Source organism: Aquarana catesbeiana, linkage group LG13 (assembly GCF_042186555.1).
Source record: "Aquarana catesbeiana isolate 2022-GZ linkage group LG13, ASM4218655v1, whole genome shotgun sequence".
NCBI classification, from domain to species: Eukaryota; Metazoa; Chordata; class Amphibia; order Anura; family Ranidae; genus Aquarana; species Aquarana catesbeiana.
The window spans coordinates 144,133,720-144,710,435 of NC_133336.1; the positions used below are offsets into that span (position 1 = coordinate 144,133,720).

At 44.1% G+C, this 576,716-nt stretch overlaps 1 long non-coding RNA gene across 6 annotated transcripts; it reads left to right on the forward strand.

Moving 5' to 3' along the window:
- The first annotated feature begins 3,788 nt into the window (after nt 1-3,788).
- On the forward strand, nt 3,789-433,765 carry LOC141117248 (uncharacterized). 6 transcript variants are annotated; one of them, XR_012237130.1, is made up of 6 exons: nt 3,789-4,301; nt 40,577-40,668; nt 203,232-203,485; nt 314,073-314,417; nt 405,871-406,498; nt 432,652-433,765. It is a non-coding gene; the product is annotated as an uncharacterized lncRNA (long non-coding RNA). The 6 variants fall into 6 exon arrangements; XR_012237129.1 differs by lacking the exon at nt 40,577-40,668 and having other exon boundaries at nt 314,073-314,200; nt 314,294-314,417; nt 432,652-433,763; XR_012237125.1 differs by lacking the exon at nt 40,577-40,668 and having other exon boundaries at nt 432,652-433,763.
- The last annotated feature ends 142,951 nt before the right edge of the window (nt 433,766-576,716 follow it).

Below are 576,716 nucleotides of genomic sequence, written 5' to 3' on the forward strand. Positions count from 1 at the left end.
GGAGAAGCAGACAGTCACAAGCCAATAAAAGAGGGCAAGCAGGCTCTGTGTCTAGAGGCAACAGTGCTGGTCATGGAGACAGTGCATCCTCATCGGCACGTGGCCGTGGGACACGCTTGTCCTTTTTTTCAGCAGCTGGCCATGCTGAGCTTCAACATGCGGAAGACTTGGTAGAATGGATGACCAAGCCGTCCACATCCTCCTCAGCCCCTCTCACATAGGCTCAGGGTACTTTGTCTGGCAAAGCAGCTGCCAACGTGGCCTCTTCCCTCGGCTCAATGGCATCAGTCACTCCTTCCCTAGCCCCACCATTTCCTCCTGAGGAGTCCCCCAAACTGTTTGACCACAGTATTGGGTAAATGCTCCTGGAGGATGCCCAGCGTTTTGAAGGCTCCGATGATGGTACCCAGCTAGAGGAAGGCAGTAACGTGAGCTCAGAGAGAGGGGGTGCCCAAGAAGGACAGCAATCTGGCAGTCATGTTCCCCCAGCTGCAGCATACTGCCAGCTTTGCTCCAGTGATTCCCATTGAAGCAGACTCTTGGCGGAGACGTAAAAGGGCGCTGGCCGCTGAAGAGACACGACCTGGTTCCTCAAAAATATTCCGGAAGAGTTTCAGAAAATTAGAGAGGCTGGAAACCACTGGGTCTTTCCTCTCCCACATAGGGGCAGCCCAAGCTAAAGCCTCGCCGGACAGGAGAGAAATAATATAGGCTACCTTTGCCCGATCAGACTGGAAGTTTTGGGGTTGGAGTTCAAAATGAATGGTACACTGGCTAAGGAACCCTCTGCAGGCCTTGGAATCCCCAAAGTAACGGGACAGAGCTGGTAAGTGCAAAGGGTTAGCGGATACGACTGTAAGCGGAGCTGATACGGCAGCCGATTGCGGTTGTGGAACCGGGGAGCCTAAGGAGGCTTGAAGTTGTTCAAAGCAGGAAGCCAAATCCTGAAGGAATTGCATCACCTGGGTCTGATTAGATTCCTGGGTCTGGAGTCTGTGGACTATGCCCTGCAGCTGATCATCGGTAGGTAGTGGCACATCAGACGGGTCCATGGCCGTGTAAACTGTCGGGTCACCTGTATCCAGGTGACAGATGCACCCTGTTGGGGTCAGGAGTGCACCGCTATGATAGTGGACCCTAAGGCTGACTGCTGCGGATGGAACTCGGGGTGGTTCAGGAAGGCAGGTCCCCTGGAGCACCAACACGGATCCCACAGTGAGTTAAAGCATAGATTCCCCAGGGCGCGGAGTCTAAGAGCCAGCAGATGTTCACCAGAGCCTCTAGTGGTGAGGATGGACTGGGCTGCAACTGGCTCCAGGTCGGGGCCCCCAGGGTCTTCCAGCTCACGCTCACGGTAGGCTACAGGAGGATGTACACACAATATTGCACGGCAAGGCAGGCTTGGAGAATATGGTGTTAAATAGTGGTTCTTGTTGAGGCTAGGGTGGAGCCACACAGAGGGAAGATTAGTTAAGCATGCAGGTGTGAGAGTACAAGCCTCAAGGCTGATACACAGACCAGGTAAGAGACAGACAGGTCATGAATGTATTACTGCAAGGTCATGACATCTGGGAGCATGTTATCCAATTATAGAAAGTTGCACTGATCACTATTACATTTATACCCATTTTTTGTGCACTGTGTACACTAAAGGTCTAGCAGCAATTTTCACGAATATTCTATTCATATTTGATTTTATTTCCTTGTTCGCTTAGTGGCGCGAGGGATTACACTATTTCCTTCTAGTTATTTGCCCGGGCAGTGCTCCCCGCTGTCCTCTTCCTGCTCAGGACCCCCAAGATAGGGTTGTATGAAGAGGTTCCTTCCCAGCTCCCGAGCTCCAAAAAGCTCAGTAGCTCCACCCCCCCCCCAAAAAAAGGGGGCTCCCTCAAAGACCTCGACAGCCTAACACTCCATCACTCAGTTCTTCCACCCGACAACTCCTCCCACAGCAGGCTGACCTTGAGTATATATAGGAGGCCTGCCCCCTGCCAATCATAGTTGGGGATTGGTCAGGGCTCCCAGATACACTCCATACCACTCCAATCCTCTGCCATGCCTCTTTTCCAGAAGCTTCTAGAAACAGGAGGCGCCAGAGAGATAAAGTACATGTCAGTCATCTGCTACTACTCTAAACCACTACCCAGCCCCCAGAGCAAAATAAACCGGCCTAGCTCACAGCTAGGCCTGCCTAAATCTACCTGCACTGGCTGTAAAAAAAAACACAACTACCTCTAGCAACCTACCTAAAGTAGAGGGTGCTACACTAAGCTCTGGGGAAAATTCTCTTGAAAAGGGCAACTCCCATTGCAAAGTGAACAGTCCATGTGCCATTAGTAAATCAATCCCATTATTTATAGTGACTAACTTTTCCCACACTGAATAAATTCCAGTCACTGCAATAGCACAGAAAACAACACTGGTGTAATGTGTGGTGCAGTGCAGACAAATGCAGACATGCCGCTGTGTGTATAAACAAATGAAATGTCACTTTGTACATGTCAAATAATGTTTTTTTTTAAGTAAACAGTGCAATGCGCTGAAATATGCATCCCCTCACTACTGCTCACTACAGGGCAACATCCACAACTGCTAGCGCAATAAAATTGTGCTTTTAATGTACAGGAAGTGTAGATTATCCCCAAGGCTTTGCGGAGACCTAAAAATTATTTTAGGGGTTCCTCTTGGGTAAAAAGGTTGAGAAAGGTGCAGTACAATATGTGATTAGAACATGGAGATTGCCTTAAAGTATAAGGCACACTTTTGTAGATTTTGGATATAGTTGAAAGGGATTAGAACATGTCAGGTTTTTATTCCTGCCTGAGTGTGTTCCCGTTAGACCCCTTTCACATTGAGGCAATTTTTCCGGTGTTTTAGCGCTAAAAATAGCACCTGTAAAACACCTGAAAACTGCCTCTCATGCCTCCCATTTGAAAGCCTGAGTGCTTTCACACTGGGGCGATGTGCTTGTGGGACAGGAAAAAAAGTCCTGCAAACAGCATCTTTGTAGCAATGTGGGAGCGCTGTATATAGCGCTCCTACACCGCCCCCTCTCATTGGAATGAATGGGCAGCGCTATGGAAGTGCCGCAACACGGGCGCTTTTAACCCCTTCCTTCTTGGGTGTTAAAAGCACCCCGCTAGCGGCCGAAAATCGCACCTTTAACAGCGGTAAAGCGCCGCTAAAACTAGCGGTGCTTTACCGCTAACGGACGGGCCACCCCAGTGTGAAAGCAGCCTTAGAATGATTTATCTTCTTTATTTGCCCTTGTGACTGTTCACTGAAAGCAAAAATGACAAAAAATACCACATTTTGGATTGATGCCAGAACAGAAATAAAAGGGGAAATAATCCAATGTGGATATTGGTTCTGGTCACTACCAGGTACTCCCTCACTGTGGAGCGATTTCCTTTCACTTTCTCCTATGAATCTCCCCAATGAGTTTAGGATGACAAATACATTTCTGAAAGGGATTATAACCCTCCCTTAATCTATCCAAAATAAAGAGAAAAGTTTTGCCTTTCGTTTCACTTCAATGAACAGGGAACGTTTCACTGATTTAAAGACAGCATATCACGGACGAAGTGTACATTTCTTGTCATGTTCCTCCTCCTATATTGTGCACATCCATTGTCTGCGGATGCAGTTGCTGTACTCAGGTCTTTTGTCATCTATGAGAACATGATAAACACAGACTCTCGCGTAAACTAATCCCTCACATGTACAGATGACTAGTGTGACGTATATTATGTACAAATATCACCAGTGGCGTGCGGAGCATCTACGCTATTTCCGTAGTGACCCCGATGACGCATGAGGATCACTTCCGCTGATTGCGGTGCAGTGTAGAGGGGAAGCGGCGAATAATGTGCGTGCATTGTTATGATCTCGGAGATCGTGTTGTATGAATCCCCGGAGATCAGAGAACATGACTCGTATATTGACAGAGCGTGGCAGGAGTGTATATTGGGCTTAGTATGTTCAACATCGGTTTAGATGGCTGGGGAGCCTCTTGAGCTCCCAGCTCATCACTGACCGGAACTTCCCAATCTTAACCGTACATAGAGATCATCTCTCTTCATATCACACTGTACGCTGCCTCATCATAACATGGCCACGGACCGAAGTCTGCATATAGCCAGTGCGGATGTCAGAATGGGTAGTAGTCCCTCCTCTCACAAACTCTGATTGGCTACCTCAGGAGCTGAAGGCTCAATTGTTGCATGTAGATTAACCAATCACGCCACGGGGAGAAAACAGCTGAGCACCAGAAGTGTCATCGCCGGTCCGAGCTGTGTGTGGTAAGTGTACTTTCCGTCACTAGATTGCTGAACCGTCCATCACTAGATCACTCAACCGTTAATCGTTAGGTCGCCAAACGTTCCACTGCAAGATCACCGAACCATCCATCATAATATCACTGAACATCCCTAGATCAGTCAGGAACATTGATACAATCAGTGTTGCCAACCGTCAGTATTTTTACTGGCAGCCAGTAAAAACCAGGCAATTTTCTCCTGCCAGTAAATGCCAGTAAAAAGAAAAGGTTGCCAGTAAAAAATATGGCTGTGACACTCTGCCCGGGGCCAGCCAAGACCATACAAGTGCCTGCTACAGTGTGTTCAGGTGGCTCTGCTGGAGGCAGTGCCTGAGCATGTCCTGTGATGTCATGGTGCAAGGGAGCCAAGCAGAGCGGCCAAAGCCTTGTGTGTGGGTCTGCGGGATGGGAGCAAGGCAGGCCAGGAGCGGGACCATCAGTGCTGTTTGGACTGGAGGGACCACCTGGCATGGGGAGAGACTGTCACTGTGACTCAGGAGGGGACATGTCATGTCGGTAATCTGTACTACTGCACACTGCTGTCAGTATAACTGTGAGAGTCAATTTCATGTGTGTGCCGCCCATTCTAATTTCTTGCCCTCCTGAGTCCTATGCCTGAGCTACTTACTTACTATATCGAAAATAAAATAAGAAATATGTTTTTTGCCTTATTATCTACCTTAAATCACATTGCTAATTACATATTGTACTTGTTTGTAGCCTAAACAGTGAAATTTTGTAATTCAAATTTTAATCTTGTAACTTTTGGAAATGCCAGTAAAAACGTGGCTGTGCCAGTAAATTTTGGGTGTCGTGTCAGTAAATTTCAATCTGTTAGGTTGGCAACATTGGATACAATATACTAAGCCAATAGTGAGTAGGCTATAAATATGGGTGATATCAGAGTACAGTAGAATGTTAATCCAAGATCATTTGGGTACAGTGAGGGACAGGGCCATACAGTGGCGGCTGGTGGTGAAGTTTTAGGATGGGGGGGTGCCAGACCCGCCCCTCTTTTTGACACCGCCCATTTATAAGCCCCACGCCTTGTAGCATCCACCCACTCTGTCCCCATATTTCACTTGCTTCCACCCATAGTGTCAGGAGTATACATAGTATACAGTCCAGAATCACAGCAGAGTATACAGTTATAAATCCATGCATGTTTGTAATGGGTCTAATGTTCTCCACTGCTACCCAGTACTCTGTTACAAAGAACAGGCTAAAGTTGATCTAAATAAGTACATTGAATTACCCAGCAGCCATATAGCATTCAACTTCTGTGATTGCAAAATATTCTTATAAATCTTGGAACTAATAGAAAGTATGAGCTAAATAATAAAATAGCCTGTGAAGATAACGCTTTTGTGGATCAGAATTTTGTGATGGTGGAAAAAGGAAATCTCTATAAGGAGAAGACTCAGAGGAGAGACTTACCATCCGATTCTGGGGGAAAAAAAAGCTCAGTGCTTTCCACTGACGTCACTTCCGGTTTATCACTGGCACAGATAAACCAGAAGTGACGCTTTAAATCAGAGGGAAAGCACCGCCCATGTCCCAAGGCAGTGCCAATCAAAAACCAGGCATCCATAGCAACACTATGGATGAGAGAAATACAGCACAATGGATTGCACCACAAGGCAGGGCTAAACAGGGCAAATGAAGCGTCTCGTCTGCAATCAGGTATTGCACAGATGTCACGCTTCCCATGGTGCACATGGCCCGAACACAGTGCACTTTAAAGGACATTTTATTATTATTATTTTTTTTTTTTTAAAGGGCCCATTTTTTTTTTTTTGTGACTGCCTTGGGGCGGGGCGCCCCCTATGAGAGGGCCGCCACTGGCCATAGATCTTTTTTTTTTTTTTCCTGGGGGGGTTCAGCCTTCAGTACAAAGAGGACAATAATTAGCGCCTGCCATGGTTATGGCAAATTGTGGGTGTGGCACAAATAAACTGTTTCCTTAACCAATTCAATAATTCAATACTGGGCACTTTCCCCCTTCCTGCCCAAGCCAATTTTCAGCTTTCAGCGTTGTCGCTGTTTAAATAACAATTGCGCGGTCATGCTACGCTGTACCCAAACAAAATTTTTTTCATCTTCTTCCCACAAATAGAGCTTTCTTTTGGTGGTAGTTGATCACCTCTGCGGTTTTTATTTTTTGCTAAATAAAAAAAGACCGAAAATTAAAAAAAAAAAGTCTTTGTTCGTTTCTGTTATAAAATTTTGTAAATAAGTAAGTTTTCTCCTTCTAATGAGGCTGCACTGCCAGGCACCAATAAGGTGGCACTGATGGGCACTGATATGCAACACTGGGCACTGATAGGCGGCAATGATATGCAACACTGGGCACTCATAGGTGGCACTGATATGCGACACCGATGGGCATTGATAGGTGGCACTGAAAATGCAGCACTAATGTGCACTCATAGATGGGCACTGAAAGGCGGGCACTGATAGGTGGCACTGATTGACACTGATAGATGGCACTGATTGGCATCACTGATTAGGAGGCACTGGCAGGTATTGCTGGTGGGCACACATTGGCATTATGTGTGGGCATAGGCCACCAGGGAGGACATACCTGGTGGTCATCAGTGGTGGCCATCCCTGGTGGTCCTGGGTGGGCACAATCAGCGCAGACCTCCCTGTCAGAGGAGCAGCTGATCGGCTCTCCTCTACTTGCGTCTGTCAGATGCGAGTGAGGAAAAGCCGATAAACGACTCTTCCTGTTTACATCGTGATCAGCTGTGATTGGACACAGCTGATCAGGTGGTAAAGAGTCTCTGTCAGAGACTCTTTACCTAGAGTACCTCGGAGTTGCGGTGTGTCAGACTGACACGCCGCAACAACACACGCCGCGATTCACGCCCCTGGGGGCGTGCACCGGCTTGTTATCCTGACCACGTCATATGACGTCGAGTCAGGGTATCGCAACCACTTTGCAGACGTCATTTTGCTATATGGCAAGCGGCAAGTGGTTAACTAATAGATGTGCTTGTTGTCAGAGCTTGGTAAACTGTATGCAGAATCAGCTACATACAGGATACAGCACTGTGTTCCAGCAGTAGGATGGGGACTTTCCGTCATGCTCTCAGAACAAAATTTAGTCGGGTTTTGCGCTCAGCAATTCATAGGACACCTTGTATTTTATCAACAGATACAAAGCTTCTTCTGATTAGCTGAGGTGGGAATTGTGACATTATCCACCCACCTTCATCAATTAGAGGAAGCATTGTGTTTTTTGTTACAATATAAGGTTTCCTGTGCAGTGGCTGCTGGTGCTCAAAATTTTTGGGGGTGCGCAAACAAACTGAAATTCTGAAAAAAAAAACCCCCATCAATTGCAGCCTCACTGTGCCCATCAAACGCTGCCACTGTGCCCATCAAACGCCCCCCCACCCACCGTCTGCCCAGCACTTAGCCTGTCTCGGTGGGGCAGCGGGTGATGGTGGTGGTCTCCTCCATGCTCCTCCATGTCCCCGATGTCTTCTCTCGTCCTCTCCTATGATTGGATGCCTGATAGGCATCCAATCACAGCGCCTGTCGTTTCAGCCAATCAGGTGATGGGTAACAGACCTGAACACCTGTTTGGCGGAGAGGTGGTTCAGTGTTAGGAAGGCGACTATTCATTCGCTTTTTTAACGCAGCTGGGTGAACTGTGAGCGCCAAGCATGACGCCTGTTAGAGCCTATGGCCCTAATCAGGTGCTTCAAAAACACCCTCCACCTCTATAATTCAAGCGCCCGGTGCCTGAATAGGGGGTGGCAGCGGCGGCCATGGATAGATTCATGCAATGCATGAATCTATCTATTGGTGATAGAGGGGATGGCTGGAAAGAGGGGGCTGTGCCCGTGCGCCCTTATGGACACTGGTCCTGTGAATGGCTGAGCGCTCAACCCAACTCAATTTTGTTCTGAGAGCATTATGAGAAATCTCCATCCTGCTTCTTAGAACACAGTATGTAGCTGATGTTACAGTTTATACAGCACCCTCAGCAGGCACCTCTGTCAGTTAAGCAAATAGTAAATATGGAATTTTCAAAGTCTGTCAGCCTCTTTACAGAGGGCCTCTTTTTTTTTTTTTTTGTTTAAATATTTGGGGGAGAGCTGCTGGCTCATTGGGATGTCCGAACTGTGTATAGACAGGACTACTTTACTTTTGTCTGTTTGTCCACAGGATCTGATGTTGCTTCTAGTTGATTTGTGTTTCCCTGCACAGCTGCTCTTTCCCCTGGCTCACACTCCTTATATCTCACATGGTTTTGTAGTGCACAGCGCTCTCTGCTGCAGTCCTCTCTCCCCACCCAACTTCTACTGTACTGCATGCCACATGGCCCAGTTGCTGCTAGCCCATTAATAACCTTTACTTTCTCAAACTACCCCCCACTTCTTATCAGTGGGTGGCTGCCAGCTAATGCAGTGAATCAGAATTCTCCTCTTCCTCCACACTGTCCGATCAGCAGGGCTGCCTTTAGAATTTATTTACAGACTACCTGGCAGGGATCCCTCTTGGGCATCCAAAGGAGAATTCTGAGATGGCATGTGGTTTTTGCGTTAACAGTGGGAGAGGCTTAACACATAAGTCTATGTACAAAGTACAGGGATCAGAAGTATGTAATGTACAGAGTGCAGGGTCATGAGTGGGTATGGTGCAGGAATTTGTAAAGTACAGAGTGTAGAGGTCAGGACTGTGTTATGTCTGTTATTTGGCCTCCTGAATAACTTACCGCAGCCACTTAGCTGCACTCTGAAATGTGATCCAACAAGGATCACTTTTCAGAGCTTTGGCTAGCGTAAACCCAGCCTAATAACACTCATTGTAATGCCAACCATATTCCTGTCATTTTAACATGTGACAGTAGGCTGACAACTATGATGCACAGGTGCACACTTATCAGGTTTCTGTGGTGCTGTTAAAAGAACAGGAATATGGGTGGCATTACAGCGAGTGTTGTTAAGGGGTGGCACAGGCTATGCACTGTACAGGAGGCACTTCCAGCAGCTCCCCATTTTCCCTTAATTTCTACTGTGGAAAAATGCTGCTTTTTGTCCTCTTCTCCCTCACTTTCTCGATCATTGAAGGAGAGAAACATCACTGCTTGGAGTTCAGTTCAGGAGCTTGTCTGCAGGCTTCTCTCCATATCAGAGTCGCCAATCCATCCCACATCTGCACTGACAGGAAGCCCGTGGGATGAACATTTAATTGCAGTGATGGACAGCATACTTTACCAACTGGCTGAGGAGGCAGTGCGAGGCTCTGAAGTCTGTAGGCTACAGGCTGCACCACCCCCTGCTGCCTCTTCAGCCAATAGTTAACATAGTTAGTCTGGCTAAAAATAGACACAAGTCCATCTAGTTCAACCAATAAAATAAAATAATAAATAAAATGCTATTCCCACAGTTGAACCAGAGGAAGGCAAAAAACCCCAGCAAAGCATGATCCAATTTGCTCCAGCAGTCGGAAAAATTCCTTCCCGATTCCCCCAAGAAGCAGTCCGATATTTCCTGGATCAACTTTACCTATAAATGTTAGTATCCAGTTATTATGTACATTTAGGAAAGAATCCAGGCCTTTTTTAACCGCTTCCGGACCAGCCGCCGTACTTTTTTGGCTCCCCTGCGCAAAACCACATAACTATATGTTGGCTCATGGGGTCCGGATAGCAGGCACACGCGCGCCCCCGCTGCACAGCTGGGGTGCCAATGCTCGTGACCGACGGTCGCGATGACTGCCGGCCATGAGCGATCGTGAGCTGGAGACACAGAACAGGGACTAATATGTGTTAGAGCTGCACGATTCTGGCTAAATTGAGAATCACAATTTTTTTGCTTAGAAGATAGATCGCAATTCTCTCACGATTCTCACAGCGTAACATCATCTTTCACATTTAACAAAAAAATTGGGCTAACTTTACTGTTTCATTTTTTTTTTTTATTCATTGAAGTGTATTTTTCCCAAAAAATTGCATTTGAAAGACCACTGTGCAAATACAGTGTGACATAAAATATTGCAACAATCGCCATTTTATTCCCTAGGGTCTCTGGCAAAAAAAAAAAAAATATATATATATATAATTATATAATGTTTGAGGGTTCCAAGTAATTTTCTAACAAAAAAATCAGATCTTAACTATAAGAAACAAGTGTCAGAAAAAGGTTTAGACATTAGTTTTATCCCTTTCATCTAAGAAGGAAGAGTTACAATGTTAAAAACTTGGCAGACTGCCAGAGTGAGCAGAGAACTCTCTATACTTGTTAGGTGAAAGAATTGGGAAACTCTGCAATACAGATCGTCCGAGGGGTTGAATCGAGATTGCGATCTTTTATTGATTAATTGTGCAGCTCTAGTGTGTGTAAACACACGCTTCCCTGTTCTGTTCTGACAGGAGTGACAGATCGTGTGTTCCTATTAGCTGGGAACCACGATCTGTCACTTCCTGTAGTTAGTCCCTCCCCCTTCGGTTAGAATCACCTCCCAGGGAACATAGTTAACTCTTTCACCGCTCCCTAGTGTTAACCCCTTCACTGCCAGTGACATTTTTACAGTAATCAATGCATTTTTAATCGCACTGATGTGTCAAAATTGTCCAATGTGTCCGCCATAATCATAGTCGCAGTCACAATAAAAAAAAATAATAATAATAAAAATGCTATAAATCTATCCCCTATTTTGTAGACGCTATAACTTTTGCACAAACCAATCAATATACGCTTATTGCGATTTTCCCAAGGCGTCTTTCAGGACAGCACCTGAGAGATAGTGACTCCTCCCACTGGAACACAGGAAATACCTTCTTCCTCCAAACTTTAAAGGGAGGCACCTCCCTACCATACCTCAGTTTTTGTGTTTCCTCCGGCCCTGAGGGAACATCTTTTGGGAGGGGAGTCAAGGTCTCTCAGGTGCTCCTGGGAGACGGGGCTTCCTTCTCTTTTTCCTTAACAAGGGACCCGATGTCCTCCCGGCCTACCCAAGCATCCGCAGCGGTAGGAATCGGGCTCCTCTTCCCCTCCTAGTGCTCAGTGAGAGCCACAGATCCGGTGACCAGCGCGGTCGTAGGGGCAGCGGTGCGGGTGCGGCGCCGCCATTTTGCCGGCAGTCGCGCCGGAAGTGACAAAGCGGGTCACTGGGTCAGCGAAAACGTAATTTCCGGTGTGGACGCAAGGGGGGAGGAGGGAGGACAGGAGCTGGTGCCTATTTCCGCTTCCGGTCCGGTGCAGATGCACTATGGGAGTCCGGAAGCGGCATATGTGGAAAGCTGCACACCAGAGATGGAGGACTCAGCGTCTGCAGCGGTGGGGACAGGCACAGGCACCAGCAAAGCTCAGGTAGGAGCAGCGGTAAAGTCTGCTTTTTCTTCCTTAACCTGGGTTTGGTCTATACCTTTTTTTTCTCTACCCCCTAGTGGCAAGGGGCCTGTCTGGGCACTAGAGGCTGACTGGTTTCTTAGTACCTGTGGGTGATTCTTGTGAAGCTGAGGCTGGGTCTCACTAAAAGGTCCCCTGGTTTTTTTCCCTTTTTGTTTTTCTCTCACAGGCTAAAAGCTTTGGCCCAAAAAAGAGATGTCCTTCTTGCAGGGCTAAAATGGGAGAAAATTGGAAAAAAGCCCTATGCAGTGCATGCATCACTTCTTTAGTTAGGGAGGAATCAGCTTGTGATGACCTGGTTGCCTCTGTAAAGATTCAAACTTTTCGTGACTCTTTAGTTAATCCAGCAATCCACTTCTGAGGCTTCCCAGGGTTCCCTTTCTATCCCGGTGGTGGAAGCTTTACCTGAAGACCCCTCAACCAGGGAAGAGCAGTCCCCTGCTCCTTCCGTTAAAGATTTGGAAGAGGAGGGTGAGGAGGCAGAGGTGGCAGAGGTGGCCCCTTCAAAATTTAAGCTATCCCTGGAGGAGGTAGACAGACTCCTTAAAGCTATTCATGTTACGCTTGGCTTAAGTGAGGAAAAGAAGGAATTATCTCTTCATGACCGCATGTATGCAGGATTAAATTAACTTAAGGGCAGAACATTTCTGGTCCATTCGGTCATTTCTGATGCCATTGCTAAGGAATGGCAAGATCCAGAGAGAAAACCCTTTTTTTCCAGAGCCCACAAAAGGCACTTCCCTTTTGAGGAGGACCCTTCTGCGGTGTGGAATAAGTGTCCCAGGTTGGATGCTGCATTTTCCCAGGTCTCAAGATCCACAGACCTGTCTTTTGAAGACATGGGGGTTCTGAAGGATCCAATGGACAAACGCATGGATCTTTTGCTCAGGAGATCATGGCAATCAATCATGACCAATTTGAAGCCAGCAATGGCCACAACATGTGTGGCCAGGAATTTGGAATACTGGGTGAACCAGCTTAGATCACATATAGTGGCAGATTCACCCAAACAAAAGATCTTAGATTCCTTTCCTACCCTGATCTCTGCAGTGGCTTATATTGCGGATGCTTCGGCTGAAGCAATTAAAATGTCAGCTTTGACAAATGCTGCAAGAAGAGCTTTATGGCTAAAAACCTGGCCAGGGGATACAGCTTCAAAGAGCAAACTTTGTGGGATTCCTTTTTCAGGTGACCTTCTTTTTGGCCCTGATCTAGATAATATCCTAGACAGAACTGCCAATAAAAAATAAGTCCTTCCCGGTCAAAAAGAAAAAGCAGGTCCCAAAACGTCTTTTTCGACCTCAAAAAGCTCAAGACCAGGACAGTAAGTTTCAGGGGAGGAGGAAAAATTGGTCCGCACAAAAAACGAAGGGTAAAAGCGGAATTCTCTTCCGTCCTCCTTCACAGGCCGAGAAATCGCAATGACTCGTCCCTGCAGGTTGGCGGAAGATTAGGAGAGTTTCTTCCGCAGTGGTCAGGGATAACTTCAAATCAGTTTATTCTGACCACTCTCTCGCAGGGCTATACTCTCGAGTTTTCCAGAAGCCCCCCAGGAAGGTTTCTGTTAACAAATACTCCTCGAGATCCAATAAGGGCCCTGGCCATGAAGTCCTCTCTCTCGAGGAACTGATGCAGCATGGAAATTCCATCTTTGCTACACTTTCCCCCCATTCCAGTTAATTCCCTTAATATTAACAAAAATTCAGAGGGAAATGGTACCAGTCATCCTAATCACGCCCTTTTGGCCAAGAAGGGCCTGGTTTTCAACCGTTCTGAGAATGGTGGTCAAGCCTTATTGGCATCTGCCCCTCAGGCACGATTTACTATTTCAGGGTCCAGTAAATCATCCAGAGGTAGCCACTTTGGCGCTCACAGCCTGGTATCTGAAGAGCAGCTCCTAAAAAGCAAGGGTTTTTTCAACCGGTTAATTTCAACACTTTTATCAAGTAGGAAAAAGGTGACTAGGGACATTTATTCCAAAGTCTGGAAGGTTTATAATGGTGTAATTCATCTGCCCAGGACCCAGGGAACCTTATTACCATTCTAGAATTTTTACAGGTTGGAGCTGACAAGGGACTAGCAGTTAGTACCTTGAAGGTGCAGGTTGCTGCGCTAGCAGTGTTCTTAGAAAGATCTGTGACCTCGAATCCGTTGGTAACCAGATTCTTTAGATCTCTTACGAGATCCAGACCAGCACCACTTAAGTTTTTTCCTAAATGGGATCTGTCAATAGTCTTTCAGTCTCTAACAAAGAGTCCCTTTGAACCTTTGGAAGAAGCGCCACTCAGATATCTCACTTTTAAAACTGTGTTTCTGATTGCCATGGTCTCTGCACGCAGGATCAGTGAGCTTAACCCTTTATCAATTAAGGAACCTTATTTGTCTATCTTTCCTGATAGAGTTATACTTAGGAAAGATCAAAAATTCTTACCAAAGATAGCTTCAGTACAGAATCGTGTTCAGGACATTCTACTTCCAACCTTCTGCCCCAACCCAGAAGGGGAGAAGGAGACTTGTTTCCACATGTTGGATGTCAGAAGGACTTTGTTATGCTATTTGGAAAGAACAAAGTTCTTTAGACGTTCAGATTCACTGCTTGTGCTATTCTCAGGCAACAGGAAAGGTTGCCAGACTTCTAAGGTTTCTTTAGCAAGGTGGCTGAAACTATCCATTTCAGAGGCTTATTCCCATGCAGGTGTGTCTCCACCAGCAGGAATTTGTGCACACTCAACAAGAGCACTAGCAGCCACTTGGGCAGAGAGAGCTGGTGCCACCCCTGAACAAATTTGCAAGGCGGCAACATGGTCGAGTTTTCACACATTCGTGAAACATTACAGGCTGGATCTCACATCTGCTAACGATCAGTCGTTTGGCATAAAGGTCCTGCAAGCTGTTGTCCCGCCCTAAGGGGGTAAGTCTCTGTTATCCTCTCAGGTGCTGTCCTGAAAGACGCCTTGGCAAAAACCAAGTTAGACTTACCGGTAACTTGTTTTCCAGAAGTCTTTCAGGACAGCAACATCCCGCCCTATTTGTATTTAATATACTATGCTGTGACTAACGTATGTGTTTATGTGTTTCAGCCGGGGCCGGAGGTTTTCCCTACTACAACTGAGGTATGGTAGGGAGGTGCCTCCCTTTAAAGTTTGGAGGAAGAAGGTGTTTCCTGTGTTTCGGTGGGAGGAGTCACTATCTCTCAGGTGCTGTCCTGAAAGACTTCTGGAAAACAAGTTACCCTTTAGTCTAACTTGGTTTGGTTTTTTTTCTTTTACCAAAAATATGTAGAATACATATCGGCCTAAACTGAGGAAAATTTTTTTTTTAATATATATTTTTAGGGGATTTTTATTATAGCAAAAAGTAAAAAATAATGCATTTTTTTCTAAATTGTCGCTCTTTTTTTGTTTATAGCGCAAAAAATAAAAACTGCAGAGGCGATCAAATACTACCAAAAGAAAGCTCTATTTATGGGAAAAAAGACGTCAATTTTGTTTGGGTACAACTTTGCACGACTGCGCAATTGTCAGTTAAAGCGATGCAGTGCCAAATCGCAAAAAGTGCTCTGGTCAGGAAGGGGGTAAATTCTTCCGGGGCTGAAGTGGTTAAAGCAATCTACTGAACGGACATAACCAGCTCTTGAGGAAGTCTGTTCCACATTTCCACAGCTCTTACTGTGAAGAAAACTTTCTGTATTTGGAGATTAAATCTCTTTTCTCCTAGACAGGGCCGGTACAAGGGGTGGGCGAGAGGGGCGGGTGCCCTGGGCGGAGTGTGAGAGGGGGTGGATTTCTCCCCCTCCCTCTGCTCGCTGGCTCTGAGCATAGTATGAGAGCCGCTCCGACCGATCTGCGCCCTCCCCCTCATTGGCAGGGAGGAGAGCGACTTCAGGAGGGATTGAACCAGCAGGGGGAGGGGCAAGCCTCCCATTATCTTGGTAACTGTGAAGAAACAGACTGATTTCTCCCGTCCGTAGGACAGGAGAATCAGTCTGTAAATACTGAGACTGGTGGCTGCAGCTCTGTAGTATCTGTGACACTTGCATAGCCCAGCAAACGCATCACCTCACTGACGGGAGATCAGGGAGGAATACAGCTCCTCCCACCTCTGCTCCTCCAGTGACTTCCCGCCCCGCTATCCCTGACGTGCCGATGTATCTGAAGAGAAGGGATGTGTGGGCGGGAAATATGAAAAGCTGCAGAATCCTGTGTGCCAAAGATGCCTGAGCTTCCAGCCTGGACCTGGGTGAGTCATGTGCACACTGCAGTACACTGTGATCACTGAACTGTCCTTATCTCCATCACCCATCTGTCCCCCCCATATGTTCTTTCAAGATATTCATTAACTTTCACTTTCAGTTAGACAATAGATGATACAAATTTGTTTCCAGTAACCACAGATTACAGGAATGAAATTTACATGATTCTCCTGTCAGCACAGTCAGTGCTGACAGGGGAATCCCTTCTGCTGAGCAATTGTATTGTCCCAACAAACAATGATTATCACTAGCAGATATAGCAACCGCTAGTGATAATCATAAGACTATCCGGCAGGCTGGTTGTACCCAATTTGATCGATCAACTTGGTACATTCAGCCTGCCCATTAATGGTTCAAATCTCAGCCAGTTCTCACTGAAACAGCTGAGATTTAACCACTTGCTTACCGGGCACTTAAACCCCCCTCCTATCCAGACCAATTCTCAGCTTTCAGCGCTGATACACTTTGAATGACAATTGCGCGGTCATACAACACTGTACTCAAATTAAATTTTTATAATTTTTTCCTCACAAATAGAGCTTTCTTTTGGCGGTATTTGATCACCTCTGTGGTTTTTATTTATTGTTAAAAAAAAATGTAAAAAGACCGAATTAAAAAAAAAAAAAAAAAAAAGTTATTATATTTTGTTATAAAATTTTAAAACAGGTAATTTTTCTCCTTCATTAATGTACGCTAATGAGGCCGCACTGATGGGTGGCAATAATGGGCACTGATCAGTTACACTGATAGGCAGCACTGCTAGGTGGCATTGATAGGTGGCACTTGTGGGCATTAATAGGTGGCACTCATGGGCATAGGTAGGTGGCACAGATGAGGCATAATTGCCTCTTCCTCTTCGGGACCAATGTCCCTTGCAGATGAGCCGGTGATCAGCTTTTTTTTCTCCTCGCGCTGTCAGCGTGAGGAGAAAAAAAAACGATCACAGAGCTTTTGTTTTGATCATGTGATCAGCTGTCATTGGCTGACAGCTGATCACATTGTAGGGGGCCGGGACTCAGTGACTCGGTGATCACAGCGCGCACAGGGCACGTGCACTTCCGGAAATTCAGGTCCGCGCCGTGGCCGTCATTCAGCTATAGCGTGGCTGTCAAGAGTAGGGATGAGCTTCGAGTTCGAGTCGAACTCATGTTCGACTCGAACATTGGCTGTTCGCAAGTTCGCCGAACAGCGAACAATTTGGGGTGTTCGCGGCAAATTCGAATGCCGCAGAACACCCTTTAAAAGTCTATGGGAGAAATCAAAAGTGCTCATTTTAAAGGCTTATATGCAAGTTATTGTCATAAAAAGTGTTTGGGGACCCGGGTCCTGCCCCAGGGGACATGGATCAATGCAAAAAAAAGTTTTAAAAACGGTCGTTTTTTCAGGAGCAGTGATTTTAATAATGCTTAAAGTCAAACAATAAAAGTGTAATATCCCTTTAAATTTCGTACCTGGGGGGTGTCTATAGTATGCCTGTAAAGGGGCGCATGTTTCCCGTGTTTAGAACAGTCTGACAGCAAAATGACATTTTGAAGGAAAAATTCAATTTAAAGCTACCCGCGGCTATTGCATTGCCGACAATACACATAGAAGTTCATTGATAAAAACGGCATGGGAATTCAACACAGGGAAACCCCGAACCAAAATTTAAAAAAAAAAAAATGACGTGGGGTTCCCCCTAAATTCCATACCAGACCCTTATCCGAGCACGCAACCTGGCAGGCCGCAGGAAAAGGGGGGGGAACGAGAGTGCGCCCCCCCCCCTCCTGAACCATACCAGGCCCCATGCCCTCAACATTGGGAGGGTGCTTTGGGGTAGCCCCCCAAAACACCTTGTCCCCATGTTGATGAGGACAAGGGCCTCATCCCCACAACCCTGGCCGGTGGTTGTGGGGGTCTGCGGGCGGGGGGCTTATCGGAATCTGGAAGCCCCCTTTAACAAGGGGACCCCCAGATCCCGGCCCCCCCCCCTGTGTGAAATGGTAAGGGGGTACTTACCCCTACCATTTCAATAAAAAACTGTCAAAAATGTTAAAAATGACAAGAGACAGTTTTTGACAATTCCTTTATTTAAAGTCTTCTTCTTTCTTCTATCTTCCTTCATCTTCTTATTCTTCTGGTTCTTCTGGCTGTTCTGGTTCTTCCTCCGGCGTTCTCGTTCAGCATCTCCTCCGCGGCGTCTTCTATCTTCTATCTCCTCGGGCCGCTCCGCACCCATGGCATGGGGGGAGGCTCCCGCTCTTCTCTTCATCTTCTTCTTCATCCTCTTCTCTTCTTCCTTCTTCTCCGGGCCGTTCCGCACCCATGCTGGCATGGAGGGAGGCTCCCGCTGTGTGACGGAGTCTTTAAAATTAGCACTTTTGATTATTCATGTTCGTGTCCCATAGACTTTAACGGTGTTCGTGTGTTCGAGCGAACTTTTTTCCTGTTCGCATGTTCTGGTGCGAACCGAACGGGGGTGTTTGGCTCATCCCTAGTCAAGAGGTTAAACTATCTTAGTGTTAGCTCTTGGGCTGCCCATACATTGATCACTTTTTTCATTCAACTATTAGGTTGAATGAAAAAAAAAGAATGTTCCAATTTCCCCATCTACACATTCCAGGTGGAAGGAGGAATCCTCCCACTGTGGACCATTGTGGTGGTGTATAGAGCCAAATAGATTAGAATTGTGTCAATGTCCCAATATTTATGGACCTGACTGTACATATAATTAAAAGATGTGAGTGAACTCTGTTTCTATCGCATTAAACCTAATTGAATTTGTATTGTTTTAAGTATATCCTTGTTTTGAAATGACATTGATTCTTTCTTAAAAATGGGGGGGGGGGCGCAGTTTGCCATCTTTGCCCTGGGCACCAATGGGCCTTGTCCCAGTACTGCTCCTAGATGTAAAGAGTGCCCCCTTGTCCTCTGTGATGGCTCAGTGAATGACTCAACACCGAGTTTCACTAAATGAACCACCATGTATTTATACAAATGGACTCCTATTTCTCTGTCTGTCCGTTTTTATCTCATCGAAAAAAGTTAAGAGGACTGCTCAGGGCTGGTCTAACTATTTGTGGCAAGACTGGGCACAGATGACATAAAATCCTATACTGTACAAGGTGCAAGCCTTAATTAAAAATGTTTTTTTCGGGTTTACATCCACTTTAATCTCCTCTTCTCAAGCGATAATAAATTCAGTTCCTCTAATCTTTCCTCAAAGCTGAACTCCTCCGGGCCTTTTATCAGATTGGTTGACCTTCTCTGCACTTCCTCTAGTTCCTTGATATCCTTTTTGTGATTTGGTGCCCAAAACTGAACTGCATATTCCATATGAGGTCTTACTAATGATTTATTCAGGGGTAAAATGATATCTCTCTCTCTGGAGTCTATACATCTCTTAATACAAGAAAGGATATTGCTCACTTTGGAAACCGCAGCTTGGCATTGCATGCCATAACTAAGCTTATGATCTACCAGCACACCCAAGTCTTTCTCCACTATTGATTCCCCCCAGTTGTTCTCCCCCTAGTATGTATGATGCATGCATATTTTGAGCTCCCAAGTGCATAACTTTACATTTATCATCATTAAACCTAATTTGCCATATCTCTTAGTTGCCCGATTAAACAATGCATCAAGGTCGGCTTGTAAGTTGGAGACGTCCTGTAAGAATGTTATTCCACTGCATAGTTTGGTGTCCTCTGTAAAGACTGAATGGTACTTTTAATCCCAGACCCTATATCATTTATAAATATATTAAAAAAGACGGTTGCCAGCACTGAACCTTAGGGTACACCACTGATAACCTTAGACCATTCAGAGTTATGCCCCGTACACACGGTCGGACTTTGTTCGGACATTCCGACAACAAAATCCTAGGATTTTTTCCGACGGATGTTGGCTCAAACTTGTCTTGCATACACACAAAGTTGTCGGAAAATCCGATCGTTCTATACGCGGTGACGTAAAACACGTACGTCGGGACTATAAACGGGGCAGTGGCCAATAGCTTTCATCTCTTTATTTATTCTGAGCATGCGTGGCACTTTGTCCGTCGGATTTGTGTACACACGATAGGATTTTCCGACAACAGATTTTGTTGTCGGAAAATTTTATCTCCTGCTCTCCAACTTTGTGTGTCGGAAAATCCGATGGAAAATGTCCGATGGAGCCCACACACGGTCGGAATTTCCGACAACACGCTCCGATCGGACATTTTCCATCGGAAAATCCGACCGTGTGTACGGGGCATTAGAATCATTAACTCTCTGAATACAGTCTTTATATGCATCTACAAACTGATTTTTCCAAGCCTGTAAACTTAATCCTACACATTAGCTGTGTGTGGGGAACTGCGTCAAATGCTTTTGCAAAATCCAAGTATACTACGTCCACAGCTACTCCTTTGTCTAAGGTTTTACTTACCTCTTCATAAAAAGAAATCCGATTTGTCTGACAACTTCTGTCTTCCATGAATCCATGCTGTCTGTTGCCTAAAATATTTTTTTCCAGCAAGAACTCTTCTATGTGGTCTTTTATGAAACTCTCCAGTGTCTGTTAAAATACTGTTATTATGGTATTAATATCGATATTCTGTAAGTTTTATTGATGAGGAAAGTTCCAAGAAAATCCATTCAGTTCTTGTGTAAAAACTCAAAAATTGATTTAACCACTTCAGCCCCGGAAGATTAGGCTGCTCAATGACCAGAGCACTTTTTACAATTTGGCACTGCGCTGCTTAAACTGGTAATTGCGTGGTCATGCAATGTTGTACCCAAACAAAATGTGCGTCCTTTTTTTTCCCATAAATAGAGCTTTCTTTTGATGGTATTTGATTGCCTCTGCAATTTTTATTTTTTGCGATATAAACGGAAAAACACCGAAAATTTTGAAAAAAAAAAAGATATATTTTCTAATTTTTGTTATAAGGAAAATTCAATAAACTCAATTTTAGTCATACATTTAGGCCAAAATGTATTCAGCCACATGTCTTTGGTAAAAAAAATGTCAGTAAGCGTATATTTATGGGTTCGCGCAAAAGTTATAGTGTCCACAAACTATGGTACATTTTGTGAAATTTACACAGCTTTTAGTTTGACTGAAATCTCATTTTGTAAGGTGCTAAAATGGCAGGGCAGTACAACCCCCCCCCCCCCCCCCCAAAATGACCCCATTCCCATTTTGGAAAGTAGACACCCCAATGAAATTGCTGAGAGTCTGTTGAGCCATTGAATATTTTATTTGTCACGAGTGATTGAAAAATGACAAAAATAAATAAAATTAACACAAAGTTGTCACTAAATGATATATTGCTCACACATGCCATGGTTATATGTGGAATTACACTCCAAAATACATTCTGCTGCTTCTCCTGAGTATGGGGATACCACGTGTGAGACTTTTTTGGGAGCCTAGCCGCGTACAGGACCCCGAAAACCAAGCACCGCCTTCAGGATTTCTAAGGGCGTAAATTTTTGATTTCACTCCTCACTACCTATCACAGTTTTGAAGGCCATAAAATGCCCAGATAGCACACAACCCCCCAAATGACCCCATTTTGGAAAGTAGACACCCCAAGCTATTTGCTGAGAGGTTTCTTAGGCCATAGAGATGATTGGAGCCATTCTGCTCACTGATGAGCTCTATGGTCAGCTGGCGGAACCACCGGCTGCATTCTTGGGTTCCCGGTTGGGGCAGGAGAGCCCGAGAAATCCATGGAAGATGGTGTAAAAGCAGTCTAGAGGCTAATTAGCTGCTAGGATTGCTTTTACATGAAAGCCGACCGCTGGCTGAAAAGAATGATTCCAAGATGATACCTAAATCTGCATGCATCATTCTGGTATAACCACTTAAAGTCCAGCAACATACCAGTACGTCGCTGGTCCTTGTTGGGCATACATTGTAATGTTCTATTTTTCATGCAGCCTGTGGGCTGAACGGAAATTAGAGATTGATCGGTGGGTATGCCCACCATTAGAATTCCGCCCTTCATCTACCCACTTCTAATGATGGGCATTCATGCACCTTTTTTTTTTTTTTTTTTCTTAACTGTGGTGGTGAAATCACCTCCTACAGTGCTGGAGTCGCTGATTTACGTATCGTGGGAGCAAACGCTGTTACTGTCAAGATAGATAAATTAGTGCTGCAGCTGAATGGTGTACCTGCTAAGCAAATGATAGTTAACAATAAAAACAAAGTAACATTACAGTATAACAGTAATAAAACATAGTAAAAATAAAACATTTTTTAACGCAATCTGTGCCTAAAAAATATATGCCGAAGCATGGGGGCAATCCGCCCCTAATTTTTAGGAGCAAATCGCTCCTCCAACCCCTGCCCCCATGCATATATGCTCTTCTTTTTTTTTTTTTTTAACTGTGGTGGTAAAATCACCTCCGACAGCGCTGGAGTCACGGCTTTACCTATTGTGGGAGCAAACGCTGCTGCTGTCAGAATAAACCTGCAGCTGAATGGCGTACTTGCTAAGCAAATGATGGTTAACAATAAAACAAAGTAACATTACAGTATAACAGTAAGATATACCATACCTGCAAATACAATAAAACATAGTAAAAATAAAACGGAGATAGAACAATAGCTATAGAACAATAGTGAGCAAACAATAGAACGGACATAAGATAGAGAACAATAGAGAGAGAGAAGAAAAATAAAACCACAACTATTTTTGGGCTTTTTTATTTTATATATTGTGTGTGTGTGTGTGTGTGTGTGTGTTTTGTTTTTTTCACTTTTATGAAAACTGTAAACTGAACATTGCAGATTAGGGTCTCTCAAAATGTGATGGCCATCACATCTTTCGAGACCCTGTGTTAGTGTGCCCTAGGACTGTGTAGTGCTGTAATACTGTGTATGCTAATACTCCACTAAACAAAGATTAAACTCTTTGGCCTGGAGGAGACCAGGCACTACTCATCACCTGGCCAACACCATCCCTACAGTGAAGCATGGTGATGGCAGCATCATGCTGTAGGGATGTTTTTCAGTGACAGGAACTGGGAGACTAGTCAGGATCAAGGGAAAGATGCAGCAAATACAGAGACAGCACTCTGGACCTCAGACTGGAGTAAAGGTTCATCTTCCAACAGGACAATGACCTTAAGCACACAGCTAAGATAACAAAGGACTCCCTGCGGGACAACTCTGTGAATGTCCTTGGCAGCTAAGATAACAAAGGACTCGCTACGGACAACTCTGTGAATGTCCTTGGGTGGCCCAGCCAGAGCCCAGACTATAATCCGATTGAACATCTCTGGAGAGATCTGAAAATGGCTGTGCACAGACTCTCCCCATCCAACCTGATGGAGCTTGAGAGGTCCTGCAAAGAAGAATGGGAGAAGCTGCCCAAAAATAGGTGTGCCACCACGCTTGTAGCATCATACTCGAAAAGACTTGAGGCTGTAATTGGTGCCAAAGGCGCTTCAACAAAGTATTGAGCAAAGCCTGTGAATACTTATGTACATGTGATATGTGGTGTGTGTATATGTATATATACCGTATTTATCGGCGTATAACACGCACTTTTTTCCCCTTAAAATCAGGGGAAAGTCGTGGGTGCGTGTTATACGCCGATCCCCGCTATCGCTATGTGAATGTCGGCGATCGCCGCCGACATTTACATAGCGAGTAGTTTCAAATATGGCGCCGCGGACTTCGGAAGGACTCGGCGGTGCTGAACGAGCGCCGCCGAAATCACAGAGCCGAGATACACATAGTCGGGTGTATTCGGCTCTTTCCGGCGCCGCTCACTGTCACGCCCAGTCCCGCCATTGGACCTGTGTTATGTCCATCATAGGGCGGGACTGGGCGGGACTGTGAGCGGCGCCGGAAAGAGCCGAGAACCCTCGGCTATGTGTATCTCGGCGGCGTTCGTTCACTTCCGCCGGCGCCGAGTCTCTCCGAACTCCGCGGCGCCATATTTAAAACTACTTCTATGTGTATGGCGGCGGCAGCGGCAGGAGGCATGGACACTAGGCTGCACTGGGGACAAGGCTGCAGGGACAAGGCTGCACTGATAAGGCTGCACTGGGGACAAGGCTGCATTGATAAGGCTGCACTGGGGACAAGGCTGCATTAATAAGGCTGCACTGGGGACAAGGCTGCACTGGGGACAAGGCTGCATTGACAAGGCTGCACTGGGGCAAAGCTGCACTGGGGCAAAGCTGCACTGACAAGGCTGCACTGGGGCAAAGCTGCACTGACAAGGCTGCACTGGGGACAAGGCTGCACTGACAAGGCTGCACTGGGGACAAGGCTGCTGCACTGGGGACAAGGCTGCACTGACAAGGCTGCACTGGGGACAAGGCTGCATTGACAAGGCTGCACTGGGGCAAAGCTGCACTGACAAGGCTGCACTGACACTGAAAAGGCTGCAGATGAACACTGATGAGGCTGCATTGATGGGCATTTTAATGTAAGTTTTTTTTCCTTAAACTTCCCTCCTAAAAGTTTTTTTCCTTAAAATTCTCTCCTAAACTTGGGGTGCGTGTTATACGCCGGCGCGTGTTATACGCCGATAAATACGATATATATATATATATATATATATATATATATATATATATATATATATATATATATATATATATATATTTATATTATAAATTCTTTTTTTTTTTTTTTTTTAATAAATTTGCAAAGATTTCAAACAAACATCTTTCTTGTTGTCGTTATGGGGTATTGTTTGTAGTATTTTGAGGAAAATAATGAAATAATGAATTCAATCAATTTTGGAATAAGCTGTAACATAAAATGGGGAAACAGTGAAGCGCTGTGAATACTTTCTGGATGCACTGTACTGGCAGGGATTCCAGGTCTTTGTCCCAGTGCACAAGACTTTATTCTGAACAGCATCCTGGCAGTAATGCACTTGAGATCTAAACATATGCATGAAAGTTACTTTCTAAGGGGAGAAGACGCAGCAATTCCAAGCTGCAACAAGCAGACTTTTAGCATGCTTTAAAAAAGGTATTTACACAAGAGATAAAACTATATATTTCTACTACTTCACAGAAGTCTGGTCCAGCCGCATCTTGAGTAAGTTGTCCTGTACTGGTCACAAGTCCTCAGGATGTACTGGAGAGTGTGCATAGAAGGGCAACGAAGCTTATAAGGGGGTTGGAGGACCTCTGTTATGAGGAATAGCTACAAGCATTAAAGTAGAACTTTAGACAAAACCTTTTTTTTTTTTTTTTTTTTTTTTTTTTTTCCATTTTGGATAGAGTAAGGGGGGGTTATAACCCCTATAAGGTTTAGTTTTGCCATATTTGTTCCATTGGGGAGATGTAACTTTACTTCTTGTCCTATAGCCAAACAGTAAGTGAGAGTGTTCTAATCTCTCTCCCCTCTATCCAAAAAAAAAAGTTTTGCCTTTATCTATACTTTAAACATATTGTCCCTGGGGAGGAGACGCTTAAAGCGGACCTTCAGTAATTTTTTTCATCTTTTCCATCTATTAAATCTCCTGCCCTTTAACTTTGGATAGTAAAACATATTTTCTCAGTCATCTTCCAGGATGGCACACCTGAGAGATGAGAGGCTCCTACCTACAGGAAACACAATCAATCGACAGCTGTTTTAAGTCCCCACCCTTCCCCTTGATCCTCAGTTTTTGATTGTGTTTCTCCCTAAGCACAGTGAAACCGTTTGTTTTTTTCCAAATGACCCGAAGCCTGGGGCTGGTGGTCCCCCCCTGGGAGCCGGACCAAATGCCTGGGAAGGCCTACGGCCACATCACCCTGAAAGCGAAAGAGGGCGCCGCCTGCCCGATCTCGTATGATCTCGGAGGCTAAGCAGGGTGGGCCTGGTTAGTACCTGATGGGCCTCTGGGTCTGGCCGGATATATTTATCCTTCCTGGGGGGTTCCCCTATCCTTTCCTCAGGGGGGGCAGCAGAAACTGGAAGAGCCCCCCTGAGAGCTGAAGGCCCCTGGGTACAGTGGTGTCCCCAGAACTTCAGGGGCCTTTTTCCTGTCTCCCCCCCTTACCTGTCCGGGCGTCCGTTCAGACAGGGGTGCTGGCTGTCAGTTCTTTCCAGGGCCCTCGACTCCTGGGCCCCTGGTAGCTCGCGTGGGCTGCTGGGGAAGGCGCCATCTGAACGACCCACGTTCTTACCCAGGAGGGAAGGCTGAGAGTCAGCAGGAGCAGGCGCCCACATCCTCCTTTTGAGGAGGCACCAGTTCACTACGGTGGATGTCTGCCTAAACCACCTCAGAATGGAATGAGGAACGTACGGCATTGCCCCCCCCAGGTGTATATACTGACTGGCAGGACACAGCCTAACCTTGCAGCTCCCTACGGGGACAGCAGTTGGGGGGGCACTTTGGCGGCTATCCTCCTTGCGTGTGGACCATAAGGATGGAAAAGCAAGCCCGGTGGCTGTGGCAAAAGGGGAAGACGACAACAGTGAGTACTTTCCTTTACCTTGGGAATTTAGCTGCACAATCCCCAATCCCAGTCAGATGGTTTCTGGGCATTTGAGATAATCTCCCCTGGGGTCTGGATTGAAATAGCCCAGAAGCTTCTGCTAAAAACACCAGCTACAGCTCCCTCTTACATCAGAGATGCTGTATGGTGGACAAGTGGTGCAGAGGAGCGAGTGTGCCTAAACCACCTCAGATGGGAAAGAGGTAGGTAAGGCATTTCTTCCCCTTCCCCCTGTATTTACTGAGTGGTACCGTGCAGGACCTGGGGTCTGCATAACAAAATAGCCCAGAAGCTACTGCTAAAACCACCAGCCACAGCTCCCTCTTACAGCAGAGACACTGTGGTTATCACAACAGTAGGTTGCCAGCCTCTCCCTAAATGTCCGGTTGTGGGACATTAGTAGGGATGAATAGAGCTAAGGGGGGACCTGGTAGATACAAAGAGTTCCTTACAGGCCAGGTATACCACTGAACAATTTATGGATTGTGCAATGGTTGAAGGATTCAGGAGTAAGCTCTCCTGGTCAGCAGGTGCACTAGGTTATAAGGCCCTATTAGCCCAGCTACTAGGAATCTGAAGTCCTAAGCTCCAACCTCCCACTCCACCTTTACATTGTGGTTATATTATAGTGCAGGAGGTAAAGAAAAAACCTTTTTGTTGGTTTGGGCTGCAGTCAACTCAGTGACACATCTAAAGGCGATTTACCATAAATTGCTTCCTATATCCTTTAATTAAGGATTTTCTGTGCAAACATATGCAAGAGCTAGATAGATACATGATTGCTTGTTTAAAGCCTGCAGGTGGCTATTTTTCTCCAGGCTAAATTGGTGACCACCTTTTCTAGAGGCTGTCCTAAATTGGTCTCTAGGGCTGGGCTCATTGAGACTTTAGTTTCTGATCAGCCCCACCTGTGTGTGAGCTGGCCAGCGTTTGCTCAGTCTATGGAGGTAAGGTAGGACAACAGCTACTATAGTAAGGTGTCTAACCATTTTAGGATTTGTTCCTTCACTGGGGGTGAAGTGTTAGTGTCTACAGCCCAGGCTATGCCTAGGGATCAAATTGCTTTGTTGGTTATTTCATAAAGGGATACACCATGACTCCTCCTTGGTTGCACACCAGTAGACCTCAGTAGTGAAGGTTTGTCCTTGCTGGGATGTTTTGTGGCACAGCAGAAATGCACATTGAGATATGTGACATTTCTGCTCATAAGGGGTATATTGCTGTACATCAGAAATGCACTGCACTGAAGCTTGGTTGTTGTCTGTTATATCCTAAAGGTACTGCCTTATTTGGCTAAAGATCAGAAAAATACAACAGGGAAGGTGGTCTGTACTTTCTGGTCTTGTGATGCATGGCGGAAATGCACATCATTGAGTCTTGTGACACCTCAGCTCATATTTGTTATATTGCTGCACATCAGACATACTCAAAATTGAGTTCTGTGTGGGGTTTTTTGTGTCCTGTATTACTGCCTTATTGGTTGCTTATTAGAAAGGCAGTAGTGAAGATTGATGGTTCTGAATTGTTGGGAAATACAAATTGAACCTGTGCCAGGGGTAGTACTGGTACTGCCTTTGGTAATCGGTGCAGCCCCGCAAAGTGGCGTCGGGCTGACCGTGCTATTAACGGCAAAGGCTGCCGATTTTAGGCATGCGATTTGACATGTTGAGTCGTATGCCAAATCCCTTCAATATGGATGTGCTATCTCTATTCAGATTGTTATATTGTTGCACATCAGATATATACAAGATTGAAGGTTGTCTGTCCTTTTTATGTCTTACATTTACTGCCTTATTGGCTGCATATCAGAAGGGACACAGCAGTGAGGTTGCTTGTCCTTTTCTGATTTGTTTTTGCTGCCTCAGCAGGGAGACACATTGAGGGTGGTGGCGTCTCTGCTCAGTATTGGTATATTGCTACACATCAGACATACACAAAGATTGAAGATTGTTTGTGTCCTGTATGTTCTATATTTACTGCCTTATCGGCTGCATATCAGAAGGCACAGCAGTAAGGGGGGTCTTTTCTGTTCTCATTGTTCTACCTTGCTGCTTCTTAAGGATACACAGCAGGGGGTTGTTGGCTGCACGCCTCCAGGGAGATACAGCATTGGGGACCCCTCGCTTGTTCAACCTGAAAATTGCAAGTTACATGCGACCTGTGTAATCTTGAGGTCTGTGGATCCAGAAAGCAGGGTCTGCTTGGTGGCGCTGCGACCTGGAGTTGCACAGACACGAATGGTTCCCATTGGAAGCCATAGTGTATGACTTTTCTCTTGCGTTTTTGTGGTTGCAGGTTGGGTCGCACAGGTGTGGGAGCCCTAAGTTTTATCTGTCCCTGGTTGAGGTTTTGCTACACAACAAGAATAGACATTATGGAGTTATTGCCTTACTTTGCAATACACCAGAAAGATCACAGCTAGGAAGGCTGTCTGTTTTTATGTGGCTGCACAGCAGAAATACTCAACATTGAAGCTTGTTGGTGCTTTCTGTTTCAGATTCCCTTACCTTACTGCACTTCAGAAAAACACAATGCTGCAGGTTGCTTGGGTCCTTTCTGTGTTGGTTCTATGTGACTGCACTACAGAACTGCATAACAGAAAAGATATTGTCTTGTGTGACCATATTGATCTTATAACTGTATTTGGTGGTTCGTCAGAAATACGCAACATAGAAGTTTGGGTCTTTCTGTCTTATATTTATGGCCCTGTTTTGCTGTACATCAGTAAAACTCCACCGTAAACAGGACTCCTGTCCTTTATGTATATATATCAGTTATGACCTAGCTAGCTGCACTTCAGAAACACGCAGCATTTAGGGTCGGTTCACACTGAGGCAGCACGACTTACAGCGCGACTGCCTCAGGCGACCCAGGACACGACTCAGCGGCGACTTGCAAAACGACTTCTGTATAGAAGTCAATGCAAGTCGCCCCCAAAGTCGTACAGGAACCTTTTTCTAAGTCGGAGCGACTTGCATCGCGCCGATTAGAACGGTTCCATTGCACAGAACAGGGCGCTACTTGTCAGGTGACTAGGTCGCCTGACAAGTCGTCCCAGTGTGAACCAAGGCTGAGGGTTTGCGTGTGTCTTAATGTTTTTACATATTGGCTGCACATCAGAAAACCAGACTGTGAGGACTGTTTGTCTACATTGAAGTTCAGATTTGGGTCTCTCCCAAATTTGATATGTTGGTTTAGCTAGCCACACTCGGATACACATTATTGTCTATGCTTGCGTCCTTTCTGTCTAAATCTATTGTGCTGGGTCCACAATCTATGATCTTTTTTAATTTGTGATATTAATAATGCATGTATCACCTTTTGTATTTTAGCCCTCTTTTCCGTGGAGGGGCCTGGAGTTCTGGCTGCAGACGTCACATGTCAGAAAGCCTCAGCCCCTTACATTCAGGAATGCTGGAACCATTTCCTAGGGTTGAAGCCCAGTAGGGTTATAGGACACTGGAGGAAGGCGATAAAGAATCGCCCTGCTTAGTAAGAACTTGGGAAGTTCTGTTCAGAGGAGTATTATGACCTGAAGATGAAGTATAAAGATGTATACCAGACCGAATAGGTTACGGCTCGGTGCATGGCCTTCATCTCGCCATTCTAGCAGAACTAGATGTAGCAGTATAAGTGTTATACTCCTGCTATGAACTTTATTCTCCTGAAGTAGGCACTCAGGCGTAGGTAAAGCCACAGAGTGGGCATGCCTTAAACCCAGGGATCAAGCCTCGGTTAATCTATTACCCTTAAGTAGGCTTCCCTTTAGTCTTTGCTGATGTAAAGATAAAAATGAACAAAAAAGGTTGTCTGTTAGGGGCCCACCTTTTTTTGCAGTTTTAATTCCCTGAACAGGGTAGTGTTAAGACAGGCCCTCTTAGTGATTAATGTAGTGTCCTTGTCTTACAACACAGGTCTCTGATTAATCTTTAGGGGTTCTAAGTAGCACCTACAGGCACAATAGGCCATGGTTGTTAGATGTGTGAGACAGGCAACATTGCTAACCTACAAGTTTAACATGTTTTCTGATTCCATCTTTAAGAGCCCACTCCACCTAGATCCTGCATCCGAAGCGGAGAAGGCAGGGACATCGGTGGAGTAGACCTGCAGACCAGCCGCATGATCCAGCTATAATACCTTCATCAAGCATAGGGAGTGGAGGTAAAACTCACTGCAGAACCAAGGTCCGCCAAGAGGGTCTTGCAGTGGTCCCACCCTAAGGTAGGCCTGAGGTACTTGATTATCCTCTCAGGTGTGCCGTCCTGGAAGATGACTAAGAGAAAATTGACAGTTACTTACCGGTAACTGTTTTTCTAGGATATCTTCCAGGACGGCAGGCCCACTTCCCGCCGTTGGAGGAGGGAAAATGGTAGAACACTAGAAGGTGAGTACCTATGAGGAATGATTTCCCTTGTGAACCAGGTTCAGGAGTTACTTCTCTACAAACTGAGGATCAAGGGGAAGGGTGGGGACTTAAAACAGCTGTCGATTGATTGTGTTTCCTGTAGGTAGGAGCCTCTCATCTCTCAGGTGTGCCGTCCTGGAAGATATCCTAGAAAAACAGTTACCGGTAAGTAACTGTCAATTTTTTTTTTGTTTGCCATTAAATACCTTATACAGCCCACTTCCCATTTCTTCCTTTTTCTCCCCGTAAAAAGCCTAGGCTTATGACCTCCTGCACATCTCTCTCCCTCTCTCCCTCTCTCCCTCTCTCCCTCTCTCCCTCTCTCCCTCTCTCCCTCTCTCCCTCTCTCCCTCTCTCCCTCTCTCCCTCTCTCCCTCTCTCCCTCTCTCCCTCTCTCCCTCTCTCGTCAGAGTTTGCCAGGAAGGGAGTGGGGGTGAGTCATAAGAGGGCCAATCAGAGCTGGAGGTGTGCCTCTGTGTAAATCCAGGAAGTGAACTGGCAGCCGCTTCAGCTGCCCACAGTTAAAATGGTTGCAGCCAGACTCAGTGCAGGGAGATTTCTGCAGCATATTTGGCAAGTACAGAATCACAGTATATAAAAAAAAAAAATATTCAAGGTGGTTGGAGGGAAGCTTCCGAAAAGCAAATATGTTTATTACAAATTATGTGGGCAGACTGCAGTTCTTCTTTAGGAGGAGATATCATTGAGATATTTGTATATCGCTATTATAATTCTAGCAATGTGAATAATTTATTTTTTGGCTGCCTGGATGTGGTGTGATTGGATATTCTAAGGCTCGATTCACATCTATGCATGTTGCTTTTGAGCGTTTGTACAGTGCTTTTTGTGGTGCTTGTCGCGTTTTTTGACACGCGGTTTTACCGCAATTTGCGGGGGTTTTTTTGCACTGTATTTAGCCGGTTGCTAAGGAGGGGGCCGGGAAGGAGGGGGCTGCCGCTTCCTTAACAACCGATGAGTCATCAGTTGGCAGCGGGCTTCCCGCTCAATGTATAAAAAAAGAATTGCCTGCTAAAAAAAAATCGAGAGAAAAAACGGCGTGACCCCCCCAGGTCCATACCAGGCCCTTGGGTCTAGTATGGATTCGGGGGGACCCCCATGCCAAAATTTAAAAAAAAAATGGCGTGAGGGTCCCCCCAAAATCCATAGCAGTCCCTTATCCGAGCATGCAGCCCGGCAGGCCAGGAAAGGGAGGGGACGAGCGAGCGGCCTCCCCCCTCCTGAAGCATACCAGGCTGCATGCCCTCAACATGGGGGGATGGGTGCTTTGGGGCAGGGGGGCTCTGCGCCCCCCACCCCAAAGCACCTTGCCCCCATGTTGATGGGGACAAGGGCCTCTTCCCGACAACCCTTGCCCGGTGGTTGTTGGGGTTTGCGGGCAGGGGGCTTATTGGAATCTGGAAGTCCCCTTTAACAAGGGGGGCCCCCAGATCCCGCCCCCCCCCCTCTGTGAATGAGTATAGGGTACATTGTACTCCTACCCATTCACCTGGAAAAAAGTAGTGTAGTGTTAAAATACAGTAGACAGTTTTTTTGACAAGTCTTTTATTAGGCAGCTCCGGGGGTCTCTTCCGACTTCTCCACTCTCCTCTCCGGTTCTTCCGCTGTCTGGTGCCTTCTGCCGGGTTCTTCTGCTCTTTTGCCTGTTCTTTTTTGCTAGCTTTTGCCCGGTCTTCTCCGTTGTCTTCTACCCTCTTCTCTTCTTCCGATGTTGACTCAACACTCTCTCCCGCTGTAATGCCGCGTGCGCGGTGCACAACAACAATATAGGCATAGGACGGGGTCACCGGCTAATGTCATCCAGTGACCCTGCCCTCTTATGACATCACAGCCCGGGGCATGATGGGTCCGTGACCTCACAAGGGGGTGTGGCCTTCAGATGACGTAATCCGATTGCCACGCCCCCATCATTATTTAAGAAATGCAGGACATCGGCGCCGACAGATCAGCGGGACGCAGCATCGGAGGAGGGTCATCGGCGGGAGCGGCGACCGAGGAAGAAGAACACTGGACAAAGAAGACAGAAGAAGAGCGGAAGAAGAAGCAGGGGAGAAGACCAGAGGATGAAGATGGAGGAAGACCGGAGAAAGAAGCGGAGGAAGAAGATTTTTAATAAAAGGCTTGTCAAAAATTGTCTACTGTATTTAACACTACACTACTTTTATTCCAGGTGAATGTGTAGGGGTATAATGTACCCCATACTCATTCACATGGGAGGGGGGCCGGGATCTGGGGGCCCCCTTGTTGAAGGGGGCTTCCAGATTCCGATAAGCCCCCCGCTCGCAAACCCCGACAACCACCGGGCAAGGGTTGTCGGTAAGAGGCCCTTGTCCCCATCAACATGGGGGCAAGGTGCTTTGGGGTGGGGGTGCAAATCGCGGAAAAAAACGCGGTACTTGCTTTTTGGATGCTGGTCCATTGAATTCTATTACAAGCAAAATGCTGCATTTTGCGGGAAAAAAGGTCCCCGACCCTTTCCAAAAACGCAGAGGCATAAAAATGCAATGATGGGAACATGTTCCATAGAAACCCATGTTAAAAAAATTCCCTGCATTTCTGCAAAGTGCAAAATGCATCAAAAAAGGCATTAGTGTGAATCGAGCCTTAGGGTGTAAAACTCCGTTCGACAATTGGTGTCAGCGGGGTATGTCAATAATTTAAAAGTAAAACATGGGTATCTTAGCGAATACCATGAATAGGGATATGCAAAATGGTATTGAATTAAACACGCACCCACCCAGGTTGAACTGGATCGACTGGTGTCTATATTCAACCCTACCAATGAGGTAACTATGTAGGAGTTGTATATGGCCAATTGGAAAAGGTATATGGAAACCTTTTGTACCTATGGATTAATCTTGTTCCTCCATTTTTAAGAGCCAAAATTTCTTCTTTCCACAAACTGGTTGATTCCCCCCTTTTCAGCTTGGTGGCAACTATTTGTTATTGGAAGCCCTTTTGATTGAATCAAACAGTAGCAAAGGCTACGGTTTGTTGGAGATAAAGGTGGCGGAAAAGAGGCAGTCTAGTGAAAAAGTTGTCCATGTAGAGGTGGTACCCTTGTTGGAATAGGAGTGATGCAAGTTCCCACACAATTGTTTTCACTGCTCCCCATATAAGTTGGACATCCATCCAGGGGGCTCCAGCTGGCTGTCTATTCCTTCATAAATCCAAAATCTATGCATGTACCATATGGCCCTCTCACTAAGTTTGTATAACTTCACTCCATACCTGGCATGTTTTAGATATATTGTTTGATGCCCAGCCTGCCGGTAAAATGGATGAGGGACTCCTCAACGCAGATATGCTTGTCAGGACTATACATTTCAGATTTTTTTTAGTTAAAATACTTGATCAGTGGCCTAATGTTATAGTTCTTGTCATATTTGGGGTGATTTTGGGGCGGGCACAAGGAATTGTCGCTGATCCTGCCAGTTTCTACCCTCCCCTTTCCGCTCTGACTCCGATCTATCAGGGCTGCGTAGCTCTGACACTGGAGTCAGCGTACTTGTACCCGTCATCCGCAGCCTGCTCTGTGTCTCCTGTGTGCTCTCTTTCCTCCTCCTTCTCTCCCCCCCTTCCCTCTCTGCCTGACAGCTTCCCGATCCTCAACTCCTGCTCTAAAAAAACAGTTTTTATTTTATATAGTTCTCTGATATAGAATAGTAAGCTCCCCAGTGCATGTCATTTCTAAAAATATGTGGTATAATAGCTTGCTTCAGAGCGCCATTCAGCGCTCATGTGACTGCATGCCGGACTCCTCCCCTCCCCTCCTCTTCTCGGCTGACATTTTTGCAACAAACACTTTTAGCCGCTTCAGCCCCGGAAGATTTTACCCCCTTCCTGACAAGAGCACTTTTTGCAATTCGGCACTGCGTCCCTTTAACTGACAATTGCACGGATGTTGCACCCAAACAAAATTGACGTCTTTTTTTTCCCCCACAAATAGAGCTTTCTTTTGGTGGTATTTGATCACCTCTGTGGTTTTTTTTTCTGCGCTATAAACAAAGCGCGACAATTTTACAAAAAACGCAATTTCTCCTATCACCTTCCAGGATGGCACACCTGAGAGATGAGGGCTTCTCCCTACAGGAAACACAATCACTTGACAGCTTGTTATAAGTCCCCACCCTTCCCCTTGATCCTCAGTATTGATTGTGTTTTTGCCAAACACAGCAGCATGTTTGTTTTGTTAAAGACCGAATGACCGGGGAGGGTCTGATGGTCCCCTGTTGAGACAGGTTTTAGGTTAGCAGGGGAGGGCTGAACTAACCTGCAGGCTTGTCCTTTCTGATGGGTCGCCCCCAAGTTAGCACCAGCGCTCTGGCTGCAGGGAGTGCGTGCCATCGCTGGGACTGTTTGAATTACCACCGTCATCTGCTCTCCTTCATTGCCTAAAAAGTTTCAGGAATTGCTGCCTTCCAAGCCTCACTCTGAGGCACGGCCGCATCACAGGAAGTGGGCGGTGCCGGAGTAACAGCGCAACCTGGAAGTACTAGAAAATGCCAGAGAAGCGTGGAGAGCCGATGCCAATTCCTGGGGGTGGGGGGCCCATCTGAAAAAAGAGAAAGCCCAAGGTCAATAGAACAGCTCGCTAGGTCGGATGTCATCCAACTACAGGGAGCTCAAAGCAGTGGGGGAAGCCCTAAAAGCCTTTCAAAAGAGCATCAGGGGCAAGGAGGTTCAAGTGAGCTCCGACAACGCCAAGGTAGTAGCATACTTGAGTCACCAGGGAGGCACCAGATCCAAACTCCCGCTAGAACTGTCCAAGCAGATCCTGAGGTGGGCCGAAAGAAGGATTCTCTCCATCTCGGCTGTCCACATAAAAGGGACAAGCAATATAGAGGCAGACTTCCTAAGCCGTCAGCCGATAAGACAAGGGGAATGGGAACTAAACCCCGAGGTATTTCCAACCCTGGTGCAATGCTTCGGAAATCCAGAGATAGACCTGTTCGCCAATCGGCAAAACAGGAAGGTAAAGAGTTATTTCTCGATTTCCAAAGAAAGGGAGTCAGAGGGACTAGAAGCACTGACTCAGACCTGGCATTACAAACTGGCATACACCTTACCGCCACTAGCACTGATTCCACGAGTTCTTCAGAAACTCAGCCAGTCCCCCGGCCAGCTCCTTCTGATAGCACCCTGGTGGCCGAGGAGAGCTTGGTTCGCAAACCGTGACAGAGCCACTGAAGCTCCCGAACAGGCCGGACATTCTCAGGCAAGGTCCAGTACTTCACCCAAGGCCGGAATTTTTTCAGCTGACGGCCTGGTTAGTGAGCGCCAGATCCTAGAAAACAAGGGCTGCTCAGAGAGAGTAATAAATACCCTCCTCCTGAGTAGAAAATCAGTGACTAAAAAGATTTATTCTAAAGTGTGGAAGACCTTTTGTTCCTGGGGTAAAGAAAGGCAGCTAACCTCCACCACTGTTCCAGTTATCTTGGAGTTTCTCCAGGATGGAGTAGACCTAGGCCTAGCGGTCAGCACCCTTCGGGTTCAGATAGCAGCCCTCTCTGTCTACCTCAATATAAGGTTAGCAAAAGAAAACCTTATCAAACGTTTTCTGTTGGGCCAGGGATAGGATTTCCCCTGTAGCCAAGAGTAGTGTTCCTCCATGGGATTTAACGAGGAAACCTACGCTAGACTTACCGGTAACGGTATTTCTACGAACCTTCCAGGATGGCAGGCCTACTTCCCGCCCTATGTGGAGGGAAAGATAAGCTAAACGGTAGGTGGTAACTACCTGTGTAGAGCAATGCTCCTTGTGAACCAGTTCAGGATTACTTTATTACATACTGTGGATCAAGGGGAAGGGTATAACAAGCTGTCAAGTGATTGTGTTTCCTGTAGAGAGAAGTCCTCATCTCTCAGGTGTGCCGCCGGGAAGGTTAGTAGTAAATACCATTACGTTAGTAAGTCTAACGTAGGCTATTTTTTACTTTTTGCTATAATAAATATCCCCCAAAAATATATAAAAAAAACTATTTTTTTCCTCCGATTAGGCTGATATGTATTCTTCTACATATTTTTGGTAAAAAAATCGCAATGAGCATACATTGATTGGTTTGCGCAAATTTTTTATAGAGTCTACGAAATAGAGGATAGTTTTATGGCATTTTTATTATTATTATTATTATTATTATTATTTTTTTTTTTTTTTAGTAATGGCGGCGATCTGCGATTTTTTTTTTTTTCGGGACTGCGACATTATGGCGGACACATCGGACACTTTTGACACTATTTTGGGACCATTGTCATTTTATACATCGATCAGTGCTATAAAAATGCACTGATTACTGTGTAAATGACACGGGCGGGGAAGGGGTTAACCACTAGGAGGCGATGAAGGGGTTAAGTGTGTCCTAGGGGGTGATTCTAACAGTGGGGGGGGTGGGCTTCAACTCACATGACAGCGATCGGGCCATCGGGAGCAGTGATCTCTGTCATGACGTAAGGCAGAACGGGGAAATGCCTTGCTTACATAGGCAATTCCCCGTTCTGTGGCTCCGTGACACGATCGCCGGGAGACCGGCTGACATCGAGTCCCGTGGGCCTGCTAGCCCCGATTCTTAAAGGGGACATACAGGTACGCCCATTTGCCCACTGCTGCCATTATTGCCGACGTATATTGGCGTGCAACGGTCGGCAAGTGGTTAATGACAGCTTCCCAAACAAGGGATATAATCCTGAGCTCATTGATCTAGTCCAGGAATCTTCAAACTACAGTTCTCCAGCTATTGCGAAACTACATATCCCATGAGGCATTGTAAAACTCTGACATTCGCAGACATGACTAGGCATGATGGGAATTGTAGTTCCTGAACAACTGGAGGGCCATCGTTTGAAGACCCCTAATCTTGTCCATCAGGAATGACACACTGTTCCCACGAAGATGGCCAATAAAGAACTAGCATCCAATCCAGATGTTAACCACTTTAAGACTGCCCCATAGCTTTTTTTTTTTTTGTTACAGGGCAGTTCTCCTGTGCAGAATCACGTATACAACATATACATGATTCTGCACTTCGCCTGCAGGAGGCCTGCACCCCCCTGGCAGGCTGCTTTTTTGCTGTGATTATTCACAGCAGAAGCCGATCTGCCAGGCACTAGATGTCCGCCAGCACCCGTCGATCGTCCGTAATACACACAGAACTGGGATCTGCCTATGTAAACAAGGCAGATCTCAGTTCTGACAGGGGTAAATTAATGTATTTTGTGTTCCTGCATAGCGGGGAACAAGATCAATCTCCTCCCTTAGTAAAAGCACCACACACAGTACACAGATACCACTGGCTAGGCACACAGTTAACCCTTTGATCACCCTAGATGTTTAACCCCTTCCCAGCAAGTGTCATTAGTACAGTGACAGTGCATATTTTTAGCACTGATCACTGTATTAGTGTCACTGGTTCCTGCAAAAGTGTCAAAAATGTCAGTTTTTGATTGTCTGCAGCAATATCGCAGTCCTGCTATAAGTTGCTGATCGTCGCCATTAATAGTATAAAAATAAAAATTCCAGAAATATATCCCATAATTTGTAGACACTATAACATTTGCATAAACCAAGGGGGAGAAAGAAAAGAGAGGGGGTAAGGATTCTGGTCCAGTACCCTCTACCTGCAGGTAGTGAAATGGTGTGAAGTGCAATCCCACCGTCCCACTGGGCCCCCGCCTCATTTACAACACAAAAAGATATGTGGGCTGCTCTCTGCTCATAAGGAGAGCAGTTCCTCATAACCATTGATTGTATGCAGTAGGATATTTTAAAATCATTCCAATAGAACCATTTCTTAGCAGCTGAAAGAGCAAAAATGAAGAAAGATGGCTGTTGGATTATCCACTAGGGAGAAGCCTGTGGCGTGGCATACGATCTCCATGAAGGTATGTAGGACTGGGCAATCCCAAAAGACATGCAAGAAAGTACCTGTACTTGTACCACAGCGCCAACCTATCTGGTCTGGCGTTCTGTACCAGCTGGTAACTATCTTATAAGAGATTTCTTGATATTTGTTACATACTAATGCCTTGCGGGCAAAAACCAAGATGTGCTCTTTTTGTTTCTTCAAAAACGTAATCCCTATATCAGTCTCCCATTTATGAAGAAACACCGGATCTCTTCGGGAATGAGTGTTCAGCAGCTTATTGCCGTATCGAGCCTCTGTTCATACATGTCCTTTCAAAGGGCATTAAGTCCCAGAGGAACTGTTACAGTGCGGGGAGGGAGCGCAAAAAGTGAGACAGCTGTCGTCACTAGCAGCCCAATATCAGAACCTCCCGTAACAAGGAAAGGTGAGAAGTCACACCACTCTGTACTGGTCAGAAAGTCTCTTGCTCTGGTCAGGCCGTTGGCTGCCCAGGCTAGAAAAATGTTGTCCAACCATCCGGGGAGGAACTGTAGGTGACTCAATATGGGGTAAGAGGCGAAGGGCAGCTGCGATAGCCCACCAAGGTACAATATCTGGTCATTTTGCGCAACATGGCTCCTATTAGCAGGTGCTTCTGAAGAGAAAGAGTAGTGATTTGACCAGACCAGGGAAGTCCTGTCGGAGACCGGTGAGTTGTCGTGTTCCAGGGAAAGGCATACCTTAAAGACCCCGTGCTTGTGCCAATCAATTACTTTTTTATCGTATGAGAGGCCATGTAGTATCTGGCTGGGTCTGGTGAGCCTAGTTCTCCTCTGTCTTTTGAGCTTGTCAACATGTTCCTACTAATGTGTGGCAGTTTGCCCTGCCAAACAAAACCAGGTAAACTCAACCTAGAGCAAGCAAAAATAAGTTTGGGGGAGATGCATCGGAAGAGTTTGACGCATATATAGGAGTCTGGGCATCACATTAATTTTTTAAACTTTACAGCGCCCAAACCAGGACAAGGCTAACGTGTTTCACAAAAGCAGATCTTTCTGGATCATTTGCAGAATCTGGAAAATATAAAGTTTTAATGTCTTAGATCCACAGAGATGTAAGTGCCAAGATATCTTAGGGCATGAGTGGGCCATCGAAATGGAAAAGTAGGGTGCAGGGCTTGCATTATAGCATTAGGTAGATTAATGTTTAACCACTTCTTGACTGTGCTATCTCTGAATGATGGCAACAGCACAGCCATCCAGTTCTGGGAGGGCGTCTATTGACATCCTCCCAGAACCGCACTCTCTGCGATGCTCATCTGGCACGCTCTGTGATTGCTATGTTTTTCGGACACAGCTGATCACAGATCAGGGTAAAGGGCCAATCACAGTGGTCCTTTACCATGTGACACATCACAGCTGATCACATGTAAACAAGCTTGCCAGTTATGTGCATTCCTTTCCTCATGCGCTGTCACAGCTTGAAGAGAGGAGAGCCATCAACTGGCAAGTGTGACGGGACATCTACACCGATAATCGGGGCAATCAGTGCTGCCTATCAGTGCAGCCTCATCAGCACACATCAGTAAAGGAGAAAAATTACTTATTTGCAAAATATTATAACTTTTTTTTTTTTTTTTTTTGTTTTGTTTATAAAAATATAAAAAAACTAGTGGTGATTAAATATTACAAAAAGAAAGCTCTATTTGTGTGGAAAAAAAAATTAAAAAAAAAATTTCATGTACAGTGTTGCATGACTGCACAATATTCATTCAAAGTGTGACAGCACTGAAAGCTGAAAATTGGCCTGGGCAGGAAGGGGGTGAAAGTGTCCAGTAGGCAAGTGGATAATGCCTCTGACTTTTGGAGGGTGACCTCCAATTAATCTTTTTATTATTGATTTAAAAGATAAAAATTATCAAACTCCAATTTAGTGTGTATTTAAACAGGCATATCAACAGAGGACAAAATCCAATAGGATGGGGTCACCCTCAGAATGGATCGGCGTCCTACTCTCAGAATGGATCAGCAGTTTCAGGAGGTAAGAGAACTGGTGCTTCCGCGCCTGTCAGTTTCTCCTCTTTCACAGGGGAATGCGGATTGCTCTGTGTGGCCTCGGCTATAGCTGAGCAGTAGAAATGCAGTTTGCTGAGCGTCAGTCCGTACAACCCAGGTGTGAGGGAGAACCAGCCGCACTCGTGGCTATGGGAAGACACGAGCAGCAGATATCGGGAGAGGAGTGAGAGCTGCTGACCACAGTAGCAGGTAGCCTAGCATCCTTTTGAGTGTTCCCCTTTTTTCAAGTCATGGGCAATACTTTGAGGCAGTCGTGTATATAACAAATCGCAGAATTGGCAAATTAACCCTTAGTGCCGGTTCACACAGGGGCAACTTGTCAGGCGACCTAGCCACCTGACAAGTCGCGTCCCGTTCTGTACTACGGAACCGTTCTAATAGGAGCGACACAAGTCGCTCCAACTTAGAAAAAGGTTCCTGTAGTATTTTGGGGGCGACTTCAGGCGACTTGCATTGCCTTCTATACAGAAGTTGTTTTGCAAGTCGCGGCTGAAGTCGTGTGCAGCTCGCCTCTGTGAGGCGACCTGCAAGTCGTGCCGCCCCTGTGTGAACCGGCACTTAAGGGTATGAATTGTGGCTAAAATGCTACTATTTACATACATATTTACATACTATTTAAAAATAGGGTTGTCCCGATACCACTTTTTTAAGACCGAGTAAGAGTACCGATACTTTTTTTTCCCAAGTACTCGCCGATACCGATTACCGATGCTTTTTTTTATGTCAGTAGTTTTTTTTTTTTTTTTGTTTTTTTTTTTTTTTACAATTTTTATTTTTTACAATTTCAATTAATTTTTTGTTTTACACTTTTTTTACAAAAAAGTGGACGATTATTAGGGTTTATTACAATTTTTTTTTTTTTGTAGCTCTATTGGGGGGCTTTGGTGCGATATCAGGGGTCTGTTTAGACCCCCTGAAATCTCCTCTTTGTGACAGGGAAAGGGACTAAGGACACAGATTTCCCAGTCCCTTTCTCTGCAGCCTCAGGTGCACTGAAAATGAATGGAGAGGCGACAGAGGCTCCTCTCCATTTATAAACTGAAGCATTGTAAACACAGTTTACAGTGCTCAGTTATGAATGGACAGAGTCAGTGATCACTGACACCGGCTCCTTCCACCGCTATCCATCCTGACATAACGAGGACAAAGGAGGCAGAGGAGCGCCGAGGGGGGCGTAGGGGGGACAGCAGCACGGGGGGGGGGGACAGGAGCATAGGGGAGCACGGAGGAGGACAGGTGATTTATTAAAATCTATACAGGGGGATCAGTGCTTGTAACTCCCCCCACCGCTGCACCGATCACCTCTGACTGCCCAGGTATTGGGTCAAGCATCAAAGCATTTGATGCTCGGTATCTGTACCGATACTAGTAGTATCGGTATCAGGACAACCCTATTTAAAAGGGATCAATGTGATAAATAACGTAGCTGGACTTCAACCTGTATTATCTTTTCAAATATTTTTATTGGTAGTTAACAAGCATCTGTTACAAGCATTTCAGTACAAGGTATTGCGTACATATTAAACAATGCGCATCTTGACAAAACAATATAATGATGATATAAGGAAAAAGAAAGCTTACAAACAATGGATACTCTGTCAAGTAATTCAGGGTTCAGTAATAGCCGAAAATACTATCATTAAGAGGGAGCAAGGTCCCTAATTTAGTTAGTGTGCTGCTGGAGGTTATTCTTTTGGACTCGGGTATAAGAGCAGCCGAGACCATCTAAAAAAAAAAAAAAAACAGAGTACAACACCAATAGTTATCGAAGGTAAGTAAAGGGGGGAATAGAGGGGAAGAAAAGAGAGCAGAGTAGAGGAGAACAGAAAGGTAGAAGTGAGGAATAGCTGAGGGGGGGGGGGTGGGTCAGTCGGGTCGCACGGGCACAGGTTTAATTTCAAAAATCATAGATGGTTATTAGAGCTATCTTAGGATTCTAAGAGGCGTTTGTCTATATCAGTGGGCAAAAAATGTTCTACCCATGGCTGCCAGGTTCTGAAGTGCTGGGGGACCTTATCCAGGATCGTCGCTTCAATTTTGCTATGTATCATTGCCTGAGTAATCCTATTTTTCGTTTCAGTTATACTAAGTGTGGGTGTCTTCCAGGCCTTAGCGATCGTTTGCTTGGCTGCGGTAAATAGGTGGAGGGGGAGACGGTGTTGTGCTCTGGTGTAGTCCTGCGGAATAAGGTTGAGTGGAGCTATAGTTGGGTTAGGAACTAGAGTAATTTGGTGGAGAGTAGAGGCCATCCGGAATATTGTTGCCCAGAAACACTGCACCAGTGGGCATGTCCACCATATGTGAATGTGTGTTCCTTTTGTCCTTGCAACCCCTAAAACAGGTCGGGGGATACTCGGGTAGGAATTTGGCGATTCTGGTTGGGACCAGGTACCATCGTATTAGCACCTTGTAGTTTGCTTCAGAGGCAACAACATTTTGGGATGAATTTTTTGTGTTAGTCCAAATGGACGTCCAGTCATCCGCCTCTAGATCAATATTTAAGTCTCTAGACCATTGCTGTGCATAGGTGGGGAGGTTTGATGGTGGCGACGTGAGATGGGTATAAAGGCGAGAAATAATACCTGGGGCATGCGGGTCCGAGTCACATATTTTCTCAAACTCAGTTAGAGTGTCTAGCCCAGAGCTAGATCTTATAGTTGTTTGAGCGAAGTGTGCAATTTGGAGGTAACGGAAGCACTCTCTGGGTGGAAGATGTGCCTGCGCTTGTATAGCTGGAAATGGTTTTATAGTATCGCCACTGATTAAGTCACATATGTGAGTCAGACCTGCCTGGGCCCAGGCTTGGAACTTCAACCTATATTGAAGCGGTAGTAAACCCAAAACCAAAAATTGAATATATTATTATTATTTGATCTAGCGGCTGAATTCATTTTCTTCTTTATGCTTTTTCCCCTCTGTTTTCACTTGGTGATCTTGCCAGTAACACACCACCTGTATTCGAGTTCCCCCACTCTGGGTGAATGAGAACAGGGGGCACCTTTGGACAGCAGCATCGTCCATCTTGGGGGGAGGGTAGTGGTAAACATGCTATTAGATTTAAATACAATAACAAGTTGAAGCCAAATCCCAGCTAACACTCAGCTACAGCAAACAGTATTTATTGCCTATTATTATTATTATACAGTATTTATATAGCGCCAACAGTTTACGTAGCGCTTTATTGCCTATGGTGAAAGATAGCTCTAAGGCTCCTTTCACACGATCGGCCTGCAAAGATCCACCTGTCTGTTTTTCAGGTGGATCTGAGCGGGCCACCCATTGACTTGTATGGGCAGGCTGATGTCAGCGAAGATGTGTCCGCTTACACCCGCCTGCCATCCGATCCGACAAGATCCACTGAAAACAGACGGATGGCGATATGTTCGCCACCCGTCCATCGGATCGGATGAAAACAGACAGCATGATCTTCCAATAGAGAACAGGGGGCAGTGAGCAGAGACGGACCTGTCATCCGTCTGCTCAGCAGGTATCAAATGGAGCGATCCCCCGGTGAGCTAGCGGATCCGCCCCGTGTGAAAGGGGCCTTACAGGGCACATGTCTTGAGGGAGACTGGCACACACTGTGGTCTGTACAACAAAGTCTGGGGAATGCCCAGGAAAAACCCAAGCCTACTTACCAACCAGCTGGCAGACAACCAAGTGAACCTGTCTAACAGTATGCGTTAAAAACAAGGATTTAGTCCGCACGCATTTGCAAACGCATGCGTAAGCCACAGAGCCTCGTCACGGCACCCTGGTACTAAACTATGAGTGTCCCCACAGTGGAGGCACATGCATTCTGATTAATAGATGAGGGCAGGTGGGCTGAAGGGGAGCTCACCCTTTCTTAATGGTACAGGAGCACACCAAACACCCAGCATGTAGCACAATGGTTGCAAAGGTGTTGGTGCATTGCTGGACCAATACAAAACACCAATGCTTTTGCAAATGCGTGTGGACTAAACCCCTGTTTTTAACGCATACTGTTAGACAGGGTCATTTGGTTGTCTGCCAGCTGGTTGGTAAGTAGGCTTGGGTTTTTCCAATGCCACTTACGGCGATAGCCAGCTGTAGATGGGGACAGTGGCGAGTTTTTGTTTTTCATATCACATTGTGGTCTGTATAAGCATCACTAGAATTCTCTGAAATATCAATTGTGACAGAATAATCATACGATGTAACTTCAATATACGAACGATCTCCAGTGTACTGGCAGACATGTAAAGGACCATAGGAAAAGGATCCAGCCTAAACTAAAAGGAAAACCATCCAACTAAAACTAGGATTAAGCCCCATACACACTATTAGATTTTCTGCAGATTTTTGTCTTCAGATTTACCAAAATCATGAAGTGCAAGGGCCTGCCTGATTGCATACAAATTGAAACTCTTAAGGTTTGACCTCATATTATATGGTTTTGGTCAATCTGAAGACAAAAATCTGCAGAAAATCTAATAGTGTGTTCCCTCAATGAACTGTAGCTCCCCAGTGCCTTCAGCACTCCAGCAGCTCCAGACCATGACTCTCCCACCACCATGCTTGACTGTAAGCAAGACACACTTGTCTTTGTACTCAGCTGGTTGCTGCCACACACGCTTGGCACCATCTGAACCAAATAAGTTTATCTTGGTCTCATCAGACCACAGGACATAGTTCCAGTGATCCATGTTCTTAGTCTGCTTGTCTTCAGCAAACTGTGAGCTTTCTTGTGCATCATCTTTAGAAGAGGCTTCCTTCTGGGATGACAGCCATGCAGACCAATTTAATGCAGTGTGTGGCGTATGGTCTGATCACTGACAGACTGACCGCCCACCCCTTCAACCCCTGCAGAAATGATGGCAGCACTCAAACGTCTATTTCCCAAAGGCAGCCTCTGGCTATGACGCTAAGCACTTGCACTCAACTTCTTTGGTCAACCATGGCGAGGCCTGTTCTGAGTGGAACCTGTCCTGTTAAACCGCTGTATGGTCTTGGCAATCTTCTTATAGCCTAGGCCATCTTTATGTAGAGCAACAATTCTTTTTTTTTTTTTCAGATCCTCAGAGCTCTTTGCCATGAGGTGCCATGTTGATCTTCCAGTGACCAGTATGAGAGAGTAAGAGCAATAACACCAAATTTAACACACCTGCTCCCCATTCACACCTGAGACCTTGTAACACTAACAAGTCACATAACATCGGGGAGGGAAAATGGCTAATTGGTCCCAATTTGGACATTTTCTCTTAGGGGTGTATCCACTTATCCGCGTTGCCAGCGCTTTACATATTAATGGCTGTGTGTTGAGTCATTTTGAGGGGGACAGCAAATTTACCCGTTATACAAGCTGTACACTCACTACTTTACCTTGTAGCAAAGTGTAATTTCTTCAGTGTTGTCACATGAAAAGATGTAATAAAATATTTAAAAAAATTGTGAGGGGTGTACTCACTTTTGTGAGATACTGTACATTTTATTTATTTATAATAAAAAAAAGGGGGGGGTAGCATTTTTGTCTCCATTGGATACTGTTTGTTTTTTTTCTACAGATTAGTTCTATTCAAAATGTACTCCCCTTGCAGGCTGGCAGATTGTGATCTGTTATTTATGTAATGCTATGCTGATGGATTGGCACAGGGCATGCTGGATGGTCCTACTGAATGTGCACGCAGCGAGTGCACTTTGGTGTGTGTGGCGCCTGTTGATGTGCGCCGGCGGTTTTTATGTATGTCTTGTTTGCGTTCTGGTTTGGAGCGCACTTCTGGTCAGCGGCCATCTTGAATGATGCAGTATTGCGTCATGTCTGCTGTCCTGCTATGATGGCAACAATGGAGGACATTTTTTGCCGCCACTACGAGGACATGGCAAGGCCTGCTCCTCGCCCACCTTTATCAGGTGACCACCTGGGTGGCCGTAGCAAGCTGTTTTTTAGGCTCTGTTAATGGTCTCCCCATACCCTATATGGATTTGACATGCCCTCAAGTTATTGCTCCTCCCCCCCCCCCCCCCTTTTTTGTTTTTTCTCTTTTCTTTCCCCTTTTTCCATGGGATAAGGGGTTTTTATATTGTTTTTATGTATGCAATTATATATGTATTGTATTCATTTGATTCTTCATATCAGGTACCTAGTCAGACAAGGAGCTCCACACAGTCTGACTGCTACACTTATGTCTGTTTTTATGTATGGGGGCCTGTGATTGCCCATCTGATATGTCTTTTATAAGTATTTGTAATAAAAATCTTTTTTAATCATATAAATATGTTATGTACTAAGCATGCACCGATACCAATTTTTTTTTTTTTTACGAGTACCGATACTTTTTTTTTTTTTTTTTTTTTTTTTTTAATACTCACCGATACCTACCGCAACTGTTTTGTTTTCACTTCAGCTGTCAGCAATGGTACAAAGCATTGAAAAATGTTTTACAAATGAAAGAAATTGTTTTATTTTAAATGTTATGCTTTTTTAATGTGAAATGTGTAAAAATATGTTTAAGAGGAACTGCAGTCTGCTCACATGGTTTATAATAAAAACATCTTTGTCATTCTGAAGCTTCCGTCCAACCACTTTGCATATTATTTTATATATACTGTGATTCTGTACTTGCCAAATATGCTGCAGAAATCTCCCTCCTCTGAGTCTGGCTGCAACCATTTTAACTGTGGGCAGCTGAAGCTGCTGCCTGTTCCCTTCCTGGATTTACAGACACACAGAGGCACACCTTGAGCTCTGCAGCTCTGATTGGCCCTCTTATGACTCAACCTTTTCCCTTCCTGGCAAACTCTCAGGAGAGTGAGAGAGCTTTGCATGATGTCACAAGCCTAGGCTTTTTAACAGACAAGAAACAGGAAGTTGGCTGTATAAGGTATTTACTGGCAGCAAAAAAAAAATGTTTTACTCTCCAACGTTAAAACAAGGGCAGAAGATTTAATAGATGAAAAGTTGAAAAGATGACTGAACTTCTGCCTTAAAGTGGATGTAAACCCGAGATTTTTTTTTTTATATATATATCATACTGTAGAGTATAAGATTTCCTATCATTTGAGCCCAGTCTTGCCACACAGAGTTAATCCATCTCTGAGCAATCCTCTTTTATTGTTCAGAGAAAAATTTTGTCAAATACTCCCCCTTGTTGTGAGTGACAGGTGATTTACATCTCGTGCACTAGCCTAAGACACAGGTATTATTTTTTAATTCCCTCCCACTCCTTTCTTCAGCAGCTCTGCAAGGATTGGCTGTTCTACACCTCAGCATGATTTGGCATGCTGAAGTCATGTGGTTACTTTCCTGTCTTTTCACTGGATGTTAGAGATCATAGCAGAAGTTCAGCAGAAGTTCAGGGTTAGAAATACACAGGAGAACATGCATATTGACAAGGAGTGTAGAGGTGGGCGGGGAGTCTACTGACATCACGACTCCACCCACCGAGCTCCAGACAACAGACCCACCCACAGAATATGCAGTTTTTTGGGTCTAATAACAGACAGAGGGGAGACATTTGACAGGTAAAGATACATGCAGGAGGCATGTATATCCTTATAGATAACCCCTATGGCAGTAGTTTTAAAGTGGATGTAAACCCAATGTCATCCTTTCTAAAGGTATAAAAATACTAATGGAACAAAGCAAACATAAAATAGTTTTAATTGTTAATCATTTATAAAATAGAAGTGAAAAAAAAATGGCAGCAAAATAATAATTAAAGGTGAATAGGGAGTTAATTAAGGCTGATTAGAGTAAATTAAGGGTTAATAAGGTTTTTGTTTTTTTTTTTGTTTTTTTTTTACTTGACAGGTTGCTTTAAACTGACTTCATCTGCAGATCGATGTTCATCCCTTTGATCTGTAGATGAAGAAACAAAGATACAAAAAAACTGCTGAATAAGTCATTGGTTGTTAAGGACGTGGTGGCCTCACTCCTTAACAAACCGATAATTGCAGTTTTTTAGATTTCATCTGTCAGTTCAAAGAATCAAGCCTGAAAGTATCGGTGCATTTGCACAAGTACGATACTCGTGCAAATGCTTAGTATTGGCACCCATACTGGTATCAGTGCAACCCTATTATGTGCATTTTGCTAAGACTGTATATACCAGGAGGTCATTGTTAAATGCCCTTTTTCTTCTTCCTTCGTTTCATTTAAAATACTGGGCAGATGATCTCCTTGATGTAAGGCTGGTATAGCCCTTTTGAATATGCCCTTCTTAAACGCCATATCATTCACATCCCGAAAAGGTGGAGCACACTGTGTTTTACACTACCCTGTTCTATAAATCTTTGGTGTTCACTGAATATGGTAGGCATTGTGCGGATAGTACAGTCCACATAAAAAAGACCTTAACGGCTCATAAGGCAATACACTATGAACTGTGTGCTGCAATTGATGAACAGGTACCTGAAATGTTCGACCATCTGATGCAGTAAAAAAATGTTTGCCCGTGATGTATAAATCTATTCTCTAATTTCATAAACTGAGGTTTGCCAGGCAAAACTTTTTTTTATTTCAAATAATTTCTATTTGGCTTATAGGAATAAGGGATAACATATAGCGTTTAGCAAACGATGTTGCATATAACAACTCATAGGTAAGGTGTTGGAACATATTTAACAGAGAAATTCATCACTTTTCCACATTTGTACGTGTTCCATAAACTTTAAGGAATTTGTATCAATCTGTGAGCGTCATTTAGAACTACCTCATTTACCTGTTTTAAACAATAAGTTGAATGTAGTAAGATAAAGAATAAGGGAAAACTGTGAATGGGATGGGGTAAAAGGACACCCAAATACCTTAGTTTAGGACTTGTGACTAATGTGCTCTCAAGTATTAAGAATGTGTATGGGGTTTGATTTATGTCTCTTTGTAAAATTCTCAGGAAGACCATTGCCTGTAGAATTTATCCAGGCAGCTGCGTTTGTACGCCATTATTTGTTCTAGGGCAGGGATATGCAATTAGTGGACCTCCAGCTGTTGCAGAACTACAAGTCCCATGAGGCATAGCAAGACTCTGACAGCCACAAGCATGACACTCAGAGGCAGAGGCATGATGGGACTTGTAGTTTTGCAACAGCGGAAGGTCCGATAATTGCATATCCCTGTTCTAGGGTGTATGTCTCCGAAGTAAGATTAATTACTTCACCAACGTTCGGGGCTATGGTAGATTTCCATTTTCTCATGAGTATCAACCGTGCGGCGAAGAGTATGTGCATAACTACATGTTTAAGGCTGGGTGGGAATTTTTCTATTCCAATACTGAGAATTGCCAACTTGAAGTTCGGTCTGGTTATGAATCCAGTCAGCTTTGTTATGTGTTTAAACACTGAATTCCAGTAGCTGCGTAGGTTAGGGCAGAACCACAACATATGGGATAATGTACCTATTGGGCCGCAACTACATCAGCATTGGTTAGATTGCTCTGACTTAAATTTGTCCACCATGTATGGTGTATATACCACCTAAGGTGGAGTTTCTGTGCCATTTTGCACATTTAGAAGCAGACAGGTTGTTCACTATTGCCTTTTGCCATTGGTGTTCCATGATAACTTTAAGCACCGTTACCCATTAGATCAGGGGGTTGGATAATTTAAAGGTGAGTTTGTCATGCATGCAGTTGTAGTAAAGGGAGATGCCCTTTCTTTTGGGGTTTGGAGATGTCCAAAAATTCCAGCCTTCCTGGGAAATCTTTATTTCCAAAACTAGGTTAGGTGGTAAAGTGGATTTTAGTTGGGCATACATTAGGAACTCCCCTTTTGGAAGGGTAAATCTGAAGCTAGTTCCTCATAGGAAATCCGTTTACCTTCCTTAAGAATGATTGAAACTTCCTTGATCCCCCTCACTTCCCATCTGGGAGTTGCTATACTGGGGTTAATAAATCTGAGCATACCTACGTTAATTGGGACCCTCGTCTGTCAGGTTGATTGGTTCCTATGTTGTATAAAGAGTTTCCATGCTAGTATGGGGGCTTATAGTGTGGGGTGATTCATACCTGTTTTAATATTGGGGAATATGGCATTAGCTAGTAGAAGTGACTATAGGTTACCTAATGGGACAGCGGATTGTTCTAAAGTACACAATGGTTTGAGATATGGTTGTATAAACCAGGACCTGAGCTGGTCTAACAGTGTAACTGTGTAGTAATCGCGTAGATCTGGTACTCTCATGCCACTTGCCCTTCTATGCTTTCGTTAAAGTATTGTGGTTGCATCTGGATTTATCTCTGTTCCAGAGAAATGTAGATTGTTCTCTGTATATTTTCAAAAAAGGCGAGTGGGATTTGGATTGGCAGTGTCCTAAAGATACAGTGGGGACAGAAATTATTCAGACCCCCTTAAAATTTTCACTCTTTGTTATATTGCAGCCATTTGCTAAAATCATTTAAGTTCATTTTTTTCCTCATTAATGTACACACAGCACCCCATATTGACAGAAAAACACAGAATTGTTGACATTTTTGCAGATTTATTAAAAAAGAAAAACTGAAATATCACATGGTCCTAAGTATTCAGACCCTTTGCTGTGACACTCATATATTTAACTCAGGTGCTGTCCATTTCTTCTTATCATCCTTGAGATGGTTCTACACCTTCATTTGAGTCCAGCTGTGTTTGACTATACTGATTGGACTTGATTAGAAAAGCCACACACCTGTCTATATAAGACCTTACAGCTCACAGTGCATGTCAGAGCAAATGAGAATCATGAGGTCAAAGCAACTGCCTGAAGAGCTCAGACAGAATTGTGGCAAGGCACAGATCTGGCCAAGGTTACAAAAAAATTCTGCTGCACTTAAGGTTCCTAAGGGCACAGTGGCCTCCATAATCCTTAAATGGAAGACATTTGGGACGACCAGAACCCTTCCTAGAGCTGGCCGTCTGGCCAAACTGAGCTATCGGGGGAGAAGAGCCTTGGTGAGAGAGGTAAAGAAGAATCCAAAGATCACTGTGGCTGAGCTCCAGAGATGCAGTCGGGAGATGGGAGAAAGTTGTAGAAAGTCAACCATCACTGCAGCCCTCCACCAGCCGGGGCTTATGGCAGAGTGGGCCGACGGTAGCCTCTCCTCAGTGCAAGACACATGAAAACCCGCATGGAGTTTGATAAAAAACACCTGAAGGACTCCCATGATGGTGAGAAATAAGATTCTCTGGTCTGATGAGACCAAGATAGAACTTTTTGGCCTTAATTCTAAGTGGTATGTGTGGAGAAAACCAGGCACTGCTCATCACCTGTCCAATACAGTCCCAACAATGAAGCATGGTGGTGGCAGCATCATGCTGTGGGGGTGTTTTTCAGATGCAGGGACAGGATGGTTGCAATCGAGGGAAAGATGAATGCGGCCAAGGATATCCTGGACGAAAACCTTCTCCAGAGTGCTCAGGACCTCAGACTGGGCCGAAGGTTTACCTTCCAACAAGACAATGACCCTAAGCACACAGCTAAAGCAACGAAGGAGTGGCTTCTAAACACCGTGACTGTTCTTGAATGGCCCAGCCAGAGCCCTGACTTAAACCCAATTGAGCATCTCTGGAGAGACCTAAAAATGGCTGTCCACCAACGTTTACCATACAACCTGACAGAACTGGAGAGGATCTGCAAGGAGGAATGGCAGAGTATCCCCAAATCCAGGTGTGAAAAACTTGATGCATCTTTCCCAAAAAGACTCATGGCTGTATTGGATCAAAAGAGTGCTTCTACTAAATACTGAGCAAAGGGTCTGAATACTTAGGACCATGTGATATTTCAGTTTTTCTTTTTTAATAAATCTGGAGAAATGTCAACAATTCTGTGTTTTTCTGTCAATATGGGGTGCTGTGTGTACATTGAGGAAAAAAAAATGAACTTAAATGATTTTAGCAAATGGCTGCAATATAACAGAGTGAAAAATTTAAGGGGGTCTGAATACTTTCTGTCCCCACTTGTATATAAAATTTTGGGGAGAGGGGACATTTTAAACGCTGCCAATCTTCCCGCCCATGATAAGTAGAGTTTGCCCATTTTAGCAGTGTCTCTTTTGAGTCTCTGTCAACAGTGGGGCAAAGTTCTCCTTGTATAAGTTGGAAAGAGGGGAGGTCAACGTAATTCCTAAGTATTGCAGTGAGTTGGAAGTCCAAGGGTATGAGAACTGGGATTGTAAAGTTCTTTTCAAGGTTTTGTTGATATTAATACCTAAAATGTTGGATTTAGTTTAATTTATTTTGTATAGGGAGACTAGGTTGCGTTCGTTAAGGATCTGGTGTACTGCTGGTAGTGATCTGGCTGGGTCATCTAATGTCAGTATAATGTCATCTGCAAAAAGTGTTATAGAATGGGGCTCCCCTCCTGCTGAAATTTCCTTAATGATATTATAGGATTTGATTTTCTCCGCTAGGGGCTCCATGACTGATGCAAAAATTGAGCGGAGACAGGGGGCAACCCTGTCTCGTGCCATTTGAGATTGTAAAATTTTTAGATAACAAACCTTCCGAATACACATATACAGATGGGACCGTATATAAGGCAGTAATGGCTGAAAAGATTTCACCCTGTATGCCGAACTTTTCTAACACACTGGATAGGTGCCCCCAATTAACCCTATCGAAGGCCTTCTCGGCATCCAACGTTAATAGCAGGGAAGGCCTTTGAGACGATTCGGCTTGGTGCAGAAGATTTATGATCCATCTTGTAGCATCTGGGGCCTGGCTGCCTGGCACAAATCCCACCTGGTCTGGTTTTACAAGAGTAGGAAGGAAGGACTGGAGCTTAGTGGAGATAAGTTTAGCATATATCTTTAAGTCTACGTTGAGGGGAGATATAGGCCTAAAGTTTTCTACATATGCAGAGTCCTTCCCCGGTTTTGGTATGGTAATAATATTTGTAGTCAACATTTTTGCCGGGAAAGAAGCCCTAGACACAGCAGAGTTGAAAACCTCTTCCATGTATTGAGATAGAGTGTGGTTAAAGAGTTGATAGTATTTGGAGGAGAATCTGTCAGGGCTGGGTGCTTTATCATGTGGGAGTGTTTGAATAGCTTTGACGATCTCTTTTTGTGCGAAAGGCTGGTTAAGGATTGACCTGTCTTCTGAGGACAAGGAGGGCTGGGAAATTGAGTCTAAAAACTCATCTATTAGTTCTGGAGTGGGTTGTGGGGTGCCTTCTTGGTTTTGTAAATTGTATAGGGAGCTATAATAAATGCTGGTGTCCACTATATCTTGTGGGTTCAACAATTTCTCACCTGTATGGGGGTGATAAAGGTAAGGTAATTTTTGTTAGATGTTTTATCTTTTGAGCTGGTTGGCAAGCAGTCTACCCGCTTTATTGCCGTGGAGGTAAAAGTTTGGTTTCGATGATTTTAGCGGTTTGTGGTGTTGGCTCGTGAGGATTGTTCTAAGGTCAAATCTCGCCTGAGTGAGTTGCGCTAGAATGTGATTTTAGTTTGTGGGAGTTTAGTTTGTGAGATTGTTCTAGATGTTTTATAGAGGTTAGAGTGTCATTTAGCCACTGTGTCCTGAGCTTCCTGGCAATAAAACTGTTTCATCATAATACCACGTATGAAGGCCTTGTGCGAATTCCACAGCGTGAAGGTGTCTTCTGTGGACGGAGCATTCAGTTCAAAAAATTCTTGCAGAGCTTGTTGTATCTGATGCTTGTGCTCTGGGCGGAACATCAGCACAGCATCATTGTGCCATCTGTTTGCTCTCGTCCCCAGCCCCCCCCCCCACCCCACCGTGATGGACACAGGTGCGTGGTCTGACTACGTAATGTTACCTATCTCCAACTCGTGTACATTCTGCAAGAGAAACTTGTCTGTTAGGGAAAAAGTCAATCTAAGTATAAGTTTTGTGGGCATGGGGAAAAAAAAAGTAGTCTCTTTCCGTGGCGTGTTGACACTGCCATATTTCAAACAAAGAGGAGGAGTCTAGGAAGTTTGCCAAAGTGGCTCTGTGAGAGCGGCTCGGTGAGTAGGTTGAAGTGTCCATTTTGCGATCAACTATGGCATTGAAGTCCCCGCAAAATATAACATGGCCCTGACAGAGGGGACGGATCTTTTTCCAAATTTTTCTCAGTGAAGAGATCGGTCTGCCATTGAGTAGGTAGACGTTAATAATAGAGTAGAGTAGTCTTCTCCCTAGACTTCAGCCGTCCACAGCAGGCTAACAGCAGAGCTTCTCAATCCTCCTCATGCTCCTCCAGTCCAGTTACAGCCAAGCACAAGCTCCAGGATACATCTGATCCAGCCCTGGAGGTTAATGACCTGGCAGGCTCCCTTGATACCAGGGAGCTACAGGACTCTATTTCTGAGTTTCCCACTGTGACCCAACCGGTGCTTGACACCACATTAAAAGACATGTTAGTCTCCCTAAGAAGCGCACTCCATGCAGACATCCTGTCACTAGCCCAGCAATTCAAATCAGATGTTACAGAAATTGGCAATAGAGTGACACATGTTGAACACAATAGGTGAATTTTCCTCCACTTTTATTTGACAGATGCCCATAACGCTCAGGATGATATCACCTGGATGAAATAAAAAAATTGCAGACCTGGGGGACCCAGCTCCAGGCGCAATAATGTTAAAATACAAGGAATCCCTGAATCAGTTAAACATCCTGACTTTATGGCCTTCTTTACGAATGTGATGAAAGCCGCACTACCAGACCTCCTTCTAGAGGATCTTTTAATAGACCGCATACACAGACTACCAAAACCGAAACACATCCCCGCTCATCTGCCTAGAGACCCCATCGCCCGCATCCTGTTTTTCCACACCAAGGAAAAACTAATGGCAGGATTCAGACATGTTGACCAACTTCCAGAACATTTACAGTCACTCTTGTTGTTCATTGACCTATCTGCGCACACTATGCAGCAGCACAGACAGCTGGCCACCATAATAAAACCCCTAAGGAACCACCATATCGAGTACCAATGGAGATACCCAGCGAAACTCCTCGTCACTAAAGACGATCGATTTTTTTTTTTTTTTTATGATCAATTCTCTTGCTGAAGGCATCCGATTGCTGCGAGATTGGCAAATCCTAGATCCAGAAACCTCCATCAGGGAGGGACACACCTCACCGCATCAGGATCCCCCAGACCGAAGAGCCTCCTCTACCAAACACGGGCCTGTATGAACAACATCACAACTAAGCAACTATAGCTCCGGCGAGCTTATATAGTGCATAAGTTGAATACTCAGTTTTTTAAAGTTACAGTTGCACCCCTGAAAGTTGCGGGATATAATCCGCTCAGATTTCAGCTGGAATCATACATTTTTGCTTCCCAATTTGGACTTCTTTACCCAAAGGGAATACCCTGGTCTGTTCCTTTTTTATTTACATCCTTGCTGACTGTTTGCCAAGCACCCAAGTACTCAGCTTCGCTACCTTTTTTAAGACCTGTTCTTCAAGCAAGTTTTCAGGATTAGACTCCCACATCTGGTCATTTGTACACAGTCAAACGGCTTATTACACCTTTGATATAAACTCTCTCCAAGTTCTTACCTACCATTCCCAAAGTCAATTCCCATCAAGATTCAGTTTAAAATGTCCTCCCTGAATGTTAAAGGCTTGAATAGCCCAACTAAATGACATATGGCATGGAAAGAGGCACAACGGCTTAACTGTGACATTTTTTGTTTACAGGAAACGCATTTTATCTCACAAAAACCTCCTGTATTCAAGCACAAAAAGTTCCCTCATGTATATCAAGCCAACGCTTCTTCTAAGAAAAGAACAGTTCTCATAGTGATCAAGGACTCAGTTGCATTCACTATGATCTCACAAGAGTCGGACCCACAGGGACGTTACCTAGCTCTAGTGTGTCAGATAAATAATGTAGATGCCTCTCTATTGTGCTGGGGAAGCCACATTTGTTATGCTGGGATCCGCTGGCGCCATCTTGGCTGGAGAGGCAGTGGGGCTGCGTGTAGTAGTCCGTCATTCTTCTCGATAGGTTTCGGTCTTTTCTCTTGCGGGTCATGTAGAGAGGGGATGCCCGACCTGCTGGATGCTGAAATCACTGAGTTTTTGGGCGCTGAACGGCCGTTGTGAGCTCCAACGAACTGACTGTGTGTGGAGCAGTCTTTTCAAGCGGCCATCTCCCGCAAAACTTTTTTATGACACCATCCTGTGCCCCCTTCATCCCTGAGAGACTTCTGGGGTATGTACAGGAGAAATTCCCAGCAAAAAGCTCGGAAAAAGGCCGCGCTGCTGAGAACCACGGACAAGGCTGAAGCCGCGGTCTCGCCTAAACTCACTGCCCACATGGAGAACCAGGCCGGCGGATCGATTGAACCGGAGCGGTCCCCGGACCCGGCGGCGGATTTTAAAGCGGTAATGCAGGCCATAACCTCCCTGACCAAAAAAGTGGATCATATACAGACTCATGTGGAGTTTATTAGGAAGGACTTTGATACCCTGAGAGGCCGCATGCACGAGGTGGAGCAGAGGGTCTCACAAAATGAAGACACGGTACGTGACCATGGGGCTGATCTGCACGTGCTAAAAACCAAAGTTAAAGTGTTGGAGGCAAGGGCGGAAGATGCCGAGAACCGCAACCGAAGGAACAACTTGCGAATTTTGGGGCTTCCGGAGGGAGCAGAGGGAACGGATCCCACCGCGTTTGCTGAACGTCTCTTGCAACAATTGCTCCCCTCGGCACGGTTTTCGCCATTTTTCACAGTAGAGAGAGCGCATCGCATACCCTTCACCAAGGGCCCACAAGGTGCACCACCTCGCACCTTCATCTTTAAATTACTTCACTTTCGGGACCGTGACCTGGTGGTGAAGGAGGCGAGGGCACAGGGAGAACTCCGCTTTGAAAATGCCAAACTCCTGATTTTTCCAGATTATTCGCTGGAAACGCAGAAACAACGGAAATCCTTCGACGCAATGAGAGCCAGACTTCGAGCCAAGCATATCAAGTACAGTATGCTGTTCCCGGCAAGATTGAGAGTCGAAGACGGTGAATCGGTGCGGTTCTTCAATCCTCCTGAGGATGCCTCCACGTGGATCGACACGCTACCTCGCAGATAAGTTATACCACAAAAGAAAATCTGTTTATCTCCAGCTATGTGTGCCATGACCGACCGGTGATCTAGAGACGTGCCTCCTTTACTTATTGGCCTGATCATCATTCCTGACCAAGCCGGTTCCCTGTGTGATTTGCACCAATGTGCCTTACCATAGACGGGAACCCGGGGGTCCACTGGTTTCCTAACTGTCTATTGATTCCCTGAGATATTTTAATAGGAGGATTGGGAGCCGTTTGTTTCTTTGCACATCCACTACGTATACTAATTACTCCAGGGGGGTTAGCATTTTAGTGCACAAGTCCACACCATTTAGATTGCTGGAGCTTGACCCTGACGGTCGGTTTGTAATTTTACATGCCATTGTGGACAAACTGGAGTTGGTAGTGGTGGGATTGTACCTACCCCCCCCCCCCCCCCCCGGCCTCTATAAGGGTGCTTAACCAAATTCTCTCTAAAATAGCTGCCTTTGGTACAGATAATGTGGTAATACTGGGAGACTTCAACCTGGTCCCGGACCCTGCAATGGACAGGCTCACACCGGGGACAGGCTCGCATTCAGAGCTGTCCTCTTGGGCGGAGGCGTCAAACTTGACTGACGTGTGGAGGTGGCGTCATCCTTCTCGGCGTGCCTACACTTGCCACTCAGCCTCCCACGAAACCCTATCACGGATAGATCTTGCCTATGTGGGGGGCTCTGTCCTGCCCATGGTTCGGGACATCAATATACTCCCCCGTGGCATATCTGATCACGCTCCGCTCGCTTTAAAGCTTTGTGTATCTAATGCCCCAGGGGAGAATCTTTGGAGGTTATCCAGATTCTGGTTGACTGACACTAGGGTATCTGAACCCTATAGATCCGAGGCGATACAATATTGGAGAGACCTAGACCAATCAGAGACTCTGACCGCATCCTGGGACGCATTTAAGGCCTTCACTAGGGGCAGTTTCCAAACACATATCCGAAAGATCTGGAAGGATCTGAGGAGAGAAACAGACAGCCGAGAGGAGGGTAGCAGCATTGGAGGAGGCATACTCCACAACAGGATCCTCTGAGATTTACTTGAACTTCCAGGCAGCGTTGAGAGACGTTCTTTTATTACGCGGCCACAAAGACCAAATTTTTACACCAGTCACAAAGAATCTTTGAACATGGAGAAAAAACAGGCAGTATGCTGGCATGGCTGGCGAGGGAAAGCTCCTCCCCGGTGACCATCTCATCTATTGGTGATTCGGACGGGACGATCTTGACTGATCCCGCGGACATCAATAATAAATTTGCTTCATTCTATCGGGACCTCTACGGTTCTCGGATGGGATGCTCGGATGAGGAACTGACCGGTTACCTTGACGGGGTGGAGCTCCCTTGCCTGACATCCACGTTTAGGGAGGCATTAGATGGTCCGATACAATTAGAAGAAATTCAGCGAGCAGTAGCCTCCTTGCAAAACGGTAAGACACCAGGCCCAGACGGAATTCCAGCCGAATTCTATAAAACATATGCTGAAAAAATTCTCCCATTGTTTAGGTTAATGCTCCAAAAAGCCACGGAAAGGGGCTCATTACCCCCGACTATGGCTGAGGCGGTCATAGTGGTCATTCTTAAGCCTGGCAAACCCCCTGATCAGTGTGCCTCGTATCGGCCAATATCACTCCTCAACGTCGATGCTAAGTTATTGGCCAAAGTACTGGCCAGACGGTTGAACACTGTGATCACGGCACTGGTCCATCCAGATCAGTCTGGATTCATGCCAGGAAGAGGAACTGATTAAAACATTAGGCGTCTCCTTACGCACCTTTCTAGGGCAGGCGGGGAAGGCCCGGAGGTGGTAGCCTCTCTTGATGCCGAGAAAGCTTTTGACTCGGTGGAGTGGCGCTACCTCTGGGCTGTCCTGCGCAAATTTGGATTTGGCCCTCGCTTTATCGGCTGGGTGCGGATGCTATATAATAATCCATCAGCACGCATACGAACAAACAACTCATTGTCGTCTTCTTTTCCTCTATCTAGGGGTACTAGGCAGGGCTGTCCGCTTTCTCCTGGACTGTTTGCCCTAGCCATGGAACCCATGGCTGCCCGCATTAGAGCCTCCCCTCTGGTACAGGGCATCCAGGTGGGAGTAGTGATAGACAAAATATCCCTTTTATGCTAATGATACCCTACTTTTTCTTAAAGACATATCATCCCTCTCACCAGCACTTCAAATAATTGATGAGTTTGGCATCTACTCGGGCATTAGGGTAAATTGGGGAAAATCGATAATCTTCTCATTAAGTGCATCCGGTCAAAACCCACCGACAGGTACCCCCCTAAACTGGACACCTGAATTTAAATATTTAGGAGTACGGATTAGAGCTCCACTGTCCACATATTTTGAACTGAATCTTCAGCCACTATTAAAAAATCTATCGCAAAAATGTATAACATGGAAAACTCTCCCCCTTTCTCCAGTGGGGAGAGTAAACCTAATTAAAATGATATACTTGCCCAAATTTTTGTACTTTTTTCGAAATTCACCCTTGATCCCCCCGGCTTCGTTTTTTACTAAATTAAAAGGTATATTGTCTTCCTTTTATCTGGTAGGCCCCTGAGACTGGCCATGGCTACCTTTTAGCTGCCCATTACCCAGGGGGGTTTGTCCTTACCGGATTTCCAGGTATATTTCTGGGCGGCCGTCCTGGTGACAGTTAGGTGGTGGTTCTCTCAACCACGTGATAATCCGGCAGTGACCCTGGAAGCCGCCATCATGGGGTCCTACTCCTCTCTCAGTAATGTGGTGTTCACAGGAGTGAAATCCCACCCTGGTATTACGGATCTGATGAGCACTACTATTATAGTTTGGAACAAGGCTAGGAATAGTTTCAACAATCCAGAGAAGTTTTCCCCGCACATCCCTCTTTGGGGCAACCCTAGACTGCCGCATTTGAAGTCGGTCCCAGACCCTCAAGTCTGGGCAAGAAAGGGAATTGTTAAACTAAAACACATTGTGCTGGGTGGTAAATTAAGAACATTTTCAGATCTCAAAAACGCTTACTCACTACCGGGCTGGATGCTGTTTAGATATTATCAACTCCGACATGCCTATAGGAAGCAGTTTCCATCTATTATCCAGTTAGAATCGGACCCTGTGGAGGGATTGCTTACATCTAAAATCATAGATAGACCACTGTCTACTCTATATTTTTATTTGTCCATACCCCCTGCAAAGAAACTTGAAAAAACTTTTGTCAAGTGGAAGGCAGACGTTCCTGACTTATCAGAGGAAGAATGGGAAACGTGTGTATCCTCTTTTGTGATTAACACAATATCAGCCAGAGAGCGATTTATGCAGGTCAAGTTCCTCCACAGGGCCTATTACACCCCAAAACGTCTGACAATTATGACATCTAACAGTCCGGTGGCCTGCGCCAGATGTGGTCTAGAGTCCGCCTCTTTTATTCATATGGTGTGGTCTTGTCCTCGCCTCGGAGACTATTGGACGGAAATATCTAACACTCTTAGCCAGGTTACCTCCTTGGATGTGGGAGCCCATCCCAAGGCAATGCTATTGAACATTTTCAGTCCAGATGTTAAAGGTAAATATACCAAACTATTTTTGAGCTATGCTACCTTCTATGCCCGAAAAGAAATATTTCTCCATTGGAAGGACGCATCACCCCCTAGAGTATCTTCATGGCGCCTAGCAATGAACTCTATACTCCCACTATATAAACTTGCGTATCTCAATCGTAATTGCCCCAAGAAATTTGATAAGATATGGTCCGGCTGGATAGACGCATGGGGTGCTGAGGTTGTGAATGATGTCCAAGCTGACGCAGAGATGCCAGCTGTCATATGAAAGGATTGAGTTATCTTTAAACATCATCTAGGGTATGTGTTTAATTTAAGTTATTGAGGTATTTATGGTTCCTTCCTTGCCTCCCCCCTCTCGCCCCCCCCCCCCCCCATCTTCTAAGTATCCTTAAGCCTTCCCCCCCCTCCCTTTCCTTTTCCCTCCCCATCCCCTTCCACCAGACCTTCTTGATTGATTACTGTAATATGCTACCTCTACATCACTGTTTTGCTGCAATGCCATGTACTGCTCTCATGCTTCTTTATGTTGTCTATATGGAAAATTGATCATCTATCTTGTGACTATGTATATATACTGTTATTATATCTAAAAATGCCTATGCATCGCTTGTAATGTTTAAATCTTGAATAAAAACCTTTTCTATTGTGAAAAAAAAAAAAAAAAAACTTTTTTATGACAGAGGCTCTTGTAATAGTATAGGACAATGCTTACTCATGATGTTTTTAATGGCCCGATATTGGCTAAGAAACTTGGTGGTGAAGGTAATACCATATTGTTTTGAAGAGGGCTTACTTTCTAAAGGCAAAGGGAGGCCATCATAGTACCAACAAGGCCTCACAGATATCATCTTTTTAATACGCCTTCTCCAGAAACTTTTTGGTTAAAAGCTGACCCTAAATGTTATAATCCTTGATGTTAGAACAATTTCTCCTCAATCTTTGAAACTAGCTAAACAGAACATTCTGTCTCTTCTTAGGGAGGTGGTAGTGTCCTATTGTGTACAGGATGCCAAGGATGGGTCCTGGACGGGTGCTATGTGGCACCATTATTTGGGTTATGGTCCCTTTTAAGAGACACGTGTGTGTGTGTACACTCAGGGGTCTCACCTGGGATGGTTGAGGAGTTCACGGGGTAGTAAAGTAAAGGAGAGAACTGACCTACAGTCCTCTCGGTATAAGTAGAGACTTATTTGGGACCTGGAATTTTGGAAATCAGAAGTGACATTTTAGGGGAGAAAAGGACCTTCACTCCTGACTACGGGACTCTGGTCTCTACACGGTTTGAGAGAGAGACCTGTCTGAGTGCTGCACGTGCAACCAGAGTTATGCCCCATACACACGGTCAGATTTTCCGATGGAAAATGTCCGATCGGAGCGTGTTGTCGGACATGCCGACTGTGTGTGGGCTCCATCGGACATTTTCCATCGGATTTTCCGACACACAGTTTGAGAGCAGGCTATAAAATTTTCCGACAACAAAATCCGATCGCGTCAATTCCGACCATGTGTGGCCAGTTCCGACGCATAAAGTGCCACGCATGCTCTGAAGAAATTCCGAGACGGAACAGCTCGGTCTGGTAAAATTAGTGGTCGCAATGGATACAGCACTTTCGTCACGGTGCAATGTAAAAAACGGTTTAATACAGCGCACTCTCTTCTTCTTTATAATGTGAGAAGCATGAAGTAGTTTTGCTGCTGATATTCACACAGACTTCTCACAAACTTCTTTCTTTATTATTTATCGGGACTCCCTCAATATATTTTGATTTGTCACATCTGACAAAATTATTTTTGGGTTGTGTGTGGTTTTTTTTTTTTTTTCTTAGGTTTGTATTTTTTTCAAGGCTGATCATTGTTCTTTGTTTTTATTTTTTTGGTTAGTTTTACGCCTTAATATTTTTGTGTGTGTTTTGTGTGTCAAGTTACCACAACACCATTGATATCTTATATTATTTAATCTCAAGAAGGTTGCTTGGTGTTGGTGTCCCTTGTTAATTTCACATTGTATTTTTGAAATGTACCTGAATCCTCACAAACAAACTGTCCTTTTTGAAGGAAAACACACACAGGCGAGTATAATTGAAACAAAAAATACTTTATTAAGGGCTCAGAACCAAAGAGGGAGGCGACGCTGGATAAACAGCAGAATTTGGCAAAGCCTTGGACCCCCAGGGCAGACATCAATTCTTTAACATCAAAATTGGTGGCCTGAGGAGTCCTTATCTAAGGGAGTGCAGTCGGGTCCAGAAGTCCCAGAGATCATGAAAGCAGCAGATGACATCTGTGTCCCCAGGCTGTGGTCATACAAGAGGCTGCATCTTTTGCCAGACCAGACTGGACCCAGGGTCATCACTTTCTGGTCTTCTTTCCACGCTTCCTTCCCGGCTGTGGCTCTGGTGTTGGAGATGTGGCAGGAGGAGGAGTAGGACCTGGAGGAGGAGTAGTATTAGGACCTGGAGGAGGAGGAGGAGTAGTAGGACCTGGAGGAGGAGGACCATGTGTGAGGTCACAAATGTGGGTAGCAGATGTTATTTGGCCCCTCAACCCCTTATTGAGAGCTTCCAAAATTAAGGACTCATACAGGAGTCCTTGGCCCTCCTCCATCTGCAGAATTTTGCAGGCAGTTTTGCAAGCAAAGTCCTCCTCCACAGTGTGGGGGGTTCTCAGGGCCTCTGTAGCCTTCCAAAAGAGGCCTATGGAAGCCTCCTCCAGGTTACTCCTCTTCCTGCCACTTTGTCTTTGCAGGTGTAGGGGAGGGACCTGGATATCAGGCAGCCTGCTTGGCCTGGCCACCTCCTGGCTGAGACTTCCCTGTGTATGAAAAAGATACATGGTTTTAGTTTTTGCTTCATTAATCACAATCATAAATTAGTACTCCAAACTAACATCTAGTTAACATCATTGATTGGACAAGCAGAAATATTTAGAGAAACGCTATACCTGGCTCAAGCTGGGCTCTTCCACATGTTGCTGCCTGGAAGGCCCAGGTTGGGCGTCAGAAGCCTCAGCTGGGGGTGAAGGAAGCGTGGAAGGAAGACTGGAGAGTGCTGGCCTGGGTTCAGTCTGACCTGCCAGAAAATGCAGCCTGTCATAGTACCACAGCCTGGGGACATAGATGTAATCTGCAGCTCCGGATCTCTGGGAATCCTGGACCTTCTTGTGCTCCTCAGGCCACCAATTAGGATCTTCAAATAGGTCAAATCTGCCGTGGGGATCGCCGTCTTCACAAATTCCAGCAATTGATCCAGTGCTGCCTTCCTCTTTGTTTGGTTCTTATATTCCAGGTGGTTTATCTCCCATAGACAAGGCAGCTCCCTGAACATATCAATGAAGATTGCTATAAAGTCGTTATCTTTCAAGATATCCATTTTCACTGCAAGACACAACACAAGACAAACCCTAATGTCAGGCAAAACTCTCCTAATCTTGTTACAATATAGGCCTCAAGCTAGAAGCAGTATAGGCCCAAGTTTGGCTCTTACCTTCGTTATCACGATCGGCGCCTCCGATACTCCTTCCTCCGCTCACAGATCGTACGTACTACGCACGCGTGTTACGCTTTATATCCACTGTGCATGCGTGTAACTCCGCCCGCCCCTGATGTTCTTTCTAGTCCCCCACCCCTTTTCGTTCTGCGCAGTGGTGGAAGAGCACATGGCGGAGTCAGAGCAGGTGCGTGCTGATTATAGCAACGAGGAGGAGGAGGAGGGGGAGGAAAGCCCGGAGCCGGAAACGTCTGGATCCAGAAGGAGACGACTTAAGGCATCAAATATGTCCTTTGGGGAGATGTTGGAGATGGTGGACATCCTGAAGAAGGCCGACTATGATGGGAAGTATGGACCTTACCCCAACCCCAATGTCAGAAAGGCCAAGATCATGGCGAAAGTGGTCAAAATTCTGCACCGGACTATCGGGGTACGTCGATCGAAAGATCAGCTCAGGAAGCGGTGGTCGGACCTCAAATTAAGAGAACACGAGCAGTACAGAAAGATCCGGAGAGTGCTGCAAAAAAGTAAGTAGTTGTGCTGTGTTCCTATTCTTTTTGTGTTTATTACGTTCGTGCTGATCCATGTGCTTTTCTGAACTGTTGTACAGTTTAAAATGGCAACTTTCATGTTCATGGGCACATTATTCGTTCGTATCAAACATTTTTAATTTGGCCTATAAAACACCATTGTTTTGGCCATATGCATTTGACCACATTTTTTAGGGCCTACTTGTATGAAAATAATTTGGTTGTGTAGATGGGTTTGTTACTAGAATGAAATGCAAACTGGATTCTGTGTAAGGAGAGGACACTCAGCAGCTGTTTACACATCTGGACTCTGGTGCACTAGTGTGAGACACAAGAACACCCTTTTAATTAGGGGGCCCACACAGGTGCTCCAGTGTATACTATAGGGGTGTCTCCATCTGTGAAGCTTGTACAAAACAGGCAAAGTATTGAAGTTTGACAAAGGACCCAAAAAATGCTACATCTTGGAACTCTGCCAAAATCGACAATTGTACCCCACTTCCAAGCAATGTTTCATATTTATAGTTCTGCCATCAAATATCTGTGTGCTATGTATACCATTTTTTTTTCACATAGGGGAGAAAAGACTCGGAGGACACCCCTCATCCGAGGAGACCAGAGACCCCCCACCTCTGGAAGAAGGGGAAATCCCACAAAGACAAGCAGAGCAGGAGGAGGAAGACGTGGTGGAACTAGTCACCACAATAGGTGAGTGTCTGCGACCAGAGGCTCAGGTAAGAGATGGATGCCAGCATATTTATAATAGATGGTTTTTTTTTGGTTTCTATCTTTTTAGGTGATCGTGATGTTGTGGATCCAGATCCTTTCACCTCAGAAAGTGCACAGATCCTGATTGGGGAGATCATGGGGTGTAATGTTGCATTGGAAAACATCCAGAAAAACATTAATGATGTTATTATAAAAAATAAGAACATCATTGACGTTTTGGGGAGAGTTTAAAACCCCTCCAAAGCCCTTTCTTTTATGGTGTGCTACAATTTTAAAATTTTTTGTCGAATTGTAGAAAAGCCAAATTTTGAAGAGGCACACAGTGTGTCAACATGTGCTATCTGCCATCATGGGAGATCAATGGACGTGTTTTGGGGGTGCAACCCCTTCCTTAATAATAAAGTAGCTGAGAGGAAGGGGTTGCTCCCCCAAAACATGTCCCTTGATCCCCCGTGATGGCAGCTAGCACATGTTGACATTCGTAAATTGGTGTGCATCTTCAAAATTTGGCTTTTCTGGGGGTGACTTCACCCCATCTTAATGCAATATCGAACACAGTTCCTAAATACTCATGTCTGATATTGCCTTCAAGTTCTACCAAATGTGAACTTTGTAAGTTCAAGATTTGTGTCTTTCTTGTTGGTTTGAAACATGCCTGTTTTATCTTAAATGGACATTTCTACTTTTTCTAATGCCACCCCAAAAATTGTTATACAACCTTGTCAAAATGCACATGTGATTGTGCAGGTATTAAAAAGATTGTTAATCAAGAATGTGTGGATAATTGTCTCAACGCTACAACACTTTTGTGGTGCTCTAATTGCTGCTTTCTGTGACAATGGGTATTATTTCATAAGGGCAAATCCACTTTGCACTACAAATGCAGTTTCAAGTGCATTTGTAGTGCAAAATGTCTTTGCCTTTAGTAAATAACACCCAACAGTGCTTTGTATAAGGTTACACAATCACGCCATTTTCAGGACTTGCTACATTTCTGTCAGGGTCAGCTAAAACAAACACAAGCGGTAAATGTCACCAAAGATTTGCTTAATTTTTTTTATTTGATAAAGGTTTCACGCATTGTCTGGCATATTAATAGCCCCCCTACCAGCTAAGAATTCAAGGTATCTTAGCCGGACATCACAGGCACTCAGGGAGGGCAAGCCAGGACGGCCACTTTCAAGCGCTGTCAGGGTTGGTTAATTTTGAATTCCGGCTTCAGGCCCAACTGAGCCAGCATAGTTGGCAGAATGTTTCCGTAAAAAGTTGTGTAGAACACAGCACGCCAGGATAATGTGATTCAGTTTGTACTCCGCCATATGCGTGGGTGTAAGAAATAGGTGGAACCGGCTGGCCATGATTCCAAACGTGTTCTCCACCACTCTTCTGGCTCTGGCCAGCCGGTAATTAAAAACCCTCTGGTCCGGGGTGAGGGTCCTCATCGGGAATGGCCACATAAGATGGTCCCCCAGCGCAAAAGCTTCATCCGCAACGAAGACGAATGGGAGTCCTTCCACATTGTCTTCTGGAGGTGGCAAGTCCAAGCTGCCATTCTGGAGACGCCTGTAGAACTCCGTCTGGGCGATGACTCCACCATCGGACATCCGGCCATTCTTCCCCACGTCCACATACAGGAACTCATAATTAGCCGACACCACTGCCAACATCACAATACTATTGAACCCCTTATAATTATAATAGTATGACCCCGAGTTGGGTGGTGGGACGATGTGGACGTGTTTCCCATCAATTGCCCCTCCGCAGTTAGGAAAGTCCCACCGCTGGGCAAAGTGGGAGGCCACAGTCTGCCATTTCTGTGGCGTGGAAGGAAACTGTTGAGGAAAACAAAAAAAATAGTCTTTTTGCACATTAAAACATGGAAAGCAGAGTAGACACAAACATTCTTGGCCAACATCAAGATAACATTTATTAATGGGAATTTTTAAAGACCAAAGTATAAGGTACACCTGTCATATTCCCCCCCCCCCCCATGGGCCATTTCTAACATTATGGGGGGGGGACTCTTGGACAGGTAACCCTCTCCACTTCATTGAGAGATGAATGCCTAAATAATGTGTATTACTTTGAACAGCCCCTCCTTAGTTACACTATTGGCAGCCCACTGGACAGGTAAGAAGTGTCATAATACAAAGATATAAATACACACTGTACACATTTGAGCACAATTGGACATTCTGCTATTACCTATCAAGATAATAATAGGATACAAAAACTTGAAACAGTACCATTTGAAAGTATACAGGCAGGCCCTTGCACTACATGCTTTGGGGAATTCATCCATACATCTGACCACAAAAGAGATGGGTATAGTGTGTATGGGTTTGGCAAAGTCAGCAGATAGATGATTGAGGATAGATAGAGAATTGTTATCAGCTGACTTAGCAGTTGGGGGGAGGGAGGGTTCCAAATGATTTGGGGACCCCCAAAAAAAGCCTCTGGCACTCTGCCTGAATTTAAATTACAAATCACATGTAAAAACATTTTAGGGGTGTTTGGGGTAAAGCACTACTATGGAGCTGATAAAATACATTGTTACCTGACTACATGAGGTGAACAAAGGGCCAGGAAAGCATGCTGGGGAGGTAAGTGAAGGCAAATATGTATGAAGGACAAAAAAAATAATTACACAAAAATCCAGCATGCATGAGGACAAAGGGGACATTCACAGCATATTCCAATCATGGCAATTAGGGAATGAGGAAAGAAATGCAATATATTATCAAACATTAAATACAATAAAATGTGATATAAAAGGATAAAAATCTTACCTTTAATATACTCCTTCTGCAGGACCTGGATGATGGCAGAACAGATCTCTGGGATAATGATCCCCAGAGCCTGGGGGGAGATGCCTGTTGAGAACTTCAAGTCCTGCAGGCTTCTCCCCGTCACCAAGTACCGCAGGGTGGCGATGAGCCTCTGCTCTGGAGTGATGGCTTGCCTCATGCAGGTAGCCTGCCTGCTGATATAGGGGGTCAGCAAAGCCAACAAATGGTGAAATGCGGGGTCTGTCATCCTGAGAAAGTTCCTGAAGTCATCAGGATTATTCTCACGGATCTCACGGAGCAAAGGCATATGACAGAACTGGTCACGCTGAAGCAACCAATTCTTGGTCCATGAACTTCTCCCCATCCTGTTCATGGACTGGACTTGTGTCAAGGTCAGGACCCCAACACCAAGCCCCCGCACAGCACGAATTCTACGAGAAGTACGTATACGCAACATGGCTGGAAAACGGTCGGCTGCTCAGAACGAAGTAACAACGCACTGAAGAACAGCAAGGCCTGTGAAGAGCGACCTGAAAAACCCTAACGAACGAACAAGAACACAATGACTAAAATAAGTCACACGGAGCTTGCTTGCACGCACTGAAGAGCAGATACAAACCCACAAGCACAAACTGAACAGCAGAAAATGATCTGAAAACCACGAGTCTGAAAGGGCGAATCTTCTCTCACCAAACTTTTACTAACAGGAGATTAGCAAAAGGAGTCCAAAGGGTGCCGCGCTTGGTTCTGAACTGGCCTTTTCTAGTCTCTTCGTACGTGGTTTACGTCACTGCGTTCTTGGCGATTGGAAATTCCGACAACTTTGTGCGACCGTGTGTACGGAAAACAAGTTTGAGCCAACATCCGTTGGAAAAAATCCTAGGATTTTGTTGTCGGAATGTCCGATCAATGTCCGACCGTGTGTACGGGGCATTAGACTGTGCTAACCTTGGGGTAAATCCTGTATATGAACTTTACATTTCTTTGTTACCTTTATGATGTTTGTGCTGAAGATAAGCGGACATTTGTGTTATGTTTTCTGGAATTAAAGAGAAACTGCAGTCTGCTCACATAATTTGTAATAAAAACCTCTTTGCCATTCTGAAGCTTCCCTCCAACCACTTTCATATTATTTTATATATACAGTCACTCTGTACTTGCTAAAAATGCTGCAGAAATCTCCCTCCATTGAGTCTGGCTGCATCCATTTTAACTGTGGGCAGCTGAAGCTGCTGCCTGTTCACTTCCTGGATTTACACAGACACACCTCCTGCTCTGCAGCTCTTATTGGCCCTCTTATGACTCCTCCCCACCTCCCTTCCTGGTAAACTCTCGCGAGAGAGAGCTGTGCATGATGTCATAAGCCTAGCCTTTTTACCAGACAAACAGGAAGTGGGCTGTATAAGATTTACTGGCAGAAAAAAAATGTTTTACTATACAAAGTTAAAACCACAAAGGCAGAAGATTTAACAGGTGGAAAGTTGAAAAAAATTACTGAAGTTCCGCTTTAACCACTTGCTTACTGGGTCCCTAAACCCCCCTCCTGCCCAGACCAATTATCAGCTCTTAGCGCTGTCACTCTTTGAACGACAATTGTGCGGTCATACAACACTGTACCCAAATGAAATTTTTATCATTTTTTCCGACAAATGGAGCTTTCTTTTGGTGGTATTTGATCACCTCTAGGTTTTTTATTTTTTGTTCAAAAAGACCATTTAAAAAAAAAAAAAAAAATACAAAACCGTTTTATATTTTGTTAATAAATTTTGCAAACAGGTAATTTTTCTCCTTCATTGATGTACGCTGATGAGGCTGCACTGATAGGCTGCACTGATGGGCACTGATAGGCTGCATTGATGGACACTGATAGGCTGCATTGATGGACACTGATAAGGTGGCACTGGTGGGCAGTGATAGGTGGCATTGGTGGCACTGATGGGTGGCAGTGATGGGCACTGATCGGCACTGTTGGGTGACACTGATAGGCAGCACTGCTAGGTGGCACTGATGAGGCACTGATTGACACCACTGGTGGGCATTGATAAGTGGCACTCATGGGCATTGATAGGTGGCACTGATTGCTGGCACTGTTATGTACTGGGGGCACTGATTCGTTGCACTGTGGGCACTGGTAGGTGGCACTGGCAGGCGGTACTGGTGGGCACAGATGAGGCAACTGTGCCTCTTCCTCTTCAGGACCGATGTCCATTCAATAGAAGCCGGTGATCGGCTTTTTTTTTTCTCCTCACACTGTCAGCGTGAGAAGAAAAATAACGATTACCGATCTTCTCTTTACATCACTTGATCAGCTGTCATTGACTGACAGCTGATCACGTGGTAAAGGGCCGGGATCGACCCCTTACTCCGATCTGTGATCACCCGAGTCTCTTTGACTCGGTGATCGAAGCAGGACGCGTGCAAAGGGGAGGACGTCTATTGACAGCCTCCCGGCAAAGTGGATCCACGCTGTAGCCGTCATTCGGCTATAGCGCGGATCTGAAGGGGGTAAGTCCACTCCGTGTTGCTGCTGAAAGTGCTGTTTTTGTTTGCTTTGAAATAAAAATTAACACCTTTTAATGTTTAAAGTGGATGTAAACCCACCACTCACCCAGTATAAACTAATGGCACAGTATTAATGTGTGTATATATACATGCAAGCCTCCTGCATGTATCCTTACCTTGCAAAGGTCACCCCCTTCAGCAGTAGGAGCCCCACAAAACTCTGGAATCGGTGAGTGGGTCTCTTTGCCGGAGCTCGGTGTGCGGAGTCGTGATGTCACAAGACTCCCTGCCCACCTCTTACTCTTCAGTCATACTGATCATGCCCCATGATGAGTAACATACAGTCAAAACTCAGGAAAGGCATCACATGACTTGAGCATGCCCAATCATGCTGAGGTGTGGAGCAGCCAATCCTAGGACAGCTGGAGAAGAAAGGAGGGGGTATGTGAAGCTGGAATTGTAACACATTCTCTGCTTTGTTCATGAGATAAACAAATGAGGTGTCAGTCACAGCAGTAGGGGATGTGGTGACACAAACTTATCTGTGTAGTTTTTTTATCTTGCTACAAGATTGGGCACAAATGACTTGATTTAAAAAAAAAAAAAAAATAAATTCAGGCCTACATCCGCTTTAAAGCAAACGGCTGTGCATGTGGTCCCAAGGAGCTATACCCCTGAGCTTTACAACTGGTGTTTCGAAAACAAGCATAGTGCATTGAAGCCGTAAAAGCTGTTTAAAAGTGAAACTGACATTTAAAGAGACAGTTTACCTATAGCATGTCTTGGGTGAAGTCAGCAGAGGCACTGCAAGCAACAGAAAAAGACATGGAGGAGGTCATCAAGGCACTTATGCGAGCCACAATGACCCAGCAGCAAACCTCCGTGGAGGCGAACTGTTGCCATGAGGAGGCAATGGCTCAGCAGCAGGCCCTTGCACAGGCTGTAGCCGCACAGCAGGAAAACACTTGCTGGCTGTCAAGTTTACAGCCCAGCAGCAAACCACACAAGCACAAGTGAATGCCTTGCAGGAGGCAGTGCAGCATCTTGCTCAGGGCCATTGCCCCTGGCAATGAAGTAGCAGTGAAGGATAGCCATTTCTTGCAAAAACTAACACCCAGTGGTGATGTGTAGGCCTTTCTGACTACCTTTGAGAGGATAGCAGAGAGAGAGGGGTGGCCCTGTGACCAATAGGCTGGTATTATTACTTCCTTTCTTACTGGCGATTCGCAAAAGGCCTACTTCTGACCTGCAAGCGGAGCACTTTAGGGATTATAAATAACTAGAGACCGAAATCCTGGCCTACCTGGGGGTGACTATGGCAGTCCAGGCTCAGAGGGCGCACCACTGGAGGTACCAACCTGACTGGCTGCTAAGGTCCCAAATGCATGAACTGGTGCAGCTGGTCAAGAAATGCACCCAGAAAAGTTGACAGACCCTCAAATGGTGGAAGTGGTGGTAATGGACCAGTACCTGCAGTCCCTGCCAGATGACCTGCAGTGTGATGGGTAAGCCATGGAGGCCTTGCAACTGTGGAACAGCTGATGGAGTTGATCAAGAGATACACAATGGTGGAGTACCTGCTCGGGCCTATCAAGCATCGGAAATCCACACCAAGGGCAGCGAGTCCGGCTGCGGCACCTAGGAGGGTAAGCCCTGCCAGATGCTGGAACCTGCAAACCTGACTCCTCTTCCTCAGACCCACACAGGTCAGTCCCTGTCCCAAGAATGGGGGACATACAGTGTTGGCGATGCTGGTCCTTGGGACATACCCGGGCACAGTGCCCACTTTAGGAGGAGCCTATGGAATGCAGGGCTGGCAGGAGAGCCTCTTCAATGTGCTACCCATCTCGACCTGGCTGCAGGTCAGTTTGAATTTGAAGTGTGGGTGAACTATCTCGCTGCCAAGGCTCCACTGGACTCCGGCAGCATGGTTATGCTGGTACGTGCCAGGGGGATTGGGAGACATTGCCCAGTAGGTACAGGGCCAGATTAAGAGCATCATGGGCCTGGTGCTGAGAATTTCGGTGGGCCTTTTTATGGAAACAAAATGAAAATGCAAACAATTTTTCGCTAAAACGAATTAAATATACTCTCACCAGTAATACCAGCCGTGCAGCCTCTGAGCAGCAGCAACACCACCAATACCACCTGCTATGCGGTCTCTCACCAGCAGCAACATAGGGAGACCACATTTCCAAACTGTCATTTAGGGACATCCCCCTTTTCCCAAAAAAAGATGAGGGTGGAGGATGTAGTCTCGGGGTTGGCAGGGAAATCGGCAGTGGAGGTGATTTGTCAGGCAAATGGCTGGTGTTAGTACTTAAAATCAATCATCCTGACACCATGCTTGATATGGTGTCAGGATGATCAAATTCCATTATTTCAGTTACTACATTGTAATATATAGTGAAATAGTTCAACTCACCATCGTGCAGAATTAGTGGGACCTGAGCTTGTCACTTGCCACCAGATGCAGCTTGTCACTTGCCACCCATAGCCTGCCACCAGATGTAGCGTATCACTTTCCACAGTTGCCTGCCGCTAGATGCAGCATGTCACTTGCCACCAGCAGCCTGCCACCAGATACAGTGTGCCACTTGCCACCAGATACAGTGTGCCACTTGCAACCAGATACAGTGTGCCACTTGCTACCCACAGCCTGCCACCAGATACAATGTGCCAATTGCCACCAGCAGCCTGCCACCAGATACAGTGTGCCACTTGCCACTAGCAGCCAGCCACCAGATACAGTGTGCCACTTGCCAACAGCAGCCTTTCACCAGATACAGTGCGCCACTTGCCAACCACAGCCTGTCACCAGATACAGTGTACCACTTGCTACCGACAGCCTGTCACCAGATACAGTGTGCCACTTGCCACCAGCAGCCTGCCACTAGATACAGTGTGCCACTTGCCACCAGATACATTGTGCCACTTGCCACCAGATACAGTGTGCCACTTGCCACCAGCAGCCTGCCACCAGATACAGTGTGTCACTTGCCACCAGCAGCCTGTCACCAGATACATTGTGCCACTTGCCACCAGATACATTGTGCCACTTGCCACCAGATACATTGTGCCAATTGCCACCAGATACAGTGTGCCACTTGCCACCAGCAGCCTGCCACTAGATACAGTGTGTCACTTGCCACCAGCAGCCTGTCACCAGATACATTGTGCCACTTGCCACCAGATACAGTGTGCCACTTGCCACCAGCTCCCTGCCACCAGATACAGTGTGCCACTTGCCACCAGCTCCCTGCCACCAGATACAGTGTGCCACTTGCCACCAGCAGCCTTCCATCAGATACAGTGTGCCACTTGCCAACCACAGCCTACCACCAGATACAGTGTGCCACTTGCCACCGGCAGCCTGCCACCAGATACAGTGTGCCACTTGCCACCAGCAGCCTGCCACCAGATACAGTGTGCCACTTGCCAACCACAGCCTACCACCAGATACAGTGTGTCACTTTCCACCAGCAGCCTTCCACCAGATAGTGTGCCACTTGCCACCAGCAACCTGCCACCAGATACAGTGTGCCACTTGCCAACCACAGCCTACCACCAGATACAGTGTGTCACTTACCACCAGCAGCCTTCCACCAGATAGTGTGCCACTTGCCACCAGCAGCTTGCCACCAGATACAGTGTGCCACTTGCCACCAGCAGCCTGCCACCAGATACAGTGTGCCACTTGCCACCAGATACAGTGTGCTACTTGCCACCAGCAGCCTGCCACCAAATAGTGTGCCACTTGCCAACCACAGCCTACCACCAGATACAGTGTGCCACTTGCCACCAGCAGCCTGCCACCAGATACAGTGTGCCACTTGCCACCAGCAGCCTGCCACCAGATACAGTGTGCCACTTGCCACTAGAAGCCTGCCACCAGATACAGTGTGCCACTTGCCACCAGCAGCCTGCCACCAGATACAGTGTGCCACTTGCCAACCACAGCCTACCACCAGATACAGTGGGCCACTTGCCACCAGCAGCCTGCCACCAGATACAGTGTGCCACTTGCCACCAGCAGCCTGTCACCAGATACAGTGTGCCACTTGCCAACCACAGCCTACCACCAGATACAGTGTGTCACTTACCACCAGCAGCCTTCCACCAGATAGTGTGCCACTTGCCACCAGCAGCTTGCCACCAGATACAGTGTGCCACTTGCCACCAGCAGCCTGCCACCAGATACAGTGTGCCACTTGCCACCAGATACAGTGTGCCACTTGCCACCAGCAGCCTGCCACCAGATACAGTGTGCCACTTGCCACCAGCAGCCTTTCACCAGATACAGTGTGCCACTTGCCACCAGATACAGTGTGCCACTTGCCACCAGCAGCCTGCCACCAGATACAGTGTGCCACTTGCCACCAGCAGCCTGCCACCAGATACAGTGTGCCACTTGCCACCAGATACAGTGTGCCACTTGCCACCAGCAGCCTTTCACCAGATATAGTGTGCCACTTGCCACCAGCAGCCTGCCACTTCCTCCAGGACTCTTCCAGGATGGGTAGAAGGGACAGGACCTGCATAGTCAAACAAATCCCTGGAGCCCCCACCCCTCCTGATCTGGGATGGTATGGTTGTGTGTAAAATGAATGCCAGGAGTATTGATCAGACCAAGTTCTATAGAGGGGGGTGTGTACAGCCTTTGGGCTCACACTGGTTTGCTGCAGTTTGGGCGCACTGCTTGTGTATCTGCAGTTTTAGCTTGCAGTCCTATTGATTTTGGTGCGCTTTCAGAAAAAACATGCAACCTAATAGAAATCAATAGGACTGTGGGTAAAACGCAGGAAAACTGTGGATACACCAAGCAAAGCAGTGTGAACCCACCTAAAAGCACAAGGAGCCGAGTCTACATATTGACTGCAGTTATAAGAGCCATTGCTGAAGATAAAGGTAAAAGAGGGGGAGAGAAGGGAGATAAGAGTCCAGTCACTGAGCTCACACTTGGATGGGAAGCTTATCACTCACATATCTGTTCACCTTCTATCTGCCGGCTGCTCTGTTCATAATTTCCCAGCCCACACGGCTCCTTCACTGCACACAGAGAGAAAGGGGAGAGGGGAGGGGGAAGGCAGAGCCATTTGTGTAGGGGGGGAACTGTGCACTTTGACACTGTAATAAACACAGTGAGCCAACACAGATGCAGCCAGACACCCCTCCATTTACACACAGCTTCTCCTGTCCCATAGAAGTTTATGGAAAGGAGAAATCAGGCTTATACTGCTGACTGGGAGGGCCGATTTTAAGGCAGGGGCCTGGAGCTGCAGCTCCATCAGCCCCTATGTTAATCCGGCCCTGAGTAGGTAAGACACTACGGGTAGTATGCATTCTTGGGGAGTACCCCCTGGTTCCAGTGACAATTGCCTATGGTCATATCTTGGTGACACGAGGTTAGGGTGGTGAAAAATTTGATACATGATATAGTGGGGTGGGACTGTTTTGTTATAGAACCAGGTACAGAGTGGACTTCCTGAACAGCCAAGAGGACTGGGGACACTGTACCTTGAAAGGCCAAAGTTTGAGGGGTCTGGTCCAGAACCCCCCCACAACAAACACCCCTAATGTTACATATAGTGTTGAGGTATCTATTGATAATTATATTGCAAAAAATGTTAATGTGGTTTATTAATCTTTCAGGTCTCAAGACCGAGTTGACCCCTGGGGGGGGATCTCTGTTACAGGTCATGTTGGCGGAGGATGAAGAGGAACGTTCCCCATTGCAGATCCTGGTTGAGGGGGGTGAAGGGGAAACTTCCCTAAGGCTAGTGCACCTGGACATGGGGTGTCCAGGGGTGCTTTTGGCACCGCCCAAATACAGGACCCTACCTTTAGTCCATGCTAGAGAGCAGGTTTCCATTAATAATGGGGTTGAACAAGCGACTGACTGAAATCTGAGGGGAGACTGTAGAGCAATTGCTTGTTCCCCAGCTGTATAGATGGATGGTACTCGACCCAGCCCACGATGGCACACTGGGAGGGCACCTGGGGGCTCAAAAAATATCCAGAATAAGAATAACCATTTTTATTGCCCAGAGGTTAAGGTCGACGTTAAAAGGTACTGTGCATCCTGTCCCACTTGCCAGTTAACCTCCCCAGTGTCACACGACAGAAACCCCTTGGTTTCCTTGCCAATAATTTGAGGTTCCATTTGAATGGATCTCGTAGGACCCTTGGTAAAGTCAGCAAGGGGGCATATATATATATATATAATGTGTGTGTGTACAGTGGGGATCGAAAGTTTGGGCACCCCAGGTAAAAATGTGTATTAATGTGCATAATGAAGCCAAGGAAAGATGGAAAAATCTCCAAATGGCATCAAATTACAGATTAGACATTCTTATAATATGTCAAAAAAAAGTTAGATTTTATTTCCATCATTTACACTTTCAAAATTACAGAAAACAAAAAAATGGCGTCTGCAAAAGTTTGGGCTCCCTGCAGAATTTATAGCATGCACTGCCCCCTTTGCAAAGCTGAGACCTGCCAGTGTCATGGATTGTTCTCAATCATCATCTGGGAATACCAGGTGATGTCAATCTCAAAGGTTTTAAATGGCCAGACTCATCTGACCTTGCCCCAACAATCAGCACCATTGGTTCTTCTAAGCAGTTGTCTAGAAAACTGAAACTGAAAATAGTTGACGCTCACAAAGCTGGAGAAGGCTATAAGAATATAGCAAAGCGTTTTCAGATGTCAATATCCTCTGTTTGGAATGTAATTAAGAAATGGCAGTCATCAGGAACAGTGGAAGTTAAAGCAAGATCTGGAAGACCAAGAAAAATATCAGACAGAACAGCTCGCAGGATTGTGAGAAAAGCAATTCAAAACCCACGTCTGACTGCACGATCCCTCCAGAAAGATCTGGCAGACACTGGAGTTGTGGTACACTATTCCACTATAAAGAGATACTTGTACAAATATGGTCTTCATGGTAGAGTTATCAGAAGAAAACCTCTTCTACGTCCTCACCACAAAAATCAGCGTTTGAACTTTGCAAATGAACACATAGACAAGCCTGAGGCATTTTGGAAACAAGTTCTGTGGACCGATGAGGTTAAAATAGAACTTTTTGGCCGGAATGAGCAAAGGTACGTTTGGAGAAGAAAGGGCACAGAATTTAATGAAAAGAACCTCTGTCCAACTGTTAAGCATGGGGGTGGATCAATCATGCTTTGGGGTTGTATTGCAGCCAGTGGCACAGGGAACATTTCACGAGTAGAAGGAAAAATGGATTCAATTTTTTTTTTTTTTTTTTTTCAGCAAATTTTGGATGGTAACTTGATGCCATCTGGATAATGATCCTAAACACACCTCAAAATCCAGGGGGATTACATCAAGAGGCGTAAACTGAAGGTTTTGCCATGGCCTTCACAATCTCCTGACCTCAACATTATTGAAAATCTATGGATAGACCTTAAAAGAGCAGTGCGTGACAGCCCAGAAATCTCAAAGAACTGGAAGACTTTTGTAAGGAAGTATGGGCAAAGATACCTCAAACAAGAATTGAAAGACTCTTGGCTGGCTACAAAAAGCGTTTACAAGCTGTGATACTTGCCAAAGGGGGCAGTACAAGATATTAACTCTGCAGGGTGCCCAAACTTTTGCAGATGCCATTTTTTTGTTTTCTGTAATTTTGAAAGTGTAAATGATGGAAATAAAATCTAACTTTTTTTGACATATTATAAGAATGTCTAATCTGTAATTTGATGCCATTTTGAGATTTTTCCATCTTTCCTTGGCTTCGTTATGCACATTAATACACATTTTTACCTGGGGTGCCCAAACTTTCGATCCCCACTGTATGTATGTATGTATGTATGTATGTGTGTGTATGTATGTATGTGTGTAATATATATATATATATATATATATATATATATATATAATGTATGTTGCCCTGGACTATGCAACTAAGTATCCAGAAGTGGTCCCTTTAAGGAAATCTTCCTCTGAACCCACTAACAGGACAGTTTTTAGGTATTACCTTGTGGAGATCCTCCACTGGCGCTGGGACAGCGGTATGTTAAGGTTCCGTGGGCTGGAACAGCTGATCAGGTGGAACAGTTGATCAGGTTACACAGACTCCGATCCTTCACAAGCGTTGTTGTATCAGTATAGCCGGACTAATAGCGGTAGTATCACTAGCCATATTAAAACTGCTTTATTAAAACTGGTTTTAATAAAGCAGTTTTAACCTATTACACTATGGAGATTTTTCTGCTTTTTTAATCCCTTCTCACATATGGCAAGTGATACTACCGCGATTAGTCCGGCTATACAGATACAACAGCGCTTGTGAAGGATCGGAATCTGTGTAACCGGATCAGCTGTTCCAGCCCACGGAACCTTAACATACCGCTGTCCCAGCGCCAGTGGATGATCTTAGGCGGATGGATGTCTGAATAGGAAAAACCTCATCAGCTGTTCCTGCCTGCGGGATTCGACACATTTGAGCCCTTAAGACCCCTCGTGATAGTGGTCCAACAGATCCGGTAAGCGGCCCCCTTTTTTCAATTTCTCACAAGATCCTGGCTTTCAGAGAAAGGACCGGACACCTAGGAAAGCACATTTTGAGTAACAGGACTTTTTTTAATTGCTTTTTTCAACTACTTATCCCTTAAGTGGATTGTATCATATTGTATTATACTGTAACCATTTATTCATTGCTTGTTTGGAGTTTTTTAGATGGCACTTCATTTTGATATTTGATATTAGTATTGTTCAAGTAAGACTCATATGCACACCCAGGCTAAGGGTGTTCCCTCAGTCCGGTTGATTTGACAGTAGTAGTGCACCTGAGTGTACCTTTCAGTAGAATAAAAAATAATAATATGGGTGGGTGGCAATGACAAAATTAAAGGCACCAACCTCCCTGTAAATAAATGTCAGAAAAGGGGGATTATTTGGCGGGACTTTGGTGCCAACAAAAAAGGAAGTCAAACAATGCTCGACAGTAAGTGTGTAGAAATTTGAGGATTTTATTGTTGCATACAAAATATAATTAAAAATTCCAATATAAATTATGCACACATAATCAAGGATACATCTAAAAGTTTAAAACAGTTGATGAAATAAAATCACTCGATAGTAGCGTTGGAGTGATAGTCCCGGCATGTTTGGCCACTCTGGGCTCATCAGGGGACGTTTTGAAAACAGAATAGATGTAACACTGCATATAGCAAAGTACAAGCATTACTTTGACTTGAAGTGTAATACAGAATAATAAAGTACAATAAATAATAAAAATACAGTGGGGTGTAATGTCGACTAGGCCCATCAACAAGAGCTCACCCGTATGCAGATCTCATACCTGAAATTCAGATGTTGGAAGCAAGGGAAAACCTCGCTGAGTGGTGTACTTAGAAGGTGCCGAAAGAGGCCCAGATGAGCTTGACGACTGAAATCTAGCCAGAAAATTGAAAATCGTGTAATTGATAATTGGATTGAAGTGTATGTTCTACTCAAAATAGTAGAGGGGGCAGGAGGAAAGGAGAGGAAGAAAGAGGAGGGGGAAAAAGAGAGAGGGGGGGGAGAGGAAGAGGGGAGGGAAGGGGATTGGGGGAGGAGGGGGGAGGGGAAGGGAGTTGGGATGGGGGAGAAAAGGGAGGTGAGTGTTAGAGTGAAAAAAGGTGAGCGGGGAGGGTAATGGGGAGTGTGGGAGGAGGTGAATAAAAATAAAGATCTAAAACGGATCTAAATCAAAAGAGCAAAAAGTGGTGAAACTGGGCACAAAACTAGTATGGAAAATTTAATGGGAGTAAAATTTTACTTTACATTTGTAAGGACATTGAATATGAAGGGGCCAAGAGGTGCCAGGGTTTACAGATCAAACTCTATTAGGGGAATGTAGAAAAGATATTGGTAAGTGTAAAAGAATGAATTATTGATGGAAATTGGTTAAAAAGACAGGACTATATAAATTAGAAGAAAAGGACAAAGAGGGAAGCGACAGGGCATGGTTCATATTATAAACTAGTATAAAGATAATTAGGTCACTCCCTTCCCCTCCCCCCCTGCCCCCTCCCCTTCCCCCTTTCCACCTCTCCTTTCCTCCCCTCTTCCTCTCTCCCCCCCCCTCCTCTTTTTTACCCCTTTTTTCCCACCTACCCCCCCTTTCTTCCCCTCCTTTCCTCCCCCCCCCCCCACTATTTTGAGTAGAACATAAACTTTAATCCAATTATCAATTACACGTTTTTCAATTTTTTGGCTAGATTTCAGCTGTCAAGCTCATCTGGGCCTCTTTCGGCACTTTTTAAGTACACCACTCAGCGAGGTTTTCCCTTGCTTCCAACATTTGAATTTCAGGTATGAGATCTGCATATGGGTGAGCTCTTGTTGATGGCCTAGAGGTCGACATTACCCCCATTGTATTTTTACGTTATTTTGCTTTATTATTCTGTATTACACTTCAAGTCAAAGTAATGCTTGTACTTTGTTTTGTTATATGCAGTGTTACATCTATTCTGTTTTCAAAACATCCCCTAATGAGCCCAGAGTGGTAAAACATGTCAGGACTATCACTCCAACGCTACTATCGAAATCTTCAAATTTCTACATACTTACTGTCGAGCATTGTTTGGCTTCCTCATTTGTTGGCACCCCCAAAGTCCCGCCAAATAATTCCCCCTTTTCTGACTAGAATAAAAAGGTGCTACTGATTTTTAAAAGAGAAGTAATTTTTTTTTTATATTAAAGATTCATACCTACCTAGATGGATGCAGCATCACACCGATGCTGCATCTTTCCCCCGCCGCCTCTGCACTGAGAACCGAGCCACCAAACATCGCCGATGGTTCGGTTTTCACAGATCCCCAAGAGGAGAGCTGCTGACTGTCAGTCAGCGTCTCTCCTCTCTGCATCTCCACGCTCATTGGAGCACTGAGCTGTGAAGGGGTGGGGAGTGGCCCTCTCAGCGGCTCGCTGAGAATGGTATCAGTCAAGGCAGCTGGTGGATCCAGACTTGGAAGTTGGGATGACCCGCTGCCTTGACTGATGGCAGTGACGTCAGTGGAGAGCGGACTTCAGACCACTCTCCACTGAAAACAGGTCACTAGGAGTGCAAAACGAATTGCACTCCTGTGACCCAGAGGAGAAGCCCAGCCTAAAAAGCTCAGACTGGACTTCCCCTTTTAAGGCAGCGTGATATTTGTGCAAATATTTATCAAAACAATATTTTCGCTAAAAATACACTAAAATCATTAATTGTGCACATAAACACAACATAACTTACAAAATGCCTGCTAAATTGCTACTAAAGCACCAGTCACATGTGGCATACTAAAGTGTACGTCCATAGAGGGCCATGTTTACCCACACAAGCATGCACAGGTGTTCCATGCATCCCTGTACAGGCAGGCCCATTAATGGCAATTGGGATGCAATGGCTGCACAGGCATAGCTGCTGTTCCCAATCTGACATCCGTGTGGATGACCCCAAACGCAGACAGTGTGAGCTCAGGGACATGCATGCGGACCTACATGGATGTAAAATTGGGAGCAATGGCTGTTTATGCAGTTGCTACATCCCAAATTACATCAATGGGACTGCCTGCACAGAGATGCGTAGAACACCTGTGTGTCCGTTTTTCAGATGGGCCGTATCGAACCATCCATTGTTCTCTATAGAGAGGCTGATGTAAAAAGACGTGTGTCTGTTTACACCCGCCTGCATCCGATCCAGTCCACTAAAAACAGACGGATGAGGATTCCATCCCCCATCCATCTAGCAGATCGGATCGGATGGTATCCGATGGAAATGGAAAGGCGGTCTGTTTCCATCCGACTGCCCCATAGAGAACAGCGGGCTGTGCATCAGCAGAGCAGACACGAACCTGTCACCCACCTGCTCAGCAGGGGTCAGTAGATAGATCCCACGCTGAGCAGGCAGATCTGCTTAACAGAGTCCACTCCATGTGAAAGAGGTCTTACCAGGAGTCGGAGATTGATGCGGCCAGCATCTGCAGGCTGCGGGAGGGGAAGGAGGGATGCCGCTGGAGCAGACATGGATCGAGGGGGGTGCGGAGGCCAGTACTGGGGGTGATGTGACTGGCGGTGGGGACACATCTAGACCCCCCAAGCCTCATGCAGCATCTGAAGCTGGAGGGAGCGGCAGTGGAGGGATGCCGGTTTCTAAAGGTGGTTGCAGGGGAGGTCCGATCGAGTGGAGGGGGGTTTATCAGTGCTGGGGGGGAGAAGGGGGATAAAGGATAGGGAAGGAGAGTGTAGGGGGGACAGTTTAAGGTGAAAGTTAGCGGCAGGAGGTATAGAAGCAGCTGATCAGAGTTATAAAATTGTTCAGCAAAGTCTGCTGAACAATTCTGATATAAGCTTATGGTCATTGAAATGTGAGGGAGAAATTAGGTCCGTACAACGTACGGACTTGGCCACCTGCAGGCACTTTTTAGGTCCGTACGGCATATGGACATGGCTGTGAAAAAGTTATAAGAATGGTCCAGAAAGATGGGAAGGATTGAGACATGTTGCTCCCTGCCCTGTTTGCCATCCAGGAGGTTCCACAAGCGTCCACAGGCTTTTCGCCATTCGAGTAAGTGTATGTGTGAAGATCCCGTGGGTTGCTTGATCTGGTAAAGGAGATGTGGGAAAGTGAAACCTCACCACACAAAAACCGTAGTAGAACATGTCTTCCAAATGCAAGAGAGGGTGGCTAGAGTAATGCCGTTAGTGAAGGAACATCTCCAGAAGGCTCAGGACGCTCAAAAGGACGTGTACAACCAGTGAGAGCAAATTTTTGGCCAAGTGGCGAGGACCATTTGAGGTAGTGGGAAAAAGTGGGTGATGTACACCAGCCTGGGAAGAGGGAACCGTACCAAATTTATCCTATAAACTTGTTAAAACCCTGGAGAGACAAAGAATAGTGGTAGGTGTTAATTAAGGGGACCCTGCAGGAGTTTTATAGTTAGTAAGGTTGAATAAAGACACTATCCATTTCAACCTGTGTAAGTGTATTTGTGTCAATGTCAATAATCATTTTCCATATCCCTGCATGTTGTGTTCATGATGATGCACATCCCAGAGTCTTTTAAAACTATTAATACTTCACCACCAATTGCGGAAGAGAGTTAGACATCCTTATCGCCCTAACAGTGAAAAACCCCCTACACAGCTTAAGGTTTAACCCACTTCTCCTCCAGTCTCATTGTGTAGCCCCATGTCCTCTTACACTCTGTGAGACTAAATAGTTTCCTACCTACACTGGGATCACCTTTGAGATATTTGTATATTGCTATCATATCTCCTTTCAAGCGTCTCTTCTCCAGGTATAATAAGTTTAGTGCTTGTAGTCATTCCTTGTAATTGAAGTTCTCCAGTTCCCCTTATTAATTTTGTTGCCCTTCTCTGTACTTTTTCTAGTTCCAGCACTTCATTGGTTTGGCCAGAACGACCCTTCGTAAAACCATACTGATTAGTACTAATGATACTGTTTTCATCAGCAAATTCCTGGATTTAGTCCCTTATCATACGCTCCAATAGTTTACATACTATTGATGTTAGACTGACAGGCCAGTAGTTTCCAGGAATATCTCTGCTATTTTTTGAATATTGGTGCCACGTGGGCTTTTCTCCCATCCGCTCGTACCAGTCTCATCAGTATGCTGTCCATAGGCTACACAAGGCTACATCCTGTGACATGTTGCTAACAATACAGTCGTGGTTTGTATACCCCTCCTTTTCCTGTGCGAAAACTTAGAGAGAAGGCATTTAGTACAGTTGTGATAAACAAACACTCCTGAAATGGTTAAAACTTCAACCTTGAAAAAAACGAATATATTGTGGCAGCGGCTGTCTGAAATACAGTGATTAATAGTTGATAGCGATTAACAAAAATCAAATTCCCATGAACAGACAGCGCTTGCCGTGTACCATCAAACTCCTAAAGAAAATTGATTAATACAAAAATGTGAAAAAACTGTTCATAAATCCTAAAGCGGTTGATATGAAGAACTTCTTTTCCAAAAAGCACATTCCCGCCGTGTAAGTCCCACAGACAGTGACTTGTTTTTCAATGTGCTCCCAAACAAACACCTTGTGGAAATAAAGTGAATGTAGTTAACCCTCCATGTCATATGACAAGAAGAGTCAAATGGGCTTAATCGGTCTCTGCGACCAAGAAATCCACCAGCCGGCTCCAATCATTCCCTCCTTTAATGCATTCCGTAACTCCAAGGAAGGATCTCGTGGCAGTCAGAAAAAACAAGAAACTGACTCCACATAGCGTAAAAAAGTCTTGACCCTTTAGTAAAAGACTTCAGGCAGGTTCAGCATACAACAAATAAACTTTGCAAAACCCTCCCTGTACAGTCATTCGTAACAACAAAATAAAAGCATGTAAAACTGCTCAGGTGTTTTGGCATGCGTTCCACCTAGAGCTCTGCATAATGCACCATGTGTCCTAGCTTGGCGCGTTTCATCATCAAAAGTGATGTCATCAGAAGCTAGGATTATTCGTTCTTTTGGATAATGGGACAGTTTGCTCATAATTTGTTTGAAAAAACTTTTGTGGTGAGTATTAGGTGTGTAGATATTAATGTGGAGAAGAATCACTACAGCAGTCTTAAGGCTCTTCTAGGTATAAGTAGGCAGGGAGGGGGAGATGATACCTGTACTTGTGCTATTTGCAATAATAAAAACAGAACAGTAATAATGAAATAAAGAAAAGCAGAAATACACAAAGTAACTTGCATAGAATCTGGCGGTAACAGTTACGCTTATGCAGAGCCGTGTGTGCACTTTTTTGTGCTGGGGGTGTGTGAATTAGTCACAACTAAATCCAGTAAGAGCTTCTTAAAAAAAAAAAAATATGCACAATTTTCCCAATACTCGGGGCTCTCGTGTAACAAGATTAATACGAGCCAGCCTATTTACAAAATTAGTAGATAAGGTGGCAAACAGAACTAACTGAGTTTTTTTTATAAGTGTTGCAGTGGAGTTGTTCAGGTTTTCTGACTTGCGCTGTTCGGCGGCGGGTTGGGCGGAGGAGGTGGGGAGAGGCCCCAGTTTTGCAGCCATCTTTTGGAGTGGTTATAATTTTGTTGACTTTGGTTAAGGATTAGGTTCTTCATGGGGAAGCCCCATCGGTAGATATTGCGGTCTCTGAGTTGCTGTAATGCCTGCAAATTCTTTTCTGCACTGAGAGGTTGCAGCTGACAGGTCTTGGTAGAGAAGTATTCCAGCATATGGGTGAGGGAGGTTTCGAGCTGTTCTAGCCACAGGGAGGAGCCTCTCCTTCATGTGGTAAAAATGTATCCTCGTCAGTACATCTCTAGGGACTGTGACGTTTTGACTACTTTTTTTATTTAATCAACAAAAAAGGTTTTTATTAATGAGAACACAAGGCATTACATGATACATTTACATATGTATGACACATAAAAATAGCAGGAGTCTTAGTTCTCACATCAACATAAGAATGGTGTTAACTGTAAAGCAAACACTGTATTAAACCCTGAGTTCCTGGTTCTCACGAGTATCGGGAAATTCAAACAGATGAGCAGCCTAGTGTTCAACTAATAAAGAAACAAAATTAAATTAAAAATAAAGTGTTAGACCAACCATTGATATACCATTAGGGGTTTAAATCTGTCAATCATGCAAAGCACTCCTAGCATGTCACTCATCTTTCCTAACAGTATAAGGCTCCAAGAACAGCACCACAGGCCCACTTATCCCGTCAGCAGCCTATCCAGAGCCAATTGTGGCGCCACCTCTGGGGAGTTCAACCAACTCTGCCAGATGTTGGTAAATTTTTTTGGCAATTTTCTATGATGTGTTTTTTTTCCGAGTAAGAGTAGCATTGACCGTTTGGATCCACTGCGCCTCCCTTGGGGTGCGTGCTGATAGCCACAAACAGGCAATCAGCTTCCTGGCTAAGTATAGGAGCCTCGTGAGGGCAATGTACACCGAGGGAAGGTACAAGTCTTCATCTAGGCTACCTAGCAAACACATTAGCGGTTCCACCGCAAGCTGAACTTGGTATACACTGTTTATTCTGGTAACAACACAATTCCAGTACTTCACTAGCTTGGGGCATCGCCAGAGCATATGAATGAGATTACCCGGGTGGGCCTGGCATTTGGGACATATGGGGGAATCACGCCTACCCCACTTATGTAACTGCACCGGAGTGCGGTATACTCTGTGTAATATGAACAGGTGGGATAGTCTCTGTGCCGCTGATACTGATACCAAGGGTACCACTCCCAGGATTTGACTCCACTGCTCGCCATTGATGGGGTCAACATCTCGCTCCCACCCTTCCCTACATGGTAAGTCAGGGGCTTGTATGTGTGATAATAGGTGGGTATAGATTGTAGAAATGATTCCCTTTTTCTCAGGGTCGGAATATATGGACTCAAGGAATGTCCATTCCTCTAGTTGCAAATTAGATTGTCTACTCTGATATCTAATGGCATGTTGCAGTTTTATATATTGAGTGCAGGGATTTCGCTCAGTAATTGGGTAAACCGCTTTAAGACATGTCCGTCGAGTATTTGGGTGAGGAATCTAACCCCCGCCTTTTTCCCCAGATCGACCAGTTGGGTACCCTGGACAAGTCTGTGTAAAAGCGGTTACGCCATATAGGGGTCTGACGTAGATAGCCCGTCAATCCCAATGTCGTCCTAAACCCTCTTCCAGATTTTCATCAGTGACTGAACTGTGGGGGAAGTGGAGGGAACTTTGGGGAGGCCCATCTCCATATTAGATAGGGCAGTATAGTCTGTTCCATGGCCCAGGAGGAGATCTCTGGAGGCTTCTGACACCGTCCCGAGATCCCAACCTGTGAAATGTTGCATCTGTGCCGCCGGTTAGTACATTAGAGGGTGCGGAACCACCATGCCTTCTTGGTCCTTGGGGAGTTGTAGGGTGACCAGTTTGATTCTTGCCACTCCACCTCTCCATATGAGAACTCTGAACTGCGAGTCCATGCACCGGAACCAGTACTGTGGTATCCAGATCAGGATATTGTGCAGAATGTACAACAGCTGCGGTGCCCAGATCATTTTTATGAGGTTTACGCGACCAGTCACCGACAGCGGTAGTCTACTCCAACTGGCCTGCTTCTGTTGGAACCTTTGCAGTATGGGTTTCAGGTTCAGAGATAACGTATGTATTCCCGTGTGTCACTGGTCACCACTATTCCCAAGTACTTAAATGAGGAAACCACTTGTATGTGAGATACGTTCTCCGGCAAAGGCGCCAGTAACGGATCCAGTGGCAACAGAGCCAACTTATGCCAGTTAATGGCAAAGCCTGATAGCTGTCCAAACTGATCTATTGGGCGCATTACTGCTCTCAAGGAGTGTACGGTATCCCCCAAGTACAGCAGGGTGTCGTCCACATATAAGGAAATCTTTTCTTTTCCCTGTCCTCTGCGGAAGCCCATGATGTTAGGGGAGGCCCCTATCATAGCCGCTAGAGGCTCCAGTGCAAGGGCAAACAGCAGGGGTGACAATGGGCACTCCTGCTGTGTACCACGAAACAAAGGGAAGGGCTCCGATAGGGAGTAATTTTTCCTCACCTTGGCCATAGGGGCAGCATACAAAAGCTGTACCCAGGAGATAAATTTATCGCCCAGACCAAATCGCTGCGAAACCTCCCACAAATATTTCCACTCCACGCTGTCGAAGGCTTTGGGAGCATCGAGAGAAAAGATGGCTCTGTTGCCAGGGTTATCTACTGGGATTTGAGTGTTAAGGAATAGTCTTCGAATGTTCAATGCCTTAGATCTAGCAGGAATGAAACTGGACTGGTCAGAGTGGACCAGCCCTGCCACAACTCCCGAAAGTCTAGTGGCCAATACTCGTGCCAATAATTTGACGTCTGCATTGAGCAGAGAGATAGGCCTATAGGAGTCCGGTTGTAATGGTACCTTGCCCAGTTTTGGAATCGCTATAATAGCCTCCTACCTTCTTGAGGGGCATTGTTTAGGGTTTTTAATAGATTAGGTAAAAGAGTGCCTCCGTATTTCCCGTACGTTTTTGTGGGTAGGCTGTCAGCTCCCGGAGATTTGTTGTTAGCCATCTGTGCTACCGCCAATGATAATTCCTCCAGCTTCAGTGGTGTATTAAGGGCAGCAAGTCCCTGTTGTGACACCCAGGGGAGGGAGCACTGGTCCAGAAAGTGGGCCAGTTCTTTGTGTGTGGGATGTACCTTAGATGTGTAAAGGTCCTTAGTGTGAAAACACTTTAGGTATGTGGGTCTGGTCAGTAACTGTCAACTCCTTCTGCATTTTGAATAGCCTCTATATGAGTCGTGCTCTGCTGGGCTTTAGCTATCATTGGTAGTAAGTGACCTGTGTTTTCCCCTTTTGTTAAAATATTTTTGCTGCAAGAAGAACCTCTTGTTGTTCGCTGCAGTGGTGGAAACCTGTTGATACAGGGCCTGTGCTTCCTGCCATCTACTCTCCGACTCTGAAGAGGGGGCAGCAATGTACCTCTCCTCCACCCTGGCAGCCTCGACCATCACCAGATTCTCCCACTTTTTGGTCTTGGTTTTAATGGCATTAATCTGCTTGATGAGCAGGCCCCGTAGATATGCTTTCATCGCATCCCAGACCACCGCAGGCCTGGCCGTGTCCTGGTTAAAGCATACAAACTCTACCAGAGCCCTGGGAATAGGATCAGATTTCGAGAAGATTGTGAACCAGAAGGGGTTTACCTTCCAGGGCCTGCGTTGTGGGTTTGGAGAGATTATTATACTAGTGCTTACAAGGGAGTGATCCGATGTGTTACGTGGAGCATATTTCACAGAATTAGCCAGTCCATGTGCCAAGTCATTAGCTAGACCTAGATCTCTGCAGGATAGGCATTTGTATGATGCTGAGAAACACGAGTAATGCCCCGTACAGACGGTCGGACATTGATCGGACATTCCGACAACAAAATCCTAGGATTTTTTCCGACGGATGTTGGCTCAAACTTGTTTTGCGTACACACTGTCGCACAAAGTTGTCGGAATTTCCGATCGCCAAGAACGTGGTGACGTCAACCATGTACGACGAGACTAGAAAAGGCCATTTCAGAACCAAGCGCGGCACCCTTTGGGCTCCTTTTGCTAATCTCGTGTTAGTAAAAGATTGGTGAGAGACGATTCGCGCTTTTTCAGACTTGTGGCTTTCAGATCATTTTCTACGGTTCAGTTTGTGCTTGTGGGTTTATATCTGCTCTTCAGTGTGTGCAAGCAAGCTATACGTGACTTGGATTAGTCATTGTGTTCTTGTTCGTTCGTTGCTGTTTTTCAGGTCGCTCTTCACAGGCCTTGCTGTTCTTCAGTGCGTTCTGTTACTTCGTTCTGATCAGCTGACCCTTTTCTAGCCGTGTTGCGTATATGTACTCCTCGTAGAGTTCGTGCTGTTCGGGGGCTTGGTGTTGGGGTCCTGACCTTGACACAAGTCCAGTCCATGAACAGGGTGGGGGATCATTATCTTAGAGACCTGTTCTGCCATCATCCAGGTCCTGCAGAAGGAGTATATGAAGGTAAGATTTTTATCCTTTAATATCACATTTTATTGTATTTAATGTTTGCTAATATATTGTATTTCTTTCCTCATTCCCTAATTACCATGATTGTAATATGCTGTGAATGTCCCCTTTGTCCTCATGCATGCTGGAATTTTATGTTTTTTTTTTTTTTAGTCCTTCATACATATTTGCCTTCACTTACCTCCCCAGCATGCTCTCCTGGCCCTATATTCACCTCATGTAGTCACTTAACAATGTATTTTATCAGCTCCATAGTAGTGCTTTGCCCCAAACAACCCCTAAAATGTTTAGAAATGTGATTTGTGCTTTAAATTCAGGCAGAGTGCCAGAGGCTTTTTTTTGTAGTGTCCCCAAATCATTTTTATTAACCCTCCCTCCCCCCAACTGCCAAGTCAGCTGATCCCAATTCTCTATCTATCCTCAATCATCTATCTGCTGACTTTGCCAAACCCATACACACTATACCCACCTCTTTTGTGGTCAGATTTAAGGATGAATTCCCCAAAGCATGTAGTGCAAGGGCCTGCCTGTATACTTTCAAATGGTACTGTTTAAAGTTTTTGTATTATATTATTATCTTGATAGGTAATAGCAGAATGTCCAAATGTGTACAGTGTGTATTTATATCTTTGTATTATGACACTTCTTACCTGTCCAGTGGGCTGCAAATAGTGTAACCAAGGAGGGGCCGTTCCAAGTAATACCCCTTATTGAGGCATTCATCTCTCAATGAAGTGGAGAGGGTTACCTGTCCAAGATTCCCCCACCCCCTATAATGTTAGAAATGGCCCATGGGGGGGGGGGGATATGATAGGTGTACCTTTTATACTTTGGTGTTGTAAAATTCCCCTTAATAAATGTTATCTTGATGTTGGCCAAGAATGTTTGTGTCTAATCTGCTTTCCATGTTTATGTGCAAAAATACTCATTTATTTTTGTTTTCCTCAACAGTTTCCTTCCACGCCACAGGAATGGCAGACTGTGGCCTCCCACTTTGCCCAGTGGTGGGACTTTCCTAACTGCGGAGGGGCAATTGATGGGAAACACGTCCACATCGTCCCACCCCCCAACTCGGGGTCGTACTATTATAATTACAAGGGGTTCAATAGTATGTGATGTTGGCGGTGGTGTCGGCTAATTACGAGTTCCTGTATGTGGACGTGGGGAAGAATGGCCGGATGTCCGATGGTGGAGCTAACCCCCCAGACGGAGTTTTACAGGCGTCTCCAGAATGGCAGCTTGGACTTGCCACCTCCAGTAGAGAATGTGGAAGGACTCCCACTCGTCTTCGTTGCGGATGAAGCATTTGCGCTGGGGGAACATCTTATGCGGCCATTCCCGATGAGGACCCTCACCCCGGAACAGAGGGTTTTTAATTAGCGGCTGACCAGAGCCAGAAGAGTGATGGAGAACACATTTGGAATCATGGCCAGCCGGTTCTGCCTATTTCTTACACCCATCCATATGGCGGAGTATAAACTGAATCATATAATCCTGGCGTGCTGTGTTCTACATAACTTTTTACGGCAACATTCTGCCAACTATGCTGGCTCAGTTGGGCCTGAGGCCAGAATTATAAATGAAACAACCCTGACGGCGCTTGAAAGTGGCTGTCCTGGCTTGCCCTCCCTGAGTGCCCCTGATGTCCGGTTAAGATACCTTGAGTTCTTTGCTGGTAGGGGGGCCATCAATATGCCAGACAATTTGTGAAACCTTGATCCAATAAAAAAAAAAAAATTGCAAATCTTTGGTGACATTTACTGCTTGTGTTTGTTTTAGCTGACCCTGACCGAAATGTGGTAAGTCCAGAAAATGACGTGATTGTGTAACCTTACAAAGCACTGTTGGGTGTTATTTACTAAACGCAAAGACACTTTTCAGTACAAGTGCACCTGAAACTGCACTGGTAGTGCAAAGAGGATTTGCCCTTAGGAAATAACCCCCATTGTCACAGAAAACAGCAATTACATCACCACAAAAGTGTTGTAGCGTTCAGACAATAATCAACACATTCTTGATTAACAATCTTTTTAATACCTGCACAATCACATGTGCATTTAGAAAAGGTTTTTAAAACAAACCAACATGTTTGTTGTATAACAATTTTTGGGGTGGCATTATCACAAATAGAAATGTCCATTTAAGATCAAACAGGCATGTGTAAAACCAACACGAAAGACACAAATCTTTGAACTTACAGAGTTCACATTTGGTAGAACTTGAAGGCAATATCAGACATGAGTATTTAGGAACTGTGTTTGATATTGTGTTCAGATGGGGTGAAGTCACCCCAGGAAAAGCCAAATTTGGAAGATGCACACAAATTTCCGAATGTCAACATGTGCGACCTGCCATCACGGGGGATCAAGGGACGTGTTTTGGGGGAGAAACCCCTTCCTCTCAGCTACTTTATTATTGAGGAAGGGGTTACACTCCTAAAACGCGTCCATTGATCTCCCGTGATGGCAGATAGCACATGTTGGCACACTGTGTGCATCCTCCAAATTTGGCTTTTCTAAAAAATCCCTAAAACATTTAGAACATTGTAGCACACAAAAAAAGAAAGGGATTTGGAGGGGTTTTAAACTCTACCCAAAACATCAATGAGGTTCTTATTTTTTTGAATAACATCATTGATGTTTTTATTGAGGTTTTCCAATGCTAAATTACACCCCATGATCTCCCCAATCAGGATCTGTGCACTTTCTGAGGTGAAAGGATCTGGTTCCACAACATCACGATCACCTAAAAAGAGAGAAACCAAACAAAAACAGGTATAAAAAATATGCCGGCATCCATCTCTTACCTGAGCGTGTGGTCGCAGACACTCACCTGTTGTGGTGACTAGTTCCATCACGTCTTCTTCCTCTTGCTCTTCTTGTGTTGGGGGGATTTCCCCTTCTTCCAGAGGGGGGGGCTCTGGTCTCCTCGGATGAGGGGTGTCCTCCGAGTCTTTTCTCCCCTATGTAAAAAAAAAAAAAAATGGTATACTTAGCACACAGATATTTGATGGCAGAACTATAAATAGGAAAAACATTGCTTGGAAGTGGGGTACAATTGTCTGTTTTGGCAGAGTTCCAAGATGTAGAATTTTCAGTGTCGTTTGTCAAGCTTCAATACTTTACCTGTTTGGTACAAGCTTCACAGATGGAGACCACCCTATAGTATACACTGGAGCACCTGTGTGGGCCCCTAATAAAAATGGTGTTCTGGTGTCCCACACTAGTGCTCCAGTGTCCAGATGTGAAAACAGCTGCTCAGTGTCCTCTCCTTACACAGAATCTAGTTGGCATTTCATTCTAGTAACAAAGCCATCTACATAACCAAATTAGCTTCATACAAGTAGGGCGTCAAAAATGTGGCCAAATGCATATGGCCAAAATAATGGTGTTTTATAGGCCGAAAGAAAAATGTTTGATACGAACGAATAATGTGCCCATGAACATGAAAGTTGCCATTTTAAAATGTACACTTCTAAGAAAAGCATATTGAGCAGCACGAACATAATAAAGCCAAAAAGAATAGGAACACAGCACAACTACTTAATTTTTTGCAGCACTCTCCGGATCTTTCTGTACTGCTCATGTTCTCGTAATTTGAGGTCCGACCACCGTTTCCTGAGCTGATCTTTTGATCGACGTACCCCGAAATTCCGGTGCAGACTTTTGACCACTTTCGCCATGATCTTGGCCTTTCTGACATTGGGGTTGGGGTAAGGTCCATACTTTCCATCATAGTCGGCCTTCTTCAGGATGTCCACCATCTCCAACATCTCCCCAAAGGACATATTTGAGGCCTTAAATCGTCTCCTTCTGGATCGGGACGTCTCCGGACCCGGGCTTTCCTCCTCCTCCTCCTCGTTGCTGTAATTAGCACGCACCTGTTATGTCTCCGCCATGTGCTCTTCCCCCACTGCGCAGAACGAAAAGGGGCGGGGAATAGACTAGAAAGAAAGTCAGGGGCAGGTGGAGTTACACGCATGCGCAGTGTGTATAAAGCGTAACACGCGTGCGTATTACGTACGATCTGTGAGCGGAGGAAGGAGCATCGGAGGCGCCGATCGTGATAACGAACGTAAGATCTATACTTGGGCCTATACTGCTTCGAAATTGAAGCCTATATTGTAACAAGATTAGGAGAGTTTTGCCTGACCTTAGGGTTTGTCTTGTGTTGTGTCTTGCAGAGAAAATGGATGGCTTCAACGACCACAATTTCCTCCCCCTGTTCATAGACAAGTACAGGGAGCTGCCCTGTCTGTGGCAGGTGAGACATCCCCATTACAACAATAAACAAAAGAGGCAAGCAGCGCTGGAGAAACTGCTGCAGTTGGTGAAGCCGGTGGTCCGCACAGCAACCATCCCTTATTTAAAAAACAAAATTGGTGGCCTGAGGAGCACTTATCTTAGGGAGCGCAAGAAGGTCATGGATTCCCAGAGGTCCGGAGCTGCAGCAGATGATGTTTATGTCCCCAGGCTGTGGTACTATGAGAGACTGCGATTTCTGTCAGACCACACTGAAGTCAGGGAATCCCTCTCCACTCTTCCTTCCACCCCAGCTGAGGCTTCCGATGTCCAACCTGGGCCTTCCAGCCAGGAAGAAGTGGAGGAACCCAGCTGGATTCAGGTATAGCTTTCCTCTACAGATTCTGGTCAATAAAGAAATGATGTTTACTAGATGTTATTATTGATCACTAATTGCTGATTGCAAAAAGTGTTTTACATATCAATAGACAGTAGTGGGCACCCAAAATTGGGACAAGAATGAAAAATTCTGGGCTCAGAAGGATAGTCTGTTATATTTGTTAACATTCAATTTGCAACAGTCAGGAGGTGAAAATTGTGTGTGATTGATGAAACAAATACTAATACAATGTCCCTTTTTCATACACAGGAAGACCTCAGCCAGGAGGAGGCTGTGGAATGTGGCAGCCAGGAGGAGGCGGGGCTAAGTGTCAGCCAGGAGAAGCCTGGGACAAGTCGAAGCTTGACCGAATCGCAGGTTCCTCCCCTCCGCCTTCCATACAAAAAAGCGAGGAAGGCGACTCACATGCAGGATTCTGCCCTCAGGCTGATTCAGGAGGCTTCTGCGTCCCTCAGAGCCTTACCCACTCCTGAAGAGGCCTTTGCCTGCATGTCTGCCACAAAACTGCAGGGCATGCAGGAGGGTCAACGCAAAATATGTGAGGACCTTCTGTATAAAGTCCTAAGTAAGGGGGTGAGTGGGGAACTAACACCCAATACCCACCTGAGTGAGTTGGCCCCTCCTCCTCCTCCTGCTGCCACAACTCCACCACCAGAGCAACAGCGTGGAAGGAAAACCAGAGAGTGATTGCCCTGGGTTCAGTCTGGTCTGGCAAAAGATGCAGTCTCTTGTATGACCACAGCCTGGGGACACAGATGTCATCTGCTGCTTTCCAGATCTCTGGGACTTCTGGACCAGACTACACTCCCTTTTAGATAAGGACTCAGGCCACCAATTTTGCTTAAAAATAGTTGATGTGTGCTCTGGGGGTCCAAAGCTTCACCCATTTCTGCTGTTTCTCCAGCGTTGCCTCCCTCTTTGTTTAGTTGTGAGCCCTTAATAAATGTTTTTTTTTTTCTATTATACTCTCCTATGTGTGTTTTCATTCAAAAAGGACAGTTTGTTGGTGACGATTCAGGTACATTTCTAAAGTACAATGTGAATTTAACAAGAGACAACAACACCAAACAATCTCCTACAGATTAAATATAACAACATATCAATGGTGTTGTGGTAACTTGACACACAAAAACACACACAAAAATATTCTGGAGTAAAACTAAAAATACAAGAAAACAAAGATCAGCCTTGAAAAAAATACAAACCAAAAAAAAAAATTCTGCCTTAAAACAAAAAAACAAAAAATACAACACCAAAAAAATGTTGTCAGATGTGACAAATCAAAATATATCGAGGCAATCCCGATAAATAGTAAAGAAATAAGTTTGTGAGAAGTCTGTGTGAATATGAGCAGCAAAACTACTTCATTCTTCTCACATTATAAAGAAGAAGAGAGTGCGCTGTATTAAACCATTTTTAACATTGCAGCGTGACGAAAGTGCTGTATCCATTGCGAACGCTAAGTTTACCAGACCGAGCTGTTCCGTCTCTGAATTTAATCTGAGCATGCGTGGCACTTTGTGCGTCGGAACTGGCCACACACGGTCGGAATTGACGCGATCGGATTTTGTTGTCGGAAAATTTTATAGCCTGCTCTCAAACTTTGTGTGTCGGAAAATCCGATGGAAAATGTCCGATGGAGCCCACACACGGTCGGCATGTCCGACAACACGCTCCGATCGGACATTTTCCATCGGAAAATCCGACCGTGTGTACGGGGCATAACACTGCACAGTAGGGTTCTGGTCCCTCCACACATCTTGCAGACCGATTTCAGCTAGAAATCTAGCAAAGGGGGGTGGGACCATTCGGCTGGGGGGCACTGCCGGGTCTGGATGGGAAGTTATCTAGTTTTTTTATCCATTACATTATTGTAATCTCCCAACACCCTGACAGGGACCTTGGGGTATGAGGCTATGAATTGGGCCAAATGTTTCAGACTGTCAAAAGAGAAGGGTGGAGGAACATAAATATTTGCAATCATACATGTCAGCCCCATGCGTTTGCAAAGTAAAAAGATATGCCATCCCTGATCGTCAGTCAGTGAGTGCAATAGCTGAAAGGCGACAGCACGCAAAATAAGTATGCTGATAATGCATATTGATAATCACTGAAAGGAAGCCATGTCAGGTGCAGAGGGTCAACAGGGAGCACTTCACATCTCCACCTGGCAGCTTTAAAAAACCTGGTGCTCCAGGTAGAGTTCAGGTGAGTGAGTGACGGTATCTGCCATATAGATACCGTATTTATCGGTGTATAACACGCACTTTTTTCCCCTTAAAATCAGGGGAAAATCGCGGGTGCGTGTTATACGCCGATCCCCGCCGATCACTCCTGCTTTTTGTGAGCGGAGCGAGCCGGCCACCGATACATAGATAGCCGAGTGTACTCGGCTAGGCTCAGCTAGCTCTGCTCAGTCACGCTCAGTCCTGCCCTATGATGGACATAACACAGGGATTGGGCGTGACTGTGAGCGGAGCTAGCCGAACCTAGCTGAGTACACTCAGCTATGTATGTCGGCTCTTCTTGGCTCCACTCAGTCACTCATATGGCGCCGCTAACGAGATACACAGAGCCGGTCTCTGCTCTTTTCTTGGCTCAGTTCGTAGTCCTGGGCGGGGCTACGAGCGGAGCCGAGACCGGCTCTGTGTATCTTGGCAGCGGCGCCATATTTAAACCTGAAAATGATCTGACAAGGCTCCAAATGACAATAATAAGGATGCAAATGACACAAATAAGGCTGCAAATGATCTGCCAAGGCTGCAAATGACACTGACAAGGATGCAAATGATCTGCCAAGGCTGCAAATGACACTGACAAGGATGCAAATGACACTAAGGACGCAAATGACACTGATAAGGTTGCAAATGATCTGACAAGGCTGCAGATGGACACTGACAAAGCTGGAGATGGACACTGATAAGGCTGCATTGATGGGCATTTAAATGTGAGGTTTTTTTTCCTTAAAAAGTTTTTCCTTAAAATTCCCTCCTAAACTTGGGGTGCGTGTTATACGCCGGCGCGTGTTATACGCCAATAAATACGGTACATCTCCGGTTGGAAGATCAAAAAAAAAACGATTTACCCTGCCAACAGCAGAGGTCAGTGTGAACAAAAAAAAAAACGCACTTTGTGATATGTTTGTGCATCCTGTAAACCAGGGGTCTTCAGACTACGGCCCTCCAGTTGTTCAGGAACTACAATTCCCATAATGTCATGTCTGTGAATGTCAGCGTTTTACAATGCCTCATGGGATGTGTAGTTCTGGAACAGCTGGAGGGCCGCAGTTTGAAGATCCCTGCTGTAAACAGTAAGGAAGCTTGGTAGAAAAAAACATGTCCACGCAGGACGAGTATAGGGGGAGGGGCAACGTCTCAGTTCAACTCTGATTCAAATATCAAAGAACTGCATTTCGCCGTTTGGCGGCGATCTTGAGTTTGGCAGGGTACAACATAGCATATGTGACATCATATTTGCGGAGACACTTCTTAACTGCAGTGAACTTGGCTCTGCGATGCTGCAGATCAGCGGAGAAATCTGGGTAGAAAGATATGCGTGCATTATCTATTCTCATAAGGGCACCTCTGGTTCTGGCTTGATACAGAATGACATCACGGTCTTTAAAGTTCAGCATTTTGAACAGGAACGGTCTGGGAGGCTCACCAGGTTTAGGCAGCCTAGGTGGGGCTCTGTAGGCTTGCTCCACCACAAACATGGAAGAAAAAGAATCTTTGCCAAATGTGTTAGTCAGCCAATTCTCAATAAATGCCACAGGATTTTTGCCCTCACCCCTCTTTGGTATGTCTACCGCGTGGACATTATTGCGCCTCTGACTATTTTCCATGTCTTCCAAATGGGCTGTGTGGCCAGGGATAATAGATTGCATATGGCGGACTTCTCTCTGCAGGGGGGCAACATCATCCTACACATTGCTCACTCTGTCTTCTAGTGCAGCCATGCAATCACGCAGCTTCTGCATCTCTTGTCTAACTATATTCAGTTCCAGTTTCACCCCTTTAATCTCATTAGTTCATGTATTAATAGATGTGTTGCAGGATGTTACCACTGCAAAAATGTCCCCAGGGTCGGTTCAGGGGTCTGATTGTCCCAGTCCGCCAGGGCCCTGGCAGTAATATCTGGAGCGGGTGTACTTACTGCGTCCCATGAGGAGGCCTGTTCTGCCCCTCCGGCCATGCCTGTTCCAGGGCCTCTGCAGGGGAGTCCAGATCGGAGGTATCCACGAGATGGGAGGATGTTTTGGGTAGGCCACCCTTCCCCAGAGCGCCGCTGAACATCCGCATGGCTGCCTCCTTGGCCGAGCGCTGGGTCCGGGCGCCATCTTTGCCTCCATGGTCTGTGGCCTGCATAGATTCCTTGCCGCCTTTACGGGACATATCCACTGCCGGTTTGCGGAGAAAACTGCATCACTGGATCGGGGATGAAGAGTGGGACCCTCCGGTGTAGGTGATGGGTGATGTAGACGCGTCAGGATCGTGCTATCAAGGTAAATGCTCGGATTCTCGGCGGAGTGCACGCGCCGTGCTGTCTACTCCATTAGCCACAAGCCACGCCCCTTGACTACTCCAGTGATCTGGTTTTCCAGGTGTTCAATGTGGTCGTCAATGTCATCAATAGTTTTTGTGAGCTGGGATAGTGAGGAGCGCAGCTCATTGTTCAAGCCTATTTGAAGAGAGAGAAGCATGGCCTTCAGTATATTCTCAGAGGCAGGGACATCAGAGGCAGGGAAAGCTGCTAGTGATGATGTGTGTTCCGCCTGCAGCTCTGCTTGTTTGCCTGAGGTGTCAGCCCAGTGGTGCTTCTTTGCAGAAGGGAGTTTGTGTGGGGAATGTGCAGGGGAGTCTGCAGCTCTCTTACCCCAATCTGCCTATGAGGCTGAGGAGGGCTGGTGAGGGGATTCCTCCATGTCTGATGGTTTTCCAGCGCCTCTTCTGACTGAGGGAGGTGTAGGGGGAGAACAGTCGTTCTGCTCTGCGCCATCTTCGATTCACCTGCCCGCCGAGAGCATGTAGAAGTCCGTGAGGTGGCGCGGTCCCAGGGTTTTATTTTCCTTTCAGGACATTGCCCGCTTGTGTGCCTGTGTGGTGGTCTCCCTTGTGGGACAGATGCGGATGGCTGGGATGCTGTGAGCCGCCGTGGAGAGCTGAGTATCGGTGGAGCTTCACAGCCAAGCGGCCATCTTCGGTAGCAGCCAGGACATGCGCCCCCCCCCCAAACTTTGTTTCATCTCATGGTTACTGTGAAATTGTGTGAATGCAGCATCGATGCAGTGCATGTTATCTCAGCTTGCAGAGGTTGGATTCATTATAGGCGTTTACCAAAAATGTAAGTATTGCAAAATATACAGCCTCATGCTACATAACTAAGCTCCATTTCATGCTGAATAAACTAAAATTATTCATGAATCTTAAATGGAAAACTATCTTTAGATAGATTTTTACTCAAAAAGCATTTTATTAAAATAAATTTGATAAAAAATAAAAAAAATCAATTTAAAAAAAAATAAAAAAATAAAATCATTGATTTTTATCCACCCTGGCTAGGCAGGAAGTTTCAACTGGTGTCAGACCATGTCCCATTGACCTGAATAAGACAATTGGCAAGCCAATGCCAGAGTGAAAAGATGGTTCCTTTTGCTAAAGGAGTTCAACTTTGTATGCGAGCATAAACCCGGGAGACCCCATTGTATGGTTTTGAATGCCTACAACATCTCTGCATTGAGGCAGATGGAGGGATATGTACAGGACACCAAGAATAGGTCCTGGACGGGGGCTTTATGGCACCAAAATTTGGGTTATGGTCGCTTTTAGGGGAAGTGTGTGTGTACTAGTGCTGCACAATTAATCGTCAAGAATCGTTATCGCAATCTTGACTAAAGTGTTTCACAATTCTTTCTATGCAAAGAATTATCTCTGCTGTTATGAAAAAAAACTGGGCAGTCTGCCAAGAATCAAAACATTCTTCAGTTGAACTTACGTATAAACATTGTAACAATTTGTCAATGGAATAGACTGTGTATAGTGAAAAAAGTTTAACCACTAAACCTTTTTCTGACATTTGTTGGTTTCAAGTTAAAATCATTTATTTGTGCTAGAAAATTACTTAGAACCCCCAAACATTATGAATATATTTTTTTTTAGTAGACACCCTAGAGAATAAAATGGTGGTTGTTGCAATACTTTGTCACACTGTATTTGCGCAGTGGTCTTTCAAATGCAATTTTTTGGGAAAAAATTACTTTAATGAATTAAAAAAAAAAAACTAACCAGTAAAGTTAGCCCTTTTTTTGTATAATGTGAAATATTTTATGTCGCGAGAATCGTGAGAATCGTGATCTTTTTATTCTAAGCAAAAAAATTGTGATTCTCATTTTGGCCAGAATCGTGCAGCTCTAGTGTGTACTCAAGGGTCTCACCTGTGATGGATGAGGAATTCTGGGGTAGTCAAGTAAAGGGGAGGACTGACTCGCAGTCCTCTCGGTATTAGTAGAGACTTATTTGGGACTTGGAATTTTAGAGGTCCGGAGTGACATTCAGGCTGAAAAAGGACCTTGACTCCTGACTATGGGGACTCTGGTCCCTACGGGGTTAAGCAGCACATAAGACATAAGGCATTCAGCATCTATAGACACAGAATGCCAGACTCGGCCTTGCCCCTGGCGCCTCGTCATTGGATTTGATTAACAGCAGCGCGAGCCAATGGCTGCGCTGCTATCAATCTATCCAATCAAGAGCCAAGAACCCCGGGCAGAGGAAGAGCGCGTCTCCGCCGTGGGAAATTCCAGGGCTCAGATAAGTAAAACGGGGGGGGCGGGGCTGGGGGGCCGGTCACAGCCAGGTGTTTTTTCACCTTAATGCATAGGATGCATTAAGGTGAAAAAACACGACAGTTTACAACCCCTTTAATTTAACTCCGTGTTACAAAGTTTTTTGTTTGCTTTGAAAGAAAAATAAACACCTTTTACCCCTCTTTCATGCGGGCGTCTCCGCTGATCCCCGCTGAGTAGGCTGATGACAGATCCGTCTACGCTCACTGTGCAGTGTGGAGACTCAGTCCTGCTCTCTTCTATGGGGAGATGAGGTGAAAACTGACCGCCTGTCCATTTTCACCTGATCTTATCAGATCCGCCAGATGGATGGAAAATAGGACCACCATCCGTCTGGATTTGGCAGATAGGATCGGATAGCGGCAGATGTCAGCGGACATGTCACTGCTGACATCTGCTGCTCTATAGGAGAGACTAGAGGGTCCGATCGGGTCCACCTCTAAAACTGACAGGGGGACCCGATCGGGACAGCCCATGTGAAAGGGCCTTATGTTTAAGACAAATGGTTTTGCACGTGGTCCCGAGGAGCTATACCTTTACAATAGGAATTGCTGATTGTTGAGGCCACCCTGATGCTAATTGATTTTATTATTTTTTCATATACAAATATATTAGTGATGCATCGAAATTGAAGCAGCCGAAAAATTTTCAATTCACTTCAATGGAATCATACAAGGGAGAGGTGCTAACCAAATATGCACTAAAAATTCAGCAAGCATGATTTTTAACAAAAAAAGGTGCCGATAATGGCCGACAATAAATTCATATTTATTTAAATTCATGATATTAAAGAGTCGAAAATAAAAACATTATTTAACCACTTTAAGACCGCCCACCGAACATACAGTATCTCACAACCATGAGTACACCCCTCACATTTTTGTAAATATTTTATTATCTTTTCATGTGACAACACTGAAGAAATGACACTTTGCTAAAATGTAAATTAGTGAGTGTACAGCTTGTATAACAGTGTAAATTTGCAGTCCCCTCAAAATAACTCAACACACAGCCATTAATCTCTAAACCGCTGGCAACAAACGTGAGTACACACCTAAGTGAATATGTCCAAACTGGGCCCGAAGTATCAATATTTTGTGTGGCCACCATTATTTTCCAGCACTGCCTTAACCCTCTTGGGCATGGAGTTCACCAGAGCTTCTCAGGTTGCCACTGGAGTCCGCTCCCACTACTCCATGATGACATCACGGAGCTGGTCGATGTTAGAGACCTTGCGCTCCTCCACCTTCCATTTGAGGATGCCCCACAGATGCTCAGTAGGCTTTAAGTCTGGAGACATGCTTGAGCCAATCCATCACCTTTACCCTCAGCTTCTTTAGCAAGGCAGTGGTCGTCTTGTAGGTGTCTTTGGGATCATTATCAATACTGCGGCTCAGTCTCCAAAGGGAGGGGATCATGCTTTGCTTTAGTATGTCACAGTACATGTTTGCATTCATGGTTCCCTCAATGAACTGTAGCTCCCCAATGCCGGCAGCACTCATGCAGCCCCAGACCATTGTGAGTGTGGTATGTAAATTTAATGATAATAAGTATGGGGAATTTTAAATAAAGTGTTTTGACGAAAGGTATATGATAAATAAAAGGGTAATGTTTGAATCCATGCATAATAATAAATTGCAGTGCCTCCAGCCACTATGGCAGTTAATAAAAAAAATTGAATATACCACAATAATTTCCTGAGTTTGTTAATCTATGGGGAATTCTTACCAATGTATAAATATCTCCCAATTAAACTAATAAGTAAATGAATTTTATTAATATACAAGTATAATTATACAACTTCATACAAAACCAGACTTTCTGGTGATTAATATTTCATACACATTACTAAAGACATCAACGCAACAATAAAACTATTTTCCTTAATATTTGACAAATAACCCTAGGGTAGCCCCATCGACTATGTTAAAAAGAATGTGGTTAACCACGCCTTAAAATCAAAAACACAATATATCTAGTCGCTCAGAAGACAATTTTCTGAATTTTAAGGTCGGAAGAAAGTCAAAATATAGGTCTCGTGGAGCCAACAGATAAATTAAGACTTCTTTCAAATTGATAATATCTAACAGGGCCACCAGATTGGATTGGGCGATAAATAATTTCCCTGGGACCACAATAGCCAAATTAGTTGCAATACAAGTTGATCTTAATTTCACTCACGGTTTCACCACACAACAAGACCAATAACATGGGACAATTATTAAATACTAAACTACCCTTCACACGGTACTTGATAAGATTAAAATATAAACAGTAAAATATGATTCTTATAATTTTGGGAAGAAAAATTTGATTAATATATATATGGTCAGTATCTCACCACTGTTTAAAGAAAAGGATGTATATTTGATTCGTCCAAATAGCAACATCCAACGAGATGGGGAGTGGTCACTTATTACCAAACTTGTGTCTGTCCTAAGAGTGTATGTCAGCGTGTGGATGTATGGTCCTTCATCCCATGAATCATGTGTGTGTCTCCTTTTGTATGGTACAAATTGTTGGATGGGTACCTCCCTCCCCATGTTTACCATGATTGATTTGGTTGGTTCCAAATATAGGAGGTAACTACCCTAATTCTCACCTGCCCATCTGTGATCATGGTAAAGGTGTAATCAGAATATGATGTCTAGTGTTATGAAATGTATTTTAATATGTTTCATTTTAATATAATATGGCGATTGCTTGCCTTAAACCCTATAATTTGCTGTCCCCATCTCGTGTACCTTGCTGGCTATAAGAAATTTCTACCTAACCAAATATATTGAGATTGACAGAGATTTATGGAATCAAACAACACCACCTTTTAACCTCAAAAGACTGGTGCCAAATCCTCATCCAACAAATGGATGACTACAGTACATATTGATATATATATATATATATATATATATATATATATATATATATATATATATATACACACACACACATACAGTATCTCACAAAAGTGAGCACACCCCTCACATTTTGGTAAATGTTTTATTATATCTTTTCATGTGACAACACTGAAGAAATTCAACACACAGCCATTAATGTCTAAACCGCTGGCAACAAAAGTGAGTACACCCCTAAGTGAAATTGTCCAAATTGGGCCCAATTAGCCATTTTCCCTCCCCGACGTCATGTGACTTGTTAGTGTTACAAGGTCTCAGGTATGAATGGGGAGCAGGTGTGTTAAGTTTTGTATTATCACTCTCACTCTCTCATACTGGTCACTGGAAGTTCAACATGGCACCTCATGGCAAATGGCTCTCTGAGGATTTGAAAAAAAGAATTGTTGCTCTACATAAAGATGCATAAAAAACCTATAAACCATGCGCTTACTCCAAAAAAGTCATAGATGTAAACAGCTAACACAACAAATAGAAAATTTGTAATAAATCATATATAACCAAGTGTAGCGCTAAAAAATGAGAAAGAAAATATTGCTATACCACATATAATAGCAAAATGAATTGTGAAAAGATAGTGTTTTGTATACTTTGTGAACATTCATACATATAGAACACTTATGTTATAAAGCCTTAGGGTCACCAAAAGTGATAACAGGATGTAAAAATGGCAATAAAGTCCAAAACTGAATGGTGAAGTTGTAACGTTGCTATCCCAAAGAGGTCTTCTTCATATGGAAGCTCGGACACCAACGGACATTACCCACATGTAATGAAGAAGGGGCTCATAGCGTAATTCCGTAAACCATAAAAAATGTATTAAAAGGAAAAACACTTACATTTCAGAATAAAAAGCGCTTGCAAGTAAAATGGCGGCAGTGGAGTTTCGTCATACAAGACTTTGTCTGGGGTCTTGTATGCAACGTTACAACTTCACCATTCACCAGCCCTTGGTTCCCTACCTTCATTGCCAGTGAGCAATCCAAGCCTGTTTGACCCATATAGCGTATGCTAGGTGGGTCCCAACTTTCTGGTAAGCCTCCAGTCATCCTAGGTGGCGGTTTCGCACAAGGGTCTGTCAGCACATGTTGGATTACATACAGAAATCTCTCACGAGTATATGTTTTGGAATTTATCACCATTGCAAAATTTATGTTCACCGTATCTGCACATTCAGTTTTGGACTTTATTGCCATTTTTACATCCTGTTATCACTTTTGGTGACCCTAAGGCTTTATAACATAAGTGTTCTATATGTATGAATGTTCACAAAGTATACAAAACACTATCTTTTCACAATTCATTTTGCTATTATATCTACATAAAGATGGCCTAGGCTATAAGAAGATTGCAAAGACCCTGAAACCGAGCTGCAGCACGGTGGCCAAGACCATACAGCGGTTTAACAGGACAGGTTCCACTCAGAACAGGCCTTGCCATGGTCGACCAAAGAAGTTGAGTGCACGTGCTCAGCATCATATCCAGAGGTTGTCTTTGGGAAATAGATGCTTGAGTTCTGCCAGCATTGCTGCAGAGGTTGAAGGGGTGGGGGGGTCAGCCTGTCAGTTCTCAGACCATACGCCGCACACTGCATCAAATCGGTCTGCTTGGCTGTCGTCCCAGAAGGAAGCCTCTTCTAAAGATGAGGCACAAGAAAGTCCACAGTTTGCTGAAGACAAGCAGACTAAGGGCATGGATTACTGGAACCATGTCCTGTGGTCTGAGGAGACCAAGATACACTTATTTGGTTCAGATGGTGTCAAGCGTGTGTGGCGTCAACCAGGTGAGGAGTACAAAGACAAGTGTGTCTTGCCTACAGTCAAGCATGGTGGTGGGAGTGTCATGGTCTGGGGCTGCATGAGTGCTGCTGGCACTGGGGAGCTACAGTTCATTGAGGGAACCATCAATGCCAATATGTACTGCGACATATTGAAGCAGAGCATGATCCCCTCCCTTTGGAGACTGGGCCACAGGGCAGTATTCCAACATGATAACGAACCCAGACGCACCTCCAAGGCGACCACTGCCTTGCTAAAGAAGCTTAGGGTAAAGGTGATGGACTGGCCAAGCATGTCTCCAGACCTAAACCCTATTGAGCATCTTTGGGGCATCCTCAAAGATGAGGGTCAACATTCCTGTCAATGTTTACAGCCCAACTACAGCTAAACTTCTCGACTTAACCTCATCTTTTGACCTAGCCCAATGGACACATACTTCCACTCATTCCAATGGTAATACCCTTGCCCTTGTATTCTCCCATCTCTGCATCCCTGGCAACCTCACCAACACCCCCTTTCCTCTCTCTGATCACAACCTCATTAGTTTCACTGTATCCTTGCCTCCAACCACCCATCCCTCCAAGCAGCAAACAATTACTTGTAGAAACCTTCGCCACTTTAACCCTTCTGGTTTCTATTCTGCTACTGACCACCTATATGACATAATATCTCCCCTGTCCTGTCCTGACCTGACCACCTCTGTCTACAATAGTTCACTCTCATCATCACTAGATGCACTTGCTCCTCTAACCACACGCAGAATCAGGCCCCGACCGTTACAACCCTGGCAAACTGACAACACTAGAAGAGACATTGCCATGCTCTTGAACGACTGTGGCATAAAACCAAATGCCTGCAAGGCTTCACCCTATTTAAATCTGCCCTTCTAAAATACAATTCCTGCCTCCATGCTGCCAAACAAGCCTACTTTGTCTCTCTTATTAACACCTTGTCATTCAGTCCCCATCGGCTCTTCTCAACCTCTGCTTCATCCCCCACCCCCTCTAACCACTAACTCACTCACTGCCCAAGAGATTGCCAATCACTTCAAAGACAAGATTGATGCAATTCGTGAGGACACCTCCACTGTGCGTACATTTTCCCCACCCAACATACCTTGCCTAACAGCACATTCAACACCCTCCTCTTTTAAATTGGCTACTACTGAAGAGGTTACAAAACTTTTCTCAGATGCCCACCTAACCAATTGTCCCTTGGATCCTTTTCCCTCACAACTACTACGGTCTCCCTCTTCTTCTATCTTATGCTCCCTCACTCACATCTTCAATCTCTCCCTCTCTAGTGGCACCTTCCCCTCCCCTCTAAAACATGCGCAGATCACTCCCATACTTTAAAAACCCTCACTGGACCCCACCAACCTGAACAACTTAAGACCCATCTCATTGCTCCCATTCACCTCTAAACTTCTAGAACGCTTAGTTTACAACCGTCTTAGCTCCTACCTCAGTGAAAATAACCTTCTTGACCCCTTACAGTCTGGCTTTCGCTCGCAGCACTCCACGAAAACTGCCTTACTGAAACTCACTAACGATTTACTAACTTCTAAAACCAACAGCCAGTATTCCATACTCCTACTACTTGACCTCTCTGCAGCCTTTGATACTGTTGACCACCCGCTCCTTCTCAATAAACTACATTCCCTTGGCCTCCGAGATTCTGCTCTATCCCGGTTCTCTGCCTATCTATCACAGCGCTCCTTCAGTGTCACCTACAACTCTGTCTCCTCCTCTCCATTGCCCCTTTCTGTGGGGGTCCCCCAAGGCTCTGTTCTTGGACCCCTTCTCTTCTCTACACCTCCCTTGGTCATTGTTAACCGCCCACAGCTTCCAATACCATTTATACGCCAATGACACCTAAATCTATCTGTCTACTCCTCACTTCACTCCTTCAGACTCCTCTCGCATTACTAAATTACTGACATATGAGCATGGATGTCGCACCACTTCCTTAATCTAAATCTCTCTAAAACTGAGCTATTAATATTCCCCCCCCGCCCGTGCCCCCCTCTTTTACTTTTCCATCAAAATCAACAATGCAACTATCAGTCCCTCCCTTCACGCCAGGGTACTAGGTGTAATCCTAGACTCTGACTAGTCATTTCAGCCTCAAATCCAATCGTCAAAAGTTTGTAGAATTCACCTCCGTAACATCTCTAAAATTTGCCCCTTTTTAACAAATGAAACTACCTAGCTCCTCATTCACTCCCTCGTTATCTCTCGCCTTGACTATTGCAACTCCCTTCTCATTGGCCTGCCTCTCTATAGGCTATCCCCTCAGTCTATCATGAATGCTGCTGCCAGACTTATCCACCTTATCAACCCTCTCCTCCAATCCCTACACTGGCTCCCAATCACCCAGCGAATTAAATTCAAAATACTAAATACAACATACAAAGCCATTCACAACTCTGCCCCGAGCTACATCCCAAATCGTCCTCTCCGTTCTTCTCAAGACCTCCTACTTTCAAGCTCTCGTCTCCTCCTCTCATGCTCATCTCCAGGATTTCTCCAGAGCCTCTCCCATCCTCTGGAACTCGCTACCTCCACCTGTCCGGCTATCGCCTACTCTTGCTACCTTCAGGCAATCCCTGAAAACTCATCTCTTCAGGAAAGCCTATCACGTCTCTAACTAATCTTTTACCACTTCCATCAGCTCATTCCCCACAGTTACAACCTTTTGTACCACCTGCCCCACCCTATTAGATTGTAAGCTCTTCTGAGCAGGGCCCTCTTCATCCTCTTGTGTTTTATTGTATTATAACGGTATTGTCTCCCTTTTTATATTGTAAAGCGCTGCATAAACTGTTGGCGCTATATAAATCCTGTATAATAATATGGTAGAGGAGTGCAAGGTCTCTAACATCCGCCAGCTTCGTGATGTCATGGAGGAGTAGGAGAGGGCTCCAGTGGCAACCTGTGAAGCTCTGGTGAACTCCATGCCCAAGAGGGTTAAGGCAGTGCTGGAAAATGAAATATTGAGACTTTGGGCCCAATTTGGACATTTCCACTTAGGGGTGTACTCACTTTTGTTGCCAGCGGTTTAGACATTAGTGACTGTGTGTTGAGTTATTTTGAGGGGACAGCAAATTTACACTGTTATACAAGCTGTACACTCACTACTTAACATTGTTGCAAAGTGTAATTTCTTCAGTGTTGTCACATGAAAAGATTTAATAAAATATTTTTTCAAAAATGTGAGGGGTGTACTCACTTTTGTGAGATACTGTATACGCTTGGTTTTGTTTCAACTTGTGATTGGTGTCCTTCTGGTGTATAATTAACCAGGCATCTTCTGCCATTGTCTGGGGAAAAGCTGAGTCCTTACTAAGGAGACGATCTCACCCTTTGAAACAATGGGGATGTTTACTCTGGCTTTTCCTTTAAACAAAAGGCCTTGATATCTGGAACTCAAAATACCAGTTGACCATTGTCCATTGGGCTTGAGTAGTTGCTTCATTGTTCAGGTTACTCTGTTTTAACATAAGGTTTGTATATTGACCTCAACCTTCCACTGGAGAGGATAATTCAATCAACCTTTTCTGTGTGTGAGTGGGGGGTGTCTGGGGGGGCACTCCCTTGGTATGATGACTCCTTGGTTGAGTGTTTTCATGAATTATGAAAATTTTTATGTATCCTGGCCATGAAACTCCCACCACCATGCTTGACTGTAGGCAAGACACACTTGTCTTTGTACTCCTCACCTGGTTGCCGTCACACACGCTTGACACCATCTAAACCAAGTACGTTTATCTTGGTCTTATCAGACCACAGGACATGGTTCCAGTAATCCATGTCCTTAGTCTGCTTGTCTTCAGCAAACTGTTTGCAGGCTTTCTTGTGCGTCATCTTTAGAAGAGGCTTTCTCCTGGTACGACAGCCATGCAGACAAATTTGATGCAGTATGCAACGTATAGTCTGAGCACTGACAGGCTGACCTCCCACCCCTTCAACCTCTGCAGCATTGCTGGCAGCACTCATATGTCTATTTCCCAAAGGTAATCTCTGGATATGACTCTGAGCACGTGCACTCAACTTCTTTGGTCAACCATGGCGAGGCCTGTTCTGAGTGTAAACTGTCCTGTTGGTCTTGGCCACCGTGCTGCAGCTTAATTTCAGGGTCTTGGCAATCTTCTTATAGCCTAGGCCATCTTTATGTAGAACAACAATTTTTTTTCAGATCCTCAGAGTTCTTTGCCATGAGGTGCCATGTTGAACTTCCAGTGACCAGTATGAGAGAGTGAGAGCGGTAACACCAAATTTAACACACCTGCTCCCCATTCACACCTGAGACCTTGTAACACTAACGAGTCACTTGACATCGGGAGGGAAAATGGCTAATTGGACCCAATTTGGACATTTTCACTTAGGGGTGTATTCACTTTTGCCAGCAGTTTAGACATTAATGCCTGTGTGTTGAGTTATTTTGAGGGGACAGCAAATTTACACTGCCATACAATCTGTACACTCTCACTACTTTACATTGTAGCAAAGTGTCATTTCTTCAGTGTTGTCGCATGAAAAGATATAATAAAATATTTACAAAAATGTGAGGGGTGTACTCACTTTTGTGAGATACTGTGTGTGTGTGTGTATACACACACACACACACACACACACACACAGTGCCTTGAAGAAGTATTCATACCCCTTGTAATTTTCCACATTTTGTCATGTTATGTCAGGTACTCACCAAGGCCGAGTTGCTGAGAGAGGCTCCCCTTGCAGCTGGGCACACGATACCCTCTGGAAGTGGCACAGCGGGTATTGGGCATGAAGAAGTATGGGTCACAGGCAGGTAGCAGAGCAGCTGGAAGGTACTTCAGGTAGAGAAGTGATCCGTGCAGGGTGGCTGACACCGCACTGGAACTGGCTAGGTAGAAGTTCAAGCAGAGTCTGGAGATGAAGACTGGAGCCGGTTCAAGAGGAGGCCGAGGGTTAAACATGAAGGCAAAAGTCCAGGAACAAGCCGGGGATCAAACACGGATAGACAGGCAGAAGTAAGCAGGCTGAAGATCAAACACTGGGATAAGGCAGAGGCAAAGTCCAGGAGCAGTCCGGGGGTCAAACACGGGTGGTCAGGCAGGTAGAGAAGTCCAAGAGATAAGCCAAGGGTCAAAACACAAGAGAGGTTCAGGCGAGGTCAAGGTCGATCTGGGTCACAACAGGCAGGCACAGGTTCAGGAACAGGTTACAGGAGCTGAAAAGACAAACCAGCAATGATACCATACACAAGACTGACTTTTATAGGCCTGCCCAGGGGACTTCCGCTGTGCGCACAACGGCGTGCACGTGCCCGTGCACTATGGCACATTGCGCACGCGCCGACCTGCAGAGCTGTGTGTTTGGAAGCGTGAACCCGTGGGATCGCGCACCTGCGGCGTGCCGTAATAAAACTCTTCTGCGCAGGCGCACAGGAAGGCGCCGTCACTGGCAGGTCAAGTTTCTACTAGTCCTCTGACAGTGCCCCCCCCAAGGGGCAGCCTCCGGATGCCCAACTGGGCTCGCATTTCTGGGTGTCTTCTGTGGAAGTTCTGCACTAAGCGAGGGGCATGAATGTTTTTAGAGGGTTCCCAGGAATTGTCTTCTGGGGGATACCCCTTCCGTTTAACTAGGTATTGGACCTGCCCCCCCCCCTTTCTGCAGTCTACTATAGTTTCCACTTCAAATTCCTCTTCCCCTTCAACCTCAATTGGAGGAGGAGGTATTTCTTCTCTTCCTGAAAAAGGATTAGGAGTTACTGGTTTCAGTAAAGAGGCATGGAATACTGGGTGTATCCTATAAGAACTGGGTAGAGCTAGTTCGAAAGCCACAGGGTTTACTGCTCTCCTAATCTCAAAAGGGCCAATTAATTTTGGGCCTAGTTTACGCGAAGGATAGGGAAGTTTGAGATTAACAGCAGATAACCACACTTTATCTCCGATCTTGAAATTCGGGTTACTCCTTCTCCCTCTGTTGTAGTATTTCTCATAATTATCTTGAGCTTTTTTCATGGCTTCCTGAATCTGTAAAAAATTTGTTTGAATAGAGCTTATCCGATCCTGTACTGCAGGAGTTGATACTTCAGGGATGGCGTCTGGTAGGAAAGAAAGATGGAATCCATAATTTGCCCAGAACGGTGTTTGGTTGATGGCAGAGTGTATGGAATTGTTATAGGCAAATTCTGTGTAGGGCAGACGGGTAGACCAGTCATCTTGGGAGTAGGAGCAAAAACACAGAAGATATTGTTCTAAAGATTGGTTGGTCCTCGCCGTCTGTCTATTACTCTGTGGGTGGTACGCGAACGAGAGGGAGATCTTGATTTCCAGGGACTTGCACAGATCCTTCCAAAACTTAGACGTGAACTGGACTCCCCTGTCAGAAATGATGTTGAAAGGGACACCATGAAGTCTTACGATTTATTTTAAGAAGATATCTGCGGTAGCTGAAGCAGAGGGAGTGCCCATCATGGGCAAGAAGTGAGCCATCTTTGAGAGGCGTTCAACCACCACTAGAATGGTGGTAAATTTCTCAGAGGGGGGTAGATCCACGATGAAGTCCATGGAGACTTCTTTCCAGGGACGTTCAGGGACCGGTAAGGATCTAAGAAGTCCCCAGGCTTTGGTGTTTGATCCCTTACTGCCTTGGCAAGTAATACATGATTGAACATAACTCTTGCAGTCTTGCCTCCAATTCGGCCACCGGAAAGAATGATTAACAAGTTCAGAGGTCTTTTGTATTCCAAAGTGCCCTGCTAGTTTGTGATCGTTAAAAGTCTGCATAATTTGGAGTCTCACTGAGGGAGGAACGAATACCTTGTCCTGGGCCCATAACAATCCATCCCTCCTTTCTAGAGAGGATATTTTGGATCCGGTGCATTGACTGGTAGCCGATTTGATGGTCGACTTGAGATTTGGCTGAATGAGGCAGAGGAAGTTGTGTGGGGACAGGATGGTCCCAGGTTCTGTTGGTTCATAAGCTTCAGGGAACATACGGGAAAGTGCATCCGCCTTCCCGTTCTTGGTGCCTGGTCGATAAGAAATGTGGAAGTTGAACCTCGAGAAAAATAAGGCCCAATTGGCTTGTCGAGGTCTAAGGCTTTGGCAGTGCGGAGGTACTCCAAATTACGATGGTCCGTGAAAATCATGATGGGTTGGGAAGCCCCCTCCAGCAAGTATCTCCATTCTTCTAAGGCGAATTTTATAGCTAGCAGTTCTCGGTCCCCAACGTCGTAATTTTTCTCTGGGGGGCTGAGTTTACGAGAGGAAAAGGCCACTGGGTGAAGCAGTGCTTTTTGGCCACTTCCTTGGGAGAGGATAGCTCCTAACGCAGACTCTGAGGCATCCACTTCTAGTACATAGGACAAAACTGGATTAGGATGTTGAAGAACAGGAGCCGATATAAAAAGTCTCTTAATTCATCAAAAGCTTCTTGGGCTTCCGGTGACCATTGGAATTTAGCTTGCTGGCGGGTGAGCTGCGTGATAGGAGAGATGATTAAAGAGACACCTTTAATGAACCTGCGATAAAAATTGGCAAAGCCAACAAATCGCTGAACCCCCTTTTTGTCAGAAGGAGCTGGCCACTCTTGGATGGCTTTAACTTTTTGTGGGTCCATTGCGACCCCTCCTGTGGAAATGATGAACCCAAGGAACTGAATAGTATCCTTCTCAAATTCGCATTATTCTCCTTTTAGGTATAGGCCATGTGTTCTGAGGATCAACAGCACCTTCTTCACATGAGTTTGATGTAGCTCTGCTGTAGTGGAAAAAAAATCAAGATGTCATCAAGATAAACGATCACAAAATTATCTAGATACTCACGAAAAATGTTATTGACCAGATGTTGAAAGGTCGCCAGAGCATTGCAGAGCCCAAACGGCATCACTAAATACTCAAAATGCCCGAATCTGGACCTAAAAGCTGTCTTCCACTCATCACAGTCACGTATCCGAACCAGATTGTATGCTCCCCGAAGATCTAGCTTGGTGAATATTTGGGCGGTTCAGAGACGTTGGAAAAGTTCAGGAATGAGAGGGAAGTGGATATCTATTTTTGATAGTGATTCTATTGAGCTCTCTATAGTCCACACAAGGTCTTAGTGATCCGTCTTTCTTTTCCACAAAAAAGATTCCTGCCCCAGCTGGGGATAAGGAGGGACGGATGAATCCCTTTTCAAGGTTCTCGTCGATATAGGAACGAAGAGCTTCTAGTTCGGTTTCAGACAGAGGAAAAATACGGCCGAAAGGGATTTCAGAGCAAGGGAGGAGATCAATAGGACAATCATAAGGTCGATGGGGTGGCAAACTGTTAGCCTTTTTTTTGTCGAAGATGTCCAGAAATTCATGGTAGGCTGAAGGGACATGCTGGAGAACTTCTGGCTTAAGCTGTATGGTTGAACAGATGGCAATTCTGTCGTAGCTTGGCAAAAGACATTGCTGAGAGCAATACTTGGAAGAGAAGAGAATTTCTTTTTTGCTCCATTTGATCTGAGGATCATGAGCCTGCAACCATGGGAATCCTAGGATAATTGGGAACATGGGGCAGCTAATGTCAAATTGAAGAAATTCTCTGTGGCCATAGTCAGTGGAGATGAGGATGGGCTTGGTTTCTTGGGTGACCGGCCCTGAGCAGGGTAGAGACCCATCTGCCAGATGTATTTGCAGGTATTGTTTCTTGATTTGGAGAGGAATATGCAGACTTTGAGCGAGGGATGCGTCTAGGAAACAACTGCAAGCTCCTGAATCAACGATGGCTAGTAGCTGAACTTCCTCTTCCGCCACCTGAAAAGAGACCAGGAGGACAAGATGAGACTGGCTAGCACCAACAACCTGAAAGTTCATGGCAAACTGTGAACGGGACTTACTGGGTCTTACAGGGCAGTTGTGTAAGAAGTGGCCCGCTTCTCCGCAATACAAGCAAAGGTTTGCCTGACGTCAGCAAAGTTTTTCATGGTGGGAAACCATGGAGGGAGCAGGAACAGGAGGAACCCGAGGTAACATCCAGACTGGTTTAGAGGACTGAAAGCATTCGGAGAGTCTTTCCCGGAAGCGTCTGTCAAGTTTGGTGGCAAGTTGGATTAGATCTTCCAGGGAGGCAGGAGTATCCACCTGAGCTAATTCATCTTTCAAAATTTCCAAGAGACCCTGTCGATACTGGTATTTGAGAGCGGCCTCATTCCAGTTGGTATCTCCCGCCCATTTTTGGAATTCCACCGTATAATCTTCCACGGGTCTCTTCCCCTGGATCAGGGTGTTCAAAAAGGATTCAGCGGTGGCAGTGTGTTGTGGATCATCGTACAACTCACCCATTGCATCAAAGAAAGTGTCCACTGAGTTGAGAAGGGAACTCTTCTGTTCAAGGAGATTATGGGCCCAAGATTGTGGCTCGTTAGATAGCAAGGAGATGATCAATCCTACTTTTGCGGATTCAGAGTGAAAAGTCCTGGGTTGAAGGGCTAGGTATAACTGGCAGGCATTTTTAAACGCCCTGAACTTCTTCCGGTTCCCGGAAAAACGTTCTGGAGTGGGGACCCTGGGTTCAGGAAGTGTCATTACTACTGCGGGAGCAGGGTTAGGTTGACCTTGCTGGGAAGAGGTTCCACTGGCAGATGCTGACGTGGTATCCAAGAGACCGGGGGTAGTAGTCTGGTGCTGAAGGCGTCCTTCAATCTGAAAATAGCCATCTTGAAGCCTCTGGACAGCCTGGGTAAGGGCTGAAACTTGCTGGCAAAGTGCCTCAAGGGGAGAACCAGCTCTGTCGGCCTCGCTCATGGCTGGTTTGTACTGTCAGGTACTCACCAAGGCCGAGTTGCTGAAAGAGGCTCCCCTTGCAGCTGGGCGCATGATACCCTCTGGAAGTGGCACAGCAGGTATTGGGCACGAAGAAGCACGGGTCACCGGCAGGTAGCAGAGCAGCTGGAAGGTACTTCAGGTAGAGAAGTGATCTGTGCAGGGTGGCTGACACCGCGCTGGAACTGGCTAGGTAGAAGTTCAAGCAGAGTCTGGAGATGAAGACTGGAGCCGGTTCAAGGGGAGGCCGAGGGTCAAACACGAAGGCAAAAGTCCAGGAACAAGCCGGGGATCAAACACCGGTAGACAGGCAGAAGTAAGCAGGCTGAAGATCAAACACTGGGATAAGGCAGAGACAAAGTCCAGGAGCAGGCCGGGGGTCAAACACGTGTGGTCAGGCAGGTAGAGAAGTCCAACAGATAAGCCAAGGTTCAAACACAAGAGAGGTTCAGGCGAGGTCAAGGTCGATCCGGGTCACAACAGGCAGGCACAGGTACACAGGTTCAGGAACAGGTTACAGGAGCTGAAAAGACAAACCAGCAATGATACCATACACAAGACTGACTTTTATAGGCCTGCCCAGGGGACTTCTGCTGTGCGCACCCGCATGTGCTGACCCGCAGAGCTGTGTGTTTGGAAGCGTGAACCCGTCGGATTGCGCACCCGCGCGTGCCGTAACGCAACTCTTCTGCGCAGGCGCACAGGAAGGCGCCGACGCTGGCAGGTCAAGTTTCTACTAGTCCTCTGACATGTTACAACCAAAAAATTAAGTGTTTTTTTTTTTGGGGGGGGGGGATTTTATGTGATAAACCAACACAATGTGGCACATAATTGTGAAGTGGAAGGAAAATTATTAAAATAGGATTTTTTACTTACCGTAAAATCCGTTTCTCTGAGTTCATTGACACACAGCCTTTTTTATTCAGAACGGTAGGGTTATATCATCTCCGCAGGAGTAGGACTAGGCAGAACAAAAAACAACCCCTGGCTATGCCCATGGGCTGTCCTCTGTCAGTATATAACCCCCTGCCTGCTCTAGGTATTCAGTTTAGTAGCAAGCAGTAATAGAAGTATCAAAAAACTTTTCTCATTCGTTCATTGACAGATACAGTCTTCTTTATTCAGGACGGTAGGGACATCCCAAAGCGGTGCTGAACATGAGGGGTGGGACAGCGAAAAATCCCAAGGCTAACACAAAAGCCAACCAGGTAAAAGGAGTTTCACACGGGACAAGCTGGAACCCAACCTGAACGATACCCCTTCAAGAGGGATTGCAAAAAGAGGACCCTAAAAAGGGACACTTGTACGCCCGGTACAGCAGGACTTTATAGGCGAACAAAAAAATTTTTATAAAAACATATTTATTGAAAAATGAAAAATGCTTAAAAAGCATAAAAACATGATATAAATCTATACACAGTAATAATCTATACAAAATATTGTGCAAAGTACAGAAGTTTTTTTATACATGGTGTATTTTTTCCAACTCCAAATATGATCACATATTTCTCCATAAGCCTGACATGCTTCAGGACGATGTCGCTTCTTCAGAGGCATTTTTAGGAGAGGAAAATGGATGTATTCTGAAAAAAGAGGTAAGATAAACTTAACGCAGACACATTGTTTAGGGCAAAATCGACATTATGGCATCTGAAAATGTCCAATATACATACCAATATCGAATTTTATAGGGAGAATTGTGTAAGAATGTACGAAAAAACAGTTTTCTTGGAAGGTTAAAATAAACTTTGACCGCCAGTTGATCACCAATAAAATGATGGACTCCGTCCGGGCTCAGAGAAGCCCACACAAAGGCCCCAAGAGAAAGGACGACCCCCACCACATCCACAGCAGAGCCCTGAGGGATAATTTAAATGATTTGATTTGTTACATTTAGTTATATGATTTGAAAAATACATATCAAAAAACACATAAGAAAAACTACCTCACCTATAACCAATGTATCAGAGCTGACTGCTTTCCACCTTCATTTAAATGTTTGGAAAGAAACACTTATGAATAAAACCTTCCTATGCAGTTACAAATAACTGCAAGGAAGCCAATAGAGATAACTTAGAAGTAGGGGAAAAGAAGGGAAGAGAAAATTTCTTCTCCCTTTCTTGGAAACAGCAAAGCATAGAGATGGAAAGAGATCAAATAACCTTTTAACTTACTTTTAAATATGGATGCAATACACAGGTGGCTGGGGCGTTGTTGCTTGTTGGCAGATGTAGTTTGCACTGGGCAGGACGCAATCTGCAGGCTTTAAAGGCCGCCGGCGCCTGCACAGTGCTAATCGTTGTAGTGGTGTCAGCAGAGTGGGATATTTAGAAGGGCCACGTCATTGCATATAACAAGATGACGTCATCGCATCGCGACGTTAAAAAGAAAGATGAAAACACAGCAAAAAGCGACGCTCCAGACCGAGGAAGGGGAGGGGGAAAAGAGGAGAAAAGCACATCCAGTAGTGTGATAGGCTGCTTGAAATGGAATCGGAGCATTTCTATGGCAACCACCAAACACAAAACACTGCGGACCAAATCATAAGACACATGTAGAAAAAAAGATACTGGGGAACATCCCCGGAGGGCTTGCAGGGACCCGGATAGAAAAAATCCAAAGGGACCTCCAGGGCAGAATCTGCACAGCGCCCGCCCACTACCGAAATAGCGGAGGAACGTCATGCAGATAAAGCCCACTGGCGAGATGCAATTGCACAGTCAACCAGGGCTGATCGGGCATGCAATGTAAATTAGAGGCCCGATCTTCCATCGAAAGATGGGAAGAAAGGGCCCCCATGCGCCGGGCGGGGATAAACCGAAACCCAAACGGGATAGTAGGCGGCAAAAATGAATGTACCTATAAAAATCTTCAAAAAAATAATGAACTATGAACTAGTCTAATTATGCATCAAAAATTTATATTAATGAGTATATGGACATAACCAGATACACACAATGGAATTATGTTGGACAGCAATGGGTACAAAACAGAAAGGCAGACATAATTTTGATTATATGAAAAGACATCCAACATCCAATTATGTAGGGCAATATTCTCGTCAGTTATATCATCAATCACATCATGTCAATTTTTTATCATATGATATTGCAATAATATGGAAATCATGAATATGCCTTACAATTACACAATTTCTTAATCAAATATTAGGATATAGGGAGGACAGAGATACTCAACTGTAAGCACCACATCCTATGATTAAATACTAAACAAGGAATAAGGGCTAAATTGCCCGAAGGAAGGGGAAGAGGACTTTTAAGGTGCTATTTACATCAAAGATATAGTCACAAATTCTGTACAATCATATTAAAAAATGAAAATTTTATTGAATTAAGATTAAAATATTTATGTCTCACATGGAGAGTGGGACATGCTTTTAAGAACAATATGACATAGATGATATCACCCAAAATTATTCACATTGGACAATGCAACATAAAGCAACTACTTAAAGGTGCCATGACAATCTGCCGCTCGACATGTTTCGCTCTAATACGAGCTTCTTCAGGAGTTTAAAGGCTATGATTGTAGTGGACTCTATAATAATGGGAGAATAAACAATAATCAATACATGCGTTTAAACATATTAAAGATATATCCAGTAAATGAATAAACTGGTTTATCAGAACAGAGATTGATACAGAACATATAAATGCATACACATGAATAGAAGTTTGGGGACCAAACAATTCTAATATATATGGGAAGTCAAAGTTTATATATCTTACCAGGCTGTAATGCATCAAAGCGACATAAATATTCCAATAGAGTAACAGATTAGTGCTGATTTCAAACCGGGGAGTTCTCACATATATATAGGGACATCGCTGCCATAGTATGACCACAGGGGAACATAAAGTTATATAATGGCCCTTTGAAAAATATAAAAAACAAATTCAGAATTAATCGGGGAGGAGATATGGGAGAGGGGAAATCAAATTTCAAGACATCCATGTTTGATTTCTGGGGTAAATTATCTAAGGTAGAACCAATTAAAAGTATTTACCTAGAGCATAAAAGTATCCCGGTAAATGTAAGTCAGATGGATAAGGCTAGATACCCTGGTTTCATCAAACTAGTCATGGGTGACTACACAGACGATAACCAACCGCGATATTTTCTGAGTGGAAAGAAAAATACAATACAAAGGACCATTAAGGTTCCACAAGTGCAGCTTACTGTCAACTGGCAGCAATGCTGCAGAGAGAGAGAACTTACTTTATGGGCAGTAGTCCGGCATGCAGGCTTGAGAGAGCTTCACGCTGCCTCCATTGAACAGCGCCAGTAGCAGAACTGTGGGCGGTGTATGACCGCCTTTATATACCCCCATCGCGGCGGCGTCTGATTTCGCCGCCGGGATGCGGACGCTAGTTGAGGCTGGCTGCGTCATGGCCTGGGGGGAGGAGGAACGCGGCGGCGTCATTCAGACGTCCGTAACGTACCAAGAGCATAGTGCGCATGTCTATAGATTTTTTGAGCCTGTGAAGCATCCGGGCGCCCAAAGCGCCATATTGGTAGAGGGAAAGAGAAAGGTATAAATAACTAGAACTAGGCTGAAGCATACAGCCTATCCAAAAACCAATAGTTCTAAATAGAGGCTCATATGCATCATTTATAGATATAAAAAAAAAAAAAAAACACCCCATCTAATGCCGCAACCAGAATCAATTCAATAGGGCCACCACCCTGGGGACGATTGGTTCTACATCCCCAATGGTGGGTGCCCCGGGCGTCCGTGTGGTCTAAATTGACAGAGATGAACCCGATATGAGAATATTCCCGGGAAATTGTTGCCAATCATAAAAAATGGAAACAAAGGCATGTGAGACATAAATATTTTAATCTTAATTCAATAAAATTTTCATTTTTTAATATGATTGTACAGAATTTGTGACTATATCTTTGATGTAAATAGCACCTTAAAAGTCCTCTTCCCCTTCCTTCGGGCAATTTAGCCCTTATTCCTTGTTTAGTTCTTAATCAAATGTTTAACATGTTAACTGAAAGTATGGTACATTTTTAGATGACAGTCACTCTTTTTCACATCCCCCCGACACAAAACCGTCCAAGAATGGACGGAAACTAATTTGAGTGTTGAGTCCTGGGAACAGAGTTGTATTGAGATCGGCACTCCAACAGACCTCCCTCTGGAGTAAGATCTTGTTCCGGTCACCACCTCTACTGTCCAGATGAACTCGGTCGAGAATGGTGAAATGAACAAAGGGGGGAAACTTGCCCGCATGATGGTCTGGCACATTTCGCCCCAGAGGGAGGTCCGGGTTCACCTGTCTCATGCTGGTGATGTGTCGTGCTGCTCTCTTATAGAACTCCAATTTCGTTTTGCCAACGTAAAAACATTTACATTGGCATGCTAGAAGATAAATAACACCGGGCGTTTTGCAATTGGCATAATGTCTAGGCCTGTACATCTTGCCACTTGGTATTAAAAATTTTGTCTGTGTATTCATATAACGGCAGCAAGTACACCCACCACAGGTAAAATTTCCAAATCTTTTACACGCATCAGAGCGAAAGGTGCCACTGTACTCACTTTTAACCAAATGGTCTCTTAGTGAGCGTGCTCATCTGAAAGTTATGGTGGGTGTCGTGGACACATATGATTTTAAATTAGGATCGATTTGTAGCAGGCGCCAATGCTTCTGTAAGATGTTTTTAATGATTTTGTGTTGTTTGTTTGTAAGTGGTTATTAGTCTGGTGATTGATTTAGAATCAACAGATTTTTTTTTAGGAAAAAGTATATTGTGTCTCAGTTGTCCTCGTGCACGTTTAAAGGCCTTTTTCAGACATGTAGATGAGTAGCCTCGATCTAAGAGTCTTTCCTTTAGTAGGTTTGTCTCACGGTCAAATTCAGTGTCCGTGGAGCAATTACGTCTGAGCCTCAGATATTGCCCATATGGAATGGACAACACTAAGGACTTGGAATGCGAGCTGGACGCATGTAAGATAGTGTTTCCAGCGGTCTCCTTTCGATAGACCCTTCCTCGGTCTGGAGCATCGCTTTTTGCCTTGTTTTCATCTTTCTTTTTAACGTGGCGATACGATGGCGTCATCGCGTTATACGCAATGACGCGGCCCTTCTAAATATCCCACTCTGCTGACACCACTACAATGATCAGCACTGCGCAGGCGCCGGCGGCCTTTAAAGCCTGCAGATGGCGTCCTGTCCAGTGCAAACTACACCTGCCAACAAGCAACAACGCCCCAGCCACCTGTGTATTGCATCCATATTTAAAAGTAAGTTAAAAGGTTATTTGATCTCTTTCCATCTCTATGCTTTGCTTTTTCTAAGAAATGGAGAAGAAATTTTCTCTTCCCTTCTTTTCCCCTACTTCTAAGTTATCTCTATTGGCTTCCTTGCAGTTATTTGTAACTGCATAGGAAGGTTTTATTCATAAGTATTTCTTTCTAAACATTTAAATGAAGATGGAAAGCAGCCAGCTCTGATACATGGGTCATAGGAGAGGTAGTTTTTCTTATGTGGTTTTCTGATATGTATTTTTCAAATCATATAGCTAAATGTAACAAATCAAATCTTTTAAATTATCCCTTGGGGCTCTTCTGTGGATGTGGTGGGGGTCATCCTTTCTCTTGGGGCCTTTCTGTGGGCTTCTCTGAGCCCGGACGGAGTCCATCATCTTATTGGTAGACAACTGGCTGTCGAAGTTTATTTTAACCTTCCAAGAAAACTGTTTTTCCCATTTCCGTCTTTCAGGACAGCACCATAGAGAGACCTTGGCTCCTCCCCTCTTGAGGAAACACCACCTTCAAATCCAAGAATGAATCCTCACCGTCCCCCCGGCCCCTCAGTTCTGGTGTTTCCTCCGGTGGGGAGACATCGCTAGGGGCCAAGGGGCTAAAACAGCCAGGGAGGCTGAGACCAATTATATGCTGAGCGGAGGGGGGAACCAAGGTCTCTCTCTCTCTCTTTCTACTACACTGCAGTCTGAGAGGCTAGTATGTCCGGGTACCTTGATCAACTGCACATCACGCTCCTCCAGCTTCTCTTGGCGAAGCAGTAAAGCTGGAGGGGTCCGCTTTCTTCTGCCCAGGGGTGGCATGGGGCGGAAGTACATGGAGGCCGCCCTGCACTAGGCAGCCAGCATGGGAGCTCTGGGCGCTGGGTCGGATGGCGGGTGACGTCAGTTCCGGCGGGGTCAGTACTTCCGTCTGACCCGTGATATCTGGTTCCGGTCGCGGAGGTTGAAAGCGGACCGCGCGCTCGGCTGGTGCTGCCTCATCTCTGCTGTGGGGACAGCACACGGAGGCTATGGAGACCACGCATTCCTCAGAGGGAGATGTCGGAAGCGGAGGCTTCACGAACTGCTCCAGGAGAAACCTGCACCAGCCACTCAAAGGTAAGGGGAACCCTGAGGTGGTGTTCCCTTACCTAGTCCTGTAAGCTCCACAGGTGTTTTGTTTTCCCTTGGTGGGGGGAAGGGTTGTGACCGGGTCCCTGGTGGTGGTTGGTCCTGGAAAGAGCACCCCTGGTGGCCCTCTGTGAGAAGTGCTGGTGAATGAATTTGCTGACTGCTCTTCTCTTTAAATTTATTTTACAGAGCAAGTCTACGGAAAAAAGCAAGTCGCCCCATAATGCCAAGAAAAAATGCCCCTCATGCAGAGCCACGATGGGGGAGTCTTGGTCCAAGCCTCTCTGTAAGGAGTGTATAGAGGAGTTAGTGAGGGAACAGTCAGTGGAACAATGTACGGATCTAGCAGCGTCCTTCAAGAGCTTTCTAGCACTGTACAATCTTTTAAGACACTTTTTTTCCAGTTTTCAGTTGCCATAGCCTCAGGTTATTTCTCCACCAGCACAACAGAGTATTCCTCCAACCATCCTCGAACTTTCCTCGAAGTTGAGGAGGAGCCTGATAGCGTTCATTCAGATTCCCAGGGGGAATCGGAGGGAGAGGAGGTAGATGGGGAATCCACAAGATCCTCTCGCTACAAACTTTCTCTGGAAGAAGTGGAGGAGCTCTTAGGAGCTATCCATACCTACTTTAGGAATCCAGGAGGAAAGGAAGAAGTTATCACTCCACGACCAGATGTATAGGGGCCTAGGGGAGCATAAGAAGAAGGTGTTCCTGGTCCATGAGGTCTTGGTCGATGCCATCAAAAGAGAGTGGCAAGACCCGGAAAGGAAACCTTTCTTTTCAAGAACGCTTAAATGTAGGTTTCCCTTTGCAGAGGAGGAGGCGCTGGTATGGAATAAATCTCCTAAACTAGACGCGGCCTTTTCACAGGTCTCCAGGCATACTGACCTGGCCTTTGAGTACATGGGGGCGCTCCCAGATCCCATGGACAAGAGGATAGTTTCCCTCTTGAAAAAGTCCTGGGATTCTTCCTTGGGTAACCTCAAACCTGCCATGGCGTCCACAGTGGTGGCACGGAACATGGAATATTGGTTGACGCAGATTAAAGCGCACATAGAGGCAGGGACTTCTAAGGAAACAATCCTGTCATCTTTCCCTATGCTTCTTAAGGGGGTAGCTTATCTTGTGGACGCCTCGGCAGAATCGGTGCGTATGTCCGCGAGATCGGCAGCATTATCCAATTCAGCAAGAAGAGCTTTATGGCTTAAGACATGGCAGAGAGATACCGCATCTAAAGTTAAACTTTGCGGAATTCCTCTCACAGGGGACTTGCTGTTTGGACCTGGTCTGGAGGCCGTCTTGGATCGGACAGCCGACAGAAAAAAAGCTTTTCCTTTTAAAAGGAAATTTGCAGAGACTAAAAGAAAGTCTCGCCCCCGGAAGAAGTTTGACCCCCCAAAGACTGAACAACAGAAAAAGGGTTGGGGACAAAAGGGCGTGGGGGGGCTATTTTTCGCCCTCCTGAACAGCCCAAAAAGACCAAGTGACGGAACCACAGTGGGAGGAAGATTGGGGTGCTTCCTCCCACAGTGGGAGATGATCACCTCCAACCAATTTATTTTGGGGATCATAAGAAGAGGGTACCGGTTGGAGTTTGCAGAATCTCCACCACGCAAACTCCTGGTCACCACGCTGCCAAAATGCGCAGAAAGGTCAGCAGTGTTTCTTTCCTCTCTCCAGGAGTTGGAGGAACAGGAGGTGGTAGTTCGAGTCCCAGAAGGCGAGACGGGCAGAGGCTTTTATTCTCACATCTTTGTGGTCCGCAAACCGTCGGGGAAGTTCAGGCTCATCCTGAACCTATAGCCTCTGAATGTCTGGCTCACCTACAAGAGGTTCCGAATGGACTCTATCTACTGGGTGAAAGCTCTCCTTCCTCCGAACTGCTTCATGGCATCGGTAGACTTGAAGGATGCCTATCTGCACATTCCCATCGCAGAAGGGTATCAGAAGTTCCTCAGGCTGGCGGTGAATACCAAAGAAGGGACATTTCACTGGCAGTTCAGGGCCCTTCCCTTCGGGCTATCCTCTTCCCCCGCATCTTCACCAAGGTCATGGTGGAGGTCTTAGCCTTTCTGCGGCTCAGAGGCATCTCAGTAGTCGCATACTTAGACGATCTGTTCCTGTTTGCCTCTTCCCCGGAACAGTTATCGCGGGATCTACAGTTAACAAGAGACATCCTGGAAAATCTAGGTTGGCTCTTGAACCTGGAGAAATCCAACTTGATCCTGTCAAAAAAGGTAATCTTTCTGGGTTACGTGTTGGATTCAACAAAGCAGGTTTTCCTTCCCTTGGAGAAAATCCAGAAGGTGGACAGAGCGAAGTTGTTACTCCAGGGCAGTCATCAGATATCAGTAAGAAGAGCTATGTCAGCTTTGGGCTTACTGACATCATCGCTTCCAGCAGTTCAGTGGGCAGGTTTACATTTTCGCCCTTTACAACTGTTTATCCTGAGGGTTTGGGACCACAGTCAGGAGTCTTTGGACTCCCTGATAACAGTGCTGAGTCAAATCAAGAGATCCCTATGGTGGTGGAGAAGGGGGGCCAATCTCTCACAGGGTCTGGATTGGGTTCTACCAGTGTCCAGGTGCATCACGACCGATGCAAGCGGCACAGGTTGGGGTGCGCATCTAGATTCCCGGATGGTTCAGGGCATCTGGCTGAAAGAGGACGCAAAAAGATCTCGAACTGGAGGGAACTGAGAGCTATAGCCTTGGCACTCAGAGCTTTTCAGAGGGAGCTCCAGGAGCAGCATGTGCGAGTCCGATCAGCAGTAGCCTACATAAACAGGCAGGGGGGTACCAAAAGCAGATCTCTGTGGGCCCTGGCAGAAAACATTCTCAGGTGGGCCGAAGCAAATATTCTGTCCCTCTCGGTGGTGCATTTGAAGGGGGAACAAAGTCTGGTGGCGGATTTCCTCAGCAGGAAATTGCTGAGAGAAGGCAACTGGGTTTTGAACCAGGAGGTTTTCGAGGCAATATCTCAGAAGTGGGGAAGGCCATGTGTAGACCTCTTTGCTTCGAGAGAAAACAGAAAGGCGCATCTTTTCTTCTCCCTGAACAGATGGGATGGAGCCCTGGGAGTGGACGCATTGGCTCAGAACTGGCCTTTCGCCAGGTGTTATGCCTTCCCCCCTCCTGTACTGATCCCGGCAGTACTGAGAAAATTGCATCTGGAGAGCACAACTCTCATTCTAATTGCGCCACATTGGCCCAGGAGGCCATGGTTTTCAATCTTAAAGAGTCTAGAAGCAGAACCTCCCTGGTTTCTGCCAGTCCAGGGGAATCTTCTTAGGGGCCAATCTGTTGTCCTCAGGTGGAGAGGTGGAACCTCGCAGCTTGGCTACTGAAGAGGAATTGTTAAGGGGAAGGGGTTTCTCGGATCGCTTAGTGGAAACCCTCCTAAATTGCAGAAAGAAGGAAACGCAGGTTATCTACCAGAAAATGTGGAAACGTTTCAATAGCTGGTACACAGAAAGTTACTTTGATGTACACAGCTCCATAGCGGTATTGGAATTTCTGCAATCAGGAGCGGACAAGGGGTTAGCCCTTGGCACCCTGAAAGGACAGATATCCGCTCTGAGCGTTTTTCTGGAAAAACAGCTAGCTACAGATCCGTGGATAGTCAGGTTTTTTAAAGCCTTAAGTAGGCAGAGACCAGTTAGAGTCTCCCCCTTCCCAATGTGGGATCTTTCTTTAGTTTTACAGGCCTTTACGGTGGAACCTTTTGAGCCATTAGAGACTTGTACGTTAAAATGGATTACCCTCAAAACTGTGTTTTTGGTGGCAATCACTACAGCAAGGAGAGTAAGTGAACTCGAAGCCCTTTCTATTAGGGCACCCTTTTTTTCCGGACCGTGTGATTTTTAGAACCGATCCGGCCTTTTTGCCAAAGGTGGCCTCGAGTTTTCATAGAGGCCAGGAAATTGTTTTGCCCACCTTCTGTTTAAATCCTGTGAGGGAACAGGAACATATTTTTCATAAGTTGGATGTGAGAAGGTGCGTCCTTCAGTACTTGGAAGATACAAAACCATTTAGAAAGTCTGAGTCTTTTTTTGTATTATTTTCAGGAACTAGGAAAGGTGGCAGAGCCTCTAGGCGCACAATAGCCAGATGGTTAAGGTTAGCCATTATCCAGGCATACGTAGTCAGTGGTTTAGAGAGCCTAAAAGGTATTAGGGCACATTCCACCAGGGCAATGGCGACTTCTCAGGCAGAGTGGGCTGGTGCGTCTCCGGAGCAGATCTGTAGGGCGGCAACGTCGTCCAGATTTGACACATTTGTGAGGCACTACACATTGGATCTACTTCAGCAAAAGACCAGGCTTTTGGTCGTAAAGTTCTGCAGGCAGTAGTCCCACCCTAAGGTAAGGTGCTCGCTCATCCTCTCTATGGTGCTGTCCTGAAAGACGGAAATGGGAAAATCGGAGTTACTTACCGGTAACGTCCTTTTCCAGGAGTCTTTCAGGACAGCACAGATACCCACCCTCATTTTTGGACATTTCTGAAGAACTCATCGCAGGAGAACGTCAGGTAAGATAGAGATTATTATGACGTGCTCTTGTGTCTCCCCAGCTAGCCGGAGGTCCTCTTGAAGAACTGAGGGGCCGGGGGGACGGCGAGGATTAAATCTTGGATTTGAAGGCGGTGTTTCCTCAAGAGGGGAGGAGCCAAGGTCTCTCTATGGTGCTGTCCTGAAAGACTCCTGGAAAAGGACGTTACCGGTAAGTAACTCCGATTTTTCGTACAATCTTACACAATTCTCCCTATAAAATTCGATATTGGTATTGGACATTTTCAGATGCCATAATGTCGATTTTGCCCTGAACAATGTGTCTATGTTAAGTTTATCTTACCTGTTTTTCAGAATACATCCATTTTTCTCTCCTAAAAACGCCTCTGAAGAAGGGACATCGTCCTGAAACATGTCAGGCTTATGGAGAAATATGTGTTCATATTTGGAGTTGTAAAAAATATACCATGTATAAAAAAAATTCTGTACTTTGCACAATATTTTGTATAGATTATTACTGTGTATAGATTTCTATCATGTTTTTATGCTTTTTTAAGCATTTTTCAATAAACAATATGTTTTTATAAAGTTCTTTTTGTTCGCCTATAAAGTCCCACTGTACCGGGGGGTAAAAGTGTCCCTTTTTTAGGGTCCTCTTTTTGCAATATATTTTGGGATGTTGGCAATGCCTTATTGAGAACTAAAAAATTATCTTTGTGGTTCATCATTATATACACTTCAAGAGGGATTAGACCTTAACAGCAGCCTGCAAAATGCTTGCAGCCAAAAAAGGCACCTGCAGATGCCAACCCATCCACTTCGTAGAACTTGTGAAAAATGTGCCACGAACGCCTGAAGACAGAAGGCCCAAGACGCACTAGGCGCCCAAGAAGAATGCACCATAAACAGGGAAAGCAGGAACCCGATTTCTTACAGAATAGCCTAGAGTCATCATCTGTCTGATCCATCCCGAAGAAGGTCGCAGAAGAAGCAGACAGCCCCTTTCTTGGCCTGTCCGTGAGTACAGAGAGCCTGACCTCCAAAAGACTCAGTGGATGGCAAATACAACCGAATCCCCCAAACCACATCCTGGGCAGATAAGACAAATTCCTTGGGATGTGTTGCCAGGGACACAAGAAAGGAAACACAATGTCCTTGTTCTAATGGAAACCCAGGGACGGAACTATTGAAAAGGGCGAAGAACCGCCTAAACCTGGGTAAGGTGAACGAGACGATAACGCCACCCTTTTCAACACCCTTGAGCAGAGGTGAAAGCCACCAAGAGGCCACCTTCCAAGACAGAGTAAGCAGTGGAATCTCCCGATATTTTTAGAGCGGGAGAGAGAGCGGCTCCTGGAGAACTGAAAACACCAAGTTCAGATACCACGGTGGTAGAAAAAAAACGCACCGGTGGAAACAGACGTCTAACCCCTTGAATAAAGGTACGCACCAGGGAGGGCGAGACCAGGGGATGCTGAAGACGACCACCCAGGCTGACACCTGGCCCCCGATGGTACTCGAGGCGCATTCCTGCTAAACCCCCCATAAATGGGGGTCGGAATTGGAGCCACCTAGAAAGAACAAGGATGAATGCCTGGTGATTTACACCAGGATATATGCGCTCTCCACACCCAGAGGTTAAAATCTCCTAAAAGATGGACTCCCTAGCCATCAACAGTGTCGGAACTGCTGCACCTGGCTCAACACAGCCAGGCCGTTAAAACCAGTGACTCTAAGGCAGGATGGAAGAACGGCCCTGAGACCATAGATCCTTCTTGAGAGGCAGTCGACCAGGCGCACCCGGTCAGCGTACCCAGACCGACTGGACCCATCCGGGGATAATAGAATGACCGGAACCCCCGCAGCCGTGATCCTGTGTAAAAGCCACAAGAGAAGCTGGAGAGGAGGATATTCATAGGGAAACATCACTGGCCCCATGGGCCACCAGAGCTGCCAGAGCAACCCATGACCTTACCATAAACCATGGTACCATCCAGTTGAACCAGGACACCAAGAGAACTACCTCATGAGTGTCCCAGCGGGAACAATCCTGAAGAAACACAGCCCGGTGAAGGGCCCACCCGTGGTCCAACCCTCGCCAACTGAGGTATCCGCCTGTCAGCATTCCACTCCTGGAATGCATACACACGCAAAAGGACCAGACAAAACGTTCTGCCCACCGGGAAATATTGGAAGGGCCGCCGCAGCCTATTTGACCGTCCCTGGCGAAGGGCATAAGCCATTGTGGTTGCCTTGTCCGACTAGAACCGTACCGGGAGCCCCCGAAGTTGATCCGTTCATGATCCAGACTTAGCCTGATCGCTCGAAGTTCCAGGATATTACCTGGTAGTCCGGATTCCACCAGCGTGCAATGACCCTGAGCAGAGCTCAGTCCCAGGACATCCTACCCGGAACGACTGGCATTGGTGGTCACCCTGTTTAATACAAGGGGAGAAAGGATTTATCCCACCGAAGAGCGAGCCACCAGACCAGGGTACCCTAGTTTCCTAACTCGAATACGATTGTCCCAAGACCTCGGGTATTTTGTCTCATGCCAGGAGCTCCCTGAAGGGAGTTTGTATGGAACTGCACAAATAGAATCGTTTCAAAAAGGTAGAATCTCTCAGACCCAATACCCACATGCAGGTCCGCGGAGAGCCTACCTGCCGGACAGAGAAATAAAAAACGCAGCATGCAACTTCTGGAGTTAGTCCAAGAGAAGAAAACACGCTGGCCAGAGCTGAAGCTCGGGCTTAGATAATCCGACATTCTGGAAGGGCCCAAGCAGACTTCACATAGTATAGATGCCTACTGAAATCAGTCAAGGTCTGTATAGAAACTACATTGCCCCTCGGGGTAGCCGAGGAGTGGCAGAAGATCGTCCAGGCAGCCAGGACCGCAAACCCTCACAGGTGCAACCATGTCCGATCCTGGGCCAACACCTTGCGAATACCCGAGGAGTGGTGGCCAGACTATGCGCTGATCACGCGCCGCACCCACAGGAAAACGGAGAAGGTGCATAATAACGGAATGCGTAAACAAGCATTCGTGATGTCGATAGAAACCAGAAGGTCCCCATGATGAAGGGGTGCTACTGCCGTACTAACGGACTCCATCCTAACCTTCTGTACCCACACAAGGCAGGTCAGGGCTTTAAACTGTTCCCGACACAGGAACCGTGACAACCACACACTGCAGCAACGGAGCTTGCACATCCCCCCCGCGGAGAACAGCAAGCGGTCCGACAGTAGATGCCGATTGGAAGTATTGACATCCAGGGTAGCCCCCAAAATACCTGTCTAAGCACCCTGAGGAGACCTTAGAAGCTCAGCAACCAGGGGAACTACAGCCAAGAGGTGTAGCTGACATACTGCAGTGCCTAAACCATAGGTCCGGCAATGCAGCAAAGGCGTTTTTTATTTATTTTTTTTAGAAACACAAATGCACTCTAGACCCTCCCAGTCTTCCACGACAATATTGTCAAGATAAGAGGGAAAAGGGAACAGTTTCGCCGCGCAAGACGGCTTATGAGGTATCGGCTCTCCGCCACAGCCACCACTGCATCTCTCATCTTGAAAGGTTCCTACACAGATGTAATAAGTTCGATAACCAGCGCTTTTTTTTGCCCTACTGCACTCATCCTCACTCCCTGACAAGATAGGGAGCATGGCCACCATCCCGCAAGGTTGACTACGTCAGAGGTGGGGGACTCGAGTCACATGACTTGACTCGAGTCGGACTCGAGTCACCTGTTTGAGGACTTGCGACTTGCTTGACAAAATTAAATAAATGACTCGACTTGACTTTGACTTGCCACTAATGACTTGCGACTTGACTTTGACTTGGGCTATTTGACTTGCAATGACTTGCAATGACTTGGCACCACCAGTGCTGTGTCTTGGCCTAGGCAAAATATGCCAAGAAAAAAGCACTAAGCAGTTTTGTTAATGTTGAAAATGAAACAAAACCTTTCCTGAAAACTGACTTTTAACTAATTTTAAGGATGGAAATGGGGTAGATCAGTATTTTGACTTAATTTGTGACTTGACCAAAATAAATGACTTGACTTGACTTGCTTGACTTCTAGCAGGGACTCGACTTGACTTGCTTGCTTTTCGCCACAGTAACTTGGGACTTGCTTATGACTTGAAGGTTAAGACTTGAGACTTGCTTGTGACTTGCACATGTGTGACTTACCCCCATGTCTGGACTACGTCCTCAGAGCCATATAGGAGACGGGGGAATAGAAGGCAGGGGTGCCATATACTAGGCTATATGCCTAAGCAGTACCCCAAAAAACACAGGGGGGACACCAACTGGAACCCCACTGCCCGGGTCCACATATGGGATGTCGACCGAGGCCCCTCACAGGGGGCACAGACCAAGGCCCCCTTTACAGGGGGCACAAAACAGAGCCCCTCACAGGGAGCGCAGACCAGGGGCTCCTCACAGGGGGCGCAGACCGGGGGCCTCTCACAGGGGGCATAGACCGGGGCCCCTCATAGGGGGCGCAAACCAGGGCCCCTCACAGGGGGTGCAAACCGAGGCCCCTCACAGGGGATGAAAACCGGGGCCCCTCACAGGGGGCAAATACCGGAGCCCCTCACAGGGGGCACAGACCGGGGCCCCACATAGGGAGCACAGAACGGAGCAAGCACAAGCGTGTCGCCCACGGTGAGACCAGACCGCCCGACAGGACAGCCGGTCGGTAGGCTGCAAGGCCACGGCCTAAAAACTTTTGGACCTCCAAGCCGGTAGGCCGAAGAGCCTAAATTTTCGACCGCGAGTGCGGTATGCCGCAAAGCCACGGCCTAAATTTCCGTCCGTCGCCCGCGAATGCAGTAGGGCACAAAGCCGTGGCCTAAATTTCCGGCTGCGAGTGCGGTAGTCTGCAGAGATTGAACTGTGTACCCTATCCTCCAGGTCATTTATGAACAAAATAAATAGGATTGGTCTCAGCACAGAACCCTGGGGGACCCCACTACCCACCTCTGACCATTCCGAGTACTCCCCATTTATCACCACCCTCTGAACTCGCACTTGTAGCCAGTTTTCAATCCATGTACTCACCCTATGGCCCTTGCCAATGAACCTCATTTTGTACAGTAAACGTTTATGGGGAACTGTCAAATGCTTTTGCAAAATCCAGATACACCACGTCTATGGGCCTTCCTTTAACAAGACACGTGGCCACTCATTAAAATTAGAAGAAAAGAGGTTTAACCTTAAGCTACGTAGAGGGTTCTTTACTGTAAAAACGGCAAAGATGTGGAATTCCCTTCCACAGGCAGTGGTCTCAGTGGGCAGCATCGATAATTTCAAAAAACTATTAGATAAGCACCTGAATGACCGCTACATACAGGGATATACAATGTAATACTGACATATAATCACACACATAGGTTGGACTTGTGTCTTTTTTCAACCTCACCTACTATGTAACTTACCTCTATCCCCTGAAGTCACGTGGGCGTGACGTAATGCGTAGGGCGTGAGCGGAGTCATATCGGAAGTGACATCAGTAAGGATACGAGTTTGGCACTCATGGATTCTCATACAGTTCTTATTGTTTTAATGTGAGTAATAGCTGCTTACATATAAATAAAGCTTTATAAATCTAATTACACCATGGGAGTGTCTTTTACATGCATATAACCAAGGATACGGTGAAGAGAGGCCCCCAGGATCACCATAGAGAATACATCCACCATAGATATCTGTTGATTGGGAGGAGAAACAGAACCCGCAAAGGTGAGCGGATGTATTACCAGCTTTGCGATATTTTCCAAAGCCTTATTAAAGCAGAGTTCCACCCAAAAGTGAAACTTCCGCTTGTTGTATTCCTCCCCCCCTCCAGTGCCACATTTGGGACCTTTTGTCACCGCCCGGGCTCCCTCCTCCTCCAGCCCCGGCTGCTGGGCCAGTAGGAGAGAGGAGCAGAGTCTCACGTGTGCGCAATAGGGTTCCCGGCGTGAAGCCGTAAGGCTTCACTGCCTGGTTTTCTTACTCGCAATGGAAGCGGCATGCACCTGACAGCTGATGGAAACTTCAACTTGCGGAGCTGACATCGCTGGACTCCAGGACAGGTAAGTGTCTGATTATTAAAAGTCAGCAGCTGCAGTATGTGCAGCTGCTGGCTTTTAATTTTTGCAGCGGTGGGCTTCTGCTTTAAGGTGAAAGGCTAATGCACATGACACCAGGGTGACACCACGTTGGAAAAGGGAAGAAAAATACAACTATATAGACACTTATAATTAATGGTGAAGGGATGCACCATTTATAAAAAGGACTACTTTTTATAGCTGGGGCAGCAACTCTGTTTTATGCTACCACTAATCACAATGATTCTTATACCGTGTATTTTTATATGATTGTATATTGTGTTATTTGTCATGAATAGCACGTATTGTATTTAATATTTACTATAGACACAAGAGTTTACACACAACCCCTTTTTTGCAGGCATTACACATTTTTATTAACTATTTGAGATTTATCACCTACCACTATCCCACCCACTCTCGTAGCAATCATGGACATTTTTACATTTGTTGAACAAAGAAAAATTAATTTGGATGAGGTCTTTGTTGAAGAAAACCCCAAGAAAAATGGAGAAAGCCTCATGAGAAAATTAAGTCTTGGTATGGAGAAAAAAGTTAGTCTATGATGGGATGTTACCACCTTCGAAAATCTATATCAGAGAGAATATAGTGCCTAGAAGGCAAAGATGGGAAGTTTCCCTCAATGATGGTCTCACAGATCAGGAATCCATTGACGAATGGTTTAACTTCTTTAATGACAAAGGCATAGAACTACTGAGTGTGCTTTTAAAAAGGAAACAAAAGAAAATTAGAAACATAGATCAACAAATAGGAGAACTTAGGGAACAACTGAACGTGCATAAAGAGACTGCAGAATTCACAGCACTCGCAGCACAACTAAATATTTAACAAAAAAGACAGAGAAGTACTACAGAAAAATGGCAAAAAATACTCCAGTGATGACTGAAGACGGACCAGGTATTCAAGTGGCAAAGCCAAATAGGAGACATGGATCCTATCTCTACCTTCTCCACTCCAGAAAAACCTGTCAGAATAGAGACACAGAATGAAAACCGAACACTAGTACAAATGACCTAACATAGACACCATCAAGAGGTGTATCAGCCAAGACATCCTAGAGAACAGACCAATTATGGAGCACAGTGGGACACTCCAAGACATCAGAGAAATGAAGAGGGATACAGAAACTATAATGGATCGACACCACGGAATGAATGAAGGCGCCCACACTGGGACAATACACCCCAAAATACATAGGGAAAACCACCACCATACTGGAAAAACAAGAGACCAAACAACAATTGGTATAGACATAACCATGAACCAAGAGAAAGAAGAGGCCCACCACCACAAGAACAAGGATACCATAGACTCAAAGAAAAAAAGCCCCATACCCACCTACAATTACTATGCCCCCCTCAGGGATGACGAGGAAGAAAGATATGAGAGACACTATTATGTACATAGTAATCAAGAACAAGGCTATAATAGATCTTTTTTAGGAAGAGTTGCAGAGAACCACTCACCGAGGAGAAGAACCAAGAGGGATGAGAAGAAGTCCAGAAAGAAAAGAGGATGTAGAGCAGGTAAGAGAAAACAAATGAAAAAGAGAATAATTGGAGGAGTATTCAACTTGAGTGGGAAACCTTAACCCAGGAAAAACTAAAGGTGCTTGACAAATGTCTAAAGTATGCACCCAAAAGAAATGGACACATTCCAAACCTATATAGTAGTACAAAAATTATATAAGGAAACTCAACATTAAAAATATCTTTTAGGAAATCCTATGAAGTTCACTAAGACCACACAAGAGAACAAAGGAATCGTACATAGCAACTTGCGAAATAAGTCCACATTTAACCCTACAATTAATAATAAACATATTGATGTGTTCAAGAAATTGGTACTAAAAGATGTGAGGGAGCTGAAGATCTATAGTGTGCGGAATAAAATCAATAACAGCTAGAATGGGCCAATACATGGATACGTTTTTACAACCGGTAGTACAGTACACCAAGGCATACCTGAGAGATACAAAACACATCCTTCAACTGTTAGAAAATATGGAAGTAAAAGAAGGTCCTATAATTTATGGCAACAGCAGATGTATCCTTGCTATACACGATCATTCATCATCACCAGGAATGCGAGGTCACCAAATGGACACTTAGACAATACACCTCATTACCATGCACACAAAGAAAACATCTAATTAAATATATAGAATTCTGTCTGAAAAACAACTACTTCTGGTACCAATACACATTCTACCAACAGAAAACTGAAGGGAGCCAAATTTGCACCCAGCGTTATTCATGGCCCAATGGGAAGAAGAATCGATCTACAAGAATACACCATCAGAATTGATACTTTACAAAAGGTACATCGATGATGTAATTATTCTATGGAAGGGAGACCAAGACGCACTAACCAGCTTCCTTGAAGGGTTGAATCAGAGCAACCTTTACATTCAACTCTCATGGAACATTACAGAGAAAATGATCTCCTACCTAGATTTGGAAATCATACAAGATGGTAACAAATTGATAAGTGCCAAATGATGTGATTTAGACGTAAATGGACTACACCAAACAAACAAAGAAATGAGACAGAGGTTCATCAATAAAGGATACAACCAAGAATTCATCAAAGAAAAAAAATTATGAAGTAGCAGAAATGGACAGATTGTTTTGCTTCGAATCCTTTAATAATGTCACTCAACAATTAGATAATGCCCCTTATTGTGTTCGATTATAATGTACAATACAGATAAATAGAAAAAAATTATACAAAGACATTGGCATATAGTACAAATGGATAAACCTTTCCATACCATACTATCGAACAAATCCAATTTTGTATATAAAAGGGCCCCCACCATTCGAGTTAAAGTAGTAAAAAGTGTTTTATGAGTTTTACGTTCTTTACAGGAAAAGGCTTCTATCCCTGCAAAAAATGCTACGCATGCACACGTACTAAACGTCCAAATGAAAAAAAGTTCAGTTTCACATCTACTAGTACCGGAGCTACATATAATATCAAGGAATTTAAAGGATGTAATACGGAGGTAACAGTTTATGCCCTAGAACAGTAATGGCGAAACTTGGTACCCCAGATGTTTTGGAACTACATTTCCCATGATGCTCATGCACTCAGCAGTGTAGTTGAGTAATATGGGAAATATCATTCCAAAACATCTGGGGTGCCAAAGTTTGCTATCAGTGCCCTAGAATGTAGCTGCGGTCTACAATATTTAAAAGGGGGGAATTTTTGGGACTTTAAATAAGATATATGGTCAAACGAGCATATACCTCCATCCCTAATAATTGTTAAGAAAAAGGGGGGGATTTGGGACTTTGCGTAAGAAGTGTGGTAAACAAAAATAAATAAATTGCACAATAATGAGAAAGTTTATTCATATAAATACCCATGGGACATGGTACATAGCAGATATGACAAGCTGATGGGCATATAATAGACAAATGTGAAAATTCCATTATTGCACATGATACATAAAATCAAAGAAAATATCTTTGATTTTATGTATCGTGTAATAATGGAATTATATTTGTCATATCTGCTATCATCTGTACCATGTCCCATGTGTATTTATATGAATAAACTTTCTCATTATTGTGCAATTTATTTATTTTTGTCTAACACACATCTCACTCAGTCCTAAATCCCCCCCCCCCCTTCGTAATGGTCTACAATATATAAGATGAACAAAAAGACTTTAAATAGTCCATCTAGTTCAACCAAAAAAAAATACACAATCCTTCACCCACAGTTGAGCAAACCCCAGCGTAGTAAAGGCGAAAAAACCCCAGCAAAGCATGCTCCAATTTGCCACAGTAGAGGAAAAAATTCCTTCTTGATCCCCCCCCCCCCCCGAGAGGCAATTGGATTTTCCCTGAATCAACTTTACCTATAAATGTTAGTACCCGGTTATATTATGTACATTTAGGAAAGAATCCAGGCCTTTTTTAATCTCTTCACCACCGGAAGATTTTCCCCCCTTCCTGACCAGAGCACTTTTTGCGATTCGGCACTGCGTCACTTTAACTGACAGTTGCTCGGTCGTGTGACATTGCGCCCAAACAAAATTGACACCCTTTTTTTCCCCACAAACAGAGCTTTCTTTTAGTGGTATTCGATCACCTCTGTGGTTTGTATTTTTTGCGCTATAAACAAAAGGAGAGCGTCAATTTTGAAAAAAAGCAATATTTTTTACTTTTTGCTATAATAAATATCCCGCAAAACATATAAAAAAAACTATTTTTTTTTTCTTCAGTTTAGGCCGATATGTGTTCTTGTACATATTTTTGGTAAAAAAAAAATCACAATAAGGGTATATTGATTGGTTTGCGCAAAAGTTATAGTGTCTACAAAATAGAGGATAGTCTCATGGCATTTTTATTATTATTATTATTTTTTACTAGTAATGGCGGCGATCTGCGATTTTTATCAGGACTGCGACATTATGGCAGACACAGTGGACAATTTTGACACATTGTTGGGACTTTTTGCATTTATACAGCGATCAGTGCTATAAAAATGCATTGATTACTTTAAAAATGTCACTGGCAGGGAAGGGGTTAACACTAGGGGGCGCTCAAGGGTTTGTGTTCCCTAGTGTGTGTTCTAACTGAAGGGGGGACGGGACTGTGTAGGGATGACAGATTGCTGTTCACACTCTGTATGAACAGACGATCTGTCTCTTCTCCCCTCAGAGAACTGGAAACTGTGTTTACACACACAGATCCTGGTTCTTCGTGTGCCACGAGCGATTGCAGGAGCCCGGCGGTGATCGTGACTGCTGGACGCTCACATCGGCTCTGTGGGCACGCGCCCCTAGTGGCCACAGGGAGAAGCGATGTTATATAACGTTGTTTTGCCCAGCCGTGCCATTCTGCCGCAGTACAACTGCGGCGGCTGGTCAGCAAGTGGTTAAAGCAATCTACTGAGCTTGCCAGAAACACCTCTGGAGGGAGTCTATTTCACATTTTCACAGCTCTTATGCCCTGTACACACGGTCGGATTTTCCGATGGACATTGTCCGATCGGAGCGTGTTGTCGGAAATTCCGACCGTGTGTGGGCGCCATCGGACATTTTCCATCGGAATTTCCGACACACAAAGTTGGACAGCAGGAGATAAAATTTTCCGACAACAAAATCCGATCACGTCAATTCCGACCGTGTGTGGCCTGTTCCGACGCACAAAGTGCCACGCATGCTCAGAAGAAATTCCGACACGGGACAGCTCGTTCTGGTAAACTTAGCGTTCGCAATGGATACAGCACTTTCGTCACGCTGCAATGTAAAAAATGGTTTAATACAGCGCACTCTCTTCTTCTTTATAATGTGACAAGAATTAAGTAGTTTTGCTGCTCATATTCTCACAAAGTTTGATTTGTGTTTTTTTAGTGGGATTCCCTGAATATATTGTTATTAGTTGTCACATCTGACAGTTTTATATTTTTTATGTTTATTTTTTTTTTATCTTAAGCCTTTTTTTTTCTTTAATGTTTGGATTTTTTCCAAGGCTGATCTTTGTTCAATGTTATTTTTATTTTTACTCCAGAATATTTTTGGGTGTGTTTTGTGTGTCAAGTTACCCCAACACCATTGATATTTTTTATTATTTAATCTCAAGGAGATTGTTTGTTGTTGGTGACCCTTGTTCATTTCACATTTTATATTAGAAATGTACCTGAATCCTCACAAACAAACTGTCATTTTTGAAGTAAAACACATAGGAGAGTATAATTCAAAACAAAAATCCTTTATTAAGGGATCAGAACCAAACAAAGAGGAAGGCAACACTGGATCAACAGCAGAAATTAGTGAAGCCTGGGACCCCCACGGCAGACATCAATTCTTAAACATCAAAATTGGTGGCCTGAGGAGTCCATATGTAAGGGAGGGCAGTCTGGTCCGGGATTCACAGAGACTCGGATAGCAGCAGATGACATCTGTGTCCCCAGGCTGTGGTACCACAAGAGGCTGCATCTTTTGGCCGACCAGACTGGATCCAGGGCAATCACTCTCTGGTCTTCCTTTCACACTTCCTTCCGGGCTGTGGCTGTGCAGTTGGAGATGTGGCAGGAGGAGGAGTAGGACCTGGAGGAGGAGGAGGACTGGGAGGACCTGGAGGAGGACTGGGAGGACCTGGAGGAGAGGGAGGAGGAGGAGGAGGACCTGCAGGAGGAGGAGGAGGACCATCCCAAAGCTGTGTGTGAGGTGTAATTTGGCCCCTCACACCTTTCTCCAGAGCCTCTGATATGAGGGCCTGACACATGGCTTTTTGGCCCTCCTCCATCCTCTGCATTTTATATGCTATGAATGCAGCAATGTTCTCCTGCCTGGTGTGTGGTGCTCCCAGGACCTCTGTAGCCCTCCAAAAGAATCTGATAGCCGCCTCCTCTAGGGCACTTGTCCTACTGCCACTTTCTGTTTTTAGCGGGGGTGGAGGGACCTTGATATCAGCCAGCCGGCTCGGCCCGGCCACCTCCTGGCTGAGACTTCCCTGTGTATGAAAAAGGGACATGGTTTTAGTTTTGGCATCATCAATCACAATCCTAAATTAGTACTCCCAACTAACATCTAGGTAACATCATTGATTGGACAAGCAGAAATATTTAGAGGAATGCTATACATGGCTCAATCTGGGCTCCTCCACATGCGGCCTGGAAGGCCCAGGTTGGGCGTCAGAAGCCTCAGCCGGGGGGGAAGGAAGCGTGGAAGGAAGACTGGAGAGGGATGACCTGGGTTCAGTCTGGCCTGCCAGAAAATGCAGCCTGTCGTAGTACAACATCCTGGGGACATAGATGTCACCTGCTGCTCCGGATCTCTGCGAATCAAGGACTTTATTGCGCTCCCTCAGATATGTGCTCCTCAGGCCACCAATGAAAATCTTTAAATAAGTGATGTCTGCCATGGGGATCACCTGCTTCACAATTTCACACAATTGCTCCAGTGCTGCCTTCCTCTTTGCTTGGTTCTTGAAATGGGGGTAGGTAATCTCCCACAGACAGGGCAGCTCCCTTAGCATATCAATGAATAGTGACATGAAGTAAGTATCTCTCATTAAGATATCCATGTTCACTGCAAGACACAACACAAGACAAAGCCTAATGTCAGACCAAACTCTCCTAATCTTGTTACAATATAGGCCTCAATCTAGAAGCAGTATAGGCCCAAGTTTGTCTCTTACCTTCGTTCTTACGATCGGCGCGTCCAATGCTCCTTCCTCCGCTCACAGATCGTACGTAATACGCACGCGTGTTACGCTTTATACACACTGCGCATGCGTGTAACTCCGCCCGCCCCTGACGTTCTTTCTAGTCTATTCCCCGCCCCTTTTCGTTCGGCGCAGTGGGGGAAGAGCATGATGGCGGAGTTACAACAGGTGCGTGATAATAATAATTCTAACAACGAGGAGGAGGAGGAAAGCCCGGATCCAGGCACGTCCCGATCCAGAAGGAGACGTTTTAAGGCCACAAATATGTCGTTTGGGGAGATGTTGGAGATGGTAGACATCATGAAGAAGTCCGACTATGACGGAAAATATGGGCCTTACCCCAACCCCAACATCAGAAAGGCCAAAATCATTGGTAAAGTGGTCAGGAGTCTTGAGCGGAATTTCGGGGTACGAAGGTCTAAAGATCAGCTCAGGAAGCGGTGGTCGGACCTGAAGTTGAGAGAGCCAGAGCAGTACCGAAAGATCCGGAGAGTGCTGCAAAAAAGTAAGTAGTTGTGCTGTGTTCATATTCTTTCTGTCATTATTCCGTTCGTTCTGCTCCATATGCTTTTAGTAATTGTAACGTTTAAAAAGGTCAACTTTAATGTTCATGGGCCCATTATTCGTTCGTATCAAACATTTTTCTTTCGGCCTCTAGAACACCATTGTTTAGGCCATATGCATTTTCCCACATTTTTTTTGGGCCTACTTGGATGCCAAATATTTGTTTGTGTAGATGGGTTTGTTACTAGAATGAAATGCCAACTAGATTGTGTGTAAGGAGAGGACACTGAGCAGCTGTTTTCACATCTGGACACTGGAGCACTAGTGTGGGACACAAGAACACCATTTTTATTAGGGGGGGCACACTGATGCTCCAGTGTATACTATAGGGGGGGTTACATGTGTGAAGCTTGTACCAAACAGGTAAAGTATTGCAGCTTGACAAAGGGCAATAAAAAATATACATCTTGGAACTCGGCTAAAATAGACAATTGTACCCCACTTACGAGCAATGTTTCCTATTTCTAGTTCTGTCATCAAATATCTGTGTGCCAATTATACCATTTTTGTTTTACATAGGGGAGAAAAGACTCGGACACCCCTCATCCCAGGAGACCAGAGCCCCCCCCCTCTGGAAGAAGGGGAAATACCAACCCAAGAAGAAGAGCAGGAGGAAGAAGAAGATGTGGTGGAGATTGGCACCACAACAGGTGAGTGTCTGCGACCACAGGCTCAGGTAAAAGAGATGGATGTTGGCAGATTTTTGAGACCTGTTTTTTTTGTTCTTTATCTCTTTTTAGGTGATCGTGATCCAGAACGCTTTACATCTGAAAGTGCCCAGATACTCATCGGGGAGATCATGGGGTGTAATCTCCAATTACAAAACATCCAGCAACAAATCAGTGATGTTATTAAAAAAAATAATAACATCATTGATGTTTTGGGGCGAATTTAAACCCCACAAAATCACCTGTTTTATCTTACTAACATTTTTACAATGTTTAGAAAAGCCAAATTTGGAGGATGCACACAGTGTGCCAACATGTGCTATCTGCCATCACGGGAGATCAATGGACACGTCTTGGGGGTGCAACCCCTTCCTCAATTATAAAGTAGCGTTGAGGAAGGGCTTGCTCCCCCAAAACACGTCCCTTGATCCCCCCTGATGGTAGATAGCACATGTTGACATTCGTAAATTGGTGTGCATCTTCCAAATTTGGCTTTTCCAGGGGTGATTTCCCCCCATCTGAACGCTATATCAAACACAGTTCCTAAATACTCATGTCTGATATAGCCTTCAGGTTTTACCCAATGTGAACTTTGTAAGTTCAAGTTTTTTGGCTTTCTTGTTGGTTTTACACAGGCCTGTTTTATCTGAAATGGATATTTCGATTTTTGATAATGCCCCCCCCCAAAAAAATTGTTATACAACAAACATGTTGTTTTGTTTTAAAAACCTTTGGTAAATGCACGTGTGATTGTGCAGGTATAAAAATGTGCCTTACTCAAGAATGTGTGGATTATTGTCTCAACACTACAACACTTTTGGGTTGATGTAATAGCTGTTTTATGCAAAAATGGGGGTTATTTCCTAAGGGCAAATACACTTTGCACTACAAGTGCAGGTTCAGTGCAGTTGCAAGTGCACTTGTAGTGAAATGTGTTTTTGCATTTAGGAAGTACCAGCCAACACTATTCTTTATAAGGTTACCCAATCACGACATTTTCTGCACTCAACACATTTCTGTCAGGGTCAGCTCAAACAAACACAAGCAGTAAATGTCCACCAAGAATTGCTTTTGGTTGTTTTTTATTTGAAAAAGGTGTCACAGATTGTCTGGCATATTGATAGCCCCCCTACCCGCAAAGAACTCCAGGTATCGTAACCTGACATCACGGGCACTCAGGGAGGGCAAGCCAGGACGGCCGCTTTCAAGCGCCGTCATTGTTGATGTATTTGGTATTCCGGCCTCAGGCCCAACTGAGCCAGCATAGTTGGCTGAATGTTTTCTTAAAAAATTATGGAGAACGCAGCACGCCAGTATAATATGGTTCAGTTTATACTCCGCCATATGGATGGGTGTCAGAAATAGTCGGAACCGGCTGGCCAGGATTCCAAATGTGCTCTCCACCACTCTTCGGGCTCTGGCCAGCCGGTAATTAAAAACCCTCTGTTCCGGGGTGAGGGTCCTCATCGGGAATGGCCGCATCAGGTGGTCCCCCAGCGCAAACGCTTCATCAGCAACGAACACAAATGGGAGACCTTCAACATTGTCCTCTGGAGGTGGCAAGTCCAAGCTGCCATTCTGGAGACGCCTGTAGAACTCCGTCTGGGCGATCACTCCACCATCGGACATCCGGCCATTCTTCCCCACGTCCACATACAGGAAGTCGTAATTAGCCGACACCACCGCCAACATCACTATACTATTAAACCCCTTGTAATTATAATAGTACGACCCCGAGTTGGGTGGTGGGACGATGTGGACGTGTTTCCCATCAATTGCCCCTCCGCAGTTAGGAAAGTCCCACCGCTGGGCAAAGTGGGAGGCCACAGTCTGCCATTCCTGTGGCGTGGAAGGAAACTGTTGAGGAAAAAACAATAAACATTACTATTTTTTCACAGAAACATGGCAAGCAGATTAGACACAAACATTATGGGTCAACCTCCAGATAGCATTTATTAAGGGGAATTTTACAACAACAAAGTATAAGGTACACCTATCATATTCCCCCTCCCCCACTCTCATGGGCCATTTCTAACATTATGGGGGGGGGAACTCTTGGACAGGTAACCCTCTTCACTTCATTGAGAGATGAATGCCTAAATACAGAGTATTACTTGGAACAGCCCCTCCTTATTTACACTATTGGCAGCCCACTGGACAGGTAAGAAGTGTCATAATACAAAGATATAAATACACACTGTACACATTTGAGCACATTTGGACATTCTGCTATTACCTATCAAGATCATAATAGGATACAAGAACTTTAAACAGTACCATTGGAAATTATACAGGTAGGCCCTTGCACTACATGCTTTGGGGAATTCATCCATAAATCTGACCAGTAAAGAGATGGGTATAGTGTGTATGGGTTTGGCAAAGTCAGCAGATAGATGATTGAGGATAGAGAATTGGGATCAGCTGACTTAGCAGTTGGGGGGAGGGAGGGTTACAAAAAATTTGGGGACACCACAAAAAAAAGCCTCTGGCCCTCTGCCTGAATTTAAATCAAAAATAATATTTCCAAACATTTTAGGGGGTGTTTGGGGTAAAGCACTACTATGGAGCTGATAAAATACATTGTTAAGTGACTACATGAGGTGAATATAGGGCAGGAGACACCATGCTGGAGAGGTTATTGAAGGGCAAATATGTATGAAGGACCTAAAATAATAATTACATAAAAATCCAGCATGCATGAGAACAAAGGGGACATTCACAGCATATTACAATCATGGTAATTAGGGAATGAGGAAAGAAATACAATATATTAGCAAACATTCAATACAATAAAATGTGATATTAAAGGATAAAAATCTTACCTTCATATACTCCTTCTGCAGGACCTGGATGATGGCAGAACAGGTCTCTGGGATAATGATCCCCAGAGCCTGGGGGGAGATGCCTGTCGAGAACTTCAAGTCCTGCAGACTTCTCCCTGTGGCCAAGTACCGCAAGGTAGCGACCAACCTCTGCTCCGGAGTGATGGCTTGCCTCATGCAGGTATCCTGCCTGCTAATATAGGGGGTCAGCGAAGCCAACAGACGGTGAAACACGGGGTCCGTCATCCTGAGAAAGTTCCTGAAATCATCAGGATTATTCTCACGGATCTCACGGAGCAAAGGCATATGAGAGAACTGGTCACGCTGAAGCAACCAATTCTTGGTCCATGAACTCCTCCCCAACCTGTTCATGGACTGGACTTGTGTCAAGGTCAGGACCCCAACACCAAGCCCCCGCACAGCACGAACTCTACGAGGAGTACGCATACGAAACATGGCTAGAAAACGGTCGGCTGCTCAGAACGAAGTAACAGAACGCACTGAAGAACAGCAAGGCCTGTGAAGAGCGACCTGAAAAACAGCAACGAGCAGGCAAGATCACACAGAAAACTCCGATATGAACTGACTGCACGCACTGAAGAGCAGATACAAACCCACAAGCACAAACTAAACGTCAGAAAACGTTCTGAAAGCCACGAGTCTGAAAAAGCGCGAATCGTCTCTCACCAAACTTTTACTAACACGAGACTAGCAAAAGGAGCCCAAAGGGTGCCGCGCTAGGTTCTGAACCGGCCTTTTCTAGTCTCGTCGTACGTGGTGTACGTCACCGCGTTGTTGGTGATTGGAAATTCCGACAACTTTGTGCGACCGTGTGTAGGCAAAACAAGTTTGAGCCAACATCCGTCTGAAAAAATCCTAGGATTTTGTTGTCGGAATGTCCGAACAAAGTCCGACCGAGTGTACGGGGCATTACTGTGAAGAAACTAGGGATGCACTGAAATTTTCAGCCACCGAAACATATTGGCCGAAAATGGCCCTTTCAGCAAAAAGCCGAAACAGAATTCACCCGAACCAGCGGGTGATGTCACTCGTTGTGTGGGCAGCGTGCATGTTCCTTGCGGTTAAGACGCCGCAACGCCGCACTCATAAGCACGTTCCTGCTAAGACGCTGGCACCTTCCCCGCGGACGCTCCTCGTGCTTGTGAGACGCTGCTGGGACCTGAGAGACGCTGCTGGGAAGCGAGAGACGTTACTGGGAAGCAAGAGACGGCTTCATAGAGGGCTGCACATAGCATACTCAAGTACAAGAGTGGGCACTGTCACTCCTGGATGGCTAACATTACTATTCGCCAGTGAGCATTGCTGCTTTTGCCTTCTTAAACTGACAAAGACAAACTAGTAATTTTATTTCTTGATTATTTTATTATAGTACTAGTACTGACTATTTAAAAGGACTGTGTGTCTGCACTGCAGTACATCTGATATGACTTGTAGCAAAAAAAAATATATATAATTGAACTGACTAATTAAATATGATTTGAAATGGAATGGAATGGATTGCAAATTGCAAGCTATTTTTTTTTAGCTGTTGTATACAGTATACATTTCATGAGCTTGCTGTTATTGAATGTGTCACTTTGACAGCGTAGTATAAGTTATACAGTGCTGACATGACAGCAAGTGCATGAATTTTTTAAACATGACAGTATGCAATAAATATATATTATATTTCATATATAATATATTAATTATATTTATTGCGTACTGTCATGTTTAAAAAATTCATGCGCTTGCTGTCATGTCAGTGTCGTATAACTGTATAACTTATAATACTACGCTGAGACAAAGTGACAAATTTTATTCAATGACAACAAGACGCATGAAGTATACTACAAAATAGCTCAAAAATATAAAATAGCATGCAATTGCAATTTGCAAGCAATCCATTCCATTTCAAATCAAATTTATTCAGTTCAATTATATTTTTTTGGTACAAGTCAGATGTACGGCAGTGCAGACATAACTACCTTGCATGCCAAGAGCAGCACCAAAAAAAAGGATTGCTTAGTTTTTATTTTATTTTTTAAAGCTGCCTCCTGGGGTTTAGCTTTTAAATTGATTTCGTCCTTCCCCCCCCCTCAGATTTCACTCCCACTATAAATCATTCTATGATATTTTTCTACGTTACCAGCAAATGTGGGACCATGTCTGCAGTGTGGAAATATTTTAAAGTTTCTGATAAAGACCCCAAATTTGCAATCTGTACCCTTTGCTCAACAGAAATTTCAAGAGGGGGTACAGTGCCAAAGAATTTTTAAATAGGTTTGATACACCACCTGAAAACACGTCATCCAGTTCAGCATTCTGATTACAAGAAACAGCACCACTTTCAAAAAGTGCCTCAGGCTTAACACCATCTGTGGCCACAGTGTTTGAAAAGGTTAAAAAATATGCAAGTGACAGTCCCAAAGCTCATGCCATTACAGCTAAAATTATGGAATTTGTTGCATTAGACGACCAGCCATTCTCTGTTGTAGAGGACATTGGATTCCGTAGGCTCATGCAAAATATTGAGCCGCGTTACTCACTACCAAGCAGACGCTACTTTGCAGATACCAGTCTTCATGAATTGTTTAGCAGTGTTAGAAAACACGTTCAGGAACTCATGACTACCGACATCATAGCAATCAGTTTTACTACCGACATTTGGAGTTCAGATGTCAGTTCAACGAGCATGCTCAGCCTGACAGCGCAGTGGATAGATGACAAATTTCAATTGCAAAACATCCTATTTAACGCACGTGAGTTTGTTGGATCACATACTGCAGCAGCAATATCTGATGCTTTAAAAACCATGCTAAAGTGCATTTGATTGTCCGAGATAATGCGCGGAACATGGCTAAGGCAATGGAGGACAGTGAACTTCAAAGCATACCGTGCATGGCACACACGCTACAATTGGCTGTGAATGAAGGATTGCTGAGTCAGCGCACCATATCCGATATCGTATCAAAAGGAAGAAAAATTGTGGGTCACTTTAAGCATTCTCCGCTTGCTTATTCCAGATTACAAGCATTGCAGATGCAGTTTGGAATGGCACCGAAACGACTGCAGCAAGATGTAGCCACTCGTTGGAACAGCACCTACTATATGCTACAAAGTCTTTTTGAACAAAAGTGTATTTTAGCTGCATACATTGCAGATTATAAGCTGCCAACAAAATAGTTTGTCTCTTCTATCTCCATTTGAACAGTTAACAAAAGAAATAAGCTCAGCTAATGCTTCCATTGCTGAAGTTATCCCCTTGATTGCTGCACTGAAGCGTCTGCTTGGAAAAGAGGTAGAAACAGACCATGGTGTAAAAACTGCTAAAACCAATCTACTGGAGGCCGTTACCAACCGGTTTCAAGACACCGAGTCCCTCTGTACTGCATTGCAACAGTTCTAGATCCTTGATTTAAAGAGCATTACTTTAATGTGGAGAAAAAGCACGGGAAATGATACTGGCACAAATAGAGGTGGTGGAAGCATCTAGTGAAGGAGTTTTGAGGTTGTCGCACAGAGGAAAGTGAGAAACGGTTGCATACAAGTGAAGAGGAACACACTCCCTCCATATCTGATATGTTTGAAGAAATTTACATGAGTGCACCCCGATCCATAGCGGTGCCACATCAAGTGCAGCTACCCAACAGCTGTACATTTATTTAGCTGAACAGCCTATTGCCAGAAGCGACAATCCCCTTGAGTACTGGCGCATCAACAAAGAACGCTTTCACAGATTGCACGCAGATATTTATCTGCCCCAAGCACCAGTACAGAGAGTGAGAGACTATTCAGTCTAGCATCTCATATTATTGATGAGAAGAGAAACCATCTCTCCTGTGAGAAAGCTGAACAGCTTTTGTTCTTAAAGCGAAATCTGCCACTTTTACTGAAATAGATTTAAAAATCCGTAGCATAGACCAATTCATTTACCATGTTGAACATAGTAAATGGATTGGTATTGGACAATTGGAACATACAACATAGTATGACTGACTACCTAGTATGTTCCAATTGTCTAGTTGTGCCATTTGTTGGTTGTTCATTGTAGTTCTTCTACAGTTTTTTGCACTTCAATTTAAGAGAGAACTCCAGCTTTTGAACTACTGTACCATAGTTTGTTGCTGTTGGGCCAAACTATGTCTCTCCCTAAGCTGTCAACCCGCTGCATGTGCAAATGCAAAACTATGTTCTGTATCTGTGGCTGTCTACATACTACAGTACTATACCGCACTGTGTTTCGGGTATGGGCAGTGACTTCCATAAACACAGACTAGTCTACAATGCTTGATGTGATTGGCTGAGCACCGCTGCTGTAGACTAGTCTGTGTTCCACTTCCAGGATGTCTCAGCCCATACCCGGGGCCGGAACACAGTGCGGTCTACTGTATGACTAGTATGTATCTAACCCGCAGCTACATACATACACTTTAATATCGCACATCCAGCCGCTGACACCTTAGGGAGAGAACTTGGGGAAAAAACTACTAGTGCTCATTTAAGTTGAAATAAAATAATAAAATAAACATTTTATTATAGCATAGCACTGTACTATGTTATATTTACAGAAACTGTAAAACAGAATAACGACCTTCTGCCATATTTCTGTTATGGTTAGTTGAGAGAGTTGTTCTTTAAAGTACTTACTTATACATAGTTTGTTGAAGTTCTGTTGTTGGGCCAAATCATTGTCTCTCGGCTCTCTCCCTAAGCTGTCAGCCTGCTGCATGTGCAAAACTGTATGTTCTGTATCTGGGCCTGTCTACATACCGTACTATATACACTATACTGCACTGTGTTCCGGGTATGGACGGAGACTTCCATAAACACAGACTAATCTACATTGCTTGCTGTGATTGGCTGAGTACTGCTGCTGTAGACTAGTCTGTGTTCCAGGATGTCTCCGCCCATTCCCGGGGCCAGAACACAGTGCGATCTACTGTATAACCCGCAGCTACATACATACACTTATCGCACATCCAGCCGCTGACACCTTAGGGAGAGCGAACTGAATTACTAGTTCTGATGTAAGTTGAAAATTAACTGTAAGTTGGAACATTTAACTGTTTGATGGGTGGGGCCAGCTGCACATAACAGATTTAAAGCTTGGAGTATTGGATTATTTTACTTTCTACTTGTACTGCTTTGTGACAAATTGTCAGATAGGGGGTTTATAGGACTAGGACTGCCCATAGACGATACTCCTGAAGGTGGCGCTATAAACCCTATGGCCGAGGACATGAAGAGGCTGTGTCCATTAATGAACTGAGAGAAAGGGATTTTATGGTTTTATGCACCTTACTTGGCTAAATTGATATTCTAACTCCGGGCAGAAAAGAAATTGACTTGTAAATGGTTGGAAGGTGCTCCAAGTATGCATCTTGAGGTTTATCTCTTTATTTTGACTGAAGTGCACCTTTGCCCAAACTATGGATAATAACCACTTGCCTACTGGCCACTTTTACCCCCTTCCTGCCCAGTCCAATTTTCATCTTTCAGCGCTGTCGCACTTTGACAATTGCGCGGCCATTCTACACTGTATGAAATTTTTATAATTTTTTTCACACAACACAAATTTCTTTTGGTAGTATTTAATCAACCACTGGGTTTTATATTTTTTGAAAAATAAACAAAGAAATACCAAAAATTCTTGATTTATTATTTTTTTTTTTTTAAATAGTAAAATTTTGCAAACCGGGAACTTCTTCACTGATGTGTGCTGATGAGGCGGCACTGATACGAGGCACTGAAGGGCACTGATGGGCTTTGGTAGACAGCTCTGATAGGCACACTGATAGATGGGCACTGATTAGCAGCACTGGTGGGCACTGAATGGCAGCACTTATGGGCACTGTTGGGGCTGCACTGATAATCAGGAAACTGATAATGAGTGTAAGTGTCCCCTTCACACAAGCCGGTTACCAGCTTTCCTCTCCTCACGCTAACAAGGACACAGCAGTCACAGAGCGCAACCACCTCAAGGTAGTGGTGTGAACTGGCCACACAAGAGACTAGGCATTTTGCTTTGTGTAGAAGTGTGGATGTGGTGGAGCTGTGCCGGAGTAGCTGCTCAATGCAGTCCTACTGTGCCTGGTGTGAATCTACCCTAAAAGCAGACCATCCATGACCTCTCTTATGTGTTTTTGATATGTTATTTATTCTCACCGATCCTTGAAGATCACAACAAACACTCTAGTTGGGTTTAAAGCCCATCTCCAAACAAAACATGAGCCCCTTCCTCCCACTGGCCTAAAACCCATCCTGCAAATTTTACTTTACTTTGTATGAAAAGCTATACTCACCTAAGTTTGCCATCAGGGACCCTCACTGGCGCCATTCGCAATGGAATTGTAGTTTCTGAACAACTGGAGGGCCATAGTTTGGAGACTAGGAGCTCCTGAGATGTGCCTAGCCAGTCACTGACATTCACCTCACACTGATCTCACCACTGCACACACCTCTTCCGGATCCTGAGAGAACCCCACTTACCCCCACAGACAGCCAGCAGAAAGTATCCACATCATACAGGCAGCAGAATCCCGAAGAAAGAACCCATCCGCTATAAACAGAAGAGGAGAGAAGACTTTGGACTGGAGCGTCAAGTGATCGTGTTTTTATTCTTTTTTTGTAATGGCAACACTCAGTTGGGGGTGAGATGTAGGATCAGCTTTAACACCTGCTTGTTGTTTACTTAAGAGCAGGGAAATACAAACTACGGCCCTCCAGCTGTTGTGAAACTACACGTCCCATGAGGCATTGTAAAACTCACAGACATGACAAGGCATGATGGGAATTCTAGTTCCTGAACAACTGAAGGGCCAAAGTTAGGAGACCCCTGCTTTAGATAGTTAACAGCCTTCCAAGTTCCATTCGTTCTTCATAAAAAAGCTAAGATTTCAATATTTGTGTTGAGATCCAGAAAAATAAAAATGTACATTTCTCTACAGTGCTTTTAGATACAGAGATAAATGAAAGCTTGCTTTAAAGTGTTTTACTGTCCATATAGAATATGTAAATAAGTTTAGTACTTACTATAATTATCTATATAATAAGACCTCTTCTTCATCTTGAGGCTCGGTTCACAACGGTCAGAAACCATGAATTCAGACCGAGACAGAAGTACAGTTAAATCACACTTGTTTAATAATAAAAGTAAAAAGAATAAACATAGTCAAACCATAGCCAGAGTTCAGTAACCAGAACAGATAGTCAGCCAAGCCAGAAGTCAGGGATCAAACTAGTGGAACAGCAAGCAGGATCTGGAGCCAGAAGGGATGTCAGTAAAGCCAGTCTTTAAACATGAACGCAGGAGATGTTTCCTGTGATGTTGACCAAGGAGAAGGCAGAGACCCTCTGGACTGGACGGCTTAAGTAGGCAGGACTGACGAGCAGGATATGAACAACAGCTGAGTAACTGTGGAGAGCGATGGGAACTGGCCATTAGCCGAAAGCTGAGTGGCCAGCTCAGAGAAGGCAGGGCTGAGCCCAGCCCTGACAACACCATTGCAAATTGGATGTGGGTTCTCTGCATCCAATTTGCAATAGCAGGAGATTTTGACCGGCTCTCTATGGTTCACATATCCGCAGCGGGTCTGGTGTGTTTTGCACAAAAGCACTGTGTGTCTTTTGGTCCGTTTCAGGTCCGAATTCAGACCAAAATTCGGGCTGAAATCGGACCTGAAACGGTGAACCAGGACGATTCGTACCCCTGCTGTGAGCCAGATGCGGCGATGGTGTGAACCCAGCCTTAGACTTAAATGATAAGGAGGAAGTGATTGCAGCATACGTCGCAGAAACTCCCTTGCCGATTTTAGCTGATGAAACGAAGACTGCATTAGAAGCTCTGTTCACGGAGAAAGAACTTTTTATTTCTATAGGTAGTACTTTACTCCACAACTTTACAAATAATTCTGCAATGTTCTTTGTTTTTTTTCCTTTAAAGGGATTGTAAAGGAACATTTTTTTTTTTTTTTTTTTTAAATAAACATTTCTTTGTATGACTCTGGAGAAGAGACGCTTGAGAGGGGATATGATTTAACCACTTCAATACCAGGCACTTAGACACCTTCCCGCCCCGACCAATTTTCAGCTTTCAGCGCTGTCGCAATTTGAATGACAATTGCGCGGTCATGCTACACTGTACCCAAACAAATTTTTTATCATTTTGTTCCCACAAATAGAGCTTTCTTTTGGTGGTATTTGATCACCTCTGCGGTTTTTATTTTTTGCGCAACAAATAAAAAAAGACAGAAAATTTTGAAAAAAAAACAAGTTTTTCTTTGTTTCTGTTAAAACTTTTTTGTAAATAAGTACGTTTTCTTCTTCAATGACGGGCACTGATATGGCTGCACTGTCGGGCACTGATACGGCGGCACTGATGGGCACAGATGAGGTGGCACCAATGAGGTGGCACTGATGAGGTGGCACTGACGGGCACTGATGATGGGCACTGATAGGCGGCACTGATGGGCACTGATAGGCGGCACTGGTATGCGGCACTGATGGGCACTTATGGGCACTCATAGGTGGCATTGATGGTTACTTATGGGTGGCACTGATAGTTGGCACAGATGGGCATGGATGGGCACTGATGGGCACTGACAGGTGGCATGAATGGACACTGATGGGTGGCACTGATGGCACTGCTTGTTTCCAGTGATGCCCCTAAGGGTGGCATTGCTGGGCATCACTGCAACATAATGGTGCCAATCAGTGCCCATTTGTGGGCACTGATTGGCACAGATTTGGCACACTGGGCACATGGGGTACATACCTGGCCATCCACATGTTGCCCCTTCCCTGGTGGTCCTAGTGGCGATCCCTGGTGGTCTAGTGTGGTGATCTGCGGGGGGGCTGTGCTGATAAACAATCAGCGCAGACCCCCCCCCTGCCAGGAGAGCCGCCGATCGGCTCTCCTCTAATCGCGTCTGTCAGACGCGAGTGAGGAAGAGCCGATCAACGGCTCTTCCTATTGACAGCGTGATCAGCCGTGATTGGACACGGCTGATCACGTGGTAAAGAGCCTCCGCCGGAGGCTTTTTACCAAGATCAGTGTAGCGGTGTGACTGACACACCGCTCCACCGATCGCCGCGATGCGCGCCCCCGGGGGCGCGCTGCGGCATGTTATCCTGCCGGATGTCATATGACGTCCAGTCAGGATAACAGAACCACTTCCCGGACGTCAATCCGCTATAGGGCGGGCGGGAAGTGGTTAAATTTACAAATACCGTACTGGTGACCCCACATTAGGGATAAAACTTTTTCCCAGAAGGAAGTTTAACAAAACACGTGGCCACTCATTAATGTTAGAAGAAAAGAGGGGATATGATTTAAATTTACAAATACCGTACTGGTGACCCCACAATAGGGATAAAACTTTTTCGCAGAAGGGAGATTAACAAAACACGTGGCCATTCATTAAAGTTAGAAGAAAAGAGGTTTAACCTTAAACTACGTTGTTTACTGTAAGAGTGGCAAGGATGTGGGATTCCCTTCCACGGGCGGTGGTATTAGTCGGGAGCATCGATAGTTTCAAAAAAACTATTAGATAAGCACCTGAACGACCACAACTTACAGGGATATACAATGTAATACTGACATATAATCACACACATAGGTTGGACTTGTCTTTTTTCAACCTCACCTACTACGTAACTATGTCTATACTTACCTACTCTGTGCAATGAAATCGCACAGAGCGGGCGGGAACCTCCTCTTTTCGGGTCCTCTGCCGGCGTTCCTGGCCCCTCCTCTCTGACCAGTGCCCGCATTGAAAGCCGCTTCCCATGGAGGGCACTTGTGCGAGATCGCACCCGAGCCCCTCTGCTGCGTCCATTGACACAGACAGCGGGACTCGGCTCCACCCCCCACTTACTCATCGCTGGCTTTGATTGACAACACTGGGAGCCGATGGCTCCTGGTGTCCCGGCAAAGCCAGCGAGACCGTAAAGCGAGGGGAGAAAAGATCTGCAGAAGTGCAGAATGCTGGATCGTTGAGAGAAGTAAAGGGGGGCTGAGGGGGCGATGCTGACACCTAAACATTTTTTACATTAATGCAAGGAATGCATTAAGGTAAAAAAAAGTTTAGACTTAACAACACCTTTAAAGTGTTCGACGCAGTCTCACATGTGGAGTCTTTTCCGCCACAGGCTCTTGAAGCCCATATTTCTCTAATACCAAAACCTTACAAGGGTCATAACCTTTTGTTCAAATTATCGTCTAATTTCTTTGATTGAGGTTTACCTGAAAATCTATTCTAAGATGATTGCCAATAGACTCTAATCCTTGCTTTTGAGCTTTATCCACCTAGATCAGATGGGTTTCGTCACTGGGCAGGAGCACGAGAGAATGATTAAAATGTTGCTGCTAATGCAACTTGCTCAGCTTTCTTCTATTCCACCCCCATCAAATCATTCCCTGCATCTATTACCTTTTGTACCACCACCCCCTCCCTTTAGAATGTAAGCTCTACAAGCAGGGCCCTCCTGTCCCTTTTGTATTGAACTGTACTGTAATTGTGCTGTCCCCCCTCTACATTGTAAAGCACTGCGTAAACTGTTTGCGCTGTAAATCGTGTATAATAATAATATTCCTATAAGCCTCCTGTCAATTGATGCAGAGAAGGCCTTTGATCGGGTTAGCTGGTCTTTCCTGGGGCATACTTTGTCCCTAATGGGACTGGGTCCCAAGATGACCTCTAGCATCTTGGCCTTATATTCCTATTCCTCTGCAAGGGTGAGGGTCAGTGGATTCTTTCCCTGTTTTCTTATTAATAACGGTACGCACCATGGCTGTTCTCTATACCCTTTGCTTTACACATTAATGGTGGAGCATTTGGCAGTTGCCATTGGGTATAATCCTAACATCCCTGGGCTATCCATGGGAGCATTACAGGTCAAATTATCTTTATTCACAGATGACCTTCTTTTGTATGTGACTCAACCTCCTATAGTGATGCTGTCTATTCTACAGGAACTCCAATAGTTTGGATCTGTGAGTAACTTTAAAGTTCACTTGTCCAAATTTAAAATTCTAAATGTCTCATTTTCAGCGCCAGTAGTGCAGGCACTTGAGGTAAAGTTTCCTTTTAAGATCTAGTCTACTTCTATTAAAAAATGTAGGGATACATATCCCACAAGACCCGTCTAAGCTTTATTCCCTTACCTATGACCCCCTTGTGTATAAAACTATTTTAGATCTTCAAAACTAGGACAGGAAGTTTCTTTCATGGTTTAGGAGAATTAATACACTGAAAATGGATGTAATCCCAAGATTTATGTTCCTATCTCCTTTTATCGTAAATTACAGAGAGCTTTTACAGCCTTTATATGGGGATCAAAACATGCTCTGTTGAACTTTAAAGTACTTTCCTTGCCCAAAGAAATCCTACAAGCTTTCCCTTGGATCCCACACCCTAAGAGGAAGGATATTCGCACTCTCCAGGTCCTTACTAAACAAACTTTGGGCTTGTGGGATACCCTGATTGAAAGCCTCCATATTTCAACTTATGTTGGCCCTATGGCACCCCTATTAGATAATCCATCTTCTCCTATAGGGGTACATCGGCATGCTTTGGGCCCCTGGTGAAAGCATTAATTTTGTCATATAAGCTTTCTATAGCTAGCGCTGCACAAGAAAAGAACACAATACTATAGGTGTTCTAAGAAAGGGGAATTGGCGCTGTTCGGCTATATGTGCATTAAATGTGGTTCCTATATAAATACATATATAAAAAACATATATGAAAATGAATTGTTTTTAAGTGCAACCAGTGTGCTCTTGGGAGCTATAATTAAGTGCAAAAAGCTCCACCAACCAATGCTATACAATAAAGTGCAACGTGCTAAAAAATATATATATATGTACCCAAAACTACCTATGAAAATAAGAATCTGTAAACGTTCCAAGTGTGATGAAAAAATATGTGGTACAAACTTATTAAACAATGAAACAATTAGAGTAAAGTCCCCAACATAAATACGTGAAAAGTCCAGTTCACAAATCAAGTGATAAAATTATATAAGATGTACTGAAAGGATTTTTTAAAATAATGATGAAGACAGTGTCCCAAAAATTTGTGTACAGAAAAAATCCTTGAATGTGTCCCTCTGATGGAAAGACTGTAATCTTAGTGCAGCAAGTGTTCCCCGTCTTCCACTACACCCCCACTCGTGCTCTCAATCACCGGACTAACCAACCCCTGCAGGGGTAAAAGGCATGCAGACAGACTCCAGCGATGATGAACCCAGGAAACGATCCTCAGCCCAATGTCCTTCTTTGATGTTGCCGTATCCCCAGTATTAAACATCCATATGCAGCAAAAAAGAGATGTATCTCATAGCGTGAATCCAAAAAAATGTGGATTTATTAAGTTAATCAATAAAACTTTAAAAACAGGAGCTGACAGCACTCCACTAGCCGGCTCAAAGCCTGGTGGGCAGCGTGGTTGAGCATGCGTTCCACCGCCCGCCTGCCTGAAACCGGAAGACTCCACGTAAACAAGACAAGAGATTGACGTATGCGTATCACGAGGCCACGCGTTTCGTCATCAAGACGTCATCTGAGGCGTCGCCATCTTGGTACTCCATACGTCTATATAAGTCAATGGAGGTGCCGCGGTGGCCAATCACAATGTACTATCCCACCCTCCTGACAAATGAGTGAACCTTAATAACATCCACAGATCTATCCCGAGCACCATCTAGTGGATCAACTATGGAATAACATGCTAAGCACCTCCATTAATCATGAATACCAAAACAATTAACTAATGTCTAAAAAATAACAACAATGCCTGGTCTTCAATCTGTCAGCCAAAGGAAAAAACAGGGGAAAAAAAATTAGAGGACTAAATGCATATAAAACACATGATAAAAATAAAAAAATTTTGTATACGTAAAAATGACCAAAAATATTACTTAAAAATAAATACTTAAAAAATACATTAAATGAAAAATAATAAAAATTATAAAGAAAAATATAAAACATAGGGAATAGCGTGAAGGTCCTATATATCTAAATTATATAAACTATGGGGGATCCATAAGCCATAAAAATACATAATGGCAAGTATAATAATGATATATAATTTCATATCATATATCAAATATGTGTGAAGGCAAAAAATGTATTAAGAGGACAGTAATAAATTGTATAACTGCCCGAGGTCTAATGCCTTTTCACGTATTTACGTTGGGGACTTTACTCTAATGGTTCAATTGTTTAATAAGTTTGTACCACATATTTTTTCATCACACTTGGAACGTTTACAGATTCTTATTTTCATAGGTAGTTTTGGGTACATATATATATATATATTTTTTTTAGCACGTTGCACTTTATTGTATAGCATTGGTTGGTGGAGCTTTTTGCACTTAATTATAGCTCCCAAGAGCACACTGGTTGCACTTAAAAACAATTCATTTTCATATATGTTTTTTATATATGTATTTATATAGGAACCACATTTAATGCACATATAGCCGAACAGCGCCAATTCCCCTTTCTTAGAACATATGTTGATTTGAATTTCACCTAGGTGATATTCTGTGTCAGGGGGGCTGCAGTTCTTTTCTAGTTTCCTAAGCGCGGAACTACTGTTATTTACAATACTATAAGTGCCCAGACATTCTAAATCAATACCACCTTCCTTTTCTAGCTTGTGTTGGTGGTGTGGGAGTCAGAAAGGGCACCAAGCTCCATATCTGGGCTAATTTCCCGCCCCCTCACCCCCAATTAAGAGTTTCTGGGCTTCTGTTTTTACAATTGTGTTCTAAAGTCACAGGGACTTTCATCCCTAATGTTCCTCAAAATCCCTTATGCCCCGTACACACGATCGGATTTTCCGATGGAAAATGTGTGATAGGACCTTGTTGTCGGAAATTCCGACCGTGTGTAGGCTCCATCACACATTTTCCATCGGATTTTCCGACACACAAAGTTTGAGAGCAGGATATAAAATTTTCCGACAACAAAATCCGTTGTCAGAAATTCCGATCGTGTGTACACAAATCCGACGGACAAAGTGCCACGCATGCTCAGAATAAATAAAGAGATGAAAGCTACGAACGTGTTTTACGTCACCGCGTTCAGAACGATTGGATTTTCCGACAACTTTGTGTGACCGTGTGTATGCAAGACAAGTTTGAGCCAACATCTGTCGGAAAAAATCCTAGGATTTTGTTGTCGGAATGTCCGAACAAAGTCCGACCGTGTGTACGGGGCATTACTGTCCATATTGCCTGGGTCAATCAATCAAAGCTGCAAAGTGTGACATTCTTTGTAATTTTCTGACAGCCACTAGAGTTGTCTTTCCTAGACACTGGAAATCTACGAATGTGCCCACTTTGGCCAAATAGGTGCTGGAAATGGATTCACTCAGGGATTTGGAATACTTACTAGATGAGCAGTACATTAGGCTGGACAATGATATCATGACCTGGGCTGCTTGGACTATACTTTGTAACTCACAAGAGTTTAAGCCATTCTTACTCCCTGGGATGAGTACCCCAGGCCTGGGGTTCAGGAGATGGGTAGAGAGCATTTTTTTTCCTTTCTTACCCTTATATTCTTCCTGTTTTGCCCCTTTACCCTTATTCCCACCTTTTTTTCATTTATTTATTTTTTATCTCTTTCTACTTTTAGACCATCAGATTAGCTTTGTTAGCACTGGACGCTTGGGTCCTTTATTATTTATAAGAGGTAATGGTTATTTTCTTGAATGAGCTTCTGCTAGATAATGGTCTTACCTTTCTTATGTAATTGTGAGGATTTCAATTTTGTATCTTTGAATAAAAAAAAAAAACAAAAAAAATTGTCATAGGAATAAAAAAAAAAAAGTAAATTTCTCCAAGTGCTTTTAGATACACAGATAAATGAAAGCTTGTTTTAAACTGCTTTTACTATTCGTATAGAATATGTAAATGTGTGTGACAGCACGCATTGTTCATGTTGACAGCGCTCGTAAAAATTGGGAGACTGTTTTCCATGACATCTTACAAAGTGTATAGATTTGTACGAAAAACTAGTTTCCCCCTAGGTAATGGGACTTTAAAAGGCACAGGGGCATCACAAATATTTTCATAAAATGTTAAAGTTTAATTGTATCAAAAATTGAAAAAAAGTGAAAATCAAAAAGGAATTAAATGCAAAATTTTCAAAAGGTAGGATATAAATTACCGCACCATATTATGCATGACATATAACCAATGTAAGTAAGGTTACATTAAAAACACTGCAGCAACATATCCGACACGTTTTGGAGTTACATAGTTAGTCAGGTTGAAAAAAAAACACAAGGGGGCGTGGCCTGGACATGGCTGAGTGAGGCTGCTTTTTCTTGGAGCTCCCGGTCTGTCCCGAAAAACCCGGCTTCATTCGTCTTATTAGAGGCATGATACCGTCCAAAAAGCACAGAACAAGAGCATCCACCCGGGGGACACCAGTTGGAAGGAGCCCTGGTGAGATTCGACACTATTTCCAGCAACTGCAAGGTTCATCCCCAGGAGCCACAGTAACGGCGCCACGAGGCCCTCCTCGTGGAGAGAGACATAGAGCCTCCGCACAGAGTGATTCTCCCGTCTCACCCTGCCACAGCGGGGATATTAACAACTCTCCGGAGACCATCGGAGGACCAGCGGGGGTCGCGATGACATCCCAGCAACCACCTGTACCCCTTATGCTTGATCAGGACATTCGGGCCCTACTACAGGCCCTCCCCACCCGCTCAGACATCGAGGCGCTCATCCTCAAGTTAGAGGAAACGCACCGACGGGACATGCAAGAGATACGTGGGGAGGTAGCCACTCTAGCGGATCGCATGGACACAGGGGAAGCTTCGGTCACCACTCTGGAGGGAAGAGTTGCAGCACTAGAACAGGATAGAAACCATCACCGGGATTCCACCATGGCTCTACAACTGCAACTGGAGGAAATCGAGGACCGGAGTCGCAGGAACAATCTGCGGCTCCGAGGAATCCCGGAGGATATAGCAACAGAGAACCTGGGGGAGACGGTGAGAACAATGTTTTGCACTGTACTTGAAGATCCAGACCTCAACATTGAGCTGGACAGGGTTCACCGTGCTCTAGGCCCACGGTCCGAAGATCCGGACAGACCGAGAGATGTAGTATGCAGATTACATCGCTACACCCAAAAGGAAAGCATACTGCGCCGAGCCTGGGAACATGGTGAAGTGGAGGTAGGTGGTAAACAAGCGAAAATACTGCCTGACCTATCGAGAGCAACGCTGAGGCGCAGAGCCTTACTGCGCCCTCTCCTAGATCTTGCCAAGCAAAAAGGATTAACATATCGGTGGGGTTACCCACTCTCTGTGTTGTTCCGTAAGGACACAAGCTCCTTCTCCCTACAAAGACCAGAGGACCTCCCGGCGCTATTTAGGTTCATGGATACGGATCCAATACAGATACCTAACTGGCTGCAATTCCTACATCGGCCGCAGGGAAGATCGGGCCCCCTGGGGATGCGTGGACCCCTTCCTCCTCGTCGCCTCAGGAACAGGGGGAGACGCAGGACGGCCTCAGAGGGAGAACAACGTGAGTAGGCCTTGGGCCACCCATCCCCATCCATTGTTACACGCCCAAGATAGAACAAGAGGTTGCCAACCCCCACACGCAGAGAACTGTAGCGGGATCTTCGTTGTTAACCAACGAGGAGGACTTTTGGATAAGCGTTGTCTCTGCTTCCCCCTGACCGGCCCCCCCTCTTCTTCCCTCCTTCCCCTTCACCCCTCGGGACTTTAGCTGAACACATCTTTGGGCAGCACTGTGATCTAGAGGCCCCATGGGAGAGCTGATGTAAACCCACGGACCGTATTCCTAAAACAATGCCTGCCCCCATACCGGTCAGGAATCACCCCAGACTCCACAGTACTGGGGGCTTGGAACCTACATTTACCCATCCATCAGTCAACACATAAACTAGGATCCCAAAGTCACATCCTCTGTGATGACGCGGAAATGTTCATGTAATATGGTCACAGGAGACTGAATGGTTTAGTGACATGGGAAGAGAATCGAGAGACGCTCAAAATCCCTAGCCCTACGTACCAGGGGAAACTCGCTATGACCCCAAGACAGCAACAGGAACCATGACACGTGCCACGGAAAGCTCAACATGGAAGATCAAAGTTGTTAACAACACCACAAATATAACAGCGGGGATCTATGTGCGGGTGGTCGGGAGGGGGAGGGGTGGAAGGAACCTCCCGTTTAATGGTTCGAGGTGATTGCTGTCTGGGTCCAGGATTGTTTTGGGCCTTCTGCGCATAGCTTAAGACGAGACTGAGCACCGCTGGCCCTGAAGCTCTGCGTGGACCGGTAAAATGAGGGGATGGTTTTGAGCCTTTTCCTTGCTGTTCTCTCTGGGACCGCCTCAGGGGACCCGTCTGGTGGATGTGTCGATGGAGGGGGTGGGTAATGGGATCTTCTTTGTGACACCTACTGTGTGCCTTAATTTAGGCAGTTAAGCTCCACAGGGTTTTAGTTCTGGAAACTCTGAGCCAGTTTAGCTCACTTAATGTTATGTTAATTTATGCCTTTTGTATGTTATGTTATTTTTTGGTTGGTCTTGTCTTAAGCTAATGGTGCATTTGCAACTCTGCATTCCACTAGTCTGCTATGTCACGGTATTAGACACACTGCGTGCACTATTGAACACCATAGATTGCCGGGGGTGGAGGGAGAGGCCCGGGAGCTCACCTCCTGGCCCTGTCTATCCACAACCCCACATAGGACAGCGCTCCATTCCCAGTGTAGCGACTGGGGAGCGTAATAGCCCATTTGGCTAACTTAGCACCCACACCCAGCTGCACTATCTAGTGACAGCTTCTTTTATCTCTCTCTCTCTCTGTTCTACTCTAGCTTTTTCTTTCCCTGACTCCCCCCCCCCTTTCCCCCCCCTCCACACTTCTTCCCCACCTTCCCACCCCCCCCTCCTTGTACCCCCCACCTTCCCCTCTCCTTTACCCATTAACTGACTATTAATATACTCACCACCCCAGATCATGGCACCCTTAAACATAATTTCCCTTAACGTGAAAGGCCTGAACACGCCAGAAAAAAGACGAATGCTGACTAATGACATGAGACGCATGGGAGCAGACATTGTTTTCCTGCAGGAAACCCACCTCAGAGAGGGTTCCCTGCCGACACTTCAAAACAGATATTTCCCATCGGTTTACCACTCCAGATACACAGAAACCAAATCCAGGGGAGTTTCCATCTTAATTTCGTCCAAACTCTCATGGACACTCATAGACGCAAAATATGACAGGGAAGGCAGATTCCTTTTTCTAAAAGGGATGATTGGGAACTCCAAAGTTACATTAGCTAACTTGTACGCTCCCAACACACATCAAGACATATTCCTCAAACGTCATCTAGACCTACTATCACACTTCACTGACGGAAACTTGATTGTGGGAGGTGACCTGAATGTCCCCCTTGCCCCCACGGAGGATACTTCCACTGGAACCTCCTCCACATCGCGGGACTTGCGTAAACGCATCGGAACGACACTACACAATCTCCAATTGATCGACGCGTGGCGCCTTCTGCATCCGGGAGAAAAAGATTTTACCTTCTTCTCTAAACCTCACCAGACGTACTCCAGAATCGATTATTTCCTGATCCCTCACAGAGATCTGCACGCGATTAAAGAAACTAAAATAGGATCAATCACATGGTCGGATCATGCCCCGATCACACTAAAATACACTCTTCCAGACTTACGGTCGACACAGAAACCACCGTGGCGACTAAACGAAGGTCTTCTGAAAATCCCAGAAATATTAGCTGAGGTGGCCAGGGAAATTGGCCACTATTTTCCCTCCAACACCACCCCTGACTGTGACACTGGACTAGTATGGGAGGCCCACAAGACCGTAATTAGGGGAATACTGATCAAACATGGCTCACGACTTAAACAACAACGTACAGCACAACTAAACACCTTGCTGAAGAAATTAGACACACTAGAAGGGAGACACAAACAGACTCCCACTAAACAATTAGAAGCAGAGCTAAACCTGGTCCGGACACAGATCACTGACCTTTTGCGTTATAAAGCGAAAGCGGCCTTACAAATCTGCAAAAGGAAAAATTACGAATCCGGTAATAAATGCGGAAGATTATTAGCACAATCACTACGAGAACAAAAAATGGCCTCATATATACCCCACATCATGTCCCACACGGGACGGAAAGCCTCGTTGCCTCAACATATAGTGCAGGAGTTTAGCTCATTCTATTCCTCTCTATATAACTTAACAGAGTCACAAATCCCCATTGAAAACACGACAGAATACATAACATCCTCCCTAATGCCGACCCTCCCAGACGATGCAAAATCCATTCTCGAAGAACCCATTACGTTGACTGAACTACAAATCGCTCTAAAACACTCTAAATCGGGGAAAGCACCAGGCCCAGACGGGCTTACAATCCCCTACTACAAGACCCTACTCCCCTTCCTGGGCCAGCATATGGTTGAACTTTATAACACTTTAGGCTCAGGGGGTAAGTTTCATAAGTCCACGCTGCAGGCACAAATCTCTGTCATACCAAAAGAAGATAAAGATCCGGGCCAATGTGGATCCTACCGCCCGATATCCCTTCTGAATACAGACCTCAAACTTTTTACAAAGATCATTGCTACCAGACTACAACAACACCTCACCTCACTTATACACCTCGACCAGGTGGGCTTCGTCCCAACGAGGGAAGCTAGGGATAATACGATCAAAGTTTTAAACCTACTGCATATCGCGAACAACACCAAATCCCCATGCGTCCTACTTGGAACCGACGCCGAAAAAGCGTTTGATCGCGTAAGCTGGAGATTTATGTTCGCGACGCTAAAACACATAGGGCTGGGTGAAAAAATGTTGCAATGGATTTCCGCAATATATACAGACCCAACAGCCAGAGTAAGGGCAAATGGGGTACTTTCAGAAACTTTCCCAATTAATAACGGAACCCGTCAAGGGTGCCCCCTATCACCTCTGCTCTTCGCATTGTCCCTGGAACCTTTCCTATGTCATATTAGACATAACCCAGATATTACAGGGATAGAAGTAGGCAACAAACAATTTAAAGTTTCCGCATACGCTGATGACCTAATGTTCTCCCTCACAAACCCAATCATTTCCCTCCCCAATCTCATGAAAGAATTTCACATATATGGTAAACTGGCTAATCTGAAAATCAATTTCAGTAAATCTGAAGCGATGGGTCTGGGTATCCCACAACAACTACTCACACAACTCCAGAATAGTTTCCACCTGAAATGGAACACTACAGCATTGAAGTACTTAGGAACATTTATACCCCCAACCTTTTCTCACCTATTCAAACTAAATTTCCCTCCCCTCCTAAAAAAAGTCCAACAGATGCTAGAGAAATGGAACACGGGCCTCCACTCATGGTTCGGACGTTGCAATATCCTCAAGATGACAATCCTACCTAAATTCCTATATCTCCTACAGACCATCCCCATACACATACCAGCAAACTTCTTCAACCAGACACGCTCACTATTTATCAAATTCCTCTGGGCAGGGAAAAAACCAAGACTAAATAGGAAAACCCTTTCTCTACCCAAACGCTTTGGGGGACTGGCAATGCCTGAACTTCAGACCTACTACAAGGCAACACATTTAGGTAGACTCATCGACTGGAGCCGACATACAACCACCAAACTATGGACTCAAATAGAACAAGCACAGAGTGAGATTCCTATACATAGAATCCCTTGGTGCTACGCTAATCTCCCAACAGAACTCAAACACCACCCGTTAATAGGCAACACAGCCCGTGTGTGCACCCACCTGGTTGAGTCATCTCCCCTCTTTGCTCGCGAATCTCCACTTAGGCCCATACTAGGAAACCCTGCATTTGAACCCGGTATGAGAGACGGGAGGTTCAGGGAGCTGCGGGAAGAGGGAATATACCAAGCCTCACATTTCAGTAACAGAGGTAGATGGAAGACTATTACAGAGCTGTCTGACCCAGAGGGATGCTTCCGTCTGGATTTCCTGAGAGCACTACAACTCCACCACTTCCTCAGCACCATGACACCACCTAGCACTACCGATCAAACACTCACATCACTGGAGGAATTGTGCTCGGGCACGGGACCCGTTCTACACGCACTTTCTCTGACATACAGTATACTAATCACCCCATCAGATGACCATAAGATACAGGGCCTCACTAAATGGGAAAAGGAACTAAAAATTACATTTACCACTAAAACAAAACAACACATACTGCAGTTTACCCACAAGTCTTCCTTATGCACTAAAATCCAAGAGACAAACTATAAAATCCTTACGCATTGGTACAGAACCCCAGCATTGCTCCACAAGATTTTCCCTGCATCCTCAGAACTATGCTGGAGATGTCAAGAAGAGAAAGGCACACTCCTCCATATTTTCTGGTCCTGTCCCCGGATCCAGACCTTCTGGAGAGAAGTCCGCCAGCTAACACAAAAATTTACAGACCGAGCTGTACCCGATGATCCAGCATACTTCCTTCTCCATGCTAACGACACCCCCCAAAAGATCTACAAAAAATCAGTCATACGGCACTTATTAGACGCAGCAAAAACTTGCATTCCACTTTTGTGGAAGACCACTCAATCACCAACCATAGCTCTTTGGATCCAAAAGGTTGAAGAAATAAACCAAATGGAGGACTTAATCCTCACAAGTCAAAACAGACAAGAAACATATACTAAGACTTGGCAATTATGGAATATGTTCAAGTATTCAGAAGAGGGACAGAAACTCCAGGGTTGTTGAGGTTAAACCTTATTGTATGTATGGGAAGATTTGCGGATAGACATAAGTAAATACACATCCCCACACTCCACTAGCTGTCTCCCCGAATTCCTCTCCGCCCCACTCCCCCCCCCATCCTCATGCAGACCCCCCCCCCCCCCTCACCCCCCCCATACCCATAACATCCCCTTCCCCCATTCCACCTATATCTATCTCACCTATCATTCTGTTCTTCCGCTTGCTAGACTTCTCTTTCTCTCTTAAAATGATAAAATAATTAGGGAACCGGTCAGCTGAGCTTATGTTCCCCCTTCTATTTTGCATCCACACACAATACACACCGACGATACAGGCATACAGAGAGTTATATGTTATGCTCCTTATATTATATCTGAATGTAACACATGTATTGTCAACATAATCGATGTATCTGCTGTCATTGAATGCAATTACATTACTGTTGTATGTCCCGGTGAACCGGTTTTCTGACATAAATAAATAATTTAAAAAAAAAAGAAAAAAAACACAAGTTCATCAACTTCAACAAGTAAAAAAAAAAAAATTCCAATCCCATATACACAAACCTACACCCACAGTTGACCCAGAGGAAGGCAAAAACCCCAGCAAAGCATGCTCCAATTTGCTACAGCAGGGGAAAAAATTCCTTCCTGATCCCCTGAGGCAATTGGATTTTCCCTGGATCAACTTTTACCTATAAATGTTAGTACCCAGTTATATTGTGTACATTTAGAAAGAATCCAGGCCTTTTTTTAAGCAATTGACTGAGCTAGCCAGAACCACCTCTGGAGGGAGTCTTTTCCACATTTTCACAGCTCTTACTGTGACGAAACCTCACCGTATTTGGAGATTAAATCTTTTTTTCCTCTAGACGTAAAGAGTGCCCCCTACTCCTCTGTGATGACCTTAAAGTGAATAACTCAATGCCAAGTTCACGATATAGACCACTTATGTATTTATACGTGTTGATCATATCCCCCCTTAATCCCCTCTTCTCAAGATGGAATAGATTCAGTTCCTCTAATCTTTCCTCATAGCTGAGCACCTCCATGCCTCTTATCAGTTTGGTTGCCCTTCTCTGATCTTTCTCCAGTTGCCGATATCCTTTTTGAGAACTGGTGCCCAAAACTGAACTGCATATTCCAGATGAGTTCTTACTAATGATTTGTACAGGGGCAAAATGATATCTCTCTCTCTCTCCCTGGAGTCCATATCTCTGTTAATGCAAGAAAGGACCTTGCTCGCTTTGGAAATCGCAGCTTGGCATTGCATGCTATTATTGAGCTTATAATCTACCAAAACCCCCAGAGTAATATGGACTCCTTCCTTAGGGATAGTCTTTTTGCAATCAGTGTAGGTACAGTCTATGAAGTAAAAGACAAGTTACAAAACATTCATCAAATTATACAAAAATTGGCTGCTTATCTAGCAGTAAATGAAACAATTGATGTGGTACTCACAGAGCTCTTGAACACATGACTCAACAGCGGTCAGCACATTAAAAACAGAAAGAATGACGTGCATTGGCCACAATGATTGGACATGCATGAGCAGATATACAGATAAAAGCAGAAAAGTTGCAGCAAAGTGAAGAAAAAGTCTCTGGAAACCAAGTTAAGGGGCCTAGAACCGTGCGCACTGGGACCCAATGGCACCACTAAGGAGAAATTAAAAATATTTGCAGAGTATATATATAATATATGCATGATTTGAGTAGCGGTATAATAAGAATAGCCTATACAGCTATCCAACCACATACCTAGTGTATAGTGGCAATGACCAAATTAGGGGAAGCCAGGGCTATCAGAGCCGCTGGGCTCTGAGCCCGCCCCTATTCTTAAGAACCAGCGCAAATAGAAAAGGCCAAATCGACCAGCCACCCAAGGGGTGAAAGGGGTACACCGACCATCCCAGCACTATAGGCCGAGTGGCCCACGCTTGCTGGGCATGCACATTAATGAGCCCACCCCAAGTGGCCCCAGAGATGGTGTAGTGGAGGAAAATATAAAAATTAAGAAGAAAAAGCATAACAAAAAAAATAGAGGAAAAAAAGAGAAAGCAAAAAAAATATAAAATGATGAATATACAGAATGATAAGTCAATGCAAAAAAAAAAAAAGGGGGAAGGAAAAAGGGAAGTCAAAGGAAAGGGTGGTAAAATGTATACCAGGAATGCTGGCCAGTGAGGACACTCATTAACTGCAAAAGGATAACCAACCACAAAAGAGGATGCAGGGTTTACATATAGGAATTGGACACCCCATGGGTGGGGCGTGATAAAAGATAAACATATCAATTGACCACAAATGGATGCATGATCTTAAGACCTGATGATACACACAGAAAAGGATGAGGAGACGGGCTACAAACATAGAGGCTGAACTCCAAAGAACATGATCATTTTTCTATACCCCCAGAGGTAAAACCCTCCAAAAAGGGTTTATAGTTGTCTGCCTCATTGAGGCCTGGAAAATGAATTGCTTTGAGGAGATAAATCCATTTAAGCTCTCTCTAAAGAAGGAGCTTGTTTCAATCCCCTCCTCTGTGGTTGGGATGTACCCTATCAAGGGCCAAAAATTTTACCTTAGGGAATTGTCCACCCTGCAGTGCAGCCACATGTCTGACCAGGGGCAATTCGGGATTACAGGCCTTCATGCTCCAAACAGGTTTGTAAATCCTGTCCTGGAATTCCACCTTTGTCTTGCCCACATAAAATGAGCCACAATCATTAAGCATTAGATAGACCACATCACGTGTCTTACAGTTGACAAAGTGCCACGCCCTAAACATCTTGCTATTTGGTAAGCTTCATGAGGGACCCAAACATGTATTTGTAATGATTGCACCCTCCACATGTGTATGTCCCTTTTGAGTCTATAAGGATCACATCTCCCCCCCGCCCTTGAACTCACTTTGAATAATACAGTCTTAAAAAGAAGTGGCTCGTCTGAATGTTATAGATCAAATTTTGGGTACAAACCTACCAACATTCGGATCCATAGACAACAGTTACCAATACTTCTGTATAATATTCCCTATTTTTAGATGTTGGTAAGAGTATTTAACTATTAAACTAGTGGTATTGTTCATGTTTCTATCCTTTTTTAGTACAAAATATTAGCTTGTTTCTAGTGTTTGATTGCCCTTCTATATGCTTTCTTAAGACATGTTTTTGTGTAGCCTCTCTCCAAAAGTTTCTTTTGGAGCATTTTGGCTTCTTTTTGGAAACATATTTCCTCTAAGCAGTTTCTCCTTGTTCTTAAATATTGGCTATAGGGTATTGAGGTCAGTAGGTGTTTCGGATCAAAAAGGGAAAATTGTATACTCACCTTTCTGTAATTTTCCTTTCCTGACGCATCTTTATGGCAGCACACACTGGGGTTGTGACTCCGCCCCCACAACCTGACAGGATTGGTAAACTATAAATTTGAAAGAGACACCCCGCTTCATTCTCTGTATCTATCATCTAAAGAAGAGTGGGATGCTGTGTGCTCCCATGAAGATAGTCAGTTTTTCTAAAAGAGGCTGTAGCCGTCAGGTAGCTGCTAATAGTTGATCTTATATCCAAGGCATGTGGTTGGCCCTGATCATTGGTAAAGATCGGCAGATTGATGTCCTGATTGTAATGAAAAGATGTTGCCACCTTCGGAGTAACGTGGTCTGAAGGCCTCAGTGCCAGTGTTAATTTTAGTCTTAGGACTAAAATGGCATTTTAGTTTTAGTCCCATTTTCGTCTTCTGTAATTATTTTAGTTTTAGTTGTATTTAGTCGACTAAATCTCCAGTACATTTTAGTCGACTAAATCTCCAGTACATTTTAGTCGACTAAAATGTCCTACGTTTTAGCTCGACTAAAATCTCCAGTACATTTCAGTAATTGCAGTTTAGTTTTAGTCATGGTCTTTTGACTAAAATGGCATTTTAGTCTCAGTTTAGTCTTAGGACTAAAATGGCATTTTAGTTTTAGTCTCATTTTAGTCTTTTGACTAAAATGGCTTTTAGTTTTAGTCATTTTTTAGTCATCTTAATGGTTTTAGTTTTAGTCGTATTTTAGTCGACTAAAATAGTATTCATTTAGTCGACTAAAATGTTTTAGTCGACTAAATTAACACTGCTCAGTACCACCCTGTCTGGGTAAAAGACCATGTAGGGTTCTGTAATCATTAATGCTTGCATCTCTGAAACTCTTTTAGCTGAGGTGATGGTGATGAGAAAGGTTAGTTTTAGTGTCCCACAGTGAGAGAGAGAGTCAGCCGGATGAAAAGGGGAGTTTGAAAGTGCGTTCAGGACTACTGACAAATCCCATGCTGGAATCGTTGGTCTTCTTGGAGGCCTGATCTTTAAACACGCCCTCATAAACTGAATCAGAAGAGGATGTGAGGCCCATCTGAAGCCCGTTTTCGCAGATAAAGCTGAAACCTGCACTTTTAGGGTACTTGAGCTTAGCCCCATAGCTAGGCCTGCTTGAAGAAGTTCCAGAATCTGTGGTGCCTCTGGAGATTGTGGGTCCCAGTTATTTTGCTGAGCCATAGATGAAAACCTTCCCCATATCCTAACGTAGATGGTGTTAGTGGTACATTTCCTAGCCTAGAGTAATGTTGATACTACTTCCTAGGAACAGCCTTGCTCTAGGAACCTATTCCCCTTAACCTCCATGCCATTAGATGTAGCTTCTCCGAAGCCGGATGAAAGAACTGCCCCTGGTAAAGTAGATGCCGAGTCACTGGGAGAGGTAGCGGGCCCTCTGGACTGAGCTGCAATAGGGTTGTGAACCAGGGCCTCCTCGGCCAAAAGGGAATTACTGCTATTACTGAAGCTGATGATTTCCTGAGTCTGGAGAGGAAACTCGCAATTAGTGGTGTCAGAAATATGTACCCTAGTCGAAAGTTCCATGGATGGAGAAGGTAGTCTACTCCCTTGGCTGATGGGTATGCTGCTCTGGACAGAAACCTCTGGCACTTGGCATTTGTAGGTGTCGCAGCCAGATCGATATCCGGAATTCCCCAAGTTTTGGTCAGGAGAATGAAGGCTTGGTGGTTCAGGGACCATTCATTGTTTGACAGGAACTCCCTGCTCAAACAATCGGCCAGTAGGTTCTGTGCTGCCGGAACATACACAGCTCTCAGATCCGCTAGGAATAGTTGGGCCCATTTCAAGATGGGGTGAACTTCCTCCAGTAATGTATTGCTTCTGGTACCTCCCTGTCTCTGAATGTATGCCACCGCCACCTTGTTGTCCCTCCAAATTAGGACATTCTTCCACTTCAAGGATGATCCAAAGGCTAGGAGGGCTTGAAAGGCTGCTCTGAGCTCGAGATTATTCAACACTAACCCCTTCGCATGGAACTGCCATTGACCCTAAGCCGCTTGATCTCGGTAGTAAGCCACACATCCCTCCTGGCTTGCATCTGATGCGATTACTTCTGGTTCTAGGGGGACTATAGGCCTGTGGTTCCTGAGGTTGCGGCATACATCCATCACCATATTGACTGTTTCACGTTCCTACGAATGGAAATTGTCTGAAGCATCGATGCTCCATTCCACTGACTGAGAAATGAGGTTTGCAGCGTTCTCATGTGTCATTGCACCAATTGGATCATTGGAAGAGTGACAGACATGAAATCCAGGATGCTCAGACAAGCTCTGGCTGAAAGGGATTTTGCTGTCATTAATTTCCAAATCTTCTGGATTAAGGGAACTACCTTTTTCTGAGGTAGTTGAACCTTGTTCGACTGGGTATCCAGTTCTGCCCCTAGAAAGATCATGTTTTGTGTGGGATGAAGGTTGCCTTTTTTCAATAGAAATGCGATTACAGGAAGTAGAATCTTGGTAAAGGTCCTTGGGGCAGAAGAGATGCCGAATGGTAGGCACTGAAACTGGAAATGCTGGTGGTTGACTGAAAAACGAAGGTATCACTGAAAGGCAGGGTGTATAGGCACGTGTAGGTAGGCATCTGATAAATCTATGGATAGCATCCAATCTCCTAAGTTTATTGCTAACAGTATTGACTGGAGGCTTTCCATCTTGAATGCTTCGATCTGGATTCTTTTGTTGAGACTCTTTAAATCCAGCACTGGTTGCAGATCCCCCCGTTTTCTTATTTCTAGGAATGGGGGAGGGGGATAATACCCCCTCCCTCTTTTGGGTGTTGGAACCTCCAGGATTGCTCCCTTTTGCTCTAACTCTGCCACATATTTGAGCAGCACTCTTCTCTTGTCTGGTGATGATGGTAGTCTGGTTGACTGAAAGTGATTTCCGGGTAAACTGTTTATGAATCTTCATTTGTGGCCATTCTTTATTCAAGAAAGTGTCCATGCGTCTTCTATGTGTGACTGTGTGTTTCTCCAGTTTCTCTTAAACTCTCTCCCCGGCCTACATGTTTTTGCCTCTCTGTACCTTTCTGGGAGGTTCCGCTTATAGGAAGGACCCTTCTGCGGTTTTGGTCTCCTGTCCGAAGAGATCAGTCCTGATTTCTCTCCTGTCACTTTTGAGATCGATGATCAGTTTTGATCCAAAAAGGTTAACTCTGTCATATGGAATTTTGCACTAGTTAGTTTTTGATGCTGCGCCCGCCACCCACGGCTTAAGCCACAGGGCTCTCCTCACCATGACCGATGCCAACATTGCTCTGGCGGAAGATCTGATGACATCCACTGAGGCTTCTGTGACAAAATCGCCTGCCAGCTTCAGTTCCTAAAGGGAGCTAATTATTTTCTCCTGGTCAGCCCCCTCGCGTAGAGACTTCTCTATATTGGCAGACCATCTAGAAATCGCCTTACCAACTGCTGCTGCAGCAACCGCTGGCCTACATGCACCGCCTGCCGTAGAGTATGCTTTCTTCAGGTCTAAATCAATTTTCCAGTCCAGCACGTCACGGAAGGTTACTGCATCCTCGATTGGTAAGGTGTCTAGGGAGTCGCATTAAAGAGGCATCAACAACAGGTGGGTGGATCAGGGGATTTACATTAGGCTCCTTTAGAGGATACAGTTTTGCCAGTCTGTTAATAATGGATCTCTTATCTGATCTTTCCCACTCGTCTTTAATGAGGTCCTCCAATTCCTCTGTGAAGGGGAAGGACTCCGGTTCCTTCTTCAAATTGGGGAAATATTTTCTGACTCTACGAGGAACTTCTTTAGTTTCTTCCCATCCTATGGCCTCTTTTACTGATTTTACGAAAGGTTCGACCAGGGTAAAGTCGAAACCTAAAGACATCAATGGGACTTCATTCTCTGCAGATGACTCTGGTTCTACGGAGGTAATGGGAGCTGTGGACGATGTGCTTGCAGCTGCCCTGTCTGCTTCTGGAGCCGACGACTCAAGGATAGACTCTCGAACAGACTCACTGATGAGATCTGTTACCTCGCTTGCGTCTGACTCTTTCTCCTTGGTTGCTTCATTGAAGCATGCACGGCAAACTAATTTGTCTGGCAAAGCTGGAGGGCCGCACACCCAGCAAGCATTTGGTGCAGGGCGGGTGTGATAGCTCCTGTTGTGACGGGATGTTGGTGACCTATGATGTGAGCAGCTTTGACATGAGCGGCTGTGACGTGAGTAGCGATGGCGAGATGAGTATCTTGATTGGCTTTTCCTAGATCTTCTGTGGCTTGAGGCATAACTTGAGCGACCTTGATGTCTGGACTTTGCCGATCTTGACCTAGTAGGGCTGCCAAAAAAATTGCAGTGTTCGTGGTCATTTTTCCTCTTCAATACCTATCCATAAATGGAGGACACCTCTTACCTTACATGCTGAGGATGGTCTGCTTGGGCAGTGGCCTCCATGAGCAGTGAGCAGGTAATAGCACCTGAAAAAGAAGGCAGTACAGAAAGGAATACTAAAGGATTAGATGCAGAAAAAGAGAATACGTTTCAAAAAACAGGAAGGAATAGGGAAGAGGAACATACCTGGGACTGATTGGCAGCAAAAATAGACTCCTAAGGGTAGTGTCCATAAACCAGCCAGCGTTTACTGACAAGAATCTGAGGTCTTTTGAAATCCGGCGCCGCCATTGCAGCGGAAATTACATCATCGCGCATGCACAGAAGGGGTCCGCCGGCACCCGCGCTATCTTTTAAAAGGGCAAGACGACATGTCTGGCTACCTCATTTCCTCTGGCGCATGCGCAGAGGAGGACGCGGCCGCCATGTTGGAGGGGTCTCTGCCTCTGGAGGAACTACAGGGTCCAGAATGACCAGGGAAAAAGAAAAAAAAAAAAAGGAAGATTTAATAATACTGTAGTGCTGGAAATAAAGGTAGGAGGCCACTGCAATATATAAACTTCTTTAAAGCTTGTAAAATGCCAGAAGATGTGCCCCCGAGACCACCAGATTGGGGTTCTCTCCATAAAGGCTCCTTTAGAGACTGCACAGGAGAGACTTCCATCCAGGAGAGACTTAACCTGATGGGGCAAATGCGGTAAGAGGTGCGATATCCATGTCAATCTTGTCATGTGAGGATAAAAAAAAGAGAATGAAGCAGGGTGTCTCTTTCAAATTTATAGTTAAAGCGTTTGTAAAGGTGTTTTTTTTTTTTTTTTTAAATAACAAACATGTTATACTTACCTTCACTGTGCAGCTCGTTCTGCACAGAGTGGCCCCGAACCTCGTCTTCTGGGGTCCCTCGGCGGCTGTTTCAGCTCCTCCCCGCAAGCATTTACCACCTTAATGCGAGCTCCCTCGCACGGTGGTGAGTGCTTGCGGGCGCGCTCCCGTGATACAGCCGGCGGCTATAGCCGCTCGCTGTATCACTCGGCCCCGCCCCCCGGCGCGCCGCGTCATCGGATGTGATTGACAGCAGCGCGAGCCAATGGCTGCGCTGCTTTCAATCCATCCACTGCAGCCAATCAGCGGCCAGGGTGAGCGGAGGAACAGATGTCGGGAACGCGAAGCTGACTTTCGAGGCGTCAGGTAAGTAAAACGGGGGGCCTGGGGGCGGCGGTTCTGTCAGAAGTTTTTTCACCTTAATGCATAGAATGCATTAAGGTGAAAAAATTTTTACCTTTACAACCCCTTTAACCAATCCTGTCAGGTTGTGGGGGCGGACTCGCATCCCCAGTGTGTGCTACCATGATGCGTCATGAAAACAGAATTACCCACCGTCAAGTTTTCGGTACAGACGGGTCATTTACTATGACCCAAAGGGCCTGGTACATACTGGGTGGGGACCCTACGCCATTTTTTTTCCTTGATTTTTGAATAGCTGGATTTTTGGAATTCCACACCATAATATAAAATTGAATAATTACATACCATTACATGCATAGTTATGACAATAGAAGGGCCATGCTCAAAAGAGCTTACAATCTACAAGGGTAGGACACTAAAAATTGTACACATTAAACAACTCACGTTAGAAATGCAGGGATACAAATCAAGCCAACAACAAGCATGACTAACCTTTTTTGTGATCAGAAGTCCTCACCCAAACCCCAAAAAAGTTACATGGCAGAATTATCATAAGCAAAAAAAGACAAAATAATACAAAAGGCAGAGTACAATCTACATTGACACACACAGCAGGAATGAATTAGCAGGAACATTCCTTTTTATCTCAACCATTACATGCATTGCAGTTGTAAGTCTAACATATGAGATTTAGAAGCAATCATCAAACAGCCTTAGTGGGGTGTGCAGGGTTAGGAATTATGCACACCCCAAAACACACATCTGTTTGTAACCCAATATACACATGGCAAAGAAAAATTCAGGCCTGTTCTTAGGCCAAACAGCCTCCACAAATGCAGGGCTTTAAATAACTAAGCTTGCTCACCTCCACCCACACAGTAAAGGACACACCCACCAGTGTAATTGATTCTGTCTCTTGAGGTAGGACTCAAGTGGTCACACCTGTTCATTAGGAATACACACTCTTTACAAATAAAAAAATGCCTCAGCATTGATATCTGGGCAGGGTAAAGCTCAAAATAACACATATGGCTCTGTCCATAATCAGTGATCCCAAAAATCTCCAAATCAAACGTGTACGTTGTTGGGCTTGTGGAGGGTCCGAAACAGGAAATTACAACTTTGTGAGGGATGCTTCACACAAATTGGTGACAGCGCTTTTAGACATTCATCATCATAAGAATACCACATTAAAATGTGTGCAGCATCACACCAGACGTATACATCCATATCTGGGCCAAAACACCCCAGTTCTAGATGTGGTGCAAACCCACACTTGCTTGATTTATAATGTGATTTCTTGGGGTTCCATTATGTGAAACCCATCAAAAATGTTAGCACTGGTGAAAAAGAAAGTTTAACACCACAACATATAAACCTCTAGCCAGGTAGCAGGATTGGGAATCAAACCAAGAAACTCAGCACTGCAAGGCAGAAGTGCTAGGCTGTGAGCAACCATGCTGTTACATGTTTTTAGGCTGCATCTCTGTGGTGTCAAACTGTCCTAAGTCCCAGGGGTGCAAGAAGTTAATCAATGCATACGTACCGTGGAAGGCCAGAGAGCCAGTGAACAACCTGTTTCTGGCATATGCTATCTGTTATGAAGGCTGGATATGACTGATTACTGTGATGATGCTGAGAGATAAACAGCTGTAATTTTGTGGGTTTTGGCTTTCTAAGAGGCTGCAATTAGTGGTGGTGGGGAAATGTTAAGGCTGATTATAGTCAGGAGTCATGTTTACCAAAATAGGAAGAACAGAACTTTTCTACATGAAGTGGCCTGTTTGGGACATGAACCCAGAAACTCAGTGCTGGTAGGCAGAAATGCTAACCTCTAATCCACTGAGCTGCCACATGTAGAGCCCTCCTACACATAAATACTGCACTTTTTTGGACATATAATGGTGGAATTACATTAGTCAGGAGTTATTCTTCTTGATTTATTCTGTGATTTTTGGGAATGCCATTTTGATTTCTGATGTTGGTACACATATCACATTTTTTGGGCTCAATTTATAATCATTTGTAAATAATAAGAACACACAAATTGGTGACTCATTTTAAATTTGCATTAGCAATGGTATTGTTTGTGGTTTGTAAAGAGAAAGTGACAAAGAGAAATATATTTTACCAAAACATGAAAACATTACACATTCTAGCATTCTTAAAAACAAAATAGATTAAAAAAAAGAAGCAACACTGCTGCAAGGACAATTTCTTTGAGAGAAAGATACATTTCAACATGAAAAAGATTTTTTGGGGGGAAGTTACAATTGTACTATTATAATCAATGGCTGAAACTTGCATTGGGCTGCATAACTCACATTTTCACTCCCAAAAAACGCTCTTTAGCCCAGCGCTCATTTTGGTATTTACTAGGGTTACACCGATACTAGTATCGGTATCGGTGCCGAAACTAAGCATTTGCATGAGTATCGGTACTTGTGCAAATGGACCGATTCTTGAAACCGGTACCTTCAGGTTTGGCTCTTTCATCTATCAGCGCTATTCCCCTGACAGATGAAATGTATACAAAAGAATGCAGGCAGTCATTAGTTGTTAAGGAGCGCGTCCTTAACAACCAATGACGTTTCAGCTGTCAGTGGGGACTTCCCTTCCCCGCAGTGGACTGCCCAAACTTCGCCCCCCTTCCCACGCCGGCTCCGCCCCTCCCACTCAGCTCTGTTTTTTGTCCTCCGGCGATGTGCTTCTCCCTTTTCGGGTGGCTGCTGAGTGACAGATCTGCCTGCCTGGTGAATAGTGTGTCCTGCACTGAGCCATGGCTTTGCTGCTGCAGAACTTCTTGGAGGGGGAGGGCAGGTCTGCTGGGTGTTGTAGTGCATAGATTGGGTTCCCAAATACCCCCTTCCCCTCCACCCTCTCCACACAAAACAATAACCCCCCTGCCCACCCCTCTACACTAAACAATAACCGCCCTCTCCCTCTCCGCCTAAAACAATAACGCCCCTCTCCACCCTAAACAATAACACCCCTTCCCACCTCTCCACCCTAAACAATAGCCCCCATCTCCACCCCAAACAATAACCCCCTTTCCGCCAAAAAAAGTTATAAAAATGTAAATTAAAAAAAATTGTAAAAATAGGTATCAGTAATCAGTATCGGCAAGTACTTGAGGAAAAGTATCGGTACTCGGTCTCAAAAGACTGGTATCATTGCAACCCTAGTATTTACTATAACTCTTGGTAAAAAAAAGCCATGGGAGTTAAAATGAGAGGCACCTAGTTGTAGAGAGATGGGGGAATTTGTCTCTTCTCAGACTTTTAAAGATATATCAGTGTAGAAATCACTTTTTCACACAGTTTAAAAGCAGATTATCCTTAAACAATATACAGCATATTTCAGTACCATTTAGGCGATTATATCATGCTCTAAACATTATTTATATGTGCAATAGTTGTGGACTTAACAAGAGTAAGGGTTTGGGTGCTATTTGTTTTCTGGAAGCTATAGTAAATTTGGTTTTGAGAGGATTTTTTCACCAGCAGTATAGTGAATACTGTTTTGGTTGGTCCTGTTTCGCCTCATTGTTCCTTTGTCTTTTGGAATGTCCATTGGTTTTATGTTTAAAAGAGGACTGTGATTGAGCAGAATAGAGAGAATGGGAAACATTAGCAGCATTGCCCCTAGGAGTGTTGACATACGATGTTTGTTTATTCTGTCTCGAATGTCATTTGTATGCTTTCCTGAAGAATGATCATTTTCTTTTCTTTTTTCATAAGAATACCCTTATTAAACGTATCTAGGCGTTCGATCAGTATTTTCTTTTTCTCAGTATGGGATGTTTGAGTTTTAAGGGGTTGGAGTAGTGTGTTAAAGTGGAGGACCACTCTGAAAAAAAAAAAAAAAAAAAAAAAAAAATCGCCAAAAATCCTAAAAAAAAATTAAAAAATAATTTGTAAAAAAAAATGTTTTTAAACTTACCTAAACCCTTGTTGCTAGGCAGTCTTTCTAATCTGCCTCTTCCTATTCAGCGGCGTGTTCTTCTCCTCGGTGAGCGGCCCCGTTGTCTTCTGGGAACTGTGTGTGTTCCCAGAACACCACGGGGCCATTCACAGAGCAGAATGCCACTCGCGCGTGCGCAGTAGGAAACTGGCAGTGAAGCCGCAAGGCTCCACTGCCTGTTTCCCTTACCTAGGATAGCGGTGCCAGGACCCGAGAGCCGAGGGACGGGTCGGCCTCGGCGGCCGACATCGCGGGCACCCAGGACAGGTAAGTACTTATTTAAAGTCAGCAGCTACAGTGTTTGTAGCTGCTGACTTTTAAATTTTTTTTTCAGGCCGGAATCCCGGTTTAATTCAATCTAGATCTTTGTCTGGATCACTAATTTGTTTTTCATATGCTGTTATCAATAACAACATCATCTCCTTGGAGCATTTTTTCCCACTCATTTTTTAAAGTCAGCATCTTCTGTTTTCAAAAGTTGGACACATTTGAACTCTAATGCCCCATACATACAATGGGACTTTCCGACAACAAAACTGTGGATTTTTGTTTGAAGGGTGTTGGCTCCAACTTGTCTTGCATACACACAGTCACACAGATGTTGGCCAACAATTACGAACGTAGTGACGTACAACACATACGACAGCTGATAAAAAGGAAGTTCAATAGCCAGTGCGCCACCCTTTGGGCTCCTTCTGCTAATCTCGTGTTTATCTTGTGTTAGTAGAAGTTTGGTGAAAGACAATTCGCGCTTTTCAGCCTCATGCTTTTCTGTTCGTTTCAGCTTTCCAGTTTGTGCTTGTCGGTTCGTATCTGTTCTTCAGTGCGTGCTTGTCATTCTGTTCCTGTCTTTCAGTGCGTTCTATTTATAGTTCACTTCTGATTTTCAGTGCGTTCTTGTCTGGTCGTTTCTGATTTTCAGCTCGTTCTTCTCAGGTCCTTTCTGACTTTCAGCACGTTCTGTCAGTTTGTCCTGAGCAGCCGTTCATTTATTAGCCATGTTGCGGTTACGTATTCGTCGTAGAGTTTGTGCTGTTGTTGGGCTCGGTGTTGGAGTTATTGCTTTGACCCAAGTCCAGTCCATGAACAGGGGGAGGAGGAGTTCTTGGCCAAGAAATGGTTGCTTAATCGTGACCAATTCTGTCATATGCCTTTGTTGTGGGAGCTCCAGGAGAATAATGCTGATGATTTCAGGAATTATCTCCGGATGACGGACCCCGTCTTTCACCATCTCTTGGCTTTGCTGACCCCTTATGTTACGAAGCAGGACACCTGCATGCGGCAAGCCATCACTCCTGAGCAAAGGCTCGTCATCCACCTTGCGGTACTTGGCAACGAGGAGAAGTCTACTGGACCTGAAGCTCACAACTGGGCTCTCCCCCCAGGCTCTGGGAATCATTATTCCAGAGACCTATTCTGCCATCATTCAGGTCCTGCAGAAGGACTATATTAATGTAAGTTTTATCCTTTAACATCACATTCTATGTATTTAATGTTTGCTAATGTATTTCGTTCATCATTCCATAATTACCATGATTGTAATATGCTGTGAATGTCCTCTTTGTCCTCATGCATGCTGTAAGCTTTTAATGCTCCTTTTTTGTCCTTCATGTATATTTGCCTTCACTAACCTCCCCAGCATGCTATCCTGGGCCCATACACACCTAGCCTAGTCACTTAACAATGTATTTTGTCAGCTCCATTGTAGTGCTTACCCTAAACAGCCCCTAAAATGTGTCCAAATGTTATTGCCCTTAATTACAGGCAGAGTGCAAGAGGCTTTTTTTTTGGGGGGGGGGGCAAAACTAATTTGGAACCCTCCCTCCCCCCAACCGCTAAGTCAACCGATACCAATACTCTATCTGCTGACTTTGCCAAACCCATACACACTAAACCTACCTCTTTTGTGGTCATATTTATGGATGAATTCACCAAAGCATGTAGTGCAAGTGCCTGCCTAAATACTTTCAAATGGTACTGTTTAAAGTTTTGTTCTCATATTATCTTGATGGGTAATTTCAGAATGTAAATATGGGCTTCAATTTGGACAGTGTGTATTCATATTTTTGAATTATAACACTTCTTACTTGTCCAGTGGACTGCCAATAGTGTAAGTAAGGAGGGGCTGACCAAAGTAACACACATTATTTATGCATTCAGCTCTCAATGAAGTGTCTCCACCTGGGTTACCTGTCCAAAACATCTCCCCTCCACCCTAAAATATTTACAATGGGCCATCAGAGGGGGTGAGGAATCTGATACATGGACCTTATACTTTTGTCTTTAAATACTCATTTCAATAAATAATATACTTATGTTGGCCAAGAATGTGTCTAATCTGCTTGCAATGTTATGTGCAAAAGTACTATTTTTTTTTCTTGTTTGACTCCACAGTTTCTTTCCAACCCACAGGAATGGCAGACTGTGGCCTCCCAATTCCACCACCAGTGGGACATTCCCAATTGCGGTGGTGCGATAGGAAGCACGTCCAGATCGTCCCACCACCCAACTCGGGGTCATACTACTTCAATTATAAGGGGTACAGTAGTATTGTGATGTTGGCAGTGGTGACGGTGAATTATAAGTTGCTATATCTGGATGTAGGGAAGAATGGCCTTATGTCTGATGGAGGAGTGATCACCCAGACGGAATTTTACCGGCTTCTCCAGAATGGCACCTTGGGGTTGCCACCTCCAGAGGATAACATTGCCGGCCTCAAGTTTGTTTCTGTGGCGGATGAGGCCTTTGCGCTGGGGACCATCTGATGAGGCCATTCCCCATGAGGACCCTGACCCCGAGCAGAGGGTTTTTAATTACCGTCTGGCCCGGCCCAGAAGAGTGGTCGACAATGCCTTTGGCATAATGGCCAGGCGGTTCCAGCTTTTCCAAAAAGCCATCAACATGGCCCAATACAAACTAAATCACATCATCTTGAGCTGCTGCATTCTTCACAATTTCCTGTGGAAGAATGCAGCCAACTATTTGGCCTCAGTTGCGACTGAGGCCGACTTTTCACCTGACCAAACAATGACGGCGCTTGAAAGTGGCCGCCCTAGCTTGCCTCCCATAGCGCCCGTGAAGTACGGCAAAACTATGTCGAGTACTTCATAGGTAGGGGGGCAATTGATTTACCAGAAAATCTGGAAGCTGTGTAAATTTTTTTTTTGAAAAACTAAACTCATATTTCATTTGAATTACTGTATGTGTTTCTCATCTGCCTCCTAGGTTCTCCAATGGCCTTTTATTTATGGCCATTTTTTTCAATAGTGCAAATGTAACTTATTTGATACATGAGGTGACAATCTCTTTTTCAGCTATTATGTTGTGCTGTGGGTCTGCTACACACACACGCAATGTTTTTGTTGTTAATGTATGTAAAGCATTAATGATAAAAATAATCATCCTTTTCAACTCCATGAATTAAATGCTTGTAGTCCCTAAAATGGCCTGATTTTGTCAAATTTTACAGCACAGTGGGGGTTATTTACTAAAGGAAAATCCACTTTGCATTACAGGTGCAAAGTGGATTTGCCTTTAGTAAATAACCCCCATTGCCACTGTAACTACACCAACTTAAAAAAAACTGACATTGAGCATTGAAAGAAGAAGCCACACAATGTTGAGTATAAAATATTTTATTACAAGCACATTCACATGTGCGTTATAAAAGGGTTTTTTAACAAACCAACATCTTGGTGTATAACATGTATGTTTGACAGTATGTAGCCTTTTTTTGTGGCTAAACAGGCATGTTTAAAACCATAACATACACATCCCCAACTCAGGAACTTACAAAGTTCAACTTTGCTAAAGTGAAGGCCATCTGAGACATTAGTATGTCAAAACTGTGTTGATTTTGCCTTCATCAGATGGGATGATCTCACTCCTTGCAAAAGCCAATTTTTGAAGATGCACACAAATTGGGACTCAAAATTAGGATTCCCTCATGATCCCATGCCTAAAATGTGTGCATTTTCCCTACATCTATTTTGCTAAAGCCACAAAACACACAGTGTATCAACATGCTATCTGTCATCATGGGATATCAATGTACGCGTTTTGTGGGTGCAACCCCTTCCTCCAAACTAAAGTAAGTGAGAGGAAGGGGTTGCACCCCTGAAACACGTCCATTGGTCCCTCATGATCGGAGCTAGCACAGGTTGACACACTGGGCCTTATTTCAGAAAGGACAATCCACTTTGCCCTACAAGTGCATTTTCAAGTGCACTTGCATTGCACTTGTAGTGCAAAGTGTTTTTTTTTTTTTTTTTTAAATAAGCCACAGTGTGTCAACATGTGCTAGATCCCATCATGGGGGATCAGTGGACGTGTTTTGGGGGTGCAACCCCTTTCTCTCACCCACTTTAGTTTGGAGGAAGGGGTTGCACCCACAATGCCTACATTGATATCCCATGATGGCAGATAGCACATGTTGAGACACTGTGCATCTTAAAAATTTTTGCAATTGATTTAAAACTTTTAAAACACGTACAACAATAACAACAAAATTTAATTTTTTTTTGGTTTAGATTTTGCCTAAAACATCAATGATGTTGCTCAGTCTTTTTTGAACATCATGGATATTTTGCTTCAGCTTTTCTAAATCACCACTGCACACCATGATCTCACTGATGAGTACTTGTGCACTTGCACTGCTGAAGTGAGTTTCTTCTTCCACAACATCCACATCACCTAAAAATAAAAAAAACACACCATGTATTATAAATATGAAGGCATCCATCTATTACCTGAAGCTGTGGTCTCAGACAATGACCTGTTGACACCATTTCCACCACTTCACCACCACTTCCTGAACTTCTGCATCCATTCTCAGGTTGTGTGCTGAGTTCCCTTTCTTTAGTAGGTGTGGGGTTACTGATTTCCTCAGATGTCCCGATTCTTTTCTCCCCTATGTGAATACAAAAAAGGTATACTGAGCAGACAGATATTTTAGGCTAGAAATAGTAATATGAAACATTGTTTGGAAGTGTCGTCCAATTGTCTGTTTTGGCAGAGTTCCAAGCTGAAGACATGATTTTCTTCCCTTTCAAAAGCTGGAATACTTACCTTACATTACACTGAATCAAGTTGTAATTTCATTATAGTTTCAAACACATCTAGACAACAATGTAATAAACTTATTTTAAGCAAAATAGGCATGAACAAATGTAGTTAACCTGTATCTGCCAAAAATGTTGTATTCCTATCCCTGTGCCCACGAACCTCAAACTTGGCATTTTAAACTGTACAACAGTAAAGAAAAGCACATGGACCAGCACGGAAGTAATAATAATAATAATAATATGAACACAAGACAAATACGTACTTTTTTGCAGCACTTTCCTGATCTTTGTATACTGATCTTGCTCCCTTAATATCAGGTCTGACCAGCGTTTTCTCAATTGCTCCTTGGATCGTCGTACCCCAAAAGTCCTGTGCAGACTTCTTACAACTTTGGTCATGATCTTGGCCTTTCTCACATTAGGGTTTCTGTACAGTCCATGCTTCCCATCATAGTCTGTCCTCTTCAAGATGTCCACCATCTCTTCAAAGGACATGTTTGAGGCCTTATATCTCCTCCTGGATGTGGAACTGCCTTTCTCCGGGCTTTCCTCATTCTCGTCGTTGCTGATAACAGCACAAACCTGCTGTGTCTCCACCATGTGCTCTCCCACTGCCCCGAAAGAGAAGAGGTGGGGAATACACTAGAAAGAAGCACAGGGGCAGAGTTTGACAAATGCGCAGTGTATATAAAGCATAACATGCGGGTGATGTACGTACGATCTGTGAGTGGAGGACGGAGAATCGTTAGCGCCGATCGTTCAAACAAAGGTACAATTGTAACTTGGGGCATCAGTGGTTAGTGGCCTATACTGCTTATAGATTGAGGCCTATATTGGGACAAGATTAGGAGAGTTTAGCCTGACATTAGGGTTTGTCTTGTGTTGTGTCTTGCAGATAAAATGGTTGACAAATTCACAGCCCCTGACTTCCTGCCCAACTTCATAGACAAGTACAGGGAGCTGCCATGTCTCTGGCAAGTCCAATGCAGGGACTATTCGAACAAGCAAAAGAGGAAGGCAGAGCTGGATAAACTGTTGGAATTGGTGAAGCCTGTGTATCCCACGGCAGGCATCAACTATTTGAAGGCCAAAATTGGTAGCCTGAGGAGCACATATAATAGGGAGCGCAAGAAGGTCCAGGATTCCCTGAGATCCGGAGCAGCAGCAGATGACCTATATGTCCCCAAGCTGTGGTACTACGACAGCCTGCGTTTTTTGTCCGACCAGACGGAACCCAGACCATCGCTCTCAACACTTCCTTCCACATCAGCTGAGGCTCCTGAGGTCCAACCTGGGCCTTCCACCCAGGAAGAAGATGTGGAGGAGCCCAGCTTGACCCAGGTATAGCATTGTTGAAGATATTTCTTGTCAAAAATTAAATGATGTTAACTAGCTGTTATTGATCACAAATTTCTGATTTAACAAAGTGGTTTACAGATCAATAGACAGTAGTAGCCAAAAATGATTGGGACCAGAATGAAAAATGCTGGGGTCAGAATGATCATCTTTTCTATTTGTTAACATTCAATTTGCAACAGTCATGAGCTCAAAATTGTGTGTGATTGATGACCAAAAACCGAAAACTATGTACCATTTTCATACACAGGAAAGTCTCAGCCAGGAGGAGGCCATGGCAAGCAGCCTGACCGAATCCCAGGTTCCTCCCCTCCGCCCTCTAACCAAAAGGACCAGCAAGGCAAGGAACCTGGAGGAGTCCATGGCTGCTTTCCTAAAACAGGCTACTGTGGAAATTACCACGACCCCTGGTGTACACGAGGCATTTGGATGCATCACTGCCAGCAAATTAGAAAAGATGGAGGAGGCCCAACGCACTATATGCGAAGAGATTATTCAGAGGCCCTAAACAAGGGGACGAGGGATGAACTCACACCTCAAACACACCTCTGTGAGTTGGACCATGCTCCTCCACCACCTCCACCAACACCACAGCCACCCCACCCACCACAGCAGCATGAAAGGAAGCGTTGAGTGATGGCCTGGGTTTGGTGTGGTCTGTCAAAAAAACGCAGGCTGTGTAAGACCACAGCCTCAAGGACATATATGTCATCTGCTGCTGCTCCTGATCTCTCGGAGTCCTGGACCGTATTGTGCTCCCTATTAAATGGACTCCTCAGGTTAACAATTTTGACAGGCAAATAATTGATGTCTGCCCTGGGGTACAAAGGCTTCACAAATTCCAACTGTTTCTCCAGCATTGCCTTGCTCTTTATTTTGTTATGACCTTGTGCTCCCTATTAAATTTCAAATTTTTGTTTCGACAAATACTTGGCTATGTGTTTTATTTCAAAAAGGACAGTTTGTTTGTAAGTAGGCAGGTACATTTCAAAAATACAATGTCAAATTAACAAGGGACACCAACATAGTTGTATCTTTGAGATTAAAAAATACAAGATAATAATGGTGTTGTGGTAACTTGACACCCAAAACGAAAAACAAATTATTATGGAGATCACTAGAAAAAAATAAAAATAAAAATATAGAGAGCACTAAAAAAAAAACGAAAAAAAAAAAAAGGATTATGCTGGAGATCATGAGAAAAAAAAAACAAAAAAAAAAAAATATTATTCTGGAGATAACTAGAAATAATAAAAAATAGGGCAGACAAGCACCAGACGGGACCAGAAAGATGCTGAATCTTCTGCGTTTGCTGAAATCAACCAACTCCCTAGCACTTTCCTAGCTCTAGATGCGGAAAAGGCCTTTGATAGGGTGCATTGAGGCTACCTATCAAAGACATTACACAAATTCGTAATAACTGGCCAGATTCACGCAGCAATCATGTCCCTCTATTCGCATCCCATGGCACGAGTCTATACATCTAGTTTACTCTCTGACCCCTTTACACTTTCTAATGGCACGCGTCAAGGCTGCCCCCATTCCCCAATTATCTTTTCACTCATCGTAGAACCACTAGCGGAAAGTATCAGAACTATGGAAACTATACAGGGCATCACAATAGGTTCCGAGAGCCACAAAATAGGACTCTTTGCTGACAATATCATTCTGTCACTAATCCAGAGTCCTCCATCACAGAAATACAAAAGCTACTACACAAATTTGGACAGGTCTCCTTTTACAAAATCAACACGAATAAATGATTTGCCTTGACTCTCAATGTACCCCGGAGACCAAAATCAGGCTTAAATACATTTTCCCCTGCAAATAGGACTCCCCCTCTTTTACTTACCCTGGGGTGCAGCTGACCTCCTCTCCCACCAACATGTACACTTGCAACTACCAAACCAAATCAGTAAACTGCATCTAACTTGGATAGGGAGGATAGCTGCATACCAAATGCAAATACTGCCTAAACTGTTATATTATTTCAGAACGTTGCCCATTCCTATCCCCCAAAAATTCTTTACTCAATTAACAAATAGCTTGAAGAAATATATATAGGCAGGAAAAAAACCTAGAAGCGCTTTAGCACAACTATATAAACCAAAACACCTTGGCGGGGTGGGCCTCCCCAACGCACAAGTATACTACGGAGCAGCAATCTTGGATCAAATGCGGTACTGGTTCTCTTGCCAAACTGATAATAGGTGGTCGGACATAGAATGTGCAATCACCCCAGGACATAATCTCCCAGCATTGGCAATAGCCGCCTGCATACACCATAAACCAGAAACGCCTCCCTATCCTACAGTGCAAGCCACTATTGCAGCATGGTCCTTCTTGACACACCATAAATTTGCTGATACCCCAATGCACAGACTAAAAATCCTGTTAGCGACATATGAATATCTAATCCCTAACATATCAACCCAATCCTGGAAAAAAAGAGGTGAACATTTTCTCACATTTGCGATAGAGGAGCAAGAGGTAATGGACAGATACCAAATGTTCCAAATAAAACACTATATAACAACTAACGCACTTAGGCCAATAGAAATACCTCAAACCCTATGGGACTACCTACTCACCAAATGCCCAGCAAAACATAAAGGGATACCTCTATTCTATAAATTTGCTAATCCCCTGTACATGCAAGCTAAACTACCTAACATGGTAAAATAGGAGCAAGAACTACAAAAAGAGTTTTCCTTACAGCAATGGAACTTAGCTGTAAAATACAATGGCAGATCCTCAGCATGTGTAGACCACCGGGATAATGCCCAAAAAATTTTGCATAGATGGTACCTAACACCTCTATGCCTACATAAAATGGATCCAAATAACCCTCCACTTTGCTGGAGAAATTGTCAATCTACAGGCAACCTACTGCACATACTGTGGAGCTGCAAGGTGATTACAACATTCTGGAAGGAAGTGTCTTCTCTTATTCAAGACATCACACAAACCACATTTACATTAGATTCCGCACTCCCATTGCTTAGCATCAGTATTGAACAATTTCCTCCACTACAGAGGAAGATAGTTGTACATATATTTGTTGCCCGCATATCTTTGGCGAAAGAATGGCGCTCTCAAACATCTCCAGACATTGAGGTAGTGATTTCTAGAGTTAATGCTCAAAATTTAATGGAAAAACTTCTTGCATGTAAGGAAAGAAGAGCTCAGGTTTTCCACAGATTCTGTTGGAGAACTTCACAACATGCCTCTCCACATTTGCGACTATAGATTTCTGTTTAACCCTTGCTGATACTCATTACAATGTAACTGGCCACCCAGTGATAGGACCAAACATTAGGAGTGGTCATGCTAGGAGTTGCCTTACCATTACTGTAAATGTGTACCTACTCCTGTATCTGCATATGTGTATTACGCAGCACCGAAAGTAGTATATCAATGTTTGTTTATTGATTAACAAAACTACACGTACCGAACTTACTGTACGCTCTATCTCCTGAGACCCTCAACAAGGTCCAAGGAGGGCTACTTTATATCTGTACCTTTGCAGAGCCTGCTCACAGTGTGTATCCAAAAGGGGTGACATGCTTTACCTCCTGTTGAGGCCAAGTTTTGTTTTGTTGCACTGTAAGTAGCTCACATGATAACAACGTTCTTACATCTGTAAGTTTGATATATGATACGTAAATTGTATATGGATTGTGATGAATGGAATGCTTCATATATTTTTTTTTTTTGCCACATCAGCGAGATAATTTCTCTGGGAGTCATTTTTCAATTATTAAAAATTCAAATTTGTCCCATTCTTTCGTCACATCATCGTGGCCATATAAATTCCATCAGTTTACACCTTATAACTTATCTAGGCGGTATTTGTTTTTCATATTTCCATTCACTCCCACATATTATTCCCCCCTCCCCCCTGACCCTACCCACCTCTACCCCGAGACCGTACCCATCCTGTTCCCCCCTTCTCCTCCGGGGTCTTCTCTTCTACCTCTGTTTCAGCCTCCCAGCACTCCTTTCCACTGGTCAGTGGGTCGCTATCTTTTCTCACTAGGAAATCCAAATCTCGGCGGCTCTCAGGGATTCCTTAAATTCGACCCAGGCTCTCCATTTTGTTTCAAAGGCCCCCATTTTCATCCCTTCACTAAACCTTAAGTATTCTAAGCTGTAAATCTCATTGATTCTATTAAACCAATCCCTCATCATGGGTCTTTCTCTCCTTCTCCAGTACTTAGGTATCAGGCTTTTGGCCGCGTCGGTGAGGTGTGGCAAAAGCGTTCTCAGATAAGCTTTAGTGGGCATTTCACTCATATTCACAAATAGGCAAACCCAAGGGTCGTCCGATAAGCTGATTCCAGTTATATCTTTAATAAATCCCCTCACTTCGCTCCAAAATATTTTAATTATCGGGCATAGCCACCAAATGTGAGCCATTGATCCTGTTTCCTTGCAGCCCCTCCAACAATATTGTGAAAATGTACTTTGAAATTTGTTTATACGGTCCGGGGTCAGATACATCCTAGCCAAACATTTAAAATTTAGCTCTAGGATTTTGCAGTTTACCGACATGGCAGATGCTTTTCTCAGAATCAATGACACTTCCGGGCCTGTAAGCTTCCTTCCTAGTTCCTTCTCCCATTTTTGCATGAACCCCGGGGCTTCTGTACTCCCCCGCCCTATTAACATTTTATAGATCTGGGAGAACCCGCCCTTCCTTTCTTTGTCCATACACATTTTTTCTAATGGGAGTAAATTCTCCTTCGATCTAATTGGTTGTGGTAGGGCTTCTATAAAATGACTCAACTGATTGTACCACCAAGTATTGATAACAAGTAGGTTTTTCTTGTCCTTTAGCTCTTGGAATGTACAAATTTTGTCCTGGTGCATTACATCTTTTAACTGTATGTTCTCATCTAGTAGCCACCCCCCCAAATCACTCCCCTATCCCTGGTGCAAAATAATCTGAATCCTTAAGTGAAATTAGAGGAGAGTTAAACCCCCAGTGCTCCCTTTTGTGCAAAGTGTCCCATATTTTTAGTGCGTGTCTGGTAATCTCGTGCGTTTCAGTACTTAATTTCCTTAGATGTGATGGAATCCAAATTATTTTATTCAACTTAGTGTCACTAATTTCCTTCTCCATTTTTACCCAGTGTTTACGTTATCTTTCGCCCAGTCTATTACTCTGGCGAGAGCTATAGCTTCATAATATTTACGGACATCTGGTGCTCCCCATCCCCCTTTACCTTTGGCTTTTATCAATTGTGTAAATTTTAATCGGGATATTCTTCCTCTCCAAATAAATCTTAGAAAAATCAAGTGCAATTTTCTGAGATGTTTGTGGGAGCGCTATTGGCAACATTTGCATTTTTTAATATGTAATTCTTGGCAGTACGACCATTTTATAGATATTTATTCTCCCCCCACCCCAGGATAACTGTCCTATTGAAATTCTATTGAATTCTTGCTTTACCTCGTTGAGAAGTGGGAGAAAGTTTGCTTGGAAGAGCGCCTCTCGTGAGGTTGTAATTTTAACCCCTAAGTAATTTAATTCTTTTTGCCCCCACAAAAAGGGGAAATGCTTTTGGTATGAGAGGTCTCTAGTTTTGCTAGCGTTGATGCTTAATGTTTCAGATTTATTTGAGTTAATTTTGAAGTTGGATAACTTCCCATACTCTGATAGTGTGGCCATTATATTCGGAAGGGATATCCTTGGGCGCGTTATATAGAGCAGAATATCGTCCGCAAACGCGGCTAGTTTGTATTCGTCTCTACCTATCGTTACCCCACTGATATCCGGACTCTGCCTAATCTTAGAAAGGAGGGGTTCAAGGGATAATACAAACAATATAGAGGAAAGTGGGCACCCCGTCTTGTACCATTATACATATCAAACGGCTCCGACAGGACTCCATTTTTCCTTACTCTCGCTGTGGGTCTGGAGTATAAAGCCCCTATCCTTTTACAGATCCTATCCCCTAGGCCGATCTCCTCTAGTGTGCCCATCATAAAGTCCCAGTCTACTCTGTCAAACGCTTTTTCAGCGTCTATTGACAGAAGTAGGCCTGGGACTCCACTCTGTTTAATCTGTTGCACTGATGTTGTCTCATCCTTGTTGGCCTGGCACAAACCCGACCTGGTCTGGGTGTATAATCCTACTTATTATGGGTTTCAGTCTTTCCGCAATCGCCTTTGCAAATATTTTCGTATCCACATTTAAGAGGGAGATAGGCCTGTAGCTTGAGCATAATGTACTGTCTTTGCCTTCTTTGGGAAAAATAGTTATATTAGCTGCCAGAGCTTCCTTTCTCATCTCCCCTTTATCCCCGATTTCATTCATATAAGAGCACATTTTTGGTATCAGGTAGTCTTGGTATTTTCTATAGTACAGCACCGTCAACCCATCCGGACCTAGGCTTTTACCCACTTGCATCCCTTTGAGCGCTTTTCTCAATTCCGCTTCGGTAAAAGGGGCTTCTAAGGTGGTTCGTTCGCTTCCTGATAGTTTGACCAAGCCACTATCTTTTTAATAATTTTTAATTTTCCCTTGTTTTACTTCCCTCTCCTCGGTGGTATTGTTTTTGTTTATAGCATACAGCTCCCCGTAAAACTCCTGGAAGGTCTTCGCAATATCTCTATCTTTGTAGGCAATCTCGCCTGATTTAGTTTTTATTTTATCGATATAATTATTATTTTTCTTCTTGCTTAAGACCTTAGCGAGGAGTCTACCAGGTCTGTTACCTCCTAGATATCTTTCTTTTTTAACACAGTTGTATACCTTACGGTTATCTGATTCAATGAACTCACGCATAGCCTCCCTGCTTCTATATAAGTCCACCAGTATCTCACTATCCCCAGTTTGCTTATGTTGTTGTTCTAACTCCTGAATTTTCTTCTGCAGGGCTAGTCTATCTCTGACCTGCCTTCTTTTCCTTTCTGATGCCGCCTTTATTATAATGCCTCTGATGTACGCCTTATGGGCCTCCCATACTATGGCCTCTGATGTTTCCCCAGTAATGTTCGTGTTAAAATAGAATTCTAATTCTTCTTTGATGCGCTTATCAATGTCTCTATCATGTAATAGGTCCTCATTTAATTTCCAGCTGTTGAAAGGGTGTTTACCTTTACCTAATTTCCACTGAAGGCTTACTGGTGCATGGTCCGAGAATGTTATTGACCCTATTTTTGTACTCTCCACTTCCTCGATATACCTGTGTTCTACCAAAAAAAAATCCAATCTAGAGTACGTCGAGTGCACGGGGGAGTAGATGGAATAGTCTCTTTCATTCGGATGTTGCAACCTCCAGACATCTGCCAGTTGGCATTGACGAAGTTTCTTTTTGAGTTTGTTCATCCATATCCCTCCGGTCCCCCGGGCACTCGACGTACTATCTTTGCCCGGGTCCAAGCATATATTAAAATCTCCTGCTATAATGGCCCTCCCACTCTTGAAGCCTTCAAACTTTGAGAGGATGTCAATTAAATACCTGCCGGGATTGATGTTCGGGCTATAGATATTTGCTAACGTACAGTCCTCCCCATTCAGATTGCCCTGGAGAAATAAAAACCGTCCCTCTGGGTCGGTCATTCTCTCCTCCAACCTAAACCTGACCTCTTTAGTTAAGCCTATCGCAATACCTTTTGAGCCCCTAGTCGGGGAATCCCCATACACCCACTTCGGGAAGTCTTTAGAGACTATTCTCTGGTTCTTACCCACGTACAGGTGCGTCTCCTGCAAGAAGACCACCTCTGCTTTGAGGAGTTTCAATTCTCCCAATATGTTCGCACATTTTATGGGGGAACCGATACCCCTCACATTGTATTAAATTAGGTTTATCCCCGTCTTCTCATTATTTATATCACAATGTAGGCTGAACATATCCTTATAATCCTAAGAGGTGGGGAACAGTGCACTATGTACAGGTCTCTTCCTTCCCCCACCCCCCCTTTTCTCTCCCTTATTCCCACCCAACCCTCCACCCAGACCCTCCCCTCCCCTCCCTTCCATCTGGGGGTAGCAGACCATCCCATGGCCCTATAAACCGTGGCCCTGCTGACTCCACCCGGCCCCTTAGAGGTTGAGCACGGGGGTGTCATCCTAGGATCCAATCACCTCCCCCGGGGATCCCGACCCAGCCCCCCCTCCTCCCCCAGCCCCCCATCCAAAACCGTACCCGCACCACCTCCCCCGAACTTGTTATATTACATAGTCCAGGACTTATCTTTCTATATTGATCATACTATCTCGTTTATCTTTGTTCATGAGCTTTTCATTTTAGAGACTGGTTTCCAGGTGGATGTCCCCTCTCTGCTATCTTGATTTGCTGTTCTTTCCCACCATCCCGAGATTTCAACCAATGGCACCTCCAGGCGGTGACAGAACCCCTGCGTCTCTTCGGGGAATCGCAATGTCGCTGAGCGCCCCTCTTTGCATCCGATCAGGCAGGCTGGGTAGCCCCATGAATATTGGACATAATATGCTTTAAGTTGAGCCAGGAGTGGCTTAAGAATTCTTCTCCTGGCCAACGTCTCCGCTGCTAGATCTGGGAAAATCTGTAGATTTGTCTCTCCGTACTTTACTGGATGGTTCTTTTTCATGCTGGACTTAATCCGCTCTTTGTCCTGGAAGTTATGAAATCTTATAATAACGTCCCATGGGGCATCCTCACTGACCTCTACGGGCTTTCTTATCCTATGAGCTCTATCCAATTTAATCTTCGATCTGTAATCAGTTGGATCTAACAGGTTTCCGAAGATTTGGTCGATTTTTTCTCGTAAATTCTCTTTGGCCCCCTGCGTCTCAGGGAGGCCTCTGATCCGCAGATTTTTCCTCCTATTACGGTTTTCCAATCTGTACCGTAGACTTCTCTGTTCTTTCTGAATCTCTTCCATCTGCTGTTTAAGATTTTTTATCTCCATTCCCTGCACGTCTATTGTTGCTTCCAGCTCTTCAACTCTTTTTAGAGTATGGCCCATGTCTTCGCGTATTGTTTCAATTTCTCCTTTAATTGATGTTTCCAATCTTGCAAACATTTCTGCCATCTCACTCTTTGTTGGTAATTGTTTGTTTTGCTGGAGGTCCATTGGCGCCTCTTCCATTACCTCGGAACCTGCAGTATGGGAATCCATCTCTGCCAGCTGTCTTCTTGTACTAATTTTGGGTAGGGGCTCAGGGGTTTTGTATTTAGACCCGCTTGCCTTTCCTGGGTTCACCCTGCCACTGTCCTGAACCATGTATTTCCTAATGGCGCCCGGGCTTACGCTTGTTCTACTGCTGTTGGCCGTGTTAGCTGTGGCCCCCTTCCCTCCCTTTCCCCTCATAGTACCGTTTACACTGCGGAGCCCTAGGGCAGATTACTAGGTATCCTACAGGTGGGGCCCGTGTAGTATGAAGTCTTCCCAGAGGGTTTCCAATATCAGGAGGGGGGATGTGCTTATTGATCTCTGGGGGGATTGAGCTATTGACCTTGATTGTATAGGTTATGTGAATCGTACGCCTTGGGTTAACTTTAATGGAATATCTCCTAAGCGTCCCCGAATGTCCCAATCGACACCCGGTGTCCTAGTCGGCCCTCGCTTCAGGGCGCCATTTGAGCACCTAGACGACCATTCACACTATACCCGGCTCCTCCCGAGGGTCTCTCGGGACTCTACAGGTGTCATGCTCAATAATCACAATGTCCTATCTTCCCCCACCTTTCAGTTTAGTGTTCAAGCTAAATAGTAGTAGGCCCCCCGGGAAACTGGTAATATGGATATTGTGCAACGCCAACCAAAGAGTTAATCTGTTCAAGCCCCCAGAGCCTCTTTGGGTCCGGTGTTCTTCGTACGGGGACCCCAATGAGGGGGCAATGAGCAAACTCTCCAAGCGTTCAACAGCCAAATATCCCAGCACTGAAATAGTGTAGTTATTACAGGTCAAAAATGAACTAGCAGACCAGCAGAAAAACACATAGAATAAATATTGTCCCGTTTCATTAACATAAGTCCCAGAATCCAGTTCTCTTTAGTTATGCAAAATATACTTGAACGATTAATGCAACTTATCAATCATCAGGTTTCTCGACCTCTCACAAGACCACTGTATGGGGAGTCCGGCTTTACACAGTTTAAGTGGCACACTTACCCCCTCAGCCGAGATTGCACGATCTTACCAGCCTCTTGTTCGCCGGAGGGCTCTCTTTTTTTTTTTTTCCTCGATCTCAGTACAAGCCTTCGCCTGGATCTCCATGCGCCTGTCAGCTGTTCGCTTCAGCGTGACTCACCACCGCCTGGATAGCCGCTCTCTTCATTCGCTCCCGGGCATGCCCCAAAGAAGCCTCACTATCGTTGCGGGGATCCGTGGCGGGGACACATTGCAGGGATCTGTGGTTCAGGGAGCCAGGCACCGGACCGGGGGGCGGGAGATCTACAGGGGGTGTGAAGCCGCCCTTAGCTGTCCGTCAGAGCTTGAGGGAGAGGCACCAGGCATCCCGGGATTCGGAATGCTTCATATATTACATGTAAGCTGTATAAACCAATACAAATCTATGGTTAAAAAAGAAATAATAAAAAATACGTTTGTCAGAACTCTGTGAATATTAGCAGCAAAGCAACTTCATTATTATAGCATTATAAAGAAGAGAATGCGCTGCATTGAGAGATTTCATAATTTGCCGCGTGACGAATGTGATATCGCCATTACGAATGCTAGTTTTACAAGACCAAGCTCTTCCGGGTCGTACTTGATTCCGAGCATGCGTGAACTTTTGTGCGACAGACCTGTGTACACACGATCGGAAAGACTGACAACAAAGTTTTGTTGGTGGAAAATTTGAGAACCTGCTAGCCAACAATTGTTGGCGGAAAGTCCGACAACAAGTATTCGATGGAATATACACACGGTCGGACTTTCAGCCAACAAGCTCACATCCAACATTCCCGTCGGAAAGTTTGATCGTGTGTACGCGGCATAAGACCAAAAGGATTTATTTCTTCCTTAATATAGCTCTCAAACAAATGTATGTGCCAATATAATGTCTACAGGCAAAGTATTTACTCCACCATGCCACTGCTAGCCCAATACTCCCCTAGAGGCACATGGAATAAATATGGGGCGCTTCAAATATAAATAAGTGTAACCAAAAAACTGTGTATAGCACAATAGTGGTGGAACCCTCCTACTGTGTTTTGTGCTGCACGAAACAAGTGTAACCAAAAAAACTGTGTATAGCACAATAGTGGTGGAACCCTCCTACTGTGTTTTGTGCTGCACGTAACAAGTGTAACCAAAAAACTGTATATAACACAATAGTGGTGGAACCCTCCTACTGTGTTTTGTGCTGCACGTAACAAGTGTAACCAAAAAACTGTATATAGCACAATAGTGGTGGAACCCTCCTACTGTGTTTTGTGCTGCACGTAACAAGTGTAACCAAAAAACTGTGTATAGCACAATAGTGGTGGAACCCTCCTACTGTGTTTTGTGCTGCACGTAACAAGTGTAACCAAAAAACTGTATATAGCACAATAGTGGTGGAACCCTCCTACTGTGTTTTGTGCTGCACGTAACAAGTGTAACCAAAAAACTGTGTATAGCACAATAGTGGTGGAACCCTCCTACTGTGTTTTGTGCTGCACGTAACAAATAACACACATTAAATGAATAATTGTGACATTCACGTGAAACACTCTGTGAAATCACTGCATTCCATGCTGTGACATCTCAAAACATTAAATGACAGTCCATATGAATCAGATCCATCCAAGAGGAACTGCTTGTGATCACATCCAGTGTAAATCAGCTGCATACATTTAAGTGTCTTCGTGTGTCTTCCACCTCACCCCTGTGCTCAGTGAATCACACCCTCCAGAAATGCACTCACCGAGTTACAATGCCAGCACTTTCATGCAAGGCAAAAAACGCAAGTTTTACCACACTCAGGTGTAAAAAATGGCAAGATACGTGTCCAGGAGGATAGTTGTTATATGGATCCACATGTAAGAAAATAAAATGCTCCAATAGTGTAAACCAGCAAAACTATTTATTAAAACCACTGCAACCTTCAACTGATGCACTCACATTGTACAAAAGATAAAACAGCAGAAATCATTTGTGGATCACATCAATCTTCAAGCAATCTTCAAACAGGTGTAACTCAAATAATAAACAACTGGTGGTCACGGCGGACCCGAGGTGTGCTTTCTCTGGGCTGCAGTATCACTGCAATCTCACCCTCCCTTCAGCTCTCCTCCGCTCCTCCGTCCACTAAAACTTCCTGATTCCTGTGTAGTTCAACTGCGCTGTGTGTCACGTCTCACAGCCACGCCCCCGACATGTTTCGTCATGACGAAACATGTCGGGGGCGTGGCTGTGAGACGTGACACACAGCGCAGTTGAACTACACAGGAATCAGGAAGTTTTAGTGGACGGAGGAGCGGAGGAGAGCTGAAGGGAGGGTGAGATTGCAGTGATACTGCAGCCCAGAGAAAGCACACCTCGGGTCCGCCGTGACCACCAGTTGTTTATTATTTGAGTTACACCTGTTTGAAGATTGCTTGAAGATTGATGTGATCCACAAATGATTTCTGCTGTTTTATCTTTTGTACAATGTGAGTGCATCAGTTGAAGGTTGCAGTGGTTTTAATAAATAGTTTTGCTGGTTTACACTATTGGAGCATTTTATTTTCTTACATGTGGATCCATATAACAACTATCCTCCTGGACACGTATCTTGCCATTTTTTACACCTGAGTGTGGTAAAACTTGCGTTTTTTGCCTTGCATGAAAGTGCTGGCATTGTAACTCGGTGAGTGCATTTCTGGAGGGTGTGATTCACTGAGCACAGGGGTGAGGTGGAAGACACACGAAGACACTTAAATGTATGCAGCTGATTTACACTGGATGTGATCACAAGCAGTTCCTCTTGGATGGATCTGATTCATATGGACTGTCATTTAATGTTTTGAGATGTCACAGCATGGAATGCAGTGATTTCACAGAGTGTTTCACGTGAATGTCACAATTATTCATTTAATGTGTGTTATTTGTTACGTGCAGCACAAAACACAGTAGGAGGGTTCCACCACTATTGTGCTATACACAGTTTTTTGGTTACACTTGTTACGTGCAGCACTAAGCACAGTAGGAGGGTTCCACCACTATTGTGCTATATACAGTTTTTTGATTACACTTGTTACGTGCAGCACAAAACACAGTAGGAGGGTTCCACCACTATTGTGCTATACACAGTTTTTTGGTTACACTTGTTACGTGCAGCACAAAACACAGTAGGAGGGTTCCACCACTATTGTGCTATATACAGTTTTTTGGTTACACTTGTTACGTGCAGCACAAAACACAGTAGGAGGGTTCCACCACTATTGTGCTATACACAGTTTTTTGGCTACACTTGTTACGTGCAGCACAAAACACAGTAGGAGGGTTCCACCACTATTGTGCTATATACAGTTTTTTGGTTACACTTGTTACGTGCAGCACAAAACACAGTAGGAGGGTTCCACCACTATTGTGTTATATACAGTTTTTTGGTTACACTTATTTATATTTGAAGCGCCCCATATTTATTCCATGTGCCTCTAGGGGAGTATTGGGCTAGCAGTGGCATGGTGGAGTAAATACTTTGCCTGTATACTTTATAATTTAAAGGGGCAGCTGTTCCTATTTTCGCTTGTTTTTATCGATTCTCACGTTTTCATTACATTTTATACACACCATTTAACACTGGTCAACACTATTTGTGAGAGTAAGGAATTGGATGTTTTGGGTGTTCACCACCTAATATTGGTTCACACCACTATTTGAGTTTATTTAGAGGCATTGGCGCGGTGGGGGTGTCTGTTTGGTGGAAGGGCGCTCTAGTGAGGATACCCAGTGTTTATTATCCAATATAATGTCTGTCCAAAATCCTTCAAATACCCTGTCATCCGATTATCCCACTCCTTCCAGCCATTTATAGTGTATAACCATGTAACCAATTAAGGATGATGAAAAGCACTTTGATATAGCAAATAGCCTCCTAGGGTGAATGCGGGAGAAAACCGGGTATTTGCAACCCATAATTGCAATACAGCAAAAATTGGGGGTAAAGTGTATACATGTGTAGTAAGCACAGTAGTTCTTTAATAGCCCGGGTAATAAAGCACATTAGGAAACAAATAACATTTTCAATGTATTCTTGCATTGCATTGATAAACAAAAAATATAAAATCAGTAGGCTAACATTACCATTATTATTCCTTATTTAACCTCTTGCCGACCGTAGGATGTCCCTGGATCCCCTTAGGTTACTGTGGTTATTAGAGTTGCCACCTCATCCCTTTAAACCCGAACACTTATTGATTACACAGGTTCTGTGGCTGATTAAGGTGGTAATTAAAACTCACTTGGTGCCTTATCTGCACTAAATTAGTCTCAGAACCTGTGTAATTAATATGTGTTCGGGTTTAAGGCTAGGTTCACACTGCTGCGAATTCTATTGCGAATTTGAGCCGTTGCGATCGCTCAAATTCGCAAGTCATTTAAATTACATAGATTAACATTAGTGCCGTTCACATCGACGCGTTGCGAATATAACCTGCGTGAAAAAAAGGTCCTGTGCGAGTTTACTGCGTTGCGTTGCGAATTTAGTCTCCATAGACATCAATGTAAATCGTTCTTGAATCGCATTGATTGGTTCACATATGTGCGAATTCCACCACACTACTCTCCACAAAAACCAGGAAGTACACAGGAAGTTAAGACCCTTTTTTTTTTTACATTATGATTCCATTGGCTAGACTATCAATCGCAGCTATATCCAACTCCTGAAATTCGCGGTAAAATCGCGGTAAATTCGCGGTAAAATCGCGGTAAATTCGCGGTAAAATCGCGGTAAATTCGCACTGCAGCAGTGTGAACCTAGCCTAAAGGGATGAGGTGGCAACCCTAGTGGTTATACCAGGATGATGCTGAACAACCACTCAATCACTTTTGTGGGTGGCGAAAGGGGGTCTCCCCTGCTGCCGCAACCTTTTCCGGGTTGTGCCGTCTGATTGCTGAGCCCGGGAGCAATGAGAACAGCGGCCCTACACAGAGAGAGGAACTGACGTTGTCTTACCCCGGAAGCAAGGAGGATTTCATCACTTCAGGCTTCGGCTCCTTGTTCACCTGGCCGTTAGCAGCCAGGAAAGCAGACAATCACACCAATCTGTGTCTGATTGGCTGCATTGGAGGCCAGAGGAGAGATTTGGGGTCTAATAGACCTCAGATCACTCCATAAAGAGGACCTGTCATGGCCCAGGCTGTCACAAGTGATGTTATTCATCCCTTGTGATAGCAATAAAGTTAATACAAAAACAATTAAAGACAGTGTAAAACATTTTTTGGAGATAAAATAAATAAAAAAAAATTTTAAAGCACCTTGTCTCCCAATGCTTTTGCACAAATGCAAACACATACATAAGTTCCACTCTCATATGTAAATGGTGATCGCACCACACATGTGAGGTATTGTCACGAATGTCAGTAATGTCAGTCAATAATTCTAGAACCATGCCTGCTGTGTATCTCTAAACTGGTAACCTTTAAAGGCGTTTAAAGCATCACCAATGGAGAATTTTATCTACCTTAGTTCGGCACCATTCCACGGGCCGAGGCAATTTTAAAGCGTGACATGCTGGGTATCTATTTACTCAGCATAACATCATCTTTTATATTGTACAGAAATTGGGTATTATATTGTGTTTGTGTGCAATAAAATGTAGTGCATTTGTGAAGTGTAAAGTGTATTTGTTCCAAAAAAATTGCATTTGAAAAACTGCTGCGCAAATAGTGCGTTGACATAAAAAATTGCAACACCCCTCATTTTATTCTATGGGGACTCTGCTATAATGTATGTTAATCTTAGTAATTTTTTAGCAAAAAAAGTATATTTTTACATGTATGTGAGAAGTGTCAGAATTGGCCCGGTAAGCAAGTGGTTAAGCATGTACATTGTAATTTTTTATTCTGATGTATCATTTCTGTGTTGTATGGGCCTCTATAATTAATTATTGTTTTATCAAATCTGTATTTGCATACAAAACAATTGTTTTATTTCCATTATTCTGTTTTTATTTTAGAAATGTTTTTTGTAAAGGGTACAGAAGCATTGCTGATACACTGTTCAGATTCGCTTAAATTTGCTGCATGTTCTACTTCAACACACGTGGTAAGGAGCTTTCTCACTCTACAACATCAGGAGCTGAGACAGGACAAAGTGTACAGCAGTGATGATCGCACAGCTCCCCTATGCTTGTGGACATGATGCTAATTGATCCTGCAGATGTCTGCTGCAGCATTTTGAAGGTCAAGCAAGATCAGATGCTAATACTGTGTGAGTATTTTACTTCAAGTGCATAATCTGCAGTGTTTGCATTTTTCACATTTGTGTGTTTCCTTTTTTATTTTTAGTTATGAGAAAATTAATCAAATTCTTGGCTTCTGAAAATAGTTTTTAATTTTATAATTTTATTCTTTTTTGTGTAATGCAATTTTTTTTATAAATAATGTAGAATGCCTTATTCTGTTGTAATCTAAGCTAACCATTGGTTATACAAATGATCGGAAAATGTTATTGTAAAGTGCAAGTACACTTGGAAAAAACAGTTTTCTATTGTAAAAGACTAATTACAGTGGTACTTTAACGTTTGTGAACCCTTTTGAAATTTGTAATATTTCTGCATGTATTTGACCAAAATCATGATGTGTTTTTCAAGTCCTAGATAATGAAAGACAACCCAATTAAGCAAATTAGTTTAATAATAATAAGTGTTCATTTACTGTATTTCTTAATAGTATGTTCAATAATCAAAACTTATTGAACATAGAGTTTTTGTGTGTAGCAAACGTTTGTGAACCATAAAGGGTTTGCCCCCTATTTACATAGGTTGGACTTGATGGACTTGTGTCTTTTTTTTCAACCTCACCTACTATGTAACTATGTAACAGCAACTAAGCGTTTCCAGTTAATGTTGGCCAGTCCTTAAAGCTGGCCATATAATGTGATTGTAGATTGTACAATCTCCTTCAGATTTAACTGCCATGTAGGGGCCTGCCTGACTAGATACAAACTGAACAGAATATTTATGTTTGTCTTCATATTACATAGTCTTTGTGCAGATGTTGTGAAATTAGGTTGTATAGAGTATGGCCAGCTTTAGGCTTGATTCACATCTATGCATGTTGCTTTTGAGAATTTCTGCAGTGCTTTTTGCAGTGCTTGCCGTGTTTTTGGACACAGGTTCTTACCGTGATTTTGCCACAATTTGCGTTTTTTTTTTTACGCTGTATATAGCTGGTTGCTAAGGGGGGGGGTCGGAAATCTGGCCACAGCATCCTTAACAACCGATGAGTCATCAGCTGTCAGCGGGCTTCCCCGCTGAATGTAAAAGAAAAAGAATTGCCGGCAAAAAGAAATCGTGTAAAAAAAAAACAGCATGGGGTCCCCCCCAGGTCCATACCAGGCCCTTGGGTCTAGTATGGATTCGGAGGGGACCCTCATGCTAAATTTTTTTTTTTTAAATGACGTGAGGTCCTCCCCAAAATCCATACCAGACCCTTATCCGAGCATGCAGTCCAGCATGCCCGGATCCCGGCCCCCCTATGTGAATGAGTATGGGGTACATTGTACACCTACCCATTCACCAAAAAAATAGTAGTGTAGTGTGAAAAAATACAGTAGACAGTTTTTGACAAGTCTTTTATTAAAAATATCTGCTTCTTCCTCCATCTTCTCCTGCATCTTCATCCTCCTGGCTTCTCCTGCTTCTTCTTCCTCTCTTCTTCTTTCTTCTGTCTTCTTTGTCCCGTGTTCTTCTTCCTCTACTGCCTACGACCCTCATCCGACGCTGCGTCCTGCTAATCTGTCTGCGCTGATGTCAAGCATTTCTTAGATAACGATGGGGGCGTGGCCATCAGATTACATCATGCGAGGCCCCACCCCCCTGTGACGTCATGGACCCATCATGCCCTGGGTGGTGACATTACAAGCGGTGGGGCCTCCGGATGATGTAATCCGATGGCCACGCCCCACCATTATCTAAGAAATGCTTGACATCAGCACGGACAGATCAGCAGGATGCAGCATTGGAGGAAGGTTGTCGGTGGCAGAGGAAGAAGAACACCAGACAAAGAAGACAGAAGAAAGAAGAGGAGCGGAAGAAGAAGCAGGAGAAGCCCCGGAGGATGAAGATGCGGGAGGAGATGGAGGAAGACCGGAGGAAGAAGCGGGGTAGAGAAAGATATTTTTAATAAAAGACTTTTCAAAAACTTTCTACTGTATTTTTTTGGTGAATGGGTAGGGGTACAATGTACCCCATACTCATTCACATAGGGGGGGGGAATCTGGGGGCCCCCTTGTTAAAGGGGACTTCCAGATTCCTATAAGCCCCCCACCCACAGACCCCGACAACCACCGGGCAAGGGTTGTCGGGAAGGGGCCCTAGTCCCTATCAACATGGGGACAAGGTACTTTGGGGTGGGAGGCATAGAGCCCCCCCGGCCCGAAAGCACCCATCCCCCCATGTTGAGAGCATGCGGCCTGGTATGGTTCAGGAGGGGGGGCGCTCGCTCCTCCCTTCCCTTTCCTGACCTGCCGGGCGGCATGCTTGGATAAGGGTCTGGTATGGATTTGGGGGGGGGGACCCCATGCCATTTTTTTTTAAATTATGGCGTGGGGGGTCTTCTCTGAATCCATACTAGACCCAAGGGCCTGGTATGGACCTAGAGGGGGACCCCACGCTGTTTTCTTCACAATATTTTTTTTAGCCGGCAATTCTTTTTTTTTTACATTCAGCGCGAAGCAAGCTGACAGCTGATGACTCATTGGTTGTTAAGGACACGGTGGCCAGCTTCCCGCCCCCTCCTTAGCAACCAGCTGTGAAATAAAAACGCATAATCTTGGCTAAATCACGTAAAAAAATTGCAGTAAAAATGCAGTACTTGCGTTTTGGATGCGGGTCCATTGAAGTCTATTACATGCAAAATGCTGCATTTTGTGGGAAAAAAAGTCCCCAACTCTTTCCAAAAATGCAGAGGCACAAAAATGCATTTATGTGAACATGTTCCATAGGAACCTATGTTAAAAAAAAATTCCCTGCATTTCTGCAAAATGCATCAAAAAACGCATTAGTGTGAATAGAGCCTTACACTGGCTTGCAGGATTTCTAGTCTGTCTCTGTTTACTGAACAGCTTCAACTCTGGTTTGTTAGTGGGCTTCTTGCTTGTTTAAGATTTTCCCCAACGTTACTATAGAAGTCAGGGTTTTGACACACCCATACCAAAACATTTAACTTTCTTCTGCTTTAACCATTCTTTGGTAGATCAACTTGTGTATTGAGGGTAGTGGTCTTGCTGCATGACCCACTGTCTCTCGAGCTTCAGTTCTTGACCATTTTCCAAAAAGTTTTATTTTGGTTTAATCCATCTACAGAACATATTGCCAGAAGCCTTCTGTCCACATGGTCTTTACATGTAGATGAGCAGCAATGTTGTTCTTGTTGGTGGTCTTCTTATGGCAAACTCATGAATACTGGCACTCATCAATTGCAAGAGAGGCCTTTAAATGTTAGATTCCTTAGACATTAGCCTTGGATTCTTTATGATCTTCCAGAGTATTTCATACCTTACTTTTAATGTGACCTTTGTTGGTGTTAAATATATACAGTAGTGTGTGTGATTGTATGTATATCTGTACAAAAGCTCCTTTACATGATTTCAAGCTAGTCAGCCTGGTCACCAACTACAAGAAACCTCATACCTCCTGTGCTTGCCAACAAGGATTTCTCCACCAAGTACTAAGTCATGTTTTGCTTTGGGATCAAATACTTATTTTACTTAAAGAAATGCAACTTAATAAATAGCATTTGTTGCATGTGTTTTTGCAGGATTTTGGTTAATATTCACAATATTCATATTCATATTCATATTTAAAATACACCTATGATAAAAATTATAGACCCTTTACTTCTTTGTAAGTTGGCAAACTTATAAAATCTGCAGGGAATCAAATAATTATTTTTCCCACTGTACATAGCATAGCACAAACAGAGAGCAGACTCACCTGGAGGCAACCCTTTTCTCCTTAACCACTGCAGGAACATTTACGTCGGCAGAATGGCATGGACAGGCAAATGGGTGTACAGGTACGTCCCTATAAATCCCTGCCGCGAGCTCTGTGAGTGTGATCGCGGGTCCCACGGCCTCGATGTCCTTGGGGATACCCACGATCGTCTCACGGAGAGGAAGAACCGTTCTGCCTGCTCCCTGTGATCAGGAGCGGTGATCAGTGTCGTGTCACACGTAGCCTATCCCCCCTACAGTTATAATCACTCCCTAGGACACACTTAACCCCTGCAGCGCCCTCTCCTGGTTAACCCCTTCACTGCCAGTCACATTTACACAATAATCAATGCATTTTTAAGCGCACTGATCGCTGTATAAATGTGAATGGTCCAAAAATAGCGCCAAAAGTGTCCGTTCCGCCATTACTAGTAAAAATTAAAATTATTAATAAAAATGCCATAAAGCTATCCCCTATTTTGTGGACGCCATAACTTTTGCGCAAGCCAATCAATAAACGCTTATTGCGATTTTTTTTTTTTTTACCAAAAATATGTAGAAGAATACGTATCGGCCTAAACTGATGTTTTTTTATATATTTTTTGGGGGTATTTATTATAGCAAAAAGTAAAAAATAATGGTTTTTTTCAAAATTGTTGCTCTTTTTTTGTTTATAGCGCAAAAAATAAAAACCGCAGAGATGATCAAATACCACCAAAAGAAAGCTCTATTTGTGAGGAAAAAAGGATGTCAATTTTGTTTGGGAGCCACGTCGCACGGCCGTGCAATTGTCAGTTAAAGCGACGCAGTGCCGAATCGCAAAAAGTGCTCTAGTCTTTGGCCAGCCAAATGGAACGGGGCTTAAGTGGTTAAAAGTACAGCAACACATCAGAAGCCCAGACCTCACTTTTGCAAGGCATCTAAAGACTTTCAATGCTTGTCTGCTTGTCTACACCAAATCTAAGAAGGGCAACAGTGGCAGACTCTGATCTGTTGGAAACTAGAAAAAAAATTAAACAAACACAGGACAGGGCAGTAAAAAAAAATTACAAAAGGTATCGGACACACTTTCAAGCTAGTCATCAAACCTAAATCCAAAAACAACTAAGCTGCCCTAACCTACTCAGGTTAGTACTCTAAAGGCTTATTGAAACAGAAGGCATTCACATTTCTCATTCCACATCCCAAAAAAAGAGAGGAAAATCCCTCTGTGCAGGAAAATTGCACAGCCATGCAAATCATTTTTTATTTTTATTTTTTGGACATTCAGAACCACTGCCCCCTGAAGTATAGAGCCTACTGCAATAATCATTCCTTTATGCCTCTGAAGCCAGATACACATCCAGAACTGCTGGTGTATAGTGCATATTTATTGCCTGTTGAAGTGGAGGGGGACTGCTGCCATAATTGTTCCCTTGTGCCTCAAAAACCAGAAACCCATACGGGACTGCTGGTGTAGAGTGCCTGATCTTTATAGAGCAATTTATTGCAAACCGCATACAGATGTTATATGCTTTGTGGCCATTATCCATGTAGTGTATCAAAAAATAGCTTCTCTAGAGTCGGGCTTGGGACCCAACGAGATAGTAAAAACATATAGATTATACTGAGAAGGGAATTGGTATGTAACACAGTAAAGCCTTCTTAAAACAAGGGAATCTCGCATGTCCCAAAAGTAATAGGACTATGCCTCATTTCAGTACAGTGGGCAGAATCATGCAATTTATTTCTTTATGCCCCAACAACCAGATGCACATCCAGAGCCACTTATACGGTATATAGTGCAAACGTATTATCCGTTGAAGCATAGGGACCATCTGTAGTAGATACCCTATGATGTTACATATTATGTTTTATTTATATATCTGTATATGTGTTTAGCAAACAGAACCATATTTTTAATTAAACAATACATACATAGTTGGTAAGGTTGACTAAAAAGTCTCAGTGGTGCCTAAGCCGGGGAAGAACCCTGAAGAATGCTCTTCATACTGCCCAATATCACTCAATGTGAATGCAAAAATTCTGGCTAAGATTTTGGCCAATCACTTATCCGGAGTATTGGAACATGTCATTCATGTTGATCAAACTGGGTTCATGCCTGGGAAGGGCACCGATATCAACCTCCGCAGCCTCTTTCTGGATCTTTCTATTCTCCATGATAATTGTGGATAACGGGTCATAGCGTCTTTAGACACCGAAAAGGCGTTCGATTCAGTGGAATGGGGTTTTCTTTGGGAGGTGATGGGTAGATTTGGGTTCAGATCCAAATTTCTTCAGTGACTGAAGTTGTTGTACAGTTCCCCTAGAGCTAGGATATGTACCAATAATAGAATTTCTGGGTTATTTCTGTTACAGCGGGTAACCAGGCAAGGGTGCCCCTTGTCCCCTTTCCTATTTGCCCTAGCCCTGGAACCTCTGGCAATTCTTATTAGGGACTCTGACTCGGTCATGGGTTTAAGGGCAGGGCCCTTGGAGGAGAAGATATCTTTATACGTGGACGACGCTCTGCTCTCTTTGCAAGATGACGGTCCCTCTCTTAGTTCAGCCCTGGGCCTGTTCAATGAATTTGGCCACTTCTCAGGGGTACGTATCAACTGGGATAAATCCACGCTATTTCCTCTTGATCCCCAGGGGCAAACAGATAACCTGACTACCCAGTTGATGTGGGTTGAACAATTTAGATACGTGGGCATCCAGGTTGAGAGGGATTTAGCTAGGTTTTCTGACCTTAATGTACTCCCGCTGCTGTCCCAACTTCGGGAGAAGTGTGCGGGGTGGGCGTCTCTGCCGCTAAACCTGTTGGGATGCATTAATCTCCTCAAAATGATCTTCCTCCCTAAATTCCTGTATGTCTTTAGCAATTGCCCAACCTGGATGCCCAGTGTATGGGGGGTCACCGTTCCCAGATTGTAAGATCAACGCTAATTCTCCTGGTGCATTGTGTGCTACCAGAGCTTGGGGTGTACTTCTGGGCTGCTATCCTAGTCACTGTTCGATGGTGGTTTATGCAATCCAGGGCAAACGCAGCAGCATGTCTTGAGGCTGCCGTACTGGGACCCCTTGGGGAGGTGGGCAACCTGGTATATCGTGGACAACGAGCGTACCCTGACCTACCACATTCCACCAGGGCTACGCTTAGGGTTTGGTCAGTGGCCAGGGAACCTGGCAGGTGGCTTCCTGTTACCCCACTATGGGGCAATCCCAACCTTCCGCATCTTTGTTCCATCCTTGACCCTCAACTTTGGCCTAGGTATGGGATAAAGACTTTGCGTGACATTTTGGTAGTGGCCATTTTTCTTCCTTTTGCAGAACTTAGCGGCAGATTCCATTTGCCAGGTTGGATGATCTTCAGATACTTTCAGCTGCGTCATGCGATACGTGCTAATTTTCCTACTCCACCTAATCTTAAAATGGATACTCTAGAGGAGCTACTGGCCCAAGACTCCCTATCCAAACCTTTATCTGCCCTATACTTTGACTTGCTTAGTGTAAACTCTCCAAAGATAGAACGCTTATGGGATAGATGGAAGGCTGATGTACCCGACCTAGACAGGGCGGACTGCTTGAGAGACAGTGCCAAACTGTTGATCTCTTCCCGGGATAGGCTAATCTGAATTAAATTCTTACATAGGGTTTTTTACGCACACCCCCCAGAGACTGCATAATATATATCCTCAAAGATCCCAGGACTGTACTCGTTGTGGGGGGGATGTTGGCACTTTTATGCACATGTTTTGGACCTGTCTGAACGTTACCAGCTTCTGGGGAGAGGTAATTGACCTTATAAATTTCTGCCATCAACTGGCCCTTCCACTTACTTCTGAGTTGCTGCTAGAGGCCTAGAAACACCAAATTGCTAATTTTTTACTTGCTATACTATGTTAAGAGATATTATCCTTAAGTGGAATTCCTGTTCCCCTCCCTCCGTTGCCTAGTTGGAAAAGGCAATAAATACTGCGCTTCCAAGTACAAAATGACTTATATCAGCAGGAACTGCCCTAGGAAGTATGATCGAGTGTGGCAGCCGTGGACTGCATAGGAGGGGATGTTTCCTAGCTCCCTTGCTTGTTTATGCACACGGCTATGATACTCTTTCAGGATACTCCTTACTTATCTCTGCGTATGGGCTCTGCTATTGTAATATCTGTAATTTACCATTTCTCTGCAGGTTTAGAAATGTGAACTCATGTGAATGCATACATTCAAGAGATAAATCAATAATTCTACCCCTTTACAAAACACCTTTTCAACCTCATCTTGAATATATACATTTCAGTTGGAGTCACCAATCCTCAGAAAAGATGATGTTGAATTAGAAATAGTTCAACAAAAGGTAATAACATTTAAGGGGGATGGAATACCTCAACTATAAATATTGATACATAGAATACAGTTATCCACTCTGGAGTAGAAACACTTAAGAGGGGATAGGATTTCAATGTACAAATATAACAAAGTTGAATCCAATAACTGTTTGGGTTGAACTGTCTTTTTTTCAACCTTACAAACTAAGTAGCTATGAGAACAGATTTAATATTTGTTGTTGTTCCTTATGACTGAGGTCCTCCAGCCTACTTATTAGCTGTCAGCTTTCTTGTAAAAGCAATCCTAGCGGCTCATTAGCCACAGGTTAGCTTTTACAAACAGCGGGGGGTATCCGACTTCCGCCGCTCTCCTGTCAACCGAGTGTTCAGCCGGCAGTTCCACGCGAGCAGTTGCCCGGATGTACACAGCGCCATTTTTATTTTGGAAACCATCTGAACACACCAAACTTAGTGTGATCAGATACTTGTAAGGGCAGAGGAGACATCTGGGGTCTAATAGACCCCAGATCTCTCCATAAAGAGTACCTACATTCCTTGTGACAGCAATAAAAGTGATTTTTTAAAATTGAAATAAACGGTGTAAAAAAAACCCAAAAAACTATTTTAAGCACCCCCACTCCCCAGTGCTTGCGTGCAAAGGCGAACACACATGTTGGTTCTGCACGCATACATAAACGGCGATTGCACCACATATGTGAGGTATTGCTGTGAACATCAAAATGAGAGCACCAGACCTCCTCTCTAACTCTAAAATGGTAATCTGTAAAGGCTTTTAAAGCTTGTAGTGACATAGCTTCTTGCCATTCCACAAGCGTATGCAATTTTAAAGTGTGACGTGTTGGGTATCTATCTACTCGGTGTAACACCACCTATTATATGTTACAAAAAATGGGTATTGTGTTTATGTGCATTACAATTCATTAAATTGTATATTTTTTTCCAAAAAATGTGCATTTGAAAAACTGCTGGGCAAATACCGTGTAACATAAAAACATTGCAAAACCCCCTATTTTATTTTCTAAGGCCTCTGCTAAAAATATATGCAATGTTTGGGGGTTCTAAGTAATTTTCTAGCAAAAAATACAGATTTTTCTTTGAAAACAGAAATGTTAAAAAAAAAGCCTTGTCTTCATCCCTATCCTTTTTAATCATTAAATCATCTGCTGGCCTTGATTTCTGAAGTTTGGTATTACGTGCTTTTGCTGAGTCTGTGATCGACAAGGGTCCCCAGATCCTTTCACAGTCTTGATTCCCCCAGAGGGAGGTCCTCCCCCTAGTGAGTAACTTGCATGCATATGTTTAGCTCCCAAGTGCATTACTTTAGATTTTTCAATATTAAACCTTATCTGTCATATACAGTGGGGACGGAAAGTATTCAAACCCCCTACATTTTTCACTCTTTGTTATGTTGCAGCCATTTGCTAAAATCATTTAAGTTCATTTTTTTCTTCATTAATGTACACACAGCACCCCATAGTGACAGAAAAACACAGAATTGTAGACATTTTTGCAGATTTATTAAAAAAGAAAAACTGAAATATCACATGGTCCTAAGTATTCAGACCCTTTGCTGTGACACTCATATATTTAACTCAGGTGCTGTCCATTTCTTCTGATCATCCTTGAGATGGTTCCACACCTTCATTTGAGTCCAGCTGTGTTTGATTATACTGATTGGACTTGATTAGGAAAGCCACACACCTGTCTATATAAGACCTTACAGCTCACAGTGCATGTCAGAGCAAATGAGAATCATGAGGTCAAAGGAACTGCCTGAAGAGTTCAGAGACAGAATTGTGGCAAGGCACAGATCTGGCCAAGGTTACAAATTTTTTTTTTCTGCTCTTAAGGTTCCTATGAGCACAGTGGCCTCCATAATCCTTAAATGGAAGATGTTTGGGACGACCAGAACCCTTCCTAGAGCTGGCCGTCCGGCCAAACTGACCTATTGGGGGAGAAGAGCCTTGGTGAGAGAGATAAAGAAGAGCCCAAAGATCACTGTGGCTGAGCTCCAGAGATGCAGTCGGGAGATGGGAGAAAGTTGTAGAAAGTCAACCATCACTGCATCCCTCCACCAGTCGGGGCTGTATGGCAGAGTGGTCCGACAGAAGCCTCTCCTCAGTGCAAGACACATGAAAGCCCGCATGGAGTTTGCTAAAAAACACCTGAAGGACTCCAAGATGGTGAGAAAAAAGATTCTCTGGTCTGAGACCAAGATAGAACTTTTTGGCCTTAATTCTAAGCGGTATGTGTGGAGAAAACCAGGCACTGCTCATCACTTGTCCAATACAGTCCCAACAGTGAAGCATGGTGGTGGCAGCATCATGCTGTGGGGGTGTTTTTCAGCTGCAGGGACAGGACGACTGGTTGCAGTCGAGGGAAAGATGAATGCGGCCAAGTACAGGGATATACTGGAGGAAAACCTTCTCCAGAGTGCTCAGGACCTCAGACTGGGCCGAAGGTTTACCTTCCAGCAAGACAAAGACCCTAAGCACACAGCTAAAATAACGAAGGAGTGGCTTCACAACAACTCCGTGACTGTTCTTGAATAGCCCAGCCAGAGTCCTGACTTAAACCCAATTGAGCATCTCTGGAGAGACCTAAAAATGGCTGTCCACCAACGTTTACCATCCAACCTGACAGAACTGGAGAGGATCTGCAAGGAGGAATGGCAGAGGATCCCCAAATCCAGGTGTGAAAAACTTGTTGCCTCTTTCCCAAAAAGACTCATGGCTGTATTAGATCAAAAGGGTGCTTCTACTAAATACTGAGCAAAGGGTCTGAATACTTAGGACCATGTGATATTTCAGTTTTTCTTTTTTAATAAATCTGGAGTAATGTCAACAATTTTGTGTTTTTCTGTCAATATGGGCTGCTGTGTGTAAATTAATGAGGAAAAAAATGAACTTAAATGATTTTAGCAAATGGCTGCAAAATAACAAAGAGTGAAAAATTGAAGGGGGTCTGAATACTTTCCGTCCCCACGGTATCTATTTTTGTGAGGTCTTCTTGTAAGGTTGCTATATCCTGATGCAAAGTTATTGCCCTGCTTAGCTTTTGTATCATCAGCAACCACTGGGATTGAAATATTTATCCCAACTTCATTGATAAACAAGTTAAACAGAACTGGTCTTAGGACAGAGTCCAAGGGCACACCGCTCAAAACACTAGACTATTCATAAAATAAGCCATTAATCACTACTCTCTGGATGTGCTCCTTTAACCAGTTTTCTATTCAGGTACAAACAATTGCATTGATGCCCATGGACCTTATTTTGTAAATTAAGCATTTTTTTTAAATGCCTAGATAGACTGCATCCTCAGGCCTTCCTCATAGACACTTTCTCATAGAATGTTAGATGATTGGTCTAGCAAAAATCATAAATCCATGTTACTACTAACAATACCCCTTTTGCTAGAAAATTATTGGATATGGTCCCTTATCATTCTATACCGTACTTTACATACTATTGATTAGTCTGAAGCTTTCAGGTAGATATATACCATTTGCCCTTTTTTGAATATTAGTACCACATTTGCTTTTTTTTTAATCTGTTGGTACAATTCCAGTCAGTAAGGTGTCCTTAAATATTAGGAACTGTGGTCTGCCTATAACAAGGCTAAGCCATCTGGTCCTAGGGATTTATTCACATTAAAGTTTTCTAGTCATTTTTGAACACCGATTTATGTTAGCTACAGTAACCTGTCAGGGTACATTCAATATGACGTTGTTAACATTTCTGTTTTGTTTATTGTACCCCTCCTTTTTATTTAAACTGAAGTAAATAATTAATTTTATTTGCCATGTATTTTAATATGTTTAACTGTACATAGTGCAGTGTTCATTTTGACTTCAAATTTCTATTCTGTTTTAATCATAGTCTTTTAACTAATATATGATTTATGCCATTTTCATTTTAGTCATCTGAATTGTTTTAATTTTACTCAAATTTTTAGTTGACTAAAATCTCCATTGCATTTTAGTTTACTAAAATCTCCAGTGCATTTTAGTCTACTAAAATCTAATGGTCTTCAGTTAAATTGTAATGTCACGATCAGGGTCAGACTCAATGACCTGTTGCTGTAGCAGTAGTGGAACTACCACCAACCAGCAGGATAGGTACACAGGCAGTCACCCTAGTGAATGACGCAGGCTCACCTGAGGTGCAAATTCCTCAAGATCGCCCCACCAGGAGGTGAGCAAGTCCAGTAGCAGATAAGCAGGTAGGGAACTGTCACCCACATGAAATGTAGAAGGTGAACTGTGATGTCTGTCAGCAGCCTTCTTGTAACAGTCCTGAGCCTCCTTCAGAGTATCAATCAATTTTTGCCGAATCTCCTGTAATGTACCTGTAGTTAGTCTATTGGTAACAGCAGGAACTGCAGTTGAGATAGGGAGATCTGGAATAAAACTGAATGATACCCAGTGTTTAAGTAAAAAGGACTTTGACAAGAGGAGCTAAGTTTAGAATTGTTATAAGCATACTCTGTCGTAGGAAGACAGTCCGCCCAGTCATCCTGAAGATAACTGACAAAACATCGAAGGTATTGCTCCATAGACTGAGGATGAAAAGCAGAAGAAAGTTTAATAGTTAGGCTGAAAAAAAGTTTTTCCAAAATCTTGAGGTAAACTGCACTCAAACTGCACCATCAACTCCACAGTTTGTTCAGCAGAAGGTACCCCCTTGACTGGTATAAAATGAGCCATCTTAGTGAGACGGTCGATGACTATCAAGATAGTGATGTGAGTCATTATTATTTTTTGAGGGAGGTACACAACCACAAAGTCCATAGACATTGATCCCCACGGTCTTGATGGAATAGGGAGTGGCTGGACCAACCCCAAAGGAGAGGCTCAGGTTTCCTATTGCGTGTAGATCAGTCATGAGGCCACATGGCTTTTGACATCTTTCTTACAAGCATCAACCTAATTAAGAATGTAATTGAAACCTTACAAAGACAACTGCAAAAACTTGCCATGAACAGGAAGCAAAAAAAAAAACTCCAAAAGCTACACCAAGAGCAGACCTTTTGGATAAACACAAAACAAACACAACCTCTATAACTCCTGCTATCAGCAACTTGGAACCCAATCCAGAATCCCAACGCATCCCTTGTGTAAATGCCGACCTGATGGAAAATGTGGATATAACAGAGGAACTCGGAATCATAAATTTGTCAAATTTGTCATATGGAATCATCTTTCCATACTAGAAATAACAGTCCTCTCCAAAGGCCTCATATTCTGCCCAACCACCAAATTGGATAATTTACAGGTATGGTAAGATATGGAGGAATTCTTCAGGAGACTAAGGCTCAAAGAATATTTTCACTGTAATGAAAGGAATCCTAGGACAATAGGAGGTGACAAAAAGAAAAAGAACAGCAACTTCACACCTCCACAAGGACACAACCCCAAACTGGATACCTATATTGACAGCTTCAGGCTGCGTGTCACATCCCTGATATCCATCCAACAAAAGAAAATATTATACAACCTTTCACCACTGGGGCGAAGGGCTGTATACGACCATAACCATCAAACCAGCAGATAAAAGGGGAGCAGTCGTTGTGATGGATACAGACAAATATATACAAGAGGGCCAGAGGCAGCTGGCAAATACCACTTACTACAAAAATCTGGATTATGATCCGACCCAGGATTTTACTAAGCAATTAAAAGGTCTCATTACAATACCAAGCCACCTACATTCAGAACTTATCAATGCTATTCCAGATAATCCAGAAGTTGGAGACTTCTACATGCTGCCCAAGATTCACAAGCCAGGAAATCCAGGCAGACCCATTATAACAGGTATGAATACACTTACCAAACATATCTCAGGTCTTGTAGAAAACATGTTAAAACCGTTAGTCATGAACACTACTAGTTTCCTGCAAGACACCACTGATTTTCTGAACAAGCTTAACAATATACAACAATTACCACCAAAAACACGTCTAGTCACTATGGATGTAGAATCTTTGTACAGTAACATCCCTCACAAGGATGGGTTGGCAGCATGTCACAAATTCTTATCTTCAACAAACCACAAATACACTGCTGAGGATGTTACACAGCTCATCAAATTCATTCTTACACATAACTACTTTACTTTCAACAAAGACATCTATCTCCAATGTATGGGTATTGCTATGGGAAGTAAAATGGCATCCCAATAGGCAAATGTATTTATGGCTGACCTGGAGGACAATTTCCTGAACAGCATACAACAAAAGCCATACAGATATTACCGCTATATTGATGATATGGACTGAAGGTGAAGAAAATCTAAAACAATTTTTCTCATCGATCAACACTTTTCACCCATCTATCAAACTAAAAATGGATTATTCGAACACACATGTCAACTTCCTAGACACTACAGTATACATCAGGAATGATGAGCTTCACGCGTCGATATACCGAAAACTGACTGGCAGATGCAGCTATCTCCATAATTCCAGTTTTCACCCCCAACACACTAAACGAGCCATCATACACAGCCAGGCCATCAGATACCACAGAATATGTTCAGACCCAGAAGACAAAGATAAACATCTCAGAACACTGGCAGACTTCTTCCATAAGAAAGGTTACAAAAACAAAACCATCAACAACAGCATAAATACAGCCTTGAAAACCCGAAGAGAAAATCTCCTCCAATACACAGAGAAAAAAAAAACAACCGAGTACCTCTAGTCACCACATACAACCCAATACTAGAAGGGATCAAAAATATAATCAAAGATTTACAACCCATTATAACAGAGGATGAAACTCTGAAAAAAATATTCCAACAACCCCCATTATTGACTTTCAGACAACCACCCAACCTCAGACATAAACTAATCATCAGGAAACTTTACTAAGTTTATACTTATAAAGTCACAAATAATGGAAGCAAACCCTGCAATAAAAAATGCTGCAAACTGTGCAACCAGATCAATCTATCCAAAAGTATCACACACACAAATGGGACCTTCAATATCATGGGATCATGCAGCTGTACCTCCAGTAATGTGGTGTACCTCATCCAATGCAACAGGTCCACACTATAGAAGACTGCAATGTTTAAGTTCTTAAAGGGAATTTCAGAACTATCCAGGAAAGGAAAACGTTTGAGCTAAGAATGATACTTCTTTTTGACACAAAAAACAATGGCCTAAATTTAGATATTGGTTAGATATTGGTTTCCTCACCCACTATACTAAAGTTTTATGACCCCCTCTGTGACTATCATCCTCCCCCCTCCAGTCTATAGCTTTCCCTCTGTCTTATCTCACTTGCTGATAGCTTTATTACCATTGCTTTACATTTCATAAAAAAATACACCAACATAACATCCAAAAAAAATAATGGGTGATATCACTGTGGTGTCATTTCAAAGCCATTGTTTCTAATTTATAGGGACTTTTTAATGACTGGCATAGTGCCACTGGATTGGCGTAAAGCCAATGTGGTGTCTGTATTTACAAAGAGATCAAAGTCTTTGCCAAGTAACTATAGACCTGTTAGTTTAACTTCTATAGTTGGAAGATACTGGAGAGTTTAATAAAAGACCACGTACAGTAGATGAGTTCTTGCTGGAAAAAGTTTTTTTAAGCAACAGACAGCATGGGTTCATGAAAGACAGAAGTTGTCAAACAAATCTGATTTTTTTTATGAGGAGGTAAGTAAAACCTTGGATATAGGGGTGGCTGTGGACGTGGTATATGTGGACTTTGCAAAAGCATCTTACACAGTTCCCCACACATGGCTAATGTGTAAGGTAAAGTCTGCAGGCTTGGAAAGATCAGTTTGTAAATGGATAGAAAACTGGCTAAAAGACCAAATTCAGAGTAGTGGTTAATGATTCTTACTCTGAATGGTCTAAGGTTATCAGTGGTGTACTCCAAGGTTTAGTTTTGGGACCCTTATAAATGATATAGGGTCTGGGATTAAAAGTACCATTTCAGTGTGTGCAGATGACACCAAGCTATGCAGTGGAATAAGTCCTTACATGATGTCTCCAACTTACAAGCCGACCTCAATGCACTATTTATTGGGCATTAGGGATGAGCTTCGTGTTCGAGTTGAACCCGTGTTCAAGTCAAACCCATGTTCGACTCGAACATTGTATGTTCACCCCTTCGCCGAATTACGTACGATATGGGCCGTTCACACCAAATTCGAGTGGCGCGTCATGCCCATAATTCACTGCAGCATCGCAGTGCATTGCTGGCTGATGATTGGCCAAGCATGCACTATGACCCGTATGCTTGGCCAATCATAGCGCCGTCTGTACAGAGAGCTGTAATTGGCCAAAGCCAGGGTGGCTTTGGCCAATTATGGCTCAGGGGGTTTAGTACATGCCCCACACTATATAAGGCCGCCTTCACAGCGGCCCTGTGTAGTGTGTTCCGGCATTGAGAGAGAGATAGACAGAGAGACAGTGTCATTTGATTTAAGTTAAATAGAGTAGGCAGGCGAGTCAGTTAGCTGCACTTACAGTGTATTGTGTATATATATACATCCTAGGTGTTGTGTGTGTGTGTATATATATATATATATATATATATATATATATATATATACACACTGTATTCAGTTTAGCTAGATCTGTTCCTGATATTCTCTTTCTACTACTGACAGGCAGGCAGGTGTTTTTACAGCTACCTGAAGAAAATTTCTGGTGTTCTTCTGATCCTATTAGTCCTATTAGCTACAGTATTTATAGTTAGTGTAGTGCGTCCTCTGCACAGTGTGCACCTAAAGCTACCTGAAGAAAATTAGTGGTGTTCTTCTGATCCTATTAGTATCGTAGGCAGCTGTAGTATTTACAAGTTAGTGTAGTGCGTCCTCTCCACAGTGTGCACCTAAAGTTACCTGAAGAAAATTAGTGGTGTTCTTCTGATCCTATTAGTACAGTACCGCAGGCAGCTGCAGTATTTACAAGTTAGTGTAGTGCGTCCTCTGCACAGTGTGCACCTAAAGCTACCTGAAGAAAATTAGTGGTGTTCTTCTGATCCTATTAGTACAGTACCGCAGGCAGCTGCTGTATTTACAAGTTAATGTAATGCGTCCTCTGCACAGTGTGCACCTAAAGCTACCTAAAGAAAATTAGTGGTGTTTTTCTGATCCTATTAGTATCGCAGGCAGCTGTAGTAATTACAAGTTAGTGTAGTGCGTCCTCTCCACAGTGTGCACCTAAAGCTACCTGAAGAAAATTAGTGGTGTTCTTCTGATCCTATTAGTACAGTACCGCAGGTAGCTGTAGTATTTACATGTTAGTGTAGTGCGTCCTCTCCACAGTGTGCACCTAAAGCTACCTGAAGAAAATTAGTGGTGTTCTTCTGATCCTATTAGTACAGTACCGCAGGCAGCTGTAGTATTTACAAGTTAGTGTAGTGTGTCCTCTGCACAGTGTGCACCTAAAGCTGCCTGAATAAAATTGGTGGTGTTCTTCTAATCCTATTAATACCACAGGCAGGCAGCTACAGTATTTAGAGTTAGTGTAGTGCGTCCTCTGCACAGTGTGCACCTAAAGCTACCTGGAGACAATTGCTGTTCTGCTCCTATTAATACCACAAGCAGGCAGCTACAGTATTTACAGTTAGTACAGTGCATACTCTGCACAGTGTGCACCTAAAGCTACCTGGAGACAATTACCCTGGAGACAAATCTGCTCCTATTAATACCACAGACGGGCAGCTACAGTATTTACAGTTGACCTGGAGACAAATCTGCTCCTATTAATACCACAGACGGGCAGCTACAGTATTTACAGTTAGTGTACTGTGTCCTCTGCACAGTGTGCACCTAAAGCTACCTGAATTAAATTGGTGTTCTTCTGATCCTATATTAATACCACAGGCAGGCAGCTACAGTGTTTACAGTTAGTGTACTGTGTCCTCTGCACAGTGTGCACCTAAAGCTACCTGAATAAAATTGGTGGTGTTCTTCTGATCCTATTAATACCACAGGCAGGCAGCTACACTATTTACAGTTAGCGTACTGCGTCCTCTGCACAGTGTGCATCTAAAGCTACCTGAATAAAATTGGTGGTGTTCTTCTGATCCTATTAGTACCACAGGCAGGCAGCTACAGTATTTACAGTTAGTGTACTGCGTCCTCTGCACAGTGTGCACCTAAAGCTACCTGAATAAAATTGGTGGTGTTCTGATCCTATTAATACCACAGGCAGGCAGCTACAGTATTTACAGTTAGTGTACTGCGTCCTCTGCACAGTGTGCACCTAAAGCTACCTGAAGAAAATTGCTGTTGTTCTGCTCCTATTAATACCACAGGCAGGCAGCTACAGTATTTACAGTTAGTGTACCGTGTCCTCTGCACAGTGTGCACCTAAAGCTACCTGAATTAAATTGGTGGTGTTCTTCTGATCCTATATGAATACCACAGGCAGGCAGCTACAGTATTTACAGTTAGTGTACTGTGTCCTCTGCACAGTGTGCACCTAAAGCTACCTGAATTAAATTGGTGTTCTTCTGATCCTATATTAATACCACAGGCAGGCAGCTACAGTGTTTACAGTAAGTGTACTGTGTCCTCTGCACAGTGTGCACCTAAAGCTACCTGAATAAAATTGGTGTTCTTCTGATCCTATTAATACCACAGGCAGGCAGCTACAGTATTTACAGTTAGTGTACTGCGTCCTCTGCACAGTGTGCATCTAAAGCTACCTGAATAAAATTGGTGGTGTTCTTCTGATCCTATTACTACCACAGGCAGGCAGCTACAGTATTTACAGTTAGTGTACTGTGTCCTCTGCACAGTGTGCACCTAAAGCTACCTGAATAAAATTGGTGGTGTTCTTCTGATCCTATTAATACCACAGGCAGGCAGCTACAGTATTTACAGTTAGTGTACTGCGTCCTCTGCACAGTGTGCACCTAAAGCTACCTGAAGAAAATTGCTGTTGTTCTGATACTAATAATACTACAGGCAAGCAGTTGATTCTGCTAGCTGCAGTATCAGTATATATATATATATATACATCCCAGCTTTGTGCAGCTACATCTCACTGCAGGCCATTAGTATGTCTGGAAGGCCAACAAGGAGAGGCAGACAGTCACAAGCCAATAAAAGAGGGCAAGCAGGCTCTGTGTCTAGAGGCAACAGTGCTGGTCGTGGAGACAGTGCATCCTCATCAGCACGTGGCCATGGGACACGTTTGTCCTTTTTTTCGGCAGCTGGCCACGTTGAGCCGCAACATGCGGAAGACTTGGTAGAGTGGATGACCAAGCCGTCCTCATCCTCTCTCACCCAGGCTCAGGGTACTTTGTCTGGCAAAGCAGCTACTAACGCGGCCTCTTCCCTAGGCTCAATGGCATCAGTCACTCCTTCCCTAGCCCCACCATTTCCTCCTGAGGAGGCCCCCGAACTGTTTGACCACAGTGTTGGGTACATGTTCCAGGAGGATGCCCAGCATTTTAAAGGCTCCGATGATGGTACCCAGCTAGAGGAAGGCAGTAACGTGAGGCCAGAGAGAGGAGGTGCCCAAGAAGGACAGCAATCTGGCTCATGTTCCCCCAGCTGCAGCATACTGCCAGCTTTGCTCCAGTGATGAGGAGGGATGGGATGATGAGGTCACTGACTCCACGTGGGTGCCTGATAGGAGAGAGGAGGAGGAGGCACATCATCAACGAGGCAGGATGCCCTCCAGGGGCCAGCTTAAGGGCAGCACACTGATTGCATCACACCGCAGAGCTCCGCATGTGCAGGGCGCTGCTGTCTCTGCGCGTTATTGCAAAAGTTCTTTGGTGTGGGCCTTTTTTGAGACAAGTGCATCAGATCCCACCGCTGCTATTTGCAATATATTTCTCAAGCGTATCTCGCGTGGCCAAAACATCTCCCGCTTGGGCACCACATGCTTGACCAGACATATGTTGACCTGCCATGCAGTTCATTGGCAAGCGTACCTAAAAGACCCAGACCAAAGAACAAAGAGGACCTCTCCTTGCTCCTCATCAGCTGGGATCTCCAACCCCACTATACCTTAAGTCCTCTCTGTGACCTGCACTGAGAGGAATGAAGGTGTAAAATTAGATGTGTCACAGCCAAGTACTTGGGGGCATCCTGCTATCAGTACACCGACGTCAGATTGTACCAGGCAAATTTCCCTGCCCCAGCTGCTGCACCGCAGAAAGAAGTTCACTCCCAGCCATCCACATGCCCAGCGGTTGAATGCTAGCTTGGCTAAATTGATAGCACTTCAACTGCTGCTTTTTCAGTTGGTAGACTTTGCCCCCTTCCATGAGTTTGTGGAATGTGCGGTTCCTCAGTGGCAGGTTCCCAAATGCCACTTTTTCTCACGGAAGGCAATTCCGGCTCTCTACCTGCCTGTGTGGAAGGCAATGTCTTGGCCTTGCTGGACAGGGCGGTCAGCAGTAAGGTGCATGTTACCGCTGACTCATGGTCCAGCAGGCATGGACAGGGACGTTACCTATCTTTCACCGTGCACTGGGTGACTCTTCTGGCAGCTGGGAAGGATGCAGGACCGGGTGCAGTAGTGTTGGAGGTTGTTTTGCCACCACGCCTCCAAAATACTACTAGTGGTGATTCTGCCACACCTCTCTCCTCCACCCCCTCCTCTTCTTCTTCCTCCATGGCCTCTTCCTGTGCTGATTTGTCTTTGGAACCAGCGGTGCTCCGTAGGCATTCAAGGGGCTACACAAGCACGCAGGCCAAAAGATGCCATGTGGTGCTTGAACTAGTGTGCTTGGGGGACAGGAGCCACACTGGGGCAGAGATTCTGTCAGCTCTGCAGGGGCAGGTTTAGAGGTGGTTGACGCCACGCCAGCTTAAGGCAGGTATAGTGATTTGCGACAATGGCACCAACCTCCTCTCCGCCCTCCGACAGGGACAACTGACCCATGTGCCCTGTTTGGCTCACGTCCTTAACTTGGTGGTGCAGCGGTTCTTGGGCAGGTACCCAGGCTTACAGGATGTCCTGAGGCAAGCCAGGAAAGTCTGTGTGCATTTCCACAGGTCATATAATGGCCTGAGGACCTCCAAAAGGAATTGAACCTGCCCAAGAACCGCCTAATCTGTGACATGCTCACCAGGTGGAACTCAACGTTGGCCATGCTGCAGCGGCTGCACAGCCAGCAGAGGGCCATCAATGCGTACCTGTGCGACTATGACATCAGGACAGGGTCAGGGGAGCTTGTTTTTTTTCCCCACGCCAGTGGGCCATGATCAGGAAAGCATGCACTGTCCTGTCACCATTTGAGGAGGCCACGAGGATGGTGAGCAGTGACAGTGCATGCATTAGTGACACTATCCCCCTTGTCCACCTATTGGAGCACACGCTGCATGGAATAATGGACAGGGAACTTGAGGCAGAACAGAGGGAGGAAGAGGAGGACTTCCTTAGCTGTCAAGGCCCTCTTTATCCAGACAGTGTTCCTGCGTGCCCGCCGATCACACAGGAAGAGGAGGATTGTGTCAGCATGGAGGTGGAGCCTGGCACTCAGCATCAGCAGCAGTCTTTAAGGCATCATTTACAGTCCCAAGAAACCCATGGACTTGTACGTGGCTGGGAGGAGGTGGCTGCGGATCATGTCATCCTTAGTGACCCAGAGGACTCCGGACCGAATGCCTCAGCAAACCTACGCTGCATGGCCTCCCTGATCCTGCAATGCCTGCGGAAGGATCCTCGTGTTCCTGGTATCAAGGAGAGGGATCAACAATACTGGCTGGCAACCCTCCTTGATCCACATTACAAGGGTAAGGTTGCGGACCTTATTTTGCCGTCACAGAGGGAGCAGAGGATGAAACATCATCGGGAGGCCTTGCAGAAAGGTCTGTGCAACGCGTTCCCAGATACTGGGAGGTTACAAACTCCTGTTCCTGGACAACGTGTTGCTGAGGCTTTGGTCAGTCAAAGAAGGAGCGGTGGAGAAGGTGGCCATCTGACTGATGCGTTTAGACAATTTTTTAGTCCGCAGCCCCAAGGTATGATCGGTTCCAGCAACCATCGCCAGCGTCTGTTTTACATGGTGCAGGAATACCTAGGGGCAAGATCTGACTTGGACACCTTTCCCACTGAAAATCCTCTGGGTTACTGGGTCTTGAGGATGGATTACTGGCCAGTGCTTGCACAGTATGCAATTGAGCTACTGGCCTGTCCTGCATCCAGCGTTCTTTCGGAACGCACATTCAGTGCTGCTGGAGGTTTTGTAACCGATCACAGGGTGCGCCTGTCCACCGACTATGTAACTGAATAATTTTTTTGAAATGTCAGATCCCTTCAAGACTGCCTATGCTGATGCTGAGTGACTATCCTGTTATGCTGAGTGACTATCCTCTTCCTCCTCAATGATCATGCTAATAGCTTGTAAGAATATTTTTGGTTCTGGGCTCCGCCACTAGTGGCTAAGGCCCAATTTTTCAGCTCCTGTTTAACAGGGGCGTGTAATTACAATTTTTGATGCAATATTTTGCAAGGAGGGTTCGTTGCTGAGCTCAACTAGAGTATTTGTGAGGGGTTGCAGTGTTGTGGCACCAGCAGCAGTGCCTAAGGCCCAATCATGCTAATAGCTTGTAAGAATATTTTTGGTTCTGGGCTCCGCCAGTAGTGGCTAAGGCCCAATTTTTCAGCCCCTGTTTAACAGGGGCGTGTAATTACAAAAATTTTTGATGCAATACTTTGCAGCAGGGCTCGTTCCTGCGCTCCAACTAGAGTATCTGTGAGGGGTTGCAGTGTTGTGGCACCAGTGCCTAAGGTCCAATTTTTCTGCCCCTGTTCAACAGGTGCATGTAATTACAATTCTTGATCTAATATTTCACAACAGGGCCCGTTCCAGCTCCCACCAAGAGTAACTGTGAGGACTTACAGTGTTGTGGCAACCCCACCACCATAAAAGGCACAATTTTCTGCCCCTGTTCAACAGGTACATGTAATTACCAATCTTGATCTAATATTTCACAGCAGGGCCGGTTTCTGCACCCAACAAGAGTAACTGTGAGGACTTAGTGTTGTGGCACCAGCACCACCACCACCAAAGGCCCAATTTTTCTGACCCTGTTCAACAGGGGCATGTAATTACAATTCTTGATCCAAAATTTCACAGCAGAGCCCGTTCCTGCGCCCACCAAGAGTAACTGTGAGGGCTTACAGTGTTGTGGCAACACCAACACCTAAGGCCGCAATTTCTGCAGAGTATATAGGGCAGGCCCCTACTTTAAAACATCCAACTTATAAACGACTCCTACTTGCAAACGGAAGGAGACAACAGGAAGTGAGATTAAATCTACCCCTAGGAAGGGAAATTCTCTCCTGTAAGAGTTAATATGGGAAAAACGTGTCTCCTCTCCACTGATGCTTTATCACCAATCCTTGTTTCACTAAAAACCACAAATTGTCAAAAAACATTTGTCATTGGGACAGAAAGTGAGGTGAAATCTCCTGAAGAGGTGCACAGACAGCAAAACAAATGTCACAGGGGTGATAACCCTTCCCTATGTTTTCCAAAAAGCTTTGAAATAGATTTTTTGGCTGGAGCTACACTTTAAAAATGTACCAGTTCAAAATTACAAACAGATTCTACGTAACAAACCTACAGTCCCTGTCTTGTTTGCACCGCCTGTATACTGCGGATCAGAGTATATAGGGCCTGGGGGCCCCATGCCTTTCCTTTTTTTAATTTGGGTGCGGGGTTCCCCTTAATAGCCATACAAGACCCAAAGGGCCTGGTAATGGACTGGGGGGTTACCCATGCTGTTTGTCTCACTGATTTTCATCCATATTGCCGGGACCCGACATTACATTAAAGCCGCAAGCTGTTTTAAATGACTTTTATTCCTTTAAAAATGTAATTTTGTGCAGGGACTGTTCTAAGCATGGGAAACACGCGCCACTTTACAGGCATACTATAGACACCCCCCCAGGTACGATATTTGTGAAGATAGGATTAGGACCTTGGCTACCTTCTGGAAGCATGTCTTACTGCATTGTGGCGACCAGGAGAGAACCTCAGCACGGAGCCAATCAAAAGAGGTGTTGTGCCTCCGTAACCAAGCAGAAACTTAGGTGAGGAAATAACTTGGAATTGGATTATCTCATTGTGAAGAGCCCTACGGCCATGGACAATGGAAAAGTCACGCAGCTGCAGCGGAATCGAGTGCTTCGATACAAAGGCAGTATCAATAAACAGGCCTGCAGCCCCAGAGTCGATTAGAGCCTGTATCTCGACATGTGGCTCAGCCCAAGAAAGGGTAACTGAAACCAAGGGCTTATCCTTCTGGATAACTGGGGACGAAACAACGCCACCTAAGGTCTGTCAGTGACAGGACCTCAAGGTTCGGGCGTTCCCTGGACGGGTAGGACAAGACTTCAAAAAGTGACCTGCCTAGCCACAATAAGTCTCTCCCTCCTCCTAAGTGTTCTCTCATCCGCAGAGAGACGCGTGAAGCCGAAGTGCACAGGTTCATCTTCACAGACTTACTCGGTACGAGGAAGCATGGGAGGTGAGGGAGGCAAGGGTGGGACTTAAGTTCGGAGACAAATGTACAGGAGGTTTCCGCTAGCGCTCCTTAAAAGGGAGTCTTTGGAGTCAATGGGAATGGCAAACATGATCAACTTCTCCATGCGCGGGAGTGACATCACCGCGGCTCCTGCCAATCACAGCTGCGAACCCGGAAGTTACTCCGGTGGAAGATGTCCGCACTGTACTCGGAGGGCTGACGCCGATTCAGGGCATTGTTCTAAAGTAAGTATTTCAAAATGAGCTAGTATGCAATGCATACTAGCTCATTATGCCTTTGTCTTGCAGGGTTTTTTTCCCCCCGAGGTTTACAACCGCTTTAAGAGAGGTATAGACTCCAGAGAGAAAGATATCATTGTGCCCGTGTACAAATCATTAGTAAGACCTCATCTGGAATATGCAGTTCAGTTTTGGGCACCAGTTCAGAAAAAGGATTTTGGGGAACTGGAGAAAATGCAGAGAAGGGCAGCCAAACTGATGAGGGGTATGGAGGAGCTCAGCTATGAGGATAGATTAGAGGAACTGAATCTATTCTCGCTTGAGAGGAGGAGCTTAAGGGGGGATATGATCAACATGTATAATTAAGTGGTCCATATAGTGAACTTGGTGTTGAGATATTCACTTTAAGGTCCTCACAGAGGACAAGGGGGCACTCTTTAAATCTAGAGGAATAGACATTTATTCTCCAAATACGGAATGGTTTCTTCACAGTAAGAGCTGTGAAAATGTGGAATAGACTCCCTCAATAGCTGGTTCTTGCTTTAAAAATAAAATAAATGCATAGCTCTACCAGAAATATACACAAGTGAACATATTTACAATGCTTCAATGCATATTTACAATACATAACACTCCTTCCCCCTAGACCTCAAAGTCTTTGAGATAACTGGGAGGGTGAATATGTCTCCTTGGATGCCTAAGGACCACTGTTTGAGACAGTTTCCTGGGACCCTCAGTTGGGTGCAATTCTTCTTGTGCTGTGTCAGAGGGACTGAGAGAAACTGGCTCTGCAACAACATTTCCTGGAGGAATAGCACCTGTGTCAACCAATGGTTCACAATGATCTGGCATCACTGGCATCCCAGTACCACTAGAACCAGCAACAGGTACAATTTCACCACTTCTTTCTCAGATCTGATCAACATGCCTTCGTAAAATTCTACCATCAGTAATTTGTACTTTGTATGACAAAAGTCCTGTAGCCACAAGCACCTTTGCCGGCATCCAACAAGGCTCAGCAGCATAGTTTCTGACATGGACAACACTGTCAGGCTCAAACACTCACAGAAATATTAGTATCCTTTTTAAAATGCAGTCCTTGCTTTTCTTGTAACTCCGATGTCAGATCAGGGTGTAAACAATCCAAACATATTTTTAGACGACAGTTCATTAGGAGCTCTGCTGGGCTACAACCAGTGAGCATGGTGTCACATGTTGCAGGAGGAAATTGGCAAGTCTCTGATTCCAATCTACTTGAACAATTCTCTTCTATGAGTCTTTGGTGGTCTTAACCATGCGTTCAGCTTGACCATTTGATTAAGGGTGAAATAGTGCAATCATAACTTGTTGAATAAGATTGCGTAAATTGCGTTCCGTTATCAGACACGATTGGTAACCCATGTGTAGCAAACAGCCTCCTTAAAACTCTTATGACAGTGGCTGAGGTGGGGGATGTAACTGATACATTTTGAGAAGGAATAGACTAAACTAAAAAAAAAAATCTGTCCTTGAAAAGGCCCTGCTAAATCTATATGCAACCGTGACCAAGGTGACCTAGTCACTTCCCAGGGGTGTACTGAGGCTTTAGGTGGAGCATGACATGGTACACAGTTCTGTACCCACTTCTCAATAACTTCATCCATTTTAGGCCACCAAACATAACTTCTGGCTAATGCTTTTATGCAGACTATACCAGGATGTCCTTCGTGGAGAGCATGCAGTACTTGAGTTTGTCCTGCCTTGGTAATTACCACTCTGTTTCCCCATAACAGGCAACCTTTATAGCCAGACAGTTCATGTTGGCACACTAAAAAATGGTTTGAACCAACTTTTGATTTGGGCCATCCCCTAAACATCCAGTTGAGCACATGGACCAGCACGGGATCTTTAGCAGTCATACCAGAAATGTCTCCAGCATGTAACAGAGGGTTTGTAATGGATTCCAACATAACCTCAGGCACAGGAGGGACAAGGAAATCAGGAGAAAACAAAGGCAACCGGCTCAACCCAGCAGCATGAGTGATATTCTTGACAGGATGATATTCGAAATCACAGTCATAGGCATGCAGCATGTGACCATCTGAGCATTCGTGGGGAAAGAATTTGAGGAGTGGGAGTACTTCTGGTGAACAGACCCAGCAAAGGCTTATGGTCTGTTACAATGGTAAACCTATGCTATATATAAATAGCCATGAAACCCCAGACACAATAGCTAAAGCCTCCTTGTCAATTTGAGCATAATTCCTCTCTGTCGTAGACAAGGTCATTGAATAGAATGCAATAGGAGCCTCAACACCAGTTTCCAAAACATGACTCAAAACAGCTACAATGCCATATGGAGAAGCATCGCAGGTAAGAGTGAGTGGTTTTTATGTACATGTGTACAAGTACACTGTCAGAAGATAACAGCTTTTTTGCAGCATTTAAAGCGTAGAATGAACGTCAGTCCACTTCCATGGAAAATCTTTATCTAGTAAATGATGCAGGGGTTCAGCAACAGTGGCTTTGTCAGGCAGAAAAGAATGATAAAAATTAAGTAACCCTAGGAAAGCTTGCAGCTCTTGTTTATTTGGACTGGGGCTTTATGGATAGCTTCAACCTTAGAATCAGTTGAATGAATGTGTTCATCAATTCTGTATCCAAGAAAATCCATGCTGTTTACCCCAAAAAACACACTTTTCTTTTTTACGTTTGGGACCAGCATCCAGAAAACGTTTCAAAACAAGTTGTAGTTGTGAAGTCAAAGACTGAATGCAATCCTCTCCAATAAGAACATCATCAAAATAAAGTACTACACCTGGAAGTCCAGATAAGAGGTCCTCTGTTAATTTCTGGAATATGCCAGGAGCAGTGGAAACTCCAAACTACAAACGTTTTGCTCAGAAAGATCCTTTGTGTGTTGTTATTTTTTGTGCATCCGCTGATATGTGCCATATCAAGTTTGGCAAATACCTTCCCTTTTTCTAACGTAGTCAGAATTTCATGTACAGTTGGAATTTGATAGGGATTTTACTGTAGTGCTTTGTTGATTGTACATTTATAGTCGGCACAAATTCTAACGTCACCATTTGGCTTCAATACTGGAACTATTTGGGTACACCACTTGGGGTGTCTTACAGGTTCAAGTATACCTTGCTCCACAAAATGTGTAATCTCAGTATCAATTTTTGGTCTGAGAGCTAATGCAACTTTGCGCTGTTTCATACGAATTGGTGTTACTGTAGGGTCTAATTTGAAAGAAACAGGAGGGCCTTTATAGATGCCAAGACCTTCTTCAAAAACTGCACTAAAGTCTTCTATCACATTCTGTAGAGTAACTGGAGATAAATTATGGACTCCCGATAATGAAATTCTAATGCCGTGTACACACAACTGGAGTTTCCAGCAGAAAAGGTGCTACTGAACCATTCCGATCGTGTGTGGGATTTATCAGATCTTTTTTTCCAAATATTCCGACAGACCTAGAAATAGAACAAGTTTCAAATCTTTCCGATGGACTCAGTTCCTATCAGGAAAACCGCTCGTCTGTATGCTAGTCCGACGGACCAAGAACGACGCAAGGGCATCTATTGGCTACTGGCTATTGAACTTCCTTTTTCTAGTCCCGTCGTACGTCATCACGTTCTAAACGAACGGACTTTGGTGTGATCGTGTAGGCAAGTCCGTTTCAGCGGAAGTCCGACGGAACTCCGTCTGAAAGACCGTCAGACTTCGGTCCGATGGAAAGACCGGTCCTGTGTACGCGGCATAAGGGGTTCAAACCACTCTCTAGCCAGCAAACTTGCTCTTTGTTCCTTAGTAATTATCAAGCATAGGCATCCTCTGAAATTTCCATATTTCACTGGTTATCACAGAGTGCTATTTAGGGAGCATTGTGAGGCCATAATGTGGTAAACGTTTCTTCTGAAATCAAGGAATATGCACACACCCTGAATCTACTTCCATTTTGCATGGAACATCTTGTAACACAATCTTGGTGTAAATCTTCAGTCCTGATGAAGAGTTTTCCACTTTATACACATAGTCATTCGTATAAATACCTGTAGAGGTTTCATAATTCGGAACAACAATTGGCGCATTAATGAAGTGTGCTGCCGTTGGTATTGTATTCACATTTGTAGACTGAACTTTAGTCTGACAGACTGTATGCGACCATGTGTGGCAAACTGCATTTCTAAAACAACATGTATTACGCCTGTGTTTCCTGCCACTGCTTTAATACTTCTCTGTAAATGGAACTGCGACATCAGTGTGAGGTGGAAAGTCCTTTGATTTAACATTTACCTTTGCCACTTGATTTATATCTGGTGAATTACCTTTGCTGGGGGAAGACTGAATTTATTTTGAATGAAGGTATGCAGCCTCATATACAAGTGCTTCCTCTTGTGCAGTAATAAAAAAATAAGTTCTGGTTGGCTAGAAGTCTCCTCTGCAGTGCTTCATCTTGTACTCCACACACTAGCCTGTCCCTTAGCGAGGATTTTAAACTGGCACCAAAACTGCAATTTTTGGATAGCTTGCGCAGTTCTGCAATATATGCTGCAATGTTCTCAGCCAGTTTTTGGTTTTGTCTGTTGAAATGAAACTGCCTCACTGTTTCAGATGCAGTGGGTGAAAAATTATTTTTTAACAGGGCCAGTATTTCCTCATATGGGCAGGCTTTTGGTTTAGCAGGAAATATCAGTGAGCGGACAATATCAAAAGTCTTGAATCCAATAACACTCAGTAACATAGCTCTTTTCTGCATAGCATCGGCCACCTTATAAGCTTCTAGGAAAAACTCTAACCTGTCAGCATAAGAGTCCCATGAGGAGGGATTAGCCACATCAAATTCCTCCATGTGTCCCAGAGAAGCCATGCTGGGGATATTTATAGATGTGTCTCTAAAACACAAGTTCTAATTCTTCACTCAAGCTGATTTCATGTGTTTCTGCAGTGTCCATTCACTGAAATACCATCCTCGTCGCCAGTTTTGTGTATTTAAAATGAATTTGAAGCATAGACATGGACAGGCATTCACAGGACTTCTTTACTTAATCACACACAGGAATACAGGAACCATAGATGCTAAAGAAATACCAGAAATATACACAAGTGAACATATTTACAATGCTTCCCCCTACTGGATGGATAACACACTAATACATAGCACTCCTTCCCCCTAGACCTCAAAGTCTTTGAGATAACTGGGAGGATGAATATTTCTCCTTGGGCGCCTAGGGGCCACTATTTGAGACAGTTCCCTGGGACCCTCAGTTGGGTGCAATTCTTATTTTTGTGCTGTGTCAGAGGGAATGAGAGAAACTGGCTCTGCAACAACATTTCCTGGAGGAATAGCACCTGTATCAACATCTGGCATCACTGGAATCCCAGTACCACTAGAACCAGCAGCGGGTACAATTTCACCACCTCTTTTTCGGATCTGATAGACGTGCCCTCGTAATATTCTACCATCAGTAATTTGTACTTTGTATAACAAAGGTCCTGTAGCCACAAGTACCTTTGCCGGTATCCAACGAGGCCCAGCAACATAGCACTGTCAGGCTCAAACACTCTCACGGAAACATAAGCATCCTTTTTAAAATGCAGTTCTTGCTTTTCTTTTAGCTACAATATCAGATCAGGGTATAAACGATCCAAACATGTTTTTAGACAACGGTTCATTAGGAGCTCAGCTGGGCTTCAACCAGTGCTTGAGCATGGTGTCACATGTTGTTGCAGAAGAAAATTTGCAAGTCTCATCTCCTTGAACAATTCTCTTCAATTAGTCTTTGGTGGTCTGAACCATACGTTCAGCTTGACCAATTGATGACGGGTAGAATAGTGCAATCGTAAGCGTCAAATAAGATTGCTTGTCATAAAGGTTTTAAATTCTGAGGAGGTAAATTGCATTCCATTATCAGACACGATTGTATCTTGTAACCCATGTGTAGTAAACTAATACCTAACACACGCCGCATACACGCGATTGGAACTGCCGCCAGCAAAAGACCGATGAGAGCTTTTTGTCAGAAAATGCGACCGTGTGTATGCTCCATCGGTCTTTTGCTGGCGGAATTCCAGCCAGCAAAAGATTGGGAGCATGTTCTCAATTTTTTGGTCGGGAAAAGTTCCTATCCAAAAATGCGATCGTCTGTATTCAATTCCAACGCGCCAAAAAAATCACGCATGCTCAGAATCAAGTACGAGACGGAAGCACTCGGTATGGTAAAACGACCATTCGTAATAGAGATGGCACATTCGTCGCGCTGAAATGTTTTAAATAGTTTAATGCAGCGCATTCTCTTCTTTAAAATGCTAGAAGAATGAAGTTGTTTTGCTGCTCATATTCACACAGAGTTCTCGCAAACTTCTTTCTTTATTATTTCTTGTGATCTCCGTAATAATGTTTTTTTTTTATAGTCATTTTTATTTAATTTTTTTAATCAAGATCTCCTGTTGTTTTTTTTTATTTTAAATTATTTTATAGTGATCTCCATATTTTTTTTTTTATTTTGTATGTCAAGTTTCCACAACAACATTATTATCCTGTATTTGTAAACCTCAAGGATGTTGCTTGGTGTCCCTTGTTAATTAGACATTGTATTTTTGAAATGTACCTGCCTACTCACAAACAAACTGTCCTATTTGAAGAAAAACACATAGGCAAGTATGTTCATATATAAAAAAAAAAAAAAAAAAATCTCCATTTATTCTGGCTCATAATAACAAAAAAAAAGGGGGATTCATAGCTGCCCTTAATGCCCTTTATTCTAGTCGTTCATCCCAAGTTCAATTAACCTCTTATTTATCGTCGCCCTTCTCATTAAGTAATGGAACCAGACAGGGTTTCCCTTTATCTCCCCTCCTTTTTATTCTTTGCCTAGAGCCATTAGCTGCAGCTATTCGCACACACCCTGATATAAAAGGAGTACTACTACACCAAAGAGAATATAAATTGTCCCTATTTGCAGATGATGTCCTTTTAACTTTGACCAGACCTCATATCTCTCTCCCTAATCTTATAGCCCCACTGAAGGACTTCAGCTCCATATCCGGGTATAAAATCAACACAAGTAAAACAGTGCCACTACACATTCAGCCTTCATATCTCATCAATCTCAAACAAAACTACTCTTTTCATTGGTGTTCAGACTCCCTTAAGTATCTAGGTGTAAATATAACCTCCTCTTATTCAACTTTATATCAAGCTAACTATCCCCCACTCTTTCGAGACATTGACCGACTCTTGCGACAGTGGGATATATATCCCATTTCCCTCTTGGGTCGCATCAATGTCCTAAAGATGTCTATAATGCCAAGACTCCTTAATCTATTTGACACACTTCCGATTTCCATTCCCATGTCACAACTCAAAGCTATACAGAGAACATTCCTTAATTTCATCTGGCATTTTAAAACACATAGGATAGCCAACTCAGTAATGTTTGCCACCAAGTCAAGAGGTGGGCTGGGAGCCCCAGATCCTATTAAATATTATTTTGCTACACACCTTAAAACAATTATCACTTGGTCCTCCAGAATGGCACCCAACATATGGGCAGAGATCGAAATGAGCATCACTAAACCGGTACATCCTTGTGCCATGATTTGAGCAAATTTAAACTCTTCCATGTGCCAACTTAGAAACATATGTCTGGGCCCAATGTTATTCACCCTTGACATATGGAAGAAATGCTCACTTCAGTTCTCTTGAAAAGAAAATCTGAGAACTGACCCCTGACATGAACCACCTCCATCCCTAAATAGCAGAGAAACGGACGTCGCCCCTGGGACTTTAAATGAGATGTTCATGGTGATCAAAAGGGTGAACAAGTATGGAAGTAAAAATGATTTATTGAAAATAACAACATCATCCAATATAAGACATGAGCATGGGTGAACAGATTCATAAAACAGCAACATTGCATTGTAATCCTAAAACATAGCCACAATATAATAGTAATACATGTGATACAGATATGCATGGTACATCTCTAACCCGACGCGTTTCGTGAGCTTTCCTCGCTTCATCAGGGGCTGATGTGCATAACTGCTGTCTGTAAAAACCGATAAAGTATATATTAGAGTATCGGTTATGATTGGACAAAAGCAAGAAGCCTGAACCGATCATCCCATACTTACTTGTCAGACAAAGGCTACAGAGACTGAAATCAAATGGGGGTCGGCAGAGGGCATCTCCCCTGGGAGCTGAAGAGACGGAGAACTCAGTAAGGAGGACCGAGACCAGGCGTGGGGGGCTGCATGGCAATGTCAGAAAGGAAAAGAAAACGTGGACCCAAAATGCTCCCATGTGTCTTGCAAGGCATACTCACTGTATAGAATATACAAATATGAAGTATGTATGAGGTTAAATGTCTTGAAAGTATAAGGTAATATGCATCATTGCACAGGGTACAGGAGTATCATATGGAAGGAGTCTAAAGTGATTGCCTTAGCACTGTCATGAGAGTATGAGGTATGTGCTGGATGCAAGGTATGCAAAGATGTCCTGCAGAGTATGGGAGGGAGGAAGGGTGTAGAGAAAAAGTCTGGAATAAAGAGGAGAGGGGCAAATGAGAAGTGTGGTGAAAAGAAAAAGAGGAAAGAGAGAAACAAGACAAAGGAAAAAGGGGGAGGGAGAAGTGGGGGAATGAGGAGCTGTAACAGGGTAAAATAGAAAAAATATGAATGAAAACAAATGAACTGGAGGTATAACGACAAAGTAAAGGGAAAAGGGGGAGTGATGAAAAGTATAAGTTGAAATATAAATCAGAAACGCAAGGTGTGCATATAGGGATGAGTACACAATGGGGTAAAAGGTATAAGTGTTGAGGATATATCAAAGTGCCTACCGGTGTGGTTGAGCGTCCCGCCTGTGTATAGAAGGAGCGTGCTGAGAGAGGAGTGAAGAGTTAGCCATGCCAGAACCCCCCCGCCTAAATACCCGGACATCCGCCGAATTCTCCGCCCCTAACGTCATGCGTCAGGCGGAGCAAGGAGGGATCGCAACGCGCCCGCCGCACAGCGGCACGCACTTATACCTTATACCTCATTGTGTACTCATCCCTATATGCACACCTTGCGTTTCTGATTTATATTTCAACTTATACTTTTCATCACTCCCCCTTTTCCTTTTACTTTGTCGTTATACCTCCAGTTCATTTGTTTTCATTCATATTTTTTCCATTTTACCCTGTTACACCTCCTCATTCCCCCACTTCTCCCTCCCCCCTTTTTCCTCTGTCTTGTTTCTCTCTTTCCTCTTTTTCTTTTTCTTCTTTCACCACATTTGCCCCTCTCCTCTTTATTCCAGACTTTTTCTCTACACCCTTCCTCCCTCTCATACTCTGCAGGACATCTTTGCATACCTTGCATCCAGCACATACCTTATACTCTCATGACAGTGCTAAGGCAATCACTTTAGACTCCTTCTGTATGATACTCCTGTACCCTGTGTAATGATGCATATTACCTTATACTTTCAAGACATTTAACCTCATACATACTTCATATTTGTATATTCTATACAGTGAGTATGCCTTGCAAGACACATGGGAGCATTTTGGGTCCACGTTTTCTTTTCCTTTTTGACATTGCCATGCAGCCCCCCACGCCTGGTCTCGGTCCTCCTTACTGAGTTCTCCGTCTCTTCAGCTCCCAGGGGAGATGCCCTCTGCCGACCCCCATTTGAGTTCAGTCTCTGTAGCCTTTGTCTGACAAGTAAGTATGGGATGATAGGTTCAGGCTTCTTGCTTTTGTCCAATCATAACCGATACTCTAATATATACTTTATGTTTTTTTACAGACAGCAGATATGCACATCAGCCCCTGATGAAGCGAGGAAAGCTCGCGAAACGCGTCGGGTTAGAGATGTACCATGCATATCTGTATCACATGTATTACTATTATATTGTGGCTATGTTTTAGGATTACAATGCAATGTTGCTGTTTTATGAATCTGTTCACCCATGCTCATGTCTTATATTGGATGATGTTGTTATTTTCAATAAATCATTTTTACTTCCATACTTGTTCACCCTTTTGATCACCATGAACATCTCATTTAAAGTCCCAGGGGCGACGTCCATTTCTCTGCTATTTAGGGATGGAGGTGGTTCATGTCAGGGGTCAGTTCTCAGATTTTCTTTTCAAGAGAACTGAAGTGAACATTTCTTCCATATGTCAAGGGTGAATAACATTGGGCCCAGGCATATGTTTCTAAGTTGGCACATGGAAGAGTTTAAATCTGCTCAAATCATGGCACAAGGATGTACCGGTTTAGTGATGCTCATTTCGATCTCTGCCCATATGTTGGGTGCCATTCTGGAGGACCAAGTGATAATTGTTTTAAGGTGTGTAGCAAAATAATATTTAATAGGATCTGGGGCTCCCAGCCCACCTCTTGACTTGGTAGCAAACATTACTGAGTTGGCTATCCTATGTGTTTTAAAATGCCAGATGAAATTAAGGAATGTTCTCTGTATAGCTTTGAGTTGTGACATGGGAATGGAAATCGGAAGTGTGTCAAATAGATAAAGGAGTCTTGGCATTATAGACATCTTTAGGACATTGATGCAACCCAAGAGGGAAATGGGATATATATCCCACTGTCGCAAGAGTCGGTCAATGTCTCGAAAGAGTGGGGGATAGTTAGCTTGATATAAAGTTGAATAAGAGGAGGTTATATTTACACCTAGATACTTAAGGGAGTCTGAACACCAATGAAAAGAGTAGTTTTGTTTGAGATTGATGAGATATGAAGGCTGAATGTGTAGTGGTACTGTTTTACTTGTGTTGATTTTATACCCGGATATGGAGCTGAAGTCCTTCAGTAGGGCTATAAGATTAGGGAGAGAGATATGAGGTCTGGTCAAAGTTAAAAGGACATCATCTGCAAATAGGGACAATTTATATTCTCTTTGGTGTAGTAGTACTCCTTTTATATCAGGGTGTGTGCGAATAGCTGCAGCTAATGGCTCTAGGCAAAGAATAAAAAGGAGGGGAGATAAAGGGCAACCCTGTCTGGTTCCATTACTTAACGAGAAGGGCGACGATAAATAAGAAGTTAATTGAACTTGGGATGAAGGACTAGAATAAAGGGCATTAAGGGCAGCTATGAATCCCCCCTTTTTTTTGTTATTATGAGCCAGAATAAATGGAGATTTTTTTTTTTTTTTATATATGAACATACTTGCCTATGTGTTTTTCTTCAAATAGGACAGCTTGTTTGTGAGTAGGCAGGTACATTTCAAAAATACAATGTCTAATTAACAAGGGACACCAAGCAACATCCTTGAGGTTTACAAATACAGGATAATAATGTTGTTGTGGAAACGTGACATACAAAATAAAAAAAAAATATGGAGATCACTATAAAATAATTTAAAATAAAAAAAAAAACAACAGGAGAGCTTGATTAAAAAAAATAAATAAAAATGACTATAAAAAAAAAACATTATTACGGAGATCACAAGAAATAATAAAGAAAGAAGGTTGCAAGAACTCTGTGTGAATATGAGCAGCAAAACAACTTCATTCTTCTAGCAGAGCTGCAAAAGAAATACCAGGTACCTAAACAATTATTTTATTCCTATCTCCAGATTAGACACTATTTTGCCTCTAAATGTTCCACTTTAAGCCTGGATAGACCTACCCCGTTTGAACTCCTCTGTGCTCAGGGACCGTACCAGTCTCATCTCATTACTGACATTTACAAATTCCTACATAATACGATCCCTATTACGGATATATCACATTCCTACATGCAAAAATGGTCCCAGTTGCTGACCCATCATATCTCTCTCCCTCAGTGGCAAAAGATTTGGGAAGCCGTTTCTAAATCGTCACAGTGTGTAGAACAAGAGAGAGACGGCTTATAAAATATTATTTTTCTGATATAACCCCCGAAATTTTGCATAAATATGATCCCAAGAAACCTTGGGTATGTTGGAGATGCCGAGGTGACATTGGCTCACATTTCCACATTTTCTGGGACTGCCCTCTGATACGCCCATTCTGGACAACCATTCAAACCTTTATACAAGATTTGTTTAATAATCCTCTTCCATTAGACCCTATCCACTTTCTGTTAGGTCTGTCCATTCCTGGACTCTCCAACATGCCAAAAAACTGGCCACCTTCATTTTGCTTGCTGCAAAAAGGGCTATACCTTTTGAGGTGGCTTTCCTCCTCCCAGCCTTCTTTTTCGCAGGTTCTACAAACGTTGGAGCAGATATTAGGGGTATATCATACAGGGGTTCTTCCAAAGAAGTGGCGTTCTTAAAATAAGTGGCACTTCTGCTCTTGCTCCATCCATCTGAACATTTTCTTCTCTCTTCACAGGTAATCTGCGTTTATATTCCCATGTCCTGCAAACTGAAAATTGACTGACCGCTTACATACATTTTTGGTAATCTGCGTTTATATTCCCATGTCCTGCAAACTGAAAATTGACTGACCGCTTACATACATTTTTGGTAATCTGCGTTTATATTCCCATGTCTTGCAAACTGAAAATTGACTGACCGCTTACATACATTTTTGGTAATCTGCGTTTATATTCCCATGTCCTGCAAACTGAAAATTGACTGACCGCTTACATACATTTTTGGTAATCTGCGTTTATATTCCCATGTCCTGCAAACTGAAAATTGACTGACCGCTTACATACATTTTTGGTAATCTGCGTTTATATTCCCATGTCCTGCAAACTGAAAATTGACTGACCGCTTACATACATTTTTGGTAATCTGTTTGTCACCGCTGTCTCAACTACATCTGTAGCCATGCTCACATTATTTCAATGTTTATTTAGCCATTAAGTCTTACCTAAATTATGGGTTTCCTTATCTTTACAATTTTGGCCTTTTAGTCCCCTTGCAGTTTGATTGTGGTGTGAAAGTTAGGCCCTGCTTGCTGTGTTCCTAATATGCCCTCCTAATTGATTAATTGCCAGATTCCATCCACACCCAACACAGTATATAACAAGGCTTTCTTTACGGGGGAGCACATACAGGGGTTCTTCCAAAGAAGTGGCGTTCTTAAAATAAGTGGCACTTCTGCTCTTGCACTTCAGCGATTTGCACAAAGCAAACCATAGCAGATTGCAGGTGATCTCATTTTCATATTATCTCTCCTTCTCTGAAACATGCAATCTTTACCTCTCCTCCTCTTCACAATTGCAGCCTCTCTCCTCAAGCTCTCTTTTCTACATCCCTCTGCTCCACCACACAATCTGTACATATCACCCTCACTTCTCCCCTCCCCCTATTACTGCACTCATCACCTCTTTCTAACTCTAAGCCCACTTGCTAACATACCCCCCAGGATACTGAAGCATGTCCCCTCATACAAATCATATTCTCATATTACCTCCCTCACTCTTCTGCTTCTCCTAATTGCTGGAGATATTTCCCCAAACCCCGGGACTCCCTTATTTACTGTAACTGTACCCAACACACCCATCACCATCACCCTACATCCTCTGGCAGTAGTCGCAATCTACACAATTTAGTCTCCATTCCTCTTCTTCCCAACACCAGCCTCCCTCTCTCCTGCACCCTCTGGAACGCCCGCTCTGTCTGCAACAAACTCACTGCTGTTCATGACCTCTTTGTCACTAATTCCTTCAATCTACTTGCTCTCACCAAAACCTGGCTCCACGAATATGACACCCCTTCTCTTGCTTCCCTCTCCCAGGGTGGCCTTCACTGGACTCACTCCCCTAGGCCTAATGGACGCAAGGGAGGTGGAGTGGGATTCCTCCTATCCCCCAGAGCACCTTCCAGGTTATTCACCCTCCTCCCTCTTTTTCCCTCTCATTATTCGAAGCCCACTGTATACGTCTATTCTCTCCTACTTCCCTAAGAATTGCTGTGATTTACCGGCCCCCTGGACCATTATCGACTTTCCTTGATGAGTTTTCTGCCTGGCTACCCTACTTTCTCTCTTCGGATATTCCAACAATCCTTCTCGGTGATTTCAACATCCCTGCTAATACAAACACTCCTGCTACTTCTAAACTTCTTAGTCTAACCTCTTCATTTGACCTGAAGCAATGGGTACAGGCTTCTACTCACTCTGATGGCAATACCCTTGACTTTGTATTCTCCTACCTATGCACTCCATGCAACTTCTCAAAAAATCCTTTTCCTCTCTCCGACCACCATCTTATTAGTTTCTCTCTCCCCCTGTCTTCCACCACCTTTCCCTCCAATCGCCTAACCATCACCCGTAGAAACTTTCGCAACTTCAACTCCTCTCTCCTCTATTCTGCTACTGACCACCTCTATGACAAAATCTCTCCCCTGTCCTGCCCCAACCAAGCCACATCCATCTACAATAAATCTCTGTCCACCACCCTGGACAAGCTCGCTCCCCTCACTACACGCAGAATCAGGCCTCGACCCCTACAACCCTGGCAAACAGATGACACCAGAAGTCTCAAAAAACGTAGTCGTGCTCTTGAGCGTCTGTGGCACAAGACTAAGTCTCTCAAAGACTTCAATCAATACAAATCTGCCCTCCAAAAATACTATTCTTTCCTCCACACTGCCAAGCAAACCTATTTTACAACTCTTATTAACACCTTCTCATCCAATCCCCGTAAACTCTTCTCTACCTTCAACTCTCTACTTTGTCCTCCACCGCCTCCACCCACTGACTCACTCACTGCCCAGGAGATTGCTAATCACTTCAAAAACAAGATTGATACAATCCGTGATGAAATCTCCATTCTACAGGTATCTCCCCCAGCTAAGACCCCATGTCAACAGGTACAACTGACACTCCCCCTATTCAAATCTGCTACTACAGATGAAGTTGCTAAACTCCTTTCTATCGCCCACCTAACCACCTGTCCCCTGGACCCTATTCCCTCTCAAATTCTACGGTCACCCTCTGACCCCATCCTACACTCTCTAACCCACATCTTCAATCTCTCCCTCACCTCTGGCATCTTCCCCGACGCTCTAAAACATGCACTGGTCACCCCCATACTCAAAAAGCCGTCCTTGGACCCTACCAATCTTAACAACCTACGCCCTATCTCCTTGCTCCCCTTTTCCTCTAAACTCCTTGAATGCCTGGTTTACAACCAACTGAGTGACCACCTCATTAAAAACAACCTTCTTGATCCCCTTCAATCTGGATTCCGCCCTCAACACTCCACAGAAACTGCTCTTTTAAAACTCACAAATGACCTACTAACTGCAAAAACCAATGGACACTATTCTGTACTCCTACTTCTGGATCTTTCAGCTGCCTTTGACACGGTTAACCACCCCCTCCTCCTCAAAAAACTTTACTCCCTCGGTCTCCGTGACTGCGCTCTTCAGTGGCTCTCATCCTACCTATCCCAACGCACCTTCAGTGTCACTTACAATTCTACTTCCTCCACTCCTCTTCCCTTCTATGTCGGGGTCCCCCAAGGTTCTGTTCTTGGACCTCTTTTATTTTCAATCTACACCTCTTCCCTGGGTCAGCTGATAGCCTCTCATGGCTTTCAATATCATTTCTATGCTGATGACACGCAAATCTATCTCTCCACCCCTCAACTCACTCCATCAGTCTCTTCACGCATCACTAACTTACTAACCGACATATCTGTATGGATGTCACACCAAACTCAACTTGTCCAAAACTGAGCTTATAATATTTCCTCCCCCACGTGCCTCTTCCCTTGACTTCTCTGTCAAGAGCAATGGCACAACCATCCACCCGTCCCCACATGTCAGGGTGCTAGGTGTTATCCTGGACTCTGAACTCTCCTTTCAGCCCCACATCCAATCACTTTCCAAAGCTTGCCGCCTCAACCTCCGCAACATCTCTAAACTACGTCCCTTTCTAACCAATGAAACCACAAAGCTCCTGATTCACTCCCTGGTTATCTCTCGCCTTGACTACTGCAACTCACTCCTCATTGGCTTACCTTTAAACAGACTATCCCCCCTGCAGTCCATCATGAATGCTGCTGCCAGACTTTTCCACCTTACAAACCGCTCAGTGTCTGCTACTCCTCTCTGCCAATCCCTCCATTGGCTGCCACTCACCCAACAAATTAAATTCAAAATACTAACAATAAGTTACAAAGCCATCCACAACTCTGCCCCCAGCTACATCACTAACCTAGTCTCAAAATACCAACCTAATCGCCATCTCCATTCCTCCCAAGACCTCCTGCTCTCTAGCTCCCTCATCACCTCCTCCCATATCCGCCTCCGGGACTTCTCCCGAGCCTCGCCCATCCTCTGGAATTCCCTACCCCAATCTGTCAGACTGTCTCCAAATTTATCCACTTTTAGGCGATCCCTGAAAACTTTCCTCTTCAGAGAAGCCTATCCTGCCTCCATCTAATAACTGCACTATTTTCTCCATTAGCTCATCCCCCACAGCTATTACCCTTTTGTATAACTTGACCCTCCCTCCTAGATTGTAAGCTCTAACGAGCAGGGCCCTCTGATTCCTCCTGTATTGAATTGTATTGTACTTGTATTGTCTGCCCTAATGTTGTAAAGCGCTGCGTAAACTGTCGGCGCTATATAAATCCTGTATAATAATAATAATAATAATAATATTAGAATGGAACGGCTCACTGCGATAATACACGATACCCTCCCACAATTTTCCAAGATATGGGACATATGGGATCACTCTAACCTTAATCCCAGTGTTAGTTCTCTAGCACCCTCTGATGTACTTCCCCCCTGATGCATCCGCCCACTGACTATTCATTTATTTGCCTAATATTCCTTTAATATATTATTACTGTTTGTTTCCTTTTTACCCGTACCTCCACTTTTTTGTAAATGTATAGCTTAAAGCTAGAATTTTGCTATATTGGCAGCGAGGTGACTCTCAGATATGTTAAATGATATATTTACAATTTGTACGTTTTATACACGCCTTTATTTGTATCTAAAATTTATGGAAAATGTATGTTCTTGTTCTTTTTCTCAATAAAAAATTACAATTTAAAAAAAAAAATAAAGAGGGAAGGCAACGCTGAAGAAACAGCTGAAATTTGCGAAGCCTTTGGCCCCCACGGCAGACATCAACTCTGTGGCAAAAAAAAAGTGGCTTGAGAAGTCCATATATAAGGGAGCACAATCTGGTCCAGGACTCCCAGAGATCAGGAACAGCAGCAGATGACATGTATGTCCCCAGGCTGTGGTACTACAACAGCCTGCATATTCTGTCAGACCAGACTGAACCCAGGCAATCACTTTCTTCTCTTCGCTGCAGCCTTCCCTCCATGCTTCCCTGCAGCCTTCACTGCAGGCTGTGGTTCTGGAGGTGGACTTGTGGCAGGAGGAGGAGGATGGGCAAGTGTACATAAGTGGACATCATCGGTTATTTGCCCCCTCAACCCCTTGTGAACGGCCTCAAAAAAAATCTTTTCACAGTTGAGGCGTTGGCCCTCCTCCATTATGTGCAAATTTGAGTCTAGATAATCGCTATAGGCCTCTCCAGCGTCGAGGGGTGCTTTCAGGGCGTCATTAGCTTCCTTAATGAGGACAAGTGCTGCCTCCTCCACGTTCCTCCCCTTCCTGGGCCTTTTGTTTGCAAGGCGGAGGGGAGGGACCTGGGATTAGGTGAGGCTGGGCCCCGCCACCTCCTGGCTGACACTAACCACTAACCCCCACCTCCTGGCTGACAGTTCCCCCCGCCTCCTCCTGTGTGCCACATTCCAGAGCCTCGTCCTGGCTGAGGTCTTCCTGTGTATGAAAAAGGGAGTTTTCGTTTTTGGTTCATCAATCACACACAATTTTTAGCACATGACTGTTGCAAATTGAATGTTAAGAAATAGAAAAGACTATCATTCTGAGCCCAGCATTTTTCATTCTTGTCCCAATTTTTTTTGGCCCCAACTGTCTATTGATATGTAAAACACTTTTTGGTAAATCTTTCATTTGTTAGCAATAATAACATCTAGTTAACAACACTAATTTAAAAAAAAAATATGTTTAAAAATAATATACCTGGCTCCAGCTGGGCTTCTCAATTTCTTCCTGGATTGAAGGCCCAGGTTGGTCCTCGGAAGCCTCAGCTGGGGTTGAGGGAAGGGTGGATGGAAGGGGGACCGGAAGAGTCGAAAGTGATTCCCTGGCTTCTATCTGGTCTTCCAGAAACCACATCTTGTTGTAGTACTACAGACTGGGTACATACACATCTTCTGCTGCTGCTCCTGACCTAATGGACTTATGGACCTTCTGAAGCTCCTTCCTATACGTGCTTCTCAAGCTACCAATTTTCCTGTCCACAAGCTCGATGTCTGCATTGGGAACCTGTGTCTTCACAAATTCCAGCAGTTTCTCCAATGATGCCTTCCTAGCTGGTTTATTTCTATATAAGTGGTTTTTCACCTCCCACAAATTGTGCATATCCCTGTATTTATCAATGAACTGACCCATGAATTCCAGGTCTTTAAATTGTTTCATTTTTGCCGCAAGACCAAACAAAATACAAAAACACTAATATCAGGCTAAACTCTCCTAATCTTATCCCAATATAGGCCTCAATCTAGAATCAGTATAGGCCACTCATGTCCCAAGTTAAAATATTACCTTCGTTATTACGTTTGTCGTATCCGTTGCTCCTTCTTCTGCACACAGAATGTACGTACGACACATGGGTGTTAACTTTATATACACTGCGCATGCGTGAAACTCCGCACGCGTCGCCCGCCCCTGGCATTCTTTCTAGAATATTCCCTTCGCCCGCCCCTTCTCTTTTGGCGCGGAGTGGGAGACGGCATGGTGGAGACACAGCAGGTGCTTGATAATAGCAGTAACGAGGAGGAAAGCCCGGAGCAAGAAACGTCCTGATCCAGGAGGAGGAGATTTAAGGCCTCAAATATGGCCTTTGTAGAGATGGCGGAGATGGTCGACATATTGAAGAGGGCCGACTATGATGGGAAGTATGGACCGTGCACCAGCCCTAATCAGAGAAAGGCCAAGATCATGACTAAAGTTGTGAAGAGTCTGCACAGGAATTTTAGGGTATGACGATCCAAGGAGCAACTGAGGAAACGCTGGTCAGACCTGAAACTGAGGGAGCAGGATCAGTATAGAAGGATCAAGAAAGTGTTTCTAAAAAGTAAGTAGTTGTCGTGTGTTACGATTATTATTATTACTTGCATGCTGCTCCATGTGCTTTTCTTTACTATTGGACAGTTTAAAATTGGACTTTCATGTTCATGGGCACAGTAATCGGTCGTAGTAAACATCGTTCGTTTGCCAACTAAATACAATGTTTTTTGCCAGATACAGGGTTAACTACATTTGGTCATGATAATTTGTATTCAAAGACATTTAGGACATTGTTGTCTAGATGTGTTTGAAACTAGAAGGAATTGCAAACTTGATTCAGTGTAATGTAAGGAGAGGACACTCAGCAGCTGTTTACACATCTGGACTCAGGAGCACTAGTGGGGGACACAAGAACAAACTTTTTAGGGTGTCCCACACAGGTGTTCCGGTGGATACTTGGGGTGTCTCTATGTGTGAAACTTGTCCAAAAAAGGGAAGTATTCCAGCTTGGTTAAGGGAATAAATCATGTCTTCAACTTGGAACTCTGCCCAAACAGACAATTGTACCCCACTTCCAAGCAATGTTTCATATTACTAGTTCTGGCCTCAAATATCTGTGTGCTAAGTTTTCCTTTTTGTTTCATTCTCATAGGGGAGAAAAGACTCAGGACGTCTGAGGACTCCAGGAACCTCCCCCCCCCACCTCCTGAAGAAGGGGACCAGGAAACACCATAAGCTGAGGATGTGGAGGAAGGAGAGGTGGTGGAAATTGTCACCACAACAGGTGAGTGTCTGACACCACAGATTTGGGTAATAGATGTATGCCAGCATATTTATAATACATGGTGTGTATTTTTTCTTTTATGTGATGTGCATGTTGAAGAACAAGCTTCTCATTTCACCACTGACAGTGCTCAAAGGCATATTTAGGACATCATGTATTGTAGTCAGGATTTAGACTTTATAAATCAAAAAACACATGAGATTGAAGTCAAACTGAAGAACATAATTGATGTACTAGGAAGAATATAAATACCCAAAAAATTACACTTTTTTTTTGTTTTTAAAATTTTTTTATGCATTTTAAAAGCCAAATTTGGAAGATGCACACAGTGTGTCAATATGTGCTATCTGCCATCAGGGGATATAAATGTACGCGGTTTGTGGCTGCAACCCCTTCCTCGCAACTCAAGTAGCTGAGAGGAAGTGGTTGCACCCCCAAAACACGTCCATTGATCCCCCATGATGGGAGAGGATCAGGAGCAAAAATCCCCAGTTTAACTCCCAATTTGTGTGCATCTTCAAAATTTGGCTTTTACAGGATCTGATGAAGGCGGATATTGCCTTCAGTTTTTCAATGTTGAACTTTGTAAGTTGCTGAGTTATGTATGTTATGTTTTGAAACATGCCTGTTTATGTACCCTAAAAAAAAATCAAGGTAAAACTTTAAGAAACCCATATTTTTTTTTTTTTTTTTTTAATGTTTTAAAACGAACATGTGCATGTGCACGGAGTAAAAGGTTTTATACTCAACAATGTGTGGCTTCTTCTTTCAATGCTCAATACCAGTTTGTGTATTAAGTTAGTGTTTACAGTGACAATGGGTGTGTTATTTAATAATGGAAAAACCACTTGGCACTACAAGTGCACTAGGAGAACCTAGGAGACAGAAAAAAGAAACACAAGCAGTAAATGAAAATAAAGATTTTATCTGATAAAATAGAATTTATTCAAAATTGGCTGGCAAAGCAATGGCCCCCCTACCCATAAATATTCTACATATTTTTCCCACACTTCAAGGGCGCTTTGGGGGGGGGCAAGCCAGGACGGCCCACTTCCAGGGCCGTCATTGTTTCATGAAGTCCGGCCTCAGGCCCAACTGAGGCAACATAACTAGGATTATTAATTTTTAAAAAGTTGTGCAGTATGCAGCAAGCTAACACAATGTGGTTTAGCTTGTACGGCTGGCCATTATCCCAAACGCATTCTCCACGACTCTTCTGGCTCTGGCCAGCCGGTAATTAAAAACCCTCTTCTCCGGGGTGAAGGTCCTCTGGGGGACTAGCCTCATCACGTGATCACCCAGACTGAATGCCTCATCTGCGACGTACACAAATGGCAGTCTCTCAATGTTCTCTTCCGCAGGTGGCAATACCAAGCCACCACTCTGGAGACGTCGATAGAACTCGGTCCGGGCAAAGACTCCACCATCCGACATCCAGCCATTCCTCCCCACGTCCACATACAGAAACTCATATGTCGCTGACACCACCACCATCAACACGATACTATGAAACCCCTTATAATTATAATAGTATGACCCCGAATGGGGTGGTGGTATGGTACGATGTGGACGTGTTTCCCATCAATTGCCCCTCCACAGTTGGGAAAGTCCCAACGGTCGGCAAAGTGGGATGCCACAGTCTGCCATTCCTGTAGCGTTAAAGGAAACTGTGGAGTCAAACAAAAACATACAAATTAGTCATTTTGCACATAAACATTGCAAGCAGATTAGACACAAACATTCTTGGCCAACACCAGTATAACATTTTCTTGAAGGAGTATTTAAATGCAAAAATCTTAAGGTCCACTTATCAGATCCCCCCCCCCCCCCCCCCCGATGGCCCATTGTAAAAAAATTTTGGGGGGGGTGTTTTGGACAGGTAACCCTCTCAACTTCATTGAGAGCTGAATGCATAAATAATGTGTGTTACTTTGGCCAGCCCCTCCTTAATTACACTATTGGCAGCCCACTGGACAGGTAAGAAGTGTCATAATACAAAAATATGAATACACACTGTACAAATTGAAGCACATTTTTACATTCTGCAATTAACTAGCAAGATAATAGAAGAACAAAACTTTAAACGGTACCATTTGAAAGTATTCGTGCAGGCCCTTGCACTACATGCTTTGGGGAACATCCATAAATATGACCACAAAAGAGGTGGGTATAGTGTTTGGCAAAGTCAGCAGATAGAGGATTGGTATCGGTTGACTTGTCGGTTGGGGGGAGGGAGGGTTCCAAATTAGTTTGGGACCCCACAAAAAAGCCTCTGGCACTCTGTCTGAATTTAAGGACACAAATAACATTTGTACACATTTTAGGGGGTGTTTAGGGTAAAGCATTACTATGGAGCTGCCGCAAGATCACTTTTATCGGTGGTGGGAGAGGGCTCCCGCCGCGATCCGGTGTCCTCCGCCGCTTACCGGAGCCGTCGGCAGCGGCGGAGGCAATCGCGTCCTTTCCCTAGCTGTGCATGGAGACAAGTGAGGGGAAGATGGCCCCCACCCATCTCCATGACACTGCAGGGCGGAAGCGACATCAAAACGTCACTTCCGCCCATACATCTTAAAGCCACATTTTTTCAATGTCATTTTTTCAAATGACTTTTTTTTTTTTTTTTTTATTATTGCTTTTTTATGTTTACATTCCTTGTAATAGGAATAAATGTGACACTTTTTTTTTAAACAGTGTAAAAATAAATAAAATCAAGTAAAATAAATAAGAAAAATAAATTTATTTTTTTTTAATCGCTCCTTCCTGACGAGCTCGCGCGCAGAAGCGAGCGCATACGTGAGTAGCATCCGCATATGAAAACGGTGGTCAAACCACACATGTGAGGTATCGCCGCGATCCTTAGAGTGAGAGCAATAATTCTAGCCCTATACCTCCTCTGTAACGCAAAACATGCAACCTGTAGAATTTTTTAAACGTCGCCTATGGAGATTTTTGAGGGTAAAAGTTTGACGCCATTCAACGAGCGGGTGCAATTTTGAAGCGTGACAGTAATTCAGGTGTGATCAATTTTCAGAGATTGGCACCATAGCTTGTGGACTCTATAACTTTCATAATATATATTCTTTCATAATATAAAAAAATTGGGCTAACTTTACTGTTGTCTTATTTTTTTTATTCAAAAAAGTGAATTTTTTCCAAAAAAAGCGCGCTTGTAAGACCGCTGCGCAAATACAGTGTGAAAAAAAGTATTGCAATGTCCGCCATTTTATTCTCTAGGGTGTTAGAAAAAAAACAATATATAATGTTTGGGGTTCTAAGTAATTTTCTAGCAAAAAAAAAAAACTGTTTTAAACATGTACAACACCAAAACGAGGCTGGCCTTTAAATGGTTAAGTGACTAGGCTAGGTGGATATGGGCCCAGGATAGCATGCTAGGGAGGTTATTGAAGGCAAATATGCACGAAGGACAAAAAAGGAAGTTTAAAAACTGCCAGCATGCATGAGCACAATGGGGACATTCCCAGCATATTACAATCATGGTAATTAGGGAATGATGAAAGAAATACAATGCATTCGCAAACATTAAATACATATAATGTGATGTTAAAGGAGAAAACTTACCCTAATATAGTCCTTCTGCAGGACCTGAATGATGGCAGAACAGGTCTCTGGAATAATGATCCCCAGAGCCTGGGGAGAGATGCCTGTCGAGAACTTTGAGGTCCTGCAGACTTCTCCCAGTCGCCACATACCGCAACATGGCGACTAACCTTTGTTCGGGAATGATGGCTTGCCGCATGCAGGTATCCTGCCTGCTAATATAAGGGGACAGCAAAGCCAACAAACGGTGAAAAATGGGGTCCGTCATCCGGAGATCATTCCTGAAATCATCAGGGTTATTCTCCTGAATCTCCCGCAACAAAGGCATGTGAGAGAATTGGTCACGCTGGAGCGACCAATTCTTGGTCCATTAACTCCTCCCCACCCTGTTCATGGACTGGGCTTGGGTCACAGTAAGAACCCCAACACCAAGACCCTGCACAGCACAAACTCTACGACAAGGACGTACCCGACACATGGCTTCAAAACGGTCGGCTGGTCAGAACGAACTAAACAGAAAGCACTGAAAAACAGCAAGGCCTGAAAGAAGGAGCTGAAAATCAGAAACGAGTGGACAAGAACGTACCGGAAATCAAATGCAGTACTATAAATAGCATGCACTGACAAACAAATGCGAACTGACTACACGCACTGAAGAACAGATACAAACCTACAAGCACAAACTGAAGAGCAACAACGATCAGAAAAGCACGAGTCTGAAAAGCGCGAATCGTCTCTCACCAAACTTCTACTAACACGAGATAAACACGAGATTAGCAGAAGGAGCCCAAAGGGTGGCGCACTTGGTATTGAACTTCCCTTTTCTAGTCCCGTCATACGTGTTGTACGTCACGGCGTTCTTGGAGGTCAGAATTTGGTGTGACCGTGTGTATGCAAGGCAAGTTTGAGCAGAATCCCATCAGAAAACCCATCCAAGGCTTTTCCTACGAGAATTCCGATCATGTGTACGCGGCATAACTATGCATCTATGTGATCAGCATTGGATGTAACGGCTATCTATTTCTTGGATTGCTCATATTTATTGGATAAGAGCGGAATTCACTTGCACTTGGATATGGGACTATACACCTTATATTTTTTGGGATGTTGCACATGAATTACCTATTTTTTTCATTTTTTTAATTCATGAATTGGGACTTATTATTCATTTATAGGATTTGAATACTGTTTTTTTCCACACACTAATTTTATTATGTTGGTTTATTTTTTATGAAATGTACATTTGCATTTATTTCACATTTTTGCACTTTATGAATTGAGATTTTTATCATTCATTTTTATTACAGTTGTATGACCATTACAGTAACTATGGTATATTTTATATCATGTATTTAGCACCACCCGATTTGATTTATTTATGCACTAATTTGGTATCACAGATTTTAGGCTGCTTTTATGTGTTAAAATCTTCCCCAGTGCAGAATTATTTTTGTTTTTGTATTAACCACTTCAATACAGGGAACTTATACCTCTTCCTGCCCAGACCAGCTTTCAGTGCTCTCACACTTTGACAATTACTCAGTCATGCAACACTGTACCCAAACAAAATTTTTATAATTTTTTTCACACAAATGGAGCCTTCTTTTGGTGGTATTTAACCAGTTGCCAACCGGCCCATAGCCAAATGACGGCTGCAGGGCGGTTGGATAACTCTGGGATCACGTCATATGACGTGATTCCAGAAAACTGCTCCCGCGCGCCCCCTGGGGCGGGCACACGGGAACATCCGTGACCAGAAGACCCGGCGCATCAGAGTAAACGGCCGCTGATCGTGGCCGTTTACAATGTGATCGCTCCGTCAAATGACAGAGCGATCACATGTAAACAAACCGGCGTCATGTCATGACACCAGTTCCTCCCTCCCCTCTCTGTACCGAGCGGTACAGAGGGGGAGAGATCGGTTGGGAGCCGCGCTGTGGGCTGGATGTGTAGCGCCCACAGCGCTGCTCAGTGACATGTGCAGTCACATCCATCCATTCCTCCATGCTCAGCCATCCCCCCCATGCTCTGCAATTCCCTGTGCAATACTCTGCAATTCCCTGTGCAATACTCTGCAATACCCTGTGTAATACTCTGCAATACCCTGTACAATACTCTGCAATACCCCGCAATACTCTACAATGCCACGCAATACTCTACAATGCCACGCAATACTCTACAATGCCACGCAATACTCTGCAATGCCTCTGCAATGCCCCGCAATGCTCCGCAATAGTCTGCAATACTCTGCAATGCCCCGCAATACTCTGCAATGCCTCGCAATACTCTGCAATGCCCTGCAATACCCCGCAATACTCTGCAATACTCTACAATACCCTGCAATACTCTACAATACCCTGCCATACCCAGCCATACTCTGCAATACTCAGTGATACCCAGCCATGCTCGGCTATACTCAGCCATACTCTGCCATACTCGGCTGTACTCGGCCTCTGTATGTGGCCAGGCTGTGGAAGTCTCACACATGTGGTATCGCCGTACTCCGGAGGAGTAGGAGAATCTATTTTGGGGTGTCATTTTTGGTATGTACATGCTATGTGTTAGAAACATTGTATAAATGGACAACTTTGTGTTTAAAAAAATGTGTTTTAACCACTTCCCGCCCGCCTCCCGTCATATGACGTCCTTGACTTTGTGCGGGGATATCTGAATGATGGGTGCAGCTATAGGCATCATTGAGATATCAGCTTTTTCAGCCAGCGATTCCCTACACCATGAGAATGATCATAGCAGCTGTTCCGCTGCTTGATTGTTCGTACGGGAGGCGAGAGGGGACGTCCTCCCCTCTCGCCGCCCTCAGGTGCTTCTACCGACTCACCGCTACGATCGAAGCCAGGATCATTTTTTTTTTATTTCAGGCTTCCCAGCCTAGAGGTGAGATGTGGGGTCTTATTGACCCCATATCTCACTGTAAAGAGGACCTGTCATGCTATATTCCTATTACAGGGGATGTTTACATTCCTTGTAATAGAAATAAAAGTGATCAAAAAATGTATTTTTTGGAAAAAAGCCTCAAACTAAAATAAATAAAGTAAAATGAACAATAAAAAAAAAAAAAAAAAAATTTTCCCCGTGTGCTCGCATGCAGAAGCGAACGCACACGTAAGTTGCGCCCACATATGAAAATGGCGTTCAAACCACACATGTGAGGTATCGCTGCGATCGGTAGAGCAAGAGCAATAATTGTGGCCCTAGAACTCCTCTGTAACTCACAACATGTAACCAGTAAAAAATTTTAAAGCGTCTCCTATGGGGATTTTTAAGTAGCGAAGTTTGGGTCCATTCCACGAGCGTGTGCAATTTTGAAGGGTGACATGTGGGGTATCTATTTCCTCGGCATAACTTCACCTTTCACATTATGCAAAAACATTGGGCTAACTTTACTGTTTTGTTTTTTTTTAAAGCACAAAACTGTTTTGTTTTTTTTTAAAAACGCATTCAAAAAATTGCTGCGCAAATACCGTGCGAGATAAAAAGTTGCAACGACCGCCATTGTATTCTCTAGGGTCTTTGCTAAAAAATATATATAATGCTTTGGGGTTCTATGTAATTTTCTAGCAAATAAATTATGATTTTTACATGTAGGAGAGAAATGTCAGAATTGTCCTGGGTGCTCCTAGAATGCCTGATGGTGCTCCCTGCATGTTGGGCCTCTGTATGTGGCCATGCTGTGTAAAAGACTCACACATGTGGTATCACCGTACTCGGTAGTAATAGCAGAATGTGTTTTGGGGTGTAATTTGTGGTATGCATATGCTATGTGTGAGAAATAACCTGCTAATATGACAATTTTGTGAAAAAGAAAAAAAAAAATCTTGATTTTGCAAAGAATTGTGGGAAAAAATGACAACTTCAAAAAACTCATTATGCATCTTTCTAAATACCTTGGAATGTCTTCTTTCCAAAAAGGAGTCATTTGGGGGGTATTTGTACTTTTTTGGCATGTTAGCCTCGGTTCACACTGGGACGACTTGTCAGGCGACCTAGGTCGCCTGACAAGTAGCGTCCCGTTCAGTACAATGGAACCGTTCTAATCGGAGCGACGCAAGTCGCTCCAACTTAGAAAAAGGTTCCTGTACGACTTTGGGGGCGACTTGGGGCGACTTGCATAGACTTCTATACAGAAGTCGTTTTGCAAGTCGCCCCGGCAGTCGGTGAGGCGACCTGCAAGTCGTGCCGTCCTGTGGTGTGAACCGAGGCTCAGGGTCTCAAGAAATTAGATAGGCCGTCAGTAATTCAGGTGTGATCAATTTTCAGAGATTGGCACCATAGCTTGTGGACTCTATAACTTTCACAAAGACCAAATAATATACACTGATTTGGGTTATTTTTACCAACGATATGTAGCGGTATAAATTTTGGCCAAAATATATGAAGAAAAAATTACTAATTTGCAAAATTTTATAACAGAAACAAAGAAAAATGCATTTTTTTACAGAATTTTCGGTCTTTTTTCTTTTATAGCGCAAAAAATAAAGAACCCAGCGGTGATTAAATACCACCAAAAAAAAGCTCTATTTGTGTGAAAAAAAGGACAAAAATTTCATTTGGGTACAGTGTTGCATGACTGAGCAATTATCATTCAAAGTGTGAGAGCACCGAAAGCTGAAAATTGGTCTGGTTATTAAGGGGGTTTAAGTGCCCAGTGGTCAAGTGGTTAATCACCACTGGGTTTTTTATTTTTTGCTATATAAGCGGAAAAAGAGTGAACATTTCAGAAAAGTTTTAGTTTCTATTGTAAAATTTTGCAATCAAGTAATTTTTCTTCATAAATTTGGGCCAAAATGTATACTGCTTTATTCAATAAACTACCCCCAACCAGCAGGATAGGTACACAGGCAGTCACCTTATTGAATGACGTGGGCTCACCTGAGGTGCGGAGTCTAAGTAGTAACTGATGTTCACCAAAGCTCATGATGGTGGAAATGGATTTTGCTGCCTGTTAGTACCAGGTCACGGTTCTTAGGATCACCCCACCAGGAGGTGAGCAAGCCAGGATCCAGTAGCAGATATCCAGGTGGGGATCAAACAGAAGCGAAGTCAGTAAACAAGCCAAAGGTCGATAATGAGTGGTAGCAAAATATGGATGGCAGCAGGGAAGACAGAAGCGAGATATTGGCTGGAGAGAGCTCAATAATCTGGCAAACAGGAAGTGCAGAGACATGGCTTAAAGTTGATGTAAACCCGATTTGTGAAGTTTGACATGGGCACATATATCTATAGTGTTTTCTATATCTCTCTTCAAAGTCCAGTGTCTTTCTACTGCTTCGTTCCTCTGTTATCAGTATGATAAAGTCTGACAAGCTCTCTGACACGGGAGAGCTGATCTATTCACAGCACAGCTCTGCGTGTTTCTTTTTTCCTCTGTGGAGGGGGGTGTGTGCCTTTCCTCCAATCAGCTGTCACACAGTCTATGCCCAGACTTCCCTCCCACTGCTGACAGTAAAACTTCTAACACGATGTTCGGTTTCTAAAGAATAAAGAAAGCTGAAAACAGCAGATATGCATGTAAAACTTATGTAGGGAAATTTGTTTCATCTCTGTGTATCATCTGAGGCTGTTCACTTCACTGGGTATAGGAGAGGGTTTACATCCACTTTAACCACTTCAGCCCCGGAAGAATTTACCCCCTTCCTGACCAGAGCACTTTTTGCGATGCGGCACTGTGTCGCTTTAACTGACAATTGTGCGGTCCTGTGACGTTTTACCCAAACAAAATTGACGTCCTTTTTTCCCCACAAATAGAGCTTTTTTTTGGTGGTATTTGATCGCTTCTGCGGTTTTTATTTTTTGCGCTGTAAACAAAAAAATAGCGTCAGTTTTGAAAAAAATGCATTATTTTTTACTTTTTGCTATAATAAATATCCCCCAAAAATATATAAAAAAAAACTATTTTTTTCCTCAGTTTAGGCCGATATGTATTCTTCTACATATTTTTGGTAAAAAAAAAAAAAAAAATCGCAAAAAAAGCGTATATTGATTGGTTTGCACAAAAGTTATAGCGTCTACAAAATAGGGGATAGATTCATCAGTATTTTTTTTTTTTTTTTTTTTTTTTACTAGTAATGGTGGCGATCTGCGATTTTTATCGTGACTGCAACATTATGGTGGACACATCGGACAATTTTGACACATTTTTGGAACCATTGGCTTTAATACAGCGATCAGTGCGATTAAAAATGCATCGATTACTGTAAAAATGTCACTGGCAGTGAAGGGGTTAACACTAGGGGGCGGTGAATGGGTTAACTGTGTTCCCTGGGAGGTGATTCTAACTGAAGGTGGAGGGACTAACTACAGGAAGTGACAGATCAAGGTTCCTAGCTAATAGGAACACACGATCTGTCACTCTTGTCAGAACAGGGAAGTGTGTGTTTACACACATTCGTCACTGTTCTGTCTCTCTTCGTCACGATCGCTCATGGCCGGCGGTCATCGCGATCGCCGGACACTAGCATAGAGTTGCCACCTCATCCCTTTAAACCCGAACACATATTAATTACACAGGTTCTGAGGCTAATTTGATGCGGATAAGTGAGTTTAATTACCACCTTAATCTGCCTCAGAACCTGTGTAATTAACATGTGTTCGGTTTTAAAGGGATGAGGTGGCAACTCTACACTAGCATCAGCACCCCCTCTGTGCAGCGGGCGCCTGCTATCCGGACCCCGCGAGCCCACGTACAGTTACGTAGTTTCGCGCAGGGGAGCCAACCTCTTGCAGTAAACTGCGGCGGCTGGTCTGGAAGTGGTTAAATCAAGAAGTTCATGGGAGGAGCAAAGAGTTCAAGGTTCAAGACTGTTTAAGACTTTTTTTGGCTGGCATTTTTTTTTACTTTCAGTGGGGAAGCTGCAGACAGCTGAAGATTAATTGGTGATTAAGGACGTGGCAGCTGGCTTCCCAGCCCCCTGGTTAGCAAACAGCTATATACAGTGTTAAAATAATAACCGCAAAACACATCAAAAATCACATCACAAACGCAACAGTTGCATTTCTGTTGCGGTTCCATTGAAATCTATAACTCGCAAATCGCGTGAAAAAAGTTCCTGACCATTTCAAAAAACACACTGGCCGCAAAACACATAGGTGTGAACTAGTACCATAGGAAACCATGTTAAATGGACTGTAAAGTGTTTCTGAAAACTGAAAAACGCACTAAAAAATGCATAGGTGTGAACCTAGGGTCAGGGCCAGTTCACACTGGAGCGATGCGGGAACCCTGCGAATCCAGTGCGGGTTCCCGCATCGCATACAACTCGCAGGCAGTTCACACTGCCATATGCGAACTGCTGGGAGTGTCAGTAGAAAGCTAATGACACCCCCAAATCAGTTCCCATATCGCAGAACAAACTGCAAATTCCAGACAACACTGATTTGCAGTGCGGGACAAATCACATCCGATGTCAGACAGCACAGCAGTGTGAACTGGCCCAAAGGCCCCTTTCACACTTGTGCGACTCCTGCGTCCATAGACCTCAAGATTACATTGGCATTGCTTCAAATCACATCAAATTTGTGGCAAAAAGCGCTGCAAAATCTCGGGACTTTTAGATCGCACAAGTGTGAAAGGGTTCTTATGGACATGACATGGATCTCATTCACACTGCTGCGACCTGAAAGTCCTACTATTTTGCTGCCACAACTTGGCCCCAACTTCTGGGAATGCCTGTGTAATATTACGCCCTATGTACCTCAAGTCACACCAAAGTAGTACAGGGACTATTTTGCTGCCACAACTTGGCCACAACTTCTGGGAATGCCTGTGTAATATTACGCCCTATGTACCTCAAGTCACACCAAAGTAGTACAGTGACTACTTTGAAGTTGTTGCAACTTGAAGTAGCACAGATATGAATGGTTATCATTGAGAATTATGGGGTACAACTTGTCATGCAACTCGGAGGTCCAAGTCATATATATATTTTAATAGAAAGGAGCTCTCATTTATATTTGCATAGTCCTTACTGATTTACATCAGCAGAACAAATGCAGGAAGTGATGTGTGCACATGGGCCAGAAGCAAATGTGTGGTGATGCCAAACAAATCAATGAACCCCACCAACACCAAATCTAACTACCACATCCACCCTCACATTGACTAAGCACAAGTACATATCCTACACTTACCCGGCAAATCAGCAGCACCTCCTCTTTGCTAAAGAGGGACCTCGCCATGTCCACCTAGATGGAGATCCTGACCAGCACAGGAACTTCCGGGTTATTATTATTATACAGGATTTATATAGTGCCAACAGTTTATGCAGCACTTTACAATATAAAAAGGAGACAATACAGTTATAATACAATAAAATACAAGAGGATTAAGAGGGCCCTGCTCAGAAGAGCTTACAATCTAATAGGGTGGGGCAGGTGGTACAAAAGTTTGTAACTGTGGGAAATGAGCTGATGGAAGTGGTAGAAAATTATTTGGAGACGTGATAGGCTTTCCTGAAGAGATGAGTTTTCAGGGATCGCCTGAAGGTAGCAAGAGTAGGGGAAAGCCGGACCGGTGGGGGTAGCAAGTTCCAGAGGATGGGAGAGGCTCTGGAGAAATCCTGGAGACGAGCATGGGAGGAGGAGATGTGAGAGCTTAAGAGTAGGAGGTCTTGAGAAGAGCGGACAGAACAATTTGGGTGATATTTGGAGACATGATTGGTGTTGTAGCTCGGGGCAGAGTTGTGAATAGCTTTGTATGTTGTGGTTAGTATTTTGAATTTAATTTGCTGGGTGATTGGGAGCCAGTGTAGGGATTGGAGGAGAGGGTTGGTAAAGTGGATAAGTCTGGCAGCAGCATTCATGATAGACTGAAGAGGGGATAGCCTATGGAGAGGCAGGCCAATGAGAAGGGAGTTACAATAGTCAAGGCGAGAGATAACGAGGGAGTGAATAAGGAGCTTAGTGGTTTCATTTGTCAGTAAGGGGCGAATTTTAGAGATGTTACGGAGGTGAATTCTACAAACTTTTGACAACGATTGGACTAGGGGCTAAAATGACAAGTCAGAGTCTACAATTACACCTAGTACCCTGGCGTGAGGGGAGGGACTGATAGTTGCATTATTGATTTTGATGTAAAAGTCATGGAGGGGGGCACAGGGAATATTAATGGCTCAGTTTTAGAGAGATTTAGTTTAAGGAAGTGGTGGGACATCCATGCTGATATGTCAGTTAGTAAGTTAGTAATGCGAGAGGAGACTGAAGGAGTGAGGTGAGGAGTAGACAGATAGATTTGGGTGTCATTGGCGTATAAGTGGTATTGGAAGCTGTGGGCGGTTATCAAGTGACCAAGGGAGGAGGTGTAGATAGAGAAGAGAAGGGGTCCAAGAACAGAGCCTTGGAGGACCCCCACAGAAAGGGGCAATGAAGAGGAGGAGACAGAGTTGTAGGTGGCACTGAAGGAGCACTGTGACTGGCTGTTGGTTTTAGCAGTTACTAAATCGCTAGTGAGTTTTAGTAAGGCAGTTTAAGTGGAGTGCTGCGAACGAAAGCCAGACTGTAAGGGGTCAAGAAGGTTATTTTCACTGAGGTAGGAGCTAAGACGGTTGTAGACTAAGTGTTCTAGAAGTTTAGAGGTGAATGGGAGCAATGAGATGGGTCTTAAGTTGTTTAGGTTGGTGGGGTCCAGTGAGGGCTTTTTAAGTATGGGAGTGATCTGCGCATGTTTTAGAGGAGAGGGGAAGGTGCCACTAAAGAGGGAGAGATTGAAGATGTGAGTGAGGGAGCATAGGATAGAAGAAGAGGGTGACCGTAGTAGTTGTGAGGGAACAGAAGACAAATGGACAATTGATTAGGTGGGCATCTGAGAAAAGTTTTGTAACCTCTACAGTAGTAGCAAATTCAAAAAGGAGAGTGTTGAATGTGCTGTTAGGCAAGGTATGTTGGGTGGGGAAGATGTACGCACAGTGGATGTGTCCTCACGAATTGCATCAATCTTGTCTTTGAAGTGATTGGCAATCTCTTGGGCAGTGAGTGAGTTAGTGGGTAGAGGATGAAGCAGAGAGTTAAAGGTTGAGAAGAACCGACGGGGACTGGATGACATAGTATTAATCAGAGAGACAAAGTAGGCTTGTTTGGCAGCATAGAGGCAGGAATTGTATTTTAGAAGGGCAGATTTATATAGGGTGAAGTCTTGCAGGCATTTGGTTTTACGCCACAGTCGTTCAAGAGCACGACAATGTCTCAAGATTTCTAGTGTTGTCAGTTTGCCAGGGTTGTAACAGTCGGGGTTTGATTCTGCATGTGCTTAGAGGAGTAAGTGCATCTAGTGATGATGAGAGTGAACTGTTGTAGACAGAGGTGGTCAGGTCAGGACTGGGGAGAGATTATGTCATATAAGTGGTCAGTAGCAGAATAGAGAAGAAGGGTTAAAGTGGCGAAGGTTCCTACAAGTAATTGTTTGCTGCTTGGAGGGATGGGTGGTTGGAGGCAAGGATACAGTGAAACTAATGAGGTTGTGATCAGAGAGAGGAAAGGGGGTGTTTGTGAGGTTGTGTCAGGGCTGGCTCAGCCCTTCCTTCTCTGAGCTGGCAGCTCAGCTGTCAGCTAATTGCCAGCTCTCATCTCTCTCCACAGTTACCCAGCTGTTCCTGATCCTGCTCGTCTGACCTGCCTACTTAAAGCTGTCTAGCTCACTTCATCTCTGCCTTCGCCTTGGTCACATCATAAGAAACCATCTCCTGCATTCCTGTTTAAAGACTGGCTTGCTGACATCCCTTCTGGCTCCTCATCCTGCTTGCTGTTCCTCTACTTGGATCCCTGACTTCTGGCCTGGCTGATTACCCAATCTGGTTACTGAACTCTAGCTTGGCTGACTACCCGATCCGGTTACTGGACTCTGGCTATGCTTTGACTACGCTTACTCTATTTACCTTTTTATTTTTATTAATAAACAAGTGTGATTTTACTGTACTTCTGTCTCAGTCTGGTTCATGGTTTCTGATAAAAGGCCATGAATTCAGAAGATACAGTCAATCCACTTGTTGGTAATATTTTTTTCAGATTGGATGAGGAAGATCATTGCATGGATCAGTTTGCCATGGCATTAAAAACACTCCTAGTCGCAAAGTTCACCTGGAATCCCCCACTGTGGCTGCTCCGGTACAACCCGAGTCGCAGGCCATCCCTGCTGCTGCGCCAGTCTCTGTGCAGGCACCCGCCTCGAGTATTACCTCTATAAGAGGTATGTCTGGTTCCGCTCCACTTCCCCTGCGATTTGGGGGCAATCCAGCTCAATGCAGAGGGTTTCTCAATCAGGTTGAGATATACTTAGAGATGCTGCCCCGGTCGTTTTCCCACGGACAGAAGCAAAGTAGGTTTCGTGATATCTTTGCTTTCTGAGAGAGACTTGGCCTGGGCTAACCCTCTATGGGAGACGCAAAAACCTGTTGTCTTGCGTTACCCTGTTTTTGTGGCCTCCTTTAAAAGGGTATTTGACGTTTCCGCATGCTCCGCTTCTGCTGCCAAGTGCCTCATGTCCATCAGAGTACGAGAACTGTTGCCGACTACGCCATTGAATTCCGTACTCTGGCAGCAGAGGTTGCTTGTAACAATGAGGCCCTCGTGACTGCTTTTTCTCAGGGTCTCTCGGATTCCATCAAGGATGAGATAGCAGCCCGAGATATACCCACTGAGCTGGAGAGCTTGATCTCGTTTGCCATCCTTATTGACTCCAGACTCAGAGAAAGACTTTCTTTTAAGGAGCGCTTGCGGAAGCCTCCTGTACGTTTGCCTCTGCAAAGTGAGAGAGCCTTTAGGAGGAGGGAGAGATTGTGCCTTTATTGTAGCCAGGCAGGTCACTTTTTGAAGTCTTGTCCTACCCGTCATGGTAACACCCAACCTTGAGGTGCTGCCATGGACAGACCTTAGGTGGCGTTGTCCCCAGTTATCCAGAAGGATAAGCCTCTGGTTTCAGTCACCCTTTCTTGGGCTAAGTTGTCTATCGTGGTACAGGCTAGAGGTCGACCGATATGGGTTTTTCTCTGGCCGATGCCAAAGCCGATATTTTGAAATCGCGGTGGCCGATGGCCGATATATGATGCCGATTTTTTAGGGCCGATATATTAGGCCGATTTTTTTTTTTTTTCCCTTCATTTCATAAAATCTAACAGTTAGACCCCTTTCACACTGGGGCGTTTTTCAGGCGCTTTTGGGCTAAAAATAGCACCTGTCAAACGGCTCCCCTGCAGTCTATGTGAAAGCTCGAGTGCTTTCACACTGAGGCGATGCGCTGGCAGGATGTTAAAAAAAAGTCCTGCAAGCGGCATCTTTGGAGCGGTGTATACCGCTCCTCCACCACTCCTGCCCATTGAAATGAATGCGCACCGCTGCCGAAGCGCCTGCAAAGCGTTTCGGCAGCAGCGCTACAGGGGTGCATTTAACCCCTTCTTCGGCCACTAGCTGGGTTATAAGCGCCCCGCTAGCAGCCGAATAGCGCCGCTAAAATGACGGTAAAGCACCGCTAAAATTAACAGCATTTTACCGTCAACGCATGCCCGCTCCAGTGTGAAAGCAGCCTTAAGTAATAAGTGATACAGAAAATTTTTTATATTTAAACATTTATTAAACAAAACAAACCTCCAATCAGTTCACTTGTATGTAGAATTTAGATTAAAAAAAATAACTATATCTTAAATATTAAATACACAAAAACAGGTAATCAAAACTTTTGGACGAAAAAAAATGAGCTAACTTTACTGCTTTTTTTTTTTTTTTTTTTTATTTCATTAGTGTATTTTTTTTTTTTAAAAATGCGTTTGAAAGACCGCTGCGCAAATACCGTGTGACATAAAATATTGCAACAACCGCTATTTTATTATATATAAAATATATATTATAAATATATATAATGTTTGGGGGTTCTAAGTGATTTTCTAGCAGAAAATACAGGATTTTTACTTGTAAGCAACAAGTATCAGAAAAGATTTAGTCTTTAAATGGTTAAACTGAAAACTTCTCCATGGAGTTCAGTCTATTGATAAAAGAACCTGAAAGAGATACAATGTATCTTCTTATCAGACTTGGCAGGCTGCCCAGAAGAGGAGAGAAGAAAACTTCAGACAACTTGCAATTGACTTCAATTACAGAAGTCATTTGTAAGTCCCGCTGAATCGGCTTTTTTTATCAGCACAATCGGCCGATGCCGATTAAGTAAAAAAAGCCAAATATCGGCCGATATATCGGTCGACCTCTAGTACAGGCTCTAATCGACTCTGGCGCTGCAGGCCTGTTCATTGATGCTGCCTTTGTATCAAAGCAATCGATTCCACTGCAGCTGCGTGACACTCCACTTGCCATTGAGGCTCTTGACATGAGACCTCTACAGCCTGCCCATGTGACTCATGAGACGGTCCGTTGTTCATGGCCGTAGGGGCGCTTCACCATGAGATAATCCACGTCCAAGTTATTTCCTCAACTAAGTTTCCGCTGGTTATTGGTTATCCTTGGTTACAGAGGCACAACCCCTCTTTTGATTGGCTCCGTGCTGAGGTTTTGTCCTGGTCACCACAATGTAGTGAGACATGCTTCAGGAAGGTAGCCAAGATCCTGTGCACCTCTTCACTCTCCTCCCTGCCAGAGGAGTACCGTGATTTTAGCGATGTCTTTGACAAAGATCAAGCCGGTAGTTTGCATCCACACTGGCCGTATGATTGCGCAATTGACCTTCAATCTGGTGCCATACCCCCTCATGGCCGGGTTTACCCTTTGTCGGTCTTGGAGGATAAAGCCATAGAGCAGTATGTTGCAGACGCACTTTCTCGAGGTTTCATCCGCAAATCCTTGTCTCCTGCTGGTGCCGGTTTCTTCTTTGTAAAGAAGAGCGGTGAACTGAGACCTTGTATTGATTATAGGGGTCTCAATCGTTTCACGATTAAGAATGCCTACCCGATTCCATTGATTACTGAGTTATTTGACCACCTCAAGGGAGCAACGGTTTTCACAAAGCTTGATTTGAGAGGGGCTTACAATCTCGTGAGGATTAAGGAGGGCGACGAGTAGAAAAATGCGTTTAATACCAGAACAGGCCATTATGAGTACCTCGTAATGCCTTTTGGCCTTTGTAACGCCCCGGCAGTTTTCCAGGAATTTATTAACAATGTCCTCCGAGATTTGTTGCAGTTTTGTGTGGTGGTTTATCTCGATGATATCCTCATATTTTCCAAGTCCCTGGAGAGCCACCACACAGATGTCTGTCGTGTGCTTCAGATACTAAGAGAGAACAATCTCTATTGTAAACTGGAGAAGTGCGAGTTCCATCGTGAACAGGTTAAATTCCCGTCATTTCCACTGCTGGTTTTTCGATGAACCCAGAGAAACTTTCGGCAGTCCTACAGTGGCCTCGACCGGTGGGTTTACGTCCTCTGCAGCGTTTCCTGGGTTTTGCCAACTATTATCGGAAGTTTATTCGTAACTTCTCGTCTCTGGTCAAGCCACTGACTGATATGACCAGAAAGGACGATAACCCACACAGTTGGTGTCCGGAGTCCATTAAGAACTTTGAGAGTCTCAAGGCTGCCTTTGTTTCTGCTCCCGTGTTGGCACATCTTGATCCTACGTTACCTTTTATCCTTGAGGTTGATGCTTCTGAGACTGCTGTTGGCGCCCTTCTGTCTCAACGTCCCACCTTTGAGAGTGCTATGCATCCTTGTGGCTACTTTTCCAAGAAATTGTCACCTGCGGAGTGCAATTACGAGATTGGTGACAGAGAGCTGTTGGCGATCATTTTAGCCCTGAAAGAATGGAGACATCTCCTCGAAGGTACCACTGTGCCCATTCTTATTCTTACTGACCATAAGAATCTCACATTCTTGTCTGAGGCTAAACGCCTTTCTCCCAGAAGGGCGTGATGGGCTCTTTTCTTGTCAAGTTTCAATTACATTGTCTCATTCTTACCCGGTACTAAGAAAGTAAGGGCTGACGCCTTGTCACAACAATTTTCCTCCGCTTCAAAGTTGAATTCGGTTCTGGTTCCTGTGATTCCTCCTGATCGTATTCTGGCTACGGTTCGCACCAGTCTTACTTCTCTTTGGGTGACAAAATTCTTGCTGCTCAGGTCGATGCGCCTCCTGAGAAACCTTGTGACCGTTGCTTTGTCCCAGAGTGTCTCCGTATTGCCATGCTCCAGACTTACCATTCTCCCAAGGCAGCTGGCCACCCTGGGAGGAATCAACTTGTTTGGGCCATTTCCCAACAACTCTGGTGGCCTAGTCTACGTGCTGTTGTAACTGCCTTTGTAGCTGCCTGTTCCATGTGTGCTCAGAGTAAGACTCCGCGACACCCTCCAGTGGGCCTCCTACAACCCATACCCAATGGAGAGAGACCCTGGACCCACCTGTCTATAGATTTCATTGTGGAGTTGCCCAAATCCCAAGGCAACACTGTTATCCTTATGGTGGTTGACTGGTTCCCAAAGATGTGTCCTTGTATTCCACTTAAGAAGTTGCCTACTTCTAAGGACCTGGCTTCCATTTTTGCTCGGGAGATCTTTTGCTTACATGGGCTACCCAAGGTGATTGTCTCGGACGGGGCAGTCAGTTTGTCTCCCAGTTATGGCGAGCCTTTTGTGAACAGTTGGGAATTCAGCTTGCTTTTTCCTCTGCGTATAATGGGGCCGCAGAGCGAGCCAATCAGTCCTTGGAGCAATTCCTACGTTGCTATATTTCTGACCATCATAACAACTGGTTGCTATATTTCTGACCATCATAACATCTGGTCGGACCTATTATCAAGGCAATGTTGTGAGTTTGCTCACAACAGTGCCTTGAATTCTGCCTCCCGATTGTCTCTGTTTATGGCAAATTATGGTTTCCAACCTTCCATGTTGCCTGACTCGTTTGTTCCGCAGAGTATTCCTGCGTTAGAGGAGCATCTCCGTGGTCTTCGTTCTACTTGGGCACAAGTCCAGGAGGCTTTGCGTCATGCTAATGATAGGTACAGACTCCATGCTGACCGCAGACGCCTGTCTGCGCCTTCCTACCAGGTTGGGGACAGGTTCTTGCTGCCGTCTCGCAACCTCCGACTTCGTGTTCCCTCACTGAAGTTCGCACCTCAGTTTATTGGGCCTTTCCGTATCCTTCGCAGGATTAACCCAGTGGCTTACACGTTGGACCTTCCTCCTAGTATGCGCATCTCAAATGTGTTTCATGTCTCCTTATTGAAACCATTGGTCTGCAACCGATTTACCACCTCGGTGCCACGTCCTCACCCTATACAGGTTGAGAACCATGAGGAGTATGAGGTACAATACATTGTTGACTCCCGTAGGTTCCGTGGGTGCATACAGTACCTGGTGCATTGGAAGGGGTACGGTCCATAGGAACGCTCCTGGGTCTCATCCTCGGATGTACATGCCCCTGCCCTCCTCTGCGATTTCCATAGACATTTTCCCCTCAAGCCCCGTGGTCCTCCGAGGGGGAGGGGTCGTTGAAGAGGGGGTACTGTCAGGGCTGGCTCAGCCATTCCTTCTCTGAGCTGGCCACTCAGCTGTCAGCTAATTGCCAGCTCTCATCTCTCTCCACAGTTACCCAGTTGTTCCTGATCCTGCTCATCTGACCTGCCTACCTAAAGCTGTCCAGCTCACTTCATCTCGGCCTTTACCTTGGTCACATCACAAGAACCATCTCCTGCGTTCCTGTTTAAAGACTGGCTTTGCTGACATCCCTTCTGGCTCTTTATCCTGCTTGCTGTTCCTCTACTTGGATCCCAGACTTCTGGCCTGGCTGATTACCCAATCTGGTTACTGAACTCTGGCTTGGCTGACTACCCAATCCGGATACTGGACTCTGGCTATGCTTTCACTACGCTTACTCTATTTACCTTTTTATTTTTATTAATAAGTGTGATTTTACTGTACTTCTGTCTCGGTCTGGTTCATGGTTTCTGATAGGTTGCCAGGGTTACAGAGATGGGAGAATACAAGGTCAAGGGTATTACCATTGGAGTGAGTGGAAGTATGTGTCCATTGGTTTAGGTCAAAAGATGAGGTTAAGTCGAGAAGTTTAGCTGTAGTTGGACTGTTAACATTGACAGGAATGTTTAAGTCACCAAGAATGATCGTGGGTATTTCAGAGAAGAGAAAGTAGGGTAGCCAGGCAGCAAAGTCATTAGGAAAGTGCGATAGCGTCCAGGAGACCAATAAATTGCTGCAATCCTCAGAGAAATAAAAGAAAATAGACAAATCCAGTGCATCTCGAAAGAAGAAAGGGATAGAGAGGGAGGGACAGGAAGGACTTGGAAGGTGATTTGTGGGGATAGAAGGAATCCAACTCCACCTCGTTGGGTCTGGGGGAGTGAGTCCAATGGAGGCCACCATGGGAGAGGGCAGCAGGAGAAGCTGAGTCAAAATTTTTTAACCAGGTTTCGGTTATGGCGAGTATGTTAAAGCCATGAGAGATGAAGAGATCATGCAAGGATATTAGCTTGTTACAGACGGATCGGGCATTCCAAAGGGCGCATGAGATAGGTGGGCTGCTTTGAGGAAGCAGAGGGATAGAAATGAAACTGAGTGGATTGCAGTGGTTGCCAGAGGAGGAGGGGTATTGGATATGTGGCTTGCAGTTGGAAAATGGCGGACCAGGATTAGGAGAAATGTCACCTGAGACTAGGAGAAGGAGGAGGGAGAGGAAGGCAAGATAGGAGTGGGATGTGCATGAGCGCACGTGTCTAGTGGCCCTGGTGTTTATATCAGCAGGTGGGTGCAGCAAATGCAGGAGATGGTGGGTGCAGTAGGAGTGAGGGTGATATGTGCATGCTGCAGGGTAGAGAGGATGGGTAGAGTGTGGGTAGAAGACACCCATGTGAGAAGGAAGAGAATGAGGAGCATGTTAGGGGATAGGGTGGGAATCTGACTTGTTATAAAATAAATGTCAAATGCTTGTTTGCTTGTTGTCTTGCAGAGTGAAGCAGAGTTCTTGTCACCATGTCACTTCATCCAGCTTTAGTTATCCTGCTTTTGTTAAACTGCGGCGGTGAAACTACGCATCACTCGTGACAGAGCCACTCAGGAAAGAGCCATGCTGTCTGCACCACCCCATAGGCTGCTTTAAATTTATAGGGAGACTGAGCAGGCATGCATTTCTCTATTGGTCATTATAGGATCTGATTTGAGACACCTGAATATGGGAGAGAAGATGGCTAATACCAGACCAGACACAGGCTAGGGTCGTAAAGCTAATTACCTCTCTTGATCACTCAAGCCAAATGGGGTTGAGAATCAATCACCAGTAATGTTGCTATTGCAGTGTGATTGTTATATAGCTAGCATTAAATATAGAAGTTTAAAGATATAGCAGCAGAAGACATTTACCGAATATGATACAGCAATGTCAGTTCAGTAGAGTGTACAGATGGATAGAAGACATTTACCAAATATGATGCAGCAATGTCAGTTCAGTAGAGTGTACAGACGGATAGAAGACATTTACCTGTAAAAAAGCAGAGAAGACATGGTCAGAATTGATAACTGCGGCGGTGAAACTGCACATGACTCATGACAGAGCTACTCAGGAAAGTGCCACGTTGTCTGTGCCTTGCCCCTGTGATTACAATGACTCATTTCCAGGTCAGAAGGTGAAAGCACGCTCTTTTGATCACAACCATTATTAGAATTGTTTTTTGTTTATTTGCATATATGCAAATCTGTATTTTTACATATATTTGAAGGTAAACTTAAGGGAGTTTGATAAGAAATTGTTTCCCTGGGATAGCAGCAGGTGAATTACAAAGACAAAGGCCCAGTTTGAGCCCTCGTTCACACTGATAGCGGGAGAAAATCATTCTAAAAGAAAAATTTGCGCTAGGTGTACAAAAAATGTGAATAAAATTATGAATAAAAAACCTGTGAAAAAGGTGTCCTGCAGCTGAACACTATAACCCTGATAGGGGGCACCACTAAGTATATATACAAAAAAGTGCAGCGCTGGATGTAGACAAACACTAGAAAAATATAATATTGAAAAACACTGTGCTGGATATAGACAAACACTGAAAATATAAAATTAAAAATTAAAAAACTGTGCACAATGATTCACTAGTGATACCCAAATCAAATTAGTATATATTGTCCATAAGTATTCCCATATAATAATAACAAACTGAGGTGTGGAATAAAGTGCGTGGCTATCACCACCGCAAACCTTTATCTCACTAAAATAAAACGTGCTTAATCTTCATATAGTGTCCATAAATATATATGTGAGAATCCCTGTTGGGCAATTCTATGACTTCCACCGCAGATAGACCCGTCACCATAGAGAGATTTAAGGCTTACCAGACAGCCCTTAAAGAAAGGCATGAAATAACCTCCACTCTGGATGTTGTCCCTTTTGTGGATGGGTCTCGTCCGGAAGCGTTGGGTGGATATTTGCAGACTGTCATCAGTGGAGGGGGTTCACTCTCAGCGATGATAAGTATCCAAAAAAAAGAAAGGCTCCAATAGTGTAAAAAGGTTTACCGTTCCTTTATTAAAATTGCCATACAGGCATCCATATACACAAAATCCTTGCAAGGAGTTTAAAAACAGCTCCAACAGAAAACGAAAGTTTGCGCATGCGCAGTCCGTGCATGCGCAAACTTTCGTTTTCTGTCGGAGCTGTTTTTACAAATACATATAGAAATGATAAGATATTGCACTTCCCCAAATCCACCACCCCCAAAACTAATTAAAAAGAAGAAAAAAAAAACACCAACAAGCTCAATAATGTACTCTTATTTTGATAGCAGAAACAAAATTATGTACATTAATTTACTAACTTAAAAAAAAAAGTTCTACAGGATATATGGTGCTACATTTAGCAAAATAGTTAGCAATTGGGTTTTAAGGGCCCTGCTCATGGGAGCTTACAATCTAAAATGTGTTTAAACCTTAAAGTGGACACAGCTTTACTTTCAGTGTATAACGGGAAACACGTTATTTTTATCTGCAAGATTATAGAAACATACTTAACAGTCATTATTCTTGCAAAGTATTCCAACATCATATTAAAAAAGGCACATGTTCAAAATATAACACCCACCACCATCTCACAAATCCACACACATACATTGGTGACCATGTTCTGCTGGAAGCTGCATTTCTGTGTACATGATTAAGCAATGAGATCAAAGAGTAGAAGCACATGCTCCCAAACCATGTTTGCATGGTCAGACAAGAACAATACACAACATTGACAGCATGGCCACATAAACCCACTTTTGATTGAAAAAATGCACAAGAATTTCAGCAAACAGCCCTAGTTGGGCATTTGTCAATAAGCACAATATTCCTTCTCCCCCACAAATCACAGCAAAAAACCTGGCCTTCTCAGGCCAAACGAACCCCCCCCCCCCCCTGCAGACCTTTTTATAAGGTAGGTTATATTGTTAGCACACTGACACACGCCCAAAAGACGTACAAGCCCACCAGTATCTTTCAATCTGTCTCTTCGTGTATGTCTAAAGTGATTGCACCTGATGAGCAGGAACACATAATACTATTTGCAACTGTGTTAGCCCTTGGCTATGTGCATCAAATCTCCAACTACAGGACAAAGACCGAAGTCCATTTGCATGCACATAAACAAAGCAACAGTTTTGTAAGCATATGTACCTGTGCAGTGTAAACCCTACAATTTTAAATGTCCAAGTCCCTGGGCATGTTTAGTGCTAACAAACATTAACATCAGTCCATGGCTGCAATGAGCTTCCAATCTAAAGTCCAAAACAAACTTTCTTACATTAGAGACTAAAAGGAGACAAATAAAATGCAAGCATGTTTTTGGATTGTGGTGAGAAACCCACACAGGGAGAACATATTAAAGTGGTGTTCCGGCCGAAATTATACTTTTTAAATAAAAATACCCCTATAATACACAAGCTTAATGTATTCTAGTAAAGTTAGTCTGTAAACTAAGGTCTGTTTTGTTAGTTTTTAGCAGTAATTTGTTATTTTATAAATTTACAGCAGGCCGTGGCCATCTTAAGTGAGGGCATCTGAAGCCAGACTGTATTTCTTCCTGGATCTCATCCTTGCAGATCTTGCACATGCTCAGTGCAGCACAAGCAGTATAATAGGTTTCAGGTCAGGTTTCCACAGCAACGGCAGTGTCAGAGGAAGTTGCTGCCCCTTCCCAGAAGGCATTGCAAACAGGAAATGATGCGATGGGCACGCCAGGGAGGAGGAAGTGAAAAATGAATACAGCAGATATACAGTAGGTGCTGAGAAAATGTTTTTTTAAATATCCAATTCGTTTACAGTGCACAGTTTAGTGAGGGATGCTGAAGAGTTGTAAAAGTGAGTGGAACTCCACTTTAACTTCAACACAAGCATTAGCATGTTGGGAAATTGAACCAGCAGCTCCAGTGCTGCTAGACAGAATTAATACCCACTTAGCCAGCAGGCAGCTTCACACATGTTCTCTACACATGTGGTGTGAACCAGCCCTAAGTCCATAGCCATGCGCTCAGTGTCACAAGCAATATACAATATATTGGCCTAAGTATATGTATAACTAATATATTTTTCCAAAACATCAAAACATTCCACATTCTAGCATTCTTAAAAACAAAATATTTGAAGTAGAAGCAACAATGTTGCAAAGGAAAATGTATTTCAGAGAAAGATGCATTTCATGTCAACATTAAAAGGATTTATTTGGGAAAGTTACAAATGTACCATTAGAATCAATGGCTACAATAGCCGCGATTTTCACTTTCAAAAAAATGTTCTTTCCTGACAGACTCCATGGCAGACTACGTGGGTTAACCCTCCTCCTCTCCAATGCTATAGGACCCCACTCCCATAAATTTTAGCTCACCACTAGAGACTGCGTTACTTTTTTGTCCTCCTCTGTGGACCTACAAACAATGCACTTAATGTTTTTCAGACATCCAAATCGATTGAGGTTGTTGCCAGGCATATGTCCTAGCGGTGGGAAGATAGCCCAGGGCCCAGCCATGGGCGGGTGTGTGGCTCCAGGCCCCTATGTCCAGTGGTGGGGATGGCCTTTCGTATGCCCAGGCGAGGTAGCAGTGGATTGTCTGGCAGGTCTGAAGATTTATCTTTCCTCCATGCCAGAAAGTTTTTATTGTGATCGTCTCTCTCCCCCTTACGTCCCCTCTTTCCTGCAATTTTTGTTTCTCTTGCTTTGTGGTGCCTGGAACGACACGGCTCCCTCTTCCAGGTTGCGGCCCAAGGCACTTCCGCACATGCGTGATTTTTGAGCGAAACTGAGGCTTGGTTTTACGCATGCGCGGTACGTCCGGAGACCCGGTGGTTGCGCAGGCACTCTACAGTTGGTCGCCATTGCGCAGCCGATGACGTCATTATGGCGGGGAATTTTATACCCCTGTCAGCCCCTGTCGTATTGGGGTTTCCTGTGGGCAACTTGTTACAGCTCCTCCATGCACCAGGCTTCCAGGTGAAGGTAAGCTGCAGACTGGGGCTATGGTGCAGGGTGAGGGGGGTGTCTGAGATGACTCCTAAAGGGGAAGCTACACTGCATTTGCATTCCTTTCTCCTAGGACGAGTGAGTGTTCCTACAAGGCTGCAGGATTGTCACCTATTCATCTGCCAGGTTTCCATGGACAGGTCACCGCCTCCGTGCGGCAAGCCCTCACGCTCTAGGTACATGTTGTGTAAGATGGGGGGGCCAAGTCCACACTGGTATGGAAATATCCCCTAAAGTCATGGAGTCTAACTGGAGTCTCTTGTTAAGCGTGTGGTGCAGCAATCCCTAAAGGAGTGGGATACAACCCGCATGTGGAGCCAGTCCACCACTCTATCTGGCTCCCTGGCTGATGATGCCCAGGAGGATCCGGGCCCATTCCAGCCTTATAATGCCTCCCCAGATAGTGGATTGGAGGGAGATGATTTTGTCGGTGGCTTTGGCTTCACCTTTGTTTCCCCACTAATTAAGGCGATCAAAGAGGCCCTTAAGTGGGAAGATCCTTCCACTCCTCCGGCTAAGCAAAGAAAGTTCTTTAAGCACCTGCGGAAGGAACGTTCCATCTTCCCGCTCCTTACAAATTGAAGGATATCATTGACGAGGAGTGGAGTAAGATAGACAAGAAGAACTTCAATGCCAAGCAAAACCTCCAGATTTTACCCCTTCAAGGCAGAGGGAGTGAAATATCTGGAAAATGCGCCTCTTGTAGATGCAGCATTGATGCGACTGGCCAAACATGTCACTCTTCCTTTAGAGGACACTGTATCCTTCTAGGACAGGCTTGAAAGGAGAATAGACTAAGACCTCAAGAGAATTTACGGGCTAGCCGGTATGGCTTGCATACCTGCCTTGGCCCTCACGGCTACTTCCAAGGCTATGGAAGCCTGGACAGAAAATGTAGACTCCGTGCTCAAGGGCATTTCGGAAGAGCTGGCTAGGGGCTCCGCAGTCTAGGAATTGAAACCGGCAGTGGCCTTCCTGGGGTGAAGCTTCTATTAATCTGATCCGCCTGTTGGCCCGGACTATGCTATCCTCGGTCACGGTTAAGCGGGCCCTATGGTTGTGCCCTTGGCTCGCTCATCCAGCATCTAAGCAGGCCTGGTGTAGGATCCCCTTTGAAGGGCCCTCATTGTTTGGTAACAGGCTGGATAGCACCATAGCCCGAGCCACGGTTGGGAAATTGGGTTTCCTGCCCCAGGATAGGCGTCTGGTCAAAAGAAGCCTCAGCGCAGAAGACGCAGTACTGAGCGTTCAAGGGAAGCACGCTCTTACAGGCCCGGCCGAGATTTCAGAAGGAATTGAAGCACAGGTCAGACATCCTTCCAAAAGTCTGCTAAAAGTCGTCTCTCGACCACTGGACGCCTGGCTAAGTCATTTTGAGATTGGGCCCACCCAGGCGGATCAGGTGGGAGCATGTCTGCTTCTCTTCCGACATGTCTGGGTGGCCTCGGTTTCGGGCCAACTGGACCATCAAGATGGTCTCCATAGGCCACACATGGTCCTTCACCAGTACTCCTCCCCCCAGATTTATCTCCGCCCTGCTTCCATGGTCAGAAGAAAAGAAGCAGGTGTTACTGTCCTACTTGAATTCACTGATAGTACAAGGAGCCGCGGTCCCTGTCCCCAAAAGCGAAGAGTTTCAGGGGGTATACTCCCCTTTCTTTCTTGTGCAGAAGAAAAACGGTTCATGGCACCCCGTGATAGGCCTAAACTTACCTAAACAAGTTTATAAAATACGAAAGATTCAAAATGGAGACTTTATCTATCATCCAACAACCTGTGCAGCCAGGCGATTGGCTAATCTCAATCGACTTAAAATATGCCTATTTTCATGTGCCTGTGTCAGAAGAATTTCTCAAAGTCGGGCAAGAATATCTACAGTTCACTTGCCTCCCTTTTGGATTGATAACCTCAGCCCGAGTCTTTTCAAAAGTTTTTCTGGCCATAGTGGCCCTCATCAGAACAAAAGGGATACGCTTGTACCATCTCGACGACCTCCTTCTACTGTCCCAAGACAAGAAGCAGCTATTGATCCACAGAGAGCAGGTTATCACCACACTGCTCGAGTTTGGTTGGCTCCTAAACTTAGAGAAAAGCCATCTGGAACAGTTCAGTGCCTGGTATACCTAGGGGCCCAGTTCGACACAGTGGAAAGCACCATCTCTCACCCAGTGGCGAGGATCCCAGTCATCTGAGGGAGAATCTCACAGGCTCTGAGCTCCTCATGCCTAAAGGCCTCACAGTGCCTAAAAATTTTTGGCAGGATGGTCTCTATGACCCCCATGGTCAAATGGTCCCCGTGGAGGTTACTTACTTTCCAGACAGGGTTTCTCCATCAGTGGAGCTTAAGGGACAGCAATCAGTCCATTCACATAACCTCAATGATGAGGAACAGCCTCTTCTGGTGGCTTCAGCGCAGAAATCTGCTCACCTGCCACTCCATTGCCCCCTTCTCATGGGTCACAGTCATGACTGAAGCCAGCAGTGCTGGTTGGGGAGCCCTTTGCGGGTCAGAACTTGCTCAAGGCAAGTGGGATGCACGTCTTCACTACCCGGGCTCAAACGTCCTAAAACTACGGGCAGCCTGGTGTGCCCTTCAATTTTTTTTCACTTATCTCCTGAAAGGGGAGTCAGTTTTACTGAAAATGGACAACACCACAGCGGTCTCTTACATTATCTCACAAAAGTGAGTACACCCCTCACATTTTTGTAAATATTTTATTATACCTTTTCCTATGACAACACTGAAAAAATGACACTATAATGTAAAGTAGTGAGTGTACAGCTTGCATAACAGTGTAAATTTGCTGTCCACTCAAATAACTCAACACACAGCCATTAATGTCTAATTTTTTTATTATTCTTTATTTTATCAAAAATTTATCAAATACAAAGAAATAAAAACATTTTCCCTACTTAATAGGGATATACATTAACAACATTTTATCTCCAGACCTTTATCTACCCTTATGCCCCGTACACACAAAATGTGTGATCGGAGCTTGTTGTCGGAAATTCCGACTGTGTGTAGGCTCCAGCGGACAGTCTCCATCGGAATTTCTGTCGCACAAAATTTGAGATCTGGTTCTCAAATTTGCCAACAACAAAATCCGTTCGCGCAAATTCCGATCATGTGTACACATTTCCAACATACAAAGTGCCACGCATGTTCAGAATCAAGCAGAAGAGCCGCACTGGCTATTGAACTTAATTTTCCTCGGATCGTCGTACGTGTTGTACGTCACCACGTTCTTGACGCTCGGAATTTCCGACCAACTTTATGTGACCGCATGTATGCAAGACAAGTTTGAGCCAACATCCGTTGGTGAACTCCATGCCCAAGAGGGTTAAGGCAGTGCTGGAAAATAATGGTGGCCACACATAATATTGACACTTTAGGCCCAATTTGGACATTTTAACTTAGGAGTGTACTCACTTTTGTTGCCAGTGGTTTAGACATTAATGGCTGTGTGCTGAGTTATTTTGAGGGGACAGCAAATTTACACTGTTATACAAGCTGTACACTCACTACTTTACATTGTAGCAAAGTGTCATTTCTTCAGTGTTGTCACATGAAAAGATAGAATAAAATATTTACAAAAATGTGAGGGGTGTACTCACTTTTGTGAGATACTGTATCTCTTCTATTTTATCAAACCACTTTCTAATTTTTGGGCTCTCTACTTCCTTCCATTCCATCATATGTACAATCACTGAGATTCTATATTCCTTTGTCGGAATATCTACCCCATGAAATAGACATGTCCATGGTTCCTCAGGTATCTCTATATTAGTAATTTCTTTGATATAACTCAGTATTTCCTTCCAGTACATTCTAATTTTGGGGCACCCCCACCATATATGGGCCATAGTTCCCATTTGTTTACAGCCCCGCCAGCACTCCGTTGTTTGTCCTATTTGATATTTCCCTAGTATTTCTGGAGTTCTATACCACCGGGTTACGCACTTATAGTTCATTTCTACCATCCCGTTATTTACTGATGATCCATGTACTAGTTTCAGGATTTTCTTACTTCTGGGTTCCTTCCTTCCCCAATTCCCTCTCCCAATTTTTTATAAATGTCGGAATTTCCAGCTCTTCCACTTCTATCAAAGTTTTATATATCCTAGATATATTCCCACTAGTTTTTTTGGTGGTACATAATCGCTCTATCAATGTAAGTGCTTCTCCTTCTCTTATTGGGTGAGGAAGTGCTGCTGCTATGAAGTGTTTGAGCTGAAAATACCTCCATTTGTTGATCTCCAGCACATCTTTTTTTATTTTTTATTCTTGTAAAGTGCAAATTTCCCTCCTTTGTTTTATATCCCGTAGCTGTGCGTTTTCTTTTTTAATCCAATTCCCCCCATCGAACTTTTCCCCGGTGCAAATAAATTATTTTCTTTTAGTGCCATCAATGGTGAATTATATTTCCATTTATTTTTCTTGTGTAGTGCATCCCAAATTTTCAATACTATCCGTATCAATGTGTGTGTATGTTCTACCAATGCCCTATAATGTGGTGGTATCCGTATATTCCTTCCTAATTGTGTATTAGCCATTGTGTGTTTTATATTAACCCACCTTTTCTCGTTTTTGAAAATCAGGTACATTTAATCCCCCTTGGCTTTTTATTTTTTTCAGAATTGGCAGAGAAGTTCTAGGTTTGTTATTATGCCATATTAATTTAGTGGTTAAAATTCTTAAAGCTCTAAAATATGCTGTGGGTATATATATGGGGAGCATCTGAAACTTATACATGATCTTTGGAAGTGTTATCATCTTTAGGGCGTTAATCCGGCCCATCCATGATAGGGGGCGTGCTGCTATCCTTTTTATTTCTATTTTTTATCTCCTCTAATAGTGGGATAAAATTTGCTTGATATATTTCCTCTGGCGATGCCGTTAATTTAATCCCAAGACATTTTATTTCCGTCCTCCTCCAAGGGAATGGAAACTCTTGTTGTAGGCTCGGTTCCTCTTTCAATTTCATATTTATATTTCAGATTTCAGATTTACTCAGGTTGATCTTAAAATTGGATAGATCTCCATATTCCTTTAGTACTTTCGTTAGATTGGGCAATGTGATTTGGGGGTTTGATATATAGAATAATATATCATCTGCAAAAGCAGCTAATTTATGCTCCTCTTCTCCGACTTTGAAGCCCCCTATGTCTGCATCACCCCGCACCGTCGCCAGAAGAGGTTCCAGCGACAGAACAAACAGAAGCGGAGACAGGGGACATCCCTGTCTCGTCCCGTTATTCATTCTAAAGGGGGTTGACACTGTTCCATTTACTTTCACTATGGCTGTAGGACCCTTATATAATGTTTGTATCCACTGCATCATCCTTGGGCCAATCCCCATGCTCTCTAGAGTGCTCATCATGAATCGCCAGTCCACCCTGTCGAATGCCTTTTTGGCATCTATCGACAGGAGTAGACCGGGGACTTTCCCTTCTTTTATTTTTTAAGTAACAGAAGTGTTCTTACCCCATTGTCCCTCCCCTCCAGTGGCGTCCCATCCATAGGGGGCGCCTGGGCACCGCCCCCCCCCCCCCCTCCAGGCAGAAAAAAAAAAAGAAAAATCAAAAAAAAAAATTTTTTTTATTACTGGCCCTTTTAAAAAAAAAAAAGGAAAAAAAAAGGTCCTTAAGTGCACTGTGTTCGGACGCCGGACACAGTGTGACGCCGGACACAGTGCACGTATGGGAAGCTCCACGTCTATGCAATCATGAGATTGCAGATGTGGCGCTGCATTTGCGGGCGTTTAGTCCCGCTTGGGGCGTTTTCTGAAGCGCCGAGTAGCTTCCGCCCGCCCATAGTAATACATACTACAGGCGCCGGGCGGAAGCTACTCGGCACTTCAGATTTGATTGACATCTGCCCTGAGTCAGATTTCACTTCCTGCTTCGCTCTCTCATTGCGCCCGTGAGAGGAAACAGGAAGAATGCTGGTGCCAGTGTGAGGAGGAGGACACCGCAGGAGACCCAAGGTAAGTACCGCTGTGTGGAGAATGGGGGGGGGCAGAGGCTACATTTGGGGGGACAGAGGCTGTATTGGGGGGGACAGGCAGCATTTTTGAGGGGGATAGAGGCTGCATTGGGGGGGGACAGAGGCTGCATTTTGGGGGGGCAGAGGCTGCATTTTGGGGGGGATCAGAGGCTGCATTTTGGGGGGGGGGGTGGAGGCTGCATTTTGGGGGGATAGAGGCTGCATTTGGGGGGGGACAGAGGCTGTATTTGGGGGGGACAGAGACTGCATTTTGGGGGGGACAGAGGCTGCATTTTGGGGGGGACAGAGGCTGCATTTTGGGGGGGCAGAGGCTGCCTTTTTTGGGGGGGCAGAGGCTGCATTTGGGGGGGACAGAGGCTGCATTGGGGGACAGAGGCTGCATTTTGGGGGGGGCAGAGGCTGCATTTGGGGGGGACAGAGGCTGTATTGGGGGACAGAGGCTGTATTTGGGGGGCACAGAGGCTGTATTTGGGGGGGACAGAGGCTGCATTTTGGGGGGGCATAGGCTGCATTTGGGGGGGCAGAGGCTTCATTTGTGGGGGACACAGGCATGCTGCATTTGGGGGGGACAGAGGCTGCATTTGGGGGGGACAGAGGCTGCATTTGGGAGAACAGAGGCTGCATTTAATGGGACACAGGCATGCTGCATGTAATGGGACACAGGCATGCTGCATTTGGGGGGGGGACAGAGGCTGCATTTGGGGAGACAGAGGCTGCATTTGGGGGGACAGAGGCTGCATTTGATGTGACACAGGCTGCATGTAAGGAGGGACTCCGCTGGGAGCACCTGATAAAGGACGGACTGCTGGGGACGCCTGATGGCATCTGGTTGTAGGCGACGTGGCTAGTGACACACTCGGGGCTCCCACTGATTCTGCATTATGGTGAGTTGAATGATTTAATTTTATATTACAATGTAATAATAGAAATAAAGCGCTTCAATCATCCTGACACCATAACAACCATGGTGCCGGGATGATTGAAGTGCTAACACCAGGTGTTTGGAGCATCTTTATCTGCTGATTGTTAAACTTTCTAGAATACACATATATCTATTGTTGTGTAGGATCTGGGCGTGCTGTCCCTCTCTCCCTCTCCCTCCATCCCTCGTTCATCTCAGACGCTAACCACACCACCTTAGAGCCACGCCCACTATTTCGCTGAAACCACGCCCATTTTCACCAAGTGGGAGGGGTCAAAAAGGAAGGGCGGGGTCTGGCGACCCCCCATCCTAAAACTTCACCAGCCGCCACTGCTCCCCTCTCTCCTTGGTACAAAGCCTAGATATCTTTCCTTTGAGATTTTATTGAAGGTTTTCCTTATTTCCTGTTCTAATAGTTCCTTTAGTTCATCTCTTTTAGTTACTAGTTCTTGTGACAGTTCCTGATCTTGCCCTCTCCCTTTTTTGTGTCTTTGCTCTAATAGGTATATTTCTTCTATCAATTTTTCCCTCTTTATTATTCTTTCCTTCTTTCTCCTAGTTCACATTGAGATCAGGATTCCCCTTATGTAGGCTTTATGAGCCTCCCACAGGGTATCGTCCGCAATCTCACAGGTTCCATTTAAACTAAAATATTGCTCTAATTCTTTTTTTATTATCTCCTCCCCTTGTTTATGTAGAAGGTCTTCATTTAGCCTCCATGAATACGCTTGTATCTGAGTTTCTGGTATCTTTATTTTCATGGTCATTGACGCATGATCAGATAGTGTGGTTATTTCTATATTAGTGGAGACTACCAAGTCTAGCATTCTATGTTCTATCAGCCAATAGTCGATCCTATTGTATGTCCCGTGTACAGGGGAGTAGAACATATAATCTTTTGTCTTAGGGTGTTGTATTCTCCATATATCTACTATCTGGTGGTGATGTAATTTCTGTTTTGTCGCCTTCAGTTGGGCGTTCCTCGTCCCCTGTACCCGGGACTTACTGTCTTGTTTTGGATCCGTACAAAAATTCCCCCGCCATGAACACTTTCCCTTTTTTAAATTCCAAGTTTTTCCAGGGCTCCCCCCAAATATACGGTTGGGCTTTTACTAGGGCAATAAATATTAGCCAATGTGCATTCCATTCCCAACAGCTTCCCCCTTAAGAAGAGAAATCTTCCCTCCGGGTCAGTTAATCTGTCCTCCAAGGAGAACCGAACTCCCCTACCATTTCCAATTACAACCCCTTTTGCCTTATTTGTCATTGAGTCGCCATAGTACCAAGTTGGGAGCTGATGGGAATACAACCTCACATTAGTTTCATGGGACAGGTGTGTCTCCTGTAGGAAGACCACCCTGGCCCCATGATGCTCGATCTCTTTCAAGATTTTATGCCTTTTTGTTGGTGTATTCAGCCCTCGCACATTATAGGTCAAAAAATTTACTATAGTAATTTGCAACCTGTTTTCTTAGAGATGGGTTATTTGCATTCTATTTTCATATAGATGTAATCTATTTCTGAGTTTACAATTATTCTTTATGGGGTCTAAGTTTCCCCCCCCCCACACTCCCCCCCCCCCACCCCCGCCTCTCACCGGCTTTTGACTCGCAAATGGAGTCCCTCTCCATTTCCCTCCTACGAGTCTCCCACCCTTGGGGTGTTACGTCAACCGTGGCAGCCGTTTTCCCGCCTCCCCGCCCCCCCCTCTGACTGGGGGGGTGGGGCGGGGGTGGCCCGCTCTTCCCCGGGGCGCTCCAGGCTTCCCAACCGCCCAGTCCACTTCTCCACTCCCATCTCCCCCCATCTCCCTCCTCCCCAAACCTCCCTTCTCCCCAAAGTCCACTTGAATAGTCTCTTCTCCTTTTTTAGGTGCTTCTTGCAATTTTCTGTGATTTCTAAAATTCCTGCTAATATCTTTTTTCCTCCTCTTTCATAACTTCATCCTTCTGTCCATCCCGGTATATCCAGCTTTGGAACACCTATTTCCTTACAGAAATCTAAGTCCTCTGGATTTTTTAATCTTACAGATCTACCTTCTTTCTGGACTACTAGGGACACCGGGAACCCTCAGCTATATTTAATATTAGCCGTTCTCATTTGAACCAATAATGGCCTTAGAAGTCTTCTTCTTTCCAGTGTTTCTACTGATAGATCTGTGTAGATTTGCAGTTCTGCACCCTTGTATTTTAGTGATGGTCTATCTCTCAATCTCCTCCATATCTCTGCCTTATCTTCATATAGCTGAAATCATACAATAATATCCCGGGGTATTTCTGCGTTTAGATACGGAGGTTTACTAATCCTATGCACTCGATCTATTTTGAGTTCTTGCTCTTCTCCTTTGTCCAGTAGAGGGTTAAATATTCCCATCATAGTTTTTTTCAACTCTTCACCTCTCTCTTCTGGAATCTTATCCTTAGATTCTGGCGTCTGCTTTGGTTTTCTTGCTTTTCTTTTCTGTATATTTCCCTCTGACTGGTTTGCAAAGTTTTAACTTGTGTTTTTAGTTCTTGTATTTCTGAGGCTTGCTTTTCGTACTTGACTTCCGTTTCCTTTACCCTTTTTAGTAAATGGCCCAAGTCAGCTCGCATTGTTGTGATTTCTGTCATAAAATAATTTTCTAATCTTTTTTCTAGTCTTTCAAACATCTCTATTATTTCTGATTTGGTTGGCAATTGGGCATAAGTACTCTGCTCTCCTGTATCTGCTTCGTTGTCCATCCTGGCATCTGCTTTCGTTTTTTCCTGTATTTCTCCTTTCTTTTTCGCAGACTCTTTTTTCTTTTCTTTAGTCACTTGTTGTTTTTCAGGGACAGGGCTTTTTGGATCTCCCTCTTTTGTTAAATATTTTTGGATCGTACTAGTGTTCAGACTTTCACTTAGGGTTTTAGGGTCGATTCCTTTTGTAGTTCTGCTTCTCATTCTAGTGTTTATATAAATAAGAAAGAAGGCTAATGCAGGGTTTTCACAGTCAACAGGGTTTGCCAATGCACCTGCAAGGTTTTCCCATTCAACAAAGTTTCAAAGTCAATTCGTATTCAATTCGCCGTGCATCAACAGATTTCAGGGGGTACACTGGAGCAGACACACGGACGCACATGCAAAAAATTTTTTCAGTCAGTGAAGTTGCGCAAGCAAATGCCAGATTTTCACATTTAACAGGGCTTCACCATCAATTACCGGCCCATATGCAGGTGCAGGGTTTTCACAAGGTTTCACATTCAATCACCCGTGCATAGGCAAATTACTTGCAAAATATGTTTAAGGATGTTTACTTTCTGCTTACAGTCCGTTTGCTCACCTCTCCCTTATAGGAATTTCCTATCTGGGGGTCGCACTGTAACAGATGACAGGGTGCACATGCAGGTTTTTTACCGTTAGCAGGGTTTGCGAAAGCAAGTTCAGGGTGCAAGATTTTCACATTCAGAGTTTCACCATCAATTACCAGCTCATCAGTGAATTGCGAGCATAGCTTTAAGTCCTCATGCACATGGACGTTTTAAAAAACGAGCTGTAAAGCTAGGTTCGACGCCTGGAAAAACCGGCGTTAAAAACGCGATTTTTACTGCGTTTTGCATTAGCGTTTTTGCGCGTTTTTCCGCGTTAGCACTAAGTAGCGTTTTTTAATGAAAAACACATCTCTCAGCTATATACACTCCCAAATTTCCCACAATGCCACAGAAACCAAAGAAAATATGTTAATGAGCATGTGTCGGTGCCATTTTGGTAGGAGAGAGAGAGAGGAGAGAGTGTTTCAGAGTGTTTCAGAGTTTTCAGTATATTTTAGTATTTTTCAGTATTTTTCTGAGAAATATGGATCCTGTCATGCAAAAGATCGATGAGGCAATCCTTCTGATTGTGTTGCGGAGGCAGCGGAGAATGAGACAGGAGGAGGAGAGAAGCAGCAGACGTCGATTTTGGGTGCATCCAATGGTATCCAATCGGTTTTCTACGGTGTACTTTGGCAATATTTATTCCCAACTGCGCTCATATCCAACAAAGTTCTTCAACTTTACAAGGATGTCAGTGCCGCTCTTTGATGACCTGTTGGAGAGGCTCAGGCCAAGGCTCACAAGGATGGACACTGTGATGCGTAGCTCTGTGTCACCGGAGGAACGGATGCTAGTGACACTCAGGTAAGTGAATACACATATGGGAGGAGGGGTTAGGGTTACGGTTAAGGGTTAGGGGTTAGGGTTAGGAGTTAGGGTTAGGGGTTAGGGTTAGGAGTTAGGGTTAGGGGTTGGGGGTTAGGGGTTGGGGTTAGGGGTTAGGGTTAGGAGTTAGGGTTATGGTTAGGTGTAAGGGGTTAGGGTTAGGAGTTAGGGTTAGGGGTTAGGGTTAGGAGTTAGGGTTAGGGTTAGGAGTTAGGGGTTAGGGTTGGGGGTTAGGGGTTAGGGTTAGGGGTTAGGGGTTAGGGTTAGGGGTTAGAGTTAGGAGTTATGGTTATGGTTAGGTGTAAGGGGTTAGGGTTAGGAGTTAGGGTTAGGGGTTTGGGTTAGGAGTTAGGGTTAGGGGTTAGGGGTTATGGGTTAGGGTTATCGGTTAGGGTTAGGGTTAGGGGTTAGGGTTAGGGGTTAGGGTTAGGAGTTAGGGTTATGGTTAGGTGTAAGGGGTTAGGGTTAGGAGTTAGGGTTAGGGGTTAGGGGTTAGGAGTTAGGGGTTAGGGTTAGGAGTTAGGGTTAGGGGTTAGGGTTAGGGGTTAGGGTTATGGTTAGGTGTAAGGGGTTAGGGTTAGGGTTAGGGGTTAGGGGTTAGGAGTTAGGGTTAGGGGTTAGGGGTTAGGGTTAGGGGTTAGGGTTAGGGTTAGGAGATAGGGTTAGGTTTAAGGGTAGGGTTAGGACTTATGTTTATGCTTTACTCTTTCAATAACTAAATTTATTATGTTATCTTGCCACGGGACAAAGTTATGCTTCCTTGCATCACTACTTCCTCCTTGGCCTCTCAACGGTCTCAAAAATAATAAAGGAAACATGTGTGGCAATATGGGAGGAATTGCATAACGTTGTAATGCCAGAGCCAACCGAAGACATCTGGGAATCAGTTGTGGACACTTTTTGGGAAAAAACTCAGTTCCCAAATTGTATAGGAGCCCTTGATGGGAAACACATCAGGGTGAAGAAGCCTCCCCATTCTGGATCTTCATATTTTAATTACAAAAAATATTTTTCGGTGGTCCTCCTGGCATTGTCCGATGCACACCTCAAATTTCTGTTTGTAGATGTGGGAGCATATGGAAGCCAAGGTGATGCCCGCATATTCCGCGAGTCGGCCTTCGGACGTCGTCTACATGAGGGACGACTCAATATTCCTGAAAGCAGGCCTCTACCCTGCACTGAAGAACCCAGCTTGCCATTAGTCATGGTGGCAGATGAGGCCTTTGGACTGGCCGAAAATCTAATGAGGCCATACAGTGGCACTGGTCTCAGCCGACAACAAAAAATTTTCAAATATCGGCTCAGCCGTGCACGCCGTGTTGTTGAATGTGCATTCGGGGTGTGCACGGCCAAATGGCGAGTTTTGCTTACAAGTATGCAATTGGATGTTGACAACGCCATTCAAGTCGTCCTGGCATGCTGCGTTCTGCACAATTTTTCTGCGGGACAGTGACAGAAATAATGTTGAACAGGAGCCCATTAGACAACTTCAGAGGGTTCAATTTATGGACTTGCGTTCAACTGCACATGTCATGAGCATTCGAAACCAATTTGCAGAATTTTTTGAATCCCCTGATGGAGAGGTATCATGGCAGAATGATTATATCTAAAAAATATTTGCAATACATCTACCTTTGCTGTCTTGTGTTTTTTGAAATAAAGCATTTCAAAATTGAAGTTTGTTATTTTTTGGTCCATTTGTCAACGATTGTTCTACAAGTCAATTTGACTCTGCCTTCGGGGTAAGCCTAGGCTAAGCCCAAAAAAGAGCAAGCTTACGCTTGTCCGAAGGCAGAGTACGATAGAGTCCTTTGCACTCTGCCTTCAGGGCAAGCAGAGTGCAAAGGAGTGCTGTTGTGCATCATATAAAAGACTTTTCAAACAAAAAAAAAATTAAATAAAGGATTGGGATCACAACTGGTATTTCAAGAAAAAAAAGATTTTATTTTGGGATCACAACTGGTGATAGGTGGTGGTGGATGGTTGATTGCATTGGGGATGTGGGGATTGGGGACGGGGTAATGGTTGGGCCTGGCGATCACTCCCAAAATCCTGCTGGTAGCAGGGTAGAGGGTATGAGGGCTGAAAATGGGAGGTGGAAGGTGGAAAATCAGCATACGCTTGCAGGCTATGGTATGAGGTCTGGGACGGCATAGGTTGTGGTTGGCGTTGAGGAGGGGGCTGATAGTGAGAGGGGGGTGCTAGCACTGCTGAGGTCCCAGGGGCCATTGGGGGATCATGAGAAACATTATATGGATCGCATGGAGGTGGCCCGCCACTCAATTTTGCATGTCTGTATTGCATTGCAATAGCGTACATGCGATCCATACAAAGTTTCTCTTGGTCTCCCCCAATGTCCTCCAGGATGTGGTAAAGGCTGCGGCAGAAGCAGGCGCGTGGGTTATTGGGGTCTAAAAAGGCATCCATACTGCGCCTCTCCTGCCGCACTTCCTGCAGCAGTGCTAGCACCCTGTCATCAGCCTCGGGATTATAGCCGCCCCTCGCCTGACGTCCACGCCCACGGCCACGAACACCGCGACGACCGCGCTGCTCTCCACTTTGATAACTGGCAGGAGACGGTGTTTCCACAGCCCTCGATTCCTGCAAAAGAACAAAAATGTTTACATTGACATGTACATGGACAGACAGACAATGAGATAGACAGGCAGACCGAAGCAGTTACCTCATCTGTGCCCTCAACAACTCCCTCGCTGATCGGTCGTGGAGATCCAGAGGTGGTCATTGGACTGTTTGGTCTCTGAACCTCTGCATCTTCCTCATCGACCTCTCCGAGGCTAAAATTTGAAGTTGTCCTGCAAACAATACAAATTGTATAAACGTAACTACTTTAGCCTGGACCATTTTTTTTTATTAGTAATGGGGGAGATCAGCGATTCTTAGCATGACTGCGACAATACGGCCGACACATTGGACAATTTGGACACATTTTTGGAAAAATTGTCATTTTTACAGCGATCAGTGCGATTAAAATTGCAATGATTGCAAATTTTTTTTTATTAGTAATGGGGGAGATCAGCGATTTTTAGCATGACTGCGACAATACGGCCGACACATTGGACAATTTGGACACATTTTTGGAAAAATTGTCATTTTTACAGCGATCAGTGCGATTAAAATTGCAATGATTGCAAATTTTTTTTTATTAGTAATGGGGGAGATCAGCGATTTTTAGCATGACTGCGACAATACGGCCGACACATTGGACAATTTGGACACACTTTTGGAAAAATTGTCATTTTTACAGCGATCATTGCGATTAAAATTGCAATGACATACTGTAAAAATTACACTGGCATTGACCTCTTCCTCTCCCTGAGACGATCGCCGGTGTGCCCGCGGACATTGAGTCCGCAGGACCCGCTGTCGGACTCATGGACCTCAAAATGGGAAAGCGCGCCGCCAAGGCGGCAACTTAAAAGGGACGTACAGGTACACCCATTTGTGCTGCCGTGCCATTCTGCCGACGAATATGTACATGTGGCGTTCGGAAAGTGGTTACAATAGCCATGGAACATACTGTCTGAAAAGCAATGTACATAGGCAAATATATGAAAAAAACTTACGGTCTGGTATGGCTCTGCATATTTTGCCTTAGGAAAAGGAGATTGCTGTAGTAAACATGTTTTTTTTTGGTTGGCGCTGGTGCTCCGCTACGTGCCGCCTTGTCTTCGTCCGTGAGGTCCCTCCTGACACGGTCACGTAGGGACTTCCAGCGGCGCTGCATAATTTTGCCTAAAATAACATGGAAAACAAAGGGTTAAATATGCAATCTTCATTACACACAAACAGATCATGCATTCAAGGAAAATAGACTTACTTATCTCCTTTCTTTCCGCATTTCTCATTTGTTCCCAGCCAGGGGTAATCGCAGCACTTATGTCCTCCCAGGCTTTCACCTTCTGGATGTGGTCTCCATGCAGTGGATGTGCCACATCCCACAGTTCTGGATGGGCCTGTACCGCATTTATTAGCTCCACTTGAGAGACTGCACTAGCCATCTTGAAGCCAATATCACCACAGTCACACGGCTGTGCAAAGGACTCTTGGGTAATCTAATGTCCAGACAGGAAATTCCTGTTTTTACAGAGATTACAGTGTCCAATCATCTCTTTTTAACCCAAAAACGCCAGAGCGAAAAAACGCCGCGGTCGCGTTTTTGCGCGTTTTTCCACGTTTTTCCGCGTTTCGCGTTTTTACAGCTCTAGCGCCGCGCCTCGGAGCGCACTGGTCCTGGGTTTTTTTTACAGCTTAAAAACGCCTAGGCTATTTGCAGCTCAAAAACGTCTAGGTGGGCATGAATCCATAGACTAACATAGACAGGCGTTTTTAAGCTGTAAAAAACGCTAAAAAACGCGGCTGTAAAAACGTCCATGTGCATGAGGACTAATAATTAAAAAAAAAAAGTTCTTGCTATTTACAGTCCATTTGCCTGTTCCCCTATAGGTACTTCTAGGCAGGCAGAGGGATGTATATACCGAATTTTCACATTCAACCAGGTTTACAAAGTGCAAGTACGTAAAATTCACCTTCAACAGAGTTTCACAGTCTACTTGCCATGAGACAGATTTCCTGCAAAGGCCATGCAAAAAAAAAAAATAATAATACTGCCTGCTCACAGTCCATTCATCAGTTTGCTCACCGCTCTTTTTTTTTTTTTTTTAGGGGGGTCGCACTAGAGCAGGTGTAAAAAAAAATGCTCAGCTGAGGTTTTTACAGCCAGCAGGGTATTGCAGTTAAAGATGCAGATTTTTCACATTCAACATGGTTTTAACCGGATTTCCTAGTCCATTACCATAGCATGATTAGATTACATGTATACCTTAAATAAGGATAATGCTTACTGCTCACGGTCCATTAATCCATTTGCTTCCTTATATGTATTCCCTATTAAAGAATCGCACAGGTGCAGACAGGAGGATATACATGCCAGGCTTCTCAATCAATTAGGTTATCAAATGCAAGATTTCACTCTTTCAACAAAGTTTCAAGTTCAGTTAGCAGTGCATAGGCTGACCGCATACAAAACTCATAACTGTCTGCTCACCTCTCCCCCTGCATGTTCCTTCCAAGTTTTGGGGGGGTGTAGGAGAGGGTCCTCCAGGTGTGTCGCTCCGTGTTCTCTCCTGTGCTCAGGGCTGCCGTCCCTCCTCCAACCTCAAGCTGGCTGCTAATTCGAGCACCTGCTGTCCTGGTGATGTTCTGGGGGTGCAGTGGGCTTTCACCTCTGCCACATGCCCCGGCCTCTCATGCCACTGTATGCAGCTTGTCCGCCCGGAGCCTCCCTCATCCGCTCAGTCTGGGGCCACAATCGTGCTCCTCCCCTACCTCAGCAGCAAGAGCACACACCCATTCCCCCAGGTGGTTTCTAGCCATTAATGTCTAAACCGCTGACAACCAAAGTGAGTACACCCCTAAATAAAAATGTCCATATTGGGCCCCATTAGCCATTTTCCCTCCCCAGTGTCATGTGATCTGTTAGTGTTACAAGGTCTCAGGTGTGAATGGGGAGCAGCAGTGTTGAATTTGGTGTTATCACTCTCACGCTCTCATACTGGTCACTGGAAGTTCAACATGGCACCTCATGGCAAAGAACTCTGAGGATCTGAAAAAAAGAATTGTTGCTCTACATAAAGATGGCCTAGGCTATAAGAAGCTTGCCAAGACCCTGAAACTGAGCTGCAGCAAGGTGGCCAAGACCATACAGTGGTTTAGCAGGACAGGTTCCACTCAGAACAGGCCTCGCCATGGTCGACCAAAGAAGTTGAGTGCACGTGCTCAGTGTCATATCCAGAAATGTCTTTGGGAATAGACGTATGAGTGCTGCCAGCATTGCTGCAGAGGTTGAAGGGGTGGAGGGTCAGCCTGTCAGTGCTCAGACCATACGTCGTACACTGCATTAAATTGGTCTGCATGGTTGTCGTCCCAGAAGGAAGCCTCTTCTAAAGATGATGCACAAGAAAGCCCGCAAACAGTTTGCTGAAGACAAGCAGACTAAGGACATGAATTACTGGAACCATGTCCTGTGGTCTGATGAGACCAGGATAAACTTATTTGGTTTAGATGGTGTCAAGCATGTGCGGCGTCAACCAGGTGAGGAGTACAAAGACAAGTGTGTCTTGCCTACAGTCAAGCATGGTAGTAGGAGTGTCATGGTCTGGGGCTGCATGAGTGCTGCTGGCACTGGGGAGCTACAGTTCATTGAGTGAATCATGAATGCCAATATGTACTGTGACATAATGAAGCAGAACCATATCCCCTCCCTTTGGAGACTGGGCCGCAGGGCAGTATTCCAACATGATAACAACCCCAAACACACCTCCAAGACGACCACTGCCTTGCTAAAGGCGATAGACTGGCCAAGCATGTCTCCAGACCTAAACCCTATTGAACATCTGTGGGGCATCCTCAAACGGAAGGTGAAGGAGTGCAAGGTCTCTAACATCCACCATCTCCCTGATGTTGTCATGCAGGAGTGGAAGAGATCTCCAGTGGCGACCTGTGAAGCTCTGGTGAACTCCATGCCCAAGAGGGTTAAGGCAGTGCTGGAAAAAATGGTGGCCACACAAAATATTGTCACTTTGGGCCCAATTTGGACATTTTAACTTAGGGGTGTATGAGTGCCCCCTTGCCTCTTCACATGCAGTATCTCACAAAAGTGAGTACACCCCTCACATTTTTGTAAATATTTTATTCTATCTTTTTATGTGACAACACTGAAGAAATGACACTTTGCTACAATGTAAAGTAGTGAGTGTACAGCTTGTATAACAGTGTAAATTTGCTGTCCCCTCAAAATACAGTAACTCAACACACAGTCATTTAATGTCTAAACCACTGGCAACAAAAGTTGCCAGTGGTTTAGACAACTTTTGTTGCGAGCAGGGATGGACTGGCCATCGGGACTACCGGGAGATTCCCAGTGGGCCGATGGCTCAGTGGGCCAGTTTCAGAGACAGGGGAGGAGAGAGAGATACATAGCGCCAAATGTAGCATTAAAACAACTTATTCCACTTAAAGAATGTTACTGACAAAGTTAGTAGGGTGAAAGGCATTGAAACACTGTGCAAGAGTCCAGGCTTGTCATCAATCTGAATTAGGAGCCGCCAACGTGAACCGATCGGGCCAGTAGATGCAGAGCGCATCGGTGTGTACTACTACTTCCTGGTGGCAGAGGAATGATGGCCTGAAGGATGCATCACCTCCCACACCTTGCATCATTTCCGGATGATGACATCACGTCCGCCCCATCATGCATTCCACCGCTACCAGGAAGTAGTAGCTCTGCATCTACTGGCCCGATCGGTTCCCGGTGGCGGCTCCTAATTCAGAACGATGACAAGCCTGGACTCTTGCACAGTGTCTCAATGCCTTTCACCCTGCTAACTTTGTCAGTAACGTTCTTTAAGTGGAATACAAGTTGTTTTAATGCTACATTTGGCGCTGTGTATCTCTCTCTTCTCCCCTGTCACGTTGTGTGTTTGGGGGGTACAGAGCTGGGTTGGAGGTGCCCAGCAAGTTCTGTAGTAGCACTGCATCTGGTGACAAGTGACTTGGCAGGTGACAGGCGACGGGGCAAGTGATATGCGGCATCTGGTGGCAGGCGAAGGTGGCAATTCACATGCGACACCTGGCGGCAGGCGACGTGGCAAGTGACAAGCTGCCTCTGCTGACAAGTGACGTGGCAAGTGACGTTTTGCATCTGGTGGCAGGTAACGTGGCAAGTGACATGTGGCATCTGGTGGCAGGCGACATGGCAAGCGACACGCTGCATCTGGTGGCAGGCGATGGTGGCAAGTGACATGCGGCACCTGGTGGCAGGCAACGTGGCAAGTGACATGCAGCATCTGGTGGCAGGCGACGTGGCAAGTGACATGCAGCATCTGGTGGCAGGTAATGTGGCAAGTGACATGCGGCATTTGGTGGCAGGCGACGTGGCAAGTGACAAGCTGCCTCTGCTGACAAGTGCCGTGGCAAGTGACGCCACATCGCCTGCCACCAGATGCAGTGTGTCACTTGCCACGGCACTTGTCAGCAGAGGCAGCTTGTCACTTGCCACGTCGCCTGCCACCAGATGTCGCATGTCACTTGCCACGTTGCCTGCCACCAGGTGCCGCATGTCACTTGCCACCATCGCCTGCCACCAGATGCAGCGTGTCGCTTGCCATGTCGCCTGCCACCAGATGCCGCATGTCACTTGCCACGTTGCCTGCCACCAGGTGTCGCATCTCACTTGCCACCATCGCCTGCCACCAGATGCAACGTGTCACTTGCCACGTCGCCTGCCACCAGATGCAACGTGTCACTTGCCACATCGCCTGCCACCAGATGCAGTGTAAGTTACGTGGCAGGTGACACACTCAGGGCTCCCACTGATTCTGCATTATGGTGAGTTGAACTATTTCATGTTATATTACAATGTAATAATAGAAATAATGCGCTTCAATCATCCTGACACCATAACAACCATGGTGCCGAGAAGCTTGAAGCGCCAGCACCAGGTGTTTGGAGTAAAGTGGGCCGGTCTGAAAGAAGTCCAGGGCCAAATTTTTGTCCCAGTCCAGCCCTGGTTGCGAGGGATTATTACAAAATGAATACTCGAATAGTGCATTTTTTTAGCACTGAGCTACCATATACAGTGTTACTCATAAAGTTTGACCAATTTATTTTTTTCAAGATGGGAATGCCCTTAAAAATATCAGAATTTGCAAATACCCTATTGTTCTAACTTATATATAAAGAGCTATAAAGAGTGATGCTTGTAAAGTGAATAACTCAAGTCTCAGCCTCAGATGCATTCATGTCTTTCAGTTGCCATTTATGCAATTGGTGGGTGACGCCCCAGAGTTGCCTGCCCTACAACAAGAGGGGTGTTCCATGATCAATTTTCCTTTTATCAGTTGGTAGAAGAAGTCAAACTTCCTTTAACAAAAGTACAGGCAAGGTCTTTTCTTGTTACAGTATTTAATGCTTATCATTTGGATGATTGGGATTAGACTGGGAGGGAATATTTGCATTGATAAACACAGAACAGAAATGAGAATTCTTCAAAAAGATTGTTTGGAACCTCACTGCAAAGTATATTCCCATGGGCAATGAGTTTAAAAGGCTAAAAACAAAACCTATGTGGCTCACGGTCAAAGTTAAAAAAGCTATAAACAATAAGAAAAGAGCTTTTAAAAAATATAAAAATGATGGAACACTAGTGTCGTTTAAATGCTACAACAGAATATGTACAAAGGAAATCAAGGATGCAAAAATTCAAAACGAACGACAGATTGCAAAAGATAGTAGGACAAACCCCCAAAAATTCTTCAAATATATTAATAGTAAAAAGGTCAGGTCTGAGCATGTAGGCCCTTTACAAAATAATCTAGAGTGGGTGACTGGGGACAAAGAGAAGGCTAATTTATTAAATACTTTCTTCAGCTCTGTGTATACAAAAGAGCATGGGGGAGCTCATGTCCATAATGGGGGTGGTATTGACACAGCCCCGAATGATCCACAATGGCTCAAAAGTGATATGGTCCAGAAATATTTAGACAGAATGAGAATAAAGGTGGATAAAGCACATGGACCTGATGGCATCCACCCACGGATCCTAAAAGAATTAAGCTCTGTAATTTCAAAGCCATTGTATCAAATTTTTAGGAACTCATCAACCACTTGCCGACCGCCACATATACATATACGTCGGCAGAATGGCACGGCTGGGCAAATGGGCATTCAGGTACGTCCCTTTGAATTTGGCGCCGTGTTATCACGTGCGCGCGGCTGGCGGCGCACGCGCGACCCTGCCGGGAGCTCCGTGATTTGGATCGCGGGTCCCACGGACTCGATCGCCGCGGTGATACCCACGATCGTCTCACGGAGCTGAAGAACGGGGAGATGCTAATGTAAACAAGCATCTCCCCGTTCTGCCTAGTGACACTGATCATAGCTCCCTGTGATCGGGAGCTATGATCAGTGATGTGTCATTTGTAGCCCATCCCCCTAACAGTTAGAAACACTCCCCAGAACACACTTAACCCCTCCCTAGCCCCCTAGCGGTTAACCCCTTCACTGCCAGTGTAATTTTTAGAGTAATCAATGCAATTTTATAGCACTGATCCCTGTAAAAATGACAATGGTCCCAAAAATGTGTCAAAATTGTCCAATGTGTCCGCCGTAATGTCGCAGTCACGATAAAAATCGCAGATCGCCGCCATTACTAGTAAAAAATAAATTAGTAATAAAAATGCCATAAAACTAACCCCTATTTTGTAGACGCTATAACTTTTGCGCAAACCAATCAATAAACTTTTATTGCGATTTTTTTTTTTTTTTTACCAAAAATATGTAGACGAATACGTATTGGCCTAAACTGAGGAAAAAAAATTTTTTTTATATATTTTTTGGGGATATTTATTATAGCAAAAAGTAAAAAATAATGCGTTTTTTTTCAAAATTGACGCTCTATCTATGTCTATAGCGCAAAAAATAAAAACCGCAGAGGTGAACAAATACCACCAAAAGAAAGCTCTATTTGTGGGAAAAAAAGGACGTCAATTTTGTTTGGGAGCCACGTTGCACGACCGTGCAATTGTCAGTTAAGGCGATGCAGTGCCGAATCGCAAAAAGTGCTCTGGTCTTTGGCCAGCCAAATGGTCCGGGGCATAAGTGGTTATTGATGGGAATAGTACCACTGGATTGGCGCAGGGCGAACGTGGTGCCTATATTTAAGCCCTCATGCACACAGGCTGTTAAAAAAACGTTATGAAAACGCCAGTATCTTTGCAGTGATTTTTTAAAACTTTTTTCAGCGTTTTTCAGCGTTTTTGCAATAGCGTTTTTTAGCGTTCTTGAGCGTTTTTCCGCGTTAGCTTTTTTGAGCGTTTTTTTTTTTTTTCTAATTTTTTTTTTTTTTTTTTTTTCAATGGATCAAAAACGCTGAAAAACGTTGGTGAATGACGTTTTTGAGCGTTTTTTAACGTTTTTCAGCGTTAGAGCGTTTTTACAGCTGAAAAACGTCTCTCAGAACCCACTGGTCCTGGGTTTTTTTTACAGCTTAAAAACGTTTATGCCACTTGCAGCTCAAAAACGCCTAGGTGGGCATGAAGCCATAGACTAACATAGACAGGCCTTTTTAAGCTGCAAAAAAAGCTCAAAAAAGCAGCTGTAAAAACGTCCGTGTGCATGAGGACTTAAAAGGGATCAAAGTCTTTACCAAGTAACTATAGACCTGTTAGTTTAATTCCTATAGTCGGGAAGATACTGGAATGTTTAATAAAAGACCACAGACAGTTCTTGCTGGAAAAAAAAATTTTAAGCAACAGACAGCATGGATTCATGAAAGACAGAAGTTGTCAGACAAACCCAATTTCTTTTTATGAAGAGGTAAGTAAAACCTTGGACAGAGGGGTGGCCGTGGACGTGGTATACTTGGATTTTGCAAAAGCGTTCCACATGGTTCCCCACACGCAGCTCATGTGTAAGGTAAAGTCTACAGGCTTGGAAATATCAGTTTGTAAATGGATAGAAAACTGGCTAAAAGACAGAATTCAGAGAGTAGTGGTTAACGATTCTTACTCTGAATGGTCTAAGGTTATCAATGGTGTACCCCAAGGTTCAGTGCTGGGACCCTTACTTTTTAATATCTTTATAAATGATATTGGGTCTGGGATCAAAAGTAAAATTTCTGTCTTTGCAGATGACACCAAACTATGCAGTGGAATAATGTCCTTTCAGGATGTCTCCAATTTACAACCCGACCTCAATGCACTGTCTAATTGGGCGACTATGTGGTAGATGAGGTTTAATGTTGAGAAATGTAAAGTTATGTACTTGGGGCTAAGAATATGCATGCATCATACATGCTAGGGGGAGTACAACTGGGGGAATCCGTAGTGGAGAAGCTGCAGTTTCCAAAGCGAGCAAAGTCCTTTCTTGTATTAAGAAAGGTATTGGACTCCAGAGAGAGATATAATTTTGCCCCTGTTTAAATCATTAGTAAGACCTCATCTGGAATATGCAGTTCAGTTTTGGGCACCAGTTCTCAAAAAGGATATCGGGGAACTGAAGAAAGTGCAGAGAAGGGCAACCAAACTGATAAGAGGCATAGAGGAGAGCAGCTATGAGGAAAGATCGGAGGAACTGAATGTATTCACTTTTGAGAAGAGGAGAATAAGGGAGGGTATGATCAACATGTTCAAATATATATGTTCCATATAGTGAACTTGGTGTTGAGTTATTCTCTTTACGGTCAACACAGAGGACACGGGGGCACTCTTTAAGTCTAGAGGAAAAGAGATTTCACCTCCAAATACGGAAAGGTTTCTTCACAGTAAGAGCTGTGAAAATGTGGAATAGACTCCCGCCAGAGGTGGTTCTGGCCAGCTCAGTAGATTGCTTTAAGAAAGGCCTGGATACTTTCCTAAATGTACATAATATAACTGGGTACTAACATTTATAGGTAAAGTTGATCCAGGGAAAATCAGATTGCCTCTTGGGGGTATGAGAGTATGCTCTGCTGGGGTTTTTTGCCTTCTTCTGGATCAGCTGTGGGTATATTGGATTGTACAATATTTTTTATTTTATTTATTTATTGTTTGTAAGGTTGAACTGGATGGACTTTTGTCTTTTTTCAACCTGACTAACTATGTAACTATGAAGCTAAAAAATAGAATCTAAAAAAGAATCTAAAATTAAAAAAAACATCAGGGGGCGTGGCCAAGATGGCGAGGTGAGCGGCGGCGTTTTTAGAGAGCTCCGCTTACCGGTTCACTAATCCGGATCCATCAGCCTCTAATCTTCCCCTGACACGTCCCAGCGGACTGTGGGGGACCCGTGGGTCTCCTGTGCACTGAGGGGAGAGGAGAGTTTGCCGTCCTCGGCGGAGATCGCGGCCCGCCGGACGTCCCCGGCCTGCCTCGCGGCACTAGGCCGCAGCCGCGGACTTTCCCAGCGGACCGCGCCGCGGCCTCGAGGACCCTTGGCGCGGTCGGCGCCTCCGGCATCCATCACAACCTGCTGCGGCTGCGGGTGGGATCTGAAGGCCGGGCTCGGGCCTGGTCACAGCTGCTGCACGGGGCTTGATCTCCCCATCACCCCCCACGAACAAATAGGCCGCAACCCCGGCCTTTCCTGAGGATCCAGGGCCGCCGGACTGCCTGGGAGAGTGACTGATCCTGAGTGCCTGGAGGAGGGGGCCCTGAAACGGCTGGAGGCCTCCACCTGGATAGCAGAGCAGGCCCTATACCGCGGAGCAGGCCCTATACCATCCCCATCCCTGACCTCCTTGGTGAGGCCCTCTGTGGACGAATTGCATGTTCCTGTGGAGGCTTGAAGAGGATCCCTCCAGTACTACATAACTTCCAGGGCAGAAAAATGCAGTTCTTGGCAAAATATTAACCAGTAGGGGCCTGGCTTAGCAATGGCCGAGTAGAGTAGAGTATTGCAGGGGCTCCCGGCCTCAGCCGATCCTTTTCGGCCAAACAGACGACCTGCTACGTTTATGGAGACGGAATGAACACCCCTAAAGGATACAGAACCAGAGCGATCACAAAAGAGACACGAACACCGACCACACAGCTCGGCATCCAGAGATACCTGACGGACAAAAGAGAGCTATCCCAGGGCGCCATTGCAGCCTCTCCACGTGACCTCCGCACTGTGAGTGACTTTAACAACACCGATATGTCACGGGCACCCTCCCCGACAATATCGACAGATCCAGGCCCACTCATGGGGACCCCCGCAGTGTTCAGATCGGCCACCGCTGATCCCACACCAGGCCAATCTCGCCTGGAAGACGATCTCCGCGCCATGCTACAGGCCCTACCCACGAGGGCAGACATTGAGACGCTAATCCAGCGAGTAGAGGAGGCCCATAAAAGAGACATACAAGAAATCAAAACGGACATCCAAACAATTGACCACAGGGTGACCACCGGAGAGAGCCTAACATCCGCCCTGGAATCTAGGATTCTATCTCTAGAACAAGCACAGGAGTCCCGGGACAGGGAACTCCAAGAGGTGCAGCTTCATTTAGAGGAAATGGAGGACCGCAGCCGCCGCAACAACCTGAGGCTGCGGGGGATCCCAGAGGCCACAGAATCTGAGGACTTGGCAGTAACGGTCACAGCCATATTCCATCGGCTGCTGGAAACCCCACCACCTACCTTAGAGATTGACAGGGTCCATCGTGCGCTGGGGCCGAAGTCCACGGATCCCGAGAGACCACGAGATGTCCTGTGCCGCCTGCATCGCTATGCTCAAAAAGAAGTTATCTTACGCGCGGCCTGGGAGAGTGGCGAAGTTGAATTTGATGGCGCCCGTGTCCAGATACTACCGGATATCTCCAGAGCCACATTACAGAGACGAGCTATGCTGCGACCGGCACTGGAGGCCGCCAGACAACAAGGCTGCACTTACAGATGGGGTTATCCCTTGGCAGTGATATTTCGCTCCAACCAAGCCGCCTTCACGTTGAGAACACCATCGGACCTCCCCGCCTTCTTCACCTTCCTGGGGACAGACCCGGTTCCAGTGCCGAATTGGCTAATGAAAATAACAAGGCCGGCGGGCCGATCAGGCCCAGTGGCAGCGGGCCCCGGCCGGAATACCCGCTCTCAGAGGCGCCGAGGAAGATCTCGATCCACCACAAATAACAGATCGCGTGAGTCATAAACAAACATCAACCCGTGACTCTTTAACAAGCAGGGATGTATAAGGCTTCATCCGTGAAGCAAGTTATGTGTTATCCTCCAGTGGGGTTACTGTTCCTCCTTTGGGTTTTTTCTTTCTTGTTCTTTTTTGTTCTTTGTTTCCAACTGGAGTTTTACCTGTTTTGATTAAAGGACCTGTCACCACGTCAAACCTAGTGCCAATATCCAACGAGCGGCGGTTACACCCCCGACTGGACCCAGGTGGACTGTATTGCTGCCGAGCTGAAACTGACCTGAACTCTCTATTGAACACATGGCTCCACTAGAGGAAACTTCTATACAATCCGGGGTACAGTTCTGCACCTTCGGTTACACCTAAATGAAACTCTGGAATATAAGTGGGACACTGTTACCGCTGCCTTTATACGAGCTAACGAGACTTATGCTACCCAGTGGTGTCCTGAGAAGAGATGAGCTGAGACTGGCAAGGTGCTGTTTGGCGCATCCCCACCCCCTCCCTCTAATGAGCAATACCTCCGGTGGCAACGGGTAATGGGCCCTCCATCCTATACACATGCGACACTCCAGCCACTCTAAGAGCTCCGTTGTAACCAAAAATAAGGACTGGGAACCGGAAAGACTACTCATAGCAAACCCAGACTTACAAGACCAGAACATTCAGACGAAGAAGTCCTGCCTACTAAGGCCATCGTGAACTTGCAGTGTCTGTAATTCAACTCATTACTCACCAACAAAATGGTCGTTTAAACACCTGCATGTTAGAGGGTAAGGACACTCTGCACCGGTTTCACTCTAAATGACTTTTAGCTATATAATTTCTACCAGATCTCCTACTCCAGCGTCCTTTATACAGAGACCATAGACTGAAGTATGCTGGAAGGGAGTGTACGTAAGGTATAAGAGCTAAAAGCTTCAGACTAACAATCCCTGCAGGGGAGGTCGGGCAAAACAATAAGCAGCAGAAGGGTGGAAGTCTATGAGGGGTGGGTAAAAACCGGCAGGGCCCAGATACACCAGGGAGGGGGGTGGGTGTGAGATGCCAGGGACACGATATAAGAGTACCCCACCCCTCCTGCTACCAACCTCTCTCTTGGAGGAAGGTCTACGAGGGCACACTGTGAAACCACGCAGCAGGCCTGGGGCCCTTTGTCTGAGAGACACGGGGCGGGAACTGTTGGATTTAGTGGAGATAACACGAATTGCAGACCCTCCCTGCAGAGTTAACATGTTTTAAAGATTACCGCAATAGAAACATTGTCGAAGAATATGGTTTCTGTTTTTTCCTTTTTATTTGAAGAATTTTATCAGTAACTTCTATAAACTCTCACCTGTAGAGCTTATTACGCTCAGAACGGGCTGAGAGGGATCTGGTTGACAACCGGGAGCCCCCCAAGGCCCTTGCTGATCAAACCCCCACCTAGGCCTGCGCTCATCACTCAGGTTTTTCCTGAAGAGCGTATAAGCAAAATTTTGCTATTACCTTAGATTTCACTTAGAGGGTCACACACCCTCCTATTTCATTTTTTCTTTCCTTTTGACTTTATATCTTTTTCCAACTACCCCCCTCCCCTCCCCATCCACCCCACTACATCACCCCCCCTCCCCCCACCACGCCCTCCGCAATCATGGACGAAATTACAATCGTCACCTTAAACGCAAAAGGCCTCAATGTCCCAGAAAAACGTAGAATGCTACAAAATGACATGAAGCGCATGAAGGCAGACATCATCCTGCTACAGGAGACACACTTTAGGGAAAATGCCTTTCCTATTTTGAAAAATAGGCACTATCCAACAGTTTACTACTCGACATACAAGGAGGCCAAATCTAGAGGGGTTTCTGTTCAGATTTCTGCCAGAATCCCATGGACCATGACTGACATAAAGACAGACCCGATGGGCAGATTTCTCTTCCTTAAGGGAAAGATAGGAGAGACTAAAGTGACTATCGCCAACCTGTACGCCCCAAACTGCCATCAAGAAGTCTTCATTAAAAAACATATGAAACTTCTCCAAACCTTCTCTGAAGGTCAACTTATAGTTGGTGGAGACCTCAATATCCCCCTTATTCCTATGGAAGATACCTCGACGGGAACGTCCTCCACATCTCGAGGTGCACACAAAATAATTCACTCCATACTGCATGACACACAACTGATAGATATATGGCGCCTTTTCCACCCTGGAGAACGAGATTACACGTTCTTCTCCCGCCCACATCACTCGTACTCGCGAATAGACTACCTCATGATACCCCATAGTCAATTACAGGCAATCAGAGATATTAACATAGGATCTATTACATGGTCCGACCATGCCCCGGTCACGATGCGATACGCTTTGACTGATTTTTACAGGGGACAAAGAAAACCTTGGAGACTGAATGAGAGTTTACTACAGGACCCGGAGATAGTAGCGGACGTGACGAAAGAAATTTCAAATTACTTTCAAGTAAACCGCACCCCAGACTGCGATGCGGGACTAGTATGGGAAGCGCACAAAGCTGTGATTCGGGGCATCCTGATAAAACATGGGGCTAGACTGAAAAAAATACGGACGGAACAAATGACCGCGATGATCAATAAACTACAGACATTAGAACAAGCACACAAACAGGACCCTTCTAGACAACTAGGCGCCCAGCTAGATATGACACGCACGCAAATTATGGAATTACTTCAATTTAAAGCTAAAGCAGCGATGCAAATCTCAAAGAAAAAAATATATGAATCTGGAAACAAATGTGGTAGACTGCTGGCACAATCCCTACAAACACAAAAGGCAGCATCCTATATACCACACGTAACCTCACAAGCGGGCCATAAAATATCCCTACCCCAACAAATCACAAACGAATTTAAATCGTATTACGAGAAACTCTATAATATATCAACTACACAGTCAACGACAGAACAGATGAGGGAATACCTGACTAACTCCCTTATGCCCACCCTGACGACTGATACAAGTGCATTATTAGAGGAACCTATCACATTGACAGAAATACAAGTAGCAATTAAAAACACTAAGCCAGGGAAAGCCCCAGGTCCTGACGGCCTTACGATACAATACTACAAGGCTCTTTTACTGCCTCTGGGAGATCATTTGACCGAACTATTCAACGATCTTACAGAGGGAGGTTTGTTCCATAGATCCACACTACAGGCCCAAATATCGGTCATTCCGAAAGAAGGGAAAGATCCGACCCAATGTGGGAGCTACCGCCCAATCTCCCTACTTAATACTGACCTCAAACTATTTACAAAAATAATAGCGACCAGACTACAACAACACCTTCCCCACTTAATACACCTAGATCAAGTGGGCTTCGTTCCGGGTAGAGAGGCGAGGGACAATACCATCAAGGTCTTAAACCTACTACACGCAGCTAACCTCACCAAAACACAGAGTATATTTATAAGCACCGATGCCGAAAAGGCGTTTGACCGTGTAAACTGGTCCTTCATGTTTGAAACACTCCGACACGCGGGAATAGGCGATAACATGATGCGCTGGATAAAAGCGATCTACACCACACCGACGGCCAGGGTCAGGGCGAATGGCGTGATCTCAGACCAGTTTCCAATCACCAACGGGACGAGGCAAGGGTGCCCTCTATCGCCCCTTCTTTTCGCACTCTCTCTCGAACCCTTTCTGTGCCACATAAGGCTAAACCCAAACATATCGGGAGTTACCATAAACCAGTCACAATATAAGGTGTCTGCGTATGCAGACGACCTTATGTTCTCAATCACGAAACCTACGATATCACTCCCAAACCTATTTAGGGAATTTGACTTATATGGGTCCCTCTCAAATCTGAAGATCAATTTCACCAAATCAGAGGCTATGGGGGTGGGAATTCCTAAACCACAACACTCATTTCTCCAATCTAGCTTCAATTTGAAATGGACTACGACCTCATTAAAATATCTAGGTACACACATACCACAAACCTTGCCCAAACTATACGAGTTAAATTTCCCACCACTTTTAAAAAAAGTCCAAGCTCTCTTAAACCAATGGGGCACAGGACTGCACTCATGGCTGGGACGCTGCAACATACTAAAGATGTCTATACTACCTAAATTCCTTTACCTTATGCAGGCACTACCCGTCGCGATACCCTCGGCTTATTTCAGGAAAGTACAATCGCTCTTTACGACATTTGTCTGGGCCAAACAGAGACCACGACTCTCTAACAAAATACTAATCCTCCCCAAACAACATGGCGGACTAGCACTCCCTGATGTGCGTACATACTACCGGGCAATACACCTAGGAAGATTGATAGATTGGTGCCGTCATACCGATACCAAACTTTGGACTCAGATAGAACAGAAACAAAGTATAGTTCCACTCCGGAGAGCCCCTTGGTGCTGCCCAGCAGTTCCGATTGAAATCAAGAAACACCCTCTAATAGGAAACACCATACAGGTCTGTGCTCGTCTTCTGCCCCGTGCATCCCTGTTCTCACCAAATTCTCCCTTATACCCAGTACTGGGAAACCCTTTGTTTGCGCCAGGCCTACAGGACGCAGTCTTTGAGAGACTAGCTGGAGAGGGTTTTTATCAAGCCTCCCACTTTAGCATTGGGGGGAGGTGGAGGACGAGCACAGAACTTGCTGCACCTACGGGCCTTTACCACCTAGATTTCCTGAGGGCCCTCCAACTGAGCCATTTCCTCAAATCCATTCAGCCCCCCTCGAATGCCCTACCACCTACCACATTTGAGGACCTGTGCTCGACGCCGGGGGTGTTACAGCATACACTCTCTCTGACATATACCTTACTGAACACTCCCACACCAGATTTCGTACCACCAGGCTTACTTAAATGGGAGAAGGCATTAAACTGTAATTTTAACAGTACCAAAAGACAGCAAATTATTAGATTCACACACAAATCCTCGATATGCGCCAAAACCCAAGAAACGAATTACAAAATTTTAACACATTGGTATAGAACCCCAACACTCTTACACAAATACTTCCCAATGACACCTGAACTCTGCTGGAGATGCCAAGCAGAAAAAGGGACATTATTACACATATTCTGGTCGTGCCCTAAACTGACGAACTTCTGGCATACAATACAGACAATTATACAGAAATTTACAGACTATAACATTACTAATGACCCGGCATTTTTTCTCTTACATGCATCCAATATACCTACCAAAATATATAAAAAGTCTGTGCTCCGCCACCTTCTGGACGCAGCTAAAGCCTGCATACCGCTCCACTGGAAATCCCAGACACCCCCAACTTTAGGCTTGTGGATCAAAAAAGTAGAAGAAATCAAAAGAATGGAAGACCTTATACACACAGCTCAAAACAGACAGGAAAAATTCTCCAAGACATGGCAGTTGTGGAATATGTTCATTTATTCCAGCGAGGGCCAAACCCTGCTAGAGACCTGAATAACCCTCCAATCAACCACATGGTAAATTAACAAACGAGACACACATCTGTGTCACAAGTACAGTCATGCCTCGGAGAGTTCTTTAAATACTCCGTGATTGCGAGACACGTGTCCACTCCCCCCCCACATCCTATCCCCACCTCTCTACTCCTACTCTCGCTCTTACTCTTTTTCTAATCTTAGGACTTTAAAGTAATAATGGTAGGAGGGGAGCCTGATGGACTGCACCACTTAATACAAGAATACTTAAAGAATACGTAGAATATTCCTCTTCTGGTTTATATTCATGTTTTTTCCTATATTCTAATTGTTACCAAAGTGTTGAGACGACAGATGTTAACAGAAAGAACTAACAGGCTTAACTGTATATTGGATTATATGATTGTGCTCAACGTTATGACTGTTAACGTGTTGATGTTTATTGTTTGTATGTCGGTCCATGCGGGCCCCCTTGCCTGATATAAATAAAAAATTAAAAAAAAAAAAAAAAACATACTTCTCTTTTAGTATTTGCATTTCCCCTTATGAACTCACAGAAGTAGAAAACGGGAAGAAAGGAAACCTTTTTTTCTTCCTTATACCTTTATCCAAGTCGTCCCCATTTTTCCTGTATACCATAAGGTAACTTTGAAACTTTTGGATTGACCCAACTGAGCTCTTGAAACTTTAGATTAACTCTGCTAGATATTTTTGTGAAGCTTTGCAACTTTTTAAATAAGGCATCAATACCCTTTAGGCTGCTGAAACTATGCTCAAGTCTGTCCTAAGCAGCATTTAAGACCTGCTGCAGGTTTGTCAATGTGGACAGCTTTGGGTCTTTTGATACCCTGTTTCCCCGAAAATAAGACCTAGCGTAATTGTCGGTGATGGCTGCAAAATAAGCCCTAACCCCCAAATAAGCCCTAGTTAAAGTCCTTGTAGGTCTTATTTTCAGGGTAGGGCTTATTTTCAGGGAAACAGGGCAGGGCTTATTTGGGGGGTAGGGCTTATATTGCAGCCATCACTGACAATCACGCTAGGTCTTATTTTCGGGGAAACAGGGTACATTCAGCAGATTGAGCAACTCGCCACCTGATAAGCAGATCTAGTTATTATGTAGTTGTGATCAGCTGACTAGTTGTCAGTTCACTGACTGTGGCTTTGAAGGTGAATTTCCAGCATTTCTGCAATTTTGCAGGTTTGTCCTCGAACTTAGTGAGACCTGTCTTGATGAGCTGTTTGTGAAGCATGTATTTAGTGAACTCTGTTTATCTCTGTTTTTGTACTTTGGATGCACAGCTGCATGTGGAATAAAACCAAGTAAGTTGGCTGGTGTGCTGAGATTGACCAATTTAGGGAGGAATGGTGGTGCAAAGGTGTTCATACGTGACACTGGCTCAGAGTTCATTGCTATGTTAGGTTTGCAGCTGTGGAACAGTATACTGGGAAGGAGGTAATGGTAATGTGTATTGTCTGTTATCTGCATACAAGTGTCCAGAGTTTCCTGAGGTGCGAAATCCCGGTGTACTGACCTTGGTTCAGGGATACAGCTGCTGTGTCTGAGAGCTGAAATCTCACATTGTTTCTCCAAAGCTTCCACCTCTGTTCTCTTGTGTTTCGGACATGCCTATGCTACTTGGAGGAGATGGCAAAATGTTTACCATCTTGCCATTATTCCCTGTTTGAGGTCATATTACCATGGAAACAGAGCCATGTAACCAACATGCTCACTCTAGTTTGCTGCTTGGATGTGTGCCTATGCAGTAAGCGTAGCCACATCTCCCAGGGGAGGAGGGACAGAGCGAGGGGGTAGATTGCTGAAGTTGTATCCACCCCCTTTGAACCTTCAAACATAAAAATGGACCTGCATGAAGATCAAGTGCACCTGCTGGGAAAAAAAAAAAAAAAAAATCAGGGAGGGAAGAAAGAACAGCTATTTTGTTATGGTGGTAAGATTTGCTAAATATTTAACCTATCCCATATTTCTTCAACCACTTGCGGACTGCCCACCTACAATGTACTGTGGACAGGTAACCCATGTAGGCAAAGCAACATACCCATAAGTTGCTGCCTGTTTGAGTTTATGGCATGAGCATGTGTGCCCTCGCACCAGCACCTGCTGAGTCTTTCAGCAATTCCTGGCCAAAGATTCGTGGCTGGGACCTGCTGCTTGGCTGTGTCCAATCACAGCCCAGACCACTTATCGACCAGCCACCATCGTTATACATCGGTACTTTGATGTGGAATACCGTTGTTATGGTAGCTGCCATAACTCCGGTATCCTATTAAACGACGGGCGGCTGGCTTTCAGATAAAAGTAGTCTCTGACTAATTCGCTGTGAGATCACTTTTATCGGTGGTGGGAGAGGTCCCTCCTGCCGCGCTATGGTCCTCTCTGCCGCTTACCGGAGCTGTCAGTAGCGACGGAGACAATTGGGTCCTCTCCCCTGTGAGACTGGATGCCAAGTGAGGGAAAGACGGCCCCCACTCAGCTCCATAAGATTGGATGACGGAAGCGACGTCAAACGTCACTTTCGCCCAGTGCTCTTAAAGGGGAAATTTTTTTTTTTTTTCTTTTTCAAAAGACATTTTTTGTTTTATTGCATTTAAGTCTAAATGTGGGATCTGAGGTCTTTTTGACCCCGATCTCATATTAAAGAGGTCCTGTCATTCTTTTTTTCTATTACAAGGAATGTTTACATTCCTTGTAATATGAATAAAAGTGACCTAAAAAACTTTTTTTAAAAGGACAGTGTAAAAATAAAAAATAAAAAGTAAAATAAATGAGAAAAAAGGAAAATTTAAAGAGCCCCGTCCCGCCGAGCTCGCGCGCAGAAGCGAACGCATACGCAAGTCTCACCCGCATATGAAAACGGTGTTCAAACAACACATGTGAGGTATCGCCACCATTGTTAGAGCGAGAGCAATAATTCTAGCACTAGACCTCCTCTGTAACTCAAAACTGGTAACCTGTAGAAATTTTTAAATGTTGCCAATGAAGATTTTTTAGTGCCAAAGTTTGTCACCATTCCACGAGCGGGCGCAATTTTGAAGCATGACATGTTGGGTATGAATTTACTCGGTGTAACATTATCTTTCACAATATAGAAAAAAATTGGGCTTTACTGTTGTCTCATTTTTTAATTCAAAAAAGTGTATTTTTTTCCCAAACAATTGCACTTATAAGACCGCTGCGCAAATACAGTGTGACATAAAGTATTGCAATGACCACCATTTTATTCTCTAGGGAATCTGAAAAAAATATATAAAGTTTGGGGGTTCTAAGTAATTTTCAAGCAAAAAAAAAAGCAAATCTCAAAAAGAGGCTCGGTCCAGAAGTGGTTAAATAAGTTGATAATTTTTTAATTTATTTGTAACTGAAATGGTTTGTAAACTAGTATTTAATTTTCTTTTAAATATCTTGTGGTGTATACAATATATAAAGGACTGTAGTCTGGACAGGGAGTGTTTTATATATAGCTATTATATTTATTTATTTATACATAATTTGTCATAATTTCTCACCATTCGTCCATCCAGGGTTAATGCTGCAGACTCCTGTTTAGTTCTACAAAAGCTTCTAAAATTGCCCAGAGCTGTTTTATATGATCTGCACTTTATAGCTTCAAATAATTTTTTTATGTTTTGTATTTTATTGTATTGTTCAGGTCTTGTTCATTTAATCAATCTTTATTCATTTTATAAAGATTTGCCCCTTCTAATAATCACTCCGCAGCCATTATCTAAGATTGTGCTGTCAGGTGTTTCTGATACACTGTGCAATTGCCAGCCTACAGTGGGGACGGAAGGTATTCAGACCCCCTTAAATTTTTCACTCTTTGTTATATTGCAGCCATTTGCTAAAATCATTTAAGTTCATTTTTTTTCCTCGTTAATGTACACACAGCACCCCATATTGACAGAAAAACACAGATCTGTTAACATTTTTGCAGATTTATTAAAAAAGAAAAACTGAAATATCACATGGTCCTAAGTATTCAGACCCTTTGCTCAGTATTTAGTAGAAGCACCATTTTGATCTAATACAGCCATGAGTCTTTTTGGGAAAGATGCAATAAGTTTTTCACACCTGGATTTGGGGATCCTCTGCCATTCCTCCTTGCAGAACCTCTCCAGTTCTGTCAGGTTGGATGGTAAACGTTGGTGGACAGCCATTTTTAGGTCTCTCCAGAGATGCTCAATTGCGTTTAAGTCAGGGCTCTGGCTGGGCCATTCAAGAACAGTCACGGAGTTGTTGTGAAGCCACTCCTTTGTTATTTTAGCTGTGTGCTTAGGGTCATTGTCTTGTTGGAAGGTAAACCTTCGACCCAGTCTGAGGTCCTGAGCACTCTGGAGAAGGTTTTCATCCAGGATATCCCTGCATTCATCTTTCCCTCGATTGCAACCAGTTGTCCTGTCCCTGCAGCTGAAAAACACCCCCACAGCATGATGCTGCCACCACCATGCTTCACTGTTGGGACTGTATTGGACAGGTGATGAGCAGTGCCTGGTTTTGTCCGCACATGCTGCTTAGAATTAAGGCCAAAATGGTTCTATCTTGGTCTCATCAGACCAAAGAATCTTATTTCTCACCATCTTGGAGTTCTTCAGGCGTTTTTTAGCAAACTCCATGCGGTTTTCATGTGTCTTGCACTGAGGAGAGGCTTCCGTCGGGCCACTCTGCCATAAAGCCCCGACTGGTAGAGGGCAGCAGTGATGGTTGACTTCTACAACTTTCTCCCATCTCCCGACTGCATCTCTGGAGCTCAGCCACAGTGATCTTTGGGTTCTTCTTTACCTCTCTTACCAAGACTCCCCGATAGCTCAGTTTGGCCGGATGGCCAGCTCTAGGAAGGGTTCTGGTCGTCCCAAATGTCTTCCATTTAAGGATTATGGATGCCACTGTGCTCTTAGGAACCTTAAGTGCAGCAGAAATTTTTTTGTAACCTTGGCCAGATCTGTGCCTTGCCACAATAATGTCTCTGATTTCTTCAGGTGGTTCCTTTGACCTCGTGATTCTCATTTGTTCTGACATGCACAGGTGTGTGACTTTCCTAATCAAGTCCAATCAGTATAATCAAACACAGCTGGACTCAAATGAAGGTGTAGAACCATCTCAAGGAGGATCAGAAGAAATGGACAGCACTTGAGTTAAATATATGAGTGTCACAGCAAAGGGTCTGAATACTTAGGACCATGTGATATTTCAGTTTTTCTTTTTTAATAAATCTCCAAAAATGTCAACAATTCTGTGTCTTTCTGTCAATATGGGGTGCTGTGTGTACCTCAATGAGGAAAAAAAATGAACTTAAATGATTTTAGCAAATGGCTGCAATATACCAAGAGTGAAAAATTTAAGGGGGTCTGAATACTTTCGTCCCCACTGTATAAATACAGACTAGGGATGCTGAATATAATTGTAGCATTGATGCATCATGATTCAGCTGTCCGCAATTCTGCATCGATGCTACAACCGGCTAAATTGATTGGCGGATGACGTCATCCAGCGTGCCGCTCCCTTCCTCTCCTCACAGCATGAGGAGTACTTTGAAAGAGGAGCCGTGGGCATTAACTGCGCCCTCTTTTCCCACCTCCTGCCTAGCCGCTAACGTCATCCCCAGCCTGGGAGACCCAAGCGAGCATCCCCGTACCCACAGAATACTGGATGGGCTTGTCCTCAGCCCTACTCACACTTTCACAGACTGTCATCGGGTACTTGATAGGAACTAAGTGCACTTTGAAGGACATTAACCTCCCATGGGTCTCTTTCTTTCTCTTTAATAATGGGTATATAATAACTGTAATTTACCCAAGGATATGGTATCAATGGCAAGTAGGTGCAGAACTGTCAGCTTTGTATTTCATCTAACATTGTGTTTCTCCATCAGCAACATATTTATCTCCAGCAGCAAATAATCCAATAGCATATCTACTGAATAGCAATCCATTTACCTTTAGCTATATGTAGTTTCCCCCCTGCAGTGTATATACTGTACTTCCAGGAGAATATGTACCTTTTTTTTTATAATTATAGTGTGATTTGTTAAAGTGACACTAAAGGGTATTATTTTTTACTTTAAAATAAAAAATATATTACACTTACCTGCTGACTGTCTCCTGTAGTATCTCTGCATTCTCTTACCCTCGCTTGTAGTAGGTCTGCAGTCTCTGACCCTCTCTTGTATCATGTCTGCAGTCTCTGACCCTCTCTTGTATCATGTCTGCAGTCTCTGACCATCTCCTGTAGTATGTCTGCATTCTTTGACCCTCTCTTGTAGTACAGCGGGGAAAAAAAGTATTTGATTGCCTGCTGAGTTTGTCCACTGACAAAGAAATGATCAGTCTATAATTTTAATGGTAAGTTTATTTTAACAGTGAGAGACAGAATATCAACAAAAATATCCAGAAAAAAACATTTTAAAAAGTTATACATTGATTTGCATTTTAATGAGTGACATAAGTATTTGATCTCCTATCAGTCAGCACGATTTCTGGCTCCTAGGTGTCTTTTATACAGGTAACAAGCTGAGATTAGGATAATTCTCTTAAAGGGAGTGCTCCCATCTCAGCTTGTTACCTGTATAAAAGACACCTGTCCACAGAAGCAATCAGTCAGATTCCAATCTCTTCAGCATGGCCAAGACCCAAAGAGCTGTCCAAGGATGTCAGGGACAAGATTGTAGACCTACACAAGGCTGGAATAGGCTACAAGACCATCTCCAAGCAGCTTGGTGAGAGGGTGACAACAGTTGGTGCGATTGTTAGAAAATGGAAGAAACACAAAATAACTCAATCTCCCTTGGTCTGGGACTCCATGCAAGATCTCACCTTGTGGAGTTTCAATGATAATGAGAACAGTGAGGAATCGCAGCTCAGAACTACATGGGAGAATCTTGTCAATGATCTCAGGGCAGCTGGGACAATAGTTACCAAGAAAACAATTGGTAACACACTACACCGTGAAGGACTGAAATCCTGCAGCGCCTGCAAGGTCCCTGTTCAATAAAGCACTTGTACAGGCCTGTATGAAGTTTGCTAATAAACATCTGAATGATTCAGATTAGAACTGGTTAGACATGTTGTGGTCAGATGAGACCAACATCAAGCTTTTTGGCATCAACTCAACTGTGTTTGAAGGAGGAGGAGGAATGCTGCTTATGACCCCAAGAACACCATCCCTACCATCAAACATGGAAGTGAAAACATTATGCTTTGAGGGTGTTTTTCTTCTAAGGGGACAGGACAACTTCACCACATTAAGGGGACAATTGCTGGGGCCATGTACTGTCAAATCGTGGGTGAAAACCTCCTTCCCTCAGCCAGGGCATTGAAATTGGGTCGTGGATGAGTATTCCAGCATGACAATGACCCAAAACACGCAGGCAAGGCAACAAAGGAGTGGCTCAAGAAGAAGCACATTAAGGTCCTGAAGTGGCATAGCCAGTCTCCAGACCTTAATCCCATAGAAAATATGTGGAAGGAACTGAGGGTTCGAGTTACTAAACATCAGCCTCGAAACCTTAATGACTTGGAGAGGCTCTGCAAAGAGGAGTGGGACAAAATCCTTCCTGAGATGTGTGCAAACCTGGTGGCCAGCTACAAGAAACATCTGACCTCTGCGATTACCAACAAGGGTTTTGCCACGGAGTACTAAGTCATGTTTTGCAAAGGGGTCAAATACTTATTTCACTCATTAGAATGCAAAACAATTTATAACTTTTTTGAAATGCATTTTTCTGGATTTTTTTGTTGTTGTTTTCACTGTTAAAATAAACCTACCATTAAAATTATAGACTGATCATTTCTTTGTCAGTAGGCAAACGTACAAAATCAGCAGGGGATCAAATACTTTTTTCCCTCTCTTTCAGTATGTCTGCATTCTCTGACCCTCTCTTGTAGTATGTCTGCATTCTCTGACCCTCTCTTGTAGTATGTCTGCATTCTCTGACCCTCATCTGTAGTATTTAGGTGGAGCCTGGAGCTCCCCTTTAAGTTGTTGTCTGCTGTGTTTAGACTTTGCTACATGCAGGGAGTGTTGTCTTTTTTTTTTAAATAACAGATAAAATAAATAAATGGGAGTATTTCTGACTGCTTACATTTTTTTGATGAAAACCAGGGGCAGTAATCATGATGCATCGTGGAATCGAATCAAATCGTTGACATGATAATCGTAATCGAATCATGAGACCAGTGAAGATTCACACCAATACAGACACAGGTAGCCCTTCCAAGGTAGGCTGATGAATGGAGGGTTTCCAGAAACGCATCCCTACATGGCATCTGGACTCATGGCTTTTTCTGACAGCAGTCGGCGTAGGTTCCTCACAAGGCTTCACAGTCTTTCTCTATTACAGAGGACTCCCCTGTTTTCCCTGGCCAGGGCTGCTTGGGACTCTGGCGACTTACTTTACAGCTTGATCCCGTTGCACTGTTCCAAACAATAGTAGAAGATCACATTTGTGGGTTCACTAGCTTTGAGTGTTTTTACTTAATAATTCCTACTGTTTTTACTACTACACTTACCCTGTTTTTTTGTTTTGTTTTTTATTGTTGTTGCTCTGCCCTCCATGCTACAAGGGACTACTTTTGAGTCATAGTAGCCATGTGTCTAGTGTCTGTTTGGGCTACCTGTGTCATTAATTTCCATTGATTTATTTTTGTAATTGCCAGGATCACTCTCTGTTCAATAGTTGATGTTTATTCACTGCTGAGTGGTCACTGACAGAGATCTATAGGTGGTATTTTATATCATTTTCATTTACTTTTGATCACTGTGTTTCTTACCGGTTTGGGGTGGAGCATGTGTGTTTTGGTGTATTTTTACTGTCGGGGATTAATACAGTGTCTTTTCCACAGAAGTTACTGAGCATGGATAACTACAGAAGAGCATCTTTCTGAATTCTGTAAATGAAGAAAAGGGGAAGAAAGACCAGCCTTTCTACAGAGGAGTCTATTAGACCATAATGAAACAGTGCTGCTCCCAGGTAATCCATCATCCCAACACAAAGCTGTCGGCTCCTGCCCACTGCAGAGGTTCACACTGTAAATGCAGATATACTGGCTTTTTCTTGCTACAGACTTCTCGTGGAGCATTGTTGTCTTTGTATTAGTGGCACAAAGCGAGTTGGACAGAAATGCTGCCTGTCATGCCAACAGACTGACAATTATTCTGATTACCTGCTTTCAAAATTTGCATTATAGGTCTGTATATTCATATTTAGCACTATATTATCTTTATCTGCCTATTTTTTTCCCTGTGTTTTAATGTACTTGTACGTATATAATGCAGTTTTAGTTGTATGTTTGGTTGTATAAAAGGGGTTTTAGAGTATGTACCATAAAAAAAAAATCCTGAATTTTTTCTAAAGAGTGCTATTTCTGTGGTGTGTTTTATTTTTTCCTGTGTGCTGACTGTTTATATGGAGCAAATAAATATAGGGATTTTGGAAATCTTACAAAAATATATGTAACTGCTATATGAAAGATAAATCCTACACATGAAACCTATGACACATATTGTGCTGTTTTGTAATACTTGATATATAATCAGAAAATTAAGGTCACTCACTGAAAAAGGATTTGTGGGAGGAACATGTAGGTTTAATTGTGTTTCTTGTACCCACATTTGTTTCATAAATTCTTATGCTTTTGAAAATTGGATTGGTGATTGTAATATTATGAATTTTGGGATCCTCAGATCATTTAGCATCTATCTATTATCTATATATCGTGAATAAATGAATGGGACTTTCAGAAATTGAGATCATACACTTCAGATCATAAAAACCATAAGTGTTTGACAGCATTATTTCTAAAATTACGCAGAGACCACCATCCACACTTGGAATAAAAATAGGTTTGTGTACAATAACATGCAATATACAATCACTGACCACATTAGTTAGCATTTTAAATTGTATTTAAATTAAACAATTCCAGGATTTGAGCAAGACAGCATCTGCGCAGGACCAAAGTAATCAGCAATTCTGATATAATTGTAGTCGGTTGTCTTTACACTACATACAGCATAAGAATAAACATTATGTCACAAGCAAAGCATACAGTAAGTATATACATATTAGCATATAAATAACAAATTTGATTAAAGTATCCTTAAACCAACATCATTAAAAACTATTAATAAATGCTGTATTGCATGCTATTCATACTCACTCAGTCACTATGGGATTCATTTTCTGTATTCTGCAAAAAAACTGGTTAATCCTGCTGTTCAGTCTCCCCCTTCTGTCCATGTCCCCACTGCAGTTGAGGATTTTGCAGAGCAGTGTTGGATGCTAGTGCACATGCTCAGTTTTCAGTGTATTCTACTCTTTAGCATTTTCTTTCTATCGCATCTGAGCAGCCCATGTGAAAAGAGTCACACATATAGTATACTGTACACAGTGGTAAATGACAGTCCACTCCCTTCCTCCTCCTGCATGCCCACTAACCAGCGAAACACAATGGGGGTGGGATATTACATTTTGATGGAGGCTTCACCGCCTTGTTATTCTAATGCCCTGTACACACGACCGGTTTTGCCATCGGAATAAACTCTAAAGGTTTTTCCGACAGAGTTCCGACAGAATTCCGCTCAAGCTGTCTTGCATACACGCGGACACACCAAATTCCAACCGCCCAGAACGCGGTGACGTACAACACGTACGATGGGACTAGAAAACAGAAGTTCAATAGCCTGTAGCCAATAGCTTCCGTCTCGTACTTGCTTCAGAGCATGCGTCGTTTTTGGTGCATCAGAACAGCATACAGACGAGCGTTTTTTCCGATAGTAATTTGTTTCATCGGAAAAATATAGAACATGTTCTCTATCTAAGTCCGTCTGAATTTTCTTCGGAAAAAGTCCGATGGGGCATACACACGGTTGGAATATACGTTGAGAAGCTCCCATCGGACTCTTTCTGTCGGAAATTCCGCTCGTGTGTGGCATAAGACATAGGCTCCAGGGGTGTGACACAGCCTGTTACTGGCAGAAATCTACCCACACCATGTTATTGCTAAAAAATAATAAAGATTTGATTTCAGATATATATTTGTGTGAAAATTTAAAACAGTTTATTGGTATTTATTTTTACTATGTATGTACTTTAATACAGGGCACTTTCACCCCCTACCTGCCCAGGGCAATTTTCAGCTTTCAGTGCTTTCGCACTTTGAAAGACAATTGCGAGGTCATGCAACACTATACCCATATGAAATGTTTATCATTTTTTCCACAAAAATAGAGCTTTCTTTTGGTGGTATTTACTGTATTTATTGGCGTATAACACTCACTTTTTCACCAAGAAAATCATGTGCAAATAGTGTGTGCGTGTTATACACCAATACTTCAATTTTAGCTGCCTCGGAGGGGACAGGGAGGGGGCAGGACGAGCACCGTCAGATTACATACAGTGAGAATCTCCTGTTTACTTGGAGTCCTCTGTAATAGTAAGTCCCATCTCCTGGGCCGCCATTGGACCACTGTTCTGTCTATCATAGGAGATTCTCACTGTATGTAATCTGTCGGTGCTCGTCCCACCCCCCTCCCTTTCCCCTCTAGGCTGTAGGTGGGCAGCGATCAGACAGCACTGATGGCAATGGTGAGGCTGCTGCATTGATGGCAATGGTGAGGTTACTGCATTGATGGTGAGGCTACTGCATTGAAGGCATTGGTGAGGCTACTGCATTGAAGGCATTGGTGAGGCTGCTGCATTGATGGCAATGGTGAGGCTGCTGCATTGAAGGCATTGGTGAAGCTAATGCATTGATGGCAATGGTGAGGCTGCTGCATTGATGGCAATGGTGAGGCTGCTGCATTGATGGCAATGGTGAGGCTGCAGATGGGCATTGATCAGGCTGCATTCATGGCAATGGTGAGGCTGCAGATGGGCATTGATCAGTCTGCATTGATGGCACTGGTGAGCCTGCAGATGGGCACTGACACTTATTTTGTTTCAAAGTTCCTTATTTAAAATGTAAGATTTTTTCCTGAAACTTCCCTCTTAAAATGAATGTGCGTGTTATACCCATGTGCTTGTTATACGCCGATAAATATGGTAATCACCACTAGGTTTTTTATTTTTTGCTCAATAAAGAAGTTTTTCTTCGTTTCTGTTATAACATTTTGTAAAAGAATAATCTTTCTTCATAAATTTAGGCCAAAATGTATTCTGCTACATTTCTTTGAAAATTTGAAAATAACCCAAATCAGTGTTTATTATTTAGTCTGTAGGAAAATTTTATAGAGTTAGCAAACTACAGGCGATCCCCTACTTACAAACATCCGCCTTACAAACGACTCCTACTTACAAACGGAGGGAGACAACAGGAAGTAAGAGGAAATCTACCCCTAGGAAGGGAAATTCTCTCCTGTTAGAGTTAATATGGGAAAAAGGTGTCTCCATTGATGCTTTATCACCAATCCTTGTTTCCCTAATAACCCAAAATTTTCAAAATCCAATTGTCATTGGGACAGAAATTGAGGTGTAAATCTTCTGAACAGGGGCACAGACAGCAGAACAAATGTTACAGGGGTGATATCCCTTCCCTATGCTATCCAAAAAGCTTAAAAATAGACTTTTTGGCTGGAGCTACACTTAAAAAATGTACCTGTTCCAACTTACAAACAGATTCAACTTAAGAACAAGCTTACAGTCCCTATCTTGTTTGTAACCCGGGGACCAACTGTATACTATACTATACTGTATATCAGAAAATTGATCAATCCTGATGTACTGACGCTTCTCATTTCTTAGGGCCTGAAAACGCCAGGACAGTACAAACATCCCCCAAATGACCGCTTTTTGGAAAGTAGACAGTTAAAGGTATTTAGTAAGTGGCATGGCGGCTTTTTTTGAAGTTGTAATTTTTTTTTCATATTTGTTTTTACATACTGTCACCGATGCAGTACAGCATTATCATGTAATGGGTGTGGGCAGTGATCAAGGACACTGACTGTTGACAGTATGTAAAAAGTAAAAAAATATATATATATAAAAATATATATATATATATATATATATATATATATATATATATATATATATATATATTTTTTTTTTTCCCCTTCTTTATTGCATTTTTTTTAAGATTTTTTTTTTAACCCACTGTGACCAGAGCAATGCAGTGTTACCATAGTACTGGGGAAGTGAACAGGATTTGTTTTTTTACGCATTATGAGTGCTTATTCCAGTAAATTTAATTGGTATAAGCAACCATTTTTACTGAATGAAACTGATTTATTCAGTGTGTTTTGTTGTGATTAGCTGTGATTAGCCGCAGCTAATCACATGGTACAGGTGGGCTGTGATGTACCATTTGATCACTGTAACCAATCACAGCTAGTAACACAATTGTACACAATGGATGGCATGAAAGGAAGTCATCCATTGTTTACAATTGTCATGTGACCCACTGTGAGTGGTCACAGCGATTACATGGTACCGGCAGCCGGTGGCAGATCATGCCGCAGCACGACCCCTTTCTGGATGGACGTCATATGACTAAAGCCAAATGATGGTCGGGTGGGTCATTCTGGGTATGTCCAAAGGCTGATTATAGTGACATCATTCACACACAGAAAGAGCAGTGATAATGTAAATATGTAAATAGTTTGTATTTAGTATCACTTTAACTACTTCCCTACCGGGCTAATTCTGACATTTCTCTACAACATGTAAAAATCATAATTTTTTTGCTAGAAAATTTCTCAGAACCCCCAAACATTATATATATTTTTAGGCCCTAGAGAATAAAATAGTGGGTGTTGCAATTTTTTATGTCACACGGTATTTGCGCAGTGATTTTTTTTATTCACAATTTTTTGGGGAAAAAATACACTTTAATGAATTTTAATGCAAAAAAAAAATATATGACCCAAAATCTCCATAGGCTATGCTTTAAATTTTTTTTGAAAGTTACCATGGTAGGAGTTACAGAGGAGGTCTGGTGCTAGAATTTTTGCTCTCGCTATAACTTTAGCAGCGATACCTCACATGTGTGGTGTGAACACAGTTTACATATGCAGGGATGACCTACACATACATTTGCTTCTGCTCATGAGCACGAGGGGACGGGTGTTTAAAAAAAAAAAAAAAAAATTTTTATATATATATATATATATATATATATATATATATATATATATATACTATATATATATATAATTTTTTTTTTTTTTTTACACTGTTCCTTTAATTAACCACTTGCCAACCGCTGCACGCCGATATACGTCAGCACAATGGCAGAGGTGGGCAAATGGGTGTACCTGTATGTCCCCTTTAAGAGGTGGGGATACAGCGTACAGCGTGACCGGTCTCCCGGCGATTGTGTCACTGAGCCGCAGAACGGGGAAGTGCCTATGTAAACAAGGCATTTCCCTGTTCTGTCTTGTGTCATGACAGAGATCACTGCTCCCTGTCATCGGGAGCAGTGATTGCTGTCATGTCAGTTGAAGCCCATCCCCCCCACAGTGGGAATCACTCCCTAGAACACACTTAACTCCTTCATCGCCCCCTAGTGGTTAACCCCTTCAGTACCAGTGTAATTTACACAGTAATCAGTGCATTTTTATAGCACTGATCGTTGTGTAAATGACAATGGTCCCAAAATAGTGTCAAAAGTGTCCGATGTGTCCGCCATAATGCCGCTGTCCCGATAAAAATCGCAGATCACCGCCACTACTTATTACATATAAAAATGCCATAAAACTACCCCCTATTTTGTAGACGCTATAACTTTTGCGCAAACCAATCAATATTCGCTTATTGCGATATTGCAAAAATATGTAGAAGAATACATATCAGCCTAAACTGAGGAAAAAAATACTTTTTTTATATAATTTTGGGGGATATTTATTATAGAAAAAAGTAAAAAAATAATGCTTTTTTCCAAAATTGTCGCTCTTATTTTTGTTTATAGCGCAAAAAATAAAAACTGCAGAGAAGATCAAATACCACCAAAAGAAAGCTCTATTTGTGGGAAAAAAAGGACGTTAATTTTGTTTGGGTGCAACATCGCATGACCACGCAACTGTCAGTTAAAGCGACGCAGTGCCGAATCGCAAAAAGTGCTCTGGTCAGCAAGGGGGTAAAATCTTCTGGGCTGAAGCAGTTAATTGATTATTAATTTTTTTAATCACTTTTATTCCTATCACAAGAAATAGTGATAGAAAAGAGGCATGACAGGTCCTCTTAATGGGAAAATCTGGGGTCTATAAGACCCCAAATCTCTTCTCTACCCTGGAAAGCATGAGATAAAAAACAAAACAAAAAAACATCGATCTCTGCTTTCAACAGAAAACAAATGGCAATGTTTACACCTGCCAAAATCGGAAGTAGTGTCAGACCTCCATCTGGTCCTCTGTGGTAACGCGGCGGAAGCGCTGGATCAGATCCCGGGCTCTCCAATCACATGGGAGAGCACGGAGAGGTGCCAGTCGGGCTTGTCCCCTCCTACTGCCTGCAAAAGCAATCCAGCGGCTAATCATCCACTAGGGTAGTTTTACAAAAAAGGGATTCGCTGGCTGAAAAAAAGATACTACGGTCAGGAAGTGGTTAATGTGTCCTTTATACTTACAAGATGTGCTACATTAGTAAAGGTATTCTCTGTCTCCAAGGATAGAAAAATCACCTTCCCTATAGCTTTGGCAGATCCCTGAATCCAAAGATTTGACTGCAGACACATTGAAAAAGAAAAATCCCCCAAAATAGGAATGCTAGCCCAGAGAACAGATCAACAGAACCCCACCCCCCCCACCCCCCCTAAAAGTACTGTTAAATTCGTTATAAAGTATTCCTTGAATTAAGGTAAAAAATGTTTAGGCATCATTATCCCCCCTGTCTCCGGCTGCTGTCAGTCAAAGCCAGTGACGAGGGAGTGGGGGGCAGGGCCGAGTCCCGCTGTCTGTGTCTATAGACTCAGGCAGCGAAGCTCGGACGCAAACCCACATGTGTGCCCCCATAGAAAGCAACTTTCTATGGGGGCACTCACTGGAGAAGATGAGCCAGGAGCACCGGGGGGGGGGCCCATGAAGAGGAGGTTCGGGGACCCTTGAAGAGGAGGTTCGGGGCAGCCCCATTGCACAGAGCAGATAACCCTGCTTGTTGTTAGAAAAAAAATAATAATTTTCAGTTAAATTCATGCCTCATTAGCCACAAATCATATGATTCTACTTTGTACACAGTAATGCCAATGCAAACGTCATTAAAATTGTGATTACCTCATCAGTGGACTACACATTGCCTGTGCAGAGAACAGGACTTTGGCTACGCCTTCCCTGGCTCTTCAGGGCCAGTGCATCAGAGTGTAGGGATGCAAGGCCAAGTTTGCACCTATAAATAAACCACACCTCTAATCTCAGGGAGCTAAAGAGAACTGCAGGGAGGCATTGAGGTGACTGGGCAGGCGGGGTCAATTGGTTTCCTTTACATGACACTTGATCTCTGTATGAGTCCTAAGATTGCATTGCCACAAAAAATTGAGGATTTGGAGGCAAGCAGCTAAAAAAACTTATATGTAGCTGGAGTTTAGCTTTAATAGTTGGTTACAGCATTTGCACCAATGCAGTGTGTCCAAATTCTGGTCACCAGGAATATGTTTAGCCTTAAACCACACAAAAGCATGGGTACCCGGGTCTTGGGCCAGTGTCCCTACATTTTCATTGGTAGTAGAGTGTTTGATTACTGCCATGCTCTACAATTGTATAACATAAAAATTACTCATAAAACTATCCTTCACAACCTGCTTTTCAGAGGGGTGACTGGTGTATATTGCTGATAATCAGGAGCCAGGATCGCCTCCTCTCTATATTATGTGATACAGTGTTGACCATAAGTCACCAAACACAAAGTTAAAGTTGGGACCTGCTTTTTGCAAGAGCACACCAACCATTGTACTACCAAACATGTGCTTAACCGCTTAAGGACCAGAAGGATTTGCCCCCTTAATGACCAGGCCATTTTTTGTGATACAGCACTGCGCCACTTTAACTGACAATTGCGCGGACGTGCGACGCTGTACCCAAACAAAATTTATGTCCTTTTTTTCCCACAAATAGAACCTTTCTTTTGGTGGTATTTGATCACCTCTGCAGTTTTAATTTTTTGCGATACAAACAAAAAAGAGGGACAATTTTGAAAAAAAACAATATTTTATACTTTTTGCTATAATTAATATAAAAAAAATATTTAAAAAAATGTCTTTCTCAGTTTAGGCCAATGTGTATTCTGCTACATATTTTTGGTAAAAAAAATCGCAATAAGCATATATTGATTGGTTTGCGCAAAAGTTATAGCGTCTACAAAACAGGGTATAGATTTATGGCATTTTTTATTTATTTATTTTTTTTTTTACTAGTAATGGCGGTGATCTGCAATTTTTAGCTGGACTGCTTTCGACACTTTTTTGGGACAATTGACATCTATACAGCGATCAGAGCAAAAAATAGCCACTGATTAGTGTATAAATGTCACTGGCAGGGAAAGGGTTAACACTATGGGTGATCAAGGGGTTAGGTGTGTTCCCTGGGAGGTGTTTCTAATTGTATGGGGGCTGGGCTGACTGGAGGAGAGAGATCGCTGTTTCTAATCACTAGGAACAGACAATCTCTCTCTCCTCCCCTGACAGAACGGGGATCTGTTTGTTTAATATTACATGTATTGCGGCGCTAAATTCAATAACTAAAAAAACAGTCCAGAAAGGTCTGAAGAATGGGAGAAGTCCAATCACCAGATATAGTGCAGATGTGAAGGGGCACTTGTCACCACGTAATAATGTAGTCTGCTTACCAGAAGGCTGTAAATATTAGGCATGTATAGATATTCCTCAATAACATCCAGCAAGTCCAGCTCCCTGGAACCCCTCGTCATCATAGACAGCAACCTCCGAATGACTTCCTTCATAGATCAACAACTCCCAGTAATCACATCAGAGGTGGGACTTTCCAATATGTAGTCATCAAATACCCAAGAAGAGAAATGAAGGACCCATAGTGAAGCCCGTAGTGGTAATAAAACAATTTATTGTAGTAACTTACAGTTAGAAGTTCAAAATTGCATGCATCAAAAAACGACTGCAGCGTTCAGCGTGCTGGTGTCAACCTGCCTGACATGTTTCTTCCTAACGGATGTCTTCATGCCCCAAGACCCCGCACCTCCCCCTGTACCTCTGGCTGGCATCTAACTATACAGGGGAGGGGGGCGGGAGGGGGCGATCGGCAGTTATGTCATGTCCGCGGGCTGTCCCTCCAGCCAGACTGCCAGCACACTGCCAGTTCACTTTCGGAGTGTCAGTGTATGCAATGGAGAGGGGAGGGGCCTCTGTCCTGAGCAGGCACCAGATTCAGTGCACAAGTTTCTCCCTCTGCTTGTACACTCTGAGTCTTGCCGATACATGCTCGGGTCAGAGGCCCCTCCCCTCTCCATTATATACACTGACACTCGGGAAGTGAACTGTGCTGGCTGGAGGGACATCCCACGGACATCACAAGGAAGAATGCTGCTTCTTGCATTTGGGCTTCTCATGTAAGTTAAGCCGACACTGGCCCCCCGCCTGTCACACTGGCCTCCCACCTGTCTCCTATCACACTGGTCCCCCACCTGTCACCTGTGACACTGGCCCCCCACCTGTGACACTGGCCCCCCAACTGTCTCCTGTCACACTGGCCCCCCACCTGTCACACTGGCCCCCCACCTGTCTCCTGTGACACTAGCCCCCCACCTGTCACACTGGCCCACAACTGTTTCCTGTGACACTGGCCCCCCACCTGTCTCTTGTGACACTGGCACCCCACCTGTCTCCTGTGACACTGGCCCCCCACCTGTGACACTGCCTCCCCACCTGTCACCTGTGACACTGGCCCCCCACCTGTGACACTGGGCCCCCCACCTGTCTCCTGTGACACTGCCCCCCCCCACCTGTGACACTGGCCCCCATCTGTCACCTGTGATACTGCCCCCCCCACCTGTCTCCTGTGACACTGGCCCCCCCACTCCACTCAAGCGTCGTTTCTCCAGCGAGAATACATTTAGTGCTCGCAGGCGTTCCTCTCAATTGAGGTCCTCCAGTCCCCTTATAAGTTTTGTTGCCCTTCTTTGGACTCTCCCTTGTTCCAGCACATCCCTTCTGAGGAGTGGTGACCAGATGTGGTCTAACCAGAGTTTTATAGAGTGGTAGGATTATCGTTTTATCGTTTTTGCATGCTGTTGCTCAATCTGTCATCTACTTGAACCCCCAGATCTTTCTCCATCCTTGATTCCTCCAGCTGTTCTCCCTCTAGTGAATAGTTTGCATTTATGTTTTTTGCCCCCAAGTGCATTACTTTACGTTTCTCCACATCAAACCTCATTTCTTTATCGCATTTCTTTATCGCGGTACACAAAGCCGGTTATTATAATAACTACTTGGGTTATACGCCACCTATAGGTGAGTAGACACTGGTAGATCAATCCAAACAATCAAACAGGAAGTCCTCCCCTATATAACCCCTCCTACACAGGAAGTACTTCAGTTTTTTGCCAGTGTCTGTAAGGTGGTGGTCACTGATGTGATACATGTGCTCTGGGAGCATACTTGGAGGCCTGGACGGTTCTATTTAGAATCATGGATTTCATTCAAATCCATTCGAAAGAGCTATCAGCCAAATCGGATAGTACCCAAGACTTATTGGACAGGAGCCTGTGTAATGCAGCCTTGCAGCGCTGGACCCTGCGTATTGGAACCCTGTGCAGTGTTTGTTCTGACCAAAGTGCTTTCCTGCAGGGTGCTATACAGGTCCAGGGGAGTGGACCCCACATTAGGGGGATGCAGTCTCTGAAGGTCTTTTTATGATACAGCCCACCGTGATGAGTGAAGGCTGGACTCCTGTTATGCTCAGAGTCCTGCAGAAGGAAGGGTAAGTCTGCATTTTTGTTGCAGTTTCTCTTTTTTTTTTAAATCTGACTGTCTGGTCTTCTCTCAGTAGCCCCTACATAGTAGGCGACATTGAAAAAAGACACAAGTCCATCAAGTCCAACCTATGTGTGTGATTTTATGTCAGTATTTTCTAATTTTAGTGAATGGCCACGTGTCTTATTAAATTCCTTTTTGCTGAAAAGTTTTATCACTATTGTGGGGTCACCAGTATGGTATTTGTATTTGTAATTTGAAATCATATCCCCTCTCAAGCGTCTCCTCTCCAGAGAGAACAAGTTCAATACTCATAACCTTTCCTCATAAATAAGGTTTTCCAGTCCCTTTATTAGTTTTGTTTCTCTTCTCTGGACTCTCTCCAGTTCCAGCACATCCTTCCTGAGGACTGGTGCCCAGAACTGCACAGCATACTCCAGGTGCGGCCGGACCAGAGTCTTGTAGAGTGGGAGAATTATGGTTTTATCTCTGGAGTTAAAGTGGTTGTACAACTACCTACAACCTATATTAAGGCTTACCTGTAGGTGCTGGAGATATTTACGAAAAAGCCAAGCACCTATGACTGCGGCGCATGCACACTTTAGAAAGGGCACATCCTGCCGTTTCTAATAGGGGTCATGCCGTGACTGGCGGCTCCCACGCGCATGTCACAGAGCCGGAGTTTGTGGCCCCGGAAGGAAGAGGGGTGAAGATGGACGCTCCCTGCTAGTGGGGACAATGGTGACATCGCAGGCTTTCGGTTTCAGGTTTCAAGTGAGACATAATACTATGCATAGTAGCCCATTATGCTTTACCTTTGCAGGGGAATAAAGAGGAAGTAAAACCCACAAGGGTTTACTTTCTCTTTAATCCCCTTTTTAATGCATGCCAATATTCTGTTTGCTTTGCTTACAGCAACTTGGCATTGCATGCCACTGCTGAGCCTGTCATCTACTAGGACCTCCAGGTCCTTTTCCATCCTAGATTCCCCCCAGAGGTTCTCCCCCTAGTGAGTAGATGGCATTCATATAATTTTGCCACCCAAATGCATTATTTTAAAATTTTCTACATTAAACCTTATTTAGTTGCCCACCCCATTAATTTGTTCAAATCTTCTTGCAAGGTTTCCACATCCTGCAGAGAAGCTATTGCCCTGCTTAGCTTAGTATTGTCCGCAAATAGAGAGATTTAACTGTTTATCCCATCCTCCAGGTCCTTTATGAATAAATTAAATAGGATTGGTCCTAGGACAGAACCCTGGGGGACCCCGCTTTCCACACCGGACCATTCCAAGTACTCATTTATTACTACCCTCTGAACTCGCCCCTGTAGCCACTTTTCAATCCATGTACTCACCCTATGGTCCATGCCAACGGACCTTACTTTGTACAGTAAACATTTATGGGGAACTATATCAAATGCTTTTGCAAAATCCAGATACACCACTTCTACGGGCCTTCCTTTATCTAGATGGCAGCTCCCCTCCTCATAGAAGGTTAATAGATTGGTTTGGCAAGACGATTCTTCATGAATCTATGCTGATTACTGCTAATGATACCGTTGTCATTACTAAAATCTTGTATATAGTCCCTTATCACCCTCTCCAAGAGCTTGCATACAATTGATGTTAGGCTAACTGGTCTGTAATTTCCAGGGATGTATCTCGGCCCTTAAATATTGGTGCTGCATTTGCTTTTCTCCAATCAGCTGGTACCATTCCAGTCAGTAGACTGTTAAATTAGGACTGTAAAAATTAGGAACAATGGTCTGGCAATTACTTGAATGAGTTCTTTAAGGACCCTCGCGTGCAAGCCACCTGGTCCCGGTGACTTATTAATGTTAAGTTTTTCAAGTCTATTTCTAATTCTGTCCTCTGTTAGCCATGAGGGTGCTTCCTGTGATGTGTCATGAGGATAAACATTGCAGTTTTGGTTACTGAAGCCCCCCGTTTACCCTCGTGAAGACTATGGAGAAGAATAAATCCAATACCTTTCGCCATCTCTCCATCCTTAGTAACCAGATTCCCTTCATCATTCTTTATGGGACCAATATGAATTTATTTTTACTCTCCTCCGCTATGTACCTTTCGTGTTCTATCTTAGCTGCCCTGATTGCACCCTTACATTTCTTGTTGCATTCTTTGTAAATTTGGAATGCTGATGATGATCCCTCAGCCTTGTATTTTTTGAAGGCCTTTTCCTTTGCTTTTATATGCATTTTTACGTTGGAATTAAACCACCCAGGACTTTTATTAGCTCTTTTAAATGTATTTCCCATTGGGATGCACTGGCTATTGCCCTTATTTAATATGCTCTTAAAGCATACTCATTTCTTTTTCGTACATCATGGGACACAGAGCCACAGTATTTAATGATGGTTATATAGGCATCACTAGGTGATGGACACTGGCACACCCTAGACAGGAAGTTCAGCCCCCTATATAACCCCTCCCCTTACTGAGAGTACCTTTGTTTTTTCGCCAGCGTCTTATGTGTTGGTCACGAGTAAAGATGTGCTGTGCTGAGCTCCGCTGGAATATTCCTTACTGGGGCAAGCCATACAACCGGATCCATTCAAAGTGTTTTTTTAGGCCAAATTGAATGGTACCCGGGCCTCGTGTCCAAAGAAACGAGGTTTTACCTGTAACGCTTCTCATTTTAGAGAGCTGGACCCCAGGATCTAGTATTTGTTTTTTTTAGCCATATTCCTGGCGGGGTGCTTTACAGGCCCAGAGCTGCGGATCCCCCGATAAAAAGGGGGCCCCAGTCCCTGAAGGTTTTTCTAAACGGAGCACACCATGAGAGGTGAAGATTGGATCTGTTCCCACAGAACCCTGTAGCTGGATAAGATAAGGGAGATTCCTAAGGAATTTTTATAATATTTGTGGATTTTCTCCTTTAAGTAAATGTATGCTATGCATTAAGTCGCCACTGGGGGCTGTCAAGAGCACGTACCTTTCCATGCTTGTCAGTCTCGTCTCTGTGTCACAAGCTGCACACTCCTACGATCCCATGCTCCAGGTAGGATGAGGGAAAGGGTTTTTTTTTTCTTTTTAGGAATATCCCCCCACAGCTTCCTTTATGCTAGAAGCCATAGGGGAGTCGGAGGTATGCACACCGCCCTCCCCACCGCCACCATTATGGGGGCTCTCTATCCACCATCCCACCTCTCCCCCCCCCCCAGCCTCCCCTCCATGTGCGATCCGATCAGGATCGGAGCCCTCGGCTCGCGTGGGAAAAGTGGTCTTTTTTGAAAAGGGGGGGTGGAAGGGGTAGTCAGAGGAGGGGGGTTGAGCTCTAGTGTGACGTCGGCGTGGTTTAACGCTCACAACGCGGGCTATAGAAAGCTATGAAGTGCACTCTTTTGCAGGTGCACACAGCTCGAGGAGGGACACAGAGCAGACGGGGGCATGTGAGTGTGGGTGACACAGGCATTCCCAGGCAACATTTACTCTTAGCATCAGACTGAGCCTTGACAGCAGCAGCAGTTGTTGAACTATATTGCTCAGCAGTACCTCTGCATTTTGTGCTTGACACTACGGGCAGAAAGGGAGGTACAAATACCCCGAAAAATAGGGGCTCAAAGGGATCTCCCTCGGGCTCTGAGGACCCCCTCTGCAGCACCATCTCCCCCTGAAGGACCTAAGGAGGCTGGTCAGAGTGAGCCGTCGGGGTCAGGGGCTGCAACTGCTTCTGACATTTCAGCCCCTGTATATATTATTTAGGAGGTTTTTTTCCTCAACCATAAGTGGATTAGAGGAAAGATTAATGGCCTTAATTGCATCTTCACAAAGTGGAAGAAAACGCATTAGGTCTCCGTCTACCACCCAGGACCCTCAAACAGAGGAGCTCTAGGAAAAGGGAGACTAATCCCCCTCAGAGGACTGGGATGAGACTGATGACTCCTCTTCTGAGGAATCAAGTGGGGTAAGACCCTCTTCAGCTTCACAGGATGAGAAATTGCTGGTGCAATCTCTTTCTGGAATGGTCCGCTCCACATTTAAGTTACCCGTAACTGAGTCGGTTGAAAAACCCACGTCTTGTTTGTGTCATGGTTATGCAATAGTTTTGTCTGTCAGCTTACCTGTCTCCATGTGTTCATCTCTAAAGACCAGCTGACTCTCACCTGACTGCTTTTATTAACTCTCCTCTAGCATGGCTCCACCCCAGCTCCTATCAGAGAACTCTATATTAACCTCTGCACTGCAGGCCAGCCCTGCTGATCAACCTTTGTGTGTTTTGACTTCCTGTCCCTGCCTGCCGTGTGCTCTACGTTTGTTTCTGTTACCGACCTTGGCGTGTACTCAACTATTCCTGTCTGCTCGTGACCCTGACCTTTGGCGTTTCCCCGACTATCCCTGTTTGCCTGTGACCCTGAACCTTGGCGTGAACTCTGTTGTCCTTGTCTGTTTGTGGCCCTGACCTTGCCTTATTCCTTTACTATCCCTATCCTCCTGTTGCCTACTGTGGGTGTGAGCTGGGGGACCCTGGGGGTCGCGACCTGGAGCCAGTTGCAGCCCAGTCCATCCTCACCACTAGAGGCTCTGGTGAACACCTGCTGGCTCTTAGACTCCGCGTCCCAGGGAATCTTACGCTCTAACCCCGGTGGGATCCGTGTTGGTGTTCCAGCGGCCCTGCCTTCTTTACCACCCGGACTCACATCCGCAGCAGTCAGCCGTAGGGTCCACTGCCTTGCGGTGCACTCCTGATTCCAACGGTGTGCATCTTTCACCTAGCCTCAAGGTGACCTGACAGTTTGATCAGCCATGGACCCGGCTGACGTGCCGCTTCCTGCAGCCGATCCATTGCAGGGCATAGTTCGCAGACTCAAGACCTAGGAATCTAATCAGATTCAGGTGATGCGATTCCTTAAGGATCTGGCTTCCCGCTTCGAGCAGCTCCAGGCCTCCTTGGGAAACCCGAACCTGCAGCCTCAAGTACAATCAGCAGCTGCACCTATCGCACCAGTCGCAGCCACACATTCATATTTACTGCCAGCTCCGTCCCATTTTTCTGGGGACTCCAAGGCCTGCAGGGGCTTCCTCAGCCAATGCACCATTCATTTTAAGCTCCAGCCTCAAAACTTTCTGTCTGATCGGGCTAAGGTAGCCTATATCATTTCCCTCCTCTCTGGTTAAGCTTTAGCTTGGGCTGCCCCCCGTGGGAGAAGAATGACTCGGTGGTTTCCAGCCTGTGCGACTTCTTGAAAGCTTTTTTGTAATATCTTCGAGGAGCCAGTTTGGGTTTCTTTAGCGGCTAGTGCCCTTTTATGCCTTCGCCAAGAATCTTGTTCAGTGGGACAATATGCGCTTTAGTTCCGTATCCTCACAGCTGAATTGAGCTGGAACAATGAGGCCCTGGTCGCAACCTTTTTACATGGCCTCTCTGACCGAGTGAAGGACCAATTAGCAGGAAGAGCCATCCCTGCCGGTCTGGACGATGTAATTTCCTTGTGCAATAAGCTTGACATTCGTTTCCAGGAGAGGTCCTTAGAAAAAAGACGCCAGCACCCCCTAGGTCCTAGTCAGCCAGAACTCTTCCCCCGTCACCCTGTGGAGCATCCTCTGAGGAACCTATGACCAGACTAACCCCAGAAGAACATGCTAGACGCAGAACTCTGGGCTTGTGTCTTTATTGTGGGGGCAAGGGTCATTTTCGTGACTCCTGCTCGCTTCGTCCGGGAAACACTCAGGTCTAATACATTTTGGTGGTGGAGTATTGGACCCAGAAACATCACCTTCTTGTCTTCTTCTTCCGGTGTTGCTCCATGTAGGCCCTTCTCCCCAATCGGTCCTAGCATATCTGGACTCCGGGGCTGCTGGCAATTTTATGGACTGGAGAACTGCTTCTTCTATGAAGCTTACCCTTTCTCCCCTCACTAAACCACTGGTAGTCTCGGCAATTGATGGCACTGTGCTCCCAGGGGGCCCTATCCGTTTCCAGACGCTACCTATTAGGATGTTGGTAGGGATACTCCACCAGGAGTGGATTTCCTTCTTCATTCTACCCAAGGCCTCTACCCCCATTGTATTGGGCCTTCCTTGGCTACAGCTCCACTCTCCACATGTGGACTGGGTCTCTGGGCAGATCCTGGCTTGGGGTCCTTCGTGTTTCTCATCCTGTCTTCTCAAGATGGTCCCCAAGGAGTGACTTCCCATTGCTACCACATCCGTATCTTTTGATCTTCCCGCGGCATACAGAGATTACCGGGATGTGTTCTGTAAGAAGTCTGCTGAGGTGCTTCCTCCCCACAGATCTTTTGACTGTGCCATTGACCTTGTCCCTGGAGCAACTCTGCCCAGGGGTCGTACCTACCCTCTATCCATTCCAGAGACCCAGGCCATGTCTGAGTATGTCGCCGAGAATCTGGAGAGAGGTTTCACCCGGAAATCCTCGTCGCCTGCAGGAGCAGGGTTCTTTTTCGTTGCTAAAAAGGATGGTACCCTCAGATCCTGCATCGACTATCGAGGGTTAAACGCAGTGACTATCAAAAACCGATACCCCTTACCTCTAATATCTGATCTATTTTACAGGTTGAAGGGGGCTTCCATTTTCACCAAGTTGGATCTCAGAGGTGCATACAATCTCATTAGAATACGGGAAGGTGACAAATGAAAGACTGCATTTAACACTAGGGACGGGGACGATACCTGGTCATGCCTTCTGGTTTGTGTAATGCTCCAGCTGTGTTCCAGAACTTTGTCAATGAAATCTTCAGGGATCTACTGTATCAGTTTGTTGTCATCTATCTGGATGACATTCTCATCTTTTCCGAAAATCTGCTTGCTCACAGAAACCATGTCCGCACCGTACTTCAGCTCCTTAGAGAGAATAATCTCTATGCCAAGATGGAGAAATGTTCCTTTGAATGTCCTGAGGTCCTGTTTCTGGGATGTTTTGTTTCTAGTTTGGGTCTTCGCATGGATCCCGGAAAGGTCTCGGCCATTACCAACTGACCCCTTCCTTCTAGCCTCAAAGCCACACAGTGCTTTCTTGGCTTCACAAATTATTATAGGCAGTTCATAAGGAATTACTCTTCCATTGCCGCGCCTATTATCGCTTTAACCAAGAAGGGTGCGAATGCCAAAGACTGGCCTCCCAAGGCTGTCTCTGTGTTTCACAATCTGAAACAGGCCTTTGTTTCTAGACCTCTCTTGAGGAGACCAAATCCTGGGGACCCATTTTTTATTGAAGTAGATGCTTCTTCGATGGGGGTGGGAGCTGTGCTTCTTCAGTTCTTTGAGAAGAGACGTCAACCATGTGCGTTCTTCTCCAAAAAAATTTCTCAGACAGAGAAATTATGCCATTGGTGATCGGGAACTTCTCGCAATTAAATTGCCATTGGAAGAGTGGCGTCATCTCTTGGAGGGTTCCCCTCACTCCATTACGATCTTTACCGATCACAAGAATCTAAAATACCTACAGAATGCTAAACGTCTGAACCCCAGACAGGCCAGGTGGAGTCTCTTGTTTTCCCATTTTAAATTCATGATTATGTGCAAACCTGGTTCCTGCAACGGTCGGGCTGATGCGCTCTCTAGGTCATTTGACACTTTAGACAAGGAGTCCACCCCTGATCCTGAGCCGATCATTCCGACCTCATGCATTGTTGCCCATTCTACCACCCTGGAATCAAAAAATTCTCCTGGCAAGACCTTTGTTCCCACAGAGCTAAGAGCTAAGATCCTTTGTTGGGGACATGATTCCAAGGTGGCAGGTCATGCTGGGTTCCTCCGATCCTTCCTGCTCATCAGTCGTCTCTACTGGTGGCCTAACCTCCGCTCGGATGTTAAAGATTACGTTAAGGCTTGTCATGTCTGTGCTCAGTCTAAATCTTCCACACAAGCCCCTGCTGGTCTTCTCATGCCCTTGCCCATTCCTGAGGAGCCCTGGTCTCACATCGCCATGGATTTTATCACCGATCTTCCACTGTCCGAGAATAATACAGCCATTTGGGTGGTAATCGATCGGTTCTCCAAGATGGCTCATTTTGTTCCTCTTCCTGGTCTCCCTTCTGTCTCTGCCTTGGTTCCCATTTTTTGTACGAGAGATTTTCCACCTTCAAGGTGTTCCTTCCCATGTTGTTTAGGACAGGGGTGTTCAGTTTACGTCCCGTTTTTGGAGAGCCTTTTGCAAATCCCTCAACATTACCTTGGATTTTACCTCTTCTTACCATCCCCAATCCAATGGCCAGACTGAGAGGGTTAATCAGGAGTTGGAGGTCTTTCTCCGTACCTTGGTCTTGGCTCATCACGATGATTGGGCATCACTACTCCCGTGGGCAGAGTTCTCCCACAATAATCAAGTCAACGTCAGTTCTCAGAAAACACCCTTTATCACTGTTTATGGAAGACATCCTCAACTCCCTCTTCCTATGACCTGTTCTTATGACATTCCAGCCTTGGCTACTGTTCAGGAATCATTCAATTCCATGTGGGCTGACGTTCATGATTCCCTCCAGAAAGCTGCCAACAAATTCAAGAGTTTTGCTGACCGTCGCAGGCGTAAGCCGCCTTCTCTTCAGCCAGGAGACAAAGTCTGGCTCTCCACCAGAAACATCAAACTCCGGGTTCCTTCTCACAAATTTGCCCCAAGATTCTTTGGTCCGTACACCATAACTTCTAAACTGAATCCGTTTTTTTCAAGCTCCAGATTCCCAAAAGCCTCAAAATCTCTAACTCCTTCCATGTTGCGCTTCTGAAGCCTTTAGTCCTCAATAAGTTCTCTTGTCCTCTCTCTACCGCAGCGCCGGTCTCTGAGGATAATCAGGAGTACGAGGTTAGCCAGATTTTGGATTCCTGACTCTGTAGAGGCATTCTCCAGTACCTCGTGCATTGGAAGGAGTTTGGTCCTGAGGAGAGGTCGTGGATCAGGGCTTCTGAGGTCTTTGCACCTCGTCTGTTGAGGAAGTTTCATTTGAAGTTCCCCTCTAAACCTGGTCCCAGGCAGAGAAGGGGGAGGCCTCGTAAGAGGGGGGGTAATGTCATGGTTATGCAATAGTGTTTTGTCTGTCAGCTTACCTGTCTCCATGTGTTCATCTCTAAGGACCAGCTGACTCTCACCTGACTGCTTTTATAAACTCTCCTCTAGCATGGCTCCACCCCAGCTCCTATCAGAGAACTCTATATTAACCTCTGCACTGCAGGCCAGCCCTGCTGATCAACCTTTGTGTGTTTTGGCTTCCTGTTCCTGCCTGTCGTGTGCTCTGCGTTTGTTTCTGTTACCGACCTTGGCGTGTTCTCAACTATTCCTGTCTGCTCGTGACCCTGACCTTTGGCGTGTCCCTGACTATCCCTGTTTGCCTGTGACCCTGAACCTTGGCGTGAACTCTGTTGTCCTTGTCTGCTTGTGGCCCTGACCATGGCTTATTCCTTTACTATCCCTATCCTCCTGTTGCCTACTGTGGGTGTGAGCTGGGGGACCCTGGGGGTCGCGACCTGAAGCCAGTTGCAGCCCAGTCCATCCTCACCACTAGAGGCTCTGGTGAACACCTGCTGGCTCTTAGACTCCGCGCCCCAGGGAATCCTACGCTCTAACCCCGGTGGGATCCGTGTTGGTGTTTCAGCGGCCCTGCCTTCCTTACCACCCAGACTCCCATCTGCAGCAGTCAGCCGTAGGGTCCACTGCCTTGTGGTGCACTCCTGATCCCAATGGTGTGCATCTGTCACGTAGCCTCAAGGTGACCTGACAGTTTGGGTTCACTGAAGCCTCCTCAAACTGCGCATGCCTTTCCTGTTCATTTTTTGCTGGAAAAGCTTATTTATTCTGAGTGGGATCACCCAGATGAAAACTTTTAGGTGGGAAAAAATGTTTAACACTTCATCCTATGGAGGGAAAATTCACAAAAATGTGGGGTATACCAGCAATTGATGCTGCAATATCCTCTGTGAATAAAAGTTTGACTTGTCCTGTTGATAATGCTCAAATCCTTAGGGATCCAACCGATAAACAAATTGGAATTCCCATTAAAAAACATTTTTTCCTTGGCAGGTTCAGTAGCTCAACCTGCAGTGGCGGCAATTGGAGCATGTCACTCCTTGAGAGACCACTTGAAACAGATACTCAAGGTTTTCCCTGAACAGCAGGCCAGGAGTTAGCCAACCTGCTGGCGGCTTTGTGTTTTGCAGTTGACACAATCAGAGATTCTATCCTTCAGACCTCTCGCCTTATGCTTGGGTTGGTGCATATGCGTAGAATCTTATGGTTGAAAAACTGGTCAGCCGAAACGCCAAGTAAAAAGCTCTTGGCTGGGTTTCCCTTCTGTGGTGTAAGGCTGTTTGGGGAGGATTTGGACAATTATATCCAAAAAATCTCAAGTGGGAAAAGTACCCTTTTGCCAGTTAAGAAAAGGAGTAAATGTCCCTCATTTAAACGGCTCTTTCTCCAGTGCCAGGGGCATCAGCCTCCAGGCAGTCGCGATGGCCTCCACCGTCAGGTTAAAGAGGTAAAACTCAGAGTCAACCCCAGGGACAAAAGAAGTCCTGGGGGAGGAAATCTACAAGGCAGAACGCTAAAGCCTAGTTATGAAGGGGCTCACCCGCTCATTCGAGTGAGGGGAAGACTGCTACAGTTATCAAGGGTCAGGCAGGAGGATTGTCAGGACAGATGGGTGGTCTCCACAATAACTCTAGGCTACAAACTAGAGTTCCGAGAATTCCTGTCTCCTTGTTTCCTCAGATCAAATGTTCCCAAAGACCCAGAGAAAAAGAAGTCTCTCCTTCAAGCGTTGGAGCGACTTTTGTCGCAAAAAATAATTATGGTGGTTCCCATGCAAGAGCAAGGATTGGGGTTTTATTCAAACCTTTTCACAGTGCCCAAACCAAATGGAGATGTCAGACCCATCCAAGATCTCAAAGATCTAAACCGGTTCCTAAAGATTCGATCTTTTTGCATGGAATCAATCCGATCAGTAGTCTCCATCCTACAAGGAGGAGAACTTCTGACATCAATAGACATCAATAGACATACCTGCATGTAGCTATCTTCCCCGCTCATCAGAAATATCTGCGATTCGAAGTGGAAAAACGTCATTTTCAGTTTGTAGCTCTGCCTTTCGGTCTAGCTACTGCACCTCGAGTGTTCACAAAGGTCCTGGCTCCGCCTCTGGCCAGATTAATGGCCCAAGATATTACGGTTATAGCGTACCTAGAAGACCTGCTCTTAATAGACTGGTTGGTAGCCTGCTTAGACCAAAGCTTGGTCACCACAGTCAACTATTATTTATTTTTATTTATTTCAGGTACTTATATAGCGCCGTCAATTTACGCAGCGCTTTACATATATATATTATACATTCACATCAGTCCCTATACCCTCAAGGAGCTTACAATCTAAGGTCCCTAACTCACATTCATACCTATACTAGGGCCAATTTAGACAGGATCCAATTAACCTACCAGCATGTCTTTGGAGTGTGGGAGGAAACCGGAGTACCCGGAGGAAACCCACGCAGACACAGGGAGAACATGCAAACTCCAGGCAGGTAGTGTCGTGGTCGGGATTCGAACCAGCGACCCTTCTTACTGCTAGGCGAGAGTGCTACCCACTGCGCCACTGTGCCAACTACCTGGAATACCTAGGTTTGGTCCTCAGAGAAGTCTGCTTTAAAACCAGTAAGAAGACTAGAGTACTTGGGCCTGGTCATAGAAACAACCCAGAAGAGGGTGTTTTTACCCCAGGCAAAAATCAGTGCCATACTGGTTCAGGTAGTCAGGGCAAAGAAGGGTCCTTCTATTCACCTTTGTATGAGGTTGTTGGGAAAAATGGTGGCTTCATTCAAAGCGGTTCCCTTCATTCGAGACTGCTGCAAAACCGTATCCTGTCTGCCTGGAACAAGTAAGTCCAGGTGCTAGATTTTCCGATGCGCTTGTCACCAATAGTGCGTCAGAGCCTCAGTTGGTGATTGGTACCCGAGAATCTGCAGAAAGAGAAATCCTTTTTACCTGGAAGGTGGTAACAACAGATGCCAGCCTTTCGAGTTGGGGAGCAGTTCTGGAAGAGACGACTGTCTAAGGGAAATGGTCTGAAACTGAGAGGACATTACCCATCAACATTCTAGAGATTTGTGCGGTGTACCTAGCCCTAAAGGCCTGGACTTTCAGGTTGCAGGGTTGTCCTGTCAGGATCCAATCCAACAATGCCTTATATCAATCACCAAGGGGGCACTAGGAGTTGTGCAGCCCAGGAAGAGGTAAACCAGATCCTAATCTGGGCAGAAAAGCATGTGCCATGCATATCGGCAATCTTCATTGCAGGGGCAGAGAACTGGCAAGCGGACTACTTAAGTCACCAGCAGTTGTTCCTAGGAGAATGGTCTCTTCACCCCGACATCTTCCTGACTATATGCCAAAGATGGGGGTTCCCGGATGTAGATCTGTTTGCATCCAGGTTCAACAAGATCAACAACTTTGTGTCAAGAACAAGGGATTCACTTGCATGTGGGACAGATGCGTTGGTGACCCCGTGGCATCAATTCTCACTGATTTATGCATTCCCTCCTTTTCTGCTGCTACCACTTCGCAGAACCAAACAGGAAAAGAAGTCAGTGCTTCTAGTGGCCCCAGCGTGGCCCAGAAGCTCTTAGTGAAGATAGCGGTAGGGTCCCCAAGGACCCTACTACCACGTCCAGACCTGCTATCGCAGGGACCAGTGTTCTATCCTACCTTACAATCGCTAAATTTAACGGTTTGGCTATTGAAACCCACATTCTGAAGAGTCGTGGGCTTTCAGGCTCAGTAATTTCTACCTTGATTAATGCAAGGAAGCCAGCTTCCAGAGTCATTTATTATAGAGTCTGGAAGGCATATGTCTCCTGGTGTGAATCCAGGGGTTGGCATCCCAGAAAGTATGTCATAGGGAGAATCCTTGCTTTTCTGCAAGTGGGGTTAAAGATGAAGCTGGCCTGGAGTACTATCAAGGGCCAGGTGTCGGCCTTGTCGATATTGTTTCAACATCTGCTTGCTTCGCATTCTTTGGTCCGAAGCTTTATACAGGGGGTAACACGGCTTAATCCACTGGTTAGAGCTCCAATGAACCCCTGGGAGTTGAATTTAGTTCTGTCGGCATTACAGAAACAGGCTTTTGAGCCGATACGACATATTCCCTTGGTCCTGTTGACAAGGAAAACGGAAAATTGTATACTCACCTTTCCGTAATTTTCCTTTCCTGTCGCATCTCATGGCAGCATACACCTATGGGTTGTGGCTCCGCCCCCGCAACCTGATAGGACCGCGTAGCTATTAAAGTCTGAGAGAGCCCCTGCCCCAGCATTCTCCGTGTATATATACCTCACCTCAGATGGGTGGGCATTTGTATGCTGCCATGAGATGCGACAGGAAAGGAAAATTACGGAAAGGTGAGTATACAATTTTCCGTTTTCCTGTCGCATCATGGCAGCATACACCTATGGGGAATAACTTGCAAACTGGGTGGGTATGAGCAAAAGATAAGTTTTTTATTTAGAAGGTATTGAGGAGTTAGCCTGAATAATTGCTCTCCCAAATTCTACCGTGGACAATCTAGCGGAGTCCACTTTATAATGAGAGATAAAAGTGGTTTTCGAAGACCAAGTGGCTGCTTTGCAGATGGTTTCGGCTGATACCCTGCAGTAGGCCGCCCAGGAGGTCGCCATTGCCCTTGTGGAGTGTGCCCTTAAGCCCTCAGGTACTCGTGCATTGTTAGATGCGTAAGCTCTCTTATTGATCTTCACCAACCATGCTGCGATGGTGCGAGAGGTTGCTGCTTGTCCTCTTCTAAACCCATGAGGAATGACCAGTAGGTCCTCTGTCTTCCTTAAATTGCTGGTTGCCAGGAGGTAGGCCTGGATATTCGACTTTATGTCAAGCGGATGTGGATCACCCTGTTCTGTGGATAGGGTGGGGAGACATAGTTCTTGGTTAAAGTGGAAAGATGATGACACTTTCGGGATGAAGCGATCCGATGGTTTTAAGACTACTTTGTCTGGATAGAACATCAAGTATGGTTCCTTAGCCTGTAAGGCCTGAATTTCCGATACCCTTTTAGCTGATGTAATTGCTATTAGGAAAGTGACTTTGAGAGTTAGGTCCCACAGGGAAACATTCTCTAACGGAAAAAATGGCTCATGGGATAAGGCTTCCAACACTACTGAAACATCCCATGTCGGGAAGGAAGGTTTCCTAGGTGGTCTCAGCTTTAGGCAAGCCTTCTGAAATTGGATGATGAGAGGTTCTTGAGCCCATTTCACTCCTGTCATAGCGGATAGGGCTGATACATGTACCTTCAGGGTACTAGACCTAAGACCTTTATCTAGACCTAACTGGAGAAACTCGAGGATCTGAGGAACTGATGGAGATGCCGGGTTCCAGGATTGCTGTTGTGCGACTAAGAGAAAACTCTCCCAGACCCTTTTATAGGTTTTATTGGTCGTGGATTTTCTGGCCTGGAGGAGAGTGTCTATCACTTTCTGGGAGCAACCTTGGACTAAGAACCTAGTCCTTTCAATCTCCATGCTGTTAGATGTAGCCTCTCCGGAAATGGGTGAAGGAGTTGCCCCTGCGACAGTATATCCGCTGTCATTGGGAGTGTCAGTGGTTCTGCTGTGCTCAATTGGAGGAGCGTCGTAAACCATGGTCGTCTCGGCCAAAATGGGAGGACTGCTAGCACTGTGGCTTTCGACCTCTTGAGTCTGAGTAAGAATCTCGGAATGAGTGGTGTTGGCGGAAATATGTACCCCAAACGGAAGTTCCAGTCGTCTTGTAGGCAATCCGTGCCTTCTGCCGATGGGAAAGGAATTCTGGCTAGATATCTCTGGCATTTCGTGTTGACCGGTGTTGCCGCCAGGTCTATATCCGGTATCCCCCAGGTCTGGGTTATGAGGGTAAAGGCTTGGTGACTTAAGGCCCACTCGTTGTTTGATACAAAGGTCCGACTTAGGGAGTCGGCTAGTTGATTTTGGACTCCTGGGACATACGCTGCCGTTAATCCCGACAGGTTCAGCTGTGCCCACTCGAAGACTGGACGGACTTCCCGCATCATGGAGCGACTCCTGGTGCCCCCCTGCCTGTTGATATAGGCAACTGCCACTCTGTTGTCCAATTTTAACAGGACCTCTTTCCCCCTGAGGAGGGGGCTGAAGGCTAACAGAGCTTGGAAAGCTGCTTTCATCTCCAATATATTTGAAACCACGTTCTGTGTTCTGAATGTCCAAAGGCCCTGGACTGCGTGACGGCGGTAGTGTGCCCCCCAGCCCTTCAGGCTGGCGTCTGAAGTGATTATTTCCTGAGGAAGAGGGACTATATGCCTGCATCTCTTCAGATTGTTCAATCTGGTCCACCACCAGAGTGATTGTTTTATTTCTTTCTGGACTACGATCGGCTGAGACAATGATACCCCGTTCCATTGTTTTAACAATGATGCTTGCAGAGGTCTGGTGTTCCAATGGGCCCATTGTACCATTGGGATGGTTGCTGAGAATGACCCCAGTATGCTGAGGTACTCCCGGGCTGGTAGTGTGGTAGAGGCTAATAACTTTCTTGCCTTCTGAATGAGGCTGGGAATTTTTTCCTGCGGAAGTTCCACCGTATTGAGACGGGTGTCTAGTTCCGCCCCCAGGAATATCATTCTCTGAGTGGGCTGCAGATTGCTTTTCCCCCAGTTTATGATCCAGCCGAAGTTTTGTAGGGTGGTAATCAGAATGGATCGATGCAGTAGAAGGGAATCCTGATTGTCTGCTAGCAAAAGGATGTCGTCCAGGTAATGATGGACCCTCAATCCTTGTTCTCTTAGTAAGGCTATTACTGGCAGTAAGATTTTTGTGAATGTCCTTGGAGCGGTGGAGATCCCGAACGGGAGGCTTCGGAATTGAAAATGATGTAGACCTACCGCAAAGCGGAGAAATTTTTGGAATGAGATGTGAATGGGGACGTGCAGATAGGCGTCTTGTAAATCGACGGAAAGCATCCAATCCCCGATATTCATGGCCCGAAGAATTGACTGGAGGCTCTCCATTTTGAATGTCTCGACTAAGATTGAGCGATTGAGATTCTTTAGATCTAAGACAGGGCGTAGATCCCCCGATTTCTTCTTCACCAGAAACAACGGGGAGTAGAATCCCGTTGACCTTTGGGATATTGGAACTTCCACTATGGCTTCCTTTTGTAACAGGTCTTGGACGTACTTTGTCAGTAGCATCCTTTTTTCCCGAGATGCAGGTAATCTGGTTACAGAGAATTGGTCTCTTGGAACCCGTGTCTTGAATTTCCATTTGTGGCCGAACTGGACAGTGTCTATCGTCCATGGGTCCTTTATTGTATCCGCCCAGACCTGCTTGAAACTCATGAGTCTGGCCCCCACTAAAGCTGGTTGGGCGGACGCACCTTCAAAAAGACTTTTGTTTCCCTGACGCAGGGGTCTTAGACTTTTGGAGCTTGAGGAATGATGACTGGGGATTCTTCCAGTTCCTCCTATACTCTTTTCCGGGCCTGTAGGATCTTGCCTCTCTGTATTTATCTGGCAGATTTCTTCTAGAAACCGGTGGGTTCTGCTGCCTGGGCCTCCTATCTGAAGGGATGAGTCCCGATTTTCCCCCCGTGACTTTAGAAATAGCCACGTCCAGTTTTTCTCCAAAAAGGTTTACGCCATCAAAGGGTATTTTGCACCAATTGGATTTTGAGGAGGGATCTGCCGACCAGGGTTTTAACCAGAGCGCCCTTCTGGCCATTACTGAGCTTAACATTGCTCTTGAAGTGGTTTTAATTATATCCACAGAGGCTTCTGCGACAAAGTCGCCTGCAAGACTAAGTTCTTGGAGTGCTGAGATAACTTTCTCCTGCTCTATTCCTTCCGATACCAGCTTCTCGGCCATCGTGGACCAGCTTGAGATAGCCTTACCGACGGCAGCCAATGCTATTGCTGGCCTGCAAGCGCCACCTGCCGAGAGGTAGGTTCTCTTAAGATCCAGATCGATCTTTCTATCCAGGACGTCTTTGAATGTGACTGCATCCTCTATTGGAAGTGTTACGTGCCTGGCGAGGCGCATTAGGGAGGAGTCGACCACTGGAGGAGATATTAGTGGGTTGACGTTAGGCTCTTTAAGTGGATAGAGTTTTGATAATCTGTTGCTGAGGCCAGTTTTTTTCTCTGGCTTTTGCCACTCATCCTTAATTAGATCCTCAAGTTCCTCAATGAACGGGAAGTTTCTCTGTCTTTAGTTGCCTCAATGAAGCATGTGCGACAGGCCAGTTTGTCTGGAAGTGCTGTAGCACCGCAAATCCAGCAGGAGTTCCCGGGTGGACGGGAAGGCTGGGTGACAGGAGATTTCCTGCGCGCAGGGGATTTTTTGTGGTGGGAGCGACTATGCCTTGATCTTGATCGGCTTCTCCTGCGACTTGATCTGCTCCTCCTGCGACTTGAGCGGCTTCTGCGATTTGAGCGACTTCTGCCGCGCTCTGAGCGACTCTGCCTGTGGCTTGAGCGGCTCCTTCTTGAAGGCTCCCCTCGTCTTGAATGTGACGATCTGGAAGACCTGGTGGGGCTGTTCAATTTAAACTGCATTAGTGAGGGCTCTCTTTTTCCTTCTCTTCATACTTACCCATCATCCCCTCTTACCTAGTAGGCTGGCGATGGTCTACCTGGGCAACGGTCTCCATGAAAGGTGATGAATCAACCTATAATTATATAGGTGGCTTAGCATGCATGGGATAGCAGATAGTAAACAAGCAAAGAAAAAAGCCATCATAGATCTTACCTGGGCGTGGAGATAGCAAGAGAGAGACAGGGTAGATTAGCAAAAGAAATCCGGTCAAAATTCCCCCTTACAGGCTCAGGAGAGAAGAGACAAGAAAATGCTGACATTACAGCATTTTTAAACTTGCCGCCGTCCCGGGGTGATGACGTCACGCTCGAGCATGCTCAGATGCGCTCTGAGGCCTCCGACGCCATTTTGGAAGCTGGAAAGTGGGATGTCCTGACAAGCTGGAGCTATGGAGACAGACAGGAGGGGAAGTTACCCACAGGTGCACAGAAAGGAGCTGGAGACCGCTGCGATCCATAAACCTGTTTAAGGTTTGTAATGTATTGTAACATACCCCTGAGACCATCAGAGTGGGGTTCCTTCCACTGAGCTCATTTAGAGGCTGTACAGGATAGGACTTCCACCCAGGAGAGGCTAGAACCTGGCTGGGGCGAATGTTTTAGGTAAGGGATGCATGTTTTCGGTCCTTGACAGGTGAGGAAAAAAAGGAGAATGCTGGGGCAGGGGCTCTCTCAGACTTTAATAGCTACGCGGTCCTATCAGGTTGCGGGGGCGGAGCCACAACCCATAGGTGTATGCTGCCATGATGCGACAGGAAACTAATTTTTCTGGTAGCCATTTCTTTTGCAAGAAGGGTATCAGAATTGGCGGCTCTTTCTTGTAAAGAGACATATTTAATTATTCATAAGGATAGGGTAGTACTGCGTCCTCATCCTAGCTTTCTACCGAAGGTGGTTTCAGGTTTTCATCTAAACCAGGATATTGTTCTGCCTCCATTTTTTCCAGATCCCTGTTCTACGGAGGAAAAGTCACTGCATTCTCTGGATGTAGTGAGAGCGGTCAAAACCTATTTAGAAGCGACTGCTCAGATTCCCAAAACGGATGTTTTGTTTGTGTTGTCTGAAGGTCCTAAAAACAAAGACAGTCAGCGTCAAAATCTACGATTGCTAAGTGGATTTGACAGGTAATTGTTCAAGCTTATGGTTTGAAGAGAAAGTTCCACCTTTTCAAATCAAAGCGCACTCCACAAGGGCTGTGAGTGCTTCATGGGCAGTGCATCACCAGGCCCCCATGTCTCAAAACTGCAAGGCCGCAACTTGGTCTTCAGTCCATACATTCACCAGATTCTATCAGGTGTATGTGAGAAGACATGAGGATATTGCCTTTGGGCGCAGTGTGCTGCAAGCAGCGGTACAAGGTCCTCATGTCTGATTGCACCCTACTTTTGTTGTGTCTCCCTCCCCTCAGATAGAATTGCTCTGGGACATCCCATCAGTAAATACTGTGGCTCTGTGTCCTGTGATGTACGAAAAAGAAAATAGGATTTTTATAACAGCTTACCTGTAAAATCCTTTTCTTCGAGTACATCACGGGACACAGAGCCCTCCCCTCTTCTATACACATATATTGCTTTGCTACAAAACTGAGGTACTCCCAGTAAGGGCAGGGGTTATTTAGGGGGATAAAATTCCTCTCTAGGGTGTGCCAGTGTCCATCACCTAGTGGTGCCTATATAACCATCAGTAAATACTGTGGCTCTGTGTCCCGTGATGTACTCGAAGAAAAGGATTTTACAGGTAAGCTGTTATAAAAAAAATCCTATTTTTTCCTCTGTATTTTTTGTTCCTAAGATTTTATCCCAATTATTATCTTCTAGCAAGGATCATAGTTTAGGGAAGTTGGCTCTTTTGAAGTTCAGTGTCTTTGTATTCCCCTTATGTTTCCTATTTGTGTAATTTATACTAAAACTAATTGACCTGTGATCTCTGTTTCCTAAATTGCCCTGTATTTACACATCTGTGATCAGGTCTGTATTGTTGGTAATCAGTAGGTCTAATAATGCTTTGTTTCTAGTTGGTGCAACTAGGAAACTAAGGGGAAAGTAATACTGGGAGTATGCCATAGGCCCCCTAACCAGAGGGAGGAGGCGGACCTTCTATCACAATTTGGATTAGCGGCAAGAATGGGAAGTGTCATTATAATGGGGGATTTTAATTATCCAGACAAAGACTGGGTGCAAGGAACCGTGACCCCCGAGGAGGGCGGGTCGCCCATTTACATCACTAAGTGGCCCCGCCCTCAGCTATATAACAGCTTTTTTCTTTTTTGGCTCGTCGGCAGCGTGAGATGGATTTACATCGTGGGACATTTTTATTTTTTTATCTTTTAATAAAGGACTTGTCCCAAAGTGTCTCCTGTCTTTTTAACTATTTTTGACACTTTTTTGTGAAATGTTAGGGGTACAATGTACCTGTTACCAATTCACATAGGGGGGAGGCCAGGATCTGGGGGTCTCCTTGTTAAAGGGGGCTTCCAGATTCCGATAAGCCCCCCGCCCGCAGACCCCCACAACCACCGGGCAAGGGTTGTGCGGATGAGGCCCTTGTCCCCATCAATATGGGGACAAGGTGCTTTGGGGGGCTACTCCAAAGCATCCTCCCCATGTTGAGGGCATGTGGCCTGGTATGGTTCAGGAGGGGGGGCACTCTCTCCTCCCCCCCTTTCCCGCCATTATTTTTTAAATTTTGGCGCAGGGTGCCCCTTAAAATCCATACCAGACCCTCTGGGTCTGGTATGGATTTTGGGGGGACCCCTACGTCATTTTTTTTTTGGCGCAGGGTTCCCCTTAATTTCCTAACCAGACCAGAAGGGCCTGGTTTGGATTTTGAGGGGGCCCCCACACAATTTTTTTTTAAATTTTTGTTTCGGGGTTTCCCTTAATATTCATACCAGACCCAAAGGGCCTGGTAATGGACTGGGGGGGGGGAACCCATGCCGTTTTTTTCAATGAGTTTTATCTATATTGCCGAGACCCGACAATTCATTACAGCCGCAATCAGTTTTAAATGACTTTTTTCCTTTTAGAAATGTCATTCTGCTGTGGTACTGTTCTAAACACAGGAAAACTGCACCACTTTACAGGCATACTATAGACACCCCCCAGGCACGATATTTAAAGGAATATTTCATTTTTATTGTTTCACTTTAAGCATTATTAAAATCACTGCTCCCAAAAAAACGTCAGTTTTTAAAACTTTTTTTTGCATAGATACATGTCCCCTGGGGCAGGACCCAGGTCCCCAAACACTTTGACAATAACTTGCATATAAGCCTTTAAAATGAGCACTTTTGATTTTTCATGTTTGTGTCTCATAGACTTCGCATGTTCTGGTGCGGACCGAACTGGGAGGGTGTTCAGCTCATTCTTACTTATTTGACGCTTTTCCTCTGTTTCGACTTCTCCAACATCTTTTGCAAAGAATCCTGTAGGTGGTAACACTAATAATAATTAGCCGAATTATTATTATTTTTTTTTCCCCCAATCAGTAGGGGAAAGGAGATTGGTCTTAAGTACCGTTAAGGGTTAGAGTTCATCCCTATCCATTTTTTCTAGAGGCCATTGTTGCTCACTCCTTGATTCATACTTCATACAGCGTGTAACGTAGACAGTCCCGCATGTCAGTCTACTCTTGTGTCCTTCGGACTGGAATTTGCTCCTGACTGTGAGCCTGCAGACCTCAGCTTGTAAATTAAGCATTTATGGGGGACTATATCGAATGCTTTTGCAAAATACAGGCACTCTAAATCTACAGGCCTTCCCCTGTCTAGATGGCAGTTCACTTCCTTGTAGAATGTTAACAGATTGGTCTGGCAAGAACGACCTTTCGTGAACCCATGCTGATAACTACTAATGATTAGGGATGAGCCGAACACCCCCCAGTTCGGTTCGCACCAGAACCTGCGAACAGACTGACAATTCGCACGAACGTTAGAACCCCATTGACGTCTATGGGACTTGAACGTTCGAAATCAAAAGTGCTCATTTTAAAGGCTAATTTGCATGGTATTGTCCTAAAAAGGGTTTGGGGACCCGGGTCCTGCCCCAGGGGACATGTCTCAATGCAAAAAAAACGTTTAAAAACGGCCGTTTTTTCGGGAGCAGTGATTTTAATGATGCTTAAAGTTAAAAAAAAAAAAAAAAGTGAAATATTCCTTGAAATATCGTACCTGGGGGGTGTCTATAGTATGCCTGTAAAGTGGCGCATGTTTCCCGTGCTTAGAACAGTCCCTGCACAAAATGTCATTTTTAAAGGAAAAAAATCTCATTTAAAACTGCTTGCGGGTTTAATGTAATGTCGGGTCCTGGTAATATGGATGAAAATCAGTGAGACAAACGGCATGGGTACCCCCCAGTCCATTACCAGGCCCTTTGGGTCTTGTATGGATATTAAGGGGAACCCCGCACCTAAATTAAAAAAAGGAAAGGCGTGGGGCCACCAGGCCCTATATACTCTGAACAGCAGTATACAGGCGGTGCAAACAAGACAGGGACTGTAGGTTTGTTGTTAAGTAGAATCTGTTTGTAATTTTGAACTGGTACATTTTTAACGTGTTTAGCTCCAGCCAAAAAATCTATTTTAAGCTTTTTGGGAAACATAGGGAAGGGTTATCACCCCTGTGACATTTGTTCTGCTGTCTGTGCTCCTCTTCAGAAGATTTCACCTCACTTTTTGTCCCAATGACAAATATTTTTTGAAAATTTGGGTTTTTTTATGAAACAAGGATTGGTGATAAAGCATCAGTGGAAAGGAGAAACGTTTTTCCCATATTAACTCTTATGCCCCGTACACACGGTCGGACTTTGTTCGTACATTCCGACAACAAAATCCTAGGATTTTTTCCAACGGATGTTGGCTCAAACTTGTCTTGCATACACACGGTCACACAAAGTTGTCGGAAAATCCGATCGTTCTAAATGCGGTGACGTAAAACATGTACGTCGGGACTATAAACGGGGCAGTTGCCAATAGCTTTCATCTCTTTATTTATTCTGAGCATGCATGGCACTTTGTCCGTCAGATTTGTGTACACACGATCGGAATTTCCGACAACGGATTTTGTTGTCGGAAAATTTTATATCCTGCTCTCAAACTTTGTGTGTTTCCGATGGAAAATGTGTGATGGAGCCTACACACGGTCGGAATTTCCGACAACAAGGTCCTATCACACATTTTCCATTGGAAAATCCGACCGTGTGTACGGGGCATTACAGGAGAGAATTTCCCTTCCTAGGGGTAGATTTCATCTCACTTCCTGTTGTCTCCGTCCGTTTGCAAGTAGGAGTCGTTTGTAAGTTGGATGTTTGAAAGTAGGAGCCTGCCCTATATACTCAGCAGAAATTTGGGCCTTAGGTGTTGTTGTGGCCACAAGACTGTAAGCCCTCACAGGGCCCTGCTGTGAAATATTAGATCAAGAATTGTAATTACATGCCCCTGTTGAACAGGGGCAGAAAAATTGGGCCTTTGGTGGTGCTGCTAGTGCCACAACACTGTAAGTCCTCACTCGCTCTTGGTGGGCGCAGAAACAGGCCCTGCTGTGAAATATTAGATCAAGAATTGTAATTACATGCCCCTGTTGAACAGGAGCTGAAAAATTGGGCCTTAGGCACTGGTGCTGGTGCCACAACACTGCAACCCCTCACAGATACTCTAGTTGGAACGCAGAAACGAGCCCTGCTGCAAAGTATTGCATCAAAAATTGTAATTACACGCCCCTGTTAAACCTTAGGCACTGGTGGTGGCGCCCAGAACCAAAAATGTTCTTACAAGCTATCAGCGTGATCATTGATGACTAAGAGGATAATTATTCAGGATAGTCACTCAGCATCAGCATAGGCAGTTTTTGAAGGGATCTGAGATTTCAAAAAAAATTATTCGGTCACGTCAGCATCAGGTGCTTGGTAGCTGGTGGTGATCCAAGACTGATTCATTTTTATGAAGGTCAGTCGATCGACCGAGTTGGTGGACAGACGCACCCTGTGATCGGTTACAAAGCCTCCAGCAGCACTGAATGTGCGTTCCGAAAGAACGCTGGATGCAGGACAGGCCAGTAGGTCAATTGCATACTGTGCAAGCTCTGGCCAGTGATCCATCCTCAAGACCCAGTAAACCAGAGGATTTTCGGTGGGAAAGGTGTCCAAGTTAGATCTTGCCCCTAGGTATTCCTGCACCATGTAAAACAGACGCTGGCGATGGTTGCTGGAACTGATCATACCTTGGGGCTGCGGACCAAAAAATTGTCTGAACGCATCGGTCAGACGGCCACCTTCTCCACCGCTCCTTCTTTGACTGACCGAAGCCTCAGCAACACGTTGTCTAGAAACAGGAGTTTGTAAACTCCCAGTCTCTGGGAACGCGTTGCACAGACCTTTCTGCAAGGCCTCCCGAAGATGTTTCATCCTTTGCTCCCTCTGCGATGGCAAGATAAGGTCCGCAACCTTACCCTTGTAACGTTTCTTGGGACTGATCCCTTAAAGACTGCTGCTGCCAGGCTCCACCTCCATACTGACACAATCCTCCTCCTCGTCCTCTTCCTGTGTGATCGGCGGGCACGCAGGAACACTGTCTGGATAAAGGGGGCCTTGAGAGCTAAGGAAGTCCTCCTCTTCCTGCCTCTGTTCTGCCTCAAGTGCCCTGTCCATTATTCCACGCAGCGTGTGCTCCAACAGGTGGACAAGGGGGACAGTGTCACTGATGCATGCACTGTCACTGCTCACCATCCTCGTGGCCTCCTCAAATGGTGACAGGACAGTGCATGCATCCCTGATCATGGCCCACTGGCGTGGGGAAAAAAAACCAAGCTCACCTGACCCTGTCCTGGTGCCATAGTCGCACAGGTACTCATTGATGGCCCTCTGCTGCGTGTGCAACCGCTGCAGCATGGCCAACGTTGAGTTCCACCTGGTGGGCATGTCACAGATTAGGCGGTTCTTGGGCAGGTTAAACTCCTTTTGGAGTTTACCAGCCGAGCACTGGCATTATATGACCGGCGGAAATGCACACAGACTTTTCTGGCCTGCCTCAGGACATCCTGTAAGCCTGGGTACCTGCCCAAGAACCACTGCACCACCAAGTTAAGGACGTGAGCCAAACAGGGCACATGGGTCATTTGTCCCTGTCGGAGGGCAGAGAGGAGGCTGGTGCCATTGTCGCAAACCACCATTCCTTCCTTAAGTTGGCGTGGCATCAACCACCTCTGCACCTGCCCCTGCAGAGCTGACAGAACCTCTGCCCCAGTGTGGCTCCTGTCCCCCAAGCACACCAGCTCAAGTGCCGCATGGCATCTTTTGGCCTGCATATTTGTGTAGCCCCTTGAACGGCTACGGAGCACCGCTGGTTCCGAGGACAAAGCACAGGAAGAGGCCATGGAGGAAGAAGAAGAGGAGGGGGTGGAGGAGAGAGGTGTGTCACAATCATTAGTAGTGGCATTTTGGAGGCGTGGTGGCGGAACAACCTCCAACACTACTGCACCTTGTCCTGCATCCTTCCCAGCTGCTAGCAGAGTCACCCAATGCACGGTGAAACTTAGGTAACGTCCCTGTCCATGCCTGCTGGACCATGAGTCAGCGGTAATATGCACCTTACCACTGACCGCCCTGTCCAGCGAGGCCAAGACATTGCCTTCCACATGCCGGTAGAGAGCCGGAATCGCCTTCCATGAGAAAAAGTGGCATTTGGGTACCTGCCACTGAGGAACTGCACATTCCACAAACTCACGGAAGGGGGCAGAGTCTACCAACTGAAAAGGCAGCAGTTGAAGTGCTAGCAATTTTGCCAAGCTAGCATTCAACCGCTGGGCATGTGGATGGCTGGGAGCGAACTTCTTTCGGTGGTGCAGCAGCTGGGGCAGGGAAATTTTCCTGGTACAATCTGACGTCGGTGTACCGAAAGCAGATTGCCCACAAGTACTTGGCTGTGAAACACCTAATTCTTCTCAGAGAGGACTGAAGGTATAGTGGGGTTGGAGATCTCAGCTAATGAGGAGCAAGGAGAGGTCCTCTTTGTTCTTTGGTGTGGGTCTTTTAGATACGCTTGCCAACGAACTGCATGGCAGGTCAAAATATGTCTGGTCAAGCATGTGGTGCCCAAGCGGGAGATGTTTTGGCCATGCGACATACGCTTGAGACATATGTTGCAAATAGCAGCGGTGCGATCTGATGCACTCATCTCAAAAAAGGCCCACACCAAAGAACTTTTGGAATAACGCACAGAGACAGCAGCGCCCCGCACATGCGGAGCTTTGGGGTGTGATGCAGTCAGTGTGCTGCCCTTAGGCTGGCCCCTGGAGGGCATCCTGCCTCATTGGTGATGTGCCTCCTCCTCCTCCTCTCTCCTATCAGGCACCCACGTTGAGTCAGTGACCTCATCATCCCCTCCCTCCTCATCACTGGAGCAAACCTGGCAGTATGCTGCAGCAGGGAGAGCATGACTGCCAGATTGCTGTCCTTCTTGGGCACCCCCTCTGTCTGTGCTCACTGTCTTCACGACCAGCACTGTTGCCTCTAGACACAGAGCCTGCTTGCCCTCTTTTATTGGCTTGTGACTGTTGTCTGCCTCTCCTTGTTGGCCTTCCAGACATACTCTGTCCGTGCTCACGTTACTGCCTTCATCTAGCTCAGTATCATCATCAGAGCCTTCTAAACGCTGGGCATCCTCCTGGAGCATGTACCCAACACTGTGGTCAAACCATTCAAGGGACTCCTCAGGAGAACATGGTGGGGCTAGGGAAGGAGTCACTGATGCCATTGAGCCGAGGGAAGAGGCCGCGTTGGCAGCTGCTTTGCCAGACAAAGTACCCTGAGCATGGGTGAGAGAGGATGATGAGGATGAGGACGGCTTGGTCATCCACTCGACCAAGTCTTACGCATGTTGCGGCTCAACACGGCCAGCTGCCGAAAAAAAGGCCAAGCGTGTCCTACGGCCATGTGCTGATGAGGATGCACCGTGTCCACGACCAGCACTGTTGCCTCTAGACACAGAGCCTGCTTGCCCTCTTTTATTGGCTTGTGACTGTCTGCCTCTCCTTGTTGGCCTTCCAGACATACTAATGGCCTGTAGCTGCACTAAGCTCTATATATATATATATATATATATATATATATATATATATATATATATATACTGATACTGCAGCTAGCAAAATCAACTGCCTGCCTGTAGTATGAGAACACCACCAACCTTCTACAGGTAGCTTTAGCTGAACACTGTGCAGAGCTCGCAAAAAACTAACTTGTAGCTTATTTAGCTGCCTATGGTAGTGATAGTGTTAGGTACCTGGTAGTTGAGCCCGACTGGTAGAAGAAGACCTCTCTTACAGCGCTGGTTCAGGAGCCACTGGAGTGGGAACAGTGGTCTCTTGAGTGGATAGGAGTGCCTGGTGAAGGTTCTTGCAGAGGCCGGCACAGGAGCTGAGAAGAAGTCCTTCCGGGATGGCTGAGCTGCAGATGCTGGCAGGCTGAAGCGGATCAGTAGGCAGGCAGGTAGGAGGTATAGCAGCAGCAGAACCTAGAGCTGGATGAGCAGGCTGGGAAGCAGCGTCACAGGACACAGGCAAAAGCAGAGTCAGACAGTCCGTTTGGCAGGAGATCAGGCAGGTATTGGCAGATGGATAATCAGTCAGAGTAGTCAGGCAGGTGTTCGGCAACGGGTCACAAGAGGTTAAGCAGAGTCAGGCAAGCCGGGTCGGATTGGAGATAGCAGAAAGGTCAAACGTAGCCGGGTCAATAACAGAAATCACAACAGCAGGCAGATTCAGGAACACAGGTGCAGAGCTGCAGACGAACAGCACCTCATGGGTGCAACTGATATTCTTTTAAAGAGACCTTGGCGCCAAACAGCGCTAGCATATACGGGCACGCGCGCAGGAGCGCGCCGGCGCCCCCCAGTGGGGGAATTCAACTGTAACGCCCTGGGCAGGCCCCGCGCGCGCATGCATATGCGCCTGACAGGCACCGGCACGTCCCTGACATTGCCCCCTCCCAAGGGGCAGCCTCCGGATGCCCAGGTAACTCTTTTTTTCAGGGTGGGCAGAAAAATAAGCACGGATTAAACGTTTAGCGCGGATATTGCTGTCGGGTTCCCATGAATTATTTTCTGGACCATACCCCTTCCATTTTATCAAAAAGTCTTTTTCTGCAATCGAGGATAGCCTCCACCTCATACTCCTCCATTTCCATCCACCAAGACAGGTTCGGGGACCCTGGTACCCCTGTCAGGAAAAGGATCAGGCACGGCAGGCTTCAACAGCGACACATGAAATACAGGGTGAATTTTAAGTGAATCAGGTAAACATAGTTCATAGGACACTTCATTAATCTTCCTTTTCACCAGGAAAGGCCCAATAAACTTAGGAGCAAACTTCTTGGAAGGACAAGTCAATTTAATGTTATTGGTAGACAGCCATACCTTATCGCCCAGCTGAAGGTTTAGATCCCCTCTTCTTTTCTGATCGAAGGTCCTTTTACTGTCTGCTTGTGCCTTGGATACCGCTTCCTGTAATATATAGAATAGAAACTGCAATGTGTCCTGGACCGCTGGAACTGAGGATTCTGGAAGAAAATCAGGTAAAAAAGATAAATGAAAACCATAATTGGCAAAGAAGGGGGACTGACCGGTGGCAGAGTGGCTGGCATTGTTATAAGCGAATTCCGCTAGGGGCAGCAGGGACACCAATCATCTTGTACAAAAGATGTAAAACACCTAATGTATTGCTCCAAAGTCTGATTTGTCCTTTCCGTTTGCACGTTAGTTTGGGGATGGTATGCTGAAGACAGGGCTAGTTCAATCTTCAGGATCTCACACAGGGCCTTCCTGAAGTGTGAAGTATACTGCACACCCCTGTCAGACACTATATTTGCAGGAACTCCATGCAGCCTGACAATTACCTTGATAAACATACGGGCCGTCTCTACAGCAGAAGGTGTTCCCTTTAAGGGTACGAAATGGGCCATTTTAGACAGGCGGTTGACGACCACAAAGATCGCCAAACACCTTTCTGAGCATGGTAGTTCAACTATGAAGTCCATTGCTATCATCCTCCAGGGTCTATCTGGTACTGGCAAGGGTCTCAACAGTCCCCAGGCTCGGTTCCTTGTGGTTTTATTCTGGATACAGACAGGGCAAGAGCTGACATACTTCCTGCAAAACTCCTTCAGATTAGGCCACCAGAACGTGCGTTGCACGAGTTCAAGAGTTTTACAAACCCCAAAATGTCCTGCAAGTGGATGGTCGTGAAGTAGAGTCAGCACCTTGACTCGAACATTCTCTGGAACAAATATTTGGCTTCCTCTCCACAATAATCCATCTTGAGGAGTTAAAGTGAATCCCTGGAGGCTTGAAGGTTCTGGGGATGCCTCTCTGATCAGAGACAGGAGATCCGTCTGAAGAAGTAAAAAGTTGTTTGCAGGCAGAATGGTGTAAGGTACAGAAAAGTCTTTAGGGTTATCGAACATGCGCGATAGCGCGTCTGGTTTAATATTCTTAGTTCCTGGCCGGTATGTGATATGGAAACAAAAACCTGTAAAGAATAAAGCCCAACGGGCTTGTCCAGGTTTCAGTCCTTTAGCAGATCTTAAATACTCTACATTTTTGTGATCGGTGTATATTAGTACCGGATGGACTGCACCATCTAACAGATACCTCCACTCCTCCAATGCTGTCTTGATAGCAAGTAGTTCCCGGTCACCCACGTCATAATTCCGTTCAGCCGGCGAGAGTTTTCGAGAGAAGAATCCCACGGGATGCATCAGGTCCTTGTTGCCCTGCCGTTGAGAGATGACTGCTCCCACGGCCACTTCGGAAGCATCAACCTCCAGGATAAAAGGTAAAGATGGGTCAGGATGACTGAGAATCAGAGCTGAAGTGAAGCGCCTTTTCAATTTTTCAAAGGCGTCCTGAGCCTCCGGGCTCCAGTGAAAGCGACAGTTCTGCTTGGTTAGTTGCGTGATAGGTGAGATGATGGCGGAAAACCCCTTAATGAATTTTCTGTAGAAATTTGCAAACTCTATGAAGCGCTGCACGCCCTTCTTGTCCAGGGGAACTGGCCAGTCTAGCACGGCAGACACCTTCTGAGGATCCATTTTGATACCAGTTGGGGAGATCATTAACCCCAAAAACTGAATGTCCTTTTGTTCAAATTCGCATTTCTCTGCTTTAGCGTACAGCCCGTGCAAACGAAGACTACCCAAGACTCTGCAAACATGCTCCCGGTGTTGACTAAGTGACCTAGAGAAAATCAAAATGTCATCCAAAAAAACGATTACAAAGATGTCCAGGAAGTCCCTGAATATATCATTAATCAGATGCTGGAATGTGCAGGAGCATTACATAGGCCAAAGGGCATGACTAAATACTCATAGTGCCCAAAACGGGTCCGGAAAGCCGTCTTCCCTTCATCTCCGGCCCGAATGTGGACCAGATTGTAGGCTCCTCTTAAATCCAGTTTGGTAAAGATGATGGCAGATCTCAACTTCTGAAACAGTTCAGGTATCAGGGGCAACGGGTAGTGGTTCTTAACCGTGACTTTGTTTAGTCCACACATGGGACGAAGAGTCTGATCTTTCTTAGAGACAAAAAATATTCTGGCACCAGCTGGGGAGGTAGAAGGTCGAATAAATCCTTTTTCGAGATTCTCGTTCATGTACAGCTTAAGTGCTTCTTGCTCTTTTTCAGATAACGGGAAGATGCGCCCGAAAGGAATCTCGGCTCCAGGGAGCAGCTCAATTAAGCAGTCATAAGGACGATGGGGTGGCAGGGAGTCTGCTCCCTTCTTACTGAACACATCCGCAAACTCCCGGTAGGCCTCCGGTATGGTTTGGTGTAGATCCTGATCAATGTCCATACAAAGTAAGGTGGCAGCAGATCTGGAGGGTACATGTAAGCAATGTCTTTGACAGTAGGGTGACAAAAACTTGACTTCACCAGTGGTCCAATTGACGTGGGGGTTATGGGCCTGGAGCCAGGGCATGCCCAAAATGATCGGGAACAGCGGAGAGGAGATAACGTCCAGGGTTAGGATTTCTTTATGCTGAGATGAACTGATGACAGGCAGAGGAAGGGTTTCTTGAGAGACTTGTCCAGATCTTATGTGGGACCCATCGGCCAGGAAAACTGAAAGTTTATGTGTCTTGTTTTTCAGGGGAAGATTTTGTTGAGTGGCAAAGAGAGTCAATAAAGCAGCTACATACCCCGGAGTCAGTAATGGTGTTGACTTGTATTGTCCTTCCCCGGAGCTGTAACGAGAGAGGGAGAGCAAGTTGAGTTGCATTGGCAGTCAAAGCAGATAAACTGGCCGGAGTAGAAGAGAAACACTTACGGGTCTTGGCCGGGCAGTTGTTCACATTGTGGCCTGCTCCACCACAATAAAGGCAAAGGTTTAGCTGGCGTTGGCATGCCCATTCTTCTGGAGACAGAGTGGAACGCATTAGTCCTAGCTGCATGAGTTCAGCAGCATCAGGTGTTGGAGTGGCCGAGTTTGAGCAGGCAGGAGGTAAGTAAACGGGAAGCAGGAGCCGGAACTCTTGCGGTCATCCACATTGGGCGTGCTTGCTGGGAAGAACGTTCAGACCAGCGTTCACGGAGGCGTCGGTCAATCTGGATCGTTGGGCAATAAGCTCCTCAAGGGTATCAGGCATACCAACCCGAGCAAGTTCATCCTTCAGGCTCTCGGACAAACCCATGCGGAATTGATGGCGTAAGGCTGCATTGTTCCATTGAGTGTCCATGCTCCAGCGTCGGAAGTCCGTGACATAGTCCTCGGCCAGTCTGCGGCCTTGCTGGAGCGCGAACAGAGCCGACTCAGCTGTGGCAGTCCGCTGAGGATCCTCGTACAGCTGAACCATGGCTTTGAAGAAAGAAGGCAAGGACTGGATCTGTACAGAGTCAGTTTCAAGCAAGCGGTGAGCCCAAGTCTGGGGTTCTCCTTGTAGGAGGGATATAACAAATCCCACTTTAGTAGCCTCTAGAGAAAAAGTCCGTGGCTGCAGGGCAAAGTAAAGTTGACACGCGCTGCGGAAGGCCCGGAACTTGGTTCGGTCCCCAGAAAACCTTTCTGGGATGGGGACCCTCGGTTCAGGTGGAAGCATTACCACAGAGGGAGATGAAACAGTCTGTATTGGGGCAGCCGCTGAGGCATAAGCCACACCTCCAGGACCAGTGAGGTTCAGGACTTGTCCCTCCAGTCTGGTATAGCTATCTTGCAAAGTCTTCACGGCCTGGGTGAGCGCCGCTAAATGCGTGCAGATCTCCTTAATGGGAGAGGTCTCTCCTGCAGGCTCAGTCATGGCTGTTCGTACTGTTAGGTACCTGGTAGTTGAGCCCCGACTGGTAGAAGAAGACCTCTCTTACAGCGCTGGTTCAGGAGCCACTGGAGTGGGAACAGTGGTCTCTTGAGCACAGTGGGTAGGAGTGCCTGGTGAAGGTTCTTGCAGAGGCCGGCACAGGAGCTGAGAAGAAGTCCTTCCGGGATGGCTGAGCTGCAGATGCTGGCAGGCTGAAGCGGATCAGTAGGCAGGCAGGTAGGAGGTATAGCAGCAGCAGAACCTAGAGCTGGATGAGCAGGCTGGGAAGCAGCATCACAGGACACAGGCAAAAGCAGAGTCAGACAGTCCGTTTGGCAGGAGATCAGGCAGGTATTGGCAGATGGATAATCACAGAGTAGTCAGGCAGGCAGGCAGGTGTTCGGCAACAGGTCACAAGAGGTTAAGCAGAGTCAGGCAAGCCGGGTCGGATTGGACATAGCAGGAAGGTCAAACGTAGCCGGGTCAATAACAGAAATCACAACAGCAGGCAGATTCAGGAACACAGGTGCAGAGCTGCAGACGAACAGCACCTCATGGGTGCAACTGACATTCTTTTAAAGAGCCCTTGGCGCCAAACAGCGCTAGCGCGCACGGGCGCGTGCGGACGCGCCGGCGCCCCCCAGTGGGGGAATTCAACTGTAATGTCCTGGGCAGGCCCCGCGTGCGCACGCATATTCGCCTGACGGGCACCGGCACATCCCTGACAGATAGGCTCAGGAAAACACCACCAACCTTCTACAGGTAGCTTTAGCTGAACACTGTGCAGAGCTCGCACTACACTAACTTGTAGTTTTAGCTGAACACTGTGAGGAGGATGCACTACACTAACTTGTAGCTTTAGCTGAACACTGTGCAGAGCTCGCACTACACTAACTTGTAGTTTTAGCTGGACACTGTGAGGAGGACGCACTACACCAACTTGTAGCTTTAGCTGAACACTGTGAGGAGGACACACTACCCTAACTTGTAGCTTTAGATGAACACTGTGCAGAGGTCACACTAAACTAACTTGTAGCTTTAGCTGAACACTGTGAGGAGGACGCACTACACTAACTTGTAGCTTTAGCTGAACACTGTGCAGAGGTCGCACTACACTAACTTGTAGTTTTAGCTGAACACTGTGAGGAGGACGCACTACACTAACTTGTAGCTTTAGCTGAACACTGTGCAGAGCTCGCACTACACTAACTTGTAGTTTTAGCTGAACACTGTGAGGAGGACGCACTACACTAACTTGTAGCTTTAGCTGAACACTGTGCAGAGGTCGCACTACACTAACTTGTAGTTTTAGCTGAACACTGTGAGGAGGACGCACTACACTAACTTGTAGCTTTAGCTGAACACTGTGCAGAGGTCGCACTACACTAACTTGTAGTTTTAGCTGAACACTGTGAGGAGGACGCACTACACTAACTTGTAGCTTTAGCTGAACACTGTGCAGAGGTCGCACTACACTAACTTGTAGTTTTAGCTGAACACTGTGAGGAGGACGCACTACACCAACTTGTAGCTTTAGCTGAACACTGTGAGGAGGACGCACTACCCTAACTTGTAGCTTTAGCTGAACACTGTGCAGAGGTCACACTAAATTAACTTGTAGCTTTAACTGAACACTGTGTGGAGGACGCACTACACTCACTCTAAATAGTCTAGCTGCCTGACTGTGGTACTAATAGGATCAAAAGAACACCAGCAATTTTCTTCAGGTAGCTGTAAATACTGTAACAAGACAAGCCTGCCTGTCAGTAGGAAGATAACAGGAACGGATCTAGCTAAACTGAATACAGTGTGTGTGTGTATATATATATATATATATATATATATATATATATACACACACACACACACACACAACACCTGGGATGCATATATGTACACAATACACTGTAAGTGCAGCTAACTCACTGACTGTCCTGCCTAATCTAGCTAACTGAAATGAAATGACACTGTCTCTCTGCCTATCTAAGCACGCTGGAACACACTACACAGGGCCGCCGTGCAGGCGGCCTTATATAGTGTGGGGCATGTTCTAAACCCCCTGAGCCATAATTGGCCAACGCCACCCTGGCTTTGGCCAATTACAGCTCTCTCTACTGACGGCGCTGTGTTTGGCCAAGCATGCGGGTCATAGTGAATACTTGGCCAATCATCAGCCAGCAATGCACTGCGATGCCGCAGTGAATTATGGGCCGTGACGCGCCACGCGAATTTGGCGCGAATGGCCCTTAACCTTCGCAATTCGACGAAAGATCGAACAGCAGATGTTCGAGACGAACATGGGTTCGACTCGAATGCGAAGCTCATCCCTACTAATGATATTTGTTTTTTCTTCAGTAAATTTTTGGATATAGTCCCTTATCATCCTCTCCAATAATTTACCTACTATTGATATTAGGCTGACTGGCCTGTAGTTTCCAGGGATTTGTCCTTTTTTGAATATTGGTACCACATTCGCTTTTCTCCAATCAGCCGGTACAATTCCTGTCAGTATGCTGTCCACAAAGATTAGAAACAATGGTCTGGCTATAACCTGACTGTAAGCCATCTGGTCCTGGTGATTTATTTGTATTAAGTTTCTTAAGTCTTTCCTTCACTCTGGCCTCTATTAGCCACGAGGGTATGCCCTGTGATGTGTCACTAACTGTACTGTTGTGGTCGGTATACCCCTCCTGTTCCCACTTAAAAACTGGGAAGAAGGCATTTAGTACAGTTGCTTTCTCTGTGTCATCCTTAACCATCCTCCCATCCTCGTCTTATGTGCTCTGATCTCGCCTTTTTACTGTCAATATGTACAAAAATTTCTTTGGATTTTTCTTTTACTCTCCTCTGCTATGTGTCTCTCAGTCTTTTTTTTAGCCACCCAGATTGCGTTCTTACTCTACTTATTGCATGTTGGAATTCTGACGGTGACCCATTCCCTTTATATTTTTTAAAGGCTTTTTACATTGCAGTTTAGCCACCCAGATGGCTCTTCTATATTTATTGTCTATTGGAATGCACTGTGTGATACCTTTGTTTAATATGATCCTAGCAATCCTATTTTTCTTCCCTGTTTAATGTTTCTAGGATTTGGTCCCAATTGATGTCATGTAGTACTGACCGCAGTTCAGAAAAATTGGCTCGTTTGAAATTTTGTGTTCTTGTGCTACCCTCGTGCCTCCTTTTTCTATGGGTTTTTTACGCTAGATCCCAAGTTGTCCCGAATTGCCACATCTGAGATCAGACTTGGTTCGTTCGCAATTAATAGATCTAGCAGGGCATTCTTTCTAGTTGGGGAAGCCACCAATTGGGACATGAAGTCCTGTAAAACATTCATGAAATGACGAGCCTTTAATGAGTGAGCTGTCAATATCGGGATAATTGAAGTCCCCCATTATGATGACATTTCCCTGTCTCGCTGCCATTTCTAACTGTGATAGTAGGTCTAGCTCTTCCTCCTCCATCAGGTTGGGGGTCCTATAACATACCACCACTTTTAATTTCCCTCTTTGAGTTCTACCCACACTGATTCTACCTACCCCCATGTCCCATTCACAATGTCGCTCCTCTGCTACCCTTACATCGTTTTTTTACATATAGACACAACCCTCCCCCTCTTCTACCTTCCCTGTCCTTTCCGATACAAGGAATACCCCTGGATCTTTGCCAGCTGTCAAACCAAGTGTGAGCTATCAAACTAAGTTTCTGTAATTCCCACAAAGTCTAAGACCTCCTCATGTAATAGCAGCTCCAGTTCCACTATTTTTGTTAGCTAGGCTCCTAGCATTTACGCCTCTCAGTGTTGTATGAGTGCATATTATTTCCTCATTATGTTTCCTCTGGTTTTGTTTTCCAATTGTCTACACGTTCACTCCAGGGTTAGATTTTACAGCTGTATTATCACTGCTGACTCCACTATTACCCTCTGTCCTTTGCTCATCACCGGCTATTGCTTCCTCTGACAACCCTTCCCCTTCCAATACCTAGTTTAAAAGCCCCTCCAACTTTGTGGCCATCTTTCTTCCCAATAGAGCTGCACCATCCCCATTAAGGTGCAGCCCGTCCTTACTAAAAAGCTTGTAACTGACTGAGAAGTCAGCCCAGTTCTCCAGGAACCCGAACCCCTCTTTCCTTCATCAGTTCCTCAGCCACTTGTTCAGTTCCGTAAGCTTCTGCTCCCTCTCTGGTGTGGCTTGAGGCACAGGTAGTATGTCTGAGAAAACTACCTTGGAGGTCCTTCTCCTCAATCTACTCCTTAAGTCCCTGAAATAATTTTTTAAGACTCTCCATCTTCCTCTCATTTTGTCATTGGTACCAACGTGTACCATGACTGCTGGGTCCTCCCCAGCCCCACCCAATAATCTGTCCACCCGATCCACGATGTGCCAAACCCGAGCGCCCGGTATACAACATACTGTTCGGTGACCACGGTCTTTCTGACAAAATTGCCCTCTGTCCTCCTAATAATTGAGTCCCCCAACACCAGCACTAGTCTAACCTTTCCTGTATCTCTGCCCCCTCCTTACCCGAGCCGTCACTCTCTTGGCAGCTAGGGGCTCCAGCAATGCCACCCCTGACCTGATATCCCCAACATCATGCAACTTGGCATATTCGTTGGGGTGTGCCAACTCAGGACTGGCCTCCCTAGTGCTCTTCCCTCCACCCCTCCTCCTAACTGTCACCCTGCTACCTGCCTCTGGCTCCTGTGCCTCCATGTCTCCAACCTCCTCTTCACTGGCCCCCACCAGCCCCTTATGGGTAATGTCCAAACTCCTTTCCCGGTTGCCGATGCTTCTCAGTGTTGCCATCTGATTCTCCAGAACCAGGATCTGGGCTTTCAGAGAAAAGACTCACTCACATCTCGTACAGCAGTATTCGTTCTCGATTGGCTCATCAAGGAACGCATACATAGAGCAGGATGTGCACTGAGTGGCATCACCAGTCCTGTTGGACATTTTACTCGCTATGCTAGTGGAGATAATAAGAAAGACTTGCTATTGGTACCCTACACTACTCTCAGCTCTCTGTGCGACACTCTCACCAGCAGGCAACACTCAGCACCCTGCGACCCGCTCAGCACCCTGCGACACGCTAAGCCCCCTGCAATGACGCTCAGCCCCCTGCAACGACGCTCAGCCCCCTGCAACGACGCTCAGCCCCCTGCAACGACGCTCAGCCCCCCGCAACGACGCTCAGCCCCCTGCGACGATGCTCTCAGCCCCCTGCGACGACGCTCTCAGCTCCCTGCAAAACTCTCAGCACCCATCTTCACTCTCGGTACTAACGATACTCCCAGGCCCTAAAGGTACCCCCAGTTACTCATAGGTGCTAAAGGTACTCCCATATAATAAGGTTACTCCCAGCACTAAGGGTACTCCCAGGCACAAGGCACCCCCAGTTACTAGAGTCACTCCCAGGTACTAAAGTTACTTCCAGCACTAAGGGTACTCCCAACACAAAGGTACTTCCAGGCACTAAAGACACCCCCCAGTTATTCAACAGTAAAGATGAGCTCTGGAGTTTTTGCACAGCCAACCTGCAGAGCCCATCAGGAAGTCGGCACTGCGCTGCGCTAATCACAGGCAGTGAGATATTCCCGATCTCTGCAGCCACGCATCGGGACAATGTCTCACTGCCTGTGATTAGCGCAGCACAGGCCAACTTCCTGGCGGGCTCTGCACGTGGGGTGTACTAACACGCCTGAGCTCATCCGTATTCAACAGTACTCAACAATACTCAGGTACTCGACTCAACAATACCCAGGTACTCAACAATGCTCAGTTACTCAACCTTAGTTACTCACACTACACCCTCCTCAGCCAGTGTCCCCTCTACCCCTCTAGTCAGCCTGTCAGTCAGGTTTTTCTAATTAACCAATCCTCTGCTCCTGCTCAGCTTCCCCTGTAAACTGACACTTGCAGGGCTTGTCAGCACCTTCAGTCTCCCCTGTCAACCTGCCTCTCACTGCTTCCCTGGTCTGCCTGTCACACACACACACTCCCCCTCCGGTCTGCGGTTCCACTTACCTGCCGCCACTCCCGGTCACCTGTCGCGCTCTTGGTCTCCCAGTCCTGCCGATTTCACCCACCTCCTCTGACAAAGTCTGTGAGGTGACACTGTCCCCAGTAACTCCCGCTCCACTTCTCGATGGCCCGCGCCTGCCGCTGCTCACAGTCCCTGGGTCACCCGCTGCCTCTCCAAGTCACCCGTTGCTGTCTCCGTGACCCCCTGCCTCTCTCGTCTCAGTGGGAGGGTTCACAGTCCTCAGCTCCCTCACCCCTTCACTCCACACACACACACACCACGCTGTCTCATGTCTGTAGCGTCTGCACTTCCATGTCAAAACTGTAACAGCACCACCTGCTGGACAACAGTTTTCCAGTGGCAGTCCAAACGAAGGGGAAAAATTATCATTATGTACACTTGCACATCTTTTTATGTTAATACACATCTATACGCAAGTATCTTACTGATCATTACACAGGATGTTTTCTCCTAGAGTACATGTGTAATATAACATCAGTAAAACTTTTACGGTTGTGTGACTGAAGCCTTAGCCTAGCCTTAGCCTAGGTTCACACATCGCGATTACAGCTCCAGTTCCCGCATCAAATCTCTCCCGCAGGCAGTTCACACTGCCCTCTGCGAACCGCTGTGGGTGTTAATACATTGTTAATGACACCCCCAGATCGGTTCACAGATTGCAGTGCGAACTGTGAACTCGCACAGGAATCGGATCGCATAGGTGAAAACACCCATGCGATCTGATTTCAGTGCGGGGAGAAAAAGGTCCCTGCCCCTTTTTTGTGCAAATTCAATGCAAGTTCAGCCATACAAGTGTATGGCTGAACTTGCATTGCACAGACATTGCATGCGATCGGCTCCGCATTGTGGGTGCGAATCATGTGTGATGTCTGTGTTCACACAAATGTGAACCTAGGCTCAATGTAGCTGCTTTGGGGAAGGAATGGAGAGGGGGGAACTAGTCTTTATTGGGGCTGGCAAACACTACAGTTTCCTGCTTTGCTGTTCTTTTTTGTTGCTTCTCACAACAGTGAGCCCTTTGAAAATTAAACTTTCTATGTGGCTGACATCCTAGTTAATTGCGCTAATCAACTAAAAACTCTTTCTAGTGACTAATGCAAATAATTGAAAAGTTAAGGCATAAGTGCACCTTTTTATCAAATGTCATAAATGCACTAATAGTATGAAGAAAAAAAAAGTATGTGTGTGTGTGTGTATGTATGCAGTGCCTTGAAAAAGTATTCATACCCCTTGAAATTTTCCACATTTTGTCATGTTATAACCAAAAACCTAGATGTGGTTTTATTGGAATTTTATGTGGTAGATCAACATAAAGTGACACATAATTGTTAAGTGGAAGGAAAATGATAAATGGTCTTCAAAATCTTTTACAAATATCTAAAGTGTGGCGTGTATTTGTATTCAGCAATACTTTGTAGACCGCCTTTCCCTGCAATTACAGCTGCAAGTCTTTTTGGGTATGTCTCTGCTAGCTTTGCACATCTACAGAGTGAAATTTATGCCCAAAATGGCTCAAGCTCTGTCAGATTGGATGGAGAACGTCTGTGAACAGCAATTTTCAAGTCTTGCCACAGATTCCCAATTGGACTTTGACTGGGCCATTCTAACACATGAATATGCTTTAAATCTAAACCTTTCCATTGTAGCTCTGGCTGTATGTTTAGGGTCGTTTGTCCTGCTGGAAGGTGAACCTCCGCCCCAGTCTCAAGTCATTTGCAAGGTTTTCTTCTAAGATTTATTTATTTTATTTATTTATTTATTTCAGGTACTTATATAGCGCCGTCAGTTTATGCAGCGCTTTACATATACATTGTACATTCACATCAGTCCCTACCCTCAAGGAGCTTACAATCTAAGGTCCCTAACTCACATTCATACATACTAGGGACAATTTAGACAGGATCAAATTAACCTACCAGCATGTCTTTGGAGTGTGGGAGGAAACCGGAGTACCCGGAGGAAACCCACGCAGGCACAGGGAGAACATGCAAACTCCAGGCAGGTAGTGTCGTGGTTGGGATTCGAACCAGTGACCCTTCTTACTGCTAGGCGAGAGTGCTACCCACTACACCACTGTGCCACCCTGTATATGGCTCCATCCAGCTTCCCATCAACTCTTACCAGCTTTCCCTGTCTCTGCAGAAAAAAAAGCATCCTCACAACATGATGCTGCCACCAGCACGGTTTCACGGTGGGGTTCAGGGTGATGTGCGGTGTTAGTTTTCCGCGACGCATAGCATTTTGCTTTTAGATCAAAAAGTTCAATTTTGGTCTCCTCTGACCAGAGCACCTTCTTCCACATATTTGCTGTATCCCCCACATGGCTTCTCGCAAACTGCAAACAGGACTTCTTTTGTCTTTCTTTCAACAATGGATTTCTTCTTGCCACTCTTCCAAGGCCAGATTTGTGGAGTGCACGACTTATAGTTGTCCTGTGGACTCTTTTTACTAATTAGGTGACTTGGTTCCACTAGATTTTAGTTGGGGGTATTAGAGTAAAGGGGGCTGAATAAAAATGCATGTCACACTTTTCATATATTTTTTTAAAACTATTTATCATTTTCCTTCAACTTCACAATTACCCTGTTTCCCCGAAAATAAGACCTACCATGATTGTCGGTGATCGCTGCAATATAAGCCCTACCCCCCAAATAAACCCTAGTTAAAGTCCTTGTAGGTCTTATTTTCAGGGAAACAGGGTAGGGCTTATTTGGGGGTAGGGCTTATATTGTAGCCATCACTGACAATCACGCTAGGTCTTATTTTCGGGGAAACAGGGTATGTGCCACTTTGTGTTGGTCTATCACATAAAATCCCAATAAAATACATTTCCTGACAGACTCCATGGCAGCATACCTTTGGGTTTAGCCCCGTCTCCACTCCTACCCTATAAGACCCCACTCCCATAAATCTTTGCTCTGAGCCAGCAGTTGTGTTCTTTTTTTGTCCTCCTCTGAAGGACCTGAATGATGGATTGTTCCTACCCTGAATGTATCGTCCGCGATCAAGGCCTGGGAAGCCACAACCAGAAGAAGATGGGTCGCGATACTCCAATAAGGCCTAGCTATTAGCAGGGTAAGGAGTGGGCAATGGAAGAAGTGCCAGAAGAGCTAAGCCTGGCCATTGGCAGGCAAGCGGTGAGATGGCTAAATAGCCCAGTTATTAGCGGGTGGCCTATGTTTTGCCCCAAGACCGGTGTGACATCGCTTTCCCAGGCCTGATGGGATTGTGGCAGGAGTGGTGAGACAAACCTTTTTCTTATCCATGGCAGCAGTGTTTGTTTTGTCCGTTATCTGTCTTCCCTGTTCTTCTTTCCCTGGTGCTAGTGTCCCAGGCCATGGCGGCTGGTTCATGTCATTGAAAATGAAAGAGCCTACAATACCACTGGAGGTCACTGGAGCAGTGAGGAGCTGACAGCATCCATAGTTGTTAATTGTGGAACATGGGTGGTGCCAATGTCCATGTTGCACCAGATGGATTCTGGAGGGAGATGAAATCCACTGACCGAAGCTGACCAGCGTCAGCCACATTACACCAACAGGCTTCCCCTGGAATTGGGTCTGTCACCATCGCGCGATCCATGGCAACTACAGCTCCACATCAGCCAGCCCATTGAGCTTCAGTCAGTGGATTTCATCTCACTCCGGATTCCATCTGGTGCAACATGGACATTGGCGCCACCCATGTTCTACCATTAACAATGGTGGATGCTGTCAGCTCCTCACTGCTCCGGTGACCTCCAGTGGCTCTTTCATTTTTATCCATACCCATACATATACAGTGGGGATGTTAAATATTCAGACCCCCTTAAATTTTTCACTCTTTGTTATATTGCAGCCATTTGCTAAAATCATTTAAGTTCATTTTTTTCCTCATTCATGTACACACAGCACCCCATATTGACAGAAAAACACAGAATTGTTGACATTTTTGCAGATTTATTAAAAAAGAAAAACTGAAATATCACATGGTCCTAAGTATTCAGACTCTTGCTGTGACACTCATACATTTAACTCAGGTGCTGTCCATTTCTTCTGATCATCCTTGAGATGGTTCTACACCTTCATTTGAGTCCAGCTGTGTTTGATTATACTGATTGGACTTGATTAGGAAAGCCACACACCTGTCTATATAAGACCTTACAGCTCACAGTGCATGTCAGAGAAAATGAGAATCATGAGGTCAAAGGAACTGCCTGAAGAGCTCAGAGACAGAATTGTGGCAAGCCACAGATCTGGCCAAGGTTACAAAAATATTTCTGCTGCACTTAAGGTTCCTAAGAGCACAGTGGCCTCCATAATCCTTAAATGGAAGACGTTTGGGACAACCAGAACCCTTCCTAGAGCTGGCCGTCCTGCCAAACTGAGCTATCGGGGGAGAAGAGCCTTGGTGAGAGAGGTAAAGAAGAACCCAAAGATCACTGTGGCTGAGCTCCAGAGATGCAGTCGGGAGATGGGAGAAAGTTGTAGAAAGTCAACCATCACTGCAGCCCTCCACCAGTCGGGGCATTATGGCAGAGTGCCCAACGAAAGCCTCTCCTCAGTGCAAGACACATGAAAGCCCGCATGGAGTTTGCTAAAAAAAAAAAACACCTGAAGAACTCCAAGATGGTGAGAAATAAGATTCTCTGGTCTGCCGAGACCAAAATAGAACTTTTTGGCCTTAAATCTAAGCGGTATGTGTGGAGAAAACCAGGCACTGCTCATCACCTGTCCAATACAGTCCCAACAGTGAAGCATGGTGGTGGCAGCATCATGCTGTGGGGGTGTTTTCCAGCTGCAGGGACAGGATGACTGGTTGCAATTGAGGGAAAGATGAATGCAGCCAAGTAAAGGGATATCCTGGACGAAAACCTTCTCCAGAGTGCTCAGGACCTCAGACAGGGTCATTGTCTTGTTGGAAGGTAGACCTTCGGCCCAAAGCACACAGCTAAAAAAACGAAGGAGTGGCTTCGCAACAACTCCGTGACTGTTCTTGAATGGCCCAGCCAGAGCCCTGACTTAAACCCAATTGAGCATCTCTGGAGAGACCTAAAAATGGCTGTCCATCAACGTTTACAGAGGATCCCCAAATCCAGGTGTGAAAAACTTGTTGCATCTTTTCCCAAAGAGACTCATAGCTGTATTAGATCAAAAGGGTGCTTCTACTAAATACTGAGCAAAGGGTCTGAATACTTAGGACCATGTGATATTTCAGTTTTTCTTTTTTAATAAATCTGCAAAAATGTCAACAATTCTGTGTTTTTCTGTCAATATGGTGTGTACATTAATGAGGAAAAAAATGAACTTAAATAATTTTAGCAAATGGCTGCAATATAACAAAGAGTGAAATTTAAGGGGTCTGAATACTTTACGTCCCCACTGTATATATATATATATATATATATATATATATATATATATATATATATATGCATTCTCCCACAGTGAGTCAGGTAAGGAGAAAGATTCTTGTGTGAGCTTAGATTTTGTCCTAGTCCTCCCCCCCGGTTAGGGCAGTGAGAGAAGCCCTAAGCTGGGAGGAATCAGTGTTGTTCCCCCCAAGCAGAGAATATTCTTTAAACAGTTGAACAAACAGCACCTGAATTTCCCGTTTCTGGGAGAACTGGGAGAAGTCATCGCGGAAGGGTGGGGCAAAGTGGAGAAAAAGAATTCTATGCTATAAAAAATGGCAACGCTCTATCCCTTTAAGGAAGAAGAGGTTAAACACCTGGAATCAACACTATCTAACTTGTTGCCAAAGAGGGAGGAGCCCTCAAAGGGAATCCTGCACCACACCTGCTTAGATGCAGGGTCAACCATGTCCGGAGCCACAGGGCATGCTTGGCAGTGACAGAGGAGAGCATAACCTGGGCCACCAGGCGGATGATGTCGATGGAAGCCTCCCCCAAAAATGCAGACGCCAGCCTTAGCTCCTGAATGGGTGAGCTTCTGGACACCTCTTCTGAGATGCTTTTCAGGGTCTCATCCACGCTGTCCATCCAGATCTTTATTGCTTTGAACATTGTCGCTAGGGCTGGTTTGCAGGCCAAAAATCCGCTTAAGATCGGTATCAATCTGTCTTTCCAGTAACTGTCTTCCAACGGAAGGGTCACATGTTTGACAAGCCTCGTCACAGCTGCATCCATACTCATGTCTGGACCTTCAGCAATGCTCCCAGGCTCAGGTCTGTCCCCCCACCCCTTCTGCTTTCGGCAGAAAAAAGGCAGACACTGCTGTCCTATGTGGATTCCCTGATAACACAGGGCACTGCTGTACCCATCCCAGAAAACGAGTGGGGCCATGGATTCTACTTAGCTCTTTTCATAGTACAGAAGAAAAATGGCACATAGAGGCCCGTCATAGATCTTACCCATCTGAACCACTTCATCAAGAAGGAGGGGTTCAAAATTGAAACATTGTTCACGATCCAACAATTGGTTCAACCAGGAGACTGGCTAGTGTCAATAGTCTTAAAGGACACTTACTTCCATGTTCCCGTAGCAAGAGACTTTCAACAGTTTCTCCGATTCGCCATAGGTCAGGTTCACCTACAGTTCACCTGTCTCCCCTTCGGGCTTTCAACATCTCACGTATTTTCAAAAGTCTTATTGGCTGTCGTAGCCCTAATAAGGACCAGAGGTATTCCTCTACACCAGGGATCTCTAAACTACATCCCTCCAGCTGTTGCGGAACTACACATCCCATGATACATTATAAAACTCTGACATTCACAGACAGGACTAGGCATGATGGGAATTGTAGTTCCTGAGCAACTGAAGGGCCATAGTTTGGAGCCCCCTGGTCTACAGCATTACCTAGACGATTTTCTTCTACTGTCCCAAGACAGGGAACGACTATTAGATCACAGGGGTCAAGTCATCTCCACTCTCCAAGAGTTCGGATGGTTCTTGAACATGGAGAAGAGTCACTTAGAGCCCACACAGTTCCACATGTTTCTCGGGGCTCAGTTTGACACAGTGAGGGGAACCATCTCTCTGCCCAAAGAAAAAGTCCTGGTGGTCCGAGACAGAATACGTCTGGCTCTCTGTTCAACTAATCTCCGTGCCCAGCAGTGTCTGAGGGTTTTTGGCACCATAGTTACCATGGCACCCATGGTAAAATGGGCACTGTGGAGAATGTGGCACTTCCAGAGAGGCTTCCTCCAACAATGGAGGTCAGAGAGCGAAAACCAATGCATCTACTTAACGCCATCGAGAGAGTGCCTTCCCTGTTAGCTTCAAAGGAGGAATCTACTCAATTGCCCCCATTTCATGAGGTCACAATAACGTCAGACGCCAGCAATGTAGGTTGGGGCGCCCACTGTCTAACGGAAATGGTGCAGGGCAGATGGGACTTCCCTTCTTGAGGGATAGTTTCAAACATTCTGGAACTCTGAGCAGTGTTCCAGGCATTACAGGCCTTCCGTCACCTAACGTCGGGGTCTTCAGTGATGCTCAGATTAGACAACACAACAGCAGTGGCCTACGTAAGGAAACGGGGGAATCAATAGCCTGTCCCTGATATGAGAGGTAGAGCCAACCATGACCTGGGCTCAGAAGACTCTGTCCAACACATCAACAATCTATGTCCCATGAAGTCCAGAATGTTCATGCAGATTTCCTCTCCCGAGTCCGGCTGGACAACAAGTGGGCTCTCCACAAGGAGGTCTTCGAGTGGGTCCTGACCCTGGGGATCATCCAGAGGTCGACCTCTTTGTGTCTCCATGCAACAACAAACTAGTAAAATATTACTCGAGATTCTGAGACCCCCAGGCCTATGGGGTGTACACCTCATGGATCAATGGAAGTTTTGCAGGGCCTTCCCTCCAATCCCAGTTATTTTCCAGTTCATACGGAGACTCAGGATAGAAGAGGCGGAGGTAGTGGCGATAGTCCCATATTGGCCCAACAGGCCATGTTTTCCCTATTAACGCTACTCAGTTACTGGGATCCGATCCCCCTGCCTCTCAGACCAACAAAACAAATGGCAGCGCGAGATCCTCATTAGAATGATGAAGTAATTTAATCCATAAAAACATATAGTACACTTACATGTTAAAATCTTGATGATCAGCATAGATGGCAGATGAAAAACACCACAGGATTGTACGCAGTGTGATGGATGAAAAAACTGCAAGGCTGAGTCTGTCCTATCCCTCTAGCCGGCATCAGGGAGGGTGCCTTCAGCATTATCCCTTAGTCCACACAAACGTAAAGGGGTTGCCACAAGGTAGACTGCACTTGTGCAGGACACAGGAATTTCGGCCTTTCTACCATCTGCCATGATCTTATCTTCCTGATGCTGGCTAGAGGGATAGGACAGGCTCATCATCCTTGCAGTTTCTGCAATCCTGTGGTGTTTTTCATCTGCCATCTATGCTGATCATCAAGATTTTAGGGTTGAAAATGTTTTTATTGGTAAAAAAATAACAGAAGGAAAAAGCACAGTTGACAAATTGTTTACAGAACAATGACAACCAGCGTGCCAAATGGCTATCACCCACAGCCACGCTGGTATCTGGTAATACTAGTATAGTCATACAATAAGTTTATGTCAAACAATAAAAGAGTATGAGAGGAGAAGAAAAGAAGAGAGAAGATAAAAAGAGAAGGGTTAGGAGAAGGGAAGGGTGGGAAGGGGGTCTGCTGGCAGGGAGCGGGAAGGAAGGACACAAATTTATTAGTTGAGGGTCATATTCGGAATTTAGTTAGAGATCAGGTTAGTGAGGGAACTGAGCTCGGGGGAACAGGAAGCATAGCAGCCAGAGTATCTGAGGAGGAAAAGCGCCGCGCCGCCAGACCGACCACAAAACTGTATATTTGTTGTAGGTATTATTGTCTAGTGCCAACATATCCTCCATACGCATAATATCATTCATGGTGGAGACCCAGAGAGATAACGGAGGGATAGTAGTTGTTTTCCAAAAAAGGGGTATGAGTTGTCGGGCTGCAGATAGAAGAAAGCGTAGCAGACACCGTTTTTGGGAAGTTATTGATCCTGGTAGGATGGAGAGAAGGGCTATTTCAGGAGTCAGTTGCAATGATTCATCATATATCTTATCATGTACCTGAGATACCTGTCTCCAGAAGGGTCGAATCCGATCGCACTCCCACCAGACATGGATATGTGCCTGTGGCCGCATTGCATCGCCAATAGGTAGATGGAGTAGATGGGAATATTTTTTGTAGTGTGGCAGGGTCCCTGTAACATCTCGACATAACCTTGAAATTCTTCTCTTGAGAGTAACAGGAGATGGAGGACTTGTGTGTCAAGTGGAATGCAATCTGCCATTCCGCTCTGGAGATGGTCTTTCCCAGGTCTGCCGACCATATCCTGGTGTAAGTGGGTAAGTCAGTTAGTGTGAGTGCCTTAATCAGACTATAAATATGTGAGAGTAAGTGTCTGGGCAACTCTTGAAGGGAGCCCAGATGTTCAAATTCAGTAAGTGGGCGGTGGATCTGGGATGAACTAAATAGGTGTTTGGTAAAGGTTGTTAGGTGTAGGGAGGTGAGCCAGTCGTGTTTTCCCGTCGGGACAATCGGAGTTCCGTTTCCTGGGTGGATGAAGGTGTGTGCCTGAGGCCAGGAGGTGCGGTGGAATGAACCTAGAGCTTGAGTCCCTATGCCTTGTGGGAAGGCTGGGTTGTCAAATAGGGATGATAATGGGGATGGATCCGAGGACAGGATCTCGCACAATCCTCTCCTATACCAGAGCACAAGGGCAGCTGTGGTTAGTGGCGAGGAGTTTGATAAGTCCGGGCGATTGCCCTTGTAAACCCAGAGGAGAGCCCTTAGAGCGACAGGAGACATGTCCTGTTCGAACATCACCGAGGCTTTTTGGAAGGGTCGTGGGAACCACTCCAGGATGCGAGCCATAAGCGTGGCTTTGTACTATAGTTCATAATCCAGTAAGCCTGTACCTCCCTGTAATTTTGGTCTTGTGAGTAATTTATATTTAATTCTAGATAGCCCTTTGTTCCATATGAAACGAATGGAAAGGAAGCGCAGGGCAGAAAAAAAAAGATTTAGGGATAATGACTGGTATGGTTTGGTATAGGTATAATAGGAGAGCAAAGGGCGGGACTTTACATGAGGTACACGGACACAATGGAACAATAGTATAATAAAAAGGGCTTTAATAGATTCAATAGTCATATAATAACATATATATTGATAATGCTTATTGCTGTATATCAATTATTGTATATTTCACTAGAATCTAATATTGCACAATAATATATATTCCAACAAGGAATCATTTACAATTACATAGAACATAGAATGCATATGATGCATAAAGTACTAGGTATCTATATAGAGTGACACGCTAAGGTGTCATTAGATCGGGATAAAGGAAAACAAACAAAAGAAGAATAGATCTAGATGGAACGTCCATACATCGTTAATGGTAGTATATACATGTCAGTAGTTATAAGCTCTACGCGTTTCGGGACCTTCTAGCCCCTCATCAGGAGCAAAACCGAAATAATTACCTAAAAATGGTGAGAACAACCATGTAAAATTAATTTAAAGGGGCAAGTGGGCAAATGTGAAATATGAAAGACCCACACATATACACATTATGCCCACAGACTTACGTGTACATCTGTGCAGAGGTGGTGCAGCCATGTGAGTCACAGACCAGTTAACAATGCCACATCCCGGAGCTGAGGGGGCGCTACGAGGCAGACACAACCCACACAGACAAATCCCAGGTTGGTCAGACTAAGTGAGGTGACAAACGTGTGAACCAAAAATCGCTCCAGATTGGAGACCTCTGAAAAAATATGAAAAAAAGGGGAGGGGGTTGTATGAATGAACAAAAAAACGTATGTGTAAAAGTAAAGCAAAGATAGGAAAGTATGAAGGAATGAAGAAAATATGAGGAGGATACAGGAACCAGGGTCAGGTATAAAATAAGTGACAGCAGATGAAGGAAGGTAAAGAGTGAGTGGGAAGAATGGGTGAAAATACCTGGCTCAGAGTGAATAAAGGCAGAAAAACAGGGAACAATGGTTCCAATGTTGAATGATGTGAGCAAATCTATGTAGGAGACCAAACAGCGGGAGAGGTTCATGTAGCGAGCTAGCGGCCAGACCACCCAACCTCAATGGCGCCTTCACTGCCCCCCCCACTGTGTGCTGGGACATGACGTTGGGGGATGGCCGTGGCAGCGCTCCCTACATGAACCTCTCCCGCTGTTTGGTCTCCTACATAGATTTGCTCACATCATTCAACATTTTGGAACCATTGTTCCGGGGTTTGTCCGGGGTTTGTCTGTGTGGGTTGTGTCTGCCTCATAGTGCTCAGCTCCAGGATGTGGCATCGTTAGCTGGTCTGTGACTCACATGGCTGCACCACCTCTGCGCAGATGTACACGTAAGTCTGTGGGCATAATGTGTATATGTGTGGGTCTTTCATATTTCACATTTGCCCACTTGCCCCTTTAAATTAATTTTACATGGTCGTTCTCCCCATTTTTAGGTAATTATTTCGGTTTTTCTCCTGATGAGGGGCTAGAAGGTCCCGAAACGCGTAGAGCTTACAACTACCGTCATGTATATACTACCATTAACGATGTATGGACGTTCCATCTAGATCTATTCTTCTTTTGTTTGTTTTCCTTTATCCCCATCTAATGACACCTTAGCGTGTCACTCTATATAGATATCTAGTACTTTATGTATCATATGCATTCTATGTTCTATGTAATTGTAAATGATTCCTTGTTGAAATATATATTATTGTGCAATATTAGGTTCTAGTGAAATATACAATAATTGATATACAGCAATAAGCATTATCAATATATATGTTATTATATGACTATTGAATCTATTAAAGCCCTTTTTATTATATTATTGTTCCATTGCGTCCGTGTGCCTCATGTTAAGTCCCGCCCTTTGCTCTCCTTTCTAAATCTTACTATTGAACCGGGATGGAGGAGGGGATTTGAACGGCCCCCTGTTACCTCGTTTTAAGTCCCAAATATTTTTCCTCCTCTTGGTATAGGTATAATAGTTTGGGTAAGGTATCCATCTTGAGGATATTGATGCATCCAAATCATGGTAAGGTTTTGTCCCCCCAGGAAGCGAAATCCTTTTGGAGACGGGATAGGAGAGGGAGGTAATTTAATGCAAAATTATTGGAAAGATTAACAGGGATTGTTACGCCCAGGTAAGAGATGCCCTTGGTCTGCCATTGAAATTAATAAAGAATGAAAAATAATATTGCGCCAATCCGAAATGTGAGGAGCAGCCAACACGACAATCAGACGAATTGTGAGTGTATAGTGAAAATAAAGTGTGGCGCTAGAAAAAGACTTGTTCTTTATTGGGCAAGACCCACCAAAATGACAATCTGGGGGTCAAGTTTACCACAATAAGGTATTTAGTGAAACAGGACTTTTTCTGATCCTGTGTGTGTTAGTTAACTATATTAACAGAATATGTGTATCTATCAAGTGATCACCAGTGTGGTCGCATCTATAAGGTGTCTATTTCTACACAAAGAAAAAACCAATAAAACACAAAAAATAGAGACCAGGTGTGTAAACCACAAAGAGGATATCTCTGTGGGATCGTATCTGTAAGGTGTCTTTTTAAACAAAAAAAAGAACACAATAAAACATAAAGAACGAGTGTGTAAAACACCAAGAATGTAGATATACATATAGTACGTTCATAGATAAATCTGCATATCTGTTTAACAACCCTTAACAGGGAACATGTTAGTGCCTAAATCCTGAGTTAATATGTGCAACTCTATAACAATTGAAGTGAAGCAACATTCATGCTAATAGTGTTGTTACCGCAACTTAAAATTATATGTAAAAATAAAGTAAAAGTCCATAGAGAGTCCTCAAGACATATATCTGAAAACTTGACCAATAGGGCTTCCACTAAAATCCAAAAATGGTTCCCGTGTAGTCTGATAATCGAACTTGTGATGTGGATAGGGATAGGTGAAAAATACCCTTACCAGAGATGGTGGACTCACCAGCCAGCGGCTTAGGAGTCAAACGGGCTTGTGGTAGATCAGATCGTGGTGGATGTAGTACTGTATCCTCGGCAGGTGGAGACGGCAGGAGATGAAGTCACTCAAAGAACGGCCTCCTATGGTCCCACTAGTCACCGGGCTTCACAGTATAAAATTATACCGCTGTTCGGTACTCGGTCCCTCATGCAGATCCTCAGATGGAAGAGTTAAAGAAAAAACTTCCACATAGTGTGAGACTGCTTTCAAAAACTTTCATAAAAATTTTGCAATAAAAAAAAGCACACTGGCTCATAGACAACAACAGAGACCAGGTACGAAATACATAAAAATGAGTAAAATAAGCGCAAGGACTTCAACTGGGGTATATGTCTGTCTGCCACAAAGATGCCTATATATATATATATATATTAAAATAATTTAAAAAATACCAGCACCTGTCTGCGCCATGTGAGGCGCCACTTCCGGATCTCGGGAAGATGACGTCAGTGGTATAGTCTTCCAATCATAGAAAACAGGTAGGGAATATACAACCAGGCCTAGATTTGGATAAGCCAATTAAATAGTGCCAAAGAAACTCTCACGTCGCGTCCGCCCTTACATCCGTATCAGATGATCTCCCTTTAACCAGCCAGGATCGTCCATCGGGGCTCATCATGGGTCACATGACCGCCACGACTGAAGGGCCAATGGCTGTCAAGTTCCACCGGGAACCAACAGCCTATCGGGGCTCGCGCAGTCTGCGCGTGACGTCATCTGGGCGAATACCGGAAGTGAAAGGAAATATCCGAGGTGTGTGGAACACATATGCGGTCCACGCCTCTATCTACTTTGACTGCTAAAAATAGAAATAGAAAATAGGGCGCAAATGCAGCCACTGAAAAAACAACAGCCTAGCAAGGCTGGCGCATTCTATGCATGACGACGATCCAGGTAAATACCGGAAGTGAAGGGAGATAACCGGGGTATGTGGAACGCATATGCGGTCCACGCCTCAATCCAACTAGACGGCTAGGATATTAAAAAAATATAGAAAATAGAACACAAATGCAGTCATATAACAGGATGCGTCATACCGACAAAAACAGTAAATCAATCACCATAGAGTCTAATGGGCGTCTCACATAGCGTAAACAATGCTAGACTTACATAACTACCCTTAATCAGTATCAGATATAACACAAACCGCAAATATGGTATGGTAAACAATACTAAATATTGAACTGGAAGAAATAACCGCTAATTTCTTATCTAATACTGGTTAGTTACAAAGCCAACACCATAGAGAAAGTAGATATCAAAGTGATTAATAACTTAATTGACAATGTTAAACACACTTTCAGAGATACTACCTATCCAAAAGGGGACATTACTACGTGTGTCATAATCCATTAATCCTTATAGCCGTATAACCTTATGAACCAGAAGCAGGAAAGAAGGAAAAAAAAAAAAATGATATATCTACTTTTATGACCGGTTAATAAATGCATTTATGTCCCAATCAATATTGAGACCAAATGGTGAATAACATTTTAATTGATGGATCCAGAATGTCTCTAATTTGGACACGCTCCTCTTAAGAGATTCGGCCCTCCAGTGTGGAATAAATTTATCAATAACTTGGAACTGAGTGCCAATTGGATTCTGATTATGGCACCTTTGTGGCAGACAGACATATACCCCAGTTGAAGTCCTTGCGGGCGAAACGCGTCGGGTTTGATATGCCTGTCTTGCCACGATTGAATTAAGCGCTTATTTTACTCATTTTTATGTATTTCGTACCTGGTCTCTGTTGTTGTCTATGAGCCAGTGTGCTTTTTTTATTGCAGAACTTTTATTAAAGTTTTGAAAGCAGTCTCACACTATGTGGAAGTTTTTTCTTTAACTCTTCCATCTGAGGATCTGCATGAGGGACCGAGTACCGAACGGCGGTATAATTTTATACCATGAAGCCCGGTGACTAGTGGGACCATAGGAGGCCGTTCTTTGAGTGACTTCATCTCCTGCCGTCTCCACCTGCCACGGATACAGTACTACATCCACCACGGTCTGCTCTACCACAAGCCCATTTGACTCCTAAGCCGCTGGCTGGTGAGTCCACCATCTCTGGTAAGGGTATTTTTCACCTATCCCTATCCACATCACAAGTTCAATTATCAGACTACACGGGAACCATTTTTGGATTTTAGTGGAAGCCCTATTGGTCAAGTTTTCAGATATATGTCTTGAGGACTCTCTATGGACTTTTACTTTATTTTTACATATAATTTTAAGTTGCGGTAACAACACTATTAGCATGAATGTTGCTTCACTTCAATTGTTATAGAGTTGCACATATTAACTTAGGATTTAGGCACTAACATGTTCCCTGTTAAGGGTTGTTAAACAGATATGCAGATTTACCTATGAACGTAATATATGTATATCTACATTCTTGGTGTTTTACACACTCGTTCTTTATGTTTTATTGTGTTCTTTTTTTTTTTTTTTTTGTTTAAAAAGACACCTTACCCACTTCAGACCCGGACCATTATGCTGCATAAGGACCAGAGGACTTTTTCCAATTTGGCACTGCGTCGCTTTAACTGCTAATTGCGCGGTCATGCAATGCTGTACCCAAACGAAATTTGCGTCCTTTTCTTCCCACAAATAGAGCTTTCTTTTGATGGTATTTGATCACCTCTGCCGTTTTTATTTTTTGCGCTATAAACGGAAAAAGACCGAAAATTTTGAAAAAAAATTATATTTTCTACTTTTTGTTATTAAAAAAATCCAATAAACTCAATTTTAGTCATACATTTAGGCCAAAATGTATTCGGCCACATGTCTTTAGTAAAAAAAATGTCAATAAGTGTATATTTATTGGTTTGCGCAAAAGTTATAGCGTCTACAAACTAGGGTACATTTTCTGGAATTTACACAGCTTTTAGTTTATGACTGCCTATGTCATGTCTTGAGGTGTTAAAATGGCAGGGCGGTACAAACCCCCCCAAATGACCCCATTTTGGAAAGTAGACACCCCAAGGAAATTGCTGAGAGGCATATTGAGCCCATTGAATATTAATTTTTTTTGTCCCAAGTGATTGAATAATGACAAAAAAAAAAAAAATTACAAAAAGTTGTCATTAAATGATATATTGCTCACACAGGCCATGAGCATATGTGGAATTGCACCCCAAAATATATTCAGCTGCTTCTCCTGAGTACGGGGATACCACATGTGTGGGACTTTTTGGGAGCCTAGCCGCGTACGGGACCCCGAAAACCAATCACCGCCTTCAGGATTTCTAAGGGCGTAAATTTTTGATTTTACTCCTCACTACCTATCACAGTTTTGAAGGCCATAAAATGCCCAGATGGCACAACCCCCCCCCAAATGACCCCATTTTGGAAGGTAGACACCCCAAGCTATTTGCTTTGAGGCATGTTGAGTCCATGGAATATTTTATATTTTGACACAAGTTGCGGGAAAGTGACAATTTTTTTTTTTTTTTTTGCACAAAGTTGTCACTAAATGATATATTGCTCACACAGGCCATGGACATATGTGGAATTGCACCCCAAAATACGTTTAACTGCTTCTCCTGAGTATGGGGATACCACATTTGTGGGACTTTTTGGGAGCCTAGCCGCGTACGGGGCCCCGAAAACCAATCACCGCCTTCAGTATTTCTAAGGGTGTAAATTTTTGATTTCACTCTTCACTGCCTATCACAGTTTTGGAGGCCATGGAATGCCCAGATGGCACAAACCCCCTCCAAATGACCCCATTTTGGAAAGTAGACACCCCAAGCTATTTGCTGAGAGGCATGGTGAGTATTTTGCAGCTCTCATTTGTTTTTGAAAATGAAGAAAGGCAAGAAAAAAAAATTTTTTTTTCTTTTTTCAATTTTCAAAACTTTGTGACAAAAAGTGGGGTCTGCAAAATACTCACTATACCTCTCAGCAAATAGCTTGGAGTGTCTACTTTCCAAAATGGGGTCATTTGGGGGGGGGGTTGTGCCACCTGGGCATTCCATGGCCTCCGAAACTGTGATAGGCAGTGAAGAGTGAAATAAAAAATTTACGCACTTAGAAAGCCTGAAGGCGGTGCTTGGTTTTTGGGGTCCCGTACGCGGCTAGGTTCCCAAAAAGTCTCACACATGTGGTATCCCCGTACTCAGGATAAGCAACAGAATGCATTTTGGGGTGTAATTTCACATATTCCCATGGCATGTTTGAGCAATATATCATTTAGTGACAACTTTGTGCAAAAAAAAAAAAAAAATAATTTGTCTCTTTCCCGCAACTTGTGTCACAATATAAAGTATTCCATGGACTCGACATGCCTCTCAGCAAATAGCTTGGGGTGTCTACTTTCCAAAATGGGGTAATTTGGGGGGGTTTTGAACTGTCCTGGCGTTTTATGCACAACATTTAGAAGCTTATGTCACACATCACCCACTCTTCTAACCACTTGAAGACAAAGCCCCTTCTGACACTTTTTGTTTACATGAAAAAATTATTTTTTTTTGCAAGAAAATTACTTTGAACCCCCAAACATTATATATTTTTTTAAAGCAAATGCCCTACAGATTAAAATGATGGGTGTTTCATTTTTTTTTTTCACACAGTATTTGCGCAGCGATTTTTCAAACGCATTTTTTGGGGAAAAAACACACTTTTTTAAATTTTAATGCACTAAAACACACTATATTGCCCAAATGTTTGATGAAATAAAAAAGATGATCTTAGGCCGAGTATATGGATACCAAACATGACATGCTTTAAAATTGCGCACAAACGTGCAGTGGCAACAAAATAAATACATTTTTAAAAGCCTTTAAAAGCCTTTACAGGTTACCACTTTAGATTTACAGAGGAGGTCTACTGCTAAACTTACTGCCCTCGATCTGACCTTCACAGTGATACCTCACATGCATGGTGCAATTGCTGTTTACATTTGACGCCAGACCGACGCTTGCGTTCGCCTTAGCGCCTTAGCGCGAGAGCAGGGGGGACAGGGGTGCTTTTTATTATTTTATTTTTTTTTTTGCTTTTTTATCTTATTTTTAAACTGTTACTTTCATTTTTATTTTTTTTTAATCATTTTTATTGTTATCTCAGGGAATGTAAATATCCCCTATGATAGCAATAGGTAGTGACAGGTACTCTTTTTTGAAAAAATTGGGATCTATTAGACCCTAGATCTCTCCTCTGCCCTCAAAGCATCTGACCACACCAAGATCGGTGTGATAAAATGCTTCCCCAATTTCCCAATGGCGCTGTTTACATCCGGCGAAATCTAAGTCATAAAATGCTCGTAGCTTCCGGTTTCTTAGGCCATAGAGATGTTTGGAGCCACTCTGGTCTCTGATCAGCTCTATGGTCAGCTGGCTGAATCACCGGCTGCATTCTCAGGTTCCCTGTTGAGACAGGAGAGCCAGAGAAAAACACGGAAGACGGTGGGGGGGGCATTCCCTTCCACTGCTTGTAAAAGCAGTCTAGAGGCTAATTAGCCCTTAGGATTGCTTTTACATGAAAGCCGACCGCTGGCTAAAAAGATTGATACCAAGATGATACCTAAACCTGCAGGCATCATTCTGGTATAACCACTCAAAGTCGTGAATGGCGTACCTGAAGACAAAAAAATGGTTAACAATAAAGCACAGTAAACGGTAAAGTATAAAAAATTGCATACCTGAAACGCAAACATGATAAAACATAATAACAATAAAACATTGCAGAATAGAATACAGTAAAAAAGAGCAGAACAATAGAGAGAGAATAGAGAGAGAGAGAGAGAGAGAACAATAAAACGACAACTATTTTTTTTTTATTTTATATTTTTTTTTGTGTTTTTTTTTTTTTTTTTACACTGTTTTTGTAACTGTAACTTTTATAACGGTAACCGGTTCCAGGTTTGGGTCTCTCAAAATGCGATGGCATCTTGGGAGGCCCTGTGAAAGTGTGCCTAGTCTGTGCAATGCTGTACCCTACGCTAATACTCAACTAGTGTCACGTACCTGGTGGTGGAGCCCAGAATGCAGGGAATGGCCTCTCGTGTGCCTCTGGCTCAAGAACCCCTGATAGAGGAAACAGGGACTCAAGAGCGCAGGGGGCCACAAGTGCCTGGCAAGTGGCAGATGTCTCTGAAGTTCAACTGGAACACCGGAACAGCAGACTGTAAGAAGATGCACTGGAGAGCTGTCTGGAACACTGGAACCACTGGTCGTAAGAAGAAGCACTGTAGCAGGCAGATAATTGTGACTGTGTTAAAAAAACTTCAAAGCAAATAAATTATAAAAGGTGATAAAAAAAATGAGTCCGTAAACTAATAGTGACTTCAAATGAAAAACAGTCCTTAATGTAGATGATTCCACCAGTAGTGATTGATGCCTCAAATAAACAAAAACACCTCGTGAGGAAGATCCACCACCTATAAAGATGTGCGCTTACCAGAGGTAAGCTTAATCAAAGCTTATATTCACAATCCACTCTGCGGGGACACCACCATCGGTCTCAGCATGGAGGGAGGATCACCCGGAACTCTCCGTCATAAGGGCCAGAATTCAACAGGGGGAACCCAAGGGAATGAAAGACACATCCTCCATAGTGTGAATCCGTATAAAACAATTTAAAAAGTAAAAGTAGCACACTTACATAGATGCAACGAATAAACAGCATGTATTGTATAGCAGCCGGCCGGCCTGCATGCACCCGTTCGCAGTGAGAAAGAAACGATGACGTCAGCGCGTCTGCCTTCCGACGTACGTTTCGTCCTATTGGACGTTGTCATAGGAACGGGCGACGCACTGACTCATCGCTCCTTAAATACAGATGCGGAACCACACCTCGTTCTGACGCTCTGGTGGCCACATCCTATCTTCTAGAAAACCAGGAAGTAGTCTGAATAAAACCAAGCCTCACTTCAGTACTAGGATATGACGCTGATCAACCCTATCTCATAGGGAACAAGGTAATAATCCACATAGAACCCGCCCACACTAAAGCACTCAAACGATAACTTATCTCGATCGCTGGAGGGGCCCAGTCCGCATGTATATATCCCTAGAGATATTAATGATGGACAGATCACACAGAATAATACTATTAAAAGACTACCCATCCAATAAAAATAACTAATTGGGAATCGTCCCTGAAAAATATATCCATGAAAAATTGAAAGAACGCCATCTAGTGGGGAATATTAGAATGCATGTGCCCATAAGTGGCAAATGCAATTTATATAGATGTATATGGAGGCAAATCTAATTATAACATTCCCAGAGTCTTAAACCCCTCTGTAATCAAACTCTAATGTTATCATATACACCCCTAAAAGTTAAGAGAGAAGGGGGAGAAGGCCTGAAAGAATGAAAATGCCTCCATGTAGTAAAAAAAAAAAAAAAAATTCAAAAATTTATTGTTAAAAAATGATAAAATTACTAAAAAAATCTCAAACAATCTAAAAACAAAAACACATATGCCTCCATCACAGGGGTGTATATCACCCTAAAGACATAATATACACTCATGGCACTGAAGGTTAGACTGATAAGAGTTCTTAACCTAAAAGGGGGGGATAAAACCACTAATGGCTACTTAACACTAGCTAATTGCTATTGAAACCAGGCCACCAGAGGTTCAGAGCGGGTTCACATCAAAACAATAAATTCAAAATAAAACCACTCATGGCTAGTAATCACATAATATATTAAGGTTCTTCTTTTTACACATATAGCCCTCACATCCCGATATATGTATTATGGAAAGTGTGAATTCACGAATTGTCTAAGAAGGCATTGAGGTCTACCTCAACGTTGAGCCCAAATGGGGTATAACACCTGAGTTTGTATATCCAGGCCATCTCAAGTCTAGAAATCCCCCTTAGAAGGGAGCCCCCTCTCCAGGGAGTGGTATATCTATCGATCCCCAAAAAGATAGTCTTTCTAGGGTCACGGTTGTGTGTCTCAAGGTAGTGTCTAGAGACCGGATGTTTCGGAAAGCCTGTCAGAATGTTAGTTATATGTTCATTGAGCCTTACAGAGAGGGGGCGTTTCGTCCTCCCCACGTATTGCAATCCACAAGGACATTGCAATAGATAAACCACGCGTTCAGTCGAACACGTAATAAATGATTTAATTCCAAACTCAACCGAAGTACTGGTAGAAGTAAACTTATGTGTTCTTCTATGCGTACACCCACTTAGGGAGCATACCCTACATTTCTTACACTGGTAGAAAACCGTCATGTACTCAAAAAAGCCCCTCTTGATCGGGGGAGGATCAAGGATGTTAGGGGCCACTCTCCCTCTAAGGGAGGGGGCACCTTTATATACCACTCGTGGTTTAGCGGGAAGAATGGTACCCAATATATGGTCGTTTCTAAGAACATGCCAATATTTCTTAACCAGCCTCGCCACATTCCTATGTTGTAAGGAATAAGTGGTAATAAATGGAATAGACGGTACCCTGTCCATATTAGGATCCCCCTATCAAGAGTAGTAACCTCCTCCAATGTGGTTTTGAGAGACGCCTCAGGGTACCCTTTCTCAAGAAAACGTCCTATTAGGACATTAGCCTGAGCCAAAAATTCCTCATGATCCGAACAATTACGTTTCAAGCGTATGAGTTGGCTTTTCGGCACTGACTTTAGCCAGGCTTCATGGTGGCAACTATCGGTGGATATATAAGAATTACGATCCGTATTCTTAAAAAAAGTTGCCGTAGTAAGTTGTCCGTCTCTAATTCCTATCTTGAGATCCAGAAAGTTAATCTCGGTCTGGCTTGCCTCATATGAAAGTCGTATACCTCGATTGTTGTCATTTAACTCACTCATAAAGGAGTCCAAATCATGGCGATCTCCATCCCACAGGAGAAGGATATCATCTATATATCTAGCCCACAGGACTACCTGGGGTTTCCGGTGGGCATAGATGACATTCTCCTCCCATAGGGCCATAAAGAGGTTTGCTAGACTAGGGGCGTATTTAGCCCCCATAGCAACCCCTCTATCTTGTCTATAGAACTGACCCCCAAACCAAAAGTAGTTCCGGGTGGCTACAAAATGAAGCAATTGCATAATGAAGCAAATCTGTTCATCAAATAATGTGGAATCGCGCCTCAGATAATATTCCACTGCAAATAGCCCCAAATCATGTGGTATCACCGTATATAATGAGGCGACATCAGCTGTCACCAGCCAACACCCTGAATTAGGGGTAAGATTGGAAAGTAAATTGATCACATGGCGAGAGTCTTTCAAATGTGACGGCATCTTCAAAACTAACGGTTGTAAGAAGAAATCAATATACCTGCCCACCCGGGATGAGATGGAATCAATGCCACTAACAATGGGGCGTCCCGGGGGGCAGGTAGGATGCTTATGAATTTTCGGTAGATAATAAATTACCGGGGTACGGGGAGCCCTGGGTACCAAATAGGATTTCTCCTTAACATTCAAAATACCTTGGTCGAAGCCATATTGGACAATTGCTTCAAGCTCCCTCTTATATTGAGCCTTAGGATCGGATCTGAGGGGGGTATATGTGTCTCGGTCCCCTAATATCTTGGATATCTCTGCGAGATAGTCCTTCTTATCTAAGACAATAATACCCCCCCCTTTGTCGGCAGGTCTGATTACTAGGTTCTTATTCTCACATAAGGAGTTCAAACCAGACTTCAAATCCTTATTGAAATGTATTTTTCTCAGGGGTAGTTGTTCTAAATCCCTAAGCATTAGGTCCCTAAACACTCTTAAAGAGGGAGCCATAGTGCCCGGGGGGTTGAATAGAGACGCATTCGCCAACCTCGAATGGCGATACTCACTAGAGCTAATCACAGTATTCGGCATGGGGTTGGAGGCCATATATCTTTTGATGTATCTGACTCTGCGAATGCTGCAGTTATGCGTTTAGTGTTTTGTAAGTGACAGTGATCGATCGATACTGCACTTGGGTGGGCTGGGCTGGGCAGAGGGGCAAAAGGCAGGTCCTATCAGGTATCTGGGCTGATCCCGCTAACACTGCGTTTTTGGGAACCCTAAACTGCTGGGGACGCTAGTATAGATGTGATCGGATCAGATATTGTTCCGTTCAGATACTATACCACTAAGGGAGGCGTATGCTGCGTGCGTGGGTGTTAGCGGTACTGGCCCTAACCTGACGCTGCCTGGGGCTGGTGCTTGCCAGTTCACCAAAACGCTACCAAAAAAACTGTTAGCGATCGCAGGGATTAGGCCTGACTCTGCGAACGCTGCAGTTATGCGTTTAGTGTTTTGCAAGTGACAGTGATCGATCGATACTGCACTTGGGTGGGCTGGGCCGGGTGGAGGGGGCAAAACGCAGGTGCTAGCAGGTATCTGGGCTGATCCCGCTAACACTGCGTTTTTGGGAACCCTAAACTGCTGGGGACGCTAGTATAGATCTGATCGGATCAGATATTGATCCGTTCAGATACTATACCACTAAGGGAGACGTATGCTGTGTGCGTGGGTGTTAGCGGTACTGGTGCTAATCTGACGCTGCCTGGGGCGACGCATATCACCGCCGGGCGAACAGGGGGCTAAACCTTTATTAGGTAATAAACGGCTGGTGCCCTGACACTATAAAAAATAAACAAACTAACCAGCGTCACCCGTAACGGTTATACGGTGATCAGTGGTGAAAGGGTTAACTAGGGGGCAATCAAGGGGTTAAAACATTTATTATTAGGTAGTATATGGGGGTCCCTGTCGCTATAAAACGCTGACGGAGAACCTAAATATTTACGTCCCTAACTAGCGTCACCAGCGACACTAATACAGCGATCAGAAAAATGATCGCTTAGCGACACTGGCAACGGGGGGTGATCAAGGGGTTAAAACTTTATTAGGGGGTGTTAGGGGGGTACCCTAGACCTAAAGGGGGCTAATACTAACTGCCCTAACACAGTAACTGTCACAAACTGACACCATGCAATAATCAGAAAAAAAAAAAAAAAAACTGCTTGGTGTCAGTGTGACACGGGGGGGAGGGGTCGGGGGTGTAAAGTGTGCCTGGCATGTTCTACTGTGTGTGTTTGTGTTTGTGCACTTACATTACAGTCTTCTCTCCTCGGCGCCGGAACGGAAACTGCCGAGCCGAGGAGAGATGACATCACATCCTCTGCCTGTGTGTAGTACACACAGGCAGGGGAGGATTCTCATTGGCTGGGAGTGATCGTGAGGGGGGGGCCACGATCGGATGGCCTCCCCCTCATCTCTGATCGCTGCCAGACCAACGGCGACCGCCTCAGGCACCGGGGGGGGGTCCGATCGGACCCCCCGCCCACGGGAAGGCAATCACGTATCAGGTACGTGATTTTGCCTGCCCATGCCATTCTGCTGACGTACATCAGCGTGAGGCGGTCGTCAAGTGGTTACAGATACGATCCCACAGAGATATCCTCTTTGTGGTTTACACACCTGGTCTCTATTTTTTGTGTTTTATTGTTTTTTTCTTTGTGTAGAAATAGACACCTTATAGATGTGACCACACTGGTGATCACTTGATAGTTAACTATATTAACAGAATATGTGTATCTAACACACACAGGATCAGTAAAAGTCCTGTTTCACTAAATACCTTATTGTGGTAAACTTGACCCCCAGATTGTCATTTTAGTGGGTCTTGCCCAATAAAGAACAAGTCTTTTTCTAGCGCCACACTTTATTTTCACCATTGAAATGAATAGTTGGAGCGGAGTGAGGACATGGTAGATGCGGGTAAAGAAATGTTAAGGGTCTCCGTTTTGGAAATGTTGAGCTTAAAATTGCTCAGCACTCCGAAACGTTTGAATTTTGAGAAGAGGGAAGGGAGGGTTATATGGGGCTGGCGGGCATATATTAGTAAGTCATCCGTGTACAGTGACAATTTATGGTGTTCGGATGCCTTGTATGGAGGCATTTTGGCGGATGGCACATGCCAAGTGTCCCATTACGATAACAAAAAGAAGAGGGGAAAAAGGGGACAACCTTGGCGGGTCGAACACTTCTGATGAGGTGCCATTCACTAAGACCGAAGCACAGGGATGTGAGTAAAGGGACATGATTTTGCAGATGAAAGTGGATCCTAAACCAATGTGCTCAAGGGAAAGTCGTAAAAATCGCCAATTGCCTGCTGGCGATGGCGTTGGACATATGAGATGAGGTGTATTGTCTTCGTGGTGTTGTCCCGGGCCTCCCTGCCCGGAACAAAACCGACCTGATCTCTATGTATAATCCCTGGGAGTAGGGGGGAGAGGCGAGGACCTTCGCAAACAATTCAAGGTCTATATTTAATAAAGATATGGGGTGATAGCTGCTGCATTGGGAAGGATCTTTATTGTGTTTCAGAAGTACGGATACATTGGCTGACATGCCGTTTAAAGGCCCTAGTTAGGAATGGTATGAGCATAGGTTTTGTAAAACCTTGGGGTATAGCCATCTGGGCCTGGGCACTTGCCTAGTTTTAGTCCTTTGATTGCACCCAGGAATTCGGGTTCAGCCAAGAGTCTATCTAGATCCGAGGATTCCTAGGGGTCAAATGTAGGTAATGCCGTTTCAGTGATATAGGCCTGCATTGGGTCCTGAGAGGAAGATATAGGACTGTGTGGGGTTGCTTGTGGGAGGTTATATAATTGGGAGTAAAAGTCTTTGAATGAGGTAGATATGCCTTTGGTGTTAAAGACCTTGGTCTGGTCTGGTTTGGTAATGAAGGGGATGGGGTGGCGGGGGGATCTAGGGTGGATGACCCGTGCAAGGTGTTGACCAAATTTATTGGCTATGGAGTAATAGAAATTTCGGGCACGGTCCCTGGCTATTAGGGAGTGGGAGGCTAGTAATTGAAGGAGGTCACGACGGGCATTTGAAAGGGTAACAAAGGTGGACGGGTCTAATGTTTGTTTATGAAGGGATTCCAGATCTGAAATGGTGGTAAGGAGGCACCGTATGTCATCTGATCTAATTTTCTTTAATCGAGAGCCATTTTGTATAAGAACACCCCTAACCACACACTTCAGGGCCTCCCATTGGTTGAGTGGGGTGGTGGTGTCCGAGGAATGATCAGATCGGAAATTTTGGATCGCTTTAGTAACTTCAGCAATACATACTGTGTCACGTAATAGATTGTCATTGAGACGCCAAGATGCCCCTCTACGTGACTGTGGGGGTCGAGCAAAGGATAAGTATACCGGGGAATGGTCAGACCAGAGGGCATGTCCCAGGGAAGTCTGTAACGGGGTATCTAAGAGGGATTGTGAAATGAGGAAATAGTCAAATCTGCTGTAGGAATTGTGGGCTATGGAGAAATAGGTAAAATCTCTGTCTGTGGGGTGGTGTATGCGCCATACATCTACTAAGTGATGGGAGTGTAGAAGGGACTTTATGTGTGAGAGTGAGGTCGTGGATATGGATGACTTACCCGAGGACGTGTCGGCAGACGGGGACATAGCGACATTGAAATCACCTCCGACAATAACCCAGGGACCCCCGAAGGAGTACAGTCTGGTGAGAGTGGTAGAAAGGAAGCGAGCCTGGTCCACGTTGGGAGCATATATATTGGCCACTGTAAAGAGAAAGTTATTAAGTTTTAATTTGAGAAACACAAAACGTCCATTGTCATCAATACAGGTGTCAAGTACCTCAGGGTGAAAAGACCTATGGAATGCAATGGAGACCCCTTTAGATTTAACTAGAGGGTTGGTACTATGGAACCAGGTAGTGTAATGGTGATTGCGTATCCTGGGTACGGAGCCAGAATGGAAATGTGTCTCCTGCAACAGCAGGATGCTATCTCTTTGTTTATGGAAGTAGAGGATCTGGCTGCGCTTCTCTGGGGTGTTAAAGCCCCTACAGTTGTAGGGTGCTAGGTTAAGAAGTGGTGTGACTGCCATATTGGGGGGGGGGATTAAGAGTAGTAAGGATAAAGTATTGGAAGTCCCTCGGGGACCAGTCCCAGCCAGCAGGAAGGGGGGAGGGAGGAGGTAAAAGGATGGGGAGTAATTAGAGGGAGATAAGTAAGAGAAAAAGGTAGTAGTATAAAAGCATAAAAGTAAGAAGAGAGGGTCCCAGGTGCCAAAGTTAGCAGAGTAGCAGAACTGCACCGTCTATCAGAATTAAGTGGAGGAGGCTGGGACCCCAACAGTAGTGGATGAACCGAATTACTTGAATAGGCCACTAGGTGGTGCCAATTATTCATAATTACACAAGTACAACATACATAAGAATATATTGTGGGGAACATCTCAAGACCAGGATACGGTGCCAAATGTGAGCACCGAGTATTCCTAAGTGGGGGTTAGTGGTTAGCATGAAGGAGGCCCCGATGCCCCGGGCTCCACAGGGCAGGAGGTAGGTATGAGCAAAATAACCTGTAATGGGGAAAAAAGTTAAGAAAAACAAAGTATAATATGTGAACCAAACAGAATAAGGAGGCATGGATGAAGGTTCTCTTGCCATGACAGTAATTGCGAATCGCATTCAGATGCATATGTCCCTGAAAAAACAAGCGTTCGAGTCTGACAAGAGAAACCTCAGACATGGGTGCGCCTTGAGACAAGTAACAGGGCAATAGAGGAGGGGGCTAGTAGTAGAAGACGGGATTGGTGAATTGGGCTAAGTCCTCTTCTGGTTTTTAAGAATCAGTCAATGACTTGGACATAGCCTTAAACTGAAGAACCCGGTGTCTTCTATGAGTGAGTCCCATCGTGGGTGAGTAGTAAAGAGCCTTCCACTTAGAAATAACCACTAACAGTAGCAACTTGTTGGAAGGTGTTCGGTAAGGAGAAGAACATCAGGTGAGCCTCAGAGAGGTTGTACTCAGGGATTCTGAGTGGACGCAAGAGGTGGTTCTGCTTTCAAAGAGAGAAAAAATAGGGGGGCGTGGCCAGCCAGTGGAGCGGATGGAAGCACATTAAGACAGCTCTGTCAATCCAGGGCTATACAGGGGTAAAACAGCGACCACAAGCCTTGTTTTTCACTGCCATCTAGCAAAAACAGAGCGGGCACACTCTCCAATGCCATCCCACAAGAGAAAGGAGTGTAACCAGACCGGAGGGAATGACGGACTTTTTAATACTACCGCGCCAGCCCCATAGCCAAGATGGCGCCGGCGAACACAGAGGAGACACACGTGGCACACAAACAACATGGAGCGGCCTCTAAGCTGCACAAGAGCCGTGGCATCATCAACGATCCTAACCAGGAGTATGACTATAACCTGCCGCCTCCCTCAGCCTTTTTCAAGCCCAGCAAAGAGCAAGCAAAAGTCGTCCAGCACGCCAGCAGACATGAAGGAGGTAAGAGGTTTTAACTCTTCTCTGGATGACACAAGGGAGCTGCAGGAATCCATTACCGATTTCCCCATGCTTAACCAGCCAGTATTGGATACTACCCTTAAGGACATGCTGGTGTCACTCCGCTCCACTCTGCATGCGGATATGGTGTCCTTTACCCAACAATTCAAATCCGAAGTGTCAGCGGTATCTAACAGGGATTCACATATCGAATCTAAAATGGGAGAATTTACCAACAAATTCAATGTTATGGTAGAAACCCTCAATGATAAAGACGACGAGATTATGACCTTTAAAACAAAAATAGCCGATTTGGAAGACAGGTCAAGACATAACAATATTAAAATACGTGTGATCCCTGAATCGGTCAAACCACCAGACCTGAAAGATTACTTTACTAATCTCATGAAGGTTGCACTCCCGGAGGCGCAATTGGAGGAACTGGTAATTAACCACATCCATCGCCTACCACGGCCTAAAAATATCCCGTCTCATATCCCCAGGGACACTATAGTTCGGGTCCATTTCTATCACATTAAAGACCCATTTATGATGGTGGTACGACACAGAGCAGATCTATCCCCAGAATTGCAGGATTTGTCCTTTTTTGCAGACCTTTCTGCTTTTACTATGCAGTAACGAAGGCAACTTGCCACCATTACTAAACCTTTAAATAACCATCACATTCCATACAGATGGTTATATCCAGCTAAACTGCTGATCACCAAAGATGGCAAGTCACATGTGATCGCTAGTATCAAAGATGGCCTCCAACTATTGAGAGACTGGCAAATACTGGACCCTCACACCGATGAAGAGGATGTGCAGCATTCACCTCCATCTACCCGGGCAAGCTCTGATACCGAAACAGTCTGAAACATATTTCTTTATTACTAAATTCCTGAACCCCCTGGCGGCCCAGGAGAATGCCACAGAGTTAATTTTCTCGTTTCCCCCCAAGTTATAGTTTCACCACACAGATTCATCACAGAATCGCTCATTTTTAATACCTTTGAACACTGTTCCCCCTGTTTGTTTTCCCTTGTTTAGCCTTACAGGGCCAGTATCTCGGGACCTCTGTAGTGGACAATAAACTCCTGTACATCTGCCTTCCCACATCTTCTAACTTCCTGCTACAGGATTGTGAACAGCAACACCAACGTCAGATGAACTCTGAATCCTCCAACTCAGCTCCCACAGCTAAGAGGTACGTACTCTACAAATCCTCAAAATGGCAATAAATATTTCTTCGCTCAATGTGAAGGGACTAAACAGTCCCCATAAACGGCAAATGGCTTGGAAAGAAGCAATCAGACTCAAAAGTGACATTATATGCTTCCAAGAGACCCACTTCAAGTCGCCCAATCCTCCTTCTTTCAGCCATCGAAAATTCCCCCACGTATACATGGCGCATGGTCCTAAAAAGAAGGGAGGAGTCGCAATAGCAATTAAAGATGCCATCCCATTCACACACATCAAGTCTCACTTAGACCCTTTGGGAAGATATGTCATTCTTGTCTACAAGATATGCAAAATCAAATACACACTGGTGAACTTATACCTACCAAATACGAACCAACAAAGGTATCAGAAGATCTGGAAGAAAGTGGAGTCCATAAGGCAGGGTCATATAATTATGTGCGGAGACTTTAATGCAATTCCAGACAGACAATGACTTGGACATATCTAACCCAAAGCGCCAACATCTCCGACGGCCAAATTTAGCTCAATTTATTATATAATCAGGTCTCTCTGATGTGTGGAGGTGCCAGCATTCTTCCGAGAAGGATTTCACCTCTTTTTCCAACGTACATCATACGTACTCACGTATAGACATGTTTTTAGTAGACACATTTCTGTTGCAAAAGATTGTGAAATCTGACATACATGTCATATTTTGGTCAGATCACTCTCCCATTTCCATTGAGGTGGGGGATCGCCATGCCAAAACGAGAGCAAATAGATGGAGGAAAGATATCTTTACTATCTCTAAACCTGAGAATCTAAAATTACTTAGATCTGCTTTGCAGGAATTCTTTGATATTAATGCTCCCTCGGTAAGCGATCCCTTCACACTCTGGAATACCCATAAAGTATATATCAGAGGTTTGCTCATACAAATGAGCACTAAGCTCAGAAGGCAAAGGACTTAATGACCTGTTAGATAAAATACAAAGTTTAGAATCCATAAATAAACAACATACCACACAAAAAATTAGAGACGAACTGTTCTATCTCAGACAAGAATTACGTGCACACCTGATTTCACAGCAGGAGAACCGCTTTCGCATCCTAAAAGCAAACTCCTACCGATATAGCAACAAAGCGGGGAAACCGCTGGCAAATCAGTTGAAAGACAAAATAATAAAACAAAAAATACACCATATGACAAATCCCAAAACAGGAAATGTAGTAACAAATTCCAAAGGAATAGCAGACACCTTTAGCGACTACTATGAGGCATTATACAACCTTAAGGAAGACCCAGACACCTTTCAACCATCTGATAGCTTGATATCTAAATTCCTAGCATCGATTTACTTGCCTAAGATTTCTCACACAGAACTATCCACACTCAATGCACCTTTCACAATCACCGAAATTGAAAAGACAATCAGAAATATGCCACATAACAAGTCACCTGGCCCTGATGGATACTCATCAGAGTACTACCAGTTTTTCCAACATGAACTATCCCCATATTTAAAGCAGGTCTTTGATGTTGCAGTGTCCAAGGCCGCATTTCCACCAGAAATGTTGACAGCAACCATTGTAACCCTGCCAAAACCAGGTAAAGAACCATCATACCCATAAAATTTTAGACCTATTTCCTTACTGAATGTCGATATCAAACTATATGATAAAATACTCGCAAACAGGTTATCATCTCTAATTCCCAAACTCATTAACCACGACCAAGTGGATTTTGTGTCTGGTCACCAGGCTAATGATGCGACTAGAAGAATGATAAACATTCTGCACTTAGCTGAAAAAACTAAAGGGCCTTCTCTGCTTCTCACCCTGGACGCGGAGAAGGCCTTTGACAGGGTGCAGTGGGGTTATCTATCTAAAATCCTGGAAAAATTTGGTATGATTGGGCCAATCCATAAGGCTATACTAGCACTGTACTCTTCTCCATCTGCATATGTGTTCACAGAGGGTATGTTCTCTAGAAATTTCCAAATAACTAACGGGACGAGACAGGGGTGCCCGTTGTCTCCCTTAATTTTCGCAATGGTTATGGAACCCTTAGCGGAAAAAAATCAGAACACACCCCTCGATAAAGGGCATCCCTTCTCTAAATAATCAACACAAAATTTCCCTGTTTGCGGATGACGTAATACTGACTCTGTCTGACCCTTACAACTCTCTCACCGCAGCTCATGTAACCCTTTCATTATTTAGCAAAGTAGCCTACTATAAGGTCAATGCATCCAAATCTAGTATTTTAGGCATAGCAATTGACAAATCCACTAAAGCAGCTATTCAAAAGGATCTCCCTTACCCACGGTCCCCAAAATCTATATCATATTTAGGAATCCAGCTAACCCCATCGATCAATGATCTGTTCCAGACTAACTTCAGCCCCTTATTGATTACATTTCATCAGGAAATAACCAGAATCCAGAAACATCTTATTTCATGGACTGGACGCCTAGCAGTGTAAAAGATACTATTGCTACCAAAATTAACATACCTTCTTAGGGCGCTCCCAATCCCCATTCCATCATCACCTTTTTTTTTACATCTATGCATAAGCAATTAACCCAATTTGTGTGGTCAGGGAAAAAAGCAAGATTTCCATCTCAAATACTAGGCAAACATAAATCAGTAGGAGGGATAGGTTTTCCAATCTTTAAAGTCTATTATATGGCGGCAATTCTAGATCAACTCAGGGGCTGGTCAGACACATCTAAATCCAAACCATGGTGCCAACTAAAGCAAGCATGGTTACACCCTAAAATGCCAATGTCCCTATTATTGGCACACAATAAACACCTTACAAATATCTCTATTGGTCACCCTACTATCCAAGCCTCACTCAATCCATGGACTTAAGAGAGACATGTCATCCAAGCGCCCAAACTACAAGTGTTCCCATCCCTATGGAATCTCTACATTGGTTAATCCCGAACATATCTTTGACTCACTGGTTACGGAAAGATATATCTCTCTTAACAGACCTTCTGAAGGAGGGCAAACTTATGCCTTTCCGGGATGTCCAATCCAGATTTAATATACCTTCAACAGAGTTCCTGACATACATGCAGATATCTTCCCGACTTCATCAGTTAGATACAACATATGTCCAAATCCCCACTCAACTGTGGAAACATTTAAATTCCTCTAATCCCAAAGCGAAAGGAATATTGTTAATATAGAATCTACTTAACTCCAAGTCGACTTTTCTCAAAATTACGCCAATTACCAAGTGGGAAAAAGACCTAGGCAGGACCTTCACAAACAAACAATGGCTTTTGGCATTAAAAATACTCGTTAGTTTTCAAGGTGCTTGAATTATGAAGAGATGGCGGTAAAGCTTCTTGCAAGATGGCACCTTACGCCATATATAGTTGCCAAATTCCTCAAACAACTCAAACCTCTGTTGAAGGGGCTGTAAACAGGTTGGGACATTGGCCCATATGGTGTGGGCATGTCCCCACCTTCGAAGCTTTTGGAATGAAACTTTTAAATTAATTGCGAAAATTACAGGGGTTTTCACTCAACCCTCTATCGAGAAAGCAATCCTGAGCATTGACATGTCAGAATACCCAATCTCAGCTAGATTAGTAACAATGCACATCATATTTTCTGCCAGATCTCTGGTGTTGAGCAAATGGAAAACTGACGAGATTCCGAGTAGACGAGAACTACTGTATTTATTGGCGTATAACACTCACTTTTTCACCATGAAAATCGGGTGCAAATAGCGCGTGCGTGTTATACGCCAATACTTTAATTTTAGCTGCCTCGGAGGGGACAGGGAGGAGGGCCATCAGGTTACATACAGTGAGAATCTCCTGTTTACTTGGCGGTCTCTGTAATAGGAAGTCCCATCTCCTGGGCCGCCATTGGACCACTGTTCTGTCTATCGTAGGAGATTCTCACTGTATGTAATCTGTCTGCGCTCGTCCCACCCCCCTCCCTGTCCCCTCTGGGCTGCAGATGGGCATCTATCAGGCTGCACTGATGGCAATGGTGAGGCTGCTGCATTCATGGCAATGGTGAAGCTGCATTGATGTGGACTGATGAGGCTGCAGATGGGCACTGACCCTTATTTTGCTTCAAAGTTCCTTATTTAAAATTTAATTTTTTTTACCTGAATCTTCCCTCTTAAAATGAATGTGCGTGTTATATGCCTGTGCGTGTTATACGCCGATAAATACGGTAATCACAAAAATCAATGTTGTGGCAGAATACGAAACGATTCTAGCATATAAAGATAGCTCACAAGCAAGATACATAGTTAACTGGTCAGCTTGGCAAGCCGTATCCTATCCCAAGATACAGTCCTATATCCGATTAACCGGATGATAGCTCTGATATCCTTCTTTTTCTCCTTTTTTCCACCCTTGTTTATTAATGACATTAATCGTTGGTACACATTTAGTTATGCTAACGTAAAAGGCAATAGAACTAATTGTACAAGTTATTGATATATACTTTGGTACACCCTATGTAGGTAATAGTTCATATTATGGTAATTGAGAACAGTGAGTCACATGGTAACATTATGTTGACACAGTATAATATGATTATATTCTGTAAGTGCCTCAATGTTTATTCCAAAGCTACCCTACTGTTCTATTTTTTTTTGTATACTGAAATATCTTAATAAAAATATTTGTGAAAAAAAAGAGAAAAAATAGGATGACCAGCCGGTCTAGAGGACATTAATCGTTGGGATCTGTGTGAGAGGAGGATCCAGGGCGACGTTTGCGCCTCTGTTTTTGCCATTGAGGTATGTATGGCAGGCCTGGTGTGGTGGGAGTGAAGGGCCAATCTGGGATAGACACATGAGGTAACTCCAAGGTGCTGAGGAATGTGGGAAGGTCACCCAGCGTGCGGAAAATGGCAGTCTTACCGTCATGGTGAACCCATAGCTGGAAGGGGAAGCGCCATTGGTATTTCAGCTGACGTGATTGAAATAACTGCGTTAGGGGCTATAGGGCTTTTCGCATGGTTTAAGTTTGGCGTGAGAGGTCAGGCAGCAGCATCACGGGGGTGGTGTTGAAGAGGATAGAGTCCTAAGTGCTGGCGGCACGCATGATGGATTCTTTTATGTTGTAAAAATGCACTCTGCACAGAGTGTCACGTACAAATGAGGGATCAGATTTCTTGGGGCCAGAGGTCCTGTGGACCCGGTCGAGTTCAAGAGGATTGTCTTTAGGTAATTGCAGGAGCTGATTAAAGATGGCTGTGACTGCTGCTTTCAAATCTTTGGGTTCCACAGATTCAGGGATTCCGCTCACGTGGATGTTGTTTCGCCTGTTTCTGTTCTCAATGTCATCTTGCTGGTACGCTAGGTGTTGCAGCATGACTGTGTGAGATTTGAGTATTTCCTCATGTGTCTGTACCATGGTATGAAGGCCTTCAGTGGTAGCTTCTATGTCACCAATGTCCCTTTTAAGCTCAGAGATCTCCTGCTTGTAAGTTTTCTATGCGTTTAACACGCTGTTTAAAGTCAGCCTTTGTGAGGAGAGAACGCATGTAGCTGTGCAGGGATCTCATCTGAGATTCTAAGTCCCATCCATCCTCTGAGCCCAGGGATGTATTAGAGTGGCTTCTGGAGCGTCTAGGGGGGGGGCAATCCTGTGTCCCAGGAGTGGGGTGGGGTGCCTGAGAACCGGCCAGTGAATCTAGGGCTGACTCAGAGCGGGCTGGGGATGGCGGCGCCGGCGCCATCTTGGATTCAGGCCGGCGATGGGCCGCGGCTGAAGATCGGGTAAAAAAGTGCCCCAAATCCCCTCCAGGACAGGACCCCCCTGCTCCCTTCTGGTCCCTGTACTTATCCTTCCCCATTTAGTCCGGGTTTGGCAGCAGTTTGCGGTGTGGTGAAGCCCTGTAGAGCCAAGGGACCCAGGAGCTGAAGCACTGCACATCTTCCTACTCCATGCGTCAGGCCACGCCCCCCTGATCATCAAGATTTTAACATGTAAGTGTACTATTTGTTTTTTTGGATTAAATTGCTTCATCATTCTAATGCGGATCTTGTGCTGACATTTCTTTGTTGTTTAAGCTCCTTGGATCTTCCAGGATCTTTATATGGCAAACTGCAGGACCCTTTGTGTTGGAATTAACATTTGTCCTCATCATGCTGATACCATAGACTGCTGTATGTTGGGCTGGACCTTGTAGTGCACTTTACTGGTGTGGTGTTTTTTTTATATACTGCCTCAGACCTCAGACAAGATGTCTCAGGGCACTGTCCTACATCCATGCCCAGCTCACCTACATTTGAGGGCCTGGTTCTTGAGAGGAGAAGGCTGGAGGCTCTAGGCTGTCCAGAAGAAGTCATCCCTACACTCTTAAATGCTAGGAGGAAGAGCACTAACAGAGTCTACGAAAGAATATGGTCAAAATTCACAGACCATATGTCCACCAGAGCCAGAGTCAGTAGTGTCCCAGCAGTCAAAGACATCCTAGGCTTCTTACAGTCAGGCCTAGATCTGGCCCTGTTGGTCTGCTCTCTCTGGGTGCAGGTGTTGGCGCTATCAGCATTCACTGGAGTATCATGGGCCATACATATGCTTGTCCTTCAGTTTTTCAAAGGGGTAGTGAGATTCAGGCCCCACACAACAGACTGCGATGGTCAGGCTGCATTAATGAGCACTGGTGAGGCTGCCCTGTCTTATGTCCAATAGTGGAATGTTTTTACTTGTGTTTTTTTTTTTTTGCGCAATTGCCCATCAGCACAGCCACACCAGTGCCCATTAATGCAGCCACACCAGTGCCTATTAATGCAACCTGATCAGTGCCCATCAGCGCTGCGCTGCCACATCAGTGCCCATTAATGCAGCCTGATCAGTGCCCAGTAATGCAGCCTGATCAGTGCCCATTAATGCAGCCACACCAGTGCCCATTTATGCTAGTCCCCACCAGTACACACACATACATACATACAGTGCCTTGAAAAAGTATTCATACCCCTTGAAATTTTCAACATTTTGTCATGTTACAACCAAAAATGGAAAATTGTCTATCAAATACTTACTGTAATTTTCCTTTCCTGATAGACTCCAAGGCAGCATAAGTTTGGGTTTAGCCCTGCCCCATCTCCTACCCTACCCCACTCCCATAAATCTTTGCTTCGAGCCAGCAGCCATGTTTTGTAACTACTCAGACATTGTACTCAGACATTGGGAGGGGACTCCTGCTGCCATCAGGAAAGGAAAATTACAGTAAGTATTTGACAGACAATTTTCTGTTTTCCTGACAGACTCCATGGCAGCATACATTTGGGAAATAGCTCGCCGTACACACCCGGATGGGCAGATGCTGAGCACAGAAAAAAGTTTAATTGACACCTTCAACCGACAGGATTTGTAAACCAAAATTAACAGAAGATAAAGCAGCTGGTTCAACACAATAATGGGTTATAAGTATGATGATTGAAGACCAGGAGGCCACCTTGCAGATCACTTAGGGGCGACGTGCCATGAGGCTGCCCAAGATGTTGAGACACTTCTCGTCGAGTGTGCGGTCACTGCCTCCGGAAGTACCAAGCCCTTCCCTTTATAGGCCCACTGGATGGACTGAACGATCCATGCAGCAATGGATCTAGATGAGACATGAATGCCTTGTTTTTCCCATGGAAGAGTACAAAGAGGTATTTGGACTGGCGAAAGGGAGCCATAGGCTTCAGATATTGTTTCAAGGTAATTCCCACATCAAGTGGATGGATGTCGGAATTTTTGGCTGATCTGAAAGTGGGGAGAACAATCTCCTGATTTTCATGGAATACACTGGAACATGGAAGGGTTTGGCTCCAGCATAAGAATTAGGACCACTCTGTCCGGGAAGAAGGTTAGAAAAAGGCTTCTTCGAGCCCAGAGCACAGATATCCTTTTTGCTGATGTGATGGCCACCAAAAAGGCAGTCTTGAGGGCAAGTTCTTTGTTCGAGAGTCGCTTGCCAGGTTCTGAGCCACAGACCGATCGGGGGGCCCATGCTTACCTCTATCCGCAGCCAGAGGTGCTTACATTGGGCATGTGAGCATTAGAACTGGACCACAAAGCAATGGAAGAAGGTGGCCTGGTCTTATGAATTCTAAAAATGGTTTGAGGAGCAGAACAAGTTTAAGATGTTAACTTGTCTAGATCTCAATTCAAATCGAGCCTCTGTGGGATGTGCTGGAAGTTGGATCCATGGAGGCCCCACCTCGCAATTTACAGAACACAAAGGCTCTACTAGAGACGGCTTGGTGCCAGATACAGCAGCGTACCTTCAGAGGTTTAGTGGCGTACATGCCTTGATGGGTTATGGTGGATGGTCAGAATGTTATGGCTGATCAGTGTGTGTATATAATAATGTCCAGTAGTTGCCACTGCACACATATCTAAGAGAAAATGCGCCTAGGATCTAAGCAAAGCATGAAGTATATATAATCCAAAAGATAAGGTGGCACTCACAGGGCTTGAAAGGTGAAGATGTAGTGATAACATTTTCATTTTTGACGATGAGGCACAAGCTCATCTTCCACAGGCACTTGAGCTTGTGCTTTGTCGAAATAAAACTTCATCACTCTTTCGAGCCCTGTTAAATGATAAGTTCTCCTTTCTCCCCATGTTGCATGATATACCCATGTTTAGGATGTAACATGCAGCACCATGAGCATACATAACCCCAGGAATCAACTTTTATTTGTGTGTAGAATACGTGTGTGCACCTTCTGTCTCCTCTTGTTTTTAAAAACAGTGCTGCCGTGTGTCCACAGAGTCTCGCCATCGCTCTGTGCCATTGGTCCTATGCTAAGACTACATCTCCCATCAGCCACCTCAACAAATGAGTCCTCAGAAAGCGAGCATGCCCCCCCCTTCCCCCTTCCCTACTGAGCAGGACCACAAGCTCTCGCTCTTAGCTGGCTTCCTCCCCTCTCTCCCTGCCAATACCCGCAGTGACAGTAGCAATATGAGAACAGACTAGAGGAGTGCTTCTCCAGCCTGTGTCTCAATAGTAAGAGGAGGTTCTGGAAGAGTCCAAAGCACACACATTCAAGTATGTGAACCTCTTGAACACACAATCTCTCTCTCTCTCACTCTCTCACGAAAGTTAATATACCCCCCCACATTTTTGTAAATATTTTATTATATCTTTTCACGTGGCAACAAAAGTGGGTACACACCTAAGTGAAAATGTCCAAATTGGGCCCAAAGTGTCAATATTTTGTGTGGACACCATTATTTGTAAGCACTGCCTTAACCCTCTAGGGCATGGAGTTCACCAGAGCTTCACAGGTTGCCACTGGAGTCCTCTTCCACTCCTCCATGACGACATCACGAAACTAGTGGATGTTTGAGGATGCCCCACAGATGCTCAATAGGGTTTAGGTCTGGAGACGTGCTTGGCCAGTCAATCACCTTTACCCTCAGCTTCTTTAGCAAGGAAGTGGACGTCTTGGAGGTGTGTTTGGGGACAGCAAAAACACTCACTACTTTACATTGTAGCAAAGTGTCATTTCTTCAGTGTTGTCAAATGTGAGGGGTGTACTCACTTTTGTGATATACTGTATATGTATATACACACACACACACACACACACACACCTTCTTCTACCTAGGTCCGAAGTGCAGTGCTTGTCCTGCAGGTGGTTCCTCTGGAGCTGGGAGCCCGGGACCAGATGTGCACTGCTGGTTCATCTGGTCCTCTCCTTTCCTCCTGGGTACCACATAGCTGGGTAACTAAGGCTGGAGGAAACTCCAGGCTGGGAGGGGTGAGGCGGCGGGCGGGGACTCCCAAATCCTGTCAACCAATCGGCTAATCTCCCAACTCCCGCTGTGTAGCTGTTTAGAAATAAAAACTTCTCCGGGTCTCCCCTGTGTTCAGTGGGGGCTGGGGGACAGAAAGCGGACTATTTCATCGCTTTCGGCTTTAGACAGACTAATTCACAGCAGCGCTCCCAGCCGGCTCCAGTGTACTGATATAGCACAGGCCAGCCTTCAACTGTGTAGTGCGCTGATGTGGATTAATCTGCCCAAAGCCAAAAGTGATGAAATAGTCCGCTTTCTGTCCCCCGGTCCCCACTGAACACAGGGGGCCCAGGGAAGTTTTTTCTAAACAGCTGCAAAGCGGGAGATTAGCTTATTGGTGGGCAGCGTTTGGGAGTCCCCGTCTACCTCCCCTGTCACTGAAACCGGCCCACTGGGAAACTCCTGGCAATCCCGGTGGCCAGTTCATGCCTGCTGCTTAGTCCTATTTTAAATGATCTAAACAGGAGTAAAAGAGCAGTTTGTTAAGCATATTTCATGAGTTACATATATTTTGAAGCACAGAATAAAAAACTTCAGTGAGATTTGAAAAAGCACATTGATCAAAATTAGAGAACATTTTCAGCTACCTCCTAGTTGTCGGTGTTAATCTGACAAACCCTATTTAACTGGCAGCCTAACTTTCCAGTTTTCACTGGTTTTGCAAGATGGTGAGCCATTCTAAAGTGACGGAAACCCTCCGGCAGGAGGTTGTCCAGATGAAGGACAAAGGGATGACCCATTCAGCCATAGCAAGAGAAGTTTGTCGTTCTGTGATTTCTAGAATATTGCATCTTTACGCCTCAAACTCCTTCAAGTCCCCCAAGAAGGCTGTTCGTCCATGTAAGACAAATTCAAGAGAGGACAGGATAATGCGGAGAATCTCAATGGGCAATCGGTTCAACAGTAAGGATCTGTCTCGTCATACAGTGTCTCGCCGTTTAAGAGAATTTGGACTGAAAGCCCACTCTGCAGTTACCAAACCTCTCATTAGCAGAAAGAATCAAAAGACTAGACTAACCTTTGCTGAGGAGTAGGGATCGACCGGTTATCAGTGGGGCCGATATTCACTTTTTTTGAAGCTATCGGTATCGGGCACAAATGTACCCGATATTACCGATATTGCTTTAAGGGGTTTTACTGGTGTGATGCATGCAGCTGCATGCATCACCACGGTACCGTTCTTTAGAGCGGACGGTCGGCTGTTATTACAAGCAGTGAGAGGGAAAACTGCCGCCTTTCGCAGCTTGCCCGGGCTCTCCCGTCCCACCGGGAGTCCCGAGCAACCAGCTGACACATCAGCTGGCTGGCTGAAGACCCGAACAAAGCCGATGCTTCGTTCGGGTCTCAGGTCTAGTAACCTGGAAGCGATGTCATGACATCACTTCCCGGATGGCATCTTAAAGGCGCCAGTTTTAAAAAAAAATATATAGTATTTAAAAACGCTGATCTTGACGTTTTGAATACTTTCAAGTGCAGAGGAGGGGTTTGGGGTCTTGTAGATCTCTGTCAAAAGGCATGTTTACATTACTTGTGACAGCAACAAATTTTTTTTTTTAATGTACAGAATATCGGCAGACAATATCAGCTATCAGTATTGTATCGGCACCGAAAAAACCATATCGGTCAATCCCTACTGAGGAGCATGTTGTGTGGACAGAGGAGAACTAGTCCAAAGTTCACTTTAATGATGAAAGCAAGTTTAATTCATTATGTTCGTTGTCAAACTGGGGAAAGACTGAACCCAAAGTGTGTAAAGAAGTCAGTGAAAGGTGGAGGGGGAAGCGTCATGGTTTGGGGAATGTTTTCTGCAGTGGGAGTTGAGCCTCTGTTTTACAGCTACATGGCAGAGTGAATGCAAATGTTTATCAGAACCTTTGACAACTTGCGGTTCCTTCCCTGCGTTCATCACTCAGTCAGAAATGTTCATGCACGACAATGCGCCCTGTCACACAGCAAAACGGGTAAAGCAGTTCCTTGAAGCTGAAAACATTGAAATAATGAAATGGCTAGTCCAGAGTACGGATCTAAACAGGAAACCTCTGGAAAATCTTTGGCAACCTATGGCCAAGAAACCCACTACAGTCACAGAACTGTGGAAAAGACTGGAAGAAGAATGGAACAAAATCACACCAGAGCAGTGTGAGAGACTAAGTGATGTCCTGTGTCTGCAGATGTGGTGAAGTCATTCAAAGCAAGAGCCCCCATTTCCTACTAATTGTTCATTGATGTAAACTTCAGAAATTTTAGTTGTTGAAATTTGTTGTTAGCCCTGTCAGCCCTGTGATGTGCACTACCGCGCACTGGAACCGACACAGACCATCGTGGGTGGTCTGGTTAAATACCCTCCGGGCTCCTCCCATAACTTCAGGCCAGTAAACAGGCCTTCCTATATTATATATATATATATATATATATATATATATATATATATATATATATATATATATATATATATATATAAATTATTACCAAAATATGGAAAAATAGATTACCAAAATTTGGAAGCAAGCCTATGAAAAAAGTCTGTCACCAAAAATATAAGAAAATAATACTGAAGATACCAGGGTTCACTAAATGCCAGACCCGCACCAAGCGACAGTCCTGTCCGGACCGCAGCTGTGCCACTTATCAGCCTGGATGATCTCTCTCTGGTTCCCTGCCGGCCACTGCTATCATCCTCACAGCAGGCAAGAGGAAGGCGCTGCATATCAATACAGAGGGCAGGATTTGGTAATCACCCGCTTGTTGATAAAATAAGTTGGGCAGTACCTGCCCTCTGTCCTGATATGCAGCACCTTCCGCCATGCCCGCTGTGAGGATGATAGCAGTGACCGGGTGGGAGACCAGAGAAAGAAAACACCCAGCTGCTATGTGCCTCTGCCCTGGTAGGACTGTGCAGGGAGAGCTGAATGATGAAAGGGGGACTGTGATGTAAAGGAGGAGAGGGGAGCTATGACTGCAAGGGGCACTGTGATGTGTAATGGGGGGCATTGTAATGTATAACGGGGACACTGATGTAAAGTGGGAGCTGTGATGTTAAGGGGGGGGGTTGTGATGTGAAGGAAGGCTGAGGACAGTGATGTACAGAGAAGACTGTCACCAAGATTCAAGCCTCTGCCTTAAGAAAATGTTACAAACTGGACCCCTGTAAATTTTAATTTGAGACTTAGACCTTTCCCTGTAACTGTTCATCATCTGGTATTAGTGATTGAACCATTTTGGAAGGCAAATGTGTATGAGAGACCATTCATTTTATTCTCAGAGTAGTACCAATAGCTGAAACGCCTGGAAAAAAAATATATTATGCATGGCTTAAATTAAACAGAATTTTGGACATTTTAGATTGACTTACCAAAAACATTGCCATGGTGACAGGTCTGGTGCCTGCCCAATTGAACAGGTTCCATATTTTAAGTTTAAGTTGACATGATCTAGTGCCCAAGTCAGCAGCTCCCATAGTCTACCCTCACAAATAGTCAGCTCACAATTGACAAGATACACATCTATTAAATTCACCACCTTATCCACTAAGCACAAACTTTACTTATTTATAGCTAAGCAAGAGTGCATGTGAATACCTGTTGCAAGATACTGCTTGTCTATTTGGTTTTTTAAATCTTAAATGAGGATATGTTCTTTTTGTCTTTTTATCTTTCCTTAGGTCAGTAGCAATGATAAAAGCACAAGATTAAAAAGTGTTCTTGAATGGATAATGGAACTTTCATGTAAACCTGTACACATCCTCATAAATTAGTATGTATTGGAAGAATGTTAAGGTCTGATGGAAATTAATACCGTTACAATATGAACAACTCAGTGCTGTGACTTTACCTCACTGGTCCTGTTAATACGCTTCTCAGAAAAGGCATCAGGAAAAGTGCCATGAAATGTAATCTTCTGAACGACTATGCCAACAGATTTGATGAGAACAGTATGAAATCCCTTTACTTTACGTCATGATCTGCACTATTAATTTGATGCCAGTACTATATAAACACTTGGCCAAGGAGAGGATGTCTAGTGGTAATACATACTGACCTAATGAGGATTTTCTTCAAATTGTTTTGTATTTTCATAACCCCACATCTTGTATTTTGAGGTTTTTTTTTTAGGGGGGATCATTGTCATGTTACAGAAAGGGTAAAACCTATAGGGTGCAGGAATTGTCACAAAATACTGTACAACTCAATATGGCAGCAACATTTGGGTAGATAAGTGTCAATGAAGGAACATTGTCAACATGGCAGGATGGAGACTACAGCATCTTGGGGCCAAAGTTGAATTTCCAGGTATTTCTTACACACAGGATTCTGATTTATCTTTCGTTGGTCAAATATTAAATATGTCAAGATGCTGTGTTTTTTTGCCATGATCACTTTTTTCTAGTGAAATGACCTTAAGTTCAATTTCACATTTTTATACATGGAACTGAAAAGAAACCTCGTTTTGGTTCAAATCCCTTGAAAAGTTTACAATATGCTGTCAGTAGCCTCAATTCTCAGGTTTCCTTACAATGTAAACATTTTATTGTCATTATCTTATACTCTACTGGTACAGATTAACCTTTGTATGCCTAAAAAATATGCTATACGTAGATACATCATATAGCACATATTCACCTTTTTCCTGTATTGTGTGTATATATATATATATATATATATATATATATATATATATATATATATATATGAAAGAATGGACCGATGCTAGATGCAAATAATTCCTTTACTTGAAAATTCCAATCATACAAAACTTGAAAGTGCAGACGTGCAAGCTACTGTACAGTATCGAGCGTAAATCGCTCTTCATCAGGCTTCTCTGGCTGTGTGTGGAGAACCCGACATCATCTTCCTCTATTATCCCCACCCAGCACATCACCACACATGTATCGAATCAAACCATTACCATTACTGATTAACAAAGCCTCAAAATTTAACCCTCACTGTGTAAAAAAGAATAGTAAATGACGTTACAATTCCACAACCAAAAATATTTACAAAAGATAAACTCATGTATCATATAAAGTATCATCTTAGTTTTAAACATTATCCAGAAATCAATAAAGATCTCGTTATCTCAAAAAGTATTTTATCTGTGCCTTAATAGATCAGCAATCATTCTGGTTCATACTATTATAGTCTCAGATTTCTTAACCCATCTCAACTGGTAACTCTGTTGACCGATTTCTTACACGGGAATTCATTCCATTTGATCTACAGAAGATATAGAACATATATGTCTCACATATCAGATCATTTATTACATTACCCTGCATCCACATCCTATAAAAATAGGTATAGATCATAATCCCTATTCATACCCCCCGGGTATAGAGACTGTAGTCTATGAATCCACCAAATCCACCAAACCACGTTTCCTCAATCTCAAAATCCTGTCTCCCCCTCTTTTGTCACAAGATATTTCCTCCAAAACCATAAACCGCAAATCGGTATCTTTGTGTCCCATCTCAGAGAAGTGACGTGACACAGGGAGGTCTGACTGTGGATGTCGGATCGTACTGCGATGTTATGCAATATGATCCTTAATTTTCTAGGTAGTCTCACCTACATAGATAAGATTGCATGGACATACGAGAACATAAATCACATAGGATGTCTGACATGTATAGAATCCATTAAGTATTACTTTGCTTTTAGTTACAGAGTGAATAAAATGGTTTCCTTTCAGCATCAAATTGCATTGAATGCAATTAAGACACGGAAAACAACCCTTTCTTTTCCTACCCAGAAATGTTGGTTTTATTTCATGGGTGTCGGATCTGAATTCAGATCGCACAAGGGAATCACGTAAAGTTTTATTGCGCCGATAGGCTTTCATAGGAATTTGTTGAAATTCCTCTATCTGCGGGTATGATCGCTTTAAGATTGGCCAATGTTTCCTCACTAGATTAAAGATCTTCTCGCTATAACTGTGAAATTGGAATCTGAATGGTATCCTAGACTTGGTAGATCTATGTTTTTTATGATTATAGATTTTAGTTGGCTTCAGGATCTTATTAAGACCATCTGGATAACCCCGCTCTCTAAACTTACAGCACATCTCTTCTAATCTACTATCCCTTATTGTAGTGTTGCTCACAATCCGTATTACCCTAAGAAGCTGGCTTCTGATAATAGAGCCAAATACATGGGGAGGATGAAAGCTATCAAATCTCAGGAGTTGATTCCTATCGGTGGGCTTAGTATAAAGATCAGTCTCAATCCGTCCCTGTTCAATATATACCCGTATATCCAAAAATGGAACCGAACCGTCACCCACTTGCATTTTGAATTGAATATTGGAAGAAAAACCATTAATCATTTCATCAAAAGCTTTCAAAGATTCAATGTTGCCCCGCCACACTGCAAAAATATCATCTATATGGCGCCACCAAGTGGCGCAATGCCTTTGAAAATTCTCATTGTTAAAGATGTATCTTTGCTCAAAATCATGCATGAATGAACATGCGTATGGCGGGGGAACATTGGAGCCCATCGCAACTCCAGTCAGCTGTACAAAGTATTGATCTTTGAAAAGGAAATAATTATTATGTAGAATGACATTAAATAATTTTTCAAACAGAGAAATTTGGGCTTCCGAGTACTCATGACACTCTCTGATTAAATTGATTGCTGCTTCAATGCCTGCCTTATGCGGGATCGATGTATAAAGACTTGTTAGATCCCAAGTTACAAGAATAAAGTCATCATGAATCTGTGGTAGCTCTCTGATTTTCAATAAGAAGTCACTGGAATCCTTGATGTAAGATCGGGTATTTTCACTAGAGGTGACAGTACCTTGTCCAGTAATTTAGCTGTGGGAACAAAAATTGACTCCCTTCCTTATTGAAAATCACTACTCGGAAGCCCAGATTTCTCTGTTTGAAAAATTATTTAATGTCATTCTACATAATAATTATTTCCTTTTCAAAGATCAATACTTTGTACAGCTGACTGACTGCGATGGGCTCCAATGTTGCCCCGTCATACGCATGTTCATTCATGCATGATTTTGAGCAAAGATACATCTTTAACAATGAGAATTTTCAAAGGCATTGTGCCACTTGGTGGCGCTATATAGATGATATTTTTGCAGTTTGGCGGGGCAACATTGAAACTTTGAAAGCTTTTGATAGCTTTTGATGAAATGATTAATGGTTTTTCTTCCAATATTCAATTTAAAATGCAAGTGGGTGACGGTTCGGTTCCGTTTTTGGATATACGGGTATATATTGAACAGGGACGGATTGAGTCTGATCTTTATACTAAGCCCACCGATAGGAATCAACTCCTGAGATTTGATAGCTTTCATCCTCCCCATGTATTTGGCTCTATTATCAGAAGCCAGCTTCTTAGGGTAATACGGATTGTGAGCAACACTACAATAAGGGATAGTAGATTAGAAGAGATGTGCTGTAAGTTTAGAGAGCGGGGTTATCCAGATGGTCTGATCACACAGGAACTTAATAAGATCCTGAAGCCAACTAAAATCTATAATCATAAAAAACATAGATCTACCAAGTCTAGGATACCATTCACATTCCAATTTCACAGTTATAGCGAGAAGATCTTTAATCTAGTGAGGAAACATTGGCCAATCTTAAAGCGATCATACCCGCAGATAGAGGAATTTCAACATATTCCTATGAAAGCCTATCGGCGCAATAAAACTTTACGTGATTCCCTTGTGCGATCTGAATTCAGATCCGACACCCATGAAATGAAACCAACATTTCTGGGTAGGAAAAGAAAGGGTTGTTTTCCGTGTCTTAATTGCATTCAATGCAATTTGATGCTGAAAGGAAACCATTTTATTCACCCTGTAACTAAAAGCAAAGTAATACTTAATGGATTCTATACATGTCAGACATCCTATGTGATTTATGTTCTCGTATGTCCATGCAATCTCATCTATGTAGGTGAGACTACCTAGAAAATTAAGGATCGTATTGCACAACATCACAGTACAATCCGACATCCACAGTCAGGCCTCCCTGTGTCACGTCACTTCTCTGAGATGGGACACAAAGATACCGATTTGCGGTTTATGGTTTTGGAGGAAATATCTCGTGACAAAAGAGGGGGAGACAGGATTTTGAGATTGAGGAAACGTGAGGTTTGGTGGATTCATAGACTACAGTCTCTATACCCGGGGGGTATGAATAGGGATTATGATCTATACCTATTTTTATAGGATTTGGATGCAGGGTAATGTAATAACATAATGATCTGATATGTGAGACATATATGTTCTATATCTTCTGTAGATCGAATGGAATGAATTCCCGTGTAAGAAATCGGTCAACAGAGTTACCAGTTGAGATGGGTTAAGAAATCTGAGACTATAATAGTATGAACCGGAATGATTGCTGATCTATTAAGGCACAGATAAAATACTTTTTGAGATAACGAGATCTTTATTGATTTCTGGATAATGTTTAAAACTAAGATGATACTTTATATGATACATGAGTTTATCTTTTGTAAATATTTTTGGTTGTGGAATTGTAACGTCATTTACTATTCTTTTTTACACAGTGAGGGTTAAATTTTGAGGCTTTGTTAATCAGTAATGGTAATGGTTTGATTCGATACATGTGTGGTGATGTGCTGGGTGGGGATAATAGAGGAAGATGATGTCGGGTTCTCCACACACAGCCAGAGAAGCCTAATGAAGAGCGATTCACGCTCGATACTGTACAGTAGCTTGCACGTCTGAACTTTCAAGTTTTGTATGATTGGAATTTTCAAGTAAAGGTATTATTTGCATCTAGCATCGGTCCATTCTTTCTTCTTTATTGATTGATTTATGGTGGAAGATTGGGAGTCCACCTTGACGGTGCTGTGATCTGACTAAAAGACTAAGAAAAGAAGGTAACCCACCTGAAGTTTGAATATATATCTATATGTGTATATATATATATATATATATATATATATATATATATATATATATATATATATATATATATTAGTTTTTTGTTTTGTTTGTAAATTTGAAGGACAAGGAAAAAAGTATTTATTTTTGCAAATTGCCCAGCTCATCCAGATACATCACACCTTCACCTGTGTAGGTTGTATGTTTGAAGAGCCTTATGAGGAATGTTTCTTGAAAATTGGGTTTTCTAGGGCTATTCAGCTTGTTTTAATTATTTTGAGTTAACAGCTTTTGCTAAGCAGCAAAAGCTGTTAACCCAAAATAGATAAAACAATCTTATAAGCATAAACACTGTAATAAGTGAATCTGTAGATAAGTATTGATTATTATCCATGGAATGCTCTTGTAAGGCTGGGTTCACACTAGTGTGGATTGGATGTGGGTTTCCCTGCATCCAATTCACACAGGAGATTGTGACTGGCTCTCTATGGAGCCAGTTCACATATCGCCGCAGCGACTCCAGTGCAATTTGCACAGGAGCCCTGTACATCTTTTGGTCCATTTCAGGTTCCAATTCAGCCAAGAATTTGGGCTGAAATCCAACCTGAAACGATGAACAAGGAGGCACCGGACTCCTGCTGTGAGCTGCTGCGTGCTCATATGTCAACCCAACCTAAAGCAGTTATAATCATCAATAAATCTGAAAAAACACATGTCCTGAGATTTATAATTTCAACGAGCCTAACCTCTTTCTAGTAAGATGAGCACCGTGTTTTTCACGCTGGTAGAACATTAGCTATAACATGCATGTTATGTTAATGCACGTATACTCTACATAGGTTAACAAAGCAGGATTGAGTAGAAATTCTATTTTTATTATTATTATTATTTTTTTTTTTTTTTTTGCTGTGCAGATTGTTCACATTGTAGTATAGATCTCATAACTAGGGATGAGCCGAACACCCCCCCGGTTCGCACCAGAACCTGCGAACGGACCGAAAGTTCGCGCAAACTTTAGAATCCCATTCAAGTCTATGGGACTCGAACATTTGAAATCAAAAGTGATAATTTTAAAGGCTAATATGCAAGTTATTGTCCTAAAAAGGGTTTGGGGACCCGGGTCCTGCCCCAGGGGACATGTATTAATGCAGAAAAAAAGTTTTAAAAATGGCCGTTTTTTCTGGAGCAGTGATTTTAATGATGCTTAAAGTGAAAAAAAAGTGAAATATTCCTTTAAATATCGTACCTGGGGGGTGTCTATTGTATGCCTGTAAAGTGGCGCATGTTTCCCGTGCTTAGAACAGTCCCTGCACAAAATGACATTTTTAAAGGAATAAAAGTCATTTATAACTGCTTGCGGCTTTAATGTAATGTCGGGTCCCGGCAATATGGATGATAATCAGTGAAACAAACGGCATGGGTACCCCCCCAGTCCATTACCAGGCCCTTTTGATCTTGTATGGATATTAAGGGGAACCACGCACCCAAATTAAAAAAAGGAAAGGCGTGGGGCCCCCAGGCCCTATATACTCTGAACAGCAGTATACAGGCGGTGTAAACAAGACAGAGACTGTAGGTTTGTTGTTAAGTAGAATCTGTTTGTAATTTTGAACTGTACATTTTTAAAGTGTAGCTCCAGCCAAAAAATCTGTTTTTAAGCTTTTTGGAAAACATAGGGAAGGGTTATCATCCCTGTAACATTTGTTTTGCTGTCTGTGCACCTCTTCAGAAGATTTCACCTCACTTTCTGTCCCAATGACAAATGTTTTTTGAAAATTTGGGGTTTTTAGTGAAACAAGGATTGGTGATAAAGTATCAGTGAAGAGGAGACACGTTTTTCCCATATTAACTCTTACAGGAGAGAATATCCCTTCCTAGGGGTAGATTTCATCTCACTTACTGTTGTCTCCTTCCGTTTGCAAGTAGGAATCGTTTGTAAGTTGGATGTTTAAAAGTAGGGGCCTGCCCTATATACTCTGCAGAAATTGGGGCCTTAGGTGTTGGTGTTGCCACAACACTGTAAGCCCTCACAGTTACTCTTGGTGGGCGCAGGAATGGGCCCTGCTGTGAAATATTAGATCAAGAATTGTAATTACATGTCCCTGTTGAACAGGGGCAGAAAAATTGGGCCTTAGGCACTGGTGCCACAACACTGCAACCCCTCACAGATACTCTAGTTGGAGCGCAGGAATGAGCCCTGCTGCAAAGTATTGCATCAAAAATTGTAATTACACTCCCCTGTTAACCAGCGGCTGAAAATTTGGGCCTTGGGCACTGGTGCTGGTGCCACAACACTGCAACCCCTCACAGATACTCTAGTTGGAGCGCAGGAATGAGCCCTGCTGCAAAGTATTGCATCAAAAATTGTAATTATACAGGGGCTGAAAAATTGGGCCTTGGGCACTGGTGACGGTGCCCAGAACCAAAAATGTTCCTACAAGCTATCAGCATGAAAATTGAGGAGGAAGAGGATTGTGACTCAGCATAACAGGATAGTCACTTAGCATCAGCATAGGCCGTCTTGAAGGGATCTCACATTAAAAAAAAAATCAGTTACATCAGCATCAGGTGCTTGGTAGCTGGTGATCCAAGACTGATTCATTTTTATGAAGGTCAGCCAATCGACCGATTCGGTGGACAAGCGCACCCTGTGATCGGTTACAAAGCCTCCAGCAGCACTGAATGTGCGTTCCGAAAGAACACTGGATGCAGGACAGGCCAGTAGCTCAATTGCATACTGTGCAAGCTCTGGCCAGTGATCCATCCTCAAGACCCAGTAACCCAGAGGATTTTCGGTGGGAAAGGTGTCCAAGTCTGATCTTGCCCCTAGGTAATTCTGCACCATGTGAATCAGACGCTGGCGATGGTTGCTGGAACTGAGCAGACCTTGGGGCTGCAGACTAAAAAAATTGTCTGAACGCATCGGTCAGATGGCCACCTTCTCCACCGCTCCTTCTGTGACTGACCGAAGCCTCAGCAACACGTTGTCTGGGAGGACCAGGAAATTGTAACCTCCCAGGCTCTGGAAACGCGTTGCACAAACCTTTCTGCAAGGCTTCCCGAAGATGTTTCATCCGCTGCTCCCTCTGCGACTGCAAGATAAGGTCCACAACCTAACCCTTGTAACGTGGATCAAGGAGGGTTGCCAGCCAGTAATCATCCCTCTCCTTGATACCACGAATACAAAGATCCTTCCGCAGGCTTTGCAGGATCAGGGAGGCCATGCAGCGTAGGTTTGCTGAGGCATTCGGTCCAGAGTCCTGTGGGTCACTAAGGACGACATGATCCGCAGCCACCTCCTCCCAGCCACGTACAAGTCCATGGGTTTCTTCGGACTATAAATTATCCCTTGAAGACTGCTGCTCATGCTGAGTGCCACCTCCATGCTGCCACAATCCTCCTCCTCATCCTCTTCCTGTGTGATCGGTGGGCACGCAGGAACACTGTCTGGATAAAGGGGGCCTTGAGAGGTAAGGAAGTCCTCCTCTTCCTCCCTCTGTTCTGCCTCAAGTGCCCTGTCCATTATTCCACGCAGCGTGTGCTCCAACAGGTGGACAAGAGGGACAGTGTCACTGATGCATGCACTGTCACTGCTCACCATCCTCGTGGCCTCCTCAAATGGTGACAGGACAGTGCATGCATCCCTGATCATAGCCCACTGGCGTGGGGAAAAAAAACAAGCTCCCCTGACCCTGTCCTGGTGCCATAGTCGCATAGGTACTCAGTGATGGCCCTCTGCTGCGTGTGCAGCCGCTGCAGCATGGCCAATGTTGAGTTCCACCTGGTGGGCATGTCACAGATTAGGCGGTTCTTGGGCAGGTTAAATTCCTTTTTGGAGGTCAGCCAGCCGAGCACTGGCATTATATGACCTGCGGAAATGCACACAGACTTTCCTGGCCTGCCTAAGGACATCCTGTAAGCCCGGGTACCTGCCCAAGAACCGCTGCACCACCAAGTTAAGGACGTGAGCCAAACAGGGCACATGGGTCAGTTGTCCCTGTCGGAGTACAGAGAGGAGGTTGGTGCCATTGTCACAAACCGCCATACCTGCCTTAAGCTGGCATGGCGTCAACCACCTCTGAACCTGCCCCTGCAGAGCTGACAGAATCTCTGCCCCAGTGTGGCTCCTGTCCCCCAAGCACACCAGCTCAAGCACCGCATGGCATCTTTTTGCCTGCGTGCTTGCATAGCCCCTTGAACGCCTACGGAGCACCGCTGGTTCCGAGGACAAATCAGCACAGGAAGAGGCCATGGAGGAAGAAGAAGAGGAGGGGGTGGAGGAGAGAGGTGTGGCAGAAACACCACTAGTAGAATTTTGGAGGCGTGCTGGTGGAACAACCTCCAACACTACCGCACCCTGTCCTGCATCCTTCCCAGCTGTCAGAAGAGTAACCCAGTGTGCGGTGAAAAATAGGTAACATCCCTGTCCATGCCTGCTGGACCATGAGTCAGCGGTAATATGCACCTTAACGCTGACCGCCCTGTCCAGCGAGGCCAAGACATTGCCTTCCACATGCCGGAATCGCATTCTGTGAGAAAAAGTGACGTTTGGGAACCTGCCACCTGCCATTCCACAAACTCACGGAAGGGGGCAGAGTCTACCAACTGAAAAGGCAGCAGTTAAAGTGCTAGCAATTTAGCCAAGCTAGCATTCAACCGCTGGGCATGTGGATGGCTGGGAGCGAACTTCTTTTAGCGGTGCAGCAGCTGGGGCAGGGAAATTTGCCTGGTACAATCTGACATCGGTGTACCGATAGCAGATTGCCCGCAAGTACTTGGCTGTGACACACCTAATTCTACATCTTCATTCCTCTCAGTGCAGGTTTCAGAGAGGACTGAAGGTATAGTGGGGTTGGAGATCCCAGCTGAGGAGCAAGGAGAGGTCCACTTTGTTCTTTGGTGTGGGTCTTTTAGGTACGCTTGCCAACGAACTGCATGGCAGGTCGACATATGTCTGGTCAAGCATGTGGTGCCCAAGCGGGTGATGTTTTGGCCACGCGAGATACGCTTGAGACATATGTTGCAAATAGCAGTGGTGGGATCTGATGCACTCTTCTCAAAAAAGGCCCACACCAAAGAACTTTTGGAATAATGCTCAGAGACAGCAGCGCCCTGCACATGCGGAGCTCTGCGGTGTGATGCAGTCAGTGTGCTGCCCTTAAGCTGGCCCCTGGAGGGCATCCTGCCTCATTGGAGGTGTGCCTCCTCCTCCTCTCCCCTATCAGGCACCCATGTGGAGTCAGTGACCTCATCATACCCTCCCTCCTCATCACTGGAGCAAAGCTGGCAGCATGCTGCAGCTGGGGGAACATGACTGCCAGATTGCTGTCCTTCTTGGGCACCCCCTCTCTCTGGGCTCACAGTACTGCCTTCCCTCTAGCTGGGTACCATCATCGGAGCCTTCAGAATGCTGGGCATCCTCCTGGAGCATGTACCCAACACTGTGGTCAAACAGTTCGGGGCACTCTCAGGAGGACATGGTGGGGATAGGGAAGGAGTGACTGATGCCATTGAGCCGAGGGAAGAGGCCGCGTTGGCAGCTGCTTTGCCAGACAAAGTACCCTGAGCCTGGGTGAGAGAGGATGAGGACGGCTTGGTCATCCACTCCACCAAGTCTTCCACATGTTGCGGCTCAACACGGCCAGCTGCCGAAAAAAAGGACAAGCCTGTCCCACGGCCACGTGCACCGTCTCCACGACCAGCACTGTTGCCTCTAGACACAGAGCCTGCTTGCCCTCTTTTATTGGCTTGTGACTGTCTGCCTCTCCTTGTTGGCCTTCCAGACATACTGATGGCCTGCAGTGAGATGTAGCTGCACAAAGCTGGGATATATATATATATATATATATATATATATATATATCTATATATATATATATATATATATACATACATACATATACTGATACGGCAGCTAGCAGAATCAACTGCCTACCTGTAGTAATATTAGTATGGAAAAACACCAGCAATTGTCTTCAGGTAGCTTTAGGTGCACACTGTGCAGAAGACACAGTACACTAACTGTAAATACTGCAGCTGCTTGCCTGTGGTACTAATAGGATCAGAACAGCAGCAATTGTCTTCAGGTAGCTTTAGGTGCACACTGTGCAGAGGAAGCACTACACTAACTGTAAATACTGCAGCTGCCTGCCTGTGGTACTAATAGGATCAGAACAGCGGCAATTGTCTTCAGGTAGCTTTAGGTGCACACTGTGCAGAGGACACACTACACTAACTTGTAAATACTGTAGCTAATAGGACTAATAGGATCAGAAGAACACCACTAATTTTCTTCAGGTAGCTGTAAATACTGTAAAAACACCTGCCTGTCAGTAGGAAGAGAATAACCGGAACGGATCTAGCTAAACTGAATACAATATATATATATATATATATATATATATATATACACATATATACACATACATATATACACACACACACACACACACACACACACACACATATATATATATACACACACACACACACACCACCTAGGGTGCATATATATATATATATATATATATATATATATATATATATATATATATATATATATATATATATATATATATATATACACACACACACAATACACTGTAAGTGCAGCTAACTGACTCGGCTGCCTACTCTATCTAACTTAAATCAAACGAGAAACAGATGCAGCGCTAAAAAAATGTTTTATGAAAATAAGATAAAGCCAAAGTAATAGTAAAATAACTCAGAGAACTAAGGCAGATACCATACAAAAATAAAAAATATAAAATAAAGTCAAACTAAGAGAGGTAATGTTGAAAAGACTCATCAAGAAAGACTAATGCCGCGTACACATGAGCGGACTTTACGGCAGACTTTGCTCGGCGGACTTTTCGACGGACTTTATGATGGACTTTCTGAATGAACGGACTTGCCTACACACAATCCACCAAAGTCCGTCGAATTCGTACGTGATGACGTACGACCGGACTAAAACAAGGAAGTTCATAGCCAGTAGCCAATAGCTGCCCTAGCGTGGCTTTTTGTCCGTCGAACAAGCATACAGACGAGCGGACTTTTCGACCAGACTCGAGTTCGACGGATAGATTTAATGTTTCAAATCTAAGTCCGTCCAACTTTTGAGAAAACAAAGTCCGCTGGAGCCCACACACGATCGAATTGTCCGACGAAATCCCGTCCGCCGGGCAAAGTCTGCCGTAAAGTCCGCTCGTGTGTACGCGGCATTAGGCAGATACCGCACAAAATAAAATAAATGTATGATATGCAGATATAAATAACCACATAAGATTGGTTAATATGATAAGTGATAAACCTTATTGAATAAGGTAATAACAAATACAGAAATCAATGGTATAAAAATTCCATACAAATCATAAACACCAAAAAAGATTTAAAAGTGTAGAGTCCCATCCCGATAAATGTCAGTGTAGAAACAAAAAATACATATGAAGAAAGTCCATTAAAAGAGTGAAGATAATAATGCAGAGGTAAGTGTATGAGACCAGATCCTAATTTCAAGATAGTAGCACACCTGAGTGAGTATAGAGGCTCCTTACCAACTGCAGGTAACCGCCATGGGTGGTCTCACCAGGCACAGGGAATGATAAGGTCTCCCAGGAACCTATAACGGCATCTGTAAAGGCAGCTAGGTCTGTGGCACTTTTTCTTGCTGTTCCAAACAAAACTCTTTCATTATGTCCTATTCCTGGCAGGGCAAGGTTTAGTTCATTAACCACCTCAGAGGCAACACTGGGACTCTACAGGCAGGCTGGGAGAGACAAGAAGCCGTCAGCATCAGGGCAATTGCTATGCCTCAGTAAGGCATGGCACATGGGGAGCTTAGGATGTGCCCAGGCACATCCGACACACTCTGTGCACACACCTATGAGGAAGGTGGATGTTACATAGGATAGAGGGACAACAGAAAATGGTAGGGAAAATGGGTATTGGTTTTCTCCTTTAAACTGCTTTGCAACTCTAAAGTGAGATGAAGAAAAATGGATAAGTGACGTTGACCTTCAAATTTCTATAAATAGGGGAATTATTTCAAGTGATGGAATGTTATACATGTGCTAACATCAATTTTATAACATTTAATGTAATAGTAATTTTGCAGCAATGCTATTTATAAATCATGTGAAATGAGCAGCGCCCAGCAGAGAAAGTGCATAAATAATGTAAAGGGTTTTTTTTTTTCTGCAATTTAACAAGAGAGATTGAGGGGAGTTTCAGTAACTTCCAAGAAATTAACGGCGTAGGATGCAAAGCAACCACTGTCCCACTTTCTAATAAAGCCAAAGTAGAAATATTAGCAAAGTGCCAAAGCATGTTCTGCAATGTGTGGTCTGTTCCTAGTTTCAGTATTTCAGTTTCTTATAGCATTATATTAAAGGGGTTGTAAAGGTAAACATTTTTTCACCTTAATGCATTCTATGCATTAAGGTGAAAAAACTACTAACAATACCACCGTCCCCAGCCCCCCCGTTTTACTTACCTGACCCCTCGAAATTCGGCTGCTCGTTCACGTCCTCGATTCCGCTGCTCAGCCTGGCCGCTGATTGGCTACAGTGGATGGATTGGAAGCAGCGCAGCCATTGGCTCGCGCTGCTGTCAATCACATCCAATGACGCGGCGCGCTGGGGGGCGGGGCCGAGTGATACAGCGAGCGGCTATAGCCGCCGGCTGTATCACGGGAGCGCGCCCGCAGTAACTAACCACCATGCGAGGGAGCTCACATTAAGGTGGTTAATTATTGCGGGGAGGAGCTGAGACAGCCGCCGAGGGAACCCAGAAGAGCAGGTTCGGGGCCACTCTGTGCAGAACGAGCAGCACAGTGAAGGTAAGTATAACATGTTTGTTATTTTTAAAAAATAAAAAAAATACCTTTACAACCCCTTTAAATATGTACAAATACTATTCAGCTAGGCACACTGTCTTGTAAACATGTGTAAGTTTAATAGGGAACCTAATTCTGTAATCGCTTCTGTGTGTTTTTAGCCAGTTTTAGTCACTGTTACTACTGAGTATTCATCGCATTGTTTTATTACTTTACTCACCCCTTTCCCTGATAAATATTAGATTGATAATGGGATATATGCAATATTGGCGTAAATACTGTATAGTTTACTACTTGTGGACAAAATGTTACAAGTTGTCTGAGAACAACAAAATCACCAATGTCTTCCATTTTGAGATGTGTATAGTTCCATACAGTGTAGCTAACTGTAGTACCACTTAAGACCAGTGCATGAAATATTAATCTTTTCTAAATAGGAGTGACTAAAAAGTATACTATTATATTGAGTGCTGTATTGAGTAAATGTTCCTTAACATGCATGTGGTAGTTTTGTTTTTTGACAAATACAATGGGTAAAAAAATAGCAAAATAGAATTTTTGCATCTGACAACTACTCTGATTTTTGTTGTAAAATTAATCTTCCCTCTTTTAGTGTAGGTCTGATGACCTAGTGTAGGTCATTGATACATATTTACTACAGGGTACCGTGGGACAGAACCAAGAGATGGCATAAAAACGGAAAATTGTATGCTCACCTTTCCGTAATTTTACTTTCCTGGTGCATCTTCATGGCAGCATACATACATACATATGGGTTGTGACTCCGACAGGGATGTCACCTTTCAAAACTTCCATAGGCATCACAACAGTTTTTTTTCTGTTATAATCAGGGCAATCTTAGAGTAGACAAAACATTTTCCTGGTCCATCATGGCAGCATACATACATACGGGTTGTGACTCCACCCCCACAACCTGATAGGACTGGTTAACTATAAATCAAAGACAGACCCGGCTCACAGCGTTCTCTGTAACTCTCACCATTTGGGTGGGCATCTGTATGCTGCCATGATGATGCACCAGGAAAGGAAAATTACGGAAAGGTGAGTATACAATTTTCCGTTTTCCTGGTGCATCATGGCAGCATACATATGGGGACTAACTCGCCATACGGGAGGGTGCAAGAAAAATTTTGTAATCATCAGTAGCAAGTATGCACCATGAAGTTTCCAAATTTTACTGTCGCGAGCCGGGTTCATCTATTAAAGTGTAATAAAGTTGTCCAGGGAGGATCATATTGCTGACTTTCAAATAACCTCAGGAGACACTCAGCGCTGAGCTGTCCACAGACCTGGCACTGCCCGAGTTAAATGTGCTCTTAAGACCTGCAAAACAGGACGGCCTTGAAGAGTAGGCTCTTTTAATTGTCTTAACAATCTAGGAGGTGACTGAACGTGTTGATGCTGACTGACCCTGCCTTAAGCCACGCTGGAACCAAGAACATATTTCAGCTTTCCTGAATGAAAAGGTAGCTGCCAAGCAGATCAACAGTGTTAGCTCAACATCCAGGGGGATGTGGTTCTCTCGCTCAACCAAGAAAGATGGCAAATTGACTTCCTGGTTAATCTGGAAGCAGAAAGACACCCCATGGATAAAAGCAATCTGGAGTTTTAGGACTATTCTGTCCAGGTATAATGTTAAGTGAGGCTCTTTGAGTACAAAGCCTGCAGTTCTGACATCTTTTTTTGTAGCAACCAGAAATAGGGTTTGGGGTTTGCAGAGTAGTCAATTCTGTAAGATAGAAATGAGGCCTTGATAGAAATGAGAAACATAAGCAAGTTGCACATAGGGAACAATGGTTTCCTGGGAGGTCTATAACTTCATGCAAGCCTTTTAAGAATTGCATCACTAAAGGGTTAAGGACTCCTTAAACCCTTGCAAGTGCAGACAAGGCTGAACTTTGAGCTTTAAACATATTTGAACCTAGGCCCCTGTTCAGCCCCAGTTGTAAGAACTGTAGAACCTTGGCTGGTTTAGGTAATAAAGGAATCCAGGCTTTTGCTGTGTGAGATCTGCATCATTTTCCCATAATCTTTGATAAATCTTATTCATGAAGACCTCTCTGGTTTGACACAAGGTAGGCACTACCTGCACTGAGCATGCTTGACTTGGTAGTCACTGCCTCTCAACTTCTATGTCATCAAAAGTAGTCTCCTGGAGCTGGATGGTAAAACTGTCCATGAGAGAGCGAATCCGTCATCACTGGAAGTGGCACTGGTGATTCAATGCTTAAGAGTAGGAGAGAGAGAGAGACACAGACACTAGAGCCTCCTAAGCCAAAATGGTGTATTTGCAATTATTGATACAGAAAGCTCCACTGACAGCCTAGAATTCTACCCTTCCACTGCTGTCTAGGCACAGTACAAATCTTGCTCCTCTTGCTAAAAAGGAGTGAATAACAGAAGTGTTTTGAACACTACTAGGTTCAAGAAAATTCAATACTATTCTTCAAAAGCTTAACATCCCATGACTTTAAGCAGCCCGCTCTTTGAAGTGCATCCCCCAACCTTTCTAGCTGGGGTCTGATGTGATAATGTTCCATCTGAAAACAATTGGTCAGTTACGAAGAACCAAGGATACTCCGGCACTGTTCTGCTGGAAGAGACTTCACTCCCAAAGCACCTTTGGCTTTCTCTATCAGAGGACGGAATTTCCCTTGTGGAAGTTCTACTGAATTTTTCCCGCCGCTGTTGCAGACAGTAAGACCTTTGTGAATGCCCTGGGGGAGATGTACAGACCGAAGGGGGAAGGACTCAAACTGGTAGAGGAATTGAGGATGAATTGCGAAATAGGTGTCTGATAAACCTAAAGGAGAATGCAGTCTCCCAGATTTATGAATAATATAATTGGTTGGAGGTTTTCCATCTTGCACGACTCCTATTTGGACACCACCTACTAGCTCTGGTTGGAAGTGCTAGGCAATTCATGCACTGTAGCTTGTCAAGCAATGACTTTCCACCACTAATGCAGCAACCATTAATACTGGTAATCTGTGGGGTTTGTAAATGGGAGCAAACAAAATGAGAGGCGAGGTGATGACATTGATCAATGTTGCCTGTATGTCTGTGCTTGAACGGTGACTGTTCTGGCTTTTAGCAGGCTCTCTTCACCTTGAGGTCCTTGCAGGGCTGTATAGTGCTTGTTTCAGGCAGATTTGACATACTAGCTTGGCAGGCAATGACCTTCCACAACAAATGCAGCGACTATTATGGCTGGTAACGTGATGTTTGTGTAGTGCTGACAACTTTTGTTTTTAGTCATATGCGTGTTATAAGGACATAAGTTGATATAGAGCCATCTTGTGGACAATTGAAAAGGTACAAGACTTTTATGTTTCATCATTAAGAGAAGTGACATGGAAGTGATTGATTGTTTACTTCTGAATATTAACTATGACCTACCCACAATGCTTATGGACAAGAGGAGACCTGAACTGCATTGTGGGAGGGTATAAAAGATTTGGGAGCGGCCATCTTGGGTCTCTTGTTCCTGGGACGCGTGGCCTGTCAGTAGAACTCTGTGGGTGTGTGTGTCCCACAGGGTTGTGGCCTACTTCGTGAAGGAGCGGAGCAACAGCAAAGATCCTGCTGTTGATCACAGTGTGCTGGAGCAGCATAAGTGATCGTTCCGGAGACCCGTGGAGGAGGTAACCGAGGACTCCTGGTCGTTAGGAAATGGAACAGTGTGACAGCGTGGTGGTGGCTCCATATGGACTGAGAACTGCTGAAACGGAGACATCCATTTGTCCGGATCCAGTGCGGTGAGAGGGTTCACACCCGGAACTTTGTTTAATACTACACACACTTAGAACTGTTACAGAGTATTGCTGGAACTGATAGTCCCACGGAACAAGTTAAGTTGGAGAACATTACATTTGCATAGACTTCAGTATTCAAGATCTGATACTAGATACTTGTCTTCTTCGTATAAGAACACTTAATCAATCTGCTGGATTATAATTGTCTTAGTGTATTACCTTACACTGCGCAACACCCAAGAAGAACCCTCTGTGGATTACAATTACAACTTCATAGCTAGCGAAGATTGAAGACATCAAGACTATCTCTTTTATTGCAGGGCCCTGCATCTAGTTACAAAGGGTAGTGACTTTACGGTTTAGAGCAGGGGAGCTCCCTGGTATAAATTTATATTTAGGAGTATTTGTGTATGTTACCAAGATTGTCATAACTATTTACTATACTGTTGCACTATGTTGGTGTGATAGTGTAGTCTCTGTAATAACTCTTTATATAAATATATCATTTACCCAAAAAAGAAGTTATTTTGGTTATTACAGAAGTTTGTGTGCAGTGTTATTTCTCCTGCAGGTGGAGCTACAAGCACCCAAGTAGAGGTAAATATAAATATAAGTGTATATTGTGGGTTAAAGTTGGTACTGATATCACTACAACACTGCACTACAGCTGTGTCAAGGGGATTGAACAACTTAAGAGGGGTGAAGAGAATAGAGGACAGGCCCAATAAAAACCAGCAGCTCCACCGAGAGATATTGCTACATTTATAAATGGGGAACAATGATAATCTTGATCAACATCGCCTGGATGTCTGTTCTTAGATGGTGACTTGTCTTGACAGTCAGAAGGCTCCCTCCATCTTGTAGTCCTTACAGGACCATAGATATTGGCTCTCTTTTTCTCAATCTTCACTACTTACCTAATCCCTATACCTTAAAGGCAATGGGTGGTCTGACTGGACAGCGTTTCCCATAGAAACAGAGCAAAGCAGCAGACTGAAATGAAAAAACAGCATAATGCTAAGTCTCCACTATTGCGACCTGAAAGTCGCATGATTTTGCAGCAGATTTGATGCGACTTGAAGCAATGCCTGTGTATTCTTGAGGTCTATGGACACACATATGAACGGTACTCATAGGTAATCATGGGGTACGGCTTGTCATGCGATTTTGCAATGACAAGTTGCACTAGGGGAAACTGAGCCCAACACAGTGATCCCAGAGCAAGCATTGAAAAGGGGATAGGAAGAGCCCAGGTGAATGCCATAAAGAGCACAATGATCCTAGAGCAACACTGAGAAGGAGATAGGAAAAACACAGGTGAATGCCATAAAAAGGGAAAACATACCTGCAAACAATGACCACATAAGCATCCAGCATGCATGAGTAGAGAGCTCCACCATTTGTTGCCATAAAACCATTTAGAACTTACATTTGCCATTAGTGATGATATCAGTGCCTGAGCATATTCAGATCACCATCCTGGAAAAGCTCTAGCCAGGAAACACAGAGGCCGCATCACTTCCTGCCTCTCATGCTTAGAGTGTACTTGCACTGCTGCAGCCATCTTAGGAATGGCAAACTCCCATAACACAGAGAAAAGTAGTAAAAAGCATATGGAAAGAAAAAGGAAACGCTGTCACTTACGTCAAAGCTTGTTTAAAGCTTTCTTTGAGAAGCCTGCACCACCAGAATGGGGTCCAACCATATAGCTCATTTAGAGACTGTAGAGGAAGGACTTCCGCCCAGGAGAGGCTGAAATATGCCCCCCAGACCACCAGAATGGGGCTCCAACCATATAGGCTCATATAGAGACTGTACAGGAAGGACTTCCACCCAGGAGAGGCTGAACCTGGCTGGGGCGACAAACGGTAAGGGATACCTCACAATTTCAGTCCTGATCAGGTGAGGAAAAAAAGGAGAATGCTGTGAGCCGAGTCTGTCTTTGATTTATAGTTAACCAGTCCTATCAGGTTGTGGGGGCGGAGTCACAACCCATATGTATGTATGTATGCTGCCATGATGCACCAGGAAAATGTTTTGTCTACTCTAAGATTGCCCTGATTATAACAGAAAAAAAAATTGTTGTGATGCCTATGGAAGTTTTGAAAGGGTGACATCCCTGTAATTACTACAATGGTGCTTTATACAGTGATCTTGCCAACCTTTCAATGTCCAAAACAAATATATATATATATATATATATACACACACACACACACACACACACATATATACACACACATACATTGTGTGTTCAAGAGGTTCACATACTTGAATGTGTGTGCTTTGGACTCTTCCAGAACCTCCTCTTACTATTGAGACACAGGCTGAAGAAGCACTCCTCTAGTCTGTTCTCATATTGCTGCTGTCACTGTCACTGCAGGTATTGGTAGGGAGAGAGGGGAGGAAGCCAGCTAAGAGCAAGAGCTTGTGGTCCTGCTTAGTAGGGAAGGGGGGGGACGTGCTCGCTTTGTGAGGACTCATTTGTTGAGGTGGCTGATGGGAGGTGTAGTCTTAGCATAGGGCCAATGGCACAGAGCAATGAGGAGACTCTGTGGACACACGGCAGCACTGTTTTTAAAAACAAAGAAGAGGAGACAGAAGGTGCACACAAGTATTCTACACACAAATGTAAGTTGATTCCTGGGGTTATGTATGCTCATGGTGCTGCATCAGGGCTGTGTTTCGGCCTAGGCCAACAAGGCCTAGGCCTAGGGCGGCACTTTGCGGGAGGCGGCAAAAAAAGCCGCCCCCTGCATGAGAGAAAGTCCCCTGACCCGACTCCCAGCTCCCGCGGCCACCCCCCGCACACATGCAGCCCACGGCGGCCGTCTTGCTGTAGCGGCACTGCTGTGTATGGGCATGCTTGGCAGAGGGTGAAGGAGCGTGTGTATTGGCGTGCTTAGCAGAGCTCATGCCCCTCAATCCTCTGCCAAGCAAGCCCATATACAGCAGCGCCGCTACAGCAAGGCGGCCGCTGTGGGCTGCATGTGTGTGGGGGCAGGCACGGGAGCTGGGAATCAGGGAGACGGTGTGTGACTCACGCCCCCATAAGCGGCCGGTGACTGGCGGAGGTGGAGCCTTATGCTCCGCCTACCCTCCTCCGCACTGCTTTCCTTGACTGTTCTCCTCGGCACTGGGGCGGGGTCTGGCAGTGACGTCAGGAGGAGAGAGAGAGAGCGAGAGAGAGAGAGAAGCACAAGGGAACCCCCCAGGACAGCAGGTAAAGTTATTTAATAAATTATATCAGTGTTATGGGAACAGTGTTGGCATTTGATGGCACAGTGGCTGCGTTTGATGGCACAGTGGCTGCGTTTGATGGCACAGTGGCTGCAATTGATGGGCACAGTGGCTGGGTTTGATGGGCACAGTGGCTGCGTTTGGTGGGCACAGTGGCTGCGTTTGGTGGGCACAGTGGCTGCGTTTGATGGAACAGTGGCTGCGTTTGATGGGGCACAGTGAGGCTGCAATTGATGTCTTTTTTTCTGAATTTCTTAGTTTGTTTGCACCCCCCCAAAAAATTTTGAGCACCAGCCACCACTGGCATGTGCAAAGTGCTCCATGCGTTCTAAAATCAATGCAAACCCTTTAAACAGTCCACATTTAGTGAAAGTGCATTAATATGCAGATCATGATATTGCAATAAAGTGCTCCATCAATGCTGAAATCAATGCAAACTCATTAAAGAGAAGTCCCGCCCCCACCCCGTGAAAACATTAAAACTCAGCAGCTACAAATACTGTAGCTGCTGACTTTTAATATTAGGACACTTACCTGTCCAGGGATCCCGCGATGTCGACACCTCAGCCAATTTTCGGATTGGCACTCAGGTTTTGCCACCATCATTCATGGTAAGGGAAACCGGACGGTTCACTACTGCACGTGTGCACTTTCTGAATGCCCCAGTGGAGGAAGGAGGAGGGGGGCGGAACTTCAGAGGGGGCAGCGCAGTCTCCAGGGAGTGGGGAAGGGTACCTGTCAAAAACAGGTACCTGTTCCCCCCTCCCCCCCGAAAGGTGCCAAATGAGCCTAAAGAGGAAGGGGTGTGGTTTACAGATGATAGGGTGGGTCTTAAACAGGAAGAAGTGTGGCCTCGGCAGCAAGGGGTGGGTCGTATTTAAATTAGGGGGGGTGCATAAGTTTAGTCAGGCCTAGGGCAGCACAAAACCTAAATACACCACTGTGCTGCATGTTACATCCTAAACATGGGTATATCATGCAACATGGGGAGAAAGGAGAACTTATCATTTAACAGGGCTCGAAAGAGTGATGAAGTTTTATTTCGACAAAGCACAGCCTGAGGAAGACGAGCTTGTGCCTCATCGTCAAAACTGAAAATGTTATCATTATGTCTTGAAAGGTCAAGCCCTGTGAGTGCCACCTTATCTTTTGGATTATATATACTTCATGCTTTGCTTAGATCCTAGGCGCATTTTCTCTTAGATGTGTGCAGTGGCAACTACTGGACATTATTATATACACACTCATATACACTGATCAGCCATAACATTATGACCATCCACCGTAAACCCATCAAGGCATGTACGCCACTAAACCTCTGAAGGTACGCTGCTGTATCTGGCACCAAGCCGTCAGTATCAGAGCCTTTATGTTCTGTAAATTGCGAGGTGGGGCCTCCATGGATCTGACTTCCAGCACATCCCACAGAGGCTCGATTTGAATTGAGATCTAGAAAAGTTAACACCTCAAACTTGTTCTGCTCCTCAAACCATTTTTAGAATTCATAAGACCAGGCCACCTTCTTCCATTGCTTTGTGGTCCAGTTCTAATGCTCACATGCCCATTGTAAGCGCCTCTGGCTGTGGATACAAGTAAGCATGGGCCCCCGATCGGTCTGTGGCTACACACAATACACAACAGACTGCGATGTTCAGGCTGCATTAATGAGCAGTGGTGAGGCTGCCCTGTCCTATGCCTAATAGTGGAATGTTTTTACTTGTGTTTTTTTTTTTTTGCGTAATTGCCCATCAGCACAGCCACACCAGTGCCTATTAATGCAACCTGATCAGTGGCCATCAGCGCTGCCACATCAGTGCCCATTAATGCAGCCTGATCAGTGCCCAGTAATGCAGCCTGATCAGTGCCCATTAATGCAGTCACACCAGTGCCCATTAATGTTAGTGCAGCCTGATCAGTGCCCAGTAATGCAGCCTGATCAGTGCCCATTAATGCAGTCACACCAGTGCCCATTAATGTTAGTCCCCACCAGTACCTGGTCTGCACAGCTTCTTCTACCTAGGTCCCGAGTGCAGTGCTTGTCCTGCAGGTGGTTCCTCTGGAGCTGGAAGCCCGGGACCAGCTGTGCACTGCTGGTACATCTGATGCTCTCCCTTCCTCCTGGGTACCACAGAGCTGGGTAACTAAGGCTGGAGGAAACTCAGGGTGGGAGGGGTGAGGTGAGCGGGTGGGGACTCTCAAATCCTGTCAACCAATCGGCTAATCTACCAACTCCCGCTATGTAGCTGTTTAGAAAAAAAAACTTCCTTGGGTCTCCCCTGTGTTCAGTTTGGGCCGGGGGATAGAAAATGGACTATTTTATCGCTTTCGGCTTTAGACAGACCAATCCACAGCAGCGCTCCTGGCCGGCTCCAGTGTACTGATATAGCACGGGCCGGCCTTCAACTGTGTAGAGCGCTGCTGTGGATTAATCCACCCAGCCCCCACTGAATACAGGGGCCCAGAGAAGTTTTTTTTTCTAAACAGCTGCACAGTGGGAGATTAGCTTATTGGTGGTCAGGGTTTGGGAGTCCTAGCCCGCTCTACCTCCCCTGTCACTGAAAATCCCGGTGGCCAGTACATGCCTGCTGCTTAGTCCTATTTTAAATGATCTAAAAAACTTCAATGAGATTTGAGAAAGAACATTGATCAAAATTAGAGAACATTTTCAGATACCTCCCAGTTGTTGGTGTTAATCTGGCACTGTGTGCTAATTTCTTTAAATATCTGACAAGACCTATTTAACTGGCAGCCTAACTTTCCAGTTTTCACTGGTTTTGCAAGATGGTGAGCTATTCTAAAGTGACTGAAACCCTCCGGCAGCAGGTTGTCCACATGAAGGACAAAGGGATGACCCATTCAGCCATAGCAAGAGAAGTTTGTCGTTCTGTTATTTCTAGAATAGTGCATCTTTACAACGTCACAAACTCCTTCAAGTCCCCCAAGAAGGCTGTTCGTCCATGAAAGACAAATTCATGAGAATAATGAGGAGAATCTCAATGGGCAATCGGTTCAACAGTAAGGATCTTGTCATAGAGTGTTTCGCCGTTTAAGAGAATTTGGACTGAAAGCCCACTCTGCAGTTACCAAACCTCTCAGCAGAAAGAATCAAAAGACTAGACTAACCATTGCTGAGGAGTAGGGATCAACCGATTATCAGTGGGGCTGATATTAACTTTTTTGAAGTATTGGTATCGTGCACAAATGTACCCGATATTACCGATATTGCTTCAAGGGTTTTACTAGTGTGATGCATGCAGCTGCATGCATCACCATGGTACCGTTCTTTAGAGCAGACGGTCGGCTGTTATTACAAGCAGTGAGAGGGGAAACCGCTGCCTTTCGCCGCTTGCCCGGGCTCTCCCGTCCCACCGGGAGTCCCGAGCAACCAGCCGACACGTTCACCGGCTGGCTGAAGACCCGAACAAAGCCGATGCTTCGTTCGGGTCTTGGATCTAAAAAAATATATAGTATTTAAAAATGCTGATCTTGATGTTTTGAATACTTTCAAGTGCAGAGGAGGGGTTTGGGGTCTTGTAGATCTCTGTCACAAGGCATGTTTACATGCCTTGTGACAGCAATAACAGTGATGAAAAAAGTGTACATATTTTTTTTTAAATGTACAGAATATCAGCAGACAATATCGGTATCGTATCGGCACCGAAAAAAACGTATCGGTCGATTCCTACTGAGGAGCATGTTGTGTGGACAGAGGAGAACTAGTCCAAAGTTCACTTTAATGATGAAAGCAAGTTTAATTTATTTGGGTCCAATGGGAAACATTATGTTCGTTGTCAAACTGGGGAAAGACCGAACCCAAAGTGTGTAAAGAAGTCAGTGAAAGATGAAGCGTCATGGTTTGGGGAATGTTTTCTGCAGTGGAAGTTGGGCCTCTGTTTGCAGCTACATGGCAGAGTGAATGCAAATGTTTATCAGAACCTTCTTCGACAACAAGCGGTTCCTTCCCTGCGTTCATCACTCAGTCAGAAATTTTCATGCACGACAATGCGCCCTGTCACACGGCAAAATGGGTAAAGCAGTTCCTTGAAGCTGAAAACATTGAAATAATGAAATGGCTAGTCCAGAGTCCGGATCTAAATAGAAAACCTCTGCAAAATCCTTGGCAACCTATGGCCAAGAAACCCACTATAGTCACAGAACTGTGGAAAAGACTGGAAGAAGAATGGAACAAAATCACACCAGAGCAGTGTGAGAGACTAAGTGATGTCCTGTGGCCGCAGATGTGGTGAAGTCATTCAAAGCAAGAGCCCCCCACTCCCTACTAATTGTTCATTGATGTAAACGTCAGAAATTTTAGTTGTAATCTTTCTCCGTGCAACAGTCATTGCCATTCTCTAATTTTGATCATTGCGTTTTCTACTAAAGTTATTTTTGTTGAAGTGCCTTGGTAATTTTGAAAAACATTGTTCTATTAGCATGGTTTAGCCACAACAAAAATTCAAAAAATTCCACCAAAACACATCCATGTGTGTGTATGTATATAATTCAGTTCCCAAAATATGGAAAAATAGATTACCAAAATTTGGAAGCAAGCCTATGAAAAAAGTCTGTCACTAAAAATGAAAGAAAATAATACTAAAGATACCTTAGACCAGGGTTCACTAAATGCCGGACCTGCACCAAGCGACAGTCCTGTCCGGACCGCAGGTGTGCCACTTATCAGCCTGGGTGATCTCTCTGTGGTTCCCTGCTGGCCACTGCTATGATCCTCACAGCAGGCAAGAGGGAGGCGCTGCATATCAGTACAGAGGGCAGGATTTGGTAATCCCCCGCTTGTTGATAAAATAAGTTGGGCAGCACATGCCCTCTGTCCTGATATGCAGCACCTTCCGCCATGCTCACTGTGAGGATGATAGAAGTGGGAGACCAGAGAGAGAAAACACCCAGCTGCTGTGTGCCTCTGCCCTGGTAGGACTGTGCAGGGGGAGCTGAATGACGAAAGGGGGACTGTGATGTAAAGGAGGAGAGGGGGCTATGACTACAAGGGGCACTGTGATGTGTAAAGGTGGGCATTGTAATGTATAAAGGGGACACTGATTTAAAGTGGGAGTTGTGATGTTGAGGGGGGGGGGGTTGTGATGTGAAGTAAGGCTGAGGACAGTGATGTACAGAGGAGACTGTCACCAAGATTCGGGCCTCTGCCTTAAGAAAATTTCACAAACTGGACCCCTGTGAATTTTAATTTGAGACTTAGACCTTCTCTGTAACTGTTCATCTGGTATTAGTGATTTAACCATTTTGGAAGACAAGTATGTATGAAAGACCATTCATTTTATTCTCAGAGTAGTACCAATAGCTGAAACACCTGGAAAAAATTATATAGTATGCATGGCTTAAATTAAACAGAATTTTGGACATTTTAGATTGACTTATCAAAAAACATTGCCATGGTGACAGGTCTGGTGCCTGCCCAATTGAACAGGTTCCATATTTTAAGTTTAAGTTGACATGATCTAGTGCCTGCACAAGTCAGCAGCTCCCATTGTCTACCCTCACAAATAGTCAGCTCACAATTGACAAGATACACATCTATTAAATTCACCACCTTATCCACTAAGCACAAACTTTACTTATTTATAGCCAAGTAAGAGTGCATGTGAATACCTGTTGCAAGATACTGCTTGTCTAGTTAGTTGGTTTTATAAATCTTAAATGAGGATATCTTTAACCTTTTTGTCTTTTTATCTTTCCTTAGGTCAGTAGCAATGATAAAAGAACAAGATTAAAAAGTGTTCTTGAATGGATAATGGAACTTGTTTCATGTAAACCTGTACACATCCTCATAAATTAGTATGTACTGGAAGAATGTTAAGATCTGATGGAAATTAATACCGTTACAGTATGAACAACTCAGTGCTGTGACTTTACCTCACTGGTCCTGTTAATACGCTTCTCATAAGGCATCAAGAAAAGTGCCATCAAATGTGATCTTCTGAATTAATATGCCAACAGATTTGATGAGAACAGTATGAAATCCCTTTACTTTGCGTCATGATCTGCACTATTAATTTGATGCTAGTACTATATAAAACACTTGGCCAAGGAGAGGATGTATAGTGGTAATACATACTGACCTAATGAGGAGTAATTTTCTTTGAATTGTTTTGTATTTTCATACCCCACATCTTGTATTTTGAGGTTTTTTATTTTTTAGGGGGGATCATTGTCATGTTACAGAAAGGGTAAAACCTATAGGGCACAGGAATTGTCACAAAATACTGTACACCTCAATATGGCAGCAACATTTAGGTAGATAAGTATCAACAAAGGAACATTGTCAATATGGCAGGATGGAGACTACAGCATCTTGGGGCCAAAGTTGAATTTCCAGGTATTTCTTACACACAGGATTCAGATTCATCTTGCGTTGGTCAAATATTAAATATGTCAAAATGCTGTGTTTATTTTGCCATGATCACTTTTTTCAAGTGAAATTACCTTAAGTTCAATTTCACATTTTTTATACATGGAACTGAAAAGAAACCTCTTAAAATGAATATTGTTGGAAGGAGCTAACAGAACAAGGCAAGCTGGTAAAGATAAAACAAAAATCGTAAAACTCATTTTGGTTCAAATCCCTTGAAAAGTTTACAATATGCTGTCAGTAGCCTCAATTCTCAGGTTTCCTTACAATGTAAACATGTTATTATCATTATCTTACACTCTACTGGTACAGATTGACCTTTGTATGCCAAAAAATATGCTATATGTAGATACATCATATAGCACATATTCACCCTTTTCCTGTATTGTTATGGTAAACATAAAATTTGTTATGTGGTATTAAAAAAAAAATATATATATATATATATATATATATATATATATATATATATATTTTTTTTTTTTTTTTTTTTTTTAATTTGAAGGACAAGGAAAAAAGTATTTATTTTTGAAAATTGCCCAGCTCATCCAGATACATCACACCTTCACCTGTGTAGGTTGTATGTTTGGAGAGCCTTATGAGAAATGTTTCTTGAAAATTGGCTTTTCTAGGGCTATTCAGCTTGTTTGATTTATTTTGAGTTAACAGCTTTTGCTGTTAACTTATTACTATTATTTTTTTTTTGCTGTGCAGATTGTTCACATTGTAGTATAGATATCATAACGTGTTTTAATGGTGTGTAGTGGGTGGGTATTTTGAACTGTACATGTTAAGTATCTCAAGGATTGTGGTAGCATGTAGCCCTCTTTTGCAGCACTGGCAATTTTTTCATACTAAAAAAAAAATCATGTTTAGAAAGCAAGGCAATAAAATTTAAAACTGCAAGGCATATTTTTTAAGTAAATTTGGCCAAATATGGGTAAAGGCTCATCAAGAAGAATGATGGACACCTATCATTCAACAAGTCACTTGCTGCTGGAAGACCTAGCAGGCTTGTTCCCTTTTTGTTTGATGGGTGAAAATGAATTCTTCATAAAAAAATAACTACTGGATCAAAGTTTTCAACTTTTTGGAAAACTTTTTTTTATGCAGAAATGGTCACTTCCAAAGACTGGAAGTGCACTTTAAAAAACTTCTTAGTTGTCTAATTATTGCATATGATGCTTAAAACTGTTACTTTAAATAAGGTATATATGGGACCCTTTAAACTTGCCACACACTATACATTGTTCTTTGTAACAGACTGTGAAATAAAAAAAAATATGGACAGCCGGTCAGCAGTAGGTCAGTGCAATAATATAATCTCTTGATATGTTGCAAAAGTGTTTGAATACATGGATACTGTGTGTTAAAAGTGGAACCGCTACCTTTTCTTAATGTTTAGTCTGATTAAAGTCAGACTCGGTCTAGTCATAGGTGCCCATTCTTACTTTTATCACTATGCTCCCAAGGTAGTCACAGTGATATTCTTCTTTCCTTCTCATAGGTGTGCGCAGCCTATTGCATTAGGGTGTGCACCCCAAAACGCAAACACACATGCATATATATATATATATATATATATATATATATATATATATATATATATATATATATATATATATATATATATATATATGGTGTCAGTGGACAGTGTCAGTAGATTTTATTTTTATTATTTTGTTTATGTATTATTTTTTACAATTTTATTTATATTTTGTATTATTTTTTACAATTTTTTAGAAGCTTTGGTGAAATATCAGCAGGGGGAATCTGCGCTGCAAAGGGTGATTAGGGTGTGCCCAGGCACACCCGGCACACCCCCTGCGCACGCCTATGTTCCTTGTTTTATGTTAGAAAAAGTGTGATAACAAACACTTGCAAGTGTTCTTTGTCCTTTTTTTTCTGTTCTGGGGAACTACTTTATGCTCTGTGTCAAGTAATACTGAAATCTGTTATGAAATAATAAATAGAACAAGTGCTGCGCTGCTCAATCCCTAATGTATCAATATGAAATAAACAATTAAACTCCCGCCAGAGGGTCTAGAACACAAAATGTAAAATATAAACAAACCTAAAACAAGTGAATAAAACCCAATATTGAACATATATATATATATATATATATATATATATACACATATACACAGTGGGGACGGAAAGTATTCAGACCCCCTTAAATTTTTCACTCTTTGTTATATTGTAGCCATTTGCTAAAATCATTTAAGTTCATTTTTTTCCTCATTAATGTACACACAGCACCCCATATTGACAGAAAAACACAGAATTGTTGACATTTTTGCAGATTTATTAAAAAAGAAAAACTGAAATATCAAATGGTCTTAAGTATTCAGAGGTGCTGTCCATTTCTTCTGATCATCCTTGAGATGGTTCTACACCTTCATTTGAGTCCAGCTGTGTTTGATTATACTGATTGGACTTGATTAGGAAAGCCACACACCTGTCTATATAAGACCTTACAGCTCACAGTGCATGTCAGAGCCAACGAGAATCAGAGACAGAATTGTGGCAAGGCACAGATCTGGCCAAGGTTACAAAAAAATTTCTGCTGCACTTAAGGTTCCTAAGAGCACAGTGGCCTCCATAATCCTTAAATGGAAGACGTTTGGGATGACCAGAACCCTTCCTAGAGCTGGCCGTCTGGCCAAACTGACCTTTCGGTGGGGAAGAGCCTTGGTGAGAGAGGTAAAGAAGAACCCAAAGATCACTGTGGCTGAGCTCCAGAGATGCAGTCGGGAGATGGAAGAATGTTGTAGAAAGTCAACCATCACTGCAGCCCTCCACCAGTCGGGGCTTTATGACAGAGTGGCCCAACGGAAGCCTCTCCTTAGTGCAAGACACATGAAAGCCCACATGGAGTTTGCTAAAAAAAACACCTGAAGGACTCCAAGATGGTGAGAAATAAGATTTTCTGGTCTGAAGAGACCAAGATAGAACTTTTTGGCCTTAATTATAAGTGGTATGTGTGGAGAAAACCAGGCACTGCTCATCACCTGTCCAATACAGTCCAATACAGTCCCAACAGTGAAGCATAATGGTGGCAGCATCATGCTGTGGGGGTGTTTTTCAGCTGCAGGGACAGGACGACTGGTTGCAATGAAGCGAAAGATGAATGCGGCCAAGTACAGGGATATCCTGGACGAAAATCTTCTCCAGAGTGCTCAGGACTTCAGACTGGGCCAAAGGTTTACCTTCCAACAAGACAATGACCCTAAGCACACAGTTAACATAATGAAGGAGTGGCTTCACAACAACTCAGTGACTGTTCATGAATGGCCCAGCCAGAGCCCTGATTTAAACCCAATTGAGCATCTCTGGAGAGACCTAAAAATGGCTGTCCACCAACGTTTACCATCCAACCTGAAAGAACTGGAGAGGATCTGCAAGTAGGAATGGCAGAGGATCCCCAAATCCAGGTGTGAAAAACTTGTTGCATCTTTCCCAAAAAGACTCATGGCTGTATTAGATCAAAAGGGTGCTTCTACTAAATCCTGAGCAAAGGGTCTGAATACTTAGGACCATGTGATATTTCAGTTTTTCTTTTTTAATAAATCTGCAAAATGTCAACAAAAATGAAATTAAATGGTTTTAGCAAATGGCTGCAATATAACAAAGAGTGAAAAATTTAAGGGGGTCTGAATACTTTCCATCCCCACTGTGTGTGTGTATGTATATATATATATATATATATATATATATATATATATCATGAATAGTGAACACAGATAATTCAATAAGTGATTGGGTAATACAAACAATAATGATAGTCTGTGACACGAGGCTAATCCTAAGTCAAGGTGCCATGAAAAAACACTCAAAATATGTCCCAAACTTGTAAATAAGTTTAAATAAATGTCCAGAAAGAAACACTCAGTGATATGACATAATCAAGGATATCCAGCTTGATGCACCACAGTGTCCACCAACACCAGGCATGCACACTCACCTCCAGATATTGACCTATAAATGCTACAGGTCAATAAACGCTCTGTCAATTTCCCTACTTCCTTCCGTCTTTCTTGTGTATATATATATATATATATAATTTTTTTTTTACTGTTTAATTAGTTTGTTGTTTGTGTGATATCACAAGAAACATTTGTTATTTATCTATTCAATATTGGGGTTTATGCACTTGTTTTGGGTTTATTTTTTTTATATTTTGTGTTCAAGACCCTCTGGTGGGCATTTATTTGTTTATTTCATATTGATACATAGGGATTGAGCAGCGCAGCAATTGTTCTATTTATTATTCTATTTCTTAGTGTGGGAGCACTTTTTGGTGTCTGCAGTCGCATCAGATTTTTACCTTATCCTTTTTTGGTATACAATACTGAAAATGTTCCTTCTAAATGTAAGTGCAAATTCTTAACATTGTGTCTTATTATTTAGTTGATGCTGTGCGACTTCATCCTGATACAAAGCTGACTGTTACTTTGTGCTTTTTTTTTTTTTTTTTTTATTAGAATACACATTAACACAACTATTTGGGGGAAAGTTGTGACCAGCTTAACCTTCTGGGAATTATTTATAAAAGCTGAAGAAAAGGAAATGTTGTAAAGTTATCCATATCAACAAACAAAATGTAAGCTCTCAGTTTCTATCTTGGACTACTGCACTTCCCCTATGGATCTCAAACATGGGGCCTATTTATAAAAGGTTTAAAATCACTTACCAGGAACGGTATTTTGGATTACTTCTTTCTACTAGTTATACTAATACATATGGAATTTGGAATGTGTGTGTTGGGGTGGGGGGGGGGGGAAATGTGAATAGTTTTGCTACTAATGGTGCAGGAATGCCTTCATTTTTTGGAGAAAGGTCAACACGCATTTGAGTACCACTCTGAAAAGTGATCCACATTTGGATCACTTTTCGGAGGTATTTGGGAGGGGCAGTGATTGAGGCGATATGTTTCCTCCTCACCACCTGTTTTTTACACTACTGCGCCGCAACCGCAGGCATTTCACTGAGTGGACTGCATTTGGTGGACATTACTGCTGAATGCAATAGAGTGTGTAATACCTGCCGCAAAGCACCATTGCATGTGTATAACCATATTTACAGGGGTGTTTTGCCAGGGTGCAAATGGAAGGGGCAGCAATCTATCGATTCTTGCTGTTTATTACAGGTGTGAGCAGCTAACTGCCGAACCTGTACACATCAAAGAAAAAAGTGTGTCCAGCAGCGATCACAGCAGGTGTGCGAACAGCCACAAATAGCTGTGGCCACCGACAACCTGTCATTGAAGTGTGCAGGTTTGGCTGATGCAGCTAGCAAGCAGATTCCTGCTGCTGCCATTTGTACCCTTGAAAAACACTGTAATCTGAAGGGAAGCTGGTTGGAGGGGAGGTAAAAATGTGGCTCAGCTGCATGTTTTCACCACACAACCAACCACAAGTGTAAAGGAGCCCTAATAGTCAGCTATAGGAAAATGCAGTGCAGTGTCTCCTATTACAGTCTATCAAATAGCACAAATAGCAAAAGTCCACTGAGTACATGGGAGCAGTAGACTAGAATGACACTGTACTTGTAATCCTAAAACTTGTCAGCGTTTATAGACCCATACTGGTCTAGTCCCAGCTTCTTCTGCTTGCTTCTGTCCCCACCTATCAGATCCGTAACACAGAGTCAAAGGAAGTTCTCCAAAACTCTGTTGGCTCTGTTCTACAGGCAGGCTGGGAGAGATAAGAAGAAGGCGGCAGCATCAGGGCAATTGTCATGCCTCAGTAAGGCATGGCACATGGGGTGCTTAGGATGTGCCCATGCACATCCGACACACTCTGTGCACACACCCATGAGGAGGATGGATGTTATATAGCAGGGATATGCAATTAGCGGACCTCCAGCTGTTGAAAAACTACAAGTCCCATCATGCCTCTGCCTCTGGGTGTCATGCTTGTGGCTGTCAGAGTCTTGCTATGCCTCATGGGACTTGTAGTACTGGAACAGCTGGAGGTCCGCTAATTGCATATCCCTGTTATATAGGATAGAGGGACAACAGAAAATGGTAGGGAAAATAGGTACTGGTTTTCTCCTATAAACACACTGCTTTACAATTCCAAAGTGAGATGAAGAAAAATGGATAAGTGATGTTGACCTTCAAATTTCTATAAATAGGGGAATTATTTCAAGTGATGGAATGTTATACATGTGCTAACATCAAATTTATAACATTTAATGTAACAGAAATTTTGCAGAAATGCTATTTATAAATCATGTGAAATGAGCAGCGCCCAGCAGAGAAAGTGCATAAATAATGTAAAGGGTTTTTTTGGGGTTTTTTTTTTGCAATATAACAAGAGAGATTGAGGGGAATCTCAGGAAACTTCCAAGAAATTAACTGAGTAGGATGCAAAGCAACCACTGTCCCATTTTCTAATAAAGCCAAAGTAGAAAGATTAGCAAAGTGCCAAAGCATGTTCTGCAATGTGTGGTATGTTCCTAGTTTCAGTATTTGAGTTTCTTATAGCATATTATTAGATATGTACAAATTATTTTCAGCTAGGCACACTGTCTTGTAAATGTGTGTAAGTTTAATAGGGAACCTAATTCTGTAATCGCTTCTGTGCGTTTTTAGCCAGTTTTAGTCACTGTTACTACTGAGTAGTCATTGCATTATTTTTTTTACTTTACTCACCCCCTTTCCCTGATAAATATTAGATTGATAATGGGATATGTGCAATATTGGCTTAAATACTGTATAGTTTACTACTTGTGGACAAAATGTTACAAGTTGTCTCAGAACAACAAAATCACCAATGTCTTCCATTTTGAGATGTGTATAGTTCCATACAGTGTAGCTAACTGTAGTACCACTTAGGACCAGTGCATGAAATATTAATCTTTACTAAATAGGAGTGACTAAAAAGTATACCATTATATTGAGTGCTGTATTGAGTAAATGTTCCTTAACATGCATGTGGTAGTTCTTTGTTTTTTGACAAATACAATAGGTAAAAAAAAAAAAATCGCAAAATAGAATTTTTGCATCCGAAAACTACTCTGATTTTTGTTGTAAAAAGAATCTTCCCTCTTTTAGTGTAGATCTGATTTACTACAGGGTACTGTGGGACAGAACCAAGAAATGGCATAAAAATGTTTTGTCTACTCTAAGATTGCCCTGATTATAAAAGAAAAAAACTGTTGTGATGCCTATGGAAGTTTTGAAAGGGTGACGTCCCTGTAATTCCTATAATGGTGCTTTATACAGTGATCTTGCCAATCTTTCAATGCCCAAAACAAATAGAGGCCTATTCTACCTCTCATTGTCGGCTTTAACTATTGAAGCCGTAATATCCCAAAAGGCAGTTGCCTGAATTGTGCTCAGATACAAATTTCTTAAACTTTTTGGTGGTTGCACATATCATTATGCAGGAAATACTGCTGGATCTCAGAGTACTATGTAGAAGGTAAAACTATGCTCATATTTTAAAAATTTCTGACAACAGATACTTGGGTCTCCATTTGATCACAGACGATTGCAGGGCAACTGCATCGTCTTTCCAAAATCTTTACAGTAACCCACGATACTGCAGAATGTGAAGGAACATAGTTTTATTAACCCATTAGTACATGTGCACTATGTATGATAGTGTTTTTGTTTCTACAGTGATGTCTAATTGCATGCATATATTGTAAAATAACATGTATATATTAGGAAGCAAGCATACTTAGTAAATTGTGAGATGGTATGGCAAACTGGAGTTCTCCAATTGTCAAACTTTTAACTCCTGGCAGGCTTGCTTTTGCTGGCTGGGAGGGATTACTTGGACTTTTCGGTGTGCAGCATCAAAGCCCTGCTTTGAAATCTGTCGAGCATCCAGGTATTCACATTATTATATAACCACTCCAGTGGAGGAAGCAATAAAAGTTGAGCTTTGCATGCAGTAGCATAATGAGAAACATTAAATACCTCTGAAATGAAAGTGCAATATAGCAGCTTGGCACTGTTGGTGCAAAAAAAGCCATAAAAAGTTTTAGTCTTGTAGCAATAACTGATTACACAATACATTACAGAACTGTCGGAGGTAGCCATGTGCTTTGTTATCTGAAACAGAAGCTCAGTGAAAATGATTTTTTATTTAAATATACTCCACAGTTTTTAAAGGGGTTTTAAACCCTCAAGGTTTTTCACCTTGCAGCAGCCCTGCAGAGCCCCCCTTTTACTTACCTGAACCCGACTTTCCAGCAACGCAGACAAGCACACCAGTTCCAGCCGGTGTCTCGGGTCCTGAATGGATAGATTGATAGCAGCGCAGCCATTGGCTCCCAATGCTGTCAATCAAATATAATTGCACGGGAACCAGGGGGTGGGCCAGAGTCCTGCCTTCTATGTCAATGGACACGGGAGCGCACCTGCACGAGTACCCCGAGGGAGGGCGGCTCTCCAGCGGGGCACTCGAGAAGAGGAAGAGCCAGGAGCGCCACTGAGGGACCCCAGAAGAGGAGGATCGGGGCCACTCTTCACAAAACCAACTGCACAAAGGAGGTTAGCATGACACGTTTGTTTTTTGTTTTCTTTTTTAAAACAAACCTTTACATATACTTTAAGGTTTATAATTAGTATGTGATTTTATTTCATAGCTGCTTCATTTGGGAGATTTTGCCTTTTTTTTGTCCCATTGACTCCTGTACAGAAATAGGAGGCTGCCAGTGCTCATGTCTTCCTAAAAATACTGGCTGCTTGCATTTCCTGCTGATCATCTGAGCCACTGACATGGGCCAGTTATGGGGATCAATAAGTCTAAGTGAAATCAGAATGTATTGTGCATATCTGTTCTTTCGTCAGTCCTTCAAAGGAACTGAAATCAAAGGATCAGCAAGATGCTTGCGAAACCAACAAACCTTTTCTATAAGATTGCATAGACATTGTGGCATACAGGAGTCTAATGGAGAATATTTGAAGAAGACACACGGCCAATATTTTAGTAAATCAGAGACAGGCAGTATTAGACTTGGTAACTGGATGGGAGGCAAAAGGCACATCCCAGTAAGTGTTACCCGCACTAAAAGCTTTGATTACGTGGTATCTAGTGTTTTTAACAATTTAGTGGTTTCTTCTGAATGTTCAGTTGATATTTTTTTACATACAGTAAGATTTAAAAGCAAAATACATTTCCAAAGTTAAGTATGCAACTTGTACTAAAACTGTACTAATTGTATAATACCACTGAAGTGGTAATAATTTTGGAAGCATTCTTAGTTTGTATAAATGCCTTTGTGGAAAATGCATACCTTTTTATGATTAGCCTGTTTTGCCTGCTACTAGATCTATGTATCTATTATACATTTTGCAGTCAGTGAAAATCTTTAAAAAAATGCTTTTATTTTTAGCATTGTCTTCAAAAAACTAAACTTAGATAATGGTATCCAATGAGATAGGCACAATGATCTCTCAGATGGTAAGAAGAGAGGGGAAATTACTGCAAATCCTCCCCATCAAAGCTGCTCAGGCTTTGGTGTCCATTGTGGTTTTCAGTATGTTATTCAACATTTGGCAAACTGGCATTAGGTCATGTATAAGGCATCCAGTACAGAATTACATTCTAATTAGACTACCTAGACGCAAAATGTAAATCCATTGATCTATTAAAATGGTTTAAACCACATGACCTATTACAATGGTTCAAACAACAGGGAAAACCTACTGACTGATGTGAAACAGCATAATATACTTTTTTAAAGACAGTGGGGAGATTTACTAAAAACTGTAGCGTGCAAAATCTGGTGCAGCTCTATATGGAAACCAATCAGCTTCTAGGTTTTAGCCCAGGTTCACACTGACAGCAGGAATTAAATTGTGAGAGTTCAGCTGAGCTTGCACAATTTTATTCCTGCATGTCAGTCCCAACTTTGGGGGCGATTTCAGAGACATCTGTGCAGGTTTCTGCACAGATGTCAATTTAAATCGCACCCTGAAGTCGTCAAAAGTATTACAGAAACTCTATTGCTGATGATCAGTGGGAGGACATTGACACCTGAACCCGACTTTCCAGCGACGGAGACAAGCACACCAGTTCCAGCCGGTGTCTCAGGTCCTGATTGGATAGATTGATAGCAGTGCAGCCATTGGCTCCCCCTGCTGTCAATCATATCCAATTACGCAGGAGCCAGGGGTTGGGTCAGAGTCCTGCCTTCTGTGTCAATGGACACAGGAGCATGCCCGCACGAGTTCCTGCCTGTAATCTGTGTTTATATGACCTCGGGTTGAAGTAGTTATACCAGGGTCATGGCTGCAGTTACAAACCAGGATCTTTGTATAAATCTTTGCAGCCGGCAATCCTACAATGTAAAAGTGATCAGATCAGCTATACAGCCACTTGGATCACTTTACAAGTGGTGAAAGTTGGCCCCCTTCGATGCGACTGGCCACATCCAATGCCAAGAGTAAATGGAAACAAGAGGATTGACATAAATCAAAAGGCACATATGCAAAACTAGAGCTCTCTGAACTTAAGTCTTTGGCCAGAGAAAGAGGGGGTTATTTACAAAAGGCAAATCCACTTTGCACTACAAGTGCACTGTGAGTGCACTTGGAAGTGCAGTCACTGTAAATCTGAGGGGGACATGCAAGGAAAATAAAAAACAGCATTTTAGCTTGCACATGATTGGATGATAAAATCAGCAGAGCTTCCCCTCATTTCAGATCTACCCCTCAGATTTACAGCGACTGCACTTCCAAGTGCACTTGCAGAGCACTTGTAGTGCAACGTGGTTTGCCTTTCGTAAATAACCCCCATAGGGTCTGAACTTCCGGAGCAAACCATAATTTCCAAATTGGGGCGGCAAGATGAAGGGAGAAGCCACCCCTTCTGCCCCTGTCACAGCGCAATCTGTTGCAGTTTATCCTGTCAGAACCCAATTTGTTTTTGAAGGAAATTAAGTTGACAGTAATTCTCAAATAAAATGGCATTTACCTTTTAGTCCCCAAGAAATGAGAACCAATATTAGAGGGACTGGGAGATCCTAGAAAGAATCCAATTGGGTTTGCAAACAAACGTAGTGCTGCACAGGAAGCATATGAAGCTTCTGCTACTGACATTCATCAGCTTCTTATTAAAGCAGTGGTAAGCAACATGTCAGGGTATATACTTAAAGAATGTGATGTACATGTCACAAAGTGACAACTGGTGAAACAAAGGTTTCCTGTCACATCATGGCAGCATACACCTATGGGTTGTGGCTCCGCCTCCGCAACCTGATAGGACCGCGTAGCTATTATACCCTGAGAGGGCACCCGCCCCAGTATTCTCCTTTTTTTCCTCACCTGTCAAGGACCGAACATGCATCCCTTACCGCTCTCACCCCAGCCAGGTTCAAGCCTCTCCTGGGTGGAAGTCCTTACCTGTACAGCCTCTAAATGAGCTAAACGGAAGGAACCCCACTCTGATGGTCTCAGGGGTATGTTGTAAAAATGCATTACAAACCTTAAATAGGTTTACTGCCTGCAGCTGCCTCCAGCCTTCTCTTTCTGAGCACTTGGGGAAAAAACTTTCCTTCTTTCTTTCCATCAGCGCCTCTGAGCCCTGTAGTTCCTCTCCGCTCTGTGTGTATATCGCCGAGCGTCTCATCTCTTTCGTGCATGCGCAGACAGCGGTATCTTGTCCATTGATCCTCTCTTCCAGCTTCCAAGATGGCACCGGAAACACTTCTGCGCATGCGCGAGCGTGACGTCATCACTGCCGCGACGGCAGCAAGTTTAAAAATGCTGTGTGTGTTTGTTTCTCCCCTGAGCTCTGCAAGAGAGAAAACAATCTGATTTTTTTGCTGAATCATCTAGTCTGCACTCTGCTCTCTCTCTCTCCCTCTCTCCACCTACCAGGTAAGCTCTATAGCTTCTTTTTCTCACGCTCACTCTGCCTGCTTATATATGCATGCTGATTAACCTATATGTTCTAGGTCAGGTTCAGTCACCTTTCATGGAGGCCGCTACCCCGGTAGACCATCACCAGCCCAATAGGTAAGAGGGGATGATTGGTAAGTACGAAGAAAAAAGGAAAAAGAGATCCTTCACTAATGCTGTCTAAACTGAACAGCCCTACCAGGTCTTCCAGATCGTCACATTCAAGACGAGGGGAGCCCTCAAGAAGGAGCCGCTCAAGCCACCGGCAAAGCCGCTCAAGTCGCAGGAGAAGCTGCTCAAGTCGCAGGAGAAGCAGATCGATTTGCAGGAGAAACCGATCAAAATCACGGCATAGTCACTCTCATCACAGAAAATCTCCTATGCGCAGGAAATCTCCTCCCACCCAGCATCCCCATCCATCCGGGAACTCCTGCTGGATTTGCGGCGCCACAGTGCTGCCGGACAAGCTAGCCTGTCGCACATGCTTCGACGAGGCAACCAGAGACAGAGAGCTAGATACATGGAGTCAAATAGAGAATCATCCCTTCAAATTGCAGGGTCCAAGGTCAACAGACCTGTACAAGACACTTCATCTGCTACTTCATCATCATCAAAGAAGTCGGATCCTCTATCTGACAATGATGACCTAGAGACATCCACCGGCTTTGATTTTTCACTAATTGATCCATTCGTGAAATCAGTGAGGGAAGCAACCGATTGGGTGGAGGAAAAAGAAACTCCTCAAAAATTGAGTAAATACTTTCCAAACCTTAAAAAAGACCCGGAGACCTTCCCGTTCGTCGACAAACTTGAAGATCTAATCAAGGATGAGTGGCAGAAGCCCGAGAAAAAGACCAGTCTCAGTAACAGATTAGCAAAGCTCTATCCGCTTAAAGAACCTAATGTCAACCCACTAGTATCTCCGCCAGTGGTCGATTCCTCTCTGATGTGCCTCGCCAGGCATGTAACACTTCCAATAGAGGACGCAGTCACATTTAAAGACGTACTGGATAGAAGGATCGACCTGGATCTCAAAAGAGCCTACCTGTCGGCAGATGTGGGTAGGGCTATCTCTAGCTGGTCCACTAACACCGAAAAGCTGGTGACAGAGGGGTGGAACAGGAGAAAGTCATTTCAGCCCTCCAGGAGCTTAGTCTTGCAGGTGACTTTGTCGCAGAAGCCTCCGTGGATATAATTAAAACCGCTTCAAGAGCAATGTTAAGTTCAGTGATGGCTAAAACGCTGGTCGGCAGATCCCTCCTCAAAGTTCAACTGGTGTAAAATACCTTTCAATGGCACAAACCTTTTCGGAGAAAAGCTGGACTTGGCCATTTCTAAAGTCACCGGCGGAAAATTGGGGCTTATCCCTTCAGACAGAAGGCCCAGACAACAAAGACCACCTGCCTCTAGAAGAAATCTCCCAGATAAATACAGGGAGGCAAAATCTTACAGGCCCGGTAAAGAGTATAGGAGAAACTGGAAGAACCCCCAGTCATCATTCCTCAAGCTCCAAAAATCCAAGACCCCTACCACAGGGGATCAAAAGTCTTTTTGAAGGTGCGTCCGCCCAACCAGCTATAGTAGGGGCCAGGCTCATGAAGTACAAGCAGGTTGGGCAGAAACAAAGGACCCATGGACGGTGGATACTGTAAAGTTCGGGCACAAATGGAGATTCAAGACACGGTCGCCAAGAGATCAGGTCTGTACAACCAGACTACCGGCATCGAGAGAGAGAGAAGGATGCTACTGACAAAATATGTTCAAGATCTGTTCCAGAAGGAGGCCATAGTAAAAGTTCCACTATCCGAAAGGGGAACAGGGTTTTACTCCCGTTATTCTTGGTTAAGAAAAAGACAGGGGACCTGCGTCCCATTCTGGAATTAAAGAATCTCAATCGGTCAGTCTTAGTCGAGACATTCAAAATGGAAAGCCTGAAGTCAATTCTTCAGGCCATGAATATCAGGGATTGGATGCTTTCTGTCAATTTACAGGACGCTTATCAGCACATTCCCATTCACACTTTATTTCAAAAGACCATCGCCATTTCCAATTCCGAAGTCTCCCGTTCGGGATCTCCACCGCCCCATGAACATTCACCAAGTCTTGCTGCCAGTAATAGCTATACTGAGGGAACAAGGCTTAAGAGTCCATCATTACCTGGACGACATCCTCCTGCTTGCGGTCAATCGAGATTCCCTCCTACTGCATCAATCCATTCTGACCACCACCCTACAAAAGTTCGGCTGGATTATAAACTGGGGAAAAAGCATCTTACAGCCCACCCAGAGAATGATCTTCCTGGGGGTGGAACTAGATAACCGCCTCAACACAAATAGAACTCCCTCAGGAGAAAATTCCCAGTCTAATCCAAAAGACAAAGAAGCTACTTGCATTTACCACACTTCCAGCCAGAGAGTACCTCAGCATATTGGGATCATTCTCCGCAACCATCCCGATGGTACAATGGGCTCAATGGAACACAAGACCTCTTCAAACATCCCTTCTAAGACAGTGGAACGGGGTGTCATTTCTCAGCCAATCACAATCCAGAAAGAAGTGAAACAATCACTCTGGTGATGGACCAGATTGATCTGAAGAGATGCAAGCATATAACCCCCCTTCTCCAAGAAGTAATCACTTCGGACGCCAGCCTGAAAGGCTGGGGGGCACACTACCATTATTACGCAGTCCAAGGCCGTTGGACGTTCAAAACACAAAACGTGGTCTCAAATATCTTGGAGATGAAAGCAGCATTCCAAGTTCTGCTAGCCTTCAGCCCCCTCCTCAGGGGGAAAGAAGTCCTGTTAAAATTGGACAACAGGGTGGCAGTTACCTATATCAACAGGCAAGGAGGCACCAGAAGTCTCCATGATGCAGGAAGTCTGCCCAGTTCTCGAGTGGGGACAGCTGAACCTGGCGGGACTAACGGCAATGTACGTCCCAGGAGTTCAAAAGAAACTGGCCGACTCTCTAAGCCGGAGTTTTGTATCCAACGACGAGTGGGCTTTAAGCCACCAAGCTTTTTCCCTCATAACCAAAACTTGGGGGATACTGGATATAGACCTGGCAGCGACACCGACCAACATGAAATGCCAGAGGTATCTGGCGAGAGTTCCTTTCCCATCAGCAGAGGGCACGGACTGTCTACAGCACAACTGGAACTTCCGTCTGGGGTACATCTTTTCACCGACTCCCCTCATTCCAAGATTCCTACTCAAACTCAAGAGGTCAGAGTCTACAGTGATAGCAATCCTCCCCTTTAGGCCGAGACGGCCATGGTTCACGATGCTCCTCCAACTGAACACAGCGAAGCCATTGCCACTCCCAATGACAGCGGATATACTCTCGCAGGAAAAGCTCCTTCACCCATTCCCGGAGAGGCTGCATCTAACAGCCTGGAGATTGAAAGGGCTAAGTTCTTAGTCCAAGGTTGCTCCCAGAAAGTGGTAGACACTCTCCTTCAAGCCAGAAAATGCACAACCAACAATACCTATAGAAATATCTGGGAGAAGTTTCTCTCAGTCGCACAACAGCAATCCTGGAACTCATCATCTCCAACAGTCAGTCAGAGCCTCGAGTTTCTCCAGCTAGGCTTAGATAAAGGACTTGGGTCTAGTACCCTGAAGGTACATGTGTCAACCCTGTCTGCTATGACAGGAGTGAAGTGGGCACAGGAGCCTCTTGTCATCCAATTCCAAAAGGCTTGCCTAAAGTTGAGACCACCCAGAAAACCTTCCTTCCCGACATGGGACCTTTCAGTAGTGCTGGAGGCCTTATCCCATGAGCCAGTTTTTCCGATGGAAAGCATCTCTCTGTGGGACCTAACTCTCAAGGTCACCTTCCTAATAGCAATTACATTGGCTAAAAGAGAGTCTCGGAGATGCAGGCCTTGCTGGCAAAGGAACCATACCTAACTATCTACCCAGACAAGTAGTCTTAAAACCATCGGATCGCTTCATCCCGAAGGTGTCGTCTTCCTTCCACTTTAATCAAGAGTTATGCCTTCCCACTCTTTCCACAGAACAAGGTGATCCACACCCACTCGATGTAAAGACCAGTATCCAAGCCTACCTCTCAGTAACCAGTAACCTGAGAAAGACGGAGAATCTCCTAATCATTCCACATGGCTTTAGGAGAGGACAAGCAGCAACCTCTCGCACCATCGCAGCGTGGTTGGTGAAGATCATTAAAAGAGCTTATGCATCTAACCACACACAAATACCTGAGGGCTTAAGGGCACACTCCACAAGGGCAATGGAGACCTACTGCAGGGTATTATCTTCTGAAACCATCTGCAGAGCAGCTACTTGGTCTTCAAAGAGCACCTTTATTTCCCATTATAAAGTGGACTCCGCTAGATTGTCCACGGTTGAATTCAGGAGAGCAATTCTACAATCCAACACCTCTATTCCTTGTAAATAAATTTATCTTCTGCTCATACCCACCCAGTTTGCGAGTTATTCTCCATAGGTGTATGCTGCCATGATGCGACAGGAAAACTGAAAATTGTATACTCACCTTTCCGCAATTTTCCTTTCCTGTCGCATCTCATGGTAGCATACAGATGCCCACCCGTCTGAGGTGAGGTATATATATATATATATATATATACGGAGAATACTGGGGCTGGTGTCCTCTCAGGGTTTAATAGCTACGTGGTCCTATCAGGTTGCAGAGGCGGAGCCACAACCCATAGGTGTATGCTGCCATGAGATGCAACAGGAAAGGAAAATTACGGAAAGGTGAGTATACAATTTTCCGTTTTCTTGATGGTTTAATACACCAGTAGAAATAAAAGTTGTTCACGCCAAGGCCTGAGGTAGGCAATATGTCTATTCTAGACCTCCTGCCTATCCTGTTATCCATAGAAAACAGGATTAACCAGAAAGACAGCAAACCCAAAGTTATGTACATGCGGAAACAGAGGGGAAGAGGAAGAGGTAAGGGCAATTTCAGAAATCATGGCAATCAGGAACCAATCATATGCTACAATTGTAATGGGGAAGGACACATAGCCAAATTCTGCCATCTTCCTGACCATAGACTGGAAAGGAGCTTAGAGGCACCTCATGCTGATCCTAGTTCTCTAAAAGCAGTGGATCAGGCCTAGGAAAATGGCATGCCAGTGTCAACCATGTTAAATAGGGGAGACAATGGTCTGGAGGCCAGAGTAAAAGTATTTTTCTCCTCCTATGCTCGAGTTTAAATCGAACACTACAAACTATACATATCCCATTAAAACATTCTGCACTTGTGCTACCACACATGTCATTTATCTGATTACCTGCCCCTGCGGGAAGCAGTATGTGGGCCGTACAATTCGAGCTTTCTCTGTTAGAGTCAGCGAGCATATCTCTAAAATAAAAAGTGGTGACGTCAAACATAATGTGCCTCGACATTATAGAGAGCATCACAGACGAGACCCTACTTGTTCTCAATTTCTTGTCATAGATAAATATACACCTCCTTGGAGGGGTGGAACTAAGACAAGGGGAGTCTCTCGCTTGGAGACTTATTGGATCCACCAATTGCAGACCTACTCCCCTTTTGGGTTGAACATAGAATGGGACATCAATGCTTTTATCAACCAAGCATGATGCCTTTTCTCTATTTCTGGTACTTTAGGGTCCAGTTGGTACCTATTAGAATATCTTTCATGAGAGGTTTTTTTAAGTATTTTTAAATGTTTTTATGAGGGTATTTTTATTAAATTCTTATAACATATATTTTAGAATGTATTTTGGATTTTTTATTTGAATATATACAGGTTTGGTCCCTATCACAAATATCAGCTCGATCCAACCAATAACGTGTCCTTTCTGAGGGGTGCCATCATTTGTCACACCTTAGTATCATATATTTTTTATATATATTACATAATTTTTATTTATTTATTTTTCTACCCCCACATGGAATCTCGGGATTCGAACCGACGACCCTTTGCTGCTGGGTGGGAGTGCTGGCCACTACACCACTGCCCATCTTCAGGCTAGAGCAATGTTTGGATGTATTATACTGTTTTTAATTTTTGCTGCCAGAAGGGTGATACCTTGTGACTTAGTGTATTAATATACATGTCCTTATGACAAATGGCGCCATGTTGTAGGTTATATACACCGGGCATTATGCCGTTTTAAGCCACATCTGCCCCTATATGTCCCTGAGAATAGCGGTGCCATGTTTTTCTCTGTTTAAACCAGTCACTGTTCCACATGATGTCACATCCTCTTTCACATGTTAAAATGAGACTTGGAACTCTTGTCCGGGCGCCATTTTGGCAGAACCAGGAAGTAATCCTCCTCTACATATGAAAACGAGGCTTGGAGTGCAAGTCCGGGCGCCATTTTGGTGGAACCATGAAGTAATCTCCATAATTTGCACTTTCAATCAGATGGAGCTGCCACTTGTTATGGGGGTAACCAGTATCTATAAATACTCAGCCAGTACAGTGGTCCAGCACCCCAGATGATGACTTCTAAGTCGAAACGCGTCAGTTATGCTGAGACCACTGTCTTCTTTTATACAAGCGCTTGATTTTACTGCTAACACATGAGTGTATTTCCTTTGCTTTTTATGTATTAAAATTTCCATACGGAGTTACACTATATGCCTTCCTCTTTCTTTTAATGATGGGGCTGACTGCCTATATCTACTGAGTCCATCCATACCTTACACTTGTTCGGAGGTCCATCTGGAGGTCATATCTGGATAGAACATCTGATCCCCTTGGTATATTATACCACAAAGCTTGATTGACTCACTAGGTGTACACCTATTTGAGTTCAATCCCTCTGGTAAGCAGCTTCTGGTGTCTTTGGTGGTGGACCTACTATTAACTGTTATTACACCATACATATTTGAAGTTAAAGACTGTCACTATATTATATCCACATGTGGTTGAGGATTATCATCACACATGATTGAAGCTTCTCACTGACTTTTTTCTTCTTTTTTGGACATCACACTTCCAAGTTCCTTTGGTTATAGACATCGCATGTCATAATAGAGGACTGCTTGGAGTATTTTTGAGCACATCATTTATTATTCACGTTTTTGTACTCATATTATTTATTATGGTTTACATGATCACATAAGCGCTGTACATTTCACCCAATTTATCCTGGAGGAGAAACAGATTTAACCTATTTAATCGATATTGGCTTGACGGAGATGTTTAATAAAAGTACTGCCCAAATTGACTATGTTTGGCCAGAAGACTCTGTAGAGGAGGACCCCCCACCTTATGTGGTTGCCAGTTTGGCTTAAAGAGATCTATCAACAAAAGCACAAGAATCAGATTACATGAAACACACAAAAGATCAGCTGGGCAATATAGTAGAGAGCAGAGGTTTAACAGCCACATATCAGCCTACAAAGTGGGATTTGGCTCATATCTTAAACAGATGGCGAGCTTTGCCTAGGAAGGGGTTTACAGGTAACCCGGAGAATCCGAAAAGAGGAGCTTGAGACGATCTGGTAATTTCTGATCATTAGCCGGCTGAGGTAAGCCCTTTGCTTACATTGAAGTTATCAGACTTCCTTGATCGATGAGGCATTTTCAGGACAAAGGGTACCCATTTTACTCCCCTTAATCGAACTGTATTGATTGGTGGTTATATGTTATGTGAGGATAGGAGTTGCCTATCTATAAAAGAATCCAGAACAGATGGATCATCCCTCTGTGATGTCAGAAACCGGAAGTGACAAGGATTGTATCACTTACAGATTTGGTTTGTTGTTTACTAGCCATTACCTGTTTGTGACAAACAAACCAATCTTGATTTGGTCAGATGCTTTGGAGACCAGAGGAGAATAATGGGGCCCCAGATACCCAAGCTATCACAAGGGATGTTGTTCATCTATTGGAATGCAATAAAGTTGATCCAAAAAATAAAATAAAGGTACAGTGGAACCTCAGATTACGAGTAACGCGGTTTACGAGCGTTTCGCAATACGCATAGACAAGCAGTGGCTGTGGAACGGATTATCTGAGTTTCCATTATTTCCTATGGGGAAACTCGCTTTGATATATGAGTGCTTTGGATTACAAGCATTCTTCTGGTATGAATTATGCTAATAAAAAAAAATTGCAACACCAACAGACATTTGCTTTATTAGTGAATCTATAAAAGATGTAAAAAAAACATTGACATCAGATTGTTCATTGATGCTTCCTGTCATTCAGTAACTGCCTGCCTGCATGAGGTATGGGGCAGACAGCCAGATAGCTACACTAATGCCCCATACACACGGTCGGATTTTCCGATGGAAAATGTTCGATGGGAGCTTGTTGTCGGAAATTCCAGCCGTGTGTAGGCTCCATCGGACATTTTCCATCAGAATTTCTGTCGCACAAAATTTGAGATCTGGATCTTAAATTTTCTGACAACAAAATCCGTTGTCGGAAATTCCGAACGTGTGTACACAATTCCGACGCACAAAGTGCCACGCATGCTCAGAATCAAGCAGAAGAGCCGCACTGGCTATTGAACTTAATTTTTCTTGGCTCGTCGTACGTGTTGTAGGTCACCGCGTTCTTGACGTTCGCAATTTCCAACCAACTTTGTGTGAACGTGTGTATGCAAGACAAGTTTGAGCCAACATCTGTCGGAAAATAAACATGGATTTTGTTGTCGCAATGTGCGATTGTGTGTACGCGGCATAACAGTTTTCAGAACCATGAGATTGCACCTGTAATCGCAGGTGCAATGCTTTAAAGGCTCCTAATAAAAAATAATAAATGCACATTTAACCTGCAAAAAGATGTGCATTTATTATATATATGTGTGTGTGTAGCGCTGTGTCGCAAGATAAATCAATACCCCTCTGGTTGCCCTGACCCTGGGAATCCTCTGCCACCTTTGACACCCTGGGTTCAAACATTTTTCCTTTAAATAACAGCAGCAATAAGGAAATACACCAGAATTAGTTAAATCAGGAATCGTTTACTCAATATGATGAATGAACAAATTATCAAAGAACAAACCTGAATTTGATCCCAAAAAAGGTTGTCTTACAAAGAATATTATTGGTACCAAAATACCTTTATGATTCAAACAGTCAACAGTGCACACTATATTTTCTATACCCAAATAAGTGCATATAATGTCTATGTGGGCTACAGGAGAGCAGAGGAATGACTCTTATGAGTGTCAGACCCCTCTCTACTGCTCCCTCACATAAGAATAGCAAAATGACAGATACACAGATACAACTTCAGCAAAGAGTAACTGTAGCACTGTTCAACCTGTCCTTACAGAGAGTTCTTGGTAAAATGCAGCTTTAACAGCTTCAGCAAACAATTCCCTGAAGTGGGGAGGGAAGTGAAAGTAGTCCAGTGTTGCTGTGTGGCAATCTGGTTAATCTTCAGGTAGCTCTCAGATGTTTAATTATATGCAAAGAATTGATTGATTGATAAGGCAGAATAGCTGATCCAATAGATGGTATATAACCAGGAGACATTATTCATGTGCAAATTAGAACTGTAATTGAATTCACAGTGATCACTGACTTAAAGATGCTAAACTCTGTGGAACTATAAGCAACAGCAGAATAGATGGCATAGATGTCTGTGTATAGTGTCTATGAGATGCTGGAACAGATCTTTAGACTAAAGATGGTAAGACCCCTTTCACACTGGGGCACTTTGCAGGCGATACAGTGCTAAAAATAGTGCCTGCAAAGCGCCCTGAAAGAGCCGCTGCTGTGTCTCCAATGTGAAAGCCCTGAGGGCTTTCACACTGGAGCGGTGCGCTGGCAGGACGCTAAAGAAAAGTCCTACTAGCAGCATCTTTGGATACACAGCTCCAGCCTATTGAAATCAATGGAGCAGCGCGGCTCTACCGCCGGCATAACGCTGCTGCAGCAGCGCTTTGTGGTGGTTTTAACCCTTTCTCAGCCGCGGGGGGGTAAAAGCACCCCGCTATAAGCTGAATAGCACCGCGAAATTGGCGGTAAAATGCCACTAAAAATAGCAGCGTTTTACCGCCGATGCCCCCACCGCCCCAGTGTGAAAGGGGCCTAATGGGTGCAGGAAGCAATGATGTCTAAACACAGTGTCTATCAGAATGGGCTATCACCCGCTCACCACACCGGAACAGGAGATGAGCATGATGATCTCTCAGGAATGTGGCTCAAGGGGTGACCTCCGGCTTCCGCCGCACCGGACCACAGCTCACTGATATCCATGCAGGGTGGATTGAACAGGAGCTGCCTCCAGGCTGCCACGGGACAGTGAAGGGGAGCTGTCCCCAAATGTCCTTCCAGATATCCGCTGGGTAAATCTGCCAGAGCAGGCCACAAAACCGCTTCAGCTCACCCTGTAACAGATTCCCTGCATGCAGATCCACGCCAGTCCCAAGAGAGAGCGCCAGGCCCAAAACCTGTTCTCTTATAGTCCCTCCCAGTGGTCTGCTCTTCTCCATCAGCCAGCTGGTAGTTGTATTTTCACATAATGCAGCCAGAGGGTGAATTCTATCCAAAAGGACTACAAGTCCCAAGATGCTTTGCTCTGTCTTATCTCTGATTTAGAAAATAACAGGATTTCCCACACTGGAACACTAGAGGGAAACAGCTTCCTCTGAAACAATGCCACACAGCGTCTTCTGATTGCAGGAATAAACAGATATCCAGATTAGTCAACTCTAACCAGTATTCAAATTCAACAAATATTGACAAACATCAGGATTCTGCTTAAACCACTGGTACATATTTTCCGTTAACTCATAATCGGTTTTCTGGCAGGCCAGGGTAATAGCCGTGTCCCACCCAGTGGTGTCAGAGGTCATATCAAGGCCACCCGCTGCCCAATTGATGGTAGCAGAGTCAGGCATAGGGACTGGCCTTTGAATAGTGGGAATCAACTTGTCAGAGTTCTCCCCCAACGTGTCATAGGTGAATCTTCTAGGAGGGTGGAGATTTCTCCTCAATCTGACAGCAGAATGGGCTTCCGGCTTTTGTGTAAGATTTCTTCCAGGACTTTTTACCAGAGTATAGTTCTGTTCTGGACTTTAAGCAGGAGTAGCATTTCTTTCAGGACTTTCCACAAGAGTAGAGTTCCTTACAGAACTTTCCACAGGAGTAAAGTTCCTCTCAGAATTTTTTACAGGAGTAGAGTTCCTGTCAGGGCTTTTTTTTAGAAGTAAGGTCATAAGTCCCCATCAACAATGATGTTTTCCTCTGTGTGGCTTATGGATTTCATTTATCAGTAAAACTAATCAAGTCTCCTTCAGCTGAGTTCAGACTTGATCCAGTATTTTCCAATTTTAGGAGCATCTATTCTCCTAGGTGATGAAGCAGCATTCATTTCCTGCCCAGGTGACTTTTGTGACTTTTCCACCTCTTTTACTGACCTTCTTCTTCAGGTCCAATTGCCGACTTCTGCTATCTACAGCCAGGGACCACAACCAGCAAGGCACTATCTCTTCGTCCTCACTTTTTTCTTGTACTGAAAAGTCTTAGACGAGAACGAGTTCTGGGTGGACTTGGTTCCAAGGGAATCTAAGGCCCCTTTCACACGGGGCGGACTCCGCTTCCACAGAGTCCGCTTCGGCCCTCCGGCTCAGCGGGAGATCTCTCCGTTGATCTCCGCTGAGCCGGCGGATGACAGGTCCCTCTCTGCTCACTGAGCAGGGAGGAGCTTGTCAGGCGCCACTGCCGCCTATGGAGGGATCGGATGAAAACGGACAGCATGTCCGTTTTCATCAGATCTCACCCGATCCGATAGCGACGGACCTGGACGTAGGGCCATCTGTCTGCTTTTAGCGGATCGGACGGGGTCGGATGTCAGCGGACATGTCTCCGCTGACATCCGTCGCTCCATAGGCTAACAAGGAGCGCCCGTTCAGGTCCGCCGTCAAAACTGACAGGCGGACCTGAACGGTCCGTTCATGTGAAAGGGGCCTAAGAGTTATCAAAGCATCAACACAGGATGGAGCTGCGGGAGCTTATGGTAGTGCAGTGCCACGTCCTAAACGTCAATGGGTCAAATATTGTAAATGTAATATTGACTTTCTAGGCACCAATCATAAGAAATAAACAATACATTTTTATTAACAATTAATACATAGAAATTTTCTTATAAAAAACACATTAAAATACTGTAGTGTTACTACAGTGGCAGCTGGACTTCTCCAATATTGGCCATAGTAGATAGTAATAATAGACATGTATGACTGAACTATAACATAATAAAATAAGCTCTACGTGTTTCGCGAAAATCATTTCTTCAGGAGCTTGTGTATATTCTAAGGAGAGAAAAAGACAAACAATAAATATATCCCAATAAAACTATATATGATATGGGTAAATAGTCTCAAATTTAGCATAGTATGCGAAGGCACCGAGACTTTGCCCAGGAGCAAACGAATTGACACAGCATGCAAGGTGCGCAACGAGCGATATGTGCCAGATAGAAAAAAGTAAAAATAAATAAGAATATGTATATATGCACCAAGAAAGGTTACAACACCTAAACTGTGTACGTAAAGGAAAAAAGAAGGAAAATAATTATATATATATATTTCTATATATATCTATATATATATATAGATATATATAGAAATATATAGAAATAGTTGTCAAACTACGCTCATATCTGGGTATTTTCATGCATTGGGGTGTACAGGATCTTAAATATATCTACCTTGATAAGAACATTAAATATTTGTAGATCAAGGATTTTTTAACTGTAGTATGTGACTGGGACCTTTGCATTTAGCTTTAAATGTGCTTAGCGGCAAAAAATTGCCATCTAAGAAATATAAGGAGCCAAATTAAAAATTGTCCTAAAAGAGGGGGAAGGGAAAGGGGGGGAGGGGTTTTGAAGGGGACGGGGGAGGGGAGGAGGGGTTGAAAAAGGAAGGGGGGAAAGGGGGGGAAACTAACAGTGTGTGCCTGATACAATATAGTCACACCTGATAGCTATAATCGGCTAATAAAATTAATACCAGCATTAATAAAGCTGGTAATATACTAAATCCAGGGCGATTCACATCATATAGGAGTCTTTCTTAAGCATATCGCTAAAGCTTCAGGCACAAAGAGCGCAAAAAAAGGTCAGATCGACACCATCTGTAAAGATAGGAATGTGTATGGTAAGTCAATCCAAGTAATCCTAATAATACCACCAGCTGGTAAGTAAAAACAATAAGTACATACCTAACCAGGTTATATTATAAAGTAAAAGTTCGTCCTCCCCCTCTTTAAGGACCATTTTTAATTTGGCACCTTATATTTCATAGATGACAATTTTTTGCCGCTAAGCACATTTAAAGCTATATTCGAAGGTCCCAGCCACATACTACAGATAAAATATTCTTAATCTTCAAATATTTAATGTTCTTATCAAGGTAGGCATATTTAAGATCCTGTACTCCCCAACGCATGAAAATACGGGCGTAGTTTGCCAACTATTTCTATATATATATTATTTTCCTTCTTTTCTCCTTTACGTACACAGTTTAGATGTTGCAACCTTGGTGCATATATATATGTATATATATGTGTGTATATATATATATATTGTTATTTATTTTTACTTTTTTCTATCTGGCGCGCCCCCACATATCGCTCGTTGCACACCTTGCATGCTGTGTGTCAATGTGTTCGCTCCTGGGCACAGTCTTGGTGCCTATGCTAAATTTGAGACTATCTATTTACTCATATCATATATAGTTTTATTGGGATATATTTATTGTTTGTCTTTTTCTCTACTTAGAATATACACAAGCTCCTGAAGAAGCGATTTACGTGAAACATGTAGAGCTTATTTTATTGTGTTTTTAATCAGAAAAGATTTTATTGTGTCATAAAAAATAGATGTACATAGTATACAGATACATACTGTAGTAACACTTATTTTAAGGATATACATTAGAAACAGTATTTTTATACAGTTGATGGTTTAAAGTATGGAACTTAGTCATGACAATTCTATCAATGTACTAGCAATTACGTTTCTTTTATGCTTTTAGTTCCATATAGTACTGCTAGTAGGTTGGTAACAATGTACACGACACACTGAAAGTTCTAAATCAAAAGAGGAACTGTTAATGAACTATGTTCCTTCCAATGGGAAGGTGGAACTGACTGATGCCTTCACTTACAACCGGACCCCTTTAGGTCGCAACGTACCATATTGCTAAGTAACCCCCAGGATAGAAAATTATAAAAATACACCCTGATTTTTTAAATTTGACTCAGGGGTTTGTATTATTGTGACTCGGTATAGGTAGATGGTCAATACCCTTTTGGAGCCAAAAGTTTACATTTGGAGTAGTCTATCAAGGACTAGCTGAGTGGGTGCCAAACCTGGAGTGTCCAGCCAGGGCTGCCAAATTTTGTAGAACTTGTTACTCGCATTTCTATGTTGATACGTCAGTTTTTCTTTAATTAGAGTGTTATTGACCTGTTCGATCCACTGTTTCGTTGTTGGGCTATGTGGTGATAACCATAGGCGAGCTATCTGCTTACGTGCAATATATAGTAATCTAGAAACTGCTATATTGGCCGGGAGGATGAACATTTCCTCGTCCACCACACCCAACAAGCAAGTAACCGGATGTAATGGAACAATGGATCGATATATTTATGATATGGTGTTAGTTACTTTACTCCAATATCTGAATAATTTCGGGCAGCGCCACAGCAAATGTATAAGGTCCCCGTTACCCCCCCACATCTGGGGCACAGAGGGCTATCCCTCCTGCCCCATCTGTGAATCAACACCGATGTACGGTAGGTTCTGTGTAAGATGAAGAGTTGGGAGAGCCTGTAGGAAGGGGACACCGAGACGATCGGCAAAGACTGCAAACACTGCTCCCACTCTTCACCCTCAATCTCTCCTAGGTCCTGTTCCCACCCATGTCTACATGGTAATTTTGCTGCATCCTGTGTTCTAGATGAGAGCGTGTTATAAACATGTGAGATCATGCCTTTTTTATTCTGTGTATTTAAAATGTAAGTTAGGGTCGGAGGTTTCACATGTACCAAACTGTACACTCATGCCTGTGATTGCACGGCGTGCCGGAGTTGGAGAAATCTATAAAAGTTGTGTCTTGGCAGTCCAAATTCTTCCTGCAGTTGAGTAAAGGATGGTCTGTAGGTATAGTTGCAGTATATACTTGATACCCCTTGCCTCCCAAGACTGAAACCCCTCTAGCTTCTGGAGTTCCGAGTAACATGGATTACGCCAAAGCGGGGTGTACTCCGTGACTCCTATCATACCCAAGCTATGTTTAATGTGGCCCCATAATTTGGTCAGTAAGTTGATAGTAGGTAGTGATTTGGGATGTTGGGGTAGGGCCGCCTCAAGATGTGAAGCTGCGGGAAGGTCCGATGTCACATGAACTAGTGTGTTACGGATAGGGTCTGTTATATCAACCTCACCCCAGCCACCTAGGTGCTGTAACTGTGAGGCCAGAAAATAGAGTCGCATGTTAGGGACTGCCAATCCCCCCTGGTCTTTTCTGTACTGCAATGTGGATAGCTTAATTCTGGCAATCTTTTTCTTCCAAAGGAGACTTCGAAATATAGTATCAATACATGTAAACCATTTACGTGGGATCCATTGCGGAGAATTATGTAGTATGTAGAGTAACTGAGGCACCCATACCATTTTTATGAGATTGGCTCTACCGGTTACAGAAATGGGTAGCTTACACCAAGCATCGCATTTGGTTTGTAACTTGGTAAACATAGGGAGGAGATTTAGGGCTAGATATTTGGAGGCATCTGGAGTAACCTGCACTCCTAAATACTTGAATGAGGTAACCACTTGGAGGGACCCGGCACACTCCGGTAGCGGAGCTGAAAGTTCGTCCAAGGGTAGTAGGGCTGACTTACTCCAATTAATGGAGAAGCCAGAGAAGGTACCAAATTGTGTGATTATAGACATCATGTTTGATAGTGAGGTGGAGGTATCTCCCAAATATAGCAGAGTATCGTCCGCATATAATGAAATTTTGTCAGTTGCAGAGCCCCTCACGAAGCCCTCTGTTAACGCAGACGCTCTCACCGTTTCCGCCAGCGGTTCCAAGGCTAGGGCGAATAGCAGGGGCGAAAGAGGACACCCCTGTCTCATACCCCTGAAAAGCCTGAAGGGCTCAGAGATCACCATTAACACGCAACCTAGCTGTGGGATTCGTATATAAAAGTTGGACCCATTTAATGAAAGTCTCCCCCAGATCGAACCTCTCCAGGACCTCCCATAGGTATGGCCACTCAACGCTGTCAAATGCTGTGGCAGCGTCGAGGGATAGGACTGCTCTATTGCCCGGATTGTCTACTGGTATCTGCATATTAAGGAATAAGCGTCGTATGTTCTGAGCTGTAGATCTGGAGGGTATAAACCCCAATTGGTCTCGGTGAATCAGTTTATGAATGACCGACGCTAACTGAGTGGCCAGAACTCTGGCCAGCAGCTTCACATCTGTTGTTAATAGAGAGATGGGCCTATAAGAGTCTGGCGGTAGGGGGTCCTTGCCTGGCTTAAGTATCAATATGATAGTGGCTTCAGTCATGGATGGAGGCAGTTGATCTAGTTCCAAAGCTTCTGTTAGGGTCTGTTTAAATTGTGGAATCAGCGCGTCTGCATATTTTTTGTATACTTCTGCCAGCAGACCGTCCGCACCCGGGGTTTTGCCCGGGGACGAAAGGGACAATGCCTCTAAAAGTTTGTCAGTCATGAGGAGGGCATTCAATATGTCTCTGTCAGACTGCTCAAGCCATGGTAAATTACACCCCTCTAGAAAATCTCGGGTTGCAGTGGGGGCGGAGGTAACCTTGGAGGAATAGACATCTTCATAGAATGTTTGAAATGTCGTGATCACCTCCGAATGGGTATTCACTACCCGTCCAGTGGTGTCTTGTACTGTCGCTATAAATGAGGGGTCTCTACCTGCCTTAGCCATCATGGCCAACATGTGTCCAGTGTTTTCCCCTTCCTCATAGTATTTCTGTTGTAAAAAAAAGCGTTTGTTTTCTGCCTTCGATATTGTCATAGTTTTAGCCAACTTTTGTGCCTCCAAACATCTCTTTTCAGTGTGGTCAGTCGGGTTTGCTATGAACAACGACTCCGCCTCCCCAGATTCCTGCAGTATAGAAAGCTCCCAGGCCTTGGTCTTGGTCTTCATGGAGGAGATTGTTTTTATAAACTGGCCTCTGAGAAAGGCTTTAAGCGCATCCCAGCAAATACCGGAGGGCGCTGTATTTTTATTGATGGCAATAAAGTCTACAAGAGCAGTTGTTACTGAGTCTGGTGTGGGGAACAAGGATAGCCAGAATGCACTTATTTTCCAGTGATTCTGTTTACTAGGGGCTGCCGTATTTACCTTAACCCAAAATGGTGAGTGGTCAGAGACCGTCCTCGGTTCATACTGGGTATCAGCTATAAATGGTAACATCTCCATATTACAAAGACCAAGGTCAATCCTGGAGAGGCCTCTGTGCGATGCCGAATGGCAAGAATATGCTTTAGTTTGGGGATTTCTTAAGTGCCAAACATCATGCAGCCCCATTGCTGTCAGTAGATGGGCAAATGGTGTCAGGCCACCCTTCCTAAACCTATCAGGGTGGGTCATTGAAAATGTATCCAACTGGGGGTTTAGATAATTATTAAAGTCTCCCACAACCAGAGCTGGAACATTAGGGTGACGAGCCATGAAACTTGCAAAAATGTTTAGAACTTCTGCAGAGAATGGGGGGGGTATGTATACATTTGCCAATATACACTCCAAGCCCTCCAAATTACATCTAAGAAAATATATCTCCCCTTATCATCTATTACTGAATGCGCACATGTAAAGGGGGTCCCCTGAGGGATCAAAATACTTACACCCCTAGAAAATGAAGAATATGCAGAGTGAAATTGCCGGCTGAACAAACGGGCCGAAAATTGCATAGATTGATCCATGTGCATATGCGTTTCTTGTAAACAAAGTATTGAGGACCGTAGGCATTTAGCTACATGTGACACAGCCAGCCTTTTCACTCCGCTACTCAGACCACGCACATTCCAACTAAGGGATCTAGCCATGTTTATTAGCAGAGCATATATTTGACTACCAAGTGGAAGGCGGCATATCTCCCTTACACAACTTACATGCATGCTACCCAAGTGAAGGCGTATATGGTAAAAAGTCAAAAAGGTTTTCCTATGAGTGTGTTGCAGTTCAAACCCCATTGCGGGATCGCCATTAGGTAAAAGGGATATCCCCCTGGAGATCTGTAAACTGTTCCGGTCCATGAGAAGAGGCATCAAACAGGCCAACAGGGCCTCAACAAAAAACCTTGTAAAGAATAAACTTCGTCCTCCTGGAACAAAGAAGGCGTCCTGAGTGTGGGGAGACGTGGCTCTCACCCCGAGGTCGATGCTGTTCGTGGGCCTAAAAGGCGCACCAGGCAAGGTGGGGATCGTGATTGCATCAGGTTTCATCATGTAGGGCATCCACCTTGCCAAGAATGTGCTATCAGTAGGAGAGGATATACAATGTCAAAGTTTGTGTTCCGCATACCTTGAGTGTATACGATTCATTCAGCCATTCTGCGATTTGCTGCTTCCTCCCTGATGGAGCGTTCCTCTCTGTCTAGCCATTGTGACACCAATTGTGGTCTGTCAAAGAAATGGACTTGATCTCTGGCCACCACGCGGAGATGGTAGGGATACAGCATAGAGTACTGTACGTTGAGGGCCCTCAAACGTTTCTTGACGTCGTTAAATTGCGCTCTCTGCTTTTGCACTTCTGCGGAGAAATCCGGAAATAGTGAAATTTTTGAGTTAGCCATTTTTAGGGCGTCTCCTATATTCCTGGCCTTGGAAAGTATGACGTCTCTGTCCTTGTAGTTAAGGAGCTTGAACAGGAACATACGGGGTGGATTGCCCGGTGGTAGAGGCCTCATGGGCACCCTATGGGCTCTTTCCACGCAGAACATGGGGGAGAAGGCTTCCTTCCCGTAAGTCTGGAGAAGCCACTGTTCAATAAATTTGTACTGGGTTTTTCCCTTCGGTCTTCTCAGGAATGCCGATCGCCCTAACATTGTTTCTTCTCATTCTGTTTTCCATGTCGTCAATGCGAGCCGCCTGTTTGTCGACCGCCATTGTATTGTAGTAGACTTCTCTTTGTATAGGGGCCCAGTCATCCTCCAGTGTACCTAGTCTGTCTTCCAGTGCTGTAGTATGATCTCTCAACTTTTGCATGTCTTGTCTAACAAAAGAAAGTTCCGCCTTAACCCCCTTAGTTTCTGAAGTCAAAGCTGCTATAGAAGTATTACAGGAGAGTACTGCAGCCATAATGTCTCTAAGGGTGGGTTCTGGGCTGTTCTTGTCAGGGGCATGAACTGATGGTGTACCTGACATGCAGACTGGGGTACTCACACTGTCTCATGGAAGACAAGGCGTAGCAGGGTTCTCCAGCGGTATAGTGTCATCCGCTTCATTATGGTTGACAACCCGCTCAGGATGGGTGGATGTATGCTGAGGGGAGTCCCTAGGAGCCATCTTAGCAAAAAGCTTCACAGCTGCTGCTTTGTAGGTCTCCTTTGTAGCACGAGGTGGGCCGCCGCCATCTTGGCCATCTTGGTCCGGAGCAGAGCGGGACGCCGATCCCCGCCATGACATAGTGTCTGATGGAGCTGAAGGTGTCTCCGTGTAGCCGGTGACTGTGGCTATCCGTGCCGGTATTCGGTGCTGCGGAACGAGAGGTATTTTGTACCTTTTTCAGGATTATTACCCGGATGTATGGCGGAGCAGCGCATCCCTGCTGCCTGTTACATCAGCTGCCAAGCCACGCCCCCTTATTTTATTGTTACATTATAGTTCAGTCATACATGTCTATTATGACATGTTTTTGACATCTATGACCAATATGGGAGAGGTCTAGCTGCCCCTGTAGTAACACTGCAGTATTTGAGTGTGTTTTTATAAGAAAATTTCTATGTATTAATTGTTAATAAAAATGTATTGTTTATTTCTTATGATTGGTGCCTAGAAAGTCCATTTTTTCACTTACAATATTTGACCATTTGTCAGTTCTAAGGGAGGTGGAGAAGAAACAGGAGGCACTCAGACAGCATCTGATAAAGGAAGCAGATGATTGCCATGCCACATCTCGAGAGGCCCTAGCTTCCCCTCAGGCTTGATTTGATAAACTAATGACAGATGAGATATGGTTGAGGCTTCCAGCGATCAGCCAATTTATGTTTTCCCGGCACACCCAAGTTTAGCAGCACTCGGTCCCCTGGCTGTAAATCTTGCACTTTTACCTTGAGGTCGAAATACTACTTAGTTCTCAATTATCGGATGGCAGTATGTTTCATAGTTCTCTCATAAGCTTGTTTCAGATTCTTCCGTAAATGTTCTACATACTCCTTATGGGAAGTTAAAGAAGTGTCATCTGCAGATGTTCCAAAAAACAGATCAATCGGAAGTCAAGTTTCTCTCCCAAACATAAGTCTGTGGGGTGAGTATCCAGTGGCATCACTCACTGTACTGTTGTATGCATGTACGACTGTAGCAATATAATTTTCCCAGTGTTGTTTCTTTTCAGTGGGTAGAGTTCCCAGCATGTTCAGTAAAGTCCGATTTAACTTTTCAGGTTGGGGATCTCCCTGTGCATGGTACGGTGTAGTTTGGGACTTTGATACCCAGCAACTTGCACAACTGATGTATGAGCTGACTTTCAAAATCTCTTCCTTGATCAGAATGAATCCTGACAGGTAGCCCGTAGTTGATGAAGAATTTTTCTACAAGGACCTTTGCCACAGTAGTAGCCTGTTTATCTTTGGTAGGGTAAGCCTGGGCATACCGAGTGAAATGATCAGTCACCACCAGAATTTTGCTTCTTCCACCTGTATCAGGTTCCAGAGACAGGAAGTCAATACACACCAACTCCATAGGCCCCTGACTCTGCAGATGTCCCATAGGAGCAATCTTGAACTGGGAGAGTTTTTCTTTGAATGCAGGGTAAACAGGAACGGCAATAGCTCTCTATCTCCCTTCTCATATCAGGCCAATAGAACCTATTTCTAACTAAAAGGCCTTTCTATGCCCAAATGTCCATGTTCATCATGCAAAGCTACCAATATTGAAGTGCGATGCTTTTCATGGAGGAAAAGTTGCCATATTTCCTCGGATTCCTCAGTGAGGCCCCTCCTGTATAGCAGACCATCTCTCAACTGCAGCCGATTTAATTCTCTGTGTAAGACCTTGGCGTTGACTACAGGACTCTTCAACAGCAGCTGGATCTTGGTTGGCCAGAGCTTCAAGGGCTAAGTGGCATTGAGGATCCTGCACTTGGTCAGTTTTTATATCTCTTTTTGATAACCGAGGAAGACCCTCGCTTCTCACTTGTGGCAATCCACAGTAAGACTGAGGCACTCCAGAGGGAGGAACTCCTATCGATTCGGCTCCTATGGTTCCTTTCAAGCGTCCAGACCTCTGCATAAAGCTTGCACTCCTTCTGTAGGCGCAAAAGTCCATTCTCAGAATTCTTCTACTGGCCGATGAGGCCTACTGGACAGTGCATCTCTATTACCAATTCCAGGTCAATACTTCAAGCTAATCTGGAACCTGGCCAATGCAGCTAACCATCGATGTCCATCAATGTCCAGTGGCATCTAGCTTAGCAGAAGACAGGAAGTGGGTCAAAGTGTTATTGTCGGTCTTCACTACAAACTTGGCCCCATACAAATAACCCTTCAGCTTGTCAACTACCACCCATTTCAAAGCCAAAAACTCCAATTTGTGTATCGGGTAGTTCTTCTCAGAGGGAACAAGGCTTGGGCTCACATATGCCACTGGTCTCAGTCCACCATCTTGTTTTTGAATAGCTTCTCAACTAGCATCCACATGGAGCTAATAGGGCTTAGATGGGACAGCATATGCCAAGATCGGGGCTTCTGTAAATGCTGATAAGCCTCCTCACATGAACGAGTCCATTGTTCTCTGATGGATTCTTTTTTTCCTCTCAATCCCGGCTTCTTCACCTTCATCTTTCCTTCCTCCTTGCCCGAAACTACCCGTAGCAACTCATTAAGGGGTCTGGCAATCTTTGCGAAGTTGTCTACTAACCTTCGGTAATAGGAACAAAACCCCAGGAAGGACCTTAGTTCCATTACAGTCTCGGGTCTAGGCCATGCAGTGATGGCTTCCAGCTTCTTTGGATTGGTAGCCACTCCATTGGCAGAAACAACATGGGCTAAATAGGAAATTCTGTAAAACTGACACTTTTCCAGAGATAATTTAAGCCCTTCCTCGTGTAATCTTTCAAACACTTTCTCCAATCATGGCTCCATGTTCTTCTAATGTCTTTCCAAACACTATGATGTTTTCCAGATATACCAGAACTTCAATCAGATTCATATTTCCTACAGTTCTCTCCATTATTCGTTGTAATGTTGCTACTGCCCCTGAAAGTCCTTGAGGCATCCGATTAAATTCAAAGAAACCAAGTGGGCAGATGAAAGCAGTCTTCTCTTTATCTTCAGCGTGCAAGAGCATCCTCGATCCTAGAAGTTGTATATTGATCAGGAACAGTCAGTCAATTAAGTGTCCGATAGTCTATATACATGCGCAGTGTCCCATTCTTCTTCCGTACCACCCCGATGGGTGAAGCGTAGAGACTTCTATATTCTTGAATTACTTCTAACTTTTGTTCTCTTAGATCTTCTAGGTCACTGAGAGGTATCATCTGAGGTTTTTCCCTAAAAGGTTTGTCTTCTTGTAACCGTATACATCAAAATCGTTATCAGAAAAGATCTTCTCCCAACGGGACAGCTGTAACTTCATCCTTCTTCTCAATGCAAGAGGCAACACCTCAGCACACTCCTCCATTTCCTTCTGTAGCCCTTGATTCTTCTCACCTTTCCCAATTTCTGCTGGAGGTACTGGGGTGGCTGCAGCATTCGAGCCCCTAGCACCACAGTATGGTCAGTGACATTTCAGAGGCTGATAGATACCTTCTTCTAACTTCGGAATAGGGCCTTGGTAGAAACAAACTCTGGAACCATCGCTATCCCAGCAGCTTCTGCTTGTGCATCAATCTCCAACACAACAAAGGATCCTGGATGCTCCCAAGTGAGTTTAACAGTTGTCTTTGGCAAAAGTAATTTCTCCAGTAATTTCTCTTCACCTTCTCTCTCATTTCTAACTTTCATAACTGCCCCACTCCTTCGACAGGGGCATTTTTCTCCTTAATCACTGGGCCTGGCATAGTCGTGGATGGATCCCAGTCAGCACAGAACCATCTTCTCCCACCACAGTTGTTAACAGTCTTCTCACTAGATCCGTGTTAGTCCCAATCAGAGAGTTCTGTTCAGCTCCAGGAGGCCGGGGACACACCACAGCCAGGGTGTCAAATGTCTCCATCTTCCCTGTTGCTGCTGGCCCAAAGGAGATCTTTATGGGAATATATCCATCATATGGAAACTTTGTCCTAAATCCCCAAATGTCCAGCTCTTTGAGGTTGCTTAAAGGAATATGCTTCAAATATTGATCATAGAAGTCCCAGTAAAGTAAAGTGACTTGAGCTCCCGTATCTAATAGGGCCCTGGTGTAATTCTGTAATTCTGGTGTAATTCTGGTGTAAATTCTGTACAGACACAATTTGGGGATGGCCCCACTAACTTTTCGGGTAATATTCCCACTTCGACTCTCCTGAGGTCCTCTCTATTTCCACCATTATTCACAGCAATGTCTGTTGCATCTGATTTTGAGCTACTTGTGCAAGCAATTTGACCAGGTTGTTCTCAGGAACAGGTGATACTGAAGGGGTCCTAGGGCACTCCCCCCCACTCTGATTCTTCGTCATTGTCCACTTCTGGAACCCCCTTTTCTATTTACACAGGCTGGGCTGACACTTTCCCGGTCTTCGGGGGGGGACTTCAGTCTCCTCTCACAAGCCTTGATTTTTTTCCATCCAACAAAGGTTCTTCCTCCCTCACCAGTTTCATTATTCTGGGTAGGTTGGGGCCATCCATGTCCCTTTTAACAGCAGTCGGAGCACAACTGGGTGATTGGGTCTAGCCCCTTGGAGAATTCTTTCCAGTCTGACTTTATCCGCCTTTTTCAGGTCAATCCCTTTTTCAGAATGATCTGATGCAGAACTTGATCCACTCTAACAAGAAGCAGACAATTTCTCACCTCTGTGCTGATGGGTGTGCTCAAACTTGTACATCAAATCGGGGATCTCTTCTACCCTCTCATAGACTGCACACAAAGCTTCAATATAGTCCATGGCTACACAGTCAGGCTTCCCTCTCTTTAAACTCCGAATAACTTCTGCCGCAGGACTTCTGAGGCTCTCACTTATCCTCTGTCTTTTCATTACCTCTGGCACACTCCACTCTTCCACTGCTTGAATGGCTTGATCCATCCAATTTTCAAGCTCCTCTTCACTTGCTGGGGTTGGTGTGTGACCTAAGAACTGCATCTTTCGGTACCCCTGATTTGCCGAGATATTGGTGCTTTTTATCAGACTCTCAACCAACCGGCTCATATCCATATAAAAAGAAGCAGGTGGGCATGCCCATCCCAGAAGCATCCACTTCTTGCTCTATCTCAGGACTCGTGGAGCCACATCTGGAATGTTCTTCCTCTGGATTTCCCAGTGTCAGCATCCCGGACGAGCCCGCAAATGTAGCGCTGCCCTCTTGAGGGTTGCAAGATCAATCAATACCCCTCTGGTTCCCCTGACCCTGTGATTCCTCTGCCACCTTTGACACCCTGTGTTTTAAACATTTTCCCTTTAAATAACAGCAGCAATAAGGAAATACACCAGAATCCATAAAATCAGGAATAGTTTACTCAATGAGATGAATGAGGAAAGAATCAAATAACAAACCTGAATTTAACCCCAAAAAAGGTTGTCTTACAAAGAATATTCTTGGTAGCAAAATAATGATCATCTTTAGGATTCAAACATTCAACGGAGCACACTATATTTCCTATACCCAAATAAGTGAATATAATGTGTATGTGAATGGGCTACAGGAGAGCAGAGGAATGACTCTTATGAGTGTCAGATCCCTCTCTACTACTCCTTCACATAAGAATAGGAAAATGACAGATAAACAGATACAACTTCAGCAAACAGTAACTGTAGCACAATTCAACCTGCTCTTACAGAGAGTTCTTGGTGAAATGCAGCTTTAACAGCTTCAGAAAACAATTGCCTGTAGTAGAGAGGGAAGTGAAAATAGTCCAGTGTTGCTGTGTGGCAATCCGGTTAATCTTCAGCTAGCTTTTAGATGTTTAATTGCATGCAAAAAATTTTGATTGATAAGGCAGAATAGCTGATCCAATAGATGGTGTGTAACTAGGAGACAATATTCATGTGCAAATCAGAACTGTAATTGAATTCAGAGTGATCACTGACTTAAAGATGTTAAACTCTGTGGAACTATAAGCAACAGCAGAACAATGGATGGCATAGATGTCTGTGTATAGTGTCTATGATATGCTGGAACAGATCTTTAGACTAAAGAAGGTAATGGGTGCAGGAAGCAATGATGTCTAAACACAGTGTCTATCAGAATGGGCTATCACCCGCTCACCACGCCGGAACAGGAGATGAGGATGATGATGATCTCTCAGGAATGTGGCTCAGGGGATGACCTCTGGCCTCCGCATTGCACCACAGCTCACACAAATCCGATATTCCTGCAGGGTGGATGGAACAGGAGCGGCCTCCAGGCTGCCGTTGGACAGTGGAGGGGAGCTGTCCGCAAGTGCTCTTCCAGATATCTGCTGGATAAATCTGCCAGAGCAGGCCACAAAACAGCTGCAGCTCACCATGTAACAGATTCCCTGCATGCAGATCCACGCCGGTCCCAAGAGAGCACGCAAGGCCCCAAACCTGTTCTCTTATAGTCCCTCTCAGCGGTTTTCTTTTCTCCATCAGCCTGCTGGTAGTTGATGTTACATGTCCCAAGATGCTTTGCTCTGTCTTGTCTCTGATTTAGAAAATAGGACATCCCACACTGAAACACTAGAGGGAAACAGCTTCCTCTGAAACAAAGCCACACAGCATCTTCTGATTGCAGGAATAAACAGATATCTAGCTCCTGGCTACATCTATATACACACACTCACTGGCCACTTTATTACCTACACTTTGCTAGTACAGAGTTCCCCTTTTGCCTTCAGAACTGCCTTAATTCTTCATGACATAGATTCAACAAGGTGTTGGAAACATTCCTCAGAGATTTTGGTCCATAATGGCATGATAGCATCACGCAATTGCTGCAGATTTGTTGGCCGCACATCCATGATGCGAATCTCCCATTCCACCACATCCCACAGATGATTTGAGCTTTGTGACATGGAGCATTATCCTACTAGAAGCAGATGGGTACACTGTAGTCATAAAAGGATGGACGTGGTCAGCAACTCAGGTTGGCCGTGGCATTTAAACGATGCTCAATTGGTACTAAGGGGCCCAAAGTGTGCCAAGAAAATATCCCCCACACCATTACCACCACCAGCCTGAGCCATTGATACAAGGCAGGATGGATCCATGCTTTCATGTTTATGCAAAATTCTGACCCCACCCTCTGAATTTCGCAGCTGAAATCGAGACTTAGCAGACCAGGCAATGTTTTTCAATCTTCTATTGTCCAATTTTGGTGAGCTTGTACAAATTGTAGCCTCAGTTTCCTGTTCTTAGCTGACAGGAGTGCCACCTGGTGTGGTCTTCTGCTGCTTTAGCATTCTGATTCAATGTTCGATGTGTTGTGCGTTCAGAGATGTATTCTGCATTCCTTGGTTGTAAAGAGTGGTTATTTGAGTTACTGTTGCCTTTGTATCATCTCAAATCAGTCTGCCCATTCTCCTCTGACATCAACAAAGCATTTTCATCCACACAACTGCTGCTCACTGGATATGTTCTCTTTTTCAAACCATTCTCTGTAAACCCTAGAGATGGTTGTGCGTGGAAATCCCAGTAGATCAGCAGTTTTTGAAATACTCAAACCAGCCCGTCTGGCACCAACAACCATGCCATGTTCAAAGTCACTTAAAGCCCCTTTCATCCCCATTCTGATGCTCGGTTTGAATTTTAGCAAGTCGTCTTCACACCATGTCTAGATGCCTAAATGCATTGAGTTGCTGCAATTTGATTGTCTGATTAGCAATTTGTGTTACCAAGCAATTGAACAGGTGTATCTAAAGTGACCAGTGAGTGTGTGTGTGTGTGTGTGTGTATATATATATATATATATATATATATATATATATATATATATATATATATATATTGTGGGGTTATGAAAGTATGAAAGGCGAGGTGATTGATGGACGTTATGTTTCACCTAGCATGCGTTCATTTGCCGAAAACTAAGGCGAAATCTGGTCCGGGTTTTACCAGCCTCCTTGGCAGGGTTGGTTATGGACCAGATTTTGTGGTCCACTTGTGTCCACCAACATGTGGTATAAATTAAGCAGGACTAGAGCATAGGATTGTTCTTGGCCTGGGATTCAGGAAGCAAGATTTCTGAGAGAGCTGCTTATGCGATGTTTGCTTTATAAAAGAAAAGGTTTGCATTATCTTTGTTTTGTAGGTGACTGGATTACAAGATTTTAGTAATAATTTTAGTAATTAAAAACTGTATTAGCAGTAATCAGCATGGATTCATGAAGATCATTTTTGCCAAACCAACCTATTAACCTTCTATGAGGCGGTGAGCTGCCATCTAGATAAAGAAAGGCCTGTAGACGTGGTGTATCTGGATTTTGCAAAGGCATTTGATACAGCTCCCCATAAACGTTTACTGTACAAACTAAGGTCTGTCGGCATAGACCAAAGGGTGAGTACATGGATTAAAAACTGGCTACAGTGGTGAGTCCAGAGGGTGGTGATAAATGGGAAGTACTCGGAATGGTCTGGTATGGAAAGCAGGGTCCCCCAGGGTTCTGACCTGGGACCTATCCTATTTAATATATTCATAAATGATTTGGAGGATGGGATAAACAGCTCAATCTCAGTATTTGCGGACGATACTGTGACAGACCTAGCCGGGAGAGAGACTTTTGGAGGGGACTGAATGCTAGCCTCTTGCCGATCGATCGTGGGCCCTGGCATTTGGGGGAACGGTGCTCTTTGTGAGCTGTATGCCTGGGGACCCTTGAGGTGGTATTACTGTGGATTCGGGTCCTGGTCCCCCAGGGCACACAGACTCTGGGGACCCTGGATTTGCCATATTAGAAATACTGGCTGATTCATAATGCTGGGACAAATACTGTTAGGAGATGTTGATGTCAATTCCAGCCACCTGTCTGTTGCCTGCTAGAATGTGTATTGTAAATAATTCTAGAGTCATTAGATCCCCATTGTTGTTTGTGTTAATTAACTCTGCTATTGTGTGAAGAAGAGTACGGTGTGGATTTGTGATAATGTTGATTGAGTTTTCTGAGCTACAAGATGGCCAGTCTGGCCTAAAGGTCATGTCTGAGTCATCTAGGCTGTCTAAAGGGATTAGTTAATTAGCCCATGTTAATTAGGTTTCTGGGCACAGGTGTATGTTCAGAGTAATATGAGCAGGAGATATGCACCTCCTCTTTTACTGTATAAAAGAGCCTGTATTCCTCAATAAAAGAGATTCCTGGCTGAACGTACATACAGCCTGCCTGGTGTTTGTTCTGAGCTACACAACTGGATTAGAACGGCACATAGCTGTAGTTCTAATCCCGGAGCATCAGATGACTGAACCAACAGACGTGCAATCTGCAGTCTGATTCTATAGCAGCAGAGGAGTGTCGGGAGAGTGGAACCGAGAGAGCAGGGGCTCGTTACAGATACTAAGCTAAGCAGGGCAATAACTTCTAAGCAGGATGTGTAAATCTTGCAAGAAGATCTAAACAAATTAATGGGGTGGGCAACTACATGGCAAATGAGGTTTAATGTTGAAAAATGTAAAATAATGCATTTGGGTGCCAAAAATATGAATGCAATCTACTCGCTAGGGAGAGAACCTCTGGGGGAATCTAGGATGGAAAAGGACCTGGGGGTCTTAGTAGATGACAGGCTCAGCGGTGACTTTGATCGTGTCCTCTTGCAAAAAGAGAAACGATGGGTGTACCGCCTGAAGTCTCTTGTCCCTCTAGGGTTAAACACAGAACTAAACCTGCAGCCCTTTCTAAGTACATAAATGCTATTTATGCACCTTCAGGAATCTATATCAGTCAAAAATGAGATTTATTAGCTAATACCATTCCCCTCCTAATAAATAATAATTAAGAAAGGATAGATAACTTAAGGGCTTTGCCAAGGAAAAAGTAAAAAGTGTCCTGTATATATTCTGTACAGCAAATGTAAATATGACTAAACTGATTAAGTCCCCTATTTTTGCTTACATTTCGATCTATTTTAGGCTAATTACTAGCCTGTCTCACTATGTCCACTATACAAATGATTCTAACCTCACTTATATGCACTTTGTGCAATATTCTAAACGCACTGTGATCTCTGTGTATCCTCGTGTCCTCGCCTAATGTTCTTGTCCCTACCGTATCTTTGCAAAATCAATAATAGATACTGTATATCGCTGCACCTTCCCCCCTTTATTTGCACTTAATGTGATACTTAAATGCCATATGCTTTTACAACTGACGATATCGTCTGCAAAGTCTCTTCGATATAACAACAACTGACCAAATGCAGGGAAATGAATTACACAGTCTATGTTATTCCGTACCTAGTAACAACCTAATTAAAACCAATCACAGAGCCGATTGGCTACATAGAAGCCAGTTCGCCGAAATAAAAAGGTGTGGACTGGCTTCTCCAATCAAACGTCCAGGAAGAAGCTACGCTACTACGCAACAGTGAAACGCGTTGACGTCATCACCGGCATCAGCGCTGTCCACTGAACGGTTGGAGAGGAGGAAGCCGTGCAGCGGTGATACACCAGGTAGCCTACTATACTATTGAAGGCACCTGAAGCTGCTCAGGCTACGAGCATCAAGTAAGGGCTTCTCTACTCAGGACCCGATTAGCAATTTCTACGGAGGATCACAGGAGCAGCATTAACCATCGGCTTCACAACCACCCGGACTTCGCAAGTCACCTTCAGCATGACCCGTGTAACTACCTCCAGGAATCTCCAAGGAGGTTAAGGTACGAGCATTATTTACTCACCAACAAGTTGAGGACTTTGTACAGCTTTTAATTGCTCAAGCTCTACAAGTACCACACGGTCATTTGTGTTCTTGCCAACCATTGTCTGCACCTTAACAATAGTCCTGAAGCCTATTGATCACTGTGCTTTATCAAGCTCCCCTGCTTACATGGCCGACCATTACTGTCCACACTACATAAGTGAACCACACTATACTCATATCATCTGCTCCATTTAACTCAGAATAAGTTTGGCTACCATCTGATAAGCACTCTGAACTGCCAGGATCTGCACAGCCAACTCCTTGATCCCCAATCCCGGGCCCGGGCTCTTCCCCTCCCCCCCCCCCCTCCCCGTTCAATGTATATGCTTCTCGGCAGCGCGCTCCACTAAATTTCCATGACATATTCATATGTCGTTAATCAATTTGACCGCCAGGCCACCGAGCAGCATATAACCAGTCCGGACAGTGTTCATGCCGTTAATGTTTTGTGTATGTCTTGTCTGCTGTATTCATAGTCCCTTATGCCACCACTATAGATATGGCATTGTATTTTTAAGTGCACCCATCAAGTATCTGTATGTCTATCATACCCAGTTGTTTCATCATCTTATAATAAAATGTTACCTTTTACTCCATTCATTATGTACTGACCTATAATTGCTTTAGTAACCACTTTCCCTTTGGTATCTCTATACCGCATACCCCTCCCCCGTTCCCTGGTCTCCTACCTATTATTACATACTATTGTATTGGTTACAGCAACTACACCTTACAGGTGCATGGTCAGGACCTGATCAGTATTGGACTGATCAGAGCACCTATACACACCTGCCATTGCCCCCTTCCCCCCCTTCCCCTTTTTTCTGAACAGGCTCAGCAATGGCATGCAATTCCAAGCCGATGCAAGCAAAGCCAACAGAATATTGGCATGCATTAAAAAGGGGATTCACTCCAGAGATGGAATTATAATTCTCTCACTCTACAAGACTCTGGTCTGGCCGCACATGGAGTATGCCATCCAGTTCTGAGCAAGAGTCCTCAGGAGGGATGTGGTGGAGCTGGAGAGGGTTCAGAAAAGGGCAAATAAAGGGACTGGAGGATCTCAGCTACGGGGAAAGACTGCAAGCACTGAACTTATTCTCTCTGGAGAAGAGCCGCTTGAGAGGGGATATGATTTAAATGTACAAATACCGTACTAGTGACCCCACAATAGGGATAAAACTTTTCTGCGCAAAGGAATTTAAAAAGACGTGGACATTCACTACAATTAGAAGAGAAGTGGTTTAACCTTAAACTGCGCAGAGGGTTCTTTACTGTTAGAGCGGTAAGGATGTGGAATTCTCTTCCACAAGTGGTGGTTTCAGCAGGAAGTATCAATAATTTAAAAAACTATTAGATAGGCACCTAAACGACCACAACATACAGAGATATACAATGTAATATTAACATAAAAGCACACACACAGTTTGGACTTGATGGAATTGTCTTTTTTCAACCTCACCAACTATGTAACATATTTTCCCTGGAAAAGCTGGCATTCACTAATATTATTATTATTAGGGGTTATCCGTTGAAATTTCAGAAACAATGGTCTTTATGGATAAACAGAATTGGCAGTTTCTTGCGGCATGCCTCTCTCCCGTAGCTGTTCCACTCCAGTTGACTAGATTGTAATGCGTAGGCTTGGATGCTGCATATTCTGAGCAATGCTGAGGAGTGTGAGAAATAAAGACCTGGTGCAAAATCTATGGTTCTTGGAAATCTTAGGTTTATTGCCATATATAATGTACTGATATTTGATATCAAGTTTGTTGACCTGAGTAATGTAACTATTCCAGTTGCACTGAGTGAATGTTGCACTAAGTGTTCCAGGTGCTGTTTATTTCTTTTATCCATTTATTCCTTTCAGTATGATGTGTAGTTTGTGCTTAGTCTGAACTTTTTTTTGCTGTACCTAATTTCTTTTATACTTCAATAGCAATCAACATTTCTTTTAATATTCTTGGGAAGCAGTGATATACTTTGAAACAGCTAGTAGAAAGGTGGCATGGCTCAGCAATATCGAATACTACTTAGTTGTATTGACTCATCTATTTACATTTTTACTGGTGACCTAGTAATAGGATTTTTCTATGTTGAAGTTTGAGGGGTACATAAGTGAGTAGGGTAATTGGACTTAGAGTAGCTTCTCCTCATAAAAGGGGCCCCTGATATAACATTTGTCCAAGTAAGCCATGGCAAGGAGTAAATAGAAACTTTAAATGTTTTATGTATTAAAGGAAATCTGTCCTGGGAGAAACCTTAACTGACTCTTTTGCTTACTTAATATTCATATTTGTTCTGGGTCAACAGTCTAATACTTGCTAATAATTCTTGTTTGAAGCTGCAACTCTTTGTCATGATTGACTGGCAGGATCCTTCATGGAAAGGTTGATGTCTTTCATCGGTGCTGAACCGCCACATAATCTAGTGTGACAGCGCAAGCCTCTGTCACTGTGGAGTTGGTCAGGAAAACAACACAGGGTTTGCACCTTTGTAATTTTGAGCAGGGAAAATGGCTTTTGCAGATTTCTCAGGTTTTTGATATTTCCAGATGGAGCTCCGTATTTTGGAAAATTCAAAGTGACTTGGGTGGGAAGAAATCTCCAACCCAGTGTCTGGGTTTTGTGGACAACCATGAGGGTGTGTGCCCAGCTGCACACAGCCCTTATAATGAAGGTCTGCTGAGAAATGCAGGTGGAGGAGTAGAGGGGAGTTGGAGCAATTGCTGCTGTTTGGAGAAAAAGCCCTGTCAGAAGAGCTGGGTGTCCCTGTTGGAGGCTGCAACCCTTGTGAGGAGGGATTCCTTGCCCAAGGACTAGGAAAGTCTGGCCAGCTACAAGAGTCTGGGAGACCAAGAGAGGGTGGGAGGCTGAGGAGGCCAGTGAGTCCAGGGGGCTAGAGGGAATCCGGAAGTTTCTGGAGGTAGCAAGCTTTAGGTACAAGGAAAACCCTGTCAAAAGCCCCTTTGGGGTCTGAACAGCAAGGTGCTGTCACCTAGGCTGAGAGAGCCTGAATAGCCAGTGGAGCAGAACTACTGCTGACCAGAGAGCAGTTGGCACAGCATTTTTCAGGGTTGGTATTTTTGCTGGAGAAGTTCCCATGTGAGGGAAACTTTATGTTGCACTTTTTGATTTGTAGTCAGAGTCTGGATACTGGAATACGACTTACCCCAACTACGGCAACCTGAGGCGTGCGATGGTCACATGGAACAGTATGCTTAAAAGAGGGCAAAAATACAAGAACTAGGTAAACAAAGTGAATTTTAATATGAAACAAGTGAATAGTCAGTCATTCCTAGTGAGGATCAGGAATATATTGACTGTAACAGAAAGATTTCCAACGACCCATGTATTTAATGACATGGGAAGGGACCCCTTGCCCGGATGCCGCCCCAATCCTAAATGAATGACACGAAAACTGATTTGGATTGAAACCCAAACTGACAAGCAAAATTCTGACATTTATCAAAAAATATGCTAAAAAAAACAGTCTTTTAAACATTAGCAGCCCTTAAGAAGTTAATATGTGAAATAAAATACAAATAAAGATGAAAAGTTCCACTTGTGTCTTAATTGTATACAGTAGGATGTGGGGTGGTAGCTGATCCATTTATAAAGAACTTTGAACACAAACTCTCTGCTGATCAAAATCCTAGATAAATCCTTCACCACATTGCTTTTATGGGAGTCCCCTATAGGTCATTCACTTACCAGAAGGTGATGGGTTAACAGCATGCCTTTCACTGGTTTAATATCGACTGACTTAGTTCACTCAAATAGGACTGGATCCGTGAATGAATATTTGGATAGCTGTCAGCGCACTCTGCATACTTTCATCAAAATTAAGCTCATAACGAGTGAAGAAATAGAAGTGCCCATAGCGTAATCCAGTAAATTAAAATACTTTTATTTAAAAAACAAAGTGATCCCATATAGGTGTACTCTTACAATGTATCAAAATAATATAAGCATGTATCATAGATCGTTGAGTCTCGATATACCTTATTATACTGGGAGCGGTATTCCCGTGTAAGGTATCACAGAAGATAAACGGCGTGGGTAGCTGTATGGTCATACCCTGACGCGCATTTCCTCAATGCTTTCGTCAGAGGGCATGACCACACATCCCAGCTCCCAGCTTTTATACATGTATTAACGACCGGTAATTGACCCTTTCATGCTCATGACACCACACGGCCATTCACCGTCCTTATGCCAATAACAAAGCAATAAGTATCTATTATCATAAGTATTAAAAATTACCCAACTTTAAAATACACCTCCAATACCGGTTTCCATCTACAACAGATGGATTGGTATTGAATCATGGTTACCCGGTGAGTGATAAAAAACCTAGGCTGTTCATAAGCGTGATTGATCGTTCAATGTGTGGAGCCAGCTGCTCTCAGTATGCAAATGAGTGCAATAATCTGAACTATATTTGAGTTTATTGTAATTGAATACACTAGTATTCACTAGAATACTAGTGAATACACTAGTATTCACTCAATATCCGGATAATATCAATCCAGTAAGTTTAATACCAAAATGAATATCTTTAAGCCGAAAAAATAAATTATTCTGCAAATAAATGCATTAATTATTTTACACTAACTCCATACATTAGGCAATCACGTATTAAAATTCAGTAAATGCAATCAACTATTAAAACATAAAAGTTCATAAAAATCCATGTTTAGATATTCCAATATAATATGGACCCAGAGATGTCATTATCAAATTTCATCTTTATGGGAATAAAGCCAAGATCTGGAGCAAACTTAGAGGAGTCCATCTTGTGCAAATTGAGAACACCGATATTCAAATATTTGCCTATCTATCTGCAGGAACTTTGTTCCGAAGACGCTAACTAAAACCCCTTCTAGAAATATTGAGGACGGCGAACATAAAATACAAAAAACAAAAAATGTCCAGCGCTCTGGATGTCACACAGACAAATAGCAGCAGTCCAAAGAAAAGTCGAGAGATTTAATAAATGTATATAGTAAAAGCAATTAGTAAACAATGTATAAAAATAGTCCCATATAAATAGCACTATATTGCACTTGGATAAAAAGTATATAACAGACAAAAAGTCCAATCAGCAACAGGCAGCCTAAAACAGGAGATCCATCCAAAAAACCTAACCCCAGGCTGTGAACAAATTGAAAGCGGTTGGAGGGGAGATGGAAGCCCCAGCCCACAGACCCAGGAGACACACACTTTATCCACTGGCTATGGGATCCAGAGGGGATGGCTCACCGGTTCCAGGGGATGGTTACGTAGATGTAACATGAGGACAGGCAGTGATTCCGCCGAGAGGAGAAAAGTCTCACAGAGGCTCCGTGCCGAGGGGCGATGACGTCAGCCCAGCTGGAGGGAGAGAGCACGGCTTCACACAGGGGAACCGCCGGAGAGTCAGCTGATAGCGCTAAGCAGCTGAAATGGTGGTCTGTGTCCCCTCTGGGTAGAAAGCCTCAGTGAGAGGCAGTGTCACTCAGTGAAGCCAGTGGTAATGTAATAAAGCCATCAAGGAGTGACATGGTGAACAGGGAAGCCGCCAGAAAGTGAGCTGGGGACGTTGAACTGATAGCATACCGGTCTGTGTCCCATCTGAGTGGAAAAAGCCTCAAGGAAGAGTGGTGTCACTCAGGAAATCCAATGGTAAACATGAGCCACCAGCCAGAAGGGAATAGATAGAGCCAGCAGGTTGGTTGGAAAGCACTGCTGTGGACAATGTGAAGCTCCCAAGGGTGGGTGGATGGATGGATGGGTATTCACCGTGGCATGGTACTGAGTGGGACCTCTGCCAAAGGTTGCCTTGACAATGCGTTTCGCGCATTTGCGCTTTTTCATAGTCAAGTATAGAGGCAACTTGCAAAGTTTAAATACAAAATATTAAGTGGGGAAAAGGGAGGGGGAAAAACAGGGGGAGGGGAACAGGGGGAGGGGAAATGCAAATTGAAAGTCACAATTAAGATAAGGGCGGGAGTAATTAACCCATTGCGAGAACAGGGGGGAGGAGGATTCTATCTCCAGTCCAAAACTCCTGTTGCTCAAAAGACACAATGGCAAACATAAATAACATAATAAAACATACATTGGTATTTGCATCAGTTAAATGAAATAAAACGATTCCATTGACACCAAAGTCTACACAAAACTGCATGTCTGCAGTTCCTCATTTAACCCCTTGGGGGCAAGTGAGTCGAACATATATATCCAAAATACCTCACGTTTGCAAAGTAAAGAGAATCTCTCGTTGCTGGTTAGTGTGCCTTTGAGAATAGTTTCAATCACGTAAACTTCTAAAAGTCTAATATCCTTGTTATGGAAGCGTAGAAAGTGTTGAGGGACACTATGTTCATCGGTCCCCTTGGAAATAAGTCTAGGGCGGTCGCCCACCTTGGCCTGTAGGGCCCTGATGGTCCGACCAACATAGAAAAGCCCACAAGGACACTGCAAAACATGGATTACGAAGTCTGTCGAGCAAGTGATAAATTGCCTGATCTCGTATGTTTTGCCTAAATTAGTCGTGATAATCTTGGTGCCATGGGCAATAAATTGGCATGTGAGGCATCCCCTTTTCTTACACTGAAAAATCCCCTTTCGGTCGTCAAAATATGACCTGATGTCGAGTGGAGATTTGGATGTTTGATTAGTTACTTTAGTGGGTGCTAATAGGTTCTTAATGGTATGAGCCATGCGGAATGTCACATGTGGAACATCAGGTAAAACCGGAGCTAGACGTTGGTCCAATAGTAAAATATTGTAGTGTTTCTTAATGATTCTGGATATAGATTTAAAACTGTCATTAAAAGCAAAATAAATCTGTCTGGTTAGTTCCTAATTCTTCTTTTGATCTCACAAAGAGAAAGGAAACTAGAACTAGCAAAACAACAAGTAAAAGAGAAGGAGACCATTGCCCAGGAATTTAGCACCTCCTGCTTGTTCCCCAAGTGGCTTAAAGTTCTTGACAGAAATGTCAAGAAGGACGAAGATTCTCTGGTCTACAAGAAAACAAAAAGATTAGAACGGGACCTCTTTGACTATAGGAATGGCCAAGTCTTTGATTGGCAACGCCATAAACAAGAGGCCAATGAGACAGTAACACAAAGAAAGACTATAAATAAATCTAAACCCAGGAATACGAAGTCAAAAAAGCATAACCCCAAAAAACTGTAAATTCTTTACCTTTCTCTAAAACAAATTTGCATTTGTCGGATAGGTGTGCTCCTAAACCAATCAGTCCCAAAGCTTTAGTATCTAGGACAGTGACTGCGGTGGACACCATACCGACCACCACTATTTTAGATCTGAACCCTTCCCCCCCTTGTGTCCTCCTCCTCTTTGATGACACCACTCGTCCCTTCCATTGTAAGGCAGGATGTTGCCATTGTTTCACCTCCCACTATTCAATCTCAACTGACTTACAGCATTCCCATCCAGAATAGTTTTAGTCCTCTGTCTCGTGACTTAGAGGACTATATTCTACTGCGTGCGAGGCCAAAACCCCAGAATGACAGTGAGGATCATAACTTACAGGGCTCGAATTGCTTATTACCATCCTCAAATAGTCAAAATTTTCAGTCTTTTCCTCCAAAGGGAGCTTTAAAAGAAAAAAGACAACTCGAAGAGGATGAAGAGGATGAACCACTAGGAAGGTTAACAAGAAAGAGAGGTCAGAATCACTACAGGGGATAGTACAATAAAAATATATAATCTGTCCTCACACACCCTGACTCCCTCTGAAGAGTCTCTACTCCAGAAGGGTTTGGGTTTTTCTCCCTCAATAGGCCCAAATAAATTTGGTCTCTTCAAAGATTTACACTGATTCATACACTCCCTAACGCTAAAACGCCACTATGCCCCTAATCCACTAGCTGTACATAAAAAAAGGCATGAAGGATGCTAGTCCTACATTAGTTCCGATACCGGAGTGTATACCCCCCACTGAACTAGATGAAGAGGCACTACAGGCACTGGAGGACCTATGGGCTGAGGGCCACATAGAAGGTTATGTTCCCACTGCTGGTCTAGACCCACCAGTGATACATACCTCCTTCCGACCCAAATCAACCTTTTTCCCAACTAATTCAAAAGGCCCTTACATAGAAACCTACTATCAAGCGGTGTATAAAGACTTTCTGCGACTCTGACAGCTCCAAGGCGCGGAAAGATCAAAATTTGAGTAAATGTGAAAATCTAGCACTGAAAGATCTAATAGCCAATACCAACATCACCATTAGGCAGGCTGATAAGGGAGGTAGTTTGGTGGTACAAAATCGAATGGACTATATTAAAGAGGCAAGTCGGCTGTTAGCAGATACTGATACATATTTGAAATTACAGTCTGACCCTTTACCAGATTTTCAGCTGGAACTAAGATCATTGGTACAGGAGGCCTGGCATAATGGAGTACTCACTAATAAAGAGAGACAATTTCTATTACCATCTGAGTGTAGTACCCCATACTTTTACCACCTCCCGAAGGTCCACAAATCATTGATTGATCCCCCTGGTAGACCCATTGTGGCTAGTACCAACAGCTTTACTAATGGCTTGTCGATTTATATTGATTTCTGTCTACAGCCCCTTGTATGCCAATTACCGTTGTATATTAAGGATTCCAATGAAGTCATTAAAGCCCTGCAAAATTATAAATGGGAAGAGGGCTATTGGTGGGCATCCCTTGATGTGTCTTCCCTCTATACCTTAATACCACATGAGGTTGGTTTGAGAGCTGTACAACATTTTTTGATGAAAAGTGGAGACTTTAATTCCCTGCAATCACAATTTTTGGTTCAGGCAACGGAATTTTGTCTCAAACATAACTATTTTACTTTTTGTGATCGTTTTTATTTGCAACATAGGGGAACTGCCATGAGAGCTAATTTTGCTCCGGTTTATGCCAACCTTACCATGGGCTACTGGGAGGAGCACAGTATCTGGGCCAACAACCCATTTGCTGAGCACATCGTCTATTTTGGGCGGTACATCGATGACATTGTGCTCATTTGGAGCGGGGGCCCAGATCTGTTTTCCTCTCTTGTGGCCCATTGTAATTCTAATCCTCTGGGGTTGTCTTTTACCCATGTAATAGACCCTCACGAACTCGTATTCCTGGATCTTGTATTGGCTCACGATCAACATAGGATTTTTACAAAAAACCACGTTAAGCCAACCAGTGGCAACTCCTACGTTCATTTCAGAAGCTGCCATCATCCTTCATGGAAATGTAACATCCCAAGTGGCCAATTCAATAGATTGAGATGCAATTGCTCCAGAGTGGAGGATTATGTCGAACAAGGGGCCACGATGAAAATGAAATTCCAAGAGAAGGGCTACCCATGTGATCTTATCAATGACGCTTTTTTGTCCCACATGAACCCTCTTCCTAAGGTTAAGGCCCCTAAAGAAGAATTAGGAACTAACCAGACAGTTAGATTTATTTCTGCTTTTAACGACAATTTTAAATCTATATCCAGAATCATTAAGAAATACTACAATATTTTACTATTGGACCAACGTCTAGCTCCGGTTTTACCTGATGTTCCACATGTGACATTCCGCAAGGCTCGTACCATTAAGAACCTATTAGCACCCAGTAAAGTAACTAATCAAACATCCAAATCTCCACTTGACATCAGGTCATATTTTGATGACCGAAAGGGGATTTTTCAGTGTAAGAAAAGGGGATGCCTTCCCATGCCAATTTATTGCCCATGGCACCAAGATTATCACGACTAATTTAGGCAAAACATACGAGATCAGGCAATTTATCACTTGCTCGACAGACTTCGTAATCTATGTTTTGCAGTGTCCTTTTTACGTTGGTCGGACCATCAGGGCCCTACGGGCCAGGGTGGGCGACCACCGTAGACTTATTTCCAAGGGGAGCAATGAACATAGTGTCTCTCGACACTTTCTACACTTCCACAACAAGGATATTAGACTTTTAGAAGTTTACGTGATTGAAACTATTCCCAAAGGCACACTAACCAGCAACGAGAGATTCTCTTTACTTTGCAAACGTGAGGTATTTTGGATGTATATGTTTGACTCACTTGCCCCCAAGGGGTTAAATGAGGAACTGGGGACATTCAGTTTTGTGTAGAGTTTGGTGTCAATGGAATCGTTTTATTTCGTTTAACTGATGCAAATACCAATGTATGTTTTATTATGCTATTTATGTTTGCCATTGTGTCTTTTGAGCAACAGGGGTTTTGGACTGGAGATAGAATCCTCCCCCCCCCTCTTTCCCCCCCTGTTCTCGCAATGGGTTAATTACTTCCGCCCTTATTTTAATTGTGACTTTCAATTTGCATTTCCCCTCCCCTGTTCCCCTCCCCCTGTTTTTCCCTCCTCCCTTTTCCCCACTTAATATTTTGTATTTAAACTTTGCAAGTTGCCTCTATCCTTGACTATGAAAAAGCGCAAATGCGCGAAACCCGTCGTCAAGGCAACCTTTGACAGAGGTCCCACTCAGTACCATACCACGGTGAATACCCATCCATCCATCCACCCACCCTTGGGAGCTTCACATTGTCCACAGCAGTGCTTTCCAACCAACCTGCTGGCTATATCTATTCCCTTCTGGCTGGTGGCTCATGTTTACCATTGGATTTCCTGAGTGACACCATTCTTCCTTGAGGCTTTTCCCACTCAGAGGGGACACAGAGCGGTATGCTATCAGTTCAACGTCCCCAGCTCACTTTCTGGCAGCTTCCCTGTTCACCATGTCACTCCTTGATGGCTTTATTACATTACCACTGCTTCACTGAGTGACACTGCCTCTCACTGAGGCTTTCTACCCAGAGGGGACACAGACCGGCATTTCAGCTGCTTAGCGCTATCAGCTGACTCTCCGGCAGTTCCCCTGTGTGAAGCCGCGCCCTCTTCCTCCAGCTGGGCTGACGTCATCGCCCCTCGGCACGGATTGCTTTTACCAATTGCTTTTACTATATACATTTATTAAATCTCTCAACTTTTACTTTGGACTGCTGCTATTTGTCTGTGTGACATCCAGAGCACTGGACATTTTTTGTTTTTTTGTTTTATATCTGTATCTATCAGTTACAGTTAGTCCAGCTGCACTGATTTCCCTTCCCCTTCCCCCCCCTCCCCCTTTCCCTCCCCCAAGTTCAAGTCATGTTAGTCTACTCAGTACATGTTATGTACTACATGGCATGTTGATTGTTTATCACAAATTATATGTTATTTTTTCACATGTCTTGATTGAGCTCCCTGGGTGTACACTCATTGGCGCTGGGATATTATTTTTTTTTTAACATAAAATACATTTACATAAAATACAGTACATCTTTAAATGTTCAGAGAGCAGGAAGAACAGTCAGACTGAAACATTTAGAGGATCTACAGGACTTTTACAAAAACGTATATATATCCCAATCCCAATCATCCCCGGTTAGATGGGGGCAAGGAATGGTAATAGGATAACAGATAAATGGGGGAGAAGGGATACTAAAGAAATGTATAAAGGAAAAATAGCCCAAAAGGGGGCAGAAGACTACTCTGCCAGGAACGCAGTACAGGACCTCTATTGGTTCTTTAGATTTAACTAATGGGGCTTTTGTGGTGGTGGTCGTGGGGGGGGGGAGACGGGGGAGGGTTTTTAAGAGTATAAAGGATAAACGGTGAGAGGTGGAGGGTTGTTCAGGGTCACATCCGGACGTCCGCCCCTGCTGCCCCCCCCCGTGTTGGGGGGGATGGCAGGGTTATGGGTGGCCGCTGTCGGAGTCACACCCTTTTTTCTTAGAAGGACGCAGGATGGGATCGGAGTGGTTTCCCATCTGCGGACTTGCGGTCATAGGTTGGCCTAGGGGAGGGAGGTGGGTGTGGGGGGGTTGGGGAGGGTGGTGGGGGGGGTGAGCTGGTTTATCTTGCAGAGATGTCTTAAAACACATTTTAGAAGACAGAGGTCGGTATGCATAATATGTCCTCCCCTAGATTGCACGATATGACAGAGTTAAATTGCCTGTCATACAATGTTAAAGGTCTCAATTCTCCTGTCAAGAGACAAAAAATATTAAGAGAACTCCATTATCATGCAGAAGTGGTGTTCCTGCAGGAGACCCACCTAACCCAGGAAACATGTATTAAGCTATATTCTAAAAATTTTCTGAACTGGTTTTATTGCGATTCACCCATTAAGAGGGCCAAGGGAGTGGTAATTGGGTTTTCAAAACTGACAAAATTTTCACTTGTGGAGCGAAAGATAGATCCTGAGGGCCAATATCTTTTTCTGAAGGTGAAGTTAGGGGGTAAGATATTTACCTTAGCAAATGTTTATTGCCCAAATAAAAATCCGATCAAGTTTCTTTCACAGGTATTGAGTAGGTTGATGGAATTTAAGGCAGGGGAGGCGATACTAGCGGGTGATTTCAACTCCTGCCTGAATCCTACCTTGGATAGTACTTCCAGGGCAAGTCTCTATTAAATAAAATTGGGCGAAAACTGCATCAATGTCAAATTATAGACGCATTGAGGGTACAGCACGCCAAAACTAAGGCTTATACTTCCCCTGTGCATGGGACATATTCAAGATTGGATTATTTGGTGGACCATAGCTTGTTGGATTCAGTGAGGGAAACTAAGATAGAAATAATTACACTGTCGGACCTTTCCCCAGTTACAATAAAGGTGAGAATCCCGGGGCCCCAAAGACAACTGTTTACATGGCATCTTAACGAAAATCTTATAAATGATGATAAAGTAGCCGAAAGAGTACAGCAAGAAATAGACTTATACCTTTCGGTGAATGATACGGGGGATACATCAGGAACGATCCTGTGGGAGGCCCTAAGAGCCTATTCACAAAGGGGCAACTTTGGATCCGACTTCAAGTCGCCCCTAGTCGCCTCAAGTCGCGCTACATGAAAAAAATCAATGTAAGTGAATGGATCCGTCTTAATGCACACTACTGCAGTCGCTCCAACTTCAGAAAAGGTTCCTGTACTACTTCAATCCGACTAGAAGGCGACTTGTACCCATTGATTTCCATGGAAGTTGCCTCCAAGTCTGATCACTGTTTTCATACTGAGACAACTTTACAGGAAGCATAAAGGAAACAGAAAGTAATTTACTCCACTAAACAGCCAGCCCCCTCCTTCTCACACACAGCTGATAAGCTCTGATTGGCCACTTGTAAAGTTCCCTGTCCTGAAGGCGACTTCAAGTTGTGTTGTAAGTTGCCCCAAGTCGTGCTATGATTCATACTCAAGTCGTGTCCAAGTTGCCTCCCAAAGTCGCACTGGAAGTCATGTTGCCCCTCTGTGAATGGGCTCTTAAAGCTTATATTAGGGGAGCGCTTATCTCTATTGGGGCTGGGAGGAAAAAAGAAAGATTTAAAAAAATGGAGAATCTCATTGCCAAAATTCATAGATTAGAACAAGCTCATAAATCTCACAAAGGCCACCACCAGGAACTATTGCACCAATTGATAACAGAGAGAGGAACTTACAGACATAATGGAGATGGATTCTAGTAGGATATTTAACAAACTGTCAAAAACGGAAAATTGTATCATACTTACCGTAATTTTCCTTTCCTGACGCCAATCCATGGCAGCATACTAGTGATACTAGTGATAGGCTCCACCTTTCTCCCCTCCCTCAGGACCAATGAAATAGCATAAATTAAAGGCCAGTTAGGCCCCGCCCCATTCTTCATAATTAGCTAGATACCAAAACGCACAAGGGTGGGTCCGTATGCTGCCATGGATTGGCGTCAGGAAAGGAAAATTACGGTAAGTATAATACAATTTTCCGTTTTCCTAACGGCACCATGGCAACATACTAGTGATACATATCCTAGCTGACAAGGTGGGTTCTACTTAAACCAAAATAATTATATATATATATATATATATATATATATATATATATATATATTTTTTTTTTTTTTTTTTTTTTTTTTTTTTTTTCAAATGGGACAGAAGACTGAACAGTCATTCCTCTGAAGCCCACTGATGACAAGTTACCCAAATCTATACTGTAAAGGTTGAAAAGGTATGCTGGGAAAAGCATGCCACTTTCCTGTAAAATGAATCCATAGATGCTTTCAAGTGGGCCGCCTATGAGGCCTCAACTCCTCTGGAAGAGGATGCATCCTGCCACTGAAGGAGGCTCACGACCCATTTCCTATCTGCACAACCAATCTTGCTAAAGTCCAGGAGGCAACCTCTCTTGCCTGATGAATTCCATCTGGAACACTGAAAGACTTATCATATGAACTGAAAAGAGCAATTGTGGACAGAAACTTCTTTCAAGCTCTGGGAATGACCAATTTGTGTGGTTTTCTTGCTTGAATGTCTGGAAAGTTAGGCAATGGACAGATGATTGATAGAAGGAGGGCTGTCGCTACCTCTGATATAAGCTGAACTACAGGATGCAGCTCTACTCCTGTAACAAAAGCAATATGCTTTTCTGAAGCTCTAAGGGCTTGAAACTCGAACCGACTTCTGTTTGACGATTTGCGCTAATTACTGGTTAGTAACCGATGTCTTAAACCGAACACTGCCCTGTTGGAGTAAACAGTTGAAATAAACCCCAACGGCATCGAAAGATTTTAATTGTGAAAGATTCTCTCTCGCGGTTGACGAAACCTCCTAACTGTCTTCAAAATTTTGCAAACTAAAGGGCCTTTGGCCAAATTAAACCTTGTTCTTGCTGACACCTGCAACCTCAAAAGAGTAAGGTTCATATCCAATCTGACCTACAAGAAGACCAGAACAGCTGCCACCAGAGGCACAGTAAGAATATCTTGCCATGTAAAATAGAAAAAAAAAAATACAAGTTTGTTCCAGATCTTGGCATAGAGGCTGTTAGTAGAGTGCCTTTCACACCCCCCAAAGTAGAGTTCACTCTTGGAGCAACTCTGGAGCAATCTAGGTTCTGCGGCTTCCCCTTTCCGCCATTATGCTTGCATCTCGGGTCTGTGCATGTGTGAAGGGGAATCGACTTCTGTATTTTGAAGTAGATAGCCAGGAAGCACCAAGACTCCTGTGGTCAGAATGGAGGGGTGGTCGTGACTACCATGTTCATTCTTGACAGCTTCCAGAGGAATTTAATTACGAGAGAAGTTGGGTAAAAACATATACAGTAGGCTTGATTGCAGTTTCATGGAGAAACTCAGCTTCTGTTCTCTGCTTTGGGGAGCGGAAACTGAGTCAGACCTCTTCTTAAATTGGCATTTGCTGTGAGAAGCAAAGAAGCCTGTCTGTGGTAGGCCATCTGTGAACAAGCCTCCCCCTCATGCTCTGGCAAGCTTGCATGATGAACAGTATGTCCGTGTATTCCATTCCCCTAGGAGGTAAATTGCTTCCGGAATTTGCTGGTGATCTTCCTACCCAGACATTCTGGGTTCTACATTTCTCAATAGCATATTGCCGCGAGATCCTCCCTGGAGCTGAAAATACGCAATTGCTGTCCTGTTGCTTAACCGCAAGATGACTGGTCACCCTTGATTCTGTGTAGCAAGGTCAAAGTGATAAAAAAGGCTGCCTGACCTTCCACCGCTTTTGAGACTACCTTCCTTGGCTAGCAAACTCCGCTTGCCTTGACCGACAGACCCTCGCAATGCGCCTTCCAGGCTGTCTTGCCGATATGATTCATCACATTGATCCAGTCAGATAGTTCGTGACATCCTGAAGGTGTTTCCATCAACGCGCACTGCTATACATACTGCGCAACACTGACCATAGCTGTGCCGGATCCTGTTTCCTCTGTTGTAGTTGAAACTAGCAATGGTGCCCATGTACCCAAGGGATCATCGGTATGAATGACAACATTAGGGCCAGGAGACTGAGACATCTAGAAGTCGTCCAGGAAGTAGAGGCATCTGATCTCAGAATTCTCCTTATGCCCGTCATCGTCCTTTTCTGATGGAAGCAATACAGAGGAACCAGTAGAGCCCCCACAGGCACTTTAATGCCCCGTACACACGGTCGGACTTTGTTCGGACATTCCGACAACAAAATCCTAGGATTTTTTCCGACAGATGTTGGCTCAAACTTGTCTTGCATACACACGGTCACACAAAGTTGTCGGAAAATCCGATCGTTCTAAACGCGGTGACATAAAACACGTACATCGGGACTATAAACGGGGCAGTGGCCAATAGCTTTCATCTCTTTATTTATTCTGAGCATGCGTGGCACTTTGTCCGTCGGATTTGTGTACACACGATCGGAATTTCCGACAACGGATTTTGTTGTCGGAAAATTTTATATCCTGCTCTCAAACTTTGTGTGTCGGAAAATCCGATGGAAAATGTGTGATGGAGCCTACACACAGTCGGAATTACCGACAACAAGGTCCTAACACACATTTTCCGTCGGAAAATCCGACTGTGTGTACGGGGTATAACTGTTGGAAAGCAAAAGTTGGCTTTTTTTTTTTATGTAGAAAGGAATGACGCCCAGGTGTGGCGAATCTGGAGAACCCTGTTCTTCAAGAGGAACTGACACGGCACTGAAACCTCTGTGAATATTCTTAGAGATATTCATAGGCTAAAAGGTAGGCTGATAAAGCGGAGATGTGTCCAACCAAATTGCCAAATTTACTTACTTTTTTAAAAAAGAAAAGAAAAAATTTTGGCCATCTGCTGCAAGCGAATGCTTCTCTCCAAATCCCGTGACCTACAAACAGGGGTGGGTAGGAAACCTACAATCTCTCCTGTGAGATGGGACCCTCTGAGTCTGAAGTGTCTGTAAGTATTGTAACCGCCGTTGTTGCGGTGGATCTGGCAGCTCCAGGGGGAGAAAAAGGTCCAGAGAAGGAACTGTGAGGAATCCACCGAAGAGACCATGAGTGCCTATCCTCCAAGGATCTGCACAATCCACTGTCCAGTAACCCGTGATGCGTGCCCACTGGGACTTACCTTAAAAGTCTGGGCATGCACCCGGTAAAAGGGTTTTGTGGGTACCTGTGGTACACCCAAAGATTTTCATTTATGGACCTTATGAAAGGTTGCCCTTAGAGGAGCGGAACCTAGCGGGAGAAACACATTTCTTCCTTTTATTTATTATTATTTTGTTTTGTTTTTTTGTTTTTTTACTTTCCTGCTTTCTGTTATGGGAGAAGAACGGACCCTCCTCCTGTCACTTCTGACATGGCTGTTCTGGTTTCATATCAAACAGAGATCTTGCACTATAAAGTGACTATTCCAATTTTGTTTCTAGGAAGCCAAACACAGCCCCGGGTCTCAACCATAGGGTTCCCCTAGCCGTAACTGAATATAGCATTGCCTTGGCCAGGCACCAGGTTGAGACTATTGCTGCTTCCGCATTGAAATTTGCCGATACTTCTTGGCCGGGTCCCAAGATATCAGCCCGAAGGATTTCCTCTCCAAACATATCCTGGGAGCAGAAACCCAAAGTACCCGTCACCAAGGTAAGGGCCTCTGTTGAGTGGCAGGCCCTTCCCAGCCACCACCCTATTGGACAACAGCCGGTCCCACTGTAGGCATGGATTTCAGCGATGCTATATCCGCCTTGAATTAAACCAGTTTCCTAATGGAAAAGTGATTGCTCATTAAAAGGGTAAATATGACTTTGTCTTTTAACCCATGTAATGGTCTGCATGACTGCCTGGATACACAGTTCTCCAAAGAAAAACTGACACCAAGTAGCTCCAGATCTTCCTCTGGTGCAAGGGAGCTAAAATCATTTGCAGGCTGCGCCCCCTCTTCAGGAGTACTGAGAGGATGAGTGATCCATGAGGCAGGTTGTTCTGCTAGTGGCTAGACCCGGAACAAGGGGGCTGGCTAGCTAGAGTAATTACAGTGAGTTTAAAACAGAAGTTTTGTGCCACCTTATAAGTAATAAGGACATTCGGTATTACCTGTCAGCTGCAAACTTCAACCAGGGCGACTTAACTCACCAGCCTCCTGGGCATAGGCACTGTGCCACAGGTCCTGCAGGACTCTTGTTGGGGTGCTGGGTCTGGGAAAGAAGAGCCAAGACGTTCTACTTGGAACCTCTCTCCTGAGTGGGAGTGGCATCTGAGCTATGCTTTTCTGAAAAACGTCCGCCTTTCTATGGCCTCTGGCTCTGGCCTTTGAGAGCGAGGGCGTGCGGAGCTGAAGCAAATCAAAGCAATCCGCATGAGAGGGCACTCTTTTCCTGAAAACTTACCAACACGGTGGTCCCCACCTAAGTGTTGAGGGTCTTTTGTATGGGTGGTGACTGATACTCGAACCGTGGAGAAATGGGACAACCAGCTGAGAGACGGACAGCCGCAGAAAGACAAAGAAGAGGAAAAATAGATAAGGCAACAGCGACTTCGCTTCTCCCTCTATTAATGTATATCTAAATATATACATACGCATATATACATCTACATACTCTCTCCTTTCTTTTTTTTTAAAAAACTTTCCCCCTTTTTTTTAAAAAAACAATATGCATGCATATATAAATACATGCACATACCACTTCATATAACACCCCCCCACATACATACATACATACCAACCAACATAAGAACACACACATAAATACACGAACATATACATGAACATATATACATACTGCAGAGGGTCAGCCTGGGGCAGAGTTAAGGGGTTAATCGAAGAGGGCAGGTATTTCCCCTTCAGACCTGCTTATTGTCAGCTGGGCTGAAAGTCTCAGAGAGGAGCTGTTTGAGTAGGAGAGAGAGACAGCAGCACGCTGTGTGAAAATGTCCCTTGCTGGATGGTGTGCTGGGTGAGCTTAACCACATAAAGACTGTAGCTCTGATTGGAGCCATGAACTATTACCTATAAGCCTATGTGTTTCTGAACTCTGAGCTGTACCTGTGTGCACAACCGTGTGACAAGACAAGTCTGTTTTATCTTATGTTTATTTTGCCATTTTGCTGAATAAAGCCACTTTTGTTTTAATGGGCTGTCTCTGAGCCAGCTGTCCACCCCTCTGATCCCCTACAATACACACATATACATAAATATAAAAGAACATATAAAAGAACAGGAGGTGCAGAAAATGAGAAAATGACAGGAGACAAACAAAGGCAAAGGTAAGAAGGCTGCAAAGCTGGCCTCCCCAAACCCAACAAGCGTTGCAGACACCAACCTTAAAGGCAGATTTCATTCCTAAAGAGGAAAAACTGCTCAGCTCCATCGAGACCCACAGAAGGAGCTCCCAAGCTACTCTAGCACTTTTAGCAGCCTGATACTGGGACTTCGTACTGGGAGAGGCTTAACCCAGCCGGCAGCTGCCTGGAGGCAGAGGGGGGAACATAGTACTGCTTACTCTTCACTGGTGCGTGGAGGTATGAGGACAAAAAGAAGAATGGGGCTGGGCCTAACTGGCCTTTAAATTTATGCTATTTCATTGGTCCTGAGAGAAAGGCGGAGCCTATCACTAGTATCACTAGTATGCTGCCATGGTGGCGTCAGGAAAGAGATACCTGTGGGGGAACAAGGTAGGTAAGCATGTAGCGTGGAAGCTAAAAAAGAAAAGAGACATAAATTTTATTGATAAAATTCAGAATAAAAAAAGGGAACTGATTTATACAACCAAAGAGATAGGGGATGAATTTAGGAAATATTATGCAGCTCTCTATTCAGTCAGACAGAAGGGAAGTCAGCAGTTTTGTCTATTCTGTCTGAAAATGATAAAATGGAGATGGATAGACCAATCACAGACCAGCCTTAAAAATATCTCCCCCAGGAAAAAGCCCGGGAGCAGATGGTTTTACAACATATTTTTATAAAAAATTTAAAGAAACCCTGGTCCTGAAGCTTTGTCAGGTTTGGAATGGGTTGGGGGTGAAGGGTGAAATGTGTGGGGAAGCGTTGTCTGCATCAGTGACATTAATCTTAAAGGAAGGCAAGGACAGTACGCTATGTTCTAGCTATAGGCCGATAGCTTTACTGACTGCAGACATTAAACTGTATTGGCAATGCGGCTAAAGGAAAAGATGCCCACCCTGGTCCATCCCGACCAAGCTGGCTTTATACCAGGGAGAGAAGGGAGGGATAACAGAGTGCAGTCACTGCTTATCCTGGAGGCCATTAAAGCCAGTGGATGCCCAGGTCTATTCCTGTCAACCGATGCTGAAAAAGCATTCGACAGGGTAGACTAGGGATTCATGATCAAAACGCTGGAAGCTATGGGGGTAGGTCCAACCATGATTAAATGGATAAAAGTATTATATAATCATCCTTCTGCGTACGTTAAGGTGAATGGAACCCCTTTCTTACAGTTTACAATGGAAAATGGGACCAGGCAGGGGTGTCCGCTGTCCCCTCTCCTGTTCATGTTGACACTGGAGCCCCTGCTGGCTGCGATCCGAAACAACCCGGACATTAGTGGATGTATGGTGGGAGAAGAAGAGCACAAACTCGCGGCGTTTGCCGATGATGTGATGTGATCACGATTCCAAACCTATTGCTGACCTTGAAAAAGTACGGCGAGATCTCAAACTTCAAAATCAATCTTAGTAAATCTGAATATAAACAAACAGGAGTCAGACTTATTAAAGAATTTCAGTTCCCTTGGCGAAAGGATATTAGATATTTGGGGGTCAGACTGTCCGACTCATTGAAGAAAATTTATTTAATAAATTATATCCCCTTATTAGATGAAATCAAGCAAGAAATGTAAAAAATTTAACGTGCCCTATCTCTTGGATTGGACATATTAATACAGTTAAAATGGTGCTAGCCCCGAAAATTCTTTATAAGATTCAGATGCTTCCAATCTCACTCCCCCAAACATATTTTAGAGCCTTGCGAGGACTAATATCGAGATTTGTATGGAGCAATAGGAAACCACGCAATATAAAAAAAAAAAAGGAAAAAAAAAAAAAAAAAGGAAGGGGGGAGGCACTTGCTCGTCCCCTCCCCTTTGCTGACCTGCCGGGCTTCATGCTCAGATAAGGGTCTGGTATGGATTTTGGGGGGATTCCACGCCGTTTTTTTTTATTTTGGTGTGGGGTTACCCTTGACCACTTACAGACTGAAAGATTTGGCTGCTTAATGACCGGACATTTTTTTTTGCGATACGGTGCTGCGTCGTTTTAACTGACAATTGCACAATCGTGCGACGCTGTACCCAAACAATATTGATGTCTTTTTTTTTCCCCACAAATAGAGCTTTCTTTAGGTGGTATTTGATCACCTCTGCGGTTTTTTATTTTTTGCGCTATAAACAAAAAAAGAGTGACAATTTTGAAAAAAAAATATTTACTTTTTACTATAATAAATATCCCCAAAATGTTTTTAAAAAACCAATTGCTTCCTCAGTTTAGGCCAATATATATTCTTCTTCATATTTTTTGGTAAAAAAAAAAAAAAATCACAATTAGCGCATATTGATTGGTTTGCACCAAAGTTATAGCGTCTACAAACTATGGGAAAGATTTATGGCATTTTTATGGCAGTTTTATTATTATTTTTTTTTTTTTTACTAGCAATAGTGGTGATCTGCAATTTTTAGCGGTACTGCGACAATGCGGCGGACAGATCGGACACTTTTGACACATTTTTGGGACCATTGACATTTAGACCCCTTTCACACTGGTGCGCTTTACAGGTGCTACAGCGCTAAAAATAGTGCCTGCATATCGCCTGTAAAGAGCCGCTCCTGTCTCTCCAGTGTGAAAGCCCGAGTGCTTTCACACTGAAGCGGTGCGCTTGCAGGACGTTAAAAAAACTCCTGCAAGCAGCACCTTTGGAGCAGTGAAGGAGCGGTGTATACACCGCTCCTAAACCACTCCTGCCCATTGAAATCAATGGGGCAGCGCGGCTACACCAGCGGCATAGCGCTGCTGCAGCAGCGCTTTGCGGTGGTTATAACCCTTTCTCGGGTGCTAGTAGGGGGTAAAAGCGCCCCGCTAGCATCAGAATAGCGACGTGAAATTGACGGTAAAGCGCCGCTAAAAATAGCAGCGTTTTACCGCCGACGCACCCACTGCCCCAATGTGAAAGTAGCCTTATAAAGCAATCAGTGCAATAAAAATGCACTGATTACTGTATAAATGTCACTGGCAGGGAAGGGGTTAAATGTGTTTCCTAGTTAGTGTTTCTAACTGTATGGGGATAGGACTTACTTAGTAGGAGCAAATGATATGTCTCCTCTCCCCTGACAGAACAGGGATTTGTGTGGTTACACACACAAATCCCTGTTCACGCTCTCGTGCACGTGATTGCGGGTGGCCGGCGGTGATTGTGCCAGCTGGCCACACGCATTGGGTTCCCCACTGTGCAGCGGGCGTGCCTGCTATCGCCCTTAAAGGTACAGATGCACCCATACGGCGATTTGTGGGAACTAACCACTTTGCCGATGTATATCGGCGTGAGCCAGTCAGCAAGTGGTTAACCACTTCCAGACCGGCTCACACCGATATACGTCGGCATTTTGAAGAGGGGTATCTTTGTTATGGCAGCAGCTAGCTGCCATAATACCGGTATCCTCTTCTTCAGTAAGTGGTCCGGTTTCCGATGCGGCAGATTCGCAACGAGATTACTTTTATCCGCGGCGGGAGAGGGACCCCTCCGCCACTCTCCGGTGCCCTCCACCACTTACCAGAGCCATCGGTAGCAGCGGAGGTGATCAGGTCCTCTTCCTGGCTTGGTATGGAGAGGAGTGAGGGGAAGATGGCCCCCACCCATCTGCATACCATTTCAGGGCGGAAGCGGCGTCAAAACGTCACTTCTGTCCATAGCTCTTAAAGCAACATATTTTTTTTTTATTTTTTTTTTTTAAATGACATTTTACATTTTTTAGTTTTTAGTTTTTTTATTGAATTTTTGTGTAAATATGAGATCTGAGGTCTTGTTGACCCCAGATCTCATATTTAGGAGGTCCTGTCATGTTTTTTTTATATTACAAGGGATGTTTACATTCCTTGAAATAGGAACAAAAGTGACAATTTTTTTTTAAAAGAACAGAACCTTTTTATAAAAGGTAAAATAAATAAGAAAAATAAATACATTTTTAAACGCGCCCATCCCGCTGAGCTCGCGTGCAGAAGCAAACGCATACATGAGCAGTGTCCGCATATGTAAACGGTGTGCAAACTACACATGTGAGGTATCGCCATGATCGGTAGAGTGAGAGCAATAATTCTAGCCCTAGACCCCCTCTAACTCAAAACATGCAACCTGTAGATTTTTTTAAATGTCACCTATGGAGATTTTTAAGGGTAAAAGTTTGTCGCCATTCCACGAGCGGGTGCAGTTTGGAGCATGACATGTTGGGTATCAATTTACTCGGCGTAACATTATCTTTCACAATATAAAAATAAATTGCGCTAACTTTACTGGTGTCTTATTTTTTAATTAAAAAAAGTGGATTTTTTCCAAGTAAGTTTTCTAAGTAATTTTCTAGCAACAAACCTGTTTTTAACTTGTAAACAACAAATCTCAGAAAGAGGCTTGGTCCTTAAGTGGTTAATTGATTTGTTTGCACAAAAGTTATAGCATTTACAAAATAGGGGATAGTTTTATGGCATTTTTATTAATAATTTTTTTTTACTAGTAATGGCGGCGATCAGCGATTTTTATTGTGACTGCGATGTTATGGCGGACATGTTGGACATTTTTGACACATTTTTGGGACCATTGTCAGCAATCAGTGCTATAAAAATGCATTGATTCCTGTATAAATGACACTGGCAGTGAAGGAGTTAACCACTAGGGGGCGGGCAGGGGTTAAGTGTGTTCTAGGGGAGTGATTTCTAACTGTCAGGGGGATGGGCTGGTGTCACTGATCTCTGCTCTGATGACAGGGAGCAGAGATCGAGTGACACTTGTCACTAGGCAGAACAGGGAGATGCTGTTTACAACGGCATCTCTCCTGTGACAGACCTAGCCGGGAGAGAGACTTTTGGAGGGGACTGAATGCTAGCCTCTTGCTGATCGATCGTGGGCCCTGGCATTTGCCGGAACGGTGCTCTTTGTGAGCTGTATGCCTGGGGACCCTTGAGGTGGTATTACTGTGGATTCGGGTCCTGGTCCCCCAGGACACACAGACTCTGGGGACCCTGGATTTGCCATATTAGAAATACTGGCTGATTCATAATGCTGGGACAAATACTGTTAGGAGATGCTGATGTCAATTCCAGCCACCTGTCTGTCTGTTGCCTGCTAGAATGTGTATTGTAAATCAGTCTAGTATGGGATCTAAGAGTCATTAGATCCCCATTGTTGTTTGTGTTAATTAACTCTGCTATTGTGTTGATTTGTGATAATGTTGATTGGGTTTTCTGAGCTACAAGACGGCCAGTCTGGCCTAAAAGTCATGTCTGAGTCATCTAGGCTGTCTAAAGGGATTAGTTAATTAGCCCATGTTAATTAGGTTTCTGGTCACAGGTGTATGTTCAGAGTAATATGAGCAGGAGGTATACACCTCCACTTTTACTGTATAAAAGAGCCTGTATTCCTTGCAATAAATGAGATTCCTGTTTGAACTTACATACAGCCTGCCTGGTGTTTGTTCTGAGCTACATAACTGGATTAGAACGGCACATAGCTGTAGTTCTAGTCCCGGAGCATCGGATGACCGAACAATCAGATGTTGCGATCTGCAATATGATTCTATAGCCGCAGAGGAGTGTCGGGAGAGTGGAACTGAGCGAGCAGGGGCTCGTTACATCCCCGTTCGTCCTCTCCGTGAGGCGATCGCGGGTATGCCCGCGGCGATCAAGTCCGCGGGACCCGCGACCCGACTCACGGAAATCGCGGCGCGCGCGCACACAGCGGTAAATTCAAAGTAACGTACGGGTACGTTACTTTGCGCAGCCGTGCCATTCTGCCGACGTAAATGTACAAGAGCCGGTCGGGAACCGGTTAAAATACCCAAAGGGCCTGGTATGGACTGGGGGGGAACCTCATTCCATTTTTTTCTTTATTTTTTCAATAGCCGGGTGTCGGTAATTGTAACCACGAGTCATTTTAAATGGGATTTGACTCATTGTTTTTTCTTTATGCCCCCTTTACACCCTTTTGCGACTTGTCCTGCAACTTGGGACTGTAAAGTCACATGACAAGTCGTACCCGATGATTTCCAATGAGTACCCTTCATATCTGTGTGATTTCAAAGTAGTCCCTGTACTACTTTGGTCAGACTTTAATGCGAGTTGAGGTTCATAGACCTCAAGTTTACACAGGCATTCCCTGAAATCGCGGCTGTGAAATCGTGGTAAAGTCACGGCAGTGTAAAATGGGTCTTAAAAATTGAATTTTTTCTGTAGCATGTTTTATGCATGCTACAGATGTGCCACTTTACAGGCACATTGAGGGGACCTCCCCAGGCACTATATTTAAAATAATTTTTTGTTTTTATTGTTGCTCTTTAAGCATAATTATAACCACTGCTCCTAAAAAAATCCTTTTTAAAAAAAAAAAAGTATTGATACATGTTCCGCAGCGCCCAGACCCCCTGTTATGGCCAATTACTTGCATATAAGCCTTCAAAATTGGCATTTTTGATTTTTCCTGTTTGGCTCCTATAGACTTCGGTTCGGGTTAGAACATTTCCCCTGTTCGGCCCATCCCAAGTTATTAGTGTCACCAAAGCAAAATGATGTATTGCAGCCTGCATGATTGATGAAGCATCTTCCCAATATGAGTCAAAGAGTGCTTCCACAAAGTGATGTCAATAGAGTTGATAAAAGCACGGTATTGGCTAATGAATCCCAGGTTCCTGTGGGACCTCCTACAGCAGGTGATGTGGCCCTACAGAGTGCCCACAAAGGAAGTGCCACTAACTGTGAAGGATGGTACAAGGAAGCACTTGCAATAATAAACAAAGTGACCATGGGTTACAAGGCTATGAGAGGGAGGGATTGCAGCTTGGCCAGTGGTCAAAGGCGCATTGGCCCCTGCAAAGGTTGATACCCTCCAGTCAGAAGGACGGGTTCAGGGTGCTTGCATGGCAGATGTGTTATCCACAGCCCAGCAGCAAGAAGAAACCTGTCTCTGGGTTAAGCACAGGTGGTTCCTCATCAGGTGTAGTGTCAGCAGCAGGTTCCCTACAGAACCAGGAAAGTGAGTTGAAAAGAAGTAGAAGGGAAGACCAAGGTCCCCCAGAAAATAAATATGAGCTTAGGAACCCCAAGGATAGAGGGAGAAGGCCGAGTCTGGAAACATACCAGAAAAATAATTGGGCCTACGCAGTGAACAGCTGGCACAGAGGTGTCCCAACCGCAGTGATGGATTCATGTGTTCTTTCCTCCGGATCAAAACAATGGGGGGGGGTCACTGTGGAGTTAGGAACAGGACACAGGGTTTGCACCTTTGCAGAGTGCAGGACTACGGAGCGTTCATTTTGAGCGGAGAAAACGTCCTTTGCAGATTTCTCCGGAGTTTGTCAGAAGAGATGGTTGCCCCTGTTGGAGGCTGAAACTCTTGAGAAGGGTGCGATTTCTTGCCCAAGGATTAGGAAAGTCTGGGAGACCTAGAGAGGATCTGGGAGACTGAGAAAGCAGAGGAGGCTAGTAAGCTTGAGGTACTAGGAAAACCCTGTCGGCCATGTGGGGCCTGAACAGCAAGGTGCTGTCACTTAGGCTGAGAGAGCCTGAATAGCCAGTGGTCTGGGAGACCAAAACAGAGCAGAGGTACTGCTGACCAGAGAGTCAAGTGGCTCAGCATTTTTCAGGGTTGATATTTTTGCTGGAGAAGATCCCCTGCGAGGGAAACTTTGTTGCACCTTTTGTTTTGTTTTCTGCCGTTTAATAAAAGTGGGCTATCAGGCTTCTGTGGTTTAATGAAAGTGTGGCTACCAGGCTTCTGCCGTTTAATAAAAGTGGGCTATCAGGCCTCTAAACACAGTTATGCCTGGCATGAATTTCACTAAACAATACATCTACTACTGATCTAACAATTCCCCAGGTCACACTGCAGATAGTAGAGGCATACATGGAATCTTCATAGGACTGCATTTTGTTATTATTGATTGATGTATGGGAAGTCAACTTCAGGATAGGGGTGGGGAATAATGAGACAGCTCATCAGCTGAGATCAATTGCAAAAAATGAAAACGTGAACAGTAAGTGCAGTGCTCAGAATAGATCTCAGAATAAACTGAAAATAGTATATATATATATATATATATATATATATATATATATATATACACACACATAAAGTGCACATAAATGATCTAATAAGAAACTCAAACAACATATATATGCGGCAATATGTATAAACATATACGTGTATAATAGACCAAAAAGTGAATGTACTATGTGACAATCAAAATATGAGTGAATGATGTCCAATAATGTGAAGGAAAAAATTATTTTAAAAATAAATTATAGTCCTTAGTGTTTGGGGGTCACCCCAGATGATGTATTAAGACGAAACGCATCAGGCAGCTCTGCTGAAGTCACTGTTTTATTCCTAAGCGCTTTTTTATCTACTAAAATGTGAGTATATTTCCTCCTTTTTTATTAAATAAATTACTTCAGATTTAAATGGGATTACACTATGTGCCTACTTCTTCTTCCTTTTCATAAATTTGTCCTATTGGAGCAACTATCCATGTGGCTCTCTGTCTATTACCTATCCCATTGAGGTTCATTGTTGGAGCTGGTCTTCTGGTTGGAAGTCGTGTCCTCTGACAGTTGTGTGGCCCTACAAGCCTGGTTGACCCATTGGGCGTACACTCATTTGGGTTCAATTGCTCCGGTAAGCCTTTTGACTCTCTGGTGATGGATCACTTATCAAGTTTGGGCACATTTTCCTGTCACATCGTTATCCAGTACAAGTGTCAGTTATTTTGAACAACATTTTGGATATCTACAATTTATTGTTTGGTTCACCTGTGCAAACACTATTTTTGTCATAGTATACAGACATCTGGGTTATGTCAACGTGACAATATCCCATTATGACCGGCCGCGCAGGGCCTAAAATGTCTAACTGACTAACATAGTCAACTAACTCCAGTTAGTATACCCCAACTCCCCCCCCTCCTTGTCACAGCTCAAGGATGTCACCCTATCAAAATGAGCAATGCTACACCTGATCCTCACAGGATACTTTGTTGTAATAATATATTGATATACTTCATACCTACATTATCAACAGTAGGAGTGTCACCTTGATAATAATAACAGCGCTTCATCATATAGCAATCCCATCTGATTATTAATCCTAAGAATCAGAAGTGATGAGGTAATTACCCCCTAACCCACCGTAAGGTCAGATTCACACCAGGCCTTCCATATTTTATCAAACTTTTTTCCACACCCCCTCGCCCTGTAAGTGGAGTTATAAAAAGGTAGCATAGTATTAATCAGCTTCTTCCAAAAATGAATCTCTGGAACATTCTTATTCTTCCATTTAAGCAATATTGCTTTTTTGCCATAAAACAAAAGGATGGTGAGTAACGTTCTCATAGCTCTCGTTGGGACCACCTCTTCCACCAACCCTAACAAACATACTTTTATTGTCATTGGAATGGGCACTGACAGAATAGCTGAAATACACTGTGTGATTTCCTTCCAGATTTCGTAAATGGGTGGGCACGACCAGAATATATGTTCAGCATTAGCTGGAGAGAATGAACATCTCCAGCATTTTGCAGAGTCACTTCCATATATCTTGGCAAGTCTAGCCGGAGTATAATAGCTTCTATGCAAAAATTTAAATTGTATTAATCTATCCCTTGCTGAAACTAGATGGCTTAAAGGTTGTGTCCATAAGTCATCCCAATCCTCTCCCTGTATGTTTGGGACTTCTGCTTCCCATTTATTTCTACAGTTAGTTACTGCCTTAGGTGTTGTTTTAAAGAATTATTTATATGTTACTGAGAGAGTTTTGGTCAAATCCTCTTCTGACAGCATGGATTCAAGAGTCGATGGTAGGGATTCCACTCTTAGCTCTTTGAATTGCGTCTGATAGGCGTGTCTGAGCTGAAGAAATCAGAAAAGGTAAGAATTAGGTAAGTCGTGTCTGGATTTCAGTTGGGATAAAGTCAGAAGTTCACCATATGATGTACAGTAATATCTTTAAGTGTTTTAATTCCCTTGACTGCCCAGATTATAGGATCTGGCAAATTATAAAATTGAGGTAACTTGTGATTCATCCATAATGGAGAAGATGGGGAAATCCCCTGGTAGCTGGGAGATGCCAACTTAACCGCTAGACCCCACGCTCTAATTGTGGCCAGCATCGACAGGGTAATTGGCAGGTCTGATTTGGTACCCCTGAACAGGGCTAGGCGCAAACTTTCATATGACCCAAGATGAGCTGCCTCCAGAACTGTGGCAGCTTCTCCATCATCTGTTAGAAGCCATCTACGGGCAAATACCATTTGCCCTGCCAGATAGTATTTATGCCAATCTGGCAGTGCTAACCCTCCCTGGTCACCCGGTTTCTGCAGCACTTTAAGTCCTATCCTGGGGGGTTTAGGCGCCCAGAGGAATGATCCTAAAATGCTGTCTATTTCTTTGAAATATGATTTTGGGATCCACACCGGGGCGTGTCTAAGGAAATATCATATTACCGGGAGGGCCTTCATTTTTAGAAGACTGATTCTACCCACCAAGGACAGAGGTAATTTCATCCAGGCCTGAACTTTTTTGTTTGAAAAATGTTAGCAGTGGGAGTAAGTTCAATGAATAGTAATCTTGTACTTTTGCATTGATTTTGACCCCAAGATATTTGATAGAATCCACCCATTGTAATGGAAGGGTCGGCCCTTTCCTTAGCTTTTGCATTTAAGGGCAGAATTGACAACTTGCTCCAGTTTACCTTCAGCCCCGAAAATAGGGCAAATTTATTTAAAATACCCAAAACCGCTCTCAATGAGTCACCAGGGTCATTGAGAAACAGGAGCATGTCGTCTGCATATAAGGCCAAGGTTTCCTGAATTGTTCCCACTTTTATAGCCCAGACATTTCTCGAGGACCTCAGGGCTATGGCCAGGGGCTCCATCACTAAGGCAAAAAGGAAAAGGGACAGTGGGCAACCCTGCCTGGTGCCCCTGCCTACCTCAAAATAGGCAGACACCGCTGACCCCAATCTTATGGCCACTTTGGGGTTCCTATACAGCATGGATATCCACTTTCTAAATTGCGGCCCAAATCCCATAACCTCCAAGACTTTAAAAATATAGTTCCAATCGACGGAGTCGAAAGCTTTTTCTATATCAATTGATACTACAATTCTGGTGTCTGAGTCAGTGGGTGGCAATTGCATGTGGGTGAAAAGTCTCCTTAAATTTGTATCCGTCGATTTTCCCGGCATGAAGCCGGTCTGGTCGATGTTAACTATTGATGGGATGACTAATCTAGTTGCCAGTAGTTTGGTTAGGATTTTTAAGTCAGCGTTAAAAAGTGCTATGGGGCGATAAGATGCACAATTCTTCGGGTCTTTTCCTGGCTTCAGTAATAGGATCATATATGCCTCCAGCATGGAGTTTGGTAAGGAGGAATTGTCTAGGCAGTATTCTAGTAACCCATTAAGTCATAGTGCCAACTGTTCTACATTTGCTCTATAGAAATCAACGAGAAACCCATCAGGCCCAGGGGCCTTATTGGGTGGGAAGGCAAATATTGCCGCCTGTACCTCCTTGACTGTTATCTTGGCTTCTAATATATTACAGTCACCTTCAGTCAGTTTCGGAATGGGTAATCCCGCTAACATTGTTGACTCCCATAGGTTCCGTGGGTGCATACAGTACCTGGTGCATTGGAAGGGGTACGGTCCGTAGGAACGCTCCTGGGTCTCATCCTCGGATGTACATGCCCCTGCCCTCCTCCGCGATTTCCATAGACATTTTCCCCTCAAGCCCGGTGGTCCTCCGAGGGGGAGGGGTCGTTGAGGAGGGGGTACTGTCAGGGCTGGCTCAGCCATTCCTTCTCTGAGCTGGCCACTCAGCTGTCAGCTAATTGCCAGCTCTCATCTCTCTCCACAGTTACCCAGTTGTTCCTGATCCTGCTCGTCTGACCTGCCTACCTAAAGCTGTCCAGCTCACTTCATCTCTGCCTTTACCTTGGTCACATCACAAGAACCATCTCCTGCGTTCCTGTTTAAAGACTGGCTTTGCTGACATCCCTTCTGGCTCCTTATCCTGCTTGCTGTTCCTCTACTTGGATCCCTGACTTCTGGCCTGGCTGATTACCTGATCTGGTTACTGAACTCTGGTTTGGCTAATTACCCTATCTGGTTACTGAACTCTGGCTTGGCTGACTATCCGATCCGAATACTGGACTCTGGCTATGCTTTCACTACGCTTACTCTATTTACCTTTTTATTTTTATTAATAAGTGTGATTTTACTGTACTTCTGTCTCGGTCTGGTTCATGGTTTCTGATAGGTTGCCAGGGTTACAGAGATGGGAGAATACAAGGTCAAGGGTATTACCATTGGAGTGAGTGGAAGCATGTGTCCATTGGTTTAGGTCAAAAGATGAGGTTAAGTTTAGCTGTAGTTGGACTGTTAACATTTACAGGAATGTTTAAGTCACCAAGAATGATCGTGGGTATTTCAGAGAAGAGAAAGTAGGGTAGCCAGGCAGCAAAGTCATCAGGAAAGTGCGATACCGGTCCAGGAGACCAATAAATTGCTGCAATCCTCAGAGAAATAAGAGAAAACAGACAAATCCAGTGCATCTCGAAAGAAGAGATGGATAGAGAGGGAGGGACAGGAAGGACTTGGAAGGTGCTTTGTGGGGATAGAAGGAATCCAACTCCACCTCGTTGGGTCTGGGGGAGTGAGTCCAGTGGAGGCCACCATGGGAGAGGGCAGCAGGAGAAGCTGAGTCAAAATTTTTTAACCAGGTTTCGGTTATGGCGAGTATGTTAAAGCCATGAGTGATGAAGAGATCATGTAAGGATATTAGCTTGTTACAGACGGATCGGGCATTCCAAAGGGTGCATGAGATAGGTGGGCTGCTTTGAGGAAGCAGAGGGATAGAAATGAAACTAAGTGGATTGCAGTGGTTGCCAGAGGAGGAGGGGTATTGGATATGTGGCTTGCAGTTGGAAAATGGCGGACCAGGATTAGGAGAAATGTCACCTGAGACTAGGAGAAGGAGGAGGGAGAGGAAGGCAAGATAGGAGTGGGATGTGCATGAGCGCACGTGTCTAGTGGCCCTGGTGTTTATATCAGCAGGTGGGTGCAGCAAATGCAGGAGATGGTGGGTGCAGTAGGAGTGAGGGTGATATGTGCATGCTGCAGGGTAGAGAGGATGGGTAGAGTGTGGGTAGAAGACACCGATGTGAGAAGGAAGAGAATGAGGAGAATGTTAGTGGATAGGGTGGGAATCTGACTTGTTATAAAATAAATGTCAAATGCTTGTTTGCTTGTTGTCTTGCAGAATGAAGCAGAGTTCTTGTTGTATCTTCATCCAGCTTTAGTTATCCTGCCTTTGTTAAACTGCGGCGGTGAAACTGCGCATCATTCGTGACAGAGCCACTCAGGAAAGAGCCATGCTGTCTGCACCACCCCATAGGCTGCTTTAAATTTATAGGGAGACTGAGCAGGCATGCATTTCTCTATTGGTCATTATAGGATCTGATTTGAGACACCTGAATATGGGAGAGGAGATGGCTAATACCAGACCAGACACAGGCTAGGGTCGTAAAGCTAATTGCCTCTCTTGATCACTCAAGCCAAATGGGGTTGAGAATCAATCACCAGTAATGTTGCTATTGCAGTGTGATTGTTATATAGCTAGCATTAAATATAGAAGTTATAGCAGATATAGCAGCAGAAGACATTTACCGAATATGATACAGCAATGTCAGTTCAGTAGAGTGTACAGATGGATAGAAGACATTTACCAAATATGATGCAGCAATGTCAGTTCAGTAGAGTGTACAGATGGATAGAAGACATTTACCAAATATGATGCAGCAATGTCAGTTCAGTAGAGTGTACAGATGGTTAGAAGACATTTACCTGTAAAAAAGCAGAGAAGACATGGTCAGAATTGATAACTGCGGTGGTGAAACTGCACATGACTCATGACAGAGCCACTCAGGAAAGTGCCACGTTGTCTGTGCCTTGCCCCTGACAATGACTCATTTCCAGGTCAGAAGGTGAAAGCACGCTCTTTTGATCACAACCATTATTAGAATTGTTTTTTGTTTATTTGTAGATATGCAAATCTGTATTTGAAGGTAAACTTAAGGGAGTTTGATAAGAAATTGTTTCCCTGGGATAGCAGCAGGTGAATTACAAAGACAAAGGCCCAGTTTGAGCCCTCGTTCACACTGATAGCGGGAGAAAATCGTGCGAGTTCAGCTGAACTCACACAATTTCATTCCCGCATGTCAGTCCTGACTGCGGGGGGAAGTTCAGAGACATTGTTGCAGGTTTCTGCACTGATGTCAATAAAAATCACACCCTGAAGTCCCCAAAAAGTAGTACAGAAACTACTTTTGGAAATTGCGGCACCGCACCAATTAGAACAGTGCAATTGCCACAGATTTGACATGTCAAATCACACCAATGTGAACCAGGGATGACACATACAACACTGCCTATCCACTAGCTGAATTCATTACCTGCAATTCTTCACAGCTGTATATAAAGATTCCACCTTTATCATTTACTTGCAGGTGTGCTAAAGAGATTCGTTTTTTGGTGCACAAATACATATAGAAATTATACGATATTGCACTTCCCCAAATCCACCACCCCTAAAACTAATTAAAAAGAAGAAAAAAAAAACACCAACAAGCTCAATAATGTACTCTTATTTTGATAGCAGAAACAAAATTATGTACATTAATTTACTAGCTTAAAAAAAAAAGTTCTACAGGATATATGGTGCTACATTTAGCAAAATAGTTAGCAATTGGGTTTTAAGGGCCCTGCTCATGGGAGCTTACAATCTAAAATGAAATCAGGGGTCAGGCAGAAAGAGATGTAGATTCTCCAGATTGTAATGACAACCCCTGAAAAGTGCAAACCCTTTCCTTCACACGGGAAGCTCCAGAATGCTTGCTCTTCCATCTTGTATCGGAGTGGCATATAACCTTCCTTATTTGGATGAGATATTTGCTGGGAATATCATTTATGCCTCTGTAAAATAGTGCCTGTTGAATGGTTAAGCAGCGATACTCTTGTTTATGTGTCACAAATCCTTATGGGAAGTCAGATGCATCTATCCATAACCTGCACAACGGGTGCAAACAGAAGCTTGAATCTTCCTTGCTCAAGCCTCTTGTAATCAAAGAGCGCCTTTGTGCAATCTGCAATTAGGAAAGTTCCTTATCCAGCCAGTCACATGCATCTACAGGATTATCAAAAAACTTCACATTGCCTTTATACTGTAAACCGGAGCCTGCTTGGGTATAGCATACTGTACTGAATCTCCTTTTCACGGAGCCTTTTGCGGACATCATTAAAGGAGCGACGTTGTTGTGTGGCAGCTGAAAAATCGGGGAATAGCATTACCTTGGCATTTTCATATTTTAATTCTGCAGATTTTCTGGATTTTGCCAAAATCATGTCCCTGTCCCTGTAGTTCAGGAACCGGACCAGAAATGGTCTGGGGAAGGCTCCGGGGGGTCTTTTACCAGTAGGGATGCGCTCTTTCTACTATATAAGTGGGGGGTAAATCTTTCAGAGAGTAGATTTGTAAAAAATGCCTCAGCAAACTGTACTGGCCTGTCTCCCTCCGCTCCCTCTGGCAGGCCGACCACCCTGATATTGTTTCTTCTCTAGCGGTCTTCAGCATCATCTGCTCTGCGTTGAAGGGAGCTCACCAGGTCACGGAGTTCAGCAATGTGGGTACTCTGAGTGTGGGATGTAACTTCAACCCTGGAGACCCTGTCCTCCACCGTGGTGAGCCTGCCTCTAGTTTTGTCAAGGTCGTGACTGATTAGTGTGCATTCAGATGACAAGTGATCTATTCTCCCAATTAGTTTCAACTTACTAGCGTTAATGGCCTCCAGGATTTGCCTGGTGATCGCCTCCATGTCCACCGCTAGTAGCTGGTCCTCTGCTGGGTCAGTGTCAGTACTCAGCTCTGCTGCGTCCCCTGTCTGCGCCATCTTGGCCCCTGTGTGTTTGGCGCGCTGCTTGGCTTTCCGGGAAGACAAGATGGCGGGGGCGGGGTCTCGGGCCGCCTCCTTAGTGGATCGGTCTGGCGCTGATCCTTGTGGGCTTCTGCAGCTTTTTAGAAGCAGATGTCTGCATCCCTGCTTTCCTCCAACCTTCCCCCAGATGCCGGTCCTGTTTATGCCCGGGTTAAGACGCTCCAATTCAGCGGATTATATCAGGATACACGGAGCTGTGAAGAGATGCGTGCTGCCTCGATCACATCCGGCCACGCCCCCCCTATAATTTATTTTTAAAATAATTTTTTCCTTCACATTATTGGATTCATCAGACAGGAGTAAAACAAATTTTGCAACAGGGACAGACAGCAATAAAAGTTTTCGGCTGAACATACACTTCAGTGCCGGGTTCACACTAGCGCGATTCCAGTGCCGGTTCCCGCATTGCAAGAGCTCCTCTGAATGCCAGAACTGCTGGCAGGAAAATGAGGCATAAAATACGGTTATGCACATCATATGTGCTAATACAAGCGCTAATTTTTCATTCCGAAATTGCCACAATGCATTGCAAAAAATTATTTAATTAATGTTTATTTATTTAATTAAGCCTAACTGGCTGTCCTACTCTATTTCTTTACTGCATTCAGCATGGATCCTGTTCTCAGCAAGATTGATGAAGCAGTCCTGCTGATTTTGTTGAGGGTGAGAAGACTGAAAGAATTGGAAGAGAAGAGTTCGAATCATTGCTACTGGACACATTCTTTGCTGTCTCAGCATTTATATTCAGGATACTTTGAAAGCAGTGGTGGCCGGTGGTATTTTTTTTTTTGGGGGGGGGGCGCAACACTTACCCGGGGCAGCTTCCCCTGCGTCTTCTCCCTCGGCCAATAGGGTACAGTGCCTTGAAAAGGTATTCATACCCCTTGACATTTTCCACATTTTGTCATGTTACAACCAAAAATGTAAATGTATTTTAATGGGCTTTTATATGATAAACCAACACAAAGTGGCACATAATTGTAAGGTGGAAGGAAAATGATAAATGGTTCTCAATTTTTTTACAAATATCTGAAAAGTGCAGCATGCATTTGTATTTTGCCCCCTGAGTCAATGTTTTGTAGAACCACCTTCCGCTGCTATTACAGCTGCAAGTCTTTTTGGGTATGTCTCTACCAGCTTTGCACATCTAGAAAGTGAAATTTTTGCCCATTCTTCTTTGCAAAATAGCTTAAGCTTTGTCAGATTGGCACAGATTCTCAACTGGATTTAGGTCTGGTCTTTGACTGGGCCATTCTAACACATGAATATGCTTTGATCTAAATGATTCCATTGTAGCTTTGGCTGTGTGTTTAGGGTCGTTGTTCTGCTGGAAGGTGAACCTCTGTCCCAGTCTCAAGTCTTTTGCAGACCTTTTCTTCTAAGATTATCCTGTATTTGGCTCCATCCATCTTCCCATCAACTCTGACCAGCTTCCCTGTCCCCGCTGCAGAGAAGCATCCCCGCAACATGATACTGCCACAAACATGTTTTATGATGGGGTCGGTGTGTTCAAGATGATGTGCAGTGTTAGTTTTCCACCACACATAGCGTTTTGCTTTTAGGCCAAAAAGTTAAATTTTGGTCTCATCTGACCAGAGCACCTTCTTCCACTTGTTTGCTGTATCCCTCACATGGCTTCTCGCAAAGGGGACTTCTTATGGCTTTATTTCAACAATGGCTTTCTTCTTGCCACTTCCATAAAGGCCAGATTTGTGGAATGCACGACTAATAGTTGTCCTGTGGACAGAATCTCCCACCTGAGCTGTGGATCTCTGCAGCTCCTCCAGAGTTACCATAGGCCTCTTGGCTGCTTCTGTGATTCATGCTCTCCTTGCCCGGCCTGTCAGTTTAGGTGGACGGCCATGTCTTGGTAGGTTTGCAGCTGTGCCATACTCTTTCCATTTTCGGATGATGGATTGAACAGTGCTACGTAAAATGTTCAAAGCTTGGGATATTTTTTTATGACCTAACCCTGACCTGTCTGGTGTGTTCCTTGGCCTTCAAGATGCTGTTTGTTCACTAAGGTTCTCTAACAAACCTCCTGAGAGCTTCACAGAACAGCTGTATTTATACTGAGATTAAATTACACACAGGTGGACTCGATCTACTAATTAGGTGACTTCTGAAGGCAATTGGTTCCACTAGATTTTAGTTAGGGGTATCAGAGTAAAGGGGGCTGAATACAAATGCACACCACACTTTTCAGATATTTATTTGTAAAAAACTTTGAAAATCATTTTCCTTCCACTCCACAATTATGTGCCACTTTGTGTTGGTCTATCACATAAAATCTGTATAAAATACATTTACATTTTTGGTTGTAACATGACAAAATGTGCAAAATGTCAAGGGGTATGAATACTTATTCAAAGCACTCTAGCTTCTCCTTTTTGACCAATATTTATTCGCTATTGTCACACAACTGGGTGGGCTTCGGGCACAGTGCTCTGTGCCCGGAGCCCTCACTTTTTTTGAAGCCTATTAGAGCCTCTGGCACTAAACACATGTGTCAAAAAAAAGAAAAAAAATCCCCCATTGGAATCCCATGTGTCTGGCACCCTGCATGTAGATCAGGGGGCCGGATGCATAGATAGGGGGCCGTCACCGTTTGCAAGCATGTATGGGGAGCTGTGAAAATACCCCCAACAATTTTTTTTACTTCTATGCGAAGGTCTGTTGTCATCTTTAACAACCTTCTTCAATGGTTGCGACCCACACTCTCCCAAATTGGACATCCAGATGAGGATGAGTGTGTCACCTGAAGAACATCTCCTGCTGCAAAGCATTTCTATGTTATCATGCTAATGGCACTGTAAACACTAAAGGCTTCTGCCTGAAAAGGTGAACTTTTCATTACAAAGTTTTCTTAATAAATAGAAGCATTTTCTATTGTCATTTCTGGCCCAGAAAAAAACTTTCATCTGTCTGTTTGGATTTTAACTACTTCAATACCGAGCACTTTTATCTCCTTCCTGCCCAGGCCAATTTTCAAATTTTAGTCCTGTCGCACTTTGAATGACAATTGCGCGGTCATGAAACACTGTACCCAAGCTACATTTTTATCATTTTTTTTTCACACAAATACAGCCCTGGTCAAAAGTTCTTAATTATGTAGATATTCATTTTCACAAAGTCTGCTGCTTCAGTGTTTTTAAATCTTTTTTTCAGGTGTTACTATGGTTATACTCAAGTATATAATTACAAGCATTTCATAGGTGTCAAAGGCTTTTATTGACAATTAGACATGTGCAATTAGTTTCGGTTCGAATACAAATTTTTGGTTATTCTGAGATTCAGATGTATACGAATCTCCGAATTAAATAGTAACGAATTTTGTTGAACTCCGTTAAATTTGTTTAGTTTATTTGTCTTCTTTTTAGAAAGATTAGAATTCGGATTGGTCGAAAAATCGGCCAGTTTGAATTCTATGTGAAGAAATAGCTGGTGGGTTGGGAAGCCAGCCCACGCTCTTAACATCCATGAGTCATCATCTGTCAGCGGGCTTCCCCACTGACTGATGAATGTAAATAAAAGAATGCCGGCAATTTCCCGGCAATAGAAAAATGTAAAATTATATATATTTTTTTTAATGGCATGGGGCCCCCCAACATACATAGCAGACTCTTATCCAAGCATGCAGGTCAGAAAAGAGGGGGGCAAGCGAGCACCCCCCCTGAACCATACCAGGCCACATGCCCTCAACATAAGGGGATGGGTGCTTTAGGGCGGGGCAGTCCCTCGATGTAAATCCATCACCAATCACGATGGCCGCCGGACCCCCCACACTTTTCCTGACCTGCCAGGCTGCATTTTCAGCGAAGGGTCTGGTATAGATTCTGTACAATCTGATTATACAATATCCTTTACTATCAGCTATGTAGTGCAAGAGCTTGTCTAATTTGATACAAACTGAATGGATTGTTCAGGCATGTCCTCCTATTCATACCATAGTCATGGTACATTGACTACGCTCATTCTTCCCTTAGTATAGTTATGAAATGATAGTATATAGTAGATTTATTAAATAAACCACAAAGACCACATACTGTATATATCTATGAATAATCCAAAAATGTGCCATAAGGGATGTAATACTGTACTCGTGGAAGAGACTCCAGGAGTGCTAAAAGTCCACAGGTTAGGGGGCGCAAATTACTTGCCTTGCTCCAGAGCTGACAAACCAAGTTACGCCACTGTGTGCAGGAGCTGAGTGATCACAGCCTTCATGCGCTCAAGTGAATGGGGCAGCCCATTCACTTGAGCGCATTTCTGAAATGCACAGAAGCACACATTTTCAGTGCGGTTTGCCATGCATACAGAAACGCGCAAATTCGAATGAAGCCGCATTGCTCTTGTGTAAACACACCAATTTCACTTTCAGTTCCCCATTCACACCTAGTGTAGTGGAAGCGCCTTTTTCCCACAACGTGCATATCGCAACCCATTGATTCCAATAGGCTGCCCTATATTTGGCAAAGTAACTCATGGGACAATTTGGCGTGTTGCGGTTTGCACATTTTGTACTGTGCATTTTTTGCTGCATTTGTCGCTTGTTTCTTTTATGCAGCAAGATGTGTTTGCTTCTGTATTTGGAGTGCCATTAACTAGTTACTTTTAGTGTATAAAGGTGATGTACTTGAAGAGATATTGGGGAGGATGCTCATCTTAATAATGTTACAACGTCCTATCCAAGAATGAAGACTGTTGGACCACTTGTCTAGGAGTTGTTTGATGCTCCGAAGTAGTGGTGGGAAGTTTAGCTCAAAGATTTTGGCTAAATTGGCGGGGACCAATGTTCCTAGATACATTAGTGCTTTATCAGTCCATTTAAATTTAAAGTTGTTTTGTAGTTGTACAATTGACTTTTGTGGGAACTCCCATTGCCTCAGACTTGGAGAAGTTAATCTGGAGATTCAAGAGGTCTCCGTATCTCTCAAACTCCTTCATCAAGTTAGGGAGCGAAATCAGGGGTTTCGTAAGGGAGAACAACATGTCATCGGCATATGCCGAAACCTTATGCTGGGAATCTCCTATCTTAACTCCCTCAATGTCTGGGTTATTTCGGACCGTGCAGAGAAATGGTTCCAATGACAGGGCGAAAAGGAGAGGGGACAATGGGCACCCCTGGCGTGTCCCGTTGTTGATTTCAAGGGTGTCTCATAAAACACCATTGGCCCGGACTCTTGCTGCTGGTTGGGAATAGATAGCTGAAATCCATTGCATCATTTTGGTGCCAAAGCCAGCATGTCGTAAGACAGCAAGCATGAAATTCCTGTTCACTCTGTCAAAGGCCTTCTCCTCATCGGTGCCAAGAAATACACATTGTGTCTGTGAATTGTTTACTGCCTGGAGCAGATTCAGTAACTTTGTGGTTGTATCCCTAGCCTCTCGAGTAGGGACAAAGCCCACTTGGTCTAAGTGTATCAGGCTTGGGATGAGGTGTTGAATCCTATTTGCAAGTATCTTAGTAAAGAGTTTGAGATCCAGATTGAGGAGTGAGATCGGTCGGTAGCTTCCACAGGCCATTGGATCTTTCCCTTCTTTAGGGATCACCGAGATGTGTGCGAGTAAGGTGTCGGCAGCGAATGTTGCAGTCGAGCCCACTGCATTGAACAACTTGACCATGTATGGGGCAAGAGAGGGAAGAAGGGTTTTGTAGTATTGGGCTGTAAGGCCGTCTGGACCCGGTGCCTTCCCCTGTTTAGTGGCCCCCGACCGCCCCCTGGAGTTCCTCTATGGTGATGGGGTCTTCAAGGATGGCTCTGTCTGCGTCTGATAATTGAGGCATATGTGACGATGTTAGATAGGAGGCTATCTGATCTCGAGAAGGGTTTTTGGTTGGTAGATTATATAATGTGTTATAGAATTCCCGGAATTCTCTTGTAATCTCATGTGGTTTAGTAACCTTTGGTTTATTGGGGGGTACTAAATGTGGGATATATGTTACTAGTCTCTGGTCTCCCAAAGTTTTGGCTAACAACCTCCCACATTTATTCCCGGACTCATATGAGAATCTCCTACAAACCGTCTGCATCTACTTTCTCACTCTAATTCAAGTAGTTCCACTTCAATAACCTCTAGCACACCTTTGGCGATATTGCTGAGATCACAATTTGGATACCTGACTGCCAGTGTTCCTTGTCAACTACTGATCAGCTCCTAGTTTGACATAAAGCCTGCTTATCACAGTGAGTCGGTAAGCACAATCTACAGCCACGGTGGTGGGGTTTTTTTTTCACTTCCCTCCCCTTTTTTTTTTTTGGTTGTTCCTGTGTGCTCACCAGGGTGTTTGGTATGTTTGTTTGTCCATGCTAAGCATCTGATATACTACACTACGGCCAGTTTTTTTCTGTTTGTTTCTTCTCCTGCATCCATTGAGGGGACTTTAATCTGAAAACGGAAGGTGCTGACTGGTTTATTATCCCTAAGGCCCTGGCAGGGTTTTATGCCATCCGCTCATTATCACTGAAGTTCTGGTAAGGGCAATCATAGCTTATTTTGGACTGTTACCTACAATTAAGCTGAACATCCTACTATCTTTGAAGATTTAGACTTTTTCTGTGTTTATTATTGCTTCTCATAATTCTATCAATATTTGCTGGTGGTAGGCAACACTTCCACCTTACCTAATATTTTTTGTTTAGCGCAGTTTATAATTTTTCTTTATTCTGATTGGTGTTGTCGCACTGTTTACTGCTGCTCATTTATATGTGTTTCTAGCGTGGAATTTTTTTATATATATGGTAGAATGATATACCAGCGGGAATGACTTAAGGATGAGTAATTTGTCATCCCTAAAGTGTGTCTCTTGTATAAAGGCCACATCGGATTTAAGATGGTACAAATCATGTAAAAGCATCCGTCTTCTCTCAGGTGTGTTAAGGCCCTTGGCATTAAGCGAGGTCACATTCAGAACCTCCATGGGAGAGGATGGGGCGGGGGGGAGTAGGGGAAATGGGGAGAGAAAGGAAGTAAGTAGGAGAAAAGAGAAAGGAAAAAAGAAAGAATTGAACTAAGAAGAAAGGGAAAAAGCACCTCTGTGGAGAGAGTGCTGAAAGGCGGCAGTTGCCTTAAAAACTGGGCACCCCTGCCTCTGGAGAGAAAGAAAAGATCATAAAAAAAAAAAAAGAAAAAAGCTACTGGGGGTAAGCGTTAGCCTATTTGGGAGTGTTCAGCGGAGGCCGAAAGGCAGCTAGCCGGCCCCCCCTGACCCCACAACCAAAATAGGTAAATCTCTTGCGGTCATGAACAATATAAATGTGAGCAAACAGTGCTAAGTTTCACGTATTTATCTGAACATGAGCAAACAATGCTAACCGTCATGAGATCATCTACAGTATGAGTATATGAACAACCATTGCCCCCCTATCTGTTTTTGTCCATATCATCTAAGCCTAATCAAACATCGCTAACCTGCAAATATTAATCTAGAACATGTAAACCTGAGCAAATTAGGCTAGCCTTCATATATTTATCCAGAGCATGTGGACTTAAGCTAGCAATGGTAAACTGTACATCTTCAGATAGTACATGCGTAAATGAACAAACAAAGTTAACATCTATACCTTAATCATCAATCAGTAGCATGTGATCATAGAATGCAAATATTTCCCTGAGTACCTATACCGTACATATTAATTTTGAAGGAAAAATCAATGCGAAGTCCTTAACCCAATCACCCTCTCACCAGTTACCACCCCTTCCGATGGAATGTATATTACCGGTCCCTGTTGTCTCATTACAACAAACCTTTGATACCTCAGCTTCTGTGTCCCCCCCACCGTGGGAGAGACTAGTCTCCCGGGGGGGGGGGAGAAACAATGCCCACTAACCCATCGTCACCCCTCGGATCAATCCACAGCACACCCATAGGGGCATTAAAGCTCCACATTTGTCTGCTGGAGAAGATGTGCGTATATGTGGATTTCCCAAGACCCATTCCCTCCCGGGGGGGGGGATCTGGGGTCATCAGCCCCCCTTGCTGCACCCGCTGGATTGTTTCCCCAAACTTAAAGGGCAGTATACCCCCGATCCACCCCCTCCCCCGGGATATGCCAGCACAGGGAGAGAAACAAAAACTTAGGGCACTAAGACACCTCGATATGTTGTCAATAAGGGAATAGTATCCGTATCAACGCAAATCTGAAAAGGAATGCAGCATTAGTTAGAGAGCATTAGTTAGAGAACATTGAGCGTGTTATGCATCTAATGTTTCTATGCAGCATCACCCATTCTGCCTGTCTCGGAGAAATAGTCTCCGTTCTCCCTATGTCTCTTATTTCTTCATGGAATAAGCTTTTTCTAGTCCTGTTCCCAGGGAGGAGGGGTCACTGAAGTTCCTGAAATTGTCTGAACCCTTGATGTTGCTCTGCGAGTGCCATAAAGTTCCTACCAATACGAACTGTGAGGGGGGGAAGGGCAACACCCCCAGAGGGATGGAGAGAATCACTTCTCTAATCAGAGTGTCTGGGTAGTCACAAGTTCCTCGGCAGATGGCAGCAAGTGGGCATTGGGTGTAGGGCAACAAACGGTGTTGTGAGAGGGAGAAAGAAGTGGGGAAGTTAGGCACCAGTCAACTGAGGGTTGGAAGTCTGTGCTCAGGGGATGAGGGTTGATTAAGACTCACGTGCTCATTCTCCCAACGGGTCTCGCAAATGCCTCCTGTATCTCTGAGAGCGGGCAGGCTGTGATTGACGGTTCGCTGACATGGGACCCGTTCGGCCAGCTGATCGATGCAAGGTCTGCAGCCAATTTTGTACCTGCACAGGTTCAGCATTCATAAATGTGAAGAGTGCCAGCAGATCAGCAGGAGAGCGGAGTGTGAATGACGCCTGTGCCTTTCAGAAAGTCACTGCCAGGGGAGACCCCCATCTGTAGGTGAAGCCATTTCTTCTCGCTGTTTCCAATACAGGCTTCAAAAGGGCTCTTCTCTGCAGTGTCGCTCTCGACATATCGGGGAGGATTTGTATAGTAGCTCCATCGAATTGAATCGGGGCATGATCCCAGGATTTGCGAAAGATGATGTCCTTTTGTGAGTATTTGTGCATTCTGCACAGCACGTCTCGAGGCTTGTCAGGATCTGTAGACTTGGGTCCCAGTGCTCTGTGCACCCGATCTATTTCTAGCGTCAGTGGGGGGGCCTCTAGTATGATGTGAAATATAGCAGTAACTGTGACCGCCAAATCTTCCGTCCCTGTCACTTCTGGAAGCCCCCGCAGCCGTAGGTTGTTTCGACGACTGCGGTCCTCCATTTCCTCCAGGTGTAGCTGCATCTCCCCGCATCTCTGAGTTCCAAAGCGGAGATCGCAGCCTCATCCGTATCTAGTCATTCTGTGAGAGAATGCAGGTCTGACCTCACCTCAGTGATCTCTGCTATGTGCCTCCTCAATGCGGAGAATCAGGGCTTCAATGTCAGCCTTCGCGGGAAGAGCCTGTAGCATGTTGCGAAGATCCTCCTCCAGGCGCCCCGGGATTTGTGAGGGGCCAGCCATGTCCCATCTAAAGGCTGCTGGAGTCTCTGAAAGGTATTCCGGCTCTATGAGTGAGACAGAGGAGGGAAGCTGTGCACACTGACCGCCATAGGAGGTGCACATGGGGATCCTGTAATGGCCCCTGTTGGGGCCTGTATCGGACTTCTGAGAAATCTCTGGATATCAGTTTGTAAGGTCCTAGAGGGGTTCCCACGGGTCGCCGATCTGGTTTTATAGCGATTGGGGTTGTTCATGCCGCATTTGCAATAATGAGTAAGTGTCTTCTGGTTGTGAAGAACAGGGGTAGGCCAGGAGCTCCTTAGAAATGCATCCTCATTCAGCCATCGCTAGGCCACACCCCCCATATCACAGTTATTAATCATTAAGATATTTATGAAATTATGAAGAAGGTCTTATTAGCAGCTGTGAAACAGTTAGGAGACTCAGTTTGCACCAGGCCTAGAGGAACAGGAGCTGTGTGATCAGTGTGGAGCAGATTGATATGGGGAGTACTTGGAGTACCAAGATGGCCGCTGTCCTCCAGAAGTAGGCCAGCTGTGTGACAAGTGGAGCTGGATAGAGCCAGATAGGGTGTAATGGGAGCAGCAAGATGGCCGCCAATCTTCAGTGTAGGCCGAAGCCGCAGACTTTCCTGAGGTAGCCGGCTGGGTGATCACCGCACTGTGCAGGCTTAGAATGGTTCTATGTGGTACAGAAAACGGGCTCCCGACGGAAAGAAAGATCTGGGGGTCCTTGTGGAAGATAGACTGTGCAATAGCATGCAATGTCAGGTTGCAGCTACCAAAGCAGGCAGAATATTGGCATGCATAAAAAGGGGATATACTCCAGAGATAAAACTATAATCCTGCCACTTTATAAAAACTTTGGTCCTGCCACATCTGGAGTATTCCATCCAGTTCTGGTCACCAGTCCTCAGAAAGGATGTGCTGGAGAGAGTCGAAAGAAGGGCAACTAAATTAATAAGGGGATGGACGATCTCAAATATAAGGAGCGACTGCAAGCATTAAATTTATTCTCGCTGGAGAAAAGACGCTTGAGAGGGGGGGACATGATAGTGATTTACAAATACCTCAATGGTGACCCCAGTATAGGAAAAAAGCTATTTAATCTCAGGGGGTGTAAGAGGACATGGGGCCACACAATGAGATTGGAGAAGCGGTTTAATCTTAAGCAGCGCAGGGGTTTTTTCACTGTTGGGGCGAGTAGGATGTGGGACTCTCTTCCACAAGTGGTGGTGTCAGCAGGGAGTATTGATATTTTTAAAAGACTCTTGGATGTGCATCTTAAAGAACACATTATACAGGGAAATGGGGAATGATTATCGATGCTGACACATGTACACATGTACAGGTTGAACTGGATGGACTGTTGTCTTTATTCAACCCTACCTTCTATGTAACTATGAGACAGAGAAAAGGGAGGGGGTCATGTCTCCACAGAGCTAACAGGACACACAATAAAAGTGGGACTAAAAGCCCCAGCATTCCCATTCACATACACGATTATCTCTCTAAAATTGTTTATTTTTTCCATTTTTAAACAACATATGCATATCATTCTCTCACTTTCTTTAAGCTCTCTTCAATATTTCCTTGCTTATACCCCCTAAATTCTCCTTAATTTGTTCTCATATTCCTTGCATGCCATGTCCTGTAATTCCATACTTAACTTACTCTAGTTTCTATGATCAGAAGAGCAGCCATAGTGCTCATCCCATTTTCCTTCTGTGACCACATATAAAGTATTCTGTTTGGACCAGGGTCAAAAATTGTTACTCCTATACATTTTGACTCTCATTTCTCTTTTTTGGCTTTTTCTCATGTTCTAGAATGTACTAGTTGTAGTGCCTGACCCCAAATTTCCTTTTACGTCTAGGGTTAGATTGTCTGTCACCCTTGATCCATCCTGCTCAAATAGATTGCGGTTTCTCCAGCTTTTTAATCTGCAAGATTCTTAGTCCCTGTGGACTTGCTAACCCTGTTACCCATTGTGGATCCCTGTCCACTTTAACCATTTATCTAGGGGTTCATATATTTTCTAGCGCCCCTCTTGCGCTGGGCATTTTTGAGGGTCTCTTACCCTTCATTCCCTTACTTAATTTAATGCCCATAATGACTGGCCAGTCTTCTCTCTTCTCTACCTGTGCCTATACCCTCTTGCCTCTAAACTATTATTACAGAAAATGTGTGTTTCATATAAGAAAAGAATAGCGCTGTTAACAGGTTTGTTAACAGCGCTATTCTTTTCTATAAAACTCAGATAGACAGTACACGGCAACGACATAACATAACCACCAATCAATACAGTTCAGTCCTAAAAATGCCGTAACAATCAAGGAAGTCTGATAACTGAAATGCTTACCTCATCCGGTTGTATATCTAAAATTCTGAGATCGTCTCAAGCTCCTTGTTTCGGATTCTCAGGGTCACCTGTAAATTCCTTCCTAGGCAAAGCTCGCCAAATGTTCTGAAAATGTTATAGGTGGGCAACTCCTATCCTCATATTGATTACATAGGTATCACATTAATATTACAATTGTACTTTTATGGTAACAAGGGGCATAACATAGGCAGGCTAATTTCTAATCAGGACTTGAAAAAATGCAAAGAAAAAAAATAATACATTATTAGTGTTGTGTGCACAATGAGTGCAGTGTGCAATATATAGACAAACATACAAAATAGAATACAATAACAGTATATACAGACTTTACAATTTCCTTAACACAAAGAATATTTATGCTGCTTTCCCCTGGCATTATGTTTAATGCACCCTGTGCAGAGTGTGAATGAAGGAGTTAATTTTGGGATCTATTCCTGTTTTGTGAATAATGGGATTAACCTGGCTGACTGGGTGATAGTCTCTAAATTCACTTAATCACCTCCAGATTCCAGACCGTTAGGTGCCAGAAAGGAACACATTGTTCTCTTGAGTTTGGTTGTTTCTTTGTGTGATTTAATTTTTTCCTGATGTGTGTCATACCTGAAGGTTTTTTGTGTATAAACATTCTGTGGTTTCTTAATAAAGTCAGCCCTGTTTTAGGCAGGCCATAGATGGTTGCCGGCAATAGGCTGCAATTTGGCATGCGATTTGACATGTCAAATTGCTCCGATGTGAACGGGGGCTTAGGATGGGAGAACCAGTAGAAGAAAGTAGTTCACCAGCTGACCTCATTAACACACCCTGCATCTGCCCTCCTTCTCCAGGGGATCGCTCCTACCCACCTACCTCCACAGGTGCATGCATTTCCAATGCAATCAACTATCACCATTCTCACATACAGTGTGATGTGTGACTACATGAAATCCCCGACTACGGGCATCTCTGCCAAACTACAGCTTCATCCACTCTGGAACCAGAATATAGCAATGTTAGCCCATACCTCTCTAATTACCAGACAGGACCAGTATATTAGGTTAGGACTCTCGATAGCAAATTTTGCGGCGCCGCACCAATTTCCAAAAGTAGTTCCTGCACTACTTTTGGTGACTTTAGGCGTGATTTTAATAGACATCTGTGCATGAACCCATACAGATGCCTTATTTAAATTGTCCCTGAACTCGCAATGAAATGCGGGCTTGAAATTGTGCGAGTACAACTGAACTCGCACAATTTAAAACCCACCTCCAAACCCACAGCTAATGGATGAGTTTTTAACAGGACACTGAGGCTGAGGTAAAGAAATAGAAAGCTTCTTTTCTGCAAAAGAAGTACATTAATGGTATATTGGTTATATATGGCTTATAATCCGAGTTTGAAAAGCAGTCGACACGTCACTTCTGGTTCCGGGTCAAGCACAGTGATACTCTGTCAGGCAGGGCGGACGCTCTGCCTCCCATCCAGCTCGCACTAGGTTTGGGTGTCGCAGCTATCGGGCGGGTTTTGCAGCGCAAGCATCACCGGGTTTTTCATCGCTTTGTTCCGGTTCATGCAGGGAATGAGTCATTGACGTCACTTCGGGGTATCGCACAGCGGTAGGATTTACGGTGTGGACGCTCCATTCATCCCTAGCTCTCCTCTGGTGGTCTTATGGCTCTGTGGCTCAGCGGCTCACAGTACAGGTACCTACCGCGGGTGTGACACCAGCAACCAGCATTCTGGTAGAAGGTATGTGCAGGGCCAGGTGGGGGGGCGTGCAGGTGCTATGCCATCATGGTGTCACGGGCTCAATGATTTAAGGAGTTACTGGAGGTTGTTCCTTCAGGCTCTGCTGCACCATTCACTTTTGGGGTTTTACCAGGTCACTGACTCCCATGTGCATAGTGAATCACTGAGCCAGTCCATAGTGGTAGTTCAGGGCTCAGCTCTCTCCAGCCATAGCACTGGGAACCTCGCTGGCATCACTCATGCGACTTGCTGAGTCTTGTAGTTCCTCAGCTGGGTGGCCTCACTTGGGCTGTCACTTCATCCTACGTTAGCATCACGGTTCATGTTCACAGGCGGGCCAGGGCATGCCCAGCCTGGTTCCAGGTAGCCCCCCCTTTAAAAAAAAGGGGGGGTCTCACGGTCCATTTAGTTTTAATTTCTCTACCGCACTGTACACTGTACAGAGATGTTATTTGTGCCGTCAGTCCCGGAAGGGGAGAGGAGTTGGACCTTTATCTCCACAAGGTGGTGGATCTAGCCCACAAATATGGTGGTTCTACATTTTATGATTATCACCGGTCTTTTTCAGCAAAGGTCGCTGTTTCTTGGGCGCAGTTTCAATTAGTCACATGTTCGAGCAATGTTGACACAGAGCTATTCTGTACGTATTTGGCCATTCAGAAGTATCCAACTTGTCGTAATTGTCAGTCATCTGCTCACACCTCCAATTGGTGTCCTAACCTGGAACATCCCTTACCAATGAGGCCCACCAGGCAGGGGTCCAGTGGTTCCTCCACAGGGCCTTCGAGTCAGGTTGATAAACTGGGAAGACCCATACACTAGCTAGGCAAGGCGCAGCTGTGTAATAATTTCAGCTACATGGTCTGCAACTACAATCAATGCAGACTCCTCCATATTTGTGCCAACTGTTCCAGAATGTACCCCAAGTCCACCTGTCCCATTAAGTCATCCAGTTTGTCATGACTGAGCCGAGTCAACATATCCAGGTTAGAGCTCTGGTTGATACACCACCCATCCCCAGCTCTTAGGCATTTTCTTGTGGAAGGTTTTTCTGAGGGTTTTTATACGAGCCTCATCACTTTACCTTTGGAGTCTTTTGAGTGTGCCAATTTGTTACCTGCTGCCAGCAACACCCGGTTAGTTGATGAACTATTACAGATCGAGTTAGCCAAGGTTTTGTCATAGGGCCAATTTTTTCTTCACCATTCTGCATGTGGACGGTTATCCCCATCAGTGTGGTAAAGGGTAAATTTTTCAATAAATATTGGTTAATCTATGACTTGTCTGCTCCTCATTCATCACACATACCTAGTCTAAATTCTCTTCTTCAGTCAGAGGAATTTTCGCTGCAATATTTGTCAGTAGACTTGGCCATTCAACATATTTTACAGACTGGTTAGGGCACATGGTTTTTCAAAGCGGATATTTGGGATGCCTTCAAACTCCTCCCCATCAAACCTTCTCTCTGGCAATGGCATGGGTTCAAATGGCGCGAGCAGTATTATTTCGCCACTAAATAGACATTTGGCTCCAAGAGCAGTCTCTGGCTGTTTAATATTTTTGCCTCAGCTCTCAATTGGGTATTGTCCAATCGCAAAGGATGTCGTAAGGTTATTCATTACTTGGATGATTTTTTGTTATTAGAAAGCCCTGCGCAGTCTCCCAAGGACCTCGTAGCACTCACGGAACTGTTTATGGATTTGGACGTCCTCTTAGCTGCCCACAAGGTAGAAGGGCTTTCCACCTTTTTAGGTATTACCTTAGATACCGACCGCACTGTCGTCAGTTTGCCTCAGAAAAAGCTGCATAGGATTCGAGGCATTATTCACAATCTGGTCAGGTCCCCTGTGTGCTCCAAGAAGTATTTTTAGTAACTGTTAGGCATGCTCAACTTTGCCATGAGGATTATTCCTCAGGGCAGGTCATTTATTTCCAGGTTGTTGGCTCTTCTTCCCCTGTAACAGGACACTGATTCGGCTGTAAAATTGCAAGCTTATGCAGCTCTGCTCATGTGTGCAATTGGAATGGGATCTCCATGTTTATCCATCTACTTACGACCATGTTGGCCAGAATTTTTTCAGATGCCGCAGCCTCAGTGGGTTTTTCAGTGTTTTTCTTGGATGTCAGTGGTTGGCCGGCCCATAGCCCCCTGAGGTTTCCAACATTTCCAGGTTTGCTCAGACTTCTGCACTATTTGAAATTTATCCAATAGTGGCTGCTGCTGTCACTTGGGGACCCACTTTGTCTGGGCACACAGTTGTTTTCTTTACCGTTAACAGGGTCACAGCCGAGATTATCAGTAAAGGTAGATCCGGGTCTCTCCTGATAATATCCTTCATGTAATATTATTGAAATATATGTCCACGTGTATAAAATCAGTGAAAAAAAAAACAAATTAGTGACAATTAGGATAGTGGTCAATAGGGCTACTGCTGCAAGGATCAAATGTCTCTGTATTGCAGTATATAGCTGTGGCCACTATCTTCTAATAATGGTGATAAATATTTATATCCAAAATTACCATGAATAAAAAACATTATTTCCTGCAACCATTGATAATAAGTGATTGGTGATATGTGCAAATAATGCAATAAATATTACCATAAAACATCAAACATAATAAAAAAAGAAATAGTGCAAGAAAGTCCTCTTCAGTGCTCAATTATAATGCAAATACAAAGAATGAAAGTTCTTAGAGGAGATAGATGTGTAGCGACATAAAAAAGTCTGTAAACATAGATGAAATCCTTCTATTCAATTCTGGCACATAGAGTGTGATGGATATGTGACCCTGCTGGTGGTGTCTCCTATGAATGGTCTCACAGGACCCTCACCTTCAAATTGTAGTAAAGAGGCATTCAGTGGTTACGGATTTCTGGTGTAGAAGCTGTCACTGGAATCCTTGCTTTCTTTACTATTAATCCTCCATCGTTCTTTCTATATATCTCCGATCTAGTTCTCTTAGCAGTGGAGGAGATAAAACAAATAGGGGAGGGGGAGAAAAGAAGGCTCCACTAGCGTAATAAAGTTTAAAAACGGAGGGGGGATATTTATTCTTAGGTAATGCTCTTACATTTAATACGTTAAAAACAGGCAGAGTAATAAGAAAAAAGTTCTGGCGTTCTCAGCGCCCTCTCACTTGTGCTTCAAGACGTATATACTGCTCCAGCCAATCCCTACACGTTATGACACCGTCACGTGTCTTCATCTGGAGAACCGGATTGGCTGTTGTGTGTTAGCTTAAATACTATGGGACCGTAAATTCTCAAGCTGCCATCTTACTTGTGGTTTGTGTTCGTTTGTTGTTGCGGCCATTTTTCTTGAGTCTGGGGAAATTAGATATCCTCCATTTTGTTGAGGATGTGTGTTATTATTCCTCTATATTGTGTACGTCTATGGGCGCGGCCATTTTTTCGGTGGCAACTTTCTTTGATAACATGACATATTTTAGCTGCAGTATGTCGCAAGACATGTTGTATTACGGGGATTGATAATAAATTCCAATAAGATAGATTATGTTAATGATTTAAATGGATCATAAATATTAGGAATAAGTAAATGAACATAGATATATATTAGGGCATCCCCGGATTTAGTAATACGCCATAAGTATAGTTGGAAATTGCTACATTTTAAAATATATTCCTATATGTAAATGAAGCAGGCATGAGAGTGCTCTGACAATCCACCTAATGGATCAATGATTCATTCTATACATACAATTAGATAATTATAGGAAAATAGGTTGTTAAAAAACAATTGTAATAAATATCATAAAAATCTTCTGATATCTGATAAAGGACGTTATATAATATGTAATATAATTGCATTATGGACTAGTTATGTGGTCACTAGTGATATATTACTAGGATGGAAATACCAAATTTAGTTTAAAATGTATGTACATTAAAAATACATGTTCCATATCCAATCCTATGGGGAGGGGCATGTATATGTTTATTAGGGATAAAAATTTTAAAATTATTTAAAAAACAGTTCAAATCGAACTTTACATTCAGGCCCCCAGGTACAAGAGTCCGCAAAGTGTGAATCCATTTGGATTCTTTGCGGCTAATATCTCTAATCAAGTGGCTTCCTCTCCATGATGGTTTGTGTTTTTCTATTCCGCAAAATTGGAGATGTGCGGGATCTTTATTGTGTGCTAGTGAAAAATGTCTCGACACATTATGTTTAGGGAAGCCAGATTTTATATTTTGTACGTGTTCTTGTATTCGTGTTTTGAGTGCTCTTTTTGTGCGGCCTACGTATTGGAGGTTGCAGCTACACTGCAACACATAGACCACTCCCTCTGTATGGCATCCTATAAAATCTCTGATATTAAAGGTTTGTCCTGTATTGGTGGCTATGAATTCTTTGCGTTTTCCCTGAAATTTTTTCGCATGGCAGCACGCATAGCAATTGCGGCAGGGATAAAATCCTTTCCCTGAAAAAAATGTATATGTGGGCACAGGGGGAGGGTCAATTACTGATTTCACAATTAGATCTCTGATGGTAGGTGCTCTTTTATATACGATATTGGGCCTTTCTTGTAGTATTTCTTTAAGGTCCTTATCGTTTTTTAAGATGTGCCAGTGTTTTTGAATCACTTTTGCTACATCTTTAAATTGTGTATTGAAGTCTAATATTATACTAGGTACTTCTTGTTGGAATCTCTTCTTGGGATGTTCTTCAAGCATTATCTTCCTATCCATTAGATTTACATGTTCGATCTGGTTTTTTATCCAATGATCATCACATCCCTTTGCCTTAAACCTTTCTCCAATCACTTGTGCTTGGTTTCGGTAGTCCTCTTCTTTGGTGCAATTTCTTTTTATTCTTGTGAGCTGGCCTTTTGGGATGTTATATAGCCAAGGTTTGTAGTGGCAACTATCTATTGACAGATAGCTGTTAGCATCTACATTCTTAAAGTGAGTTTTTGTTACTATCTTCTGTCCCTCTAAGCTTATATTTAAGTCTAGGAAGTTTATTTCTTTTGCGTCTATTTTCCATACCAAACTGATATTTTTATCGTTATCATTTAATTTGTTGAGGAACATTTCCAGAGTATTCCTGTCTCCGTTCCAGACTATCACCACATCGTCTATAAATCTTTTGTATAGAGTTAGTTCGGCGGGAGTATCTGTGTATACCGCCGTTTCTTCCCACTGTGCGATAAATGCATTTGCCACCTCTGGTGCAAATTTGGCACCCATGGCTATTCCCACTAACTGTTTAAAGTAGGTTTGATTGTGCCAGAAATAGTTGCACTTAAGGCAAAAGTCTAGGCATTTAATCAGGTATTTCCTTTGTTTACAGATTAGGGTACCGTATTTCCTTAAAAGCCATTTGGTCGCTGAGATTGCGTCGTGGTGTTGGACTATTGTATAAAGTGATGTGACGGTCTGCTGTGGCCAGTAAAGTTCTTCCTTCCAATACTGGCACTGTATTTAAAAGTTGTAGTGTATGTTTGGTACCTTTTAAATATGCTTGGGTTTGCTGGACCGCTGGTTGTATAAAATAGTCAATGTATTGACCCATTCTTGATGTTAAGTAGTCAATACCATTGACTATTGGTCTTCCGGGTGGGTTATCTTTGTTCTTGTGGATTTTAGGGACTGTGTAGATTATTGGAATTCTACAAGTTTCTGGTATCAGATATTTTATTTCTTTTGGATTAAGTATATTCTTCTTCATCCCTAGGTTCACTAAAGCTTCCAGTTATTTCTTGTATTTGGTAGTTGGATTCCCAAGTAGTCTAGTATACGTTGTTTAATCTTGCAGCTGTCTATTTAATTCAGTAAGATATTGTTCTTTTGATTGTAGAACTATTGCACCTCCCTTGTCTGCTGGCCTAATTATAATATCTTTCCTTTCTGTCAGACGTTTTATGCCCTTTTTGATATGATTAGGGTCTGTGGCTTTTTTGAGTTTTATAGATTCTATGTCTTGTAGAACTAGGTTTTTGAAAACTTCCACGTTTTGGTTGTTAGACATTTGTGGGTTAAATAATGAAGCATTCCGTAGTGTACTATGTACTCCTGACTGGGTAGTTTCAATCCTTAGGTTTTCTGGCTTCCACGGATTATTCATCACATACTTTTTGATGTTGATTTTTCTAATGTATTTTTGTATCCCTATATATGTATTAAATTTATTGAGGTTCTTTGCAGGTGCGTGTTTAAGGCCTTTGCCTAGCACTGCTAGCTCTTCTGTCGTGATGGGTTTTCCACTTATGTTCACCACGTTTTCTCCAACTACTCTCTTTTTCTTTTGGAGTCTCTTTCCTGATCTCCGTCCTCTCTTCGTTCTGGGATACTTCTTGTTCGATCTTCTTGGGGTCGTCTCCTGGGTGAATGATGTACCTCTTGCGGAGGTCTTCGGGGACAGTATTCTCTTCTCTCTCTCTCTAAAAAAGGCCTTTGTGTGTTGTAGTTTTGTTGGTTTCCATAATAGTGCGGATTTTCATAATATTGCTCTTGATAATCCCTGATGGGGTCAAATCTATTATACGTGGGAATCGGAGTACGTCCATATCCATCATAATATTCATGTTGGTAGGGTGGTGTCCTATTTTCCCTTGGATTTTTTTCATTTTGTTGCCAATTTCTGTTTTTAAAATGTTTCTTAAAAGGTTTCTTCCCTACTTTTTTTGGGGTGTACTGTCCATACCCATAGTTATTTCTTTGGCCATAGTTGGTCCTTGGTGTACCTCCATGTGTATCTCTATCTTCTCTTCTTATGGGGTTAGGGCCGTTTGGGTTAGGTCTATCTCGGTATGGTTGTGGCGTTTCTATTCGTCTTTCTCTTTCCTCCCATCTTGGTGGATTGAGTGCATGTGATGTTGTGGGATCTTGGATCCTAACTTCCCTTTCCGGTGTTGAGTATGTGGATGTAGGAGGGGCTGGTTCAATTTAACTTTGCCATTTGAAGACTTGATCCGTCTTGTAATCCGTTATATCCCTTTGGTATTTCTTCATTTTCCGATTTTGTACTTCTAGGTCTTTAGCGATCAGATCTTTATTGAGTTGTGTTGCCAGTTTTTTGAACTCCGTATTTTCTCTAAATGGTTCCATTTTCTGTTTGATTTCTTCTATTTGTTGTTCTAACAGTGTGGTTTTCTTTAGTTTACGTTCTAGTAAGAATTTTAAGCCTTCTATACTTTTGTTATTAAAGAACGTGAACCATTCTTCCATTGATTCTTTATCAGTTAACCCATCGTTTGGTGGTAATTCCCACCTTAATCTCCTGGGGACAATATTTTCTCTAATATATCTTTCAAATGTATTAGTGTCCCACCATAGATTGATTTTTTTCTCCATAAGGTGTCCTAGTTTTCTAGTCATGCTTTCTAGGTCAGTGTTACGTGTTTTATTATGTGGGTTAAAAACCTCATCTAAATTTACTTTTCTATTTTCAATAAATGTGAACACATCCATGTTAGCAGCAAAGGTGAAAATATGTGAAGTCTAAGTAAAGTGAAACAAAAGTGTCCTTCGCGCTCGTCGGATGATAAAATAAAAATAATGATAATAACTAGGCTATTTCAAAGTGAAGTTAAAAAATCACATAGCAAATTGATAGCAATATTGCAGCAAAATGAGGGTGTTCACACCAACACTTAGTACAGTAAATGATCAAATAAATTTTGCACAATATTATTGAAATATATGTCCACGTGTATAAAATCAGTGAAAAAAACAAACAAATTAGTGACAATTAGGATAGTGGTCAATAGGGCTACTGCTGCAAGGATCAAATGTCTCTGTATTGCAGTATATAGCTGTGGCCACTATCTTCTAATAATGGTGATAAATATTTATATCCAAATTTACCGTGAATAAAAAACATTATTTCCTGCAACCATTGATAATAAGTGATTGGTGATATGTGCAAATAATGCAATAAATATTACCATAAAACATCAAACATAATAAAAAAAAGAAAGTCCTCTTCAGTGCTCAATTATAATGCAAATACAAAGAATGAAAGTTCTTAGAGGAAATAGATGGGTAGCGACATAAAAAAGTCTGTAAACATAGATGAAATCCTTCTATTCAATTCTGGCACATAGAGTATGATGGATTTTTTTTTTTATTATGTTTGATGTTTTATGGTAATATTTATTGCATTATTTGCACATATCACCAATCACTTATTATCAATGGTTGCAGGAAATAATGTTTTTTATTCACGGTAATTTTGGATATAAATATTTATCACCATTATTAGAAGATAGTGGCCATAGCTATATACTGCAATACAGAGACATTTGATCCTTGCAGCAGTAGCCCTATTGACCACTATCCTAATTGTCACTAATTTTTTTTTTTTTTTTCACTGATTTTATACACGTGGACATATATTTCAATAATATTGCGCGAAATTTATTTGATCATTTACTGTACTAAGTGTTGGTGTGAACACCCTCATTTTGCTGCAATGTTGCTATCAATTTGCTATGTGATTTTTTAACTTCACTTTGAAATAGCCTAGTTATTATCAATATTTTTATTTTATCATCCGACGAGCGCGAAGGACACTTTTGTTTCAATATCCTTCATGCACAAGTTGACGTGGTTGGGCCTCATGTACAATTTTCATTTTCAGGGTGAGTTCATAAGTGGTGTCAATGATGTGGCTGCTGATACCTTATCTCGTTTTGATTTCTGGCGTTTCTTCTACAGAATACAGAAGCAGATCTGGTGGGCAAGCCAGTTCCACCTTTCTCCCTTGGATTAGACGCACTCAGGATGCAGGCTACCAACCTGGGGAATGCGTCGCTGTTAAGGAACACTCTCAGGACGTCCAAGACAGCATGGAGTTTTTTTTGTAGTTTTATATCTCTCTATCCCTGCAATTGGGTTGGGGACATCAAGTACATTCTACCTGTAAATCCGGTACTGATGCCAGGAAGCTGGGGACTATTTTGTTTACCCGTGGAGGGATACAGCGGCTCCTTTTGCATAAGCCAATGATCTTTAGCTGGACCTGGCAAGCAGAATTTTAGAGGCAAATTGATATACAGGCTCTTTTGCTGCCTTCTCAGCCATTAGGAAAGTGTTGAACCCGCCCCCTTCTCCAGCCTACCTTCTTTGAGTTCTGAGATGGACAGAGGAAAGGACACATCAGCAACTAGATTGGAGGGAAAGGAGAGAGCACAGCTCAGCCCAGCCTGCTAGAGGGGATAGAATAGAACAGAAGGATTCTCCAGCTCCTGACTGCAGTGAGTGAGTTTTCCCTACACTTGGTCTAAAGAGAGAGAGAAACAGCATCTGTCAGCTTGTTTCTGCAGTGTGGAATAGTGGAAATTCATAGGGCAGCTCCAGAGAACAAGATCATCCAGGGTGTATTCTGACCAGGGCTGCCATCAGGGGGGTACAGCCGTTACAACTGTAAGGGGCCCTGGGGCCCCAGGGGCCCACGCAGGCCAGAAGAAAGCAGGATAGGTGAAGGGGATCCATGCTGTGCAGTATAGAAACGATCTCACGGGGGCATGGCCTGGACATATGGCTGAGTGAGGACGCTTCTACTTCGAGCTCCCGGCCTTTCCCTGCCTATCTGAGCCTATTATGATCTAAAACCCACCATCTGAACGAGGCATGTACTCTAAGAAAAGGAGAACAAAGGGGAAAACTAAACAAGCCAGACAGAGAATCTGGAGGGTCTATTGAACCATTTTTATCACAACCCCAGCTCAGCCCTCCTGATCTGATCTCCAGATGGCGGACCCATGCGGAGAGAGGAGCGTGACTCAGGGGAGCCGGCCGGCTTCCCTTGCTGCTTCGGTGGTATCTGGCTCATATTCGGATATCCCTCCCGCTTTACAACCTGGATCGGAGACCCCACTACTGTGCTCCGTGAGTACCGGGGTTACGCCGAGATGTGGGCGCTTCTAAAAGCCCTCCCAACCAAGGCGGATATCGAATCTCTGATCAGCCGTCTAGAGACACAACACTGAAAAGACATTCAGGAGGTGCGGGGAGAGCTGAGTTCAGTGACTGCTAGACTGACGGTGAGAGAAACCTCAGTAACTGATCTGGAAAGCAGAGACTCTACATTGGAACATCTACAAGATGCCCACATCGACGCCACGACAATGCTTCAGCTGCACCAGGAAGAAATAGAAGACAGAAGCAGGCGTAATAACCTCCGCCTGCGCGGCCTCCCGCGACCAGAAGATCTAGCCGCTACTGCCACTGCCATCTTCCACAGGCTTCCAGGAGACCCGCTTCCACAAAATTTGGAAATCGCAAGATCCCAATAGACCGAGGGACGTTGTCTGCCACCTCCACCATTGCTCCTATAAAGAAGTGATCGCCCACAGAGCCTGGGAAGCGGGTGACATAGAATTTGATGGAGCGAGCGTTAAAATCTTACCTGATGTCTCCCGTGCTACTCTGCAGAGGAGAGCCATGCTCCACCCGATGTTAGAGGCGGCCCGCCGGCAAGGAGCCACCTATCGCTGGGGATACCCGCTCTCGGTGATCTTCAAGAGGGACCAGTGATCGATTCACCTCCGCTCACCGAGGGACCTGCCGGCTCTCTTCACGTTCCTGGACACAGCCCCCATCAGAATGCAGAGCTGGCTGATGTTCCTTCCACAGACGGGAGGACGCTCTGGCCCGTAGCCCTCGCAGGGGAACATCCAGCCGAGACCGCAGAGACACCGCCGCAGATCAAGAGCGTCTTCTTCAGAGGGAACACGTGAGTTGTGAGCTCCATACATGTCTGCCCTGAGTCCTGAGATGACTTCCTCTTCGGTATCCCACTGCAGCGGCTTTGCCGCACATGATACCTACCATGCCAGATTGTGACATGGGGAAAAACTATTCCTTTTCACCTATCCCCACATTTGGATAACATAGCCCTCGGTGAGAGAACTTTTAACGGTGGACGGACTGCCGCCCCCGCATCCCTTGGACTTGTGTTAGCTGCCACTAAAGGGACAACTTTGAATGAGCCTTAGCACCTAAATGGCGGTACAGTTATGACATTTGCCTAGGAAGTTTGAAAATCTTCGAGGAGCCAGTGCTGGAGTTTGAGGAAGGGAGAGGGACTTGACTCCCTATTATGCCCAGATCAGAGTTTCCCCATCTTCCCCCTCCCTACTTGGTACATCCAGCAACTAGTTATCGGTTATATGGTTTTGATTTTTTCAATGTTCTCTTTATGTCACAGTTTAGTTTACCCGCAATTGGTTGTCACACATAGGATTGTATATTTTATGTGTCTAAGTATATATGGTCGATACTATGTAGAATACTCCTTTATGTTTGGTGATATAGGTTGCAGTATGTAAGGAAAGTTCATTATCTGACCTGCAACCACAAAATGACTGGCACTCCATCTGGCATTGAACTGCACACATAGCCCTATACCATGCACTTTAATTCCAGGACCGAACTGGTATAAAATGAGAATTTTACACTCAGCAGGTTCCTGCTAAAAACGCTAGCCCGTTTGGCACACTGAATTTCCTGCTGGTTTTGGTCAACTTACAGCAATCCAGCCTGCAAAGACTCTAATTGGCCCATTATAATTTAATATAACATACTGTAGGCAAGCTGTTATTAAGCTTGCAGATGTCTGGAAAGGGCTATGTGTATTTAAAGATGGAGATGCACGTGGAGAGCCTAAACGCGAGACTGCTGCCTCCTCACCCCCTATCCCCCACGCCTGCCTTTTGGTGGGGTGGGGGAGCGGATGCGGCGAACATGCAGTTGAGATGGACCCCATGTTTTCTGCTCCTAAGGCTTGGAGTGGGCGGGATGGGTCGGGAGCACCCCTCCGCGGCATACTCCAGTCACTCCCCCACATAGGCCAGCACTTCCTTCGACTGTTGTAGGTTGAGACGTGCATATGCAAGCAAATTGCTTGGCATTAGTAGCTAACCCTTTTTCCCCCTGACTTAAATCCTATTTTGTTTCCCACCCTGGATTTAGGTACACTCCTTCTGTTACAATAATTGATTGGGCGGTCTCTTAATAGGCCTCCTGTAATTCTTATACAGCTAAATCCTTCCCCGGGTCCCTCTGCCTCCTCCCCCCCCCCCGCCCCCTTTTTTTTTTTTTTTTTGCTGCTACTCTGGTTGAGGATGGGCGGCCTGAAAATATATTCCATTAATGCGAAGGGCCTTAACATCCTGGAGACACAACGTATGTTGATAAATGATTTAAAACGAGCCCGAGTTGATATAGCCCTGATCCAGGAAACTCACTTTAAAGAAGACCATTTGCCGGTCCTCAAAAACAGATTCTTCCCCCTGGCATTTCATTCTACCAATAAAACTAAATCTAGAGGGACCTCCATTCTCCTTTCCAACAAAATACAATGGACCCATCGTGATTCCAAGATAGATACTGAGGGACGATTTGTGTTTGTTTACTAAAGGTCTTATTGGAGATGTACAATTAACTATAGTGACCATTTATGTCCCAAATGACGGCCAGGACATCTTTTTGCAGCGCACTCTCTCTAAACTGACTGATTTTCAGGAGGGTCAGCTAATTCTGGGGGGAGATTGTAATGTTCCTTTAGCCCCTAATGTAGACACCTCCTCGGGATCATCCTCCATTCCAATAAGGGCCCGTAAGCGAATCGCCAAAACTTTACACGAAACACAACTGATTGACGTGTGGCGTCTCCAGCACCCCAGTGAAAGAGATTACACGTTCTATTCCCCTCCCCATAAATTATATACAAGGATAGATTACTTCCTTATACCCCACGGACAGCTCCATGCTGTCAAAGACTCCGCTATAGGCCAGAGGACATGGTCTGATCATGCTCCCATAACTTTGACGTACAAGCTATCCAGTGACCCCTCCCACAGGACGCGATTTTGGCGTTTAAATAAAAGCCTCTTACAGAGACCTGAAGTTCTTGAAGAAGTGAACAGGGAACTGAAATTTTATTTCCAGACTAACACATCAGCAGACTGCTCCCCAGGAGCGGTGTGGGAGGCACACAAGGAGGTTATCAGGGGGGTCTAAAACACAGCGCACGTATAAAAAAAGAAACCAGACAACAACTAGACTCACTTCTTGCAAAACTTCATATCACCGAGTCACAGCACAAAAACTCCCTTAACCCACTGGTGGAGGCTGAACTTTCCTCCCTTCGCAGCCAAATCAATGACCTTCTGGGTTATAGAGCCAAAGCAGCGCTGCTTAAATGTCGGCTCATAGCTTACTAATCAGGGAACAAATGTGGGCGTATTCATGCTAGAGCGGTCAAAGACATTAAGATGCAAACATACATCCCACATATTAAGACGGAGACGGATACAAAGGTCAGCCTACCACATCATATAACTAACACATTTAAGGCCTCCTGTAATTCTTATACAGCTAAATCCTTCCCCGGGTCCCTCTGCCTCCTCCCCCCCCCCCCCCCCCCCCCCGCCCCCTTTTTTTTTTTTTTTTTTTTTTTTGCTGCTACTCTGGTTGAGGATGGGCGGCCTGAAAATATATTCCATTAATGCGAAGGGCCTTAACATCCTGGAGAGACAACGTATGTTGATAAATGATTTAAAACGAGCCCGAGTTGATATAGCCCTGATCCAGGAAACTCACTTTAAAGAAGACCATTTGCCGGTCCTCAAAAACAGATTCTTCCCCCTGGCATTTCATTCTACCAATAAAACTAAATCTAGAGGGACCTCCATTCTCCTTTCCAACAAAATACAATGGACCCATCGTGATTCCAAGATAGATACTGAGGGACGATTTGTGTTTGTTTACTAAAGGTCTTATTGGAGATGTACAATTAACTATAGTGACCATTTATGTCCCAAATGACGGCCAGGACATCTTTTTGCAGCGCACTCTCTCTAAACTGACTGATTTTCAGGAGGGTCAGCTAATTCTGGGGGGAGATTGTAATGTTCCTTTAGCCCCTAATGTAGACACCTCCTCGGGATCATCCTCCATTCCAATAAGGGCCCGTAAGCGAATCGCCAAAACTTTACACGAAACACAACTGATTGACGTGTGGCGTCTCCAGCACCCCAGTGAAAGAGATTACACGTTCTATTCCCCTCCCCATAAATTATATACAAGGATAGATTACTTCCTTATACCCCACGGACAGCTCCATGCTGTCAAAGACTCCGCTATAGGCCAGAGGACATGGTCTGATCATGCTCCCATAACTTTGACGTACAAGCTATCCAGTGACCCCTCCCACAGGACGCGATTTTGGCGTTTAAATAAAAGCCTCTTACAGAGACCTGAAGTTCTTGAAGAAGTGAACAGGGAACTGAAATTTTATTTCCAGACTAACACATCAGCAGACTGCTCCCCAGGAGCGGTGTGGGAGGCACACAAGGCGGTTATCAGGGGGGTCTAAAACACAGCGCACGTATAAAAAAAGAAACCAGACAACAACTAGACTCACTTCTTGCAAAACTTCATATCACCGAGTCACAGCACAAAAACTCCCTTAACCCACTGGTGGAGGCTGAACTTTCCTCCCTTCGCAGCCAAATCAATGACCTTCTGGGTTATAGAGCCAAAGCAGCGCTGCTTAAATGTCGGCTCATAGCTTACTAATCAGGGAACAAATGTGGGCGTATTCATGCTAGAGCGGTCAAAGACATTAAGATGCAAACATACATCCCACATATTAAGACGGAGACGGATACAAAGGTCAGCCTACCACATCATATAACTAACACATTTAAGGATTATTTTAAAACCCTGTACAATCTACCGGCCTCATCGGGAACACAACTCCTGATGGAAGCCTACTTATCTTCTAGCCAGATCCCTACATTATCGCCAGAAAGTGTGGCTGAGTTAGAGACCCCGATGACGCTGGAAGAATTAGAATCAGCACTTAACTCGAATAAGCCAGGGAAGGCTCCTGGGCCTGATGGCCTTACCCTCCAATACTATAAAACATTACTATCGTCTCTCGGCCCCCATATGATAACTTTTTTTAATGAAATAGGAAAGACAGCAACCTTCTCGAGCGATACCATGCAGGCACATATAACGGTCATTCCCAAAGATGGCAAGGATCCTTTAATTTGCAGAAGCTATAGGCCAGTTTCATTGTTGAATACAGATCTTAAGCTTTTTACCAAGATTTTAGTGACCCGATTAGCCCGCCATCTACAATCCTTGGTCCACTTAGACCAAGTGGGCTTTATTCCCATGAGAGAAGCTAGAGACAGTACAACTAAAGTACTGAATCTAATACATGTAGCCAACCAGACCCATACACCCTCGACCTTCCTAAATACAGACGCAGAAAAAGCATTTGACAGGGTTAATTGGGAATATATGTTCACAGTCCTTCGACATGTAGGACTAGGTGAAACAATGATTAGATGGGATTTTATCAGACTCCCTTCCAATCAAGAATGGGACTAGGCAGGGTTGCCCATTATCCCCCCTTCTTTTTGCCCTTTCTTTGGAGCCATTTTTATGTAAAATTAGGAATAATCCAGACATCCAAGGCCTAGGGGTTGGAGATATACAATACAAGGTCTCTGCATATGCGGATGACCTGTTATTCTCCCTTTCAAACCCAGTCACATCCCTCCCAAACCTTCTCCGGGAATTTGATGATTATGGGAAAATATCCAATCTTAAAATTAACTACAGTAAGTCAGAGGCCATGGGCATAGAGATCCCGCAAGCCACAATGCAAACACTCTGCTCCAGTTTCAACTTTAAATGGACATCTACGGCTTTACCATACCTAGGTACCTCTATCCCAGCCAATATAAACCACACATTTAAATTGAATTTCCCACCCTTACTAATCAAAACCAGGACCTTACTGGAATCATGGCATAAAGGACTTCATTCCTGGTTCAGCAGATGTAATCTTATTAAGATGTGTATTTTACCTAAATTCCTCTACTTATTACAGACACTTCCAATTACAATTCCCACGTCGTTCTTCAAACAGGTACACAGCCAGTTCAATAGATTCATCTGGGCAAATAGGAAACCGAGACTGTCCCGAACCCTACTTTCCTAAGGAAAACCCTACTTACTTAGGGAACTAAGATTAATGGGGGCTTAGCTGTCCCGGATGTGAAGAAATATTACCAGGCTGTGCATCTAGGTAGGATTATAGACTGGTGCCGCCATCAGGATCTAAAACTATGGACGCAACTGGAACAAGCCCAAGCACAGATACCTTTGCAAGGAGCAGTCTGGTGCTATGAACACCTTACAACAGAAGTTAAGAGACACCCACTGATAGGGACGACGCTTCGGGTGGGGACACAAACCAGTCTAGCGCAGTCACTATCCACACCTACCTCTCCGTTATATCCCATTATAGGCAATCCACAATTCCCTCCGGGACTAGACCCTCAGGTTAAGAACGCACTAACTAACATAAACTGCACGCAAGCACGACATTTCCTAATAAATTATTCTTGGCCTTCCATAGAGACACTAAGTAAGAACACTGGCCCCTTTAAACTATTTTTTTGGTCTGCCGTTCAGCTAAGACATTTTCTTACGTCTATTCCTAACTCGCGAAAGTTTTCCAGACCCTTAGCTATTTTTGAAAACTACTGCTCTGACAGTGGAGTACTCACGAGAACGCTGTCCACAATGTATAACCTCATTATCGCCCCGTCAGATAACGCACACATGACCTTCCTGAAAAAGTGGGAGAGGGATTTGAATTGTACATTTACTTCGAACCAGACTCAACGTATTCTAACGTTTGCCCTGAAAACCTCTATCTGTACGAAAATACAGGAATCCAATTATAATCTCTTAACAAGGTGGTATTTAACTCCTCAAGCCTTGCATACCTACTACCCGACTGCCTCACCACTTTGCTGGAGATGTCAGACGGAAAGGGGCACACTGTTGCATATATTTTGGTCTTGTTCGAAACTATCCTATTATAATTACCCAGAAGTTCACAGAATACAATATTCCAGACGACCCAGCCTTCTTTCTCCTACATGTAAACACAATGTCCACTAAAAGATACAAGAAGTCTATCATATGCCACCTGGTGAATGCTGCCAGATCCTGTATCCCACACTCCAATGGAAAAAAAGAAACCCCACCATCGGTGGCGTCTTGGATCCGTGGAGTAGAGGACATTAGTAAAATGGAAGATGTGGTGCTCTCTGCAAGACACCAACAGGAAAAATATAAGAAGACATGGGCACTCTGGCACCAATTTATTTTTTCTTCGGAAGGTACCTCCCTTAGAATCTCATGATGAGGCCAATATTCCAGGACCGCCCTGAATCAACCAGAACCCTCTATAGCCCTCTCATCCCTATATCACACTCCACCCTTCCTTCTTCCCCTTCCCTCCTCTGCACCCCACTTTTTATCCCTTGGTAGCTTCCCTGTCTCCTCGGGAAGCCTTCTGGAATCGGGCAATTAGGTTTAGCCTGGATGGATGGGGGATGGGCAGGGAGCGGAGGTGGGAGGTAGAGGATAAATGTTTATATACTTGTTGCCTAAGTAATCATAAAATACTTGACACCTGATGCATACAGATGGGTTTGAAATGTATTTGCACTCTGCCCACTCCTTCCGTCCAAGTGATGAAATACATATGTGTGTGTGTTTTTTTTTTCTTTCTTTCTTTTTCTCCCCCCCTTCCCCCTCCCTCCCCTGATGTTTCTAATGTATGTATGTACTGTATTGCCTAATTTGACAAATTTACAGGTTTGGGGGGCGGCTGACAAATTTACAGTTGTGTGTGGGGGGCTGACATATATACAAGGGGGGCTGAGTGCGTACAGGTGAGGTGGCTGGTGTGCGGATTCGGTAGGATGGCCCATAGTCAAGCCCCGGGGAATGTCCTGCTCGGGGGGGGGCCAGGCCTAAAGCTGTGTAAGGGGCCCAAAAATTTCTAATGGCTGCCCTGATTCTGACACCAGCAAGGCTTTTGGTAAAGCTCCTCCATGGGGCAGACAGAGCACACATATCCTGCATTACTTTGTGCCAGCACAAGGCTCATGGCTCTTACAGAGACTCTGACAGGGAGAAAAGAATGCTGGATCTCCATCCATCTGCTTCCCTTATCTTTGACATAAACTTTGCTAGTGTCACAATACAAATAAATAGATTGGAAAAAAAGTATTTTGTCCTCTGGTGTTATCCTAACGCTGTTTCCCACTCTTTAGAAACAAGCCAGGCCTCTTGCAGTCAGGTGGCTGAGCCCATTATGTGTAATTGTAGTTGAATTTCCTCCACCCAGGCGGCCCAGATGCAGTGTACAGCCTGTCATTGACATGAATGATTGTATGCTGCTGTATTCCTTATGATGGTGCCATCATAAACATAAATACAGCAGCATACAACTATTCATGTCAGTGACAGGCTGTACGCTGCACCTGGGCTGCCTGGATGGAGGAACTTTAACCACTTAAGCCCTGGACCATTTTGCTGGCCAAAGACTTTTTGTGATTCGGCACTGCGCCACTTTAACTGACAATTGCTCGGTCGTGCGATGTGGCTCCCAAACAAAATTAGCGTCCTTTTTTTCCCACAAATGGAGCTTTCTTTGGATGGTATTTGATCACCTCTGCGGTTTTTATTTTTTGCGCTATAAACAAAGAGCGACAATTTAGAAAACAGCGCAATATTTTTTTACTTTTTGCTATAATAAATATCCCCCAAAAATATATAAAAAACAATTTTTTTCCTCAGTTTAGGCCAATATGTATTCTTCTTCATATTTTTGGTAAAAAAAAAATCGCAATAAGCGTATATTGATTGGTTTGCGCAAAAGTTATAGCTTCTACAAAATAGGGGATAGTTTAATGCCATTTTTATTATTTTTTTTTATTGGTAATGGCGGCAATCTGCGATTTTTATCGGGACTGCGACATTATGGAGGACACAACGGACACTTTTGATACTATTTTGGGACCATTGTCATTTATACAGCGATCAGTGCTATAAAAATGCACTGATTACTGTGCAAATGACACTGGCAGGGAAGGGGTTAACCATTAGGGGGCGATGAAGGGGTTAAGTGTGTCCTAGGGAATGATTCTAACTGTGGGGGGGATGGGCTACTACTCACATGACAGCAATCACTACTCCCAATGACAGGGAGCAGTGATCTCTGTCATATCACTAGGCAGAACGGGGAAATGCCTTGTTTACAAAGGCACCTCCCCATTCTTCAGCTCCATGACACGATTGCGGGCACCCGGCGGACATCGAGTCTGAGGGACCCACGGTCACGGAGCACATGGCGCGCACCCACAATGCCGCATCTTAAAAGGGACGTACCTGTTCGCCCTTTCGCTTACCCATGCCATTCTGCCAACGTACATCATCGTGCTGCTTTCGGGAAGGGGTTAAATATTTTACTAACTTGAAATATGTTTTGATAATGGGACAACCTGTCAAGGAAAAGATAGCTTAGCAACAGTAACATATGGGGCTTATGTTTAAAAAATGTGGATACCCATAGTCAATACCTTGCCATACACACACTGACTTTTTTCATTCAATCTGCAGGCGGATTTATCCAACTATGCTAAACAGTGCAGATTGAAAAAACTCCCACTGCCGCACCACTGGCTATCAAAACTCCCAAACTCAGCTGACCGTTTTCTGCCTGGCTCCTTTGATTTTTCAAGCACATAGCCACCCAGTGAGCAAATTTCGGCCGGTTCATAAGATACAAGCTGAAATTAGTTCTACTTTAAGCAGGCCATGCAGAAAGCAAAAGTTCCATGGTCACAAAAGCATGCTGGCAAGTGCAATGTCTTTTCTGCAATAACATCAACCTGCCTGCCTGCTTGCTGTCTTCTCCGGCATGTAAACTGCGCAGCTCGGTTTACATTGCCCTCACAGTCCCTGAGTGCGGGGATAATTGACTTCTGCACATGCACAAGAGTGACATCATTCCAAGACAGCCAATGAAGATTGCTAGAGACCGGCAATCTTCAGGGACCGTTGAAGAAAAGGTAAGTTTAGCTCTGTTTTTGAGGCTGGGTTTTCACCTTTGCAAATTGGATACGGGTTTCCCTGCATCCAATTCGCATAGCAGGAGGTTGTGACCGGCTCTCACATCTCCACAGCGGCTCTGGTGCGAATTGCACAGGAGTCCTGTGCATCTTTTGGTCTGTTTCAGGTTCGAATTCAGCCCAAAATTCGGGCTGAATCGGACCTGAAACTGAATAGGGATGCACCGGACGCCTACCGTGAGCCGCTGTGATCTTTCGTGTGAAGCCAGTGTGCCTTTATCTCCAACACCAACCTCTTTTCCATGTCCCTAAAAGATGACTGTAATGTAGGTGAGGTTGAAAAAAGAGTCCAACCTATGTGTGTGATTATATGTCAGTATTACATTGTATATCACTGTATGTTGTTCAGGTGCTTATCTAATAGTTTTTTGAAATTATTGATGCTCCCCGCTGAGACCATCGCCTATGGAAGGGAATTCCACATGCTTGCCGCTCTTACAGCAAAGAACCCTCTACTTAGTTTAAGGTTAAACCTCTTTTCTTCTAACTTTAATGAGTGGCCACGTGTCCTGTTAAACTCCCTTCTGCAAAAAAGTTTTATCCCTATTGTGGGGTCACCAGTACGATATTTATAAATTGAAATCATATACCCTCTCAAGTGTCTCTTCTCTAGAGAGAATAAGTTCAGTGCTCGCAAACCTTTCCTCATAACTAATATCCTCCAGGCCCTTTATTAGCTTAGTTGCCCTTCTTTGTACTCACTCCATTTCCAGTACATCCTTCCTGGGGACTGGTACGCAGAACTGCACAGCATACTCTAGGTGCGGCCAGACCAGAGTCTTGTAGAGCGGGAGAATTATTGTTTTATCTCTGGAGTTGATCCCCTTTTTAATGCATGCCAATGTTTGCTTTGTTAGCAGCAGCTTGGCATTGCATGCCATTGCTGAGCCTATCATCTACTAGGTCCCCTAGGTCCTTTTCCATCCTAGATTCCCCCAGAGGTTCTCCCCCCCAGTGTATAGATTGCATTCATATTTTTGCCACCCAAATGCATTATTTTACATTTTTCTACATTAAACCTCATTTGCCATGTAGTTGTTCAGATCTTTCTGCAAGGTTTCCACATCCTGCGGAATAGTTATTGCCCTGCTTAGCTTAGTATCGTCCGCAAATACAGAGATTGAACTGTTTTCCCCATCCTCCAGGTCGTTTATGAACAAAATAAATAGGATTGGTCCCAGCACAGAACCCTGGGGGACCCCACAACCCACCTCTGACCATTCCGAGTACTCCCACCACCACCCTCTGAACTCTTCCTTGTAGCCAGTTTTCAATCCATGTACTCACCCTATGGTCCATGCCAACGGACCTTATTTTGTACAGTAAACGTTTATGGGGAACTGTGTCAAATGCTTTTGCAAAATCTAGATACACCACGTCCAGGGGCCTTCCTTTATCTAGTTGGCAACTCACCTCCTCATAGACGGTTAATAATAGATTGGTTTGGCAACAAAGATTCTTCATGAATCCATGCTGATTACTGCTTATGATACCGTTCTTGTTACTAAAATCTTGTATATAGCCCCTTATCATCCCCTGCAAGAGCTTGCATACTATTGATGTTAGGTTAACTGGTTTTTTATTTCCCAGGGATGTATTTTGGTCCCTTTTTAAATATTGGTGCTACATTGGCTTTTCTCCAATCACCTGGTACCATTCCAGTCAGTAGACTGTCAGTAAATATTAGGAACAATGGTGTGGCAATTACTTGACTGATCTCCCTAAGTACCCCCAGATGCAAGCCATCTGGTCCTGATGATTTATTAATGTTAAGTTTCCCAAGTCTAATTTTAATTCTGTCCTCTGTTAACCATGGCAGTGCTTAGGATAAAAAACAAAAGAGAGAGGCGCCTCTGGGTGTAGACTTAAAACAATTTATTCATAAAAGATAGTGGCGGTCAAACTCACATTTATGAAGTCATCAAAAGGCATGTGAATGTGAGCAGGCCATAAAAACATCATCCATCATGGGGAGTACATCAGGTCAGTCCAAACTACTAATCGCCGGCTGCAGGCTCTGCCCGTGTGTGGAGAGAGGCACCGCTGAGATGTGAAGCCGGCCGCAGCGGTGACAGGACCCAAAACGAGGCTCGGAGCGCAGCAGGAAAAACAACCGGCGAGGAGGAGTGACGTCACTGGTCGAGCGATGCGTTGCAGGGCGTACGAGCTGTGGTGATGTGACATCCGCGCCCCTTCATCAGGCTGTGGATGGATGGGACTGGATGCTATAAAAATGGGAGGTGGAGGGAGGGGCCGGGACAAGGGGTGTAATGATAGGTCTGAACAGAAGGAAAAGGAGGGGCAGAACCGGAACTAGGGGGAATGGCCACAATCCATGATGAACAGAAGTGTCAGCAATGGGGTATAAAGCAGAATAATAATCAGAAATACAAGCGAAATGGAAGGCATAAAGATGGTCAAGAAAACTGATGTATAAGGAATTGAAATGAAAACTAAATATTAAAGAAGGGGAATGATATATATATATATATATATACTGTATAATAATGTATAGTATGGAACAATAAGTAATTATGATGGGAAAAAGAAAAGTGGGGGGGGGATTTTGTGGCATGTGTCTCCACCACACACAGGACAGGCCTCATCCAAACATGATCATATAAACATTTTTTTTTTATTTATTAAAATGATAAAAAATATATATGAACATGTGTGCATGCGTGCGTATATACGCACATGCACGCGCACATATACATGTATAAATATAAATACAGTAACGTAGCCCGATGAGGGACCTAAAATAGACATACAAGTCATATGTGGATAAAAATAGAAAAAAAAGGAAAAAAAGGGGGGAAAGGGGGGGGGTAATAATAAAAACCACTATTAAAAACAATGAAAAAAGGAGATTTTTTTACAGAATGGTGGAAATCTCGATACTTTCATTAATTCCTCCTGTCGACAGAGCATCTAAAGTGTATATCCAGAAGGTTTCGCGGGCACAGAGCTTCTTGAATCTTTCATTTTAAAATAATTTTACATATATCTTTACAGCTTCATATGTGGTGCTGTTGTTGCTTAGAGATACCTCTTTTTCTCTAATCATTTATGTATATATATTTTTTGGAGGCAGGAGGGATTTTTGTTTCGTTTTGTTGTTTTTACTGCCATCTCCAGTTTTTTGCGACTATACTTGTATACAGTGCTTAGGATAAACACTGCCGTTTTGGTTACTGAAGCCCCCGATTCTCTCGTGAAGACTGAGGAGAAGAATAAATTCAATACCTTCGCCATCTCCCTATCCTTTGTAACCAGATGTCCTTCCTCATTCTTTATGGGGCCAATATGGTCTGTCCTCCTTTTTTACTGTTTACACACTTAAAGAATTTCTTGGGATTCTTTTTGCCCTCCTCCTCTTGCTTTTATATGCATTTTTACATTAGAGTTAAGCCATCCAGGACTATTGTTCACTCTTTTAAATTTATTACCCAATGGGATGCATTGGCCAGAGGCGTACCTAGGGTCTCCAGTGCCCTTGGTGAGAATCTGTATCTGCGCCCCCCCCCGACTTTAGTCCCAATGCGATGCAAATTCAGCCATACAATCTGTATTGCTGAATTCACATCGCACAGGCATCGCACGTGATTTGCACTGCAGTGTGGTGCAAATCACATGCGATTTTGAACATTGCATATATGTGAACCAACCCTAAATGTACATTAGTTTATGCATCATTACATGTGTTTTTTTACATTTGATGTTTCTACCAGTCTCACTGTTACAAAGGTGTAAATTCAAATACAATTGTCAGTTCAGTTGTGACCTACCTACCTAACTTCACGGCAGTGTATAGTGTAGTGATCAGTGTATAGTGTAGTGGTCAGTGTATAGTGTAGTGGTCCCTTCCTACAATACTGACCTACACAATTCCTAAACTGGCCTACCTGATTTCTACATTGGCCACTACACTGATCACTACACACTGACCACTACACTACACTACACACTGATGATGTAGTGGGCAGTGTAGTGGGCAGTGTGCAGTGTGAAGTGTAGTGTAGTGGTCAGTGTGCAGTGTAGTGGGCAGTGTAGTGATCAGTGTGTAGTGTGCAGTGTAGTGGTCAGTGTGCAGTGTAGTGGTCAGTGTAGTGCACACTGACCACTACACTGACCACTACACTACACACTGACCACTATATTGCACACTGACCACTACACTACACACTGACCTCTACACTACAGTGTATTGGTCAGTGTATAGTGTAGTGGGCAGGGTGCAGTGTAGTGGGAAGTGTGCAGTGTAGTGATCAGTGTGCAGTGTAGTGATCAGTGTGCAGTGTAGTGGGCAGTGTGCAGTGTAGTGGGCAGTGTGCAGTGCAGTGGGCAGTGTAGTGGTCAGTGTGCAGTGTAGTGGTCAGTGTGCAGTGTAGTGATCAGTGTGCAGTGTAGTGATCAGTGTGCAGTGTAGTGGGTGGTGTAGTGGGCAGTGTAGTGGGCAGTGTGCAGTGTAGTGTAGTGGTCAGTGTGTAGTGTAGTGGTCAGTGTGTGGTGTAGTGGTCAGTGTGTGGTGTAGTGATCAGTGTGCAGTGTAGTGGTCAGTGTGCACACTGACCACTACACTGACCACTACACTGCATACTGACCACTACACTGACCACCACACTACACACTGACCAGAACACTGCACACTGACCACTACACTGCACACTGATCACTACACTGACCACTGACCATATGTATGACGTCATGTCTCTGCAGTCACACACAGAGACACACGTGCTGTAGGACATCTCCTCCTCCTCCCTCCATACCGCACACACAGCCTGGCTTTCCTTCTCACCTTCAGCAGGTCCAACGGATGTCTGTGTGCAGCAGGTCGCACCGCAGGAGGCCAGGCCCCCGAAGTACTAATACCACTGAGACAGCCTCCACTCCACCATCTCCCCCCGGCTCTTCTTCTCTGCACAGTCCAGGGGCCAGGGGCGGGGCCAGCCCGTGCCCGGGAGAACGAGAAGAGCCGGTGCCAATCGGGTTGCAGCGTGAGGCAAGGCCCTACCCAGCCAGCGGCCGCCTTAAAGCAGCGATGGGGAGGTGTGGTGGGCCCGGGGGGAGGAGGAGGGAGTACACCTGCTGCTGTGCGGGGCTGGAAGTGGATGAAAGGGCGGAAGAGGGTGTAGAACACTGCAAATTTGCGCCCCCCGGCCTGCGCCCCTGGCAGGAGCCGGTCTCACCTACCCCTTAGTACGCCCCTGGCATTGGCTAATGCCCTTATTTAATATGCTCTTAAAGCAAACCCATCTATCCTCAGTGTTCTTTGTTCCTAAGATTTTATCCCAATTCATGCCTTCTAACAAGGTTCGTAGTTTAGGGAAGTTGGCTCTTTTGAAATTCAGTGTCTTTGTATCCCTTATGTTTCCTATTTGTGTGATTTGTACTGAAGCCAATTGACCTGTGAGTGCTGTTTCCTAAATTGCCGTGTATTTCCACATCAGTGATCAGGTCTGTATTTTTGGTAATCAGTAGATCCAGCAACGCTTTATTTCTAGTTGGTGCATCTACCATCTGAACCATGAAATTGTCCTGCAAGACATTTAGGAACTGGCGAGCCTTAGACGAATGCGTGGTTCCTGTCATCTCTCACATTCACTTGTCATTATTCTTGATATATAGGCATACCCCTCCCCCTTTTTTTACCCTCTCTATGCCTGCGATAAAGGGTATACCCTTGAATGGTTGCCAGCCAATCATAAGAGCTGTCTAACCAAGTCTCTGAAATTCCCACAAAATCCAAATCCTCCTTGTACAACAGTATCTCTAGTTCACCCATCTTGTCCGCCAGGCTCCTTGCATTGGTGAACATGCCATGTAATTTAGACCGGTCGCATACTATCCTCTTATTGAGTGTTCCAAGATTGCATGTGAAAATTCACATTCACTAACTAGTCCAAAGATTGGGATGTGTGAAAAGCTTAGGATGTGTGTGCACTCACAAGGGTCCATGTCTGGATGTTAAATTTCCATGGCAGCCAGAGCTCCAGGCTGGATCTTCAGAGAGTTGACCGTGAATGGAGGGAGTGTGTCAGCATGTAGCCGCCGACGAGCTGCACACAAGTCGCTCATCCACAGCAGAGATCCTCCGACCTGCTTTGGGCTTGGGCTGCTACCTCGGTGTGCGTCCTTACGGTCGATTCAGCATGTAATGTAGAAGAAATGAGAAAGGAGTGCCCGGTGATCAAAGTGGTAATTAATTTGTATTTTACTTGAAGTTTCAGCAATAAAAAGAGGCCAACGCGTTTCGGGGGACTTCATCAGGGCTGTTTTGAAAAGTGTAGTAAAAAACAAAAATAAAAGCAAATATATATAAATACTTGAATTTAAAGGGTCACAATCAGAAACAATCACTTCCTGAATGCTATGCACAAGTATTGTGTAAAAAAAGCTGTACCTACATATACATACAAAAATATTTACCCATCACACTGAGGATGTAATTTCATGTACACCATAGAAGTAGTTGTCAATTGTACTGTCATAATTGTATGTGAAAAAACAGGTAAAGCTATATATATATATATATATATATATATATAAAACATATGTGCAGATATATATATATATATATATATATATATATATATATATATATATATATATATATATATATATATATATATATATATATATATCTGCACATATGTTTTTGGTAGGAAAAAACTTTTCAAATTAAAAATGTATTAAAACATATTTGAAATAAACAAAACATCATATATACAGTGCCTTGCAAAAGTGTTTGACATGTTTTGTTGCCTCACAACCTGGAACATGTACATTACGTTGAGGCACATTATAGTTGAGGTAGCCTAGATGCAGTAGTTGTCAATTGTACTGTCATAATCGTGAAAAAAAACACGTAAAGCTTTATAATATCTGCACATATGTTTTTGTTAGGAAAAAACTTTTCAAATAAAACTGGATTAAAATGTATTTGAAATAAAAAAGCATCATCTATATGAGATAGAAATTGGAATAAAATAAAACTGAAAGAGTGCATGCTGCAATACCACTATAAGATTCATATAGGAACTTTTAAATGCATAACCTTCTATACAAGCAGATCTCAGCACTAACCTGCTACTAAAAATAGTTGTGGAATGATCCTGTTGGAGGGTGCTTTTGGCATATGGATCTAGAGGTAAAAACAAAAATGTGAGAACTGGAAAAAACCTCAGGATTGAGGAGGGGAAGGGGACTGAAGGCTAGGTGAATAAAATGGAAGTGGGATGAATGAGGGCGAATGCTGATTATATACAGGCATGAGAGCGGGGGGGGGGGGGGGGGGTTCCCATATTGATAAGCAGCTGATAAGAATGGTCAGGTCTGGTAATTGGCATTGAGCCGCTCTGACAGCTGACAAGTGAACGGAGGATCCTGCGTTGTAGTGTGTGTGAGCGCTGACTCGCAGAGAGCCCAGACAACGGTGTCATCTGTCCCGCAGCACATTTAAAACGGATCATAGATAACATGAAAAACAGTAACTGCTTATAAAAAAAAAGGATGCTAATCCAGGCGTGCGCTTTTATGTTGTTGATGTATTCATCCCCACACTCATGGCTGCTGGAGTGTGTGAAGGAGAAGAATTATGGTATCCTTACCTGGACAGTTTTCAGTTACTCAGCACTGTCTGTGTGTTCAGAGGCAGCAATGAGAAGTGTTTTTTGCCCCAGGGATTTGTAGCTTGACTGGTGGGAGGGACTAAGTGATGACACACACCTATGGGGGTGGTGCTTAATGCACAATATTGGTACAAGTGAATGAGGCGATATTATGTTGCCCCAAAGAAAGGGCATATATTCCTATTAATTTACATTGAAATTCCCATTGAGTTGGACAGGTGAATCTAACTCTTAATTTTATATATATATATATATATATATATATATATATATATATATATATATATATATATACTCTGTGTTTTGTTGATGGTTGATGCACTCATATATAACCCTCATTATGTGGTTATGCAACATGCTTTTTGGACAATCCCCTTTTCTCCTTCTTTCTCCTTTTCCATGTTTTTGTCACAGTGTATAAAGCAGCTCTTTTTATGCCTTCATTATGCCTTTGATGGATTTGTTGTATCATAATTTTCTTTGATCATAACTTAAATGAAATATATTACTGGTAGTTTGCAAAACTAGGTAACATGCAAAATTTGTGAATAATACTTGTCTACGCATTATCATTGCATTGTATGCATTTATATAAAAAGTATCTCTAAATCCGAGGCTCCAATGAAGCGGGTCCTGCCACGAAATGCGTAGGCCGACTTCTCAGATCCGACACTGAGGATAAGTCATACTCTAAGAGCCGGTTCACACGGGGGCGACTTGTCAGGCAACCTAGCCGCCTGACAAATCGCCTCCCGTTCTGTACAATGGAACCGTTGCGTCGCTCCGACTTAGAAGAAAGGTTCCTGTACTACTTTGGGGGCGACTTGCATAGACTTCTATACAGAAGTCGTCTTGCAAGTCGCCCCAGCAGTCGTGTGCAGGTCGCCTCGGTGAGGCGACCTGCAAGTCGTGCCGCGTCTAGTGTGAACCGGCACTAACGGTGTTTTTAAAGTTGTTTGTCTTTAAAAGTTGTAATCTATTTAATGTAAATTCATGTTAAATAAAATGATGTGTACTCTCTTTTTTAAAACTTTCTGATTTGTGCATTTCTTAAAAAACCCTACATGATACATGTAAAGTCCCACCCAACCTTCCTCTTTTTTCTGTACATGTATTTTGCGGGATTGCATACATATGTACAATCATCCCACATTCACCCCCTGCACCCGTTGATAAGCCCCCGTGAAGATAGCATAGTGCACACGTGACAGGTTCTCTTTAGAGAGACATCATCCCTACTGTCGATTGAGCATAGACTGCGCCTTGCCTTCTTCCCTGGCCATAGAAGCTGTAGTGTGACAGCTCTGAACCCGGAAGTGCATTCCCCACGGTGTAGAAGTGAATGAGTGGTAGAAGTGATCGATTCAGGTGTTTCAATACACCATCCTTACTTCTTTCAGGGGAGAATATGCGATGATTACATACAAATATTTTGAAAATAATCAAAAGGTGCTTATTGATAATGTGACTTTTTTTCCTTATGTTCTGTATATCTGTAGGTGGACAATTGCAATTTTGTGTAGTATAGGTTTCTGGCTGTAGAGAACTCCGCTTATATTCCCATATATGGTTTCCAATCTGTGTTAAGCATTAAACCATCCAGTTGTAACCAAATATGACAGACTATTGCGGAAATGCATGGATAGATCAAATGACGAAGATTAAACCCAATGCTTTGGGCGAAAATGTCGAGCATAACTTGAACATAAGTCCAGGTTCTACTTGCACAGTCACTTCTTTTAATCTTATATAGACAATATTGGATTGAGGATCCAGATATTTCCAACTCTTAAAAACCCATCAAGCGTGTTACGCACCCAATGGGAAGATAATTTAAAGAGGTAGTCCACCTAAACCGCCAAAAAAAAAAAAAATATATTAAAAGCCAACAGCTACAAATACTGCAGCTGCTGACTTTTAATAAATGGCCACTTACCTGTCCCAGGGTCCAGCGATGTCGGCAGGCGACGCTGAGAACCCGCTCGGTTCTCGGCAGCTGCTGCCGCCATCCTAGGTGAGGGAATCAGGAAGTGAAGCATTGCGGCTTCACTTCCCGGTTCCCTACTGCGCATGCGCGAGTCGCGCTGCGCATCGTAACTGGTCCCCGCTATCTCCTGGGAGACAGCGCGGAGGGACAGGAAGAGGCATAGACTCCCATGGGAGTCTATGCCGGAAGTGGGTGCAAATACCTGTCTTAGACAGGTATCTGCACCCCCCTCCCCCATGAAAGGTGCCAAATGTGACACCGGAGGGGGGGAGGGTTCCGAAAAGCAGAAGTTCCATTTTTGTGTGGAACTCCACTTTAACAACATGTTCACTGAACATGCTCAAAACGTTAAAGGACCACTATGATTTAGAGAATAAAAAACTTGATGCAGAAATTCAAAGTATTCAAAACAAATTGAATTTTTTCCATTAGACAGACATTTTTTGTTCGTCTGAGGAGGAAATGAAACAATTTGTTGACGGTTACACCAAACAACTGGTGCAGAATAAAGATAAGAAATGAGTTGAGGATTCAGTTGCATTCAAACTAGGGCGAGCATATAGATGGAACAAAACAAACAGAGGGAATCATAATAGATCCAGATTTAATGATAATGGCAATGTCTCTGATGCATCAACTGCTTCCTCTTACAATTCCCAATCCAGTCAAACACATCGTGGCACACATAGGCCCCCCACACCTCACCCCAACTCGACCATCACAGGTGACACCTTGGGAGGCAACACTGAAACCAACCGTATGCAGGCATCTAAACGTTGAGGACACTGATCACACACAAATAGAAGCTAAAGGCAGAACACCACTCATGGGAGCCACTTTGGGAGCCACCCCCAAATATTCCAGATCTTCAAATTTTCGCACAAATGCCTCCAAAGATGCCACCAAGATCACATAACACTGTGGCACAGAGTAACATAGATCAATACATCATTCAGCCCACTTAACTCACGCACCTTTTGATGTTATAAATTTAACACACCACACCGTTACTCCCATAGAACTCGAAGTTCTTGGGTTGGGATTAAATTTTTGCCCCTCATGTGACCTTTACCACTTTGAATGTATTAAGGACATCAATCTTTTTGCTAGGAAACTTAACTTTAAGTCATTCTGGCATAATTAAGCCACTCACAAAATTTACATTTTGAGCTGAAATGGTCTAGAGCAGACTATAGGATGTTAAAAATTCAACTGGAAAAGGAAGGAGGCGTCTGGAGTGAAGCTCAAGAAATGAAAGTGAAAATGAAAGTGTTAAATTACTCAGAAGACACTGACCCCCCAAGTTTTACACCTCCTGAGTAAAAAAATAAATCACATAAGTTCCCAGCCCTCTCCAACTCTAATCTGAAACTTTTTGTTGAACGAACAACTCAGGATATTAAAAAGATACATGCCACCCCTAGAAGGTCTAATCTAACCTCCACACAAAACCTAGCACTTAATCAACTTAAATCCAGACAAGATATAATCATCAAACCTTCCGATAAAGGAGGCAATCTGTTAATACAAACAAAAGAGGATTATAGGGCCATGTGCCAGAAAATCCTAGGAAACTCTAACTGGTACTCTGGTACCGTAAAATCTCAGTTTTGACCATTCACAAATATCAGCAGCAATTTTTCAATATCAAAGAAAAGGCATATAGTAAGAACCTAATCACTAAAAATACCAGAGATTACCTTAAAGTGCATTACCCTATCACAATCATCATAATCTTCTACGCTTTACCTTAAACCTCACAAATCTCTTTCAAATCCGACATAATTTCTGGGGTTGGCTGTACCATTTTGACAACTGTAATACCATTGGTATAGTATACTTGCTCACATGTGGCTGTGGAAGCCACTATATGGGCAAAACGAAACGGTACTTTAAATGATAATAAAAACTAAACGGTACTTTTGGAAAAGGATCAAGAACCATGTATTGGACATAAAGGGAGGTATTTCGTAGAAACCAATACCAAGACATTTTGCAGAGTTTCACAATTATGAAACGGATTCACTCACTTTCCAGGTATTAGCAAGACTTCACCCCCCCCCCGAAAGAGGTGGTGACTTTGATCAATTTAAATCATCTGCAAACATCCCTCTATGTGTCCTTATCCATCTCTTCAGTCCCATTTTGTTTAGAAATTAGGAGCAATCTGCATGACTATTCATATCTTTTCCTTAAGGTGAGTGTCCCCCCCCCCCCTTTCCGCCCCCCACCCTCTTTTCCCTTTTCTTTATCCTTATCTGTCCTGTTATTTCTTCCTGCCTCCCAATCTTTCCCCTGTTCCTTCCTTCCCCTCCCCCCTTTTTTCCCTCCCCTCCCTTCCCCCTCCCCTTCCACCCCCCTCTTTTTCACCCTTCCATTTACTCCTTTTCCTCCTTTTTCATTCCTCTTCCCCTCTCCCTCTCTCACACATGCATTCCCTAATACCCAGCCTTTTTTTTAGATTTTTTGATATAACAATTTAGCTCAATCTCGATCACACAAGCTATCAATCACTTCTGGAAACACCTCGCTAGTCAGTGCATTGTGTAGCTAATCCCCACGGGCTCCCCAGGCTAAAATTTCCATTGAGTTGGTTACTAACATTTTAAAGTTGAACAGGTGAATCTACTTCTTAGTTATATAGATATATATATACTCTGTGTTTTGGGAATGGTTGATATCCATGCACTCATACCTATACCCTCATGTGGGTAAAGCAACATGCTTTTTGGACAACCCCTTTTCCTCCTTTCTCCTTTTCCATATTTTGTCACAGTGTAAAAAGCAAGTCTTTTATGCCTTCATTATGCCTTTGATGACTTTGTTGGATCATATTTTCTTTGATCATAACTTGTAATGAAATACATTAATGGTAGTTTGTAAAACTAGGTAACATGCAAAAACAATGCTGTTGTCAATAATACTTGTCTATGCCTTAATAGATAACAACACCCTGGATAAGTCATACTGCAACAGTGTTTTTAAAGTTGTTTGTCTTTCAAGGTATTAATCTATTTCATGTATATATGTTAAATAAAATTATGTATACTCTCTTTTTTAAAATTTTCTGATTTGTGCATGTCTTAAAAAACCTACATGATTACATGTAAAGTCCCACGAACCTTCCTCTTTTTTTGTGTACATATATTTTGCGGGATGGTATACATGTAGGGTTCACTCATCCCACATTTACCCCCTGCACCCTTTGACTACATATATCAATCTTATAGCGGGTATGGCAGCAGTTTTATTTTATTCAAATTTTGTATCTCATACAGTGCCTTGCAAAAGTATTCACCCCCTTGGCTTTTTACCTATTTTGGTACATTACAGCCTTTAGTTCAATGTTTTTTTAATCTGAATTATATGTGATGGATCAGAACACAATAGTCTAAGTTGGTGAAGTAAAATTAGAAAAATATATACATAAAACTATTTTTCAGAAATAAAAAACTGATAATTGGCATGTGCGTATGTATTCACCCCTTTGTTATGAAGCCCATAAAAAGCTCTGGTGCAACCAATTACCTTCAGAAGTCACATAATTAGTGAAATGATGTCCACCTGTGTGCAATCCAAGTGTCACATGATCTGTCATTACATATACACACCTTTTTTGAAAGGCCCCAGAGGCTGCAACACCTAAGCAAGAGGCACCACTAACCAAACGCTGCCATGAAGACCAAAGAACTCTTCAAACAAGTAAGGGACAATGTTGTTGAGAAGTACAAGTCAGGGTTAAGTTATAAAAAAAATATCCAAATCTTTGATGATCCCTAGGAGCACCATCAAATCTATCATAACCAAATGTAAAGAACATGGAACAACAGCAAACCTGCCAAGAGACGGCCGCACACCAAAACTCTCAGATCGGCAAGGAGGGCATTAATCAGAGAGGCAGCACAGAGACCTAAGGTAACCCTGGAGGAGCTGCAGAGTTCCACAGCAGAGTACATAGGATGACAATAAGCTGTACGCTCCATAGAATTGGGCTTTATGGCAGAGTGGCCAGAAGAAAGCCATTACTTTCAGCAAAAAAACTAAATGGCACATTTTGAGTTTGCGAAAAGGCATGTGGAAGACTCATGGAAGAAAGTGCTCTGGTCTGATGAGACTAAAATTGAACTTTTTGGCCATCAAAGAAAACGCTATGTCTGGCACAAACCCAACACATCACATCACCCAAAGAACACCATCCCCACAGTGAAACATGGTGGTGGCAACATCATGCTGTGGGGATGTTTTTAAGCAGTCGGGACTGGGAAACTGGTCAGAATTGAGGATGGTGGTAAATACAGGGATATTCTTGAGTAAAACCTGTACGACTCTGTGTGTGATTTGAGGCTAGGACGGAGGTTTATCTTCCAGCGGGACAATGACCCCAAAGGGGAAACATGTAAATGTATTGGAATGGCCTAGTCAAAGCCCAGACCTCAATCCAATTGAAAATCTGTGGTCAGACTTAAAGATTGCTGTTCACAAGCGCAAACCATCCAACTTGAAGGACCTGGAGCAACTTTGCAAGGAGGAATGGGCAAAAGTCCCAGTGGTAAGATGTGGCAAGCTCATAGAGACTTATCCAAAGCGACTTGGAGCTATGATAGCCGCAAAAGCTGGCTCTCTGACTTTAGGGGGGTGAATAGTTATGCACATTGACTTATTATTATTATTATTATTATTATTATTGTTATTTTGTCCTATTTGCTTCACAATAATAATAATAAAAAAATCTTCAAAGTTGTGGGCATGTTCTGTAAATTTAAAAGATGCAAATCCTCAAACAATCTATGTTAACTCCAGGTTGTGAGGCAACAAAACATGCCAAGGGGGTGAATACTTTTGCAAGGCACTGTATATATGATGTTTTGTTTATTTCGAATATGTTTTAATAAAGTTTTAATTTTTAGTTTGAAAAGTTTTTTTCCTAACAAAAACATATGTGCATATGTGCACATGTGCACATCTATATAGCTTTACATGTTTTTTTTTCACATACAATTATGACAGTGCAATTGACAACTACTTCTATGGTGTACATGAAATTATATTCTCAGTGTGATGGGTAAATATTTATGTATGTATATGTAGGTACAGATTTTTTACACAATACTTGTGCATAGCATTCATTAAGTGATTATTTCTGATTGTGACCCTTTAATTTCAAGTATTATATGTATATGTGTATATGTATGTATATATATAAATATTTGCTGTTATCCTTGTTTTTTATTACACTTTTTCAAACAGCCCTGATAAAGGCGGAGTCTCTAGTCTTCCGAAATGTGTTGGCCTTTTTTTATTGCCGAAACTTCAAATAAAATACAAATTAATTACCAGTTTGATCACCGGGTGCTCCTCTATCCTCATTTCTTCTGAAGTTGGTGAAGTGCACTGACAAGCACAATCAATCACTGAAGTATTCAGTTATCGTTTGATAGGTGCATATTGTGTGAACAGGTCTTGTGTTGAACAAAGAAACAGGCCTCCAATTTGGATTGGCCAGGAAAGCTCAACCTAAGCAAATGCGATCTGACTCACTGCCTCCCCCATCTCCCTCACAAGGATGGTTGACTTGGTGTGTCTGCTCTAATCAAGGTCTGCCTTGATTAGTTCTTCAAAATTGATGGTTGTGGTTCACTATCAGTTGCAAATATACATTCTGTAAGATAAATGTATTGTTTATTTTATTATAAATGGCTGAAAATGTAAAACCATTACTTTGTATATCTAATATACTCAGATTCATGTGTGTAGTATGAAAATCCAACACCAAAACTATTTTGCACAAATTTATTAGCAATATATGTAATTCTATCTATGGCTGTGATAATAAACCTCTAGAACAGGCTTTCCTCTCTTCAAACCCTAGATTTATTAAAATGACGTAATTCTTTTACAAGGTTTTCTGTAATTATTGGATTTAAATGTTTGCAGACTTTATTAAGTCCAAATATAGGAAATATGTAATAAAAAGTAAGCTTTTTTTCTATTATACAGCAATAAATACATCTTTTGTAGGGGTACCTTTTGCATGTTTGCGTGTCTTACCTGAATATTTGAACATGGATATGTGACATTTAGCATTTGGAAAACCTTGCTGGGTGTAGCTATACCATATTCAATATACACTATATTACACTGTATTGGGTCTCCTGTTCAATATTGGGATGGCCCACTCTTTGCAGCTATAACAGCTTCAACTCATCTGGGAAGGCTGTCCAGAAGGTTTAAAAGTGTGTGTTTGACCATTCTTCCAGAAGCGCTTTTGTGAGGTCAGGCACTGATGTGAAAGCCCTGGCCTCCCAGTCTCCACGCTAATTTATTCCAAAGGTGTTCTATTGGGTTGAGGTCAGGACTCAAGGTCCATAAAGACATGGAAGAGCGGGTTTGGGGTGGAGGAACTTGACTGACCTGCACAGAGTCCTTACCTCAACCCGATAGAATACCTTTGGTAACAATTAGCGTGGAGACTGTGTGCCAGGCCTTCCCGTCCTCATCAGTGCCTGACCTTACAAATGGGCTTCTGGAAGAATGGTCAAACATTCTCATAGACACACTCCTAAACCTTGTGGACAGCCTTCCCAGGAGAGTTAAAGCTACAAAGGATGGGCCAATGCAATATTGAACCCTACAGGCTAAGACAGGGATGCCTTTAAAGTTCATGTGCGTGTAAAGGCAGGTGTCCCAATACATTTGATAATATAGTGTATTTTGTTCTTTAATAGCACAATAACTTTTTTTCATATTTTGTTAACGTGTGATAACATTTAAGTGCTTGTCTAAGCTCTTATAAAGGATAGGAGTATGTCAGATTTTGTGTATTATTTATTTAACGATGAGTTAAAGCAATGGGCAGCTTGCGTAATATCTATGCATATTTGGTGACACAAGAAGGGGTTACTATTGTAATAATTATATATTTTTATGTTATATCTACATGTGAAACTGCATTTGTGTACCCTTTAAAAGCAATAAACAAACTGAAAATATACCAGATGGCTGTCAGTTTGTTTTTGAACATTGAAATAACTAAATCCATTCCTTCTCCCATGGCCTTTGCTTATGTAATGCCCTCAGCCTACAAGTCCAGCTGGACAATTTCCAATATATCTGTCTCATGTTTCTTTCTTTAGTACTATTGTTTTATTCATAGTACAAAATTTTATAATTTTATATGCCATGTACTTTGAATCCCTTTTGAATTAAGGATTATTAAGGATTAAGGAAAACAAAATTTAATAATTTGCAAATCTCATAGACCCTTATTTTATTCATAATAGAACCTAGGAAACATATTAAATGTTTAAACTGAGAAAATGTATCATTTTAAAGAAAAAATAAGGTAATATTGAAATTGGTAGCAGCAACATGTCTCAAAAAAGTTGGGACAGGGCAGCAAAGAGCAGGCAAAAGTAAGCAAGAGCATTTTGCAACTATTTAGGCTAATTGGCAACACTTCGGTAACACGATTTAGTATAAAATGAGCATCACATGAGTGTCTCAGAAGAAAAGATAGGCAGAGGTTCACCAATCTGTGAAAAGCTGAGCCGAAAAATTGTTGAACAATCTTAGAATTCCCTCAATGTAAAATTGCAAAGACTTTAAGTATATAATCATCTACAGTACATAATATCAAAATATTCAGACAATCTGGAAAAAAATCTGCCTGTAAGGGACAAGGCTGAAAAGCAATTTGGATGCCCGTGATCTTCAGGCATACGTGATTCTGTGATGGACATCTCTGCATGGGCTCTGGAATGCTTCCAAAAATCACTTATCTGTGTACAGTTTGCTGTGCAATCCAAAAATTCAAGGTAAAGCTCTATTATGAAAAGAAGAAACCATATTTAAACATGACACACCACCATCTTCTCTTTGGGCAAAATCAAAATGGTCTGGTGCAAAGCGGAAAACTGTTCTGTGTTCAAACTAATCAAAATTTGACATTATTTTGGCAACCATGGGCTCCTCTGGACTAAATCCGCAGTCCTTTGGACTAAAGAGGAGAGGGTATGACTTGTTATCTGTGCTCAGTTCAAAAGTCTGCATCTCTGATGGTATGGAGGTGCCTAGTGCGTATGGTATTGGTAGCTTGCACATTCGGAAAAGCACCAACAATGCTAAAAAAAAGTTTTAGAACAGCTTACGCTCCCATCCCATAACTATGCAAGGCCTTCCCTGAAAAAGATGTTGAGTGCCGCAGAACAATGATAAACTGCATACTACATCTATGACAACAGCGTGGCTTCGTTGTAGAAGAGGCCAGCTTAACTGGCCTGCCTACAGTCCAGAACATTCACCAACTGAAAATATTCGGTCCATCATGAAAGGAAAAATACGACAAAGAGGTCCCAGGACAGTATCAGGCAGGAATAAGACCTTATTGCTCTCCCAAAACACCAGCAACTGGTCTCAGTTCCCAGAAGTTTACAGAGTGCAAGTAAGAGGATGGTAAACGGGCCATGTTACTTTTTTGCTGCCCTGTCCCCACCTTTTTTTTTTGAGACATGTTGGTATTGGTTGGTTGGCTATTAATTTCAAAATGAACTTATTTTTTCTTAATTTTAAATTTTCTCAGCTTAAACATTTAATATGTTTTCTATGTTCTATTGTGAATAAAATATGGGTTTATGAGATTTGCAAATCATTGCATTCTGTTCTTATGTAGACTTTACCCACTTCTTCGGAGTTGGGGTTGTAATGTGGCATATTTAACTTCCTGATTTATTTGATAGTGTCAACATGCCCTCTTACAATGGTGGTCAGTGGAGAAATGTTTTGTTACATTGATAGGGATTTTGTTACAAAGGGTTCCCCCTTTGAAATATGATCAGCCAGAGAAGGGTCCACAAGGCTACTGGGCCTACTTTTTGACCTGACCTGTAAGTAAAAAGGCTATCCACCAAAATAAATCCCCTTCCCCTCCTCCCTTTTTACATATTATACAATAGTATTATTCTGGCTTTTTTTTTTTTTTTTTTTTTTACACTTTTAAACAATTTTCTTGCATCTACTCCTGAGGAGATGGACAGGGATCCACGAAACACAGAGTCATAGGATGTTAAGAATCTTTTGGTCGCTATATACTATGTAATCGCTTATCTCCATCTACAAAACATCATCATGTATATGAACACCAGGATTATGTATGAATTCATATTGCTATTATGTTAAATTATTATGGATCAGCTTATTATCTTTTTTATAGTTGGAATTGTATTGTTTTTAATTACTGTAAATATGAAATCTGTTACCATGCAATACATCTGTAATCATGTGTCCTAATTATATTATGTTTTGGATGTGATTTGCCTCATGTAAAGTCCCATGATCAATGTATTCTTTATTGTGTGTAAACGGTATAGGACAACTTGAGCGGTATAGGTTTGCGAGGTCTATTTTGTTATAGTGTTTGTTACCCCAGTATTTCTTATTCCTGATATGTGCCTGCTGTGCAATGCTCTTATATGAAAAAGTACCCTGTTCTCTTTGTATTGCTTCCTTTTTGTGAAATCCCTGGTGTTCCTGCTAGTCCCCTTTCCTATTAAAAACTGACCACACTAAGCAGGAGAACACACCATAGTCAGCTCTATAGCTATGCTGGGAACTCAGCCTGCTCTCCTCCAATATTCAGTCTGACACTTACCTTCTGCACAGCCATTCACTGAGAAACTCTGTGTACTGTTGCTTCCCCTCCCCCCAGCTCTTATGCAGCTGAGAACAGAGGGAGCAGAGGGAATGTGATCACTTATTACAAAAACCATTATTTATATCTATATTTTTATATCTATATTTTTTTGCCTTTTGTTTCAATGTTAAACTGATTGCGCTGTTTTACAAGGTGATCATTTACAATCACTTTATGAATGTAAAGCTAGTAGCATATCTGGTTTGTTTGCTTTTATGTAGTGTTCTGACATGAACATGGAGTTTTTCACTGATTCAGTGAGAAACAAGTCTAGTGCCATCCTAATTTCTTTAAGCACTGATGAAGTTATTTGCTGATCGAGTTATAATGGAATGATGCATAGGAGGTCTGAAAATCCCTTTCTAGCTGTTCTATGTAAGTCTGCTTATCCTGTTTAAGTTGGGTGGCTGAGATATCCTAGGTATTGTAAATTGCAGATTTTCCTTCGGAGCTGTAGAATAATCTAGGCACAAGGCTGGGCGGTCTGTCCATGCAAGCGGGTGGACAGTTGAGTGTAGGAAAGCAACCACGAGGAATATGTGGTCAATACAAGAGAACACTTGATGTGGGTTAAGAATAGAATGTCTATTTGTGACACTCTAGCCAGGAGTCAACTAGAGAGTGTTTTTGTAAGAGAGTACACAAGGTGGCTGAAGCAGTAGGGTTGCACCGATACCACTTTTTTTTAAGACCGAGTACAAGTACCGATACTTTTTTTTCAAGTACTCGCCGATACTGATACATTTTTTTAATGTCATGTGACAGTGGCACTAATATGCAGCACTGATAGGGCATGGACTGTGTCAGTAGTTTCTTATTTTCTTATTTACATTTTTTTTTATTATGTTTTACAATTTATTTATTTTTACATTGTGGATGGTGTCATTGTTTTTTTTTTTTACAAATTAACCTTTTAAATATTTTTTTTATTACGATTCTTTATTTATTTTTTATCAGCCCTGTTGGAGCTGATAATAGGGCTAACCCCTGACATTTCCCCTTTGACACAGATTCCCCAGACCCTTTCTCTGCAGCCTCAGCTGCACTGAAGATGAATGAACAGGAGGCTCCTCTCCATTCATAAACGAAGACACCGTAAACACAGTTTACAATGCTCAGCTATGAATGGACAGTCAGTGATCACTGACTCTGTGTGCATTCAGAAAAGGAAGGAGCCTGTAAATTACATATTTACTGTCTCCTTCCTCCTGGGGGGGGACCAGAGGAGCACAGAGGGGGGACCGGAGGAGCACGAAGGGGGAATGCAGAGGGGGACCGGAGGAGCATGGAGGAGGACCAGAGCAGACTAGGAGAGCCAGAGGAGGACACAGTCGGTGTGGGCAGTTACAAGCACCAATCTCCTTGTATACCTTATAATAAAGCTGCGGGAGGGAGGGGAGGAGGGCCATTATCTGCTTTTCACAGGCCACCTGTTGGACACTGAAATAACCATAGTTACAATATCTCCTAACACCTCCTCAACCACTTTTTTTAAATTAAATTTGGGGCTGTCAACTGCTTTATAAAGGTATACAGGGAGATTAGTGCTTGTAACTGCTCGCACCGATCATCTGTGAGGCTGCCCAGGCCCCTCCTGCTATGCTGAGGATGCAGGTATTGTGTCAAGTATCGGAGCATTTGCACAAGTACAAGTACTCATGCAAATGCTTGGTATTGGCATCAGTGCAATCCTTGTAGGCAGGTAGGGAGAAGTGTACCACTGGAATGACTAGCAACCACTTGTAGCAAATTTAATTAAAAAAAAAGTGGTAGAGGAGGTGTTATGAGCCATTTTAACTATGGTTATTTCAGTGTCCAACAGGTGGCCTGTGAAAAGCAGATAAGGGCCCTCTGTATCCTTAAGGTCAGTAGCTACCATGAATGATGCTGACTGATGGAAAGCAATCAAGACTCCTTGCTTCTTCACCAAAGCACTGGCATTGTAGACCTTGGGATATTGTGATCCAAAGAATTTATGAGTAGAACTGAATGAAAAATGAATCTCCTCATTTTTCAGTGTTAAGCAGGACTCATGAGGAGTCCTCCTTAAAACTGTTGTGTTAAGTATGGAAAAGGCTTTAAATGCCTTGACTCTTACTGGGGGAGTTTAGCCCTTTTACATTGAGGGTCATGATATTTATGGGGGCCATCAAAGCAAATGGCACCAGCAGGAAAGGAACTCCAGATGGCCTGTCTGCAGATGAGACCAAAGGGGAAAAATGTGTGGCACTTCTTATGCTTTAAGAATATTTCTTTACTTTTTATACAAGTGATATAATCGGATTGGTGCCTAGTAGCTTTAACGAATATACAGTACTGTGCAAAAGTTTTAGGCAGGTGTGAAAAAATGCTGAAAATTAAGGATGCTTTCAGAAATAGAAGTGTTAATAGTTTGTTATGATCAATTAACAAAATGGAAAGTAAATGAACAGAAGAGAAATCTGAATCAAATCAATATTTAGTGGGACCAACCTTTGCCTTCAAAACAGCATCAATTCTTCTAGTAGGTACCCTGTACACACAGTTTTTAAGGAACTTGGCAAGATGTTCCAGATTACTTGTAAAACTGTCTTCCACAACCTCACCTTAGTAGCAGAGTTTGGCTGTTCCTTTAAGCCTCCTGCACAGCTGTTTCTGTTTCAGATAATGACTGTGTTTCAACCTATCAATGAAATTGATAGTTTGGCATAATTAGTTAATCATACAAAATACCAGGAAGCCCTAACGCAAAAGAATTGATGCTAAAAATAAACAATTAAAATATGTATATTTTGAAAGCATTCATACAGTACAGCATATCTTCACACCTGCCTAAAACTTTCGTGCAGTACTGTATGCAGGGCCCTCTAATTCCGCCTGCATCAAATAGTATTATAACTGTACTGTCTGCCCTCATGCTGTGCAAACTTTTGTCGCTATATACATCCTGTATTATTATGATAATAATATATCACCAAATAAGTAGAGTGGGATTGTATAATTGTTTATTCCAAAGGTAAGAGAGAAAAAGGTAGCAGAGAGCAGTAAAGAAAGGAAGTAAGATATGCAGTAAAAAATGGAGACATATGAATTATTGTGAAAAAGATTAGGCTTAGTATGTTGGGCCCACTAAGAAGGGCTTAACTAGTATGGTTTTGGTCCTGTGAGGTTTCTGTAGAAAGCCTAACAGGAGAGAAAACTACAGGGGGGAAACCGTGCCTGCTCTGCAGGAGCTTCCCAGGACAAAGAATTTGAAACCTGTACAGTAGAAATATACATACCTGTACGCCGTAAGGGGTGGGTTGTCATAGTTAGCGGTACCATGTGGTCATAGGAAAGGTGTTGGATAAGAAGGCCTTGGGAGCCAGCGTAGGTGCCTGGGTCTCTAGTAGTCTTTTTTGTTCAACCCAGTGAGCTGAAGGAAAAAACTGACCGCTCATGTTGGAGCCACTGTACCAACAATCTGACATTAGTACCCCCCTGCTGTGCTCTTGTGCTCTGACAGAGGGGCCACCCCCTGGCCAGAACACTCCGGTCAGCGCTCTCAGCTATTGGCTGAGAGAGCTGAACTGGTCAGCAGACCTTTTTCCATCATGAGCCTTCGACAGAAGCCAGCCTGGCTGCCATACAAACGGGCTGAATGTCGGACGGTTTCTATTGAACCAGCCAATGCCACCTAACATTCGGCCCGTGTGTGCTAGACTAAATGCAATAGAGGCTAATTTACATAGGAAGAAAGACGTAAACTATAGAAGTTGCAAGCAACAATGTTAAAGTGGTTCTAAAGCCTCAAGGTTTTTTACCTTAATGCATTCGGGGGGAAAAAAACTTCTGTGTCATAGACTCGCAGACTCAGACATGGCGCTGTGCATGAGAGCTGAGGCTCTCCTGGCTTTTTCCCTCCTCCCTGGTTAGATCAATGGCAGCTCCCGCTCCTGCCAATCAACTCCAGTGATGAGAGAGTGGGGGCAGGGCCCGAGTATCGCTGTCTGTGTCAATGGACGCAGCAGTGGGGCTCGAGAGCGAGCCCGCACGAGTGCCCCCATGGTAATCGGTTTCCTTTAGGGGGCACCAGCAAGGGAGGAGGAGCCAGGAGTGCTGTCATGGGACCCGAGAAGAGGAGGATCGAAGACGCTCAGTGCAATTCTATATAGACATGTTTGATATTTTTAAAATTTCCTTAATAACCACCTTAAATTGGTTAGAGCGAAGAGAAAAAAGAAAAAAAAAAACACAAAATAAAAAAAAGTTGTCTCCAAGGATGTGGCTGTTATACTGAACATTCATGAAAAACAACGGAAACCTGGATACCAAACTCATCTAGAAGAGAGTCCTATAGGGCAGGCCTTGGTGAAGTGGGTAGTGACTCACATCATCGAACACTAGACCTGTTATTATAAACTTAGAAAAGAGCCATTCCCTGTGTGTGGACCAAAGGCCACCGGGTGGCGATTCTCTGAATACAAAAGAATATATTCTAAAAAGATAAGGACAGAGGTCTCCAAAGGTATTCTTCATAAAGGAACAAAAAGTGTAAAGGACTAATTTAACTATATTTTATTATACAAAAACAAATAAATACTTGCAAAAATACTTGTCTAAAATAGTGAAAAAGTCCCCAAATCCCTCCTCCAAACACATTTAATTAAAATTAAGACAAGAAAGTCTGAAAGGAACACCGGTGTCCATAACAAATCCAGCCATACACATCAGTCACCCATCTCACACACACGGTTCAATTTGATTGTTGTATATTCACCGCAGATTGGCCTGGTAACTCAATAGAGACAAAAGTCACTGTGATATAGATGAGATTAGCCAGCTGTGATTATGTATAGAGATTTCGTGTGTTCCTCTCAGCAAGTAACTTCCACTCAGACTTGTAAAGCAGCAATGCATATGGCTTTCAAAATCGCACAGTTTGACAAGCCCAGGTCATTGGTTGCTATGTAGGTATGGATCACAATTGATTAATGAGTCACGGGAACTATATGGGAGGTTCCGTGACAGAGGCTACTCACATACCTCTATCAGAAGAGCCAAAAAGAGAGCCTTTCCGGACAGCAAGGGGTGAACTTTTGACTGAAAAGAACAAACCCACAACACGGGCCAAAACAATCATCAAAAAAATATGAAGTCCACTCCACTAAGAATAATCACCCGTTATGGAGCACAATGGGACCAAATCAAAAATATTCTCAACCAACATTGGCACATCTTAGCGGATGCTCCAATCCTTGGTAACTTTGTGGATGACAGACCACTCCTCACGGCCAAAAGGGCACCAAACCTAAAAGACAGGTTTTTTACACTCTGAATACCAAAGACCTAAAAAACGTAACTGGCTTACTGACCTTCCACCAATGAAAGGCATATTTGCATGTGGCAAATGCCATATTTGCAAATATGTAGACAAAACTGACACTTTTGCTGATTCAGAAGGTAAAAAATGTTATATAATAAACAACTTTATCAACTGCTCTACGGAGCGTGTTATCTATATGCTCACCTGCCCTTGTGGCTTAAATTATGTGGGAAAAACAAAGACACAGCTTAAAATAACAAAAGGTGAGCATATACAGAGCATAATTAAAAAGGAGGACGATAGTCCATTATCTTTACATTTTCTTAAATTTCATGGCGGTAAACCATCTGGCCTTAAGTGTAAAAGGATTTATAAACTTCATTTGCCCCCCCCCAAGAAGAGGCGATTTTGATAAAATACTGTACCAGAAGGAAAAGATGTGGATATTTAACCTGCTTCATAAACATCCTTTCTCTCTGAAGGGGTGTGTGGAACTTGTATTTACCAATAGTACAATCTATTGGAACCTATAACTGTACTTATAAGGCATGACTAAAATAACTACTATATAAGGGGATTCTCTGTACCTAATTTCTTGGCAATAGGTGAATACACGGGGTGAAAGTCTATTGTATTGTATGTATGTGGTGAGACTGGATATTCACTTACCGCAGTCTGAATAAGGTGTTAACTTTGATATCCACTTAATCAATTAAGTCTCTCTGACATTAAGTGCCGGTTCACACAGGGGCGACTTGTCAGGCGACCTAGCCACCTGACATGTCGCGTCCCGTTCTGTACTACGGAACCGTTCTAATAGGAGCGACGCAAGTCGCTCCGACTTAGAAAAAGGCTCCTGTAGTATTTTTGGGGCGACTTCAGGCGACTTGCATTGATTTCTTTACAGAAGTCGTTTTGCAAGTCGCCGCTGAAGTTGTGTGCAGGTTGCCTCGGTGAGGCGACCTGTAAGTCGTGCCGCCCCTGTGTGAACCGGCACTGAAGGATACACCTTTACTAACTGCACATGCTCCGAAGAAGCTTGGGTTACAAGCGAAACAGGTAAGCAAGTAAGACATACTCACATGTCCCCAGCGATGTGAACACCAACCTGTCCATCCACCTGGTGAACCCAGATCACCCACCTGAATCTCAGCTTAGCACAAACCATCCAGCACTGAGCAACCTTTTCTTGAGCCACTTGTTGGTGTGATTAGGATAACTTGGTAAGCATCTGCATGATATATAGGATTCTTTGAAAGATGAACCGAGACTACTCAACGGGGAGCAACTCTAAGGAAGGTATGTGAAGGACGATTACCCATTTTGTCTTTTCAAATGGAAGGAAGATCCATCTAATATCTCCGATGATTGAGTATATCTGGTGACTTATGAGTTTCTATCGCTGAGCGGCTGGTCCATTTGTATGAATATAGAGGATACAGACATACGGATCAAGACGTCAGAACGGTGAGCTGTACTGGGTTAACCCCCTGCCTTAATACCGTTACTGTTTCCTTTGACCGATGTTATCCCTCATTAATCAATTGTGATCCATACTTACATAGCAACCAATGACCTGTGCTTTTCAAACTGTGCGATTTTGAAATCCATATGCATTGCTGCTTTACAAGTTTGAGTGGAAGTCACTTGCTGAACATCCTTTGACCAATGTTATCCCTGATTAATCAATTGTTATCCATACTTACATAGCAACCAATGACCTGCGCTTTTCTGTGCGATTTTGAAATCCATATGCATTGCTGCTTTACAAGTCTGAGTGGAAGTTACCTGCTGAGCAGAACACACGAACTCTCTATACATAATCACCGCTGGTTAATCTCATCTATAGCCCAGTGACTTTTTTCTCTATTGAGTTACCAGGCCAATCTGCGGTGAATATACAACAATCAAAATGAACCGTGTGTGTGAGATGGGTGACTGATGTGTATGGCTGGATTTGTTATGGACACCGGTGTTCCTTTCAGACTTTCTTGTCTTAATTTTAATTAAATGTGTTTGGAGGAGGGATTTGGGGACTTTTTCACTATTTTAGACAAGTATTTTTGCAAGTATTTATTTGTTTTTGTATAATAAAATATAGTTAAATTAGTCCTTTACACTTTTTGTATACTGAACATTCCTTATAGGTGGTCATAATGTATGGCATTGAAAGACAAAAGAGTATAGGCAACGCCTACTTAAGAACTTAATTGTAAATAACAAGTAACAGCATTAACAGGAAAAAGGCTACATGGAGGCTTAGGAAATACATAGCAGCAGGAGGGGGGAGAATTGCAACAGAACTTAATATAATGTACATTATGTCAATAAAAAGAAATCTCTCCAGAGCACTTTTATGCAGTAGAAAAATCAATTACACAGATAAAATGAATTCATTTTTTTTACAAAACATTCAAATTCAAGTACATGTTGTTTAAAATATGAGCTCTGGAATATGTTTCCCCAATTATTATATTAATGATGTCCTTAACAAAGGCAGGTGTGAAACTTATTTATAGGAATTTACAAGTAGTTGTCCTGCCTGGAAAAGCACCAAAGTTTTTCGATTAAAGTGATCAAAATCTTCCTCTGAGGGATATGAGAGATCTAGATTAGAAACAGAACATTAAGATATTCACATAATCACAACGCATAACACCTTTTGTATTGTTCATTGAGTACTGTACCTTAAAGCCAAATACCTACCTCTTTCCCTTAGTAGTGGCGTTCTGGGTTTCCACAGCTGGGGGGTGTTCTGTCGCGCCAGCGGCATCCTGTGGCTTTTTCCGGGCACTGGCTCTCATTGGCGGAAGATCATGGGACGTCATCACACCTCGCTCATTGTAGCTGACGCTGCAGGAGGTCCTTCCTAGCGTCATTGCTGTGGGGACTGGCACACCTGAAACAGTTTACCCCACCCCTGGGTTAGCTCAAGGGGGTGGTCATTAACGTTCAGTACTATGGATGAGCTTCGAGTCGAACCCATGTTTGACTTGAACATCGCATGTTCGATCGTTCGTCGAATTGCGAACAATATGGGCTGTTCATGCCAAATTCAAGTGGCGCGTCATGGCCCATAATTCACTGCGGCATCGCAGTGCATTGCTAGCTGATGATTGGCCAAGCATGCTCTATGACCCGCATGCTTGGCCAATCACAGCACCATCTGTACAGAGAGCCGTAATTGGCCAAAGCCAGGGTGGCTTTGGCCAAATATGGCTCAGGGAGTTTAGTACATGCCCCACACTATATAAGGCCACCTGCACGTTGGCCCTGTGTAGTGTGTTCCGGCGTTGAGAGAGAGATAGAGAGAGAGAGACAGTGTCATTTGATTTAAGTTAGAGTAGGCAGGCGAGTCAGTTAGCTGCACTTACAGTGTATTGTGTGTGTATATATACAACATTCCTTGTGTTGTGTGTGTGTGTGTATATATATATATATATATATATATATATATATATATATATATATATATATATACAGCTACCTGAAGAAAATTGCTGGTGTTCTTCTGATCCTATTAGTCCTATTAGCTACAGTATTTACAGTTAGTGTAGTGTGTCCTCTGCACAGTGTGCACCTAAAGCTACCTGAAGAAAATTGGTGCTGTTCTGATCCTATTAGTACTGCAGGCAGCTGCAGTATTTACAAGTTAGTGTAGTGCGTCTTCTGCACAGTGTGCACCTAAAGCTACCTGAAGAAAATTGGTGCTGTTCTGATCCTATTAGTACCGCAGGCAGCTGCAGTATTTACAAGTTAGTGTAGTGAGTCCTCTGCACAGTGTGCACCTAAAGCTACCTGAAGAAAATTGGTGCTGTTCCGATCCTATTAGTACCGCAGGCAGCTGCAGTATTTACAAGTTAGTGTAGTGCGTCCTCTGCACGGTGTGTTCCTAAAGCTACCTGAAGACAATTGCTGTTGATCTGATCCTACTAATACCACAGGCAGGCAGCTACAGTATTTACAGTTAGTGTATTGTGTCCTCTGCAGAGTATGCACCTAAAGCTACCTGAAGAAAATTGGTGGTGTTCTTCTGATCCTATTAGCAGCTGCAGTATTTACAGTTAGTGTACTGCGTCCTCTGCACTGTGTGCACCTAAAGCTACCTGAAGACAATTGCTGGTGTTTTTCCATACTAATAATACTACAGGCAGGCAGTTGATTCTGCTAGCTGCAGTATCAGTATATATATACACATCTCAGCTTTGTGCAGCTACATCTCGCTGCAGGCCATTAGTATGTCTGGAAGGCCAACAATGAGAGGCAGACAGTCGCAAGCCAATAAAAGAGGGCAAGCAGGCTCTGTGTCTAGAGGCAACAGTGCTGGTCGTGGAGACGGTGCACGTGGCCATGGGACACGCTTGTCCTTTTTTATGGCAGCTGGCCTTATTGAGCCGCAACATGCGGAAGACTTGGTAGAGTGGATGACCAAGCCGTCCTCATCCTCCTCATCTACTCTCACACAGGCTCAGGGTACTTTGTCTGGCAAAGCAGCTGCCAACGCGGCCTCTTCCCTTGGCTCAATGGCATCAGTCACTGCTTCCCTAGCCCCACCTTGTCCTCCTGCGGAGTCCCCCGAACTGTTTGACCACAGTGTTGGGTACATGCTCCAGGAGATGCCCAGCGTTTTGAAGGCTCCGATGATGGTACCCAGCTAGAGGAAGGCAGTAACGTGAGCCCAGAGAGAGGGCCCAAGAAGGACAGCAATCTGGCAGTCATTTTCCCCCAGCTGCAGCATACTGCCAGCTTTGCTCCAGTGATGAGGAGGGGTGGGATGATGAGGTCACTGATTCCACGTGGGTGCCTGATAGGAGAGAGGAGGAGGAGGAGGAGGCATATCTCTGAGGCAGAATGCCCTCCAGGGGCCAGCTTAAGGGCAGCACATCGACTGCATCATACCGCAGAGCTCCGCATGTGCAGGGTGCTGCTGTCTCTGTGCGTGTTTTTCCAAAAGTTCTTTGGTGTGGGCTTTTTTTGAGATGAGTGCATCAGATCCCACCACTGCTATTTGCAACATATGTCTCAAGCGTATCTCGCGTGGCCAAAACATCACCCGCTTGGGCACCACATGCTTGACCAGACATATGTCGACCTGCCATGCAGTTCGTTGGCAAGCATACCTAAAAAACCCACACCAAAGAACAAAGTGGACCTCTCCTTGCTCCTCATCAGCTGGGATCTCCAACCCCACTATACCTTCAGTCCTCTCTGAAACCTGCACTGAGAGGAATGAAGGTGTAGAATTAGGTGTGTCACAGCCAAGTACTTGCGGGCAATCTGCTATCGGTACACCAACGTCAGATTGTACCAGGCAAATTTCCCTGCCCCAGCTGCTGCACCGCCGAAAGAAGTTCACTCCCAGCCATCCACATGTCCAGTGGTTGAATGCTAGCTTGGCTAAATTGCTAGCACTTCAACTTCCCAAACGGCACTTTTTCTCACGGAAGGCGATTCCGGCTCTCTACCGGCATGTGGAAGGCAATGTCTTGGCCTTGCTGGACAGGGTGGTCAGCGGTAAGGTGCATATTACTGCTGACTCATGGTCCAGCAGGTATGGACAGGGACATTACAGTTAATGTACTGTGTCCTCTGGGCTATGATCAGGGATGCATGCACTGTCCTGTCACCATTTGAGGAGGCCACGAGGATGGTGAGCAGTGACAGTGCATGCATCAGTGACACTGTCCCTCTTGTCCACCTGTTGAAGCACACGCTGCGTGGAATAATGGACAGGGCACTTGAGGCAGAACAGAGGGAGGAAGAGGAGGACTTCCTTACTTCTCAAGGCCCCATTTATACAGACAGTGTTCCTGCGTGCCCGTCGATCACACAGGAAGAGGAGGAGGATTGTGTCAGCATGGAGGTGGAGCCTGGCACTCAGCAGCAGCAGCAGCAGTCTTCAAGGGATCATTTACAGTAGGAAGAAATCCATGGACTTGTACGTGGCTGGGAGGAGGTGGCTGCGGATTATGTCGTCCTTAGTGACCCAGAATCTAAAAAAGAAAAGGGACCATCTAGCTAGACCATGAAGGTTGCCACTTCCCTGAGATAAGGAAATAAGAATACCCCCAAAGGTCAGTGGGACTTTAACGGCAACACTAAAATTTAACAAATTTATTGATATAAGCAAAAGTATACAAAAAAGCAACAATATATGTAGAAAACAGAAAAACTATACAAAATGTTACACTATTAAAAACAATGATATGAAGTGATAATGATGCTTGTAAAGTCTTCAGCACAGCCCTACGCGTTTTGGGACTTGATAGGACGTCCCTTCGTCAGGGGCAGTTTGTGGAGAAGAATCACACTGTATAATGACAATAAGTTAGAAAACCAGAAGAGTATACTAACAATTCTCTATAAACAATATAGTGCAGTTGCTATTGTATCACAGAATAAACGGCATAGTAATCACATGGAGGGAGCACATACCCAAACACATCAAAATTAGAGTCCCACTGCCAGGATCGCAGCGACAGTTATGCCCGGAGAAAATCACCCCAATATCCGAAGGTGAATGATTGGTCCCCCTTTATACACGGCTCTTTACCAATATGAAACAAGATGAAGCTGCACTAAGGATTGATATTAAAAAAACAAACCATTGGAATTGGGCCAATGCGTTTACCAATAGCAAACGGTAAATGCAAAATAATAATAAAAGGGCAGATGAAACCCAATGCAAATAACGTGTAAATGTGAGCGCAAAAATTAGAAAGAAAAGATTGGCAAGAAAGTGAGACAAGTGAATCCTGATTGGCAAAAAAAACAAAACAAAAAATTGAGTCCATATAGCATGTGATATCTGATGGAAAAAAAACAGATACAGAAAAAAAGTCCAAAATAAGTCCATACACAATATGTGAAAAACTTGATCACGGTGAAAAAATCAAAAACACCACAGAAACCGTGCAGAGAGTAAGAAAGATGCCTCTACCTACAGACACACTGCCGCTTACCAGAACGATATGGTCCCTTATGACAGGGGACCCAGGAGCGCAAGTGGCTTATAACCCAGCCTGGGGTCTCAATGGCAGGCACAAAACTCCTCAATCCCAGCAACGGTAATCATCATCTCAATGCAGCCAGATGGTTGAATCCCCTTAAAGATAAAATAAGGCTTGCATAGTGTAAAACCTTACAAAATGTATTAATCAAAAAGACGAATGAACACTTACAAAATAGTTGGTTAAAATCAGCAAACAGAGAACGATCGAGCTGGCTGGCTCTCGACAGCAGCCCGTTACTTCCGGGACTAGCGCAACGCACGGTGACATCAGCACAGCGCTCCACCCTACGCATTTCATCACTACAAAGGACGTTGTCACGGGGTACGGGCGGCGTCCTGACACACCGCTTAAATAACGAAACACACCTAGCCAATCCTCGGTCTGAGTGCCGTATCACCATCAGACAGCACCATCTTGGCTATGGGAAAAGAACACTAAATGTGCATATGTAAATGCCATTAAAGAAAGGGCAAAAACTCGGCATCCGCTTGCGAGGACATAGAGGCTCAAATACATAAAGTCACAGCTAGATACAGGTGTACATTCAAAGAGAAACAGAAACAATAAAATTAATGCAAACATGAATGTACTGGGCCAATAATCAGAGGCAGAAAAGGGTGCAAACCAGAACGGTAATACACACCTCCAGGCCAAGGCATAACGGCCCTATGGAAAAAAGATTATTGATAATTAGGTACAGGATCGGTTACTGTAATAGTAAAAACCGAGTGGTTTCATAAATCCGTACCTAAAAAGGCATGGCACATGTCTAAAATAAAATTAACACTTCCTAGAAGTGAATATGGAATAAACAAAAATATGAAACCTTAAGAATAATTTGTCTGACGGAGAGGTAACACTCGGCTATCCGGGACTCAGATCGAATTCACATATTAGTGTCAAAAAGAATTGTAAAAAATATAATCACAGTTTTACCCAAACAATATACTTAATAATGGGAATAAAAAAGAAAATTATATTTATAAAAATAGTCATGATAAATAGAAATAGAAATAAAAAGCTGAAAATAAAATTGAAGTCACTAGGAGTTATCAATGAAGGAATTGACATCCACCTCAATGTTTAAACCAAAAGGGGTATAACTTTTCAACTTATGTACCCATGCCATCTCTAACTTGGAGATGCTCCTAACTAAACAGCT